A 576716-nucleotide genomic window follows, 5' to 3' on the forward strand; every position below is an offset into this window, starting at 1 on the left:
AAGCCAGACACCAAAGGGCAGCACAGACCTGTTATTACTCGCTCAAGCATGGCTGAACAAAACCAGTCTCTACCACAAATTGGACCCAGACCTGCCCAGGGTCTCGTAAGTAGATTGCACGGAGGAGTAGAGTTCGTTATTGGAATTAACTGTGAGGGACTTTTAAACCTAGGCCTGTGTATGGCCTTCAATTGAAGCTGCTTCTGCTCCGCCACTCTGCCATTGGACTCTTGATAGTCGTCTCCCCACTCTGCTGCTGGGGGGACTTTTTAACATAGGCCTCTGTATGGCCTTCAATTTTAGCTGCTTACGCTCCGCCACTCTGCCATGGGCCCCTGTACCGCCTCCTCATGCTGCTGCCAGGCCCGTAATCTGCCATGGGCCCCCGTACCGACTCCTCATGCTGCTGCCAGGCCCGTAATCTGTCATGGGCCCCTGTACCGCCTCCTCATGCTGCTGCCAGGTCCAGAGTGTGTCATGGGTCCCTGTACGGCCTCCCATTGCTGCTGTCTCCATCGCCACACTCTGCCATGTGCCACTTTCAGGTCTCCTCACACTGCTGGTGGGTTCCATTTTGTCATAGGGTGCTGTATGGCCTCCCATTGCTGCTGCCTCCACCGCCACACTGTGGCTCCACACTCTGGTTTTGGCCCCGTGACTGCCCAAATGAGTGAAGTGTGCGGTGATTCTAAGATCGACGGCACTCATCTGCTTGTCATACTGACTGACAGTATTATTTCTCTTCCCCAGCAGACTCCAAGGGCATTTAAATTAAAGGTACAGTGTTCTGCACTAATATAAAGGCTCTCTGAAGCCTAGAAACACCCTTTTTATAAGTTAAATTCGCAGCGAATATATTCGGCTCGAAGCGAATTTATTCCGCGAATTCGACGAATCAGCCGAACCGAATTTTTGAATAATTCGCTCATCTCTAGTCACAGTATATGCTGAAATTGGAAGCTCCTGTAAGGGAATCAGTGAAGCTAATTGTACGTTCATTATTGAGTTCATGCTGGTTCACTTTATCGTGCCAATATACTGTGATTCTTTTATGAATTTAACCTTCCAACACAATCTGTAATTCTTTTATAGATTTGTGAATCTAATTCTTGTGTGCCTGCTGAGGTTTACAGAAAGGTATATTGGTGGTGTCAGTGTAGTTGAGGCCTCAAATAGGCCTGCACAAGAGCAGAGGACCCAAATTTACCAGTCTCAAGTACTACATATAATATTTATTTTTCTTTTACATTTCAACAAGCTTCAAGCTTGTTTTGTAGCACATTTGTGTCCCATTATGGAAATTTCCCTTCACTTCTTGTCCAATAACCAAAAACAGGAAGTGAATGGAAATCCATCTAAAGTGAAGGAATCCCTGGTTGTCACCAGGATCACCAGAACTAGTGTCCCCATTGGAAGATTTCCCCTCTATTACTGCACAGGAGACAATCTAAAATGTGGGATTTTATTGTGTGTAGTTTACTGTCACACATATTTGACATATTTTTTGATCATTAGAAAGTAACTACAATATTTAAAAAAATTACTTTTCAATGTGCTAAATCAAAACAAAAATGAGATTGGTCGAGAAGCAGTTTAACTGTATATAACTGTAAATGGTATGTTTCCGGACAAGAAAAACGTGCAATACATTTCTGCTTGCGTCTGTTCTTTTTTTTTTTATATACTACATATAATAAGAGCATCAGGTGTCTCTCCAAAAACAGTAAAATAATATCTATTGCAATATGGAGAGCCCAAGATCACTAGCCAGCTGCTTGTAAAGTAAATAGTCTTTATTGATCTCCCAGGCAAGCACAAATAACTTTCTTCAGCAAAATAAAGACAAGCAATAAGTCCTGGTAAAATGAAGAGAACACAAAATGGCTCATCACCAGTATCTCAGTCCCACACTTGGGATTTTGCACCCTGTCTATTTCAGGGAGCAAGACAAGCTACAGGATATCAGCAAACCAAGTCTCAGTTCTCACACAGCCCACATGATCTCATAGCTGTGGCTACTGCACTCCACCTCATAGACACCTGCTGACAGCTTCCAGTTGCTTTTCAAGCCTCCCTTGCAGGTAAGTTAACACTTTCAGGACCAAAGTCCTTGTAATCATGGGTTTTGAGGCTCTTTTCCACACAAAGTCTCTGCATGGGAATGGGATTTCTGGGTATTAAATGAGCACGTACCAATCCAGAGAGTACTTTAATCAGACTTCTCCTTTCTTACTGGCCCACCCTGGAACCCCCTAACCCTGCATGGATGAGAACCCTTGCGTACTAAAAATGTGCCTTGAACTGTTTCTTGATATCACCTGTCCATCCCTGGCATTCTGTATACTATATACTCTATAATAATTAGAAAAACAAGACAATATATCCAAAAAATCTTTATTTGGCTGATGACCCAAGGTAAGTACTTAACCCGCCTCCACCACATTGTTAAACCCAAATAAAAGGCAAAATGATTTGCCAATAGGCCATGTTACCACAAGTAATCAAGGAAACATTATGCATTATAGAAAAAATGCACCAAGCTTGTACAATATAATGCTAAGTATAATCTATGCAAGTAACCATGCCAACTCCACCTAAGCCAAAGGTATTGACACCATTTTCTTTTTTTTATTCCTTTTGTATTTCTCTTCCAAGCTGATCTTTTCCAGAAATGTTGTTCTACTCATATGTTAAAGCATTCCAATTTTTTGTTTGTTTTCTTGGGTTTTTTTGGTGGGGGGGGTTACAAAATTAGACAATTACTCATTAAGATACACAGTAAGGATAAAAAGATTTTACATGCCCCCTCCACCCCTTCCCTCAGGGCAAGCATTCATTCAACATATGATTTTCAGGTACGAATGTCCACTAGTTTTAGACTTCTCAATTCAAGTAGCCCCTACCCTGTAGGATTCATCCCCACTTTGTGTGTTGGAGTGGCCAAAGTGGCCAAAGTCAATTAAGCAAGTTAAATTTAAGTCCAGTACCTCACATTTATTCTAATATTTGCCTTCCTTTTAAATGTCAGGTTTCCAAACAGCCTTTTGCGATAGGTCAAAGAAATTTCCAAATAATAAAAATCTTTCGGAGTCCAAAGTCTTTATTGTTCAACTGGTTAAAACAAGTAAAGCAAAAAACAGGCAACACATTTTGGAGGCCACACAATCATCCTTCATTAGGGCTGGGTGAAATTTGCAGAATGTTAAATGGACTAAAAATTACTCCTAAGTAGACTGATCTGCAGGGAGAGAATGTTATAAACAACAGTCAATGTCAGTGTTAATGTTTAAAGTAGAAGTGGCACAGGCTTTTGTCCGTGTCTGTGGAGACCTGGAGAAATAGGGACAACTGACATAGTGTTATTGACAGGGAAAGATAGTTGCTGTTATACAGTACTTTGATAACCTGTGCTATATACAGTATGATATAAAGTGTTGTATTGTCCTACAATATTGCAGATTTTTCTTATGTAGCACTGAAAATTATGGAGCACTTTTACATATATATTGTACATTCACATCAGTATCTGCCCTCAAGGAGCTTACAATCTAAGATCCCTACCTCACATACTCCTCACATACTAGGGCCAATTTAGATAGAAGCTGATTAACCTACCAGTATGTCTTTGGGGTGTGGGAGGAAAGAGGAGTACCTGGAAGAAACCAACAAAAGCATAAGGAGAACTTGCAAACTCCATGAAGAAAGTGTATTGGTTGGGATTTAAACCAATGACTCTAGTGCTTCAGTACAAAAGTGATAAACATTAAGCCACTGTGCTAGCCACACAGTGTAGGACAGTGCACTTCATCAGAGGCTGCAAATGCAACTTGTTCTTTCTGTTCATTTACTGCTAACCCTGCTGTCTCACTGTAAAATGGAATAGAGCTTGATAATTTTAGCAGAGTCTGTAACCTGATGCTGAAGAATGCTCAAAACTCCATTCCTTTGCACCACAAGAATCTTAATCTGCATCTACTGCAATATCTGCATCTTCATGTGATAGGAATTGAAATCTGACAAAAGGTTTTAGGGGCTTACCTCATGGCAAATAAAGTGGGAAAGAGAGTCAGTATGAGACCATGCAGAGTAGGGCCCAGCATAGGCTTAACGTCACTGTAAGTCTTCCAATTCCACCCCACCACCAGCAGTATTCTTCACATGGCAGGTGTCTTTTACCCAGCTGAAACAAAATTGTCACCCAGTTACCTCTACTGTATGCCCAGCATCTCAAAGTCAGTTTGATAAAATGACTGGCTTTATAGCTGCTCCTATTCTAGTTGGTAGAGTCTTTCCTTTCTGCAACTTTTTGGCTAGTGCTGCATCACAGTGGCAGGAACCCAGCTGCCATGTTTTTTTTCCTGAAGGCCATTCCAGCCCTCCACCATCATGTGGAAGCTAATGTCTGTCTTTCATTGGACAATGTGGTCAGTGGCTGGTTTTTCATATAGGTACATTGTCCAGCAAGCATGGGCAGCTTTCTTTTAGTATGTATCTTGGGAAGTAATATCAGAAGCCACTGATTGGGGCATATGTTACTTTATTTCTCCTTTGTGGCTCTCTGGATAATTGTGCTGTCCTCTTCAAAGACCTCATCTGGTTACTCCTCAGAACCACCATTCCCTACTAAGTGATTGGTGGTGCTTTGGTTCTAAGTGTAGTACCATGGCTTCCAGAAAATCCCGGCAGGTCAGAAGAGTGTGTAGCCATTTGGAATTATCATAGTTAGTGAGTATTCATCTGGCCGAAATACAGCAAAAGCACCAGCTTCCCACCAACTGACTTATGTGCAATATACTCACAAGCTGGAACTTGATGTTGTAGTGACTTTGGGCCCTCAACAGGTATTTGTGCAAATATGGAATGAAGACAGACTTTGGGGATCTGGGGGTTCTTTTCACTATGCCATTGGCTTCTGATTCAGGATGCGTCTACCATTTTATGACCATTCAAATAGACAAAAATGGTGAACTATAATGAGGCCGAAATTAGAGAAACAATCCCACTGGATGCACAGCAGCAGGAGGAAGAAGAGGGCTTCTTGCTGTATTATGGCCAAAAGGATATGTTTAGATTTCCACCTCAGATGTCAGGTGTCAACTTATGGTGTTGTTAATGCTGTCTCATGCTCAAATAGGGGTTTGAATAATTGATATAATGATGCATTTCTAAAGTTTTTGTCAATGTGGCATTTTCCTGAGTTGTACCACTAGGTCCTTTTTGGGTGAAGGTATGGAAACCACTGATTGGGGCATATGTGACCCTTGGTTTGGTGAAGGTATATGATCTGGTTCCCCTACATCCCTGCCTCAGTTCTAATCAGATACATTCCCATACATTTTCCTGTTGATCATGTGACCTGCTATTGCCAGGGCTAGATTTAGACCTTGGGGAGCCTTGGGCACTTCAGGGACAGGGGGGCTCCTCATACACAGAGTTTGTCTACATTCTGTAGGACACATGTGCACACACACAAACGCAGTCATAGGCCACCTACCTTAAGAATGTATGCACTCTATGTGTGGTATACATGAACTGCCATTTTTAAAAATGACACAGCCCAGAGTAAAACCTTTTACAGATGATGGCTGGCAAATTATTCCTTACCAAGATACATTTATTAAAAGAAAGTTTGTTTTATTATTAGGATTGATTTTATATTTAATATAAATATTAATGCATATTTTACTGTATGTTATTTTTTTTTTTTTTACTATTTTAGAAAACATTTTTTATATTGCTTTATATTATTTTTGTATGGGGGGGGGGATTCTGTCAGGGAGCCAAGGGCAGTTGCCCCTTCCTTTTGCCCCCTTAAAGATTTGGCACTGGCTATTGTGAAGTGTTCTGGGTGGCATCATGATCATATCTGCCTGGTGCTGCGCATGTGTGGTACGTCACATGTGTGTTATTCTCTTTATGAGCCTGGTTCAATGCAAATCTAGGACTTTGTTGCTTGGTACATAGTTATTTATTTTTGTTACGGGGTTTAGTTTACATTATTTATTGAGGTATTGCTGTTCAATATGAAGGATAGTTTAAATTATTGATTTATTTACTTAGGTATGTGGTTTATTGCAGCGAGGTGTCTGGACACAATCCTGGACCATTTACTCTGGTTGAAACATTCTCTATGAAGCTGTTCTGTCTCAGTGGGGATACTCAAATGTACAGTAGAATGGAATCATCAGTTATGTTGTTTTAACCAGTGTAAATTACTCACATTAATGTGAAACATTGTAGGTGTCAGAGCCTGGGATTAAACCTGGTCCTTCTGCAGTGAGAGGCAATGTCTCTTCTCACTGAGCTATCTGGAATGCTGGACAGCTCCCTGGACAATTCTTGGATAATCCTGCCTTTTAATTAATGCAATAAATAATTTGCATAATTTTTTTGTGGTATTGGCATTCTTATCTTGGACTTATGATTTGAACTTTTTTATTATTTATACATATATATATATTCACTAGCGCAAATTATTTATTGCATTAATTGTTACACTTTATTTATGGTGATTTTTTTGCAGCTGGTACACTATAAGTGAGTTATATAATTTTTATTTTTTTGCCATAGGCGCTATTATTTATTTTCTTTAATCCTGCCTTGTGCCTTGATTACTCTTGAACCTTGAACTCCTTGCTCCTTCCATGAACTTCCTTATAAAAGCCATGTCCATGCACTTCCTCCTTGCCAGATTATTGTGCCTTTCCAGCCAATATCCCGCTACTGTTCCTGCTGCTGTCTACACCTCCGCTACTGACCTTTGGCTTGTGCCTGACCACAATTTCATCTCATCCTAACGTACTACGATTGATCTGCTACCATTTGTGACTGACCCTTGGCTTGTGACTGACTCTGCTTTCGTCTGATCCCTAACCTGTTGATCCGCTATTGGTTCCCAGTCTGCTCATTCCCTGGTGGGGTGATCCTGATATCTGCGACCTGGTATTAACACGCAGCCCAATCCATCTCCACCATTAGGAGCTCTGGTGAATACCGGTTAATACTTAGACCCCGCACCTCAGGTGAGCCTGCGTCATTCCCAGGGGGATCCACTGGTGTACCTATACTGCTGGTTTCAGGTAAGCCTTTTACTACTATAGCAACTGGTCTCTGAACCTGACCTTATATCGTGACAGTAGGAGTACTACATATCATTTTGTCTCCCTTTTAGAGTTATTTCTAGCTTTTTGGCTTCAGATTATACAATATCTCTGAAATATGAGGTCATTGGGAACATTTGCTGCATCAAAGATATATTTTAAACAAGGTAATTTTGGTGCTTAACTAGTGTGAGTTACTTGCATTATATTCTATATTTTGAGCTATACCTAAATGGAGGTGCACTCAATATCTTTTCATTACTGGAGTTTCATCAAACAACACGTATAGCTCTCTCAAGCAAGATACATATAGAATTCAAATATACTGGGAATCATTTAACACTTGAATCCTCACTTGTGTGTTATATACAGTATATTACAGTATAACTACTTAAATGTTAGTAACTAAGCAATAAAAGTTGAAGAATAAAATAAATAAGGATAAAAGACGTATTGTGCGGCAAAGTGGGGAGGATCAGTGTAGTGCAGAGCTGCAGCTAGTCTCATCCCATGCTGAACCGGGCCACACCCACTAAGGTAACAGTTTTCAGATTTTACAATGGGCTTGACAAGCCCACTCATCCCTACTGCTTATGAAACACATCAAATTCAAATTCATTCAAAGGTAAGTCAGTTTTTGGTAGGTGCTGCAGAGCTAAATCACCTGATAGTTTCTTATATCTCTCATGGGGTTCCTGCGATCCTTGAATATTTTTTTACTCCTAATCCTTGAATGTATTTTTGATATGCAGAATGAAGCAGAAAAAAATAAAATGCAAAGATAAATGGAAACACCCAAAAAGCAGAGGCAAAAGCAGAGTCAGAAACTAAAGTAGGGAGATTTTATATAAGTCAAACCAGCAGCAGGGTATTTTTCCCCGAAAACTCAAACCCCAGTAAAGTTGCAATAAATGCTGCCTTGGCTGCTGCAATACCAAGAAAAACAGATGGTGCAATTACCATTTTAAGGTTTTTAGAAAGAATTCATGCTTTAAAAATGTGAGGGCTCAGAACTAGGAATGCGGTTCTTTGGTTCGCAGAAGGTTCCGCAAACCTAGCAGGAAGTATGTGAACCCTGAACATAGCATCAAACCCTATTAAAGTCTGTGGGAGCTGAATATTGCTGTTTTTTGGCAATAAAATAAAAAAAATTTATATAAAAAAACAAAAATAGAACTGGCAGCTGAGTATTGCCTTGGGGGGACATAAACCAATGCAAAAATAAAATAAAAAATACCAATCATTGGGGAAGGGATCTTTTAAGGTGCTTTAAAGGGAATTATTAAATATACACAAATCCCTTAAATGGCATACTTGGGGGAAGCCTTAAAGATGCACATGATATTACAGAACAGTAAAAGGTAACCCTTTAAAAACGACACCCCTGGCCAGTTTATGTTTGTAAACAAACAGGTTGTGAATCTTGGGTGAAGTCATTGACCAAACCCTTCAGGCTAATGTTACTTTACGCATTCACAAAAAAATATAGACTTGTAACTTAGAAATAAAGAAATAAAAAATGGTATATCTTAATAGTAAAAATATCAGGCTTGAGTATGTAGACCCTTACAAGATAACTCATAACTCAAGGCCTTCATATGGGGGGTGGAGGCTAATATTTGGCTGTTTCTTCCTTGTTGTATGAAAAACACATGGTGCATTTTGCTCTGCCATATTGTGTGGTTGTGCTTGCATTTTAGCTGTGAGGCCAGCAACCTGGGCATGGTAATGTAATTTAATTATTTGTCTTATGCTGGGCATGTGGTGTGGGTTTAGATGAAGACTTTTATTTTTTATTGTTGTTGATGTTGTTTTTACTACTACTATATAGGAGACTCTCAGATTCTCCTGTGAGTCCACTGTGGAGATCCAGTGAATCTGAAAACCCACTACATTGTTCAGCAGTGCTTGTAAAGTCCCTGTGGAGTTTCTCTGGTATTGAGACTAATGTTTCTGACAGATGAAGGTAATTTCCATGGTGTAGCTTACTTTAGGCAAAAATGGTTTTCATGTTAAAGATGGAGCTAATTAATACTAAAGTTTTTTTACCATGTGTTGTTATTACCACACAGGAAGCTTTCAGCTTTGCCTATAAGCCATCCGTGGGCATATGATCTATTCTGAGAAGCTCGCTTTAGGTGTTTTACCATGAAGTGGATACAGATGTAGAGGTGGGTGTTGGATAAATTTTATTTTGCCCAGTCCCCCTTACTCCATTAATACAATGGATGCTTTTACATAATATATTTACCATTTAGGAGGAAATTGTTTTGCGGTATGAGAAGTATATGAATAGAGGCCAGTATAAGTCCACGAGTGGAGGGTGTCTATACCATTCACTTAGCATATTTGAAGCCACCAATTTTTGAAGGTAACTTTTCATTTATAGGTCTTGAAGTATGTATATATTTATCGGTACATTATGTGGCTTGCATCCTCTCCTTCCCCTTTTGGGTTTTCAAGGGGGTACTGCTCCTCTCCTCCTTTTTGTTCTCTCCCCCCTTTTCCAGTGCACTTACAATATGATGCTCTATTATGCCAGAATGGAAAAATATATTTTTGTGATTTTTTGATTGTTTGTATTTGTTCTTATATCAGTAGTCAAATGTCTATATGGTGAGGGCTCCTGAAGAAGAAGTTAAGTCCATGAAACGCTTTGAGCCCAAGCCGATAAGAATTAACCTAAAGTTTGCAAAGAATTTGGATCACATGGAAAGAGATTTACTACTCCTTGATATTGTAAAATTTTCAATTTCTATACGTTTTAATACTGTTGTGAAATAGAATGTTATTTTACATATTGAATTTTGATACAAAATAAATGTTTTTCTGATTATGTTGTGCCTCAAAAGTCCCCATTTTCAGCTGGCTCCAGCTCTCAGCAACACCCAGAGAAGCTGAGTCAGCTGGCGCTCAGGCATCGTGGGTGGATTCCAATGTAATTGTTGGGATCCTTACAGAGCCTGGAGTGGCTCTGTGAAGTCAGCCAACAGTGTGCTTTAGCTGATTCTGGGTCACAGGAGTACACAAGTAAGTGTACTTCTGTGAGCCAGAAGAGAAGTAAAAGTTTTACCCATACTTCCCTTTTAATTTGTATACAAGTAAGGTTTTTCTTCTGTTTCTGTACTTGCTGAATAATTGTTTACGTTGTTAAAGTGTTACGAAACCCAGGACCCTGCATTCATTATATCTGGTCTTCCACAGTACACAGAACATGGAAGTGCAATTATTTTAGTAAATATAAACTGCTAAATACCTTTTCTCATCAGCAGTTATAGCAGTCTTGTGACTTCTATCAGTGTCCAGCAGAGCACTGGTTAAAGCTTGTAGGAGGAGTTTTCATTCTGCTCTAGAAGGATGCAGGACCCCTGATTTATGTCTGGACAGTGCTGATTGACCCTGTGCTGATCACATGCACTCTCCCAAGAAAAAGGATCAGAGAAGTCAGGGTCAAACAGCCTTTTTACATAATTACTATAGATTCACAAAAGATGGAAGTTGTCTAACAACTCCGATTTTTTTTATGAGGAAGTAAGCAAGAACTTAAAAAAAGGAGTGATTGTGAATATAGTATACTTGGACTTTGCAAAAGTGTTTAAGATACATGGCTATTGTGTAAGTTAAGGTCTGTAAGCTGGAACATTTTAGATTGTAAATGAACAGAAAACTGGCTTAACCACTTGAGTCCCTAAGACAGTTTTAAAATGGCATTGTGATAATGGCTATTTCTCCCAGTGCCATTTAAATTAGCAGCTCCTGCGGGTCTCAGCAGGGGATGGGATAGCTAGCTCTCACAGCTGAAACAATCAGATGCTTTTACAGAGTGTTCCATAGGAATGTTCTGTGAAAGCAGAAGTAAACACAGTACTTTCATGTGTTTACATTAGAAGTGTGGTGACATCACATGTGACACCACCACACTCTTATTCACTATAGTACACTGCTGTAGTGATCTATCGCAGGCTATTTACAGCCAGCAATACATGTCTAATAGCAGTGATCTACTACTGCAAAGCTGCATGAGGGGTCTGGATCTGACCAGTGGAGAACCAAGAAGAAAAACAAAATAATTAATAATGTAAAACACATTAATAAAAACAGTATAATAAATATAATAAAAAATAATAATGCACACTATATTGCCAAAAGTATTGGGATGCCTGCCTTTACATGCAGATGAAATTTAATGGCATCCCAGTCTTAGTCCGTAGGGTTCATTATTGGCCCACCCTTTGCAGCTATAACAGCTTCAACTCTTCTGGGAAGATTTAGAAATGTGTCTATGAGAATGTTTGACCTTCTTCCAAAAGCGCATTTGTAAGGTCAGGCACTGATGTCAGACGAGAAGGCCTGGCTCGCAGTCTCCACTCAAATTCATCCCAAAGGTGTTCTATTGTTTTGAGGTCAGGACTCTGTGCAGGTCAGTCACCCCACCCCATATTCGCTCATCAATGTCTTTATAGACCTTGCCTTGTGCACTAGTGTAGAGTCATTTTGGAACAGGAAGGGGCCATCCCCAAACTGTTCCCACAAAGTAGGGAGCATGAAATTGTCCAAAATGTCTTGGTATGCTGACGTCCTAAGAGTTCCCTTTGCTGGAACTAAGGGGCCAACCCCAACCCCAACCCCTGAAAAACAACCCCACACCATAATCCCCCCTCCACCAAAATTTACACTTGTCACAATGCAGTAAGGCAAGCACAATTCTCCTGGCAACTGCCAAACCCAGACCAACACTTGGCACAATGCAGTAAGGCAGACACATTCTTAACCTCCTTGGCGGTATGATCATTTAAGATTTTTGGTGCTGAAAGCGGTACCATTATTTTGCATGGAAATATGTAGTTTTTTTATTGTAGGGCTGTCATTTTTAGGAATAACTCACTGAAATCTGTCCGAACAAGAGTCTGGTAAACATTCCGGATATGATAAAACTTGAAACACGAAATCATAAATTATAATTTAATAAATAATCATAACAAATAATAATATAATGATAATAAATTTAATTCAATAATATAATCAAGCCAAAAATACTGAAATTTGAAATATAGCGCCAAGTTCGCACATAGCTGAGCAAAGTCGCAAAATCGTTTTCAGTGTCTGACAAATTTCCCCACAAATCATTATCACTCAATTCTGCAAGTGGTTCTGATTTACTATCGTTGTTCTCTAGCTGGTCTAAAACCAATTTTGACCTAAAGGGACGCTTTTTGGACTTTTCCCAGTTTCTAGGCAGAAAGAACAGTCAAAATGCAGGCAGGGCACAGGACAAAGCAGTAGGGACAAAATGTATGTGAAATGCTTTGAAACAGCAATGTTTTGCTATGTAATAATTGTTTTTAAAAAAATGATATTTTTTAAAAACTTTCAAATTTGCCGTCGGTTCTGGTGCCCGTACGTCCTGACGTCACAGGGACAGGAACATGAAAGCCGGATGCTGGCATCAGCCGGAGAAGATGGCCGGGGACGCTCCAGGTGACACATCGTGGGAGCGAAGGACAAGGTAAGCGCTGCAGGGAATCCCTGAGCAACGCCGCATGGTAAGACCGAGTGTAGCTCGGGGATACCGCTTGTGGTACTGAAATTTTACCCCGAGCTACACTCGGGAATACCGTCAGGGAGGTTAAGGTTGCCAGAAAGAGAAGCCTGATTTGTCAATACAGAGAACACGTCTCCATTGTTCTATAGTCCAGTAGCTGCATGTTTTACACCACTGCATCCACTTGGCCATTTAAAGCTTGGATATAGCTGCTCAACCATGGAAACCCCATTCCATTAAACTCTCTATGCACTATTGTTGTGCTAATCTGAAGGCCATCTGAAGTTTGGAGGTCTTTAGCTATTGATTCTGCAGACAGCATGCGCTGACCCCGCTCTGTCATTTTAAGTGGCCTACCACTTTGTGGCTCAGTTGTTGTTGTTCCCAGTTGCTTCCACTTTGTTATTATACCACTAACAGTTGACCTTGGAATATTTAGTAGCAAGGAAATTTCATGGATGGACTTATTGCACAGGTGGCAACTTATCATGGTACCACGCTTGAATTCACTGAGCTCCTGAGAGCGACCCATTCTTTCACAAATGTTTGTAGAAGCAGTCTGTATGCCTGGGTGCTTGATTTTTTTACACCTTTGGCCATGGAGGTGATTGGAACACTTGAATCCAATGATTTGGAGGGTTGTCCCAATAGTACTTTTGGCAATATAGTGTATTCTTGAATGCCATTTTTACCATGCTATCATTTGTATGTGAAACTTGTCAGTGAATTTACCGTTTTGTTGTATTCAATCTTTTTCTTAATTTATCGCCAAATACATTTAGAAAAATTGGGGTTCAAAGTCCAAGTTATATCTTTTGCCAAAAACTTTATTGGGGTTTACTTTTCTAAAAAAAAGAGTCATTTGGGGTAGTTTTTGGGATCCTGCCACTGTAACTGCAGTTCAGTGCCAAAAAATGTATATATTAGATTTTTCCATTTGGGGCTAAAAACATGCATGCATCATATGAGGTATATCCAGAATATGATGAGAATAAAGTTCCTACATTCAAGAAGGGCTCTGTGAAAGGAGAAACTGGCCAAGGTCACTTGGGATGGGGTGCCAGGTATACGTTAGAACACTGATCAGTTGCATTCCAGCCCTGTCGAGACTTTCTTTTTTGTGACACCATGTTCAAGTGCCTCGTATTAAGAAAAAAGAAAGTGAGTTTGGAACAGTGGTACGTGATAAATTTTGTGTGAAATTCAGTAAAAGTGCATCAGAAACTTTGGAAATGGTGAATAAAGCTTATGGAGAAGCTGTGCTATCACCACACAACTGTACCGATGGCACAAGGCCTTCAAGGAAGGATGAGCAGGTGTTAAAGACAAACAACGATCATGACGGCTCTCTTCATCAAAAATGGAACAGAATGTGGATGCAGTTCTCCACCGTGACCAACAGGTCACTATCAGAATAATTGCAGATGAAACGATTTTATCAAGTTAATTGTTCATGAAATCATGACTCAGAATTTGAACATGAGCAAAGTGTGCAAAACGTGTTCCAAAGAATTTGTCACCTGATCAGAAGGAACACCATCAACTCGTTTGCCAAGACCTGTTGGCCCATTTGGAAAGATATTTTGAGTCAAGTGAACACGGGAGATGAATCCTGGGTGTGTGAGTACGATCCCAAGACAAAGAAACTAAGTTCAAAATGGCACACACCCATTTTGCCTCACCCCAAGAAAGCTTGAATGGGCAAATTAAAAGTGAAATCAATGGTCGTTGTTTTGTTTTTTTATTCACATGGAATTATCCATGAGGAATTTGTACCTACTGGTCAAACTGTGAATCAAAGATTTTACCTGGAAATTCTTGGTCGCATGAGACAAAGAATTTTTGGTATGCGTCCTGAGACCAGTTCATATTGGATCCTTCATCACGATAATGCACCGAGTCACAGTGTTTTGGCTGTCATAGTGTTTGGCTGTAAAACATATCATGGTGCTTAAATATAACCACAAAATGATCTGCGCTATCGTTATACCAAAGCAAGACATAAATTATGTCAGAACTTGAATGATAACTGCCGCAGCTACTCGAGTGTGTTCCAATGATACCCAAAAAAATTATTTTAAAACAGTGCTCAACAGTATAAAATACCAAAACAAACAGTGTCCTTCCAAACGACCAAATAAACCTTCAAACCATAATAAAATGCGTATGTCGTCTTAAAGTACTTCGTGTTCAAACAACATACATCCAGATAAACCTTCAATTTATAATAAAAATTATGGGTCTTCTTAACACTTTCCCGCCTGGCCTATAGCAGATTGATGGCCGAGCAGGACACTCGCCATTGTAACAGGGCGTCATGTCAAAAGCAGCCATGCACAGGTCCACGCAGCGGCACGATCTGTCACCGGCTGTGTCTATGGGACACAGTCAATGACATATCACTGCACCAGCCCATTGCCAGTATCATGTGACCACTGTGACCAATTACAGCAGATCACATATCGATTGTATACAATGGATGGCTTCCTGTCATGCCATTCATTGTATACAATTGTGTTGTTAGCTGTGATTGATCAAAGCAGTCACATGGTACAGACAGGGCCATTCACAGCCCATCTGTATCAAGTGATGAGCTTTGCCCAATCACAGCTAATCACAACAAAAGACTGAATGAATTAGTTTAATTCAGTAACAATGATTGCAAATATCAATGAAATACATCGGTATTAGCAATCATAATGTGTAAAAAAAATCCTGATCTATGGTAACATTGTATTGCTTTGGTCACAGTGTGTTGAAAAACATAGTAAAAAAAAAGAAAAAAGAATGTCATAAAAAAATAATAGAAAAATGTGAAAAAAAAATTAAATTATTATTTTTATTTTTATTTTACATACTGTCACCAGTCAGTGTCCCTGATTACCCCCACACTAGTTATATAATCACGCTGTACTGGACTGGTGACAATATGTTAAAAATATAATAAAATTGTGATTTTTTTTTTTGTTTAAATTTCTACATTTTCCCAAAAATTTACAACCTCCAAATAACTCACCATGCCTCTTAAAAACATACACTGGACTGTCTGTTTTCCAAAAATGGGTCATTTTGGGGGTATTTGTACTATGCTGATATCTTCGAGTCTTAAGAAATGAGACTGGCCATCAGTACATTGATTGCTTGATTGATTGTCAGATATACAGGTGAAACTCGAAAAATTAGAATATCGTGCAAAAGTTCATTTATTTCAGTAATGCAACTTAAAAGGTGAAACTAATATATGAGATAGACTCATTACATGCAAAGCAAGATAGTTCAAGCCATGATTTGTTATAATTGTGATGATTATGGCTTGCACGTCATGAAAACCCCAAATCCACAATCTCAGAAAATTAGAATATTACATGCAATCAATAAAACAAGGATTGTACATAGAACAATATCGGACCTCTGAAAAGTATAAGCATGCATATGTACCCAGTACTTGGTTTGTGCCCCTTTTGCAGCAATTACTGCCTCAATGCGGCGTGGCATAGAAGCTATCAGCCTGTGGCACTGCTGAGGTGTTATGGAAGACCAGGATGCTTCAATAGCGGCCTTCAGCTCTTCTCCATTGTTCGGTCTCATGTCTCTCATCTTTCTCTTGGCAATGCCCCATAGATTCTCTATGGGGTTCAGGTCAGGCGAGTTTTCTGGCCAATCAAGCACAGTAATCCCACAGTCATTGAACCAGGTTTTGGTGCTTTTGGCAGTGTGGGTAGGTGCCAAGTCCTGCTGGAAAATGAAGTCAGCATCCCCATATAGCTCGTCTGTGGAAGGAAGCATGAAGTGCTCCAAAATCTCCTGGTAGACGGCTGCGTAGACCCTGGACCTAATGAAGCACAGTGGACCAACAACAGCAGATGACATGGCTCTCCAAATCAACAAAGACTGTGAAAACTTCACACTGGACTTCAAGCATCTTACAGTGTGTGCCTCTCCATTCTTCCTCCATACTCTGGGCCCTTGGTTTCCAAATGAGATGCAAAAGTTGTTCTCATCAGAAAAGAGGACTTTGGACCACTGACCAACAGACCAGGCCTGTTTTTCTTTAGCCCAGGTAAGACGCTTCTGACGTTGTTTGTTGTTCAGGAGCGGCTTGACAAGAGGAATACGACATTTGAAGCCCATGTCCAGGATTCGTCTGTGTGCGGTGGCTCTTGATGCACTGACTCTAGCCTCAGTCCACTCCTTGTGAAAGTCCCCAACACTTTTGAACGGCCTTTTCCTGACAATCCTCTCCAGGCTGCGGTCATCCCTGCTGCTTGTGCACCTTTTTCTTCCACACTTTTCCATTCCACATAACTTTCTATCAATGTGCTTTGATACAGCACTTTGGGAACATCCAACTTCTTTCGCACTTACCTTTTGAGGCTTTCCCTCCTTATGGAGGGTGTCAATGATGGTTTTCTGCACAACTGTCAGGTCAGCGGTCTTTCCAATGATTGTGATTCCTACTGAACCTGACTGAGAGACCATTTAAAGGCTCAGGAACCCTTTGCAGGTGTTATGGCTTAATTAGCTGATTAGAGTGGGACACTTTGAGTCGAGAATATTGCACCTTTTCACAATATTCTAATTTTCTGAGATTGTGGATTTGGGGTTTTCATGAGCTGTAAGCCATAATCATCACACTTATGACAAATCACAGCTTGAACGATCTTGCTTTGCATGTAATGAGTCTATCTCATATATTAGTTTCACCTTTTAAGTTGTATTACTGAAATAAATGAACTTTTGCACGATATTCTAATTTTTCGAGTTTCACTTGTATATACCATGGTTTGTGGACTTTCCTACAGACTAAATAATATACACTAATTTGGGGTATTTTCACCAAAGAAATGTAGCAGAATACATTGTGACCTAAATTTATGAAGAAATGTTATTTATTTGTAAACTTTTATAACAAAAACAAAGAACAATGAGTTTTTTTCAAAAGTTTCAGTTTTTTTTGTTTATTTAGCAAAAAATAAAAAAACTCAGTGGTGATTAAATATCACCACAAGAAAGCTCTATTTGTGTGAAAAAAATTATAAAAATTTTTTATGGGTACAGTGTTGCATGACTGCGCAATTGTCATTCAAAGTGTGACAACACTGAAAGTTGATAATTGGCCTGGGCAGGAAGGGGGTAGAAGTGCCCGGTATTGAAGTGGTTAAAGTGATCTGTGCTCAAACAACATAGTGACAGGTGCTCTTTTTTAAAGTGCTCTTCAATCTGTGACCCCCCTTTTTTGGCCACACTCACCAGATTTGGTGGACCCCTTGCTCTCACAACAGAGTCAGATAACGCTTTATCTGGTGGTGGATAAGGGTATCTCTCTTCCTTCTTATTTTCTATTGCTTTTCCTTCCAGTCATACACTTAGCATGTCCTTGACACTTTAAATCCAAGTCAAGTAATCATTTCTCTATTTAATGTCAATACTATGGACAAATCCCTCAGTTGTATCCTCTGTATCCACTTACAAGGTGCATACTTCGAAGGAGGCAATGTGCAATTGTAAAATTTCTAAATACAATTATTTTTAAAATAATATTCTCATTACTTTCTGGATACACTACACCTTGTACATTCTAGGAGAGGAACAAATAGGAGATTATTGAGAATATCGTGGGAGTTCAGATAGCTCATATACATAATAATAGCATGCAATGCCAAGCTGTTGTCTCTAAACCAATCAAAATACTTTATTGTTAAAAATACTTTATCTAATAAAATAGAGAGGTTTATATACTAAAGGCAAATATTTTCATTGTGCAAGAGAATGTTCCTTTAGCTTAGTGGATGTAATGAAAATTCACAGTACAAAAAACATCCAATCATGTGCAAGAAAATTAAAAAAAAACAGTATTTCTACTTGAACATGTTTGCATGATGGAATCTTGCCCCTGGACATTCATAAGACCTCATCTGGAATAAGCAATTTAGTTTTGGGCACCAATTCATAAAAAGTATATTGGAAAACTGGGGAGAGTTCAGAAAAGAGCAACCAAACTAATAAGAGGCATGGAGAAGAAGAAGGGTTTGAGGAGGAATTAATCACCATAAAATGATAAATTCCTCCTCAAAAATGATAAATTATCTATATAGTGAACTTGGTGTAAAATTATTCACTGTGAAGTCATTACAATTGACAAGGGGGCTCAAAAAGAGCTGTGAAAATGTGGAATAAAACCATTGGATCTTGCTTTATTGGTCTTTTTGTCTTCCTGAGAATTTGCTGTGGGTATAGGATTCTTTATATGGAGATTTAAACTAGGTAGACCTGTGTAATTTTTCAACCTATGTAACTATCAGGATCCTTCACTTTTCTTGGGACATTTAATCTTACTCCTTTCTAAGCCATTTCATGTCTAAAGGTTGTTCTTGGTCACATATTCATAAAACCATGGCAGGCATTTTTATCTTTTTAAAGACACAAAGGGGTTTATTTACTAAAGCTGGAGAGTGAAAAATCAGGCTCACTTCTGCCTAGAAACCAATCAGATTTTAACCTCAGCTTGTAAAATTAAGCTTTGGAAATAAAACCTGGAAGCTGATTGGTTTATAGGTAGATGTGACCCTGATCTTGCATTCTCCAGCTTTAGTAAATAAACCACAAAGTCTCCCTTCTTGTAACAGTTTCTTTTCAATAAGGCAGACCTTAACCTCCCTAGCGGTTTGATTATGTCAGTATTTCTGTGCTACTTTTTTGCATGGAAATATGTTGTTTTTTTATTGTAGGCCTTTAATTTTTAGGAATAACTCACTGAAATCTGTCCGAACAAGAGTCTAGTAAACATCCCGAGTATGATAAAATTTGAAACACGAAATCATAAATTATTATATATAAAAAATAATCATAAAAAATACTAATATAATAATAATAAATTTAATTCAATAATGTAATCAAACCAAAAACACTGAAATTTGAAATAGAGCGCCAAGTTCGCACATCACTGATCATAATCACAAAATTGTTTTCAGTGTCTGATGACGAATTTCCCCACGAATCATTATCACTCAATTTTGCAAGTGATTCTAATTTATTATCGCTGTTCTATAGTTGGTGTAAAACCACTTTTGACCTAAAGGGATGCTTTTTGGACGCTATGGATGTTTCTCAGTTTCCAGGCAACAAGAACAATAAAATGCAGGCAGGCACAGGACAAAGCACTCGGGACAAAATGTATGTGAAATGGTTTGATACAGTAATGTTATACTATCAGATTTTAGTGTAATGTCACATTTTAAAATTGTTGAATTTACCGCCGGTTCTATCCCCTGTATGTCCCGTACGTCCCGACGCTCGCACGGAACAGAACCCGGAAGATGGATGCCGGCATCGACCGGAGGAGATGGCCGGGGATGCTGCAGGGGGGACATCGTGGGAGCGCAGAAAAAGGTGAGTGCAAGAGGGAATCCCTGAGCAACACTGCAGGGTAATCCTGAGTGTAGCTCGGGGTTACCGCTTCTGGTACTGAAACTTAACCCCAAGCTACACTCGGGAATACCACCAGGGGGGTTAAAGCAGGGTTAAACCCCAAGCCAGTAATGTAATACAGTCATGGCCGAAATTGTTGGCACCCTTGATATTTCTCCAGGAAATCATGTATTTCTCACGAAACGTATTGCATTAACACATGTTTTGCTATACACATGTTTATTCCCTTTGTGTGTATTGGGACAAAACAAAAAAAGGGAGGAAAGAAAGCAAATTCGACATAATGTCACACAAACCTCCAAAAATGGGCTGGACAAAAGTATTGGCACCCTTTCACAACTGCGGATAAATAAGAATGTTACAAGCATGTGATGCTCCTGTAAACTCACCTGGGGCAAGTAACAGGTGTGGGCAATATAGAAATCACACCTGAAAGCAGATAAAAAGGAGAGACGTTCACTTAACCTTTGCATTGTGTGTCTGTCTGTGCCACACTAAGCATGGACAACAGAAAGAGGAGACGAGAACTGTCTGAGGACCTGAGAACCAAAATTGTGGCAAAATATCAACAATCTCAAGGTTACAAGTCCATCTCCAGAGAACTAGATTTGCCTTTGTCCACAGTGCGCAACATTATCAAGAAGTTTGCAACCCATGGCACTGTAGCTAATCTCCCTGGTCGTGGACGGATGAGGAAAATTGATGAAAGATTGCAACGCAGAATAGTCCGGATGGTGGATAAGCAGCCCCAAACATGTTCCAAAGACATTCAAGCTGTCCTGCAGGCTCAGGGAGCATCAGTGTCAGCGCGAACTATCCGTCGACATTTAAATGAAATGAAACGCTATGGCAGGAGACCCAGGAGGACCCCACTGCTGACACAGAGACATAAAAAAGCAAGACTACAGTTTGCCAAAATGTACTTGAGTAAGCCAAAAGCCTTCTGGGAAAACGTCTTGTGGACAGATGAGACCAAGATAGAGCTTTTCGGTAAAGCACATCATTCTACTGTTTACCGAAAACGGAATGAGGCCTACAAAGAACAAAACACAGTACCTACGGTAAAATATGGTGGAGGTTCAATGATGTTTTGGGGTTGTTTTGCTGCCTCTGGCACTGGGTGCCTTGACTGTGTGCAAGGCATCATGAAATCTGAGGATTACCAAAGGATTTTGGGTCGCACTGTAGGGCCCAGTGTCAGAAAGCTGGGTTTGCGTCCAAGATCCTGGGTCTTCCAGCAGGACAATGACCCCAAACATACGTCAAAAAGCACTCAGAAATGGATGGCAAAGAAGCGCTGGAGAGTTCTGAAGTGGCCAGCAATGAGCCCAGATCTAAATCCCATTGAACACCTGTGGAGAGATCTTAAAATTGCTGTTGGGAAAAGGTGTCCTTCCAATAAGAGAGACCTGGAGCTGTTTGCAAAGGAAGAGTGGTCCAAAATTCCGGGTGAGAGGTGTCAGAAGCTTATTGATGGTTATAGGAAGCGACTGATTTCAGTTATGTTTTCCAAAGGGTGTGCAACCAAATATTAAGTTAAGGGTGCCAATACTTTTGTCCAGCCCATTTTTGGGGTTTTGTGTGACATTATGTCATATTTGCTTTTCTGCCTCTGTTTTATATTTGTTCCAATACATACAAAGGGAATAAACATGTGTATAGCAAAACATGTGTTAATGCAATACCTTTTTTGTGTGAAATACTTGATTTTCAGGAAAAATATCAAGGGTGCCAACAATTTCGGCCATGACTGTATATTGCAGTTTACCATTCATTAGATGTGGTTGCTGCATTGGTTTTCATTTTTTAGACTTTTTTCCTCTGTTCTCACCTGGTGATCTGGTCGGTACCACACCTCCTGTATTAATGTGCCCCCACTCTGGAAGAAGGAGCATAGGGGACACCTTTGAACATCAGCATTGTCAGTCTAGGGGGAAGGGGAGCGTTATATTAACTAGCAGATTTAGATACACTTAAAAATTAAAGCCAAACTCATGGTAACACTTTTTTTACTTTTGTGATAAAGGTTTTACATAAATTAATAAAATTGATTATTGTAAGCACCCCTGCTAGTGTTAAATGGTTTCTCTCATTTCTGTAACTGATAGATTCCACTGGAGAGCTTGTTCTTTTGAAAAACAAAAGTCTTACTGGCTTGACCACAAGATGAAATTAAAAGAAATAAAGCCTAAAAAAAGAAAATGAATGCAGACATCACATCTAAGAAGAGGTAAGCTGTAATATAATAAATGTTTGCTTTTGGGTATATTTTCAGTTTAAAAAGAACCATAAAGATCATTTTAAACCTCATGATGAAAGTGCATCACTTCCCAGAATTGTTTTATCACTAGCTCTGCTTGTCTTCCTCTAAAACACTTTTATTTACAGCAGGTTTTTTTTTTTTTTTTAGTTTTGCAGATTTCTGAAATGGTCACTGGAAACAGGAATGGTAAGGTAGGTCTTCTGGTTGAGAAGAAAATAGGTAAGAACCAATAATAGACAGGCAAAAAATAACCTACTTGGTAAGGGAACTTGGCTTTGCTCAAATGCCTTCTGTGGTTCTGATAATTGCTCTGTGTTATTATTTGAAGAATTTTAAAGGTTAGGCCTAACCTTAGTAAGGCCTTTTTTATTCATGATGACAGACTCCCTTTAACTAAACATCAATTTAACAGCATTTTCCAAAAATTGCATCACTGTAATTTCTCATCCTACTCATTCTGTACAGGTGCAGCAACCATGTCATCTATATTAGACTTAGACTTAGTTCACATTGGCAGCCGGTTAAAAGAGGTGGTTGATCTGTGTTTTTATCACCTCCGAATCACCCACCTCCAAATTAATGAGGTGGCCAGAGGGGTCAGGTTTCATTGTTTCAGCCACAATGGAAAAATTTTACTTGGCATATTGGGTTTGAGCCTTGAAGTCAATGGGACTGCACCAAAAATGTGCACTAAACTTTGCTATGAAAGTTGCTGCATGGTAGTTCAATGTAAACTTCCCACTGGGATAGAAAATCCCTCCAGGGATCCAAAAAAATAAGCACCTCCTGAATGCCTGTAAACCGGCTATATACCACATCTGAAAAAGTGTTTTTAACAATCCTAGCTTGTAGGGACAGTTATTTTAAAGTCTGTTTCTTTAAGTAGATTATCAGTCCTTTTTTTTTATACATGTAAGGTACTTTTTCATGAGTAACATATTGCAATGTATGCTGAGAAACAATCTCCTAATGCAGGCCATATATAGGTTGAATTCCAAACCATTTATTTTAGAAATTCTGAAATGTGTGTTTTGTAATCCCATAGTGCCACCATTCATTTCGAAATTCAACCAGCCAAGCCTTCAATTTCACATGATGCTACAGAAATGAATTTTCGCACCCAAGAATTTTCTTTTCTTTCCAGCATGCACATTTCTTTTTCGATTATATTTCTCGCATGATTCTCCCATCATTGATTAGAAATTTGTTTGTTTTTCAAAAAATTTCCAACATGCCTGATCACTCAAATTTGATGGTCACTCGAAAAGCCGCAGCTGTGGCCCACTCATAGTGCGAAATTTGAACAAATATTCTTAGAAAAGATTTTCGGAAGTAAATTCTTTCAGAATTCAACCCATGTATGGCCGGCTTAAGTCTTGATCCTGGGCTTTGCCCTTGGTAAATCTTTCTGTATCCATAGCACTTGATGATTAATTGGTGCATATATATATATATATATATATATATATATACAGTATGTGTATATATATGGTTTCCCATATGATGTATCTTAAAAATGAGGGTAATTACAATATTATCTTCCTGTTACTCTTTTATATCTAGCATTGTAATATGGCTGACCGTATGTTCTCTTCCTTCAAACTCCTGACATTTTGTAAAAACTCAATAAACATCTTTGAAAGTAAAGTCTGTTTCTTCTGTGTACAGAATTTCTGTTTACAGAGTTCTGTTGACTGGACTCATTTTGATATTTTTTCTACAAGTACAGTATATAATGTTGTTGTTTTGTTATTTGGTTAAAGTTTTATATTTTAAAAATATAAAAACCAAAGAGAACGCCACACATTGCCAAATTGTTTGTGTTTGTTATCTTGAAGTATTTTTTTTTTTTTTTGCCTGTTGCACTGTTTCTGATCTCATGTGAGTCTTTTTTGCAGTGAAGGTGACTAGGTTTGGTATAAGTGTAGTGAAGTGGGGACATGCATGGTTTACAACATTCTTGAATGTTAGAAAGATCATTTAGCAGGCGAAACTATGCATGCATGCATGCATGCATCAAGTGTCTGTAGGCATCTTAAAGGAACTCTAAAACAAATCAACAAAAAAACAATACATTACATTGTCATTTTCATGTTAACGTTTACATACCCAAAGCCAAAGTTTTGGAAAGAATGAGGAATTGTTAAAAAAGGTTTTTGAAGTGTAGGTGTACTGTATATTTCTGCTGCAAAAGTAGGAAAGTTATGTAATTGAACCTTTTGCTTTGCCTATGCAGGGTTAATACATGAAATGTTTGACAGGGGACAAACCATGGGAGCAAAAGAATAGCTTGGTCTTCATTTGTGACACCAATCCAGTGCTAGTGTAATGGTTGTTGGAAGTGAATGACCGGTCCAAATTAAAATTTCAGCAAAAGACATCAGAAACATTTTTCTTTTTCTTTCTTTCTTGTTTCATGCTGCATAGTTAGTAGCAATGTTTAACCTCAATAAACTACATACTTTTGCTTGATCATCTACAACAGTTTTTTGGATTGAGCATCTGTTATTATTACTATTATTATTATTCATTTTAACACATATTCAATGTCATATTTAGCCATTTCTAAATGTAATTTCGTGTCTGCTATAAACAGCATAAAAATTGCATGCACTGTTTCAATGATATTCAGACAAAGTCATTTCCATTGTCTGGGTTACCTTGCATCCTCTCTTTTACCAACTGAATAGCCTTTCTCTTTCTGGTAGCTAAGCAATCATTTGTTTAGAATAAATGCTCCCCTTTGATATTACAAAACTGGAGTCATAAAATAATTAGAGATGAGCGAATCGAAGTAGGCGAAGTGGAATTCGTTTCGAATATTAGGAAAATTTCGATTCGCGTCGAATCCGAAAATAAGCAGACTTCGGATGCGCGAATCGAAATTTTTCCTAAAATGGCGGCGACATGTGCGGCGACGGAGCGGGGATGTCTGGGAAGGCGCGCAGACAAGGCGCGCTGACCCATAAAGCATTCATTCATGACATGTGATCGCATTAGCCAATCAGCAGCCAGCCAGCCAGCACAGTGTAATGGTCGAGCTATAAATGGCGGCCATTTTAGAATTCTCCATTTGCCTCCAGTCATTCAACAGAGGCAGACCTGGCTGTATGCAGGGAGAGAGTTAGGGACAGAGAAACGTTACTTAGGGACACAGAAACGTTAGTTAGGGCCACAGAATCGTTACTTAGGGCCATAGAAACGTTACATAGGGCCACAGAAACGTTACATAGGGCCACAGAATAGTTAGTTAGGGCCACAGAAACGTTACTTAGGGACACAGAATTGTTACTCAGGGACAGACAGAATTGTTACTGAGGGATACAGAATTGTTACTGAGGGCCACAGAATCGTTACTTAGGGCCACAGAAACGTTACTTAGGGCCACAGAATTGTTACTTAGGGACAGACACAGAATTGTTACTGAGGGACACAGATTTGTTACTGAGGGCCACAGAATCGTTACTTAGGGCCACAGAATTGTTACTTAGGGACAGACACAGAATTGTTAGTGAGGAACACAGATTTGTTACTGAGGGCCACAGAATCGTTACTTAGGGCCACAGAAACGTTACTTAGGGCTACAGAATTGTTACTTAGGGACAGACACAGAATTGTTACTGAGAGACACAGATTTGTTACTGAGGGCCACAGAATCGTTACTTAGGGCCACAGAATTGTTACTTAGGGACAGACACAGAATTGTTACTGAGGGACACAGATTTGTTACTGAGGGCCACAGAATCGTTACTTAGGGCCACAGAAACGTTACTTAGGGCCACAGAATTGTTACTTAGGGACAGACACAGAATTGTTATTGAGGGACACAGAATTGTTACTGAGGGCCACAGAACCGTTACTTAGGGCCACAGAAACGTTACTTAGGGCCACAGAATTGTTACTTAGGGACAGACACAGAATTGTTACTGAGGGACACAGATTTGTTACTGAGGGACACAGATTTGTTACTGAGGGCCACAGAATCGTTACTTAGGGCCACAGAATTGTTACTTAGGGACAGACACAGAACTGTTACTGAGGGACACAGATTTGTTACTGAGGGCCACAGAATCGTTACTTAGGGCCACAGAAACGTTACTTAGGGCCACAGAAACGTTACTTAGGGCCACAGAATTGTTACTTAGGGACAGACACAGAATTGTTACTGAGGGACACAGATTTGTTACTGAGGGCCACAGAATCGTTACTTAGGGCCAGAGAAACGTTACTTAGGGCCACAGAAACGTTACTTAGGGCCACAGAATCGTTACTTAGGGCCACAGAAACGTTACTTAGGGCCACAGAAACGTTACTTAGGGCCACAGAATTGTTACTTAGGGACAGACACAGAATTGTTACTGAGGGACACAGATTTGTTACTGAGGGCCACAGAAACGTTACTTAGGGCCACAGAAACGTTACTTAGGGCCACAGAATCGTTACTTAGGGCCACAGAAACGTTACTTAGGGCCACAGAATTGTTACTCAGGGACAGACACAGAATTGTTACTGAGGGATACAGAATTGTTACTGAGGGACACAGAACCGTTACTTAGGGCCACAGAAACGTTACTTAGGGCCACAGAATTGTTACTTAGGGACAGACACAGAATTGTTACTGAGGGACACAGATTTGTTACTGAGGGCCACAGAAACGTTACTTAGGGCCACAGAAACGTTACTTAGGGCCACAGAATTGTTACTTAGGGCCACAGAAACGTTACTTAGGGCCACAGAAACTTTACTTAGGGCCACAGAATTGTTACTTAGGGACATAGAATTGTTACTCAGGGACAGACACAGAATTGTTACTGAGGGATACAGAATTGTTACTGAGGGCCACAGAAACGTTACTTAGGGCCAAAGAAACGTTACTTAGGGCCACAGAAACGTTACTTAGGGCCACAGAATTGTTACTTAGGGACAGACACAGAATTGTTACTGAGGGACACAGAATTGTTACTGAGGGCCACAGAACCGTTACTTAGGGCCACAGAAATGTTACTTAGGGACAAAGAATTGTTACTCAGGGACAGACACAGAATTGTTACTGAGGGACACAGAACTGTTACTGAGGGCCACAGAACTGTTACTTAGGGCCACAGAAACGTTACTTAGGGCCACAGAAACGTTACTTAGGGCTACAGAAACGTTACTTAGGGCCACAGAATCGTTACTTAGGGCCACAGAAACGTTACTTAGGGACACAGAAACGTTACTTAGGGACACAGAATTGTTACTCAGGGACAGACACAGAATTGTTACTGAGGGACACAGATTTGTTACTGAGGGCCACAGAACCGTTACTTAGGGCCACAGAAACATTACTTAGGGACACAGAATTGTTACTCAGGGACAGACACAGAATTGTTACTCAGGGACACAGAATTGTTACTGAGGGACACAGAATTGTTACTCAGGGACACAGAATTGTTACTCAGGGACACAGAATTGTTACTCAGGGACACAGAATTGTTACTGAGGGACACAGAATTGTTACTCAGGGACACAGAATTGTTACTCAGGGAAAGACACAGAATTGTTACTCAGGGACAGACACAGAATTGTTACTGAGGGACACAGAATTGTTACTGAGGGACACAGATTTGTTACTGAGATCCACAGAACCGTTACTTAGGGCCACAGAAACGTTACTTAGGGACACAGAATTGTTACTCAGGGACAGACACAGAATTGTTACTGAGGGACACAGAATTGTTACTGAGGGACACAGAATTGTTACTCAGGGACACAGAATTGTTACTCAGGGACACAGAATTGTTACTGAGGGACACAGAATTGTTACTCAGGGACACAGAATTGTTACTCAGGGACACAGAATTGTTACTGAGGGACACAGAATTGTTACTCAGGGACACAGAATTGTTACTCAGGGACACAGAATTGTTACTGAGGGACACAGAATTGTTACTCAGGGACACAGAATTGTTACTCAGGGACACAGAATTGTTACTGAGGGACACAGAATTGTTACTCAGGGACACAGAATTGTTACTCAGGGACAGACACAGAATTGTTACTCAGGGACAGACACAAAATTGTTACTGAGGGACACAGAATTGTTACTGAGGGACACAGATTTGTTACTGAGATCCACAGAACCGTTACTTAGGGCCACAGAAACGTTACTTAGGGACACAGAATTGTTACTCAGGGACAGACACAGAATTGTTACTGAGGGACACAGAATTGTTACTGAGGGACACAGAATTGTTACTCAGGGACACAGAATTGTTACTCAGGGACACAGAATTGTTACTGAGGGACACAGAATTGTTACTCAGGGACACAGAATTGTTACTCAGGGACACAGAATTGTTACTGAGGGACACAGAATTGTTACTCAGGGACACAGAATTGTTACTGAGGGACACAGAATTGTTACTGAGGGACACAGAATTGTTACTCAGGGACACAGAATTGTTACTCAGGGACAGACACAGAATTGTTACTGAGGGACAAAGAATTGTTACTGAGGGACACAGAATTGTTACTGAGGGCCACAGAACTGTTACTTAGGGCCACAGAAACGTTACTCAGGGACACAGAATTGTTACTCAGGGACAGACACAGAATTGTTACTCAGGGACACAGAATCGTTTAATTAAAGAGTATGTCAGACAACATGCAGAGGAGTGGCAGAGGAGGCAATGTTTTAGGAGCGAGCAGACGTGGCAGCAGAGGAAGGGGTCGAGGCAGCACTATTCGCAGCCAGAGGCCAGTGCTCCCGGTGTCATCCAGCGGTCGTGTCTCCACCGACAACCCTGCCGTCATCGATTGGTTGGCTCGGTCGTCTTCCTCTTCCCAGGTCACCTCTGACACCTACAGCCAACGGTCGGTGGGTACGTCAGACACAACCGTTAGTTGGCATGGCCCGGGAGCAAGCCCACTGAAATCACGTGTCCTCGACCTGCCCCTGTCCTTTGGTGTTCCCTCACCAAGCGAAGTATCGCATGCTGTGGGCTCAGCCCCACTGTACAGTGAGGAAGAGCTAACAGAGGGCGGTCAGGAACGGGGGGAGACATCCGCCTCTTCAGCAGCCAGGCGAAGAAGTAGTGGCGAGGAGAGTGGCTCGGTAGCCGGTCTAGAGACAGGTCTGTCTCCTGACCCACACGCAGCCGAGGGGGCTAGTAGTGAGGCGGAGACCCTAATTGATGATGATGAGGCTGATCGCACTTGGCAGCCTCGTCGTCATCAGGCTATTGCTTCCGCATCATCAGGAGAAGAGGGTGGCAGCTTGGCAGCGAGCAAAACAGTCGGTGGGTTGCCCAGGAGGCAGCAGGGTCGCAGCAGTGTCAGTGGAGGCAAACGGCCACGGAGTACAGCACCAGCTCCACTGCAGCCTACCACCACGGCCAGTAGTGGTGTCGGTGTGCACGGAGGAAGCAGCAGTCAGCCAGTGAGGAGTATCGGGGGCAAAGTTTCCTACTCGGCGGTGTGGCAATTTTTTGTCAAGCCGCCCGAGGAAGTAAACGTAGCCGTATGTCGACTATGTGGCCAGAAAGTCAAGCGTGGCCAGGGGGCCCATGTTGGGACTACAGCGTTGCGGCAGCATATGCAGCGTCGCCATTTGGTGGCCTGGGAAAACCGTGATAAAGATACGGCGGTTTTGCCCGCCCCAGCCCCCGCTCCATCACCCGCTCCGTTACTTGCTCCGTCACCCGACGTCAATCGCCCTCTATCAGCCAGTCAAGGCTCCAACACCTCTGCTGAGGGGAGTTGTCGCTCGTTGCCATCTTCCGCTCGTTCAGATGCTCCTTCTCCTGCTACTCCTCTTCACGGATTCCGTCAGCAGTCTTTCTTGGAATCCGTTTCCAAGAGACAACAGTTTGCGAGCACGCACCCGACGGTGCAAAAGCTGAACGTCCTCCTGTCCAAGTTGCTGGTGCTGCAGTCCCTCCCTTTCCAAGTGGTGGACTCAGCACCTTTCCGAGAAATGATGGCTTGTGCCGCGCCGCGGTGGAGAGTGCCAAGCCGTCATTTCTTCGCCAAAAAGGCAGTGCCAGCCCTGCATTCACATGTAGAAGAGATGGTGGGCCAGTCTTTGAGCATGTCGGTCTCTGCCAAAGTGCACGGCAGCGCCGACGTGTGGAGCTGTAACTACGGTCAGGGACAGTACATGTCATTTACGGCCCACTGGGTGAACGTGGTGCCGTCAAAGCCGCACCAGCAACTTGGACAGGTCACGCCGCTTTTGCCTCCACGTTTGCACGTCCTTGGTCCACAAAAGATGTCCGCCTCTACCACCTCTTCTTCCTTCGTGTCCTCAGCCGCCACCCCCGTGCCAAGTCCCATTACCCGACCGGCATATCACATGTGCAGGGCGCAACGGTGTCACGCTGTGCTGCACCTGGTATGCCTTGGCGAACGTAGTCACACAGGGGAGGAACGTCTGAGTGTAATGAACAGAGAAATCGACAGATGGCTGTCTCCGCGCAAACTGAAAATCGGAACCATGTTGACCGACAACGGAAAGAACATGGTGTCTGCTCTGCGTCAAGGAAGGTTGTGCCATGCGCCATGCATGGCTCACGTGTTCAATCTGGTTGTCAAGCGGTTCCTAAAATCCACCATCCCACTGCAAGACATCCTTAAAATGTCACGTAAACTTTGCATGCATTTCAGCCATTCCTACACCGCAAAGCACACCCTCCTTGAGCTGCAGCGGCAGAACGGAATTCCACAGCATCGCCTGATCTGCGACGTTGCAACAAGGTGGAATTCAACCCTACACATGTTAGACCGCCTTTACGAACAGCGAAAGGCCATCACCGATTTCCTGATGTTACAAGCGGATAAAGGTACTCCCCTGTGTAACTTCGATGTCAGCCATTGGCAGCTCATGCGTGACACCTGCCGCTTGCTCAGGCCCTTTGAGGAGGCCACGCTATTCGTGAGTCGCCAGGACTATGGGATGAACGACGTCATTCCTCTGTTGCACGTCCTGGAACAAATGCTGTTAACAATGGCTGGTCAGGGTGCGGTAGACGTGGCGCACAGATCTCAACGCCACATGACCCCTGTGGGGGCAGGACAGGAAGAAGAGGAGGAGGTAGAGGAGGACATTTGTGCTCAGGAATTATTGAGTGAAATGGGTGGTTTTTCCACTCAGCGGACAGGAGTGGAGGAGCAGGAGCATGTGGTAGAGGAGGAGGAGGAGGAGACAGAGGACCCAGACGCACCGTGGCAGTATGCTGTGGAGATGGAGGCAGGGAGTCCCTCGCATTCCTTGGCACAAATGGCCCATAGCATGCTCGGTTGCTTGCGTAGCGACAGCCGAATAATAACCATCAGACAGGGGGATGACTTTTGGCTGTCCACCTTGTTGGACCCTCGCTACCATTCAAAAATGGTGGCCTTTTTCACACCTGCTGAGAGGGAGGCCAAAATAACGTACTATAAAAACCACCTATGTAGTCAGTTGGTCTCTGCCTTTGTGCGCCAACGTCCATCCTCAGACACTGCGGGCCCTGTGCGCTCGCGTTCCGCTGCCATGGCAGCAGGGGAGGGGTGGGGTGGTAGGAGCAGTGGTAGCTCCACCAGCAGCGGCTGCCTCAGTCTGCAGTCGATGATGAGTAGCTTTCTTCACCAGCGCAGTGAGGAAACTACTAACCAGCCGCAGCAGCAGCAGCATCAGGTGGACCTGGAGCAGGACCTCAAACAACAGGCTTGGGCCTACTTGGACAGCACCCTGCCAACCGAGGTAGACAATCCCCTTGACTACTGGGCAACGAAACTTGACCTTTGGCCCCAACTAGCTGAATTTGCCCTTGAAAGGCTGTCATGCCCGGCCAGTAGCGTGGCATCGGAGCGCGTGTTTAGTGCGGCAGGAGGTATTGTAACTCCGCGGAGGACACGACTGTCCACCCAAAGTGTGGAGAGACTCACGTTTGTGAAAATGAATCAGGCGTGGATTAGTCTGGATTTCAAGCCACCAGTTCCTGACACAACTGACTAAATCCGCCATGAATCATGCCCCTGCCATGTGCCACTTTCAGGTCTACTCACACTGCTGGTGTGTTCCATTTTTTGTCATAGGGTGCTGGCAGATTACGGGCCTCCCATAGCTGCTGCCAGGCCCCTAATCTGCCATGGGCCCCTGTACCGCCTCCTCATGCTGCTGCCAGGTCCACAGTGCCTCATGCCATGTGCCACTTTCAGGTCTCCTCACACTGCTGGTGTGTTGAATTTTTTGACATAGGGTGCTGGCAGATTACGGGCCTCCCATAGCTGCTGCCAGGCCCCTAATCTGCCATGGGCCCCTATACCGCCTCCTCATGCTGCTGCCAGGTCCAGAGTCTCTCATGGGTCCCTGTACGGCCTCCCATTGCTGCTGTCTCCATCGCCACACTCTGCCATGTGCCACTTTCAGGTCTCCTCACACACTGCTGGTGTGTTGAATTTTTTGACATAGGGTGCTGGCAGATTACGGGCCTCCCATAGCTGCTGCCAGGCCCCTAATCTGCCATGGGCTCCTGTACCGCCTCCTCATGCTGCTGCCAGGTCCACAGTGTCTCATGCCATGTGCCACTTTCAGGTCTCCTCACACTGCTGGTGTGATCCATTTTTTGTCATAGGGTGCTGGCAGATTACGGGCCTCCCATAGCTGCTGCCAGGCCCCTAATCTGCCATGGGCCCCTATACCGCCTCCTCATGCTGCTGCCAAGTCCAGAGTCTCTCATGGGTCCCTGTACGGCCTCCCATTGCTGCTGTCTCCATCGCCACACTCTTCCATGTGCCACTTTCAGGTCTCCTCACACTGCTGGTGTGTTCCATTTTTTGTCATAGGGTGCTGGCAGATTACGGGCCTCCCATAGCTGCTGCCAGGCCCCTAATCTGCCATGGGCCCCTATACCGCCTCCTCATGCTGCTGCCAGGTCCACAGTGTCTCATGCCATGTGCCACTTTCAGGTCTCCTCACACTGCTGGTGTGTTCCATTTTTTGTCATAGGGTGCTGGCAGATTACGGGCCTCCTATTGCTGCTGCCAGGCCCCTAATCTGCCATGGGCCCCTATACCGCCTCCTCATGCTGCTGCCAAGTCCAGAGTCTCTCATGGGTCCCTGTACGGCCTCCCATTGCTGCTGTCTCCATCGCCACACTCTGCCATGTGCCACTTTCAGGTCTCCTCACACACTGCTGGTGTGTTCAATTTTTTGACATAGGGTGCTGGCAGATTACGGGCCTCCCATAGCTGCTGCCAGGCCCCTAATCTGCCATGGGCCCCTGTACCGCCTCCTCATGCTGCTGCCAGGTCCACAGTGTCTCATGCCATGTGCCACTTTCAGGTCTCCTCACACTGCTGGTGTGTTCAATTTTTTGTCATAGGGTGCTGGCAGATTACGGGCCTCCCATAGCTGCTGCCAGGCCCCTAATCTGCCATGGGCCCCTATACCGCCTCCTCATGCTGCTGCCAGGTCCAGAGTCTCTCATGGGTCCCTGTACGGCCTCCCATTGCTGCTGTCTCCATCGCCACACTCTGCCATGTGCCACTTTCAGGTCTCCTCACACTGCTGGTGTGTTCCATTTTTTGTCATAGGGTGCTGGCAGATTACGGGCCTCCCATTGCTGCTGCCAGGCCTGTAATCTGCCATGGGCCCCTGTACCGCCTCTTCATGCTGCTGCCAGGTCCAGAGTGTGTCATGGGTCCCTGTACGGCCTCCCATTGCTGCTGTCTCCATCGCCACACTCTGCCATGTGCCACTTTCAGATCTCCTCACACTGCTGGTGTGTTACATTTTTTGTCATAGGGTGCTGGCAGATTACGGGCCTCCCATTGCTGCTGCCAGGCCCGTAATCTGCCATGGGCCCCCGTACCGACTCCTCATGCTGTGACGTTGCAACAAGGTGGAATTCAACCCTACATATGTTAGACCGCCTTTACGAACAGCAAAAGGCCATCACAGATTTCCTGATGTTAAAAGCGGATAAAGGTACTCCCTGTGTAACTTAGATGTCAGTCATTGGCAGCTCATGCGTGACACCTGCGCTTGCTCAGGCCCTTTGAGGAGGCCACACTATTTGTGAGTCGGCAGGACTATGGGATGAACGACGTCATTCCTCTGTTGCACGTCCTGGAACAAATGCTGTTAACAATGGCTGGTCAGGGTGCGGTAGACGTGGCGCACAGATCTCAACGCCACATGACCCCTGTGGGGGCAGGACAGGAAGAAGAGGAGGAGGTAGAGGAGGACATTGTTGCTCAGGAATTATTGAGTGAAATGGGTGGTTTTTCCACTCAGCGGACAGGAGTGGAGGAGCAGGAGCATCTGGTAGAGGAGGAGGAAGAGGAGACAGAGGACCCAGACGCACCGTGGCAGTATGCTGTGGAGATGGAGGCAGGGAGTCCCTCACATTCCTTGGCACAAATGGCCCATAGCATGCTCGCTTGCTTGCGTACCGACAGCCGAATAATAACCATCATACAGAGGGATGACTTTTGGCTGTCCACCTTGTTGGACCCTCGCTACCGTTCAAAAATGGTGGCCTTTTTCACACCTGCTGAGAGGGAGGCCAAAATAACGTACTATAAAAACCACCTATGTAGTCAGCTGGTCTCTGCCTGTCTGCGCCAACGTCCATCCTCAGACACTGTGGGCCCTGTGCGCTCGCGTTCCGCTGCCATGGCAGCAGGGGAGGGGTGGGGTGGTAGGAGCAGTGGCAGCTCCACCAGCAGCAGCTGCCTCAGTCTGCAGTCGATGATGAGTAGCTTTCTTCACCAGCGCAGTGAGGAAACTACTAACCAGCCGCAGCAGCAGCAGCAGCAGCAGCAGCATCAGGTGGACCTGGAGCAGGACCACAAACAACAGGCTTAGGCCTACTTGGACAGCACCCTGCCAACCGAGGTAGACAATCCCCTTGACTACTGGGCAACGAAACTTGACCTTTGGCCCCAACTAGCTGAATTTGCCCTTGAAAGGCTGTCATGCCCGGCCAGTAGCGTGGCATTGGAGCGCGTGTTTAGTGCGGCAGGAGGTATTGCAACTCCGCGGAGGACACGACTGTCCACCCAAAGTGTGGAGAGACTCACGTTTGTGAAAATGAATCAGGCGTGGATTAGTCTGTATTTCAAACCACCAGTTCCTGACACAACTGACTAAATTCGCCATGAATCATGCCCCAAACATGTGCCACTTTCAGGTCTCCTCACACTGCTGGTGTGTTCCATTTTTTGTCATAGGGTGCTGGCAGATTACGGGCCTCCCATAGCTGCTGCCAGGCCCCTAATCTGCCATGGGCCCCTATACCGCCTCCTCATGCTGCTGCCAAGTCCAGAGTCTCTCATGGGTCCCTGTACGGCCTCCCATTGCTGCTGTCTCCATCGCCACACTCTGCCATGTGCCACTTTCAGGTCTCCTCACACTGCTGGTGGTTTCCATTTTTGTCATAGGGTGCTGTATGGCCTCCCATTGCTGCTGCCTCCACCGCCACACTGTGGCTCCACACTCTGGTTTTGGCCCCGTGACTGCCCAAATGAGTGAAATGTGCGGTGATTCTAAGATCGACGGCACTCATCTGCATGTCATACTGACTGTCAGTATTATTTCTCTTCCCCAGCAGACTCCAAGGGCATTTAAATTAAAGGTACAGTGTTCTGCACTAATATAAAGGCTCTCTGAAGCCTAGAAACACCCTTTTATAAGTTAAATTTGCAGCGAATATATTCGACTCGAATCAAAATTTTTCCACGAATTCGCCGAATCAGTCGAATCGAATTTTTGAATACTTCGCTCATCTCTAAAAATAATGATTAATAATGCAGAAAATGTATTATTATATGTTGTAGAAATCTGTGATTTAGAAACCTGTGTTTTAGGATAATTTAGCGTAATTGCTTCTATTCACAATTACAACCTGACTTACAATAATAACACCAAAAGCCAACATAATGAAAAAGTAATCAAACTTAGGCAAAGGACAAATATTTTCTCTCCCACTGTTGGTTTTAGTAACAAATACCAGAGAATAAGCAATACAAATGTAACAGTGGTCATAACTGCATCCATTCTACCCAAAACTAAAGAACAAATGGCTATAGTTGCACTTTAAAGCCCCCCTTCCCCAACATTTTTTGCACTTTCGATCCTTTGGATCTGTTTTATACCTTTTTACCTGACATCTTTGGCTAAGTGATATCAATGGGTCCATTTCCTCTATCTTCAGCAGTGGGTCAATGTAGCAGAAAATTTTACTTTTTTTTAAGCACACAGCCCACATAACAAAGAAGTGGCTACAGACCAACTCTGTGACCAACAAGAGCCCAGACTTGAACCCGATTGAAAATCTCTGGAGAGATCTAAAAAAGGCTGTGCACTGACGCTCCCCATCGAACCTGATGGAGCTTGAGAGGTACTGCAAAGAACAATGGGAGAAATTGCTCAAAAATAGGTGTGCCAAGCTTGTAGCATCATACTCAAAATTACTTAAGGCTATAATTAGTGCTAAAGGTGCTTTAACAAAGTATTGAGCAAAGGCTGTGAATACTTATGTACATGTGTTTTTTTGCTTTTTATTTTTAATAAATTGCAGAGATTTCAAAACAAACTTCTTTCACGTTGTCATTATGGGGTATTGTTTGTAGAATGTTGAGGAAAAAAGAATTTAATCCATTTTGGAATAAGGCTGTAACATAAAATGTGGCAAAAGTTAAGAATACTTTCTGGATGCACTGTATATTGCATGTAATGAGAGTTTTTGATAGTCTGGGTTTAATGACACTTTAACTCACAGTGAAACTGAGTGACTTTGGGCTTCATTCCACTCAGAATAGGGCCAGCACTGGAGTGCAGAGCTGTGAGTCTGCAGGGGACAGTGTTAGAGATAGGGTGAGTATTGCAGCAGGAGCTGCTTGTTAGCAGGTGAAAAACATTTTGTTTACTGGCTAGCTCAGTCTAATGTTTCAGACAAAGCAATACCTAATGGCAGGATGCTACTACTGTGCAAAGTTGCCAACAGTCATGGATTGCCAGGTATGCTAATGGATTTTTGACATTTGTCACGGAGAGTCTTTGTCCCGATCTGAATCACGGAAAATGAATTTTGTCACAGACCGTCGGCCATGGCAGTCGGGGCATCTAATACTGCAATGTGTTAACTATATTCTTCCTCACCTGCAATCCTCTTCCCTCACTCTCTGTCTTCCCCCTGCCTGGGACTGCCAATCAGAGAGAGGAAGTCATGTGGCTGTTTCTCCCATGATGATTGGTTGTTACTGTGAGGGGGTGTGGCCAGCCCAGGGGTGATTGCGCCAGCCTGCCTTAGCCTCCTCCTCCTCATGTGCAAGGCAGAGGATGCTGCTGCAGAGAAGACCAGGCCCAGGACACACACCAGGACCACCAATGCTGGACACACTGTGTGTGTGTGTGGGGGGTGCAATGTGTGTGTGTTAGAGGGGTTGCAGAATGTGTGTGTTTTTGTTTGTGTGTGTCTGGTTGTGTGTGTGTGTTTGTGGAGGGGTGCAGTGTGGGGGGGGGGGGCAGTATGGTGGAGCATACTGTGATAATTATGGTGGAGCATACTGCGATAATTATGGTGGAGCATACTGTGATATTTATGGTAGAGCATACTATGATATTTATGGAGGGGCATGCTGTGATATTTATGGTGGCATATACTGTAATATTTATGGTGGAGCATGCTGTGATATTTATGGTGGAGCATATTGTACTCTGATCATCCCTGTCTGCAGTCTGATCATCTCCTGTACTACTGTAGTCTCTGACCCTCCCCTGTACTAACGGCAGTAACCTCTAGCAACCAATCAGTGAGAGGTAATGTGCTGTAACCTCTAGCAACCAATCACTGTGAACCAGTTCTTTATGTTTTGATTATTAAAGTTTTTTTCTTTTTTATAGATAAGTCTATGTGTTTGTTTGTTTTTTTGGGCCGTTGGGGTGAAGAGAAAAATTGTATGGGGGAACCCAAGAAAATATCAGACTCTATTTAACCACACCCCCTTTAAGCCATGCCAAACATTTAGCTTAATTGAAGCCACACCCACTTTTTTTTGGTGTGCCGCGCACAGCACGCCACCATATTTTTATCTCCAAGCCACACCCTAATTTACCCCTCTAATTTACATAACACTCCACCTACACTGGCTTTCTGGACATACAATAAAAAAAGTGTCCCTAAAATTTTTTTTTAAATGTTGGCAACTATGTGCTGTGCTGTCTTTTAAGTTAGCCCATAGTGCTCTGTGAATCTTTGGTCATGTTTCGAATGTTTATTTATTTTTTATTTTTTTATATTAACAATTTTTATTGGTTTTCAAAGAAATCATATGTTACAGAAAACAAGGAGAGAAAAACAAAAAAGACAAGCAAAACAGAGAAGTACATCGATGGCAAGGATTACATTTAGTCAAGACCAATAGAGTCATATATTAACAGTGCGTTAATAATCAGGGTCTTACATTTCAGGCCAGCATAGAGGAAGAGAAATTATCCCACGGGAGCCAGATCATCTCAAATACAGCAAACAAACCACTATGTGAAGCAGTCAAACACTCCATCTGTCTTACATCGGCAATAAGTTTATACAAAGTTGGCAATGAAGGTGGAGTAGAGGATAACCAACACATAGAAATACTTCTCCTGGCCGCTGTTAGCACATGTGCAGCAAGTTTTCTGGCTAGTTTAGGTAGACCCGGGAATGGCAAGCCCAGCAAAAAATGCAATGGGTCAAATGGGAGAGAAACATGCAACAACGATTGCAACAAGGAGCGAACCTCTTCCCAAAAAGGAGCAATTGAGCTGCAGGTCCAAAAAATATGATAAAGAGAGCCAGAAGCTCTACTACAGCACCAGCAAGCAGGAGAAGCACTCGGATTATAAACATGAAGAACTTCTGGTGTTTTGTACCACAACATCATAATCTTGTATATATTTTCCTTAAAAACCACACAAATAGAGGATTTAGATGCATTGTCCCATATTTTCTTCCATGACAATAAGTCAATATCACGTTGTATAAATTGAGACCATCTACGCATATAGAGGTGAGCGTCATTGGACAAAGGGGGGCCTCCATAAGAACTTTATAGGTGCTAGAGACAATACCCCTTTGGTGGGGACCTTCCATAAATAGACGTTCAAAGGGGGTAGGTTTCCCTAAGCTCAATGAGGGAGATAGAGTAGAGAAAAAGTGGCATATTTGAAGGTATATATACAGATGGCGAGAGGGTAGAGAGGCTTTCCTCTGGAGATCCGAGAATGAATGCAACTTACGAGTCACCGGGTGTACCAAGTGACGTAGTTGAAAAAGGTTAGATCCTACCCAGAGAGACATCCGGGACTTGGCCATATTGTCTGGAAGATTAGGGTTATAAAGGATATTTGTCAGTGGGGAGCAATCAGAGGCCAATGTGAATTTAGCCTTACATTTCTGCCAAACATTCAATGAGAAAAGCATGGGACCTAGGAATAAGTGTCGAAAAGAAAGGACTTCCACTGCTGAGGTCGACCAGAGAAGGGAACACGGATGAACAGGGGACAATTGCAAAGACTCAATCTCAGTCCATGTATTGGGAGGGTAGTGGGTGGACCATGACATGAGAAAGCGAAGGTGGGTTGCAAAGTAGTATGTTATTATATCCGGCGCTCCCAAGCCTCCCCTAGAACGTGGGGAAAGCAGAACCGAACGAGCAATCCTGTGCCGCCTGTTGTGCCAAATAAAGTGTAAGAAAGATTTCTGAAGGGAGTGGAGCTTGGACATAGGAACGGGTACGGGCAGAGTTGCAAACAGATATAAAAGTTTAGGTAGCACGGTCATTTTTAGGACATTAATACGACCGAGGAAGGAAATGGGCAAGGCATCCCAGTGTTTCAGAGAGCGAGAAATTGCTACAAACAGTGGGGGAAAATTGGCCTCATATATAGATTGGTAAGAGGAGGTGAGGTTGGTACCTAAATACTTTAAAGAGTGGGTGCACCATCGGTAGGAAAAGGCTGCCTGAAGGGAGGAAAGAACGTCAGGAGAAACATGTATTGGAAGTGCCTCAGTTTTGGACGTGTTGACCTTATAGCCTGATAAAGCCCCAAATTGTTTCAAAGTTTTGTGCAAAATCGGTAAAGAGGTGTGGGGACTCGTAAGTGTAAGGAGAATGTCATCTGCAAATAACGATAATTTGTACTCACGAGAATGGGATTGTATTCCCCGGATATCCGTATCCGACCTGATGGCGATAGCCAATGGCTCCAGGCAGAGAATGAACAGCAGGGGAGAGAGTGGACAGCCCTGACGAGTGCCATTTGACATCTGAAAGGGTGGTGAGAGAAAGGAGGCTAATCTGACCTGTGAAAAAGGGGATGAATAAAGGGCCTTCAAAGCTGCTACAAATGAACCCCTAAAACCAAATCTCTCCAAAACCATGAACATATAGGGCCAGCTTAAACGGTCAAAGGCTTTTTGAGCATCCAGACTCAATAACACAGCAAGGGTAGAGGAACGATTGACCAAATCAACCAGATCAATAGATCTCCTGGTGTTATCTGCAGCCTGTCTGGCAGGTACAAAGCCCACCTGATCCCTGTGTATGAGCTTGGAGATAATACCGGAGAGTCGATTGGCCAAGATTTTAGTAAAAATCTTATAATCGGAATTAAGTAGGGCAATAGGGCGATAGTTATCTACGATAGAGTGATCCTTATCAGGCTTAGGGATAACCGAGATATATGCACGGGAGAAGTCAGTCTGGGGTATGATTCCCTTAAAAAGATCTCGGTAAAGGGAGAGAAGATGCGGGGCCAAAATACCAATAAAAGATTTATAGTAGGAGTAAGGCAATCCGTCCGGTCCCGGGGCTTTACGAGAAGGGAGGTGTTTGATTGTGTCCAATAATTCCTCTAGTGTAATGTCTGCATTAAGGGCGTCCATGTCTGAGGATGTTACTCTCGGAAGTGACAAGGGGTCAAAAAAATTGTCAAATGATGACTGTGTGAGAGACGGGTGAAGGTCCGGGGTCAGACAATTATATAATTTCCCATAAAAAGAGCCAAAAAGTGTTGCCATGGCCCGAGGGTCATAAGTAGGGCTTCCATCTGGCTGTATTAGAAGATCGGGCATCGTAGAAGGGGACTGAGTTTTGAGACGGTTGACTAACATACGGTGTGGCTTGTTAGAAAATTCGTAAAATTTCTGTTTAACCCAAAGGAGAGACTGTGCAGTCTTACTGGAGTCAAAAGCTTTAATTTGGGCACGTAGAGATGCCACCCTCTGAAGCCCCGAAATAGATGGCCTATTCAGTAACCGACGTTCCGCCACCAAGAGCTGTTGTATGAGAGAGGCCCTAGCACTCGCCGAGGACTTTTTTAAACGAGAACCCATGGAAATACAAAGTCCACGAAAAACCGCCTTGTGGGCCTCCCACAGAGATGAAGAAGAAGCTACGGAACCGACATTAAGAGTGAAATATGAATCGAGTCCCCGTGACAATTCATCCCTAAGATGATCTGTGGAAAGAAATGTCTCATTAAGGCGCCAGTGACACGGTTTGGACACAGCAGGGGGAAAAAAAAGATTTAAGGTCAAAGAGGCATGGTCAGACCAAGTGATGGGATTGATTTCAGAGGAAACCAGAAGTGGGAGCAAAGAGGCAGAGATGAAAAAATGATCTAGGCGCGAATAGCTACGGTGAGGGTTGGAGTAAAATGTAAATTGTTTATGAAGAGGGTGTTTAATCCGCCAAGCGTCAAAGAGACGATGCTCCCTAATCAATTTACGAAACGATTTTGAAGAGGAGCATTGCCGCTTCGAGGGGGTGGATTCAAAAAGCACCTTCCTATCTTTATGAGGGGAAACAATCAGATTGAAATCACCCCCTACAATCACCTGTGAGGTAGTAATGGAATCCAGATTAGCGAGCGTTTGGGACAGGAATTGCAGTTGACCTGTATTGGGAGCATATAAATTCAACAGAACAAGGGGAGTCTCGCCAAGCATACACTCTAAAATAATATAACGACCCTGACGGTCAACTTTGGAGGAAACAACCCGAAGGGAGCAGTGTGACCCAATAAGGATTGCCACCCCGGCCTTCCCAGAGGGATCAAAGGCCGAGTACGCTTGGGAAAAAAATCTCGAGGCAAAACGGAAAGAGCCAGTCGATTTGAAATGGGTCTCTTGGACAAAAATAATGTCTGCTCCTGAGGATCAGAATTCCTTCAAAGCCATCCACCGTTTTTGAATGGAGTTGAGGCCCTTGACGTTATATGACAGAAACCGCAAAGCCATTATAAAATAACGACAACGGTTTTACATGTAATAGCATGAAAAATGAATGGAATACCATCGATGTAATACAGTAAAAAACAAAAAACATCAAACAGTTGAACACAATACTTTGCAAGGCAATAGTGTAAAGAACAAAAAACAGAGAAATAAGTATCCGCAAGGATATAAACTCGGGAGCAACAATGTGACCCAAGTCGTCTAGGCCTATGGCTAGACAAAATCGGGAGCAGCACGACAACCAGAACATCGGAGAGGACGTCAAACCCGGCCAGCAAAGAAAAAGTAATCAAAAATGAAAAAAGCACCCAACACAATTTGGCCGGACAGATAAGGGAAACCCGTGGGAAAATTATGTAGAGAAGAAAAAAAAAAAAAAAGTGCAAGAGAGAACCAAAAACCCAGGAGGAAAAGGTTCATCACCAGATCCAGAAGGTAGCCCCAGAGATTCGTCAAGCAGGTGGATCAGTTGACCGAGGATGGCGCGGACGTTGTGGGGTACGTGAAGGTCTCTTCCGACCTCTGCGAACCGGGGTCCAAATCCCGCTGGGGGTGGCGGACGGACGAGACGGAGTTGGTGGCAGAGAGGACCCATCCTCTGACAGAGGCGGAAGTCCCAGGCGTTTTAGGAAGGAGTCCGCCTCATGGAGATCACGGAGCACAACTTGGGTATTGTCCCTATTTACGACCAACCGAAAGGGAAACCCCCAACGGTAAGGGACATGGTGTTGTTGAAGGTGCATGGTAATCGGCTTCAGGTCTCGTCGCTTAGCCAGCGTAATCGGGGACAGGTCGCAGAAGAGTTGGAGTCTGTCACCCTCAAAATCCAGCGATGATTTATGACGAACAGCAGAAAGTAGAGCTTCTTTGCTTTGAAAAAAATGAAAGCGAACAATAACGTCGCGTGGTCTGGTGCCTTCAGCAGGTTTTGGGCCCAAGGAGCGGTGAGCCCTATCCATACGCCAATCTGCTACTGGAACTAAGGGGGCAGTGGCAGTAAAGAAGGACAGAAGATGACGGTGCAGCTGTGCATCTGCAATAGACTCGGACATACCGCGAATACGGATATTTTGGCGCCGTTCCCTGTTTTCCAGGTCCTCTTGCTGGAGCTGCATTTGGGACATGGAGTGCTTCAAGTAAGCGTTATCTTCTTCCAGTACGTGGACGTATTGTACCAAATTATCAAACTCGTTTTCCAATCTGTCCGTGCGGTCTCCAATCTGGGCAATTTCCCCTCTAAGCTCCAAGGCCAGCTTTCCCACCTCCGTGGATATGGACGCAGTAATGTTGCGCAAAAAATTTTGTAACTTATCATCCAACGCCGACAATGTGAGGGAAGCTGATGAGGTGGCCTGCTGAGGTGCCTGGATGGAGGGAGGATGCTTCCCTGATGCAGACTGCTCCGCAACCCCCCCAGTAGCATGCTGGGGCTCATAGTCCTCCAGCAGTGATTGTGTCAGGGCAGAGGCTGGAACATCCGTGGGTGCAGTACCCTCTGTGACCACCGGGGGGCCGCGATCCCTTCCTGGGCTCCCAGCCATACTAGAGGCCGGGGATTGCGGCCTGGAGAGGAACCGCCGGAGCGGCGACGGCCGCGGGTCACGTGACTGCGGGGAGGGGGGCCTCCAGCGCCCTATCTTCCCCATCAAGTCTCCTCAAGTGCCGGGCTGGGTGCGGGGTACGTAGGACTCACCCACAGCTGAAGAGGAGTGGAAGCGGCTGTCGGGTGAGTCTTTACTGGCCGGGGATGAGCGGAGCTCACTTAAAGTGCGGCCGCCATCGACCCTGGCCGCGCATGCGCCCCCCGAATGTTTATTTTTAAGAAACAGATGTACATATTTTGTAAAAAGAGGTAGAAAACAACAGTTTAGCCAGTAAACACAGCTTCATACTGCTGTAGCTAGGAGTGTAGGAGCTAGTTCTTTAGAAAATAGCTCCCCATGTACTGTACCTTGAAAATTTAAAATGACTAAATATTTAATCTAACATTTAGAAGGGATAGCATAAAGCTACTGAAAAAATAGTACATTATTCACAGCAGGAAGAAATACAAATGTGGATATATTCTTACCATAATAGAAATATGAGCATTTCTCTGCGGGTCCTACAAAGTTCAGTCTATCTCTACCCTGTGCTATAGTCATTTATGTCTCAAGGATAATGAGAGGAGGAGAACATTTTAATCTAAGCAGTATAATTAGAGATGAGCGAATTATTCAAAAATTCGATTCGGCTGATTCGCCGAATTTGCGGGAGAAATTTGATTCGATGCGAATTTATTCGCCGCGAATTTAACTTATTTAAAGGGTTTCTAGGCTTCAGAGTAGCCTTTATATTAGTGCAGAACACTGTACCTTTAATTTAAATGCCCTTGGAGTCTGCTGGGGAAGAGAAATAATACTGTCAGTCAGTATGACATGCAGATGAGTGCCGTCGATCTTAGAATCACCGCACACTTCACTCATTTGGGCAGTCACGGGGCACGACGAAGAAGAAGAAGAAGAAGAAGAAGAATGAAAAGAAGAAGAAGAAGAATGAAAAGAAGAAGAAGAAGGATGAAAAGAAGAATGAAAAGAAGAAGAAGAAGAATGAAAAGAAGAAGAAGAAGAAGAATGAAAAGAAGAATGAAAAGAAGAAGAAGAAGAATGAAAAGAAGAAGGAGAAGAATGAAAAGAAGAATGAAAAGAAGAAGAAGAAGAATGAAAAGAAGAAGAAGAATGAAAAGAAGAATGAAAAGAAGAAGAAGAAGAATGAAAAGAAGAAGAAGAAGAAGAATGAAAAGAAGAATGAAAAGAAGAATGAGAAGAATGAAAAGAAGAAGAAGAATGAAAAGAAGAATGAAAAGAAGAAGAAGAATGAAAAGAAGGAGAAGAAGAATGAAAAGAAGAATGAAAAGAAGAATGAAAAGAAGAAGAAGAATGAAAAGAAGAATGAGAAGAAGAATGAAAAGAAGAATGAGAAGAAGAATGAAAAGAAAAATGAGAAGAATGAAAAGAAGAATGAGAAGAATGAAAAGAAGAAGAAGAAGAATGAAAAGAAGAAGAAGAATGAAAAGAAGAATGAAAAGAAGAAGAAGAAGAATGAAAAGAAGAAGAAGAATGAAAAGAAGAATGAAAAGAAGAAGAAGAATGAAAAGAAGAAGAAGAAGAATGAAAAGAAGAATGAAAAGAAGAATGAACTATATTACTATATCAGTCTCTAATGGATGCTGGAGAGTTAAACCCCCTAACACCTGCTGTGCCCATTATGAGGGGTTCCCACCATCCCTGTGCTGAGGTTCTGGGTATGCACACCTGCTGTGCCCATTATGAGGGGTTCCCACCATCCCTGTGCTGAGGTTCCAGGTCTGCACACCTGCTGCGCCCATTATGAGAAGTTCCCACCATCCCTGTGCTGAGTTCCTGGGTCTGTACACCTGCTCTGCCCATTAGGAGGAGTTCCCACTATCCCTGTGCTAAATTCCTGGGTCTGTACACCTGCTGTTCCCATTATGAGGGGTTTCTACCATCCCTGTGCTGAGGTCCCAGGTCTGCACACCTGCTGCGCCCATTACTAGGGGTTCCCACCATCCCTGTGCTGAGGTTCTGGGTATGCACACCTGCTGTGCCCATTATGAGGGGTTCCCACCATCCCTGTGCTGAATTCCTGGGTCTGTATGTACACCTGCTGTGTCCATTGTGAGGGATTCCCACCATTCCTGCACTGAGTACCTGAGTCTGTACACCTGCCAAAAGAAAGTTTCAGGATTTTGAAGGAGCAAAATACAGTAATACTGGAACAAAAATGAGCTGCGTGGTGGAGTTGCCAGAAGAAGAGAAGAAGAAGAAAAGAAGAAGAAGAAGAATGAAAAGAAGAAGAAAAAGAATGAAAAGAAGAAGAAGAATGAAAAGAAGAATGAAAAGAAGAAGAAGAAGAATGAAAAGAAGAATGAAAAGAAGAAGAAGAAGAATGAAAAGAAGAAGAAGAATGAAAAGAAGAATGAAAAGAAGAAGAAGAAGCAGAATGAAAAGAAGAAGAAGAATGAAAAGAAGAAGAAGAAGAATGAAAAGAAGAATGAAAAGAAGAAGAAGAAGAATGAAAAGAATAATGAAAAGAAGAAGAAGAATGAAAAGAAGAATGAAAAGAAGAAGAAGAAGAATGAAAAGAAGAAGAATGAAAAGAAGAAGAAGAAGAATGAAAAGAAGAAGAAGAAGAATGAAAAGAAGAAGAAGAAGAATGAAAAGAAGAAGAATGAAAAGAAGAAGAATGAAAAGAAGAAGAAGAAGAATGAAAAGAAGAATGAAAAGAAGAAGAAGAAGAATTAAAAGAAGAATGAAAAGAAGAAGAAGAAGAATGAAAAGAAGAAGAATGAAAAGAAGAATGAAAAGAAGAAGAAGAAGAAGAAGAAGAATGAAAAGAAGAAGAATGAAAAGAAGAAGAAGAAGAATGAAAAGAAGAATGAAAAGAAGAAGAAGAAGAATGAAAAGAAGAAGAAGAATGAAAAGAAGAATGAAAAGAAGAAGAAGAAGAATGAAAAGAAGAAGAAGAAGAATGAAAAGAAGAAGAAGAAGAATGAAAAGAAGAATGAAAAGAAGAAGAAGGAGAATGAAAAGAAGAAGAAGAAGAATGAAAAGAAGAATGAAAAGAAGAAGAATGAAAAGAAGAAGAAGAAGAATGAAAAGAAGAATGAAAAGAAGAAGAAGAAGAATGAAAAGAAGAAGAAGAATGAAAAGAAGAAGTATTCCAGTACAGCAAAAAGTGTATCTGCAGAGAGCTCCGCTTTTTCTGACAGTTCTCTGACAGTTTCTTCACATTTACAGCGGTTGAAACATTGTATCTATTTATTTCTGAATAAAAACATCTGTATCTTAAATGGAAACAAATAGATACAATGTTTCAACCGCTGTAAATGAACTGTCAGAACTGTCAGAAATAGCGGAGCTCTCTGCAGTGACACTTTTGCCGGCTGACGGGAAAAATTCGATTCGTGCACCCGAAGTTGGCTAAAATTCGGATTCGATGCGAATCAAATTTTTCCCGATATTCGAAACGAATTCCACTTCGCCTGGTTCGATTCGCTCATCTCTAAGTATAATGTCTGCCTCTTTAATGCAGCACATTCAACTCAAAGCAGAGTTCCAGTCACGCTGTCAAAAAACAAAAGTCAGCAGCTACAAAAACTGTAGCTGCAGACTTTTAAAAAACACACACTCACCTGTCCCTCGGCCCCGCGGTGTGTCCTCTGCAGCTCGTTTTACTGGCCATCTTCTCTCTCTGGCGCCGGCATCTTCAGTGTGGGCACCCAGTTATGACAGCTTGCGGCTTCACAGCCGGGTGCCCACTGCGAATGCGCGAGTTGCGCTGCACTTCCTGAATGGTCCTGTAGTCTTCTGGGACCTGTCACGTGTCCCAAAAGACTATGGGGAGGGAGGAAGGGAGGACATCTTCACTTCTGATCGCCTAGGCGATCGGAGCAGAAGAGGAAGCGGGTACCTGCCAAATTCGGGTACCCACTCCCCCACACCCCCCAAAGGTGCCAATCCTTAATGGGGAGCGGGGGACCAGTCTTTAAAGCGGAACTTCCCCTTTTGGGTGGAGTTCCGCTTTAAGTGCAAACATGACATCTAACTAATTGTGGCTTGTTCAATATATACCTTAGTATAAATATACATCATGACAATGCAAACCCACAGTGTATAATCTACTGCATCATATTTGTGCATACCAACATTTGGGTTGATGCTTTCAGAGAATTGTTCTTTTTAAAGTGGGGAAAGGATTAGTTTAACTCCACAATAAAAATAAATAAAATGAACTCCACCCGAAGATAAATCTACTAGTAAACAATAATTCTTAACTTACTTCAGGAACTTGTGACAGCTGGCAGCCCTTTGCTCTTCATCATTGAAATGTGGGTTGGACACTGTTAGAAATGGCTATGTGCCATCCTAATGATAAAGCTGCTGATGCTGCACTGATTATAGTGCAGACCTGATGGCACTGGTAAGAGAGATGGCAACTATATTGGCATTGAGTAAAGTGAGTATTACTGTGTGCTAGCCCATCACCTTGCATAAAATGAGCGAGGCAAGTATAATAATTTCTAATGTGGACAGAAGCAGGACATTTAAAAATGCTGGTATGCAGTAGTGGTAAATCAGTAGGTTAGAAACAGGCACATTAGAATACAGCAACAGATAAAGCAAGTCATCAGCATACAAGATTGTTAAAAGTTCTTACTCTCCATGATATGTAGCACTTTTATTAAAAAGAAACTGATTTTCAGGACTTTTTTTTCTCAGAAAATAGGTGCAGGAATTCCCTTTTCGGGTCACTGTCTCTGCTCCCTACCCAACTCTGAGCACCGTTCCTTGGTTCCTCACAGTACCGCCCCTTTAGAGAACGCAGAACCAAGTACCACATTGTATGCAATTTATTAATGATAATAAGAAAATCAGGAAAATATATCCCCTACAGCCAGCAACAATGAACCCTACAACAACAATAGATCCCTCCCAGCAACAATTGACCCCCCAGCAACATAGGACACACACCCTGCAACAATAGATCCCCACCAGCAACAACAGACCTCCCCCAGCATTAATAGCCCTCTACCGAAAATAGATCTTCTCCAGTGACAATAGATCCTCCAGCAGCTAGCATCAATGGACCCTGCAGTACACCCCGCACCCCTTTTCATTACATAAATTCAGAGCTGGAGGTACAGGAACTGCGTTCTCCCACATTCCTGCTAAAAAAAAAAGCCCTGCTGATTCTACCTACAATCACATATGTATGAACATTTTATGCCTTTGATGTCACGTCTGCATTCATTTGTGTGATTCAGCTAATCGTTTTTATTAATAAATAATAGAACAATTGGAAAGGAAACATATATTGAGAAAATGACAAATACAACTGAGCTGACCTTTTTCTTCCAAAGCATACCAGTTGCCTTCCAGTCTCTGGCTTCAATCATTTCAGAAAAATGACTAGGAGCAAACATGCAGATTAGAAAGTCAGAGTAAACCGCTAATCTACATGTTTGATTTAGGTCAGTGCTTGAGCCCACTGGATAACATGGCAGCCAGGCAACCAGAGTTTTCACGAGGCAACATGTATGTCATTTTAGTATGGATGTGCTTTGTTTGATTTGTTTACATCTACAGTACATATTCTATAAATAAGAACAGTGACTATATTCGATAAATAGAGATATATGCACAGATAAGCCTGACTGCATTTATCAGAAATCAGTAATTGAATATAGTCTATTCATCTGTACACTATGGCATCTGTACCCATGTAACTGTGAGGAATACAAACATAATAACCCTTCATACATAGATAAATCTAACAAGAAAGTTGGAATAAAGCATCACTGCACTTATCAGTATTCTTGTGAAAGAAAGAGAAATTATGTAAAGTTGAAAAGGACTTCAATCAGATCAATTATCTACATAGAACATCTACATAGTACATCAGTACAAGATCATTTCAAATGTTTCTATTCCATTAGCTTGCTATTTAAAAATTGACACAAAAAGTAGCTATCAAAAATCTATCACTTTATTGACTGATAAAACTTTTAGCTTTCCATGACTCACAAATCAGGTTCTATTCTTTTCCACATTTTAGTGTTCCTTTATATGAACAATGCATATTTAAAAGCTTTTAGTACATAAAATGCAACATAAAGGGTAAACACATAACTGTAGATGCAGTTAACTTCTAAAAGTTTGAAAGTGCTTCAATAATTTGATGACAATGAACCCTTTGTTAAATAGAATGCGGCTTTGAAAAATAACATAGGAACTTTTTAAAATTTAGTTTCTGTAGGTAGCCAATAGGAATGAGCTTTAACTTTGGGTCAAACTCATGGTTCTGAAAATGGGCAAATAAGCTGGCCACCAAAACCTCTGGCCAGTGTTTCTAAAGAAATCCCTGAAAACATGTACCCTCTGTGGTCATTCATATGGGGGGAAACCCTAGTGCTTCTTGTTACTCATTCACAAAACAGTAAATTAAATAGTAAATAAAAGCACAGACACCTTAGTGGTCATTAGTAGCCACCTACAGCTTAATTCTGAAATAATTCACACTGGTAGAGAGTCTGGTTGTGTAGGTCTTTATTGGGGGAGCACTTGTTATCTAACAAGATTTTCCAACTTGTCTCTCAGGTATGGGCATCTATACTTTCATAAGGCTGTTATATGCAATGGGCCTGATTTACTAATGGACACATGTGTGCAATCAAAATACAGACTCCAATGATAAACACCAGTAAATACATTTATTTTTAAATAGGAAAGCATAGCATGTTTGATTTTAATAGGATTTGCTTAGCAAGCTAGTCACATTAGGTTTATTTTTCAGAAACAAAATGGCACATGCATTCTGGAGTGCACATTATGGAACAGAAGGGGTAAAAAAAGAAATATTAATATATATGGAGCAACACTGTAATACCACTGTAATACACTGCACTATTACTGTTTGCAGGATGTTGACTGCCCACAAGATGGCAGTGTTTCACAGTTTGGTTATTACAGACTTGAGTATAGAAATGCATTGTGGAACTTGTATGCTGAGGCAGGACTGCTTTACTTGGACAGGCTGAAAGCAGACTACATTTCCCAGATGAACTGACGAAAGGGGCAGAAGCCTATATAATCTGGAGCCTGGAGAACTTTCAGGAGAGAAAGGAAAGAGACTGTGTGAGGGTGAGGACGTGTGCAGAATGCTAGTGCAGGACTCAGAGGGCCCAGGCCATATCGGGTCACATTGGAGAGCTGGAAAGAAGGACTGCAGATTACTGGTATTTCAGACAGGAAGGAGAGTCGACCCTGCAGGCAGGCAGCTCATGGTAACATGATCAGCATCATTTCTTCCAAAGGGGGTCCCCCAACTGAGAAACTGTTCTCCACTCTACTAGGGCTACATATCCGGTGAGAGGGTTTCACAACCCAGACCATCTCCAGTTAAAAGAGATTCTGCTGTTTTCAGTTGCTTCAGTTCAGTACCCTTCACAGTTGCAGCTTAGATACACTGATTTCCTGGCCCATTTCAGTACTGCAACCTGCTGTTATAGTGTTTTCCCCTCCATTGCTCTGAGTGCAAGACTCTTCCTTCTGCACATGTGTCCTTGTACTGTTAATATCTTAGTCCAAATCTATCTCAGCTTTAAAGGAACTTGCTTCATCAGGACAATTCCCCATCTATAGGAATTCAATTCTGCTGGAATTAACTCCCACCCCTTTCTCAACTTTAACAATTCTGTCTTCATCTTCCTCAACAAAGGGACCCTCCTCAGATCCTTTACCATCAGTTTAGGGGAGTTTTTTCCTACTAAACTCTATTCAGGAAATCTTGTTTCCACTTAAAAGAACTCCATGGGCACCAACAGGGGTCCCATCAAAACACGCAGAAGAGTTTGTTCCTATGTTTAGGAGTAATACTAAAGAAGGTATCATTACCTTAAACCCACTAGTTAAACCCCTGAGTGAGTTAGTCTGATTTCTTCTTATTCTCTATTTTAGCTCACTTGGGGAAGAAATATCTCAGGGCTGAAATTACCATTTAAACTGTGATCCTGCAGACCAATTGGGTATATTTAAAGCAGTATTGTGTATGTCTGTTTTGACTAAAAGTAATTATTTTTGTGTGTGTGCACATCTACCATTTTGTTTGTGCTTGCATTACTTCCATTCTGACAATACAATCAAAATATTGGTTCACCTTAAACTGTGTGCTTATTTTGTGTTTTACAGCCAGGGTGTCCTCCTGGTCAAGGGTGGTAGTTTCAGCAAGGGTTGTGCTCAAAGACTGGCTCAGGATGAACAGGGAACCCAAAATACAAAGTGGGGTAGCGCAACACCAATATTAGGTGTGCAGAGTCCAGCCAAACTCATATTAAATTAAACAATATTAAATTAAACAAGTATTAGAAAGCATACCATGTTCACCTCATATTCAACTGTTTTTTCCATGTAGGGATGAGGGAATTGGCCAAATTCAGTTTTCAGAAGGATTGGATAGCGAGAGGGAATTCTGTGAATACCTAACATACTGCTGAACCCTATTGAAGTCATGATAGGAGACTTGCAATTTTTTCTGCCCTTTTTTAAGGGAAATTTGAAAGCTTTCATTTAAAAAGATATGAGTAGCTGGCATGGGGACATTTACAAATACAAATAAATGAAAAAATAAATAAATAATACCATGTAGTGGGGAGGAGGTCTTTTCATGCTGCCTATAGGTCCTTATTTAAATATACAAAATATTTAAACAACATGCTTGTGAGATGCCTTGAAACTACTACCTGGGGCTATTATTTATATTATAGCAGCTCCAGGGATCTGTCAGTCAGTGGCAGTAGTGCACTGAGGCAACATTGTGAAGTATTGATGTGAAGTGATTGACAATGGATTTACTTCAGGGAACATCGTATTATTATTATTATTATTATTAATATTATACAGAGTTTATATAGCGCCAAAAAGTTTGCTCAGCGCTGTACAATATAGTGGGGGACAGTACATGAGACAATACAGTAACAAAACAATATATGAGAGGTTCAAGGGCCCTGCTCTTTCGAGCTTACAATCTAGGAGGGAGGGGATAGTGGTACAGGAGGAAGTGGCTGTGGGGGATGGAGTGGTAGGAGGAGTGGAGGATGCCTGTGTAAGGGTCTGGTTAGGATTTTAAGGGGAACGCTGTATTGGTTTTTTAATGGACAGTACCAGGGGCGGATTGACAACTCATGGGGCCCCCGGGCAATAGGGGATCATGGGGCCCCTATGTCCTTGCCCACACTAACAAAAAGCCTATAAAAGGTACCAGGGGCATTTCATGGGGCCCCCTACTGACCCCGGCCCTCGGGCAGTGCCCGAGTGCTCGAATGGTCAATCCGCCCCTGGACAGTGCACATTTATAAAAAAGAAAAAAGGCAAGTTTCTTTCTTTTTTTTTTTTCTCCATAAAAGCTTCTTTCTTTTCATGCAACCATTTCCTTGGTTGCATCTCTCTGTCATCATATTGCTGGCTTTACATGGTATGGGAGGACCTGCTCACATTCCAGAGTGTCAGACAGTGAAGGAGAGCACCAGCTGTCTTCTCGTCCATCCTGTTACCGATGCCATCATGATGTACTTCTTTAAAACTGAACTCCAGGGAGAAAAAGGTTTACCATTGCAGGTGTCCCCCCTCCCCCCAAGGAATAAGGTAAGTATATGACTGTATTCATCATTCCCAGAGTTCAGTTTTATAGAGCAAGCGTTATGACATTGGTAACAGGATCGGCAACAAGAACCGATGAGAAGGATGATTGTGGGACTGAATTTGCTTGATTGCATTTATGAGCAATCATCGATAGAACAGAGTCTATTCATCTGTGCACACTAGCATCTGTACCCCTGTAATTGTGAACAGTAAAAACATAAATCTCATACATACAGTAGTATTCACTATATAATTCAAAAAGAAAGTATCCATTTACTCATCAGTATCCTTGTGAAAGAAAAAAAAATATGTAAAGCTGAAAAGGACTTCAATCAGATCACTGCACACTACACAGAACATCAGGATAACATAAATTTCAATTGTTTTGATTCCATTAGCTATTTAAAAAGTGGCACACAAGGGAACTATAAAAATTCTATTACTTTGACTGACAAAACTTTTAGCTTTCTCTGAGACAGAAAACACATTCCACTCTTTTCCATGTATTACTGTTCCTTTATATAAACAATACATATTTAAAAGCTTTTAGCACATATAATGCAACATAAAGAGCAATAGCATAACTGCAACTGTAATTAACTTTTAAAAGTTTGAAAGTACTGTGGAAACTTGATAACTGCTTTATTAGGGGAATATACTATGGCATATAAGAACTTTCTTCATTTACCTTTCTGCATGTGGCCATCTACAGCTGGCGTTTAGACTAATTTACCATGGTGAAGAGATTGATTTTTCAGTTCTTATTACAAGCAATGTGCACAGAAGATCAAGAATCAGCCAGCATATGACATTCTATATACTGGTGTTCAGAATACAGATTCTAGTGCTAAATATCATTGTATACACTAACGTTTTCATACTACAGCACAGTATATAGGATTTTTATATGTTTGTTTGCTTGGGAAAGAATGCATGTTTCATTGTTTAGCAAGTTGGTGACATTAGTTTTCTTTTTTCAGAATAATATTGTCATACACATCCTGGGGTGCTTGTTATGGAACAGATGCCAAAAAACAGCATTCAATGTGCATAGAAAACTAGGACTGCATCATATGAATTGAACAGTACAAGGTATACAGTATTCAGATACATAGGTTCATGGAACGTGATCACATGCTGTGTGTGAGCAAATGTCCGAGTTTTGACCCCAGATTAGGATTGAGTCCTAGCAGTTTACCCCTGCTCTTGTTTTATTAGTATCTACTGTATATTGATAAAGGCAAGTTTCTTTCTTTTTTTTTTTCTCCATAAAAGCTTCTTTCTTTTCATGCAACCATTTCCTTGGTTGCATCTCTCTGTCATCATATTGCTGGCTTTACATGGTATGGGAGGACCTGCTCACATTCCAGAGTGTCAGACAGTGAAGGAGAGCACCAGCTGTCTTCTCGTCCATCCTGTTACCGATGCCATCATGATGTACTTCTTTAAAACTGAAATTCAGGGAGAAAAAGGTTTACCATTGCAATTGCCCCCCCTCCCCCCAAGGAATAAGGTAAGTATATGACTGTCTTCATCATTCCCAGAGTTCAGTTTTATAGAGCAAGCGTTATGACATTGGTAACAGGATCGGCAACAAGAACCGATGAGAAAGATGATTGTGGGACTGAATTTGCTTGATTGCATTTATGAGCAATCATCGATAGAACAGAGTTTATTCATCTGTGCACACTAGCATCTATACCCCTGTAATTGTGAACAGTAAAAACATAAATCTCATACATACAGTAGTATTCACTATATAATTCAAAAAGAAAGTTAGGATAAAGTATTAATTTACTCATCAGTATCCTTGTGAAAGAAAAAAAAATATGTAAAGCTGAAAAGGACTTCAATCAGATCACTGCACACTACACAGAACATCAGGATAACATAAATTTCAATTGTTTTGATTCCATTAGCTATTCAAAAAGTGGCACACAAAGGAACTATAAAAATTCTATTACTTTGACTGACAAAACTTTTAGCTTTCTCTGAGTCAGAAAGCACATTCCACTCTTTTCCATGTATTACTGTTCCATTATATGAACAATGCATATTTAAAAGCTTTTAGCACATATAATGCAACATAAAGAGCAATAGCATAACTGCAACTGTAATTAACTTTTAAAAGTTTGAAAGTGCTGTGGAAACTTGATAACTGCTTTATTAGGGGAATATACTATGGCATATAAGAACTTTCTTCATTTACCTTTCTGCATGTGGCCATCTACAGCTGGCGTTTAGAATAATTTACCATGGTGAAGAGATTGATTGTTTCAGTTCTTATTACAAGCTAATGTGCACAAAAGATCAAGAATCAGCCAGCATATGACATTCTATATACTGGTGTTCAGAATACAGATTCTAGTGCTAAATATCATTGTATACACTAACGTCTTCATACTACAGCATTGTATATAGGGTTTTTATATGTTTTTTCACTTGGGAAAGAATGCATGTTTCATTGTTTAGCAAGTTGGTGACATTAGTTTTCTTTTTTCAGAATAATATTGTCATACACATCCTGGAGTGCTTGTTATGGAACAGATGCCAAAAAACAGCATTCAATGTGCATAGAAAACTAGGACTGCATCATATGAATTGAACATCAAGGTATACAGTATTCAGATACATAGGTTCATGGAACGTGATCACATGCTGTGTGTGAGCAAATGTCCGAGTTTTGACCCCAGATTAGGACTGAGTCCTAGCAGTTTACCCCTGCTCTTGTTTTATTAGTATCTACTGTATATTGATCAATACACTGTACACTCTGGGGTCCAATTTATCGTTGTGGATATTGCCTTACTGTGGCCTCATTTTACACCCTACATCATGGAAGTTAAAACAAACCTTAATGGCTGAAAGTGGTTTTGCAGCTTTGGCATGTGTTAGTAAAACTGTACACATCATTGACCCTATGCAGAATATCCAAGTGAAATATACCTTGTTTTATTTGGGACAAACTGGGCCTTCATTTGGTGGCAAATTTTATTGAATTTTCCTTAAAAACCTACTTTGCCCCAATTGTTTTTTGGCTCTATGGGTACAAACAACAAATACTAAAATACTATGCACATCTGGTATCGTCACATATGTCAGGAGCAGGAATTTATATTTTTTTATAGACACTGGAGCACCCATATGAAATTTCTGTCCTTTTTTCCAACAAATGGAGCTTTCTTTTGGTGGTATTTGATTGCCTCTTTTTTTTTTTTTTTTTCGCGCTATAAACAAAAAAATACCGACAATTTTGAGAAAAAAAAACAATATTTTTGACTTTTTGCTATTAAACATGTCCAGTAAAAAAATGAAAAAAATCTAATTTCATCATATATGTATTCTGCTACATATATTTGCTAAAAAAAATCTCAATATGTGTAAATTAATTGGTTTACGTGAAAGTTATAGTGTCTACAAATGGTGTATATATACTGGAAATCAGCAACTTATAGTGAGACTGAGGCGGTCATTCTGACACTGAGTGGGAACTGACATCCCAAGTGACACTAATACAGTGATCAGTGCTAACAAAAAGCACTGACACTGTACTACTGACACTGGGCAGGAAGGGGTTAACACCTTGGGTGATCAAAGGGTTAACTGTGTGCTGTTTTACTATTGTGTATGTGTGTGTTGTACTGTGTCAGCAAATTGCTTTGTATTGCTCTGTGATGCAGAGCAATACAAAGCAGTGTGCTGGAGCTGACAGGGGAAAGATCTGTACAGTTTACATACAGACCTCTCCCCCGTCAGTGATACTCAGCGATTGCCAGGTGAGGCGAGTAATCACTGGCCGGGACCCTGTGATCGACAGCTGATGCCACCAATGGTGCATGCCCCCTACCCGGAAGTGCAAGTATATACACGTGATTTTGCGCAGCCGTGCCGCTCTGTAGCAGTATTTCTGCTATAGGGCAGTGGGCAAGCAGTTAAAGGTTGATAGTTTGGTCATTAATTTTTAGAACCAAGGTGTAGTGCGTGATTGGTTCTACCTGACGTTTTGAAAAACTTCCATGTTTCAGTGAAGAAGTCCAGCAGAGATGTTTTAGATAAGTTAAATTGTTCCTATAAGATTTTTCCCATAGATATAACATTTAATACCAGCCTTTCTAGTGTCTAGGGAGTGCAATACTAAGAATTTTAGAAGACAAATGCAAGGAGAATGGGCTAGGCAATGGTCATCCATATGTTAAAATATGTAGAATTCTTTTGCAGAAGAGTGGTATAAGTTTCAGATACATACATATGTAAGCTGGATATAATTATACCTCAGAAATATACCCCATGTAATTATAGCTCAGAAAATTACATTGTTTAAAAGAGTGAGTACCTTGCTCAATAAATTGAATATACAGTACAGAAGAAAATGGTACTGCATACTTTGTGGGGAATCCTGTAGAAATATTGTTTCATATTTCTAAAAGCATTTATTTGCATTTTTATTCAAAGTCGGTTTTATATAATTGTTAGGGTGAAGTAAACTAATTTTCAAATTACAAGTCTGCTAACTTTGCTATATAAAAACCTATTTGTTTAAGCACTGCAGTTTGAAACAATTCAGCTTCAATGGAACTATGAATAATGAAACATTTCTTGATATTAGTGAGGCATATTTCTTTTTAATTGTTGAATATTCTAAAGCATTTAAACAAGGTGATGTGGTGCAACAACACATAATATATTTAGTCAAAAATAAAGCACAATGAATTTATTATTAAACAGAAATACAACTTATCCTAACCAAGCTACAGAAAGTTTTATCACAAGCTTAACAGCAAAATGCCTTGCTTTAACTAGCTCAGGTATTGATACAATAATACACAATATTTTATACATAATGTACATTTATTACATGTTTACAGAAGTAATTGACAAACTACTCACAATAAATTGCATCCTTTAGTGTTGGAAAGTGAAATAAAAAAGATATTTATTTAAAATTTGAGCAGAAAACAAGTGGATCTGTTACCCATGAGAACCATTAAGACTCTTGTTATCTTCATAAAGTATGAAATGAGCATAACTTATGGTTAGCCGAAGTTCCCTAGTTGCTGCAAAATCAGGCATTTTCAGTGTGTTTTGTAGCACATTTTTACATGTATTTTTGATTTTTCTTTCATCTTTTTTTCAGGCTTCGTGCAATTTTTGTACGAGGAGGAGACTGATTGTTAAGCACAAATCCTTGCCCAAAATGCTCCAAAAATGCCCCAAAATGACATATCCATGCAGTTTTCATGTGATCCAACTTAAGTCTTTGTATTGTAGCACAATGGCAAGTGCAGGAGAAATTGCTCTAGTGTGAACGGGGCCTTAGGAATAATAGCTAGGTTGTATAGCAACAACATACTTTGTGAAAATGAATAAATTTAAAATGGTACTATTTGCACGCTACATAAAGTTGACCTATACTAATGTGTTGATGATCAACTGAAGTCACAGAAACAATTATGGTCTTAAATAAACAATATATTATCAATCTTTTTCATAGCCTTACATCTACTTTCCTGTTGCAGTAGTTGTTCATGTTGTCTAAATCTAATTGTGCAGTTTAATATGTACCAGGTTAGACCCACTGTAACTCGCAGAAACACGGTCTGACCTGACATACCTCTTCTCTGATCATGCACACAACATAGCTTTCCCTGCCATATACAACAAAGTAGGGATACATCTGCTAAGGGGTGTTGCTGTTACCACCAGCACAAAGCAATGGAGGGAAAGTGCAAGAAGCAGCATTTACACTGGGAGAAAAGGGTATTTTAAAGCATTTGATAGCATAAATTTGTCACAAATTGTAACACGTGGGAGTGCAGAACTATAAAGAGACGTGAGACTACATATTGTCCTTAACATAAAGCCATGATAACTGTTTTAATCACTTACCATCCCTTCGCTGTTGAAGGGGTTGCACCTGCAAGCATCATCCTGGTATCACACTTTTCAGCCAGCCATTCTCTGTTTTGTAGAAGTGATTGAGTGGCTATACAGCCACTCAATCACTTCTGCAGGCAGCAGAAGGGGGTCCCTCCCCTACACCTCCTGTGCAAATCTAAACTAGTAACCTGTAAAGGCTTTTAATGCTTTGCCTATTGAGAGTTTTAGGTACTGTAGTTTGGAACTGTTTCACAGATGTATGCAATTTTAAAACATGACATGTTAGGTATCTATTTACTTGTCATAACATCATCATTTATGTTTTAACAAAAATTGGGTATTATATTGTGTTTGTGTTCACAAAAACTCGTGAAAGTGTATTTTTCCTGAAAATTTGTGTTTGAAAGCTTGCAACACAAATATCGAGCAGCATAGAAAATTGCTGCAACAACAAATTTATTCTCCAGGGTGTCTTCTTAGAAAAATATATAATGTTTAGGGGTTGTACATCATTTTATAGAAAAAAAATATTCTGTGTGTGAGCAAAATGTCAGAATTGGCCGGGATGGGAAGTAGTTAATGGGATAGAAGAGTAGAAGCTAAATACAGTTACCTTTACTGTAGGAAATGCATGCCCTTAACTTTTTAGGCTCCCTTTCTCATAATGAATAATGCATTGTTGTCTCATCAGTCACAATCCCCTTTATACAGTAAATATCACATCAATACAATGATCATTATTGTCTAAATGCACTGAATACCATGACATTTTAGAGTTATAAGGACAGTCAAGGCCACAGCACATTGATAACTAAAGTTGAATATCCATGATACTTTGCTGTGGTATTTCTACATTAGGAAATCTGTATGAATAAACTCTGTTAATCTCATATTGCCTTCTAATTATATTGCTTTCCAATGGTTGCTTGATGCTCCACATGCCCTACATGTTAATTTATTATGATTATTATTATTTTTTATCTTTGTACCAAGTTCAAAGTTGAAATGTTTTCTCTTTTCCTGACAGACATCATATATTTTTTTTATTAATCATCAGCCTCCCTGCCAGTCCAAGTTGCTAATTGTGATGTTATATCCGTGCAGCTTTAGCGATAAAAATAGAGAAAATTCCTATGTTTGCTTTGTCTTTTAACATCTTCCTCACCATCTCTGCTCAGTTCAAGATGCTGAACTTATGCAACTGTTAAATGACCAACAAAACCAACCCCAATGATCTTAAAATTTTAGGATGCAAAATTCTAAGAGAACAGATTTATATGTGTTCAGATCAAACAGAGGTAAAATGTGTGTCATAGCACAATTTATTTTCTGCTTATACATTAACTCAACATATAGTATTTAGCCATATAAGTAAGAAAATGTGCAAATTGTGGCAGATTGTCCAGCTTAGAATCGAACTGCAGTGTCAAATTGGATACATTTTGAATAAAACTGACCTTAAAAATGTTACTGATTGCTACATATAAATTTGTAGGACTTCAAATCACCAAGAATAATAATTCCAATATATATTTTTTAATTTAAAATAATAAATCAGTTCAAAATGTGCAAAACATGGTTTTTATACACATATAGGTGTCATTTTATGACACAGAGAATAGCTGTGATTCAGAGGATCACAACTATTCTCTGGTCATTCACAGTTTATGACACTCAGAAAACATGTTCAGCCCTTCACTGGAGATCTGTGTTCTCCCTCCAGATTCTGCAGCCCAGAGCTGGAGAATCGGAGGGACTGCAAACTAAGCAGAGATAATTTACCTCTTAGTAAACTGATCTTTTACTGTAATCTTGCGAGATTATAGTAAAATCAACCGTTTTCCAGCGTTTGTAGACCGTTCTCCCTTCGTTTGGAGAACTGATCTACATATGCTTCATAAACGGCATTCACAGGAGAACTGTGTTCTCTGAGAATGCCGGAGAACTGAGCAGCGATCTATTACTGCTGGTTCATAAACGGACACCATAATTTCAATTTCAATTTTTGGAGAAGAAGAAACTTATTTGGGCTAATCAGGCATTCTGTATTCACGTGTGCTGACAAATAAAAAACTGTTCTTTCTATTCTATTCATATGTTGAGGGCAGGGAGGTTACCTGTCTGTTTTGCTTAACCACAGCCAAGAAAAGTTAGGTTTCTAGTCTGCCTGTGCTGAGTGGTAGAACTGTAAAACCTCAGGACTTGGTGGGCAGAACTACAAATCCTTTGCCAGATAAGACAACTCCCATAAATGATTTTTCAATTGTTTTAGCTGTTTGCTTGGAGTTCAGCTTTAAAGGAAGCCTATGTTGATAGAATACTTAGGCTTCCATTGCTAACCGTTCCTTAAAATAGCAGATATACATCCATCAATAAATAAGACTGTTAAAGCAATCATAAAATGAGCAAGACTGTAAGACTTTCAGCATACAGCAGGTACTTCCAGGTCACTTCAATGACCAGATGCACTAAATCCAGAGCTGTTCTGGTATATATTCCCCATTCCAAGCACTAGTCTTCACCTAACATTAGTGGGCTAAATACTTGTATTAGAAGGCAGGAGTGGGCAGATCCAGACTTTTGATAAAGATATATAGGTAGTTGTTTGCATAGCAGGTGGGTCAGAGCTCTGCTTGTACCTGATGCTGCTTATCATGTACTAACAATAGCAGTTCTGTTAACCTTTTCTTCAGTAGACTTCTGATAACACTCCAGTGCACCACATTTTTGGCTTTGCAAAATAGTAATGGTATGCTCATGTATATCCAAAATATTGTACAGTGTTCTGCTTCTTCTAAAACATTCCTACAATACTATTTCTGTTTATTAATAGCACTGAGGGCATAGAGCTGTATAATGGGTTGATTTTGCTAGTAGTAGGTAACAGAAAAGCGCCATATAGTTTTAGCTTAGTATTTCCTGTTTTTTTTTTAATTCTGTTAGCAATAGCAACATAACATACAGTATATAGCGCTGATAAAATTACCATTGGTACATTAGTACAAGGATAATGGGTTAAAAGGCTTATAGAAAGAGTTATTTACCAAAGAAGTATTTTTTCCTTAACTCAGTGCGCCTGCCTCCAATTTACAGTGCCAACCATCTGTAGTCCACTTAAAAAACAAAATAGTTATTTATCTTCTATATGCACAAATAAAGTAAAACACAGACTAAGGCTGCTTTCATACTGATCCGTTTTTCTTGGCTGACCATGGATTCCTATGGAACTCAATATACTGATCTGTTGTGAGTTTGGTGCAGCTTGCTGCATTCTTGGTGCAGGGGAAACCAACGGAAAAAACGTAAAAAAAAAACCCTAAACAAACGCATCTCAAATTCATGTTGAGTAACATGTCCTGGAAAAAAAACGCACTTCAAATGTGGTAAAAACACAGCAAAAATGAATATGAATTTTTGCTGCATTTTTGCTATGGATCAGTGTGCAAGTAGCCCTTACAGGTCTAAGTTAAGAAAATCTTCCCTTGCATATTACATGGAATAATTGATTACAGAGGGGCATATTTATAAAGCAGTAAATGTTAGATTCACCAAACATTTCATGCAGGTGAATTAATAAGTGTAATTTTAAACACATTCACCAGGAATATACACCTACAATGAATAAATGTAGCACTAAACACATAATCACTATGAAAATACTATGACATGCATTAAAAATTAATTGTCCAAATTGTATTGTGAAAAATTTAATCAGGTAGTAATTTGTATCATTCCTGCATTGTTTTGACAACTGTTGCCAGTTTCTAAAGGCAGTTATACCTCACCAATGTAATTCCATACTTTTATAAAGAACTCAACTATGTCCATGGAAACATCATGCTTTATACATTAATTTCTTTGTGCAGTAAGACATCAAAAATATGAATCTTATACATCTTTATATTCAATTAAGCCTATAAAATAAAAGAAGACAAACCTTTTTGACTAAGAAAAGAAAATATTAATATTTGAATCTGTTTGAATCCTTGAGAAAACCCTTGAGTGAGCCTGTGCCACATTAATTGTTTGAGTACGTCTGTTTAGTTTATTTAGCAGGAAAAAACAACAACATTGTCAGATGTCACATTCAAAAGTAGTGTATCTTATAATTATATGTATGAGCAAAACATATTTCTTTTCATTTCCTGCAATGTATACATATAAAATTGAAGATAGTAAATATACTTTATATAATTTTGTTTTAGCATTTGTAATTTTTGAGCTCGCATGCTGACCTACACATTGCATGATATTAATAAATTATTAAATATAGAATTTAAAAATGTACATTGCATCTAAATGATGCTCCATCAAATAAAGCCTCTTGTGTGTTATCAAATAGCTGGCACACATCAGTTGACCATCACACTAGACACATTTTTTAAAATAATTGCACAATTATTAACAATAAAAGCTGAACTCCACAGAGATATAAAAGACACAAATGAATACAGATCTGTATTCATTAATAATTCATTAAATGTGGTATCTTAAATGCAAGTAATGTTAATGTATCAGCCTCTTCCAGTCCTTGTACAGCAGAGCTCTACAGGGAAATAGAGAAGTGGTATACGGAGCTTTACTGCAGTGCTTATGCGATAAAAAGGCTCACTCTGATTGAAGGAGAAAATAGAGTGACATGAGAGATGAGCTCATCAGTTTTCTCATTTTCCTTTCAATGTACCCACAAGCTGAGAAGGGACAAGACCTGTTAGTGCTAACGAACTACAGTATAGGAATACATGTTGCATGCCTTTCCAAACAGAGCTGTGCTGTGTGGCAAAGACGTGCAAATTTCTGGACTGGATAAACAGGATCCTTTAGTAAATACTTTAGCAAGTTTGTGAATTGAGGTTTCATTCTGGAATTCAACTATAAATCATTATTCATAAAAAGGATACTTTGAATCATTTATGTATGAAAAATGTTTTATAGCATGCGTTTTAATGGCATTACCAGTTTTATTGTAAGAAGCTACACTTAACAGCAGAAATAATAACAGCATACCAGATATTTAAAATGCATCACAGGATATAATAAAAGACACTTAATTACATTTTTGTATACAACATAAACCAGCTCAGGCAGCATGTTGCATGATTTTCAAAAATAAAAGTATTTTCATTTACAGCTTAAAACTTTACCAGGATAGCCTTCTCGTGTCTCTTTTGATTAAGAGTACTTCATTTGTTTTTGTACCTATCATGTAGTAGCAGTAGCTTAAAATATGTAACTTAGTAAATGTAAGCTAACTGAAGCAAATGCCAGCTACGTACATCAAAACTAAACAATGTACTTTCAATTTTGGCCAAGTATCCTTGTGCTTTGAAACCTCATTACTGCACGAAAAGATCTGATCATTGCAACCGTATCATCTTAGTCAAACATGAGTGCAGTTTGTAGAAGGAGGGGTTTCCATTTTGCTTTTTATTTCTTTAGCATCAGTCTGCATGGAGTCGCAGCCAATTTGGCATTTAAATACTTGCTTGTAGGCCTTCCGGAAATTTTCAGAGAGGAAAGCATAGATGATTGGATTCACAGAAGAGTTGCTGTATGCAAGACAATGGGCAGTAATCCTGAAGACATATGAAGCTTGCGTCAGTGGAAAGTTTCCAAATTCAACCCACATATAGATCACATGATGAGGAAGCCATGATATTCCAAACACCACCACAACGACCAAAACAGTCTGAGCTGTCTGTAGAAAGACATAAAATACACAGCATGCATATTAATACTAATCTCTGGGATAATGGCATTATTTAATCACAGTATACTAAGAACCGTAATGTGCAATAACATATCAGTGTTGTAACAAAATAGTATTAATACAGCTAACACATGGTCAGGTATGCTTTATATTATCCATACTTACACACTTGTTATCCGTTATTAACCCCTAGATACCGAGTGCACACAAATATGCGGTCTTTGGGCATCTAGGCCTTGACGCATATTTGCATATCAGTTGAAAATACATATCTGCTGACAGTGCACACCCTGCGCACTCTTAGCACATATGTCCATGACTCACGGAAAGGTCCCGATCTCCCCTTGTGATCAGGACCTTTTCCGATCATGTGACTACCATGACTGCAAATCACAGCGGTCACACGACCCTAAATCAACCCCGCCTCCTGGATTCTGAAGCCTCTTAAAGGGCCAGGAGGTGCCGCCGCAAAGGGGTTAAAGAGGTCATCTTTATGGTTGTCATTACCCTTTATCTATCTATCAATCTAATAATGAATAACTATAAATGCATCAAAGCAGATACAATTTATATAAACTGTAATAATTTTGTGTCAAATTTATTTCTTCAAATTTTACAAAAGAGATCTGGGAGAAAGTAGAGTGGAGACATTGCTGGAACTAGCAGCTAAGGAGTTCCTTGGTGGAATGATGAGGAGATGGAGAGTTAAGTCCCTGCAGACCTGGCATACTGGGAGCAGACTGGAGTGGAATTCTCAGTAAAACAAAGTGTACATTGACCTGCTTATTTAAAATAAGAGGTCATCATTATTTGGTAAGTGAGCATTTTTTCACTAAACACTTGGTGAACCACAGAATGAATTGTTAGTTGACACAGTGGTGGAGGAATATGAAGAATAAGCAATCTAAGTGGCTCACTGAAAATTAATTTTGGAACTCTTATAATGGAATATTATTCTCACTGAACATTATCTTAGTATAATTTTGTAACGCTTATAGTGGAATATTATTGATATTATTTTCACTTCATACTGGATTTTAATAATTTTTCAAATATTGGGTGTATGGTTATATATATTTGTATATAATGTGTGTATAGTGCTGCATTTTTGTATCAAATGTATTTGTACTTTTTTTTATAAACTGCAATAACAGTCCCCCTTTTCCTTTATATTTTTTAGATACATGCTAATAATAATTTTTTTCAGGCACAATGTCTCTTACTAAATTGACTGATTAAGGCATTCAGGACAAGGACCAATGAGGGGCTCTGACTCACTTGCCTGTAGCTTTCAGCTTGAGGTATTGAGTTCTGTAAACAACAAGCTTTTTACAATAAAGGAGCAAAGAAGACAGAGGGAATCATAAAGAGGAGCCTGCTGACTGGATAGAAGAATGCATACAAATTCCTCAAATATTTTATTTTTTACCTGACTTGAAATTAATATATTTTTTTTGTGCTGAATAGGTATGAGGTTTAGGTTCACTGCTACTGTTTGTTTTAGGCAAATCCTCCATGTTTGAGATTCTCTGACCTGGAAAATTTATTTGAAGATTTTTTTAAAATAATACTACCCCTTATGGCACTTAAACTATAGTGAGAAGGCTTAGAAGGGCCAATAAGGGGGGTGCGCCCGTAGTCTTCTGGGACCTGTCACGTGTCCCAGAAGGCTATGGGGAGGGAGGACAACTTCCGCTTTGATTGCCTAGGCAATCACAGTGGAAGTGGAAGATGGTACCTGTAAAATTTGGGTACCTGCTCCCCCCCCCCCCCGCTCCCCAAAGGTGCCAATCCTTAATGGGGAGCGGGGGACAAAGCAGAAAAAAAAATTCCCCTTTTGGGTGGAACTCAGCTTTACCCATCTCACAATGTAACATTTGTGTACACCACAACCTCCTATTTCCATAGTAAAAATAAAAGTTAAGCATACACCAGTTAGGCATATCATCACTAATCAACACTAGCCAATTTCAAGCTAAGCTATTCTCCCTCAAATTGTCCTACTACTGGACCATTTTGCACTGGTGTATCATCTTAATGAATGGCTGCTACGGCTGTATGTAAGCCAAGGTGATTGGAGCCAAAAGAACTTCCACAGCCAAATACAACTTATGTGCTGGCAGTTTGTGCTGTTACAGAGACTGTACGTGAAAATCAATTTGTAACACCACGTACAGCTTTAAGGCATGTCAAAGCATGTTATTTATTGGATTTTTTTTAATGTTGCTGCCAAAATTGCATCTTTCCATTGACATCACTGGCATTTACCTCTACAGATTGCAGAATTTTCCCCTTGATGAATTGAACCTGGGAAGATTCTCCCAACGCTTGTCAATACGGAAAATATATACACATCCACTATATATTCCTTTTCAATGAAACTTTTGTTGAGAGAGTTGCATGCTTCCATGTAGCTATTTCCTACTTTCTTCTGAAATGATAGTTGCTAGGCTGGCAAGGTGATCTAATGGCTTCAGTACTTTCTGAGTTACTAAGCCAAAGCAGGTATGCAAATGAGGAGTTCTGACTTTACTCTGACTTCAGTGTTGCAAAAGTGTTTCGGCTCAGCTACACAGAAAATACTTATGCCAAGGACAGACTGGCGCAACTTGCATTTTTGGAGGTTTGCAAAAAGGAAATCTGCTTTTGCTAATTTGCTTCTAAAAGGATCAAGTTCCGGGATGTCATCCTTATCCATTCTTTACTATTTATTGATTTGATGACATGAACCATTTATGTGCCTATCTAATATCCTCACACTTCTCCATGTGCATGCTTGCCCCTGGTTAATTACTGACTAAACACTGAGTGAAGGATGAGAATTACAGCCCCCGAGTTTACCCTCCATAAACTAGTCAGCGTTGGCAATTCCCTTATTTCTATTTTGACAGTTTTTTTAAAGCGGAACTTCACCCATAAAGGGAAGTTCCAATTTTCTGCCTCCTTCCCCCCTCCTGTAACACTTTGGATACATACATTTTTGGGGTGCCTGGTTTGGACAAATACCTGCTTCCACTCGGATTTCCCAAGCCAGGAGAAATCACCTAGTTCAACCCCCTCCTCTTTGCCCGTAGCCTTCTGGAACACATCACAGGTCCCAGAAGGCTGCAGGACTATTCACAAAGTGTAGCGTGGCCTGCTCATGCGCAGTGGGAAGCCGGCTGTGAAGCTGCAAGGAGTCACAGCCAGCTTCCGTTTGTAAACATGGCAAAGCCAGGGACCTGAAGACTGGAGAACTGGCCTGAATGGGGATGGCGCTGGATCCTTTGACAGGCAAGTGTCAGCGTCAGTATTTATAGCTACTGACTTTTATTTTTTTTTATACAGCCTGAATATCCTATATAACAAGCTTTTGCTTCTATTTTAGCTACAACACATAAGCAGAAAGACAATTCAAGCAGGAACAATAAACAGCAGCAACATTTACAGTAAAAATCTCCCTTCCCATCCACGAAACATGGGATACTGACCAGAGACTGGAAAAGCGATAAACGATTAAAGAATAAATTTTACAATATTACAGGAGAACATCCTTATGACACTCCGTGTATATGAAGCAGTCTATTACTGTTTAGTTTGTGTTGAGGTTATACTAATAAAAGGTTGCCAAGTTTTAAAGAATGGCTCCATGTTTTTTTATTTGTTTAAGATTGTTTCCAGCCATTCTCTTCTGAAAAGGAAGTGAACATTTTAGTAACAATTTCCAGGCTAGGGTCTGTTGAGTTTTGCGTCCAAGGTAGAATTTTCTGGTATCCACACACCTGGTATATAAAGGCCCAATCTGTATGTCTTAGATTTAGTGTACTATCAAGACCAGATAAAATAATGAAAGAGGCACACCCTAAAGAAATTTGAAACAAGCATGTATTCTATTCCAATGGCCCATTATAATACCATTGTCTCACATACAGTGAAATAATCAGACCTCTTTTCAAAAAATATTTAGGACATTTTTGTAAAAGTTGCACTAATTGACTTTACACTGATTTTTGGTTTTATTTGCCCTGTCTAACAATTTATGCACGTTGGTAATTAATGTATGATAATTATTTAACTAAACAGTATGGTTCAGTAAATCAGGAAAATTCCACATTTTGTTAACAAAGCCCATGTTATAAACAAAGAACATACGTTTCCAGCAGCTAACACCTTCAAACTTTGCTGTTTCACTGCTCTCCAGCCACAGCCGGTAATTCACACAGTGGGGTTGATTTACTAAAATTGGAGAGTGCAAAATCTGGTGCACTTGTGCATGGTAACCAATCAGCTTCAGCTTGTGCAATTAAGCTTTGACAAAAAAATCTGGAAGCTGATTGGTTTTTATTCAGGGTTGCACCAGATTTTGCACTCTTTAATAAATCAACCTCACAAATTCCTCTCACCTTGCTTGAACATCACTATAGGACATACAAGCTGAGAGGGGGGTAGGGGCTACAGCATTTGTCAGAGGGAGCAGCTATATGAAACCTTGAAGTGTAGACTGCTTGCAGTGGCTGGGAAGCAGCAAAGTTTGAAGATTTGAACCTCAGAAAACTAAGTCTACATGCTTTTATCTTAGAGTGTTGGCTTTGTTTACAAGTGAGCATATGGTCACAAAAGTGGTGAAAAAGTACAGGAAATGTAAACAAAATTACTAACATTTCATATAAGCTGCTTTAACGCGTTAAAGCAGATTTCAAGAATTAATTAAAATATTTTGCAGCTTTAAATTGTTAATAAATCCAGGACCCTTTATTCACTATATCTGGTCTCCCAGAGTACACAGAACATGCAAGTGCAATTATTTTAGTAAATACAAACTGCTAAATACCTTTTCTCATCAGCAGTATATAGCAGTCTTGTGGCTTCTATCAGTGTCCAGAAGAGCACTGCTTAAAGTTTGTAAGAGGAGTTTTAATTTTGCTCTTGGAGGATGCAGAACCCCTGACCTCTGTCTAGACAGTACGGATTGGCCCTGTGCTAATCACATGCACTCTCCCGAAAAAAAAACAAACCTCTCTAGCAATACACACCAAATTGAGCATGTGCAGAGTGACTTCAGACAATATGTATTATCAGGAGATAAGAGGGGAACACTGAAATAAGGGGAGGATCAGAGAAGTCAGGATCAAACAGCCTTTTTACACAAACCCCTTAGGTTCCCAGTGTGTATAACAATCATTCTTTACTGCATATACAGACTGATTTAACTGTTGTGGGTTTAGTAACATTTTAAAGTAACACTTGATGATCCTGTATTAAAAAGCTTGGTGCAGACACTTCCTCAATAGGATTATAATGTTCTTTCCCTGTGTTATCACCCTCTTAGGGCTCGTTCACACTTGACTGTTTTACCAACGCTTGCCAAACGCCCCTATAGTGTTTGGCAAGCGTTGGTCCGGCGTTTACGAAGCGTTTTTTAACGCTCGACAAACGCTCCGAAAACGCCACATGCGCGGTTTAGCGGCGGTTGCTAGGCGTTTGCCGAGTATTAAAAACGCCCCACAAACGCCTATAATGAAGTTTGAATGGTGTTACGCTCCGCAAACGCCCCGCAACCACGTTGCAACTGCACCGCAAACGCCGGCCGTTTGCAGAGCGGCACCATAGACTAGGGTAGGAGGCTTCAACGCCTCCTGACTTGACCAGAGGCGTCCGTTTTGCCGCGACGCGATGCTAACGCTCCCATTAGAACAGCACCATGTGCTGCAATGTGCATGATTGCCCGAGGCGTTTGGGAAGCGGTAAAACACTTCCCAAATGCCTCTCTGCCGCCTGCACACAACGCTAGTGTGAACGTAGCCTTACATATACTCTTTATGGAGTCTACAAGCATATGGGCTGATACACATTACACAGGCATGTTACACTTTTGTCACCTTCAGGAAATATCCCCCTAAAAATGGTAACAGTTGCAAGAGTGCATGCCTGTAGACAGAAAGGGGTTTCAAAGATGCAGCAAGAGATCACCATTACTGATTTGCAACAAATAACAGAAAATAATTAAGAATTAAGAAAAAAATATGGTAATTGATTATGATACCCCCCCTTTAGTAAACTAAATTTCATGCAGGTGGGGTTTACACAATATTTAAGCCAGGCTACACACTTTTTTTTGGCTCTGCGGGTCACTGTCAGTTGATTACAGGCTTTGCAACCCTTTAAAATAGTCTGGTGAAAATGGTTTACTTGACTTTATTTTGTAAGAACTATCTTTCCAGGGCATTATCTAATGAAAGATATGAGCTAGATAGGAGCTAAAAAGTACCTCCAAGCTTGAAAAAAAGGAGACATACAGTATGTCTCAGCTAATCTGCAACTAGCATCATTATAGCTCATCAAAAGCAGTTTATACATTAGTTAAATATTTATTTATTTCAGGTGTGTATACAGCACCACCACTTTACACATATATTGTACATTCACACCAGTCCGCAACCCTCAAGGGGTGTACAATCTAAGGTCCATAACTTACATTCATACATACTAGGGCCAATTCACACAGGATCCAATCAACCTACCAGCATGTCTTTAGAGTTTGGGAGGAAACTGGAGTACCCAGAGAAAAACCAATGCAGGCACAGGGAGAACATACAAACTCCAGGCAGGTGGTGCTGTGGCTGGGATTCGAACCAGCAACCCTAGTACTGCCAGATGGTGCTAACCATGTAGCCACTGTGCTGCCTCAATCTGAAGTCTTCTTTCACTAGCAGGGGTGGACTGACCATTTGGAAACTCGGGCACTGCTGGAGGGCCCGGGGTCAGTAGGGGGCCCCATGAGATGCCCCTGGTACCTTTTTCATAGGCTTTTTTTGAGTTTGGGCAAGGACACAGGTGCCCCATGATCCCCTATTGCCCGGGGGCCCCATGAGTTGTCAGTTCGCCCCTGTTCACTAGTTTAAAGTTTTGTGATGGGGGTTGCCGCTGAAAGGAAATCCAAGCCTAACTTATTTTTCCTCTCTAGCAAGACAATTTAGCAGACACAGAGGTGGTTTATGTTAAATAGATTTGATTTAATAAAGAAGCAGAGAATAGTTACTTTACAAAGAGAATTTAGCCTAATGTATTATTAAAACGAAAATTAAAAATGTAATATCTTGCAGATTACTGATCATTAGATGTGGTGGCTGTTTTTTTTTCCTCTGTTTTCACCTGGTGATCTGGCCAGTAACACACATCCCATATTAAAATGCCTACACTCTGGATGAAGGAGCACAGGGGCACCTTTGGACTGCAACATTGTCAGTCTGGGGGGAGGGGGTGTTAGATGTACTAGCAAATTTGGATACACTAACAAATTGAAGCCAAATGCAAGATCACACTTTATAAGCAGTTACAATAAGTGTTTTTTTTTTATCCTTTAGGGACAAAGGTTTTAAATAAATAAATACCAGCGTATCATTGTAAGCATTCCTGTCAGTAGTAAATGGTTTGCATCATCCCTTTAACTGCTACATCTGCAAGAAAGTGTGTTCTTTTGAAAAACAACACTTGCTAGATCACCAGTTGAAAATAAAGGGGAAAAAAGCCTAAAAAGAAAATGAATGCAGCCATTACATCTAAGAATTGGTAAGCTGCAATATATTAAAAATTTGTTTTTGGGTTTAATACCATATCAAAGTAAAACTATGCTTTGTGTATAAAGAAAAAAGAAAAAAATAGGATTTCTGCATGATATGATTGGATGATTGGCATGAACACAGCTTTACCGTATTTAATAAACTAAGTAAACATTATCTTTGCTAAGTAAACAATCTCTACTCCTTTAGTAAATTAACCTCAGTGTTTAGCGGAAGAATATTATTTGTTGCACACAAACAGTAGCTCAGAATAGAAAGTCTCCTCCGGAGATGTGTTCAACAGCTGGTTATAAAGCTTGAGCTTTTCCAAAGCTTTATTAAGATGTGATGCCAGATAGTTAAAAATGTAATGTTGAGAAAATTATGCAAATGCTTTTTTAATTGTTTCTTGTTATAATCTGAAGATCCTTATATAATATATTCTCTTATTTTGCCAAACAAATTTACCAAATAGTTTTAGTCTGTTTTTTGGTGTAATAGCGGGAATGTCTCCAGTGAGCATAACAGTTAAAGTGGACCTGAACTCAAAAAGCAAACATTTGAATCTTTATATTCATTCAGGAACCAAAAATGTAAATTGTGCCTGAGTAATACCCTGAAAGATATACAACTTATTGTCTGGAATTTCTCCTGAAAAATATCAATGAACTTCCTGTACCTTGAGCCTTATTGCTGTATTTATGCAGTATGGGATCTAAAGCTCTGTGCATCTTGACTGCTAATCTCATGAAATTTGGAGAGTTGCTGATGTCACTATGATGATGCTAACCATTCTCCTTACTAGAGAGAAAGTTGCAATGCAAAGATCTGGCATGGATGTCATTCCACTTCCTCAAACTCAATCTTTCAAAACTGAGCTCATACTATTCCCTCCAGCCTGTGCCCCCTCCCCTGACTTCTCCATCAAGATCAATAATACACCCATCAGTCCCTCCCCTCATGCCAGGGTGTTAGGTGTAATCCTGGACACCCATCTGTCCTTTCAGCCCAAATCCAATCACTATCCAAATCTTGTAGACGTCACATCTCCAAGATACGCCCGTTCTTTGAAACTACTAAGCAACTCATTCACTCCCTTGTTATCTCTCGCCTTGACTATTGTATCTCCCCCTTCATTGGCCTAACTCATTGCAGGCTATCCCCTCTTCAGTCTATCATGAGTGCTGCTAACAGACTCATCCACCTTACTAACCGTTCTGTATCTGCCACCCCCCTCTGCCAATCCCTCCACTGGCTTCCCATTGCCCAACGGATAAAATTCAAAACATTAACAATAACATATAAAGCCATTTATAACTCTGCCCCCAATTACTTCACCAATCTTGTCTCCAAATATCACCCAAACCGCACTCTCCTGTCCTTGCACAACCTCCTGCTCTCTAGCTCCCTTGTCTCCTCCTCCCATGCTCATCTGCAGGAGTTCCCCAGAGCCTCCCCCATCCTCTGGAACTCTCTACCCCAATTTATCAGACTTTTAGGCGATCTCTGAAAACCTCTCTCTTCAGGGAAGCCTATCCTGCCTTCAGCTAATAATGGAATCTTCTCTTCCTCCTACCAGTCCATCCCCCATAGTTATTACCTTTTGTACCACTAGCCCCTCCCTCTTAGATTGTAAGCTCCAAGTATCAGGGCCCTCCTTTCCCTCTTGTATTGAACTGTATTGTTGCTGTATTGTCTCCCTTTATATTGTGAAGCGCTGAGCAAGCTGTTGGCACTATATAAATCCTGTATAATAATAATAATAATAATAATAATAATAACCTCCACATTACTGCTACATCCTGATACATTTGTCCTGTAGATCTGTGCTTCCTCCACCTTTCCTGCTGATACTTGATTCTTCCGCTGCTAGTCATCAGGCCGATAGTCACCAAAGGGGAATCTCTGACATGGTGGAGCAAATCCCTGCTCCTCTACCAAGGTGGTCACCTCCAAACAGAGTTATAGTGCAAAACAAGGCAAGGCAAGTCAGTAAGGCCTCATTTACATAGGCAATGATGCCCGTATAGCATGAATGGGCTGTTTTTTACAGCGTCTCAACTACCAGGTGCTGTGTGCAGGCAATTCGCTCTAGTTTACTAGGACATAGCAGCTGCTGGTGATAATGTGACAGGAATGTAGGTGAGTGTGAGCGGCACCAAACATAGACAGAGTGCACATGGGACTGTTCTCCCGAACCCACATGCCTGTCCCATTAGTACCAGTGGTTATGTCTGATGGTCCTAAAGTGTTACTTAAACCCACAAGAGTAAAATAGGTCTGCATATGTATTAAAGCATACTTGTTGTACTCACTGTGGAATCTAAGGGGTTAATATTCCACAGTGTGTAAAAAGGGTGTTTGATCCTGTCTTCTCTGATCCTCCCCTTCTTATACTGTCATTTATTCATCTGCTGATAGAACAGAGCCTTGGGGGCAAGCTACATATGCTTACTTTGGTGTGTATTGCTAGAGAGGTTTTTTTTTCCTTGGAGAGTGCATGTGATCAGCACAGCGACAATCAGCACTGTCCAGACAGAGGTCAGGGGTTCTGCATCTTCCAAGAGCAAAATTAAAACTCCTCCTACAAACTTTAACCAGTGCTCTGCTCTACACTCATAGAAGCCACAAGACTGCTATATACTGCTGATGAGAAAAGGTATTTAGCAGTTTATATTTACTGAAATAATTGCACTTGCATGTTCTGTGTACTGTGGGAGACCGGATACAGTGAATGCAGGGTCCTGGGTTTAGTAACACTTTAAATGCCTGCATGCAAAACCTGGAAGTTGAAATACTTCAAACAAATGTCCCATTTGAGCTATACAGGCATCATCGCCCATTCAAGTCTAATAGGGAGGGAAAATCTGTGGCAGGAAGCCTACAGGGAGTACTGGTGAATAGTCCTTTGCTTGTCTTTTTGCATAGAATTTCCTCAGTTCAAGTTCTCTTAATAAGATTCAAATCGTTCACTCTTAGCAAAAAACTTGTCTAATTTCTTTCACATTCCAATTTGTATAGGGTCTTTTAAAAGCCTCAGAAGGCAATGCAAATGCGTTTTCGATCCGTAACTACTGAATTATTTACAGGTTCTTATTAAGATAATTTAATTGACAATAATCAGTTTCATTGATTGGATTGCTTTTAAGTTAATCTGGACTCCATTTGAAATGTTTAAAAGTAAGCATCCTGTCTAAGGCCAGACCATACAAGATGCCTTCTATTACTTTTAGTAATAAAAAAACCTCTTCTAATTTAATTTCATCTTGTAAAGTGGACTCTATCAAATTCCCATGGTCCATCCATAGCTCTTTCATGTGGCAAGTGATGTCTTTCCACAGCAGTGTCAAATCCCTTGGAAAGCTAATGTTATAGCCAGGTTAACGTGTATTTTCACTTCTGAAGCCACATTTGGATAACACCTACTTTGTATTTGTTACATTCTGTCATTTGCATAGCTAATGAAATATTAAAAAATGCAGCTTACTTTTTATATGTTCTGTTCTGGAAATTCCATCCTTGTAAAATCTTACTTGTTATCTTTGTTTATGAGGGGGCTAGGCAGCTGTGTTTGCCATAAATGTCTGTACTGTGCAGGCAGATCTTAATAATCAGCTGTCAAATAGATTGAAGTTCATCTGTTTTCGCAGGGTTCAACTGAATTTTGGACAGTTTGTGGCTGTCCCTGTTCAAATGATCGACTTTTGTGGAATGGACGAGTTGTAAAGCTTTCCAATAATCATCGGCTGCAGTTGATGGTCAGTGTATTCTGACAGTGATGGCTCCTACTTTTAGAATACAATGTCCTGGCGGGGAGATTACTCTATCAACCTCATTTGTGTGGATGGAGGAATCTTTAATTTTTTTTCATTCAGCCCGCTGCCTGAACGAAAAATAAAAAGCCATCTATAGCCGGCTTTAACCACTTGCCCTCCTGAGGATTTACCCCCCTTCCTGACCAGGCCATTTTTTGCATTACGGCGCTGCATTACTTTAACTGACAACTGCGTGGTCATGCAATGCTGCACCCAAATTAAATTTACATCCTTTTTTTCCCACGAATTAGCTTTCTTTCAGTGATCGCCTGTGCAAGTTTGAGAAAAAAAACTATATTTTTTACTTTTTGCTATTAAACAATTAAAAAAATCAAATTTCGTCATAAATGTACACCAAAATGTATTCTGCGTTATGTCTTTGCTAACAAAAATCCCAATACGCATAAATTAATTGGTTCACATGAAAGTTTGAGCGTTCACAAATGGTGGTATATATACTAGATTTTTTTTTTCTACTAGTAATGGCAGTGATCACCGACTTATAGCAGGACTGTAGTGGACATTCTGGGAGGAACTGACTTTGTGTCACTGACATCCCCAGTGACAACAATACAGTGATCAGTGCTAAAAAAAAAAAAGCACTGACACTGAACTAATGGCACCGGGCAGGAAGGGGTTAACATGAGGGCCAATCAAAGGGTTAACTGTGTGCAGGGAGTGTTTTACTAGAGGGCGGTGTCTGTGTGTTTCACTGTAATCACACTGCTCTGGATGACTGTGCTGTGCACAGCCATCCAGAGCAGTGTGCCTGAGCTGACAAGGAGGACTGTTAATAAACAAAACAGTCCTCCCCATCGGAGATCTTCGGAAATCACTGGGCGCTGGCAGGTAATTACCGACCGGGACCCGGTGATTGACAGCCATAAATGGCAGTGCGAGTAGGGTACGAGAGTGTCCCCTACCCAGAAAAGCAAAATCACATATATACGTAATTTTGCACACCCGTGCCGCCCTGTAGCAGTATTTCTGCTATATCCCAGATGGGAAGCGGTTAAGTAGGACTTTAGGCAAAACTTTTTTTTCATTTTGGGCAGAGTAAAGCTGGCCATACATTGATCGAATTTCAGCTGGTCAAGCATGTATGGGCAGGCTGGTTGTACACAAGTCGGCCAGCCTATTGGGTTTTAGCTGAGCGATCAGTGTCACCAGCTGTAGCCAGCAAAACTGATCACTGTATTCTGATGATGAGGAAGTTTCCCTGCTTTCAGAATACAATACCTCAGTGGTAGGGATTCCTCCATCCACATCAAATGTGTGAATTGGGGAATTGGTTCATTTTATTTTTTACCTGCTGGTTGAATGAAAAAAATGAATCATGTATGACTAGCTTAAGGGAGGGTTATAACCCCTGCAATCTGTGTACCATTGGGGACATTTTCCTGTCCCATAGCCGAAACAGAAAGTGAGTGAAAATACCTCTGAGGCTAGGTTCATACCTATGCAGTTTGCGTTTGATCCGTTTCTGCAGTGCTTTTTAAGGTCCATTTTGCATTTTTGCACATGTGGTTTTTATGTATTTTTGCTGCTATTTTGATGTGTTTTGCGGTTTTTTTCTTGTTGCTAGGCATATTAAAATGCAAAATGCAACAAAAATGCACTACATGCTTTTCTGCAGCATCTCCATTGAAGTCTATAGAACCAAAATTGCAACATTTTGCATTTAAAAAAGTCCCTGACCCTTTTCAGAAAATGCATCTGGTGAAAACGTGGAGATGTGAACGTGTCCCATAGGAAATCATGTTAAATGGACTCCCTAACAGAGGCACAGACAGCAAAAAAAAAAAAATATAAAATGACAGGAGTCCATCTCCACTCTTTCCCAAACTAAAAAAAAAAAAAAGCTATACTTTAATAAAGTGTTAAAGGGTAGAGGTTGAATGTCTTACAGTGCATGCTAGCTAGGATATATATATATATATATATATATATATATATATATATATATATACAGTCATGGCCGAAATTGTTGGCACCCTTGATATTTTTCCTGAAAATCAAGTATTTCACACAAAAAAGGTATTGCATTAACACATGTTTTGCTATACACATGTTTATTCCCTTTGTATGTATTGGAACAAATATAAAACAGAGGCAGAAAAGCAAATATGACATAATGTCACACAAAACCCCAAAAATGGGCTGGACAAAAGTATTGGCACCCTTAACTTAATATTTGGTTGCACACCCTTTGGAAAACATAACTGAAATCAGTCGCTTCCTATAACCATCAATAAGCTTCTGACACCTCTCACCCGGAATTTTGGACCACTCTTCCTTTGCAAACAGCTCCAGGTCTCTCTTATTGGAAGGACACCTTTTCCCAACAGCAATTTTAAGATCTCTCCACAGGTGTTCAATGGGATTTAGATCTGGGCTCATTGCTGGCCACTTCAGAACTCTCCAGCGCTTCTTTGCCATCCATTTCTGAGTGCTTTTTGACGTATGTTTGGGGTCATTGTCCTGCTGGAAGACCCAGGATCTTGGACGCAAACCCAGCTTTCTGACACTGGGCCCTACAGTGCGACCCAAAATCCTTTGGTAATCCTCAGATTTCATGATGCCTTGCACACAGTCAAGGCACCCAGTGCCAGAGGCAGCAAAACAACCCCAAAACATCATTGAACCTCCACCATATTTTACCGTAGGTACTGTGTTTTGTTCTTTGTAGGCCTCATTCCGTTTTCGGTAAACAGTAGAATGATGTGCTTTACCGAAAAGCTCTATCTTGGTCTCATCTGTCCACAAGACGTTTTCCCAGAAGGCTTTTGGCTTACTCAAGTACATTTTGGCAAACTGTAGTCTTGCTTTTTTATGTCTCTGTGTCAGCAGTGGGGTCCTCCTGGGTCTCCTGCCATAGCGTTTCATTTCATTTAAATGTCGACGGATAGTTCGCGCTGACACTGATGCTCCCTGAGCCTGCAGGACAGCTTGAATGTCTTTGGAACATGTTTGGGGCTGCTTATCCACCATCCGGACTATTCTGCGTTGCAATCTTTCATCAATTTTCCTCATCCGTCCACGACCAGGGAGATTAGCTACAGTGCCATGGGTTGCAAACTTCTTGATAATGTTGCGCACTGTGGACAAAGGCAAATCTAGTTCTCTGGAGATGGACTTGTAACCTTGAGATTGTTGATATTTTGCCACAATTTTGGTTCTCAGGTCCTCAGACAGTTCTCGTCTCCTCTTTCTGTTGTCCATGCTTAGTGTGGCACAGACAGACACACAATGCAAAGGTTAAGTGAACGTCTCTCCTTTTTATCTGCTTTCAGGTGTGATTTCTATATTGCCCACACCTGTTACTTGCCCCAGGTGAGTTTACAGGAGCATCACATGCTTGTAACATTCTTATTTATCCGCAGTTGTGAAAGGGTGCCAATACTTTTGTCCAGCCCATTTTTGGAGGTTTGTGTGACATTATGTCGAATTTGCTTTCTTTCCTCCCTTTTTTTGTTTTGTCCCAATACACACAAAGGGAATAAACATGTGTATAGCAAAACATGTGTTAATGCAATACGTTTCGTGAGAAATACATGATTTCCTGGAGAAATATCAAGGGTGCCAACAATTTCGGCCATGACTGTATATATAAATAATTTTTTTAATTATTATTTCATTATTTTTTTAATCTGTTTATTTATTTATTTTTACTTTTTTTGGTGTAATGTGTGAATGCAAATACTTGACACACATATAGTAGGCTTTTCTCAAATGTGATTGCAAAAGTAAAAATACACTTTAACCACTTCCCGACCGGCCGTTGTATATAAACGGCCGGACGGGGGTACTGCAGGGTCGGGTGGCCGTTTATAAACGGCCTCCCCGCACCCTGCTTGTGCGCGCTCCCTGGGAGCGCGCAGCACCGCGATCCGGTGCCGGCTGTGTCCTCCGGACACAGTGAAACACCGATCGTCGGACGGGACCTCTGTACGAGGTCCCGATCATGTGATCACTGATTGGCCAATCAGTGATCACATGCAAAGTAGTAAGCAAGATGTCACTTCTGACATCATTGCTTACTACGTGTGAAATCTGTGAATGATCACAGAGGTCACATGGTACAAGGCTATTCACAAAAGCCTTGTACCATGTGACAAGCTGTGACCAATCACAGCTCACTCAGTACTTCTCAATGAGTGCAAGAATGCACACAGAGAGAAATAGAAATGATTGCTTTTACATCCTATATGGGTGTAAAAGCAATCAGTGTAAAAAAAAAAAAAATTCTTCATCACCCCCCACAAGTAGTACAGTGTCACCATGGTGACACTGTACTGCTAGGGTGACAGTATGTAAAAAAAAAAAAAAAAAAAAAAAAATATAAAAAAAAAATAAAAATGTAAAAAAAAATGTTTGAAAATTATAATTTTTGGTTATAAACTAATTTGGATTTTTTTTTTTTACTAAAAAGATAACGGAATAAATTTTGGCTAAGATTTATGATGAAATATTATTTATTTGCAAAATTTAAAAAAAAAACACTTTTTTTCAAAATTTTTGCACATTTCATTTACATAGCAAAAAAAATACAAATCCTAGTGGTGAATAAATACCACCAAAATAAAGCTTTATCTGTCTCAAAAAAATGGTAAAAAATTAATTTGGGTACAGTGTTGCATGACCGCGCAATTGTCATTCAAAGTGTGATAGCGCTAAAAGCTGAAAATTGCCCTGGTCAGGAAGGGGGTAAAAGTGTCCGGTCTGGAAGTGGTTAAGCAACAAATCTACTGCAAACTCTGCTTGCAAAAGTTAGATGATGTTATTGCACAAAGCTGGGGTAATATCTTCCATTGATATGGCCAATAAGTGAAAAATAGAGGACAAGCGGGGAGATTTACTAAACCTGGTGCACTCTGAATCTGGGACAGCTGTGCATGGTAGCCAATGAGCTGCTAACCTCAGCTTGTTCAGTTCAGCTTATTGGGAAGCTGATTGGTTTCTATGCAGGGTTGCACCAGATTTTGCACGCTTCGGTTTTAGTAAATGACCCCCTAGGTGTGTAGATTTCAGAAAAGTTCAATTTGCTTCAAATAAGCACACTATTGCTTTAACTGTCACAGTAAACAACATGCTTACTGATTATATAAGCTCTAATAGAAACATACAATAAAGACTATCTTCATAACAAATGGGTACTAATAACCATGCTGCATCACCAAAACACCTATTAAATATAATTGTACACTATATTTGCTGAGATCCGTGCATAAGTATAAAGTGTGCTTGACTCCATGAACCCAGTACTACAGCTTGATTATATTAAAAGGTGAAACAAATAATCAGAGTAACAACCCCTGCTTTCTAAACATGTGCCCAATTAGTGTATTTTATGTTATACTGGTTTTTTCCATATTAAAAAAGGGAAAAGTTCAGGGGCTTGTTAATACATGGAATTTTCCCTTGCTGTTTAAATATTTGATTAAGTTTATTACATAAGTACATTTTCGGTGCTAAGGTTGCTTGTGTTGTTCAGTTAAAGCTGAACTGAAGGCACAAAAGTGTTAATTTAAATATGCTCTGTAATAACTGCAAAAGATATAAATCCACTTTTTGTGCAACAAGCGCCTTTGCAAACCCAGTTATTTTTCTGTAAATGTACCAGTGACATTCATCATTGTGTAGCATATAGACATGTTCGATTTGGTTTTTTACAAATAAAAATTTGAATTAAATTTGCGTGATTTGGATGTATCTGAATCTCTGAGTCACAATAGTAATGAATTTCAACTAATAAACTATAGCAAAAATAACAAATTCAATTGCATTCATTTGTTTTATTCAGAAGACACAATGCAATTGTTTGGGCCTTTTGTTGATGTTTTAAGCATCCAAAATAATGTGACAACATAACAAATGATCCAAATTGATTCAGATCCATTCATTTTTATTCTAGTGGGTACTCCGGTTTCCTCCCACACTCCAAAGACATGCTGGTAGGTTAATTGTCTCCTGTCTAAATTGTCCCTAGCATGTGTATGTATGAATGTGAGTTAGGGACCTTAGTTTGTACACCCCTTGAGGGTTAGGGATTGATGTGAATGTACAATATACAGGTGAAACTCGAAAAATTAGAATATCGTGCAAAAGTTCATTTATTTCAGTAATGCAACTTAAAAGGTGAAACTTATATATGAGATAGACTCATTACATGCAAAGCAAGATAATTCAAGCCGTGATTTGTCATAATTGTGATGATTATGGCTTATAGCTCATGAAAACCCCAAATCCACAATCTCAGAAAATTAGAATATTACATGCAATCAATAAAACAAGGATTGCACATAGAACAATATTGGACCTCTGAAAAGTATAAGCATGCATATGCACTCAGTACTTGGTTTGGGCCCCTTTTGCAGCAATTACTGCCTCAATGCAGCGTGGCATGGAAGCTATCAGCCTGTGGCACTGCTGAGGTGTTATGGAAGACCAGGATGCTTCAATAGCGGCTTTCAGCTCTTCTGCATTGTTCGGTCTCATGTCTCTCATCTTTCTCTTGGCAATGCCACATAGATTCTCTATGAGGTTCAGGTCAGGCGAGTTTGCTGGCCAATCAAGCACAGTAATCCCACGGTCTTTTGGTGCTTTTGGCAGTGTGGGCAGGTGCCAAGTCCTGCTGGAAAATGAAGTCAGCTTCCCCATAAAGTTTGTCTGCGGAAGGAAGCATGAAGTGCTCCAAAATCTCCTGGTAGACGGCTGCGTTGACCCTGGACTTAATGAAGCACAGTGGACCAACACCAGCAGATGACATGGCTCCCCAAATCAACACAGACTGTGGTCACACTGGACTTCAAGCATCTTGCAGTGTGTGCCTCTCCATTCTTCCTCCATACTCTGGGTCCTTGGCTTCCAAATGAGATGCAAAAGTTGCTCTCATCAGAAAAGAGGACTTTGGACCACTGAGCAACAGACCAGGTCTGTTTTTCTTTAGCCTAGGTAAGACGCTTCTGACGTTGTTTGTTGTTCAGGAGCGGCTTGACAAGAGGAATACGACATTTGAAGCCCATGTCCAGGATCCGTCTGTGTGTAGTGGCTCTTGATACACTGACTCCTGCCTCAGTCCACTCCTTGTGAAAGTCCCCAACACTTTTGAATGGCCTTTTCCTGACAATCCTCTCCAGGCTGCGGTCATCCCTCCTGCTTGTGCACCTTTTTCCTCCACACTTTTCCCTTCCACATAACTTTCTATTAATGTGCTTTGATACAGCACTTTGGGAACATCCAACTTCTTTTGCAATTACCTTTGCAAAACTTTGAGCCTAGAATATTGCACCTTTTCACAATATTCTAATTTTCTGAGATTGTGGATTTGGGGTTTTCATGAGCTGTAAGCCATAATCATCACACTTATGACAAATCACGGCTTGAACTATCTTACTTTGCATGTAATGAGTCTCATATATTAGTTTCACCTTTTAAGTTGCATTACTGAAATAAATGAACTTTTGCACGATATTCTAATTTTTTTAGCTTCACCTGTATATGTAAAAGAGCTGCATAAATTGATGGCACTATATAAGTACCTGTAATAAAATAAATAAATAGTGAGAATAGCATAAATATTCTAATAAGACCTTGAGAGACTATTTTTTTAATTTGTATGTGAACTGCCCTACAAACAAAGGTGTCCGTTTATGGACCAGCGGTAATAGATCGCTGCTCAGTTCTCCGGCATTCTCGGAGAACACAGTTCTCCTGTGAATGCAGTTTATGAAGCAGTTCTCCAAACGAAGGGAGAACGGTCTACAAACTCTGGAGAACGGTCTACAAACTCTGGAAAATGGCTCATTTTACTATAATCTCTCGAGATTATAGTAAAAGATCAGTTTACTAAACAGAGGTAAATTATCTGTGCTTAGTTTTCGGTCCCTCTGATTCTCCAGCTCTGGGCTGGAGAATCTAGAGGGAGAACACAGATCTCCAGCGAAGGGCTGACATGATCTCCTGAGTGTCATAAACTGTGAATGACCAGAGAATAGCTGAGATCTGTTGAATCGCAGCTATTCTCTGTGTCATAAACGGACACCAAAGTCAGTTGGAAATGGGGAGATAAATTCAACTTAACCACTTCCTGCCCGGCCTATAGTCAAGTGACGGCCGGGTGAACACCTCGTCCCTCAGGGAGGGAGTCACATGAGGTCCTTCCTGGATCGTGCTTTACGCAAATGTAGCAGAATACATCTTGGCCTTGGCTGTTTTTTTTTGTTAATTTAGCAAGAAACAAAAACCCCAGTGGTGATTAAATACCAAACGAAAGCTCTAGTTCTGTGAACAAAATGATAAAATTTTAGTTTGGGTACAGTGTTGCATGACCACACAATTGTCATTCAAAATGTTTCCAAAAATCGGTATTTTCCAAAAATGGGTAATTTGGGGGGGGGTTTGTACTATGCTGGCATTTTTGGGACTCAAGAAATGAGATTGGCTGTCAGTACATTGATTGATCGTTTGTCAGATATACTGTATATACCATGGTTTGTGGACTCTATAACTTTCCTACAGACTAAATAATATACACTAATTTGGGGTATTTTCACCAAAGAAATGTAGCAGAATACATTTTGACCTAAATTTATGAAAAAATGTTATTTATTTGCAAAATTTTATAACAAAAACAAAGAAAGTTTGTTCAAACGTTTTCGGGATTTTTTTGTTTAATTAGCAAAAAAATTTAAAAAACTCAGTGGTGATTAACCTCTTGGCGCCGGCGCCTCCTGGCCCTTTAAGAGTTTCATAAGTTGGGAGGCGGGCGGGGTTTTAGAGTCATGTGACTGCCACATGATCGGAAAAGGTCCCGATCGCAAGGAGAGATCGGGATCTTTCCGTGAGTCACGGACATATGTGCTGGGAGCGCGCAGGGTGTGCGCTCTCAGCACATATGTATTTTCTAATGGCATGCAAATATGCGTTAAGGCCCAGATGCCGAGAGGCCGCATATTTGAGTGCGTTCGGTGTCAAGAGGGTTAAATACCACCAAAAGAAAGCTCTATTTGTGTGAAAAAAATTATAATTTTGGGTATAGTGTTGCATGACCATGCAATTGTCATTCAAACTGCGATAACACTGAAAGCTGAAAATTGGCCTGGACAGGAAGGGGGTAAAAGTGCCCGGTATTGAAGTGGTTAACATAACGAATGAATATGTATTAAAGTGGTAGTAAACTGCAATGTTTAAAAAAAAAAACCTGCAATACATTATGGCATAATGTGCTAGTATGCATCATACGACACCGGCTGCTTGCAATGTGAATATTTTCTACATAGTGCAAGTAGTAGAGATATTCATTGTACCTACTGGTAAGCCTTATTATGGGTACAAGCTTATAAAAAAAAGAGATTTTACTTCCACTTTAATTATTTATGTCTTCCAAAATAACAGAATAGTAGAAATTCCAAACATACCAATTGATTCAGAGCAACAAATATATATTCTCCTGAAATAATGAATAGTTCTTAAAAATGATTCATTCTACCATAACGATTATGAACAAAATTATTTACTTAATAAATGAAAATGAAAAGAAACACATTTTTCAGTTATGCACATCACTAATAGCATATAGCCCGTCCTGAGGGCATACAGTAGCTGTTGGAAGGATCCAGCAGACTATCCACTACAGGCTGCCTGAAAAAAACTACAGCAGGGGGTGCATACAAGACCAGTCACCATGCACAAGGAGAGAAAACAGCAATGACCTGTCTCAGGTATCCTTTTATCATGCACTGGTAAATTATCGCTGCTTGGTTCTCTGGCATTCTCAGAGGATCAGTTCTCCTCTGAATGCCTTTTTATGAAGCGGTGTGGATCGCTTTTCCTAATGAGGAAAGAAGCGATCTACAAACGCTTTGAACGCTAGAAAACGGCTGCTGTTATTGTAATCTCACGAGATTACAGTAGGAGATCAGTCAAACACAGTTTACTAAGCAGTGGTAAATTATCGCTGCTTCGTTTGCGGTTCCTCCGATTCTCCAGCTCTGGGCTGGAGAATCTGGAGGGAGAACACAGATCACCAGTGAAGGGCTGACATTGCTCCTTGATACACTGGCCATCTGTGTGCTGAGATGATCAGTGAACAACATGTTCTCCGCTGACCATCTGTTTCCTAAACCACTAATGATCTGAGATCAGCAACGATCCTTAGGATCCCCGCTTATCTCAGTTTCATAAAACAACACCTCAGTCACAGGGAATGCCTGCACAGACTCAAAGTTTCATGATGGATTACTGCACATGGAAAAAAAAACAAAGCACACCAGGTAAGAATACACTGGCCCCCTGCATTTAGACAATACATGCTTATCCTGGAGTTCACCTTTAGACAGGGGCGGACTGACCATTTGGACACTCGGGTACTGCCCGAGGGCCCGGGGTCAGTAGGGGGCCCCATGAGATGCCCCTGGTACCTTTTTCATAGGCTTTTTTCAGTTTGGGCAAGGACACAGGGGCCCCATGATCCTCTATTGCCCGGGGGCCCCATGAGTTGTCAGTCCGCTCCTGCCTTTAGACCATATGCACACTGGAGCTTTTGGTAGGAGAAAAGCAGCTTTAAAAATGTGCCTAAGCCACGTTTTTGCAAACGCATTCAGACGCATCAAGCACTTGGGCATTTAATTATTTTATTGGCCAGTATATGAATTAATTCTGGCCATTGCCATTAATATGGTTAAATGCTCAAGTGCTAAATGTTCCCAGTGCTTAGGTGTGTTAAAACGCATTTATACATGTTTAAGCAAATTTTTTCGACTGAAATAAATGCACAAGTGATGGATTTTTTTTTCCACCTCTAAACACTCTTTCCTCTAAACTCCAGTAAACACCTATGAGCAAAAGGGGGGTCGATTTACTAAAGCTGGAGAGTGTAAAATCTGGTGCAGCTCTGCACAGTAGCCAATCAGCTTCTAACTTTAAAGTAGTAAATGGTGCGTGCTATACGTATCAAGAAGCAGCTAGCACAAGAGGTAGTGACAATAAATCTCAAAGTGACATATGTGCATAAAGTGCAGTGCTAAAAAGTTATATTGCATCAAAATACATTATAAAGCAATAAATAAGTATACACATAAGTGCAAAACAAATGCAAACATATAAGCCAGTGAAATGACGAATAAATATAGTCCATCCAGTGTGAAAACTGTGTATCAGTGATACTGCAAGACACAATAGCAAAGTGTCCAATTCCACACAGTGGTTGAGGATCCAGTGAACACTCCACTACCACTATGCACTCACCAGAACGGTACTGGTATAGTAGCAATAATCGACGGTGAATCAAATTCACTATTTAGAGTTCTTAGCCCAAAAGACTTCCTATGGAAGAAGCTCTCTAAACGGAGCCCAAAAAGCAATTCATAGTGTAGTATTTAATAAAAGGCTAAAAAATGAAATGCGCAAAACACTGCTAAACGATATTGCAAAAACGCTAAAAACTGCAGAAAAACTCACATTTTTTAACGTGACTTTACACAGCTAATGTTACCAGCGTTATTAAAACGCCCAGTGTAAATGGAGCCTAAAAATGGAGCACTCAGAATCTGGTGCAGCTGTGCATAGTAACCAATCAGCGTCTAACTTCAGCTTGTTCAATTAAGCTTTGACAATGAAACCTGAAAACAGATTGGTTACTATGCAGAGTAGCAGCAGATTCTGTGTGCACCAGGTTTAGCAAATCTCCCACTATGGTTTTGATTCACTAAATGTGGAGAGTGTAAAATCTGGTGCGGCTACCCGGTTTTTTGTTTTAGTAAATCCTCCCCCCAGGCTTAGATGGAGGGGCAGATAGAGGTAAAAAAAAAAAAAAAGCTAAACGCCTGTAAACAAGCATTTTTGAGCTCAAGTATGCATGAGGCCCTAGGTTCCATGCACACTAGTGTTTTGTTGGGGTTTTTTTAAGTTGGAAATGCCAGGTAAAAAAATGTTGGTAATAGCGTTTTTTAGTAGAGTTTTTGTTTACAGTACATGTAGAAAAAAAAAGCTACATAAAAGCTGTTAAGCGTTTAGCAGAAGTTTAGTTTAGCAGAATTTAGGAGCAATTAGCGTTTTTTTTTGCTAGAAAAACTCTCCAAAAACCTCTACAAAACAAATTTTTTTCTGCTCCTGAAGCTCAAAACGCGCTAATAGTCTAAAGCAGTGTGCATGGACACATAGGATAACACTATTTAGCTTCTAGGAGCATAAAAAAACACTAGTGTGCATGGAGCCTTAAAGTGTATCATTGATATATATAGTCGCTCTAGAGTAGGGTGGGAACTATTGCTAGGAGAAATGAGGTGCCTATGGGTGCTGGCTACAGTCTGTATCAAGTAGAAATGGTACAGTTCTTGCTTGACCATGTCCATCACAGCATCCCACGTGTATAAAACGTAAGGTGAAGCAAAATGAAACCATATGCTTATTGAAGGTCCCCAAAAAGCCACCATGTTTCAGGGATCTGCAGTCCCTTCCAGGGGTGGACTGACAACTCATGGGGCCCCTGGGCAATAGGGGATCATGGGGCCCGTGTCCTCACCCACACTCAAAACCACACCCAAAAAAGCCTATGAAAGGTACTGGGGGCATCTCATGGGGCCCCCTACTGACCCTGGGCCCTTGGGCGGTGCCCTAGTGCCTGAATGGTCAGTCCGCCCCTGGTCCCTTCTTAAAGTGTTACTAAACCCACAACAGTAAGATCAGTCTGTATATGCAGTAAAGCATGTTTGTTACACTCACTGTGGAGTTAATCATCTGCATTGTGTAAAAACTGTTTGATCCTGTCTTCTCTCATCCGCCCCTTCTTCCAGTGTCCCCCTCTTATCTCCTGATAAAACAAATCTGTGGAGACATTCTGCACATGCTCAATTTGGTGTGTATTGCTAGAGAGGGTTTTTTTATCTTGGGAGAGTGCATGCGATCATTATAGAGCCAATCAGCACTGTCTAGACAGAGGTCAAAGGTCCTGCATCCTCCTAGAGCAGGGGTGGGAAAACTGCAGCTCTCCAGCTGTTGCAGGACTACAAGTTCCATCATGCCTCTGCAAGTCATAGCTGTAACTGTCAGTTTTGTAATGATGCAGTACTTCATGGGAAATGTAGTTCCACAACAGCTGGAGAGCCGCAGTTTGCCCACCCCTGTCCTAGAACAAAATTAAAACTCCTCCTACAAGCTTTAACATGTGCTCTGCTGGACACTGATAGAAGTCACAAGAGTGCTCTAACTGCTGATGGGAAAAGGTACCTAGCAGTTTATATTTACTAAAATAATAGCATTTCCATGTTGTGTGTACTGTGGGAGACCAGATATAGTGAATGCAGGGCCCTGGGTTTAGGAACAATTTAATGGCTGTCAGCAAAAGTAACTTAAATCTGAAGCAGAAAGGATAACACTGAACTGGCAACCAAGAACTTAATGATGTTATGCAGGGTAAATGTAAGGAGTCCAACTAAACAGGACAGCAATTAGAGCTGTCAGTGTACCTAGAAGTGCCTAGCAAGACAGATATCTATACAAGAAGAAGATGTGATCCAGACAGCCTAGCAGTAAAATTCAATTTAGAAAGGTTTTTCCTAACATCAAAACCGCAGAAAAAAATATGTTCGTTTTTATTAATTTTGCTGGAATCTCTGCTTCACTACACTGTTCGGGGATTGAGAGCCTGGCCAGGATTAAAGTTTAATAAGGCGTAATACAACTTTAAAAACGTATTTTTATTTTTAATAGAAAATGGAACAGTATTAAAAATAAATCAGTCCACAGAGTACTACAGACATTTCAGAACATAAGGCTTCTTATAAAAACGGCTTAAAATGAATGGTAACTTTGTTGTAATATTAGTTATTTTTGCACAAATTATGTGAATTATGAATCATACACTAATATTAATCAAATCAATGCTCTTTTCTATTTAGCATGAAAGGCATTTCGACTTGTGGTGAATCAAATCCTTTGTTATGTCCTACAACAAATATGAATTGTTTATTAACCAACTATTTTAATTTGCAGAGTCCAAGGAAAAAATATTTAACTTTAAATTATTATTATTTTCTGGTTAAAGAAAAGAAACCTGCACAGAAGCTATTGCACTAAAAGGAATGCCAGGTGCAAGATCAATGTAAAGCACTGAGACATTAAAAGCTGGTGCTAAAATGATCACATACAATTTGCTGCAGATTTTAAGAAAGACATCTAGCGCAATTTTTTCTTTGTACTCAAGTCAGTCAATAATGTTTTGTAATTGAGCTGGAAACCACAGGTGGCTTTCTACTGATGAATAAAATGAAAATGATTGGGATCCAAAAGAACAAGCAATTGCCAGATTAGATGTTAATATGTTTTGTGTAAGCATAAAGTGAACAAAGCAGAACAGAAAAATTAAGGACTCACTCGGGGAAATTAACTATATGGTACAGATTTTCCACTAAACAGGTACACCTGTGGTCAATTGACACTTGTAAAGGGACAACTAATAGAAAATAACACTGTTCACCCTTTGCTTTTTTTTTTTTTTTTTTTTTTTTTAAGGGTGGGGGGGGAGGCAGTTGAGTGGTAGGGGGTAAAAAAAAAAAAAAAAAAAAAGACTGACATGTTTGTTTCGCAATCCCTGCAAAAATGATCCCTTCCCTATGTTCTGCGGGGTGTGACCACAATAGGGTTGCCACCACATCCCTTTAAACCTGAACACATTAATTACACAGGTTCTGTGGCTGATTAAGGTGGTAATTAACCACTTGACTGCTGGACACTTATCCCCCTTCTTGCCCAGGCCAATTTTCAGCTTTCAGCGCAGTCGCACTTTGAATGACAATTGCGCAGTCATGCAACACTGTACCCATATGAAATTTTTATAATTTTTTTCACATAAATAGAGCTTTGTTTTGGTGGTATTTAATTGCCGCTGAGTGTTTTATTGTTTGCGCTATAAACAAAAATGCAAAAGATTTGAAAGAAAAGTTTCTTTGTTTCTTTTATAAAATTTTGCAAACAGGTCATTTTTCTCCTTCACTGATGTGCGTTGATGAGGCTGCACTGATAGGCAGCACTGATGGGCACCGATAGGCAGCACTGATGGGCACCGATAGGCAGCACTGATGGGCACCGATAGGCAGCACTGATGGGCACCGATAGGCAGCACTGATGGGCACCGATAGGCAGCACTGATGGGCACCGATAGGCAACACTGATGGGCACTGATGAGGTGGCACGGATAGGCAGCACTGATGGGCACTAATAGGTGGCACTCGTGGGCGGCACTGATGGGTGGCACTGACTGACAACACTGCTGGGCAGCACTGATGGGTGGCACTGATGGGGGACACTGATGGGCACAAATGGGTGGCATTTCAGGGCACAGGTGGCTGGCACTGATGGGTATAGGTAGCTGGTACTGCTGGGCGGCACTGGTGGGTGGCACTGCTGTGCACTGATCATCAGGACACTGAGCATCAGTGCCGATCTGTCTTCTGACAATTGCCGGTTATCAGCATTACTTTCCTCACACTGTGACAGCGTGAGGAAAGTGCAGCCGATAACAGGCAACTGTATTTACCCGGTGATCTGCTGATCACGTGGTAAAAGCTGATCACGTGGTAAAAGGCCGCTGTGATTGGCCTTTAACCACATCACTTGATCAGCTGTGTATGTAGGACACAGCAATCATGGAGATCGCTGGGTGCACGCCCCCAGGGGAGCACGGAAGGCGCATTCTGGGAGGACGTCATTAGGCTATAGCGCGGTTACCAAGTGGTTAAACCCAGTGCCTTATCTACATTAAATTAGCCTCAGAACGTGTGTAATTAATATGTGTTTGGATTTAAAGGGATTAGGTGGCAACCATAGACCACAACCAGGGGCAGACTGACAACTCATGGGCCCCCGGGCAATAATGGGATCATGGGGCCCCTGTGTCCTTGCCCAAACTCAAAAAAGCCTATGAAAAAAAGGTACCAGGGGCATCTCATGGGGCCCCCTACTGACCCCGAGGCCTCGGGCAGTGCCCAAGTTTCCAAATGGTCAGTCCGCCCCTGACCACAATCATCTTGACATACATGAGTGTTGGTGTAGCATTTACAGGGTTCGAACAGTGTTTAACCACTTGCCCTCCAGAGGATTTACCCCCCTTCCTGACCAGGCCATTTTTTGCGTTACTTCACTGCGTTACTTTAACTGACAATTATGCAGTCATTCAATGTTGCACCGAAATGAAATGTACGTCCTTTTTTCCCAGGAATTGAGCTTTCTTTCGGTGGTATTTGATCGCCTGTGTGTTTTAAATTTTTTCCGCTATAAAAAAAAGACTGACAATTTTGAGAAAAAAAAACAATATTTTTGACTTTGACTTTTTGCTAATAAACATGTCCAGTAAAAAAACTACTAAAAATCAAATTTCGTCATAAATTTAGGCCAAAATGTATTCTGCTACATGTCTTTGCTAAAGAAAATCCCAATACGTGTAAATTAATTGGTTTACATGAAAGTTATAGGGTTTACAAATGGCAATATATGCAGTGGGGTTTTTTATATTCTTTATTTTTACTAGTAATAGCGGTGATCAGCGACTTATTGCATGACTGCAGGACTGTGGTGGCCATTCTGACACCAGGGGGAACTGACTTGGTGTCACCGACATCCCCAGTGACATCAATACAGTGATCAGCGCTAATAAAAAGCAATGACACTGTACTAATGGCACTGGGCAGGAAGGGGTTAACACGTGGGGTGATCAAAGGGTTAACTGTGTGCTGTGTGCTTTTTTACTTGGGGCTGTTTCTGTGCACTTCACTGTAAGCACACTGCTTTGCATGGCTGTGCTGTGCACAGCCATGTAAAGCAGTGTGCCGGAGCTGACAGGGAGGAGAACTGTTTTGTTTACTAACAGTTCTCCCCTCCCGTCGGAGATGCTCAGCAATCACCGGGCACTGGCAAATAATCACCGTCTGGGACCAGCCGCGGCTGCGAATGGTGACACAGGTAGGGTGCACGCATGCCATCTGCTATGGGGTGGACAGGAAGCCGTTAAACTGGCAGTGAAGTGAAGAGGCCTATTATTGCCTCCTTATGCCCCTTGAACACCTCTGAAAGGCCATCCACCCTAGACCACCCTGTGCTGATCAAATATAGTCTCCCAAGAAAAAAAAAACCTCTCTAAAGATGAGGGGGACACTGGAAGAAGGGGAGGATCAGAGAAGACAGGATCAAACAGCATTTTTAAACAATGCAGATGATTAACCCCTTAGGTTCCACAGTGAGTATAACAAGCATGCTTTACTGCATATACAGACTGATTTTATTGTTGTTGGTTTAGTTACACTTTAAGGAAAAACTATTTTTAAAAAATTAATGATGCCGTAAATTAATATAAAAAAAAAACATTTTAAGCCCCCCCTCCTCACATATGAATTATAAACTCAAGACTCATGTAAATGTAGATTACACCACAAATATTATTGCTATGAACATCAGAATGAGACCAACCAACCTAGTGCTCAGTTCTTCTGGCTGAAGGACTGAATTTCAACCATTTGTGAACTGTAAAAAGCAGAATACAGATACATCAGTTTCTAAAAACAAACAAAATTCACACTATAAGGTTCCTCCATAGCTATATGCATCTGAAAAATAAAGCCAACTTAGTATGTGATTTATTTGTCAAATATTCCATTGTACAGCCTAATCTATGCAGGACTATGAAACCATCTATCGTTTCTCTTGTTTGCTTATATGTGGTGTTAAAAAAGTTTAATAGTTCTGCAAATAATTCTGATAATGTGACTTAATTGCACATTTGTGCGTTATTTATTAGAAAAATAATAAGGAGCAGAGTTTGAATACTGAACATTTAGGTATCCTGTGTGGTGTGGCATAATGTGAAGATACATCCCTGGTCGAAACTGAACCAATTTCAAATATTTTGAGAAAAAGGGAGGGTCAGCGTGGCTTATACATGGTGCAACTGAGGCTTGGAACTGACATTTCTACCTAAGATTTCATTGATCTTCTACTGGAAGAAAACGTGAACTTCGGCCAAGATAAAAGTCACCAGCCATAGATTTGATATACAGATGACATACAAGTAGCACTGTTTAATAAGTGGTGCAGACATATTTATATTGAAGGTATGAAATCCAATCCTCGTGTGTAAGGGCAATGTGAAAAGTTTTGCTTTACAGTACTGCCAGTATGCTTTCAAATCAATTATTTTAAACAAGGATGCCAAAAGTATCTATTATATGCACAGGTAAAGGATGTGTTCACCTTTAATAACATGTTCCATATTCAGGGTGTAGCATGTTATGATCAGACCATCCCCTGCTCCCCCTGCACCCCTGCTTGAACCACTTCAATACCGGGCACTTTTACCCCCTTCCTGCCCTGGTCAATTTTCAGCTTTCAGTGTTGTCGCAGTTTGAATGACAATTGCGCGGTCATGCAGCACTGTACCCATAAAACAAATGTATAATTTTTTTCACACAAATAGAGCTTTATTTGGTGGTATTTAACCCCCTTGACGCCGAGCGCACTCAAATATGTAGTCTCTCGGCATCTGGGCCTTAATGTCAAGCGGCCGCATATTTGCATGCCATTAGAAAATACATATGTGCTGAGAGCGCGTGCACATATGTCCGTGACTCATGGAAAGGTCCCGATCTCCCCTTGCGATCGGACCTTTCCATGTGACCACCATGACAGCGAATCACAGCAGTTACATGACCCTAAAACCCCTTCTTAAAGGGCTGGGAGGCGCCGGCACCAGCGCCAAGAGGTTAATCACCACTGAGTTTTTTATTTTTTTGCTAATTAAACAAAAAAATCACGAAAACGTTTGAAAAAAAACTAATGTTTCTTCGTTTTTGTTATACAATTTTGCAAATAAATAAAATGTTTTCATAAATTTAGGTCAAAATGTATTCTGCTACATTTCTTTGGTGAAAATACCCCAAATTAGTGTATATTATTTAGTCTGTAGGAAAGTTATAGAGTCCACAAACCATGGTATATACAGTATATCTGACAAACGATCAATCAATGTACCGACAGCCAATCTCATTTCTTGAGGCCCAAAAATGCCAGCATAGTACAAACACCCCCCAAATTACCCTTTTTTGGAAAATAGACAGTCCACGGTATTTAGTAACAGGCATGGTGAGTTTTTTGGAGGTTGTAATTTTTTGTTAAAATTTTTTGGAATATGTATTTAAAAAAAAAAAAAAAAAAAAAAAAAAAAAATCACATTTTTTTTACTTACATTTTGTCACCAGTACAGTGTGATTATATAACTGGTGAGGTGGTGATCAGGGACACTGACTGGTGACAGCATGTAAAAAAAAAAATATATATATATTTTTTTTTTTAAATTTGAATAAATTGAAGGATGCCATCCAACAAGAAGTGCTCACGATTGATAAACAGCTGTTGGCCCGAGTGATGGAAATTTCAAGCGAAGAATTGAAAGCTGTATTCAAGAGAATGGTCGTCATCTAAATGACATTATTTTTCATAATTGAATAGGTAACTCAAATGGCATGTTTTGTTTTTGTAAAAATAAATACATTTCGAGTTGAAAATTTACGGATTTCAAAACTGTCTGACTCCCATCAGTCACCCTTTAGTTCTCAATGAACTAACACGGTGCTGTGGAGCATTATGATAGTTCATTGAATCTTCTGGTCAGTATATATGATTGCCTGTACATCCCCTATGTGCAAGCAGATATACTGACAGATCTGCAGGAGACCTGCATGCCACCAGTGATCTGCTGATCGCTGGTGCAATGGTTTACAGGCTCCAGAAATGAAAACTAATAAATGCACATTTTTTTTACCTGCAACAAAATGTGCATTTATTATTTTTTGTATAAAGGTGAACTTATCCTTTAACTTAGTCATCATATATAATTATCTCATTATTATATTCATTGTTAAATATGGGAAAGGGTTTATTTTAGATTTTTTCTAACAGTATATCTCACGTCTACTGCACTAGCTATTTCAGTTGGTATATAATTTTATTAAATGCATTGTATTTTGGGATTTTTTTTTGTTTTTCTTTTTACCTTTACTATGCTACATCACAGGACTGGATCACTGAGCACTGCCATGATCACTCATCATCATGTGAATGTAGCACTACCTTCTTGATGGCCGCTGTGTTTTTGGGTCCCCCCTTAGCTCTGCATAGCCAGGCAGCATTCATTTTCCACACTTGCATCCACAGTCAGTAAACATTCCACAAGCTTGGTTTTAGTTATTTTATTAGAGGGAAATAACTTGGATGGTGTAATAGGGATTATGGGATGCCCAACTTGGCTGAAGCAATGCACCTAGACAACTTCTTTCCTATGTACAGAATACACAGTATTGATGTATGTATTGTCATATGTGTCACATCCCTAAATTATAATATTATAAATATACAGAACCCCAAGTGGGGTCCTATTTGCTATGTACAGAGGGAGATCCTGGACTATTCTTCTCCCTAGATACAGTCAGTCTTTACAGATCAGTAGCAACAGCCCTTTACAGACTAGGAACTCTCAGGCCCCTTTGAAGGTTAGTACAGATTGTTGCAAAATGCATGCAGAAGTATCTCCTTTCTCCTGTAGAACTGCTCTCAGTTCCACAACCACCAGACACTACAAGCCCTCATGGCAAAGACAAGGATAAAGGGTTAAGCACAGTGCCATCCTTTGAAAGCTTGCTACATATGGCAGTGTCTCCTTGTGATTTCCTGGGTTTGCTGATGTACTCACTCTATCCTCTTTGCTCCCTGCTACTCCTTAGGCGAGATTCCTCCTCAAACTGTGCCATTGATGAGATCTCTCCAAGCCCGTCTGAGTCTAGCTTGAAGGTAAAGACTCCCCTAGACTTAGGGGATCCCTTCTAGGCCACTGACAGCCTCCTCAGCACTCCATCTTCCATCTGACTCCCTTGCTAGCATGGATCTCTCCTATTTATGGGCTAGTCTTACCAAACTACCTTAGCCTGTGATTGGTCTGACTCCCATAAATATGCAGATATAGGTCTCCACCCCTTCTGCCCACTGGCTTCTGGAAGCTTCCATGGGCCTCCAGAACCAGGTGAAGGTGATAGTTAATCTGTTAATTTGTAGAGAGAGAAACACTCTTCAGATTAACACTTACCCCAGATTAAGACTAACCCTCTGACCTGTCATAAAGCAATGACGAAAGCTGTCCATTCTGTCATACATGACGTGTAAGGAAATTAAAGCTCCAGGAATGTGTAGCGTGCCATAAAACATCTACCCAGAAAGCAGCCATGTGTGGGTGACCTCTCTGAGACCTCTGCCCAATTCACACACAATCCATAGAATCCAACAGGAACAAGACACATTAATATTAAGTATATATTTGAATGGGAAATATCATACCAAAAAATCAAAGTCATACATGACTAAGCTAGCACATACCAAAGGGGAGAAAGCAGTCTCCTATCTCCTAGGTGACAGACCCATCTGAAATACTCTGTGTTTTGTATCCCTGGAAATGAAATATAATGCTGAATAATAATCTACCAGATTCCAGACTGCAACCTTCACATATTGGAAGATATAAATATTAGTATAAAACTGTTTGTAAGGGAGGGCCTGATACAGTCATAAAATGTGGTGACCACCCAGCCACCACCCCTTAAACTGGGTAGTCAGATGGCCTCTGGCAACACCCCTTTGATAAAAAAAAGAAAAGGGAAATGTCAGGACCCTCTGACAGCACTCGTTTAAACATCACCTGTGGAACCGCTGGCTCTGAGGAAGAGGTACAACCTCGAAAACGTGTCAGCCACCAGCTATCCAGAGGTCTAAAGTCCCCCAACAGACCACCTTCTGGGGTTTTTGGACCACATTGCATCCTTTGTGACGTGCTTTCCATTTGATTTTATTCTCGTGAGTATTTTACTATTTATAAATAAATATAATTTTTAAAAGGTAATGCACTAGGCCCGTGCACCCTCTTTTTGTTTCCTATATACACCATCACCTAACCGGACATGAGAGAGCCATTGCGCCATTTTTGATTGGACAGTTGGACTCTGCTAAAACCAAAGACTTTGCAAGTATTTTTCCTTTTCAACTCCTTTTTAAATCTCTGTTGCTTTATAGTTTATTTCTTTATAACACCTTTTTTCTGTAACTATTTTATTTGCACTATTTTTACCTTTTTATTAGTATACTCTATTTTGAAAAGGTTATGAGTTTCCTCCTTCTCAGTCCCCCTGAGAAATACCGCTTACCAGCTCTCCTCTCGCTCTGTCATCGTGAGGAGAGGACTGCCGATAACCGGCATTTCCTATTTACACTGTGATCAGCTGATTGGACACAGCTGATCACATGGTAAAAGGTGGCTCTGATTGGCTCTTTACCCGGACACGTGATCAGCTGTGTCCAAAGGACACAATGATCACAGATAATGCGTGGTGCCTGCCCCAAGAGGCATGGGGGTGTGGTTCTGGGAGGACATCCATGGACGCCCTCCCAGAACTAGCTGAATGTGCTGTAGCGATCTTTTGGCTATAGCATGGTCGGGAAGTGGTTAAAGATCTTAAACATTAACAACATGGACTACAGCTGTTCCTAAACTCATATGCTTTGTTTTAAGGTAAACACAAGAAATATAAGATAGAGAAGTGTATTCTTTGATCATATAATTACACTTGAAGTTGTTGTTTCTAGTTTGTTAAAAACTTATCCATTCTTATTATGTAACTAACATTAATTGAACATAATGGTCTGAGCAGTCTGCACATTCTAACGTCTGTTTTATTCCATTATATCTCTGAGTCTAATTCCAGAGCTCACCTCTTACCACATTATCAGTATCATTTGTAACCAAGGCAACATAAGGGTATTGTTTTTGTTAGTTAATGGGATGAACAGAAAAGTTGTTCACATATATCTAAGGAAAAAAAAAATCATGAATCCATATTACAAAGAAAAATAAAGCACTTATAAGTCTTAAAACCATAAACTATATAAATACATATACAGTGAATCATATTTTTCACCATAAGATGCACCTAGGTTTTAGAGGAGGAAAACAAGAAACAAAATATTCTGAATCAAGACTACGGACATAGTACAGGAGATGACCAGAGACTACGGACATAGTACAGGAGATGACCAGAGACTACGGACATAGTACAGGAGATGACCAGAGACTACGGACACAGTACAGGAGATGACCAGAGACTACGGACATAGTACAGGAGATGACCAGAGACTACGGACACAGTACAGGAGATGACCAGAGACTACGGACACAGTACAGGAGATGACCAGAGACTACGGACACAGTACAGGAGATGACCAGAGACTACGGACACAGTACAGGAGATGACCAGAGACTACGGACACAGTACAGGAGATGACCAGAGACTACGGACACAGTACAGGAGATGACCAGAGACTACGGACACAGTACAGGAGATGACCAGAGACTACGGACACAGTACAGGAGATGACCAGAGACTACGGACACAGTACAGGAGATGACCAGAGACTGCGGACACAGTACAGGAGATGACCAGAGACTGTGGACACAGTACAGGAGATGACCAGAGACTGCGGACACAGTACAGGAGATGACCAGAGACTGCGGACACAGTACAGGAGATGACCAGAGACTGCGGACACAGTACAGGAGATGACCAGAGACTACGGACACAGTACAGGAGATGACCAGAGACTACGGACACAGTACAGGTGATGACCAGAGACTGCGGACAAAGTACAGGCGATGACCAGAGACTGCGGACACAGTACAGGCGATGACCAGAGACTGCGGACACAGTACAGGCGATGACCAGAGCCTGCGGACATAGTACAGGAGATGACCAGAGACTACGGACATAGTACAGGAGATGACCAGAGACTACAGACTTAGTACAGGAGCAGCGGTGGACTGACAACTCATGGGGTCCCCGGGCAATAGGGGATCATGGGGCCCTTATGTCCTTGTCCACACTCAAACCACACCCATAAAAATCCTATGAAAAGGTACCAGGGTCATCCCATGGGGCCCCCTACTGACCTTGGGCCCTCGGGCAGCGCCCAAGTGCCCGAATGGTCAGCCCGCCCCTGTACAGGAGATGACTGCAGACACACTACTGGAGATGACCAGAGACTGTGGACATAGTACAGGAGATGACCAGAGACTGCAGACATAGTACAGGAGGAGATGACCAGAGACTGCGGACATAGTACAGGAGGAGATGACCAGAGACTGCGGACATAGTACAGGAGGAGATGACCAGAGACTGCGGACATAGTACAGGAGGAGATGACCAGAGACTGCGGACATAGTACAGGAGGAGATGACCAGAGACTGCAGACATAGTACAGGAGATGACCAGAGACTGCAGACATAGTACAGGAGATGACCAGAGACTGCAGACATAGTACAGGAGATGACCAGAAACTGCGGACATAGTACAGGAGATGACCAGAGACTGCGGACATAGTACAGGAGATGACCAGAGACTGCGGACATAGTACAGGAGATGACCAGAGACTGCAAACAGTACAGGAGATGACCAGAGACTGCGGACAGTACAGGAGATGACCAGAGACTACAGACATAGTACAGGAGATGACCAGAGACTGTGTCAGGAATCAAGGAATGACCAGAAAGGTGTGGACTGACACAGGGAAACGCAGGTTTCAGGTATAGTATAATAATACAGGTTATTATTATCCACCCAGATATATATATATATATATATATAAATAAACGCACAGTGAACAAACCAACCTTTTACTAATCTTAGTAGGTGCAGGAACACAGGCGCAGTCAGGGCTGGAGAGGTGGAACGGTCAGGCCGGCCATAGGGTTCTGTAATGACCGTTTGGTGGTACCTCTAGTGGTCCTCAGGACAGGATTCCCCAGGGCGCGGAGTCTAAGTCCCAGCCTGCTTATTCACCAGGGCCCCTGATGGTGGGGATGGACTTGGAGCAGACAGGAACCAGGTCGCGGCCCCTGAGTACACCTGCTAGTGGTAGAGGGATCCGCCAGAGGTATGTGCAGGTACGGCTGGATCCGTGCAGGATGGATGGATGGCAGAGTAGTTAGCGTGGTCAGACGGGCCAAGTCAGCAACGTGCGGGCAGCAAGGTACCAAAGGAGCAGGCAGAGAATAGTCAAGGTCACAAGCCGGGTTCAGTAACTCACGGACAGCGCGGTACAGGGGATCAGCCAGAAGGATGGTCAGGCAAGCCAGGGGTTCAACAGGAGATGGTCAGCAGAGGTCAGAATCAAGCCGGGTCAGCAACGAAGCAGGAACACAGGATACCAGGTACAGAGGCTCATGGGAAAACATACATCAAGGCCCAGAGCACAGGCCTGGTCATGCCTTATATACACCTTTCTGCAATCAGCCCCAGGTTTGGCTGATTGTGAGCCTCTGGCTGCTAAGAACACCCGCTGGTCAGCTCTGGTACTGCAGCCCACACGGCAGGTGAGTCCCACCACCAGTGCTGAGAGCACCCGCTGGTCAGCTCTGGCACTGCAGCCCACACGGCAGGTGAGTCCCACCACCAGTGCTGAGTCCATTCCTGACAGACTGCAGACATAGTACAGGAGATGACCAGAGACTGCGGACACAGTACAGGAGATGACCAGAGACTGGGGACATAGTACAGATGACCAGAGACTGTGGACATAGTACAGGAGATGACCAGAGACTGCGGACATAGTACAGGAGATAACCAGAGACTGGGGACACAGTACAGGAGATGACCAGAGACTGCGGACACAGTACAGGAGATGACCAGAGACTGCGGACACAGTACAGGAGATGACCAGAGACTGGAGACACAGTACAGGAGATGACCAGAGACTGCAGACATAGTACAGGAGGTGACCAGAGACTGCGGACACAGTACAGGAGATGACCAGAGACTGCGGACACAGTACAGGAGATGACCAGAGACTGCGGACACAGTACAGGGGATGACCAGAGACTGGGGACACAGTACTGGAGATGACCAGAGACTGCAGACACAGTACAGGAGATGACCAGAGACTGCAGACATAGTACAGAAGATGACCAGAGACTGCAGAGTTCTTTCAGCAATGCACAGATGTACAGTTTGTGAAAAACAGATGAGGATTTGGTATAACAGTCCACAGGCAGTCTATGGAGGGGAAGGACATACCTGGCCAGCCGTGCTCAGCATCCTCTCTGAGGTCTGGGGGCGGGGCTCCCACTCACATCACAACTTCTACTACAGCAGCTCCCTCTCAAGTATACAGGCTGCATGGGGCGGGGTCAGTGGAGCTTCTGGACCTGGCTCCGCCCCCACCCTTCTGGCATGGCCCGCTACTCTAACAGCGTTGGAGCGAAAAATACGGTATATATATATACTGTAAATATGGTATATACAGGACTTTTTCTTTTTTTCAGCTGGAATGTGGCCACCTCTGGCACTGGCCCTGTGCACACTAATATCTACACAGAAGCACGTCTTTTGTGTTTTCAAGTGACAGCGCCATCTGCTCCCACAGAACCTCCATGCCACTATACTCACTGCAGGACAGGGGATGAACAGCAATCTGCCGAGCGCAGTGTGTTATGGGTGGGACGGGGGGCATCTTGTGCTGCAACCTGGCACCACTCTACTTGCTAATGCTAATGCTCTGTTAATTGCGCAGTCATGCAATGCTGTACCCAAAGGAAATTTGTATCATATTTTCACACAAATAAAGCTTTCTTTTGGTGGTATTTGAGTTGGTATAGAGTTTTTGTTATATAAAGTAATACCAATAATTTACATAATAATAACAATCCTAGTGCTACTAGGTAAAAGTGCTAACCATTTTACTGTACATTCCAGGGGTGGACTGACCATTTGAGCACTCGGGCTATGCCCGAGGGCCCGGGGTCAGTAGGGGGCCCCATGACATGACCCTGGTACCTTTTTAAAGGCTTTTTTGGGTGTGCTTTGAGTGTTGGCAAGGACACAGGGCCCCATGATCCCCTATTTCCCGGGGGCCCCATGAGTTGTCAGTCCACCCCTGGTACATTCTACACTGTACTTCGATGCAGTGCATAAATACCGCATAACAATAAAATTCCAATCACACAATAAATTACCTTTACTAAGCAGTATGGTGCCTAATGTGCTGTACAGAACAAAGTTCCCCAGACCATCACGTCATGCATGAAGCCGCTTTACCCGTAAGAATTATGTGGCCCCTAAGGTACCACCAAAAAACCTAGCAGAGCAATGTCAGTCATGCACTGCTGGACATGAACTCTTGCCCAGCATACCCTACATGGCACCACAGCAAATAAAAAAAACAACTGTACAATACTTCAACAGGCAATGGGTATGATGAGGGATAAGAAGGTGGGATACGGGAGGGGAAAGGAGTTTACAGGCACAAAGCTTTATGAAGGACAAAGACACATAAAGGAGAGTGAGCAGGGGCGTCTCTAGGGTTGGTGTCACCAGGGGCGATAACACTTGGTGACTCCCCTCTCCGACAATCCCCGCAGAATGGATCGGATCTGCGGATTGAGCATAATGGATCGGACTCTGATCCATTATGCTATCCAATTCGGAGATCCGATCCATCCTGCGGGGATTGTCAGCTTTCTTTACAACTTACCTTTTAGTGTAGAAGGTCCGGTGTCACCCCATATAGGTTGCATACGAACGATCCCCGCAGGATGGATCGGATCTGTGGATTGACCTAATGGATCGGAGTCCAATCCAGTATGCTCCCCAATCCACAGATCCGATCCATTCTGCGGGGATCGTCGGTATGCAACCTATACTGGGTGACACCGGACCTGCTCCACGAAAAGGTAAGTTGTAAAGAAAGCCGACGATCCCTGCAGGATGGATCGGATCCATCTTGCGGGAATCATCGGCTTGCTTTACAACTTACCTTTTCGTGGAGCGGGTCTGGTGTCACCCCGTGCAGTTGGTGTCACCCCCCGCACCTGCCTCAGGACGCCACTGAGAGTGAGGGAAGGGGAAAATCATTGATTTATACCAACTTTTTCACTTTAACCACTTGCCTACCAGGCACTTATACCCCCTTCCTTACCAGGCCAATTTTCAGCTTTCAGCGCTGCCGCACTTTGATTGACAATTGCGCGGTCATGCAACATTGTACCCATATGAAATTTTGATCATTTTTTTCTCACAAATAGAGCTTTCTTTTAGTGGTATTTAATCGCCACTGGGCGCTTTACTTTTTGCGCTATAAATTAAAAATGTGCAAAAAATTTGAAAAAAAAAAAAAGTTTATTTGTTTCTTTTATAAAATTTTTCAAACAGGTATTTTTTCTCCTTCACTGATTTGCGTTGATGAGGCGGCACTGATGGGCACTGATAGGCGGCACTGATGGGCACTGATAGGCAGCACTAAAGGGCACTGATAGGCAGTACTAATGAGGTGGCACGGATAGGCGGCACTGATATGCAGCACTGATAGGCGGCACTGATAGGTGACACGGATGATGGGTACTGATAGACGGCACTGACTGGCATCACTTCTGGGCACTGACTGGCGGCACTGACTGGCACAACCCCTGGGCACTGACTGGTGGCACTGACTGGCAGCACTGCTGGGCTGCACTGGTGGGTGGCACTGGTGGGCAGCACTGGTGGGTGGGCACAGGTGGGTGGCACTGGTGGGCACAGGTGGGTGGCACTGGTGGGTGGGCACAGGTGGGTGGCACTGCTGGGCACATGTAGGTGGCACTTCTGGGCACAGGTAGGTGGCACTGCAGAGTGGCACAGGTGGGGGCACTGCTGGGCACAGGTGGGGGCACTGCTGGGCACAGGTGGGGGCACTGCTGGGAACGGGTGGGCGGGGCTAGTGGGCGCACTGCTGGGCGGAACATGCGGGTGTCACTGCTGGGCACCGATCATCAGGGCACTGATCATCAGTGCCCTGATGATCGGTGCCGATCCCCGCTCTGACAACTGCCGGTTCTCGGCAGTACTTTCCTCACGATCTGACAGCGTGAGGAAAGTGCAGCCGAGAACCGGCACTTGCATTTCCCTGTGATCAGCGTGTCATTGGACACCGCTGATCACGTGGTAAAAGGCCGGTGGGATCGGCCTTTCACCACATCACGTGATCAGCTGTGTCCGTAGGACACAGCGATCACGGAGATCGCCGGGTGCGCGCCCCCTGGGGCGCGCAGGAGAGCGCGTTCTGGGAGGACGTCATATGACGTCCACTCAGAACTGGCCGGCCGCGGTGAAGCCGTCATTCGGCTATGCGCGGTCGGCAAGAAGTTAAAGAGACAAGCTCACACTTTACATTTCTTCTTTTTTTCACTCTATCTGGACACCTTTAGAATGCAGTTACCAATGCTTAGTTGGAATAACATAAACGTCTGATTCACTGTGTTAGCCATGATTCAGCTCTCCCATTGTACATAATTATGTTGCTTCCTTACATAAGTACTCCATGGCCTGCGTGGGAGTGATCTTTGATATCAAATGTAGGGCCTCTGTTTTTTTGCATTTGTGATTTAGGTTGATTAATTCACTCTGGGCAGATGTTTTAAAAATAGTATTCAATTTCTATGAAAAACAAATGACATGCAGGTATTGCATCTGTTAGGCAGAAGCCTGTATTCCAGAAAATGTAAAAAAAAACAGAAATAAAGTAGCTGCAGGAGTTCAGAAATCATTTTATAAGCATGGATGTGGTCACAAGCAACTGTTTTACTATTACACTAAATCTCTGTTCCATGCTAAGCAATTTATTGAAGAAAAGTATGGCAAAGCATGTGTGGGAGACTAAAGGTTATTTTTAAATGTGACATGTCATTGGCATCAAAAACTAAAGGCTTGTTTAAAAAGGGGGTTTGATCTGTATATACACTGCTCAAAAAAATGAAAGGAACACTTTTTAATCAGAGTATAGCATCAAGTCAGTTAAACTCCTGGGATATTGATCTGGTCAGTTAAGTAGCAGAGGGGGTTATTAATCAGTTTCAGCTGCTTTGGTGTTAATTAATTTAACAACAGGTGCACTAGATGGGCAACAATGAGATGGACCCCAAAACAAGAATGGTATTACAGGACATTTTCTTTCCATACTCACCTTTTCTGACTGTTTTTCACTAGTTTTGCATTTGGCTAGGGTCAGTGTCACTACTGGTAGTATGAGGTGATACCTGGACCCTACAGAGGTTGCACAGGCAGTCCAACTCCTCCAGGTTGGCACATCAATACATGCCATTTCCAGAAGGTTTGCTGTGTCTCCCAGCACAGTCTTGAGCATGAAGGAGATTCCAGGAGACAGGAAGTTAATCGAGAAGAGCTGGACAGGGCTGTAGAAGGTCCTTAACCCATCAGTAGGACAGGTATCTGCTCCTTTGTGCAAGGAGGAACAGGATGAGCACTGCCAGAGCCCTACAAAATGACCTACAGTAGTCCACTGGTGTGAATGTCTCTGACCAAACAATCAGAAACAGACTTCATGAGGGTGGCCTGAGGGCCTGACATCCTCTAGTGGGCTCTGTGCTCACTGATGCACAGAACTCTACAGGCTAGACAAGGGCACGCTGACTGCCATTAGGTATCAGGATGAAATCCTTGGACCTATTGTCAGACCCTAAACTGGTGCAGTGAGTCCTGGGTTCCTCCTGGTGCATGACAATGCCCGGCCTCATGTGGTGAGGTCATTTTGTAGGGCACTGGCAGTGCTCATCCTGTTCCTCCTTGCACAAAGGAGTAAAGACTGGTCCTGCTGATGTGTTAAGGACCTTCTACGGCCCTGTCCAGCTCTCCTAGAGTAACTGTCTGTCTCCTGGAATCTAGGAGACACAGCAAACACACTGGCAATGGCACATATTGATGTGCCATCCTGGAGGAGTTAGACTGTTTATGCAACCTCTGTAGGGTCCAGGAATCGCCTCATGCTACCAGTAGTGACACTGACTCTAGCCAAATGCAAAACTAGTGAAAAACAGTCAGAAAAGGAGAGTACGGAAAAAAATGTCAGTGGCTTTTACCTGTAAAACCATTCCTGTTTTGGGGGTCGTCTCATTGTTGTCCATCTAGTACACCTGCTGTTAATTTAATTAACACCAAAGTAGCTGAAACTGATTAATAACCCCCTCTGCTGCTTAACTGACCAGATCAATATCCCAGGAGTTTAATTGACTTAATGCTATACTCTGATTAAAAATCCTTTCTTGTATTAAGAGAGGTATAGCCTCCAGAGAGAGAGATATCATTTTACCCCTGTACAAATCATTAGTAAGATCTCATCTGGAATACGCAGTTCAGTTTTGGGCACCAGTTTCAAAAAAAGGATATCACAGAGGACAAGGGGGCACTCTTTACGTCTGAAGGAAAAGAGATTTATTCTCTAAAAAAGGAAAGGCTTCTTCACAGTAAGAGCTGTGAAAATGTGGAACAGACTCCCTCAAGATCTGGTTCTGCCTAGCTCAGTAGATTGTTATAACAAAAAAGCCTGGATTATATACTAGATGCACATAATATAACTGGAAACTTATATTTATAGGTAAAGTTGATCCAGGGAATATTTGATTGCCTTTTGGGGATTCAGGAAGGGGGGGGGGTTAGGAATTTTTTTCCCTGGCTAGAGAAAATTGGATCATGCTATTTTTTTGCCTTCCTCTGAATCAACTGTGGGTATAGGATAGTGTATATGGAGGTTTTCTATATGTTTGGTGTTTTTTGTTGTTGTTGTTGGTTGAACTGGATGGACAGTACAGGCAGTCCCCGGGTTACAAACAAGATAGGTCATGTAGGTTTGTTCTTAAGTTGAATTTGTATGTACATTGGAGCAGGTACATTTTTATGTGTAACTGCAGCAAAAAAAAAAAATATGTTTTTTTTTATAGTATAGGGAAGGAAGGGAACCCCTGTATTGTTTGCTTTGCTGTCTGTGCCCCTGTTCAGAAGATTTCACCTCACTTTCTGTCCCTGTGACAACTGGATTTTGAAAAGTTTGGGTTGTCATGGAAACAAGGATTGGTGCTAAAGCTTTAGTGGAGACACTTTTTTCCCATGATAATTCTTACAGGAGGGAATTTCCCTTCCTAGGGGAAGATTTCTTCTCACTTCCTGTTGTCTCCCTTCATATGAAAGTATGAGTCATATGTAAGTCGGATGTATTGTATGCAACTCAGGGACTGCCTGTAAGTGAACGCTTCCTAACAGAAACTGGTGCAGCATGCACTCTTTAAGTGGCCATACAGCAGCCAGGGAAATGGCTATCATAGCATGGCCACCGACAATAGAGAAATGTACTGAACTGCCAGGATTAACCAGGTCATTACAAAATCTAGAAAAATTAGCATCTATTCAGGCCAGATTTTGATTGTGATTCAAATCAGACTCTGATTATTAGCACTTGAGAAGCTGAATACCTGATTTATTGCAATGTGTCTAATTGCTGCAAGTACAACTCTAAACAGACAAAAAAATATTGCGCCAGAGATAGGTCACTGTACAGATGCCTACTAGAAATGGGGTCTCTAAACATGTGAAAAGACTGCTGGAGCCTAGCAACTGAAGTCTGTAAAAGTCTGTAAAAAAAACTTGGAAGGCAAGTCAAAACAGCTGCTGATAGCCAGGAGGTTGAATCTGTTTTATGTGGCATTTGCTTAACCCTGGAAGAAAAAGGTTTATGTTACTTATTTTGGCAAGAACAATATACAGGTAAGAAACTGGTATTCTTCATGTGAACTATGTGCTGAAATCATTGCCTTTTGCATTTTACACTTAGACATTAATTGAACCAATTGTCTAGTATCTCTTGAAGGTTCCGGGGAGTAAAGCTGGCCATAGGTGGTGCGATTTTCTTTCCTGCAATCATGGGTTGCAGGAAAGAAAGCCACTCGATTTGCCCATCAACACAGTCAGTGTTAGAGATCCCATTTCTAACAATATCAAGAATCGCATGTAAAACCCAACAGTCTGGTTTTACCCAAGTTGATCAATCAGTCAACTTGGGTACATTCAGCCTGCCCATACATGGTTCCAATCTTGGTTGATCCCTGCTGAACCGGCCGAAATTCAAACAAACTATGGTTGGCTTAAGGTTCCAGTTCAATTTCTTCCTACAAGGCCATAATGAATGTGTCACTCCTACAGCTGAAATCCCAATTTTTGTTTATTGTACATCTTATATTATTACATTTCTAAATTCTACTTTTATTTTGCTGCTAGGCAAATCAGCCTCTTCCTGGTCCTTCCCTGGTGATGTCACAACTGTAGCACACAGATTGGTCTTTGCCTAGTGAGATTGCACATCCAGCACATACACATTGATGTGGATTTACTAAAACCAGGGCTCTCTGATTGCATCTGTGGATGGTAGCCAATCAGTTTCTATCTTGTTCAATTAAGCTTTGGCAATAAATCCAGAAAGCTGATTGGTTTCTATGCAGAGCTGCACCAGATTTTGCACTGTTCAGTTTTGGTAAATAACCCCCATTGCATTCCTCCCCAGCACAAACTCTCCACTTTCTCCTCCACACACTCCCAATGCACAAACTGCATTTTGAACACTGTTCATGCCCTTCCTGTAGACACTGCCCGCTGAGCTCAGACCCACAGGAGGAACTTGTAAAGGGTGCCAAAGAAACACTTTAGAATTCCATCAGGCACAGACAGACCAAGGAGTTTTGTACTGGAGTTGGCAGAGCCTGATGGAGCACTGAGCGACTAGTTCCCCATCATGTCATCTTGCCTGTGATTGACAGCATGGATCTATAACCTATTTATTCTGTCTAACAGTTGTCCTCTATTCCATGCACTGCCATCTGCTGTCGATCAGAAGGAAGGTGAACCTGAACTGCGTCCCAGTAGCTCAAGTCATTTCTCAAATTTAGGCTTTGCAATATTTGAGTATGTTGTGGACCTTTTGAAATTATGTATCAAAAACATGACTTTATCTGACAATAACCCAGACTATCCGTCTGTTAAGGGTTAACTTGTCTTGGTTGGAAAGTCCAATGACCATCCAGTTAAGAAATGTACATAATGAGTGAAGTGAGCTTTTTCCAAGACAATAAGACTGTTTGGACTGTCAACAAATACTGTTTATATATTGGGGTTGAGTGGAAGACCTCTACAAAAGTTAAATAGACAGCCAAATAGGACTTCAACCTTCAAACATTAAGTCATAACACATGAACAATAATGACACGTAAACTCAACTGGTTGAAAGTTTGCCTAGAACCTTGCAAAGTGTAATGAACCAACAAACCTCTCGAACTATCACAATATGCTATTATCCACTAAGGTTGAAAGTATAAATGTCTGTTTACTCTGACTCCAACACAATAGCCAGGTAAACAGAGGGTCTTTCCTACCTATGGGAATGTTTGATTCTGAAACAAAGGTTAAATTCAGGACATTTAAGGCTAAGAATTGAATATATCTACCCACAGAGATATTACTAAAAAGCATACTATCAAATGGATGTTATAAAGAATCTGTTTCACACACCACAAAATATTCAGCTGAATGGGGATTGTATATCACTAACTGGAGTATTGAGATGAGAAAAAATAAGATATATTGTGAATTAGCATTAGTTGTATGTCTTATCAGGAAACAAATGCTTTCACACAAGTTGTATCTCAGAGAGATAAATAACTGAACATACACAGATATTCCATGGTTCCTATTTAGAACATTATAGGTATGATTAACTATATATATCTAGGATAAAACATATAGTTAATACCTGAAATCACCTTGAGTTCCACCCGAGGTGTGAGTCATCATAAATACTCAAATTGTTCTATGAGCTCTGACCGCCACTTAGTGGACAGGTGAGAGATAGCTTAAATACATACATTTCTCAACCAGCCAATCAAAAAGCCTGGTGGGAGGGTCTCTTAGAACAATAGTTTAGTTGGTATAAAAACCCATGCACCTGATTTAGAAAAAAAAACCTCACTAAGAAAACCTCACTAAAAAAAACCTCACTAAGAAGAAACTCATTGAAAAAGAACCTCATTGAAAAAAGGAACAACTGACTGAAGAAATCTGAAGACTGAAATCCATCTCTGCTGTCTATCAACTCTTCCATCTTTTCAAACTTCCAAAACTTTACTAAATTTCTAAATCTCTGTACTTCTAACTTCCTACATTCTCCCACACTATTGAACTCTATCTCACTTTCCCCTGTGGTCATCATTCTGAAGGCGTTCCATTGCCAATTGGATCCACTGGGAGGTGTCATATTCCTAGATCTGGGTGTGGTGAGACTGTCCATTTAATTTTGCATTGCATATTTTCTCTGTTGTGTAGAGTAACAAGAATTACCTTAGTGTATTGCAACTGTATTGGGTGTTTATATATATAGAGAGAGATCCCGTATTACTGTTAGAGATTATTGGTGTCATATTACAAATTTTTCATATTTCATAAATTATTAAATATTAATAATTAGAGTATAATTTATCAGAGAATATCTTCTTCCAATCCTATGGCCACGTTTTGTGAGAATATAACCTCTGAGATACTCTAAATTATTAGTTATTACTAAATTTAATTTTTAATAATCATCATCATCATCTAGAAAAAGATTGTTACATTATTTCATTATTTAGAAATATTATTATTGTGTATGATATTGGTAGGATATATCTTTGACCGTGTGTATCAGTATTCATTCATCACCAGTCTTTTGCGTTTTGTGTTAATATATATATCATTTTTGTACATAAATACATTTTTATATTTATCTATTATAAGGCAAATTTTGTGTGTATGGTACGAAATCATACTGGCTAAAAGAATTCAAGGTCTAATAATAAGTGGTGATCAAATTATCAAGGTGTCCAAATTATTGGTTTGCTAAATATTTGCCGTATTTTAACGGCTGCAGCACTGTAATATTTCATCTAAGGGAAAGGGACACCGCCCTTTATAAGTAGAATAAATCCTTACATAAACCACCACAAGTAATTACATCACCAGTATCCCCAGCCCCTATGTTTACATATAGCTTTGGCTGGAGAATCTCCTGGCTAACAGTTGAATGGCACTGCGGATAGAGCTCTGTGAGAGAAAATGAAGCATTCATGACAGCACAGACATGCCCCACTCTGAGCACTGGCATACTTCGTTATGCCAGTTCAGTTCTGGTCTTACCAACAGTTTTCTAATCTGTGAACTAGCAGTAATTATATAAGATTTTAAAGTGTTGGTAGTAAGAACTACCTTAATTTGTTGCATGTGTCTGTAATCCTACCAAAACTGGTACAAATGCTTGTCTGAAATAGAAGCAGGTGGGTGAAGGGTGAATTATGACCACAAAACTGCTGTTAATACTGTATTGCTTATTCCCCAGAAAGTCTGAAAGTTTAGTATTTAATGTTCAGAAGACCGTTCAGCAGCAGACTCTGTCCCTTTTGCACAAGTAACATTTCTCATTGTTCTCCCAGATCCTATTCTTCTACTTATGTCTTCTACTTATGTGCTGCCTGTATCCAGTTTACTTTACATTTACCACTGTCATACCCTCCACACAATTCCTCTAAACATATCACCTGCTGTCATACCTTCCATAACGCTCTACCACACATACTGCCCACTGTCATACCCTGCACATCCCACTCCTGCATATACTGCCCTTTGTTATACTCTCCATACTCCTCAACTGTACATATTTCCCATTGCGATACCCTCCACATTCTTCCCCTGCTTATAAATCCCCCTGTAATACCCTCTGCACCCCTCTTTGGCACATACTGTCTGCTACCGTACACTGCACACTTTCCACCTGCAATACAATCTGAAATCTTCTTGTACATACTCTTCTTATTCATACAGCCCACTGTAATGCCCTCTGTACGTCTCTCCTGTACTTACTGTCTGCTTTTATTATTATTATGCAGGATTTATATAGCGCCAACAGTTTGCTCAGCGCTTTACAATATAACGGGAGACAATACAGCAACAATACAGTTCAATACAAGAGGGATAGGAGGGCCCTGCTCCTCGGAGCTTACAATCTAGGAGGGAGGGGCTAGTGGTACAAAAGGTAGTAACTGTGGGGGATGGACTGGTTGGAAGAGTAGAAGATTCCATTATTAGCTGAGGGCAGGATAGGCTTCCCTGAAGAGATAGGTTTTCAGAGATCGCCTAAAAGTGAGCAGAGTAGGCGATAGTCTGATAAATTGGGGTAGAGAGTTCCAGAGGATGGGGGAAGCTCTGGAGAAGTCCTGGAGATGAGCAGGGGAGGAGGAGACAAGGGAGCTAGAGAGTAGGAGGTCTTGCTAGGAGCGGAGAATACGTTTTGGGTGGTAAATGGATATCAGGTCAATGATGTAGTTTGGGGCAGAGTTATAAATGGCTTTATACGTTATTGTTAATGTTTTGAATTTTATCCATTGGGCAATGGGAAGCCAGTGGAGGGATTGGCAGAGAGGGATGACAGATATGAAACGGTTAGTAAGGTGAATGAGTCTGGCAGCAGCATTCATGATAGACTGAAGAGGGAATAGCATGTGATTAAGTAGGCCAATGAGGAGGGAGTTACAATAGGCAAGGCAAGAGATAACAAGAGAGTGAATAAGTTGCTTAGTGGTTTCCAAGGTTAAGAGTGGGTGTATCTTGGAGATGTTGCGGAGGTCAAGTCTACAAGATTTGGACAGTAATTGGAATTGGGGCTGAAAGGATAGATGGGAGTACAGAATTACACCTAGTACACTGGCATGAGGGGAGGGACTGATGGGCATATTATTGATCTTGATGGAGAAGTCAGGGGAGGGGGCATGGGCTGGAGGGAGTAGTATGGACTCAGTTTTGGAAAGATTTAGTTTGAGCAAATGGAGTGACATCCATGCTGATATGTCACCTAGTAGATTAGTAATGTGAGAGGAGACTGAAGAGGTGAGGAGTAGAAAGATAGATTTGTGTGTCATCAGCATAGAGATGGTACTAAAGCCATGGCTTATCAAGTGACCAAGGGAGGAGGTGTAGATGGAGAAGGGAAGGGGTCCAAGGACAGAATCTTGAGAGACCCCTACAGAAAGAGGAAGTGGAGAGGAGGAGACAGAGTTACAGATAACACTGAAGGAGTGCTGCGATAGGTAGGAGGAGAACCAGAAGTGAGTAGAGTCTTGGAGGCCAAGAGAGTGGAGGTTTTTTTTTGAGGATGGGATGGTCAACAGTATCAAAAGCTACAGAGAGGTCAAGTAGTAAGAGTATGGAGTAGTGGCCACTGGTTTTAGCAGTTAGTAAATCATTAGTGAGTTTTAGTAGGGCAGTTTTAGTGGAGTGGAGTGAGTGAAAGCCAGACTGTAAAGGGTCAAGAAGGTTGTTGTCAGTGAGGTAGGAACTCAGGCGATTGTAGACTAAGAGTTCTAAGAGTTTAGAGGTAAACGGAAGCAGGGAGATGGGTCTTAAGTTGTTCAGGTTGGTTGGGTCCAGCGAGGGCTTTTTAAGTATGGGAGTGATCTGTGCATGCTTTAGAGCGGTGGAGAAGGCACCAATAGAGAGGGAGAGATTGAAGATGTGAGTGAGGGGGCATAGAACAGAAGAAGAGGGTGACTGTAGTAGTTGAGAGGGACAGGATCCAGGGGGCATGTGGTGAGACGGGATTCTGAGAAAACTTTAGTGACCTCTTCAGTAGTAGCAAGGTCAAAAGAGGAAAGTGCTGAGGGAGGTTTAGTATAAGGTATGCTAAGTGGAATAGATGTCTGTGTAGCAGAGATGCCCCTATGTATTACATTAATCTTGTTTTTGAAATGATTTGCAATCTCGTAAGCAGTGCGTGAATTACTGGGTGAGGGTGGAGGTGGAGAAAGTAGAGAGTTAAAAGTAGAGAAGAGATGCCGAGGACTGAATGACAAGGTAATAACAGGAGTGACAAAGTAGGCTTGTTTGGCAGCATGGAGGGAGGAGTTGTATGTTAAGAAGATTTATATAGGGTGAATGCTTGCTGAGGTTTGGTTTTACGCTTTTATACCCTTTGCACTCTTCCTACACATACAGCCCCCTGTCATATCCACCACACTCCTCTCCAACAGATACTGCTCTCTGTCATTCTCTCCACACTCATCTCCTGAACATACTGTCTGCTATCATACCATCCATACTACTCTCCTGCATAAACTACCTGATAAAACACTTCTTAGCACAGTTTGTAAATATCCAAACTTTTTTTATTCTGGAATGGCCAGTCTTCTCTTACTAATGATGCCATGATTACCATGTTGCACCTCCCCACAAACCCCAAAGTGTTGGCCTTACTCGGGTTTGAGTTGATTTGTTAAGAAAAGGAACCCTCATAGCCATTAAATGAAATTCTGCTTTAGTTTTCAGACAGGTAAATAGCAAATCTGAAATCTGTCTGCACTGCAAATGAACCATGGTTCCATCATTAAAAGTGAACCTATCAGCCTTATAAAAGTTTCAAAACTAAAATTCCTCCCCATAAAATGGTACCAGAAACTTTTTTTTTTTTCACTTGAAAACCCTCTTCAGTGCTATAAGCTATGGAAGCTCTCCCCAACTTTAGAAATGAACCATATTCATCTGCCATCCTAGTATTTAATATGGACCTCTATCATTGTATAGAGAGATAAAAGGGTGATGGGGCTTAGCTCTAGGTTTACCTCCCAAGTCAGAGAAGTCAAAGCCTTACATTTTATGCTGGAGGGTAGTGTATATGGTTTTAAAGATTAAAGTTAAAGACAAGGCATTTTTTTCAATACATAACTGTTTTGCCCAAATATAAATAAATGGTAGTCCAGTGGCAGGTAACAGACCCTAGGCAATTTATTTTTAGTGAGAGTAAATTGATGGTAATGCCACTCCTGCTGCCACCATAGCAGGTGATGTGTGAGGAACTAGAAAGAGTTTCTAGTGCCAACAGCTGAAGTGATCCTCCTGCTAAGGCTGTCCCTTGGGAAGTGGGCTACTAGAACTATATAAACCAATTTTAAAAGTACTTATAAGGTTTCTCTGTCTTGTGCATATGTTGCAATGTGTTTGTATGTTGTATGGCACTGCCTGCACATGGGTTTGTGCTAATGCACTTAATATTCAAAAAAAGGTTTGCTAGCTAACTCAACTGGAACTATATATAGAATACAGAATATTTGTTAATAGTTTTAGTAAAGTCTACTCATTGCCATTTACTTTGACAGTATTGCTATTCAGCTCAATTTCAGCATGCACATGTAACTTTCACCCCAGTGCAGTGACCTGGGCACACACAGGATGGAACAAATGCATTTCAAAGAGATACCTAACAACTTCTCAAGCACAAAATATCTATAAAGTCTTACAGTTGATTTATATTGACGACATCCTTGTTTCTTAGTATGAGGGAGACATTTATGTGACATATTGCCATAAGTCTATGTCACTCATTTGTATTATTTTGTTGACACTCTGACACCAACTCTTTATATCAGAGTAAGAAATGGCCAAGCCTAACTTGGCAGCTCATTGCTCACAATCAGCTGGCTGTATTTTACCCATTCAGTGCCTATTCAGGGCAAAGTATAAAGTTTACTCAATTTTCCCCTCTCCATGCTATACTTACAAGCATACTCTCCCAACATCCCATTCACCCATTGGATCCAAATGATATATGTAGCATGTCCAGGGGAAATCGCAAATCCTATGGTCTGTCAAGTGGAGACAGGAGAAGGACGCCTTAGCTCTGCAGAAGTTCTGACCAGTCCTGCTCAGAGATTTTAGAAGGTGGGGAAGTGTGAGGTAGGTAGGTATAAATGGGGGAGGAGGGTTAAGAGAATCTGCCATTTCAGACAAGTTCACTTTAACTTTGGAATATTGAGAAACTGGCAGGAGCATTAGTTTGTTACTTTATTCTGGCACAGCTCATGATCACTTTGATTACTACATTTATAAATCTTTTAGATACTCTGTGTATATGCTATATACAGCTGCCTTTATACTGTATAAAGTTGGGTACCCATGGGCTGAAAACCATCGGAAAATGACTGACTGGTTTGGCAGGATTAAGCCGACTTTTGGCCCATGTGTACAGCTGTCAGTTCTACAACCAGTATATGATCAGCACTGACATCCAATGGCTGTGAGCATTGATCAGTGTGTTCTGGCTGGGAAGGGGGATCCCCTGTCAAAACACAAAGGCACACAGGGGGAGATGGCCACACTAACATCACTTGTGTTAGTACAGCGATCTTGCTGGGTTGAACAAAAGAAAAAAAAAATTGTAGTGTGTACCCAGCCTTACACCAGCCCTAATTACAGTACCTTACTATGCTATTAGCATATTTTCCATAGCATGAGGCTGAACCTGTTCAAAAGCATTTAGCAAACCAATATTTCATTTTAAAACCCTGTTAGGCTAACTAATGGAAATATTGTCTATCTCTGGCTTAATTATGTACAGAAAATCAATAGCTTTTTTTCAGTAAGCTGTGTGTTTATCTCACACTATCTTTTTAACTTACATTGTATTATACTTTTCAGGTAAACTGTAGAATTCCAGCTGTACCATTTTATTCCAAAGCATTGTTAACCCCTTGCCAATGGCCTCATTGCAGCCCTTTAAGGATGTAAGGTTGGCTTAAATCACTATTATTAGCTGTCACAGTGGTTACATTATTAGGAGTCTATTTCAGTGGCTCTGGATTGTAAACAGTGACCAGGAGCTGTCACTATCTAGGAGTGTGCCAGTGAGCATGCTCTCAGTGCAGAACCAGATATTATTATTATTATACAATATTTATATAGCGCCAACAGTTTGCTCAGCGCTGTACATTATAATGAGAAACAGTACACAAGACAGTACAGTAACAATACAATACAATACACAAGGGGTTCGAGGGCCCTGCACTTTGGAGCTTACAGTCTAGGAGGGAGGGGATAGTGGTACAGGAGGAAATAGCTGTGGGGGGATGGAGTGATAGGAAGAGTGGAGGAGATCGGCAATTAGGTGAGGGCGGGGTAGGCTTCCCAGAAGAGATGGGTTTTTGGGGTGCGCCTACAGGTGAGGAGGGTAGGTGACAGTCTGATGGATTGAGGTAGTGAGTTTCAGAGGATGGGGGAAGCCCTGGAGAAGTCCTGGAGATGGGCATGGGAGGAGAGACCAGGGAACTAGAGAGTAGGAGGTCTTGTGAGGAGTGGAGAGTACGTTTTGGGTGGTAAATGGATATCAGCTCAGTGATGTAGTTTGGGGCAGTGTTATGGACAGCTTTGTACGTCAATGTTAGTCATTTGAATGCGTTGGGCAATCGGAAGCCAGTGGAGGGATTGGCAGAGGGGGATGGCAGGTACAGAGCGGTTAGTAAGGTGGATGAGTCTGGCCGCAGAATTCAGGATAGATTGAAGCGGGGAAAGCCTGTGATAAGGTAAGCCGGTGAGGAGGGAGTTACAGTAGTCAAGTCGTGATATAATAAGGGAGTGAATGAGTTGCTTAGTAGTTTCTGGGGTTAGGAACGGGCGTATTTTGGAGATGTTGCGGAGGTGAAGTCTACATGAATTTGTCAGCGATTGGACCTGGGGCTGGAAAGACAGATTGGAGTCTAGAATGACACCTAGTACTCTGGCTTGCGGGGTGGGGCTGATGGTGGCGTTGTTGGTCATGATGGAGAAGTCAGGAGGGGGGGGGTGCGGGCTGTGGGGAAAACTTTGAGCTCGGTTTTTATATATACAGTATGCAGTATCTTGTCCTTACAGCCCACCTGCCACGCTGCTGCATATATGCACTACACCAGCAGGAGGGTGTTAAAAAGTCTGCTTAATAGAACCCAACTCAACCCCTATTGGTTTCTACGGGAATAAACATGGATTGCTTACAGAGCACTCATGTATACAAGAATTATATACAAAAACTAGCAAATTCCCTAGACATTCTGCACTCAAACAGAGCTAGTCAAGAAAAAATGGTTAAAGTGAATCTAAACAAAAAAAGGCAATTGTAATATTTTGCAGCTCACCATTACTTAGTGACTGCGCTCATTTTCCTTCTATAGGCTGCCCCTCTTTATTTTTGCATGATAATCCTACAAATAACACACTTAATGTCCCCTCATGTCTATGCTGTATCGGAGGTTAATATGGTTGTCACACTGGCTGGACTTCAAACATGTCTGCCTTTGTTCATTACATGATTGACTGATTTGTAGTTTCCACAAAAAAGATTAAAAAAAAACCTCTGTGCTCTCTTTTAGTCTCGGTTCACTCTAATGCAATGTGATTTTCATGCAATTTTCAGTGTACCTTGCTTGCGACTTTGATGCAACTTCAGTCACAGAGGTCACATCAGCATTAGATAAGAAGGATTGTTCATTGAACCCATGTTTTGTAAAGCTGAGAAGATAGCACTTTGGGTGCTTTTTGTATGTTAGTTTTACAATTGGGAGTTTTAAATAAATAAGTATTATACAGAGAGCACTATTTTGGTCCCATTTATTTGGCATGCTATTTCCCTGGGAGTGTGGCGCTGCCAAAAGAGGATAAAGGCCAGTGGAGGAGTAAAAACCTATAAGCCCATTGTGGGGCAACAAGCACATGTGTTTTGATTTAGTATTGAGGTCAATGGATGGAGCTGAGCCCATGATAAGAGCACTGGGTGGATGCATGCAGAGCTCAGATTACATTTATAAGAAAGCATTCATTTCACGGCATGGTGGTGGAGGAATTTTTAGTTGTCGACAATATATGGAAATATTATTTTCAGACATTTATTGATGTCACAGTATGATTTATTTGTATTTTTATTGGTAATGCACTTTTTGGTTTAGATTGTGCTACATCATATATATTGTGTATGTTGTGGAAAACACTTGGAGATGTTTTAGCTGCAATCAAGGTTGGAAGTAAATATTTAGAGTATTTAAATTGTGCCGATTGTTATTACACAAAGTGTATATTTTTGTAGTGCATCTCCAAAGTGCATGTTTTCTGTGTGGGTTGCCTTGTGTTCAGAAACATGCAGATGTGAATGCATGGCAAAATAAGTGCAATGCGTGTTTGCAGGGCATTTCTGAAACTTGCGGCAAAGAGCTGTGAATGCAACCTAATTGTTAATGACACTCCAATTGCGTTTAGCAATGTATGTTTTGCTGTACGTTTGCCAAAATGCGCACTGAAAAAATGTGCAACGCTCCATGAACAAAAAGGTTCTCGAGCTACTTTGGGGTGTTTGTTGTGCATGGGCTGCCCTATGCGTGATGTGCATTTATATGTGAAAAACGTGACCAGGAAGATGCGTTTCTGCTATGTTCAGGTGTGAATGGAATGTACATAGGAGGAGCGTTTTTAGGCATCAAGGATGACATGGGAGGAGAGGTAAGGGTTAAAACAAACACTGATCTCATCAAAGTCTAACAGGAATCCGTCTTATGCTGTTTTGACCTCTTTGAGTTAGCATAGAAGTCTATGGGACTTAAAATCGCACTGAAGGTGCACCAAAGTAGTAAAGGAACCTTTTCCAGTCTTTTCTTTGTGTTGCATTGCATTAATTAGAATGGGCACTATTAAAAACAATGTGATTTCCCTTGTCAATTCTGTGCAACTCAAGTCATCAGAAGTGGCACTAGTGTAAACCGGGGAAAAAGCTCACAGAAAGTGACAAAGACACTACATTACTGCCAAGGTCAAGAGGTATTTTCTGTATGTTTATGTTCTTAACCTAAAACAAAATATAGTGTACATGACATAATTCCTGTACAGGGCTACTTCTCATTAGTTTTTGACCAGAGCAATTTACAATGAAAGGATTGTATTATAGTCATGCAGACATGCGCATAGTATGTAAGGATGTCAATAAATCTGGCAATAATTTTTCTTAAGTAGGAGAAAACCAAGGCACTCCACAGAAACAAATATTAGGCTCCGTTCACACCTATGCAGTTTTCTTTTTGTCTGTTTTGCAGTGCTTTTCGCAGTTTGTTTTGGATTTTCCTACATGCATTTTTTACATATGTTTAATGTGTTTTTACCACGTTTTGCGTTTTTGTTCAGCCCTTTTTATTTATTTTTGTTTTTTTTTAATGTAAGTTGTTTTTTTTTTTGTTTTTTTTTTTGCTGGGCAGAGTAAAAATGCAAAACGTGGCAAAAATGCACTACCATGCATTTCAGCAAATTCTCCATTGACCTCTACTGTAGCAAAAACGCTTTTAAAAAAAGTCCCTGACCCTTTCCAACAACACAGCAGCTCAAAAAAAGCATACAGTAGATGTGAACATGTTCCATAGGAAACCATATTAAATGGACTGTAGTGCGTTTCTGAAAAAGCACTAAAAAATGCATTGGTGTGAACGGAGCCTTAAGCAAGCTCCATTGATAGTGTCTTTACTGGAAAATTATATTCCATATCCCACCAATGTAAAACAAAACTGGTAGCCACTCGGCTGCTGGTTGTCTGCATTTCAGTCATTTATTCTATTTTCTTTTTTAATCATTTTAGCAATATTTTGTGTGGAGTTTTGGACAGAGAGAAAAAGAGAAATACTTTGCATGAAATTTTAAGAGACAGAAAAAGAGAGATAGATATATAGATACTACTACCCATGCATAAGTGCAATATTTCTAGAACTGAGAACCTACTTCAATGCTCGCTATTTATAGCAACTGAATAGACTGGTAAACAAACCTCTCTTCCGCTTTACGTCCTTTGGTTTTCAAGCTTTATTGATTATTTCTCTTCTACGTGCAATGCAGATCATTAGAGTTTGGTATTTTTGCTGTTTATATCCACATTTCTTTCATTCCACAAAGTTTACAAAATATGTATTTTTAAAAATACACCGGTAACAAACTACATTTAACTATACTTGGCAAGAAGGATATAAAATTTCAGTTGTTCGTGTCCATTTAATCTACTGTATGTCTTCAGACACTGGTATAAATTGTTTTCCATACCATTTATTCTCTAAATCTTAAATGAAATATGTATTCAGTGTATATACAATTACATTTGGGCTTACACAGTTCTTCCAATTGACAATTACTTTTTCATACACTCCAAAAATGCTATACTAATGCATATTTTAATCAGCATCATTAAATTACATAAATGTATTGTATCTATCTATCTTAATAACTTTGTAGCCAAATACAAAAGTCTTGAAGCTCATAAAATAAAAAAATCCTACAAGTCAAAAATCAAATGTAAAGAGCTTGAATGGGTAGTTTGGCAAGGATTAGGATTGAAACTGCCTTAGCATGTACATGAACCTACAGCCATTGCCTTAGTAAGATACCTCCAAGGCTTACTGTTATAACTTGCCCTATAACTGGGCAAGCAAAGGAAACAGTGATAAGAAGGGAGATGACCCCCAGAACTAATGCCAGATAAACAGGATAAGGTGAAGACTGACTATTATAGGACAGAGACCCCTTAGAGAACGGATATGTTTATTATTTTTTCTGTATAGATTATTTGATTAACTTTTTCAATTGGAGCAAAAATCCATGCAGGTGGAAAGCACAGCAGGGTCTAGAGGATCCAAAATGTAATGAGACAAATGATTATTGAAGAACCAGTGTAACATTATCTTCAGATCCTTTAATTTATATGGAACATAATATTAGCATTGGCAACAGTTACTGATCTAAAAATCTTAACAAATATACTGGTGGCACTATCAACATTTGTCTGGCTGCAGATGATGGAATGTGATCTTCCGTTCACTCAACATATGCATTCACTTCTAAGTGCATGTTGGAAGATTCCACTATTACTACCTAAGAGGCTTGTATGATGAGCTCATGTCTCTTGATTTTGTCAGTAGAATAAAATAGAAAGGAAAAAAAAAAAAAAAAGCTGGCAGCTTTTAGGATCTTAGGATCATTTTTAATAATGACAATAACCATGGATTTACACCCCACACACAATGAGTGTTATTATGTTGCCCATACATTGATTAGTTTTTTTTCAGCAGGTTGAAGAAAAAAACTGAATGGATTCCCTCATATATAAGGTGGATTCAATCTCCTAAAGCTATTGTGTTCTGAAAGCAAGACTCCTCTGTCAGAATAAACTGACCAGCAGTTCTGTTCAAGAGGGGTTGATCATTAGATGGGCCAGCCATAGGTGGTTTGAAATGTAGCCAACCCCTGCTGAACCAGATTAATTTGGATTTGACCTCTATGGCCAGCTTTATGTAAATGCATTTTTTACCCAGCAGTACCCAACCCCCCCAAAAAAAAAATAATAAACAGTACTGTGCAAAAGGTTTAGATGTGAAGAAATGCTTTAAAGTTAGAATGCTTTCAAAAATATATATTTTAATTGTTTGTTTTTATCAAATTACAGAATCCAAAGTGTGTAAACAGAAGAAAAATCAAAATAAAATCAATATTTGGTGTGACTACCCTTTGACTTCAAAGCAGCTTTAATTCTTACATTTTCACACTTTTTGCACTTGCATAAAGTCAGAGATTTGTTAGGATTATAGTCAGGTGTCTGATTAATCAATTAAACAAAGCAGGTGCTAATGCTTATCAATTTCATATGTAGGTTGAAACACAGTCATAATCTGAAACAGAAACAGCTGTGTAGGGGGCATAAAACTGAGTGAAGAACAGCTAAACTCTGCTATTAAGATGTGTTTGTGGAAGACAGTTTCATGTCACAGATCATACATTGTGGCAAGACTGAGCATAGCAAAAAGACACAAGGCACTTATAATGCATCAGCAAGGTCTCTCCCAGGCCAAGATTTCAAAGCAGACTGGAGTTTCAAGATGTGCTGTTCAAGCTCTTTTGAAGAAGCACAAAGAAACAAGCAACATTGATGACCATAGATGCAGTGGTCAGCTAAGTAAATTTGCAGCAGATGAGAAACACATCATGCCTACTTTCCTTTGACTTTATAAGATGTCCAGCAGTGCCATCAGCACACAACTGGCAAAAACCAGTGTACCATTCAGATACGTCTGACCAGGAGTGGTCCAATTGGGGCCCAAAAAAAAACCTCCTATGTGGAAACAGGGCTAATCGACTCAACTACGCATGAAAACAGGAAATGGGTTGCAGAAAAATAAAATCATGTGCTCTGAACTGATCTATCAGAATTTGAAATATTTGGATGTAGCAGGAGATAGTTTGTTTGCTGAAAGGCTGGAAAGTGGTACAATAATGAGTTTCTTGCAACTCTGTGGCTGCTTTTCTGCAAATGGAGTTGGAGATTTGGTCAGGATCAATGGTGTCCTCAATGTGGAGAAATACAGGCAGATTCCTATCCATCATGCCATGGCATGTGATTGGCTCTAAATTTATTGTTCAGCAGGACAATGGCCCAAAACATACAACCAATGTCATTGAGAACTATCTTCAGCATAAAGAATAAGAAGGAGGCCTGGAAGTGATGGACTGGCTCCCACAGAGCCCTGATCTCAACATTATCAAGTCTGTATGGGATTACATGAAGAGACAGAAGCATTTGAGGCAGCCTACATCCACAGAATACCTGTGGTTAGTTCTACAAGATGTTTGGAACAACCTACTTGCCAAGTTCCTTCAAAAACTGTGTACGAGTGTACCTAGAAGAACTGATGCTATATTGCAAGTAAACAGTGTTCACACCAAACATTGATCTGATTTAGATGTCTCTTCTGTTTATTTACTTTCCAGTTTGTTAATTGATAAGCATAAACTATTAACACTTCCATTTCTGAAGCATTGTTAATTTACATGATTTTTTCATTCCTGCCTTAAACTTTTGCACAGTAGTGTATACTGTGTGTGTGTATTTTAGTGGTATTATAACAAAGTGGAAGCAACTGGGAACAACAGAAACTCAACCATGAAGTGGGGTCAGCGCATGCTGAAGCGCACAATGAGCAGAAGTCACCAAGGGGTTTATTTAATAAAGCTGGAGAGTCCAAAATCAGACTCCCTTCTGCATAGAAACCAATCAGCTTCTAACCTCAGCTTGTTCAATGAAGCTTTGGCAATGAAACCTGGAAGCTGATTGGTTTCTATGCAGAAGGGTGCCTGATTTTGGACTCTCCAGCTTTAGTAAATAAACCCCCAACTGTCTGCAAAGTCAAAAGCTAAAGAGCTCCAAACTTCATGTGGCATTCAGATTATCACAACAGTGCGTACAGAGCTTCATGGAATCCAATCCTTACATCATCAAGTGCAATGCAAAGCATCGGATGCAGTGATGTAAAGCATACCGCCACTGGACTCTAGAGCAGTGGAGATGTTTCCTCTGGAGTAATGAATCGCGCTTCTCTGTCTGGCAATCCAATGGATGTATCTGGGTTTGGTGGTTGCCAGGAGAACAGTATTTGCCTGACAGCATTGTGCTAAGTGTAAAGTTTGGTGGGGGGGATTATGGTGTGGGGTTGCTTTTCAGGGCCCTTTCTGTTCCAACATGACTGCGCACCAGAGCACAAAGCAAGTTCCATAAAGCCATGGATGAGCGAGTTTGGGGTACAGGAACTTGACTGTCCTACACAGAGTCCTAACCTCAACCCGATAGAACACCTTTGGGATGAATTAGAGTGGAGACTGCGAGCCAGGCCTTCTTGTCCGACATCAGTGCTTGACATCACAAATGTGCTTCTGGAAGAAAGGTCAAACATTCACATAAACAAACTCCTAAACCTTGTGGACAGCCTTCCCAGAAGAGTCAAAGCTGTTATTGCTGCAAAGGGTGGGCCAACTCAATACTGAAACGTACAGACTGAGACTAGGATTCTATTCAAGTTCATATATATATATATGCGAACACAGACACACACATTTTTTTAATGAATGCTTAGCAAATACTGAAGATCTAAATATCAAAAACATAAGAACCAATCTCACCATAACTACATATAATTATAAAACTTGTCACACAGATTTAGTCTAGCTAAACATAAAAAAAGTCCTACTATACAAAATGAATTGCACCATATGGTCATATTTTAACAACATTTATTAAGTCCATAAGTGGATATACTCTAAGCCAATATTTACTGTTGTACATTTAATTTGCTTTAAGTGATATATCCCAGCATGTGATCAACATAAATCCTTTTAGGTCATAAATGACACCTTGGAAGCATGGTTGCCAGCCATTAATACATATACTGACAACCAGTAAAATCATCATTTGTTTATTGTCTTATCATAAAAATAATTACCCAACTATCCAATATTCTCTCAAACTAGATAAAGATTCAATTAAAAAATGTAAGGCAGTTGCTATCAAACAAAGCACATTCAGAAAGTGAATGCAGCACAAAATAGTAAATCATTCAAGAAATCTGTTTTTCATTCAGATTTTTTAAATAAACAATATACTTTAGCAAAGAAGATTATTTTAATTTTATTTTGAGGCTGTGTATCAATCTAAAGCATTTTTAGAACATGAATGCTGTACAAAATAGCAATAATCCAAAAAAAAAAATCAGCATTTAACATTATTATTATTATATGTATTTCCTTTTTTAACCACTTTCCGTCCGCCCACCTGCAATGTACTGCAGACGGGCAGCAGCTACAGGACCAGCAACGTACCCGTGCTTTGCTGGTGTCGTACCAGCACAGGAGGGCACCGCGCATGCAACCCTACACCCCCCCATGTCTGCTGTGTCCATAGGATTTCCACCGCACCCCTTTAAAACTGAACACATTCTAATTACACAGGTTCTGAGGCTAATCTAATGCAGATAAGGCACTAAGTGAGTTTAATTAGCACTTTAATCAGCCACAGAACCTGTGTAATTAATATGTGTTCCCTTCTAAAGGGATAATTTGGCAACCCTATGGGGTTTATTTACTAAAGCTGGAGAGTCCAAAATCAGACTCCCTTCTGCATAGAAACCAATCAGCTTCCAGGTTTCATTGCCAAAGCTTCATTGAACAAGCTGAGGTTAGAAGCTGATTGGTTTCTATGCAGAAGTGAGTCTGATTTTGGACTCTCCAGCTTTAGCAAATAAACCCCTATGTGTCCACTGGACACAGCTGAATGAAGATCGGGACCCGGTGGTCATGTGATCGCTATGCACTCACATGATCACAATAACAACAAAACTGTTATGAATCAATCTGATTCATAACAGCTCTGCTTCTCTTCCTGGTGAGCTGTGAATGGCCCAAAGCTCTCACATGATACATGGGGTCAATTACAGCACCCTGTACCATGTGACCAGCTGGAGCCAATCACAGATCACTGTATTTTGAGCTGTCACGAACTTAACCCATTCATGACAGTTCGAATCAAACATTGCATTCCAGGTGCAATAATCTTTATTGCCCCTGCAATGCAAAGTGTACAAAAAAAAATCCCTGGTCACCCCCCCCCCCAGAGTAGTACAATGTTACTATGGTAACATTGTACTATGATAAAAGTATTTCAAAATAATAGTTAAAAAAAGAAAAATAATGTTTAAAAAAATAAATATATTGATAAAATATTGTATTATTTATTTTTAACTGCTTGCCCTTTGCCTGCCCACAATGTGCAGGTGAGCAGCGGCTCTGGGCAAAGCAACATACTCTTACATCGCTTTCTACTTCCAGGTCTGTGTGCATGTGTATGCCCCCCCTCTGCCCCCTATGACGGTCCAGGGAGAGAAGAGAGAACACGGCACTGTGACTTAAAGCACAGCATTTTACACACGGAAGATTAGCACATTTAACCCTCTGATCGCATTTATTAACTCTTTGATCACCTTGTCACCCAGCCAGTGCCATTAGTACAGTATCAGTATATAGAATTTTTCACTGATCACTGTATTATTGCCACTAGCAAGATCAGATAATGTCAGTGTCAGTTAGCACCCCTCCCAGCCAGGGTCAGCTAGCATTAGATTGGCCGCACACTATCGCACTCGCGCTATAGGTCACTGATCACTGCCATTACTAGTATAGTGTTTGTATGGATCAATATATTGATCAAGAACATAACTATACTAGTAGTGTTCCCAAAAATGCAGTGTTAGCAGGATCAACACTAACGTTTAGCCCCTCCGCTGTTTTTCATTTGTAGAAGATTTGTATCAATTAATTGTGGGCCAAAGCAATTTATATGCACAACAATACATCACCTCCTGCCCAAATTCAGCTCTTGCCAGACAATTCTTTGTTTTTTGGGCAGTTTTTTTAGTTAATTTTTTCTTCTTTTTCATCAACAAATACCAACAAACTGTACATGCAATTCTCGCCACGCAGGGCTTCACAAAAAAGGAGACACGAAATACCAGCACAAAGAAAAAAAATCTTCCCACCCAGGTATCATTGCAGCTTTAAGACATCATCATATATTTATGGAGAGCTACAACCATAGAGATGCCCAGATCTATAAATAGTTATCTAAACACGCTATCTATATGCACAAGATATCATGTTTCCTCAAGTGTAAGCACCAGTAACCAAAACATGAATACATAATAACCTATTCCCATAAAAGAAACATATATTTAATCCATTTTGACCAAATAGCATCAAATTTACCCATGGAATTCCTTAAAAATATATATGTTTTTAAAAGGAAATAAGCTTATTAAGGTAAAAAATTCAGTCAGATAGAGTAGACGGATGTTGGGAGGTCCATCTGAGGGCAATTTGTCTGTGGGCCACAAAAAGTGTTCACATGATGGTAATCACCATAGGAGGCGTGTATAGTGAAGAGTCTACATAGCCCAGTAGACAGTTAAGTGGTTCAACAGGAACACCTACATCAAAAAGCCCATTGAGTGTACCAACCTCTGCCTAATATCCCTGGAGTTTGGGACAATGCCACATACGATGTATAAAAGTACCAGGGTTACCACATCTGGGTTGACAAGCTGGGTCATATTTCACACCTATAGTACGAACAAATTAAGGCATTCTATATACCCTATGAAGAATAAAAATCTACACAAATTTTTGTGATGGGGAAGGAGACACTAGAGGGAGAGTCTGAAGGATCTTTCTCCAGATCTCCCTTGAGATGGAACCAATATCCTGTTCCCATCCTACCCTGGACAGGAGCGGGAACTTCAGTAAGAATTTCTTTAATAGATTTACATATGATTCTGAAATAAGTCCTTTGGGTAAAGTTGCTTGAACTACTCTGTCCAGTAATGGAGTAGGGGAAAAAGACACTACTGTCGAAGAGAATTGAACTGATAGCACATGATGAAGTTGAAGAAACTGGTAAAACAACCTTTGAGGTAAGGAGAACTCTGTCCTCAGCTGGTCGAACACTTTAGGAGCTCCATTCTCATAGAGCTGCACTAGGGTAGAAATCCCTGATCTTTCGCATCTCTGAAAGCCCTGAAGAACAAGAAGCTCAGGAAGCTTCTCATTCTCCCATATTGGAGTATATCTACTGAGATTAGAATTCTCTAGCATTTTCTTAGTTTCCTTCCACACCTTACGCATTAATGCCAAAGTAGGCATGTCAGTTAATGAAATGCTCCCCAATGCCCCTTCCAGAACATGGAGTAATGACCGGCCCTTGAAAATATTAAAAAAATTAGTTGATAAGCAGCACTAGGAGGTCTTTTAGATTCCCAGCCCGCAAGGTGCTGCAATTGAGCTGCAAAAAAATATAACCTTGGGTTGGGGACAGGAGCGTATCTGCATGGCGTTTGCCTAGGGCAGCAGTTTACAGGGGGCAGCAGGAGTCCCCAGGCAGAAGGGACACTGTGTGTGTCAGTGGCAGGGCCGCCATGCATGAATGTACAGCCAAGCCGACACAAGGAGAGTCACCCATGCCAAGGGACCGGCTGTAGAGGAGAGCAGTGTGGTGGGCGGATCCCCCGTGTGCGCTCGGAGCACATGAGGGCCAGGGCCCGCTGTCAGTGTGCTGGGATGTGCAGGATGGCTAGAAGGTGCCAGCAAAGGAGGAAGAAGAAGAGGAAAAAGTCAGGATGGAAGAGCCCCCTTCTCTTAGGCAGCCACCGCCAGAGATCCTGGGGGTGATGGGACACAGGCACCCCTCCTTGAGTGATCCTGACACCATCTGGAGGAGCTGCTGCTGGACAAGTAAGAGCTTGGAGGACTAGTGCTTCCCCACTCCTGTCTCACTGTCCCCCCGACACACTGCCCCACACCTGTTCTACTTCCCTCCCCCGTCCCATTGCCCCCCATCTGTCACACTGCCCCCACCTGTCACCCTGCCCCACACCTGTTCCATTTCCCCCCTCCTGTCCCCCACATTGTCCCACTACCCCCCATCTGTCCCCACTGCCCCTCACCTGTCCTTCTGCACTCCTCCTGTCCCACTGCCCCCCATCTGTCCCTCTGCACTCCTCCGGTCCCTCTGCCCCTCACCTGTCCCTCTGCACTCCTGTTTCGCTGCCCCGATCCTATCCCATGCCCCCATCATGCTGCCCCCCACCTGTCCCTCTGCGCTTCTCGTGTCCCACTGCCCCTCACCTGTCCCACTGTCCCTCCTGTCCCACTGCCCCTCACCTGTCCCTCTGCGCTCCTCCTGTCCTGCTGCCCCTCTCCTGTCCCTCTGCGCTCCTCCTGTCCCACTGCCGCTCACCTGTCCCACTGCCCTTCACCTGTCCCTCTGTGCTCCTCCTGTCCCGCTGCTCCTCACCTGTTCCTCTGCGCTCTTCTTGTCCCGCTGCCCCTCACCTGTCCCTCTGCGCTCCTCCTGTCCTGCTGCCCCTCACCTGTCCCTGTGCGTTCCTCCTGTCCCTTTGTGCTCCTCCTCCTGTCCCACTGCGCTCCTCCTGTCCCACTACCCCGATCCTGTCCCGTACCCTCCATCTGTCCCTCTGCCTCTCCACCCTACCCTCTCTCTCCCCACCCATCACACTGTCCTGCTACCCCCCCCCCACCTGTCCCGATGGCCTTCTCCTGTCCTGATATACCTTGTCATGCTGCCCCCCTCCTGTCCCACAACCCCCCATGTCACACTGCTCTCCATCATACTCCTGTCCTGAAGAGGTGGATCTTAAACAGCAAAGGGAGGGACAAATTTAAATGGGAGGTGCCCAATTTTAGTGTTACCTAGGGCAGCACAAAACCAAAATACACTACTGGTTGGGGACCACTAACCCTCCCACATCACTGGGATGTTGTAGTGTCTCTAATTTTATACTGAGAACCTTTTTTCTCCACATTAAATCCCTAAATATACTATTGATCTTGATGAAAATATGCAGAGGAATCCAAACTGGGGAGTTGTATAAAAAATATTAGAGTTGGGGCTTCCAAATCATCTTAAGTAAGTTAACACGACCCACCAAAGATAGAGGTAACTTACTTCAAGTTTTACTTTGCATTTGAAATCTAGACAACAAAGGTGTAAAATTATCTGAAATAAATTCCTGAAATGAAGTAGATATTATTACCCCTACGTACTTTATAGATGACACAAGTCTTAAATTGGAGAGTGTAGATGGTAAGGGAGTTGACAAAGGGTCCAATGGCAACAGGATTGATTTCTCTCAGTTTATGCGAAGGCCTGAAAATTTCCCACATTCATCAATATACTTCATTAATGCTGGAAGAGATGTCTGGATACTAGATAGGAACAAAAGAACATCATCTGCATAAATTGTTATGTTTTCCTCAGAAACACCTCTAATTTAAACCACATCTGTTGAAGCCTGAATAAATTAAGCCAAAGGTTCTATAGTAATGGCAAAAAGCAGTGGGGGACAGTGGACACCCCTGCCTAGTGCCACAAAAAAGTCTAGTAGAGGGGGATTGAAGTGCATTTACTCTTATTGAGGCCCAGGGAGCTGTATACAGCAATCTGACCCATTGACAAAAAATAAGACCAAAACTAAATTTCAAATCAAGTATGGCCCCTCAACACTATCAAAGGCCTTAATAGCATCTAGTGCTAAAGAAATTGGCCTATAGGACTCCAGATACAAAGGGTCTTTAACTTTCTTGGGTATAACTACTATAACAGCTTTACCCATTGACTCTGAGAGCCTACCTTCAGAGAAAGCCTCATTAAATGTTCTAAGCAGAGCTGGAAGCAGTAGTGTACTATATTTTTTATAAATCTCCATATGGAGACAATCAACCTTAGAGGCTTTAGCATTAGGGAAACTAGCAGCTTCCAGTTCATGTATGTTAAACGGAGCATCGAGAGCTTCCTGATCACTAGATAATAGAAAAGGAGAATTGATTAGCACTATAGGTATTCAGCTCAAGCTTTGTATAATCAGCCCTAGAAGCACATACATCTTGATAAAAGGACTGTAAAATACACACTATTAAGCCTACCTTAGTATCAACCACTTGCCCACTGTTCTATAGTAGAACTATTGATACAGGGCAGCAGGGCTGCACAAAGTCCCTACCCGTATTGCCATTGGTGGCTACTGATGTCAATCTCCGGGTTCCGGCTGGAGATTCCCCGCCAGCACCCGGTGATCGCCAAGTAACACTGACAGGGAAGAGACCTGTGTGTAAACAACACAGTTCTCTCTCCTGCCAGCAAGAACATGCACAGCAGAGAAATATACAGCAGCATGTTTCTCTAGTAAAAGACACACAGCACATTATGTAAAACAGCACATAGGTAACCCTTTGATCGTCCCAGATGTTAACCCCTTCCTGCCCAGTGTCATTAGTACAGTGTCAGTGCTTTTTATTAGCACTGATCACTGTATTAGTGTCATTGGGATGTCAGTGGCAGTTAGTCAATTCCCACCTAGTATAAGAATGCCCACCTATAAGTCGCTGATCACCACCATTACTAGTATAAAAAAGAAATAAATAAAAATTCCAGTATATATACATTTGTAGACACTATAACTTTCACGTAAACCAATTAATTTACATGTATTGGGATTTTTTTAGCAAAGACATGTAGCAGGATACATTTTGGCCTAAATTTATGCCGAAATTTGATTGTTTAAATTTTTTTACTGGCTATGTTTTATAGCAAAAAGTCAAATTTATTGATTTTTTTTTTCAAAATTGTCGGTCTTTTTTGTTTATAGCGCAAAAAATAAAAATGCACAGGTAATCAAATACCACTGAAAGAAAGCTCTATTTGTGGGGAAAAAAAGACATACATTTCTTTATGTACAGCGTTGCATGACCGTGGAATTGTGAGTAAAAGTCACGCAGTGCTGTATCGCAAAAATTGTCCTGGTCCCCTTCTTTATTCTTCAAAGCTGAGACATAAGTGGGGTTAGATTGAGACTGAACTATCTGAGCCAATAACCTGCCATTTGCCTCGGCTTTGGCCCATGTCAACCTTTTCTTGAAAAAAGTTTATTCCTACCCCGGTCTTCCAACAGTTCACTAATCCTTCTCTGGGAAGACAACCATTTCAATCTGCTATTTAGGGTAGGGTTCGAAATATAGTTAGCTTCTGCCACCAAAGTTTCCCTTTTATCAAGCTCCAATTCCCCACAGGAAGCTGTTTTTATAACACTAACTTGTCAAATAAGCAGGCCTCAAAGAAATGCCTTAAACACATCCTATACTACCCCTGGGAAGCAGAACCTGCATTAAGGGAAAAAAAACCCTGAATAGCAGAAGATCCTCTTTAGGAAGCAAATTCAGCGAGGAAGGGTTCAATCGCCATGGAATATTAAATACTGAAGGACCAGATATTAAGGTAACCAACAGCGGAGAATGGTTGGATATTCCTCTGGGTTCTATATTGACCTCAACTAAAGCTGGAATTAGCTCCATAGAACATAGGGCCAAATGTATTCTGGACAAAGAGTTATGCATTTTACAATAGCATGTTAAAACACTTTCATCAAGATGTAACTGTCTCCATGTATCTTGCAGCCCCAATTCCCTACACAGTCTCTCCAATTAGGAAACACCTTCTCCAAAGTGGGATCTAGGAGCTGGAGATCTATCACTCCCCAGATCTATTACATTAATAAAATCTCCAATCATCAAATTGGTACTAGTGCTGCCAGACAATTCACATGGAAATCTATTACGGTTTCTGAATTTAAAACTTTTTTGGGCCTAACCCTTAACATGGGCATTACAAAAAAGAATGAATTGTAGCCATATTGGTCCACAGACCTGATTCATCATATGCCCATGTTCTCTGCTGTTAAATATATGCCCAACAAGGACCAGCAATATACTGGTACATCCCTGGACTTTGAGATGTTATGCAGCTACAGGCTTCATCTTGGTACAATTTTTTTTCAGCTGGCAGTCAGCTTTCATGTAAATTTTACATTTTTTTATTTCAATTAGCTTCTGGATTGCTTTTACGAGCAGTGGGAAGGGATGTCCCCTGCCCTCCCGTCGTCTTCCACAATTTTCTTGGGCCCCTCTGTCCCACCGGGGAACCCAAGAATGCATCCCCCTAAATGACCCCTTTTTGGAAAGCAGACACTCCAAGGTATTTGCTAAAGCACACGCTTGTTGCCACAAGTTTTTGGAAAACAAAGAAAGAAAACGAAAATTTATTTTTTCTTTTTCAAAACCCTGTAACAAAATGATGCAAAATACTCACCATGCCTCTTATCAAATATCCAAAAAGGGGTCAGTGGGGGGGGGGGGGATGTTTGTACTGTTCTGGAATTTTAGGGCCTCTGATAGGTAGTGAGGAAGTGATATGAGGAAATATGCCATTTGAAAGCGTGGAGGTGGTCATTGGATTTTGGGGAGGTATATGTGGCTAGGCTGCCAAAAAGTCTCTAACATGTAGTATCCCCATACGCATGAAAAGTAGCAGAATGTGTTTTGGAGTGTTATTCCACATATATCCATGGTATACGTGAGCAACATATCACTTAATTGACAACTTTGTGTATAAAAAAAAATTGTCATTTTCCAAAAACTAGTGGCAAAATATAAAATATTCCATGGACTCAATATTCCTCCTAGCTAATTCATTGGGGTGTCTACATTCCAAAAATGGGGCATTGGGGGTGGGGGGTTGTACTGCCCTGGCATTTTAGCACCTCAAGAAATGTGATAGGCAGTCAGAAAGTAAAAGCTTCATAAATTTCAAGATATATACCATAGTTGGTAGACGCTATAACTTTCACAGAAACAAATTGATATACATGTATTGAGATTTTTCTTTACCAAAGACAGTAGTAGTAGTGGAATACATTTTGGCCTAAATTTATGACTAACTTTGAGTTTACTGGATTTTTTTTATATCTAAAAGTAGAAGATATAGGGGGTTTGTTTCATACTTTTTGGTCTTTTTTCATTTATATCACAAAAAATAAAAAAAACAGTAGCGAACAAATACCAAGCTCTATTTGTGTGAAAAAAAAGGACATACATTTTGTTTGGGTACAGCTTTGCTTGACTGCACAATTACCAGTTGAAATAGAGCAGTACTGAATAGAAAAAAATGGCCTGGTCATTAAGGGGGGTAAATCTTCTGGAGGGCAAGTGGTTAAAAAACACAATGGAAAAGGAAGAATATTTTATTTAAATTTAAGGCTATGCTCTTATATCTGAAGTGCTTTTAGAAATTCATTGCCGTTCAAAACAGCAAGTAATGTAAGAAATCAGTATTACACGTATATTATTATTCAAAGCAAAAATACACACACTGTAAAAGAAAACAATATTTTAAGTTACATTTGGAGATGTGCATATACTGAAGATATGTGACTGAAAAGTAAGTCATTGCTAATGCAGTCCAGTGGAGTGTCAAAAACACATCTCAAATAGATCTATTCGTTTTCAGTTGTTTGGGCCCAACAGTTGCTATGTTATCATTTTACACACAAAGCCATCAATCAATATATTTTTTTCTTTGCAGACAGCAAGCACAACAGTGGTATCTCGAGGCTGGATTAAGGACTTTACTAGTGAATTATTCTGATACAGTGGAAATCCACTTATCACTGGTTAAACCCTTCTAGCAAATGCAGAGCACAAATAGGGTTTATACTTGGATACCTGTGCTCGTGGTTATTAGATATGAGGTTCTTTCAGAAACAAGACAGATCAAACAAAATGTAATAATAATGCCAATGCTTCAAATTACAAAAAAAAAATATGGGAGAACATGAAAGTAGAGTTGTTGTCTGTGATAATCAAATCTCACATGCAAGCTGTATACTACTTTGAAATGCAATCTTTTGTGTTGTTTTAATAATTACACTGTTCAACAAATTTTTATTTTTTGCCAGTTTTGGAAACAAAAGGATCCATTTCTTAATGTATTTCACATTCTGGGTTCAAATATAACAATGAAATTTGTCAATTGGCTCTAGTTTTTCTGTAAACGGAAAGTTTTCTACTATAGGCGTAATGACTACATAATGCACAATAATTATATAGATAGATGTCTTTCCACAAATATAAAGCAAGTGATATTGACTACATAACAAAGCCTAAATGGCATAATATATTGCATAGGATTACCAAGAAAAATTATAGCCATAAGCTAAGTTGAATCATTTTAATACTTAGGATTCTCACTAGTTTTGTCTTCAGTTTGTGTCGGTTTTGCTTCTCTTGGCTTTTCTCTTGTATTCGAGGAAAGGGCTATCTCTTACAACTGTCCAGCAATAGTCAGCAAGCATTGATGGGCTCCATTTACCTTGATATCTTCTTTCCATAGCTGCAATGTCTTGATGGAAGCGCTCTCCGTGTTCATCACTCACTGCTCCACAGTTTGGTGGGAAAAAATCCAGATGCGAATGTAGAAAATGAATTTTTAGAGACATGTTGCAACCCAGATTTCTGTAAGTCTGGATGAGTTTTTCTACCACTTTCTTGTAGTCTGGTGTTTTATTGTTTCCAAGAAAATTTGATGTTACTGATACAAATGCTGTCCAGGCAGCCTTTTCCTTTCCACGCAACAGAGAAAGAAACTCATCATCATGAATAAGTTTACGAATCTGTGGCCCAACAAAGACTCCTTCATTTATTTATGCAGCACTAAGTGCTGGAAATTTGCTAATCAGGTACTTGAAACCTGCTTTATTCTTGTCCATTGCCTTAACAAAGTTTTTCATTAATCCCAACTTGATGTGTAATGGAGGTAATAAGATCTTATTGCTGTCTACAAGTGCTGGATAGTTAACATTTTTTTCTCCAGGCTGCAACGACTGGCGTAATGGCCAGTCTCTTTTGGCATAGTGCATTTCTCTCGCACGACTGTCCCACTCACAGAGGAAGCAGCAGCACTTAGTATATCCACCTTGAAGTCCAAGTAGGATAGCAATCACCTTCAGGTCACCACAAATCGACCATTGATGTTCATCATAGTTGATGCACCTTAAAAGCTCTTTCAAGTTTTCATACGTTTCTTTCATTGAAACTGCGTAAGCAATTGGAACTGATGGCAGCTGATTGCCATTATGGAGCAAAACAGCTTTAAGACTCGCCTTTGAAGCATCAATGAACAGCCTCCACTCATCGGGATCATAGCATACGCCGATGGCTGAGATTAAACCATGAACATTGTTACATACAGCAATATCACCTTCCTGGACGAAGAATGGGATCAGATCTTTCTGACGATGACGGTAGAAAGACGTACGAACATCGCTTGCTAGGAGATTCCACTGTTGTAGTCTTGACCCCAAAAGCTCTGCCTTGTTCTTCGGAAGATCCAGGATTGCTCCAGTGCCGTCCCACAAGAATTGCAGCATATATGTGGTACCCAGCTCTTGTCCTGGTCTCCTATCTTGCAGCCAAAATACAAGTTGTAGGCTTTCTTAATCATTCCTGTTATCCTCCTTTTTTGTGAGATAAAAGTTATTTCACCGCAGATATAGCAGAAATTATCTGCTTTATTCACACAAGTTCGAGGCATTACTGAGTAGCCTATATAAGTAGAGATGAGCGAAGTATTCAAAAATTCGATTCGACTGATTCGGCGAATTCGTAGAAAAATTTCGATTCGAGTCGAATATATTCGCTGCGAATTTAACTTAAAAAAGGGTGTTTCTAGGCTTCAGAGAGACTTAATATTAGTGCTGAACACTGTACCTTTAATTTAAATGCCCTTGGAGTCTGCTGGGGAAGAGAAATAATACTGTCAGGCAGTATGACATGCAGATGAGTGCCGTCGATCTTAGAATCACCGCACACTTCACTCATTTGGCCAGTCACGGGGCCAAAACCAGAGTGTGGAGCCACAGTGTGGCGGTGGAGGCAGCAGCAATGGGAGGCCATGCAGCACCCTATGACAAAAATGGAAACCACCAGCAGTGTGAGGAGACCTGAAAGTGGCACATGGCAGAGTGTGGCGATAGAGACAGCAGCAATGGGAGGCCGTACAGGGACCCATGACACACTCTGGACCTGGCAGCAGCATGAGGAGGCGGTACAGGGGCCCATGGCAGATTACGGGCCTGGCAGCAGCATGAGGAGTCGGTAGGGGGGCCCATGGCAGATTACAGGCCTGGCAGCAGCAATGGGAGGCCGTACAGGGACCCATGACACAATCTGGACCTGGCAGCAGCATGGGGAGGCGGTACAGGGGCCCATGACAGATTACGGGCCTGGCAGCAGCATTTGGAGTCGGTACGGGGGCCCATGACACACTCTGGACCTGGCAGCAGCATGAGGAGGCGGTACAGGGGCGCATGACAGATTACGAGCCTGGCAGCAGCAACTTGGACAGGAGGACGTTCAGTTTCTGCACCGTCTGGTGCGTGCTCGCAAACTGTTGTCTCTTGGAAACGGATTCCAAGAAAGACTGCTGACGGAATCCGTGAAGAGGAGTAGCAGGAGAAGGAGCATCTGAACGAGCGGAATATGCCAACAAGCGACAACAGGGGCCCATGACAGATTACGGGCCTGGCAGCAGCATGAGGAGTCGGTACGGGGGCCCATGGCAGATTAGGGGCCTGGCAGCAGCTATGGGAGGCCCGTAATCTGCCAGCACCCTATGACAAAAAATGGAACCCACCAGCAGTGTGAGGAGACCTGAAAGTGGCACATGGCAGAGTGTGGCGATGGAGACAGCAGCAATGGGAGGCCGTACAGGGACCCATGACACACTCTGGACCTGGCAGCAGCATGAGGAGGCGGTATAGGGGCCCATGGCAGATTAGGGGCCTGGCAGCAGCTATGGGAGGCCCGTAATCTGCCAGCACCCTATGACAAAAAATGGAATACACCAGCAGTGTGAGGAGACCTGAAAGTGGCACATGGCAGAGTGTGGCGATGGAGACAGCAGCAATGGGAGGCCGTACAGGGACCCATGAGAGACTCTGGACTTGGCAGCAGCATGAGGAGGCGGTATAGGGGCCCATGGCAGATTAGGGGCCTGGCAGCAGCTATGGGAGGCCCGTAATCTGCCAGCACCCTATGACAAAAAATGGAACACACCAGCAGTGTGAGGAGACCTGAAAGTGGCACATGTTTGGGGCATGATTCATGGCGGATTTAGTCAGTTGTGTCAGGAACTGGTGGTTTGAAATCCAGACTAATCCACGCCTGATTCATTTTCACAAACGTCAGTCTCTCCACACTTTGGGTGGACAGTCGTGTCCTCCGCGGAGTTGCAATACCTCCTGCCGCACTAAACACGCGCTCCGATGCCACGCTACTGGCCGGGCATGACAGCCTTTCAAGGGCAAATTCAGCTAGTTGGGGCCAAAGGTCAAGTTTCGTTGCCCAGTAGTCAAGGGGATTGTCTACCTCGGTTGGCAGGGTGCTGTCCAAGTAGGCCTAAGCCTGTTGTTTGAGGTCCTGCTCCAGGTCCACCTGATGCTGCTGCTGCTGCTGCTGCTGCGGCTGGTTAGTAGTTTCCTCACTGCGCTGGTGAAGAAAGCTACTCATCATCGACTGCAGACTGAGGCAGCCGCTGCTGGTGGAGCTGCCACTGCTCCTACCACCCCACCCCTCCCCTGCTGCCATGGCAGCGGAACGCGAGCGCACAGGGCCCACAGTGTCTGAGGATGGACGTTGGCGCAGACAGGCAGAGACCAGCTGACTACATAGGTGGTTTTTATAGTACGTTATTTTGGCCTCCCTCTCAGCAGGTGTGAAAAAGGCCACCATTTTGGAACGGTAGCGAGGGTCCAACAAGGTGGACAGCCAAAAGTCATCCCTCTGTCTGATGGTTATTATTCGGCTGTCGCTACGCAAGCAACCGAGCATGCTATGGGCCATTTGTGCCAAGGAATGCGAGGGACTCCCTGCCTCCATCTCCACAGCATACTGCCACGGTGCGTCTGGGTCCTCTGTCTCCTCCTCCTCCTCCTCCTCTACCAGATGCTCCTGCTCCTCCACTCCTGTCCGCTGAGTGGAAAAACCACCCATTTCACTCAATAATTCCTGAGCACCAATGTCCTCCTCTACCTCCTCCTCTTCTTCCTGTCCTGCCCCCACAGGGGTCATGTGGCGTTGAGATCTGTGCGCCACGTCTACCGCACCCTGACCAGCCATTGTTAACAGCATTTGTTCCAGGACGTGCAACAGAGGAATGACGTCGTTCATCCCATAGTCCTGCCGACTCACGAATAGCGTGGCCTCCTCAAAGGGCCTGAGCAAGCGGCAGGTGTCACGCATGAGCTGCCAATGGCTGACATCTAAGTTACACAGGGAATACCTTTATCCGCTTTTAACATCAGGAAATCTGTGATGGCCTTTTGCTGTTCGTAAAGGCGGTCTAACATATGTAGGGTTGAATTCCACCTTGTTGCAACGTCACAGCATGAGGAGTCGGTATAGGGGCCCATGGCAGATTAGGGGCCTGGCAGCAGCTATGGGAGGCCCGTAATCTGCCAGCACCCTATGTCAAAAAATTCTACACACCAGCAGTGTGTGAGGAGACCTGAAAGTGGCACATGGCAGAGTGTGGCGATGGAGACAGCAGCAATGGGAGGCCGTACAGGGACCCATGACAGACTCTGGACCTGGCAGCAGCATGAGGAGGCGGTATATAGGGGCCTATGGCAGATTAGGGGCCTGGCAGCAGCTATAGGAGGCCCATAATCTGCCAGCACCCTATGTCAAAAAAATTCTACACACCAGCAGTGTGAGGAGACCTGAAAGTGGCACATGGCATGAGAGACTCTGGACCTGGCAGCAGCATGAGGAAGCGGTATATAGGGGCCTATGGCAGATTAGGGGCCTGGCAGCAGCTATAGGAGGCCCATAATCTGCCAGCACCCTATGTCAAAAAATTCAACACACCAGCAGTGTGAGGAGACCTGAAAGTGGCACATGGCAGAGTGTGGCGATGGAGACAGCAGCAATGGGAGGCCGTACAGGGACCCATGACAGACTCTGGACCTGGCAGCAGCATGAGGAGGCGGTATATAGGGGCCTATGGCAGATTAGGGGCCTGGCAGCAGCTATGGGAGGCCCTTAATCTGCCAGCACCCTATGTCAAAAAATTCTACACACCAGCAGTGTGAGGAGACCTGAAAGTGGCACATGGCATGAGAGACTCTGGACCTGGCAGCAGCATGAGGAAGCGGTATATAGGGGCCTATGGCAGATTAGGGGCCTGGCAGCAGCAATGGGAGGCCCATAATCTGCCAGCACCCTATGTCAAAAAATTCTACACACCAGCAGTGTGTGAGGAGACCTGAAAGTGGCACATGGCAGAGTGTGGCGATGGAGACAGCAGCAATGGGAGGCCGTACAGGGACCCATGACAGACTCTGGACCTGGCAGCAGCATGAGGAGGCGGTATATAGGGGCCCATGGCAGATTAGGGGCCTGGCAGCAGCTATGGGAGGCCCATAATCTGCCAGCACCCTATGTCAAAAAATTCTACACACCAGCAGTGTGTGAGGAGACCTGAAAGTGGCACATGGCAGAGTGTGGCGATGGAGACAGCAGCAATGGGAGGCCGTACAGGGACCCATGACAGACTCTGGACCTGGCAGCAGCATGAGGAGGCGGTATATAGGGGCCCATGGCAGATTAGGGGCCTGGCAGCAGCAATGGGAGGCCCATAATCTGCCAGCACCCTATGTCAAAAAATTCTACACACCAGCAGTGTGTGAGGAGACCTGAAAGTGGCACATGGCAGAGTGTGGCGATGGAGACAGCAGCAATGGGAGGCCGTACAGGGACCCATGACAGACTCTGGACCTGGCAGCAGCATGAGGAGGCGGTATATAGGGGCCCATGGCAGATTAGGGGCCTGGCAGCAGCTATGGGAGGCCCTTAATCTGCCAGCACCCTATGTCAAAAAATTCTACACACCAGCAGTGTGTGAGGAGACCTGAAAGTGGCACATGGCAGAGTGTGGCGATGGAGACAGCAGCAATGGGAGGCCGTACAGGGACCCATGACAGACTCTGGACCTGGCAGCAGCATGAGGAGGCGGTATATAGGGGCCCATGGCAGATTAGGGGCCTGGCAGCAGCTATGGGAGGCCCTTAATCTGCCAGCACCCTATGTCAAAAAAATTCTACACACCAGCAGTGTGAGGAGACCTGAAAGTGGCACATGGCATGAGAGACTCTGGACCTGGCAGCAGCATGAGGAAGCGGTATATAGGGGCCTATGGCAGATTAGGGGCCTGGCAGCAGCTATAGGAGGCCCATAATCTGCCAGCACCCTATGTCAAAAAATTCAACACACCAGCAGTGTGAGGAGACCTGAAAGTGGCACATGGCAGAGTGTGGCGATGGAGACAGCAGCAATGGGAGGCCGTACAGGGACCCATGACAGACTCTGGACCTGGCAGCAGCATGAGGAGGCGGTATATAGGGGCCTATGGCAGATTAGGGGCCTGGCAGCAGCTATGGGAGGCCCTTAATCTGCCAGCACCCTATGTCAAAAAAATTCTACACACCAGCAGTGTGAGGAGACCTGAAAGTGGCACATGGCATGAGAGACTCTGGACCTGGCAGCAGCATGAGGAAGCGGTATATAGGGGCCTATGGCAGATTAGGGGCCTGGCAGCAGCTATAGGAGGCCCATAATCTGCCAGCACCCTATGTCAAAAAAATTCTACACACCAGCAGTGTGAGGAGACCTGAAAGTGGCACATGGCATGAGAGACTCTGGACCTGGCAGCAGCATGAGGAAGCGGTATATAGGGGCCTATGGCAGATTAGGGGCCTGGCAGCAGCTATAGGAGGCCCATAATCTGCCAGCACCCTATGTCAAAAAATTCAACACACCAGCAGTGTGAGGAGACCTGAAAGTGGCACATGGCAGAGTGTGGCGATGGAGACAGCAGCAATGGGAGGCCGCACAGGGACCCATGACAGACTCTGGACCTGGCAGCAGCATGAGGAGGCGGTATATAGGGGCCTATGGCAGATTAGGGGCCTGGCAGCAGCTATGGGAGGCCCTTAATCTGCCAGCACCCTATGTCAAAAAATTCTACACACCAGCAGTGTGAGGAGACCTGAAAGTGGCACATGGCATGAGAGACTCTGGACCTGGCAGCAGCATGAGGAAGCGGTATATAGGGGCCTATGGCAGATTAGGGGCCTGGCAGCAGCAATGGGAGGCCCATAATCTGCCAGCACCCTATGTCAAAAAATTCTACACACCAGCAGTGTGTGAGGAGACCTGAAAGTGGCACATGGCAGAGTGTGGCGATGGAGACAGCAGCAATGGGAGGCCGTACAGGGACCCATGACAGACTCTGGACCTGGCAGCAGCATGAGGAGGCGGTATATAGGGGCCCATGGCAGATTAGGGGCCTGGCAGCAGCTATGGGAGGCCCTTAATCTGCCAGCACCCTATGTCAAAAAAATTCTACACACCAGCAGTGTGAGGAGACCTGAAAGTGGCACATGGCATGAGAGACTCTGGACCTGGCAGCAGCATGAGGAAGCGGTATATAGGGGCCTATGGCAGATTAGGGGCCTGGCAGCAGCAATGGGAGGCCCATAATCTGCCAGCACCCTATGTCAAAAAATTCTACACACCAGCAGTGTGTGAGGAGACCTGAAAGTGGCACATGGCAGAGTGTGGCGATGGAGACAGCAGCAATGGGAGGCCGTACAGGGACCCATGACAGACTCTGGACCTGGCAGCAGCATGAGGAAGCGGTATATAGGGGCCTATGGCAGATTAGGGGCCTGGCAGCAGCTATAGGAGGCCCATAATCTGCCAGCACCCTATGTAAAAAAATTCAACACACCAGCAGTGTGAGGAGACCTGAAAGTGGCACATGGCATGAGACACTGTGGACCTGGCAGCAGCATGAGGAGGCGGTATATAGGGGCCCATGGCAGATTAGGGGCCTGGCAGCAGCTATGGGAGGCCCATAATCTGCCAGCACCCTATGTCAAAAAATTCAACACACCAGCAGTGTGAGGAGACCTGAAAGTGGCACATGGCATGAGAGACTCTGGACCTGGCAGCAGCATGAGGAAGCGGTATATAGGGGCCTATGGCAGATTAGGGGCCTGGCAGCAGCTATAGGAGGCCCATAATCTGCCAGCACCCTATGTCAAAAAATTCTACACACCAGCAGTGTGTGAGGAGACCTCAAAGTGGCACATGTTTGAGGCATGATTCATGGCGGATTTAGTCAGTTGTGTCAGGAACTGGTGGTTTGAAATCCAGACTAATCCACGCCTGATTCATTTTCACAAACGTGAGTCTCTCCACACTTTGGGTGGACAGTCGTGTCCTCCGCGGAGTTACAATACCTCCTGCCGCACTAAACACGCGCTCCGATGCCACGCTACTGGCTGGGCATGACAGCCTTTCAAGAGCAAATTCAGCTAGTTGGGGCCAAAGGTCAAGTTTCGTTGCCCAGTAGTCAAGGGGATTGTCTACCTCGGTTGGCAGGGTGCTGTCCAAGTAGGCCCAAGCCTGTTGTTTGAGGTCCTGCTCCAGGTCCACCTGATGCTGCTGCTGCTGCTGCGGCTGGTTAGTAGTTTCCTCACTGCGCTGGTGAAGAAAGCTACTCATCATCGACTGCAGACTGAGGCAGCTGCTGCTGGTGGAGCTGCCACTGCTCCTACCACCCCACCCCTCCCCTGCTGCCATGGCAGCGGAACGCGAGCGCACAGGGCCCACAGTGTCTGAGGATGGACGTTGGCGCACAAAGGCAGAGACCAACTGACTACATAGGTGGTTTTTATAGTACGTTATTTTGGCCTCCCTCTCAGCAGGTGTGAAAAAGGCCACCATTTTGGAACGGTAGCGAGGGTCCAACAAGGTGGACAGCCAAAAGTCATCCCTCTGTCTGATGGTTATTATTCGGCTGTCGCTACGCAAGCAACCGAGCATGCTATGGGCCATTTGTGCCAAGGAATGCGAGGGACTCCCTGCCTCCATCTCCACAGAATACTGCCACGGTGCGTCTGGGTCCTCTGTCTCCTCCTCCTCCTCCTCTACCAGATGCTCCTGCTCCTCCACTCCTGTCCGCTGAGTGGAAAAACCACCCATTTCACTCAATAATTCCTGAGCACAAATGTCCTCCTCTACCTCCTCCTCTTCTTCCTGTCCTGCCCCCACAGGGGTCATGTGGCGTTGAGATCTGTGCGCCACGTCTACCGCACCCTGACCAGCCATTGTTAACAGCATTTGTTCAAGGACGTGCAACAGAGGAATGACGTCGTTCATCCCATAGTCCTGCCGACTCACGAATAGCGTGGCCTCCTCAAAGGGCCTGAGCAAGCGGCAGGTGTCACGCATGAGCTGCCAATGGCTGACATCGAAGTTACACAGGGGAGTACCTTTATCCGCTTGTAACATCAGGAAATCGGTGATGGCCTTTCGCTGTTCGTAAAGGCGGTCTAACATGTGTAGGGTTGAATTCCACCTTGTTGCAACGTCGCAGATCAGGCGATGCTGTGGAATTCCGTTCTGCCGCTGCAGCTCAAGGAGGGTGTGCTTTGCGGTGTAGGAATGGCTGAAATGCATGCAAAGTTTACGTGACATTTTAAGGATGTCTTGCAGTGGGATGGTGGATTTTAAGAACCGCTTGACAACCAGATTGAACACGTGAGCCATGCATGGCGCATGGCACAACCTTCCTTGACGCAGAGCAGACACCATGTTCTTTCCGTTGTCGGTCAACATGGTTCCGATTTTCAGTTTGCGCGGAGACAGCCATCTGTCGATTTCTCTGTTCATTACACTCAGAAGTTCCTCCCCTGTGTGACTACGTTCGCCAAGGCATACCAGGTGCAGAACAGCGTGACACCGTTGCGCCCTGCACATGTGATATGCCGGTCGGGTAATGGGACTTGGCACGGGGGTGGCGGCTGAGGACACGGCGGAAGAAGAGGTGGTAGAGGCGGACATCTTTGCCGGACCAAGGACGTGCAAACGTGGAGGCAAAAGCGGCGTGACCTGTCCAAGTTGCTGGTGCGGCTGTGACGGCACCACGTTCACCCAGTGGGCCGTAAATGACATGTACTGTCCCTGACCGTAGTTACAGCTCCACACGTCGGCGCTGCCGTGCACTTTGGCAGAGACCGACATGCTCAAAGACTGGCCCACCATGTCTTCTACATGTGAATGCAGGGCTGGCACTGCCTTTTTGGCGAAGAAATGACGGCTTGGCACTCTCCACCGCGGCGCGGCACAAGCCATCATTTCTCTGAAAGGTGTTGAGTCCACCACTTGGAAAGGGAGGGACTGCAGCACCAGCAACTTGGACAGGAGGACGTTCAGCTTTTGCACCGTCGGGTGCGTGCTCGCAAACTGTTGTCTCTTGGAAACGGATTCAAGAAAGACTGCTGACGGAATCCGTGAAGAGGAGTAGCAGGAGAAGGAGCATCTGAACGAGCGGAAGATGCCAACGAGCGACAACTCCCCTCAGCAGAGGTGTTGGAGCCTTGACTGGCTGATGGAGGGCGATTGACGTCGGGTGACGGAGCAAGTAACGGAGCGGGTGATGGAGCGGGGGCTGGGGCGGGCAGAACCGCCGTATCTTTATCACGGTTTTCCCAGGCCACCAAATGGCGACGCTGCATATGCTGCCGCAACGCTGTAGTCCCAACATGGGCCCCCTGGCCACGCTTGACTTTCTGGCCACATAGTCGACATACGGCTACGTTTACTTCCTCGGGCGGCTTGACGAAAAATTGCCACACCGCCGAGTAGGAAACTTTGCCCCCGATACTCCTCACTGGCTGACTGCTGCTTCCTCCGTGCACACCGGCACCACTACTGGCCGTGGTGGTAGGCTGCAGTGGAGCTGGTGCTCTACTCCGTGGACGTTTGGCTCCACTGACACTGCTGCGACCCTGCTGCTGTCTCCTGGGCAACCCACCGACTGTTTTGCTCGCTGCCAAGCTGCCACCCTCTTCTCCTGATGATGCGGAAGAAATTGCCTGATGACGACGAGGCTGCCAAGTGCGATCAACCTCCTCATCATCAAGTAGGGTCTCCGCCTCACTACTAGCCCCCTCGGCTGCGTCTGGGTCAGGAGACAGACCTGTCTCTAGACCGGCTACCGAGCCACTCTCCTCGCCACTACTTCTTCGCCTGGCTGCTGAAAAGGCGGATGTCTCCCCCCGTTCCTGACCGCCCTCTGTTAGCTCTTCCTCACTGTACAGTGGGGCTGAGCCCACAGCATGCGATACTTCGCTTGGTGAGGGAACACCAAAGGACAGGGGCAGGTAGAGGACACGTGATTTCAGTGGGCTAGGTCCCGGGCCATGCCAACTAACGGTTGTGTCTGACGTACCCACCGACCGTTGGCTGTAGGTGTCAGAGGTGACCTGGGAAGAGGAAGACGACCGAGCCAACCAATCGACGACGGCAGGGTTGTCGGTGGAGACACGACCGCTGGATGACACCGGGAGCACTGGCCTCTGGCTGCGAATAGTGCTGCCTCGACCCCTTCCTCTGCTGCCACGTCTGCTCGCTCCTAAAACATTGCCTCCTCTGCCACTCCTCTGCATGTTGTCTGACATACTCTTTAATTAAACGATTATGTGTCCCTGAGTAACAATTCTGTGTCCCTGAGTAACAATTCTGTGTCTGTGCGAGTAACAATTCTGTGGCCCTAAGTAACAGTTCTGTGGCCCTCAGTAACAATTCTGTGTCCCTGATTAACGTTTCTGTGGCCCCAAGTAACAGTTCTGTGGCCCTCAGTAACAATTCTGTGTCTGTGCGAGTAACAATTCTGTGTCTGTGCGAGTAACAATTCTGTGGCCCTAAGTAAAGTTTCTGTGGCCCTAAGTAACAATTCTCTGGCACTCAGTAACAATTCTGTCTGTCCCTGAGTAACAATTCTCTGGCACTCAGTAACAATTCTGTCTGTCCCTGAGTAAAAATTCTGTGGCCCTAAGTAAAGTTTCTGGGGCCCTGAGTAACAATTATCTGGCACTCCGTAACAATTCTGTCTGTCCCTGAGTAACAATTCTCTGGCACTCAGTAACAATTCTGTCTGTCCCTGAGTAAAAATTCTCTGGCCCTAAGTAAAGTTTCTGTGGCCCTGAGTAACAATTCTCTGGCACTCCGTAACAATTCTGTCTGTCCCTGAGTAACAATTCTCTGGCACTCAGTAACAATTCTGTCTGTCCCTGAGTAAAAATTCTGTGGCCCTAATTAAAGTTTCTGTGGCCCTAAGTAACAATTCTCTGGCACTCAGTAACAATTCTGTCTGTCCCTGAGTAACAATTCTCTGGCACTCGGTAACAATTCTGTCTGTCCCTGAGTAACAATTCTCTGGCACTCAGTAACAATTCTGTCTGTCCCTGAGTAAAAATTCTGTGGCCCTAAGTAACAATTCTCTGGCACTCAGTAACAATTCTGTCTGTCCCTGAGTAACAATTCTCTGGCACTCCGTAACAATTCTGTCTGTCCCTGAGTAACAATTCTCTGGCACTCAGTAACAATTCTGTCTGTCCCTGAGTAAAAATTCTGTGGCCCTAAGTAAAGTTTCTGTGGCCCTGAGTAACAATTCTCTGGCACTCCGTAACAATTCTGTCTGTCCCTGAGTAACAATTCTCTGGCACTCAGTAACAATTCTGTCTGTCCCTGAGTAAAAATTCTGTGGCCCTAATTAAAGTTTCTGTGGCCCTAAGTAACAATTCTCTGGCACTCAGTAACAATTCTGTCTGTCCCTGAGTAACAATTCTCTGGCACTCGGTAACAATTCTGTCTGTCCCTGAGTAACAATTCTCTGGCACTCAGTAACAATTCTGTCTGTCCCTGAGTAAAAATTCTGTGGCCCTAAGTAACAATTCTCTGGCACTCAGTAACAATTCTGTCTGTCCCTGAGTAACAATTCTCTGGCACTCCGTAACAATTCTGTCTGTCCCTGAGTAACAATTCTCTGGCACTCAGTAACAATTCTGTCTGTCCCTGAGTAAAAATTCTGTGGCCCTAAGTAAAGTTTCTGTGGCCCTGAGTAACAATTCTCTGGCACTCCGTAACAATTCTGTCTGTCCCTGAGTAACAATTCTCTGGCACTCAGTAACAATTCTGTCTGTCCCTGAGTAAAAATTCTGTGGCCCTAATTAAAGTTTCTGTGGCCCTAAGTAACAATTCTCTGGCACTCAGTAACAATTCTGTCTGTCCCTGAGTAACAATTCTCTGGCACTCGGTAACAATTCTGTCTGTCCCTGAGTAACAATTCTCTGGCACTCAGTAACAATTCTGTCTGTCCCTGAGTAAAAATTCTGTGGCCCTAATTAAAGTTTCTGTGGCCCTAAGTAACAATTCTCTGGCACTCAGTAACAATTCTGTCTGTCCCTGAGTAACAATTCTCTGGCACTCAGTAACAATTCTGTCTGTCCCTGAGTAAAAATTCTGTGGCCCTAATTAAAGTTTCTGTGGCCCTAAGTAACAATTCTCTGGCACTCAGTAACAATTCTGTCTGTCCCTGAGTAAAAATTCTGTGGCCCTAAGTAAAGTTTCTGGGGCCCTGAGTAACAATTATCTGGCACTCCGTAACAATTCTGTCTGTCCCTGAGTAACAATTCTCTGGCACTCAGTAACAATTCTGTCTGTCCCTGAGTAAAAATTCTCTGGCCCTAAGTAAAGTTTCTGTGGCCCTGAGTAACAATTCTCTGGCACTCCGTAACAATTCTGTCTGTCCCTGAGTAACAATTCTCTGGCACTCAGTAACAATTCTGTCTGTCCCTGAGTAAAAATTCTGTGGCCCTAATTAAAGTTTCTGTGGCCCTAAGTAACAATTCTCTGGCACTCAGTAACAATTCTGTCTGTCCCTGAGTAACAATTCTCTGGCACTCGGTAACAATTCTGTCTGTCCCTGAGTAACAATTCTCTGGCACTCAGTAACAATTCTGTCTGTCCCTGAGTAAAAATTCTGTGGCCCTAATTAAAGTTTCTGTGGCCCTAAGTAACAATTCTCTGGCACTCAGTAACAATTCTGTCTGTCCCTGAGTAACAATTCTCTGGCACTCCGTAACAATTCTGTCTGTCCCTGAGTAACAATTCTCTGGCACTCAGTAACAATTCTGTCTGTCCCTGAGTAAAAATTCTGTGGCCCTAAGTAAAGTTTCTGTGGCCCTGAGTAACAATTCTCTGGCACTCCGTAACAATTCTGTCTGTCCCTGAGTAACAATTCTCTGGCACTCAGTAACAATTCTGTCTGTCCCTGAGTAAAAATTCTGTGGCCCTAATTAAAGTTTCTGTGGCCCTAAGTAACAATTCTCTGGCACTCAGTAACAATTCTGTCTGTCCCTGAGTAACAATTCTCTGGCACTCGGTAACAATTCTGTCTGTCCCTGAGTAACAATTCTCTGGCACTCAGTAACAATTCTGTCTGTCCCTGAGTAAAAATTCTGTGGCCCTAATTAAAGTTTCTGTGGCCCTAAGTAACAATTCTCTGGCACTCAGTAACAATTCTGTCTGTCCCTGAGTAACAATTCTCTGGCACTCCGTAACAATTCTGTCTGTCCCTGAGTAACAATTCTCTGGCACTCAGTAACAATTCTGTCTGTCCCTGAGTAAAAATTCTGTGGCCCTAATTAAAGTTTCTGTGGCCCTAAGTAACAATTCTCTGGCACTCAGTAACAATTCTGTCTGTCCCTGAGTAACAATTCTCTGGCACTCAGTAACAATTCTGTCTGTCCCTGAGTAAAAATTCTGTGGCCCTAAGTAAAGTTTCTGGGGCCCTGAGTAACAATTATCTGGCACTCAGTAACAATTCTGTCTGTCCCTGAGTAACAATTCTCTGGCACTCAGTAACAATTCTGTCTGTCCCTGAGTAACAATTCTCTGGCACTCAGTAACAATTTTGTCTGTCCCTGAGTAAAAATTCTGTGGCCCTAAGTAAAGTTTCTGTGGCCCTGAGTAACAATTCTCTGGCACTCCGTAACAATTCTGTCTGTCCCTGAGTAACAATTCTCTGGCACTCAGTAACAATTCTGTCTGTCCCTGAGTAAAAATTCTGTGGCCCTAATTAAAGTTTCTGTGGCCCTAAGTAACAATTCTCTGGCACTCAGTAACAATTCTGTCTGTCCCTGAGTAACAATTCTCTGGCACTCGGTAACAATTCTGTCTGTCCCTGAGTAACAATTCTCTGGCACTCAGTAACAATTCTGTCTGTCCCTGAGTAAAAATTCTGTGGCCCTAATTAAAGTTTCTGTGGCCCTAAGTAACAATTCTCTGGCACTCAGTAACAATTCTGTCTGTCCCTGAGTAACAATTCTCTGGCACTCAGTAACAATTCTGTCTGTCCCTGAGTAAAAATTCTGTGGCCCTAATTAAAGTTTCTGTGGCCCTAAGTAACAATTCTCTGGCACTCAGTAACAATTCTGTCTGTCCCTGAGTAACAATTCTCTGGCACTCGGTAACAATTCTGTCTGTCCCTGAGTAACAATTCTCTGGCACTCAGTAACAATTCTGTCTGTCCCTGAGTAAAAATTCTGTGGCCCTAATTAAAGTTTCTGTGGCCCTAAGTAACAATTCTCTGGCACTCAGTAACAATTCTGTCTGTCCCTGAGTAACAATTCTCTGGCACTCGGTAACAATTCTGTCTGTCCCTGAGTAACAATTCTCTGGCACTCAGTAACAATTCTGTCTGTCCCTGAGTAAAAATTCTGTGGCCCTAATTAAAGTTTCTGTGGCCCTAAGTAACAATTCTCTGGCACTCAGTAACAATTCTGTCTGTCCCTGAGTAACAATTCTCTGGCACTCCGTAACAATTCTGTCTGTCCCTGAGTAACAATTCTCTGGCACTCCGTAACAATTCTGTCTGTCCCTGAGTATGAATTCTGTGGCCCTAACTAGCGTTTCTTTGTCCCTAAGTAACAGTTCTGTGGCCCTCAGTAACAGTTCTGTGTCTGTGCGAGTAACAATTCTGTGTCTGTGCGAGTAACAATTCTGTGGCCCTAAGTAACAGTTCTGTGGCCTTCAGTAACAATTCTGTGTCTGTGCGAGTAACAATTCTGTGTCTGTGCGAGTAACAATTCTGTGGCCCTAAGTAAAGTTTCTGTGGCCCTAAGTAACAATTCTCTGGCACTCAGTAACAATTCTGTCTGTCCCTGAGTAACAATTCTCTGGCACTCAGTAACAATTCTGTCTGTCCCTGAGTAAAAATTCTGTGGCCCTAAGTAAAGTTTCTGTGGCCCTGAGTAACAATTCTCTGGCACTCAGTAACAATTCTGTCTGTCCCTGAGTAACAATTCTCTGGCACTCAGTAACAATTCTGTCTGTCCCTGAGTAAAAATTCTGTGGCCCTAATTAAAGTTTCTGTGGCCCTAAGTAACAATTCTCTGGCACTCAGTAACAATTCTGTCTGTCCCTGAGTAACAATTCTCTGGCACTCAGTAACAATTCTGTCTGTCCCTGAGTAACAATTCTGTGGCCCTAATAACGTTTCTGTGGCCCTAAGTAACAATTCTCTGGCACTGAGTAACAATTCTGTCTGTCCCTGATTATGAATTCTGTGGCCCTAACTAGCGTTTCTTTGTCCCTAAATAACGATTCTGTGGCCCTCATTAACAAGTCTGTGTCCCTGAGTAATGGTTCTCTGTCCCTAAGTAACTTTTCTCTGTCCCCAATTATCGTTTCTGTGGCCCTAACTCTGTCCCTGTCCCTAGTACAGAGCGGTCTGCCTCTGTTCAATAACTGCAGGCAAATGAAGAATTCCAAAATGGCCGCTATTTATAGCTCGACCATTACACAGTGCTGGCTGGCTGGCTGCTGATAGGCTGATGCGATCACATGTAGTTGAGGAATGCATTATGGGTCAGCGCGCCTTGTCTGCGCGCCTTCCCAGACATCCCCGCTCCGTCGCCGCACATGTCAGCCGCCATTTTCTGAAAAATTTCGATTCGCGCGTCCGAATTAGGCTATTTTTCGGATTCGGCACGAATCGAAATTTTTCCGATATTCGACTCGAATTCCACTTCGGATACTTCGATTCGCTCATCTCTATATATAAGCATAAAACGAAATGTAAAGACGCAGTTGAACTACAATCAGCTACAGATACTGCAGCTTTTATGCAGTGAAGTGATGCAATTAAAGGCTAATATTGCATCATCTCAGTATACATGCAATTTTCTATTGGTCACCAGTATCAATTGTGCAATATGCAGCTGAAGTTGCATCATAATTTTGAATGGCTTACGTCATTAGATGGGTGAATATATCATGGAAACTAGAGCCAATCAACATTTTTTAGGGTCATTTTCGTTTTCAGCACCCCAAAATTATGTAAGATTAGCTAATTTTATGCCCAAAACCTTTTACCTGTTGAACAGTGTTATTTTAAACCACTTTTCCTTTCACACCTGTTTCTATGGACTAGAGCAATTTGTACAGTTTGCTCTGGAACCTCCTTATTCATTGATAACGTTGTCATTATTGAAGACAACAAGGTAATACATATATTGTTTTTTTTTAAGGACATTTCATAATTATTGTCTTGCAACAATGACTTTTTTTTGCAATTCTTAGACAATTTAACACAACAAAACTAAACAAAACAAAACACACTTTTTCTTTTTCTGACTAGTGTTAGATTAAAAACAAGTTGTGTCACTGATAAAATGTGTTCAATTTATTCTATCATATGTCTTGTTTAAAATGGCATTAAAATTATGATTTTGCACAAAAGTATTACAAAGTTTTATACAAATTGAATAAAGTGGTGTTTTTCTTCTATTTTGCACTTTTTGAAATGTGAAATGTGTAAATATATGATAAAAGTGTAAAAGAAAAATGAAGAAAACAGAAACAAAAAAAGTCTAAATATTTATGGTTAATAAATTAGAAACAAACGAAAAAAAAAATATCAGCAGGAAAATAGTAATTGAATGTGTATGGAGAATAAGCAGTTAATTTGGGCTGATTAGAGTAAACTAAGGGTCAAGAAGGAGTTAAGCATTTTATTCTATTTGTTTTTACTTGTCAGGTTGCTTTAACAGACATCATCTGTAGTTTGATGTTTATCCCTTTGATCTGCAGATGAATAAATAGAAGATACAAAAGTAACAATATGTTACTTTGTATTTTTGTATAGTGTCTGAGCAGCTTGCTGATAAACATTGTCGGACTGCTTTTTTATTTTCTATTGTGGACAGCTTGCAGCCTCTCAGACCTTCTCTGCATACACATTAATCTGGTTTTGATTAATCTTGAATTAATTGTGTAATGGGAAGGGGGGGGGGGGCAGAGCAGAAGGACGGGATGTGCTACACACATCCTGTGAACAATAATGCACTTTTTGGGCATTTCTGGAAAAAAGTAAAAATAAAATGCACCGTATATGTTCAAACCACACCTCTTCTCCTCTTAGATCATTGGCTGCTTATATCAGAGGAGAAGAGGTGTATGGAGTATTCATAAGGAGTGGGGGAGAACAATGGAAATATATTCATACATGTTATCTGAAAGAGAATTGGAGGTGAGAGTTCTGGGAGCACTTTGGTGGCATAAGATTGCACAAAGTGGATTTTAAGAAGCACGAGCACTTTGAATTTTATTGGTGTTGGACACTTACTGTATATGATACATGGACTGATGTATTGAAGCCATACCTAATATTTTGTCTATTTATTTTTGCACAGATGTGTTATACTTATTCTCACATATTTGACTAAGCAGCGCTACATCATTTGTTTTATTTATTTTTTTGCAAAAAGTTATGTTACTGTTAAATATTAGGGTTGCTTTAATAATTGCACAATTTCCTTGTTACATTGGACAGGACTCTTCCCACATATCCTCCTAAGGCCAAAATAAGGATCTTCATTGTATCATGCCAGGTGATCGGAGGTCATTCACTTATTTTCTCAGCAGAGCAGTTTTTTACTTTTTCAACCACATTGTTGTAACATACTCTTCCCAATACTACCCCAGTGTGACATTTTCCAAATGACAGAGATTTGGCGAGTGTTTCCTTTCAAGTGCTTCATTGTCCTGGGCATACCAGGGACTAAAAATCCCATAGATGTGGCAACTGCAGGTGGACAAATCTTAGAGTTCAGGGCCTCCACTGAAGGTGAAACTAATTGGTGATTTAAAATTGTAGCATATGCAAAACATTTGCATGTTATTTTCCAATGGACTGCTCCTTTAAAACCCATGTCTAGTTTTCAAGGTCACCCAACCCCTGGAGCCCCTACTTCCCCCCCCACTTCCCCTCCACATAATATTTAAAAAATAATTGAAAATAGTATTGCAGCAAGCTTTATTTTATTTTATTTTTTTTGTATTATATGCTGTGCAGTGACATTTTAAAAGAAGCATAACTCAAGTCTGCAGTAATCTATATTTTAGTAATTATCCCACTGCATGCTGTGCAGCTTTCTTCCCTTGTTTTAACAATTATCTTAGATTTTCTATCTTAGAAATGGAAAGAAAAAGGTCACACGACCACCACTGATTTTTTTCATCACTGCAGCAATACCTACTCAACAGTGATTGAGCTTTGGAAGCCAATATGCATATCTAAAATAATACACATGACTTCACTTAAATGTGAACAGTAGAAGACAGTAAATGAGGAACACAGAAAGACACATCTACACTGCAAAAAAAAAAAAAAAACAACAACACTGCATTCACACAGCACAATGTCAGCTGTAGTTCCAGAGTCCTAGGTAGGATTCATTTTGCACAAGGGGCACATTCTCATCTGGATGAAACTGGCTCTATAGAAGTTGTGTACTCCACATAGGAAACAGCAGCTGTGATTGACAACCCCTGAATTCCTAATGCCCTTCGAAGGTACACAATGGGAAGAAAATGATAGAGTAACACAGTTCTCCACCAAGCACCTAAGGCAGAAGCAGATGGGACAGAAAAAGGTAAGGTTGGAGTCCTTCTTTAAGGTAATTCTCAATCCCCTGCTGGTGCTTCTGGCTCCCCCCCCCGCCAAGTGTCCCCATAGCAAGCCATTTGATATGGGGGCACTCATATGGACTTGTTCCTGTGCCAGCTCAGTGTGTCCATAGACACACAAAATGCAGCTCTGCCCCACCCCTCCTCCCTTCTCACTGGCTGTGATTGACAGCAGTGGAAACAAATGGATCTCTGTCTCTGAACCAATGAGGAGGGAGAGAACCAAGAGAGCCTCTGCTCTCATGCACATCACTGGATCGAGACTTGACACAGGTAAATATAAGGTGGGGGCTGGGGGGAGCTGCACTCAGAATGTTTGTTTTTTTTTTCTTAATGCATATAATGCATTTGGATAAAAAAAAACTTTCTGCCTTTAGAACCACTTTAACTGTGCAGTAAACATTACACAAAATTAAATGGATGGCAAATAAATAGCCAAAAGAAATAATTTGGAGGCTTATAACAGGACGTTATTTGTACTGTTGGTTTAAGTACCGTGGCCAAGTAGATCATTTCAGACATTGCATAGCCAGCAGCGGGGCATGATGTTTTTAATTCCAGGCAAAGCTTTTAACAACTATCAAATCTGTTAGCTATTAAAATGTTTTAAAAGAATGAAGTTTCTAGATATATTATTGTTTACTTTACCATTTTTCTAACTTTATTTTTAGTTAAGCAACAACATATGTAATAAATAACCTGCAAAAATTAGATGCAGATGGATGTGCTTGTTTCAATAAACAAAATCCATTAAATGAAAATGTAACATAATATTAAATTCATAGGCATGCAAAACATTAATGAACCATGACTAAAAAAGCAAACACTATTTAATACACATACTGTGTAACTTTTCATCCACATCAAATGGTGTTCATTAAATTGGCTTTTAAAGTTTACAGATAAAATATTCACATACAAGCATCCGTTCAGGCCTGAGGTTGCATGGAAACCTAGATGTATATGACTTCTACCTCCTGCAGCTCCTCCCTGTCCACTGGAGGCATATAAGGTACCCCAAAACACAGAGTGGGCTAGAAATTTCCTGGGGCTGAGTCCACAGCTGAAAGGTGGGGGATGTGTCAAAATATTTTTAAAGTTTTTATTCCTCATAGTAACACATGTGAGAGAGGGGTAGGGGATTCAGAACTTACTGTTTTGCAGGCTCACAAATTCCATCTTTAAAACACAGTACAGGCTAAAAGGCTCTTTAAGGCCCTATTCACATCTCACATAGTAGGAATGAGTGTTTCCACTTGTGATTTCTAGTGTCATGCATAAGGCAGCCATTCACTTCAACGGGCTTCCCAATGCGCATTTGTCACCCAAAAGAAGCTCCTGCTTCTTTTTGGGTGGCAAGTTTTCTATGATTTGAAGGATAAATGCACCCAAATGCGCTGTGCATTTTACCATGATTTTTGAATGGTGGGCAGAATTGTGGCTATTTTGCAGGTGATTTCTAAATCGCCAAGTGTGAATGGGGCTTAAACCAGCAACCTGTCCCTTTTTCAGAAGAAACAACATCTCCAGTAGAAACAACAACTGCAGTGATCCTCTTGATGTTTTTCCAACCTCACCATGAGTTGTCCTCAGGATCTCCAACGGCGGAGTCGACTCTGATACTCAATCCCAGGCATCACTTCTCCTTCTTCAAGGCTACCTATACTCAGGGCCTTTAGTAGCAGGAACACAGTGGACAGGAAGTCTTCTGCTCCCAAACTTTGGCACCAATCAGATGCAAAGGCCTCCTAAGTCCCAGACATAGTCACACAGCTACTTAACACACACCCTCCCCAGACTACAGCCCAGGGGGAAGAAAGAACTCACAAAGTCCACCCAAAATATTTATACTCCCCCCAACATGCACCAGTGGCAATAAACCTCCTATTGGTGGACCAGAGGGACCAAAAATATTTATAACAGTAATACTGTGGCATCTCACTCTATCACCAGAGGTATCAGTGACACCTACTGGCAACAGAGAGAAACAATAGCAACACTAAATTTGGGGGAGACCAGATGAAAATAGACTAGCAACAATAGTCTATCAGTCTGACAGCAAGGCTAAATTTGGATGGTCAATGCTTAGAGCAGGGTGGCTACACTCTCAAGTATCTCTCTCTTCTCTCTGGCATAGGGTTTGCAAGCCCCTTTTGTGAACGATACACTCCAGTTAATTATGAATATGTTGTGCTTAGTGGCATATCTGCTAATAGTATGCTAATTGCATTCTGACAATTGTTACCTGCTCTTAGCTGCACTGAATATAAATTTCATATGACTACTGGTCTCCCCATTTTCAGATTCTATGTGCATCTGACACTATAAAATTGTGGGTTGGGTGTCAAAGCACCACCCTCTGTACCTCTCAGGTAGGAATATTGAAAACCATAGGATTACATGTTGAGGTTTCAGACCTTCTCACAAGCACTGTGAAATGTTTGCTGAAACTGGTTACAGTAGATGAAATTAAATTCAGATTGTTTGTAGTTATAAAGCAACAGGTTTACTGTTGATCCCACCACCACCCTCTCTACCTGCAGCTGACTAGTGGCTGTAAAGCTGGGTACACACTGTGAGTTTTTTTTTGTTTGTTTTTGTTTGTTCAACCAACAGACTTAATGAAGAAAAACTCACAGCTGACTGATCGAATGCTGGTTTTCTAGCAGGACTGTTTTACAGAAGCCAGTCCAACACTTGGCTTCTGTTAAACATGAAGGGCTATACAAAGATGAAGTTCAGCCAGTTCCTACTGAACCAGCCGAATTTCAATCCATCCAATTTAAGGACAAAGACTTCTAGTCTGAATTGTGGATTAGGATGCTTTAGGTTAAGTGTCCACTTGGCGTGTGCAGTTGATCATATCAAATATTTGATTCCAGAACTCGGGATAGGACTACCATGTGTCAAACAATGTGCGGTTCTGTCCACAATCTCAGAAACATAAAGGGCAATATAGGTTGCATTTCTAGTTGGCACAAGATACCATCTGATGAGGACCTTATGGCCCTGATTCACTAAGATGTGAGTCTATCAGCAGAGTCTGACCATTCAGGCAGACTCCGGTCAATCAATCAGTCGTCTGACCAGCGTCTAGCAAGCTCATTAACGAGCGTCTACTTTGCCATTAGTGAATGTGGTATCCTGTCTGGCACATTTTTAGGTGCAATACCGGATATATTCGCTAGATGGCGCACAAGCACAGGCTTTATTAACATTGGCGTTTTTTCTGATAGCAAAAGAGAATTTTTAGAATGTAATAAAGAGTACAGCTGTATTAGAATTTTCTATTTTTTTTTTTTTTGCTGTTTCTCCAAAATGATCAGGAAAGTAATGCATTTACTAATGAATGTCATACATTTTATTTTCAAATGTTAAACATTTTCACACTTATATCTCAAATAATTTATATACTTCTAATTTCCCAATATAGTTATATATCTTCATTCTCTTTAATCACATAACTATTCTATGTTAAAGACAAGTGCAGCGCTATAAATGCATGTGATCAATAATGAACGCATGTAAAAACCAAAAAGTGCAAAGAATTGCAATAATGATGTAAACTGGTAAATCGTGCTAAAATAAGTTCATATAATCATTCCTGAATAATGGAATGTCCTTCGTGTGAGAGTACCAACTCAGAGAGTGCCTATGAATGGCACGTGTGGTCTCTCCGTGACGGACAGTAGTGCATGAACTCGTGAAAGGTAAACCACCCTTGGGACTGGTCTACACTCACCAGAACAAAAGTATTAATGTGCATGGGTTATACACATCGCACATCTGGGGGTGCAGTGGTATGCTGGCAGCTATGGGTTAGTCATCCAGCTCCATCCATCCATCCATCCATCCATCAGGGTGGGTGCCCAAATGGTCCTGGGGAGGAATTAGCTCAGCCACAGGAGCCAGAAAGGTGCTCAATAGTGTAGTACACTGTCACAGGGGTGGATGACCTTTCACGAGTTCATGCACTACTGTTCGTGGTTATATTTATCTTGTGTAATACCATTTTACTAGTCTATATCATTTGACCAGCGCTCGCTCTATCATTTTTAAACAATGTAACTATTCTACATTATAGCTCAAACTGTGTCTCCCACAGTGGTTTAGTGGTTAGAACTCAGAACTTACAGCACTTGGGTCATGGGTTCTAATCCCAGTCTTGGCAACATCCCAAAAAAATGGAGATCAATTTTCTGGGTTGTGGCAGGAATATTGATCAATCAATTATGATTTTGCCTAATGACTAGAAAGTGGATGAATTTTACTTGCGTACTGTTCTTCTGCCAATTAGGTCATGTGCAAGTTTCATGCCGTGTATATTTCATTGTAACTTTTTTCTCTTTTAAATCTGTCTCCTTATACAACTTGACCCCCTCCCCCACCCCATCATCACCTGTCCCATATGCAAATCTATGGATCACCGCCCCACTCTTTAACTATCTATTTACTGATCAAGTGAATGTGTCTCATTTTCTATCAGCTACAGCTCAGATCTCACATTATTATACAATTGCTGATTGTATCTCAACACTAGTCTGATTGAATTCACAATTCCTGGTCAGTCCTGTTCCCTGACCTCTAATAACCTTTAGGGCCAGTTCACACTACATGTGTTTCAGTTGCTTTTTCAGCATCACAAACGCACAGAAAGAAGGTTATATGGTTGTCAATGTCATAGTTCACATCAGCGCTTGCATTTTCAATGCATTGCAGGTGCTGTAAACAAAGTTGACCACGCTGCATTGTTTCTGCACAGAACTGTACTGGAACACATTGAAACGTCCTTGAATGTACTAAAACGCACATGTCCCTAACTACATTGAATACAAAGAAAATAGAAAAAAATAAGTGGAAGGGATACAAAAATGCAATGTAAACATGTCCAAAACGCATCCAAAATGTACTGGAACACACTAAACATGCATGCCAAAAGGGCTTGAAAAAAACCCATCAGGAACACATCTAGACTGTTTCTATAGTGTGAACCAGCCCTTAGGACTTGTTCACACCATTGGTGGTGCAGAAACGCTTGCAAGAACACACATTTTCCAGCACAGCAAAGAAATGCAATGCCCTATGTAGATGTGCGCAGGTACCATGATGAAAACGTTGTTGCACCTACACACGTCTATTAAAAACAGCCCCATTCACAGCCACAAATACGCATGGCACCACACTACTGTGCGGTTAGGTGCGACACACTTGGAAAATAACATAAAAATAAGCCAACATGGCTAAAACATATCTTGAAAATATGGGGACTCTGATATCCGGCGACAGTCCGTTCACGAACGAGAAGCAATTCTGCACCCCTAAAACCAACATAGAGGAAAGGGATGGTCAAATTGCTGTGCTGCTTCCAAACCACCTCTGGCATGCCAGGGTCATTATGCAGGTCCTCGATGCCAGTTCTTGCCTGCGGCCACAAAATATCCACTGGCCACAAGTGAAGGTGAGTGGAGGACGTGAAGGTGGATTTCTACCAGCTTCAACCGCAAGCAGTACCACTCCGGAAAAATGAGAGCAAATAATCATTGACACGTCATCATGACAGTCAATTCTCAGTGCAGGCTATCTAGAGTGTCTTTCCTTTTTAACCATTTCAAGAGTTCAAGGAAACATTCTTGGAGCATCTACTGTGTTTGGAAAGGCCAAAGGTCCCCCCCTCCCCCAGGCACACTAATGCTTATGCAGGCCATAGACGGGGAGGAAAACAGCCGATTTTTCTTTTAAAAAATGAAAAATCGGTTGATCAAGCGGCCGACGTTACCAGCAATGGTAGAAAAAAAAAATCGGCCGATTTTCATCCCGTCTACAGCCGGCAAAAAGTGTCCCTGCAGAGAGCTCCGCTATTTCTTTGACAGTTCTTTGACATTTATAGCGGTTGCAACAATGTATTTGTATCCATTTAGGATACAGATGTTTTTATTCAGAAACAAATAGATACAATGTTGCAACCGCTGTAAATGTCAAGGAACTGTCAAAGAAATAGCGGAGCTCTCTGCAGGGACACTTTTTGCCATACTTGAATTCCTCTCATTTTTCATCCTTCTTCTTCCTCTTCTTCTTCTTCTTCATCATCATCATCCTCTTCTTCTTCATCATCATCCTCTTCTTCTTCATCATCATCATCATCCTCTTCTTCTTCATCATCATCATCCTCTTCTTCTTCTTCTTCATCATCATCCTCTTCTTCATCATCCTCTTCTTCATCATCCTCTTATTCTTCTTCATCATCATCCTCTTCTTCCTCTTCATCATCTTTTTCATCATCATCATCCTCTTCATCATCATCCTCTTCTTCATCATCTTCTTCATCATCATCATCCTCTTCATCATCATCATCCTCTTCTTCTTCTTCTTCTTCTTCTTCATCATCTTCTTCTTCATCATCATCCTCTTCTTCTTCTTCATCATCATCCTCTTCTTCTTCATCATCATCCTCTTCTTCTTCATCATCATCATCCTCTTCTTCATCATCCTCTTCTTCTTCATCTTCATCATCATCATCCTCTTCTTCCTCTTCATCTTCTTCTTCTTCTTCTTCATCATCATCATCATCATCCTCTTCATCATCATCCTCTTCTTCATCATCATCATCCTCTTCTTCATCATCATCATCCTCTTCTTCTTCTTCTTCTTCTTCATCATCCTCTTCTTCTTCTTCATCATCATCCTCTTCTTCTTCTTCATCATCATCATCATCCTCTTCTTCTTCATCATCATCATCCTCTTCTTCTTCATCATCCTCATCTTCTTCTTAACCATCATCCTCTTCTTCTTCATCATCATCATCCTCTTCTTCTTCATTATCATCATCATCATCCTCTTCATCATCTTCTTCTTCATCATCATCATCCTCTGCATCATCATCCTCTTCTTCATCATCATCATCCTCTTCTTCATCATCATCATCCTCTTCTTCTTCTTCTTCTTCCTCTTCATCATCATCCTCTTCTTCATCATCCTCTTCTTCTTCTTCTTCATCATCTTCATCATCATCCTCTTCTTCTTCATCATCCTCTTCTTCCTCTTCATCATCTTCTTCTTCATCCTCTTCTTCTTCATCATCCTCTTCTTCCTCTTCATCATCTTCTTCTTCATCATCCTCTTCTTCTTCATCATCATCCTCTTCTTCTTCATCATCATCCTCTTCTTCTTCATCATCATCATCCTCTTCTTCTTCTTCATCATCTTCTTCTTCATCATCCTCTTCTTCATCATCCTTTTCTTCTTCATCATCATCCTCTTCTTCCTCTTCATCATCTTTTTCATCATCATCATCCTCTTCATCATCATCCTCTTCTTCATCATCTTCTTCATCATCATCATCCTCTTCATCATCATCATCCTCTTCTTCTTCTTCTTCTTCTTCTTCATCTTCTTCATCATCATCATCCTCTTCTTCTTCATCATCATCCTCTTCTTCTTCATCATCATCCTATTCTTCTTCTTCATCATCATCCTCTTCTTCATCATCCTCTTCTTCTTCATCTTCATCATCATCATCCTCTTCTTCCTCTTCATCATCTTCTTCTTCTTCTTCATCATCATCATCATCCTCTTCATCATCATCCTCTTCTTCATCATCCTCTTCTTCATCATCATCATCCTCTTCTTCATCATCATCATCCTCTTCTTCTTCATCATCCTCTTCTTCTTCATCATCATCCTCTTCTTCTTCTTCATCATCATCATCCTCTTCTTCTTCTTCATCATCCTCATCTTCTTCTTCACCATCATCCTCTTCTTCTTCATCATCATCATCCTCTTCTTCATCATCATCATCATCATCCTCTTCTTCATCATCATCATCCTCTTCTTCTTCATCATCATCCTCTTCTTCATCATCCTCTTCTTCTTCTTCATCATCTTCATCATCATCATCATCATCCTCTTCTTCTTCATCATCCTCTTCTTCCTCTTCATCATCTTCTTCTTCTTCATCATCATCATCATCCTCTTCATCATCATCCTCTTCTTCATCAACTTCATCATCATCATCCTCTTCTTCTTTTTCTTCTTTTTGTCTTCCTCTTGCAGGTCACTGCTCATGTGCAGATTTTTTATCAGTAAAAAATCGGCCGATTTGCCCATCATTGCCGCGAAAATCGGCCGATCGGCAAATTCGGCCTTTTTTTTCCAACTTTACCGAAAAAAAAATCTGCCAAAATACTGAAAAACGGCCGAACAAATAGCCCACTAACGATCCGAAAATCGGCCGATTTTATTTTCGGCCGAAAAATCGGCCGATTTTCGACCCATCTATGGCCTGCATAAGATATGGTGTGGCCCTAGGGTCAATGTGTGTTTAGAATACTTCCAAAATGCACATACAAAAACACTCCATCCAAATGCATGTTCCATTTCTATAGCATGTTAAACAGAAGAAAAATGCACTTCCATAATGTTAACATGCGCAAGTAAAAATAGACAAAATCCACATCCTTTTATTCTGGCTTCACATACATGCATTGTGGTCTAACACCGCACTCCTGGGCAAATCACATGCAATTTGTGTGCGTTGCAATTAGAGACAAACATTTTGCACACCTCAAATTGCACCGCATCCGGGCCAAAAATGTGCAGGACCCTTTTTCAGGGTATGCACATGGGTGTGAATAGGCATGCCATCCAATTTGGCAAATCGCAATACGCTTTGTGTACCAATTTTGGTGTGTTGGTAACTTCACCTAGAAAGCCGCAGCAGGTGGCATGAAGGGGTTGCGGTTGTGATGCGGTGCAGCGCTTGCACAGAAAACACTGCAAATTTCACATCGAATCTGTGTGAAACCAGAATGTGCCAATATGTGGCTTGACAAAGCACAGTGGTCAGTGCAGATTATTTTCAATCCATGTTTTTTTACACTTTTCATTCACTGGTTTAACTCAGGTGATCATTAATCCCAATTATCTCCGGAGATCACATGCAGCCCCTCAACCATCTACACATATCTCTGGAAATCTATACAGATCTCCTTGAAAAAATGTCTCCTCTCTTCTTCGGAAAACAATTGTCCTCCACCTCATAAACAGGGGGACAGAGAAGACTTCTCCTTGATAACTAAAATCAGATTAATTATCTGTGCTTAATAAACATACAGTCATGGCCGAAATTGTTGGCACCCTTGATATTTTTCCTGAAAATCAAGTATTTCACACAAAAAAGGTATTGCATTAACACATGTTTTGCTATACACATGTTTATTCCCTTTGTATGTATTGGAACAAATATAAAACAGAGGCAGAAAAGCAAATATGACATAATGTCACACAAAACCCCAAAAATGGGCTGGACAAAAGTATTGGCACCCTTAACTTAATATTTGGTTGCACACCCTTTGGAAAACATAACTGAAATCAGTCGCTTCCTATAACCATCAATAAGCTTCTGACACCTCTCACCCGGAATTTTGGACCACTCTTCCTTTGCAAACAGCTCCAGGTCTCTCTTATTGGAAGGACACCTTTTCCCAACAGCAATTTTAAGATCTCTCCACAGGTGTTCAATGGGATTTAGATCTGGGCTCATTGCTGGCCACTTCAGAACTCTCCAGCGCTTCTTTGCCATCCATTTCTGAGTGCTTTTTGACGTATGTTTGGGGTCATTGTCCTGCTGGAAGACCCAGGATCTTGGACGCAAACCCAGCTTTCTGACACTGGGCCCTACAGTGCGACCCAAAATCCTTTGGTAATCCTCAGATTTCATGATGCCTTGCACACAGTCAAGGCACCCAGTGCCAGAGGCAGCAAAACAACCCCAAAACATCATTGAACCTCCACCATATTTTACCGTAGGTACTGTGTTTTGTTCTTTGTAGGCCTCATTCCGTTTTCGGTAAACAGTAGAATGATGTGCTTTACCGAAAAGCTCTATCTTGGTCTCATCTGTCCACAAGACGTTTTCCCAGAAGGCTTTTGGCTTACTCAAGTACATTTTGGCAAACTGTAGTCTTGCTTTTTTATGTCTCTGTGTCAGCAGTGGGGTCCTCCTGGGTCTCCTGCCATAGCGTTTCATTTCATTTAAATGTCGACGGATAGTTCGCGCTGACACTGATGCTCCCTGAGCCTGCAGGACAGCTTGAATGTCTTTGGAACATGTTTGGGGCTGCTTATCCACCATCCGGACTATTCTGCGTTGCAATCTTTCATCAATTTTCCTCATCCGTCCACGACCAGGGAGATTAGCTACAGTGCCATGGGTTGCAAACTTCTTGATAATGTTGCGCACTGTGGACAAAGGCAAATCTAGTTCTCTGGAGATGGACTTGTAACCTTGAGATTGTTGATATTTTGCCACAATTTTGGTTCTCAGGTCCTCAGACAGTTCTCGTCTCCTCTTTCTGTTGTCCATGCTTAGTGTGGCACAGACAGACACACAATGCAAAGGTTAAGTGAACGTCTCTCCTTTTTATCTGCTTTCAGGTGTGATTTCTATATTGCCCACACCTGTTACTTGCCCCAGGTGAGTTTACAGGAGCATCACATGCTTGTAACATTCTTATTTATCCGCAGTTGTGAAAGGGTGCCAATACTTTTGTCCAGCCCATTTTTGGAGGTTTGTGTGACATTATGTCGAATTTGCTTTCTTTCCTCCCTTTTTTTGTTTTGTCCCAATACACACAAAGGGAATAAACATGTGTATAGCAAAACATGTGTTAATGCAATACGTTTCGTGAGAAATACATGATTTCCTGGAGAAATATCAAGGGTGCCAACAATTTCGGCCATGACTGTACACCAATACTGCATATGCATTGTATTGTCGAAGGCATTGCACACTAACGCATTGCACACTAGAAATGTCAAATGCGTTAGTATGTACAGTGCATGAGTGTAAAATGCTTTAGTGCACACTGCAGTGTACAACGCATTGCACACTGTAATACACTGTACAATGTAATACCGTGTACACCCACACATTGTAGACTGTAATGCACTGTACAATGTAATACCGTGTACACCCACACATTGTAGACTGTAATGCACTGTACAATGTAATACCGTGTACACCCACACATTGTAGACTGTAATACACTGTACAATGTAATACCGTGTACACCCACACATTGTAGACTGTAATGCACTGTACTCTGTCATGCAGGATGGAGAAACGCATTGCACACTGTGATACCGTGTACACCCACACATTGTAGACTGTAATGCACTGTACTCTGTCATGCAGGATGGAGCAACGCATTGCACACTGTGATACCGTGTACACCCACACATTGTACACTGTAATGCACTGTACACTATCATGCAGGCTGGAGCTACGCATTGCACACTGTGATATGCTGTCCACTGTCATGCAGAATCCAGCAACGCATTGCACACTGTAATACCATGTACACCAACACATTGTAGAATGTAATGCATTATACGCAGTATACATGTCCAGATATTCAAAGATTAGCCATGAAGGCCTAGCTGGTTTCCTATTTGGCGACCGCAGATAGCCGAATAACGCTACACTGCATCCAGGCAGCTCTGGGAGGGTGTCATATGACATCCTGGCAGAACGCGCTCTCCGTGATTGCTGTGTCCTAAGGACACAGCTGATCACGTGATGTGGTAAAGGCCAATCACAGCGGCTTTTTACCATGTGATCAGCCATGTCCAATGACACGCTGATCACCGGGAAATGCATTTGCCGGGTCTTGGCTACACTTTCATCACGCTGTCAGAATGTGTGGAAAGTACTGCCGAGAACCAGCAGTTATCAAAGCAGGGGTCGGCCCCGATGATCAGTGCTCACCAGTGCCACCCACCAGTGCTGCCTCATCAATGCACATCAGTGTTGCTAAATTACCAGTTCACCAAATGTTATAATATAAACAGACTTTTATTCATTATGAGCTATTTTGTGGTTTATCGAGCAAAAAGTAAAACTCACAGCAGCAAGTCAATACCACCCAAAGAAAGCTCTATTTGTCTGAAAAAACTGATACAAATTTAAGATGGGTACAATGTGGCATGACCGCACAATTGTCATTCAAAGGGTAACAGTGCAGAAAGATGAAAATTGGCCAGGACAGGAAGGGGGTATGAGTACCCAGTAGGCAAGTGGTTAATATCATTGACCCATCAATACCCAGGAGCTAATGTACAGATAAGTAGCATGTGCACCACTTGAGATTTTGCTAGGCCCCACCCACAAAATTGCAATTACCTGTCCCTCACATGTTATAAACATATTTGCAATGGCCACACTTACTTTACATATAAGGATCATCTCCTCAGTTGAGAACTGTGCTCTCGCCATGTCCAAATGCCAATAAAGTTATCAAAATTTTCAACCAACACAAAACCTCCAACCACTTGTCATCCACTTACACTCCCCACAACCACTTCCGGGTGCGCGCGCACGTGATGACGGACTTCCAGGATAGCCGTTCATGCGCCATGCGGACACCTGTTTGGTGCTTATTTGTTTGCAATCGCGCATTTCTATGCACGGCTATGATAGCTTTCGCAAATGTGTGTTTCTTATTGATTTGTTTTTTTTAACCTTGGCTAATATTTGTTGCCAAAGGCCAAAAATCAACAAAGTGTGGACTATTTTATTACTGTAAATCGAATTGTAGAAAACCTGTAGCTGGCTGCACAGTGAATGTGACATTCATTAGTACATAATATTGTGGTGCAAGTGGGTTTTTTTTTTTTTTGGTTTTGAAAAAGCCAGTTTGCACACACTTGCATATTCACGCTCTTACAAGCTACATTTGAGCAGATTATATAAGTATACAAAGTAACGATTAAGGTTGTTCATATGTTGAACATAAAATAAACACAAAAACATCGGTCAAACATTTATTGATCAAATATATCTTCATTTATTTGGTCAGCAGGAACAAGTAGGTACAGTCAATATCTTGGTGAGTCACAAAAATAGGATTGACGTGGCAAAAATAAAACACTCCTGCTCATAAGAGCTTACAATCTAAAGATACTTCTAGTGAACTGTGTGTGCACAGGTTATAGCAGGAAACAAAGGGGAAGATGAATCAAGTAACATTTTCGTGCACATAGGATTTACTTACACAATCACTTAGTATGAAGATCCATTCACAAAAAAAAGTCTACAGATCAAAATATCAAGAAAACAAAGCATGTGAAAAAAAACCCCTCCCACCTCTACAAATCCCCGACACATACATTTGTCAGCAGGTTTGTCAGAAAAATGCATTGGAGTCTAAATAAGCAAGCAAAATTAAAACAAGAGCAGATTTTAAACAAAACGATTGACATGTGTGAGGCTTTCAATGCAAAGAGAAAAAACACAATCATTGTGCAATAACACACAAACACACTTTACAAGGCCAAAAATATGCAAACATTTCCAGCCCACTTCCAAACACAGCCTGAGTGGTGTCGGGGGCAATTCAGCACAAAATCTCTTCTTCCCCCCAAACCACACCATGCAAGGACTTAGTCACAAACCACCCGGCCTAGTAACAGGCCAAATTACTCACTACTGCACATCTTTATATAAGCTAGGTTGTATTTGGAGCGTGCCAAACAAGGCCCCACACCCAATGAAGCCTCACCCACCACTGACCTTAATTTGGTCAGTGAAAGTGTTTTCACCTGATGAATCCGCTTCCTACCTGCATTAACCCTTGGTATACAGGCCCCACAAATCAGAAAGATATATACAGTGAAATGTACGTGTGCAGCATACAACAGAACATTGAGCAGGGATGTGAAAGGGAACCCCAATTGGAACCGTTATTGCTACTATGGTCACAATTCCCTCCAGATTCTCGCATGAGTTAAGACAGTCACATGACCACATCTTGTATGCAATACTGAAAATGACAAATCGATTTGACTAGTATGGTGAATTTCCCATCAATTGGCAAAACACTCCAGAAATCAAACTTCACCAAACATTACACTCTGGGCAAAGCTGATTTACAAATCCTGCGACTTACAGTAAAATTGACCATTTCAATGCAATTTTCAAGACATCTGACACAGATCTCTATGCAAATTGCCACTAAAGTAGTACATGTACTACTATATACTACATACTATATACATATACTATATGTACTATAGAAATCAATGTTTGAAACACACCCATGTGGTCGCTCTAATAGCATACAATAGGGTGCGACTTTGCAGACTTTCTCTCTCTCTGTCAGCTCTTTGCTTGCCAAATCCTTCACAAAAGTGGATGGAGTGTAAACCATCATTATCAAATCTATTAGTGCTCCAGGCTCTTATCCCATTGTATGACATTCCATTGTATGACATTCACATAAGGTGCAGCTTTGAAGGTGTTTCAACAGACAAGGCCTCATTCTAATTCACATTTTAGGGATCATTTAGACAGAAAGCAAAGATGTTGCCAGAACATCTATTTGAAGACAGCCACACACGGAGATCATGCTACTTCCTCACCGGGGTTGGGATTCAAACCGACAACCCTAGAGTTGTGAGGCAGTAGTGCTAACCACTAATCCACGGAGCTACATTGCTAAGCCAGCCTGTATTTCTGTGCTGTGAATAAATCTTAGGTCCCTGGGCAAGGTCAGTGTAACTAGCCAGATATCTCCAATGTGACACAAATGTTGTGCTATGTTGCCGATTCAGATGTATGTTGGTTCTATGTATCCCAATACAAAGGATTGCAATACTAATACAGGCGTACCTCGGTTTACCAATGCCTCAGGGAACGTCATATTTGGGGTACAAATGCCAAACCATTTCAGTTAATTGGTCTGTTTACAAATGTTTGAATAATTTGGTATGGGCATGTGGCCTGGTATGGTTCAGGAGGGGGGGAGGCGCTCGCTTGTCCCCCCCCCCTTTCCTGACCTGCTGAGCTGCATGCTCAGATAAGTATCTGTTATGGATTTTGGGGGGTACCCCATGCTGTTTTTTATTTAATTTCAGCGTGGAGTTACCCCTTAACATCCATATGAGACCCGAAGGGCTTATTATGGATGAGAGGGGGGACCCCACGCCGGGTTTTTTACAAATTGTTTATAATTCCCTGCAATACTTTTGCATCAACTGTCAGTGGGGAACTCCGCTGACAGCTGAAACATGAGCGCTGCATTGGTTTTCGCTACTAAAATGCTGCATGAGTTGATAACATAACTCATGCGGGATTGTAGGAGCGACAGCCATGTGTTAATGTTTCAACTGTCAGCGGGGTTCCCCACTGACAGCTGAATGTACAAAAAAAAAAAAGCGTGGGGTCCCCCCTCACATCCGTACCAAGCCCTTCGGATCTGGTATGGATATTAAGGGGGAACTCCACGCTGAAATAAAAAAAAACAGCTTGGGGATCCCCCCAAAATCCATACCAGACCCTTATCCGAGCATGCAGCCCGGCAGGTCAGGAAAGGGGGGGGGACGAGCGAGCGCCCCCCCTCCTGAACTATACCAGGCCACATGCCCTCAACATGGGGGGGTGCTTTGGGGAAGGGGGGCTCCCCCCCAAAGCACCTTGTCCCCATGTTAATGGGGACAAGGGCCTCTTCCGTTATTGGGATAATTGGTCGGCCATTTTTTGGGATTTTAGCATATTTTGTTTACCAGTAAAGTTGAAAATTTTTTGTTCCAAATTTACTGATAAAAAAAAATGTGCCAAAATCCCGAAAAACAGCTGACCAATTAACCCACTAACGGCCCGAAAATCGTTCAATTTTTTTTTTCGGCAGAAAAATCGGCCAATTTTAGACCCATCTATGGCCTGCTTTACATGGGTCTAAAATCGTCCGCAAAAAAAATCGGCTGATTTTCGGCCCGTTAGTGGGTTAATTGGTCAGCCATTTTTGGGGATTTTGCAACTTTTTTAATTGGTAAATTTGGATAAAAATTGGCCGATTTTGCAGATCGGCCGATTTTAGCTGCAATGATCGGCAAATTGGCTGATCTTTTAACAGATAAAAAATCTGCACATGAGCCATGACCTGCAAGAAAAAGAAGAATAAAAAAAAAGAATAAGAAAAAGAAAAATGCAGGCCATAGATGGGGCGAAAACTGACCGTTTAAAAAAAAAAAAAAAATCGGTTGTTCAATGGGCTGACGTTATTTAGATTATTTCCGTGAATTAAATAAATAATTAAAAAAACAGCGTGGGTCCCCCCCTCTCATCCTTACCAAGCCCTTCAGGTCTGGTATGGATATTAAGGGGGAACTCCACACTGAAATTTAAAAAAAAAACAGCGTGGGTCCCCCTCAATATCCATACCAGACCCTTATCCGAGCATGCAGCCCGGCAGGTCAGGAAAGGGGGGGGGACGAGCGAGCGCCCCCCCCCTCCTGAACCATACCAGGCCACATGCCCTCAACATGGGGGGGTGCTTTGGGGCGGGGGGGCTCCCCCCCCAAAGCACTTTGTCCCCATGTTGGTGAGGACAAGGGCCTCTTCCCCACAACCCTGGCCGGTGGTTGTGGGGGTCTGCGGGCATGGGGCTTATCAGAATATGATAAGATCAGATCCCGCCCCCCCCCTACGTGAACGAGTCTGCCGTACATGGTCCCGCAGACTTATTCACAAAAAAACTAAGTGTGGTGTAAAAAAAACACAGTACAGGGTCTTTGACAAGTCTTTTAATAAAACAATGTCCCTGAAGTAGATCCAACGTCAATCGCGGCAGCGGCGGCAGGGACCCGAAAAAAGAAAAAAAAAATAAGGTTCCGCTCCAGTCCGAGGCTTCCAGCCTTGTGAAGAAGAGGCTAGCTGACAGTTCTTATATAGGTATGGGGCGGGGCCAGCCGGGGACATCATCCGAGTGACCCGCCCCATGTCACATGCTTGCTGTTCCCGGCTGGCCCCGCCCCATAGCTATATAAGAAATGTCAGACTGTCTCCTGCATTCAGCTAGTTAGCCTCAGTGGAGAGACAGGGTGACATTTCTCAAATAGGTAAGGGGCGGGGATGATGTCCCCGGCTGGCCCCGCCCCATACCTATATAAGAAATGTCAGCTAGCCTCTTCTTCACAAGGCTGGAAGCCTCGGACTGGAGCGGAACCTTTTTTTTTTTTTTCTTTTTTCGGGTCCCTGCCGCCGCCGCCGTGATTGACGTTGGATCTAATTCGGGGGACATTGTTTTAATAAAGGACTTGTCAAAGACCCTGTACTGTGTTTTTTTTACACCACACTTAGTTTTTTTGTGAATAAGTCTGCGGGACCATGTACCGCAGACTCGTTCACGTAGGGGGGGGGGCGGGATCTGGGGGCCCCCTTGTTAAAGGGGGCTTCCAGATTCTGATAAGCCCCCGCCCGCAGACCCCCACAACCACCGGCCAGGGTTGTGGGGAAGAGGCCCTTGTCCTCATCAACATGGGGACAAGGTGCTTTGGGGGGGGGCCCCCTGCCCCAAAGCACCCCCCCCATGTTGAGGGCATGTGGCCTGGTATGGTTCAGGAGGGAGGGGGGGCGCTCGCTCGTCCCCCCCCCTTTCCTGACCTGCCGGGCTGCATGCTCGGATAAGGGTCTGATATGGATATTGAGGGGGACCCACGCTGTTTTTATTTTTAATTTCAGCGTGGAGTTCCCCCTTAATATCCATACAAGACCCGAAGGGCTTAGTATGGATGAGAGGGGGGACCCCACGCCGGTTATTTAAAAAACTGTTTATAATTCCCTGCAATACTTTGACATTCAACTGTCAGTGAGGAACTCCGCCGACAGCTGAAACATGAGTGCTGCATTGGTTTTCACTACTAAAACGCCGCATGAGTTGATAACATGTCATGCGGGATTTTAGGAGCGACAGCCATGTGTTAATGTTTCAGCTGTCAGCGGTGTTCCCCACTGACAGCTGAATGTAAAATAATTTCCTTTATTGCATAAATAATAAAAAAAAGCGTGGGGTCCCCCCTCTCATCCATACCAAGCCCTTCGGATCTGGTATGGATATTAAGGGGGAACTCCACGTCGAAATTTAAAAAAAACAGAAGTAGATCCAACGTCAATCACGGCGGCGGCGGCGGCAGGGACCCGAAAAAAGAAAAAAAAAAAAAAAAGGTTCCTCTCCCGTCGGAGGCTTCCAGCCTTGTGAAGAAGAGGCTAGCTGACAGTTCTTATATAGGTATGGGGCGGGGCCAGCCGGGGACATCATCCCCGCCCCTTACCTATTTGAGAAATGTCACCCTGTCTCTCCACTGAGGCTAACTAGCTGAATGCAGGAGACAGTCTGACATTTCTTATATAGCTATGGGGCGGGGCCAGCCGGGAACAGCAAGCATGTGACATGGGGCGGGTCACTCGGATGATGTCCCCGGCTGGCCCCGCCCCATACCTATATAAGAACTGTCAGCTAGCCTCTTCTTCACAAGGCTGGAAGCCTCCGACGGGAGAGGAACCTTTTTTATTTTTCTTTTTTCGGGTCCCTGCCGCCGCCGCCGCCGCCGCCACCGCCGCGATTGACGTTGGATCTACTTCGGGGGACATTGTTTTAATAAAGGACTTGTCAAAGACCCTGTACTGTGTTTTTTTTACACCACACTTAGTTTTTTTGTGAATAAGTCTGCTGGACCATGTACCGCAGACTCGTTCACGTAGGGGGGGGGGGGCCGGGATCTGAAGGGCCCCCTTGTTAAAGGGGGCTTCCAGATTCTGATAAGCCCCCCGCCCGCAGACCCCCACAACCACCGGCCAGGGTTGTGGGGAAGAGGCCCTTGTCCTCATCAACATGGGGACAAGGTGCTTTGGGGGGGGAGCCCCCCTGCCCCAAAGCACCCCCCCATGTTGAGGGCATGTGGCTTGGTATGGTTCAGGAGGGGGGGGCGCTCTCTCGTCCCCCCCCTTTCCTGACCTGCCGGGCTGCATGCTCGGATAAGGGTCTGGTATGGATATTGAGGGGGACCCTCGCTGTTTTTTTTTTAAATTTCAGTGTGGAGTTCCCCCTTAATATCCATACCAGACCTGAAGGGCTTGGTAAGGATGAGAGGGGGGACCCACGCTGTTTTTTTTTTTTTTTTTTTATTGCGGACCTTTATTATTACATTCAGCTGTCAAAATAAATATTATCTAGACCTTTGAAATAAGTAAAATCATTACAGAAATAATTATAAAGGATAAGAAACAAAAATAGAATCACTAGAACTAAGGAAATCTAATTAGATTACATGAAGATATGCCGAGTGCTGTTTATTAAACACAGTAGTCGCGACCGAGTGCCGGCTGTCAGAGGAATCCACAGTAAGATTCACTATTAGTCAGTGGCTAAAAAGCAAACGCCCATGGCAGAAGTCTAAAATGTGTTCTGCACATGCTCAGTTGTATCTGCCAAAGACACTGCACGGGCGTCTAGATTTTTACTGTGTCAATTTCCTTCAAAAAAACGATTTTTAACACATTCTTAATTTTTTTGGAAATAGCAGATATTGTTTAAAGTGAAGTCCTGATATTTGGCAAAGCAAATTTCTAAGTGAACATGTCTCTGCAGTGATTTTTCATGGTGTTAGACGTGCTTCTTAGCAAGTCTGCTTTTGTGAGTCTGATTCCGGGCGTGTGTCTTTTTGTGAATTAGATTGGGCGTCTGCTTATGGGCTCTGGTCAATAGTGAATTAGGTTGCAGGGTAAAAAATAGACGGACGCCCATGAAAATTGGGCTTAAGCCCATAAATATGCGCCCACGCCCAATAGTGAATCAGGGCCTATAGGTCAATTGTACTACTAGTGCACTGCATGAGCAAGATTTTACTGTCAACCAAATTCGTGTTCTCTAAAGTTTTGCCCAGACCTAGATGCTATATATAAGAAGGTTGCAAATTCTATGCTGGGGCTATACGCACACTATATTATTATAGTGAAATTATACCTGGGGGTGCGCAGGTCTCTCATACATTTGTGTTCAAATGGTGATGAGGCTGGAGTGTCATCTGGTAAACTCATGTTTTGGGTGATGGTGTACAACTAGAATGGCATGTTCTTCTCTTGCAGTATTAGTTGTTTCCAGAATATTAGGTCATCAATGGTCAATGGCCAGAGGCAATTTAGCTGCTATTTTAAACTCTAAACTAAGGCCTCCAACAAAAGAAGTGAAAATGTTCTGCAGTGGGAGCAGCTGCAGTAACTACCGGTATTTATCATCTCTTATATAACTTGTACAACGATTATGGAAATAGAAGACATGATCAAGTGATAGTATCCGATGTGAATTTGTGGGCAAGCTATAGAAATCCAACTAATTACTGTTATATAATAACAATTCCTGTACTTTAAAAGCTCAAGTTTAATCTGCCTATATCTTGCTTCCCCTTTATCTACCCATCATCAACATGCTAATGAAAGTTTAAGGTAAAATTCTGCTTTCATTACATATCTTACGTTAGACCTAGTGACTATTTTATGTAATGCAGAAAGAATATGGCTAGTGCAAGAAGCCAGCAGGGTGCTGTACATAGCTTCCTGAAACCAACTCTCAAGTGCCCTCAGCCCTCAGTCTGGAGCAGTGGAAATTCCTAGGCAGACTGTACTTGCACAAAAACTGCCCTAGGTAATGCACACATGTGGTGTTGACCTTCCATGGTTGAAGAAACTGAAATCCAAGGCCTGAAGGCCATGGACAGTGAGAGTGGGTAGGAAATGGTTAGATAATGCTGGCCATCCTTCAACCAGTAAATGAGGCTTTCTGCAACTTCTTATGCACTAAGTGGGAAGGTCACAGTGTGTGGTGAAATAAGAGTATGCAAATTTAGTATAGGAGAGGAGCATGTACAACTGTACAAGACAGAACTAAAGCTGGAGTTCAGCTCTAGAGAGACTTCAAATGCTGCAGGCACTGTGCTGCAATGCTATTTGACATTTTACAGCCAGAATGAAATGGAGTAAAGCCGGCCATGCATGGATCGTAATTGATCCGATTCACCAGGGACTGGACAAATTTCCAGTCATGTATTTGCACTTTGGTTCCGCAGAAGTTGATCCATCCAATTTTTTATTGTGGATTTGTAGATAGGGGTTTGAAAAACTGTAAGGCTGCTATTGCTGATGGTGTCCCTGTTAGGGAGATTCACTCTCTCTCCTTGTCCTGATCACCAAAGTTAAAGGGAAGGAAAGCAAGGGTAAATCCAAGTGTTGCCACCAGAACAGGAATAGAGGGGAAATCTTCAAATGGGGTGTACTTTTTTTCTATGACTACTGTCTAGGATGGGATTTCCCTAACATTGGAAATATTTCCTCTCACTTCCTATTGAGTCTACAGGACAGGAACTGAAGGGAAAAATTCCTAATGAGATGAAACAAAACTGTCAGCAGGTTAACCCACCTCCTGCTTTATCAAGAATAAAATGTTAATATTGTTATTGTGCAATTAAACCATGGCAACATCTAATGTTTGTGTAGTATTATGTTCACAGACTGTGTTCTTCTATTGTTGTGACTTACATGACGTTCAGAGCACATTTTATGCCCAATTCATGCAAAACTCCACGTAATCCCAAGGGGTTCACATACTTTTTCTTGCAACTGTAATTGCTGTGGAGGTTGAGCTGATAGAGGACGTCAATGTACAGTTTTTAGATAGAGGCAGTGTAGGTTTCTCTGAATAAAGTTTTAAAGATGGGCAAGGTAGGATATAAACGGAGAGACTGGAGTAGCGAGTTCCAGAGGATGGGATAGGTTCTGAGGAAGTCCTGGAGGTGAGCATGGAAGGAGAGGACAATAGAGCTAAAGAGAAGGTGGTCTTAGAAGAAGAAGAGAAGACAATTTGGGCAGTATGTTGAAGCTGATATTCCTAACAAATGAGAAGGAGGAAAGATTTCTAAGGTATGTAAAACCCTATACAATACACCAAAAAAAATTCTAAATGTAAATGTTATTACTTTTTCTTAATTAAATCCTAATCATTTACAAATATTCATGAACTGTTTTTCAGTATAGCCTTATAACTTATTTGCGTGAAATCTCCAATAACTATAAGGTACTGTACATTTGGACACATCTCTGTAATGTTTATGTGAGCTGCTGATTTTAGATATGTTATAGAACTAAAATATTCAAACACACAAAGATTGATGATGATGAAAAATAATACATTGTGTGAGAATAACCTGCATTTTATACTTATTTTGATGTTTCACACATTGACTTACTTTCACTCACCAGCTTTTTTCAGTGTCTAAAGAATTAATGAAGCTTATAAATAATTTACACAAATGACCACAGGGAATACAAACAAACTGATTAGTGTATTTGTCCTTTGTTGAAAAAAATAATATTAGTAAATATAAAAACAATGGAAAGTTTGCTTCAGCATTCATGGTGGTATTTTAGTTTTTGTTGCCCCAGGCCCACTTGATGACATGAACAGAACAATTTTACGTGCAACACAGGAAATACATTTAATAAAGTCATACATTCTAAATGGTAGTCTCTAACATGGTCCTGGATCACAAATTCTTAGTGCCAGCCATGTGATAATCAGTATAAAACCAAGTGGAATACTACACAGATCTATCTATATCATATTTATATAAATGTGTTTCTGTACTGTGTGTGTTGCTTCATACTGAATCTGGTTATACAGCCATACATACAGGCAATGCATTTTCCAAATAATCTTTTACTTACTATTAGTACTAGTAATATTTAATGTTACCATTTATTCTGGCAATGCCATGATTCAGTATCCAACCAGAAACAGGAAAGGTGGGTGTTGGGGGGTGATTGTACCAGATGTAACTCATCATCAGGCATACCCTTCATCCTGACAGTCAGACAGCACCTTTTACTCTGAACCCTATCTTCCATCTGCATCTTTGCAACAGCGGTTGTCTATATAATAATAATTATAATAACAATAATATTATTATTGATAATGATGATGATTCTTTTTATTCATTGTTAGTACTTAATATTATTATGAAACTTGGGAGGAAGTAGGCATGGGGGTTGCACTGCTATGCAAACAAACATATTCCACATCTACGGTGAAACGAACCCTACATTTTAAATATTTAAAACTAAAACCCATTGTAATGTCTGCTCTTAGGCAAGGCTTCTACTGTTAACAGTTAACATAACTAGTACCAGAAAAATCATTTTAATATTGTCTCTGTGCCTGAAGAATGCTTGCAATAGGAAGGTGCAGGTTAGGGCATATTTTCTTTGTGCTAGTATATCTTTTCTGGTAAGTTCAAGTAAACAAAACTGTTCTGAAAAATAAAGTAAACAGCATTGTACAATTCATATTGTCCTTGTGCCTGAAACACATCTGCTATAGAAAGGTGCAGATTAGGGCATACTTTCTTTGCACCAGCAGATCTTTTAAAGGAGTTTTAAGTACCGGTAAACATCACTGTTCTAAAGCATACATTAAACAGTAAATTACAATTTCTAAGCAGTTGTACATTACAATTATATGTCAAAATACAATATAATACAACATACAGAATACAAATATTCTAATGTCAAAAAAGGACTGCAAACCTTAACACCCAATGTCAAATGGAAAAGTTATCCGCAATTAACAGTTCTTCCTATCACAAATTCAATATCCAATGGACCCGATGGCTAAATCACCCAAAATTCTCAGTACAACCCTGATGACATTTCATGAGATGAAATCACACCCAATACCAAGACTGGTATCTCCTCAAATACCCAGTTACATCCCTCCTCCCTCTAATCCTGTCCTCCCCTACCTCTCCACCAAAAACCCCTTAACACCCCAAACTCATTACCAAGGTTCATCAATTGCACAAAAATACCTCTGATGATATTGCTAAACAAGACCAACACCTCATCCGTCCAACGGGCGGAACTACAACAAAAATAATCAACTATAATTTGTCTATTGCAATATTGTATGCATGAATGAACCATATCTCTTGTCCCTGTTTCCTTTTTTGTCCTGTTTATCTCTGAAAAACTTATTAAAAATATTGAAACATAAAAAAAAAAAAAAAACGAACTGCAAACAAGCACTAAAACGTGAAGACATTCACTGAAGCAGCCAAGGACAATACTAAAAGCAGAGTTCAGAAAAACAAACCACAATATTATAAATTTGTTACTGTAAATTATTATTTTTTATTTTGTTTTTTTTCTTTAAAAGAGAAAATGCATAAAAAACAAAAAAAACATAAAGGTAAATGTAACAGGATCCTTGCTACATACATAATATTAGCTACTGTCAAATAGGACCAATTATATAGCAAAGAGTCAAACAACAGAACAACTGGGTGTTAAGGGACCTAGAGGAGAGGAAATGAGAGAAAAACACAAAGGACTTTATACATGGAAGTTATATGCATAAGAGTGATAATAGGAAAAATGTTTACCACAAAAAGCATATTAAATAGTAGGCATAAAAGGCACTAGTGACATGTTGGATTACCATAGTTACTTTTAGAGTCCTTTACCCCTCTTGACATGCAACAAGGGTGTCTGTGTAAGATTCAATTTTTTTTTAAAGATACCCACTTCGACCAAGTGTTCAGGAACTTGTCAAAAGATTTTTTTGTTGGAGTGAAGTAATTCTTAAAAATTGCACAAATTATCTAATACTGTGCACCAATGTTTCAGAGTGGGGGAACCCTGTAGACCATGCCATGGTATGAGGCCTTTAGCTGCATTCAACAAGCATGGGGTAAGAGACTTTTTATACTTTTCAATCAAGGTACTGTATCTCTCTTGTCAAACAATCAGGGCCATGGCTCCATTGAAATAGATATGCCAGTTATTTTTTGCATTGTATGGACAATTTTCATCCAGAATTTGCATATCTTAGGACATGTCCATCACACATGAGCATGAGTGCCAACATGCAGAGTTGCAAGCCCTCCAACAGAGAGGAGATAGTTCTGGGTTGTAAGCATGGGTTCTTGAAGGGAAAATATGCCACCTGCTTGGAAATTTGTAATTTAACTCAGTTGTTTTCGAGCCTATTGATGAGACATAGGCCTGTTTCAGAATCGTTGTCCTTTAAAGCCCGGTAAGTAGGCAGTCTAAATCTTTTTCTCAGGCTGACAGGTATGCTGGGAATCTAAGGTCTGCCAAGGAGGAAAGACTGTATAATATATAAGAAATGCAGTTGGGTGGATTGCCTGAGTAAGTTACCAGTCTCTCAAAAGCGAATAAATCTTTTGTGAAACAAAGTAGCTGAGGGAGCAAAAGATGTGGCATGGTTAAGTTGGTGTTTCCAAGAATCCAAAGGGAAATTACCCCATTTACTCCAGAGGTCCTGCAGTGAACATATATTAGAATTGAGAATAAGAATAAAAAGTCCTATAGTTTTACAGCTTTAGACTTGGACCAACATAGAAAGGAAGAATCTGCTTTGCCCAGAGGAAAAAGTTGGGTATGTTGCGAGGTAGGAGAGAATTATAAGGTCACCAGAATGTTTTATGAATAAAGTTCCAAATTTTGAGGACATTTAAAGCCAGGGGAGTGGCATCAAGAGACAATGTAGGAGAATGGAAGTATCCAGATAATTTTGTCACATGAATACTAAGTTTTGGCTCTATCAATACCCAACTCTTGCTTGTGGCACTAAGACCCCAGCTGTGCACAGAACAGATGACTACTACTTGGTAGTAACTTTTAAAATCAGGGGGAGCTCACCTTCTGTTTTAGCTTTGGTTAGTAGTGCACATGGGTGCTTAGGGTGCCTATGTTGCCAAACATATTTGGTGAATTACCATTTTATTGACATTTATTATCTCAATCCAAAAAAGGGATTTGGGAGGCAATCTGTGTAGCTCATCTTTAACTGAATTTAGGAGTGAACTAAAAGTGTCTAAGAAAAGGAGTTAGTTTGTTCCATAAATATTTATGTTCCCTGGGTTGCCATGAAAAAGGGAATGCTGGTTGTAGCGCCTGTTGATCTCTTGGGAGAACCAACGTGTTGAGAATCTCAGATTTAGACAAGTTAATTTTCAGGTTGGATATCTCCACATATTGGTGTAATTTCTTAAATATTAAGGGGAGTGATAACCTAGGGTTTGCTACATAGAATAATACATCATCAGTGTAGGCCACTACCTTATGTTCCCTATTTCCAAGTTCTATACCTTGTATGTTGATATCTTCTCTTGCCTAACTGAGGCCAGCAATGGAAGAAAGATAAACATTGGAAAGTGAGGTGTGGGAATCTGGAGAATGTACCCAAATTAGAATCAAGATAAAAAGGGTCAGACATGCGAACTTTTAAAGTAAGCACTGTACCTCTATTCAACCTTATGCCCCCCCCCCCGCCCCGCCCCTTTGTCTTTGTTCTGCTTAGAGGAGACATTAAAAAAACAAATGGGAAAAGACTTGCACATCAGTTGGATATGAGACACATGTCCAAGGTAGGTCTCCTGCAGGAAAACAAGATTAGCAGCATAATGGTGCAATTTCCTTGCAATATTGTGCCTTTTAGTTTGTGTGTTTAATCTCGGCACAATGTAAGATATTAGATTAAAAGAGGCTGCATTGGTTGGTAAAGGTTCAGAAAGAGCGATATGATAAACTTCCACATATTATAGATCAAAGGGGAAAAAGAAACAAAAACAAATTACAAACATCAAACCACTGTGGGAAGGAGGCATACAAGAGTTCAAATGTATGTGGCACAACAACTGTCTGTGCCATCAAGGCTCATGCCTAGAAACTGCCAGGAATGTAGCATATGGGGTGTCTGAAAAAAATGTTTCATATGTTGGGGTCAGCAAAGGGGAGGATGTTGCCCATGAACACTAAGAGAGTACATATCCCGTTATAATGGCAAAATGTAGGCAGAGGAAAATCTACAGCTATGCCTATTAATTTTCCCCCAGCCCAGTGGGAATGGCTTAATTCAGGGGTGTCAAACTACGACCTGCCAGCTTTTGCAGAACTATAAGTTCCATGAGACATTGCAAGGCTGACAGTTACAAACATGACTCCCAAAGGCATAGGCATGGCAGGACTTGTAGGTCCACAAAAGCTGAAGGGCTGCAGTTTGACACTACTGACTTAAATCCTCTTTTACATTTGTGTGGTCAGATTAATCTATTTCCCACCTGAACGTTTCTCTAACTCTTAACATTCAGATACATGTTTTGTGGTTTTGCGGCCCCTGTCTCCTTACTCCGTTTATTTTGGAGTTGTGAAAATTTGAGACCTATATGGTAACAGAGTTCTAAACTTCTAAACTTGTGGGAAAAACCATTTTGCTAAATTTGCCTGCTTGCATTTTATTTGTACCAATTTCAGATGTCTCATATCATCTAGAAAACTTATTCCACACCTTATGTGTATCTACTCATTGGGTTATAGCTCTGAATTGGAGGTCTCATGATTTTCTTTTCACAAATCCTTGAAAGGATAGATGCTGTAATGCTCATGGAGAGGATTTCTCACACCCTTTCAAACACTGCCCTGTTTTTAAGATAAATGGGATATATGGTCTTCTAATAGACACTTGTTGGAGTGATCCTGTATATGACTATAACTGAAGCCTATTTTTAGAAAGATGCATTTCTTTTTATTGTTTTGCTTTACATGTCTTACTAGTCCTAAAATGCAGACATGAAATATGAACAAAGCATATCTTTGTTCTTGTCTCAGGAGAACTAAGTGTTATTTCTGTCTGCTGCTTCATTCCTGCTATCAGCATTAGTCACTTCTGACAAGTTTTTCTGACAGCAAGAGAAAATGGTGACAGGGGATAGACCTCCAGCAGATTGACAGTCTCAGCTCTCTTCCTGTGAGCTATTGGAGGGAGGGTGCCTCAAAGCTCTCCTCACTGAACTTTGCAGAGTGTGATTTCAGCACTCCACCGCTTTTTTCTTAACTTTCAGACAATCTTTATAAATTCAACACTTTGAACCAATGTAGAGAAGAGAAGACTGCAGATAGACAGGTACAACTTATGTAAGAGGATTTGTTTAATCTCTGTGTATCACCTGAGGCCAGTCACTTCACTGGCCATATGTGAGGGTTTACAACCACTTTAATATTGGTATCACCACAGGGTGATTATGCTTTAGGTTCATAATGCCTTGTCTGACTGTATTACATTTTTGTATGACATATACAAGTTTACACTATATAGACAGTTTAGACCTGTGCAGACTTTGTCATTGATGACAATTCCAGCCTATTGTACTGTATATGTCTACACTAACGTTTACGTGCTGCTACTGAAATACACAGTTTGTAAACAAAAAGTGGGTAGAGGGGCATGGATGGGCATCACTGACCTTCAGCAGCTTATGCACTATTAAAAGTCTCATGACTCCTGTGTAAGTAACAGAAACTGAAACTTGAAACAGGGTCATGGGACATTGTAAATACATACTAAATATGATACTAAGAGTTCAGATAACCAACCAAACCTCAATTAAACAGATAGGAAATAGGAAAATAACCTCCAGTTCTTCACTGAGTCTAGAGTGATGCCAAGAGACGTGACAGTGCATAAGAAGGATTTCCAATAGAAACAAAACCAGTGCAGAAGCAGAATATACCAAGGTCAAGGTGCCCTAATTATGTAGTGGATGTAACTCTACTCCTACAAGGAGAGAACAGGTTGGTGGCACTTTGGGGGGATTAACTATAGTAGCAATGCAGAGAAAAAAATCTCAGGGACTCAAATCGGATGCTGGTGAAGCCTCAGCTACCAGTCTTCAAGGGTGACAAGATATCTATCAGAGTGGCTTAGGAGGTTTCTTCAATAGGGATGGGCCACCAATTAGCTGATGTCTCCAACTGGGCAGTACCAGTGGCATCATATCTAGCATGTTGCAGAAATCTTGCAAATCTTCCAGGAATCTTAAAACCCCAGCGCACCTGTTCTTTTTGCCAATCAGGCATGCAGGGAAGTCCCACCGGTACTGGACATTAGCCATGTGGATTTGATCTAGTAGAGGTTTGACCGCCTGGTATCATACCAGGGTCTCGTCAAAAATTCCAACAAAATTTGGAGGATGGCCCCGTCAAAGTAAATAGAGGCTGTGTTACATAGTCTGAGCCCCCTGTGCATCCATTTCAGCTGTAGAGATGCTATTACTGCTTTGTTCAGAAAGGGGGTTAAAAATACTGCTCACGGTAGTCATTTCAGGGAGGCCTTATACCCACAGGTTGTTTCTACTGTTCCTATTTCCTTGGCCCTTTACTTTTGTAAAGAATAGCCCCATCAGCTTTCTGCAGAGAGGATATCTGAGCCTGCATATTTGTGATAGTTTGAGAGTGAGCATCTAAGCAGTCTTCTGCCTCTTCCAGATGTATCAGTACCTGGCTCAGTTTTGCATGTATAGCTGCCATGTCTGCCTTGTGTGATTGTTTTAGCTTAATATACAGTATCTCACAGAAGTGTACAGCTTGTATAACAGTGTAAATTTGCTGTCCCCTGAAAATAACTCAACACACAGCCATTAATGTCTACACCTCTGGCAACAAAAGTGAGTACACCCCTAAGTGAAAGGCAAGGTCTCTAACATCAACCTGCTCCGTGATGTCATCATGGAAGAGAGGAAGAGGACTCCAGTGGCAACCAGTGAAGCTCTGGTGAACTAAGAGCTATTGGCAGTGTTGGAAAAAATTGGTGGCCACACAAATAATTGACACTTTGGGCCCAATTTGGACATTTTCACTTAGGGGTGTACTCACTTTTGTTGCCAGCGGTTTAGACATTAATAGCTGTGTGTTGAGTTTGAGGGGACAGCAAATGTACACTGTTATACAAGCTGTACACTCACTACTTTACATTGTAGCAAAGTGTCATTTCTTCAGTGTTGTCATATGAAAAGATATAATAAAATATTTACAAAAATGTGAGGGGTGTACTCACTTCTGTGAGATACTGTACATGTGATTTCTTCTTTTGTTGGCAGAGAGTGGGCTAGTGAGGCATCCATGCATAGCTAGGGAGGAAGACTCATGTGATGGTATCTGAAGCCAGTTCTTGGAAAAAGTATATTAGTATCATGCTCCGAGACGGGTTTTCTGATCCTCTGGCTTCATAGTTGGTATGAGCATGTGGACATTTTAGGCTCCGAAACCTCCCTGGCGGTCTAACTAATCAATATTTTTGAATGTCAAAGCGGTACATTGTTTTGCATGGAAATGTTTTGTTTTATATTGTAGGTCTGTAATTCTTAGAAATAACTCACTTAAATCTGTCCAAACAAGAGTCTAGTAAACATCCTGGGTATGATAAAGTTTAAAACACGAAATCATAAATTATAATATAATAAATAATTATAAAACATACTAATATAATAATAAATTTAATTCAATAATGTAATCAAACCAAAAACACTGAAATTTGAAAAAGAGCACCAAATTCGCACATCACTGAGCTTTTTGGGTGCTTTTTGGGACGCCATGGATGTTCTCAAGTTTCCAGGCAGAAAGAATGGTAAAAGTGCAGGCAGGGCACTGGACAAAGCACTAGGGACAAAATGTATGTGAAATGCTTTGGTACAGTAATGTAATCCTAACAGATTACAATGTATTGTGTGTATGTCATGTTTTTACTTTTTTTAATCTCCCGCCGGTTCCGCCCCCCTGCGTACCGACACTCGCAGGAAAGGTAACCCAGAAGACGGATGCCGGCATCTTCTGGAGGACACAGCGGGAGGACATCGGGGGATCGCAGGATAAGGTAAGGATCAGGGGATCGCAGGACAAGCACTACAGTGTAATCCTGAGTGTTGCACGGGGTTACCACTTTTGGTACTGAAATTAACCCTGAGCCATACTTTTTAATCTTAGGTCTCAAAAAAAGACACAATGAAGTTGGACGAGAAATGGTTCAATCTTAAACTGTATAAGGGGTTCTTTACTGTTAGGTAGGTAAAGATGTGGATCTCCCTTCCACATCTGATGGTGTCAGTGGGGTTTTCAAAAACTTTTTGATGTGTTTTTTTTTTAATTAACAATTTTTTATTAGAATTTTACATATTACAGTGGTAACAAATTCCCAGTATTCTACAGCACAAAATATTCAAATACAGACAATCATGTACAAAAAAGGGAAGGGGTAACAATCAGTTACAATAATCGACTCAGAAAAAGAAAAACATAATCCCTAGAGGGTAGTCTCCAAGGGCCATATAAAAGGGAGTCAACATATATCATGTAGTAATAACCCAATGATATGGATATTCAAACAATTATAAACCAGAAAACAGATTAGAAAAAAGAAAAAAAAACAAGTAAAAATGGGTGAAAATGTTCTGATTACCTGCAATTAAGGTTATTGATCATCCTGTTGGTCAAAAAACACTAAAGACATGTTGGGTCATGAAGATGCCACCTTTTCCAAATAGCATTATAGTTTTCTACAGTATCATTAAGTGTAGCAGTAAGCAGTTCCATTAACTCCACATCTTTGATTCTCTCATATAGGGAGGTTGAAGTAGGCGGTTCTTTTTTTCCAGTTAAGAGCAACTAGACATCATCTAGCTGTGAGAATATGTCTCAGAAATTTCTTCTGGGATGTTGAAAGTTTGGGGGGTGTTAGTCCCAGTAAAAATAGTTTAGGGGAAAACGGGATGGTCGTGTCTAATAGGTTTTGCAATAGAGCATGAACCATTTTCCAGTATGATTCTATTCAAGGGCAGCACAAAAATATATGATATAAGGTACCCCTTGCTCTGTGTCAATGCCAGCAACTATCATTTACATTGGGATGAAAAGCATGGAGGATATCCGGAGTGAGGTACCAAAAAAACAGGATTTCAGGATTTTATAAACATTCTCCTTGTACAGAGTGCAGAGAGAGCTGTTCGCCGCTTGCAACCATATAGTTTGCTAGGTCATGAAAGGTAACTCTTCACCCAGGATCCTCTCCCATTTTAACATATAGGCATGCTTACTGGATTGTGATACAGGACTAGTGTTATGAAATTTGTAGATATCTGATATAAGCCCTTTCTGAGAGGTGCCAACCTGAGATAAACTTTCAAATTTCGTAGGGTTAGAGAACTGTAGAGTTGGAGTAATGGTCATAGCATAATATCAGATCTGGAGGTAACCAAAGAATGCAGTTGATGGTAATTCAAATCTATCACACAATATGTTGAATGGCTGCAATTTTGTGGTAGTTACTTCAACTATTTGGCGATACTGGAACAGTTTACACTGCATCCAAGGTTGTGTCATAGAAGCAGTTAGGCTGTCTGGCACTGCAGGAGTAAATAGAAAACGAGTCATCGGTGAAGCTTCTGACATCTATATTTGTGTCTAAGAGTTTTCCATAGAGCATGCAAGAAAGACATGAAAGATAGGAGGCTATGAGAGTCCATTGTGGGAGCCCTCATTCAGATCAGACAGTTTAGATGTATAGGGGCAAATCAGATTTTTTTCCATTTCAGTTCAGCGGTTGTATGCTAGAAGGGTGGACCAGGAGGTTACGGCTCGGAGTTGCGTGGCATTATAATAAGTAAGAAGATTGGGGAACGCCAGTTAGCCTTCCGAGCAGAAACTGTAGAGCACTCAGTGTCTTTTCTTGGCCCAAACATAATTAAGTACCGTATTTGCCGGCGTATAAGACGACTGGGCGTATAAGACGACCCCCCTACTTTTCCTGCTAAAATGTAGTGTTTGGGCTATACTCGCCGTATAAGACTACCCCTCTTCCAATGCACACCAGTGGGAGGAATAGTGCCCCATCATTGATGTCAGTGGGAGGAATAGTGCCCCATCATTGGTATTAGTGGCAGGAATAGTGCCCCATCATTGGCATTAGTGGCAGGAATAGTGCCCTATCATTAGTATCAGTGGAGGAATAGTGCTCCATCATTGGTGTCAGTGGGAGGAACAGTGCCCCATCATTGGTGTCAGTGGGAGGAATAGTGCCCCATCATTGGTATCAGTGGCAGGAATAGTGCCCCATCATTGGTATCAGTGGGAGGAATAGTGCCCCATCATTGGTATCAGTGGGGGGAATAGGTGCCCCATCATTGGTATCAGTGGCAGGAATGGTGCCCCATCATTGGTATCAGTGGCAGGAATAGTGCCCCATCATTGGTGTCAGTGGGAGGAATAGTGCCCCATCATTGATGTCAGTGGGAGGAATGGTGTCCCATCATTGGTGTCAGTGGGGGGTGGAATAGTGCCCCATCATTGGTGTCAGTGGGGGGTGGAATAGTGCCCCATCGTTGGTGTCAGTGGGGGGGGAATAGTGCCCCATCATTGGTGTCAGTGGGGGGGAGGAATAGTGCCCCATCGTTGGTGTCAGTGGGAGGAATATTGCCCCATCATTGGTATCAGTGACACCAATGATGGGGCACTATTCCTCCCACTGAGACTTGCTGACCCTGTTCTCGTATGGTGCTCCTGCAGCCAGCATATGTGGTTGCAGCAGCACCTCTACACAGAACACTTACCTGCTGCTCCGGCACTCAATTTTCGCGGGGCCGCTCGGCTCCGCCCCCTCGCTGGTGATTGGCCGCCTGTGTGCCTTTCCTGAGCTACAGTTCTGGCGGCCAATCACCGGTGAGGAGGCGGAGCCGAGCAGCCGCACAAACATCCAGTGGCCGAACTGAAGGAGACGCCGCGCTTCCTGGACCGGATCGTCGTGGGACTGGATCCAGGTAAGAGACATCAGCCCCTGCAAACCCCTGTACTTAATGCCGCAGCCCCCCTAAACATGTGTACCGGCGTATAAGACGACCCCCGACTTTTGAGAAGATTTTCAAGGGTCAAAAAGTCGTCTTATACGCCGGCAAATACGGTAAATCAGATTCTTGTTTTTTAAGATGGGTCATTCGTATGGGAATTGGTAGAGTCTGATAGAGATAAAGTATTTTTGGGAGAATATTCATCTTGATGGAAATAATAATAATAATATCAGTAGAGAAATATGCAAAGGCCTCCATTTGGACAGAGACTCCCATATCGATTTAAATAGAAGGTGGTAATTTTCCTTATAGAGTGATTCATAGGTGGGGGTAATTTGAATTCCAATATATTTAAGGGAAGTGGTCTTCCATGTGTATGGAAAAAAGGTGGTAGGTCGTTGAATTTCCAACTGAGGCATGTTCAATGGGAGGGCTTTAGATCTGGAGGGATTAATCTTGTAGCCCAACAAGTGTCCATAATTCTCTAATTCTTGAAGTAGATTAGGTAAGGTGATATGACTATGTGTCAGGGAGAGGGTTATATCATCTGCAAAAAGAGAAATCTTTACCACTAACTGGTATAACACGGATGTTAGGGGTATTACGGATGTGAGCAGCCAATGGTTCAATACAGAGGGCAAATAGTAGAGATGATAAGGGGCAGCCCTGTTGAGTACCATTTGAAATTTGAAATGATGAAGAAATTGCATATAGTGTTTTAATTTGCGCTCTAGGGGTGGAGTACAAGTGCATAATCACTCACAAGAAGAGGCCTTTAACTCCCACGTGTTTAAATGTTTCAAATAGGAAAGGCCAACTAAGGCAATCAAATGCCTTTTCTGAGTCTAAACTTAGTAATACAGCTCCATGTTTGTCGCTGTTGGCCACATCTATTGAGTCTATCACTTTTCTGGTATTATCTCCTGCCTGGCGGAAAGGGACAAAGCCAATTTGATCCTTGTGGATCAGGGAGGGAAGGAATTCACAGAACCTCAGTGAGAGCAACTTGGTAAATATTTTCAAGTCCAAATTTAATAGAGCTATAGGCCTATAATTCATGCACAGAGTATGGTCCTTATCAGGCTTAGGAATTATAGTGACATAGGAACGTTGCATATCCAAAGCCATGGGGCCCTTTCCCATAAAACTATTAAATAATTTTGTCATATAAGGTGATAGTTTGAGCAAAAAAGATTTGCAGTATTCATATGTCAAGCCATCTGGGCCAGGAGCCTTGTGCCTAGGGAGCAGCTTAAGTGTGGCCTCAATTTCTTCTACAGTTATAGGAACATTAGGTGATTGAATAGCAGAGGCAGATAGTTTCAGGATCCCACTCTGCACCAGGTACTGTTGCATCTGGCTTAGAGACTCTTGGGAAAGTGGATTATTTAATATTGAATCATTGTTGTAAAGAGATAAATAATATTCTAAAAAAATGCAGACTATGGGGGTTGGATTGTCTGCAGTGTCCCAGCAGAATCTTTAGTTGCCTGTGGAGTATTCAGGCAAGTTTTATCTCTCAATTGGTTTGTGAGCAAAGAATGGGCTTTATTGGCTTTATCATAATAAAATTGTTTCAATCGAGTTAGAGCCTTCATAGCTAAGCTGACCTAAAGCTAAGTCCTTTAGAGTGGTTCTAAGATCAGTAATAGCTTTCAATTCACAGAAGGATGGGGCTGCTGGAAGTCACATTTCAAGTGCTCTCAACTGCTGCTCCATATGGGTTTTAAGTGCATTGGTTTGTTTTTTGATATTTGCGGATAATGGTATACATTTACCTCAGAATACAGCTTTATGAGCTGTATTGTGTGTAGATTGTGTGTAGGGCTACGTCAGAGGTGTAATTTTCAGCAAAGTACTGTTTAAGTCCCTGTTCTAGTTCAGTTCGGGATGGTAGATGCTTTAGTAGAAAATCGTTAAGCTGTCAGTGGTCTGATCTAGGTTGTGTGGCCTCAAGAGACAACGTGATAGAGATGGGGGCATGGTCCGAACACAAGATGGGCAAGATCATAGCTTGTTTTAAGGCTCGCAAAGTAAGATTGTTAATGAAAAAATAATCAATACGTGAGTGTGTCATATGTGGGTGTAAATAAAAAGTAAATTGTCAAGCCGAGGGGTTGTCCATAGTCCAAGCATCAAAAAGAGCTCCCCGTGGGGTCAGGTGGTAGAAAAGTTGTGTTTGCTTAGAAAGACGAGAGTGCGATATTCGTGCACCAACCCTGTGGCGATCAGCTGTTGTTGAAAATGGCAGATTAAAATCCCCTCCTATGACTAAAAATGTATGTTCCGAATGAAAAAGGAGAGAATACACTCAAGAGAGGAACCCTGTTTGATTATTGTTAGGAGAATAAACGTTGCATAAGGTAAGTTCTTGAGTTGTCCATCTGCCTCTTAGTATGAGAAAATGACCATTAGGATCCACGTCCAAAGCTAAACAAGTAAATGGGGAGCCTTTTTTTTATAAGAAGAGGCACTGCAGCTTTCTTATGGGCATTAGAAGCCTGGTATATGTGGGAATAATACCTAGACACAAAACGTAGCGAGTCCCCATTTTTGAGATGAGTCTCCTGAAGAAAAATTATCTCAGCCCCCGACTGTCGTAGTTCCCAGAGTGCCAGAGAGCACTTTTAATTAGAGTTAAGACCATTAACATTTAAAGATAAGATTTTCATTAATGATGGCAATAGGTACTATAGCAATAACAGTTACAGACCGGATATATCAGTCTAATATTAGCACTTGTAAGTACAAAACAACCTGTATAATAAAACAAACATAACCGGTTGGAGTATGAGTAAGCAGTAGCAAGAAAAAATTTTTGTTTTACAGGATGGAAATCAAAAAAGAAAGAAATCAAGGTTACAAAACCTGAAATACGCCTAATTGGTGACAAAGGAAAGTAGCAGAGAAATATGAAATGTTTATCAGACAGTAAACAAAGTTTCAAAATACCCCTACTGCGCTATTCAAACCATAGGGGCATATAACCAAAATGGATAAGTAGTAGATGTGTTTCTTAGCAAACACAATGTACAAGGATAGGGAACACAGGAGTCACACATACTCTCAGGCTGAACAAGATGGACCGCTGTCTTTGTAACTATGTAACAAAGCCAAAAATTATAGTCTACTCTGAAACATACAGTATGCCGTTGATAAACAACACAACACATTTTTTTGTAGAGAATTAATTTTCCAAGAAAACAGTTATGCATGATGATGCATAGAAGAAAAAACTGGTTGGGTACATTGGGATTTTTCAGCAGACCAAGTTGGAAATTGTTTCTAAATCTAAGACTTCTCTGTTTTAATTACTGTTTTATCAATTTTCCTCTACCCACTGTACAATTATTTAAAACAAAAAACTATTTGTGTCAGCTTGATAAACACTCTCATATATCATGTATTGTGCTTAAAATTCTCTAAAATTTGTAAGAATATGCATGCCTAAAAAAACAGCTGCTAATCCCCTTCTGAACATGCTAGTTGGCTCACTGTACACTAAGTGTCACTAAATGGTCATGCATGCTTATTCCAGGTAAGGGACACACAATATCTAAGCCAGTATTTTCAGAATAAGGAGTGGCAATTGCAGCCTTGATGTCTCTTTCAGAAAAAGCTTCCTTTAAGTTGTTATAACAGTGCTGCCCTAACCTTTAGGGATTGTGTCTCTTCTGTCATTTACTTGTATTCTTCTTCTGTCAGAACAAAAATATCAATCCACTGTGAGGTTGTATGGTCCCCATAAAAGCTCTATCCTGAGTTCAGGGCTCATAACTGACACCCTTGGCTGGCTAAAGTAGGGACTTTACAAAGCTTTTGGTTTACTTATTTATATACAATCAATAAAATACATATAATTCTGAAAAACATTTTGTAAATGACAGTTTATGACAGTTTTGTGAGTGTATTTTATCCCAATTTTAGAAAAACATAGTTAGATTCTTGACCCGATTTTCATTAAAATGCTGTACACTGATTAGAAATAGGATGTTCACACAGAACATTCCAAATGTATGTAATAATTGAAACAGTTTTGTTTTCATGAATGGGTCAAAATTTCTTCTTACCACTGACAGCAGTTAAGAGATATTTTGGCTACACAAGACTGACCAGCAACTCAATTTTTGATTGAGGATATTACTGGATAAAAGGCTCCATGATTTATTAAATGTATAGGCTAAAACATGCGACGATCTTGTTTTTCTATATTTAATTCCATAAAAATGTGGCAATAACAGTGTTTATGTATAATGTGCTTGTTGTCTTTATTTAATAGTATGACTTATAAAAAATGATCAGGAGTTATTCATGTAGAAATCCGAAAAAACTTCTAAGGATGCACAAGTTTTATCTCAACTGTATTTGCAGCAACATGAAACTTAACACAATAGTGGAAATGTACATTACCAGAACTTTAGGTTAAATGAAAACAATCTTTAGAAATCCTAAAGGTTTCCATTGCAGTTACATACTGTAAGTAATGCCATTACCATTCCAAGAAATTCATAGAGTACCAAAACAAGCTGAAAGACTGGTAATACATGAGAAAATCTGCAGGAAATGTCTAAAGCACCACTGTGTGTTTAGACATCACACATGTCTCTGTTCTTTCACATATTCCCATATTTATATATTCCTACGACAACGTAGTGGAAGGAAATAACTTATTACACATTAACTTGTGCCATGACAATCGAAGGTTCTGGGAACAGAAGTGAGCTTCCTGCTGAAAATGAGATATCTGCAGCACTTTACTTCTGTAAACATACAGTATGCCTTTTTTAGACAAGATCAAAACTGCTTGCGCGTAACAGTAACATTCCGGACTGCTAGAAATATTTCAGTTACTGTTTAAACTGGTGTCTTGACATGTTGCTCATTTATTTTAAACATTGCTCATTTATTTAAAACTTACCTTAGACATGGCTCTTTATTACATACCACATCATTTATCTGCCTGGTCAATGTGGCTAACAATGAAGCTATAGGAAATTGCTGTACACAAGGATATTGTGCTATTTTTTTTACAGCTGTTTGTATTACAATATATGATTTTAAGTAGTCTTCATTACTAAATTTATGAATGGCCCTATTTTCAGTATAGCTTTCAGGGATACTTTATACAAATGGTCAGCCTGAAAAAAGCTGAAATTTTAGTTCTTTGTGGTCATTGTCCCTACAAAAGTTTCTGACTCTGCCCCCCTACCCATGGAGCCCTACCCTCTGATGCAGGAGTAAGACTATTATTTTTTCTTCTATCTGTAACATTAAAAAGTGAAAACACCAACAGGGAGAAGGAATTTCACAGCTTAATAGCCATAGCAGTTTCGTTAAATTGAATGTTTTGCCAACATTTTGCCACTGGGGTGCCTGGGTGATATGTTGCATATTAACATACCTAATTTTGGATGGACTGCCCATTTAAACTTTTAACATAAAGAAATATTATATATTTTACTGCAGTTCCTTTAAATGTTTAATCCACCCAAAACTGATGTATGAGCTTACGGTTTATTCTAAAACACTGAATACCCCACTACCTTTACAGATTCCTCAAGGAATCTATTCTATTTGCATTTAACTTACAGCAACAACTTGCTGCTAGCCATTCCTTTTATAGCAAAAAAGAAAAATAAACAGTAAGGCCCCTTTCACACTGAGTGGCTTCCGCCTGCGATCTGCTTGCTCAGAAGCAGATCTGTCTACTGGTCCCTGCTGAGCAGGCAGATGACAGATCCATGTCTGCTCCACTTACACAGAGTGGACATGGACACAGCCCGCGGTCCTCTATGGGCGGTTGGATGTAGACGAACTGCCTGTCCATTTACAACCCCCATCCATCTGTTTTTAGAGGATCGGATCAGATTGGATGTAGGCGGGTGTAAATAGACACATGCGCGTTTACACCCACCGCTCCATAGAGCAGAATGGAGGTTCTGACTGGGTCCACCCGAAAAACAGACAGGCGAACCTAATTGGAACATTTGTGTTAAAGGGGCCTAAAATATACAATTTCTCATATTGTGTTATAACACACTATTTTTTGAAAAAACAACACACTAATACATTAAGCTTAAATCCAGAGTCCTTTACGGTGTGTTCTTTACAGTCTAAAAATAAAAACAGTGAACAGATTCCTATGTTTTTGCATGTGTTTGTAGCTTTTGGAAACTCACAGATATATGTTTTACAGGTGCTCCTTACATGCTATCCTTAGTTAAAACTTTGCTAAACTGGAAAAATGGCCATGGCTACTCTGTTTCCATTCTCTATATGTGGCTGTGGCTCCAATTTTGCCCAACTCCATTGCCACATCATCTCAGGCTCAGCCGCTCTTAGACTCGCCTTCCTCTCTTCACTGCTGCTGCACATTCTCCTGCACATTCTCCTGCAATACTGCTCTGAAAAAATGCATTTGAGGACCTAAACAGCCTGGAGAGAAGGATGAGCCCTGGAACTTAACACCACTATCAGAATACTAAGGAGAAGGTAGATGAACTCTGGATCACAAATATCCTCTGCACAATCTTAACCTGTAAAACCTTAGAGTTTATCACTTCCAGCTTCAGAAATGTAGGGTATCCAACAGACTTCAAGTTTCTGCATAGTAAGAATCTGTCGCTACTTAAAAAAAAAAAAAAAGGAATAAAAAGAGAAAACATGTATCCTGTCCTTCCACAGTTGACACTTTTTTTTCCCTACCATGTCTTCTACATGCATCTGTACTTTGTGTATACTATCAAAACCCAAAGCATCCTCTCCCAACAACCTCTCCAAAACTCTCTCTACTGCACATACTGCCCACTGTCATTCTCTCAACACTCAGTTCCTGCATCCATTGGCTAATTTTATTCCTTTCCCACTCCTCTCTATCACATGCTCGCCCTTCGCTTACCTTCCTCAACTCCTCTTCTGTACATACTTGATGCTGATATAGCCTCTGCAGTCCTCTTCTGCGCATAATGTTCACTGTCATAACCTCCACATCTCTTCTCTTGCACACAAACAACATTGTCATACCCTCTAAAATTCCTCTCCTGCACACAATATTACAGTACCCTCTGCAGGGTCAGACTGACAACTCATGGGGCCCTCCGGGCAAGAGGGGATCATGGGGCCCCTGTGTCCTTGTCCAAACTCAAAAAAGCCTATGAAAAAGGTACCAGGGGCATCTCATGGGGCCCCCTACTGAACCTGGGCCCTCAGGCAGTGCCCGAGTTTGGGCAATACTACAATCAAGGGTCGGTTTGGCGGGAAAGTCCATCTGCGTTGCCATTTTGTCATCCTGGCCTGTACTGGACATGCAGTTCTAGGGCTGCAGGGCAAGACTCCATGGCAATAAGCATTTGTTGTCCCTGGAGATTCGTGAGCAGTGAGCATCATGAAGGATTGTCCATAGAGATACATCTGAAGTTTTTTCAGGGCCCACACCATACCTCACCTCTTGATGTAGCAGCTTGCGACTGATGTAGGCAACAGGGTGCTCACTGCCGTTGGCTCCCACTTGGCTCCCAACCCAGTACAGTACTCCTCGATCCCACTCTATCCTTTTCTTTTCTAATCTGCCCGGATCCATCTCTGCCCTTTCCCAGTAACTAGCTAAGGTTGGATCAGTTAGTAGTTACTGGGTAAAGTCAGTCGGGGTAGCCCAGGTAAAGGGTGTTATAAAGTGGTCAGTGTAGCAATCGTACCGACAGAGATGGACGCGGTTCAACCATTTTCTCCAACCTCCACCAAAGGATCGTCCATCTTGTACAAATATATCGTTCCTCATCCCCCTCCCTCTCTGCTCATCCACAGTACATGTGGCCTGTGTGTTGGCAAAGGTCACAGGCAGCCAAAGCACAGCAGGGAGCTCCGAGCTATAAAACCCCCAGCGAGCTGGGTGTCGGGCTGTCTTAGAAACTGTGCAATCTGGCATATCGTAAAAGTATAACCCAAGCCTTCCCCTGAGTTCAAAGACATTCCAGAGGAGTAATAAACTAGATACCACTTTTATAATCCATTTTTCCCCTATGTCTCATATCTTGGAATATGAGAGACTTACATAAAAACCAGGCATATCTTCAGACTGGTCACGATAAGACAAACCGTTTGATATGTCACACTTCTTGGCTGGAATATATAGGAAAGCAGAAAATTACATCTCTTGAACCATTCAAGTATGTATTACATATTTCATATCTAACCGTTCCGCAGATGCGTCTGCGTATTAATCTACCCGCGGGTGGAATGTTACTTGTACCTTGGAAAAGTTATGAGCCAAAATATAAGCTATGAGAGATTTTGGTTCTAGCTTGGATCTCCGCCTAGACAACCCCTCCCCAAATGAGGCCAAAAGATGAAGATGTCCAAAATAATTTTCAAGTAAAACATCTGCAGATAAATCCCTCATAACTCCAGCTTTCATATCTCTGAATCCCACGCCCCAATCCATACTTGGGCAGTAGTGATGCACAAAATGTTGCCTCCAGCCACTCGCACAGCTACGGACCTCCCAGTTCTCTCAGTCGATGTAACCATCCTGGGTTGCACCACGGTGATGGCATCTCCACTGTCCCTTGTCTTATTGGTGATGCTTGCAGTTGTCATCAGTAGCAGCTTGTCATGTAGTAGCCCAAATTCATCTTCATCCCAGCTTGTCAGGCCATTGTGGGAAAGGTAACAGGCAGCCGGGTGGATGACTGAATATGGGCAGGTGCTGGTGGTGGTCTGGAGAAGCTGCGAGGCTCCTGCTGCTAGGATCTCTGGGCATCCATATACTGGTCAGCTAGTTCCGCTGCTTTGTCTACCATCAAGGGCTTTTGGTCCCGGACCCACACACACACACACACCTCATCTAGGCATCCACCAATCTGGACATCTTATGAGCCCATTCCATATAGGACTGGCCCTCTTGCCATCGTAGGCTGCAAATTTGACCCGATGAGCTTCGGAGGTGATCACGTATCTTGCCAGCAGCCGCTGTCTGACTCACTAGTAGTCTTTCTTGTCTTCCACAGTTATGGCTTCAAAAGCATCCAGGGCCTGACAGGACAGATTGTTGATGAGGATGGTGACCTAGTCAGCTTGGTCGATTTCCTGGAGGTCACGCTGGGACTCGAAGACTTGTAGGTACCAGTCAATTTCCTCCACCCCATCCTGGAGGGTCGGAACGCAGTGTAGGGAAGTTTCTTGCAGCTACCCAGGTCTGCGGCCGCGGTGCCGCCAATTGCCTTCTGGACCTCAAGCACTTTTAGGAGGGTCATGTCTGCAACTATCTGGGTGACCATCTCTTGAAGGGAAGTGGTGCTGTAGAGTGCCAGATGCCACTGGATCTCTCCTCTCAGTGGACCTTGGACATCCTGGACCCATCCAAAGATGGCTCGCTGACTCAGTCACTGGCCCAGTCATTCTATCACTCAACAATTAGGGTGGCCTTTGACTTGTTGCTGGTGCTCTGTCCCCTTGATTCCAGCAGATCCTTGAGTGTGCTGTGCTTTAGGCTGGAGACGTGAAGCTCCATCAGATGAAGTCTTGGTAGTGGTTTGGATGTTCCAGGCACAAGGAAGCATCCCACTGCTGCCACCAAATGTGATGAACTCCTCACACCCCGACTGGGTATCTCCACAAATAAGCTGCTTCCCAAGCTTTGGAACAGGAGGCAAGTGACTATAACTGTAGATGCCCCAAAGAACTAGAAAACAGCAGTTTTTGGAGTAAACAAGAAAAACTGCTTTATTAGAGAAACACACTGACTTTATACATAAAACCATCAGATAAGAACTAATATCGTAGACAATGCCCACCCCAGACAGTCCAGTGCCCACATAGGAATACAATATACACAGCAAGCCATATGTTACAATGATAGTTCTTTCTGGAAAACTTTAAAAAATAATAAAACAGAGTTCTCTGGGCAATGGTTCTCTTGCATCCCCATCCAGCTCATCCACTCCCTCATCGTATCACGACTCGACTACTGCAACTCCCTCCTCACTGGCCTGCCTCGCCGCTGGCTATCCCCGCTTCAGTCGATCCTGAATACGGCTGCCAGACTCATTCACCTTTCCAACCGCTCCGTTTCCGCCACCCCCCTCTGCCAATCCCTCCACTGGCTTCCGATTGCGCAACGGATCAAATTTAAAATCCTAACACTGACGTACAAAGCTGTCCACCATACTGCCCCATACTACATCACTGACCTAATATCTAAGTACCGCCCAGCTCGCACACTCTGCTCCTCACAAGACCTCCTTCTCTCTAGTTCCCTGGTCTCCTCCTCCCATGCCCGCCTCCAGGACTTCTCCAGGGTGTCATCCATCCTCTGGAACTCCCTGCCCCAACCCATCAGATTATCACCTACTCTCCTCTCCTTTAGGCGCACCCTGAAAACCCATCTCTTCAGGGAAGCCTACCCTACCCCCTGCTAACTTGACCGACCTCCTCCGCTCTTCCTACCACCCAATCCCCCACAGCTATCTCCTCCTGTACCACTATCCCACCCCTTCTAGATTGTAAGCTCGAAAGAGCAGGGCCCTCAATCCCCTCATGTTTTGCATTGTATTGGTATTGTTCTGTCACATGTTCTGTCCCCCTTTGTAATGTACAGCGCTGAGCGAACTATTGGCGCTTTATAAATACTGTATAATAATAATCCCCGAGTCCATGACACCTTCTTCTTTAACTTTTATGGAGTATGCTAAAACTAGGAAAGTAAACAATAAGCCAATACATTACATGTGGCTAATTGAATAAATTTTATCAAAAGGAAGTAGTTTCCCTTCTTAGACATGGTTACATATACAGTATATAAAGTATGTATATGTCCCTCAGAAATCAGAAACACAGATTGATAAACAAACCTACAACAAACATGGAAATTTAGATGCAGAGAGAGAGGTACAGTAAATGCGGCAAAGGAGTTATTTATAAATGAAAGTTATTTGTTTTATTATCCCAACCATCACTATCCTGATTACACTGATGGACACCACTCTGCATTGCTGTAGAAACAAAATGACTATGCACTACCTTCTGATTTACATTATTCTAAAGTGAAAATACTTGTGCAGTGAATATTTATTCAACAGTAGCAACACATTCCATTTGTCTTACTGTATTTCAGAATTTCTAAATAAAAGATTTCCAGAGACTGGATCACATGCCTGTACGATATTTGTGTAAATGCCTCATATAAAGAAATATGTTTTTGTAATGCTTGCTGTGTCGAAATTACAAGCTTGCTAAATCTGTTTCCTAGCCCTTAATGCACCAAACAATGTGTTCTACTTTCAAGTTATTCTTTTTACATAAATCTTTTTATAATGACAAAAATGTGTTGGCTAGAAAGCCCTGGATTTTAGAGAATGTTACCTTTTTATTCACTCTGGGAATGGAATGCTGTTGTACTTTAATACAAACCATGTTTCATTGTATTATTTGATCTTGATTCAAGAGTCACTCACATTACTCACCCTTGTTAATATCACACTTCACACTTTGTGTTTTGTATTTAGATTCATGCAAATATTCTGGGAAATGGCATAATTTGGACAAAAATATTACATTCCATATATGGCGATAGTGTGTACTTTATTTGGCTTGGGAACGCTGCTATAAAAGTTATAGAGAGATTAACGATGCAGACACTGCCACGTTTCTTCAAAACCCCAGTTACGATATCTGTACCTACATAAAGAACTTTTCTATGGCTGATATTTTTTTAATAAACAAAGTGAAAACATATGGGGCACATTTAGAAAAAAAGCAGATACAGATGGGTGCAAATGCAACTCAATCCAGTGAGCACATAGGCACTTGTGAAGGACTTGAAAAGGTATTTGTGATATATTCTATTATGTGCCGTCTCCTCCTTTTTCCTTATGTTCACTTTGATATATTGAATAAATGGTTACCATAACAACCATTACATTTTGAAGATACAGATTTTTTCCAAGTACTCTAAGTAACCAGAAAACTACAGACCTCTGTAAGATAAATTATGATTTGTCTGATTTGTCTTTGTTGCTATGTGTCACCTCCTCACCCAAGAAAGGAACCTAAACCTCACAATACCTCTATTTTTACATGTATTCTGCTCAAAATGCCTCTATTTTCACATATTTTGTAACTAAGAAAAGATAAGATCTTTTGCTAACTGTTTACATTGTACAGTTCAAAGTTGTTGACTATGAAGCAATTAGAGAGAACATTTTGATATGTAAGAGGGTAAAACAGAATGTAAGTTCAAATGAATTCAATAGGTTAACCAATCAAAAACCAATTTTATTCTCTTCTGCAAACTGAAGGCCAATTGGCTGCTAAGAATTAACACACCTTCAAAATGATTATTGCTCGTTGCACTCAACTAAGGTAAGCCATCCTACAGTACGTGCAAATATGTTGATTGTCATTCCCATTAGCTTGATTTGTCATTTCCATTAGCTTTCAAGTGTAGATGTATTCATATGAGAAACAACATTCATTTCTATCATTCCTCTTTATGGAAATTGTCAGGGAAGTTCTGGCCATAGTAAAAATGAAGCTCTGAAGGGCATACAGATGCCTGTGGAAGCTCTTGTTGCTGTACCTGACGCTGATACCAGCACCAAAAGTATTATTTAACCACTTGATGACTGCCCAGAGTACATTTACTGAGGGCGGGCAGCAAGGGCAGGCCAGGTCACGTATGTAAAGTTATAGTTGTAGACTCTAAAGCTTTCATACAAACCAACAAATATACACGCATTGTATTTTTTTTACTAAATACATGCAGCAGAATTTTGGCCTAAGTTTATAACGAAATTTGCTTTTACTGGTATTGTTTTATAACAGAAAGTAAAACATATTGGGTTTTTTTTTCAAAATTTTCTGTCTTTTTTTTCGTTTATATCACAAAAAATAAAAACCCAGTGGTGATCAAATACCAACAAAAGAATGCTCTATTTGCGTGAGAAAGATGATAATAATTTAATTTGTATACAGTATTGCCAGTTCCACTGATTGACCCAGCTTGTCGTGACCACGCTTGAATGCTACCTTGCAGAATCTCAGCTTGTCTCTGGACTCTGCTCTGTCTCCTACTAATCTGTCTGCTCCTATGATACGGACCTTGGCCTTTACTTTCACCATCTTCTTGCCTGCTGTCCATGTCTAATCTGATTGCCTGTTACTGACCCAGCTTGCCTAACCATGCATCCTGTGTTGTCCTGTCTGCTCAGCATCTCCTGACCAGTAGTGATGGTCTGGATGTTGGAGTCCAATGTAAGTTTGACTCAAACATCGGCCGTTTGTGCGTTCTGCAAACACACGAACGGTAAGGGAGTTCGGTGGGCTTTCGCCTGCTACGCCCCACAATTCACTGCGCTCTCACAGTGCAGTGTTATTGGCCAAAGCAATGCACCTGACCACAGATTAGGTGCAATGCTCTGGCCAATCACAGCACAATTGGGCGGAGCTAGTGTTGACATCACCGCTAGCTCCGCCCAATTGTTTACATCTGAAGGGCAAATGTCAGATTGTGGCAAGCGCTTGGCGGGTGTGGACGGGTTGACAGACATCAATTTTGTTTTTAATTCAGCGAGTCAGCAGTGTTATGACAATGCTGGACACCGTGATTGATGATGGATTACAACGGTGGAACTATTTTTTTTTTTTAAGTCAAAAACTTCTGTTTTGTTTTTTGCTCAATAAAAGATTTTTCAAAAGACTGCTCTCTTTATTTTTACTTAATTTTACCCTTTAGTGAATGGATAGGGGCACAAGTACCCCTTACTCATTCACAAGGGGGGGCATCAGGGTGCCCCTTATTTAAAGACCCCCACAGACCCCCACAACCACTCCAGGGTTGTGGGGAAGAGGCCCTTGTCCCCATTGGCATGGAGGCACCATCCCAATGCTGAGGGCACGTGGCCTGGAAAGCCGCAGGGAGAGGGGGAACTCCATTTTGGGGGGTTGGGTTCCCCTTAAAAGTTCTACCAGGCCTAAAGGGCCTGATATGGCTTTTAGGGCGAACTCCATACACCTCCTATCCTTCCTACCAGACCTAAGGAGCCTGGTAAGGATTGAGGGGACCCAACGCTGTTTTATGGGGGGGAGGGTTTATAAAAATGTAATTTAAAAAAAAATGTCAGTCCTGCTGAAGCAGGTTCTATACATTGTAAAAAGGTGTAACTTTGCAGGTAGTTTAAGGGGACCTCCCAGGCATCCTATTTAATGGATTTTTTATTTATTTTTTTTTACTTTAGGCAATGAAAAATTACTGCCCCTTTGAAAATTGTACTTTTTGAATTTTCTTTTTTCACTGATTCATATTCCTCAAAGCAGTACCTGAGTCCCCTTATACCCTTTATGGACAATAACTTGCATATACGTCTTCAAAATGGGCACTTTTGAGTTCCATAGACTCACATAAAGTTTGAGGTTTGCAGTCAAACATTCCTTAGGTTTGAATATTTGACTGCGAACAGAACAGGGGGTGTTCAACCCATCAATACTGACCAGCACGCCACTCACCTGGTCACTGCCAGTCATATACTAGCTGCTGCCCAACAGCCTGCCTTGCACCATTGACTTGTCATCTGCCAGCAAAGCAACTGCCAGTATGCCATCTTCCAGTTCGGGGTCTGCTGTACCTGTTGCCATCTGCTGTCCTGGCCTTCCAATCTGTTCCTGGTGAAGCATTGGCCATTTATCTGCACAAGTCTGCTGAACATCTTACTGGCACTCATACCTCACCGAACTCTTGTGGCCACTGTTCCACTACCAATGGTCCCTGAGCTGGAGCTGTAAGAGAGACGTTCCTCTTGACATCAGGTTCTGCAACAAGGTACGTGACAGAAGTAGCCAATACTTGGAATAAGATGTACATTGTTACATTCATTCATTCCTCTGTCAAGCACATTTGTGTTAAATATTCAATTTCCAAGTGTGGTCACTATTCCTATCATCGCAGTATAATAACATATTCATCTTCCTAATTGATATTCACAGATCTGCAAAAGTACTTCACTCAAGCATTATTTTTCTAATAAGCATATCTAAGTGGCATAAATGAGTTTATAAATCAGAGATTGGTATAATAAAAGTGCATGACCTTGTGCTCTGGTCAATTGAGGGGATGACTGAAAGCTGCAAAGGAAGCCATGCACAGTGGCTGCTGAAATTCAAATTTAACAAAAAAATCTAAAATATCTGTTGTTAACAGTAAACGATACGTAAATCAGAAGTGAACACCACAACAAAAGAAAAATGCTGGTATGAACATCATTTTAGCACCTTATGGCAGGTTTACCTTGCAAGTAATCCCCTCTATCATTGCAATGTCCCTCTGTTGCTGCTCTTCCATATTCTCTCATTGTTCTTCAAGGTTTATCATCATTAGCCTTTTTTTTTGGCCAACCTCATAAAATGACACAGCGCAAATAATATATAAAAAAAATTAAACTAATATAAGTCTAAAAACAAAGTCCCAAATTAAAGTCCAGTGTCCCAAAAAATGTGACAAAATAAAAATATAAAACAACTCCATAAATTTTCCAGCGTGCTCACCTCATCAATGATAAATAATTTCCCCCGCACTCACTAGATAACGTGGATTCTCAAGCTGATATGGCTTTAAGAATCAAACAGGCTTAAAAGTGGAGTGTAGTTTCCTCAGAAGTTTTATCCCTTTAACAATTTCTTAATCTCCTTCCAAAACGATTCCACATAGGGCGATATAAAATATTAAAGAAAACCTAGTGAACTGCTGGATCGGCTGTCACTTCTCTTGCACTCACTGTGTGCATGTGAGGGAGAACAGTGAGCGGAGTAGTAAAGTAGGCTAATGCCCTGCTGTGCGGGACTGCGGGAATACCTTCACTTACAGCAGCTGAATGTTGGCAGGAGGGAGAGGAGCAGCCGGCTTTCAGCTGCTGTAAGTGGAGGAAAATACAGCAGATCTGTTCTAGTAAATGCTGCCCCTGCCTTTCCTCCTTCTAAGGTGTGGCAGGGAAGCCACGCAGGCCCCCTGGAGCACTGGTGGGGTCACCACTGTGACCTCTGCAACCCCTGCAGCTACATCCATGGATATACTTTGTCTCAGCACAGAATCACGCTGAGACTGTACACTGAGCTACATATGTGTGTACTAAAGATCCAGGGCCCTGCCATCAGTGGGCAACGTGTGGCTGGCCGAATTGCCCTGCTATCAGTGGGTGACCGTGGTTTGCCCAGTGTTTTTCTTACTGCTCTCTCCCCTTTCCAGGCCTAGGGTCATGTGAGTGCCATCTATCTATTGTTGTGGCTCCATGGCAGCTGTATATGTTTGTAGGTGTTTGTTTGCCTTTTTTCCCTGGCTCTAGCATCTTTTGGCCTATCATGGCTCCTGCAACGCATTTGCATCTTGGACCACCGCTTCTCTTCTAGCCCAGCGCCCCGGTATGCATATGAGCATGCAGGAGCTGCTAGTGACATCAAGGCTTGCACATGCGCAGTTCTGTTAGGCAGCGGTGGCCGCACAAGCACTCTTGCACTGCCAGGCATCTCTGGGGGGCTTGGCGCGGTGGTGACATCACTCCAGTGGGACAAAGACAGTAGGATTTCCTGTGGGCAGAGTGTGGCAGTTTCCCAAAGCAGGGTGGACTGCTTTTATAGGTATGCTTTCTGTGTTTACCCCCCTTGGGAGGCTGTTGGTGACCCAGGCAAGAAGGGTTCCTAATGTTGCCTGTGGCTTTATCCCCTCCTGCAGGTGGTCCGTCTGTGTAGCTGTCACAGTATGGGTTTGTCACCGCCCCTTGTGGTTAGCCTTTACGCAACAGATAGGAAGGGGTGTTTTTCTCCCCTTTTCTTCCCTTGCTTTGCTGGGGGATGAAGAGGTTCTTGTTACTGACTGTCTTATTTGTGCATTTCTTTTTCTTTTCTCTCCACTAGACCTTCCAGGTCTGATTGGCAGCATGTGGCATGAGATGATAGAGCTCTGCCTAGTCTACATCATCATCATTCCTCTTTCAGATCAAGCCACCAAAGGTCACCATTAAGATCTGGGCATCCTAGGAGAATCTAAGTGTCCTCCTTCAGACACTGCATCCACCACCATGTGAGCAACTCCGAGGGGGGAGCCTGTTGGGGATGTGGGACTCAGGCCTCTGGAAGCAAGTCTCTCTGCAAGCCATGTTACACCTGGGTGGTTGGAGAAAGAGAGAGCAGCAACCAGCAAATAGAGCCTCTGGTTAGGCATGTGGTGCAGGAATCCCTCAGGCAATAGGGTACAGGATGCACACAGAGTCCATCAGCTGATCTGGCGTGTTCCTCTCCTAAAGAAAGCCTCGAGAAGCTTGAACCTTCCCAGCCAGGCCATCCCTCCTTGAAAACCTCAGATAATGAGGAAGTAGAAGGAGATGATATTTATGCAGGCATTGATTTCCCCCTGGTTACACCTCTGGTTAAAGCCATTAAAGAGGCCCTGAAGTGGGAAGAGGCAGTGGAGTCCCTCTCCAAGCAAAGAAAGTTCTTTAGGCATCTCAAGAGGGAACGGTTCAATTTACAGAGACCAAATTATTTACATAGCGTCTGTTATGAGAGAGAGCCTGTTTTGGTGGCTACAGCAGGGGAACCTGCTCAATTGCCACTCAATTGCCCCCATCCCCTGGGTCACGATTACAACGGATGCCAGAAGCACAGGGTTGGGTGCTCATTGCTTGATGGAAGTAGCTCAGGGCAGTTGGAGGAGTTCTTCTCACAGAACTGTGCCAACATCCTGGAGCTGCGGGCAGCCTTCTGCACCCTTCAAGCCTTTTGTCACCTGAGAAGGGGAGCATCAGTGCTCTTAAGGCTATAAAACACTACGGTGATCTCCTACATAAAGAGACAAGGGGAACTCACAGCCTTTCTCTATTAAAGGAGGTAGAGCCAATTATGTCCTGAGTTCAGAAGTATCCAGCCAGTGTGTCTATGTATTCAGAGTCCAGAATGTTCAAGCAGACTTTCCATCCAGAGTCCAATTGGACTGGTGGATTCTGTCCCTGGGAGTCAGTCCAGAGGTCAATCTGTTTGTCTCCCCATGCAACCACCAACTCAGGAGGTATTATACCAAGAATCAGTGTCTGCAGGCCTTCAGGGTCGATGCTCTGGTGGATCACTAGAGGTTCTGCAAGGCCTATGCTTTTCCTCCAATCTCAGTCATCCTTAGGTTTCTGCAAAAATGCAAATGGAAGATGTAGTTATAGTGGCAGTGATTCCTTATTGGTCAAACAGGCCATGGTTCCCCTTGCTGGGGCAGCTCAGTTTCAAGGTGTTCTGGGTTTCCTTCAGTTGGGATTAGATATTGCCCTATCGGTCAGTTCCCACAGGGTACAAGTGTCAGCCTCACTGCCCTTTATGGGTGTGTTCTGGGCCAGACATCCTCTTGTCCATCAGTTTTTTAAAGGAGAAGCCAGGCTTAAGCCTCAGAGAAAACCAAGGTTCCCTAAATAGGCCCTTCCCCTTTTGCGTGCCTTGCTGTCATGTTCGGCTATAGAAGATGCTAGGTCTCTTTCCATTAACCTCCCTGGTGGTATTCCCAAGTGTAGCTCGGGGTAAAGTTTCAGTACCACAAGCGGTAACCCGGAGCTACACTCGGGCTTACCATGCGGCGCTGCTCCGCAATCCCTCGATCACTTTCCTTGTCCTGCACTCCCGCGATGTCCCTCCTGCAGTGTCCCCGGCAATGTAATCCGGCGGATGCCGGCATCTGTCATCTGGGTTCCATCCCCTGTGAGCGGCGGGAAGTACATGGGACTGAACAGCGGGAAATTTGAAAATGACAAAAATTGACATTCACTAAAATCACATCGTAAAACATTACTGTATCAAAGCATTTCACATACATTTTGTCCCTAGTGCTTTGTCCTGTGCCCTGCCTGCATTTTTACTGTTCTTTCTGCCTGGAAACTGAGAAACGTCCATGGCGTCCAAAAATCATCCCTTTAGGTCAAAAGCGGTTTTAGACCAGCTAGAGAACAGCGATAGTAAATCAGAACCACTTGCAGAATTGCGTGATAATGATTCGTGGGGAAATTTGTCATCAAACACTGAAAACGATTTTTCGACTTTGCTCAGTGATGTGCGAACTTGGCACTGTATTTCAAATTTCAGTGTTTTTGGTTTGATTATATTATTGAATTAAATTTATTATTATATTATTATTTTTTATGATTATTTATTAAAATATAATTTATGATTTCGCGTTTCAAATTTTAACATACCCGGGATGTTTACTAGACTCTTGTTCGGACAGATTTCAGTGAGTTATTCCTAAAAAATTACAGGCCTACAATATAAAACGCCAAATTTCCATGCAAAATAATGGTACCGCTTTCAGCACCAAAAATCTGAAATAATCATACCGCCAGGGAGGTTAAAGACCTCTCCATCAAATTTGTTTTCCTTGTGGCTATCACATCGGCAAAAAGAATCTCAAAAAAATGGAGCCCTGAGTCATAAGGAGCCCTCTCTAACATTCTTCCCCGATCGTGTAGTACTGATTCCTATGATGTTATGATGTAACATCAGTTTTTCATGAGAACCAGGAAATAATCCTGCCTACCTTCAGAGTGCGAGGAGACCACAAATGTTCATCCCCTGGATGTGGATGAGAACTTTTGTTTGTTCTCTTTGTGGGAAAGAATAGGGGGAAGTGTGCCTCATCCAGGTCAATCACAGCATAGATTGTCCAACCTATCCAACAAGCATACAGGGCAAAGGGCCTAGCTCCTCCAGAGGCAGTGGCAGCACATTCGACCTGGAGTGTATCTACTTCTTGTAGATGTTGCTCCCAATGTTATCTGCAGCGTCCTTGTGGTCCTTGATTAACACCTTCATTACTGTGTAGAGCCGGCTTCTTTATCCTCTGTCAGTTTTGGTTTGAAAGTCCTATCTGTTGATGGTTTAAATTAAAGCATTGCCCGCCCTCATGTGTTTGGTTAGTTATTTCTATACTTATGCTGCCATGGAGTCTGTCAGGAAAACGGAAGATTTCCTATCAAATAATTACCTTAATTTTCCTTTCCTGGTTGACTCCATGGCAGCAGGAGTACCCTCCCAATGTCATGAGAAGGTTAGTTATGGAATGTGGCCTCTGGCTCTGAGCCAAAATTTATGGGAGTGGGGTCCTATAGAGTCAGAGAAGAGGCAGGGTAAACCCATATGTATGCTGCCATGGAGTCCTTCAGGAAATTATTCTGGTAATTATCTGATGGAAATTTTCTGTTTTTTTCATACAAATAATGCTTACTTTTGGTGGTATTTGATCACCACTGGGTATTTTAAACTGGGTTTTTTAAATTTTATTTAAAAAAAACAATAATTTTAACTTTCTGTTGTAAAACATATCCAATAAAAAATAAAAAAAATCTATCTTCTTTAGAAATTTATGGCAAATGTATTCTGCTACATGTCTTTGACAAAAAAATCCCAATAATTGTATATTAATTTGTTTTTGTGAAAGGTATAGTATCTACAAACTATGGTATATATACAGGAATTTACACAGCTATAGATGCTATACTGGTAATGGGGGAGATCAGTGACTTATTATCACAGGGACTGTAATAGTGGGAGGGGCAATCTGGCACTAACAGACACTGCCTGGGAGGAACACTAAGTAACTGACACTGACATCGTTAGTGACACTAATACAGTGATGAATGATAATATTGTACATTGTACTAATGAAACACTGGATGGGAAGGGGTTAACATCAGGAGTAATCAAGGGATCACCTATGTGCCTAACAAGTGTAATGTGTGTACTGTGTGCTGCTTTTATACACAGCTCTGGCTGTTTTATCTCTCTACTTTTCAGGGAGAAAAAAAAAAACAGCCAGATCGCTCTTCTGTTTACACAGAGTTCTGTGTGTTTGTAAACACAGAACTCTGTGCTGTGATTGGACACAGCTAAACATCATGTTTCAGCTGAAATCATTGGTTGAAACCAGCTGACATACTCGTGCTGTGCCCAATCACAGCATGGGACAGCAAGAGGAGCGTACGCAGAATCCAGGAGGCGATGTATGGGAGGCAAACAGTTAAATTAAATCAGATGCATAATTTTGTATTTCTGTAATTTAGCTGCCAAAATATAAATATAAAGATACACAGAACTATACAATAAACACTGTAGGTCATTTTTATAACATAAAAAAAAATAAAATGTACATTTTCGCATTTCAGTTAGAAAGAGTCCACCTCACATCACTACCTCTGAAAATCAAGAAACATGAAAATCGAATGCTAAAAAGATGGATGCATTTTATTAGCATTTATATGCTCAGTTGTAAATTTGCTTATAATCTTTGTGGAATTGTATTTTATGGATGTGCCCTCAAATTCTCTGTAATTGCAGTAGTTGGCTGACAGAGGACAAAATCCCCAGTCTGATTGCATACAGATTAGAGTCATATCATATCTGATAGGGACAAATCTCATTGCCAATAACAGTGTGTGTGTTGTGTTGCCTAGTATACAGTACATGTGCACGCCGGAATATTTTGTTTAATTTCAGATGCATTTGTTAGATTGATAATTTAATTTATTCTTTTTCGCTGTGTCGGTTAGTTTTTGGGATTCATCTTGTATATTCGCTATACCAGATGGATTCAAAAAGTTTTCTAATCTACCCGGTATAACTTCGGATGGATCCAAAATCATTGGGAATAGCTGTTTGTCAAGAAGTGGGTTTTCCCCCCTCCCAAGTTTTAAATAAACAGCGTGGGGTTCCCCTCAAAATCTATACCAGAATCCACAGGGCTTGGGAGACCCCTATGCTGTTTTTTTGTATTTTCTTTCACTGGCACTTCTTTTGTTTACACTCTGTTGTCAGCAGGCTATACCACTGACAGCAGATCAGTCATGGTTGTTAAGCCTGCTCCTGCCATTCGTTCCTTAACACCTTTGTGTAGCGCCTCCCGGCCATTTAAGAGTTTGAGAAGCCGGGACGCAGGACAGGTGTTTTAGAGTCATATGACCACTGTGATTCGCTATCACGGTGGTCTCATGATCAGAAAAGGTCCCGATCGCAAGGGGAGACTCACCTTTCTGTGATCCACGGGCATATGTGCTGGGAACACGCAGGGCGCGTGCTCTCAGCACATATGTATTTTCAAATGGTACGCAAATATGTGTCAAGGTTCAGATGCCCAGAGGCCGCATATTTGTGTGCGCTCGGAGTCTAGGGGTTAACAACCACAACGGTTCACAATGAATTTGGATCATTATCAAACGAATTTGAAAATTACGTCATCAGAATGAAATGAATGAACGAATGTCTTTGTTATTTTTTCGTTATAACTTTTTTCATTGCCATTCATTTCTATGTCCATTCGGAATGCAGCCAAATCACCAAAAATGACATTTTCATCTGAAAAACAATTGTAAATGAACCAAATCACAGTAGTAGACTAGTCACTAGTCAGCTGACAAACTGAAGGTGGTGGCAAGCTGCTCCAAGAAATGTGTCTGCTGGGTAGGTCTGTGTATGGGTAGTAGGAAAAATAAAAAAGTGCTCAAAGATACCAGCTCACAGGATAGCTGTGAATTACGTAGCTAGATGCAGGAACACAACACACGGTGACTATGTTGGGATTTGTTTTATTTCTCAGGTGAATATTTGACCTGCTTTTAAATGGAATTTATTTTTCTATGGGAATCAGAGTTCAACCCCACCGATGCTCCCCACCTTCCCTCCCCTTTTCATTTTCCCCCTTTTCCTAGACAACTACTGTGTCAACCTACCTCTCTACCCAGTATGCCCTGACCACTTTGTGCGGCCTGTAATTGGTTGCCCTACACCACACATGGTTTTTATTTAACTCCTCACCTTATAACAGTTATGTGCCTACCAGTCTGTGGCATCTTCTAGGTGCAGGGGCGGACTGAAGATTTGGAAAATTGAGCACTGCCCGAGGGCCCGGGGTCAGTAGGGGGCCCCATGAGATGCCCTGGTACCTTTTTCATAGGTTTTTTGAGTTTGGGCAAGGACACAAGGGCCCCATGATCACCTATTGCCCGGGGGCCCCACGAGTTGTCAGTCCCCCCTGTCTAAGTGTGTACATATCAACCATGTTTCTCTATATGACTGCACCTCAATGCAGGATATACTTACCGTTGATGCCATGGCCATGAGTCTTTAGGCACTGTCTGTTGTTATGAAGGAACTTGGTCTAGTGCTGTAATGCGGTCTTTTAACCACTCGATTGTACATGCTTAATATATTACTGTTGAAGGTTATTAATAATAACAGACTGTCATGTCATACTATATGGTCTTGTTGCATACCTTAAATAAAAAATATAAGACAAAAATGTTAAAAAACCTAGCTGCTAGACAATCCTTAGAGTGCACCTGATTGCATGCAAGATTTGTATATGCTTTCATGTGTCCAGCCAGCTACATTTTGGTAGAGTCCAGGGCTATTTTTCAGGAAGAAGATATCAAATAAAGTCAAATAATGCACCATTCTCCTCAAACGTCCAAAATATGAAACTGTTAATGTGAAATCCAATCAAGAAAACAATTCCTGCATGCTGAACATCTTTGCATTACTCCAAAAATCAACTTACATTCAAATTTTTTCATTACATAAACTTAACATATATAATATCACCACATGAGCCAGTGATAAAAAAAAGTCCAACTAAATGAATAGACCTCTTTATATTTAATATCTCGTATTCCACGCCATTAATAAAATATGTGATTTCCCGCATGTCCTTCCATCCTTCCACTTTCCACACCATGTGCTCACCTCTTTAAAAAGAAGCTTATTTGCTCCTTGTCTTTCTCTCTCTCTGCAATCTCCTAAGGTGAGGGGGGTCCTGTACCTCCACTTCTCCTCCTTGTTCTCCTCTTTTCCAAATAATTAAATAATGCTATGAATATATATATATATATATATATATATATATATAAAAAACACTTTTTTTTTACTCTTCAATAAGTGCTCAAACATGAATAAATAAAACCCTTATAGTACTTTTCAGCTTAACATTTTATCCCAATTTTATTTATTTATTAAAATAGTGCTCAGAATATACTGTGCACACATCTGGTGCACTACAGTAAAAAGTGTTGTGGCATCACAGGCTCTGCCTCTTACGCATTGCACCACTGTCACATGGCTTCCTCAGAGAAAGCCATGTGACAGTGGTGCAACCTTTATTAATACAATAAGAAATAGTTTTGCTCCTGCTGAACTAATGACACCACAAAAAAAATTATTCACTCCTTGTTATCTCCCAATAATATAAAATTCAGCGCTAAATATTAAGAAAGTGGCAAGTGCATGAAAGTAAGGCGCAAATAAATGCGCTAAATAGTGTAACAAAAGTGCTGTCAGTGAGTGACGAGAAAAAAAGTGAATGGATAATACATAGGTGAACTGAATCACATAAAGTGATATATATCAAACAGCAAATGTAAAAACAGCGAAGTATATAACTGCAATGAATATTATGACAATTGGAGATATTATGCAATAAATTAGATGTCCTGAGATATAAGTCCAAAAAAGTGATGCATCAAATATCCGTGCTCGTGACTTCCGTGATAAGGGGTTGAAGTATGCTTGCACTCACCGGAAGCACAATATTAATGCGCATGTAATATAAGTATCTGGGAAACACTGGTGATCATCAGGGTTCTGGTCAGGGACAGGGGGCTCCACTGGTACACACACAGAACACAGGAAAGGCACTCCAGACCTCACAGACCAGACCCTCACAGCATACAGGGACAGCTCCATGCATCTCCACCAGGAAATCATTGCCAAAAGGATACTACTCCACCTTAATTGGATCATAAACAAGCCACTTGTATAAGATATAGAATACCAAGAGACACTTTCTGAAGAATCCACACAAAAGACAAAATATAATGTTGTATAGTGTCAATAGATGAGCTAGATGAGCTTATTGTCAGATCCTCCTATTAATAATCCTCCTTCCAAGAAGTTGCAGACATTCTCATCCCGTTTAGAAACTAAATGGAATGTTTCTCTAATAATTTGCTGTTGTGTGTCTTCACTGTAATGCTGGTGACAGCTCGTGAGGAGAGGAGAGCTGATAATCGGCATTCCTCAGAGGGGACATGTACACGGATCATCAGGGCACTAATGATCAGTGTGCCCTGATGATCAGTGTAGCCTGAACAGTGCCACCTGTCAGTGCCCATCAATGCCAGCTGTCAGTGCTCATCAATGCCACCTGCCAATGCCCATCTGTGCCACATTAATGCCAAATATCAGTGTTCATCTGAGCTGCCTTTCAGTGCCACCTATCAATGCCAGTCAGTGCCACCTATGAGTGCTGCCCATCAGTGCGCATCAGTGCCACCTATCAATGCGCATCAGTGCCGCCTATCAGTGCCATATATGAGTGCTGCCTTTCAGTGCCCATCAGTGTTGCCTGTCAATGCCCATCAGTGCCACCTACTAGTGCCACCTATCAGTGCCCATCAGTGCAACCTATCAGTGCCCATCAGTGCAGCCTCATTAGCACACAGTGAAGGCGAAAAATCACTTGTTTACAAAATTTGATACCAAAAACTAAGAAAAAATTTTTTTTTTCAAAATTTTCAGTTGTTTTTGGTTTGTTTAGCAAAAAAATTAAAAACCCAGATGTGATTAAATACCACCAAAAGAAAGCTTTGTCTGTCTAAAAAAAAAATGATAAAAATGTCATATGGGTACAGTGTTGCATGACCGCACAATTGTCATTCAAAGTGCGACAGCGCTGAAAGCTGAAAATTGGCCTGGACAGGAAGGGAGTATAAGTGCCCTGTAGGCAAGTGGTTCAAGATATTAGGGGATCTTCATACACGTCCCCTTAGACTATGTGTGTAGGTTTTGAATGCAAATAAGCTGTTATGCCAGTGTGGGTCTAGCAACTGAGTGATTGACCTCTTGACAAAGACACAGCACACATATGTGTTTCCCCGAGTGGGGAAAGATTGGCCGAGATCCCTCAGTGACGCCATGTTCTGCATTTATTAAAGGTCCGACACGATTGTGTGTTCTTCAACCCTGTCTCTGCTACAGATCTTCCTGCTGTGTGTCTTGCTAACTCCTCTAGCTCATTGGCTGCACATGAATTGAAAAAAAAGTTTGTTGTTAACTTAGTGCTGGTGGTATCCCTGATAATGGGGGGACCCCTGTTGTGATGTCTGGCTGTTAAGAAGGTGGCTCTTGATAAATACTATAATATCAATGTGCAGCGCTAATAAAAATGTGTGTTATTATCAATGATGACTGGTGTGATAGTAAAAGGGAAAGGAAACATCATAAAAAAGAAATAGAGAATAGTGAATACTTCAGTGGAGAAACAAAATAGACGGTAAAACAAATAACAAATGAAAATGTATAAGTCCTCTAAATATCACAATAGTTCCAAAAATAATGATTTGATCAAATCAACAAAATGTAATGACTTCTGTGACTTCCGCACTGCACCTCCACCATAATGCACTCACCAGAAGTAAGTAGCCAGCAAGCCCAGAGTGGAATGATAGTAAGGGGTGTTCCTGCTTGTTCCTCCTGCCGGTGACCCGGTTGAAGGTGGGATCTCTCCAGAAGCCAGTGATACACCAAATGAACAATCAAATGTAGAGTAGCCAAGTCTCCATCTCCAGCCCAGGGTGAACCAAGGAAAGGGATTCCTCCTAGAGGACATGCCAGGGGCGGACTGACCATTTGGAAACTCGGGCACTGCCCGAGGGCCTGGGGTCAGTAGGGGGCCCCATGAGATGCCCCTGGTACCTTTTTCATAGGCTTTTTTGAGTTTGGGCAAGGACACAGGGGCCCCATGATCCCCTATTGCCCGGGGGCCCCATGAGTTGTCAGTCCGCCCCTGGGACACGCTCATAGTAGACCAGGCCCAGAGACAGTATCATATAGTGTAGTATGTTTTATTAAAAAGATAGCAACCACATGGAGCATAAAATCATCAATGGATAAAAAGCACTTACAAAGATGGCCACCGGACCATCACGTGGACACGGCAGTGTGACATCTGCACTTAGGCTCCTCCCTGATGCGTTTCGTGCACACGCACATTCGCACAGGGATTATACTCTAAATAAATATTTTAAAATTTGGGCAGTTTTTTTGGATCCTTAAAGGGGGAAGGATTTACAGTGGGATCCTTAGTGCATCCTTAGTGCATCCCTATGAATGTTTTTTTCAGGTAACCTGCCAGATGAAACAGGCTGGCAGAAGGCTTGCAGTGCTGTGTGCTAAACTGACAAGTGGGCAGAAGGAGGAGGTTTCTTCCAGTGTTGAGTGTCCCCAATAGCTTAAGGTAAGTCTGTGGACTTATTGTCACAGAAAATATGAATCTTAAGATTTTGCCTGTGTGGCATCATAAATCATTGGGATGTGTATAGGAGACTCCTTTAGTGGGAATTTTAGATCTAAAATTGTGGAATGCCCTTTGTGCAATGTCATCATGATATTTTGCATTAATGAGTATGAGATGTTGAATTGTCGAGCCTGAACCTCATGTACAGCCTCCTTACAGACCAGACCCCAACAAGGTGGTTAATTGTATTTTTAGTTATAAGGAGTTTTTAAGTAAGCAGAGGATAAGAGAGGAACAATAATGGTGTGTAAAATGTACTTGTTTCTTTATAATGTTGCAGGAGTAAAAGCTTCTCCGCCTCCCCTTTCCAAAACAGCAAATGGGCAGGGAGGGAGCAGAAAATGTGCTGGCTATTGTGTTGAAAAGCATGTGCTGTAATGAAGTGATCACAGTTCTTAACCATGGTAAAGTGATATATATATTGTGTTTAATTTAGGTTAAAGAAAATATTTGGTACCAAATTAATATTCAGCATCCTTTGAATTTAGAGAGAAGAAAAAATTGCACTTGAAAAAAAATGATAAAGGTTCTTAAGGACTCATTCTAGAAAAACACGTTTGTTTAAATGTTGATCACCTAACCATCTGTTTCTAAGACGGAAACTGAATTGTTTAATTTCTACAACTTTTAAAGTTAGTTTCTTAGATGTTGCTGAATTGCATGACTGTTCTCAAATCTTCCAGGACAAAAGATGTATGGTTTCCTGATGGTAGAGTTGTCTAAATAGTTTATTTAATAGAACAGAACAGTGTTCCATCTCTGCTCTATATAATCTGTAGGTTTGGGAATTTAAACATATTAAAATAGGAAAAGCCTTGTAAATTATGTAAAGTATGATTTTTTTGGGTTTGTTCTCTTTTATTGTGACAAGCAGAGCAGCCTATAACCCTAAATCAGTGTTCACCAGAATACAGCAGGACTGTACAGAGTCTATAAAAATAGTAATAATATTGTAATAATATTAATATGATGAGATGGAAGACTGTGTGGGTCCCTTTTTGTATTTATATTATTTCATGTGTTGGTGCAGAGGCTATCGAGTTTTTTTGAAATGCATTTTGTGGATGTATTGCCTACAGTGTTTAACCGCCTCCCACCCACCATGTAAGGAAATGACAGGTGGGCAGCTTTCTCGTTCTAGAAGGACACCATATGACATCCTCTCACTCTTGCTGTGCATGCATGCCCTGGGGAGCGCACGGCGTGGTGATCGGTGGTGCCCTGTGTCGCTGGGACACAGCGGATCACTGATTGCAGTAAAGAGCTGGTGACACAGGCTCTATCATGTGATCGCATGGAAATAGGAAATGCTGGTTATCGGCAGTCCTCTCCTCACACTGACAGTGTGTGAGGAGGGGAGAGCTGGTAAGTGGCATTCCTCAGAGGGAACATCTACACTGATCATCAGGGCACTGATTATCAGTGCCCTTATTATTAGTGTAGCCCCATCAGTGCTGCCTTTCAGTGCCAATAATTGCCACCTGTCAGTGCCCATCGATGCCACATACCAGTGCCCATCAGTGCACATCAATGCCACATATCAGTGTTCATTAGAGCTGTCTTTCAGTGCTGCCTATCAGTACTCATCAGTGTTAACAATCAGTGCTGCATATCAGTGCCAGTCAGTGCCTGTCAGTGCCACCTAACAGTTCCAATCAGTGCCGCCTATCAGTGCTAGTCAGTGCTACCTATCAGTGCCCATCTATACCACCTATCAGTGCCATATATAATTGCTGCCTTTCAGTGCTCATCAGTGTTGCTTGTCAATGCCCACCAGTGATCCCTGTCAATGCCCATCAGTGTCACCTATGAGTGCCGCCTATCAGTGCAGCCTATAAGTGCCCATCACTGCAGCCCCATTAGCGCACATCAGTGAAAGGGAAAAATTACTTATTTAAAACATTTTATAACGGAAACTAAGAAAAAACGTTTTTTCCCCAAATTTTCAGTCTTTTTTAGTTTGTTTAGAAAAAATAAAAAACCCAGTGGTGATTAAATACCGCCAAAAGAAAACTCTATCTGTCTTCAAAAATTGCTAAAAAATTTGTTTGAGTAAAGTTTTTCATGACCACGCAATTGTCATTCAAAGTGTGACAGAAGTGAAAGATGAGAATTGGCCTGGGCAGGAAGGGGGTAAAAGTGCCCGGTAGGCAAGTGGTTAATATTGTATGAGAGAGAGATGTTAGGAAACTCTCTCCTGCCTATTAAGTAGGGATAGTTGTTATATCAACGGGATACAGCAATTTGTAATGTCTGAACTTTATTGTGCCCAATCCCAGAGCTCCATCCTTCAGCTTCATGCTGCAGAGAACTCTGAGATAAGAGGGGGAGGGGTGTCATTTTTTTTAAATGCCTATGTGTGACTTTTTACTAGATCCCCAGACTATAAAAATATCTCAGAGTGTCTCCTCTGCTATAAACTGTGACAAGTTGACAAGTTGAGATTTGTAGTTCTGTAGAAAAAGGGAAAAGAGGTGCTGAGTTCCAAAGTTTGCAGTAGTATAATAGAATAATGGTGTAAAGGAGTAAGAAAACAATTATACAGTAATATAAAATGCTATAAGATTTATTGTTTTTACAGGAAAATGTAGAATTTACAATGAGGTCCTAAGTTCTAATTCGTTGGAAAATGCTAATTAGCTAATGGGGACAGAGTAATTAGCCTGAAAAGAAATATTAAAATGTACATGCCTATATTACCTTGTCCCCTGAACCCCCCTTCCAGCAGCCTGTGTATTATTCCTGTCCTCAATTTAGACCAATTCTATGCTTAACCACTTCCCGACCGCCCTATAGCAGAACTACTGCTACAGGGCAGTATATATATATATATATATATATATATATGTGTGATTTTGTATTTCCAGGTATCCGTCATTAGCAGCCTCAGCTGTCGATCATCAGGTCCCGGCCTGTGATTCTCTGCTGGCTCCCACTGACAGGGGAGAGGTCTGTATGTAAACAATACATATCTCTCCCCTGTCAGCTCTTCATAGCAGAGCAATACAAAGCAGTGTGCTTACACAGTAAAGCACAGCACACAGCACATAGTAAAACACACACAGCACACAGTTAACCCTTTGATCGCCCCAGATGTTAACCCTTTCCTGCCCAGTGTCATTAGTACAGTGTCAGTGCTTTTTATTAGCACACATCACTGTATTAGTGTCACTGGGGTTGTCAGTTCAGTCAGTTCCCCCCAGTGTCAGAATGCCAGTCCCACAGTCCTTCTATAAGTCGCCGATCGCCGCCATTACTAGTATAAAAAAATAAATAAAAGTTCCAGTATATATATATTACCATTTGTAGACGCTATAACTTTTGCGTAAACCAATTAATTTACACCTATTGGGACTTTATTTAGCAAAGATATGTAGCAGAAAGCATTTTAGCCTAAATTGATGAAGAAATTTGATTTTTTTTTTATATTTTTACTGGACATGTTTTATAGCAAAAAGTCAAAAATATTGTTTTTTCTAAAAATTGTCAGTCTTTTTTGGTTTATAGCACAAAAAATTAAAAATGCACAGGTGATCAAATACCACCAAAAGAAAGCTTTATTTGTGGGAAAAAAAGGACATAAATTTAATTTGGGTCCATGACCGTGCAATTGTCAGTTAAAGTAAAGCAGTGCTGTATCACAAAAAATGGTCTGCTCAGGAAGGGGGGTAAATCCTCTGGAGAGCAATGGTTAAGATCAGTGACAATATTGATACAGCTGACAGTGACAGGTGCTGCAGAAAGGGAAAATTCTGACTCCTGTGTTGTGCTTGACAGATATTTTGGTCTGTCAAATTGTGGGAATTTGTTAAAAATCTGTCACCTTCATTGTGGTAATTGATAATTAACAGTTGTGTGAGACAATCGTAAAGACCTGGTCTACAGACTGAGAAAGCATTCATATAGTAATACTTATGAAAATTGTTTAACCTGTCAATGTGTATAATTTAGAAATGAGAGACTAACATTTATACGGAAGATATGTATCCTTTCCAAAGTTTGTCAATGCTGCTTTACACTCAAAGGGGTTGATTCAAGATGGATAAGACATTATTAAGACACCACAATGTACTTTACCTGATTCAATTCAATTACAATGTATGTAACTTTTATTTTTCCACAAGGGGTGAGCATTTATCTACAGAGAGGTTTTTTTTGTTATCTTAACCTGTGAAGTGTTATTTTATTGCTTCATTGAAACCGGAATTATTCATCAAGGGTTGACAGTCCTGTGTGGTAACTTTTTACACTGATTCATGGGGGACAATGAAATAACACTGTCAGTGATATAATAGTTCAAGAGGTGTTTTACCAATGCTTACAATAGGCTTGATAGAGCAAGTTATGTTTTTGTGTGAATTGAAATTTAAATGATATGAGGTATTAAGGAGACTGGTAGAAAAACATACGACCATTTGCATGTGAAAGTATGAAAAACTAAATGCTGATTATGAAAGGACCCTGATTGAATGCTTAAATAATTGAAATGATGACATTTAGTCAGGTATTATTATGATGATGGAAAAAAAAGACCTCAGCGTATTTTAAGTAGTATTTAACAAATGAGCGCAAAGTTTGTGCACTTTTCATCTTACTTACACTATTCAATACATTCATGGGTGAGAGCAGGAGGTTGAGAAGGGATTAAAATGCATGTACAGTGAAGGAAATAAGTATTTGATCCCCTGCTGATTTTGAATGTTTGCCCACTCACAAAGAAATTATCGGTCTAAAAATCGAATGGTAGGTGTATTGTAACACAGAGACAGAATAGCAACAACAAACTCAAAAGAAATGCATATCTAACAAATTATGCATTGATTTGCGTGTTCATGAGGGAAATAAATATTTCATCCCCTATCATTCAGCAGGATTTCTGGCTACCAGGTCTTTCATACAGGTAACAAGCTGAGATTAGAAGCAGTCTCTTAAATGGAGTGCTGATAATCTCATTTTGTTACCTGTATAAAAGACACCTGTCTACAGGAGCAATCAAACAATCAGATTCCAAACTCTCCGCCATGGCAAAGACCAAAGAGTTGTCCAAGGATGTCAGGGACAAGATTGTAGACCTACACAAGGCTGGACTGGGCTACCAAACTATCGCCAAGCAGCTTGGTGAGAAGGTGACAACAGTTGGTGCAATCATTCGCAAATGAAAGAAACACAAAACAACTGTCATTCTCCCTAGGTCTGGTGCACCATGCAAGATCTCACCTCGTGGAGTGTCAATGATCATGAGAACAGTGAGGAATCATCCCAGAACTACACGTGAGGATCTTGTCAATGATCTCCAGGCAGCTGGGACCACAGTCACCAAGAAAACAATTGGTAACACACTACGCCGACAAGGATTGAAATCCTGCAGTGCCCACAAGGTCCCTCTGCTCAAGAAAGCACATGTCCAAGCTCATCTGAAGTTTGCCACTGAACATCTGAACGATGCAGAGGAGGACTGGTTGAAAGTGTTGTGGTCAGATGAGACCAAAATCGAGCTCTTTGGCATCAACTCAACTTGCCGTGTTTAAAGGAGGAGGAGGAATGCTGCCTATGACCCCCAAGAACACCATCTCAACTGTCAAACATGGTGGTGGAAACATTATGCTTTGGGGGTGTTTTTCTGGGGTGTTTTTATGCTAAGGGGACAGGACAACTGCACCGCATCAAAGGGACGATGGACAGGGCAATGTACCATCAAAACTTGGGTCAAATCTTCCCCGCATTGAAAATGGGTCAGGGATGGGTTTTCCAGAATGACAATGACCCAAAACACACAGCCAAGGCAACAAAGGAGTGGCTCAAGAAGAAGCACATTAAGGTCCTGGAGTGGCCTAGCCAGTCTCCAGACCTAAATCCGATTGAAAATCTGTGGAGGAAGCTGAAAGTTCAAGTTGCCAAACCTCAGCCACTAAACCTTAATGACTTGGAGAGGATTTGCCAAGAGGAGTGGGCCAAAATCCCTCATGACAAGTGTGCAAACCTGGTGGCCAACTACAGGAATGTCTGACCTCTGTGATTGCCAACAAGGGTTTGTCACCAAGTACTAAGTCATGTTTTGTGAAGGGGATCAAATACTTATTTCCCTCATGAACATGCAAATCAGTGCATAATTCGTTAGACATCCATTTCTTTTGAATTTTTTGTTGCTATTCTGTCTCTCAGTGTTACAATATACCTACCATTCGATTTTTAGACTGATCATTTCTTTGTGAGTGGGCAAACATTCAAAATCAGTAGGGGATCAAATACTTATTTCCTAGTTGTCAATACTTTGATCTGGCTGTGCCAGCTGATCTTTGGGTACAACCTTGAGTGTTCAAATGACCACACCAGTTGTCTCTTGTAGAAGTCAATCTGCCATTTTGTTATTGGTCAATTTAATTCTGAAAGTTATGTTGGATATGCTCTCTTATCTTATATACATATTTATATATATACAGTATACAAGGTAAATGAGATATGGTATTGGGAAATAATGCAAGGAAAAGAGAACGTCAGTTCTATGAATAATAGTTTCTATGACTATGTATGTTTTGTGTATGTGGGAGTATTTCCTGGGATGGGTAGAGTAATTTACGACTTAAGATGTAGTAGCTGAACCATTATAAAAGGGTGTGTGTGTGGGGGGGTGTTTAACAGTTTTCCCCAAATGTCTTGTCCCCTCCAGAATAGTGAGAAAATTGACAGCTATATTGCTGCTTTGAAAAGATCAAGTTGCTAAATCTTAGTTGCAGGAATGAAAATGGATGGATGCTCTGAGGCTAACACTTATCAGGTGCACACCTAGGAAGCCTTTTTACTTTTGAGTTACTTTTTTGATAAAGCACCAGAGACTGAACTTTGGTTTCCTCATAACTGACATCTTTTGAAGTTTTGGGTGGACTTGTAATGCATTTGTGTCATGCACTAACTGACCTGCATTCCCAAGTATTTTGCCAGATGCTGAGCTAAGAGACAACTGCCACAGTAAAAAGACTGAGAATTGGTCAAGCAGCACTTTGCGGAGCCTCTGCAGCCTCATTTGGGAGAAACCTCACCCCAGGTCTTGCTGACTACAGCCCAATACTTTTCTTTAAACCAATCAATTAGCAAAATCTTAGCATACCAGTGGAATCTGGTGCAGCTGTGCACAGTAACCAATCAGCTTCTAGGTTTTATTGTCAAAGCCTAACTAAGCAAGCTGAAGTTAGAAGCTGATTGGTTACTATACACAGCTGCACCAGAGTCTGTGTGCACCAGTTTTGGTAAATCTCCCACTTAGTGTACTAAAAGTTGCAGTTGTTTAGATTTTATTACTTTTTTTCTGTTTTAATTCTATAGCTTACAGTTCCCTTGCAGTGTACTAAACATTCTACTTATTTTGGAAAAATGAAGGTGTTATTTACTCACAAAGTTGTTGCTATGGTGTGCAATATAGTTGGTCAATAAATGTAACACCTACTCCATCTTTTTACATCTGACAATAAAAGTGCCTCTGTATAAGGAAACAATCAAAACTATAGACTTTCACCTGCTCACAGCTAAAATCTGTGTATTATTTAATGGTTATGTTAAAACTTTTAACTTTTTTAGTCTTCATAGGGGTGAATAATAAAGCATTTCAGGTGTAGTGCAGGTGAAGTATATTCCAATGAACTTCAATCTGATAAATGGGTGCTCAACCTGTGGCCCTCCAGCTGTTGTGGAACTACAAATCCCATGAGACATTGCAAGGCTGACAGATATAAGCATGTCTCCCATAGGCAGAGGCATCATGGGACTTGTAGTTCTGCAACAGCTGGAGGGCCACGGGTTGATGACCCATGATCTAATGCAATAAAGCTAAGCCTAATAAGCAAAAGAACTGGCCATTTTTGGAGTATTACCCAAAACAAAGTAAAATATGTTACATGTAAATAACATTCTCTGACCAGGAGCAAATGGAAGTCTTGAAGGTGAGAAAATCTTTAACTACCTGCAAATTTTAAAATGCATATACTGTTTAAATATAGAAGAGCAGTTTTCAGGTATACTTATGGGCTTGAGGAATACTTGTTCAAAGGCTCAACCTGGTCCCATAACAATGATAGCTGACCAATTATGCAACCCTTAAACAATGGTGGTCAGCCTCTTTAGGGCTTCTTTTTATGCCCCTTATTACTGTTGACCACTATAATTAAACAGTTACAAGCTTTGGCCACCTTTCTGAACTGGTTACTTCATCACTCCTCCAGAAGATATCAATGTTCAGAAAAGTAGCCTATAATCCATAGACCAGCAGTCAAAGCAATATTTCAAGAGGCTTAAAATTATGTGTTGTATAAGTGAGCAAAAATTTTACTATCCCATTTCAGACATGGACTTGGCCCATGTCCAGAGCTGCTCTAGATATACAGTAGTCACCCCCTTGATAATGGCATCTGTTATGCATGTAAATACTTAAATTTTTGTTCTTATTCAAAATTAATGACTATCTAAAATTACCTTTTTCTTTGAAGCTTCAGATTTCTTGGACATGTTTCTTAACTTCTTGTGCAAATGGTTAAGAATCTGTAAAAATTAGAACAAAATATGTTACATTTATAATGGGTGACAATTGATATCCCAGCTTGCATTAATAATGTTCAACTATACCAAATGTTTGCTTTTATACTCCGTCCGCTTGGCTCCTTGAATTTTAAATATTTGCGCACATTGTTTGATTATCAGAGCTGAAAGACTGAGTATTAGTCACCCACATGTGTGAATAAATTGTTTAAGATCCCACCAGTCAACCATCCTTAATGGATCAAAAAGAACTACCACAAATACAACTGCTTAGAATTATAAATCTATTTAGATAGAATAGAAATAGAAATTCAGTTTCCTACATTTTCATTTTATCTTTTGAGGCATTGTTACAAAAGAAATCCTACCCCGCATATCCTTGATATCCACAATGATCACTTAGGTCTAGACTTAGTAAAGGCTTGTTTTACTGGACTGGAAAGCATTCCAGTCTAAAATGTATCAGTGCAGAATCCTTTTTACACAATACTCATTTGTTTATTATTTTGTTTATTACATACAGTATTATATATAATAAATGTCCTAATATAGAATAATGGATGTAATTGTGTAAGCTTGCAAATGATGCTTTTTTTTCATGGTACTATAGAAACAATTGTCTGCTGCTATAATGAGTATAATAAAGGCTAATTATTAATAGTCAACTCACTGAACTAATGGAAATATTAAGGCTGTGCCACATTTTCCTTTTAATGCATTCAAATTACTGTAATCACAATAATAATAAATGTCACTTTCACATACGCATAAACTATGTTCCTGCCATTTGTGGTCTCATTAATAGCATCTCTACACACATACTTTTTTCACTTGGTATGTTTGATTTTAAATGCATGTGGAAATCACAAAGAATACTTTTTGACTTAATACATTGGGGTGGATTTACTAAACGCAAATAGACTGTGTACTTCCCCCCCAGAGCTTAGTAAATGTGGCTTTACTTTGTAACAAATACCCAATTAGGTACAAGAAAAATGAAAAAAAAAAATTTTTGCTTGCACATGACTGGATGATGGAAATGAGCAGAGATTTACCAATTACTAAGCTCTGGGAAAAATTAATACAACTGCATTTGCAGAGTGCACAGCTGGTAAAAGCCGGTGCCAGAATAAGGCAGCTTAGGCAGCCACCTTAGGGTGCCAAGATGGGGGTTGGGGGGCAGTAAAATGAACTGGGTTCAGTGATTAGTCATGTAGCAGCAGTAGTTGTGGATGACGCATCCCATGAAGTGTGAGGTGTGGACTTTCTCTGGCTCAGTGTGCTATTATCAGGGTGAGTAGGCTTCACTTTCTTGTCCCAAGTAAACTGCCTGGAGATCACCTCCAACATCTTGCATTCACACAGGTGAGAAAGTCATGCCCCCAATGCTTTTTGGTAGTTTTCCCACCTCTATGGTCCAAGCTCTGCAAGGATTGGCCATGGAGGCTGTCAGTCTACAAGTACCCTGGCTGCAGGTGCAGAGTTGTAGGATCTGTGTCCACAGGGAGGCTGAGATCAGAGAAATGACAAGAAGATAATAGTCACACAGATCCCCTGCTGCAGACCGGCTCAGCTTCAACTCCCTACAGCTAGAAGAAGTCAGCAAGATCCTGAAGGTCCTGGCCCTGTACCAGAGGCTGAGGAGGACAGAGTAACAGAGTCATGTAGGCAGTGATAGTTGGGGGGATAAACTCAGGTAGGCAGCAATAGGTGGGGGGGATAGACTCAGGTAGGCAATGATAGAAGGGGGAACAGACTCAGGTAGGCAGTGATAGGTGGGGGGATAGACTCAGGTAGGCAGTGATAGGTGGGAGGATAGACTCAGGTAGGCAATGATAGGTGGGGGATAGACTTAGGTAGGCAGTGATAGGTGGGGGGATAGACTCAGGTAGGCAATGATAGGTGGGGGTATAGACTTAGGTAGGCAGTGATAGGTGGGGGGATAGACTCAGGTAGGCAATGATAGGTGGGGGGATAGACTTAGGTAGGCAGTGATAGGTGGGGGATAAAGCGAACCTTCCAATCACCATACTGTCTGTATGAATGAACCCCTGTTCTGTCACAATGTACAGGAACAGAATACTTTTTCAGAAGCCTCTGTTGCTAGTGACAAATCTACAGTGGCAGAGAACATTCCATCTACCTCTATGGAATCACTCCCTCTCTGAACGCTACTGAATCGTGATTACTAGTGATGGGAGCGATTCAATCGGGACAGACTGGCAACCTCTTAGCGATCCTGAAGCTGGCAATTCATTTTGACTGGCATCCTATGTCACAAAGACAGTGCAGCACATGTGTTACAACACTACCCCACTGCTCTGGACAAAAATGCTGCTAGTCTGTTTTTTCCACTCTGGTTCATTGGTAGCCTAGTCATTGAAACTGGCAGCCTTAAACGATAAGTTCACCTTTGGGAACATGTTACATGTTCCGCCCATTTTTAGGGTGGAACATGTAACATGATCCCAATGCTGTAGCCATTGCCCAATCCCCCCCCCCCCTCCTCCTTGTGACAGCAGTATGGGGAAACGTTCCCCATACTAGCTGTCACTTTTTAAAAACAGTGTGGCCGTGCACGGCTTCGCCCACACATCCACATCATTCATTCACAAAGTTCTGTGAATGAACTACAAGTACAGGCAGCCTTAGTGGCTGTCGGCTTGTAGTTCTCAATTAACTACCATGGCCCTGTGGAGCACCATGGTAGTTCATTGAAGCTTCCTGTCAGTATATTTGCTTGCCTGTACATCCTGTATAGGCAAGCAGATATACTGACAGGTCTGCAGGAGACCTACATTAAAACCAATGATCTGCTGATTGCTGGTGCAATGCTTTACAGGCTCCTGCAACAAAAAATAATACATGCACATTTTTTTTACCTGCAAAAAAAATGTGCATTTATTGTTTTTTGTCAAAAGGTGAAAGTATCCTTTAACATAATGCACATCAATACATGTGTAACACGATGCATATTTACTCTACACACCAGAACTGCAAAGTGTAAATGGGCCCTAGGGTTCTTCCCCAGAGCAAAAAAAGGGAGTAAATATCACATTCAACTAAGCCTAATTGTTTGCTTTAAAGCTGAACTCTAAACATTCACAACTTTATTGAAATGTCTGTCCCCACTGATTAACCCATTGCTGACACCAGAACAGGGCTGGTTCCAGCATAAGACTGTATAGATAGCTGCATTAGGGCTCCAGGATGGGGGGGGGCAGTAAAATGCATTTTTGCCTCTGTAGACAAAAATCCTTGCACTGGCCCTGCCTTTAATAAATCCACCCCAATGAGCATAATAAAATAAATATTCCCTAGTAGGCTATTTGTTAAAATTAGACTTGCAGGTTATTGCTTTAAAAAAGGCCTGCATTCTTTCTTAGATGCACAGAATATAACTGGTTGGTTACAAACATTTATAGGTAAAGTTGATCCAGGGAATATCTGACTGCCTCTCAGGGGATCAGGAAGGAATTTTTTCCTCTGCAGGAGCAAATTGGATCATGCTTTGCTGGGTTTTTTTGCCTTCCGCTGGAGCAACTGTGGGTATAGGATTATAACTTTTTTTTTGTTTTTGGTTGAACTGGATGGACTTTTGTCTTTTTTTTCAGCTAGACTATTAACTATGTAACAATGACTGGATTCAATGCTGCTGGCACCTTCTGGTCTTCAAATGAAATAATTAACAGTGGGAGTGCGCATGCGCGGCCGACGAGACAGACATGCTGCGATAGGGCTCCGTCTCCCAGTCGGGTGACTCAGCAAGCAGCCCGCAGATCCCGGCCAACACAGCTCCGTGACAGGTGTCGGGAGATGCCTGTCTCCTAGGCAACCCTGCCCGGACCCGCGCCGGCTTGATCGGCGGCCGGCAAAGACAGTGTAAGGGGCTGCGGCTCCGTCTCTGCCACAGGCCGCGATAAGGCCCACCCACCATTTCCAGGCCGATATATATATATATATATATATATATATACATATATAAAACGCCGCAAGGCGCAAAGAGGGGGCCCCGATCACTGTGGCAACCCCCCTGACAAGGTGGAGATGGTTAGAGGGGCGGCCCGTCACCAACCCCCACCGCAAAATAAATCCATAAAGGAGGCACTAGCAAAGGCCTCCTGCAAGATGGCGACCACTCCAGCCCGTAGCAGCAATCAGGCCACTAAACCTCACGCTGTCCTGCCAGATACACCGCCTGGCCATCCCTGTGCATCAGAGGGTGAGTCAGATCAGGACCCAGACACCCCCACTCGTGTCCCTACACCTGACCTTACACCCCCAGATCTCTTGATACGCTTTGAGAGGATGTTGCACAAAGCATTGAAGCAAACCTCTGACCGTATCACCACTACGTTGTCCAGAGAAATCCGCAAACTAGGACAGCGTACAGCCGACCTTGAACAGAGAGTAGACGATCTTGACGCCTCAACTCAGTCACATGCCTATGACCTTGACCTCTTACGCTGCTAACATGCCTGGAGGACTTTGAAAATCGGGCAAGGCGTTCAAACCTACGAATTCATGACCTCCCAGAGTCGATCGTTGACGTCCAATCAACTGTTGCGGCGTTATTCCAGGAACTCATTCCAGCAATCCCAATTGAACGACTAGAAATGGATAGGGTAAACAGAGCATTAGCCCCATGTGGCCCTGATGGCCCACCGCGTGACATCATAGCCAAGCTACACTTTTTTTGCACTAAAGAGCAACTCCTGCAAGCAGCCCGCAATGCAGAATCACTACAATTTCAAGGTCACATGTATCAGCTATTTCAGGACCTCTGCCCTACAACCATTGCTAAACGCAGAGCCATGAAACCCCATCTGCAAGCGCTCCAGCAACATGCAATTCCTTATAAATGGAACTTTCCCTTTGCCGTACGCTTCCGATACCAATCTCGAGATTACACCTGCAAAACCCCTGATGACCTTCTGGACACCCTGCGGAACCTCCACCTACATTCTCCAGCACCACCATCAGAGAGTTCCAAAAGGAGATCCACGTCCTGGTCACCGCAGAAATCCTATCCCTCACGCTCCACCGACGGCCAGCTCAGCATCAACAAACGAGGGTGTTTCTCATCACCAGGTCCATCCCCACAGGACACCATGGATTGAACCGCGTCCTTCAACCCCTATTTTACCACGCTCTCCAAGCAACGTACCATTTTGCCAGTCTTGAAGTTACCACCTATGGTGCCTACTCGCCCTGACTTACGCTCTGATGCAGTCACTGTGTATCCTTATGCAGGCCCCCCCGGGCTTGTTTAACATCCCCCTTTCCTTCTCCTCTTCTCTGACGTGTATTTTTAGATAACCCCTTCCTTTTGGTTTACCCCACATGTTGAAGACTATTTTATCTTTTGTCTATCCTATATCTTCGAGAACTCGTTGAAACGTAAATACCACTCCTGACATTATTCTACCTAGGTTGTTCCTTAGGCTATGTGTGTGGGCCTCAGCTCTGGTGGCGTAGGATACTCCCCTCCACTCTTATTGGTTTGCCCCCATAACCAGCGCCACCCGAGCTCAGGACCCCTTGTTTTGTTTGGGTATGCATTCGCTTACACTTTGCCGGGATCATTGTATTATGCATTTGTTTAATCGCTGTCATCCCCACGGCCCGCGTACCTGTGCACTCCCCATTAGCCCCTGTGCTTTTGTCTTTTTAGAAGCACCTGGGCTATCACTGCTCCCCGGTCCACTCCGTATTTGGGTGCCCTCGGGGACCACTTCTTAGGCCTAGCATGGCCCATCACTCCCTTTCCCGGTTACCTCTCCTTAATTATATCCCCCCACCCCCCTTCATATGACTCCGTGACCCCACCCAGCCTCCTATTCAATCAGACTATCTCCTATAGTTACTACCAGATCCTTTTCCAACAGGCAACTCTTCATTATGCAATACACCACACACCACTGGGCCCGCTAAATATCCTCACTCTAAATGTTCAGGGCCTTAACACGCTGCAGAAATGCAACAAAGCCTTCCGCTCTATTGCATCCCTTAAAGCCCATGTAGTCTGCCTGCAAGAAACACACTATACTCCCAATTCTACACCCACATTTTTTATCCCCCATTACCCGCAGGTCTACACGGCCTCAGCTACAACCAAATGCAGAGGGGTACTAATTGCTTTCCATCGCACTACACCCTTCACACTATGCAAAGAAATTAAAGACCTGGAGGGTCGTTATCTTCTGCTAATGGGACAACTCCTGGATGTAGACGCCACTATTGCTACGTATTATGCTCCGAATCTAGGTCCCTTACCATTCCTTTCCCACCTGTTTTCGGTAATAGACCACCACAAGCGAGGAACTTTGTTTGTTTGTGGAGACTCAAACTGCACTTTAAATCCCTTCCTTGACAAATTCCCTCAGCCTTCCCCCCTCCCTAACTCTAAGCAAACTCTTCAAGCTATACTGCAGTGCCATTCCATGATAGACACCTGGAGGGAATTTAACCCAGCTAAAAGCCAATACACCTTCTACTCTCACCCCCATAAGACCTTCTCCAGGATAGATCACATACTCATAACTGTTAGTTCCTCCTCTCGGCTTCAGGCCTCTGAAATACTCCCAATCCCTTGGTCAGACCATAGCGCCGTGTTTACATCCATGGCCTCACTAGCCCTGCCACCTACTGATCCCACTTGGATCATTAATGATACCTTATTAGCAAACCCAACCCATTGCACAGAAATTGAAGCCGCTCCTAAAGACTACTTATCTCTAAACCAAACACCCAAAATCTCATCCCTCCTCCTCTGGGAAGCACATAAACTGGTTCTACGAGGCTTCTGAATTAGCAAAGCGTCCTTTTTAAACAAAACAAGAAGGCAACATTGTATCTCTCTTGAAGGAGCCTACAATAAATCCCATCAAACCTTCCAAACAACCCCCACTTCGGCCAACCGTGAAGCTCTAGAGCAAGCTCGATTAGCTCTTGATCTTTTTCTCACAGACCAGGCGGAGCTTTTACTTCGCAGATCTAGACACAAGTATTATACAATACCTCCCCTCCTTGCTCTTTCGCTTCGTAGGCTTGATCAGACTACTAGACCTATTCGACTACGCACCTCCTCCAGCACCCTCACGAGTAATCCGGAACGCATCTTGCAAATGTTTCACAAACATCTTTCACGACTTTACTCTCACTCCACACCCTTTGACCCCACCCAGGCTGACGCCCTCCTGGCCTCCATTTCCTTTCCAGCACTCTCTGAACACCACCGAGCAACGTTAGAACAACCCGTCACCCCAACCGAAACCTTAAGCGCTATTAAAAATTTAAAGCCCCGTAAACGTCCAGGACCTGATGGTTTTTCGGCCACTTACTATAAAAAAGTTGCCCATCTTTTAGCGCCCATCCTTACTAATGCTTTCAATGCCAGACTGTCGGGTCATACTTTTAACCTAGAAACAGTCCAAGCTAACATCTCAATGATCCCAAAACCCAACTCAGATAACACGCAGTGGTCCAACTACAGGCCGATCTCCCTCCTCAATATTGACATCAAACTAGTAGCCAAAATCCTCTCCACACGTCTTAACCTGCGCATAGGTTCTTTAATCCATAATGACCAAGTGGGCTTTATTCCAACTCGTCAAGCCGGAGATAACGTTAGACGCGCAACCCTTTTGGCACATATTGCTAAATCTCGCAACATCCCTGCCTGTTTCCTGTCCCTGGACATCCGGAAGGCATTTGATACGGTATCATAGCCATACCTGCACTACAATCTGCGCCGCTTGGGCTTTGCCCCTCACTTTTTAACTTGGATCTTCTCACTATACCGAGAGCCCTCAGCCAGAGTTAGATACCTTGGACACAGGTCTGCCCATTTCCCAATCTCCTGTGGCACAAAACAGGGCTGCCCTCTGTCCCCCTTACTGTTTGCCTTGGCCATAGAACCGCTAGCCCTCCTAATTAGAGCTAATCTGGATGTCCGGGGACTGGAATTGGGTGGCTCCCACCACAATTGTGCCTATTCGCAGATGACGTTCTACTCTTTATCACTTCTCCCTTGACTTCCTCTCCCTCCCTCCTCCGGCTTCTTGAGAGGTTTGGCTCACTTTCTGGCTTAGTAGTTAATTCCCAAAAGTCCATGGCACTAAATATTTCTCTCCCTCCGAAAGAGTTGGCCCACCTGAAACAGATTATCCCATTTTCTTGGTCACAGCATCACATCCCATTCTTGGGAATCAAGCTGACCCCCAGCATTTCAGATCTCTATGCAGCCAACTTTACTCCTATGCTGGCCCATCTAACTGCTCTTATGTCTAAATGGTCCTCCTTACCACTCGCGTGGCTAGGCAGAATAGCTGTCATAAAGATGTCTATTCTTCCAAAAATCTTAGACCTATTCAGAGTGCTCCCAATCCCAGTACCTCCCCATTATCTTCGCATATTACAGCGTCACATTTTCTCTTACGTATGGGGCTCTGTCCGCCCCCGTATCCCCCGTTCTACCCTCCACCGATCTAAGCTCAGCGGCGGCCTTGGTCTTCCCGACATCAGTAAATATTACCAGGCGGCACATTTGGCACAGTTAACCAAATACCACGCGACCTATGAAATTCCTCAATGGGTTGTTCTTGAATCCATAGACTATGATCCCCTGTCCACAGCTAATTTACTTTGGTTAGGACCAATTGACCGCCGCTCAATAACAAATCCCATCACCTCTCACTTTTTATCATTGTGGGACAAACTGAAGACTCACTACCTTCTCCAATCATTACATAACCCCTTACTTTCGTATCTCAAAAACCCAGCTTTTCCCCCAGCTTGGTCATCACCCATCACATGCAAACTATGGACCTCGGCAAACCTACTCCATACCCATCATTTCCTACAAAGGAGCAAATTCAAATCCTTCGCCTCATTACAAGAGACACATAGCCTCCCAGCATCTGAAATATTCAGATACTTACAATTACAACATTTTTACGACCCCTACACTATAACTTCTAACCAAACTAGCACCATGTCTCCCTTTGAACGGGCCTGTTATAAAGATCCCCAAAAACGCGGCCTCATTTCATGCCTATATTCCCTTCTTACAACTTCAGCCATGGCGCCCCCTCCTTCGTACACCCATAGGTGGGAATCAGACCTAAACAGACAAATCGATCCAACTAACTGGGACCACATCTGGGCTAACAAGAAGTCATCCTCGCAGAATATTGTAGCCTTGGAAACCAATTACAAAGTCTTAACTCGTTGGTACCTGGTTCCAGCGAGAATCGCAAAATACACCCCTAACTACTCCCCTAACTGCTTTAGAGGCTGTGCAGACCAGGGGAACACGTTATCATATATGGTGGGACTGTCCAATAGCCCAAACCTTTTGGGCTGAGGTCTTTACTATGATATCCAAACTTTGTGCAAACCCGCTCCAACCCACCTCGATAACAGCTCTTCTCAACCTACGCCCTCCTGGCATAAATATATCAGAATTCAAACTCATCTTGCAAGTAACCACAGCAGCCAAAAAGGTTATAGCAAAATCCTGGAAATCCCCCACTCTAAGCATTGCTGCTGTAAAAACTAGGGTAATGCAAGCCATGATACACGCAAAGGTGGAAGCCACAATCCTTGATACAATCCCTAAGTTCCTGAATGTTTGGAATCCTTGGGTAGAGTGTTTTCTCCCACAAAATTTTGATGATTCACTTCTCCTTCCCTAATATGCCAACTATAAATTTTTAGCACGAATCTGGCACCACTACCAACCAAACGCGCAAATTACTATATTCTTCCTTGACAACCATGGAGTCATCCCCATCACCCCCTCCCCACCCCCTTCCCTTCCTTGGTCCTCCTCTGTCTGCCCCTAACCCCTCATGTGGTATGGGAGAGTCACTACTTCTGCTGATCTTTCTCATTGTGATATGTTCATACCTGTTGTTAACAATCTCTATCCATCCGACATTATAAGTTGTGCTGTTCCAATTTCTTGACCCTTGCTCTCCCTCTATATACTAGGACATGGACATTGTACATATTTTTCCCTCTGTATCTTGCTATTCATATGATGTTCAATACCTACTGTTAATGCCTATCTCCCCATGTTGTAATACCAATAAAATGTTTGAACAAGGAAATAATTAACAGTGGAGTACCCAGTCTCAACCAGTCTGTTAGCTTGGAGAAGTGAGGGGGTAGGAAAACAGAGGAGGAACAGGGGAGTGCCTTGCCATTCCAGGCTAAGGGGCTGTGTGTTTCTATTGATGCACACAGTGTAGATAGACAGAACTCTAGTCCCTGCATGCAAGGGTGACTCCATAGCATGCTGCAAGAGAAAGGAGCCACTCTGAAACAGGCAACGTAGGGCAGTGATCATGGCACCAGCTGAAACTGGAACATAGTCAAGGATTAAAAGATAAAGAAGCTGCATACTCAGTGATTAAATCAGATAAAGTACTCATAAAATGAGGGTTTAATATCACTAAAAGGAATAATTAAAGCCCCATTTTCGTTTTGGCAATAAAACTAGAAGTTGTATAAGGTTAAAAAAGCAGCTTTGCGTGCTATACTCACCTTATTTTTGGCGCTGTCCCTTGCAGATTTATTCAGATTTACAGTATATCAGTTACAGGGCTGAGACAAACTATTTGCCACTGGTAGGGGTAATTACAATGATTAGATTATGTAAAACCATTATATCAAAAGCAGAAAAAAAAATTGGGGGCTGGAACTGCCTATAAACTGTTATCAGATTGTAAGCTCCAAGGAGCAGGGCCCTCCTAACCCTCTTGTATTGAGCTGTATTGTTGCTGTATTGTCTCCCGTTATATTGTAAAGTGTTGAGCAAACTGTTGGCCTTATATGAATCCTGTATAATAATAATAATTATAATAACAACAATCTGGAGTTCAGCTTCAATTTGTTAGTGTACCTAAATCTGCTAGTACATCTAACACTGCCCCCTCTAGTACAGTATGTGTGTTACTGGCCAGATCACCAAGTGAAAACAGCCTGAAGGGAAAAAAGCCTAAAAAAGAAAATTAATGCAGCCACCACATCTAATGACTGGTAAGCTGCAATAAATTACATTTTGGTTTAGTACCATTTTAATTAAGAAGCTGAAGTTAGAAGCTGATTGGCAACCATGCACAGCTGCACCAGACTCTGAGTGGTCCAGTTTTAGTAAATCACTCCTATGTCTTATTAGCAGTAGCATTAGGAATCTGCCGACCGCCAGAGGAACAAATGGAACAAAGGTATGCTGATTATTTTTATGATGCATGACCAGCTCCAAAGGGGATGGGGGGCAAACAGGAGAGGGGGAACCCTCTTGGCACTGCATGGAGAAAATGTACTAATGCAAAACAAAAAACAAAAATGTAAAAATACCATTCTGCAGCAAGTGAATATTTTAATGCAACTTAAGGGAAAACATTAAAAATACAAAATTCCTTTACACAACATGCTTAGGACATGCCCTAAATCTGCATGTGAAGTGGCATAATTCTATTATTTACTCCAGTAAAAGTTAGATTTAAAATATGTGGTCAGTGACGTTAGCCAGCATCCCTAGCCCATTTGTTGACATTCAGCAGTCGGCTAGAGAGCTGTCATTTGTGGCAGGAGCATGATGGGAGAGGATTGCTGTGGCACAGACCGTCGTGCTTTTCAAGTTACTGCATTGTTCATCATAATCGATGTTGGATCTACAGTGCTGGACAATGTGATTTATCATGGATTTACATTGATGGAAAAGGTTTATTTATTTTTTTAGTTAAGGACTTTTACTATTGTGTTGTGTTTTTATTTACTATTTTACTTTTTTGTTAAAGTGTAACAGGGGCTTCTGCGTACTCCTTACTCATTCACTAGGGGGGAAATCTGTGGGCCCCCTTATGTCAAAGGAAGATTTACAATTTGAAATAAGCTGATAGGCAGCAGGAAGATATCATTTAGTAGTAATACTGTCATTAAATAAATTACATTTGGCTGTAGCATTCGGAGGTTCAGGTGAGTGGGCCAAGAGGCCAAATCTAGCCGTTTAATTCATCCACTTGGTCAATAGTTAACTGTGAATAGCAAATCCAAACCTATAGATCATTCATGGTAACAGCAGGACAAGAGTTTAGTTAAACTGAGTTTGAGACATCATCTACACCATGAATGAACTTCCTGAGCAACTCTTAGCACAGTGGGACATTAGAAAGTTTGAGACATCATGAAAAATACATCCAATCCAATGCCTTCAGGAAAAAAAAATCAACCAAAGATAACTGCCGGTAACGTTTGTCAAAGACTGTAGGACATTTTCCAATATGCTTGCAGGCTGCATTTTCTACTGAGGACACATTCCTCTGGCATGGAATTACAAACAATGTCATTCTTTCAGGATAAACCTAAAGTCTAGGTCTTTGGCTTGTCACCTTAGGATCATGCCTTGGAAACAGTCAATGCCAGTGGTAGAATTTAATGCGCATGTAAAAGTGTATATAATGCAAAAACGTTTGTTTTAGCTTTGGATCGAGCAGAAGTGCTCAAGCCCCTCAAAGTTCTTTTTATTGTTATTTGTATCCTAGCTGGGAGATTCACATTTGTCCTGGTGACCACTGCCAATAGGAAAAGACAATAGTAGGAAATGCATAATCTTACAGTTTTCACAGGAACAGCAATACAGAGGAAATCATCAATTGTGGATGCCTGTTCAGATGATAACTGTCTAAGAGGGGAATGTTGCTCATTTTGAAGAGATTTTCCTTCATTTTTTGTTGTGTATCTAATTAAAATGTTATTCTTAACCCCTTGACTGATGCACTGTTCACTTCTCTCTTAACAAAAACATAACCTTAAATAACCACTCCGACAACATAAGTTCTTCTTGACTGGGTTTTTACTTTATTAAGTATCGGCCACATCATTGCCAATAATCAATCACACTTTTTTGATTCTGCTGCCGCAGTCTCATATTAGATGGATGCACATGAAGCTCAACTGCGTCGTCTCCCATGCAATCCAGATGATTAATCCCTGCTATTATAATCCTGTTTGTATGTGGAGATCTCTGATATGTTCTGTTTCTATCTCGCCGGGAGGAGACATTTATAGACTGCTGCAATTTTGAGCTCTGATTCTGCTTACTATTACAGTGTGTGCTCTCATTACTAGTTCAGTGGCAGTTATTATTTGATGTCATCTACTCGCACTTGGGGGCCTGTTGCCTGATCCAAGTGGATATTCGAGTTATGGGTTCACTGATTGTTTTTTGGATATGTTTTGTTAGGCACTGCTGTGCCTCAGTTTTGTTTGACCTTTCCAGTCTTTTTTCCAGTGTTCAGTGCCTTTTATGCTGTTTGTTTTTCCAAGAGTCATGTAGTATTCCGTAGGATGGAGTATGCCCCTTGCCTACTGTGGGGGAGCCGGGAGAGAATTTGCAGTGGATTTTCCCCTTATCAATAATTACCCCTTCCCTGACCCATTTACTTGGCTATGGAGAGCATCTCATTGATTTCTTGGAACATTAGAGGCCTCAATGACCCCTGGAAGAAGATTATAATATCGACTATACTGCACAAGCATCATCCTGTTATCTGTGGCCTACAGGAAACTCATCTCATTGTGGACACTTTGGCTTCCTTGGGCTGGGTGTGTGTATCACTCCACCCATGCCTATTCCCGAGGGGTGTGTGTGTTGATACACAGGACCATGCCTTGCAGGGAGATGGTGTGTGAAACTGATCCTGAGAGTAGATTTGTATTTTTGTTTTGCATGATATATTCTGTTACCTGTGTGCTAGCTGTGATTTATGTGCCACCACCTTTTTCCACTGCTATTTTGAGACTTGTAGAGTCTTTGCTGGACAAGCTTAATGTACCGTTGTTTGTCTTGGGTGATTTCGATGGGTACCTGGACCCTATTTTGAATAAGTATTCCCCTACTGTTGTGGGCTCCTGGAGTCGGGGGCCCGCCCTTAGTTGTTTTTTGATTGAGGTGGGCTGGGTGGATTTCTGGCGGATACTGTACCCGTCTACCTGTCAGTTCCCCTGTTTTTCCAAAACTCATGGTACCCTGTCCCGAATAGATTTGTGTGTTAGGTAACTCCTTAGCAGGTTCCTTTGTCAAAACAATTTCCTATAGCCCATAAAGTGTGTCTGACCACTCCCTCTTGGTGCTCCAGCTCCGTGTTGCTCCTGGGTCGTCCCTCCCTAGGGCCTTGTGGAAACTAAATGCTTTTTGGTTGAAGTTGATTCCTTCTCATGAATCGGTAACACAACAAATTGACCATTTTTTCAAAGATAATGACCTTTCCTCTGACCCTCTGCCTATCTGGGACGCATTTAAAGCATTTCTCTGATGCTTATTCATGTCTGAAATCTCTGCAATTAAAACTAAAACAAAGAAATTTGAGGCTCAGGTCAACCATCAGGCACACCTAATGGAGTGTGCTTATATAGATGATCCCACTGATTCTGAAAAGCAGGGGTGGTTGTCAGCGCAGGAGGTTCTCCTGAGCATGACTAGCTTTCAGGCTGAGAATCGACGTTTCTTCGCCAATCATTCTATGAGGAAGGTGAGCAAACTGGATGCTAAGCTGATTCAAACTCAAAATGCAGTGCAGCCCATCAGGACATTGATCTCCTTGACAGGCAGTTTGGTAAACACTCATTCAGATATTATGGAAGAACTAGTCCACTATTACACTAATCTCTACTCTTCTAAATCCACGTTTACTCTAGATGAATATGTTGGAGATACTCCTTTACCTACACTCCTGCTCAGAAATCTTATTTGTACTCTCCTATTACAGTACATGAGCTTGTCAAGGCAACTATTTTATTCTCGAATAATAAGGCCCTGGGGGAAGATGGTATCCTGATAGAAGTGTATAAAGTATATGCTGAAACCATGCTACCGCAACTCTTAACGGTGCTTCAGATGGCATATGACAGGGGCTCTCTACCTGCCTCTATGACCAAGGCCATTGTGGTCTTGCTACTCAAGCCGGACAAGATGACCACTGACCCTAGCTCCTATAGACCTCTATCCTTATTACAATCTGGCGTAAAGATTCTGGCCAAAGTGTTAGTGGTTCGCTTAAATAAAGCTATTACCACTATCATCAACCCTGATCAGGCAGGTTTCATGCCACATACATCCACTGCCGTTAATCTACGCAGATTGTTTATTAATATGCTGACAATGGGGGCTCTAGAGAGCTTCTGTCGTTAGATGCCACTAAGGTGTTTGATAGAGTGGAATGGGATTACCTATGGCGGATTCTTGCGAGATTCGGTTTTGGCAACCGGTTTATAAATTGGATGAAACTTCTATATCACTCTCCCTGTGCTGTGATTAGACAGGGTGGGGCAATTTCCTCAACTTTTCACTTGGCCAGAGGCACCCGTCAAGGATACCCCCTTTCCTTGCTTTTGTTCACATTGGCCATCGAGCCTTTGGCGGCACGAATTAGGGCTAGTATAGATGTGGTGGGTTTCAAGTATGGTACTCATCAAGAAAAAATATTGCTATATGCTGATGACATCTTTCTATTACTTGGTGACACTGGACGTTCCTTGCGTACCATTATGCATATCATTTCACAATTTGGCCATTACTCGGGTCTAGTCATTAACTGGTCTAAGTCGACTTTGTTACCACTGGATGGGGTCGTAGATTCCATGGTGCCTACTTTCTGTTGGGTGGTGATTACAGCCTCTTTCAAATATTTAGGTATCCTCATTATTGCTGATCTATTATATTATTGTCACCTTAATGTAGCTCCTTTGTTGAACTGCTTTAAAGATAAGGTCAAGATAAGGTCCAAATTTTGGTTATCTCTGACAGGTAGAGCTTATCTTATAAAAGTGATATTTATGCCTCAATTGTTATATTTCCTTCATAACTCCTCAGTCATGATTCCACTGAAAACTTTTGCTATTATAAATACCATTTTTCATGCATTGCTTTGGGGGGGGGGGCATTCCCCTAGGCTCCGGCTGGAACAATTGCAGCATCCCAAGAATAGAGGGGGGATAGCTTTGCCTAATCCATGGTTGTACTACCTTGCTAGTCAGCTGCAGCATTTTCATAAAGGTATTGTGCAGGGAGGGGTTGACCCCGCTCCTGTTGCCGACTCTACTCTAAAAGTGATGTTGCATTGCTCTGGCTCTTTGCCTGAGGGTCTTGCGGCCCACTCTTTTTGTAAACCTATTAAATCATTCACTACATATTGCCTAATGCAGAAAATTTGGCTTAAGGTTAAACAATTGCAACAGATTATGGGCCATACGGTTTATAGTCCCATATGGAACAATGCAACACTACCAGAATTGGCTAAATTACAATATGTTGCTAAATGGAAATCTTATGGCACGAGACGTTGGTACTTTCGAGGATGACCAGTGGAAGGCTGCTTTGCATTCTGTACATCTTAGTTCATTTACAGTTTCCCATCACATTTCTCAGTAGTATATTCTGCTTAGGGTTCATTACACCCCTGCAAAATTGTACAAGATGGGACTTTGTCAGGACCCCCTTTGTGGTAGATGCAAGCAGGACCACGGGGATCTGATCCATATGCTGTGGAGATGTCCAAAACTTCATAGGTATTGGGAGGAGGTTGTGGCTACCCTTAACTTGGTGTTTCAAAGCAGTGCCTTTTGGGTATTTTAGATTCGGTAACGCAGGATACATTTATATTGGAGGCCCTTTCCAAGGCTTTATTTCAGGTACGCAAGGCTCTTCTGCTGCACTGGACCTCAGATACTCCTCCCACTGTTGCCGACTGGAAGCAGAATATGGGAAATATTTTATCTAGCCTATGCCTCTCCTGCATTCTTTGGTGGTGGGCGGGGTGCTCTTTGTTTCCTGTGGATCTACTGGTGTGTGGATACTCCTATTGTCTTGTATGTGCAAATTACCATGTCATTTGATTGCATTGCAATATGTTATCTCTGTAATAATGCAGAAATTCTTGGATTTCTTGTTTAACCTCCCTAGCAGTTTGATTATTTCAGATTTTTGGTGCTGAAAGCGGTACCATTTTTTTGCGTGGAAATATGTATTTTTTTTTATTGTAGGCCTGTAATTTAGGAATAACTCACTGAAATCTGTCCGAACAAGAGTCTAGTAAACATTCCGGATGTGATAAAACTTGAAACACAAAATCATAAATTATAATTTAATAAATAATCATAAAAAATAATAATATAATAATAATAAATTTAATTAAATAATATAATCAAACCAAAAACACTGAAATTTGAAATATAGCGCCAAGTTCGCGCATCGCTGAGCAAAGTCGCAGAATCGTTTTCAGTGTCTGATGCCGAATTTCCCCACGAATCATTATCACTCAATTCTGTAAGTGGTTCTGATTTACTATTGCTGTTCTCTAGCTGGTCTAAAACCGCTTTTGACATAAAGAGACGCTTTTTGGACGCCATGGACTTTTCTAAGTTTCCAGGCAGAAAGAACAGTCAAAATGCAGACAGGGGACAGGACAAAGCAGTAGGGACAAAATGTATGTGAAATGTTTTGAAACAGCAATGTTTTACTATGTAATAATAATTTTTTTAAAAATTAAATTTTTTTAAAAAATTCAAATTTGCCGCCGGTTCCGGTGCCCGTACGTCCCGTCGTCACAGGGACCGGAACATGGAAGCCGGATGCCGGCATCGGCCGGAAGAGATGGCCGGGGACGCTGCAGGGGACACATCGCGGGAGCGAAGGACAAGGTAAGTGCTGAAGGGACTCCCTATGCAACGGTGCATGGTAAGCCCGAGTGTAGCTCGGGGTTACCGCTTTTGGTACTGAAACTCTACCCCGAGCTACACTCGGGAATACCGCTAGGGAGGTTAATTGATCGCACTGGAAGGTTTTATTTATTATGTTGTTCGGTTTTTTAATGATTGAGTCTTTGATATCATTCTGTATTTGCTTTCTCATTTTGAGATTTGTATGACTTCAACATTAATAAACGTCATTTCTGATTTAAAAAAAAAAAAGTATCAGCCACAGCTTAATATATGTAAATAATGAACGACCAAAACCACTAACATAATCAGCTCCAGAATCCCTTTTTGCAGGGCTGACTGGGTGTCACAAACTCTCTTTCCTTATCAGGAGCCAATTCAGCCTTCAGCCTTCAGCCTTCCAGGTTAGGCTCAGAGGCTTACTTGGATATCCTGGCACCAATTCACCCAAATCAATCCGCCACCTGCCACCTTAGCCCACAAAATGGATAACTGCCAACTGTGACATGAAAAGTTATAACAGAAATAACGTAACTAGGATAAACCCCACACAAGTGAATATAACTGGATAAGTAACAAAGCATAAGTAAAGAAAAAACCCTTGTCATTTTCATTCAGTAGTTAATTTACTTTTTTCACATTTGTCATTTTATTTATTTATTATGTCATATGTTTCATTTATTTGTATGCATATTTTATTATTGTTTTTTTGGGGGGGGGTTGGAAGACAAAGTGTGGACAACAAAGCCAAGCAACAAGGATGGGAGGGAGGGACTTGTTCTCTCCTGAACATACAGTATACAGACTGAAGGGACCCATAGATCATCAGATACTACATGAAGGCACCTTCCTACACTCTCCACCAAAAGCTTAACACCTAATTCAAGCCATCTTTTCTGCTCCGCCTTTTGCCCACATACTTAACCCTTTTGTCACCAATTGCTATCCCAAAGGAACTGTCATCAGTCATGATGCCTGCTGTGTTTATAACACAGGGTATTGCTTTCCAGCCTAGCCCTAATGTTCCTTTAACAAGGGACCAGGGGCGGATTGACAACTAATGGGGCCCGCGGGCAATAGGGGATCATGGGGCCCCTGTGTCCTTGCCTAAACTCAAAAAAGCCTATGAAAAAGGTACCAGGGGCATCTCATGGGGCCCCCTACTGACTCCAGGCCCTCGGGCAGTCCCTGAGTTTCCAAATGGTCAGTCTGCCCCTGGTTGAGATGAATTATAAATGTTTGTCTAGATGGTATTGTACACCGAGTGTGGCACATAAATAGAGACAAGAAGTATCACCTTTATGTTGGAGAGGATGTGGGGCAATAGGGACAATGGCTCATATATGGTGGGAATGCCCAAAAATTCAGTTATATTGGCAGGAGATAATTTATCATATACAGGAAATTTGGGGGACATCTATCCAGAAGGATCCATGGGTATGTCTTTTCTATAGAACAGAGTTGTCGGCAGGGGTGGGCTGACAACTCATAGGGCCCCCGGGCAATAGGGTATCATGGGGCCCCTATGTCCTTGCCCAAGCTCAAAAAAGCCTATGAAAAAGGTACCGGGGGCATCTCATGGGGCCCTCTACTGGCCCCGGGCCCTCGGTCAGTGCCTGAGTTTCCAAATGGTCAGTCTGCCCCTGCAAGGGACTGTATACCTGGAAGCTGGGAAGCATCAGCCGATCATGTGACCATTGTAATTGATGGGTCCCTTTGGCTCCCGATGATTAGACAGCTTTGACAGCACAGTCAATGTGCTGAAAGTGTGCAGTGAGTGCTCTCTCAGCACAGAAATCTCTGCTGCCCATGAACACATATGCACAGTGTGTGAGCATTATAGCCCAATCTCTTTGACACAATTTATATGCGTTATGTGAGTGGCAAGAGGTTAGAGTATAACTAAAGGCAAAACTTTCTATTATTTTATTTATTTTATTACAACATTAATAAAGTCATTTCTGATTTAAAAAAAAAAAAGTATCAGCCACAGCTTAATATATGTAAATAATGAACGACCAAAACCACTAACATAATCAGCTCCAGAATCCCTTTTTGCAGGGCTGACTGGGTGTCACAAACTCTCTTTCCTTATCAGGAGCCAATTCAGCCTTCAGCCTTCAGCCTTCCAGGTTAGGCTCAGAGGCTTACTTGGATATCCTGGCACCAATTCACCCAAATCAATCCTCCACCTGCCACCTTAGCCCACAAAATGGATAACTGCCAACTGTGACATGAAAAGTTATAACAGAAATAACGTAACTAGGATAAACCCCACACAAGTGAATATAACTGGATAAGTAAAAAAGCATAAGTAAAGAAAAAACCCTTGTCATTTTCATTCAGTAGTTAATTTACTTTTTTCACATTTGTCATTTTATTTATTTATTATGTCATATGTTTCATTTATTTGTATACATATTTTATTATTGTTTTTTTTTGGGGGGGGTTGGAAGACAAAGTGTGGACAACAAAGCCAAGCAACAAGGATGGGAGGGAGGGACTTGTTCTCTCCTGAACATACAGTGGGGATCGAAAGTTTGGGCACCCCAGCTAAAAATTTGTATTAATGTGCATAAAGAAGCCAAGGAAAGATGGAAAAATCTCCAAAAGGCATCAAATTACAGATTAGACATTCTTATAATATGTCAACAAAAGTTAGATTTTATTTCCATCATTTACACTTTCAAAATAACAGAAAACAAAAAAATGGCATCTGCAAAAGTTTGGGCACCCTGCAGAATTTATAGCATGCACTGCCTCCTTTGCAAAGCTGAGACCTGCCAGTGTCATGGATTGTTCTCAATCATCGTCTGGGAAGACCAGGTTATGTCAATCTCAAAGGTTTTAAATGTCCAGACTCATCTGACCTTGCCCCAACAATCAGCACCATGGGTTCTTCTAAGCAGTTGTCTAGAAAACTGAAACTGAAAATAGTTGACGCTCACAAAGCTGGAGAAGGCTATAAGAAGATAGCAAAGCATTTTCAGATGCCAATATCCTCTGTTAGGAATGTAATTAAGAAATGGCAGTCATCAGGAACAGTGGAAGTTAAAGCAAGATCTGGAAGACCAAGAAAAATATCAGACAGAACAGCTCGCAGGATTGTGAGAAAAACAATTCAAAACCCACGTTTGACTGCACGATCCCTCCAGAAAGATCTGGCAGACACTGGAGTTGTGGTACACTATTCCACTATAAAGAGATACTTGTACAAATATGGTCTTCATGGAAGAGTCATCAGAAGAAAACCTCTTCTACGTCCTCACCAGAAAAATCATCGTTTGAACTTTGCAAATGAACATATAGACAAACCTGATGCATTTTGGAAACAAGTTCTGTGGAACGATGAGGTTAAAATTGAACTTTTTGGCCGGAATGAGCAAAGGTACGTTTGGAGAAGAAGGGGCACAGAATTTAATGAAAAGAACCTCTGTCCAACTGTTAAGCATGGGGTTGGATCAATCATGCTTTGGGGTTGTGTTGCAGCCAGTGGCACAGGGAACATCTCACGAGTAGAAGGAAAAATGGATTCAATAAAATTTCAGCAAATTTTGGATGGTAACTTGATGCCATCTGTGAAAAAGCTGAAGTTAAAGAGAGGATGGCTTCTACAAATGGATAATGATCCTAAACACACCTCGAAATCCACGGGGGATTACATCAAGCGGCGTAAACTGAAGGTTTTGCCATTGCCTTCACAATCTCCTGACCTCAACATAATTGAAAATCTATGGATAGACCTTAAAAGAGCAGTGCGTGACAGACAGCCCAGAAATCTCAAAGAACTGGAAGACTTTTGTAAGGAAGAATGGGCAAAGATACCTCAAACAAGAATTGAAAGACTCTTGGCTGGCTACAAAAAGCGTTTACAAGCTGTGATACTTGCCAAAGGGGGCAGTACAAGATATTAACTCTGCAGGGTGCCCAAACTTTTGCAGATGCCATTTTTTTGTTTTCTGTAATTTTGAAAGTGTAAATGATGGAAATAAAATCTAACTTTTGTTGACATATTATAAGAACGTCTAATCTGTAATTTGATGCCTTTTGGAGATTTTTCCATCTTTCCTTGCCTTCTTTATGCACATTAATACAAATTTTTAGCTGGGGTGCCCAAACTTTCGATCCCCACTGTATACAGACTGAAGGGACCCATAGATCATCAGATACTACATGAAGGCACCTTCCTACACTCTCCACCAAAAGCTTAACACCTAATTCAAGCCATCTTTTCTGCTCCGCCTTTTGCCCACATACTTAACCCTTTTGTCACCAATTGCTATCCCAAAGGAACTGTCATCAGTCATGATGCCTGCTGTGTTTATAACACAGGGCATTGCTTTCCAGCCCAGCCCTAATGTTCCTTTAACAAGGGACCAGGGGCGGATTGACAACTAATGGGGCCCGCGGGCAATAGGGGATCATGGGGCCCCTGTGTCCTTGCCTAAACTCAAAAAAGCCTATGAAAAAGGTACCAGGGGCATCTCATGGGGCCCCCTACTGACTCCGGGCCCTCGGGCAGTCCCCGAGTTTCCAAATGGTCAGTCTGCCCCTGGTTGAGATGAATTATAAATGTTTGTCTAGATGGTATTGTACACCGAGTGTGGCACATAAATAGAGACAAGAAGTATCACCTTTATGTTGGAGAGGATGTGGGGCAATAGGGACAATGGCTCATATATGGTGGGAATGCCCAAAAATTCAGTTATATTGGCAGGAGATAATTTATCATATACAGGAAATTTGGGGGACATCTATCCAGAAGGATCCATGGGTATGTCTTTTCTATAGAACAGAGTTGTCGGCAGGGGCGGGCTGACAACTCATAGGGCCCCCGGGCAATAGGGTATCATGGGGCCCCTATGTCCTTGCCCAAGCTCAAAAAAGCCTATGAAAAAGGTACCGGGGGCATCTCATGGGGCCCTCTACTGGCCCTGGGCCCTCGGGCAGTGCCTGAGTTTCCAAATGGTCAGTCTGCCCCTGCAAGGGACTGTATACCTGGAAGCTGGGAAGCATCAGCCGATCATGTGACCATTGTAATTGATGGGTCCCTTTGGCTCCCGATGATTAGACAGCTTTGACAGCACAGTCAATGTGCTGAAAGTGTGCAGTGAGTGCTCTCTCAGCACAGAAATCTCTGCTGCCCATGAACACATATGCACAGTGTGTGAGCATTATAGCCCAATCTCTTTGACACAATTTATATGCGTTATGTGAGTGGCAAGAGGTTAGAGTATAACTAAAGGCAAAACTTTCTATTATTTTATTTATTTTATTATTTATTATTTATTTATTTTATTTTATTATTTTTAAAAAAATTGTATTAGTTTTGGACAGAGTGGAGAGGAATTTAGAGCGTGTCAGGTTTTTATTGCTGTCTGTGCCCTCAATAAGGAGATTAACACTCTGTTTGTCCTATTTCCCATTATCATTGAAAGTAAAAGAAAATCCTAAATTTTGTGTTCTCCCTAGAACAGTAATAGAGGGGAAATCTTCTAATGGGGACCCTAGTTCTGGTGACCCTGGTAAATATAATTTTTGAGGGATATCCTCTCACTTCCTGTTTTTGCTATGGGACAGGAGTTGAAGAGAAATCTCCCAGATTGGACACAGATGGCAAAAAAAAAACTGACAGGGGTTATAACCCTCTCTTACTTTAACCAAAATGAAAAAACAAAAAAAAACAGAAAATTGTATCATACTTACCGTAATTTTCCTTTCCTGACCCCAATCCATGGCAGCATACATGTGATATAGCTCCGCCCCTATAAAATCTGACTGAGAGCAACCTCCCCCATTCTCTGTACAATCAAGATCAAACAAGGGAGGGTTCGTATGCTGCCATGGATTGGCGTCAGCAAAGGAATATTACAGTAAGTATGATACAATTTTCCATATTCCTGACGCCAACATGGCAGCATACATGTGATAAATAACTAGCTAAACAGGGAAGCCTAAACTGCATAATCAAACCGCATTACAATGGACATGGATGCTTAGACTATCACTCTGTTGAAGTCCATTGACGTATAAGCCCCTGAATCTTCCCTGTAGTGCCTGAGGTAACTAGCTTGCTGATTTGCAAAAATCTTCATAGACACTTTGCATGCGCTGCTCCGAATGTAGAGATGGACCTGGCTGAATGAGTTTCTACCACTTCTGGAGCCTCTTAGCTGGCTGCATTGTTTTCAGGATGACCTTGACACTCCAAGATGACAAGGTTTGCTGCAGCTTCCTTCTCTGAATTTGCCCGATGGAAACATCTTAGATACCTGGAACATCCAGCTTATGTAGGTTAGGTACCATCTGTGCCAGAAAGGATGGAATTACCAATCTGTAAGATGAAAACTGAAGCCACCTGGGGACAAAGGTGCTTGAGGGGCATAGGCCCCAACTTGTTCAGAAGAAAGATGTAGGACTCTGTAGCTTGAAGCGCTTGCAGGTCCAAAACTCTGCCCCCTGAAGTTATTGAGGGACTTTGCTTCTCGAGTTATGCGCTAATGAATACTCCTTTCTATTGGTGCAAACAGAGTCCTGGCAAGGAAATCCAGTGCCAGAATAAAATTCCACGGGGGAAACGTTTTTTCTCCTCAGGGCAAAGTCTGAGGACCAACCTCCTGAAATGCTCCCCTGGCAGCTCACACTCTCATATTCACTAATGAAGCTGAAATGGCTGAAATTTGAGCCCTTGCAGAACTAGGCTGAGCCCCAAATCCAGATCTGTGTGAGAAAATTATAGCAATTAGGCAACCACAGGGTTGCTAGGATCAAACTCCTGCTCAGCTGCAGACTGTGAACCTGTTCCAGACTTCGAAGTAAATGGCATTTGTTGGCATCCTTCCTGAAACCCTGCAGGATTTACCAGTGAAAGAGGATGGCCCTAATCCTTCAATCCCTCCCACTCAATTTCCAATCCATCCTGGGCCAGGTATAGTGGAAACACTGGCAGCTGAAGTGCTTGGTCCAGACTCCAGTTCCATGGCTAGGGTAAACCCCAGACCTGCAGGCTAATTGGGCATGCATGTTATTACAGTGAGACTCTGACAACAGTCCTCCCTGGAACTTCATGACCAAAGGCAGTAGAGGAAAACTATTTGCTAGGCAACTATTCCTTGGCTGAGTTCCTTCACAAACAGGTGAAGGTAGCAATAGAGGCACCTTGTGAAAGGATGATGATGCAAACAGGATCAATTGAGGGAGGCCCCATACTTATATGGGCAAGATCTTTTCGATTAAAGACCCGTTCATTGGGAACCAAAAACACCTGGCGCCACAGCCTCTTTTGGCATCCTGGGTGCCCACAGCCTCTGAAGATTACATTTGGTCATGAACATGATAGTTCCACTTCCATTGGAACCTGCCATTGAGTTTCCTTTATTTCTAAATGAATGACACTGCTGCTGTGTTAACATCATGCAGAATAACCAGTCAAGCCTGAATGCGAGGTGACAGCGCACATAGTAACTGCAGGTGGCGATTTGCCCTGTAACACAGGCATCAAAGGTGACAATAGTCTGAGATAATGAACCTACCATAAGGGATCAAGTGATCCCTGTCACATCCATAACCAGAGACTCCTGTACATGTGAGGAATAGCACTTTGAATCAGCTCAAGTGCTGACTTCTGTGTAGCAAAAAAAAAATTATTTGGAACGTGCAGAGAATGCAATGTGCCCAGGGTAGCATGGGGATGCAAGACATCATCATTTCCAGGAGACCCCTGAATTGGGAAACTTGACAAAAATGACAGATACCATGTTCTGAAGATGCTCCCTGCTCCTTGGCCTATTCTGAGAAGGTACTCACTCCAGCATTGAACTGGGCTTCCATATTGATGATTAGATGGGTCGGCTCCCACTGTTTTGACACCTCCAATCCAGCCAAATCTTTTCAGGCTGACCAGATGAATACCCTTTTGAACTAGTAGGTGATCTAGGCTCTTGGCCAACAGTAGAATACCATCCAAGTAATGATGGATGCAAAGCACCCAGTTTCCTCAGAGGAGCTACACAGAGATTAGGACCTTCGTAAAGGTCCCCTGTGAGGTGGAGAGCCATGAAGGAAGGTATGCAAACTGGAACTGTCAATCCCCCACTGAGACTCAAGTTTCTTTAAACTCAACACCAGTTGAATCTTCAGTCTTCTTCGTACAGACACCAAAGAGAATAAAAAGTCTTTGAGGGAGGACTTACAATCAGTCATATTATTGATGTACTGAAAGAGGGCATCTACCTCTTGAGCAGAAAATGTTACTCTGGGCTGGATGAAGAATAATTCTAGAGGACGATGTCTGAACTACCAAAAGTAACTACCAAGAGTAAAAAGCAAACAGATCATAGACATGTGCCTGAATCATCTCCCCCCTCATTCATCTGCAGCATAAGCAAGGGAAAACAGAAGATCTTTTCACTGCAAATCCACCTTGCACATGTGTGAGCCTGGACATGCCTTAACAAAGATGGTTGGCACAAGAGGCCCTCTGCACAGCATATGTGCGGATGCCATAGCCAGCCATGAGACCGGAAACAGCCACAAACTCCGTACCGGATTGTGCACACACACTGGCCACCAACGAAAGGAAAAAACTGATGACAAAAGAAACTACTCTCACAAAGGAAAAATGAAAAAATCTAATGAAGGTAGAGGCCAGGGAGGAAAATAAAAAGGGATAGTGCTAACCTGCGGGAGAAAAGAAAAAGGGAACACTGACTCCAGCACCATGATCCTGCTCAGGTGTGCAGAGAAACACATGCAGCATGGACTGCAGCAAACAAACACCAGCTCAGGTGCAGCATATGAGGTTGTGACGTCTCTGGCTAGAGAACTCCTCAGCCCCAAAAGACCACCAAAAGGGACTCCCCACCTTGTTGGTGCATTTAGCAACCTAAGATGCAGGACTGCACCTGGGAGAGGCTGAACCCAGATGGACTCCGACTCAGCAGGTAGGGACTTATCACAACATCACGATCTTGCAGGTGTAGATCTTGAGGACAAAAAGGAGAAGGGGGGAGGTTGCTCTCAGTCAGACTTTTATAGATATACACAGGTCCTATGGGTGGATATAGGGGCAGAGCCAGGGGCGGACTGACAACTGAGGAAAGAAAAAACAGAGGGCGCACAGGCCTAGTGCATTACCTTAAAAAATGTTTAATAAAAAATAAAGTATGTGTTGTACTCACAAACGACAATATAGTCAAGGCACATCATAAAGAACAGCTGGGTCAACACCGCGCTGAGTAACAGTCCGCAGTAGGGAGTATAGACATCCAAAAGGCTGACGTGTTTTGAGGACTTGCCTCTTCCTCAGAGCCAGGGACGGACTGACAACTCATGGGGCCCCCAGGCAATAGGGGATCATGGGGCCCCTGTGTCCTTGCCCAAACTCAAAAAAGCCTATGAAAAAGGTACCAGGGGCATCTAATGGGGCCCCCTACTGACCCCAGGGCCTCGGGCAGTGCCTGAGTTTCCAAATGGTCAGTCTGCCCCTGGGCAGAGCTATATCACATATATGCTGCCATGTTGGCATCAGGAACAAGTTTTGCCTTTAGTTCTACTTTAATTTAACCATTCCTACTCCTTTTCAGATAACTGGTGCCTCAGGCTTAATCTAGGTATGATTTTCATGTATTATCTTCATTGTTTCACAGGGAAGCCGGAGTATATAAAGATTCACACAGGGAAGGTACCTGGAAATGTATTAATCTTTTCCCACAAGTGTGCTGAAAATGAAACACAAATGTAGATAGAAGAAAAAGAAGAAAAACCCATACATCACTGTTACTGTCTCCTAAAGACTTTTACAAAATATGGTTTTAAGCATATATCTGAATTTAACTATATTAATGTATTTCAGAGAGTATGAGAATTGAGTATACTTATTACAGATTGCAGACAGGGGAATAATTCTTTGCAAAACAAATACCATAGCAGATCATTTCAGATAACAATTTGCAATTCTATTTTATCCGTTATGATCAGCTATAGTTTCCTCTCCTTTTCATTACCCTTTATGTGTTTCTTCACAAATTATTATATCAATGAGCCAAATGTCAAAACACTGTGTAGATGTGAAAAGTTTTCTTTCATTTGAGTTGGCACCCAAAATGTAATTTATACTTAGCCATCATCAGACTGTTCATTTTACAGGAATGGCACAATAGAATGGTATTCTGTTAAGCTAACATCACTGTTTACTGTCAAACATAAGTTATTTTTCATCTTTTAAAATTACAGAAGTAATAGAGCACACAAATATGAATCTTACAGTATGTTCAAAAACGCAATCCTATAGCCGCAGGCTTCATTATTTTTTTGGTAATGCGGAGGAAACATCATCAGTATACTCCATCAATGTGACCGAGTGCATAACTAAACCAACTAAAATATTCATGTATATCTGACAATCATTTTTCAGAAGGGCACCTTCGTTTATTTATTTGTTGAGTTTCAGTAACATGGTGTATTTTCTACAAATCAATCACCCTGTCACAATATCAAAAGTGAAAAAAAAACAATAAAGCTATGATATTCTGTGTTCAGCATATTATAGCTACGCACAATCATACTAAACAACTAGAGCGACAACTACTATATAAAGAATCATAGTAAAAACAAGATGTCAGGTGCAATAACAAAGTACAAGCTAAAAACACTTATGGCCTTTTTAACAGGGTAACGCGCACTGAGGAAAATGTATCACTGCAAGAAAATACATTGCTAATACTATTTTAACTACTTGCTGACTGCCTGCCTGCAATGACCTGTGGATGGGCGGCCCCTACAGGCATAGCGATTGTACCTGTACCGCCGCCGACTCCTGCTGTGAGATATATTTTTTTTAAATGTTCTGTCTTTTTTCATTTATGTTGTACAAAATAAAAAACCCATTGGTGATCAAATACCACCAAAAGGAAGCTCTATTTGTGGGAAAAAAAATTATAAAAATGTTGATTGGGTACAGCGTTGCATGTAGGTGCAATTACCAGTTAAAGTAGCACAGTGCTAAATAGCAAAGACTGGCCTGGTCATGAAGGAGGTAAAATCTTCCAGAGCTGAAGTGGGGAAACCTGTTCTGACAAAGCATGCATGCTGCCATTGCTGACCTCGCCTTACAAAAATGCTAGTTGCCTTGTTGTCATCCTAGATTAATGTTCTAGTACTTTCTGGATCACTGACCATGTACAAGTAAGCAGATCAGGAGTAAATATTTCACTCCAGTTTTTTTAAACTGCCTGCTTGATCCAGATCAGTGATCACAGTATTGAAACCACAAGATCAGCAAAGCAACTGGGCTCCTAGCATTTTCAAAAGCAAGTCAGCAATGGCAGCTTCCATATTTCTCTTAATGTGAGTTTTTTTTAAGGAACATCTTGATGCTAAGCTGGTATAATTCAGATCACCCATCTTAGAGCACAGCATACTATTACATCCTTTCTCAACCCTTTTACACTGGAGAAACCCTTTAAAATAATTTTCAGTTCTCGGAACCATTCTGAAAGATTACAATATCTCTTCATTCCTCCCAATACCTTCTGCTCTCTAGCTCCTTTGTAACCTCCTGCCATGCTCACCTCCAAGACGTTTCCCAAGCCTCTCCCATCCCACGGAACTCCTTACCCCAATCTGTCCAGCTATCTTCTACTCTGTCCACTTTCAGGCAATCCCTTCTTAGGTGAACCCTTCTCTTCAGAGAAGACTATCCCACCTCCATCTAACATCTGTATTTCCATTTTCTCCATCAGCTCACCCCCCACAGTCACTACCTTTTGTATCACTTGACCCTCCCTTTTAGATTGTAAGCTCTAATGAGCAGGGCCCTCTGACTGTATTCAATTCTATTGTAATTGTACTGTCTGCCCTCATGTTTTAAAACACTGTGCAAACTGTTGGCGCAATATAAATCCCATAAAATAATAATAATCTATGTTTTGTGGAAAATGAATGTTATCTGAGAGTTATAGATACAAGAGTAAATGAAAGAATACATCTGCATATGTATAGTATTTGACACTTAGTGCAAATCATTTTGCAATACCTCCCTGCTTTATATACACTAACAAAAAAATGTATTCAATAGTAATTATAAAATAAAACAAATATTAATTACCCGAAGAGAAGCACATACTTTGAAAAGTGAAGTGCTCCCATATATAGCGGTCAGTGTAGTAGTCCCTTTATATTGGTAACCAGCGTAGTGCCCCCTTCTAGTTAGTGAAAAAGCCCCCTTACACTGATGGTCAGTGTAGATGAGAGATATTAAAGGCACCCTAGGGCTACACAGAACCTCTGTTGAACTGCCTGTACTATTATATTTTCAAATATAACTTATATCTTCACCTCAGTAAATTATATTTTGCGGGGGGGGCATGTCTGGCCGGCTTCCTGCATGGACTCTCCTCCGCCACTTCAGCCACAGGAGTGGGTCCACAGCGACTAGCGGGACACCAACACTCTAAAATACAGGGTACAGTCTCTGTTCCATCTGGTGCGATGCCCCAGTGCTGTAAATCACCTGCCCAGCCACAAAGACTGATGGATTTTTACCCGGCCCGGGACTCCAGAATCCAAGATGGTGCTGGTGGCCTGCAGAGTGGTCGCTCCGCTCCTACAGAGGAACTGACTGCATACACGCCTGACCCCAGGCTTCTGGTGCCTCTCTATGATGGAGCTAAGAATTGAGGAACTCACATACACAGCAATGCATACACCAGATATCTCTTATGCTCCTACATTACAAATACAATCAGCCATAGAAAAGTTCCCTGCATCTGACCAACCTGTATCCGAACTAGCCATAAAAAATATGCTTCTCCCACTAAAACAGACCCTTCATAGTGATATTGCAAATGTGATTGCTCCGATTTCTAACACTGTTCTTGAACATGCTAAATGCTTGACCCATATTAAAAACAAAATGACTGACATGTTCTCGGCCCACAACAGCATAGTAGACCCACATGCAGATCAAGAAACTGAGCTCCAACAACTAAAACTCAAGATAACAGATCTAGAAAACAGCACTAGAAGGAGTAACATTAATGGCATCCCAGAGTCGGTCAATCCTGATACCTTGATGCCCTACATACAACTGATGAAACATCTTATCCCATCACTCAGTGATATCAAAGCAGCATTTGACAGCTCACAGAATCCCAAAGCCATCCTTTTTACCCACATCAGTCCCTAGAGATGTACTGGTTTGGGTACACTTTTACCATATCAAAGAGAAGCTTATGGCAACAGCGAGGAACTCATCAGCACTCCCCGCATCTCATGTGGGTGTCAAATTGTATGCGGATCTATCCAAAGCGACATTACTTAACAGAAAAAAGCTGATATTTGTCACCAAAGCCCTATGCAATAATGGCATAGGATATCGATGGGGTTTCCCTACTAAACTCCTAATTAAACAACAGGGCAAATCTTTTACAATCAGGAATCTGAGGGAAGGCATTGATCTCAAAGAATGGAATATCCTACCTGTAGAAGACCACCAACGCACGCTAAACCAACCTCACCCCATGGAGGGGGACTGGACCTGATTGCAGCCTAACACCCTGTCGGTAACCGTGCGTGAAATCTACCTAATACCTGTTACTGAATGGCCTTTGTCTAACACTTGTTGATTTCCTCACATAAGAAAGGCCACCTAATTATAGGAGGAGACTTCAATATACTTGGAAACGTTCACCTGAATACGTCGTCTGGCAAGCGGCCCTCCAATCACATTCTGCACACCAATGACCTCTACGGCGTTTGGAGATGCCAACACGGATCAGAAAGAGATTACTCATACTATTCTCCTTCCCAACTGTTATACTCCAGAATAGACTTCTTCCTCGCAGATAAATGGACATTACAGCATATCTCTTCGTCAACAATAGGAACAATAATGTGGTTGGATCATGCACTAACAAACATCATGATTGGCATATCTAACAGATCCTCTATTTCTCGTCCCTGGAGACTAAACTCTTCTTTGCTAACAGACCCTGCTCATCGGAAAACCATTATGGAAGCCCACTCTCTGTGTTTTACAACAAAATAACACGCCTGATGTTTCTATGAATGTACTATGGGCTACATACAAGGCTTATATGAGAGGGATTGTTATAAAGTTAAATTCCCAGGTTATCAACCAGAGGAGGCGCCAGATTGGGGAGCTTTTAGAATCTATAAAAATTCAAGAAGAACACAATAAAAGCAATCCGAATAAGTCCAATTCTGTTTTGTTACTTGCAGAAAGGAATAACCTCTGTTCCCTTCTGCTATTTAAGTATGACCTCAACCTAAAGAAAATGAAAGCAAAATACTACTCTTTAGTCCCTTCTAACCAGATCAGTTAAACATAAATGACTTAAAACCAAAATACAATCAGTTCGCCAGCCCATCTCAAATTCACCTGTAGCAAACTCTTTAGACATAGCAAACGCCTTTGCTGAATTTTTACCAATCTCTGTATAATCTTAAAGACAACAAGGAGACTTCTCAGCCGTCTCCTACTGCCATACAACTTTTCCTACAATCGGTTAAGCTCCCAGCTCTTTCTCCACCTCAAATCCAAACCATCTCAGAACCATTCTACCCCACGGAAATTGAATCAGTAATTAAAACTCTCCCACTTAACAAATATCCAGGGGGTTACAGCTACACCATTGAATACTATAAATACTTTGCCCATATTCTTTCTCCGCATTTAAAAACCTCTTCAACTGTGCTGCTTCCTCTGGTTCTTTACCAAAAGAGATGTTACAGTCTATTATAACGACAATTCCTAAACTGGGCAAAGACCCCTAACTTGTACAAAACTATAGACCTATATCTCTTATAAATACGGATGTGAAACTATACACTGAACTGATAGCCCGTAGACTGCTTCCCTATCTTCCATCCTTGATCCATCCAGATCAAGTAAGATTCATATCTGGCTGCAGGCCCCAGATGCCACTAGACACATACCCTTCCTATACCGGTATCCTCCAACTTCTTCCACAATATCCAGAGACAATTTTCCCAATTTCTATGGGAATCCAAACACCCTAGATGTGCCACTAATTTATTAATTTGCCCATATCATAGAGGAGGTGCGGGCCTTCCACACCTACATTCATACTATTTAGCCACACTTCTTGACCAGATCTACTTTTGGTGGCACTCAATTAAAGAAAAAACATGGTCCACTATGGAATACCAAATATTCTGCCCTCTCCTACCACAGAACCACCTCATCTAGCAAACACCCATCCATTAACCATCCATGTATCAAAGCTTCCTTAGAAACCTGGTCTATTCTTTTATCACACCCTTTTCCAACCTCTTTTCCAACCAATGTGATATGGAGAAGAGATTTGCCCTCAACAACCTCTTCTATACCAAATTTACTAGTTCTTGGTCCCTATGGTCAAGTTTGATAGCTCATACATTATGGAGTATATAAAGTTACTTTGACTGGTATATGGTTTAACCTGTTAGTTTATATGGCTGTTCCTACCTCTTCTTCCTTTCCCTCCCTTATCCTTTTCCCTCCCCCTACTCTCCCTGAAGGGTCTCAGTTGTACAATATTTTGAAAGTATTCTCTCACTCATATCTTGACCTATATTTTGTGGTCATTATTTCCCATTGTAAGCTGGAATTGTTACACAACTATACTAACCGCCTGTATGACTGTGAACTTATCAAGGTTTCATGTTCCTTCTCCTGTAACTGTATTTGCTAAAATTTCAATAAAATTATTTGAATATAAATTATATTTTGCATTTATGGCTTCCAGATAGCTGGACTGTGCTCCTTTGACTAACAAAGGTAGTAAACAGTGAACTTTGTGTTCTCCATTTGTTTTAGAGCCAACTACAAATGGGAGCTGTTTTTCACCAACAGCTGATAAAGTATCTGTACAGAAGATGTGAGGTGGGAATAAAGCTGGGCCATTCTATCAGGGAACTGAGATAGGAAGAATTCTGATGCATGCTGCTTCAAGTATAGACATGTTTAGGGGTTACTGTGGTTTACAGGACATTTACAATTGGTTGATATAGATTATAGCACTTTGATCACCGTCATGCATTTGCATACTACAAACCATCCATTGAAGCAGAGTAATTCTTAAGTCTAGTACACACAATGAGAAAATCAAATGAAACAAAAAAAATGTTTTCGGAGCAATCGTCAAATAATCTGATTGTTAGTACACAGTTTTCGAGAGCCAGTCATGACAGTTTATGCAAAATTATCCAAAGGGACAAGCACAAATATTTTTCCCCTATGATAACAGCAGCTACAAATTTAACATGAGTATTGTAGTGAGAGCTGCTTTATTGTTTTAAAACCAACCCTGAGTTGGGCTTCATGGTAACAAGCTACATATGACTATACTTATAGAATATGTACATCCACTTTTAAGCACAAAAAAACATGCAGATGAATGGCACAGGATAAAAGAAAAAAATACAGTTGTCTAAAGTGGCAGAGTAACAATAAATAACAATAAATAACAATAAAGCGGTGCATCACTATTCAAGAAAGTAACAATACAATATTTTTAATTAGTCATGAAGTGCTACTTTTTGTACTATTTTTTTGTTATATAAGGTGGATATGTCTTTGAGCAATAAGGAAGATTACATTTATTATTAATTTTTCCATGGACATAGAAGCTGCATAGATCTCAGCCAGAAAACTGTTAATTTTGCAAGCTGGATTTAGTGCTGAGAAAAAAGATTTATCAGCTCAAGTAATAAATACTAGGCTGGCATAGAACACTTAAACCCCCTCATGTAGCAACTTCTATCAAACTAGAATCCAGTAACAATATTGTCTTTGTTTCTCTTCCAAGGCCTTCCTACATTCATCAATAGAAGTCAATGTAGATAAAAACAATAACAGCTATACAAATAATCTACTATAAATTATGATGTTATACTGCGCTTATGGTCATGAAGACTTCTTTGTTTAAAATTGACATATATTCAATGTCCTCACTATTATATTTAACCCACATGACTTGAAAGCAGCTCCCTGTCCCCAAGCTGCCAGTCATTGAGTAGCTTCAAACAAAAGAAACTTTAACACTAGATTAAATATTAATATTAAATACCATCTCACGTTTAATAACTAGGACAGCTTATTATGAACTTTGTGGGCATTTATTGTAAAAGTTAAAACTGCTTGCATAATATTTGAAAAATTTCTTTGTGGTTACAAATATATGAGTCTCTGCTCATGATTTTATCAAGTTTTCAGATTTGATTTAGCGGCCTGTCGGTGGGTGGGCTTTAACTCATATATGTGGCCCTATGTAAACACCCCGCGCTCTAAGCACAGTTCCAAGCAAGCTCGCAATGCATACTTACAATTGGGAGCTTTCCAATCATGTGACCACTGTGAGTCTAAAAAATATACTGTATTCTGTATATTATTTTAAAATAACAAACATGTTATACTTACCTGCTCTGTGCAATTGTTTTGGATAGAGCAGCCTCAATTCTTCCCTACTGGGGTCCCCCAATGTTCTCCTGGCCCCTCCCCCCTGCCAAGTGCCTCCATAACAAGCCGATTACTATGGGGTCCCTCGTACAGGCTATAATTATATCTCAAAGAATTATTATAAGTTAAGATTTCTTAGTGTATACAGGGAAAATATGTCTTCAAACTCTTCTTACAAGCTTTCAAAACCAATTTTGCCTTTTCATGCAAGTTTACAAACTGCCAAAGTTTAGAGACCCATTGGAGTTGATTTACTAAAGCCAAATAGACTGTGCACTTTGCAAAATGTAGTTCCACTCTGCAAGTGCAGTTGCTCCAGGGCTTAGTAAAAGAGGTAAAGCTTCACTTTGCAAAGAATACCATATCACATGCAAAGAAAATAAAAAAAAAAACAGCATTTTCGCTTGCACATTGGATGATGGAAGTCAGCAGAGCTTCTGCTCATTTACTAAGCTCTGGAACAACTGCACTTTGCAAAGCACACGGTCTATTTACCTTTAGTAAATCAACCCCATTGTGTGCAACACTGTGAAAGTAATCTGATTTTCCTACTCCATGGACATCTGAAAATTCCATTAACGTTCCAATTGTGTGGCACAGAAAAAGTAAATTGGTTGGGGTTGGTCTCCACACAAACTGTAAAAATTCCTCAACGGAGGTCATTCATTTTATTCTGTTTAGCTTGATCTTTAGGCATTATGCAGATTGGTTTATTGTAAAATGCTGTTTCTCCTGACAGAAGAAAATCAACGTAAAAAAACTCACCTAAGCTGCATTTTCCTAACCAGTTTTGCAGAGTTTAGCAGTGTCTGGTGTTTGGGCAATTATTTATTTAATTGGCCAGAATTCTAATTTATTCTGGCTATTAAAATGAATAAACACTGAAGTACTAAACGCAGTGGGTTTATTTCCTGTCTTCTGGAACGGCTGTCCACAAAGTTTAGGAGTGTGTCTATGGGAATGTTTGTCTATTCTTCCAGAAGCGCATTTGTGAGGTCAGGCACTGATGTCGGACAAGAAGGCCTGGCTCGCAATCTCTGCTCTAATTCATCCGAAACCTGTTCTATCGGGTTGAGGTCAGGACTCGGTGCAGGCCAGTCAAGTTCCTCCACCCCAATCTCGTTCCTCCATGTCTTTATGAACCTTGCTTTGTGCACTGGTGATCAGTCATCCCCAAACTGGTCCCACAAAGTTGGGAGCATGAAATTGTCCAAAATGTCTTAGCAAGCTTCTCAGCATCTCTGTAGGTCAGATGGTAGGATCTGTGAAATGTGTGACATAGGTGTTGCATATTCAGAGAGTATAGTGAATATGCATCACAGAATTCAAGAAATAGTAGTGCACCGAAATGAAACATTCTGCACCTAAACCAAAAATTCAGGATGCACTTGGCCCAAAAAACTAAATTGAAATGGGCAGGTTTTTTTAAAATATATTTTTTATATATCATTGTATTATATTTGACTTTTTAATGAATATCATGAATTTAAAATACAATCTGGTAACGCAAAATAACTTTTTCTGAAAGTAACACAAAAATTGCCAGAAAATAACATGAAATATATCTAAAATTAAAAAAACTTAAATAGAGGAATTTTTACATTGAAGTCAATAGGGGCAGTTGCGCATTGAAGTAAATGAGACGCGATTTTGCTTTGAAGTCAATTATTATCAGCACCTTTTTTTTCCTTTCAACAAAACGCTCATAACCCTAATTCTGGCCGCTAATTTTTGACAGCCGATAAAGCGGTGCATCACCCTTCTTTCCCAGTGTCATTAGTACAATGTCAGTGCATTTTATTAGCACTTATCATTGTATTAGTGTCATTGGTGTTGTCAGTGTTAGTTAGCTAGTCTCAGAATGTCCGCCATAATATCACAGTCCCGTTAAAAGTCACTGATCACCGCCATTACTAGTATAAAAAAAAAATTCTAGTATATATACTGTCATTTGTAGACAATATAACTTTCACACAAATCAATTAATATACACTTATTGTGATTTTTGTTTACCAAAGACATGTAGCAGAATACATTTTGTCCTAAATTTATGAAGAAATTCTATTTTCTTATTGGATATGTTTTATAGCAGAAAGTAAAAAATATCATTTTTTTTCTCAACATTTTTGGTCTTTTTTTGTTTATAGCACAAAAAATAAAAAACCCAGTGGTGGTCAAATACCACAAAAAGAAAGCTCTCTTTGTGTGAAAAAATGATAGAAATTGAATTTCTGTACAGTGTTGCATGACCGTGCAATTGTCAGTTAAAGTAGCGCAGCACTGTAAAGCAATAAATGTCCTGATCATGAAGGGGGGTATATCTTCCAGAAGGCAAGTGCTTAATAGGAATAGGCTAGAAATAAATGAAAATGTGGAAATCAATATGTGATTTTAAATGTTGACCATAAAAACACTTAAAATAACTTTAGTGCACACACTCAAAATAATATGTGCATTGGAGTTGATTTACTAAAGGCAAATAGACTGCGCACTTGGCAAATTGCAGTTGCACTGTGTAAGAGCAGTTGCTCCAGAGCTTAGTAAATGAGGTAAAGATTCCCTTTGCATGGAATACCCAACCACATGCAAGGAAAATTTAAAAAAAAACACCATTTTTGCTTGCACATGATTGGACGATGGAAGTCCGCAGAGCGTCTGATCATTTACCAAGCTCTGGAGCAACTGCTCTTACAGAATGCAACTGCACTTTGCAAAGTGCACAGTCTATTTGCCTTTAGTAAATCAACCCCATTGCTTGTAAAAAAAAAAAAAGCTGTGTTATATAATAATATATAGATAAATAGATTCCAAATAGATACCAACTATGTAAAGCCTCAAAACTGACTGCGCCTGTGAAACGGTGAAAAATCAAGGTACTCAGAATTATCATGCTTTTGTGGCTCAGAGTTAACAATAAATGAGGGACCTAGAAGTATTTCTCTCACTCCAATGTGAAGTGATACCCAATAATGGTTGTACAGTCATTGCTTGCATTCATGTACTGTACATACCCTATACATGCATTTGCATTCACATGTGTGTGCACAGGGCAACACTTTACTTTTTTACCAATTACTATTTTGTTGATATTTCTTTCTTTCTTTTGCAAGGATTTTATTGAATTTTTAAACAAAGAAAATGATGGTACAATAAATAACCACCACAGAACCATATCAAACAATAATTGGGGGTTCATGTTCCCCCTTGTGTTACATAAGGAGATACATGGTGAAATATCAGAACATATACAGTAACTGCACATGGACTTGACATTGTGAAGTAACCATTCCCTTCAGGTTTCCGTAGAGCAAACCAGAGGGGGCCTCAACGTATGCTGTAGTATTAACATTGTTGATCAAACAACAAACAATTTGAAATAGAACATACAAATATTCCCAAAAGGTGTCAAGTTTGAAGCATCTGAATATTATTATTATTATTATTATTATTATACAGGATTTATATAGCTCCAACAGTTTGTGCAGCGCTTTACAATATAAGGGAGACAGTACAATTACAATACTTTCAGTACAGAAGGAATAGGAGGGCCCGGCTCGTGGAGCTTACAATCTAAAGGAAGATGGAGATGATACAAAAGGTGATAGCTGCGGGGATGACCTGGTGGAGGTGATTCAAGTACAGTTCTTAGGTGGAGGTGGGGTAGGCTTCCCTAAAGAGGTGATTTTTCAAAGATCCTCCTATTCCTTCTGTACTGAAAGTATTGTAATTGTACAGGAATGGTATCAATACAGTAGAGAAGCACTAATACAGGTGGCCAAGCACCAGCTTCCTATATACAGACACATAAGTGCAACCTTGATGTTCCCTATAAGTAAGCTTGGGGCAACGATATAAAATAAACATTTAAAAAAGGGAGGGGGCAGTATAAGGAAGCTGGTGAGGGTGAGAGAAGGATGGGGGGAAAATGGTGGGAAAAAGGGCAGGAAAGGGGAAGGTCAGAGCACGGTACAGCGATATCAAGGTACATGGGGCTGGTGGTTTGTCATTTTTTATTTATTTTATTATATTTTATTTTTTAACACCTTTTTACATTTTTTTTTCAAAGAAATTCCCTGTAATTTTATTGGACCAATGGAAGGTAATTGTTATGAAGACATCATGGGGGTATTAGACCCTTAATGACCCACCCACACACACCCACACGCACACACATACATACACACCGTCCTCTGCTTCAATTGATAAAGTACTGTACTTGATCTGCTTTTTACCTGGCTTTGCAGGCAGGATTTTGACAGTTTGGAGCTTGAGAATGCTCAAAACCAAGTGCTTCTGAGTTCATACTCTGCAGAGGACATATCAGTGCCAACTCAATCACTATCCTGAAAACATGCATAATGGTTTCAGGCTCCAACAAGGGACAGAAGACCATGAAGGACGTTGGGGGGGGGGTGTCATGGCACCCCACAAGTCCTGTGAAAGTAATTGAATTGCTCCACAGTCACTCAGATCCTTTTTCCTTCAGTGCCGGAAGCCTGTTGAAAAAAAAAGCTCATAGCTGATTCTGCAGCCATGGGCGTGTTTTAACCACTTCAAGGCCGGGACATAGAGCATATATCTAAAATTCAGACTTGATTAAGTAAAAGACAAATTAAAGCCTTTCTTCTGTTTAACACTTTTTAAGGAGTTACAGCAACAAGTTTTTTTTTGCGATTTTTCCCAGCCCTTATAACTGCCGCTTTTGCTGGACAGCTTAACCTGTTACAAGAAGTGGAACAAGAAAATAAATTATGCTGTTTAAATAACAAGAAAGTAATTTAAATCTGACATTTGTAAAAAGACAAAATAAAACGGTTGGGCTTCCCAAAATCAAATTAATTTTGGTGCTCTCTCTTGGCAGGAATACGATTTGCTGACTTAACTGTCAAAGCTGGGTCCAGCCTTTCTTTATCATACATAGTGCCATGAATTTAGTATTATTTATTTATTTTTTGTTTATTTCTTCTAGTCCAATTAGTAAACCACTTCACAACCACTTTGTTGTTATGCATTCAGAAAGCCTCCTTCTGATTCCATTAGTTGTTTTTCACATTTTTTTTCTTCTGATAATAAAAGTGGCTGTAGAAAACACTCCAGGACCTAAAAAGGATTAAGGCACATGCAAAATGTTTATACAGTTCATGTAGCAACATTTCTAAGTATTAATTTATGTGAATCTGCATAATCTGTATCCCAAGAATGCTGAGTATTTATAAGTCACTGACACCTGACAAACAGTATTGCATGTCAAGTGTAAATTGCAATGATTGCATGTACACAGGTAAATTTAAAGCACTCAGGAAATTGATAGAGATATCAAACTCACCCAAACTCAGCCACTCAAACAATCACAGCTGAAGGCCGGTGCTTAGGCTAAAATATCCACTTGTACAAAGATATCTTCCAAAATATTAGCCAACAACTCGATTTGCTTCTAAATCCAGTTTCTTTATTGGTTGCAGAATATAGTAAAAGATCTGTGAGTCACAGCAATCGAGCAATCAAGTTGCCAGCTAATATTTTGGAAGATAAATTGCTAAGAGATACATTTTAGCATATGACAAATTAAAAAAGGTCTGTAGTGGAAAATGGTCAAATGTAAACATTCTGAAATGCATAGCTACAGTAATCATCTAAAAACAATAATTACCTGTTTAGTTTATCCAGAACAAGTATTTTATGCATTTCCAGTTGTATATGTATCTATGATGGGAAGGAAATAGTATTTGTCAGAAATGTAACTTTACAACAAACAGAGCTACATGTAAGCCTCCTGAGGTCTCCCTGTTTGCACCTTTTTTTGTACTTTGAGTAAGAGTGATACGATCAAATGATATGGCTGTTGATCAGATCTTAGGGCCATGTATAGGCATCATGCTGCTAAGGGTTGCAACCTGCTGGTTTTCTAATAAAAAAGAACAAGGAACCAAAATTTCATGAGTACCATGGTTTGATATTGCTTCTGTCCTTTCATTATAAAAAAAAAAATTATCACATGAACATCTAACAACAAAACATTGACTATTGTTCTTTTAAGGGTAAATCTGCTCTTGTTAAAAATATATATATGAACAAAAGCAGCACGCACCTTTTTTATATATACATTATTATTATTATTGGTATATATTTTTTATATATATTATTTTATATAATATTTATTCTTCTTGTTTAATCTGTAGCCAGCTATGAATTCCTAAAAATGACAAAAAATATTCAAATATATCGGAGTTGTACTGGGCATTCTCTGCAATGAGAACCAAACTCCATTTAGAAATGTCATTTCCTGCTCATGTGATTGGTTCAGTGCTTTTCATGGCAATTCTTCACCGATTACAACATTGGGAATGATCATGTGACTTTATCAGGACGACCCTCCCATACACCACAAAGGAAGTAGAAAGTGGCTGCAAGAAGAAGAAAGTGAAAGAATGTATGCTTTTCCATCTATATAGCAGCAGGTAGGACTGTGCAATTAGGCTCTAAATTGTACAAAAACACATGAGATGATCATTGGCAGAATTGGGCATTGTGATGTGTTTTTATGTATACTGACATATCCCTGCAAACAATTTACATTTTTTGAAAGCAGAGGCCCTGGAGAATTTAATAGTTCTTGTTTAAATTTTTTTTTATGTGGCACCCTATTTGCACAAGTCATTTATCAAATGCAAAGTTTAAGGACAAAATGCCCTTTAATGAATTTTAGTGCACACAAACACAATCTGATACCTAATTTTTTGGTAAAATATAAGAGATGATTTTTCACTGGGTAAATAGATACCAAACAAGTAGAGCTTTAAAAATGTGCATGTCGGTTGAATGGGAAAAAATAAAAAATATGGTGCATTAGTCATCCACAGGTAACATTTTAAAAGCGTTTACAGGTTACCAGTTTAGAGCTAAACAGAAGGTTTGGCACTAGAATTATTGCTCTCACTCTGACATTCGTCACAAGTCCCAGCCCAGGTGAGGGCATCACTGGATCCCAGGACAGGTAAGTGTTCTTTTATAAGCAGTCAGAAGCTACAGTATTTAACGTTGTTAAAAAATACCTTTCAGTTTCAATCTGCAGCTTTAGTAATTTTCTGTAAAATGAATGCAATATGGCAACCTGGAGACATTCTGTACTCTGTTGATGTAGAGAATGACCCCAGAAATGTTATTTCCTGCTTGTGTGGTTGTCTCACTTTTTTTCCCAGAAGATTTTAGACATCCCCTGTAATAGGAAATTCACATTGGGTGAACACCTACTTCAAGGCGGCTTCTGTCCAACTTGTGCCCACGGACTTTAATGGAAGTTGCCTCCAAGTCAGATCGTCATCTACATTGATATGATTTGGATCTGACTGTACAGGAAGATTACACAGGCAAAGTCACATGGCATGAAAGGGTGCATCAAGTTGCATCAAAGTCGTACTCAAGTCGCTAGCAAATCATCTGGCAAAGTCGCACCACAAGTCGCACAACTTTCAAGTCACAGTAGTGTGAACCGAGCCTTAAAGAGATGCATACAGAGCAGGGACGGACTGACAACTCATGGGGCCCCCGGGCAAAAGGAGATCATGGGGCCCCTGTGTCCTCGCCTACACTCAAACCACACCCAAAAAAGCCTATAAAAGGTACAAAGGGCATCTCATGGGGCCCCCTACTGACCCTGGGCCCTCGGGCAGTGCCCAAGTGCTCAAATGGTCAGTCCGCCCCTGATACAGAGCCACTTTCCTCAGTAGAAAATAGAAAGCGCATGAGATGATTATAATGACCCAGTCATATCCATTCAGAATCAGAATGCAATCAGTCTGGTGAAACAGGCAGTTATTTCTTCACAGCAACAAAAGGTAGAATTCTGCTACAAAGTATTGTGAAAATCCATGCAATGTACATTGATCACCCCACAGGGGTGACTCAACTAGTTAAACAGTGGCATAAGTATTATAATGGCAGAATGTGAAAAAGGTTCAAATACATTTGTGATGATAGTATTTCATTTCATGTAAAAAGGTTCCAAAAACATCTTTCACTTCTGCAGACCCTTCATTCTGGAATACAGCTTAATGTGCACACAAATATTTTATGCTGGTAGATTAAAAAATTGATAATTCTCTGTAAATCTATTTATGGAATGTGCATTAGAAATGAAGAACATAAAATGCTTCCTAGAACTATGAATAACGAACAAAAAAAAAATGTATTGAAAAGCAAAGAGTACAGATCACTGATGCATGAAGAAGCTCTTTTCCATATAAACAAGAAATTGTACTGTTACCAATGTTGTGCCATTTACTCTCAGGTAATATGAGCTTAATAACAATCTTAAACGTCCAGGTGTCAGGTAAACCAGGGAATGTTCATTACTGCCGTAATGAGCTGTATTTATTTTTATGTAGTAATATTCTAGATACAATCTAAATTATTTGACTATTGACTTTTTCTAAATTATCTTCACCTCACCATACGTATAAATATACAAGTTAAATAGAATATTATCTTATGCAATACATTTATACACATAGTTCTATGAATTACAGTACGTCACTACGCAAACCATTTAGCCCCGGTTCACATTATGAATCGCACAGGCACGTGGTGCACATTCCTGTTCGATTCACATGCAATTCAGTGCAGTGTGATCTGAACCCATTCATTTTGAATGGGCTCAAACTACACTGCATCGCACCAAAACTAGTGCATGCACTACTTTTGGAATTGCACTGCAACTGGATCGTGTGGTACTTGTGTACCATGTGACCCGGTAAAGGCAAACGCACCGCATTTGCCAACTGCATCTGGGGTGTCATTAATTTAACATTGACAGCCAGCTACACACTGTGCAGATCAATTCTGTGCCTGTAGGGAAATATGATCTCAGTTATGTGCTGTGTGGGGAGGAGGAGATCTGTTGAGTGCCCTGTGTGCAGTGTGGATAGTGGCGGGACAAGGTCATCTATTGCCCAGGGTGAAGATAACAAACTGCATCTCCCAATCATATCTCAGCATAGATCTCTCCCCCTAAAAAAAAAAAATCCCCCCTCCTCCCAGTCAGCACAATTTAAAGCAGGGCTCCACCCAAAAGGGGAAGTTCCGATTTAAACCTTTGTCCCCCGCTCCCCTTTAAGGATTGGTACCTTTGGGGAGTGGGGGGGAGCAGGAACCCAAATTTGACAGGCACGCGCTCCCACTTCCGCTGCGATTGCCTAGGCAATCAGAAGCAGAAATTGTCCTCCCCCTCCCTCCCCGTAGTCTTCTGGGACACGTGACAGGTCTCAGAAGACTACGGGGACATTCACAAAGTGCAGCGCTTCTCACGCATGCGCAGTGTGCACCCGGCTGTGAAGCAGCAAGCTGTCACAGCCGGGTGCCCACATTAAAGATGCTGGCACCACGGAGAGAAGACGGATGATGAAATCAGTGGTGGACCGAAGAACAGGTAAGTGGCTGTATTTTAAAAGTCAGCAGCTACAGTTTTTGTAGCTGCTGACTTTTATATTTTTTTTCAAATGGAACTCCGCTTTAAGTAGTTATATAAGGATCCACATACGTAGAAGTATTTTAATCAGAAAAAGCAAGCCTTTGCGTATGGAGTATCAGCATAAATGCATATACTGTAGATCTATATAAAAAAATTATGGTGTGACCAATCATTCATTAGAACTGATCAAAATATGCTACATTTGGTTCTTCGGAAAAAAAAAATTTGATCACATATGCACATATTATAAAAATGTCTCATTATTTTTCACACAGTTATATCAATAAGTGTATGTAAAAATGGTATTGATGTAATACTTAATGTAGTGGATTTAGTAAATAACATAATAAATCATCATTATTACACTAATTATTATAGTGATACCTTACCAACACTCTTGTGTGTCAGAAGTGAGGATTCTACCTGAGGCAGTAGCTTTTAAAGGATTAGGTTTACTTTAGGGAACATGTTACATGTTCCACCCCCTTTAGGGTGGAGCATGTAACATGTCTCGGCTCCTGTAGCTGCTCCCGATCCCTACACTTCCTGTGACAGCAGGTTGGGGATTTTCTCCCTTTAACTGCTGTTACTAATTGAAAAGAGCATGACCGTGTGGGACTATGAATGAAATTCAAGTACTGACAGCCTTTGCGGCTGTCAGTTTGTAGTTCTCAGTGAACTACCAGGGTGCTGTTGAGCATTCTAGGTAATCCATTGATGCTTCCTGGCAGTGTGTAACTGCCTGCCCATACTGCTTATACTGACAGTCTGCAAGACACCTGCATTGCACCTGCAATCTGCGGCTCACGGGTACAATGCTTTTCAGGCTCCTAATAAAAAAAAGAATAAATGCACATTTTTTTACCTACAAATAGATGTGTATTTATTATTAAATTAAGGTGAACTTATCCTCAGGGGCGGACTGACAACTCATGGAGCCCACGGGCAATAGGGGATCATGGGGCCCCTGTGTCCTTGCCCAAACTCAAAAAAGCCTATGAAAAAGGTACCAGGGGCATCTCATGGGGCTCCCTAATGATCCCGGGCCCTCGGACAGTGCCCAAGTTTCCAAATGGTCAGTCTGCCTCTGCTTATCCTTTAAACTCAGGGTGGACCCAAGGAAGGGGGGTCAGGGCAGGGGTGTATAAAAGGTCTTTTTTATAGGGTTTATTATTTTTATTCTTTTAAATGGCTACAGGGTCACTTAGGATATACAGTATGATTAAACATGTTAAAAAGTCAAAGGTTCCCCCTGCTGGCTGCTTATGAAAATACTAATTATTTATATGTCCTTATTCATATTTACCTAACTATATATATATATATATATATATTCTTTTTAAATAATAAAATAAAATTAATACAAAGCCACCATATTCTCCCCTTAAATATATTATTATCATTATTACTACTGTATTAAGGTAAAGGATATGTTTGTAAATGCCTGAAGCGTATCCCTTTTTCTTTTGTGCACTTCACTTGCCTTAGCAGAGATCAGCACAGGTATTGGGAAGAAAATGGAATTTTAAAAGCATGCACAGGCAATTCTAAAAGTGGTTATTTAAAAATATTCATTTTTCTTTTCAGCGAGAATGTATTTTTCAATTCTTCCCATGTACAGCCTTTAAGGCAGTCTTCAAATGCTGTAGATACTAAACTCTACTCCCTGGAAACTATTTAACAGGTCCTTCGGCTTACTTTTATATACAAAATGGTTCTTGGGTACATGTTTTACAGTATATAATTGACTTGTAAAGGGCCACAATAATTCATGTACCATTGTCAATGTTTTTTACACAGCATAGATGTTTTCAAAACATAATTCCATTAAAAAAGAAAAAACTTTAATTTTCTTGGGCTGACACTGGTTGTCTTGTTTTACAATAAACAGATTGTGTCATTTAAAACATTGCATTGTACAATATTAGCATGAATAACAATAGGACACAATTAGGTAACTGCTACAATAATGACCTCCTTACATAAAGTTTACATTTTTTCTTTTTTACAAGTGATTCCCTATGAAAGAAAGAAAAAAAAAGGACACATTACTGGAAATGGTATATTATTAGATACAGAACAGATTTAAAATTAGAAACATGTGCTGCAAGAGTCACACAGTGATTTATTGTGTCTTCATATGACTGAAGAAAGGCTTTTAGTTCCTAGGATTAGATGGAACTGTGAATATTCATACTGGACAACCAAGCTGAAGTTTTTAATGTAGTTTTATTTCTTTTTTTACTAGCTCTAAGATTTAACAGTATTTTGCCATACACACTGTTTTCATGAAAATGGATAGTGAAGAAGATTAGGATTTTAAGAAGTCTATAGCTACTGTATAAAACAGAATTAGTAGAGTATGATAGGCTATGAACATTCAAATAGTTGAATAATCTTAGCCCGTGTACTAATCATTTAAAATAAATGAGCTGCAAAATAAGCCATCACTGACCTCTGAAGTTATAGCTGCTGTAGAATAACTCATCCTCAAGTCTAGTCTCTGCATTTTTCTTGTTCCTCTCTTCTATACTCTTGCTATGTGTTTACATTAATGATTTGGGATGGCTTGGGGAAAGGTTGGTTCACCGGTTTTATTACTGTTTGCAGCTCCGTATGAGAAATTTCCCTTGACTTTCTGTCCTGGTGGCAACTTTGTTAACAGATAGGAAATGAGGGAAAATCTGCAACAGGGGAACATGTATTGATAAAGGTCTGACAGGGGTTCTAGCATTCCCTCACTTAAATAATAATAATCATAAATGTACCCCTGTTTATGTTGCTCTTTCCCCCACTTCCTGTCTGGTGAAACTGTGCCATGAGAACAGGGAGTAAGATTTCTCTAAAAGAGCCCTGGGTAACATCAAACTTCTCAAGACTTCTAATTATTTCCCACTCCTTCAAAACTTCAACAAAATATAAACTTTAAACTAAAATGATTCAGCTGTAATGAAACAGTCACATAGGCCAGTTAGGGCTTATTTTAAATCATTTTATACAGCATGTTAAGAAATATTTGAATGTCCATAACCTGGCTACAGTGTATCTGTGTAATCATATATTATTTCCACATTGAATTGCAATTATATCTAGTCCATGCCTCTTAATCTGAAGGATTTTGAAGTTTGAAAACTTACTTTGGGAAAATTTCATACGTTTACGTCCTTGATTTCTGTAGCATGTATTCACTATGCCCTGTGAATAGGTACTGCTGTGTCACAAATTGTACAGAGCCTGCCTTCTGCACTACAGAGGTGCTGATAGGAGGAGTTTCAGGATGCGGAGTCAGTACAGGAATCACTGCTTGCAGGCAGCAGGATACCATGGGATATGTAGTCCTTAAACATTGAAAGTAAACAAACCGAAATAGCTGAGGGGTGGCTGTAAAGCATGCAGGAATCCGATAAGTTTGTCAGGGAAAACAGAGAATGCCCAGGTGCACATTTATGCAGCAATGCCAATTACCTATCAGCAATGTGCACGCGTGTGTGCCAGTGTGCACACCTGCCACCAGACTGGTGCCAGGTGGGCTATTTAAACCAGTGCTGCACTGGGAGTCCTTGCTTTCTAGTCTACCATGTTCCGTTGTCTGCTGTCTGTTGTATCCTGATCCTGCTGCCTACCTGACCTGTCTTGCTTTGCTTGAACTTTGCCTGTACCGACCCAGCTTACCCTTTGACTACACCTCGGCCTGTTCCCCTGCTTTCTGCCTATGGTTGCTGACTTCTGGCCTGAACTTTGTCAATTGGCTTGCCTGCTCCCTGTACCTGGTCCACCTGATAGATCCTGACCCAGCTTGTCTGACTCTGCTTCTTCTCCAGACTGTGCCTACCACTTGCTACCTACTGTCTGCCGTTACTGAGGTTCTGCTAGAACCTACCAACTGCTGCTCCTGCTGACCTGCATCCTCTGCTCACCTGCATCCGCAACTGACCTGCATCCTGGTCGTCCGGACTACCCACCTGTCGGCTGACATCGCAGACTTGCCAGGCACCCGTCCCACTCCTGGCTCTTGTGCCTTCTATTTGCTCTATCAGAGGCACCAAGCAGAAGGTGTAAAAGGACGCCCTCATCTCCACGTCAGGCTCCCCCCACCAGGTACGTGACAAAGTTTTTGGAAAGAGATGGCCAGCAGACAGGCAATACTAGCAATGTGAAAAGAGATTTTTTAAGTAGGCTTATATTGAACTGTCAGAAATAACTATTGATTGTATTGTTATTAAATTGATGTTATAAAATGAAAGATTATGCTGGGATTATTTAAGTCCTTTAAGTGTACTTAGGTCAATTTGTATGCATTAAAAATCTTTCTTCTTCAGATGACACCGTTCATCTCACTTTATATTATAGTAAATCAAACTCAATTTTGCTTTACTTCCCAACTAGCTCAAACAACCAACTGCAATTTCCTTGTCCAATGAGAATGCCCTGAATGACAAATGAATCACTTTAATTGGACAACATATGACAGTTGGCAAGGCTAAAGCCATCCATACATTCAGCGGGGACTGGACGAATTTTGATCCATGTATGGGCACCCTGGTTGTACCGAAGTCGATCGACTTCGTAAACAATCAGCCTGTAGGGTGTTTTCTGATTAATCAGTGTATCCGGCTATAGCTGGCAGCACTGCACGTTCTATTCTGATTGCTGGGAAGGCTTCCCAGCATCAGAAAGAAACAGCACAGTGGGAGGATTCCTCCATCCACATTGAAAGTGTGGATGGGGGAATCAGATAATTTAAACCAGTGAAACCAACTCACTGGTTTAACAACAAAAAAAGAATGATGAATGTATGGACTGCCTAAGGCCTTAGGTGAGGGTCACTCATTGATCAGTAACAAAATTTAATTATTTTCAAGTAGGCACACAGGGAGGAATATTGAAAACTCTATAACAGACACCTTGCTTTTATGAAAGACTTTTAAGTGTTTAAAGGTTCCTTTTTAGTTGAAAATGTTTAATGTGTTAGAATACAGTTGATTATACATTAATTTACTCATTTACAGTACTATACATTCATCACACATTTTTGAAGTATTCAATGCTCTTAATTCCTACTGCCACAAGTAGTAGACAACATTTAAAGGTACACAATGCATTGTCTAAAAAGTATGCATAAAGAGGATGCTACAGCTTCCAAGCAAAAACTGTCAAAAAAGTAAGGAAATATCACAATAGTTTTTTCAATTGTGAAACAAACAACTATTAAACGAATGAGAATAGAATTGGGAACAAAAAACATTTTATGTATGTAGCTGCTTTAATCCAAGAGAGTTTATGCCAACACTTTGTTCATTTGTTTTAAACAAAGACTTGGAGCTTTGGCACAGAAGATTGAAGCTGGGTGTGGTGTTGAATATATGCTTTGTATTAAGTAACTGAGGTTAAGAACAACCCTTAGAACATAACACACTGAACAAATCTTAACTAATAAAGCACAAACATAAGTGCTCAGCTATTCTACCCATGCTATGGTGCCTCTTGGCAGGTGATGGGGGCTCATTCATGGTGTGGTGTCTAAGTACCAGTAGGTCTTCACCAGAGCTACTGAAGATTGGGCAGAAACCCTAGTGGTCCTCAGTTTCAATTTCTGCAAACTGGCACCAGCTTGTGGCATTGTTAGGATCCAGATCTGAACCCAGGTCCTCTGTTGCATCTGGAAGTAGCTCTTATTACTGTGCCACCTAAGATGCTGGACAGTTCTTTGCCTGATCCCTTGGACAACTTTAAAGTGGTTCTAATGCCTTTAGGTTTTTTACCTTAATGCATTTCCTGCATTAAGGTAAAGCTCCTTGCTCTTCCCATTGTAAACTTCCTGTTTAAGCCACGTCTTTGCACTTTCTGTTTGCCAGATTACTGTGCTCTTCTTCAGGAGCGATAATGCTTCTTATGCTCTTGCTGCCATCTGTATTCTCACTACCAATCATTACCAACATTCAGCTTATTTCTCAACTATGCTTCAGCTTTATCCCAACCTGCAACCACTTGTTACCAACTTTTGGCTTTTTTACTGACTACATGTTTGCCTGACCCCTACTTGCTATGTCTGCTACTGGACCCCAGCTTGCTCACCTCCTGCTGGTGTCATTCTGAGGTCTGCAACCTGGTATTAGCATGCAGAGAAACTCATCTTCACCATAAGGAGCTCTGGTGAAGATGGGCTAGTGCCTAGATCCTGAAGGTAAGAAGTAGGATGCGTCGGTGGATGATGCTGTGGAAATATAGCAGCTTATGATGGATGGTGTGTAGGGAAACCGGTACTGAGCAGCACTTCTAAATAGTGGAGGCAAACTCTGTGCAGAAGAAGGTGAAACAGGATGGCGCTTCTAAGTGCAGTATTCCAGGTCAACTTTAATAAAAAGTGGTTAAAAACACTTACAATGTAGTAGTACAAACAGGCTCTAATGTAATCCGTCAGTAGCAGGGCTCTGTCCTCTGAGCGATGGAGCCGCTGTGCCACCCAGCAGCTGCAGGGGGAGCTTGAGGAGAGGTGTTAAAGATGGCCACCGCTCTGTTTGGACCGCTGGAGCACACGCTGGAACACACACTGTTCACGGACCGGACGTGACAAGAGCATGGAGTGGTGACGCATTTCGGAGCCTGAGCAGAGCTCCTTCTTCAAGACCAATGTCCAGGCTTAGGGAGAGCCAGTTAAATAGGGTAAAGAGGCGGGAAAAGGGGTGGTCAGTGGGAAGGAAGGTACATGCCTCACAATGTCTAAGCTGGATGTAAATACAGAGCGGACTGTTTGGTGTGAAACAATAGGAGACTGGGAAAGCAAGAGATAAAAAAACAAAGAGAAATAAAACTGAACTAAGAGTGGGGGTGTATAGCATATTGAAGAATAGCTAAAAAATGGAATTTGAACATTATCTAAGACGATATATAAAAACAATAATAAAAATAAAGATAATATTGTAATTATAATTAAAATTGGGAAATGGGTAAGAGGGAAAATAAGAGGAAGGGGCGGGGGGGGGGGGGGGAAATTGAGTGTGCAGACAGGTATCTGCTGTAGTGTGACAAATGATACACATAGGTAACCTGGACATATCAGAATATAAAAAATAAAATAGAAAAATTATAGTCAAGAGGTTACAACATAATCATAGCACATAAGTACAGTCTAAACAAAGGATAACTACATAAAAGCATATGTGTAGCCACAGGCAGAGATGAAACAATATATGAGTATGTGCATAGACGCACACACACATATAAAAGCACGCACGTGTATGCACACACACAAATGTACAACCCCATATAAACATGCATTCACATGCGTTGGCACACGCAGGCATAATGCCCAGCACAAAACAAATTGTATGGTACTATAGGATGGTACGGATTTCAAGATCCTCATTCAGACCACCATCTGTGTAAATCCAATAGGTCTCCCTACGGCATAAGCATTGGAATCTCTTGGCTCTCAGGAGCTCAGTGGGCATGGCTTCAAATACCCAGACTCTAAGACCCTTAGTGGATTTACTATGTTCTGAGAAGTGTCGGGGGACACTGTGCTTGTCAATGCCTTCTTCGAAAAAGCGGCGGTGTTCACCAAGCTGTTTGCGCAGGGTACGGATGGCTCTTCCTACATAATGAAGACCACAAGGACAAGCCAAACAATATACCACAAACTCAGAAGAACATGTGTAAAAGGCAGGGATCTTATATGTGTATCATTTGTCACACCACAGCAGATACCTATCTACACATTCAATCCCCCCCCTTCTTTTTCCTCTTACCCATCTCTCAATTGTAATTATAATTACATTATTATCTTTATTTTTATTATTGTTTTTATATATCTTCTTAGATAATGTTCAAATCCGTTTTTTTAACTATCCTTCAATATGCTATACACCCCCACTCAGTCCTTACAAACACAGTTCCATTTTTATTTCTCTTTGTTTTTTATGTCTTGCTTTCCCAGTCTCCTATTGTTTCACATCAAACAGTCGCTCCATATTTACATCCAGCTTGGTCTTTGGGAGACGTGTACCTTCCTTCCCACTGGCCACCCCTTTTCCCACCTCTTTACCCTATTTAACTGGCTCTCCCTAAGCCCGAACATTGGTCTTGAAGAAAGAGCTCTGCTCATGCTCCGAAACGCGTCACCACTCCATGCTCACGTCACTTCTGGTCTGTGGACAACATGCGTTCCAGCGTGTGCTCCAGCAGTCTGAACAGAGAGGCAGCCATCTTTAACACCTCTCCTCAAGCTCCCCCTGCAGCTGCTGGGTGGCACAGCGGTTCCATCCCTCAGAGGACAGAGCCCTGCTGCTGACGGATTACATTAGAGCCAGTTTGTACTACTACATTGTAAGTGTTTTTAACCACTTTTTATTAAAGTTGACCTGGAATACTGCACTTAGAAGTGCCTTCTTGTTTCACCTGCTTAGATCCTGAGCCTCTGGTGAGCCTGCGTCATCCCCTGAGGCGACTGGGTATTTATCCTGCTGGTCTGTGTGAACCTTTCCACTGCTATAGCTACTGGTCCTAATCCCAGACCATGACAGGCATAAGGATCACTCCACCAAGGGGTTTCTAATACAAAACGGCTATGGTGCTGGGACTGTTCAGAATGTGGTGGACAAGGGAATAGTTGGGTCCAGGAAAATGTTGTGGCTGGCTGAAAACAAGTGAGTAATCAGTTCAGGCAGTGGTTGACACAGATGGCAGACAAGAGAGTAGGCAGGTCAATTTGGGTTGGCAACAAACAGCCAACTGGCAGGTATCATAGTTCTTTAGCTCTCAGGTAGCTTGTGATAAGATAAAGCGCCAGCCACTTTAAAGGCTTAAATATCCTTCTGATTACACATCGGGGTCAGGAGGTGGAGCCTGAACATGGCGGCTCGGGAGAGCGTGGCGTAAGCACTCCTCGCTCCCTTCCCCGTTCATCTCCCCAGTGAGGTCCCGGCTACATAACTAGCTGGAGTAGCAGTGGAGAGCACTGGAGGCTTACCCGGCAGAAGAGAGGACTCGGAGATGGCGTGTCGTGGCGGCAGGTTCAGAGGGGAGACGGTTGAGTCCCTCTCTCACTTGGCGTCTCTCGCGGTAGCTCCGGAGCAGGACTGGGGTTGCCCGGGAGACGAGTGTAGCGGTGTAGAGCCTATCACACGTGGGCAGCCGCGGAGGAGCTCTGGGAGCAGAAGAAACAGCCGGCTTTTCGGCGTCCAGCAGTTCAAGGGAGACGAGAGAGCTACATGGTGAGATGTAGGATAGAACGGTGCCACACTCTACCCTAGCATCTCCCTCCCTCAAACTTCCATACCTCCTCCAACCCAGAAAAATAAGGAAAGAAGGTAAAGGACTTAAAGAGACCCGAAGGAATCCCCCAAGGAATCCCCCAAGGATAGACAACTAAAGGAGAGGACTGTATTCCGAAAGGTACTCCAGCGCGGAGGGTGAGTGATAATAAAGTGTATATTGCAGGGGTTGTTATATACTCCCTATATACTTCCCATATACTCTCTATATCCTGGACTTACGTATTGGACTTTCCTTTTCTGTATACCAGATTTAAGCAACGCTTTCATTGTGCTTGCACTAGGATATTGTATATTCTAAATTGAGAGAAGGAAATTGGGGATTCCCTGGGAGGGTCTGAAGGTTTGGAGGAGTTGAAGACATGAAAGGTAAAAACACAAAAGGGAGTGGGTCCAAGAACCCTCAAACTGGTTCGATTAAGAAGTTTATACCCCAAGGAAATCTGACCCCAGAAAGATCTCAAGGAGTGAGTGAAATAAGTGAATTGGAAGTAAGTTTGGATAATAGTCCGAGACTTTCCCTAGGACCGGTATACAATAGTCAACAACCACTGGACGGTAGAGGCCCTAGAGAATCTGAAAGAGATCTGCAAATACCAAATAAAAAGGAAATGACGGAGATGTTTAAAAACTTGGAATTATCAATAAAGCAAGAGATGGGGATAATTCGGGAGGATCTGGAACAACTGCTAACTAGGATGGAGGAAACTGAGGAAAAAGTTCAGGGTCATGCTCAAGCTATCCCAAAATTAGAGAGATGGATAATAGACAATAGAAAAGAACAAAAAAGACTTTTTTTTATGATGGAAGAACAAGAAAGAGACAGGAGAAATAATTTAAGAGTCAGAGGAGTCCCAGAGTTGACCCAGGGGGAGGACTTAAAAGAGTTAATAGGCAAAATTTTGAACTCCATAGTGGATAAAGCTGAGGTGGTGATGTTTAAACTAGATGGAGTGTATAGGATTGGGAAGTACCAACAAGAAAAAAGATTGGAAAAACAAAGAGATATAATAGTCAAATTCCACAACTACGGAGATAAAGAGGAGATATGGAAAAAGATTAAAGGAAGAACAAGTATTCCATATGGTGAGAAAAATATCCAAATTTTTGTGGACTTAACAGCAGAGACTTTGAGAAGAAAGAAAACATTGAAACCATTCTTAGAAGAGATGAAAAGACACAATGTGAAATATAGATGGGGACAAGCAGCGAGTTTGATCGGTTGGAGAGATGGAATCTCGGCAACTTTAAGATTTCCGGAAGATATGGAAGATTTTTGTAATAAATTCGGATTGCAGAGACTAGAGATACCGGGTTGGGAAGTGGAGGAGGGAGATTTATATACCAGTAAGGAAGGAAAGTGGCAGCTAGTTGGAAGAGTAAACAGAGAGTTATTAGATAAAGGGACCCCGGGGAGGGGGGGGAAGGGGAGCGGTCATGATCGGAGCCGAACCTCCAAGGTAGGGATCAGAGGTGGATTATGATCCAAAGACAAAGGAGGCCTCGGGGGGGGGGGGGGCGGTTGGGGGGGAGCTTTGGGAGGGAGGGGATGGGGAGGGTGGGGGGAGGGGGGGAGAGTGGGGTGGGGTGGGGAGGAGGGGGGGGTGTGGGGTTAATGTTATGCAAGATATTCGGGCCTAATAGAAGGAGATGGACTAGAAGAGAGAAAAGATAAAATCAAGAAGGATGGAAGAAATACAGTTTATAACATATAACGTGAATGGGTTGAATAGTCCTGGGAAAAGATTTAAGTTGTTTAAAGAGTTACATCACAGGGCAACGTCAGTGGTATTTTTGCAGGAGACACATTTTTTTTTTTTTTTTTTTTTTTTAAAGATGTCTCCACATTGTGTAGGAGGCACGTCGTTGGGTCTAATCCTATGTCAATTTCAGTTATTTCTTCAATTAATTTAACTATTATCTTCCAAAAAGCCTGGATTTTCGGACATTCCCACCATATGTGAAACACCGTGCCTATCTCTCCACATTCTCTCCAACACATATTTGAGTTTTCCCCATTCATCTTGTGCTCTACACTCGGTGTAATGTGCCATCGTGTCACACACTTATAATTAACCTCAACCTCTCTTATACTAACATTATCGTGTATCAGTCTAAACATCTTTCTCTGTCTATCTTCATCAAACCCAACTCCCATATCCCTTTCCCATTTTGTCATAAAAATTAACTTTGTGTTTGTGTCTAATTCTGTGAGTATTCTATACACTTTTGAGATACCGTGCTTCCCATCCCTTCGTGTCTCTAACAACCTTTCAAACATATTCCACTCCTGTTTTAGTCTTAGGGGTTTCGGTAGATTTCCAATAAAACTTTTCAGTTGCTGATATTTCCACTCATCTATTCTAATAAAAATATCTCCCTTCTTCTCTATTAACTCTTTAAGTGATCTCAATTCTCCCTCCACCAGGACATCTCTCAATTGGGTATCCTCCTTTCTAAACCATCTCCCTGATATCTTATTCTTTCCCGGGGGAAAGTACTCAGTATTTATAAGAGGCATTAGTGTAGAATTAAATTCCCATTTCATGTTTTTGTGTAAATTGTCCCATACCCTAAAGACATTTAAAGTGTAAATACTTGTGCTTTCTTTAATTCCCCTAAACTGTGGTGGGACCCATATCATCTGACTCAATCTAATGCCACTAAGATCATTTTCAATTGTTACCCAGCTTTTCCCCTTGTGGTTAAATGTCCAATCGTATATTCTTGCTAAAACCACTGCTTTATAGTATCTCTTGACATCTGGTAGGCCCAATCCCCCTTTCTCTTTAGTCCTACTCAATGTTTCATATGCTATTCTGGGTTTTTTATTCTTCCATATGTATCTTGTTAACATTTTTTTCATTATCTTAAAGAAGGCTTCTGGGATTTTAATTGGTACCATTTGAAATCTATACAGTATTTTAGGCATAACTACCATTTTGACTAGGTTTATACGTCCTATCCAGGATGGGTTTCCTCCTTCTAGTCTTTTTAAATCTTCCCTGATTTCGTTTATCAAAGAGATATAGTTTAATCTATACAAATGCTTAGGTGAGGCAGTGAGTTTTATTCCTAGGTATTTTATCTCTTTTTCTCTCCATATAAAAGGGAATTCTTTTTGTAGTTTTTCTTTTTCATTCTTTGATATATTAATATTCAGGATCTCTGTTTTCGCTGGATTAATTTTTAAATTTGATAGTTCACCATACTCTTTCAGAATCTTCATTATATTTGGGAGAGTTATTCGGGGATTCCCCACATAGAACAATAAGTCGTCCGCAAAGGCCGCTACTCTATGTTCTATGGATTCTATCTGAATTCCCTTTACCGATCCACTATTTCTTATTATTGACAACAGAGGTTCGAGTGACAATACATATAGCAGAGGGGACAGTGGGCAGCCCTGTCTTGTACCATTAGACATTCCGATGGGTTCTGATCTCTCCCCATTTACCGTGATAATTGCAGTAGGCTCCCTATATAATTTACCTATCCACTCTCGCATTCTATCACCTATCCCCAACACTTTTAAGTTGTCCATCATAAAGCCCCAGTCCACTCTATCAAATGCCTTTTCAGCATCAATTGACAAGAGCACCACCGGGGCTTTCCCTTTTCTACTTTTCTGAATAAGCATCAGGGTTCTCAAGCCGTTATCTCTGCCTTCTCTCCCCGGTACAAAGCCCACCTGATCTCCATGGATCCATTCAGGCATCAGATTCCTCAACCTGTTTGCCAACACCTTTGCATACAGTTTAGTGTCTACGTTCAATAATGAGATAGGCCTATAACTGGAGCACTGAGATGGATCTTTTCCCTCTTTGTGAATAAGCACTACATGGGCCTGTAGGGATTCTCTCCTCACTTCCATCCCCCCTCCCAGAGCATTCATATATTCCTCCAACTTGGGTAGAAGTACTTCACTAAATTTCTTATAATACTTAACTGTGTATCCATCCGGGCCTGGGCTTTTTCCTCCCCCTGTGCTTCTTAATGCTATTTTAATTTCTTCCTGGGAGATTTCTGCATCCAGGGAGTTCAACTGTGCTTCACTTAGTTTTGGTAATCCCGCATTTTTTAAGTATGTCATCTTTTTTTCGTTAATTCCCTCTTGGGCTTCTTTTAGGGGGCCTTGGGGGCTAATATTATATAACTTTTTATAATACTCCGTAAACTCTTTAATAATCTCTTTATTTGAGTGGACCAACTCCCCCTTTAAACTTTTTATCTTTTCTATATAATTCCTAGTTTTCTTTTTATTCAAAGCTTTCATTAAGTATCTTCCTGGTCTGTCTCCCCATCTATATCTTTCGTTCAAAACCCTGTTGTATACTCTTCTCTTCTCCTCATCCATCAACCTCTCTAGCTCATCTTTTTTGTCCGATAACCTCTGTCTCGTGTCTTTTGTTATTTTCTTCTTATGGATCTGCTCCAAGTCTAATATTTCTTTTAAGAGCCCACTGACCCTCTCTCTTCTTTCCTTTTTCTTCCTTGCTCCTGCCGCAATCAAGATTCCTCTTATGAATACCTTATGGCTTTCCCAGACTGTAGCTATCGATACATCCTCTGTTTCGTTCTCCTTAAAGTATACCTTAATCTCTTTCTCGATTTTCTGAACTACATCCTTATCCAGAAGAAGACCCTCATTTAACCTCCACCCCATTCCTCCCGTCCACCTTCTTCCCCATCCCATTTTCATTACCACCGGGGCATGGTCCGAGAACGTCCTTGTCTCTATGTCAATTTTAACCAGATGATCTATAAGTTGATGGTCTATTAAGATGTAATCTAATCTCGAGTATATCTCATGTGCATTAGAGAAGAAGGTATAGTCTCTGTCTTTCATATGCTTTATTCTCCAAGTATCCACTAGTTGATATTCATGCATCACTTTTTTCAGAGCTCTCAGAGACCTACTCCCCTCTCTTTGCACAGAAGAGGTATTATCCTTTTGTGGGTCCATACAGAAATTTAGGTCTCCAGCTACTATCAGGCGCCCTGTTTTAAATTCCATTAATTTTTTCAGCAGACCCTTCATATACATCTCCGGGTTTTTATTAGGGCAGTATATATTGGCTAAAGTACACTCAATCCCCTGGAGTCTACCTTTTAAAAATAAAAACCTCCCCTCAGGGTCGGTTCTTCTATCCTCCAGCTCAAATCTCATATTCTTTGCAAAACCTATTGCAACCCCTTTCGCTCTTTTAATTGGAGAGTCTGCATAGTACCATGTTGGGTAGTGTTTAGATTTCAATTTCACGTTTACCTCTATCTCAAAATGCGTCTCCTGTAAAAATACCACTGATGTAGCCCTATGATGTAACTCATTAAACAACCTAAATCTCTTCCCTGGACAGCTCAACCCGTTCACATTATAGGTTATAAACTGTATTTCTTCCATCATTCCCAATTAACTCCATCTCTCTTCCAAATTGCCTCTTCCTCTTTATCTCTTCTGTCATGCAGAGTATTGACCCAATACCTCCTCCCCTCCCTCCCTCCCGCCCAACTCTCGTCCCCTCCCTCCCCCCTTTCCCTCCACCCCTCCCTCCCCCCCACTAGGCAACTAATGCACCTACTAATCATTTGTGTTTCTAAGAACCACTGTTGATTATTTTTGGGGTTTGAACTCTGTCCATGGACAGCTCCTCCTCCTTCCCCCTCCTCCCCAGCTGTTCCCGTCCGTAATCTCATTTCTTCCTTTGCTTTTAACAATCCGCGGTTTCACCCCTAGGGAAAATCTCAGGAAAATCTCTATTTGGACAATAATTAATTCTGCTTTCTCCCTCTAACAGTCTGCCATTCCTTTTGTCTTGCTTCTCCTCCTTTATTTTCTTCTTCCCATCCAAGGATCTCCATCCTCTGCAACTCAAGTTTTTCACAAAAAACTCTCATATCTTCTGGGAATCTCAGGTAGGCTGTTATCCCATTTTTCCACCCAATCAGACAAATCGGGGTTCCCCATCTATAGAGGACCTTCTTTTTTCTCATCTGCTCTGTCAGTGGTTTCAAAGTTCTTTTTCTCCACAAAGTTTCTGGTCCAAGGTCTGCAAAGATCTGAATAACCATTTCTCCATATTTAATCGTTTTTTTCCCTTTAATCTTCCTCCAGATCTCTTCTCTGTCTCCATACCTATGTAATTGGACTATAACATCTCTTGGATTTTCCTTCCCGTCATTTTGAAACTTTCCTTTTCTCCAAACACCATCTGTTTTAATCACTTCTGACGTAGCTCTATTCAATATGGAATTTAAAATTTTACATATTTCTTTTTGTAATATTTCCCCTTCTATGGTCTCTGGGATTCCTCTCAGCCTTAGGTTGTTCTTCCTGTCCCTATTTTCTTGTACCTCCAATTTATACCGCAGCTTTATTTGCGTTTTCTCCATATTTTTTACTTTTTCCTCCAATTGAGATATATTCTGGGCCTGATGTTTTACTTTTCCTTCCATTTCCTCCACTCTTGTCAGCACCTGTCCCAGATCCTTCCGTATAGTTGCCATTTCATTCTTTATTATCTTTTCTAAGGCCTCAAACATTTCTGCCATCTCTTTTTTATTTGGTGCTTGTAGGTCACTTTCCATTTCTCTCCCATCCACTATTTCTGATATCTGCTGGTTAGTGACATCCAAGCCCAATGATAATCTAGGGCTTTTTTCCAGACTGGTATCCCCTTCTCTTTTCCCATTTATACTTTGTGATCTTTCTGGGGTTATATTTCCCTGCAATGTATATTTTTTAATTGTTCCTGATTGGGATCCTTTAAGACCACTTCCTTTAATGCTCTTATTCTTCATGTCTTCTATAGAATTCTTTTATTCCATATGCTATTAAATAGTATACTTCTATAATATGGTCCCCTTTTTGCCTGTTAGTTTGTCCTCTAGTTTTCCTGCTTTAAGTACTAAGTTAGTCTCTCTTTCCAGATCCCCTGGGAATCCCCTCCTTTCTCTTCTCTTTTGTTTTCTATTATGTTGTGTCACATGCAACAAGTAAATACGAGGGTGACAATTTTTCAGTTTTCAGCAGCTTCCACTCACCCAGCTCACCCCTCCTTCTCCTCGGGCTGGCTCCAGCTTGCTGTTTGTAGTTCCAGTTAGGTTGCTTGGGGATTCCACAGGGTCCTTTCCTTTTACTTTTCCCACTCTTATTTCTTCTCCTCTTGGGGTATTTTTGGTACCTGGAGCAGCAGTTGTTTTTCCCTTTCTCCCCTTCGGTGCAGGCTCAGCAAGGGGGGTACTCGGAGAAGCCGCCTTGTCTCTCCCTGCCTCTTGTGAGACGCCAGCCGGCTTTCTCCTTTCCCAACACTCCTTTGCGGCTGGTCACATGGTCCCACCGTCCTCCTGTCACCTCGGCAACCCGGCTTCCCGGCTCTCTCACTTGCCGCTGACCGGGCTGCCGGGTAGACCTAGCCCGCAACCACAGCTCCTCTCTGCCTCCGCACCAGGGGTCCACTCTGCCGTCAATTACCCCGCTCTCCAGGTAAATCTTCGGCCGCTCATGCCTCTGTCCGTGCGGGGTAGCTGGGGAGGGTCTGGACGGAGGAGTCCCGTCGGAGAGCTCCTATCGCATGCTCTCCGGCGCCGCCATGTTCAGGCTCCACCCCTGTCCCTCCCCTGCAGGAGACACATTTTGAGATAGAATCAAACGTGAAATTAAAATCTAAATACTATCCAACATGGTTTTATGCAGACTCTCCAATTAAAAGAGCAAAGGGGGAGGCAATAGGATTGGCAAAGAATATGAGATTTGAGTTAGAAGATAGAAGGACTGACCCGGAAGGGAGATTCCTGTTTTTGAAAGGTAAACTTCAGGGAATTGAATGTACACTAGCCAACATATATTGCCCCAATAAGAAACCGGAGATCTACTTAAAGGGTATGCTGAAAAAATTGATAGACTTTAAAAAAGGGTGTTTGATAATAGCAGGAGATTTTAATGTCTGTATGGACCCACAAAAGGATACAACCTCCCTTGTGCAGAGAGAAGGGGGTAGGTCTCTGAGAGCCCTGAAGAGGGCGATCCACGAGTTCCAACTGGTGGACACATGGAGAATGAGGCATATGAAAGACAGAGACTATTCCTTCTTCTCCAATGCACATGAGATATACTCGAGATTGGATTATATCCTAATAGATCACCAACTCATTGAAACACTAGTTAAAATAGAAATAGAGACAAGAACTTTCTCGGACCACGCCCCAGTCGTAATGAAAATGGGATGGGGAAAAAGGTGGGTGGGAGGTTTAGGATGGAGGTTAAATGAGGCTCTTCTCTTAGATGAGGATATTGTGCAGAAGATCAGGGAAGAGATTAAGTTTTATTTTAAGGAGAATGACACAGAGGAAGTATCGACAGCTACAGTGTGGGAATGCCATAAGGTATATATAAGAGGCATCCTGATAGCGATGGGAGCAAGGAAGAAAAAAGAAAGAAGAGAGAGGGTTAGTGGACTATTAAAGGAAATCCTGGATCTGGAGCAGATTCATAAGAAGAAAATAACAAAAGAAACAAGACAGAAGTTAAGTGATAAAAAAGACGAATTAGAGAGATTGATGGAAGAGGAGAGGAGAAGAGTATTTAATAAAGTATTAAGTGAAAGATATAGATGGGGTGATAGACCAGGAAAGTACTTAATGAGAGCCTTGAATAAAAAGAAAAACAGGAATAATATAGAAAAGATAAAAAACCCCAAGGGTGAGATGGTCCATTCAACTAAAGAAATCATCAAAGTATTTACGGAGTATTATAGAAAGTTGTATAACATCAGCCACCAAGGTTCACCAAAGGAAATTAGAGAGGGTATTGACGAGAAAAGGATGATATACCTAAAAAATGCAGGATTGCCAAAGCTCAGTGAAACACAATTGAACTCCTTGGATGCAGAAATTTCCCAGGAAGAAATAGAAGTAGCATTGAGAAGTACAGGGGGAGGGAAAAGCCCAGGCCCGGATGGTTATACAGTTAAGTACTATAAAAAATTCTGTGAAGTATTGTTACCAAAGTTAAAGAAATATATGAATGACTTGGGAGGAGGGATGGAGGTGAGGAGGGAATCCCTTCAGGCTCATGTTGTTCTCATCCACAAGGAGGGAAAAGATCTATCTCAGTGTTCTAGCTACAGACCAATTTCATTACTAAATACCAATACTAAGTTGTACGCAAAGGTCCTAGCAAACAGGCTGAAAGATCTAATGCCCGAATGGATCCATGGAGATCAGGTGGGCTTTGTTCCGGGGAGAGAGGGTAGAGATAATGGGTTGAGAACTTTGATGCTTACCCAGAAAAGTAGAAAAGGGAAAGCCCCGGTGGTGCTCTTGTCAATTGACGCCGAAAAGGCGTTTGATAGAGTGGACTGGGGCTTTATGATGGACAACTTGGAAGTGTTGGGGATTGGAGAGAGAATGCGTGAGTGGATAGGTAAACTATACAGGGAGCCCACTGCAATCATCACGGTAAATGGGGAGAGGTCGGAACCCATTGGGATGTCCAATGGAACAAGGCAGGGATGTCCACTGTCCCCCTTACTGTATGTTTTGACATTGGAACCTCTGTTATCAATGATAAGGAATAGTGGTGCAGTAAAGGGAATACAGATAGAAAATATAGAACATAAAGTAGCGGCCTTTGCAGACGACCTACTGTTATATGTGGGCAACCCCCGAATAACACTACCAAATATAATGAAGATCTTGAAGGATTACGGTGAACTATCAAATCTAAAAATTAACCCAACAAAAACAGAAATTCTGAACATTAATGTACCAAAGAGCGAAAAAGAAAAGCTACAAAAAGAATTCCCCTTTATCTGGAGAGAAAAAGATATAAAATACCTAGGAATAAAACTTTCTACCTCATATAAACAACTGTATAGATTAAACTATATTTCTCTGATAAATGAGACTAAGGATGAACTAAAAAGATTAGAAGGAGGAAACCCATCATGGTTAGGACATATAAATCTAATTAAAATGGTAATTATACCTAAAATACTCTATAGATTTCAAATGATCCCAATCAAACTTCCAGAGACGTTTTTTAAGACAATGAGAAAAATGTTAACAAAATATATATGGAGGAATAAGAAACCAAGAATATCTTATGAAACACTAAGTAGGACTAAAGAGAAAGGGGGGATGGGACTACCTGATGTCAAGAGATATTACAAAGCGGTAATGTTAGCAAGAATTTATGATTGGACTTTTAATCATAAGGGGAAAAGTTGGGTAAAAATAGAAAATGAACTGAGTGGAATTAATTTGAGTAAGATGATATGGGTTCCAGCACATTATAGAAGGATTAAAGAGAGCACAAGCACCTACACTTTAAATGTTTTAAGGATATGGGATAATTTACATAGGTATATGAAATGGGAATTCAACTCTATATTAATGCCTCTTGCAAACACGGAGTATTTCCCTCCAGGAAAAGATGAGATATCAGGGAGATGGATTAAAAAGGAAGATATCCAATTGAGAGACGTTTTGGTAGAGGGGGAACTGAGAACATTTAAAGATTTAAAAGAAAGGGGAGGAGATTTGTTTATTAAAATAGATGAGTGGAAATATCATCAATTAAAATGTTTTATTGGATCTCTTCCTAAACCCTTGAGATTAAAAGAGGAGTGGAATCTGTTTGAAAGGTTATTGGAGGCACGTAGAGATGGGAAACACGGTGTCACAAAAATGTATAGAATACTCACAGAACTGTACACAGATATGAAGTTAATTTTTATAACTAAGTGGGAAAGAGATATGGGGGTGGTGATAGATGAAGATCAACAGAACAAGATATTTAGATTAGTTCACGAGAATGTTAGTATGAGAGATGTTGAGATTAATTATAAATGTTTGACACGATGGCATATTACACCGAGCACTGAGCACAGGATGAGGGGGGAGAATTCAAAAATGTGTTGGAGAGGATGTGGGGAAGAGGGCACGGTTTTTCACATATGGTGGCAATGTCCAAAAATTCAGGTTTTCTGGAAGATAATAGTCAATTTAATAGAAATAATAACTGGAAATGACATAGGATTAGACCCAACCATGTGTCTCCTACATAGTGTTGAGACAACAGTAAAAAAATATAAAGAATCAGGCCTATGGTACTATTTAAGTGCTGCAAAAGGGTTGATTCCTAAGTTTTGGTGGAAGATGGAGGTTCCGACGGAGGAGGATTGGATCAATAGGGTAAACCAGATTAGCAGAATGGAAAAATCTTATTATACTCAGGAAGATAGGGTGAAATTATACTACTCGCGATGGGATAAATGGGAAAAATCAGGATTGAAAGAGAAATATAGAATACTCTAAACTAGGAAATCACTTGAAGTTATTGGGCCTAGAGAGACTTTGAGATCTTGCAGAGAGGAGGGAGGGGGGGAAGGAGGGGAAAAGGGGGGTGGGGAGGGATGGGAAAGAAAAGAGGTAAATAGAAGGAACAAGGTAGAAATATATTGACTATTTATATGTATTGTGTTTCTCCATATGAAATTCTTGTTATAATATGAAAAATTTATAAATATTTAAATTAAAAAAAAAAATATATCCTTCTGATTAGAGAACATGCTCAACATTGTTACTGGGGACTCTGGAAGTCCTGGACATAGTGGAAGTCCCAGGGGTCCTTTAAATCCAGGCAGGGATTCTGGGAGGAATCCTAAAAGACTTATCAGAGATCATGCAAGTACTGCTCAATAAAAAAACACAGAACCCAAGCCTAACACATTTTTTCAAATAAAAATTGTTATCAGCCTCAAAGTTCCAATAGATGTCAACTTCTCTACTATTCAAGATAATCAAGATGATGTTTCATACATGAACTAATAAAATGAGGTATAATTGTAAGTCTCAAATTGAAATAGATAGCTTCTCTGCTAGTCTGCTAGGTTAGAAACATATGGAAGACAAACTGTTCCCTAGGTCAGAAGCTAAATGAGTGGACCTTTATTTATTTTGACAAATACAGTTTTCCTCATCCCTAACCACCAGTCCAGGGGAAATGGGTGCTTGAAATATTCTACTAAATGAAGCAGGACAGAGTCTGAAATAAAGTTTCTTATGTGTAGAAAACCTGTGTAAAACATAGTGTTAAAGTGGAAATAAACCCTCCTGTCCCTTACAGCCAAAGAAGCTGCCATCTTGGTCTCTATTTGATCTATAGTTGCCATGGTGCACAAATGCAATCAGTTATGACACTAGCAATTTGTTGGCTTGAGAGTTGGGTTGAGAGCAGAAGCAACTGTGACAGTTATCATTTATGGCATGCCTTGAATACAGCTGAATACAACAGTACAGCTTTACATTGGTGGATTTAGTTCCACTTTAAACACAGCTACAATTTCACTTAAGGTACAGTGATTTTTTTCTTCTTCTATATATGCAGTTCTTACTGGGTATTTACATTGTTTAACATAATTGCATAATTATGAAGCGTGATAAATAGAGCATCCCTTCAGATTCCAACTATCACTTTTCTAGACAGAAATAGAAGGGATGGTCTAAGGCAGCGGTTCTCAACCTGGGGGTCGCGACCCCTTTGAGGGTCGAACGACCATTTCCCAGGGGTCGCCTAAGACCATCGGAAAACACATATTTCCGATGGTCTTAGGAATCGAGACACCGCTCCTGTCTCCGGCGATGTGTGGGCGGGATGATATGCTGCCCCTGTCACCGCCTCCTCGCCGCTGATTGGCCATCGGAACTGTAGCTCAGGAGAGGCACACAGGTGGCCAATCACCGGCGAGGAGGTGGAGCTTGGAGAGGAGGAGCCGAGTGGCAGCGCGCGTAGTTCAAAGAAGATCGAGGGAGCTGCAGGAGCGAGTGAAGAGAGAGGCCAGAGAAGGAAGACAGCTGACAGGTAAGTGCAAATTTTGATGCTGCAGCCAGGTATGCAGGCTGTAGATGGGAGAGGGAGAGAGCGAGCCCAGGCTGGAACAGGAGTCAGCAAGGTAAGTATCATTGGTGTCAGTGGGAGGGATAGTTCCCCATCGTTTGTGTCACTAATACCAACGATGGGGCACTATTCCTCCCCCCACTGACACCAACGATGAGACACTATTCCTACCCTCACTGACACCAACGAAGAGGCACTATTCCTCCCCCCACTGACAACAACGATGGGGCACTATTCCTCCCCTCACTGACACCAAAGATGGGGCACTATTCCTCCCACTGACACCAACGATGGGGCACTATTCCTCCCCTCACTGACACCAACGATGGGGCACTATTCCTCCCCCCACTGACACCAACGATGAGACACTATTCCTCCCCTCACTGACACCAACGATGAGGCACTATTCCTCCCCCCACTGACACCAACGATGAGACACTATTCCTCCCCCCACTGACAACAACGATGAGACACTATTCCTCCCCTCACTGACACCAACGATGGGGCACTATTCCTCCCCTCACTGACACCAACGATGGGGCACTATTCCTCCCCCCACTGACACCAACGATGGGGCACTATTCCTCCCCCCACTGACACCAACGATGAGGCACTATTCCTCCCCCCACTGACACCAACGATGGGGCACTATTCCTCTCCTCACTAATACCAACGATGGGGCACTATTCCTCCCCCTACTGACACCAACGATGGGGCACTATTCCTCCCCCCACTGACACCAACGATGGGGCACTATTCCTCCCCCCACTGACACCAACGATGGGGCACTATTCCTCCCCTCACTGACACCAACGATGGGGCACTATTCCTCCCCCCAATGACACCAACGATGGGGCACTATTCCTCCCCCCACTGACACCAACGATGGGGCACTATTCCTCCCCCCACTGACACCAACGATGGGGCACTATTCCTCCCCCCACTGACACCAACGATGGGGCACTATTCCTCCCCCCACTGACACCAACGATGGGGCACTATTCCTCCCCCCACTGACACCAACGATGGGGCACTATTCCTCCCCCCACTGACACCAACGATAGGGCACTATTCCTCCCCCCACTGACACCAACGATGGGGCATTATTCCTCCCCCCACTGACACCAACGATGGGGCACTATTCCTCCCCCCACTGACACCAACGATGGGGCACTATTCCTCCCCCCACTGACACCAACGATGGGGCACTATTCCTCCCCCCACTGACACCAACGATGGGGCACTATTCCTCCCCCCACTGACACCAACGATGGGGCACTATTCCTCCCCCCACTGACACCCACGATGGGGCACTATTCCTCCCAATGACACCCACGATGGGGCACTATTCCTCCCCCTGGCACCCACAATGGGGCACTATTCCTCCCACTGACACCAATGATGGGGCACTATTCCTCCCACTGACGCCAATGATGGGGCACTATTCCTCCCACTGACACCAACGATGGGGCACTATTCCTCCCCCCACTGACACCAACGATGGGGCACTATTCCTCCCCCCACTGACACCAACGATGGGGCACTATTCTTCCCCCCACTGACACCAACGATGGGGCACTATTCCTCCCCCCACTGACACCAACGATGGGGCACTATTCCTCCCCCCACTGACACCCACGATGGGGCACTATTCCTCCCAATGACACCCACGATGGGGCACTATTCCTCCCCCTGGCACCCACAATGGGGCACTATTCCTCCCACTGACACCCACAATGGGGCACTATTCCTCCCACTGACACCAATGATGGGGCACTATTCCTCCCACTGACGCCAATGATGGGACACTATTCCTCCCACTGACGCCAATGATGGGACACTATTCCTCCCACTGACGCCAATGATGGGGCACTATTCCTCCCACTGACACCAATGATGGGGCACTATTCCTCCCACTGACACCCACGATGGGGCACTATTCCTCCCACTGACACCAATGATGGGGCACTATTCCTCCCACTGACACCAATGATGGGGCACTATTCCTCCCACTGATACCAATGATGGGGCACTATTCCTCCCACTGACACCAATGATGGGGCACTATTCCTCCCACTGACACCAATGATGAGGCACTATTCCTCCCACTAACACCAATGATGAGGCACTATTCCTCCCACTGACACCCACGATGGGGCACTATTCCTCTCACTGACGCCAATGATTGGGCACTATTCCTCCCACTGATGCCAATGATTGTACACTATTCCTCCCACTGACGCCAATGATGGGGCACTATTCCCCCCACTGACACCAATGATGGGGCACTATTCCTCCCACTGACACCAATGATGGGGCACTATTCCTCCCACTGACACCAATGATAGGGCACTATTCCCCCCACTGACACCAATGATGGGGCACTATTCCTCCCACTGACACCAATGATAGGGCACTATTCCCCCCACTGACACCAATGATGGGGCACTATTCCCCCCACTGACACCAATGATGGGGCACTATTCCTCCCACTGACACCAATGATGGGGCACTATTCCTCCCACTGACACCAATGATGGGGCACTATTCCTTCCACTGACACCAATGATGGGGCATAATTCCTCCCACTGACACCAATGATGGGGCACTATTCCTTCCACTGACACCAATGATGGGGCACTATTCCTCCCACTGATACCAATGATGGGGCACTATTCCCCCCACTGATACCAATGATGGGGCACTATTCCCCCCACTGATACCAATGATGGGACACTATTCCTCCCACTGACACCAATGATGGGACACTATTCCTCCCACTGACACCAATGATGGGGCACTATTCCTCCCACTGACACCAACGATGGGACACTATTCCTCCCACTGATACCAATGATGGGGCACTATTCCTCCCACTGATACCAACGATGGGACACTATTCATCCCACTGACATCAGTGATGGGGCGCTAGTCCTCCCACTGCAAAATTACAGTTATGAAGTAGCAACGAAAATAATTTTATGGTTGGGGGTCACCACAACATGAGGAACTGTATTAAGGGGTCGCGGCATTAGAAAGGTTGAGAACCACTGGTCTAAGGGATGGTCTGATTGGCTATCTGTTTTTGGTAGATATTTCAATAACATAGGCCTGACTTGATCTAAAAAATATCTAATTAAATCATGAAAACACCTTGCTGTGTCCACAAATACTTGAGTTAGTTTTCAAACAATCCAATGGGGGAAATTTATTAAAACTAGAGCAGCTTTGCAGAGAAACCATAGCTTCCAGGTTTTATTTTCAAAGCTTAACTGAACAAACTGAAGTTAGGAGCTGATTGGCTACCATGCATAGTTGCACCAGATTCTGAGTGTTCCAGTTTTAGTAAATCACCCCCAATGCGTCTTTGAGGTCTAAAACTCTAGTCTAGTCTAGACTTTGAATTTTCTTTGCGACTGCTCTCTACTCTTATTTATAGTAAGCTCTGTTCTCCTTATTTAAATTCCAACTAAAACACACATGTTTTTTTTTACACTGCTGAAATTCACTTGTTTTGGATTTTCTTCTGTAGCATGTGTCTTTTTATGATTGATATAAAAGACAGAATTGCATCAGTTTCTTAAAATCTATGTTCATTTTACCAAATATGGGAAGCAATGTCTTTGCCACTATGAATTTGGCTAAAACTTGTTTCTTCACTGCCAGAATAATCCCACTACATGCCAGAGGTGCGAACATCCAAGATACATCAATGTTTATTGTAGAGATGTCACTATGATTTGTTTTTCATAGTTTAGTATTTTACTAAAAATATCCTGTGCCCTTGTACAAATATACAAATCCCTTTTCTATTAGTACTTTTTTTACTATTAGGATTTGGTACAGCTGCCATCATGCCAGTTCTTACAGTGAAGGGCCTCTCACCTGGCTGTAGATCACTTGCCCAGCTTCCTATGTCTCAAAGCCAGCAGCTGGAGGTGTCCTAACAACCATGAGTCTACCCAACTTGACTCATTCAGTTGTCAAATGGAGAATCCTGGTTGACAGTGGAGTGTAAACAGGAAGAAATATTCCCCCAATATTTGTACAAGACCCTTCAGGATTGGTATGGATTATGAGAGACCCCACAAAAAACAGCAGATAGTTCCCACCAATATTCATACCAGACCCCTGGGGTCTGGTTTGGAAGTAAAAGAGGAACTCCCCCCCAAAAAATAAGAAAAAAGTGTGAGCTCCCCCCAAAAAAACATACCGAGCCTTATCCAAGCATGCAGCCTGGCTGACCTGGAAAGTAAGGGGTACAAGCATGCACCCCCCCTCCTAAATCATACCAGGTCACATGCCCTCACCATGGGGGCTCCCTGCAAAGCACCTGGTTCCCATGTTGCTGAAGGCAAGATCCTATTCCCTGCAATACTGGCCTGGTGGTATTGGGGGTTTGTAGAGTGGAAAATACAAATCTGGAAGAGGCAATGTTTTACATTCCACTCTAGGTGAGGTCAAGCTCCACACTCCACAATCACATCTCCGTTTTATTGTATCAGTAACAGGAATTCTGCACACAGAGATGCAAAAAAATGTTCTTCCTTTATTAATATAATCAGCAGGAATGAGTTATAATATGACATTTTTCCCACAATGTCCAACATCATTAATTATGTCTGATGCCTGCCAAAAGCAAAAAGATCCTGCTGATATGATGAGCTCCAGAGGCCCTGCTGCTAAAAGCAAAGAAAGTGGAGGGGTCTCCAAAGGGACATCACTGACTAAATATGGACAGGACCAAATTTAGCCATTGACGTCATGAGAATTCCTCCATTCATCTCTCCATCATGACCCTATTTAGTCATTGACGTCATGAGAATCCCTCCATTCATCGTGATTGACGTGGATTTCCATCTCTGAATGATGTGATTGACAACGGATTTACATTTTGTGACTTTTCTAATTTGTTGTTTTTATTTTCAATAATTTTTATTAGGAATTTTTGGAACATAAAACAACTGAGAACTATGATATAAAGAGGTTCACATTAATACATGTAAAATATGCATAAAAAAGGTTAGTTGACGGCGCCTCACCATCCGGTCGAGGCACAATGCAGAGTCTTGCTTTAGTTACATGAGAGGTATGCTACCTTTGTGAACCAATTGGAACTTTAGGAGGTATATTAAGGGGGAGTGGAAGGGGTAGAGGAAGGGGAGGGGGGGGGGGAAGGTAATGGCACCGAGTCGTCAAAGTCAGGTAGTATGGAAGAGAGCTATAAAATCATTTTATGGAACATTTGGGATTTTGTAACCATCGAGTCCACTGGGTCTCAAATTTATGATACGAGGAATTGTGGAGCGCCGTTCTTCTCTCCATCTCGCAAAGGAAGTTAAGGTCGGTCAGTAGTCGGGACATAGAAGGAGTGTCAATAGAACGCCACAACCTGGTGATATTTATTTTTGCAGCAGACAAGACGTGAATGGTAATAGTGCGTGAAGCCAGTGGAATTTTGTCTATGCCAATGTGAAGGAGCGCTAAAGCAGGGTTTGGGTAAATTGGGGTTTTCACTATCGAGGATAGTAATTGGAAAACCTGGTTCCAATAGGAAGTGAGGGATTTGCACGCCCACATCAAGTGGAAAAGGGAGCCCCTTTCTCCACAATGTCTCCAGCAAGTTTGGGAATGTTGGGGATAAAACAAAGACAGCTTGACTGGTGTTAAGTACCATTGATGGAGTATTTTCAAGTATGATTCCCAATGCGAGCTGCACTTTGAGGCTTTGAAAGTAATGGTGAAAATTCTCTCCCAGGTGGAGGGAGATATCGGTTGTTGAGTTACGTTTTCCCAGTTTGCTAGGGATGATGTATATGTGGTAAACTGCGAGTAAACCAGCATCGTGTAAAAAGTTGATATACCTTTTTTTGGATAAGTAGATTTTTGAAAGAAGTGATGTGCTGTCGCAGGGATTTTTATGCTAAATGGTACATTTGCCTTACGGAGGGCATGGGTTAAACGTATATAGGTAAAATATTCAGTTGCTGGAATTCGGTATTTGTCCCGAATGGCTTGAAAGGAGTGAAATTTGTTGTTAGTATATAGGTCTTGTATATGGAGTAATCCATGTTCTATCCATAGGTTTAGGTTTAAGTGAGGAGAAAGGAAGTGTAGAGCTGAGAGCGGAGTGGTAATGTGGAGGTTGTCTGTTCGTAATTTGATATGAGTAAGAAAGTCCTCCCAAGCTGCTAGTGAAGCTTGTATGCAGGGGTTATAATGCGGGTTTGTAGGTTGTTCCTCGCGGGGTATGAATAGTAAGTCGGACAGGGTGTGCGGTAGGAATAGGGAGGTTTCCATAATAGTCCAGGTCTTGCAAATTGTGGGCTGTCTCCAGAAGAAGAGCTGGTCAAGTATTGCAGCAAGGTAGTATGACTTCACATGTGGGAGACCCGCTCCGCCTCTGGAGGGAGGACGGATTAAAAGATTCGTGACACATCTAGGTTTTTTTGAGTTCCATAGGAACCGATTCAGAATTGTCTGGAGTTTTGTGAAAAAGATATGGGGAACTGGAATAGGGAGTGTTCTAAAGATGTAGAGTATCTTGGGTAAAATACACATTTTGACTGTCGCCGTTCTGCCTAACGTCGAGAGGGTAGTGGTGCGTAGATCTTTAATTTCTTGTGGGATAGATTCAAGTAATGGTATAAAGTTAGCATTGTATAATTGGCTAGTCCTTGTAGTGAGTCTGATTCCTAGGTACGGGATGCTAACTTTTTCCCAATGAAAGGGGAAATGCTTAGAGATGAGATTTTGGCTATTTTCAGGTATATGTAGATTCAGTATGGAAGATTTCGGTTCATTAAGCTTGTAGTAAGATACGGATGTGTAGTTTTGGATTTGTATTCGTATCGCGTTAAGGGATTTATATGGGTTGGTGACCATTAGGATAATATCATCCGCAAATAGGCTGATCTTGTGTTCTGATTTTAGGAATTTAAATCCCGTAAATTTAGGGTCATTTCTAAGGTTGGTTGCCAGTGGTTCAATAAGAAGAGCAAAAATTATGGGGGATAAAGGGCAACCTTGTCTAGTTCCGTTAGAAATGGAAAAAGGATGAGATAGCGTACCATTGGTTAGCACTCTGGCTGAGGGTCTAGAGTAAAGGGACAATATGGCTGATAACATCCAACCAGATATCCCAAATTTTTGTAGGGTATGCATCATAAATTGCCAATGGATTTGGTCAAACGCCTTTTCTGCATCGAGCGATAATAGAAGCGAGGGTTGGGGGTTTAATTCAAGGTGGTGTATCAGGGATAAGATTCGTCTAGTGGCGTCAGGGTAATTTGTTGTTTTTAAAAGATTTTTCAAAAGGTATTAGTATATTTACTGTTTACTTTTTGTGAATGAATAGAGGTACTATGTATTTTTTATTAGGAGGATTAAGGGCCTAATGTAAATGAAGGAAATCCACAGTCACTTTACTTAAAAAAAGATGAAAGTGACTGGGTGCCATCATTTGCCAGCAATTTAAATTGCTTTTTTGTTTGTAAATGTCACGTTTGCTGTAATATGTTGTATACATCTTACAGATGTGCTACCTCACAGGCAGGTTAGGAGTATCCTTGATTCACATAAAGCATCCTTAAAAATTGCTGCTCTCCACCAGGCTGAATCTTAAACAAATTGTACATATTATTAGTACATGTTCCCCATGGCAGTGCCCAGCTCACCCTCTCCCCATGCCACTTGTCTGACAATCTCTTGCCTATTACCCTGGAAAATAACTTTTTATGTGGCCCTACTGACGTCAATGGGTTCAGATTCGGCACCAGGTGAAAAATCTAGATGTCAAATTGAATAATGCAAACAAACAACAATGAGGAGGCCTCAGGAGGATGTAGCAAGCAGGATGGAGGGATAAATTACAGCCCCTGACATCAGGACCATAACTACAATACAACTATCAGATGCTCCCTACCAGGAGTTTTGCTACCAGGAGTTTGCTGCTCAGTACAGTATCCTGGCATCCAATAAATTAAAAAGAAAATAAAAACAGCACTTGGCTCAGCCTAGTAACATTAAGCCTTTTTAGATGGTATGTTGGCAGGACTCATCTCCTACCTCTGCCCCCCAAGGAAAAAAAATAAAAGTCTGTTCTATTGTAGTATACTACAGCCTGTATAAGGTGTGTACGTGTTCAGTGTGATGACTTATTCTACAGATAATAGAAAATTGAATGACAGATACTTGCTGTAATTTTCCTTTCCTGACGAGTGCCATGTCAGCATAGCTGGGTAAGGCCCCCCCATGCTTCCAGGGACCCAACTGATAAATTTGAGCCCACCTGCAGCCTTGGCATTCAGTAACTAGTCCAACCAAGCTGGGTGGGAATTGTACTGACATGGAGCTCATCAGGAAAGGAAATTTATGGTAAGTATCTGTAATTCAATTTTCTGTTTTCCTGACAGCTCCATGTCAGCACAGCTGGGAACTAACTAGCCACACAAGGGAGGGATGATGCTACACACTCCTCAATTCTGGATAAAATCAGAAGCCAGGATGCCTCTGCCAAGTTCAACTGTCATTAAGACTGCTTCTATACAGTAATGAACCATGAACGTATATATATATATTGACGCCCACATAGCTGCTTTGTAGATCGTGTCTGGGAGCACTCAATCTGCTGCCTCTCAAAAGGTCGAGATCCTTTGAGTGGACAGTGATGTGATCCCCCTGGCACAGCCAACTCTTTCAACTTGTAAGCCAAGGAGATGAGCTTCACCAACCAAGAGGCAATCTGGTTGGAATCTGTAAAATCATTACACGTTCCACCTGGAATGAAAAACAAGTGCTCCAACTTCCTGATCCTAGATATTGCCTTTATGTAACATTTTAAATGGAAAAACAGAATGGTTGGCCGCACAAATAGCAATGTGGTGGATGAAATCCTTTTTTGGAATCCTTTACATGCAATATGATAAGATCATGACAGCTCCAAGACAGGACAGAGGAGCAGTAGAAGCGCTTCAGACGAACGCGTGCTTAGTCTGTCTCGGACCTGTGGTAATGAGCCCTTGTAAACCGCCAACTAGGGGTTCCCCAGGGTGCGGAGTCTAAGCCCCAGCCAGTTTATTTACCAGAGCCCCTGATGGTGGGGATGGACTTGCAGCAAGTTGGAACCAGGTCGTAGCCCCCAGGTACGCCCAGCTGAGGATGCAGAGATCAATCGCGTGAGCAGAATGTAATCCAGGAAACAACAGGGAAGCCGATAGACAAGCCGAGGTCAGGATGGGTAGAGATCAAGCACAGTCAGTGGATGAAGCTGGGGTCAGTACACAGGTAGTCAGATACAAGATACAAGCGTAGTAACAGACAGGCGCTCAGAGAACTAAGACTTTGCTCAGTCAAAGTGGCCTAGACTGAGCATGTCTTATATAGGCAGGCAAACAAGGAGGCGGGCCAGGAAGTGATGGAAGGGAAGTAAATAAAACCCAGAGAATAGCAGAGGACGCCCATAGCTGAGCACAGCCAAACCACACATGTGAAAGGTATCAGGAACAACACTGCAACAAGGAGGTAAGAATACACAAACAAGAACTGCAGGATAACTTGTGACATAGTCATAGTAATGACTAAGCACGTGTTTGTGTGAAACGCATCTACTGCTCCTCTGTCCTCTCTTGGAGCTGTCATGTTCTTTTCATATAGCCACTAGGTTGTCAGATGGGAATGACATCTCAAAAGATTCTACTTCTCCAACCACAAGTTTAGGCTCACTTTCATATAGGGCGTAATCCACATATTCAGACCTAGGCCCTCTGACTGCTATCAGTCCAGAAACTAGACTTGAATGGGGGTGGGAGTTCAACTGAGCATACCTGACCTGCTGGAGTGAGGCGATTTATTTGGCCCATAAGACATGTATGGATGGCACAATCCAACAAAATACCAGAAAGCTTCCTGACATGAAGCTCTTCGCTGACTTCTTGGATTATGTGCTGGCTTTTTCTTTGACTCCCAGCCAGAAATGCAAAAGCTATTCTCTCTGGAGTGAGTGTGGAAACTGACTCTTGAACTTCAGTCTCCTTTAACTCAACAGACATTCATCTTGAGGCAGGAACCAACTAACCACTATTAATTTAGGCTTTACCTTTTAAAATTAACAATGCAGTGATTGAGTATGTCCTTGAAGGCCATAGCATATTCTAATGCTAAAGTCAGGTATCTGGCCAATTCCATAAGGGACACACTGACCAAAGGGGTGATTTAAAATTTTTGATATCCTGCTGTGACAACATGCTCCCATCTTGTAGAACGAGCACTTGTTTCAGTCACCATAAGGGAATTGTCTGGAGGCACTTAAAATACTTCCACAACTTTTCTTCTAATTAAAGGCATTCCATCAACCTTACAAAAGGAATAAAAAAACATGGACAAAGGTCATCATCTTCTTGTTCAGAAGGGACAGAAGAGGATTTATTGGCTTAAGAAAGCTCTGAGACCAGTTATAATGGCCCTAAAAGGAAGACTGGACCTTGTGAGAATAGATAACCCTTGCATAAAGTGAATTCAGCAATTCCTTTGGAGTGTCTTGACCACATGCTTAATTAATTATGACAACTTGGTCACCGTCATCTTAATCACTGTCTACTTGAACAAAGCAGGAATCAGACAGTCATGTTCATCCACATGTTCTTTTGGATGAATCTGACAAGAGCTGATATGCCTGAGAAGGTTCTGAGACTGCTGATTGGTTGCTTGAATCAGCATGGTTCATACAGTCATGCTCATCCGACTCTTCTTTTGGAAGAGTCTGAAGAGGATTGTTTGTCTAGAAGGCTAGGAGACTGCTCCTTGATAGAATAGATAACCTCTTCACAGTGTGAGTGGAAACACTCCTTTAGAGTGTATTAGCCTCATGTGACAACCTGCTAGGTGTCATCATCTTTATCCTTGGTTGCTTGAACAAAGCAGTATTCATGTAGTCATGTCCATCCACATGGTCCTCTTTGTAAACTATGAAGAGGGATGTTTCGTCTGGGAAGACTAGGCAGCTTCTCATTGCCAAAGCAGATAACTCTTTCAAAGGGTAAGTGGAAACCACTCCTTTAGAGTGTATTGACAATGTGCTTATTGAATGTTTCATCCTGTTAGGTGTCATCATCTCTATCCCTGGCTGCTTAAACCAGCAGGATACATACAGTCATGCTCGTCCACATCTTCCTCTTCAGAGTCTGCAGAGGCTGCCTTGCCTTGCACGACTATGAGATTTCTAATTGCCAGAACATATATCCTTTCACAGGGTGAGTGGAAACAACTCCTTTTGAGTGTACTGGCCACTTGTGTGATGAATGTGACAACATGTTGGGTGTCATCATCCTCATTTCTGGTTGCTTGAACAAAGTAAGATTCATACCGTCATGTACATCCATTTCTTCCCCCTTTGGAGAGTCTGAAGATGCTTTTTGCCCTGGGAAGGCTACAAGACTGCTCATTTTTAGAACACATAACTCCTTCACAAGGTGAATAAAACACTTACACTCATGTTTATCTCACAATTATTTTCCTCTGTGTCTTCTTTTTTGAAAAGTCTGAAGAGGGTTATTTTGCTTGGGAAAGCTCTGAGACTCATTGCCAGACTAGATAATCCTTTCACAGGGTTTTGCCTGCTGCTTAAAGCAGCTACAAAAAAATAATAATAATTTAATGAAGTAGAAAATAGCTTGCTTAGTAACAAACCCTAAATTATTAACCACTGCTAGAGGGATGCAGATGCTGCAGCTTCCAACCACAGCGCTGACGTCACCAAGTGGTTAATGAACCAAACCTTGCCCTGCCAGAGAACAGGACATGATAAAAAAAGTTTTGTTAAGATGAGCAACAAAAAGGTAGGAATCTGCAACAGAATGATATTATTCTGCAATTTACACAGACCATCCAAGAGATTTGTTGACATTTCTCTTTCTTTTTTTGGAGAAACTGGAGAGCACAAACAAATAAATATAAAAGGACATTCTGTAATTCAATAGGCATTGCTGGCTACAGTAGTCATCCACAGGTGACTCCTCTACCTTCTCTGGGAAGGCTGGTCTTTTGAGGGGGTTGGCATAATAGCACAATAGTAAAGCAAACATGAGAAGCCACCATCAGGTAATGCCATTTGTGAACAAAGTATTACTTTGTACACCTCTTATGCAGAGTACTATCTGTGGAGGAGCTCAGGGTATCAACAGCAGCTGCAGGAAGCAAGGCATAACAATACCTATCAATGCATCATTCATTTGGATACAAAGCGTTTTTAAAATTAACTCACCCAACCTCCACCATTCAACTGTAAACACTGGCACTGCACAACTGTGCGTGCCTAGGAGAGACTCTGCTGACACCGCTGCCCACTTCACATGGACCCAGCTGACCCCAGACAAGGCTTTTAACCATGATAAAAGCTGCCCTGAGGACAAACAGAGGGCTCCCTGGATTATGGGTTATTTACCCGGTACACCAGGGACCACATCCAGCTGAAACCCACACGCATGGACTCCAAGGCTGCAGGTGGGTTCAAATTTATGAGTTAGCTCCTGGAAGCATAGGAAGGCAGGGCCCTTACCCAGCTGTGCTGACATGGAGCTGTCAGGAAAGCAGAAATACTTAATATCATATTCTCCAGTGGTTTTTTGGGTGATAAGGTCTGTTTTGTTAATGGTCAGGGCAGTGATCTGCCTTTAATGACTTGTGACTGGATAAATTGAGGTTGATTTACTAAAACTGTAGAGTGCAAAATCTGACACAGCTGTGCATGGTAGCTAATCAGCTTCTGAGTTCAGCTTGTTCAATTAAGCATTAAAGTGATACTAAAGTCTTGTTTTTGTTTTTCAAATAACAAACATGTCATAATTACCTTCTCTGTACAATGGTTTTGCATAGAGCATTCTGGATCCTTCTCTTCTCGAGTCCCCCGCCGGTGCTCCTGGACCCTTCCTCCTGTCAAGTGCCCCCACAGCAAGCAGCTTGCTCCCAAGATATGGCTCTGCATGTCCATTCACACACAGAGCTGAGGCTTGGTGCTGCCCACTCGATCTCCTGATTCACTCACTGGCTGTGATTGACAGCAGCAAGAGCCAATCAGGGGTGAGAGTTCACGGAGAACTGAGGCTCTCATGGACATTGCTAGATCGGGATGAGGTTCAGGTAAGTGTTGGGGGGCTTCTACACACAGAAGAAAGCAAGAATGTAAAAAACCTGGAGCCTTTATAACCACTTTAACAAAAAAACTGGAAGCTGATTGATTCTATGCACCAGATTTTCCACTCTCCAGTTTTAGTAAATCAACCCCACACTGTATGTGTTGTAAGGTTATGTCATCCACTGAACTTCCATGTCACTGGCCAGATCTTCGCTTCTAAAGGTATTCTTTCACCCAGGGTTGGGCTGAGAGTCTCCAACCTTGTGAGCTATGGTGGTAGTGCTAGTGACTTGGAGTGCAACTGCACCATGAGCTTCTGTCCCTTACCTTCCCCAGCCATCTGCTGCACTGTGAAGGATTTCAAACTGAGCAATAAGCAGAGCAGATCTGCCATTATGATCAGATCATTTAGACCATAACATCTATGACAACTTAAAGTTGTTAATCTCTGTATAGTCTGAATCTGTTAAAGTTGCTACCAGCTTGTAGCAGATGTCTGACTGCAGCATATCCGCTGAACTGAAGGAGGCACTGTTCCATTTCTTCAGGTCATCTTGGAAAGGCTGGCGTCTCTTATTGAATTACGAAATCCAGTGAGGTTTGGGTGGCTATTTTGACACAGAAGTGCTCAAATAGCAAACTAAGCTTCATTTGGTGTGCCCATCATGTGGGAATAGGTCAGGGACAAAGCCCTACTGGTTAGGAACAGAGTAGGAGCTTTGATAGAGAGAACTACCTGAGAAGGAGGAAAAGAGTAGGTTTCCATTTACAGAATGTCTTCTCTGTCACCTTCCCAGAACTAGCTCCCATGAGCAGCCAGATAACTGCAAGGACTTTGGGGATCGCAGAGTGACCCAGTAATCTTATACCTCCTTCAAGGGAAGTGCTCCCCAGGCATTCTGTGGTTTGTAAACTCATGTTATATCACTTTCGAAAAAGTGCCATACCGATAAATATCACCTTTTCTATTTAAAGCTTGCAACATTTATAGTGCCATTGCCTTATTTTCGTGATCATACAATTTCTACAGTATAAACAGTGTTTAAGTATCCATGTGTGTTAACTCACTCATAACTTCTGGATTATCCCTTTAAATTGTAGAAACATTTACTTTAGAAGTACAAACATATGCTTCATAGTTTTTCCCTAAACAGAAAGACTTCATTCACAATGGGTGTCACAGCATTATATTTTAATTTATATTAATTAATTCATTCAGTTTTAGAGGGTCAGTGCCCCTTTTTCAAATTATCCAAAACTTTGCTCTCTACAATCTCTAGTGAAAATGTTCGTAATCTAGTTTCATGCTGTTTGCACTGATGTTTGGATTATACTTCTTTAACAAGTCCTTAGCACTTTCATTTCAATCAGGTACTTGAATTGGATCACATGAATTAATTATTATACAAGATTTATACAGGAATGAATCTCTCCATACCACCAGGTACTTTGCCTTTATCAACAACCAGCAATGCAAAAAGGTCTGTGATATAGAACTGAAAACATATGGTACTCCTGTAGTGTTAGAGGCATGTTTTCAGGAACCAAGCTTAGTTTTTGTTGGCAACACTAATGCTCCAACTAGATAAAAGCTACATTATATAAAGATGAAGTATTAACTTAACGTAGATATACCAGCTGATGGAATATATCTCATGACATGTCACAAATGTCTGAAAAGAAACAATCACATGGCTCATTACATTCCATGCTTCTGATTCATATTATGATATCTGTAAATGTCAAGACTTTGATAGATTGTTTTCTCGCTTGATACATAACCTCCATTCAGTTATCACTAGGAAAAGCCTCTAGCATCATTTACCTTTTGAGTCAGGCAGAAATCTTCTAGTGTTCATTATTTATTTTTTGTGGCATATCAGTGCTGGTGATCTCAGCACCTCTTTGCAGCCAATTCTTGTCTACATGCGTATACTCCAGCAATGGCAGCATGACTTTTCTCAATGTGGGATTCCTGATGGTTACAACAGCTGGCCATTCCTGAATAATATGCATCAAAATGGCAACTTGTAGTGCCTGTTGAAAGCCTGTGTAACAGGATGACAACTCATGACAACTTTTGGGAAACAGGGATAGAGCATTGCCATAGCATAACAGGATCTTTACAGCTTGATTAAAAAGTACTTTTTTAATTAAACCTACAGTTATTATAATGGCTTGTAAAATTATATTGTATGCCATTATTAAATATGTTAAATATTTATTTGTAAACCAAGACTATATATATATATATATATATATATATATATATATGTATATACACTGTATATTACAGATGAGCGAAGTATTCAAAAATTCGATTCGACTGATTCGGCGACTTCGTGGAAAAATTTTGATTCGAGTCAAATATATTCGCTGCGAATTTAACTTATAAAAGGGTGTTTCTAGGCTTCAGAGAGCCTTTATATTAGTGCAGAACATTGTACCTTTAATTTAAATGCCCTTGGAGTCTGCTGGGGAAGAGAAATAATACTGACAGTCAGTATGACATGCAGATGAGTGCCGTCGATCTTAGAATCACCGCACACTTCACTCATTTGGGCAGTCACGGGGCCAAAACCAGAGTGTGGAGCCACAGTGTGGCGGTGGAGGCAGCAGCAATGGGAGGCCATACAGCACCCTATGACAAAAATGGAAACCACCAGCAGTGTGAGGAGACCTGAAAGTGGCACATGGCAGAGTGTGGCGATGGAGACAGCAGCAATGGGAGGCCGTACAGGGACCCATGACACACTCTGGACCTGGCAGCAGCATGAGGAGGCGGTACAGGGGCCCATGACAGATTACGGGCCTGGCAGCAGCATGAGGAGTCGGTACGGGGGCCCATGGCAGATTAGGGGCCTGGCAGCAGCTATGGGAGGCCCGTAATCTGCCAGCACCCTATGACAAAAAATGGAACCCACCAGCAGTGTGAGGAGACCTGAAAGTGGCACATGGCAGAGTGTGGCGATGGAGAAAGCAGCAATGGGAGGCCGTACAGGGACCCATGAGAGACTCTGGACCTGGCAGCAGCATGAGGAGGCGGTATAGGGGCCCATGGCAGATTAGGGGCCTGGCAGCAGCTATGGGAGGCCCGTAATCTGCCAGCACCCTATGACAAAAAATGGAACACACCAGCAGTGTGAGGAGACCTGAAAGTGGCACATGTTTGGGGCATGATTCATGGCGGATTTAGTCAGTTGTGTCAGGAACTGGTAGTTTGAAATCCAGACTAATCCACGCCTGATTCATTTTCACAAACGTGAGTCTCTCCACACTTTGGGTGGACAGTCGTGTCCTCCGCGGAGTTGCAATACCTCCTGCCGCACTAAACACGCGCTCCGATGCCACGCTACTGGCCGGGCATGACAGCCTTTCAAGGGCAAATTCAGCTAGTTGGGGCCAAAGGTCAAGTTTCGTTGCCCAGTAGTCAAGGGGATTGTCTACCTCGGTTGGCAGGGTGCTGTCCAAGTAGGCCTAAGCCTGTTGTTTGAGGTCCTGCTCCAGGTCCACCTGATGCTGCTGCTGCTGCGGCTGGTTAGTAGTTTCCTCACTGCGCTGGCGAAGAAAGCTACTCATCATCGACTGCAGACTGAGGCAGCTGCTGCTGGTGGAGCTGCCACTGCTCCTACCACCCCACCCCTCCCCTGCTGCCATGGCAGCGGAACGCGAGCGCACAGGGCCCACAGTGTCTGAGGATGGACGTTGGCGCAGACAGGCAGAGACCAGCTGACTACATAGGTGGTTTTTATAGTACGTTATTTTGGCCTCCCTCTCAGCAGGTGTGAAAAAGGCCACCATTTTTGAACGGTAGCGAGGGTCCAACAAGGTGGACAGCCAAAAGTCATCCCTCTGTCTGATGGTTATTATTAGGCTGTCGGTACGCAAGCAAGCGAGCATGCTATGGGCCATTTGTGCCAAGGAATGCGAGGGACTCCCTGCCTCCATCTCCACAGCATACTGCCACGGTGCGTCTGGGTCCTCTGTCTCCTCTTCCTCCTCCTCTACCAGATGCTCCTGCTCCTCCACTCCGGTCCGCTGAGTGGAAAAACCACCCATTTCACTCAATAATTCCTGAGCACCAATGTCCTCCTCTACCTCCTCCTCTTCTTCCTGTCCTGCCCCCACAGGGGTCATGTGGCGTTGAGATCTGTGCGCCACGTCTACCGCACCCTGACCAGCCATTGTTAACAGCATTTGTTCCAGGACGTGCAACAGAGGAATGACCTCGTTCATCCCATAGTCCTGCCGACTCACGAATAGCGTGGCCTCCTCAAAGGGCCTGAGCAAGCGCAGGTGTCACGCATGAGCTGCCAATGGCTGACATCTAAGTTACACAGGGAGTACCTTTATCCGCTTTTAACATCAGGAAATCTGTGATGGCCTTTTGCTGTTCGTAAAGGCGGTCTAACATATGTAGGGTTGAATTCCACCTTGTTGCAACGTCACAGCATGAGGAGTCGGTACGGGGGCCCATGGCAGATTACGGGCCTGCCAGCACCCTATGACAAAAAATGTAACACACCAGCAGTGTGAGGAGATCTGAAAGTGGCACATGGCAGAGTGTGGCGATGGAGACAGCAGCAATGGGAGGCCGTACAGGGACCCATGACACACTCTGGACCTGGAAGCAGCATGAAAAGGCGGTACAGGGGCCCATGGCAGATTACGGGCCTGGCAGCAGCTATGGGAGGCCCGTAATCTGCCAGCACCCTATGACAAAAAATGGAACACACCAGCAGTGTGAGGAGACCTGAAAGTGGCACATGGAAGAGTGTGGCGATGGAGACAGCAGCAATGGGAGGCCGTACAGGGACCCATGAGAGACTCTGGACTTGGCAGCAGCATGAGGAGGCGGTATAGGGGCCCATGGCAGATTAGGGGCCTGGCAGCAGCTATAGGAGGCACGTAATCTGCCAGCACCCTATGACAAAAAATGGAACACACCAGCAGTGTGAGGAGACCTGAAAGTGGCACATGGCATGAGACACTGTGGACCTGGCAGCAGCATGAGGAGGCGGTACAGGGGCCCATGGCAGATTAGGGGCCTGGCAGCAGCTATGGGAGGCCCGTAATCTGCCAGCACCCTATGTCAAAAAATTGAACACACCAGCAGTGTGAGGAGACCTGAAAGTGGCACATGGCATGAGACACTGTGGACCTGGCAGTAGCATGAGGAGGCGGTATAGGGGCCTATGGCAGATTAGGGGCCTGGCAGCAGCTATGGGAGGCCCGTAATCTGCCAGCACCCTATGACAAAAAATGGAACACAGCAGCAGTGTGAGGAGACCTGAAAGTGGCACATGGAAGAGTGTGGCGATGGAGACAGCAGCAATGGGAGGCCGTACAGGGACCCATGAGAGACTCTGGACTTGGAAGCAGCATGAGGAGGCGGTATAGGGGCCCATGGCAGATTAGGGGCCTGGCAGCAGCTATAGGAGGCACGTAATCTGCCAGCACCCTATGACAAAAAATGGAACACACCAGCAGTGTGAGGAGACCTGAAAGTGGCACATGGCATGAGACACTGTGGACCTGGCAGCAGCATGAGGAGGCGGTATAGGGGCCCATGGCAGATTAGGGACCTGGCAGCAGCTATGGGAGGCCCGTAATCTGCCAGCACCCTATGTCAAAAAATTCAACACACCAGCAGTGTGTGAGGAGACCTGAAAGTGGCACATGGCAGAGTGTGGCGATGGAGACAGCAGCAATGGGAGGCCGTACAGGGACCCATGACAGACTCTGGACTTGGCAGCAGCATGAGGAGGCGGTATAGGGGCCCATGGCAGATTAGGGGCCTGGCAGCAGCTATAGGAGGCCCGTAATCTGCCAGCACCCTATGACAAAAAATGGAACACACCAGCAGTGTGAGGAGACCTGAAAGTGGCACATGGCATGAGACACTGTGGACCTGGCAGCAGCATGAGGAGGCGGTATAGGGGCCCATGGCAGATTAGGGGCCTGGCAGCAGCAATGGGAGGCCCGTAATCTGCCAGCACCCTATGTCAAAAAATTTAACACACCAGCAGTGTGTGAGGAGACCTGAAAGTGGCACATGGCAGAGTGTGGCGATGGAGACAGCAGCAATGGGAGGCCGTACAGGGACCCATGACAGACTCTGGACTTGGCAGCAGCATGAGGAGGCGGTATAGGGGCCCATGGCAGATTACGGGCCTGGCAGCAGCTATGGGAGGCCCGTAATCTGTCAGCACCCTATGTCAAAAAATTGAACACACCAGCAGTGTGTGAGGAGACCTGAAAGTGGCACATGGCAGAGTGTGGCGATGGAGACAGCAGCAATGGGAGGCTGTACAGGGACCCATGAGAGACTCTGGACTTGGCAGCAGCATGAGGAGGCGGTATAGGGGCCCATGGCAGATTAGGGGCCTGGCAGCAGCTATGGGAGGCCCGTAATCTGCCAGCACCCTATGTCAAAAAATTGAACACACCAGCAGTGTGAGGAGACCTGAAAGTGGCACATGGCATGAGACACTGTGGACCTGGCAGCAGCATGAGGAGGCGGTACAGGGGCCCATGGCAGATTAGGGGCCTGGCAGCAGCTATGGGAGGCCCGTAATCTGCCAGCACCCTATGTCAAAAAATTCAACACACCAGCAGTGTGTGAGGAGACCTGAAAGTGGCACATGGCAGAGTGTGGCGATGCAGACAGCAGCAATGGGAGGCCGTACAGGGACCCATGACAGACTCTGGACTTGGCAGCAGCATGAGGAGGCGGTATAGGGGCCCATGGCAGATTAGGGGCCTGGCAGCAGCTATAGGAGGCCCGTAATCTGCCAGCACCCTATGTCAAATAATTGAACACACCAGCAGTGTGAGGAGACCTGAAAGTGGCACATGGCATGAGACACTGTGGACCTGGCAGCAGCATGAGGAGGCGGTACAGGGGCCCATGGCAGATTAGGGGCCTGGCAGCAGCTATAGGCAGCTATACGCAGAGCAGACACCATGTTCTTTCCGTTGTCGGTCAACATGGTTCCGATTTTGAGTTTGCGCGGAGACAGCCATCTGTCGATTTCTCTGTTCATTACACTGAGAAGTTCCTCCCCTGGCATACCAGGTGCAGGTGGCCAAGGCATACCAGGTGCAGCACAGCGTGACACCGTTGCGCCCTGCACATGTGATATGCCGGTCGGGTAAAGGGACTTGGCACGGGGGTGGCGGCTGAGGACACGAAGGAAGAAGAGGTGGTAGAGGCGGACATCTTTTGTGGACCAAGGATGTGCAAACGTGGAGGCAAAAGCGGCGTGACCTGTCCAAGTTGCTGGTGCGGCTGTGACGGCACCACGTTCACCCAGTGGGCCGTAAATGACATGTACTGTCCCTTACCGTAGTTACAGCTCCACACGTCGGCGCTGCCGTGCACTTTGGCAGAGACCGACATGCTCAAAGACTGGCCCACCATCTCTTCTACATGTGAATGCAGGGCTGGCACTGCCTTTTTGGTGAAGAAATGCCGGCTTGGCACTCTCCACCGCGGCGCGGCACAAGCCATCATTTCTCGAAAGGTGCTGAGTCCACCACTTGGAAAGGGAGGGACTGCAGCACCAGCAACTTGGACAGGAGGACGTTCAGCTTTTGCACCGTCGGGTGCGTGCTCGCAAACTGTTGTCTCTTGGAAACGGATTCCAAGAAAGACTGCTGACGGAATCCGTGAGTAGCAGGAGAAGGAGCATCTGAACGAGCGGAAGATGGCAACGAGCGACAACTCCCCTCAGCAGAGGTGTTGGAGCCTTGACTGGCTGATAGAGGGCGATTGACGTCGGGAGACGGAGCAAGTAACGGAGCGGGTGATGGAGCGGGGGCTGGGGCGGGCAGAACCGCCGTATCTTTATCACGGTTTTCCCAGGCCACCAAATGGCGACGCTGCATATGCTGCCGCAACGCTGTAGTCCCAACATGGGCCCCCTGGCCACGCTTGACTTTCTGGCCACATAGTCGACATACGGCTACGTTTACTTCCTCGGGCGGCTTGACAAAAAATTGCCACACCGCCGAGTAGGAAACTTTGCCCCCGATACTCCTCACTGGCTGACTGCTGCTTCCTCCGTGCACACCGGCACCACTACTGGCCGTGGTGGTAGGCTGCAGTGGAGCTGGTGCTGTACTCCGTGGCCGTTTGCCTCCACTGACACTGCTGCGACCCTGCTGCCTCCTGGGCAACCCACCGACTGTTTTGCTCGCTGCCAAGCTGCCACCCTCTTCTCCTGATGATGCGGAAGCAATAGCCTGATGACGACGAGGCTGCCAAGTGCGATCAGCCTCATCATCATCAATTAGGGTCTCCGCCTCACTACTAGCCCCCTCGGCTGCGTGTGGGTCAGGAGACAGACCTGTCTCTAGACCGGCTACCGAGCCACTCTCCTCGCCACTACTTCTTCGCCTGGCTGCTGAAGAGGCGGATGTCTCCCCCCGTTCCTGACCGCCCTCTGTTAGCTCTTCCTCACTGTACAGTGGGGCTGAGCCCACAGCATGCGATACTTCGCTTGGTGAGGGAACACCAAAGGACAGGGGCAGGTAGAGGACACGTGATTTCAGTGGGCTTGCTCCCGGGCCATGCCAACTAACGGTTGTGTCTGACGTACCCACCGACCGTTGGCTGTAGGTGTCAGAGGTGACCTGGGAAGAGGAAGACGATCGAGCCAACCAATCGATGACGGCAGGGTTGTCGGTGGAGACACGACCGCTGGATGACACCGGGAGTACTGGCCTCTGGCTGCGAATAGTGCTGCCTCGACCCCTTCCTCTGCTGCCACGTCTGCTCGCTCCTAAAACATTGCCTCCTCTGCCACTCCTCTGCATGTTGTCTGACATATTCTTTAATTAAACGATTCTGTGTCCCTGAGTAACAATTCTGTGTCTGTCCCTGAGTAACAATTCTGTGTCCCTGAGTAACGTTTCTGTGGCCCTAAGTAACAGTTCTGTTGCCCTCAGTAACAATTCTGTGTCCCTCAGTAACAATTCTGTGTCCCTCAGTAACAATTTTGTGTCTGTCCCTGAGTAACAATTCTGTGTCCCTGAGTAACAATTCTGTGTCCCTCAGTAACAATTCTGTGTCCCTGAGTAACAATTCTGTGTCCCTGAGTAACAATTCTGTGTCCCTGAGTAACAATTCTGTGTCCCTCAGTAACAATTCTGTGTCCCTCAGTAACAATTCTGTGTCCCTGAGTAACAATTCTGTGTCTGTCCCTGAGTAACAATTCTGTGTCCCTAAGTAACGTTTCTGTGGCCCTAAGTAATGGTTCTGTGGCCCTCAGTAACAAATCTGTGTCCCTCAGTAACAATTCTGTGTCCCTCAGTAACAATTCTGTGTCTGTCCCTGAGTAACAATTCTGTGTCTGTCCCTGAGTAACAATTCTGTGTCCCTGAGTAACAATTCTGTGTCCCTGAGTAACAATTCTGTGTCCCTCAGTAACAATTCTGTGTCCCTGAGTAACAATTCTGTGTCCCTCGGTAACAATTCTGTGTTTCTGAGTAACAATTCTGTGTCTGTCCCTGAGTAACAATTCTGTGTCCCTAAGTAACGTTTCTGTGTCCCTAAGTAACGTTTCTGTGGCCCTAAGCAACGGTTCTGTGGCCCTCAGTAACAAATCTGTGTCCCTCAGTAACAATTCTGTGTCTGTCCCTGAGTAACAATTCTGTGTCCCTAAGTAACGTTTCTGTGTCCCTAAGTAACGTTTCTGTGGCCCTAAGTAACGATTCTGTGGCCCTAAGTAACGTTTCTGTAGCCCTAAGTAACGTTTCTGTGGCCCTAAGTAACGTTTCTGTGGCCCTAAGTAACGTTTCTGTGGCCCTAAGTAACAGTTCTGTGGCCCTCAGTAACAGTTCTGTGGCCCTCAGTAACAATTCTGTGTCCCTCAGTAACAATTCTGTGTCTGTCCCTGAGTAACAATTCTGTGTCCCTAAGTAACGTTTCTGTGGCCCTAAGTAACGGTTCTGTGGCCCTCAGTAACAATTCTGTGTCCCTCAGTAACAATTCTGTGTCTGTCCCTAAGTAACAATTCTGTGGCCCTAAGTAACGTTTCTGTGGCCCTAAGTAACGTTTCTGTGGCCCTAAGTAACGTTTCTGTGGCCCTCAGTAACAATTCTGTATCCCTCAGTAACAATTCTGTGTCTGTCCCTGAGTAACAATTCTGTGTCCCTAAGTAACAATTCTGTGGCCCTAAGTAAAGTTTCTGTGGCCCTAAGTAACGGTTCTGTGTCCCTCAGTAACAATTCTGTATCCCTCAGTAACAATTCTGTGTCTGTCCCTGAGTAACAATTCTGTGGCCCTAAGTAACATTTCTGTGGCCCTAAGTAACGTTTCTGTGGCCCTAAGTAACGATTCTGTGGCCCTAAGTAACGTTTCTGTGGCCCTAAGTAACGTTTCTGTGGCCCTCAGTAACAAATCTGTGTCCCTCAGTAACAATTCTGTGTCTGTCCCTAAGTAACAATTCTGTGGCCCTAAGTAAAGTTTCTGTGGCCCTAAGTAACGTTTCTGTGGCCCTAAGTAACGATTCTGTGGCCCTAAGTAACGTTTCTGTGGCCCTAAGTAACGTTTCTGTGGCCCTCAGTAACAAATCTGTGTCCCTCAGTAACAATTCTGTGTCTTTCCCTAAGTAACAATTCTGTGGCCCTAAGTAACGTTTCTGTGGCCCTAAGTAACGGTTCTGTGGCCCTCAGTAACAATTCTGTGTCCCTCAATAACAATTCTGTGTCTGTCCCTAAGTAACAATTCTGTGGCCCTAAGTAACGTTTCTGTGGCCCTAAGTAACGATTCTGTGGCCCTCAGTAACAATTCTGTATCCCTCAGTAACAATTCTGTGTCTGTCCCTCAGTAACAATTCTGTGTCCCTAAGTAACGTTTCTGTGGCCCTAACTAACGGTTCTGTGGCCCTAAGTAACGTTTCTGTGGCCCTAAGTAACGTTTCTGTGGCCCTCAGTAACAAATCTGTGTCCCTCAGTAACAATTCTGTGTCTGTCCCTAAGTAAAAATTCTGTGGCCCTAAGTAACGTTTCTGTGGCCCTAAGTAACGTTTCTGTGGCCCTAAGTAACGATTCTGTGGCCCTCAGTAACAAATCTGTGTCCCTCAATAACAATTCTGTGTCTGTCCCTAAGTAACAATTCTGTAGCCCTAAGTAACGATTCTGTGGCCCTCAGTAACAAATCTGTGTCCCTCAGTAACAATTCTGTGTCTGTCCCTATGTAACAATTCTGTGGCCCTAAGTAACAATTCTGTGGCCCTAAGTAACGATTCTGTGGCCCTCAGTAACAAATCTGTGTCCCTCAGTAACAATTCTGTCTGTTCCTAAGTAACAATTCTGTGGCCCTAAGTAACGTTTCTGTGGCCCTAAGTAACGATTCTGTGGCCCTCAGTAACAATTCTGTATCCCTCAGTAACAATTCTGTCTGTCCCTGAGTAACAATTCTGTGTCCCTAAGTAACGTTTCTGTGTCCCTAAGTAACGTTTCTGTGGCCCTAAGTAACGTTTCTGTGGCCCTAAGTAACGATTCTGTGGCCCTAAGTAACGTTTCTGTGGCCCTAAGTAACGTTTCTGTGGCCCTCAGTAACAATTCTGTGTCCCTCAATAACAATTCTGTGTCTGTCCCTAAGTAACAATTCTGTGGCCCTAAGTAACATTTCTGTGGCCCTAAGTAATGTTTCTGTGGCCCTAAGTAACGATTCTGTGGCCCTCAGTAACAAATCTGTGTCCCTCAGTAACAATTCTGTGTCTGTCCCTAAGTAACAATTCTGTGGCCCTAAGTAACGTTTCTGTGGCCCTAAGTAACGATTCTGTGGCCCTCAGTAACAATTCTGTATCCCTCAGTAACAATTCTGTCTGTCCCTGAGTAACAATTCTGTGTCTTTCCCTAAGTAACGTTTCTGTGGCCCTCAGTAACAATTCTGTGTCCCTCAATAACAATTCTGTGTCTGTCCCTAAGTAACAATTCTGTGGCCCTAAGTAACGTTTCTGTGGCCCTAAGTAACGTTTCTGTGGCCCTAAGTAACGATTCTGTTGCCCTCAGTAACAAATCTGTGTCCCTCAGTAACAATTCTGTGACTGTCCCTAAGTAACAATTCTGTGGCCCTAAGTAACGATTCTGTGGCCCTCAGTAACAATTCTGTATCCCTCAGTAACAATTCTGTCTGTCCCTGAGTAACAATTCTGTGTCCCTAAGTAACGTTTCTGTGGCCCTAAGTAACGATTCTGTGGCCCTAAGTAACGATTCTGTGGCCCTAAGTAACGTTTCTGTGGCCCTAAGTAACGATTCTGTGGCCCTCAGTAACAATTCTGTATCCCTCAGTAACAATTCTGTCTGTCCCTGAGTAACAATTCTGTGTCCCTAAGTAACGTTTCTGTGGCCCTAACTAACGATTCTGTGGCCCTAAGTAACGTTTCTGTGGCCCTATGTAACGTTTCTATGGCCCTAAGTAACGATTCTGTGGCCCTAACTAACGTTTCTGTGTCCCTAAGTAACGTTTCTCTGTCCCTAACTCTCTCCCTGCATACAGCCAGGTCTGCCTCTGTTGAATGACTGGAGGCAAATGGAGAATTCTAAAATGGCCGCCATTTATAGCTCGACAATTACACTGTGCTGGCTGGCTGGCTGCTGATTGGCTAATGCGATCACATGTCATGAATGAATGCTTTATGGGTCAGCGCGCCTTGTCTGCGCGCCTTCCCAGACATCCCCGCTCCGTCGCCGCACATGTCGCCGCCATTTTAGGAAAAATTTCGATTCGCGCATCCGAAGTCTGCTTATTTTCGGATTCGACGCGAATCGAAATTTTCCTAATATTCTAAACGAATTCCACTTCGCCTACTTCGATTCGCTCATCTCTACTGTATATGTTCAAGAGATATAGCGCAGTCTGCGTATTATCTGTAGAACACTAACGGACCCCAAAATCTCTAGGGCCATATTGTGTATTGAGTATCACCCTAGCTTCTGTGGTCAACCCACCTCTTTTTGATCCTCATGCTTTCCCTTTGGCCAGTAAGGGCTTCTATCAGGGGCGGACTGACAACTCATGGGGCCCCTGGGCAATAGGGGATCATCGGGCCCCTGTGTCCTTGCCCAAACTCAAAAAAGCCTATGAAAAAGGTACCAGGGGCATCTCATGGGGCCCCTACTGACCCCAGGCCTTCGGGCAGTGCCTGAGTTTCCAAATGGTCAGTCTGCCCCTGGCTTCTATTGAATTTGGTGGCCTACTTCAAATAACAAGGTTAAGGGGCAGGCCGGGGCTCTACTATGAAAACTGTGGTTGATGTATGTATAATAAAGTGCTCAAGGTTTTGGGAATTGAGGGTTTCCTTACCTGAGAATAACAGATATTTGCCCCATTGACCTGGAGCCACCATAGAAGGTAAGCCAAATGTTTACTTTATTCAAAGCACAGCATATTATAATTACTTCAAAGGTACAGTAACAATATTCATTCACAAAAGAACTCTTGTGTTTAAAGCGGAACTTCACTCCCTCAATCAAAATTGAGTATTTGTAATCCTTATGCTGCTAGCAATAGTAAATAGATAGGAAGGTATATCATATTTACTTGTTTAACACTGTTTTTTACATTTCTTCAGTTACTTCCTGGTTTCCATGCCTCGGCAAGTGACATCATACATCCCAGGAGTCTTCAGGAGGGTCTTTCTCAGCTAAGCACACCCTCCTGCCTGCATGCCTAAGCTAATAGTAGATGGATTCCAGGAAGTAAATACTACATGAATAATCTACTCTTACTCAAGATATGCTAGGGGGTGTATTTAAAAGTGATTTCTCAGCAAAATAAAGCATGGAGACATGGATGGATGGGGTAGTTTTGTTTGAATAATAACATGAATTAAATAGTGTTTTTGGTTTGTGTTGCTCAGGTGCAGTGTAGTTCCTTTTTAAAGATAATTTCTGCTGTAGCAAATGAATACTGTATACATAATGCTTATACATGTTGTTGTCTTGATTATTAACCATTAGCCATTGTACTTCTGTTATACAGTTCAATCGCTATAATGTTATATTCCTGTAGGATAGAAGGGTTCCCAGTTTGTAGCATTACTGGGATTACAATTGGACATTTGAGCACATATTGCCAGGTCACAATAGACACTACTGTATTAGTGGTTAGGTTAGCATAGGTTAGGTTGCTAGGTTACGTTGTTCAGTTTGTTCATCTCTAAATGTTTAATTAAAAACATTAGGAAACCAGTTAGCAACTAAAATGCATTCTAACCAATACAGATAAGTATTAATTTAAAATAAAGGAAGTACAGCTGGATGCTCTCACAGCCAGAGAAGCCCCCTTGTTTCTCCTCCTCGTGCCCTGGTGCCTGCTCTTTCTATTTCTCCCTCTCATGCTGCTTCACAGAGGATAGAGTGGCTGTGTGAAATTTCCCCCCACCCTCCACCCCTGACTTAGTTACAGTGGCAATAACCAGGAGGCTGGTAGGGGCTGTAAAGACTGCCTGCCTACTCCTTCTTCCCCCTCCCTCTTGGATGATGCAGCTGAAGGGGATCAGGGGAAACGGGGAGGAAAGGACAGAGTTTTCCTGGGCTTTGGGAAAAAGCAGAGTGGTGGAGACCTGTTGCCTTAGTGCTAGTGCTTCCAACAGAGAGAGCCACAGGGGGCTGGTAAATAGGGTCCTAGGTGCTGTGTGTATAGAGACTGAGGGCTGAGCCACTGAGAGACCCCTGCTACTGCAGATTGTGAAGTACAGACCTGCTGCTTAGACCATTTTGTGCCTATACCAGAGAGATTAAGCCTATGAGAATCAACAAACTAGAATCAACGAACTAGGGACAAGTCGCCAAGGATTAAGACACTGATGACTGCAGACCAGGACAAGGTTTGCAGTGTACCAGGACTGGCGAGTGGATTCAACTGTGCTTGTGGCCCCACTGTTAGTGACCCAATACAACCAGAGACTACCCCTTGGCCCAAAAGTAGTGAGCTGTAGGCAGTCTTAAAGGGATGATAACAAGTGCACCAATATACAATTTAGGCCCCACCCATAGTCAGTTGTAGAAGCAAGTCAAGTGCCATGTGCTAGACAGCCTAGACAGTCTATTTACAAGAGCAACCAAGTCTAATGAATATATATATATATATATATATATATATATAGACCACCTTGCTAGTACCAAGTTGGACCCCCTTTTGCTTTCAGAACTGCATTAATTCTTCATGGTTTAGATTCAAGATGGTTTAGATTTGTGTCCACAAGGTGTTGCAAACATTCCTCAGAGATTTTGGTCCATATTGACATGATAGCATCATGCAGTTGCTGCAGATTTGTCGGAAAACCATCCATGATGTGAATCTCCCGTTCCACCACCCCAAGTTGCTCTGTTGGATTGAACTCTGGGGACTGTGGAGGCCATTGTGAACTCATTATCATGTTAAAGAAAGTAGTTTGAGATGATTTGAGCTTTGTGACATGGTGCATTATCCTGCAGGAAGTAGCCATCAGAAGATGGGAACACTGGCACCCAATGTGGTTTTCTGCTGCTGTAGCCCACCTTCTTCAAGTTTCAACATGTTGTGTATTCAGAGATGGTATTCTGCATACCTTGGTTGTAACGAGTGGTTATTTGAGTTACTGTTGCCTTTCTATCATCCCAAATCGGTCTGCTCATTCACCTCTGACCTCCGACATCAACAAGGCATTTTCATCAACACAACTGCCGCTCACTGAATATCTTCTCTTTTTTGGACCATTCTCTGTAAACCCTAGAAATGGTTGTGCAGGAAAATCCCAGTAGATCAGCAGTTTTTGAAATACTTAGACCAGCCCATCAGGCATCAACAAGCATGTCATGTTCAAAGTCACTTAAATCCCTGTTCTTCCCCATTCTCATGCTTGGTTTGAACTTCATCAAGTTGTCTTCACCACGTCTAAATGCCTAAATGCATTGAGTTGCTGCCATGTGGTTGGCTTATTAGCAATATGTGTTACTAAGCAATTGAACAGGTGTACCTAATAAAGGGGCTGGTGAGTGTGTACGATATATGTGGGTGTATATATATATATATATATATATATATATATATATATATATATATATATATGTGTGTGTGTGTGTGTGTGTATATATATATATATATATATATATGTTTAAATATATATCCTGGTCTACAGATATTGGGAATATATATATATATATATATATATATATATACAGAGTGTGCACTCTGATACAACTATGAGTGGTTACTGCATAACAGGTACTGTGAGACTTTGCTGTTTATGTTGTATTGTTCACGGTTTATTTTGCTCCTGCTGATACTAATTAGATTGAGCCTAATTCTGTTGCAATCTGAAGTAACTGCCATACCGTAGTCAGGTATTCATGTCAGACGCACTGCATTCAAATTGACTTGTTTACCTACTTACTGTTCTTTAGCATTGCTTCCTTATTTTTTTCTTGTATTACTATACTTACTTTATTTACAGTCAGGTAGTCTGGTCTCTAATTTCATATGCTAATATACTTGTGGTAGTAGATTAATACCTAAGCTAACATAGATCCTTACAGCAAGCTAAAATATATCCAAGTAAATCAAAGGGGACACAGCAGATTACAGAGTTGTGGTAGAGTAAAGAGGACCTGTCATACCCAACGGCTCCTTAGGGGGTAAGGGCTACATCTAAAACAGTTCATTTCCAGGACAGTAAATTATTACAATGTGACAACAATAGCCTCAGACTTACTACATCATTTTCCACAATACAAAGCATTACTATCATTATAGGTCAGAATGACAAAAGTAACCTAGAGGAAATCATAGAGCATATACACAACTTTAACAGATCTTAATTGAAATGTAATACATTTAGAATGGAAAATCATATCTTGTAAAACAGGAAGTAAAATGCATAAACATAATATAACTAAACAAGCATTGAGTGATAATGATGAGGAAGTTGCTAATGACTTTGTTGTTCCCATGCACATGGCAGTCAGATAGAGCAAATATTTAAACTGCTGTTATAAAATCTCACAGATCTTTGAATACTGTATTTCCTAAAAAATTTCTGTAGGTAATCAAGGCCTCTTTTGACTCTTCTTGCTTACTGTCTATAGAAAACAAGTCCTTGCCTTTTACTAGCTACACTGTATGATTCAGCTAAAAGACAAAGCAGCCTTTTGCTAAATAAATAAATGCACCCATGCTGATTAACAAAAAGGTGTATTTAGCTTATTATGGAGTGTATAAGTGTAGGTATAAGTGTATTTCATTTATTTATTTTGCATTGCAGCCATGATCATTAGACTGCAGGTGTAATGTTCAGGCTCCTTCAGTCTATTCCTTCAGTCTTCAGTTATGGGGCTGGAGGACGTTCCAATAGAATACAAGTGTGTTGACATCATCTCACTTGTGTTTCATTGAGAACTATGAGTACCTGCTGCTAGTACCCTGTGAATGAATGACATAACTCTGCCAACGGAGCAATGCACATCCACACTGAATGCCAAAAATTACAGGAGCCAGCATCCATGACAGGAGAGAGCGGTTTGGGGGGTGGGGAGCTGTGGGCTACGACTATGTTTTGTGTGACATCCTAAATATGGATGTAACATGAAACATGGTCAAAAAACAGATCTATCTTTTAAAGGAAAACTCCAATAAACATAATCATGCTACTTGATCTTACTTACTGTTGCATTTTTTTTTAAAAGCCAAAAACAGCCTGCACAAGCCAACAATTAATATTTACCTTTCCTGCTGCCCATACTAGACAATTAAAGAGAAAATCTTGCTGAAAGATCTCCTACAATTGACACGTCTGGGAGTGTCAGATGCCTGGTCTCCCACTGCACTCTGTGGTTCTATCCATTGGCATAACAACAGGGGTTGCAAAGGTCGCAGTTGCGACCTGGGGACTGTATGTCAACCTCTGTTCTTTAAAGCAGAAGCAGGTTCCTCTTGTATATCACAATGTGCTGTTTTCCTTCTACTTTGCTGAAAGAGTTAACATCCACCCCTTAGTCATCCTGTCAAGAAGCCTTGTCCCATGAAATATATTATCTCCCTTTGACAGCCCCCTCCTCACATGCCCTGTGATCACTTATCTAGAACTGGTCACAACTGGACAAGTTGCAGGTGTTGGGAGGCTGGGAGCCTGTCTCCCTGTGTTAGTCCAGTCAGTGCTCAGTTGTAGGCAGGGGCGGACTGACCATTTGGAAACTCGGGCACTGCCGAGGGCCCGGGGTCAGTAGGGGGCCCCATGAGATGCCCCTGGTACCTTTTTCATAGGCTTTTTTGAGTTTGGTCAAGGACACAGGGGCCCCATGATCCCCTATTGCCTGGGAGCCCCATGAGTTGTCAGTCCGCCCCTGGCTGTAGGGCAGATGATTTCACATTATGGATACTACAGTCTTGCCTGCAAAGTGCTCTAGGAATGGTTAAAGACACTGACTGCCTGTATTATTTTAGCATGTGTAATGGAAATGTCCTTCAGTGTGCAGTAAGCCAAACTTTTATTTTATTTTACAGACAAAAGAGAGATGAACACCTAAGGAAACCAGGGCTGGTTCACACCATACCTGCAAAGGAATTGCACAGGGACATGCTGTGCTTTTCTGTGGAACTCACACTGCATGCAAAACACACTACACTTGCGATCTGCAGTGGGTGTCAGTAAGACATTAATGACACCCCAAACACAGGTCACAAGCACAGTGTGTTTGCCCACACCATATTGCATGGTACTTTTGTTGCAAGGCATTTTAAAAAGTATTGCATGCAATATTTGTGATGCAGTGCAATTTCTGTCCATCCAAAATGAATGAGCTGAGATCGCACTAGACAGAAGTTGTCAAACAAATCTGATTTCTTTTTATGAGGAGGTGAACAAAACTTTGGACAGAGGGATGGCGGTGGACGTGGTATACTTGGATTTTGCAAAAGCGTTTGACACAGTTCCCCACACACAGCTAATGTGTAAGGTAAAGTGTACGGACTTGGAAAAATCTGTATGTAAATGGGTAGAAACTGGCTAAAAGATCATATTCAGAGAGTAGTGGTTAATGATTCATACTCTTCATGGTCTAGGGTTGTCAGTGGTGTACCCCAAGGTTCAGTGTTGGGATCCTTACCTTTTAATATATTTATAAATGATATAGGGTCTGGGATTAAAAATCCCATTTCAGTCTTTGCAGATGACACCAAGCTGTGCAGTGGAATAACGTCCTTACAGGATGTCTCCAATTTACTAGCTGACCTCAATGAACAATTTAATTGGGCAACTATGTGGCAAATAAGGTTTAATGTTGATAAATGTAAGGTGATGCACTTGGGGGCTAAGAATATGCATGCATCATACATACTAGGGGGAGTACAACTGGAGGAATCAATGGTGGAGAAGGATCTGGGAGTTCTGGTAGATCACAAGCTTAATAATGGCATGCAATGCCAAGCTGCAGTTTCTAAAGCGAGCAAAATCCTCTCTTGTATTGAAAGAGTTATAGACTCCAGAGAGAGAGATATCATTTTACCCCTGTACAAATCATTAGTAAGACATCATCTGGAATATGCAGTTCAGTTTTGGGCACCAATTCGCAAAAAGAACATTGGGGAACTGGAGAAAGTGCAGAGAAGGGCAACCAAACTGATACGCAGCATGGAGGAGATCATCTATGAGGAAAGATTAGAGGAACTGAATTTATTCTCTCTTGAGAAGAGGAGATTAAGGGGGGATATGATCAACATGTATAAAATACATCAGTGGTTCATATAGTGAACTCGGTGTAGAGCTATTTACCCTGAGGTCATCACAGAGGACAAAGGGGCACTCTTTATGGCTGGAGGAAAGGAAATGTAATCTCCAAACACGGAAAGGTTTCTTCACAGTGAGAGCTGTGAAAATGTGGAATAGACTCCTTCAAGAGTTGGTTCTGGCCAGCTCAGTGGATTGTTTTAGAAAAGGCCTGGATTCTATCTTAGATACACATAGAATAAAACTGGATACTAACATTTATAGATAAAGTTGATCCAGGGAATATCCAATTGCCTCTTAGGGGATCAGGAAGGAATTTTTTTCCCCTGCAGGAGCAAATGGATCAACTGTGGGTGTAGGATTAAAACTTTTTTTTTTTTCTAATGCTTGAACTGGATGGACTTTTGTCTTTTTTTCAGCCAGACTAACTATGTAACTATAACTGCACTGCACAGAACTGCATGTGAATTTCACAGGAACTGCAGAGTGTTCCTGTGCATATCACATGCAATTTCTGGTGTGAACCGACACTGAAATAATGGATTGAGTTTAAATGAAGATGAAAAAGAGGGAAAGAGAAAAGGAGAGAGAAAAGAGGAGAGAGAGTAATGGAAAGAGAGAAAGACGGGGGAGAGAAAGACAGAAAGAGAATGAGATAGAAGTAAAATTTGAGAATTTAAGAAACAGACACAGCAAGAGAGAAGGAGTAGAGAGAAAGAAGAAAAGAGAAAGAGGAAAAAAGAGAGAGAGGAGGAAAGAGAATAGGAGAGGAGAAGAGAGAGAGTTTAATGATTCCACTGGGGGGAGGGAAATAAAAGGTTGTAATATATTCTTGCAAGTGTTTTTACATTCTACACTGGGGTCTGCTTACAAGTTTTAAAAATAAATGGAGAGGTATATCTAAATGTGGACAGCTTCTCCAAAATCTTTTGAATTACCCTCTCAATATGCAAACAAAGATCTGAAATAACTTTGAGTATGTTGACGCTCAGAGGAAGCGGTGGGTGGCAGTGGGGGTGCCCCAGGTCAACTTTTGCATCCGGGCCCACAAGCTTCAAGTTACACCTCTGGTGCTATCAATTGACTCTTATGTCATTACTGTATCCTGTAGAAGGGTAGAAGTCAGCGGCTGGGACTACAGAGAGCAGTGGAGACGACACTCCTAGAAGTGTTCAGATGGAGGGGGTAGCGGGACAGGTAAGTATTCACTGATGCTTATTAGGAAGCAGCTATTTTCAGTTTTTATAATAGTGACCTTGTAACAGTGCAATGTTTTATTTATAATTACCAACCTAATCAGAACTCACTTTACTAAAAGTATATGCCAAGCCATTTTTTGTTGTTGTTTTAGTAGATTAAGAAAGGGATAAAATTCCTATCATTTTTTTTTACTTTTTGTGTTCAACTGGGTATATTATTATTATTTTATTGTTATTATACAGGATTTATATAGCGCCAACAGTTTGCGCAGCGCTTTACAATATAAGGGAGACAGTACAATTACAATACATTTCAGTACAGAAGGAATAGGAGGGCCCGGCTCGTGGAGCTTACAATTTAAAGGAAGGGGGAGATGATACATAAGGTGATACCTGCAGGGGGTGATCTGGTGGAGCTGATTCAGGTACAGTTCTTAGGTGGAGGTGGGGTAGACTTCCCTGAATAAGTGAGTTTTCAAAGATAATCTAAAGGTGGCCAGGGTGGGGGCTGACCGGACATATTGTGGTAGGGAGTTCCAGAGGATGGTAGAGGCTCTGGAGAAGTCCTGGAGGCAAGCATGGGAGGAGGTGACGAGGGAGCTAGAGAGGAAGATATTTTCCTTCAACTCCTTTGAAGACATATCAGGATACTAGAGAAGATCTCTGAAAAGTGAACACCCACCTTAGAGAGTTGTCTCAGGAACAGGAGGATTTTCCCAACTTTTTCTCTAATGACAACTCCAGATTTGGATATTTCCTCAATATCTGTCACCAGGACAAATGTTCACAGTAAAGACAGTGACAACAATAAAAACAGTACCAAAGTTCTAACATTTCTATTCTCTATCCAAGACTAAACATTTACAAATACTGCCTTTACATACACTTTATGAATTCTGTACTTTACTTCTATTTCTGTTTTGCAAAATACTGCATTTCTCTAAGTTTAGACAGGTACACCCCATAATATGAGAAAAATAGATATTTTATGTTGCAGTGTCCTTGTGCCTCTAACTGCAAAAGTGCATTTACATGATAAAGCCACTGTTTTTCCAGTGGGCCTCTAACAGTATCTGGCTTATACTCCTGGATACATGAAATGAATGCAGGTTCACCTCATTTCACATTTCTGTAATTCAGGCTTCAGTTTATCTCACTTCATCTAATTTGACCTCATTTTTCAGTTTACCCTATTATGCACTTTATGTTTAGTGATTAGAAATGCACTTTCCACCAATCACAGGCCGCTTGATCTCAATGACGCAAACACACATACTCATTAATACATACAAAGAATGTACAAGATACAGCACACTGCACCCATACTTCATGACTCCCTTCAGTGCTAGAACAAATGAACCATCTGATCTTGCTGCTCAGTTGCTTAATCAGTTGACAGTTTTCACACAAGTTACTCATTACACAAAACTCAGCAATAAAGCACATTTCATTTCTGCAAGATATTCTGTAGTATACAATGTCTATCAGTGAACTTGGTGTACTCTGCAAAACATATTTGAAAAATCCAGGAAATTAAGCCCTTAGTGCTAAGTACACTTGACTTTAAAGACAAACTATAATGGATTTCAGTGAGCACATCTTTGGAAACGCTGTCACAATTATTATAATCTTTGATGTGATTCACATTTTATATGTTTATTGTGGCATATAAGAAATAATATGTTATGTACAGATTTGTAGATTTTCCCTCTAATGAGTGCAAGTATTTATTCATAAAGTTCTGGCTACATTCAGCTGCCTTCATCTACAACAGTTGAGTTAAAGGGACTCTTTCGAATGAGAATCACCAAGCCTGCCACTGTTGAACGTTCCTTTTGAGAAAGCTAGTTTCCTAGCTATCATTGTACAGAGTTTGCAGTGCACAGAGTGCAGGGTTCAGGAGTGCGCTGCATATGCAGTGCAGGGTTCAGAATTATGCTACGAACAGAATGCAGGGTTCAGGATTGTGCTGCATACAGAGTGCAGGGTTCAGGAGTGCATTACATTTAGAGTGTAGGGTTCAGGAGTGCATTACATTCAGAGTGCAAGATTCAGGTGTGTGTTACATTCAGAGTGCAGGATTCAGGTGTGTGTTACATTGAGAGTGCAGGATACAGGAGTGAGCTACATACAGAGTGCAGGGTTCGGGAATGCGCTACAGGCAGTGTGCAGTTTACAGAGTACAGAGTTCAGGAGTGCACTACATACACAGGGCAGGGCTCAGAATTGTGCTACATACAGAGTGCAAGGTTCAGAATTGTGCTACATACAAAATGCAGGGTGCCAGAGTGTGTTACATTCAGAGTGCAGGATTCAGGAGTGCACTATGTACAGAGTGCAGAGTTCAGGAGTACATTACATTTAAAGTCCACGATTCAGGAGTGTGCTGCATACAGAGTGCAGCGTTCAGGAGTGCGCTACGTACAGAGTGCAGGGTTCAGGAGTGCGTTATGTACAGAGTGCAGGGTTCAAGAGTGCGCTGCGTACAAAGTATAGGGTTCAAGAGTGTGCCACATACAGAGTGCAGGGTTCAGGAGTGCACTAGGTATGTAATTCAAGGTTAAGGAGTGCATTACATTCAGAATGCAGGATTGAGGATATTGCTATGTACAGAGTGCAGGTGTGTATATCTCACAGACCAGTTTACAACTGCCCCCCCCCCCCCCCCCGGGTACAGAGCTCTTCCTCCAAACTTCTCTTCAGTACAGAGTTTTCTCCTCCCTGGGATTCTGTGTTTATAAGTGACTGCAGTGAGCGGCAATGCAAGGGGCCAGCACAGAAGGTTCCGGTTCAAAGTAAAGCCCTGTTACTATCACATTATAAGTTTCGGGCTGGCACGGGACCCCCTATCAAAGAGAAGGGCCCAGGCACCCTACAGGAGGCCCAGAGCTATCCCTTATAAGCATCCCTACCTATGTGACTATTAAATTCTTTTTTTTTATCTTGAAATCTGCAGCGGGATTTAAAAAAAATAATCTAGGGCTTCTTTCCCACACAGATGTGAACCAAGGGTGAAGTTGAGGGATGGTAAAAGCAAGTTGCTGCCCTGTGTTTTTACCACCCAACTGCTCCCCCTTTAGTTGCAGAGACAGCAGCCAGGGTCGCACAGATAAATGAATGGAGCAATGCTGCAACTGCCCACAACCCCTGTATTGCACGTGGTTGTGGCAAGGTGATGTTGCATTTAGAGACTAAAACCTGTCAAATGCCTCTGAAAAGCGATCCGAACATGGGTTGCTATGTAGAGGAATAGCAGTCCTTGCCACTTTTGTGAAAGATCTCTAAAAAAGCAGTTCTGATTGTACAGTCATACAGGAATAGACGTTATTCACATGGCCATAAAAAAAAAGTTACAACCATTTTTTATTTACAGACCTGAATATGGCTCCATTGTTTTTCAAAGGAGACATTCACAAGGGTAAACATGCACTGCTTTCAGATCTGTAATAAAAAATCCAGAAGTCTGCATCTGAGGATATGTGTAAACACTTACCATTAAGAAAATAACACTACAATTTGACAACTTTTATGCATTAAAAAACTGATCTATTTACTGATAATTATGTAGGAACATTTGCTCCTTGCCTTAATGATCAGTAAAATGTTATGGCTGTGTTACAGCCGTGTGAATGCGGCCTTAGGGGTCAAGAATCAAATAATGTTCATACATACACACCCATATATAAAAACAAACACATAAACATACACATAAACAAATACATACACACACACACACATTTATACATATACATATATACACACAAACATACTGTTTGTACATACATACACGCGCATACTGTACATAGAAATATACACATAAACATACATACATACATACACACATACACACACACATCAGTGCCAGATTAAACTCCGTGGAGATCTTTAGGAAGTTGAAACCTTGAGGCCCTCCCTCATTTCTCATGTAAGAGCTCTAGTGGGATAACACTGAAATAAGAAGTGAGCAGATCAGCTGCTAATTGAAGATGACCATTACTACTGTACATTTCAGGTACATAGGCTGCACCAAAATCTTTTACAAACTGTGGAAAGAAGATCAGCTTTTAAGAGACAAACTGTAATGTGAATCTGATGTCTATGGCTTATGTACTTTAAGTTTTTATTTGGGCACATTACAATAGTATAGTATTTTCTCTATGAAGTCTTTAATGTATTGATACATTTTTTCTCTCTTTTTTAAACAATTTAATAAAGCTTCATTGTAATTTTCTTTCAAGATCAAATCAATATTATTTTGATCCATTGTTACGAGTCCCTTAAATAGCATGGGGACCATAGGCTGGTGCCTATTCTGCCTATTTTGTAATGCGGCACTGACATACACATACATACAGACATACATACATACATACATCTTCATTGTTATACCTTCACTGGCACTGTGGGGTATTGCACCGTAGGGGGGGGCACAGAGACTCAAGGAGACGCCCCTCCTTCCTCTGCTCTGCATTTACTGTCAGAAAGAGCTCCAAGTGCCAATGTACAAGTCAGTGGAAGAGCAAGAGCTCATTCTGACATGAATGCTTTTCCCAACCAGGATGCCGCAGCATCCCTGATGACCTCAGGCAGCACCCCAGTTGAGAAAGACCACTTTAGAAGTTTATAGCCACCTCTTTGCTGGATAAATCACAAAGATCCATCTCTTATTAGCACCAAGGACACCCAACACTAGTAATAATTACAGAGTTATTAGAATTATCATTTCCCCTTGGATCTCTCCCATTTTGCCCAGTCTTTTTCTTCTTGTTGAATGACCTTAAATGAGGCAAGTGAGGTCTGCAGTTCTCTAGATGTTGTTCTGGGTTCTTTTATAACCCCCTGGATGAGTCGTCATTGTACTCCTTGGAGTGATTTGGTAGGCCAGCCATTCCTAGGAAGGATCACCATTGTTCCACGTTTTCTCCATTTGTGAATAATGGTTATCTGGTTCGCTGGAGTCTAAAAGCCGTAAAAATTTGTAACCCTTTCCATACTGATACATGTTAATTAGTTTGCGGCATGATGTGTTGCTTTTTGAGATCTTTTAGTGTGCTTCAGTTTGTCAGACAGCTTCTATTTAAGTGATTTCTTGATTCAACAGGTCTGGCAGTAATCAGGCCTGGTTGTGGCAATTGAAATTTAACTCAGTTTTCCAAAAAATGTGGTTAAACACAGTTCATTCATGATTTAGCAAAGGGGGGGGGGGGATTCCTTTTTCACATAGAGCCAAGAGGGTTTTTTCTTCTTTTTTTCCCTTAATAAATTAAATCATCATTTAAAAACTGCACTTTGTATTTACTCTGGCTATCGTTGTGTAATAATACAATTTATTTGATGATCTGAATCATTTAGGTGTGACAAATATGCAAAACAAACCTGGAAGGGGGCAAATACTTTTTCACAGCACTGTACTTGCTCCTGTAATAGAAAATCCTCTACAGTTGAAACTGTGAGAGATGAAACAAAAGGATTATGCATCCAAAATGTCACATCCTAATTTCACACATGCACCTTCTGCTGGAAGGTGGGTGCAGAAAAATGAAAGTAGAAGCTATAACGTCATGGAGGTAAGGTTTTACAGGTAAATAATTCATATATGAAAATAGAATACACATTACATTATTAGGAAATTCTACTACAGGCCTAGGTTAATGTTATAATTCTTTTATATTTTTATACCTTTTTTATTTTTATTTACTTCTCATCCTGGCACTAGGCATTGAGTCCTTAAAATATATGTAAAGCCGAACTTTGTTTTTTCTTTTTTAGTTTTGTATGGAATGTGGTAGTTAATTTTTATGCTTGCTGTTATTTTTCACAATCTTTCTTACCTTTGAATGTTATTACTCTTATTGCTTCTATATTTTGTTACATACTTATTTGCTAAATGTGTATGTGTTATTGATATTGATTTTAGCTTCATTATACCAAAATCTGTGTTGCTGCCACCAGATTATACCGATTGGGGTGCTTTTTATGAATCGTGTATCAATAATAATTACGATAATGGATAACTTCATGAGAATTCTACTACTCATATGTTTTTTCCTATTTACAGACTATGAGAGGTAATGGATTATTCCTGCGAGATATACTGTATATTTTAAAATGTTTTATGGATTTGTCATTTTACTACCAGTTAGTTATCAGACAATAAGTGCATATTTATACTGTTGTATTGCATTGTTTGTGTTGATGTGTTGAATTGCATCCCAATGCACATGCTTTGCAGTGTACCACAATGCACAATGCACAGGATAAGGCACAACTACAGTATGCATTGTGGCATGCTGCATTGGTAAAAATAATGCATGTATGTTTTTGATGCATCAGGCAAACTATTTAAATGAATGGACTGCCTTAATGCAATACACATCAAAGTAGGTCCATTAATTATGTAAATGGGCCAAAATAATAAAATAAAATAATACAATTTTATTTCTTAAAGTAAATTGTGTTGTGGCTTTGTCCTCTTTTCAATCCTGCCTTAGTGGGTTTTTATACGATTTATAATGTTCTTGTGGAGAACAATCCTGAACATTTATCTATTCAGTTGACCTGAGTGATCAGATTGTACAGGCAGTAAGATAGTTATATGATGCCTTGCTTGACATAAGTCTTTTTGTAACCCTACTAGTTTGGCCATGGTAGTTCTTTCTAGAAATCTATGGCCTAAAGTAGGGCAGCTGATCACCCACCCAAGAAGTCTCTGAACTCTCCTTTCTACAGGAAACACTCTTACAGCACAAGGAAAAGAGAGTACAACCTGCTCTATTGTAATCCAATTTATTAAGAGTAACAAAAAAACAGAACCCAGTACACTCACATGGTTCCATAAGAAATAGGCATGTCAAGATAAATGCCGTCCCTCCTCAATGACTACTGTAATATCAGGATGAGTGTGCACTTCCAGTGAGGCTTACTGACTGCTTGGATGCCCCGAGAGCCACCAATGCCATGTCTTTCTAATTATTTTTGATCAAGATATTTTTTCAATTACTTTTAAAGAAATATTTTTTTCTTAATGATAAATGGATTCCAAGTGTATGTGTGTGTGTATATATATATATATATATATATATATATATATATATATATGTGTGTGTATTTTTGAATGGTTGCCATTGCCCTGCCTGTTTTTAGAGTATTTGCCACCCTCTCTGAATATGGTCTCTTTAAGATCTGGGGCAGGGGAGGAGTCGGGCTTCCTCTATATAATACCTCTATATATACATGTTGGTTATTCTATATCATACTAGTAAATCGCTTCCAATATCAAATAAAATCAACTATCATATATTCACATACCATAATTCTTTATCATAAACAGATCTCCCAAGTATTCAGTATTATTTGTGAATGTGCACAAAATACATACACTTTGTGCAATCCTCAACTGAAACATCAATTCTTGTCAGAACAGCAATATGACTTCCTTCAGCGTGAATAAACACCACAGTGCTCTTCACCACACCTCATTTGTATCTCCTCACCTTATATCATGGACCCCACAGCAAAAGGAGGGTCATTTGCGCAATCACCTGGTCATTGCCGATCTCCCAGGAATAGACATAGTAAAAAGAAGCAAAAAAAATACAACAGTGCAGACCACTAGTTTATTTCCATAAGAATTCAACTCACATGTTAAAAATTCAAAGAGGCATGTCACAAACTATTACCATACTTGATTTTCCAAAACTGCATCTAAGCTTTGCCCAGATGATGAGGTCACTGCTCATCTGACGTGTTGTGCCTCAGTCGGCTTTCTCTAGGCGCCTTTGAGGATGCCCAGGGCTGGCTTCGCTGGCTCCCAGGGCATCTGAGCTGTCACTTAGCTTCATTGGTGGTGCACACGGACCTGGATCTTACAGTGGCCATCAAGGAGGGACGGCATTTATCTTACAGTGGCCATCAAGGAGGGATGGCATTTATCTTGACATGCCTATCTCTTATAAAATCATGCTAGTGTATTGAGTTATGTTTTTTAGTTACTCTTAATAAATTGGATTACATTAGGGCGGGTTGCGCTCTCTTTTCCTTGTGTTGTTTCTCCCTTTCCAGTGGGTGTTTTGGAGAGCAGCAGTGCCATCGCCATTGTTCAGACTTACTGTGACTGACTCTTTCATCTATGAGCCTTGGGGGTTTATAAAGATCTACACAATGGCTAGGTTTTTTTCTTCTTTTTTTTTCTTTAAATCTCCTTGTTTTTCAACTGCACAATTTACTTTTGTTAGTAGTGCAGAGACTGGCATCTCAGAAATTAATACTGGTCAGAAGCTCTTCAAAGGGTTTTATTCAAATCATGCAAAAAGTGTGATGGTTCTATTGACCACGTATGAAGCTCAAATATCCAAATGCCTATGTTCACGCTAGGAAGTTTTTTAAGAAACCATTTGTTATATGGTAGACAACATTTTCCTTCGCCTTCAGTGCTTCGTGTACTTTGCAATGCGTGGCTCCCACTTCTAATTCGTGACTCTCTCACTTCCACTTTGTGGAATAGTCACTGCTCCCTAAGTTTTCACCAGGGTCCTAAAATGGACATGTACAGTATCATAGTATTTTCTCATTGCTCACAACTAGCCTGGTATGCTTTCCCAGTAAGTATGGTCACAGGCACTCCTTGGCAGCTTGCATATTGAGTAGGCCTGCTGTGGTAGAACCTGATTCTACTTACTGCGTCACAGTCACTGACTTCAAAGACATGGCTAATGAAGCCCAGATGTTAAAAGAGAGGTCAATGTCACCCAGAATCCATTATTTCTACAATGTTTGGGCCTCCAGAATACAAAACGTTTATCATTTAACTTGGAAAGCCTAATTCCGATGGTGTGATTTGCTTATCCTTGACCCTCGGACCTTGTTCTTGAAGTCAGGAGAGGTATCAGCATCTTAGTTTTGGCCTTGGAGGTCCCATAGTATTGGCCTTTAGCCACCCACTCCTTGGTTGTACCTTTATTTAGGCGGCTACTCATATTGTCAACTTGGAAGGTTACCATGGGACCTTAATGTAATTCTTTTAATGTGCCTTTCAAAGATATCACCCTTCTGCATTGGCATTATATTGGCTAGAAGATCTTGAAATTGAAGTGTTACCTTGAAATTAGATCTTTCTTATCCTTCACAGGAAAACAGTTGTTCTAAGAATGACCTAGACTGTGCTTCATTTGATTTGCCTAATGTCCATAGCATTTGTCTCCAGAGGGTAAGCAACATATGACTTGCCTGCAGCAATAGGACTCCCTTATTGGACTGGATTACTATTGATGCTGGCTTGATGTCGTTGATGCTGAATTCTAATATTCTGTACCAATAACATATATGTACACTGAAACTAACTCCACCTACGTTAACTAAGCAATTTATTTGTATGACCTGTGTGTTTATTATTATTTATTAAAACATGGTAGTTTAAAGGAAGGTATAATTTTTGTATATACAGTATATTTTTTATTATGTGTAAGACTAAAAAATATTTTCAGTCAAGTAATTATTAAACATTACACATAAATGTTTCATAATTGCATTTACTGACCACAGGTGAAGTTTAATGATTTTTTTGCATATTTATTTTTCTGCTTCTGGTTGCTCTGGTGAAAAAAAGCATGTTGCTTGCAGAGTTCAGTAGCTCAAGCTCAAATTAAACCTCCTTGCCTGTTTTGAATAGCCCTATAGAGTTTTAATTGGAGACAGAGAGTCTGCAAGGAAAAGGTTTCTGCTGTGCTTTCTTTAAACCCATGATACTCTGTAAATCCTGTGTTAGTGTACACCTTGCAGAACATGTTTATTTGCAATAAAATATTTGATATAAATAGTAAAATAATCAAATCAATAGATTAAACAATATAAATACTTGAAAAATAACTAAATACATGTATCAGTTCCTCTTTAAACTAAGTCAAAATAACATCATTATTATTATTACTATACTAAAGTTGTAAATAAAACTTTATTTGGTATGTTTGTTGGTAGATTGTGTTCATACTTGCAATTCTGCTTTAACCTTATCTATAAGCTGATGCTTCAAGAAAGAATGTCCCTAAAGTATAAAAAATAAGAGATTTCAGAGAAAACTGTGACCTTTTACTAGAAAACATTACCCTGCACTATAAAATAAAACAAAGACAAATTAGACAAGCAGAGTGGTCTGGCAACTCTCCAAATAAAGTGAAATCTTGGAAGTCTCTTAGGACTAGAAAATACAATACAATATTTCATTACCCAAAACAGATATAGGAAACATACTAATCATTTAGCTGCTCTGTTAGTGAAAAGACATCCCTTATTATAAATTGGATTAATTGCTTTACACACAGGGTGCTTTCTATGATAAGTGGAGTCAGTATGTAGGTCAAATTGCAAGTGAGTTAAAGGACCATATTTTTTATTATTTCCCATCAGCTGAATACGGCAAATTAAAAAAACAAGCACTTTCTTAGAAGATATAAAACAATAATTTCCTTGTGTGTTGTTGAAGTGGTTAGATATTCAGCATAAAAATGAAACACATACTACATCTGATGGAGAGCAAGAAATTGCCTGTGGAGTACTATATTTCACAATCTAAAAAAAATCTACACACAAAGATAATTATATTCATAGCAAAGCAAACCTTAAGGCTAGTACACATGGATCAGTCCCAACTGCAGCCTAGTTAGAAAGCCCAACAGCAGGCTAGATTGGTTTTGCATAGAGTAGGGAAATATTAGAACCTCTATTATGTTTTAAAGTGTATTTGAAGGCCATTTATTTAAATTTTAGTTTAATAGTAGAGAAAAGTTACATCGTTTGTTTACTTTTTTTTTATCTATGTCTCCACTGGGGAAATCCACCCCTCTATTTGTCTTTGTGGCAGCTGCCATTGTGACAGAAAGTGAAATGAAATTCAACATTTTTAAGCTGTTACTAATGCAAGTGGTGATGGAAAATCCTACAAATGGGTAACAACTCTCTACGATGGGAATTTGAGTAACTGTTGTGAGATTTCCTCTCATGTGCTGTTTCATCCCCAGGACAGAAAGTGAAATCTACCCAGAGGACAAGAAATATACTAAATTTGTGTACAGTTATTGTTGTCTGTGTCCCTGATAGGAGACAAACAGGGTTGTGGGAAGAAGCTTTTGTCCTCATCAACATGGGCACAAGGTGCTTTTCCGGGGGGGGGTGTACTTTGGCAAGGTACCCATTCCCATTCCAAGCAGGGGCATATTTACCGCAAGGCAAACAAGGCACTTGCCTAGGGCGGCATTTTTCAGGAAAGCAGCACATCCGCCTACAAGAAGGGATGAAAGAAGGGGCATGCGCACAATGGGAACCAGGTGGGATCCAAGAGAGGCTGCTTGATGGTGTATGTAGAGCCCGGGGATGTCCAGAGCTATGAAAATTTGCGTCTTTCGCTAATTTTCGCTCTATCACCGGAAGGGGGGGTAGTGGAAGGCTCTCCCAGGTGGGGGGCAGGGGTGTTGTTGGTCAATGTCAGGCTCTCTCCATGGGAGGGGGAAGGAGGGTTGGTGTTGGTCGGTGTCTGTGGGGGCAGATGATTTTTGTGTTGCCTAGAGCAGCACAAAATCTAAATACACCACTGATCCCATGGTGGGGGCATGTAGCACTCATCCCTCACCTTCTTGGCCAACTAGTCTGCATGCTCAGATTAGGAGTCTGGAATGGATTTTTAGGAGACCCTCGCACATTTTTTTTATTAAACCATGACTGTACATCTGCTTACATGGCTGGGAATTTCTGATCATGTAAGTGAATAAGACTGGTGATGTCACTGGTCGTTAAAGTGATTGTAAAGTTAAATTTTTTTCCCTAAAATAAAAAACATGTTATACTTACCTGCTCTGTGCAATTACTTTGCACAGAGAAGCCCTTTACCTCCTCTTCTGGGACTCTAGGCCCCTCCTCCTCTGTGCATGCCAACATAGGAAACCGCTTCCTATGGTGGCACACATGCAGGTTCACTCCTGAGCTGGGCTCTGTGTGTCCATTGACACAGACAGTGTGTCTCGGCTCCACCCCCCACTCCCTCCTCACTGGATCTGACCGAGGGCGGCAGGAGCCAATGGCTACTGCTGCTCTCAGCCAAGTCTGTAAAAGAGCAGAGAGAGAAGTCCTGCAGATGAGCACAAATTGATTTATTTTATTTATTTATTACAGGTACTTATATAGTGCCATCAATTTATTCAGCGCTTTACACATCAGTCTCTAACCCTTAAGGGGCGTACAATCTAAGGTCCATAACTTACATTCATACATACTAGGGCCAATTTAGACAGGATCCAATTAACCTACCAGCATGTCTTTGGAGTGTGGGAGGAAACCGGAGTACCCAGAGGAAACCCATGCAGGCACAGGCAGAACATGCAAACTCCAGGCAGGTGGTGCTGTGGTTGGGATTCGAACCAACAACCCTAGTACTGTCAGGCAGAAGTAGCTAACAATTTAGCCACTCTGCTGCCCAGGACTCAAGGAAGTATAAAGGGAGCTGAGGGGGAGGAACAGGCACTGAAAGATTGTTTCTTATTTAATACATAGAATGCATTAAGCGAAAAAACATTATGACTTCAGAATGACTTTAACATCCCAGCAGACCCTGCACTTGCCAGCACTTGCCAGCATCCGTAGCAGCCTCTGAAGCAGGAAGTAATATCGCTATTATGGATGACATTTGGCTACTGCCGAAGTGGAAAATGTTTGGACGTTTGTCTGAATGCCTGAACAGCCACATTTTGGGTCTGAACACAACCTTGAGCTTATTCCTAATAATCATAAATAACATTAGATGCCATAGATTTTGGGCACAAAAATACCAATTGTTTAAATGAAGCCACATAAACAATTATGCTCCAGGGTGTAGCAGGTCCGCTGCAAGCCAGTGAGATGGTGAGATTGCCTTGTTATCCACTGGTGGCAAAAAGGAAAACATGTTAAAGGATAAATTCACCTTTTAGTAAAACATAAAAAAATGCAAATTTTTTGCAGTCATTTATTATTTTTGTTTGCAGGAGCCTTTAAAGCATTATCACTAGATCGCTGGTGCTATGCAAGTCTCTTGCACATCTGTCAGAATATCTGCTTCCTTGTACAGGATATATGAGCAAGCAGATCTGCTGACAGGAAGAATCAATGAACTACCACAGCACTTCACAGAACCATTGCAGTTCATTGAGAACTACACGCTGACAGCCGCTAAGGCTGCTGGGTTTTGTAGTCTCTGATTCACAGGATGCTGTGAAGGAGTGATGCAGATGGGCCCCATACGGCCACGTGTTTTTTAAAATATGACAGCTAGCGGGAGGGGGGAGAAGATCCACTGCTAGCTGTCGGGATCGGGGTGGATCGGGGGGTAGCGGGGGCCAGTCAGTTCGTAACATACTACATGTTACACCCTGAGTAAGGGCTCGTTCACACTTGACTAATTTCTAACTCTTGCCTAACGCCCCTATAGCGTTGGACAGACGTTTGACAGGTATTTAGGAAGCATTTTTAATGCTCCTGAAATGCTCCCCAAACGCTCTATGCGTGTTTTTGAGGCGTTTGATAGGCTTTTTTCAAGCGTTAAAACCGCACCACAAACGCCTATAATGAAGTTTAATGATATTAACGCTCTGCAACCACCTTGCAACTGCCCCACAAATGACTGCCAGGCGTTTGAGGAGCATCGCCATAGACTTGAATGGGAGGCTTCAACTGCTCCTGACTTGACATGAGGCATCAATTTTTCCGTGACAGGACTCTAATGCTTCAGTGTGAAAAGCACTGTGTGCTGCCATGTGTAGAATTTTCATAGGTGTTTGAGAAGTGTTAAAAACACTTCCCAAATGCCTGTCTAATGCCTGCTAACAAGGCTAGTGTGATCTTAGCCTAAAGATGAACTTATTCTTTAATTTTTTCTCAACATAAAAACTGAAGAATAGAAGAAAACACTAACATAAACTTCAGCTACAGTGAGTGACACCCAGGGGGAATCTGGTAACAAAAAAGCTATGTGATACTGCTTAATGTCATATATTATTGAGTCTATTTTTTATTTTTTTTATGTGATGTGTATATAGTTATTTGTTTAGCATTGTATGTAGAAGAGCCCATGCTGCTTTCAGAAAACAGCAAAAATCTTAGGGCTTGTTCACACTTGACAACATTTTTAACTCTTACCAAACTCTCCTATAGTTTTAGTATAGGCGTTAGACAGGCGTTAATGAGCTTTAGTATGGGCGTTAGAAAGGCATTAATGAGCTTTAGTATGGGCATTAGACAGGCATTAATGAGCTTTAGTATGGGCATTAGACATGCATTAATGAGCTTTAGTATGGGCATTAGAAAGGCAATAATGAGCTTTAGTATGGGCATTAGACAGGCATCAATGAGCTTTAGTATGGGCGCTAGACAGGCATTAATGAGCTTTAGTATGGGCATTAGAAAGGCATTAATGAGCTTTAGTATGGGCATTAGACATGCATTAATGAGCTTTAGTATGGGCTTTAGACAGGCATTAATGAGCTTTAGTATGGGCGCTAGACAGGCATTAATGAGCTTTAGTATGGGCGCTAGACAGGCATTAATGCACTTTAGTATGGGCGCTAGACAGGCATTAATGAGCTTTAGTATGGGCATTAGAAAGGCATTAATAAGCTTTAGTATGGGCATTAGAAAGGCATTAATGAGCTTTAGTATGGGCATTAGACATGCATTAATGACCTTTATTTTGGGCATTAGACAGGCATTAATGAGCTTTAGTATGGACTTTAGACATGCATTAATGAGTTTTAGTATGGGCGTTAGACAGGCATTAATGAGCTTTAGTATGGACATTAGACATGCATTAACGAGCTTTAGTATGGGTGTTAGACAGGCATTAATGAGTTTTAGTATGGGCATTAGACAGGCATTAATGAGCTTTAGTATGGGCATTAGACAAGCATTAATAACTTTAGTATGGGCGTTAGACAGGCATTAATGAGCCTTAGTATGGGCGTTAGACAGGCATTAACCTCCTTGGCGGTATTCCCGAGTGTAGCTCGGGGTAACATTTCAGTACCAAAAGCGGTAACCCCGAGCTACACTCGGGAATACCATGCGGCACTGCTCCGGCATTTGTTCTTCGCTTACCTTACCCTGCGCTCCCACGATGTGTCCCCTGCAGCGTCCCCGGCCATCTCCTCCGGCCGATGCCGGCATCCGGCTTCTGTGTCCTGTCCCTGTGACGTCGGGATGTACGGGCGGCGCCGCCGGCGGCGGGAAATTTAAAAATTTTAAAAAATGTCATTTTTTTTTTTTACATTTTTCATAGTAAAACATTGCTCTCTCAACCAATTTCACATACATTTTGTCCCGAGTGCTTTGTCCGGAGCCCTGACTGCATTTTGTCTGTTCTTTCTGCCTGGAAACTGAGAAATGTCCATGGCATCCAAAAAGCGTCCCTTTAGGTCAAAAGCGGTTTAGACCAGCTAGAGAACAGCGATAGTAAATCAGAACTACTTGCAGAATTGAGTGATAATGATTCGTGGGGAAATTCGTCATCAGACACTGAAAACGATTTTGCGACTTTGCTCAGCGATGTGTGAACTTGGCACTATATTTCAAATTTCAGTGTTTTTGGTTTGATTATATTATTGAATTACATTTTTTATTATTTTTATATTATTTTTATGATTATTTATTAAATTATAATTTATGATTTTGTGTTTCAAATTTTATCATACCCGGGATGTTTACTAGACTCTTGTTCGGACAGATTTCAGTGAGTTTTTCCTAAAAATTACAGGCCTACAATTAAAAAAATACATATTTCCATGCAAAAAAATGGTACTGCTTTCAGCACCAAAAATCTGAAATAATCATACCGCCAGGGAGGTTAATGAGCTTTAGTATGGGCGTTAGACAGGCATTAATGAGCTTTAGTATGGGCATTAGACAGGAATTAATGAGCTATAGTATGGGCATTAGACAAGCATTAATGAGCTTTATAATGGGCGTTAGACAAGCATTAATGAGCTTTAGTATGGGCGTTAGAAATGCATTAATGAACTTTAGTATGGGCGTTAGACAGGCATTAATGAGCTTTAGTATGGGCGTTAGACATGCATTAATGAACTTTAGTATGGGCGTTAGACAGGCAATAATGAGCTTTAGTATGGGCGTTAGACAGGCATTAATGAGCTTTAGTATGGGTGTTAGACAGGCATTAATGAGCTTTAGTATAGGCATTAGACAGGAATTAATGAGCTTTAGTATGGGCATTAGACAGGCGTTAATGAGCTTTAGTATGGGCATTAGACAGGAATTAATGAGCTTTAGTATGGGCATTAGACATGCATTAATGAACTTTAGTATGGGCGTTAGACAGGCATTAATGAGCCTTAGTATGGGCGTTAGACAGGCATTAATGAGCTTTAGTATGGGTGTTAGACAGGCATTAACCACCTCCCGTCTGGCCCATGTACATAAATGGCCGGACGGTAACAGTGCAGGGTCAGGTGACCGTTTATAAACGGCCTCCCCGCTTCCTGCTTGTGCGCGCTTCCTGGCAGAGTGCAGCACCGTGATCTGGTGCCCACTGTGTCCTCCGGACACAGTGGAACACCGATCATCGGATGGGACCTCTGTGTGAGGTCCCGATCATATGATCACTGATTGGCCAATCAGTGATCACATGCAGAGTAGTAAGCAAGATGTCACTTGTGACATCATTGCTTACTACGTGTGAAATCTGTGAATGATCACAGAGGTCACATGGTACAAGGCTATTCACAACTGCCTTGTACCATGTGACAAGCTGTGACCAATCACAGCTCACATAGTAGTTCTCAATGGCTGCAAGAATGCAGCTAGAGAGCAGGAGAAATGATTGCTTTTACAGCCTTTATGGGTGTAAAAGAAATCAGTGTAAAAGAAAAAAAAATCTTCATCACCCCCCACTTTTTTTCAAAATGTTTGGACTTTTTCATTTACATAGCAAAAAAAATAAAAATCCCAGTGGTGAATAAATACCACCAAAATAAAGCTTTATCTGTCTCAAAAAAATGCTAACAAATTCATATGGGTACAGTGTTGCATGACCATGCAATTGTCATTGAAAGTGTGATAGCACTGAAAGCTGAAAATTGGCCTGGACAGGAAGGGGGTAAACATGTCCCGACTGGAAGTGGTTAATGAGCTTTAGTATGGGCCTTAGATAGGCGTTAATGAGCTTTAGTATGGGCCTTAGACAGGCGTTAATGAGCTTTAGTATGGGCCTTAGACAGGCGTTAATGAGCTTTAGTATGGGCCTTAGACAGGCGTTAATGAGCTTTAGTATGCGTATTAGACAGGCGTTAATGAGCTTCAGACTGGCTTTTTACACACATTAAAAAAACACTCCCCAAATGCCCTATGTGCAGTTTTGAAGCGTTTTATAAGCATTTAACAAGCTTTAAAACCACACCACAATCTAAATAAACTTTAATGTTTTTAGCGCTCTACAACCGCACTGTACATGCCTCGCAAACGTCTGCCAGTGCGTTTGAGGAGCATCACCATAGACTTGAATGGGAGGTGTTGAAAGGCTCCAAAAGCCTCCTGACTCAACATGAGGCTTCAATTTTGAAGCAACACAACGCTAGCGCTTCATGTTTTGATAATGTGAACAGCACTGTGTGCTACCCATAGTATCACTTGCATAGGTGTTTGAGGAGCATTAAAATGCCCTGCTTTCAAAGCCAGTGTGAACAATCCCCATTTTTAACATACAGCATGTAGCATGTAAAGGTGTAAAAGTGTGAAAAACTAAAGCATACTCTTTCAGTGCCGGTTCACAGCAGAATTGCAATGGAATGAGCTCTGCATTTCTGTTCCTGTGTGATTCAGTGCAATACGATTTTCAGCCCATTAATTTTAATGGGCTGAACTTGCACTGGATGGCACCAAAAGTAGTACATGTACTGTTTTTAAAAACATATTGCAACCAGATTACATGGTACCATGTGATCTGGTGCAGGCAAACGTACTGAGTTTGTGATCTGTGTTTGGGGTTGTCGTTAGGAATCTATTGAAATGGAATGCAGTGTGGGAAACAGAATGCGGGTTTCCAGTGTGAATGGTCACTAAAACCACATCCACATTTGACAAGGTTGGTTGTGTTTCTTCCCCCGGGCAAAATGTTCAGAGTCCTCCCCTGTTGATAAATACAAATCAGACTCTTGAAGATGGTCACAAAACAAGGTAAATAAACCTTGAGACTGGCAATAAATAGCCAATTGTAAAGCCCCGTTATTTTACATGAAGATATATTGACTTATTTGTGCAAAACCAAATACACACATACAAGTAGTAAGTGACCTTTACTGATATTATAAGTGCCAAAATCAAGAAGGAATGAACACACTGTTTCAGTAAAGTTCAATTTAAGCAGCTGTTTGCAAAATTTTGTTCTGAATGTAATCTAATTTCCCTTATTTAATATTTGTTTAAAATGTAATTAGGCTGTAGTTTGTATCTGAGCACTGCTGCAGTGTTTGATGATACAGGCTAACACCCAGACAACATTCCCAAGCAGCAGAACAAATTATTGTTTTCTTTGTGAGATGAAGAATGACATTTTTAAAGATGAACTCCAGGCATATATAAAGTCACAAATGAATGCAAACCTATATTTGTTAATACATATAATAAAGTACATTTTAACTGTAAGCATTGTAAATACTTGAATTGTACTTGATATCAGCCTCTTGCAGTCTATGTACAGCAGAACTGAGTGACAGATAGATTAGCACATAAGTGTGCTGTTTTACCACCTATTCTTTAGTCAGGGGTTGGAAATGGAAGGAAAGCAGTAAGAGTTAAGCTAACCAAAATTCAACCAGTTCAACAGGGATCATCCAAATTTTGATCAGTGTGTGGAAACCCTTTCTCAGAAAAGGATATGTTCAAAAAATATTGTTCAGCAGCTTCAGCCAATTGGCTGCAGCCATCAATTCAGGAATTCTGACAGTGGCAAGTTCTGTTGTCAAAATACAATATCCCAGTGGGGTTCCTCCATCAACCTTGTTTTTAAGGAATTTGTTGATTTTATTTTTTTTTTCCTTCAGCCCTCTGGCTCCATGACAAAAGACTCTCTATGGCCAGCTTTACTGAACGGCAGCAGACAAAAATCAGGTATTTTTCCCTGATAGACAGGGTTAAATCTCAGAAATGGATGGAAAGAATTATGAATAATTTGGCAGGTAAAATAGTTGTAATATATGTATTTCACCTAAGTCTTTAACTGATTGCCTAGCGTTCAGCTTTAAAGTGGTAATAAACACAGCATTTTGATTTTTACCTACAGGTACGTTTATAGTAAAGCTTACCTGTAGGCTAAATGAATATCTCCTAAACGTGCACCGTTTAGGAGGTATTCGCTTGGTTGGCAGCCGATGACGTTGACGGCACATGTGTTCTGACGGAACGGTGTCACGGAGCTGGTTCTACCCCTCATCCTCCAGGCTTGCTGCCTGCTACCCCCCACCCCTCAGCAGCCCCTCACCCCCCTGTCGCCGGCAGTCTGGCCCCCTGCTGAGGGAGCATCCTGCTTCCCTGGCTGGACGCCAGAAAGTTGTCCCCCTGCTGTGGGAATCCACAAACAGGCCTCCTCCTGTCACCCCTCCTCCCCCCCGAGCACGCCTTCCCGGGCTCCATGCCCGATAGGGACAAAGGCCGTGTCCCCTGGGCGGGTCCAGAGACACGGGGGACGGGGACCGTTACCACGGCAACAGCAACACGCCCCTCTCTGTACTTAAGGCAGAGCAGGGCAACTGGCTGGTTGTTCTCCTGTGTGCTGTGTCTGAGAGAGGACTGTGCTGCAGCCAGCTTCTCAGGACTACAATCCCCCAGCTCTCCTCTCCTCTCTCTGGCTGACCTGACTGCCAGTCTGCTGCTGGATCACTCCCCTGTGTGGGGTTAACTCTCTGCTGCTGGTGAGTCCCTTGATTGCTACCCTGTGAACTGCCTCTGCTGTGTGCCCGGACTTACCCATTGCCTGCCTGAACTGCCCTCTGCTGTGTGCCCGGACTTACCCATTGCCTGCCTGAACTGCCCTCTGCTGTGTACCTGGACTTACCCATTGCCTGTCTAAACTACCCTCTGCTGTGTGACCGGACTAACCCATTGCCTGCCTAAACTGCCCTCTGCTGTGTGCCCGGACTTACCCATTGCCTGCCTGAATTGCCCTCTGCTGTGTGCTCGGAGTTACCCATTGCCTGTCTGAACTGCCCTCTGCTGTGTGTCCGGACTTACCCATTGCCTGTCTGAACTGCCCTCTGCTGTGTGCCCGGACTTACCCATTGCCTGTCTGAACTTCCCTCTGCTGTGTTGCCTGTATGGACTGCAACCCTCTGTGTCCAGTTCCCCGCATCCAGTAAGTGGACTAACCCCGTCCACTGAGCCCAATTCTCCCTAGGAACCCGAAGTCCAACAAAACTGCCACGCCCCTGTCTTACTGAACCCTGTGGACTACCAGCCCCCTGTGTTTCCATATTGCCTTCCAAAGAACTTTACTGTGTTGGTGTGTCTGGTGTGGATCTGTAGACTAACGGATCTATTGTCTGTACCCCAATAAACACCACACTTCAGGTTCCGTGCAATCTGTCTCCGTGTGCTCTCTCCCTGCGCTCTCGGTTCTCGTGACAATCGTTTCTTCAGAGCTCTGTGCTGTGGCCATAACAAATGGGATGTCATTGCAGTGCCTCCATTCAAGCGCCAACAGCCCATGAACCTAGAAGGATGTCCAGGTGAAGATGGAAGCTTCTGGAACAGAGACAGCATATCGCTGGAAGGCTTCTTTTCAAGGTAAGTTTTTCATATTGTACCAGTATCCAATGCATCTTTAGCCCTCATGCTGGTTTTATTTGACAATAGATATGAGCAAACATTTTTTCATCCATCTATCACTTCAGCCTTCTTTTGTATAAAACTACTGTTTCATTCATTTATTGACTATTAGATGAACAGACCAGTATTAATCTGCTAAGTGCATACTATTTTCTAAACTAGTGGTCTCCAATCAAGGGCTTTAGAACCAAATATTGCTATTGGGATGTTCTCAGCAGGTAGCCAAGGTGTATCTGTACTGAGATCTGCTGCAGCAAACAATTCCAATATGAAACAGATCAAATGTAATCTAAAGGTGTCCTATGGTACCTTCTGAGTTCAGGGGTGCCTTGAAAAAAAAAACCCTGAAAATTGCCCAAAATAGCTTAAAAATTGTGTGCAAGCTAGCTGGTTGATCAAGCTTGCCTTTCTTGTCACACAAAGCCAAAGGTTTTCATTGTGCAACATTACAACCTTGGGCACAGTGTAAGCCACCCGCCAGTGTCCTAACAACTGCTGACATCATGATAAGAAGGATATCTGGCACCTGCACAGCATCCTTGTTTGACCCCCCCCCCCCGTACCTCTTCATCAGCACTGGGCTTATGTTAGCAGCCTGGTGCAGAGAAAATGAGGAAGAACAAATGCTGGAATAGTCAGTACCAGTGTTTAAAAGTGCATTTACTAAATAATTTCTAAAGTTGGGTGTCCTGTTGTGCGGATGCTGCTGCCATATGTAAAATGAATAGGGGTGCCTCGAAATTTTGCATAATTTTAAAGGGTGCCTTGACTGGAAAAAGGTTGAGAAACACTGCTGTAGGTCACAGAAGATAACTGGAAAACAATGTACTTAGCTTAAAAAACCAATGCAGCCACCATATCTGAGGACTGGTAAGCTGTAAAATTTTAAATAGTTGTTCTGGGGTGGTTCTTGGTCATATACTGCCTTGCATGAAAAAAAAAATCTCTTTATGGAGCTATAAAATATTATTTCATTTAGGCTCCGTGCACACTGGGCGTTTTAATAACGCTGGCAACGCTAGCTGTGTAAAGTCACGTTAAAAAACGTGAGTTTTTCAGTGTTTTGTAGCATTAGAGAATTTTTATAACTAAAAAACTCCTTTAGAAATCCACTAGTTCTGGGGGTTTTTCCAGCCAAAAAACACCCCTGCCAAAGAATGGTGATTACAGTCTATGTGTGCATGGACACATAGGATAACATGCTGGGGAGTTTACTAGCTGTAGAAAAAAACACCGAAAGCCAAAAACAGCCGCTGTAAAAACATCCAGTTTGCATGAGGACTTAAGAGAAAATATAAAGCGCTTTGGCAGCTTTAACTTATTTAAATATGTTCATGTTTGCCATGTTATCTAAAAACCTAAGAACTGTTTATATCATATTTAAATATTCATATAGTTTCTTTATTTTACAATAGATATTTAACTCTGAGTGTTTCAATAACACTTCATTTGGAAGACACAGTCTTTTCTAATATACTGAAATATACTGTAGAAATATACTGTATATTCTGCATGTGTTCATTCACTAGTGTTTGAACACATTAGAAAAGGATTAGAAACTGGTAGAATTCTGGTTTTAGGAACCCAGAACTACAGTAGGTGCTATGATTTAAGCAGATAACTAATGAAACTGATTTTCTGATTCATAGGAAAAAAATATACCGCTGTCATAAGGTATATCATCTCTCTAAAAAATACAATCCATGATGTCTAAGTCCCGGTTTACACCAAATGCAACTTTGAAATTGTGCTACTTCATGCACAGATGTCAATGCAAGTCACACATGAAATTGCCAAAAATAGTGCAGGATCTATTTTCAAAATTGGTGCGACTCCAATTCCGACTGTCAGAGTCGCACCGATATAAACGGTTCCATTGCCAACAATAGGGTGTGACTTTTCATGCAATTGGAACTGTCAAATAGCATGACAAGTTGAACCAGTGTGAACTGGGGCTAAATGTTACCTACTACAATTACATTGCATGACTGACCTCCAAAATCTAACATTTGGGATAGTACGATCAGGCAAATTAATCATAGATGATTTTCCTATATCTGCTTGCAGAATTATAATTCCTAAAGTTTGCATTTCTGGAATGTTAAGGAAGCTGCATACAGCTCAAAACTTCATGCTCCAAAGCATGATGAGGAATGATCATGTGTTTGCCTGGTATGTCTATAGACAATAAATGCTGACAAGAAAAAGATCGGCCAACTAAAAAAAAAAACTGTTGTCAGATCACATGTCTGGACTTTTGTGGCACAGCTAATTATAGATAACTCTACACCTCATAGGGAATACGGTCTTAGGGATCTTAAGATGCATTTTGGAAGGGTATTAGGGTGCTAATTCACAATAAATGGCAGCACAGCGATCCAATGAATGCGTTTGGGAAGGGTATTAGGGTGCTAATTCATAATAAATGGCAGCACAGCGATCCAATGAATGCGTTTTGGAAGGGTATTAGGGTGCTAATTCACAATAAATGGCAGCACAGTGAACCAATGAATGCATTGCTGTGTGCTTGTGAGCTAATACTTTATAAAATGTAATTTTTAAATGCTAGCAGTGTAAGCTGTTCAGTGTTAGCCTCTTGTAGTCTTCAGTATGGCAGAGCTCACACAAGGGGAAGAAGAAGCAGCACAAGCAGTGAGTCAGAGGTGATGAAATGCAAGATGCATGCTGATAGGAGACTAGAACAGAGTGACAAAGAGAGAAGCTCATCTGTGTGCTGCTTTGTATTTCACTGTTCAGTCTCAGGCTGTAATTGGGCAGGGGAAATCTAAGTGAAATTGAACATGTATTAGAGAAAAATTAGGCCAATGCCTGATAGGGTTGTGCTATGTGGCAGAGCTGTGTAAATCTCAGGACTGGATTATTAGAGATACAAATTCTTTTATCACTTAAAACAGCTCTTGTATTTTAACTGTATCTATATAATTTAGCTGTTTGCCTGGCGTTCCGCTTCAAACAGACAATGATGTATCTTGTAATACTAGGATAACAGCTAAATATTTAAAGAACAATCTCAATTTACCACAAAGTAGTGTACATGTCCTGGAGTCCCACAGCCTTGATATGACATCTACCCTGAGACACTACTGAGGAGCAGCATTTCCTGCAGCCATATGGATAGAACTAATGTAGATAGTGTGTTGTCCCAAGACACCCCCACAGCTTTGAGAATACAACATCACAGGGACATGACAATGCCTCTGCCACGCTTCATAGTGTCACATTTATCACATTCAGCAATGAATCCTTAATATTAAAACTAAAACTGACAGTTTTATACTTTTGGGAACATGGAGATTTTAAATTCGGCCTTTGAAAAAACATGACTGGTCCTGTTTAAAGAGAATCTATTGTGCATATTTACTATTCCCTTTTATTTGTTAACTGTAACTAATAATGATGGAGCTGCCCCAAACTTTGCTGTAATGTTAAAATCAGACCCAAAATACTGATTTACTGCTGATTTATAAGAGGATGTAAAAGAGATGTTTCTGCAATTTAATATCAATGTACAACGCAGAACATTCTGTTATAGTGAGCAACAGCATGAAATTCTGATGCACTCATTATGAAATGCACAGAGTGGAGGCAGCGACATCATTAAAATCAATCTTTATTATGAATATAGGAGTGTGGAGAAATACACACATCCAGTACTTCTGTTGTACTTCTTATCTGGAAGTGTTTTCATGTGATTAATTGATGTTTTTTATTCAAGCAACTATGCCCACAGATATAGCTAATAATCATAAGCATTTATTTCCTATGATCATCAGCTCCATCTAGAGGCCATATTGTGTTTGTTCCTGAATCCCGCTATTCATATGAATGAAGAACATCCTACCTGAAGAGAAATTAGCCTAGTAACATTTAATTTTGACAGCATTCACACATAACAAATGTATATGCAGTTTTGCTAAATGAATAGCTACACTCAAAGTATACCATGATGCTGCAATGAGTGGTGGATATTATGAAAGTGGATGTTATGCTGCAATGAGTGGTGGATATTATGAAAGTTGATGCTATGCTGCAATGAGTGGTGGATATTATGAAAGTGGATGTTATGCTGCAATGAGTGGTGGATATTATGAAAGTTGAAGTTATGCTGCAATGAGTGGTAGATATTATGAAAGTGGATGTTATGCTGCAATGAGTGGTAGATATTATGAAAGTGGATGTTATGCTGCAATGAGTGGTGGATATTATGAAAGTTGATGTTATGCTGCAATGAGTGGTGGTTATTATGAAAGTTGATGTTATGCTGCAATGAGTGGTGGATATTATGAAAGTTGATGCTATGCTGCAATGAGTGGTGGATATTATGAAAGTTGATGTTATGCTGCAATGAGTGGTGGATATTATGAAAGTTGAAGTTATGCTGCAATGAGTGGTGGATATTATGAAAGTGGATGTTATGCTGCAATGAGTGGTGGATATTATGAAAGTAGATGTTATGCTGCAATGAGTGGTGGATATTATGAAAGTTGATGTTATGCTGCAATGAGTGGTGGATATTATGAAAGTTGATGTTATGCTGCAATGAGTGGTGGATATTATGAAAGTGGATGTTATGCTGCAATGAGTGGTGGATATTATGAAAGTTGAAGTTATGCTGCAATGAGTGGTGGATATTATGAAAGTTGATGTTATGCTGCAATGAGTGGTGGATATTATGAAAGTTGAAGTTATGCTGCAATGAGTGGTGGATATTATGAAAGTTGAAGTTATGCTGCAATGAGTGGTGGATATTATGAAAGTTGATGTTATGCTGCAATGAGTGGTGGATATTATGAAAGTTGAAGTTATGCTGCAATGAGTGGTGGATATTATGAAAGTTGATGTTATGCTGCAATGAGTGGTGGTTATTATGAAAGTTGATGTTATGCTGCAATGAGTGGTGGTTATTATGAAAGTTGATGTTATGCTGCAATGAGTGGTGGTTATTATGAAAGTTGATGTTAGTCTAAAGAAAATTAAAAAAAAAACATTTTTTACATATAATTGCTAAAATTTGCATATTGAAAGGGGCAAATTGTAGACACAAGACTTTCATGAACTAAGCAAGGTGACTGCTCTGTGGACTTACTTATATAAAATACAAAATCAAATATCATACCATCCAAAAGCACCAATAAGTGCAGAGAGCTGCAAAGTAAGTCATTGCTGGATCACAAATGGATAGCAAGAGGGATGGAGGTGGTGCCAGACAGGAGTCCACGGCTTCCATACAAATAGCAATGATCCTTTTTTGCAGCGTGCTGGCAGGGGAAAGGCTTTTCTACCCCCAGCAGCTGTCACTGACTGCAGATCCTGTTTTTAAAGCGGTAGTAAACTCTCCCTGCAAGGCAATGTTATAATGTGCTAGTATGCATCACATATTAGCACATTTCGAAAGACTTACCTTTAAACTAAGCCCTCCAGCACATTGTCAATGCTGAGGAGACTTCCATCTTCAAATGACACCCTCCCAGAACTGGTGGCCATCATTCGGCTATAATGCGGTCAACAAATGGTTAATATGGTTTGCACAAGGGAGTATCCCCACTCAGGCATACCAACCCAACATATTATTTGTACTGACTCAGGGGGCCAGGGTGCAAATCCCCAATGCCTTCCAAAAAAGTCCTATCATGTATCTTAAAGTGATTGTAAAGGTACTAACATTTAAAAAAAAAAAAACATGTTCTACTTACCTGTTCTGTGCAGTGGTTTTGCACAGAACAGCCCCAATCCTCCTCTTGGGCCCCCTGCCATTGCTTTTGGCCCCACTCCCCTGCCAAATGTGCCCAGAGCAAGCTGCTTGCTCTGGGGCACTCTTGCATGCTCACTCTGGAGCTGGCCCTGTATGTCTCTAAGATACACAGAACATGGCTGAGTCCTGCCCCATGCTCCCTCCTCACTGGTTGTGATTGACAGCCAGTTGCTGTGACTGAGCCAATGAGGAGGGAGAGACCCGGGAAAGCCAATGATCTCGAGCACATTGCTGGATTTGGATCGAGCTCAGGTAAGTATTAGGAAAGGCTGAGGGTGGAGCTGCACACTGAATGTTTTTATACCTTCATGTATAGAATGTATGACGGAAAAAAACCTTCAGCCTTTAGAACCGCTTTAAGTATATGGATAACTGCAATTACCACAATATTATAGCTTTTTGTTGGATATATGACCTAAGTTAACATATACATGTTGATATAAACTTTTAGATCAGAAGTTGGTGTGTACAGATATATTGTAGACAATAGATTCCTTCAAATAACATCTGTGTTTGATTGTACACAATTTTTTTCTAGCATGTCAAGAATGTCACAGTGCTTCTACATGACTGAATATGATAAGTGGACAAACATGGTTTTTATAAAAGCATATCTGGAAAACAGAATAATTGTTTGAGATAGCTTATATTGAATTACAGTAGATACAGTCCACATAGCTTTCCTATTATGAAGCTATCATCGTATTCTTTGTAGCTTTTCCATAAATTCAATTCAACTTTCAATTGCCCTTATGGTTCTTACTGTGCTATGATAACATGTTCCAGTTATTTTCTGCGATTTCAACCTTAAGAAAAAATAGATTTTAAAAACATAAAACATCTTATAGGACAGCTGTTTCTTGAATGTTCCATTATCAGAGAAGAAGGTGACTGATTAATATCATGCTCGGTCCTGAACCTAAGAATCATGAATCAATTGGCATGCTTTGTAAATATTTTTAATGCACTGTTAGTTATTTATCCTACAAAATGAAAAATGCACATAGTTTTTTCTACATAAATGTGTCTGACATTTTTTATCAAGCTATAAAGTGTTTAAAGCTGCTCATAGTAAAGGAATGTTCAGATCTTGGGCACATTTTGACTGCCAACACAATAGTGTGAAAGATCTTTCCAACATACTTGCTCAGATCACCTTTGCACCTATGTTTATGGACATGCAGGAAGGAGGGGGAAAGTTGGAAGACACCCTTAATGCTAGTTTCTTTTGGATGAAACATGGAAGTGAATGACCAATAAAGTCCATCAAAGCCTACCTCTGTTACCACTGTTCTGTACAGGTCATGTGGTATCTCTGGACATAGACGCTTTATAATATATTTTTAAGCAAAACCTTTTTTTAATGTTTCGGACATGGTAGAAAGAGATAGAACTTTTATTTTTTGTTATTGTCTGGGGTCTTGTTGGGGAGATCTACCAGTTCTTCTAAATGTCATGGTGAAGCTATTGTCCAAGAGCAGGAAAAAAGAGAAAATCTCCAATGAGGACATACAAATCAATAAAAACTAATGGAAGTTCTAGCCTTCCCCTATGCTGATAGAAAAAGGGTTTTTATTGCCGTCTGTGACCCTGTTGCAGATTTCTACTGTTTTCTTTGGAAAATGTTGTTACCAGGGGCGGACTGACTTGTCCTAAACCCAGTCTAAGGTCCAGAGTGCTCTGGAACAGGTTTTCATCAAGAATAGAATGTCTCTGTACATTGCTGCATTCATCTTTTCCAAAAATGTGGCAAAAGTTAAGCGTTGTGAATACTTTCTGGATGCACTGTATAAACAAACACACGAAAACACAGAGCATGGACTAGTATTTGAACATTCAAGTCAGCAGATCTTTACAACCAGCACTGGCTTAGGGTCAGTTCACACTGGAACAAAGTGCAGAAAAGATGAATTCTGTGCTCATTTCTAGAACCATGCGCAAACACGCTGTCCTTGTGAGACACACATGGGTCCAAATAGTTGCTGACGGCACTTCAAACGCATCTCACAAATGCAGGGCGTTTGAAGCCACCAAACTGCATGGTACTACAGTACCAGGGGCGGACTGACAACTCATGGGGCCCCCAGGCAATAGGGGATCATGGGGCCCCTGTGTCCTCACCAGACCCAAAAAAGCCTATGAAAAATACTAGGGGCATCTCATGGGGCCCCCTACTGACCCTGGGCCCTCGGGCAGTGCCTGAGAGCCCGAATGGTTAGTCCGCCCCTGATTGTTACCGCAATAGGAAGAGCAGTAAACTGAAATAAACAGGCTAGAGATACACATTAAGTTCTATCAACTAAAAACTGTATTTACAACTGGAAATAGTTACTGTAAGTTCCACCATTACCAAGGCTGTATTTTAGTTCTGTACCCCAATTTAGTGTGCTGCCCCCTACAGGCATAACTAAAAGATATGTACTTTCCTATCATTTTGTACAAGAATGTTTAGAATTTCTGTACAGCCCTTTACCTGCTAAATAATTGTTAACAGGTTCATTCTTCCCACCGGAGACAGTGGAAGGGTACGCAAAGTGGCACATCTCTGAGATAGGGATCAAAGCAGGGGTAATAAGGTAAAATCCATATAAGATTGGAGAGGACTGCAAATATGAATCCCCAGATATTTAAACTCCATGACCCACTGAAATGGAGTATCAGTAACAGATGGAGCAGGCCAACAGCCAAGAGGGAATAAGATAGATTTGTCCCAATTGATCCATAGCACAGAGAAGGCACCAAACTCATTTGCCAGCTGGAGTGCAGCATGTAGAGAAAATAAGGGTCTTTCAACAACAAAAGAGCATCGTCCTCATACAGTGCCCCTTTTTCAACAATCAAACCCACCCAGATACTCCAGACTGTTGGAGAAGCACATAGGATAGCCACCAAGGGTTCCATAGCTTGGCAAAAAGCCCAAAGGAAAAGGAGGCAGCCCTGGTGCATACCACGGTAGGCAGGAAAGGGAGAAAAGAGGTTATTATTAGTGCGGATCTTGGCTGATGGGGAAGAGTATATCATGTGTGTCCAGGAGATGAAACGAGGCCCAAAACCACATTTTTCCAGGACAGCCCAGAGGTAGATCCACTCCACAGAATGAAAAGACCTTTTCAGCATCAAGGAAGGCCACCACCCCCGAGCTGTTCGGAGTGGCCAGGGCAATGTGAGTATGCAACCTGCAAATATTAATATCGGTTCCCTTGCCCGGGATGAAGCCAGATTGATCTGTATCAACTAAGGCTGCGATACCCTTATTCAAGCAAGTATCAATGATCTTGGCTAAAATCTTAGCATCCACATTTAACAAGGAAACCGGACGATACGAGGAGCATAGGTCTGGTTCCCTCCTAGGTCTGGGAACCACCACAACCACCACTTCAGACACAGTAGACGTAGGTACAAATAAACAGCAACTGTCCCAACCTATAACCAGCCTTTGCAGCAGGAAGCACATGGCAGGGCGACACATCAAACAACAAAAAGAAAAATTCCCAGCTCAACTTACCAACCAGTCTGCAACCAACCGAATTATGCTGTCTAGCAGTTCATGTTAAAAACAGGGGTTTCATTTGCACGCAAGTGCATGCATAAGTAGCAGAGCCTCTTCATGGCACCATAGTATTCTCTATAAATTTTGAGAGCCTCCATAGTAGAAGCTCATGTATAATAATGGATAGATTGAGGGCAGGTAAGCCTGGAGGGAGTCCACCCCTCCTTACAGGCACAGGGGTGCACTGGACATATAGTAGGCAGAAGGGTATCAGTGGCCAAGGATTTACAAAGCATATCATGGATATTTGGCACCAACTCCTCTGCACAGGACTTATAGAATTCCACAGGGAGGCCATCAAGGCCAGGGGTTTTGCCAGTTGGATGGGTCATAAGAGCCTTTTGTACTAGCTCGGGCATAATCGGACTATTTAATCTGGTACTTTTAGTAGGGGTCAGGTGGGGGAGGTCCACCGCAGCCAAATAAGCATCTAGTTCAGCATCTGTATATGTTACCTTAAAACTGTAAAAGGAGTAATAGTAGGATGCAAAACACTCATTAATAATAACTGGATCTGTAATAATGTCACCCACTGGAGACCGAATTCTAGCAATAGTAGTGGGGGTAAGCTGTTCTCTGGCCAACCTTGTAAGCATTTACCATTCTTCTCTCTGTGCTTGAAGATACGCTGAGACTCATGTAGCATCACTTTCTTAGTGATGGATGTACATACAAGTAATGGGATGTTAAAACCACTCTGTTCACCCATCAGAGTCCTGTTACATATCATGTACTGAGGGAAAAAAAGACATTAAATGTTGCCCAATGCAAGCATTTTGACTAGAACTATATAAAGCCTAAAACCAACTGTTCTTTAGGTGGGAAAAAGAAAGGCGTGCATCTACCACGAGGATGGGCATGGATGGCAATAAACACATTATCAGATGTGTCCATCCCATGTGAATTGTTCAGAGAGGAACTTGAGGGAGATCTCCATAATAGGACACAGACAACAATAAAAATATGGCTCTCAAAATGAAATAAAAAAGCTTTGGCTGGAGTTAAGCTGTAAAAGTGGTATTGAGCACTATGAGTACTTTTTGATGATCCTTTATTCTACGAAGCCACTGCAATGTACTAACCTTAAGTAGAATAGCTGCTGAACTGTTATTTAGGGCTTGGCATTTTCCTTTTGTGAGTCCCTAGTTTATTGTATTGGTCTTCTGTTTCTGCTTAAGTCTTTTGTTAACTAACCATACGGCCTTGGTTTGTGTACTTCAGAATTCCTTGAACAACCTTGTAAAGCCTTCATTGAATGAAATATGATGTGTCTGAAAGCACTAGAATAGTCATTTCTTTATGACCAATTATTATTTATCTCTATAGTCTATCTTTAAAAAAGTACTTATTTTTGCCGCTGTCTTTTTGTAGCTTTGGAATCTTTTCAAATAAACGTTTTCTTCATTTGCGATATTGCAACACAGTATGGGCCGCATTTATAGCAGATTTATTCATTTTTATATCTCAGTGTCTGGCTTGGAAACCAAGAAGTAAATTTAGTAGAATGGAGATAGAAAGTAGAACAACAGAGTATAACTCAGAGGGCTTGATGTACTGAAGCATGAAGTGAGGTAAGATGCATAATGTGAATGTGTTTATCCTAGACATCCAGTCACTGGTAAGAGGAGCTCCATTTGTAAATTCACCTGCATGCAATTGATTATGTTTACTTCACCTAAATTCACTTTTGTAGATCAGGCCAAAAATGTTTTTCTGCTAGCTTTACAATTGGTTATATGGGTATCGTGCTATGTGCCTAGGATGTTTTGCTTTTAGCACATTTTGGTAAAGGATGAGGAAATCAAATGCTTTGCCTAGATTACAACTGCAGCAGGCATGTTTCCTGTAAGCCCCGGTTCACATATATGCTGCCTTTCGGGCCGTGTTTTGCATGCACACAGGAGCCCATTCATTTGAATGGACTCTCATGCCCCGTGACACGCAGGGAAGAAGTCCCTGCACTTCTTCGGAAAACGCAGCCCACACAGGAACTTTGGTTCCCAGTATGGTTGCATTTTCCAGTGCGGGTGGCGTGCCATTAAAAGTAATGGTACCCGCCTGCGGGGCCGCATTCTCTGTGCGGGTGGTGCAGCTGCATGCATTTTCGTGTGGATCCGCAGCTGCACCACCTGCACATATGTGAACCTAGCCTTATACACTAGCCTGGGCAATGAAACAACCCATTATAACATAATAACCGAGAGTCATTAGAGGTGTATACTACAAAGATAGAGGCAGTTTTGGCCCCTAGACAAACAAGGTGCAACCATCAAACCTCAAACCTGGATCCATCACAGTATGATCCAAAAGAAAATCACAAGGGTTGATTTATTACAGGTGCATAGACTGTTCACTTTGCAAGTCACGCTTTGTCAGACAATTTGCTCCAGATTTTACTGAATAAGGGGACGCTCTCCTCATCCAGTCAGGTCCAGAAAAACTTTTTTTTTCCTTGCAGGTGACTGGGTGTTCTTTGGAAAGTTGGGCGAATTTCCTTGCAAAGTGCAACTTCCCTTACAAGGTGAAAAGCCTATATACCTTTCAGGAAATCAATCCCATTGTGTTTTCCTCCACAACTGTTTATTGTGATGTTCTTATAAGATGTCAGGATGTCAGAGCCTTGGCACTTTTTCAAGCCTAAAGGTTAAGTGATAATACACAAAATATGTCAAGGCTCTGATTGATTAAAATTTCACAATAAACAGAGCTGCAGCAGAATATTGCACTACTTTACCTTTCATTTGAATCTTGTTGCAAAGCATCCTCTGCCTACTATTAAAGTATTTGTTACCCCAATATTTCATATTCCTGATTTGTGTATGTTGTACCATGCACTTATAATAAAAAGTATCCTTTTCCCTTTTCACTGTTTCCTTTGTGTGAAATCCCTGGTGATCCTGCCAGTGCCCCGCTTTCCTATTTCAAACTGACCACAATAGGCATAGATGCCCATCTCTCCCAGCCTGGTCAGTTTTCTGGCTGTGCTAAGAGCACAGCCTGCATGTCCTCCAATGGCTAAGACTTCTGCTGAAATGCCCCCTGCACAGCAATTCACTGGAAAAATCAGTGTATTGCTCTTTCTGATCACTGATCTCAATCCAGCAATGTGCCCGAGAGCAGTGGCTTTCATGGATCTCACTCTTTTCATTGGCTGAGACACAGTTCTGGGAGCCATTGGCTCCTGCTTTTGTCAACCACAGCCAGTGAGGAGGGTGCAGGGGGTGAGACTGAGCCATGCTCTGTGTCCCATTGACACAGAGCCAGCTCAGGAGTGAACATGCACAAGTGCCCCCAGAGCAAACGGTTTGCTCTGGGGCACTTGGCAAGGTAGAGGGGCCAGAAGTGCCGGCGAGAGACCCAAGAAGAAGAAGATCGGGCTGCTCTGTGCAATACCATTGCACAGAGCAGGTAAGTATGATGTGTTTATTATTTTAAACTACCACTTTAAACTAAATGGGTTGTTTTAGAAGGTGAGGGATCACATATATAGTACTTTAACTTTGAAGGGCAATTGCTAGATAAGGTTCTGTATCATGGTTATCTATAAAGCCCAGGAGTAGTATTTCATCCATGAGCCGCATTTTAAAGTTGCTTGATTATGAATAATCTAGACCTTACACAGGCTAGAACAAAAAAATGGAGTTGACACTGCTGACTTGTTCTAATTGTGCCAGCTCAAATGATATAACACGTCCTGCACATAAGTGTGGTGGACCAGGGTCAATTTCCCCGTGCCTCTATTTGCAACGACATCAAAAGGAGTGCCAGGCCTTGCTGCCCCCTAATGACTGGGGCAGTCTGGTAACAATATAACAAATAACAGAGGGTACACTACACCAGCCTAGTGCATTGTCTTAAGGGTACTTTATTATATGCACGTAAAAAACATACTCACAAACAGTGGAGATATGCAGAATATCAAGCCACCACCTCATGGCACAGTGGATAGTGAGACACAAAGAGATCCAACACCAAGCAGACACAGTCCGGGATCCAGAAACAGCTTACATGTTTCAAGGGTAACCCTTCTTCATCAGAGCCAAGCCAACCAGCAAAAAAAGGTCTATTTGTGTGAAAAAAAATTATACAAATGTCTTTTGCATGACTGCGCATTTGCCAGTTGAAGTAATGAAGTGCTAAATAGCAAAAAATGGCCTGGTCGTGAAGGGGTAAAATCTTCTAGAGCTTAAGTTGTTAATAAGTAGTAAGTAGTGAACCTTGTATATTTCTTTCATCGAAAGATCACTCTAAAGCAGGTATATAGGGGTATCTTTTAAAGAAGCCAGTACATTGATTTAAGGTAAATTATTGTTGTTTCAGTTGTATTTTTTAAGGTAGTAAGTAATTAAATTGTTGTTATACATATACTGTATAACTAATACATGACAAAGAAATCCCAAAGCACTATGGGTTATCTAAAGGGACAGCACTGCATTTTGCTTTGCAGCTCCATTTGTTTGATTGGAGCTTTAGCTGGCCATAGATGGTTTGAAATTTAACCGGTTCGGCATTTGTGAGGCCGACATCTGTCAAACTGACAAGTTGGAAAACTTTTGTCAAGCAATGGCTGCAGCCACTGAACAATGTATTCTGACAGTGACGGTCCTCCTGTAAGAGAACAATGTCCCAGTGGGGAAGGGGATGATTCTGCCATCTACCTCGCTTGTGTGGAAAGAGTAATTTGTTTATTTTTTTTTCGTTCAGCCCACTAGCTGAAGGAAACAAAGCTAATTATCTCTGGCCAGATTTAGACTGAGCCCTTTGATAAGGGATGATTCACTTTTGGGATAACCCCTTGAGTCAGTAATCAACGAGCCTTATTCAGTAAACCTGAAAACTAATTAAGCTAATGGTGTGAAAAGGACACTAGATCTCTATCTGTTAACTAGATAGAAGACACAGATAGAAGTATTGATAATCAAAATAAGAAAGTCATATGTACAACGCTACCATATAATTGATTTAAATAAAAGCAACTTGTTCATGCAAAATGCTACAACCCCCATTTATGATCACATAACATGAACATTATAACACCTCCTATTCTCGACACATTCAAGGCTTTATTAGCAGTTAGGGGATGGAGCATTTGCATTGTATTATGTTTAATTCTAAATACAAATAATACACAGTTACAAAACTGTAGACACTAAAAAATAAATGCAATCTTGGCATAAAAACCTGTTCTGCCCATCTCTCACTCCTTACTGGCGGCAGGAGCCAATAGCCGAGAATGCCGTAAGGTAAGAAAAAACCTTCAGATTTTAGAACCACTTTAAGGCCATGTGTGTTACAAAAATATATTCAGAGTCATAAGCAATATCTGCTAAACATTGAGACATGTTTAAAACAACAGAGAAGAATAGGTGGTTTGAATTTGACAAACATGCAGGGAATCAACTATTTAGATCTTTTTTAAGACAAACTTTAATAAAAAAGTACCCCTACTGATTTCTGAAGTTACCTCAAAAACCTGTAAAAGAGGTAAAGTGCCTCTCTTCTGATATGAATATAACTACAACTATACAGTGCAAATTGGCTAATTATTTAAATCATTTGTGATTGCTGATAACTCACTCACTACCAGTGTCACCAAGTTCCCATACAGGACATTCAACTGCATGTATCAGCATTCTTCTTCTGCACTCATACAACAAAGATGCCTTCTCTCTGTCCTGACCATACTCCCAACAGTGTTGCCAACCATCAGTATTTTTACTGACTGCCAGTAAAAAATGAGCACTCTTCTCCTGTCAGTTAATGCCCGTGACAGAAAGGTTGGCAATTAAAAATATGGCTGTGGTGCTTGGCTCGGAACTGTGCATATGGGATTCCAGTCCAGAGCTGACCGAGACCATTCGAGTGCCTGCTACAGTATGTTCAGGTGGCGATGGCGGGGGGGGGGGGGGCGAATCTGGTGGAGGCAGTTCCTAAGCATGTCATGTGATGTCATGTTGCAAGGGAGCCAAATGGAGCAGTCAGAGCCGAGTGTGCGGGTCTGCCTGGCGGGAGCTAGGCAAGTTGGGAGTGGGACTGTCAGTTCAGTTTGAACTGGAATGAAATGAAGGGACCACCTGGCAGAGACAGTCACTGTGACTCAGGAGGGGACATGTCATGTTGGTGATGTGTCATCATCATCTGTGCTGCTGCACACTGTTGTCAGTGTCACTATGAGAGTCATTTTCGTGTGTGTGTACCTGCCTATTCTAATTTCTTACCCTCCTGAGTCCTGTCCATGAGCTACTTTCCATATCAAAAATAAAATAAGAAATATATTTTTTTTCTACCTTAATATCTACCTTAAATCACATTGCTAAGTGCATATTGTACTTATTTGTAGCCTACATACTGAAACTTGCACTTAAAACTGGAATTTTGTAACTTTTGGAAATGCCAGTAAAAACTTGGCTATGCTAATAAAATTTGGGAGTTGTGTCAGTGAATTTCAGCCTGGTAGATTGGCAACACTGATTCCTAATGCCTGGCATCAAGGAGTACATGCCTTTTTTCATGGTTGGGAAACCCTTCCCTCAGCACCATTATAAGAGCCCCTTACATACTGTACATACATATACACAAACAAGAGCCACCTTAATCATGCTATTGAAACTATCAACAAGAAAATAGTAATAGGTCCAGTTGGATTGTTATATTGTATCATGGATCCACGTAAGAAGGGAAGTGCATTCTGGGGGTTGTGATATTGAGAATATATGTGAGGTTCTGTGGTTTCAGCATTCTTTGATCTTACTACTCTGTGGGAATATGCAACATCCCATCCATTTTTTAATGAATTACATAATTATAATAATAATTGTATTAAAAGAGGTATAGACTCCAGAAAGAGATATAATTTGTACAAATCATTAGTAAAACCTCATCTGGAATATGCAGTTTAATTTTGGGCACCAATTCACAAAAAGAACATTGGGGAACTGGAGAAAGTACAGAGAAGGACAACCAAACTGATAAGATGCATGGAGGAGCTCAGCTAAGTGGAAAGATTAGAGGAACTGAATGTATTCTCTCTTGAGAAGAGGATATTAAGGGGGATATGATCAACATGTATAAATACATCAGTGGTTCATATAGTGAACTCAGTGTAGAGTTATTCACCCTGAGGTCAACACAGAGGACAAGGAAAAGAAAATGTAATCTCCAAACATGGAAAGATTTCTTCAAAGTAAGATCTGTGAAAATGTGGAATGGACTCCCTCAAGAGTTGGTTCTGGCCAGCTCAGTGGATTGCTTTAAAAAAGGCCTGGATTCTTTCCTAGATACACAGAATATAACTGGTTACTAACGTTTATAGGTAAAGTTGATCCAGGGAATATCCAAATGCCCCTCGGGGACTCAGGAAGGAATTTTTTCCCCTGCAGGAGGAAATTGGATCGTGCTTTGCTGGGTTTTTTGCCTTCCTCTGGCTCAACTGTGGGTGTAGGATTAAAAGTTTTTTTGGGGGTCGGGTTTTAATGATTGAACTGGATGGACTTTTGTCTTTTTTCAGCCAGACTAACTATGTAACTATATAATAAAGTTTCTTATTTTATTATAAAACGTGGTTGTTACTGTTCTGAGAGAAGGTATCAGCACCTTTAAAATCTCAATTTTTATAGTTTTGTCAGTGATTGGTTATGTTATTGAAACTAGTTGACAATTTCAGGGAAAGTTCAAGCCTTAGCAGATTTGCCCCTGTAAGATTTTGGCTCAGACACTGTTCTTAAATGTTAGCATTGATATGGCCTGTATTTCTTGGAATGTTACATTTTCCTATGTAATTTTAGAATCCTAAGTTTAATGAATATTAAGCATTTGAGCTGGTGCAAGGGATTCTGCAATTCAGTATACTAAGCATAATAAGTGGAATATAATGTGTCACAACTAGAATAGTGTCATGTTATGTACAGCATGTTCAGTTACAATAACTCAGTAGTCAATTGTCGATTTATTATTTTTAGAAATTATTTAAAGATTTTGTCAACTGTGGGTTTAGCGTCTTTTAAAAACATAGTAATGAGTATTGTATTGTTACCCTTATGGCCATATCACTGCCTCTGGCTTTTGGTTAAATGATAATCATCTAGGAAATATATTACCCCACTGGTAACATATTCTTAAATATCGCATATGGCTTTATGTCATATATTACCCCACTGGTAACATATTCTTAAATATCGCATCTGGCTTTATGTCTCTTCTTTGACAAGCTGGCATTTTTGTCCCCTAATATAATGGTAATATGACAGGTATAACATCATGGCATTCCTATGGTTCCCTGAACAAAGCATACATTTGGTTATTAGACTTAATGACTAAGTACTAATAATGTGCTAGTTTATTTACATGATGACACACATCTAAACTATAAAGAAAACTGCGACTTTGTAATGGAAAGGCACAAAGATAGTGACAGAATCAGAGGCAAAGAATGCAGCCCTGAGCACAGGTAAGTGGAGTTTGGCTGGTAAACAATTCAATAGATGATCCAAGTGCTTTTAAGGAAAATTCAGTTGCCTATGAGATCAGCTTGAGGTCAGTTTAAATTTACTACAGTATGGGGGCACATTAAACGGAATAGGGGAGAAGAGGCAAACCAACACAATGCATTTTATAGAAAATTATGGCAGCGAATTCTGCCATGCATTTCAGTTTAAAATTCTAACATTGCACTCAGAGTGCTTTTCATCCAAATGCTTTAAAATCTAATATCACACACACATATGGACAACTAGATAGAGAAGGAGAGAGAAAGAAAAAATTAAATTTTTCATATTTAGGTAACAGATGTATTGCTCATAATTCTTCAAGTACACTGGGCTAGTACATTTTGATCATATGATAAGAGGCAGAGAAATGCAGCACAGTGTACTTTTGTCAGATGATGGTTTATGCAGCTGGTTTGGATTTTTAAAACATTCCCCTATTATACTTTCCAGTGTCAAGAGAAGCTATTTTAAAATGTATTTTAAAATGATATTGAAGTGATTTGAAAAGGAGTCTTTAGGTTCACAGAGGATTAAACAAAAAGAGGCCCATACAGTAAGAGAAATGCAATATATAGTATGCTCATCTAAAACAGAATGCAACTAAATGAATTATATATATATGTATGTGTATGTATATATATATATATATATATATATATATATATATATATATATATATATTGTGTGTGTATATATATATATATATATATATATATATATATCTCAACTGTTGCTTAGAAACAGCATAGACAAAGACATATACTCATACTCTGACATTCATCTTCTAACCTATAATTAAATCATTTGCAGGGACTCAGACCAATGTGGTTGTGTCCCTAATTAAATTTAGTGTGTGCTGCTGCTACGCTGTGACCAGCCCAAGCATCTGTTTACATTTTTCTGTGATCTGCAAGGTTTTCCTAAACGCAGTGGGGTGATTTCTGCTGTCTATTATTGTGAATGAGGTTCCAGCAACCAAATTGGCAGGGACAATCACTAGATTGAAGTAATAGATATGAATTTGACAATTACAGAGGTTCGAGTTCAGAGGTATGGTTTGGCATAAATATTTGGGTCCTTCTTCCAGAGTGTTTTTTTCCCTGTAGACTTCCACCTGGTGAGCAAGTATGCATGGATATATGCAGAGTGGGCAGCACAGTGGCTAAATGGGCAGCACAGTGGCTATTTGGTTAGCACTTCTGCCTGGCAGTACTAGAGTCGCTGGTTCAAATCCCAAACACGGCACCACCTGCCTGGAGTTTGCATGTTCTGCCTGTGTGGGTTTCCTCCGGTACTCCGGTATCCTCCCACTCTCCAAAGACATGCTGATAGGTTAATTGGCTCCTGTCTAAATTGGCCCTAATATGTGTATGTATGGATGTGAGTTAGGGACCTTAGATTGTACGCTCCTTGAGGGTTAGGGACTGATGTGAATGTACAATATATATGTAAAGCGTTGCGTAAACTGACGGCGCTATATAAGTACCTGAAATAAATAAAATTAATAAATAAATGCAGAGAGCGATCATTACTTGGGCTTTGCCTCAACCTGGGGCATGTACTGTAGGCTATGGGGTTTTACACTCTGCTTATATGGATATCTCTAGGTAGCTGGGCTTGACAATAAACGTATTGCTGAAAAGTGCTGTGGAGAAGCTAGTTTTCTACTGTTTTTTAAGTTATGATTCCTCAGAAATAATGCATCACTTTTCTTCTTGCCTAAACATACTGCCATTAAAAGGTGTAACTCTACCTTTGTGGAAAAAACATCCTCAGAAATATATTTAGCAAAACAAGTTTGACAGAAATAAATCAAATTGCCTAACCTCTTTTGGAGCATTTCGATACTGTTAGGAATCCCTGTCAAGAGAATAAAAACTTAAAAAAAAAATTAACTTTTCTCATCAACCACATACAGCTCACTAAAAGGATGTCTTCTTTTCTGGGTAAGGAATATGGGTCATTAGTAAGAAAAACAGGCATGACTTACTAGTAATCTGTTAACTGCAAGAGCAGATAGAAAAACGACTGGATTTTTCCCCAAAACGTTCCCTCTTAATTTCCTAATTACGACCAAGGGTGGACTGACCATTTGGAAACTCGGGTACTGCCCGAGGGCCCGGGGTCAGTAGGGGGCCCCATGAGATGCCCCTGGTACCTTTTTCATAGGCTTTTTTCAGTTTGGGCAAGGACACAGGGGCCCCATGATCCCCTATTGCCCGGGGGCCCCATGAGTTGCCAGTCCGCCCCTGAGTACGACCAATAAAGTAAAATTAATACTGTATATGTTTATATTTGTTTTTACAGTAAACCCCTCTTTTGTCCCCCCCCCTCCAAAAATAACATACTACATGAAGACAAACCACAAAGAAAAATAATATTAGCACAAAACTTGTATGTGTGAGCATTCCAGGTAGTAAAATATACTGCTTTATCCTGCCAGGAGTCTTGCTTGGATATCATGTCCTATCTGGGTGACAATTCTGGCTAGTGTCTTGGAAATGGCATTTACTCAAGACGAGATTACAGCTGTACGTTTCACTGTAACCAACATTTTTAGAAGACTAAGGACTCATGAGAGCTATAGTTTTTGTTGCCATAGAGTGATGTGCGGTCACTGCAACTAACTACATGCCCCCACCTAAAGTGCCAGGAAACATGGTTGCAGCATTCCCAGCCATAAGAAATTTAGAGGCTGCTTTATTGTAACTGCCCTTAAGAAAGCACTTCCCACACTTCAGCTGAAATTATTGGAACTCTGATAACATTAAACAACACTCTCTTTCCCATTTAATATGTCCTCTGGCATTGCATAAGTCACATTGAGGAACTGCCAGTAGTTTTGGCATGGTCTTGGTAAATGTACACAGCAGGATATCTGACCCTAGACATATTTATTGAATACCCAAATTATATGACTGTCCTTTTTAACAGTTTTATCTGTTATATACTTGTACCTGACATGCCTCTTCCCAATATGAAAAGGTCTTGATCTTGAATTTCATAAATTACTACTTTGCCAATTAAAGGATAAGTTCACCTTTCAAAACATGTTACATGTTACACCTAAATTCAGGGTGTAATAACATGTTACGATCTGACTCCCCCCCCCCCCCCCCGCTAGCTGTCACAATTTTTAAAAAATATGGCCGTGTAGGGCTCTGCCAACCCGACCGCGTCATTTGTTCACAGCATTCTGTGAATAGGAAAACTACAAGTCCCAGCAGCCTTTGTGGCCGTCAGCTTGTAGTTTTCAATGATTTACCATGGCACTCCACAGTGTCATGGTAGTATATTGAGCCCTCCTGTCAGTAGTATCTGCTTGCTCATACAGGATGAGGGAGGGAGGGGGAGACCTGCGTGGCACCAGTGATCTGCTGATCAATGGTGCAATGCTTTAGAGGCCCCACAAAAAAAATAATAAATGCACATTTTTTTACCTGCAAAAGAATGTGCATTTATTATTTTTTGTTAAAAGGTGAAGTTATCCTTTAACAACTAAGAAGGTTACTTATCTGATCACCACAGTTTAGAATTTAAAATTTTACAGTTTATTTTGTTTGTTAGTTTCACTTTCCAGTGTGACTGGGCATCCCCTGCTCCATAACCTACAACTGCTATTGTCATGCTTCTACTCAACAATATGTACTTCTCCCTGAGTGGAGCTCTGTCTTACCGTATGGCTCTGTTATGCTTTTCCCAGAGGCATGTAAGGTTTTTTTTGATACAAAATGTGAACACAGAAGAAAAAAAAAAGAAGGTCACTTATTTCATGCCCTTTGTGTCTCTTTGTAGCAGCTAGATACAAGTGTTGAACTTTTGTGTTCTATCTGTTGCCCATAGGAGGGGGGAGAAATGGAGACCAAGAAATGGGTGAGAAGCACCAGAGAACTTGTTTCACCAGTGGCTCCTCTGGGGCTACCACTACACAGAATTACAATCATGCCAACATTGTGTTGAACAAAAAGAGAAAACAGACTCATAGAAAAATGTAAGCAACCGATCACATGAGATAAAACAGGCCTTCCAAAATAGTTGAGGTCTGAACTTAATCTTGAACTTTATGCTAAGGAATAAAAATGAACAAACAGGCAAGATTTTTAATGCAGAGACATGCTTTGTCTCTTCACATTAAAGTTACTTACCTGCCTGTCCACCCTTGGACAGTAAGCTGTACACATGCAACTCATTGCACAAGTTCAGTGATGCCAAATTTTACTGAACCCCCATACATGCATGGGAAGGATGTCCCAGCCAAGCCAATGACAGTGGCCTTATATATATATATATATATATATATATATATATATATATAAACCTGTGCTAATAAGAACCACAACAGATAATCAATAATCAAAAATGAGGTGTAACACTGAACACAAAAACCCTGATACTAGGCAATCAACAATAAATACATAAAAGTGCAGAGCCTAAAAAGTTACAGATAATCGTAAGAAAACAGTGAAAAATGTGTCAAAAAATATAGTCCATCCAAAATTAAAAGAAATGTCCCAGAGGCTGTGATGAAACAAAAGAAAACCAAGGACAGTTGTCATGTCACCAACCACTACTACAGAAGGCCTACCAGAAAGGCATGACCCCCAGTTAAGAGTGGTCAATCACGCTTTGTTAAACAATCCAGAAAAACAGTCACTCGAATCCTCCTCCAGATCACCAAACCAGCAGATAAGGATCTTCCAAACAATGGACCTTAAAGATCACCACAGCCTCTGGGACTTTTTTTTTTGTTTATTTTTGGATGGACTATATTTTTGACACATTTTTCACTGTTTTCTTATGATTATTTGTAACTTTTTAAGTGATGCACTATTATGTATTTATAGTGTGGTCCTTGTTTCCACATAAACCATCATGTAAAAACAGAATGTGTAAGAAAACTATAAATCTAAATTTTTACTTATTTTTTTTAATATAAGTATGTTTTTATAGTAGGTGCTGCACTTGTGAAGCATATGCATCTACATACCAACCATTTGAATTCCTTCTATACAAGAGCTGCAGGCAAGTTGCGCTTAAAGCACAGCCACATCAGCATTGGTTGCAAGCTGGTTCTTTTAAGCCAAACACACCATAACCTGTCATTTAGTAAAACTTTAAAGGAGACAAAGTTGTTTGCCAGCATTCAGATTGTGTTTACTCTTCTGTTAATGGGTGTTGATTCATTTTTACCTCTACCTTCCTAATCTGATACACTGAGTAGTGTAATCTGAATTATAATAAATGTGTGATTTGCAAACAGAGGCTGGACCTGGCAATACAATATATCATTAGATATGTAATGCATTGCATCAAGGCTTAGGCCAAGGAACTCCAATACAAACCTTTACACAAAATAAAAATACAAATGGTTATTTGGAGATGTACAGATTTTGTTTTCATGTATTGGCCTATACAAGTAGAGGTTTAATTTTAGCATGCAAAGCACATTGTTATTTCCTTTTATAACCACATATGGAATGCAATGCTGTCAAACAGTACAGTAGCTTATATGAATTGTACATTGTTGGAAAACATACAGGTAGCAAAGGAAGAAGTCAAATTATAATAAAAGAGGTCAACAGCTCAGACAAATTTGCAGCAGTAAATCCATTCATAAAAAAGTCATATCAGGAGCCAGAGCAGTAAGCAGAAGAATGAAGTCTTACAAAAAATAACATTTTTACAGTGAAAGAAAAATTCCTGAATCATAAATCACAGTGTTCAAACTATTAATTAAACATAGTAATAAATCGTTATGTATAAGCATTCACTTTTATATAATTACGCATATTATATTATACAAGTATTCTGAAAACCTATATGATTGTATTTTAATAACATATGTATTTAAGAAAAATGTATTAATTATTTGATTTGCAAATTTAATAAAAGCAATGAAACATTTAAAGCTAGGTTATATTGTTTTTTTATGCGACTTCTAGTGGTATAAGATGCCAGTAGCCAGCATTTGTCATTATTAGAAGGATACAATTACTTTAAACATACATTTTCTACAGATAGCCATTTGGAAAGCAATACAAAAGCAGAACCCCAGGCTAATCCCATAGAGAGGAAGTTATGGGAACTGATTGTGCCATAGAAGTAAAATGTAATTCCTTTTGAAAAATATTACCGAAGCACACTCTTTTTCAAAAACAGAACATAAAAAAAGGAAATATTAAAACTAAAAAAGAAAGGAGAAAAAGAAATCGTTGAACATGCACAGCTGAATTATTGTATTTTTTTGCTAGCTCTGGTAACCCCTGTGACTGGAGGCAGACATAGGTACTGTAAAATCCCAGGCCTATTTATGTAAAGATCTCATTAGTGTAGAATGTCAATATGTCAGCAGAAAGTTGCCAGGTCATCTGCAGTTACATATTGCACAGTAGCAAAGTGTTTGATCCATAACTACTATAACAGTACATTATTTAGACAAATTAATAGGGTTTAGTGAGCAACACAATTCTATTCTTTTGATGTTTTCATTTTTTAATATTATTGAAAAAACTTGTGGATTAGCCAGTGGATGGAGCTCTGTATTTCTTCACAATCACTCAGCTTCCATGGTTCAAAAGACCCTGTCACCTTATCCATTCAGAGGAAAAAAAACCTGGGGTCTCCTTAAAGCCCAGCCTCTGATGTAGTTATAGTCACCTTTACAGCACTCAACCACTGCTCCTCTGAAGAAGACCAGGTCTTTGTTAATTTTGGAGCTTAATGGAAGTGATGAAGTCATCCCCTCCATCATGTAGATAAACAAACAAAACAAATTCACCACTCTAATGTTCTTATCACTGATATCAGCCAACATGACATTTAATATATTGGTGCAGATCATATAAAACAGCTTGTCAGGTTACAACATGCTACAGAAAAATGGCAACCGAGCACACATAGGATGACAACTCACTGTGATCAAAATCAAACCAGTAATGTGAGATGGCTTCAGCTCTGCTCTCCACCCACAGGAGAGGTCCCTCAGATGTGTTTCACCTCAATTGGGGTTTATCGCCGAGGTCTCCTCCATCATGTTACAGCGCTCGACCTGCTTTATGGTAGGAGATCGCTTGCTTCCCCATACCTGGAAGTGTTGCAGCTGCTTTGACAAAAGACAAAGCAGCCAGAGATTGCTATGAAGGTGGATGTAACTGGGTAAAGGGTGGGCTTAAAGGAGACCTTAAATTGAATGCAAATGGAAAAACTACAGCCCCCAGGACCAATTTACTATCACACTCTTTAAGTGAAATGCCGCTGTGCACAGGTATAAAAAACAAAATAAATATGGATATTCCTCCAATTGTTCCCCTTGCCAACTTGTCCAGCTCACCTTTAGGCCAACCTGACCTCAGCTTGTTCTCTGGAATAAGGATCACATGGAAAAGCTCTGGAGGAATATCCATATCTCTGAGGTGGAAATAGTTGGAGGTTATAAAGGGGGTCCAGGAGCCCTAATTAATCCTGAAAGGCGTTATACTCACCAAATATCTGGTGAGTGCGGTTCATGTTGGTTTTTGCACTGGTGGATGGTGGAAGGATCACTATAGGCACTGAAGATTTTCAATCAAAATAAATTTAAATTTTTGTTTTTTGGGGCACTGGACTTCTTTTTGTATGTGTCACTTGATTTTTTCTTTTTGTATGGGTCACATGATTTTTTGTTAAAATATTTTTTTGTTTTTTTGTTTTTGTATGTGTCACTGGACTTTAAATTTTATTATATATTATTATACATTTTTTGTGAAACTTATACTAAAGTGTAATGTTTATTATTTTATTAATATTATTTAGTGAATAAGTTATTTATTATTGCTCACTTATATTGATTGGTGTGAGGCAGTTTGTGTTTTGTGCTGTTTTATATTTGAAAAACATTATAAAAGGAGACCTTGTTACTATTGTCTGAATGATCAAGCTGAGGGGGTCTCTTTCACTACTGTTGATATAAGATTTCAGTGAATTGTATTCAGTGGGTGGTTGGTAAACCAACCGATATACATAGTTAGAAGCAGCAGTAAAGAAAAGCCATTCTGTTGCAGTGCAAAACAGACAGCAGAATTTACAGATGGTTGCCCATATTTACTCATATATTTCCAACAGAAAACATTAACACACACAATTTATTATACACAAGAAACAAAGAGGGAACAAACGCCTAGTGCATTATCCTCACCACTTTATCAAGGGGTGACAGACAACATATTATTCTCACAATAAATTAGGATAGATGGCGTGACATAAAACTCAGAATCCAGAAATCCACTCTCCAAATCCAATGAATGTACAAATAACAATGCCATCTTATGCATTTCGGGGAACTTGCCCCCTTCCTCAGAGTAGCAGCCACTGCTCTGAGGAAGGGGGGCAGTTCCCCAAAACATGTAAGCTGGCATTGTAATCTGTATATTCATTGCATTTGGAGAGTGGATTTGTGGATTCTGTGTTCTATGTCATGCCATTTATCCTACATGCCTTGTGAGTATATGTTGTTTGTCACCCCTTAATAAAGTGTTGGGGATAATGCACTAGGAGACTGCACCCTCTTTGTTTCTTGTTTCTCATGCAGCACTGGATTCTTTGATCTGAGGAGGACTGCACAACTTGTTCCTTTCAGCTATGGCTGCACAATAGCATTTTTACTACTAATTTAATGGCAGGATTCCCCACGATTTCTCAGTGCTGAAGTGTCAGGTTCCTATTCTTTCTGTTTACACATAGTTTAATAACTGGGTACGTCAAACTGATTTCTTTTACACATACTGTATATCTGTAGAGGAAACTCTGGAAAAACTATAAATATCACCTATTACTTGGGTAAACTGGTAAAGAGGTTGACTGAACCTCTAATCCGTGCACGCAAAATAGGTAACACTTGCTACATCGTTGCCTGTCACAATATAACCCTGGTCAATACTACTCTGAATAGAGGGGGGAAGGACTAGATCATCTATCAAGCTTTATTTCACTGCATGTGTCCTTGTTGGAGACATTTCCTCCCATGTTCTATCCTGGTGACACAACAGGAAGTTAGAAAACATCTCCCCATCTCTCCTATATATAAATAAATTATGAAGAGAAAATAATGTTTTTTTTTAGACAACGAGTTTAATAGAAATGTTGAAATTATTTTTGTACATGATTTGAAAAATCAATAAATATTTATAAAAAAAAAAAAAAAAGAAAACATCTCCCCAGAGTGAGGGGAAATCAAACCTTTTTGTTGTCACTAGTGCATGTATACCCATTGTAAGAATTCCCCTCAATTAATGTTACGGTGACATCGGTCACTGTGGGGTTTTCTCCTTTCTTTCTGTCCTGTTGACAACTGTTGTCAGAGCAGGACAAAAAAAAAAAGCTTTTCGCGCTGCTACTAGAAAAGATGGGACTATTGGGACAGCAGCAGACACATGGCTATACCACTAGCAAAAACCAACAAACAGAAAATTGATGTTGCGCTAATCCTAATAATGCCACAGACATTCCAAAACAAATAATGACATGAGAAGACAGTAGATAATACACCATAACATAATCAGTAAATGGAAGGAATATGGGAGTGAAGGGAAAGGTGAAATAATAAAGGTCCAAAATGAGGACCAAAAGGTGTAACAGGCAATAAATCGTGACCGTGGGCAAAACGCACGGAAATGATCAGGGAAAAATAAAATATGAACTAAATCACAGTAATAGTGGGACATATGAGTCCGTCATAACATAAATGAAATAACGTGAATACAACTGATGAGAAAGTGGAGCAAAATGTGAAAAATATAAAATGTGCTTAATATTAAAAGTGGACAAACCACTTATCACAGAAGATTAACAATAACAACACACAGTGAGGCCAAAAAATGTGACAATGCGACTAAAGAGTCATAACACAATGTGCATCAAAAGGCCATTTGACATAAAACGACTAATAAGTGACCATATAAATACCATAAATAAATGTGGCAAACATATATAGAGTGCAACTAGTATAAAACAGAAAATGGTGATACAAACGCACAGTGAAACCAAATGAATGTATTACTGTGCACTGTAAAATACAAAAACACAATGATGAGATAAATAACATGTGACTAAAAAAATCATAAATACGACATAAAGTCCATGTGCAAAAATGTCCAACAAAAACGCATAAAAAAAACACAACGTGGATAGGTAAATGATTGTTGAATCCCCCAACATAGACAGCAATTAATACCCAACAGATGTTGTAACTTTCCTTACTTTTCCTCAAGTATGGAGGTCCACTTTACCTGCACCTTATGAAAAATTCTGTTTTGTTTCTCTTCTGAACCAATAAATCTTTCACCTTTTACAGTATATAAAACTAGCAGCATCCAATCTTTTAAATGAGTTTAAAGGAGGAATTCTTTCTACAGGCTGTCACACCAAAACATTTTGACATCATCAAACAACACTGTGGTCTACGGACTATTTCATAAAATAATGAACAAGGGGCATATGGGGTTTTCTTTTCTAATTGAACTGTTTAATGTGCATGTTTAAGAATGTGTGGGTGTACCAGCTTACTGGGGTTAGGGACATGACTTTTAATTATTATAATTTCTTTTAAAAATTAATAACAAAGAACACTGAAGAGCAGACCTTTAATTGTTCGCTCACCTTTACTAAGCCAGTAAGCCCACATTGAATTGCGATGGCTTATGTCTTAATGAGAATATAATACTCATTTCAGCAGTTGATTTGTTTTACTTTTTAATACTCTTTCTAGAAAGCACTTAAATAAAAGCTATACTTACCCAGTCCTTTTATCCTCTGGAAAACCGCTCTCCCCCACGTCAAGCGGTGGACTGTTCTTGCCGTCCTCACGCCCCAAGCCAGTCTATGGGCGTGATGACGTCACGAACAGTCCATTCACAAGACCACTTGCATGCAGGGGGGAAAAAGTGTCAGGGACCAGTCTTGTGCTCCAAGGATCAGCAGATTCGGTAAGTATATTTTCACTTAAGAAGCCTAGATTAAGAAAAGCAGACGGCCCATGCAGTGTGGGCACAGCCCCACTGCATGGTTCAAACACGTTTTGCCCGTATTTCTGCTTTAAAGTTCAATACAACCTTCTTAATGTCAGTCAGGCTGCATATACAGCATTGAATATGCCTAATTTTAAACTTTTTTCTATTTGCCAAGTGCTGGAGAGAGTTAAAAAAAACCTTTGCTGGCAGAACTAGGAAAGTTACAACTCCCCGACACACTCCCCTAAACAGTACTCTAATCAACAGTGCTGCACAGAGAGCAATAACTATGCTCATTAGAACAGTGCTCGGTGGGGTGTGTTGGACCAGAGGACAGCTTGAGTTTGACAGCCTCCAACTTTCTAAGTACTGGAAGCACAGGGTTTTTGAACTTACTGCAGCTTTTAACTGGAAATTCAAGAGTAACAAAAGAGCTGCATTACAGTAATAAGTTAAGAAGGTTCAATAGGGCGTTAATGGTCAATTCATGCCAGGTCAGTGAAAAATCCTTTTTAATTATCTTAGGATATGAATACTCTGCACTGTTATCATTTATACTCTGTAATGTTGTCATTCATACCAGTAATACTGGAATTTATGTTTTAACTAATAAAAGCTATATTTTAAAGTGATTGTAAGCCCTTATTTTTTTTAAATAACAAGCACATCATACTTACCTGTTCTGTGCAATGGCTCTGCCCCCCCCCCCCGTCGAGTACCCATCTTAGCAAGCGGCTTACTATGGGGCACTTTTGCAGGCTCACTCAGAGACACACAGAGTGTGGCTCTGCCTCAGGTACTCACTCAGCTGCCTCTTCAGTGACCTCCCATTCCCTTCTCACTAGCAGGGATTGCCATTGGCTCCTGCCGCTGTCTATGAGCCTATAAGAAAGGGCAGAGCTGAGAGAGCCGCTGCTCTCATGCACAGTGCTACATACAGATTGGTTTCAGGTAGGTATAAAAGGTGGGGCTGAGAGGTTGAGCTGCACTCATAAGGTTTTTACATAAAATCGACTGTAAACCTTTGCCTTTTTTTCATTAAAATAACAAACATGTTATACTTATCTGCTCTGGGCAATGGTTTTGTGCAGAACAGCAGATGTGCACAGTGCTGGACTGAGATCAGGCTCATTTGAGTATTGGGGGGCGGGGGGGAGCTGCATGTAAAACGTTTTCCACCTTATTGCTGAGAATGCAGGTAACTCACCATCAGCTTTTAAAACCACTTTCATTTTTACTGAAAGTACATCAATTTCTGTTTCTATGGAACAATTTCAGATTGCAATATTCAGAAGACAGTGTTATAAATAAAGCATTTTACAAAAACGTTTTAGGGCTAAAAAAAACAAGAAGATAAATCCAAATATAATTCGCTGCTCATAACATATTCTAGATGTGACATAGCAATTGGATAAAGCTATCATCATCTAATCCCACTTTGTTCCCATCAGTTTAGACATTATGGTTTTTTTTTATTTTAGCCTGACAGTAACTGGACAAAATGGGGGCAATTTCAGTCTGCTTAAAGCACTTATATGAGAGTTTTATCAAACACATGACATAAAGCATCCGCTGTGACATACTAATGGAGTGTGGAAACTGTGAAAACTATGTGACTATCTCAGTTCTGTAAATCATATATCCGATGTAATTTTTCATTGCAGTGATATCAGTCTAATTTTTTTTTCTGACAGATTTACTAAGATTTCAGTTGTGCCTCATTGCTTCAATCCGGATTATTCAGTAAATTTCAAGTTAGAAGACCAGCATGTACAGTAGTTTTCAAACTTACATTTTCAAACATCATTTTATTTAGAAGTGAGTAAAGGCATCTACATGAATGTATTTCTGTACTGAAAAGTAGTGGTGTATTTAGGTTTTGTGCTGCCCTAGGAAACACAAAAGTCGTCTGCCCCCAAGGACACCGTGGGGAGCAGACGACAAAAGGAGCTTAAGAAGTGGAGTATTTAGGTTTCGTGCTGCCCTAGGCAACACAAAAATTGGCTCCCCCCATTGACCAACAACACCCCACCCGAGAGAGCCTTCCACTACCACCGCCCCCCATACACGGGCAACCCCCCACCCCAGGAAGAGATAAGACACTCACCTTCACAGCTGCGAAAATTCCCAGGAACAAGAATCAGGCTCTGCATACACCATCAAGCAGTCTGCAGCCTCTCTCAGATCCCAACTGGTCCCCGTGCTGCGTGTGTCCCTTCTTCCATCCCTTCTTTCGGGGGTGATGCTGCCCCCCTGAAACATACTGCTGTCACCCTGAAAAATGCCGCCCTAGGCAAATGCCTTGTTTGCCTTGTGATAAATACACCCCTGCTGAAAAGTAAGTTGAAGAGTGCAGACCAACTCACACATGCACTAACTTTAATATTTTGGACATATTTACTGTAGATATTAAATCTGAATTCCAGGCGTGGATTTTATTGCATAGGAACACTGGTCCAGTGTGGACTAATGTAAGTATGCATATGCAATACCTGTGGGACCGCTGTGGAAGGGATAATCACTGTAGTAAGTAATCAAAAAGAACCACCAATCTGGAAAGGTACAATCCAATCTGCTTTATTAAAAATAGTATGAAAGGCTAGAAACTCCAGGAACAAACATGTTGACGTGTTTCAACCTATGCAGGCTTTAGTCATAAGGCCATTTAGTATGACTAAGACTGCACAAGCTGAAATGCGTCAACAGGTTTGTTCCTAGAACAGTAAAATGGCGAGCGACCAGATATACTTATTGCATGTTTGTTCCTGGAGTTTTTACCCTTTTATCTTATTTTGAATAAAGAAGATTGGCTTGTTCCTTTCCAGGTTGGTGGCTCTTTTAGATTACTTTTCATTTGAGTGGCTTGCAGAGGCTTAGAGCAGAACACCCGTAAGGGACTTTATCTAATCTAAGAAAGCTATACATGGTGGTAGCGCTGTCAGTTTTGTTACTGTAATGACTGTAGTAGTTCTTTGATTGGATGAGAGATTGTGATGTCACTGCCCCACCTCTCAACTTCGTCCAATCAGAAAACTCCAGCTCTAAGACCGAAAGCTGGCAGGTCAGCACTGATCAGTCGGTCATTCTGCTTGCAGCTGAAGTCAGTAACTGTCAGTTACTGCACCCTGCTCTGTTCTGTCCTGTGTCTATTAGAGCAAAAGGCTAGGGATGGGGTGGATACGGCAGGCTCTAGTTGTCGGATGCAAGCTGAAAGTCGGAGCCAGGTGTCAATCAAGCAGACTGCTTATCATTTCAGGATTCTTTCCAAACTTGGCATGGCTCTGCCTTGTCAGCTAATAGAAGTGCAAACACTACTGGATTTCATGAATACTTGGATTTTTGTCCTGCACTGCCCTTGTTTGGTATGATAGCATACTCTTATTACGCATGGGATTTTTCAAGTATAGTCTTATGATACAAAGGATTTTTCATATTGTATGAGGCATTTGTGGACACAAAAAATGCTGTTAATAAAAGGTGGTTATCCTGGGGCACTCATTCACATTTTGAATCCAGGCAATATTTTTTACCCTATCTTCTTTATTAAAGGGCATTACATGTATAAGCTTTATGATAGTTTTTAAACTTAAAAACAACATTTTATGCTAATCTGTACTTTCTGTGTAATTATACTTTTTCAAGCTTAGGCTCTATGTGGCTCTCTGTGCACACTTGCAAGGATTTAAAGCCTGTTTCAGATCTGTAAGCTAAAAAAAACCAAACAAAGGATTATTTAAATTTTCAAATATGCAATTTACCTGCTGCATATTTTATCGACCATGAGCTTAACCCTGCAGCTTATCAAAAAGTGTTATTTTTTAGAAAAAGAACAATACATTCACTGTCACCTTTAGCCCTTACCATGGATGTTTCACTGTCATCTTCATGTAAAATGTACGCATTGATCAAATTCACAGCATTCTCATCTTTCAAAATTACAGCAAATTAAGTGAAATTGCTGGTTCTGACAAAATAGTTTATTATTCTTCACACAGATAAAATATATTATCCTGCATTGTGTACTAAGTGGTTAGTCCCCCCCACTCTGTTGTAAAGCAAAGTCAGGCTAGGCCACATACTCATGCCTCCACACCTGGTGGGGTCAGAAAGGACAGTTGCAACGTTTGAGTCTTATCAAACTGTGTATTCTGTCAGAAGAAAACAATGCATCAATTCAAGTACATTGACGAAAGATATTTTATTTTCCTTAGGTTCAGTTCTTCCACATAAAAACTCAGTGTGGCTGGGCATAATGCATAATTGGAAAGTATCCAGGATCCTGCAGGATGGTCCCAGGATTTTGCGCAGTGTCCCATGGGCTGTCCCACAAGATCCTGCTGCAAAGCTCTAATCCTTCTGCTCCCAAAGGCTGCCACCCAAAGTCAAAGCTATACCTCTCAGACCACCCCTCCCTCCATCACACCCTATCTCTATTCAATGCATGGGACAGTAAGAGTTTCTGTTGCAGCTGTACCACATGCCTCCTGTCTTCTACACCCAGAGAAAAGTGGGGGAAAAAATATGTTGTAATCTTACTTTGAGTCATAGTTACAGTACAGCAGCTTCCAAGGCTTTTTTAATGGACAGCACATATTTTACAACCAAATACATGGTGAGCTGAGGTCAGATTTCAGACTTTCCCTGTGGCTGACAGCGCACCCTAAAGTCAGGCACAATTTGTTTAATTCCCCACAATAAATGCCATGTTGTCCCTTGGCTGCTGCCATGCAGTGCACTGGGATGGCATTTAAATTGAAAATGAATGGCACTGCAACACAAATTACATTTTACTGAGCATTACTGCAATGCAACTATTAGAATAGGCTCTTAAGCAAAAAATAGATTAGTTGATTTAATTCTCTCCATCAACACAGTCAGTGTTGATGGGGGAATCCCTCTGACAGCACTATTGTATTCTGCTGGTGGGGGGGTGCGGGTAGCCTTCCTGGCTGGCAGAATGCTAAATCAGCCGAATTTTGATCCGTGTATCTTGACATCTAACCTACTTGTGTATATAGGATGAAACAAATATTATGTTTTAATTGTATTATGTAAAGTGGGCGGACAGCATACAATTGGAAAGGGGCACAGCAATGAAAAAACTAGACACTGGGGTAGAGAAGTAGCAGAGTGATCGGCATGGGCACAAATGTGGAAAGGTGACAGGAAGTAGACACAATAGTGGAGAGATTGTTCACTTGGAACTTAATTCTAGTATAGGGATAAGCCATCAGTTCAGTCCAAACCTGGGTTCAGACCAAACACTAGAACATTAGTCTGTTTGTCTGCCATTCAGCGTGGGCTAGGCATCATTTATAGAGGTGGCATTTCTACTGCTTCTATATGTAACAACTTTGCACGGTCACTGCTTCTTAAGGAAGTTGTGGGTGCTTGCACCCATACTTATTCATGTGGAGAGGGTGGTATCTGGGGTCCCCCTTATTATTAAAGGGTATTATTAAAGGGGGCTTCCAGGTTCTGACAAGCCCCCTGCCTACAGATTCCCCCAACCACTGGCAAGGGTTGTGGGGCTTTTGACCTGGTATGGTTCAGGAGGAAGGGATGGGAGCAAGCTTGCCCCTTTTTTGGCCAGCCAAGCTACATGCTTGGATTAAGAGTCTGGTATGGATATTTTGGGGAACCTCAGAAAAAACTTGCCTATTGGCCCATAAAATCTACATTTTTAATTTGACATAATCTGCTGCCATTGTTTGCAGTGGGGTTTGGGTTCAGAATCCAAACTTTTTTGAAGTTTGCAGAAAACCCTACCAAACTGAACCCAGGGTGGTTCAGCTATTCACAGTTCTATTATATAAGGCAGTTATTAAACATTGACACTGATGATAGAACTTACTCCCACTGGCACCAGTGATGGGACTTATTTTACTCCAACCAATGCTTATTTTACTCACACTTTCTCTCTTCTGTATACACCCAGGTAAACAGAAGCATAGTAAACCAAGTGGGAAAAGATGCTACACTACAAGCCAGACACTGTAAAGTAGGATCCACTTTTTGGCTACACGCACTTTTTCTGAACAATATTTGTCCAGAAGAGTCCCAACAGCCCTATTTTGACATAATCTGTCTGCGTAAAAAAGGATGACACAAAATATGTATTATTTAAAAGTAGCAGCAATGGGTTATAATTTGCATTTAACATTCAGACAGTGCAATTGGGGAAGGGTGTGGTGCATATGTGTCCAGTGGTGTCTCTAATGACAAAACATCATTCTAGCTTTTCACTTACTAGCAGAAAGACTTTTGGCTAATCCCCCAGCATCCCTCTACCTTGCGTTGTCCTACTACATGTCTCCTTAGCGCCTTTTAACACAATGCATAGCTTTTTCTCACAGCTCACATCCCTGTAGTGATTTACATCTGTTCCTACCTTTAGTACTTCTCCCATGAACAGGGGCGGACTAACAACTCATGGGGCCCCTGGGCAATAGGGGATCATGGGGCCCCTGTGTCCTCGCCCACACTCAAACCACACCCAAAAAGGCCTATGAAAGGTACCAGGGGCATCTCATGGGGCCCCCTACTGACCCCGGGCCCTCAGGCAGTGCCTGCGTTCTCGAATGGTCAGCCCACCCCTGCCCATGAATACTGTAGTAAGGGCATAGCAAACCTGGATCAAGTTGTAATTCTGCCCCCTACCTTTTTCTTCTGCAATCTAAGTGCTTCAAGAAGATCCAGCCCCTTAATTCCATTCCAGTAAACCTCCACTACAAAGCCAAGTTCATTTGCATGTAATATGTCATGTGTAAATATATAGATTTTTCACATTTCACACACATACGCTTGTGCACTCAAATCTACGTATTTGTCCTAAGCAGGGGCGGACTGACAACTCATGGGGCCCCCGGGCAATAGGGGATCATGGGGCCCCTGTGTCCTTGCCAAAACTCAAAAAAGCCTATGAAAAAGGTATCAGGGGCATCTCATGGGGCAACCTACTGACCCCGGGCCCTCGGGCAGTGCCCGAGTTTCCAAATGGTCAGTCTGCCCCTGGTCCTAAGCCTACAACATCTAGCAAACAACTACATATGACTATGTTCAAAAAGCCTATCTCCTTCCTCATCTTCTTTGCTTTCCAACCCTGAATCAACTGAGAAACAATAGAAAGAATAAGGACATCATCTCTACTTTAAATTGAGCAATCCAATAAGGATTTAAGGTAAACCTGTCAATCATTTTAAATATTTAAACCCAAGTCTGGACTCTAGGCTTTCTTCCAGTGATCCTCTTTCCCCATGTTACCCCCTGCACCCTAAGTTGATTTATTGACTTTAGTTGGACTTTAAGGATATCTATTAAATCACTTTTTACACAACCTCATAAGATCTGTAAAATTGCTATTCAAGTGCTCTATACAGTAAACATATACAGCAATATGGACTAAGAATTGCACTGAAATCAAGGCCATAGTGTCTATCACTTGGGATTAGCTGTTGACTTAAGCGTGGTTTTCCCTATTCCCCTCTTGCCCATAATTTGTAAACACTACATAAAAAAGAAATTGCTGTTTGCAAAACATCCTCCATAAACATATTACAGAACATATGAATATGCAGGTAGGCTAGGAAAATGATGGGAACCCAGATTTGCGCTACTTTTTGATGCCGAGCTGAAGATGCCAAACAATCATACTTCCACTGCCAAAAGCTGAATCCCCTTATAAAAAGAAACTTAAAGTCTCATAATATAACGTCTCCCCCTCACATAGACATGAGTGTGACTCTGACATCAGAGCCTGCTCCTTCTGACATTAGTATTGATATCAACTAAAAAGAGATAGGGAGAGCCAGTCTATTATTACCAATATTGTAGATAAGTATGCTCCTAATATATGTCAATAACAAACATTTACCAGATATGCGTTTTTATTATTCTTAAATAAAAGGACTGATTTAAGATAACACCAATGGGAAGAGACATTACCGACATCCCAAATGACAAATGTGTGATTCTGTTAAGTAGCCTAATGTTTTCTGCTATTAACAAAATGTTTCAGTAAAGACACTCATCAATCACAATTTAGCAACAACATTTAAACATATGCTGCAATAATGGCTTATATCTACTACTTTTCAAGCTGGTAAAGTTATTTATCAAAACAAACTGTCCAGCTACTTTTTCTAGATGAATACATACTACTATGCTAATGAAGGTCTGGTCAGTATAAAAGTAAATACATTTTCAGCATTTTTTTATGTTAATGTCGCAACCTCTTTGCATTCTCAGCATTTGTGAATCTCTTTTGCTGTGTCTGATTTTTACATAACATAAAGGTTTTTATTTTTAGATAAGCCAGCTTATTGAAGTTGTGTATTCATAGCAGATTGGTCTTTAATGGTATTTCTTGTCATAATGGTTCAGCCTTGCACTGTTGGATTTGAAGTGGAATGTGGTTAACCATTACCATAAAAAGTACAGAAAATACTTTCACCTTAATGCATCTCAAAACCACTTTATCACCTTCTATAAATATGTGATTTATTTACAGTATATAAACACGTATGTATACCTCCAAAATAAGATATTTTATTTAAATTAATATACTGTCTAATCTATCTATCTATCTATCTATCTATCTATCTATCTATCTATCAGGGCTGGACTGACAACTTATGGAGCCCTCGGGCAATAGGGGATCATGGGAAACTCAAACCACACCCAAAAAAGCCAATGAAAGGTACCAGGGGCATCTCATGGGGCCCCCTAATGACCCTGGGCCCTCGGGCAGTGCCCGAGTTCCCAAATGGTCAGTCTGCCCCTGCTATCTATCTATCTATCTATCTATCTATCTATCTATCTATCTATCTATCTATCTATCTATCTATCTATTTCAGCCTTCTGTCTATCTTCTATCTAACATGTGTACCATTCCTGGAAATCATGATATATTGGGATCCTATTCTAATCTCCCTTCAGCATTCGCATACATCCTTAAAGTGTTACTAAACCCACAACAGTAAAATCAGTCTGTATATGAAGTAAATCATGCTTGTTATACTCACTGTGGAATCTAAGGGGTTAATTGTCTGCATTGTTTAAAAAGGATGTTTGATCCTGTCTTCTCTGATCCTCCCCTTCTTCCATGTTCCCCATTTCATCTCCTGATAGAACACAGCCTCAGGGACACTCTGCACAAGCTCAGTTTGGTGTGTACTGCTAGAGAGATTTTCCTTTTTCTTAGGAGGGAGCATGCAATCAGCACAGGGCCAATCAGCACTGTCCAGACAAAGGGTCAGGGGTTAAGCAATCACATAGGCCAGGTAATGGAGAATGAAAACTCCTCCTACAAGCTTTAACCAGTGCTCAGCTGATAGAAGTCACAAGACTGCTCTTACTGCTGATGAGAAAAGGTACTTAGCAGTTTATATCTACTAAAATAATTGCATTCCCATGTTGTGTGTACTGTGGGAGACCAGATGTAGTGAATGCAGGGTTCTGGGTTTAGTAACACTTTAAGTATGCTTGGTCAGAAACAAACTGCACCTTTTAGTTTAGGGAAGAAGCTAGAGAAGAGTATCTAGATGAAACCAACATAAACCATTATATCCTTGGATTTTGGGAACAGCTCTGAGCAGCGTGCCTCAGCCACTAAACTTTGCTCACCTTATCCCTTAGTGCCATTCCTCCAACTAAATTGAAAATAAAAAGTTTTGCATTGGGCAGCACAGTGGCAAAGTGGTTAGTAGGGATGGGCTTGATGTTCGAGTTGAACGTAAGTTGGACTTGAACGTCTGACGTTTGTGTGTTCGCCTAAAGGGTCTGGTATGGATTTGAGGTGGACCCCACGCTGTTTTTTTTTTGTATAAAAATGTAATTTAAAAAAAATGTCAGTCCTGCTGCAGCAGGTTCTGTACATTGTAGAGATGTGCAACTTTGCAAGTGGTTTAAGGGGACCCCCCCCCAGGCATGATATTTAAAGGAATTTTTAATTTTTTTTTTTTACTTTAAGCAATGAAAAATGACTGCCCCTTTAAAAACGGTACTCAAAAAAGGGGTACCTAAGTCTTGATACCCCTTTTATGGCCAATAACTTGCATATAAGCCTTCACTTTTGAATTTACAAGTTTAAGCCAAACAGACCTGCATTGAGTTTGAAGTTCACGGTCAAATGTTCATAAGGTTTGAACGTTCGACCACAAATCGAAAACAGGGGTGTTCAGCCCATCACTCCTGGTTAGCAATTCCACCTAGCAGCACTAGGGTCGTCGGTTCAAATCCCACCCACGGTACTACCTGTGTGGAGTTTGCATGTTCTCCCTGTGCGTGAGTGGGTTTCCTCCGGGTACTCTGTTTTACTCCCACACTCCAAAGACATGCTGATAATTGGCTCCTGTCTTAATTGACCCTAGCATGTGTATGTACTGTATGAATGTGAGTTAAGGGTCTTAGATTGCACACCCCATGAGAGTTAGGGATTGATTTGAATGTACAATGTACTGTATAAGGAAAGCACTGTGTAAGTTGAAGGTACTATATACAGTACGTACCTGTAATAAATAAAAATAATTCTACATGAAACAAAAACATGGAAAGGTTTCTTCACAGTAAGAGCTGTGAAAATGTGAAATAGATTCCCTCAAGAGTTGGTTCTGGCCAGCTCAGTGGATTGCTTTAAAAAAGGCCTGGATTCTTTCTTAGATAAACAGAATATAACTGGATACTAACATTTATAGGTAAAGTTGATCCAGGGAATATCCGATTGCCTCACAGGGGATCAGCAAGGAATTTGTTTCCTTGACAGGAGCAAATTGGATCATGCTTTGCTGGGGTTTGTTTGCCTTCCTCTGGATCAACTGTGGGTGTAAGATTATAACTTTTTTTTTTTTTAATGGTTGAACTGGATGGACTTTTGTCTTTTTTCAGCCAGACTAACTATGTAGCTAAGTAACTGTGGGTATAGGATTATAACTTTTTTTTTTAATGGTTGAACTGGATGGACTTTTGTCTTTTTACAGCCAGACTAACTATGCAACTATATAACTGTGGATGTAGGATTATAACTTTCTTTTTTTTACATGGTTGAACTGGATGGACTTTTTTCTTTTTCAGCCAGACTGTGTTGCTATGTAAGTATTGATTGATATGCATGTTTTTCTGAAAAGCAAACAGCTAAATACACTAATGAAGTATAAATATGAATGCTGATTCCCCTGACAAGGGAGTTTGTGTGTGTGTTGCTCTTTCATTTACAGGTCTCTTCTTCATCCCCATCAGACGACTGGACAGTGAAAGGAGAAGCAGCACACATGCTCATTTCTTTTTCACTCTGGTCCCTTCTCCCATATCTGAAAGGCTCCTTGCGCTGCTTCTCCTTCCCCCTTTCTGAGTTCTGCATTCTAGAAACGGCAAGAGGCTGATACCAAGCCAAATTTAGGTACCGTACCTGTCCTGCTTGCATTTAAAAAACATATTAATGGTGCAATTATTATTAAAGCACTGCAATGATTTGTGCCTTTTATATCTGCCTGGAGTTAAGCTTTAATATGTAACAAGGTTTACTTATCTTTAATTTGCTTTTTCTTATTTAATACTGTATATACTGTAGAAGGAATTACTGATATTAGACTATTTCAATGGACAGCTGAGCACTAAAAGCAATAAAGAAAGAAATAAAAACGAACACATCATATGAAAACACATCATATAAAAAAAATGTGATCTGGCCAATGAATTATTGCCAGATATTTTTACCACTGTACTGAATTTCTGATTTACAGATGCGTTTGTAAGAGGGCTAGCTAAAATAGGAGTATATTTATCTCCAGAGAATAGATTGCATTTGGCTTTATTTCGCTGTTGATTTAATGTGCTTATGTGCTGAAAATGAAAATAAATGTTTTGTAATTCTTTGAAATGGAGCACGTTCATATCTATTGAGCAACTTACAGGAAATGAAAGGAATAAAATGACAGAGGGGAAGATGAAAATACATGTTCATCATGTGCTTAAAGTATCTATAAAGCTGGTATCACAGAGTTCAAAGAAAGGGAGTGAGTAAGGCTATGGGCCTATATACAATGAGTAAACCAAAGTGGAGCTGCTGCCCATAGTAATCGGTTCCTTTTTATCCAAACTTTTATAGAGAATAAAAAATAAAACTGAAATAGCCACCAAGAGCAACAAATTTGCTTCTGTTCCTATTTTTCTCTTCTGCAGTTTCTATAAATAGGCCTATGGTGAACAACAATAGCATAGAATTAATGTGTATGTAAAGGCAAAACTTTTGTTTTTTATTTTGGGTAGAGTGTGGAAGGGTTAGACCCCTGTCAAAATTTTTAGCACACTTTTATGTAAATCTTAACAGGCACACAAAAATTACACTCACAACTCTTCGAAAGAACAACAGAATGTATTGGCAATTGAAAGTCAGCCAGCATGAACATAACAATGAGTGCACAATCCGCTTCACGGGATCTCATGTAGAGATTCTAGATTCCAGAGTATACTGTAACCCCAAAGTGGCATAAACAGTAGATCTATGAATGAGATGAATCTCTCCAAGTAACTAACAAAGGTAATGGAGATCAACTGTGTAACTTGAAAGCTCTAAGACTAGTTTTAGGCCTGAGAGTAAGGATTTAAAGTTGAACACAGGTCTACCTTCAGGGTAATCTTGTTTGAGTCTAGTTCCTATCATGAATCTTCTGCTAAGTTAGGGCCCCTGAAGACATTGGCACACAGAGAAATAAGGATATGTCTGTAACCTGGGTGGTACATTATTGCACCTCAAGAATTATTTTGATTAATGGAGGGAAATCTTCTAATACAGTTGAGTACTTTGATGAAGGCAGGTGCAGTTGCAGTACTTTGATGACAGGATGTACACAGTTGCAACAGTTAAATGTCAAGATGTGCACAGCTGCAACAGTTGGATGAAGGACATACACATCTGCAGCCTTCTGATGCAAAGAGCAGGTAAACTGGTTGCATTGGGCCTAGCCTAGCAAAAATATAAACAGTTAGTACAACAGTGTAAGGGCAGTTTATTCCTTCAGCTTCTTGCAAGTGGTGGCTGACAACAGTTCAGCTTAACTGTGGGTTTGTGACCCACTCACTACTCTCTCCCTCTGTGATTCCTCCTGTAGCAGTTGTTTGGGCTGACAGAGGGGTCCCAGTTTATGTGGTTCACCTCCATAGTTCCCCCAGCAGGCTTCAACAGTGGTACCCTGGATCCCAGTCAAGCATTTCAAGGCAGGTACTGATGCAGCCAATTGGCCAGCAAATTTAGCTCAGTCCAGCCTGTGAAGGTGCGGGCGTCAGACCCCAGCCCTTCTCACCAACTCATGACGGAAGGACCAGCCGATCTCGCACCGCACTGTCACTTGCGTAACAATACCACACTCAGCTGCACCCTGCACAAAGATTTTCCAGTTCGGGGGACCACAATCTATGTGCCAGCAGCCTGAGAGCGATTGTTACTGGGTCAGGTTAATTACACAATTAACCCTTCACACTGCCACCACCACCTTTTTACAGAGAAGGAGGAAAACTCACAAATCTTAGCAGTAACACTATGATATTAGCATAAGCGTCTGTAATACACCCTGTCACCACAGACAGATGTATTCAGAGGATTATTACATACAGTAGCACTCTTCAGAGACAGGGATTCTTTAGTTTGCATTAAAAGCTTTAGAGACAGTTCAACACTTTTCAGAAAATAGGATTTATTGCTAAAAAGGTCAAAATGGTGCAATTAATATATTTACAGAAAAAGATGTAACAAAGACATAAAGAGAGCAATAAAACAACAGAGAAATAAAAGAAAATTCAGAAGGCAGAATACTTGCAAAAGTCCTTGGTTTGAGCAGAGTCCAATCGTCCGAACAAAAGGCTGCTTTGGCTCTCAAGTCTTAGGTGGTTCCTGATCGATGTTAAAAGGAGTACCAATAAATAAATAATTTGCGCTAGTAAATGTGTATAAATATATAAATATATATGAAGAAATCATCAAATCATAAGTCCAGAAAAAAAAATATATATATGCCAATACCACAAAAAAATATAAAAAAACTTTTAGGTGCAAAAAACTTTTGTGCAAAAAAAGTGTCTGAATATGAAAAATTTCACCAAAAAACCTTGATAATATAATGGCAGATCATCCATAAATATATCTTCAGAAACGGAAACTCTGCAGCACACCGATCCTCATCGATCGAAATAACAGGATGAAAAACTTTGTAGTTAATCGAAAATCCACTTCTCCAATAGGTAAAGGACCACCTTCAAACGTATCCATAGGGGGAAATGCCAAGCACTCGGGAGAAACAGAAAGACTTCATGGTGCAATATTATAAAAACCAATTCCTTTATTAGGTACTCATTGCACTTACTCAAGAGGTGTCCCAGCCGACACCAGCATCAACAGCATAACAGCAGTCACATAAACGAGCCTGGCTACTCAGCACATGTGCAGTAGCTGGCAGCCAAAAACGTAATGACGTCACATCAATCAAGCCCCGCCCTACGCATTTCGTCATCGACGTCCTCAAGGAGCGGATAGATGTGAGACGTCTCAACCTCCTTAAATATTCACTCACAGGAAACAAACAGCTGACATCAATGGGGAATCAAGCAAAGCAAGCCGCCCCATCGATGACAGGAGTCCACAAAGGATATACAATGTATCCAATATATTTGCCATCACAAGCAAAAAAACTTTAAAACAAGAGAACAAAAATAAAATAAAAAATTAAATAAACAATAATAATAAATAAATAAAAGTTTTTTGCACCTAAAAGTTTTTTTTATATTTTTTTGTGGTATTGGCATATATATATTTTTTTTTCTGGACTTATGATTTGATGATTTCTTCATATATATTTATACACATTTACTAGCGCAAATTATTTATTTATTGGTACACTTTATATATGGTGATTTTTTGCAGCTGGTACATTATTAGTAAGTTATATAATTTTGACCATAGGCGCTATTATTAATTTTTCTTATTTTTGGTAATTTCTCTTTTTAGAGGGATTTTATAATTGGCAGCCATGGATATTTTTGGATATATGGAAAAAAGAAAAGTTGATCTTAGTGAAGTTTTCAATCCCATGGGTATTTCAAATAGTATGAATTTAGAAGAAAATTTCAAAAGTTTGAAACACCTTTTGGAGAAGCAAATTAAAATATGGTGGGATGTGAATACTTTGGAACTCTATCTAAAAGAGAAAATTACTCCCAGGAGGTTGAGATGGGATATACCTGCCAATGATGGGATGGATGATAGAGAATTAGTAGATGAGTGGTTTCAGTTTTTTAACCATTGTGAAAGCAGTTTATTGGAATTAATTATAAAAAGGCGACAGGTTAAATTGAGGAAAGTAGACTTTAAAATTAAAGAGTTGAAGGATGTGATGTTACCTTTTGCAGATACCAATGATTATAAAGATCGATCAAAGAATTTACAGGATCATATTGTTAAAGTCGATAAGGATACTAAAAACAAAAAGGTTAAAAAATATAAAAGAGACACTGAAGACTATAGGAATAATAGAGTGTATAAATGGCAAGATAAGATCACTACAGATGGGTGTGACTCCCAACTTTCTACACCTGAAAAAATTATTATACCTAATTTAAAATCCCCAATGGTTAATCAAACCACTATGTCTTCTCCTAAACAAAAAGTGACATTTCAGAATTCTGGCAATAGAACACCTGAAAATGTTCATGATAAATCACCTCATCAATATGAATATAGTGGTAGACCTTCAAGAGGTTTTTCCAACTATAGAGGTCAAGGTGGATATAGGGGTAATGGATATAGGAGAGGAGGTTATCAAAACCAAAATTTTTTTCCACCGAGGGGGGGTTTTTCATACCATCACCGGGGGTGGAATATGGCACCAAGGGGTTACAGACCACAGGAGAAAGATTGGAGAGAACAAGGGAATTATGGCAGAGAAGAGGGAATAAGAAATACAGAGGCAAAAGAGGAGGAAGGAGACAAAAAGAGAAAAAGAGAATAATAGGGGCAGGAAGATATAACTTGAGTGATGTTACTTTTTCTGAAAGAGAAATTAAAGTTTTGGATCTTGGGTTGAAATATATAGCTAGGACGAATTTAAATAAATTCGATGTTTTTATTGATTTGCAAAAATTTGTGAGAAAACTTAATATTAAAAATTTTTTTGAATTGAATAAATCGCAAGGAAACAATCCTACTTTATCTTCTCATGGTTTTCAAAATAGTGGTTTAAAAAATGCTTCTACATTTAACCCTAAGATTTCTGGTAATGTTTTTCTGGAGGTATTTAAAAATATGGTAGAAAATGAGATTAAGAGTATTAATGTTAAAAATTCGTACTGTATTCCACCAGATATAAAATTGGGTATTGAGGATCTTGAAAAGAGAAAGAATATAGTAATTAGAAGTGCTGATAAAGGGGGAAGTATTGTTGTTTTAAATAAGAATGACTATGAAAAAGAAATGAAAAGATTATTACAATCTGAAGATACATATAAAATTTTGCAAAAAAATCCCACTAAAAAACTTAAATTACTACTTAAGTGTATTATTAACAAAGGAAAAAGTTGGGGGTATTAACTGAAAAAGAAGCAAAATATTTATTGATTAAACATCCGAAAATACCTACTATATACTATTTACCAAAAATACACAAAAATAAGGAGAACCCACCGGGGAGACCCATTGTGAGTGGGATAAATTCTTTATTTGCAAGAGTTGGTGAATATGTTGATACTTTTCTGAAAAACATTGTGATGACAAATAAGGCTTTTCTGAGAGATGGTGGACATCTTATTAACATTCTTAAAGAATTACATAATGTTGATAATTGTATGTTGGTTACTATAGACGTAGAATCTTTATATACTAACATCGATCAAAATGATGGAATTAATGCGGTAAAATGGGCCCTTAAACATAAATCACTCCTGAAAAGATCGCAGAGGAAGTTTGTTGTTGAATTACTTGAATTTGCGATGAATAACAATTTCTTTTGGTACAACAACACTTTTTTTCAGCAATGTAAGGGTGTTGCCATGGGAGCTAAGTATGCTCCCAGTGTGGCAAATCTGGTAATGGATAAACGGGAGGAAGAAAGTATTTTCAATAAATGGCCAGAGATGGCGCTATACAAGAGGTATATTGATGACATTATAATGGTATGGGATGGATCCAGAGAAAAGCTCGATTCCTTTATGGAATATATTAATATGAACCGCTATGGATTGAGATTCACTGTTATTAGTGATTTTGAGCAAATTAATTTTTTGGATCTGGTCCTATATAAAGATAATGGCCAAATTTGCACCAAAACTTACTTCAAGGAAGTGGACAAAAACAGCTATATACCTATTTCTAGTGGACATCATCCAAATTGGTTATATAGCACTCCAAAAAGTCAGTTTACCAGATTAAAAAGAAATTGTAGCGCTAACAAAGATTTTTTCGATCAATCTGAGGTGTTAATTGAAAGATTTATAGAGAAAGGGTATGATAAGACCTTTTTGATTAAAGAGAGAAATTCGATTAGTATTAAAGATAGGGAGACGTTTCTTGGAAATAGAAAGGCTCATTTGGGATTTGAAAATAATGTACCCTTTATTACTCACTATAATATGCAATACAAAAATATTGAACGAATTTTTAAAAAATATTGGCCCATTTTGTTAAAAGATGATAAACTCCTAAATTCATTTATAAGAAAAATAAGTCTCTTAGGATGAAACTGGCTCGCAATGTCATCGAACCCCCAAAAAAGTTCGATCTGTTTTCAAATTTAAAGGGTTTTTTTCCTTGTAGGAAGTGTAAAGTTTGTAGGACTGTAAAAGTTGGTAATAATAAAAAAAGAAAGTCATTCTGCTCTTCATTTTCCAAAAAAGAATATGATATTAAATCCCTGATTACATGTAATTCTACACATGTGATTTATGTTTTAGAATGTCCATGTCATTTGAGATATATTGGGAGAACTGGGAGATGTTTAAAAACAAGAATAGGCGAACATATAAGAAACATAGTAAAAGGATTCGATAAACATAGTGTATCCAAACATTTCAAATTGGTACATAATTGTGATCCGAGCTTACTTACCTCTTATGGGATCGAGATGGTAAAACCCCATTGGAGGGGCTCGGATTTGGTTAATGTGATTTCCAAAAAAGAGACGTTTTGGATTTATGAACTAAATTCCTTGCAACCATTTGGGTTAAATGTCGATATAGATTTGAATTGTTTTCTCACAAATTTTTAATTTTTAATTTTTATGCTATTTTAAGTATATTTTTATATAGGCAACTGTTTAAAGATGATATATGGGAGATTGTATGCTTTTTGTACAATTTCTGTATTATTTTTGTATTATTACTAGAGTTCCCCTTTATTTGTGTTTAAAGTGTTACTGGCCCTTTAAGTTCCCTTTTTGAAACACAGTCTTAGAGGGTACTGGCCCGTTATTGTATTCATTTAATTTATTTATTATTATTGTTTATTTAATTTTTTATTTTATTTTTGTTCTCTTGTTTTAAAGTTTTTTTGCTTGTGATGGCAAATATATTGGATACATTGTATATCCTTTGTGGACTCCTGTCATCGATGGGGCGGCTTGCTTTGCTTGATTCCCCATTGATGTCAGCTGTTTGTTTCCTGTGAGTGAATATTTAAGGAGGTTGAGACGTCTCACATCTATCCGCTCCATGAGGACGTCGATGACGAAACGCGTAGGGCGGGGCTTGATTGACGTGACGTCATTACGTTTTTGGCTGCCAGCTACTGCGCATGTGCTGAGTAGCCAGGCTCGTTTATGTGACTGCTGTTATGCTGTTGATGCTGGTGTCGGCTGGGACACCTCTTGAGTAAGTGCAATGAGTACCTAATAAAGGAATTGGTTTTTATAATATTGCACCATGAAGTCTTTCTGTTTCTCCCGAGTGCTTGGCATTTCCCCCTATGGATACGTTTGAAGGTGGTCCTTTACCTATTGGAGAAGTGGATTTTCGATTAACTACAAAGTTTTTCATCCTGTTATTTCGATCGATGAGGATCGGTGTGCTGCAGAGTTTCCGTTTCTGAAGATATATTTATGGATGATCTGCCATTATATTATCAAGGTTTTTTGGTGAAATTTTTCATATTCAGACACTTTTTTTGCACAAAAGTTTTTTGCACCTAAAAGTTTTTTTATATTTTTTTGTGGTATTGGCATATATATATATTTTTTTCTGGACTTATGATTTGATGATTTCTTCATATATATTTATATATTTATACACATTTACTAGCGCAAATTATTTATTTATTGGTACACTTTATATATGGTGATTTTTTGCAGCTGGTACATTATTAGTAAGTTATATAATTTTGACCATAGGCGCTATTATTAATTTTTCTTATATCTGATGTTAAAAGGAGAGCTTATTTTTCTCCAGGCCGTCAGTCTTTTTCTATCATTTCAAAGGGGTGTCTCCTGAGAACAAATGGCTAATCATCCCATTTGGGGATGGGTGTTAGGCGGTAACCAAGGCTATGACCAAATCCCTTACAATTTCATACTAAGGTCAATAACCTTCAATAGGTACAGTTAGCATCCTAGCAACTGGCAGATTAATATTTAGAATTATATTCTAAATGCACAGATACCAAACTTTAGCATATCTTTGCCACTCCGGATAAAAGAGACTGCTTATTTTCTTTTGTAGGTGCTAACCTAGGGATGTCAGGTGTCATGTGACTCATATTAAAATGACCTATCCAAATATGTACTTCATATTAAGGTGCCCAGTTCCTGCTGAAGTTTATGAATTTGTATGAAAAATTACTCATGTAGAATGTACTTTTTATGGCACACTCTAGCTCTAATGGCCTAACAGGTAATGACTGACTGAGTTATTGTTTTACGATTGGGCAGAGGAAAGTGTTTATTCAAAGAAGAACCCCTGGGACCAGAGCAATTAGTGGTTTACAGCCATGGAGCTCATCCAGCTGTGCTCATCTAGGATAAGTGGCCTTTTCACCCACAGCCTCACATTCCATTCAAAAGAGAGGAGGGAGGACAGGAGAGACAACATGGTCACAACCTAACAAGATGGCTGTCAGTGCCCATGTCTCTATGCGCACAATTGTCACACAGCCACCTAAGTGAGAATTGTGACAGTGGCCAGTGTTCAGCAGCTCACCAGCTACCTCTCTGCCCAGCGAGATACAGCACAGCACTTCTCTTCTTCCCGTCCACCTGTCTCCTGTTGGTGCAATCTCCAACCACCAAGCTCTTTTTTCTGGGCTTTTCTATTTATTTGGCTCCTCCTGCTTCCAGGTGTCACTGAATATTGTAGTTGATTATCCAGTGATGGCCGTGATTCTGCTCATCCTCCAGACTACATCTCCCAGAGTGCTTCAGACCAAAGACAATGACCAGCAAAAGAGAGTGCCCACGTTACTCTCATTTTGTGAATAAAAAGAGTCCTGCAGGCAGTAAAATTGCCTTCTGTTACACAATCAACACATGACACTGTCAGTCTGTCATGGATTTAAGCAGGCTTTCTGTCTGCAGCTGATCATAAACACCTAGCCGTACCCGCAGCAGAAATACTCTGATGTTAACAGTGGTCATGTGTATAAGCCCCAATGATGCATGGATTTAAAGTGGTTGTAAACCTCAAACATGTAATATGTACAAAGCATATCCCTTTATACTGTGTACTTGTCTCAATCCAGAGCATTTCTGTCTGCTGCCCCATTCCTCTGCTACGTGCATGAGAAACGTTTGTCAGGTTTTCCTGACATCTAGAGAATAAAGGTGACATCAGAGCAGGGGCAGACTGACCATTTGGAAACTCAGGCCCTGTCCGAGGGCCCGGGGTCAGTAGGGGGCCCCATGAGATGCCCCTGGTACCTTTTTCATAGGCTTTTTTGAGTTTGGGCAAGGACACAGGGTCCCCATGATCCCCTATTGCCTGGGGGCCCAATGAGTTGTCAGTCCGCCCCTGCATCAGAGGGAGCTCCCATGAAGGGGGGGGGTGTTCCTTCCCTCCAATCAGCTCTCAGAGCTCTCCTCAGTGAGCTCTGCAGTGTGTAATTGTGTGTAATTTTATTTCTCTGCCTCCTATTTTCTGACAGCTCCGATAAGCTTTATAAATTTGGCACTTTGAACGGCTTTAGAGAAGAGAAGACTGCAGATATTCAGATACAACCTACTGTATGTGTGAGGATTTGTTTTATCTCTGTGTATCACCTGAGGCCAGTCACTTCACTGGTTATATGTAAGGATTTACAAGCACTTTAATTGCTAATTCCCTGCAGCATTCTTTAGAATTGTTTAATTACATCTCTTGTTACAAAGATGTATGTATTTCTTATGCTGCTCAGCTCCATCTATTGTCCATAGTGCAGTATTTGACTACTGCCAATAATAAAATAACATTTTTTCAGAGAAAATAGCTTAGAGAACATTTTACATAGTTACATAGTTAGTCTGGCTGAAAAAAAGACAAAAGTCCATCCAGTTCAACCATTAAAAAAAAAAAGTTATAATCCTACACCCACAGTTGATCCAGAGGAAGGCAAAAAAACCCCCAGAAAAACATGATCCAATTTGCTCCTGCTGGGAAAAAAAATCCTTCCTGACCCCGAGAGGCAATCAGATATTCCCTGGATCAACTTTACCTATAAATGTTAGTATCCAGTTATATTCTGTGTATCTAAGAAACAATCCAGGCCTTTTTTGAAGCAATCCATTGAGCTGGCCAGAACCAACTCTTGAGGGAGTCTATTCCACATATTCCACAGCTCTCACTGTGAAGAAACCTTTCCGTGTTTGGAGATTAAATTTCTTTTCCTCAAGATGTAAAGAGTGCCCCCTTGTCCTCTGTGATGACCTCAGGGTGAATAGCTCTACACTAAGTTCACTATATGAACCACTATATTTATACATGCTGATCATATCCCCCTTAATCTCCTATTCTCAAGAGAGAATACATTAATTCTCTCTAATCTTTCCTCATAGCTGATCTCCTCCATGCCTTGTATCAGTTTGGTTGCCCTTCTCTGTACTTTTTCCAGTTCTCCAATGTTTTTTTTGTGAATTGGTGCCCAAAACTGAACTGCATATTCCAGATGATGTATTCCTAATGATTTGTACAGGGGTAATATGATATCTCTCTCTCTGGAGTCTATACCTCTTTTAATACAAGAGAGGATTTTGTTCGCTTTAGAAACTGCAGCTTGGCATTGCATGCCATTATTAAGCTTGTGATCTACCAGAACTCCCAGATCCTTCTTCACCATTGATTCCCCCAGTTGTACTTCCTCTAGTATGTATGATGCATGCATATTCTTAGCCCCCAAGTGCATTACCTTACATTTATCAACATTAAACCTCATTAGCCACATAGTTGCCCAATTAAACAGTGCATTTGAGGTCGGCTTGAAAGTCAAAGACATTCTGTAAGGACATTATTCCACTGCACAGCTTGGTGTCATCTACAAAGACTGAAATTGGATTTTTAATCCCAGACCCTATATCGTTTATAAATATAGTAAAAAGTAAGGGTCCCAACACTGAACCTTGGGGTACACCACTGACAACCCTAGACCATTCAGAGTATGAATCATTAACCACTACTCTTTGAATACGATCTTTTAGCCAGTTTCTACCCATTTACATACAGATTTTTCCAAGCCCGTAGACTTAACCTTAAACATTAGCCGTGTGTGGGGAACTGTGTCAAACGATTTTGCAAAATACAAGTATACCACGTCCACCGCCACCCCTCTGTGCAAGGTTTTGCTCACCCTCTCATAAAAAGAAATCAGATTTGTTTGACATCTTCTGTCTTTCATGCTGTCTGTTGCTTAAAATATTTTTTTCCAGCAACAACTCATCTATTTGGTTTTTATTAAGCTCTCCAGTATCTTCCCAACTATAGAAGTTAAACTAACAGGTCTATAATTACTTAGTAAAGATTTGACCCCTTCTTTTTAAATATAGGCACCACATTTGCCTTGCATCAATCCAGTGGTACTATGCCAGTCATTAAAGAGTCCCTAAAAATTAGAAACAATGGCTTTGAAATGACAGAGCTCAATTCTTTAAGGACCCATGGGTGTTTTGGCCCAGTTCACTCTGAACACATGTATATGCAGATTTACTGGATAAATGGCTGTACATGTTTTTAGAAATACATTTTTAGAGAGTGCCACACTGTTTGCAGACACACAACGGCTTATAGCCACCACTATGAGGAAAGACATTAAGAGCATGTTGGTAATGAGATGAAGCAGGAAAATGTAAACTACAAGGAAGTCAAAGCAAAGCTAATTCTCTGTTTTTTCTATGTTAATTCTATGTTTTTGCATACAGACCCAAGGAGTGTAAAATTAGATCACACCTCTGCTCCCAGCCTGCAGTACACAACAAAGGAAAATTACAACTGATTAGCAGCTATTTCAAGTAAAAATGTTGTTATTATTGCAAGGCCAAATACATTCCCTGACAGGCCTTAAACAGAATACAGAATTCACTGACAGGCTCATTTAATGTGCAGTTGATCTCCTGACCTGCATTAACAAGCTTCAAGCAAGCTTTGAATTCCCATAGACTTGTAAAGGAATACAAAGAATACTTGAAGTGAAGAAAAGTCAATCAACACATACCCTTTGTCAGGGCTCCAGGGTATGACCAGAGGTATGTGAACTGACGCAGGGAAACGCAGGCTTCAGATATGTTATAAACAATATAATTTATTAACACTAACAATACATAAACGCAGTGCAATACTAAAACATAACACAGTGCAAACGAACCAAACCAAACCACCCACAGATAACAATACATACAATGCAAGCGTCGTCAGGCAGGCCGGGTCAATAACAATCGGGCAGGTAGGAACAGGAGGAGCAGGCAGAGAGTAGTCAGGTCACGAGCCGGGTACAGCAACTAACGGGCAGGTAGGTACAGGGGGTCAGGCAGAGAGTGGTCGGGGTCACAAGCCAGGGATGAAACAGGAGAAGTCAGCAGAGGTCCGGATCAGGCAGGGTCAGCAACGAATCAGTCAGACAGGAACAGGAACAGGGATGCAGGTAACAAGATACAGGGCCCAGGAAAAACACACACCAAGGCAGAGACTGCAGGTCTGGCCATCCCTTAAATACACCTGCATGATCAGCTTCAGGTGTTTGGCTGGCTGCAGGGTTGAGTCTCTGATTGCCGGGAGCACCCGCTGGCCAGCCCTGGTACTGCAGCCCACAAGGCAGGTGAGTCCCACCATTACTGGCAAGTCCATTCCTGACAGTACCCCCCCCCCTCAAGGAGCGGCCTCAGGACGCTCCAAACAGTCCTAGCTGGGCAAAATGTTCCACCGCCCGGGTCTGGTAACTGGCGGGATATCAAAGACTGGCACATCAGGCAGGACTCCGGGCAGCGGCACATCGGGCAGGACTCCAGGCAGCGGCACATCGGGCAGGACTCCGGGCAGCGGCACACCGGGCAGGACTCCGGGCAGCTGCACACCGGGCAGAGGCACATCAAGCTGGACTCCGGGCAGCGGCACATCGGGCAGGACTCCGGGCAGTGGCACACCGGGCAGGACTCCGGGCAGCGGCACATTGGGCAGGACTCCGGGCAGCGGCACATCGGGCAGGACTCTGGGCAGGACTCCGGGCAGAGGCACATCGAGCTGGACTCCGGGCAGGACTTCGGGCAGAGGCACATCGAGCTGGACTCCGGGCAGAGGCACATCGAGCTGGACACCGGATCACCAGGCGGAGCAGCAGGCACCGGGCCACAAGGCGGAGCAGCGGGCGCCGGGCCCCCAGGCGGAGTGGCGGGCGCCGGGCTCCCCGGCGGAGCAGCAGGCACCAGGCCACAAGGCGGAGCGACAGGCACCAGGCCCCCAGGCGGGGTGACCGACACCGGGCCCCCAGGTGGGGCGACAGACATCGGGCCCTCAGGCGGGGCGATGGGCATCGGGCCCCCAGGTAGAGAGGCGGGCGCCGGGCCCCCAGGCGGGGCGCCGGGCCCCCAGGCGGGGCGACAGGCATCGGGCCCCCAGGCGGGGCGACGGGCATCGGGCCCCCAGGCGGGGCGACGGGCATCGGGCCCCCAGGCGGGGCGACGGGCATCGGCCCCAGGCGGGGCGACAGGCATCGGGCCCCCAGGCGGGGCGTCAGGCATCGGGCCTCCAGGCGGGGCAACAGGCATCGGGCCCCCAGGCGGGGCGACAGGCATCGGGCCCCCAGGTGGGGCGACAGGCATCGGGCCCCCAGGCGGGGCGGCAGACACCGGGCCCCCAGGCGGAGCGGCGAGCACCGGGTCATCAGGCACGACAACGGGCATCGGGTCACCAGGCATCAGGTCATTTGGCTCGCCAGTGGGCACCGCGTCATCTGGCAAGGCAATGGGCACCGAGTCACCAGGCACGACAGTGGGCTCCAAGTCAACTGGCATGATCGCGGGCACTGGGTCAGACATTGAATCGTCTGGCTGGACAGCGGGCATCGGGTCACCAGGCATCAGGTCATTTGGCTCGACAGCGGGCACCGCGTCATCTGGCAAGGCAGTGGGCACCGAGTCACCAGGCACGACAGTGGGCTCTGAGTTAATTGGCACGACAGCGGGCACCAGGTCATCAGGTACCGGATCGTCTGGCTCAACAGCAGGCACCGGGTCATCTGGCGCTGGATCGTCTGGCTCGACAGCGGGCATTGGGTCACCAGGCATGACCGCGGGTACTGGGTCTTCTGGCGCTGGATCGTCTGGCTCGACAGCGGGCATTGGGTCACCAGGCATGACAGCGGGCACTGGGTCATCAGGCATTGGATCATCTGGCTCGACAGCAGGCATCGGGTCACCAGGTATGACCGCGGGCACTGGGTCATCAGGCATTGGATTGTCTGGCTCGACAGCAGGCATCGGGTCACCAGGCATGACAGTGGGCACCGGGTCATCAGGTACCGGATCGTCTGGCTCGACAGCGGGCACTGGGTCATCAGGCATGATAGGATCATCAGGCTGGATCAGTTCATCAGGCTGGGTACAGACATCAGGCTGAAGTGCGGGTGCCGAGGCACCAGGCTGAACCACGGAAGGCAGGTTCTCAGACGGCAGGCTCACCGGTTTGGATACTGGCAGGATGGTACTGGTTGGAAAGAATTGCCGCTTTTTTCTGGTTTTAACTACTGGGGCACTGCATGTAAACGCAGGTCTGCAAACGAATGGAGCAGCTGAGGACAGAGAAGAGCTGGAAGATGGAACAGAGGAGGGAGCAGTTGCTACAGAGGACTTCTTTACAGGGTTAAAGAAAGTATACGTGCAGCGAGTGGGAGCAGAGGACTGGTATGTGGTAGTTAGAGTATACTGGGCAGTCACTGGGGGTGCTGTCGGGGATGCAGGAAGAGTGCCTTGAGTGGAGGAATGATGTTGTAAGCTGACTGAGGCTGGGTGCAACAAGTCTGACCATGTCTGCAGTATGGGTTGAACGAAGCTCAGTTTACACAAAGCCTGTCTGGTCAATGACTGCACTGCGTTTATACAATCTCTTAGTATCTGTGGTGAACATGCAGAATAACGCTCCAGAAAGTAATCCACATCATCCTCTAATAACCATACCAGGGACTCTACCTGGTCGGCACTAAATGGCGGCAAAAATTCATCCCTGCATTCGGGGGTACCAGATGAAACCAACTCAGCACAAACCTGAATCAATGGCTGCACCTCAGAGAATTCTGTGCCCTGATCTACTAGAACATGAGCGATCCATATACATTCTAGCAGTTCATCTCTGGGATACTCCTTCAGAGTCTGATAAGCATATTCTCTGTCATCAACACTAGCAGAGATAAATACACAACCTCATCCAGATCCATCCTTCCCAGCAACAAGCCAAGATCGCTTCCCTGTGCAGCCACTTCTGGTCAGGATTGGCCTTGGTGTAATGTCAGGGCTCCAGGGTATGACCAGAGGTATGTGAACTGACGCAGGGAAACGCAGGCTTCAGATATGTTATAAACAATATAATTTATTAACACCAACAATACATAAACGCAGTGCAATACTAAAACATAAACACAGTGCACACGAACCAAACCAAACCACCCACAGATAACAATACATACAATGCAAGCGTCGTCAGGCAGGCCGGGTCAATAACAATCGGGCAGGTAAGAACAGGAGGAGCAGGCAGAGAGTAGTCAGGTCACGAGCCGGGTACAGCAACTAACGGGCAGGTAGGTACAGGGGGTCAGGCAGAGAGTGGTCGGGGTCACAAGCCAGGGATGAAACAGGAGAAGTCAGCAGAGGTCCGGATCAGGCAGGGTCAGCAAAGAATCAGTCAGACAGGAACAGGAACAGGGATGCAGGTAACAAGATACAGGGCCCAGGAAAAACACACACCAAGGCAGAGACTGCAGGTCTGGCCATCCCTTAAATACACCTGCATGATCAGCTTCAGGTGTTTGGCTGGCTGCAGGGTTGAGTCTCTGATTGCCGGGAGCACCCGCTGGCCAGCCCTGGTACTGCAGCCCACAAGGCAGGTGAGTCCCACCATTACTGGCAAGTCCATTCCTGACACCCTTTCAGTTTACAAAATATTAACAATAACCTTAAAGGATAATTCCATTTTTGTTGAGGAAAAAAACAATCCCCTCTTGGTGATCAGTGTGTACTGCAAGGATTTGTAAAGGCTTTGCTGCGCATTCCTACTTGGTTCTGCTGGAAAGGAATAGCTCTTTGTTAGACCATGTTCCCTGCATAGTGGTTCTGAAAGAGAGTGACTAAATCATTTTAATCAGCTTATGCATTTTCAGTGCTCTGATCAGAAAAGTAGCAGTGTCTGCATCCCTTTAGAAGTGATTAACCTTAGGGGAGTAGCTCTTCACAAATCACATTTTTGTTGCAGAGGATGCCTAAAGCTCAAATTTGTATCGTAGTGTAGAGTTCTTCACCAAAGCAAGAAATGACATATTTGGAGGTGTTTGGAGATGACTTCAGGTTGCCATATTGTATTGAATTTTACAGAAAATTACAGTGCTGCAATTTTAAAAGAAAAGGTAATTTTTAATCACATTAAATTACAATATGAATTGTGTATCACTTGTATATACAGTATTCATTGCTTTTTATTTGCTGTACTTTTTTCTAGGAAAGTGGAATTACCATTTAAAAGACTTATTTAATTCCTCCGTGTTTGTCCTATTTGGAGCATGTTTTAATTTTCGATCCAAACAGGTAATTCCAGATAACTTATATTTATTTGGTGTTCTAAGCGATTGTCACTGGGAAAAAAAAAAAAATACCTGTAGTTGCCAAAGCAGTATTCTACAAGCCTGATCTACTAAAATGTGTAGTAAAGGGCAGTAAAGTGAACCTATGCTGGCTAAAACAACAAATAACAGAAAATATATTCATTTGTTTATTTCCCAGCATATAGATGTTGGATGTTAATAGCCTCTTCACTTCACATAAGGTCCTAGTCAGCTAATAATAGAATGGATCTTTATCAATTTAGTATAAGCCTTTGAATCCTTATACTTCTCCTGGATGTAAATTGCGCCAGCACATGTTTTGTTAAATTTTGGGTCAATTGAGGAGACATCAACCATTATATATGTCAAGGCATCAGCAAGTACAACCCTGCTTTGAAGAGGAGAACACAAGACATTTTGGAGGAAATCCACCTAGTAATGGTAGGCCCCTCACAAACACTGCATAAGCAAACACATAGAATAAATGCAAAATCCACGCTACGGGTAAAATGACACTCTGGGCAATCCATTCCACATGGGGATCAAAATGAACAGATTTTCTAGTTTGTCCGTAATGACCACTGAAGGTCTCCACCAATATGGACTGCCGCTGTAAGCATTAAAGCTTTGCTGCCTTTTTTGATTCAGGGAAATCTAGTTCTAAAAACAAACAAACAAGAGAAGGAGGTGCACCAGCCTAGTGCATTACTGTAAGACTCTTTTATGGATAAAATAAATTATTCCAATATACTCAGAAAAGTAAAAATGTCCCATGCATGTAACAAAGTCTATCACACCACCAGAATGTGCATAGCTTACGCATTTCAAGGGCGATGCCCTCTTTTTCGGAGCTCGGGACATCTTTACTTTTGTTAATATATTGGAATAATTTATTTTATTCATTAGGAAGCCTTACAAGTAATGGCCTCAGCTGGTGCACCTCCTTCTTTTGCTTGTTTTCAGTACTGCATAATCAAACACAAAGGCTGGGATTATCCTTTAAAATGTTTGGTTGTAGTATATTGTATGTGTATGTTTGGCCCTTTTGAAAATGAGAAAACAGCTTGGAATCATGTCTAGAAACTTCAACTTTATAAATACTATGGTGTCCTTTTATCATGCAGTGGTAAATGACCGCTGCTCAGTTTTCTGGCATTCTCAGAGGAGAGAGTTCTCATCTGAATGCCTTTTTATGAAGCGGTGTGGATCTCTTCTCCAAATGAAGAGAGAAGTGATCTACATACGCTTTGAATGCTAGAAAATGGCTGCTGTTACTGTAATCTCACAAGATTACAGTAAGAGATCAGTCAAATACTGTTTACTAAGCAGCGGTAAATTACTGCTGCTTCGTTTGCGGTTCCCCCGATTCTCCACCTCTGGGCTGGAGAATCTGGAGGGAGAACACAGATCATCAGTGAAGGGCTGACATCACTCCTTCATACATTGGCAGCCTGTGTGCTGAGATGATCAGTGAAGAACATGTTCTCCGCTGATCATCTCTGCCTCCTAAACCACTAATGATCTGAGATCAGCAACGGTCCTTAGGATCGCCGCTGATCTCTGTTTCATAAAAGGACACCTAATGCAGAAAAATTGAGATCTGGAAAAATAGACCAAAAGATAACTAAACTTATGCACCTGCCATAGCTTTGTTTTTTTGCTAGGCTTGGTCAGCTTATATGTGAGCGCACATCTCATACATTTACATATCATGGCAAATTACTTCTGGGAGTTTGTGAGATATACATCTTTATGTAGAGTGATCACCCTGCATCCTATTTAAACAAACTAAGGTCCTGAAAAGTCTCCTTTGTCATTGTTAGCCCTTGCATATTTATAGTGTACTTATTTAAATGAATGCTGAGCTGCACAGTAAACAAATAGGCTAACTATGGGCTTTGTACAAGGAGGGAAAAATAAAGGTATCAGAATTTGGCTCAGAAAGTAAACCTTCTCTTTAAAGGGACTGTAAAACACTTTTGTAAGTATTTTATTTTTCAAAGTCAGAATTAAAAAAATAAATATATATATATATATATATATATATCAAGAAAATTAAAGGAACACTTTGAAAAAACATCAGATCTCAATGGGGAAGAATATCATGCTGGATATCTATATTGATATGGACTGGATATTGTGTTAGGAATGTAAGGATGCCCCATTGTTTGATGGAAATGAAAATTACCAACTTACAGAGGACTGAATTCAAAGACACCCCAAAAATCAAAGTGAAAAAATTATTGCAGCAGGCTTGTCCATTTCAAAACTCAAAATGGTACTCAGTGGTTTGCATGGCACCCACGTGCTTGTATGTATGCCTGACAATGTAGTGGAGCATTCTCCTAATGAGACAACGAATGGTGTCCTGGGGTATTTCCTCCCAGATCTGGACCGGGGCATCACTGAGCTCCTGGACAGTCTGAGGTGCAACCTGGTGGCGTTGAATGGTCTGAAACATGATATCCCAGTGATGTTCTATTGCATTTAGGTCAGGCGAGTGGGGGGGGGCCATTCAATGGTATCAATTCCTTCATCCTCCAGGAACTGCCTGAATACTCTCGCTACATGAGGCCAGACATTGTTGTGCACCAGGAGGGACCCAGGACCCACTGCACCAGCGTAGGGTCTGACAATGGGTTCAAGGATTTCATCCTGATACCTATGGCAGTCAGGGTATCATTGTCTAGCCTGTACAGGTCTGTGCATCCCTCCATGGATATTCCTCCCCAGACCATCACTGACCCACCACCATAATGGTCATGCTGAATGATGTTACAGGCAGCATAACATTTGCCATGGCTTCTCCAGACCCTTTCACGTCTGTCATATGTGCTCAGGGTGAACCTGCTCTCATCTGTGAAAAGCACAGGGCGCCAGTGGCGGACCTACCAATTCTGGTGTACAATGGCAAATGACAATTTGAGCTCTGGTGCTGGGCAGTGAGCGCAGGGCCCACTAGAGGAAGTCGGGCCCTAAGGCCACCCTCATGAAGTCTGCCTCTGAGTGTTTGGTCAGAGACATTCACACCAGTGGTCTGCTGGAGGTCATTTTTTAGGGCTCTGACAGTGCTCATCCTGTTCCTCCTTGCACAAAGGAGCAGATAACGGTCCTGCTGATGGGTTACAGACATTCTACAGTCCTGTGCAGCTCTCCTAGAGTAACTGCCTGTATTCTGGAATCTCCTGCATGCTCTTGAAACTGTGCTGGGACACAGCAATGCAAATGGCAAAGTCACGTATTGATGTGCCATTCTGGAGGAGCTGGACTGCCTGTGCAGCCTCTGTAGGGTCCAGGTATCGCCTCATGATACCAGTAGTGACACTGACATTAGCCAAATGCAAAACTAGTGAAAAACAGTCAGAAAAGATGAGTAGGGAAAAAAATGTCAGTGGCCTCCACCTGTAAAACCATTCCTGTGTTGGAGGTTGTCTCATTGTTGTCTCATCTAGTGCATCTGTTTTTAATTTCATTAACACCAAAGCAGCTGAAACTGATTAACAACCCCCTCTGCTACTTAACTGACCAGATCAATATCCCAGGAGTTTAATTGACTTGATGCTATACTCTGATTACAAAGTGTTCTTTACTTTCCTTTCAGAATCAACATTTTCTATGGGGCTGCAAAATACTCCCACAAATGTGAGCCATTTATTGCAAACAAGATTTGTTCATTTGCAAAGACAAAAAAGTATTTTTCCAAACAAATTCATTCAAGACCATGTTGCAAAAAATGAATACACCCCAATGACAGTCTTAGGAGCAAAGCTAAATTTTAGACAACAAAATCCTAATTAACAAGAATTCAGCTACAGGGGAGTCTAATTATTCATTAACATTTGTCCAGCAGACAGTTGATTATAAAAGGGCATTACTTAACAAAGAAAACCTTTCCCATGTCATGCTGTCAGCAATGACACCACATGGAAGAGAAATGTCACAAAGATTGAGAAATAAAATCATTTCTTTACAGAGGAAAGGTGAAGGCTACAAGAAGATCAGCAAAGCTTTACTTATCAGTCAGAATACTGTGGCAAAAGTGATACAAAAATTTAACAAAGATGGAACTGTATCCATCTTCCAGAGACGTCCACAGACGTTAACAGCTTGACAGGAGCATCTTTTGATGAGAAGGGTTGAAGAAAATCACCATACAAGTTCACTGCAGTTAGCTAAAGAATTAGAAAGCCAAACTGGGGTGATTGTTTTCCATGCTGAAAAAGAAGACTACTGAGACCAAGATAAATGTTTTTGTAACTGATGGCTTCAAAACTGTATGGTGTCACAAAGGTGAGGAGTACAAAGAAAAATGCACGGTGCCTACAGTGAAACGTGTTGGTGGCAGTGTCCTCCTGTGGGGCTGCATGAGTGCTGCTGGTATCGGGGAGCTGAATTTCTTTGATGGTATCATGAATTCACAGATGTACTGCTCTATATTGAAAGAGATGATGCTACCATCACTCTGTACACTTGGTCGTTGTGCACTCTTCCAACATGACAATGACCTAAAACACACATCTAAGGCCTTTGTTGCATGTGTGGAGAAGAACAGGGTGAAAGTGCTTCAGTGGCCAAGTATGTCTCCTGGTCTAAACTCAATCGAGCACCTATGGGGAATTCTGAAGAGACAAGTTGAGCATCACTCTCCATCCAGCATCCAGGCTCTGAAAGAGGTTGTTTTTGAAGAATGGAAAAAGATAGATGTTGCAATATGTTGCCAACTTGTTCATTCCATGCCTAGAAGACTTGATGCTGTACTTAAAAATCAGGGAGGTCATACAAAATTATATATATATATAGTAGTTTTGAAGTGGGGTGTATTCATTTTTGCACCACCTAATTTGAGTAAAACTGAAGATTTTGTAATCTAAGTTATATTATTAGCCTTTCTTTCATGTAATGAGCTAAACAAATGTTCTAGAACACTCAGTTTCCAACAATTTTGGAAATTGTTCTTGTGTTCACTGAGGTATTGATTACAATTTAACTTTTCAACAAGGGTGTACTAGTTTATGCTGAGCACGGTGTGTATATATATATATATATATATATATATATACATATACACAGTTAGGTCCATATATATTTGGACACAGGCACAATTTTAGTTTTTTTTCAGGAATTTACCAAATGTATTCAAGTTATAATTATATAATGGATATGGGCTGAAAGTACACACTCTCAGGTTTAATTTGAGCATATGTACATCCATATTGGAGGAAGGATTTAGGAATCACAGCTCTTAAGAGTAGCCATCCCCCCTTTTTCATGGCCAGGTGTGGGCTACTCCTTTGTTATTTCTTCATCAATTAAGCAGGTAACAATTTTGGAGTTGATTCTAACTGTAGTATTTGCATTTGGAATCTATTGCTGTGAACCTACATCATGTGTTCAAGGGAGCTTTCCATGCAAGTGAAACAGGCCATTGTAAGGCTTCAAAAGCAAAAAAAACCATCAGAGAGATAGCAGCAACATTAGGAGTGGCCAAATCAACAGTTTGGTACATTCTGAGGAAAGAAGAACGCACTGGTGAGCTCAGCGACATAAAAAGGCATGGACGTCCACAGAAGACAACGGTGGTGGATGATTGCAGGATCCTCTCTATGGTAAAGGAAAACCCATTCCATTCACAACATCCACACAAGTGAAGGACACTTTCCAAGAGGTGGGCGTATCATTGTCAAAGTCTACAATCAAGAGAAGACTTCACGAGAGCAAATAGAGAGGGTTCACCACAAGGTGCAAACCATTCATAAGCCTGAAGAATAGAAGGCCAGATTAGACTTTGCCAAAAAACATCTAAAAAAGCCAAACCAGTTCTGAAAAGCATTCTTTGGATGGATAAAACTAAGCTTAATCTGTACCAGAATGACGGGAAGAAAAAAGTGTGGAGAAGGCTTGGAACAGCTCATGATCCAAAGCACACAACGACATCTGTAAAACAAGGTGGAGGCAGTGTGATGGCATGGGCATTCATGGCTTCCAGTGGCACTGGGTCATTGGTGTTTATTGATGATGTGACAGAAGACAGAAGCAGCCGGATGAATTCTGCAGTGTTTAGAGATATACTGTCAGCCCAGGTTCAGCCAAATGCAGCAAAGTTGATTGGATGGCGCTTCACAGTACAGATGGATAATGATCCAAAACACACTGCAAAAGCAACCCAGGAGCTTTTGAAGGAAAATAAGTGGAATATTCTTCAATGGCCAAGTCAATCTCCTGATCTCAACCCAATTGAGCGTGCATTTCACTTGCTGAAGGCAAAACTAAAGGCACAAAGACCCATAAACAAAGAACAACTGAAGACAGCTGCAGTTAGAGCCTGGCAAAGCATCAGAAGGGAGGAAAGCCAGTCTTTGGTAATGTCTATGTGTACCAGACTTCAGGCAGTCATTGCCAGTAAAGGATTCTCAACAACATATTAAAAATGAACATTTTATTTATGATTATAATCAATTGCCGAATTACTTTTGATCCCTTGAAAAAAGGGGGATGGCTACTCTTAAGAGCTGTAATTCCTAAGCTCTTCCTAAAATTTGGATATACATACCCTCAAATTAAACCTGAGAGTGTTTACGTTCAGCCCATATCCATTATATAGCTATAGCTTGAATATGTTTTGGTAAATACCTGAAAAATCTAAAATTGTACCTGTGTCCAAAGATATATGGTGTGAAAAACTGCTGTAAATGAAGAATGCTTTCAGAGATAGAAGTATTTATAGATTATTTTTATCAATTACCAAAATGAAAAGTAAATGAACAGAAGAGAAATCCAAACATCTTGGAGAACTAACTACATATATTCTGTGGATGTAGGCTGTCTCTTTATCTAATCCCTGACAGACTCCATGATGTCGAGACGTGGGCTCTGTGGAGACCAAGCCATTACTTCCAGGACTCCTTGTTCTTCTTTACACTGAAGATAGTACACAACAAAGGAAAAAAACCTTCAAAAGATAAGGGACACATTCATGTGATTTTAATGTTTAATACTGTATAATTACACAATACAATGAATATATGGTGGTTATGTAACTGTCCACCTCTTTAATAGACTTAATAAACTATTTGTATTTTACCAAATGTGTGGTGATTTAGGTACAGTGTCTTTAAAGTCCCTTATTTTTTTAAGTGTTTTTTCTTTAATTGTGTACTGTCCTGCTACATCCAAAAATGTCAAATGAGCATCTGCCATTTTTCTGCACCCCAGTTCCTATTTTTTCATACATAGGACATGGAAAGAAGGCTAAGTGACTCAACTATGCACTGTTTACTATACACTATACTATGTTTTGTATAACCACTTGCCCTCCAGAGGATTTACCTCCCTTCCTGACCAGGCCATTTTTTGCGTTATTTTAACTGACAATTGCACGGTCATGCAACACTGCACCCAAATGAAATGTATGTCCTTTTTTCCCCATGAATTGAGCTTTCTTTTGGTGGTATTTGATCGCCTGTGCGGTTTTTATTTTTTGCGCTGTAAAAAAAAAAAGCCCGCCAATTTTGAGAAAAAAAAATATTTTTGACTTTTTGCTATTAAACATGTCTAGTAAAGAAATTTAAAAAAATCAAATTTCATCATAAATTTAGGGCAAAATGTATTCTACTACATGTCTTCGCTAAACAAAATCCCAATACATGTAAATTAATTGGTTTATGTGACAGTTATAGTGTTTAAAATGGCAGTATATATACTGGGATTTTTATTTTTACTAGTAATGGTGGCAATCAACGAAAAAAAAAACAGTTTTCCTCCCTGTCCGCTCGTGCACACTCATTTGGAAGGCTTTGCACAGCACAGCCATCCAAAGCAGTGTGCTTACAGTGATACATGTTAACCCCTTCCTGCCCAGTGACACCAATAAAGTGATCAGTGCTAAAAAAATGCACTGACACTGGACTAATGGCACTGAGCAGGAAGGGGTTAACATGAGGGGCGATCAAAGGGTTAACTGTGTGCTGTTTTACTGTGGGCTGTGTCCATGTGCTTCACTGTGAGCACACTGCTTTGGATGGCTGTGCTGCGCAAAGCCATCCAAAGCAGTGTGCACGAGTTGACAGGGAGGAGAACTGTTTGGTTTACAAACAGTTCTCCTCCCCATCGGAGATGCTCGGCAATCACTGGGCACCGGCGAGTAATCACTGGTTGGGACCTGGTGATTGACAGCCGTGAATGGCGAAGCGAGTAGCGCGTGCATGCGCCTAGCGTGTGCCCCCTACCCGGAAATGCAAAATCACGTATATATATGTGATTTTGCACACCCCTGCCACCCTGTAGCAATATATTGGCGGTCAGGAAGTGGATAAAGTAGCTCAAGCTGAAACTGACACACACCCTTGAATGGGGTTAATTTACTAAATATACAAAGACTGTTCACATAACAAATGGAATGTTCACTTCAAGAAGTAAATGCTAGTAAAAAAAAAAGTGGAGTAGTGTTCACTTCAAATACCCAATCGTGTGTTAGTATAAAAATCAATTTTTTTTTTAAATTTCCCTCACACGATTAGTTATACAAAGTAAATAGCGGTTCACTTTGTTTTCTTCACACATAAAATGCACAGTGAACATTCACTTTGCTAAGTAAACAACCTTAAAATGATAATATCCTTATTTATCCTTAATTTCCAAAAATAATCCATCCACTTTCAATACTTAATGGCCATATACTCTATTTTTCGGGATATTGTTTCTTACTGTGTTTTTTTGCCTTCTTGTAATGTCTTCCATGAGCTCCTGAACCTCAAACCCCCCCCCCCCTGTCTTCTGTTTGCTTGGAACACACAGTACACATTAGTTTGGGTCATGTACAGTCAGTGTGCTTTATGCACACCAAAAAATCCCATAGTCCCTGGTCCATATTCCTTAGTCCACTGTAGGAGTGAGTAAGAGAGGGTGGCTACTCAGAGAAAAGGTGCAGGAACTCCCCCTTTCTGAGTCCCCCTTGTCTCCGCCCCCCTACCCTCCTCTGAGCACCGTCCCTTGGTTCCACCCCCTTCCCACCTCCCAGTCCTGCCCCTTTTAGAGAATACAGAACCAAGTATCACTTTGTGGTGCTAAATAATTTGTTATTGATAACAAGAAAAGCAGTAAAATAGATCCCCTGCAGCCTGCAACAATAGACACCACCCCAGCAACAATAGATCCCCCAGACAACAATAGCCTTCCCAGCAACAATGGACCCCATCTCAGCAACAAAAGTTCCCCTCAGCAATATACCCCACTTCAGCAACAATAGATCCCCTGCAGCAACAACAGACCCACACCAGCAACAATAGATCCCCTGCAGCAACAATAGACCCCACACCAGCAATAATAGATTCCCCACACAACAATGGACCACCCACAACAAAACTTTACCCCCATCAACAAAATATTTACCCCAGCATCATTATATCCCCCCTGCAGCATCAACAGATCTCCCAGCAGCTAGCACCCTCTCCCTATATATTAGATCCCTACCAGCAATGTAAGACCCCCACCAGCAACAATAGACCCTCACACAAAAACATATCCCCACCAGAGACGATAGACCCCCCAGCAGCCAGTATCAATAGATCCCCCAGCACACCCCACACCCCTTTGCCATTACATACAATCAGTGTTGGAGATGCTGAACTGCGTTCCTCCACGTTCCCACTGAAAAAGCCCTGGTGGCTACATACATACAGTGGGACCACGGAGAACAAGTGTAGCCACCCTCTAAGAGAAAGTCAGATCACAGCAGCAAAAACAAAAAATGAGTTTATAGATTTGGAGGAGGCTGGGAGTAATAGAAAGTGTTTTTCTGAAGTAAGAATACATAATTGAACAGATTTAATTTTGTAATCAAAGTTTAGTGTCACTTTTACTCAAGGCCTTAATTCTCAGGTGTGTTCGATTATTTTATCACTGCTTCTGATTAGTCATATCTCAGATGGTTAATTAGTTACTTATGCCATTTGTATATCTTGGTGTTTGTATGTCAACTACAAGACCGATTTATACATCATGGTGGGGAACAACAGCATAGCCAACTGCTGTTGTGAGTATTTAAGAATACTCACACATTGTGCTGTTTGCTTTGATAAAAGTGAGCTGCACCCAACCAAATCCCCCAAAAATATATATTTCCACAAACAGGCATAAATATGAAATTCTTCACCAAAAAGAATTGACACTGGACTGGACAAAGAAATGACACAATATAGACAGAAACAACTAGTAAATAACATTAACTGAATGACTGATTGTAAGAAACTGATACAAATGCCATGTAATCTTATTTCCGTGTATGCGTGGTCTGGAAGATTGTTTCCAGTGAACATTAGTTAATGATTGTCTGAGAAAAACACAATTTTGTCCCAGCTTTTTCTGTAGCAACCCTATTTTAATTTTTTAATTTAGGAAATTCTATTTATTTATTCTTATAAAAAAGTTTTTCTTGGATTTTCCTATGCTACCCTATACAATATATATATATTTATACATATATATATAGAGAGAGAGTATATATATAACCTATGAATTTACCTATCCTACCTTAAAGTGTATACATGTATGTATATATATATATATATATATATATATATCTATATATATCAGTCTTCATTTATTTATACAAATTTTTATACAAATTAAGTACATTTAGAAATGTGAAATGCATCACATTAGAAATGCAAAATAAAGGCGCAGTGTGTGCAAACGCAGAATCCTTGACTTACTCTAAACCAACTTTGGGCCGCTAACAAAATTACCTTTGCAATGGGATTGTGTCTGCAATGCAATGCAGACACAATTGAGTTGAGTGTTTTTTTACGCTAGGGCATTGGTCTCCAAACTTGAGGCATTACTCCTGCCACTGACACCAACAATGGGGCATAATTCCTTACATTGACAACAAAAATGGGGCACTATTCTCCTACTGACGCCAATTATTTTTCCCCCTAATACCAAAGATTGGGCATTGTTTACTCCACTGGGTATGGTATGCCCCCCCCCCCCTAAAGTCTGGAGGACAGTAAACTAGCCCTTTCTTTAGAAAGTTTGGAGACCCCTGGTCTAGGGGAACATAAAAAGGAGATTTACGTACTTGATTCTTTGCTCCTCCTCCCACCATCACCAGCACCAAAATAACCCCCACCCCCTTGAGCCACACTGCCACTCTCTTCCAAAAAAAACCCTTACCCCCCGGACCCTGCCACCACCCAGAGAAAGAGTAAGTCAAGCAATAACTCTAACCCCCCTGGAGCCAAGCCCAGTATCTTCCTTCCTTGTGTGGGAATCTTACACCCTCCAGCAGTGCATAGCCTCCTGGGATTCCATGACGGAGCAGCACCAGGTCCCCAGGTCCTCAGGTGGTACCACAATTCCCCCCCCCCTCGGAAACTGCTGTTCTAAGCAAACGCCTTATTTGCTGTGTGGTAAATACGCTGCTGCTGTACAGTAGGTGAGAGTGTAGGGTGAGAGTCTACTGCCAAATCACAGGGCAGTGCCACTTTCCAGGGGAGCAGAGCATCAGGTAAGTAAAACAGTTTTTATCCTCTCCCATAGAAAAAGTGAAAAATTAGCTCTTGTGGTGCGGACACAGTCTCACTCTGCAATTTCCCGAAGTTGGGCTTGAAAGAATTCAAGGCAGATTAAAATAATACAAATTAAAGAATTTCTACATTAATTGCCACATTATTGAATCCAATTTTTTTAAATGCAAGCATCATAAAGTACCCGAATTTGACTTGGTAGTAGCCTCTTGCAGTTGCTGTACAGATTGTAAGAGAAAGAAGCAGCACAAGGTCAGTCAGTTAATATGCTGAAAACAGCCTGCTAACAGAGGCATACACAGAGTGGCAAAATGGTGCACTCATCACTGTACTGCTTCTCCCTTCACTGTCCAGTTACAAGCTAAGCTTTGGGTCCATGTCAGTCTGGGCTCAAGGTAAGTGGGTTGAATAATGTTGGTTCTCATTCAGCCTGGAATACTGAGGACATCTAATGGCAGGAAAGAAATACTTTGGGGTATTGGCAGGGAGGGGCATATTGAAATAGAAGGTGCATATTGCAATATAATCAGCTTTTTTTTTCATGCTATCTTTTATTGGTTTTTCTTTCTTTCTTTCTTTCTTTCTTTCTTTCTTTCTTTCTTTCTTTCTTTCTTTCTTTCTTTCTTTCTTTCTTTCTTTCTTTTTCTCTCTCTCTCTCTCTCTCTCTCTCTCTCTATTTCTTTCTTTCTTTCTTTTCATTTCTGGCCAGAATTCTGCTTCAGTGATGCTGATTGTAAATCAGGATTATTGAGCAAAAGTGCAGTATCCCACAAAAAAACAAACATTTAGAAACAATCTCAATGTGTGATACTGAACATAATATTATTAATATATAGATATAAATATATATAGATAATTGTACTACCCACTACCACTGTTAGGCCCCTTTCACACTGACGGTCCGATCGGGTCCTACTGTCAGTTTTTCAGGCAGACCCTATTAAACCATACATAGCTCTCTATGGAGTGGTGGGTTTTAGCGGACATCCGATGGCATCCGATCCGCTAAAAACAGACGGATGGGGAGCCGTTCCCCATCTGTCTGGTGGATCGGATCAGATGACAGTCAGTTGGAAAGAGATAGGCGGTACATTTCTATCCGACCACCTCATTGAAAACAGTGGGCTGTGTCTGTGTCTGTGTCTGCAAAAAATAAACCTAGCTTAGTGAATGCGGTGAAGTTGTGTTCACTTCAATCACCCATTCAGTTGCAAGTGTTTTTCACATTCTTCTGTACATGCATGGGTATTCAGAGTGAATACAGCTTCACTTTATTCATCAAAGTATTTGAATATTTTCTACTCCTCAAGTACTGTTTTTAGTAAATCAGTGTCATGTATAGATTTGATGACAATGGAAACACGTTTGTTTTCAAGTCTCATTTTATGAAAACAGAACCTAGAATTCTGATTGGTTACTCTGGACAACAACTCCAGTTTTTACAAATTGGTACCCTAAAAGATCTGATGATATATACTGTACATGCTTTCGCTGTTCATACCTCCTCCATCTACAAACACCTTGCTTCCTGTTTAATAATTACTGTCTTTATGTAGTTTGTATTTTTATTCTATTCTTATATTCCATAAATACAATATTACCTTAAAGGAGAAGTACAGATCTAAGCTCTCTTGGCTGTTCTTCTCTTGTGGATCACAGGAGTGCAGTCACTTCTGCACTCCTGTGACCTGTTTTCATCCAACAGCAGGCTGAAGCCCGATGTTGGCTGACGTCACTCAGCCAGTCCAGGCTGGGGAAATATCCCAACTTTAAATTCGGTATCCACCCCAGAGTCTGGAGCGACACTTAGCTCAGCCTCTCAGCGATCCCCTGACAGGCTGAGCTTCAGAAAAGCACAACAGTCCATTTAACATGATTTCCTATGGAACACGTTCACATCTCCACGTTTTCACCCAGTGCGTTTTTTGGAAAGGGGTGGGGACTTTTTTAAATGCAAAAATTAGTGTTTTTGGTTATATAGACTTCAATGGAAACACTGCAGAAAAGCAAGTGTCATGTTTCACATGACTGTCATATGCCTTTAAGTGTTCTTTGTATTTTGTCTCTGCGCCTCCCTTTCCTCTGGTTTAGTTCATGCTGTATAGATAGCCCACCCCTTTTTCCAGTAAGGCATTTCAGCTTCAAGCCTCATGTCATGAAGCAGATCACATTATGATCTTTTGATTTATCCGATGTTCATTGTTGTAAATTTTTCTAAGTTTATGGAATAAACTTCACAAGATCTACAAGGTGTCATCCGATCAAGCCACTGCCTGTGTTATTCAACTAAGATTGGAGTTATCGCTATCTCATCACAACTGTAAGTTACAGAGATCACACTTTCAATGCTTAGATTGGAGAGACAGAACAGCAAGTAGATCGTTTTTGATGCAGTTTACATTTTAATCTGCCTAGCAACAAGAATTTTTTTTTTAAATTAGAAAAAGCAAAACGCAGCAAAAATGTGTAAAAATTCTAGAAATTCTGAAGGACCCTCTGCACACTGCTATATACCCTTTCAAACAGACTTTGCAATAAATAGGGATATTTGGTTCACACATATTGCAATACATGTTTAAGCTGGCCAACTTTTTTTAAAAATGCGTAAAAAGTGCATGTGCAAAAACACAAAACGCACCGCAAAAAGCACTGCAGAAATGGATCAAACGCAAACTGCATAGGTGTGAACCTAGCCTCAGAGCCATTGGGGGACAGATGCAGCATTGCTCCACCTAGGTACGTATAACAGGGCAACAGAAAAAAAATACTCCTACTTCTCTTTTAATAAAGATCTGCCTTTATTGCCATCGCTTATTATGTGAAACAGACTGAAATATAAATCAGTTGTCATTTGACTGATAAGACTAAGGTGCTGAAAACTGGTTAATACTTGTTACTGAACAACATTACTTTTGTCCAGTGCAATTCAATAGTACCATTTATTCCTTATTTTGGACATAAAACAATGACTCCCTTATATACTAAGGATTTTTTTCTTCCAAGTATTACTCTAAATTAACAGCTAAATACTCAGATGAAACAAGAATATAGGAATGTTTTTATCTGACTAAACGTTTGCAGGATAATTCTCATACTCTTGGAATCAAGACACCCCTGCGGTGCCTCCAGCTGTACAGTAGAAAGAAGGCGACAACATCTGCTGAGTACATGCCATTGTTCCCTCCTCCAGCTTGATTTAGTCAACATGTACACATTGGTTGCACTCAGTGCCGGATCTAGGGGGGTGCTGGGGTGGGCTGTGCCCCCCCAACCAGATTTTACATGACACCCCCCCATCTCTGACAGTGCATCCACTGATCCATGAGCCAGTTTGATGGATATGAGGGGGCACTCTGATGGGGACACCTGATGTAAAGGGGCACTCTGACAGGGGTAACTGATCATATGTAAGGGGACACTCTTATGAGGACAGTTGATGCAAGGAGAGGGTTTATTAGGGACACTGAAGTAAGGGGACACTCTGATGGTGACACCTGCAGTACACGGGAACTTTGATGGAAACACTTATGTAAGGGGGCACTCTGATGGGGGCACCTGATGTAAGGGACACCCTAATGGTGATATATGATGTACAAGGGAACTCTGATGGAGACACTGATGTAAGGGGGCACTCTGATGGGGGCACCTGATGTAAGGGGACACTCTAATGGTGATACCTGATGTACAAATGAACTCTGATGGAGATACTAATTTAAGGGGACACTCTGATGGGGACACCTGATGTAAGGGGGCACTCCGATAGGGAAAACTGATCATATGTAAGGGGGCACTCTTTAGGGGCACCTTATGTAAGGGAACACTCTGATGGTGACACCTGCTGTATAAGGGAACTTTGATGGAGACACTGATGTAAGGGGGCACTCTGATAGGGATTACTGATCATATGTAAGGGGACACTCTTATGAGGACAGTTATGCAAGGAGGAAGTCTATTAGGGACACTGCTGTAAGGGGGCACTCTTATGAGGGCACCTTATGTAAGGGAACACTCTGATGGTGACACCTGCTGTACAAGGGAACTTTGATGGAGACACTGATGTAAGGGGGCACTCTGATGGGGGCAACTGATGTAAGGGGACACTCTGATGGTGATACCTGATGTACAAGGGAACTCTGATGGTGATACCTGATGTACAAGGGAACTCTGATAGAGACACTGATGTAAGGGGGCACTCTGATGGGGACACCTGATGTAAGGGGACACTCTGATGGTGACACCTGATGTACAAGGGAACTCTGATGGAGACACCTGATGTACAGGGGCACTCTGATGGGGGCACTGATGTAAAGAGATACTCTGATAGGAAAACTGGATGTAAAGGGGGACTCTGATTAGTAGTCATGATGTAAAGAAGGACTCTGAGGACTCCTGATGTAAAAGGGGACTCTGATAGGACATCTAATATACTCACACACACAGTGCTGACATTATGCCCCTTGCCTTTTTTTTACTGCTTCCCCAGATCAGATAGGCTAAATCTGGCCCTGGTTACACTCACACTTTTCTCTCTCCCATAGGCCAACCTACATACACCTACTTCCATTCAGCCTGTAGGACAAGCATTCCAGTGCAAGGCTGATTTTAACCTTCAGCTGATGGCTGAAAGATTAGTAAAAAAAACCATCTGCACATGAAAAACTGTACTGAAAAACCTAAAGAATATGTAAACCCAACATTTCATATTCCTGATATGTGCCTGCTGTACTTTAAACTCAAAAAGACAGCGCTAATCAATAATTAAATATACATTCAAAAATAAAATAAATGCAAATGCCTAAATAAATCATCTGATTAATATAAAGTGCATGAAAGAGATTAAAGTCTACAAGTCCAAAGTGCAAACATCTTCACGCTCTAAGCTGACGGCAATCGGCGTTTTTCCGTTGTTTGCGAGCTATGAGCCTGCTATTTTTATGCTTTTTATTAAGACTTGCTGTCTTTGGAATAAGCATTGCTGAAAACTACTTGTTGATTTTGGAGACCCAATAAATTGTGTGAAACCCTCTTTTTTGATTTACTTCACCATGGAAGTGTTTTTTCTTATCTCTTACTGTTGATGGATTTCTGCTTCCGTGCTGAGTCGATGGTACCTGTGGAGGCGTTTTATGAGCGCATTTGACCATTTATAATATGATGGGCCACCATTTCTGGTAAGAGGAGACAGACAACAGGGTGTACCTGGGGTTGGAGTTCATTACATCCTTCACATATGAAGAATGATTTGTTGCACATTCATGAATCGCTTTTCTTTCAACACTGAAATATTGGACTTCAATATGTTCAGTATGGACTTTTTGCACTTATTCTAATATTTGCACTTTGGACTTATGCACTTTAATCTTTTGTATGCACGTTATATTGATCAGATGATTTATTTAGGCATTTATTTTTTTTTTTGAATGTATATTTATTATTGGTAAGCACTGCTTTTTTTAGTTTAATGTACTGAGGAATGGTATCACAAATAAATCACAAGTAAATGCTTGTAGCATTTTTGGTTTGCTTTTCAGTGCAGATATACTACATTTTTACACTGTACCATGTACTTGTATGAAAAACAAGGGTGGTAGGCTGGGGCGGACTGACCATTTGGAAACTCAAGCACTGCCCGAGGGCCCGGGGTCAGTAGGGGGTCCCATGAGATGCCCCTGGTACCTTTTTCATAGGCTTTTTTGAGTTTGGACACAGGGGCCCCATGATCCCCTATTGCCCGGGGGCCCCATGAGTTGTCAGTCTGCCCCCGGTAGTAGGGAAGCATATATAATTACGTACAATTCAGAATTGTAGAATTCTAGATTAGGCAACAAGAGTGAGAGACAAAACTCAAAATATTTCAGTTACATGTATCAACATACTATATTTGTTGTCTTATTTGTTTTTGATGTTCACTGCGAAATAGAAAAAGCAGTTTGCTATGGGGCACCCGCTGCTCCATGTGTCCATTCACATATGGAGCCGTGGCTTGGCCCTGCCCCTTCACTCTCTTTATTGGCTGACTGGCTATGATTGACAGCAGCAGGAGCCAATGGCTCCAGCTTGCTGTCTCAGCCAATGAAGAGGCAGAGCCCTGGGACAGCCGAGGCTGTCATTCACACAGCTGGATCGCGATGCTGCTGAGGTAAGTATTGAGGAGGCAGGGGGTACTGCTGCACACTGAAGGTTTGTTACCCTCATACATAGAATGGATGAAGGTAAAAATCCTTCAGCCTTTAAAACCACTTTAAGGAAAATTTCAGTAGCAGGGACTGCTGATCAAACCTGTTCTTCATCCATGCTGGGCAACGCAACAGATTTGCTTTATGTTATAACTAAAGGCAAATTTTTCTTCATTTTGGACAGAGTGGAGAGGAATTGGAACACCTATTAGGTTTATTGCTTTCTGTCCCCCCCCCTGCCCCGTTAGGGAGATTCACCGTCTACATTTGTCCTGTTTTACTGTTATGATTGAAAGCGAAAGTAAAAGAAGCTCCAAATTTTGGGTTGTCCCCAGAAATGTAATAGAGGGGAAATCATCAAATGGGGACACTAGTTCTGGTGCCTTGGGGGTCCTCAAGGAATTCCTGTAATTTGTAGAGATTTTCTCTCACTTCTTGTTTTGGCAATGGAACAGGAAGTAAAGGGAGATCTCCCCAATGGGACACCGATGGCAAGAAATAAACTGGAAGGGGTTATAACCCTCCCTTACTCTATCCAATTTTTTTAAAAAAAGTTTAGCCTATAGTTGTACTTTAATGTCTCCTTTAATCACCTTCCCATCTCTCCTCTACTGCTGAAAGCTCTGTGTCACTGAAGCCAGAACTTGCACAAAGCTGAGAAGTCTCCTCGCCCCTATGTTACAGTGCTCAGTCAAGCACCAATCTTGTCACATGACAGCAAGGAGAAAGTGGCTCATGGTCCTCTATACTCAGAAATATCATATACTTATTCCATTCCTGACATCTGAATGGAGCAGCATTGGAGGGAAGGAAAGGTATGTGCTGCCGGAGAGGGAGTATAATAGCCAACCTGTTGCTTATCCCTACATGGACAGAGTACATGTTTGCTGTACCTGTTCGGTTTCATGCACATGGATGCCTTAGGGTTCTTTCACACAGGAGGCCGGAAAGGGGGGAGGAAAAACAGGTGGCTGAGCTGTGGTTTTACTGCCCACCTGTCACAATACAGCCGGACAGGGCTGTACACATGATGTGGCCACGATGTTTTGTCTATGTAACACCCACTGAACACCTGTCAGCTGCTGCTTCACCACCCTCTGAAAAGCGATCCACCACAGATCACATTTTGGAGAGCAGTAAGCTTACCGCAGATGCAAAAGAAGCTTTAGGTGCCTCCAACATGACTTTTTACTACACACAGAAAGCCCAGGTATGCATATAGCTGCCCATAAACATGAATGGCTGTGCGCAGCTGTATGCCGGTATATGCTAGTACTCATGTACACTTGTATATGGCGGGCAGATGTATTCCTCAAATACAGACTTTCTGTATGCCATAAATGAGTTTACAAGTCTACTGGTGTGTACAGCTAAGCACAGCCATTCATGTCAATGGGCAGCTTTACGCAGAACCTGGGCTTTTCTGAAGCATGAAAAAAAGGCAGAATTGTACATTTTACATACATAACATTTATCTACTTTATTAGTGTCTTTAATGGCTTTATTAGTGTACTTTAATAACTGCTAGATAGTAGTTGCTATGTGACAATATACTTATTCCAATTCTTTTTGAGATGATAGATCTAAGGTTTCCATGCACAGCACTGTATTAGAGGATACCTAAGCACCACTGTATATACTCAGTACTTACAGTGGTAATAAACCCAAAAGCAAACATTTATTATTATGTTATAATTATTATTATACAGGATTTACAGAACAAGCTCTTTTCCAGATGCATCAGGTTAGAGGGATGAGACAAATTATTTAATACTGGAGCTTACAATGATTAGAATGCATCTATTTATATAAAGCCGTTATCCCAAAAGGAAAAAAAACTGTTGTAACTGCTTATGAAGTGTTAGTTGGAGTTTGACTTTAGTTAATTAGTGTATTTAAATCTGATAGTACATTTAACACCCCCTGACTGACTATGCTGCTGTCCAAAGATGCCCCCTGTCCTTTATTGAGACTGGGGGCTCGCTAATACAGAAAGTTTGTTACTGGCTAGATCACCAGGTGAGAAAAAACCCCAGAAAACACCACCACATCTAGTTATTGGTAAACTGCAATATATTACATTTTTGGTTTTGGCCTTAATAACGCTTTAATAAATGTTTGTCTTACTGTTTCTTAAAATGCTGTTGTGCAATGAATGTTAAAGCCCAGAGAATGATTTTAGAGAGTAAAATTTGAATATAAAATTTGAATATAACAAGCATCAAAGGGCATGCAGCTAGCAGAACCAAATAAGCAGAACTCCTGCCAAGGACTCCGTTTTCCAGGGACAAATCTTCAAGGAAATCAGAGAGTTGGCTGCAATCCTAGATGTGATTAGAGATAAAGTTAAAAGCACACACTGTACGAGATTACAGGGGGGTCACGTTTATTCTCCCAAGGCAGAAAGGTTGTAACATTAAATACAAAAAAAACAAATTAATGGGGACTGTGAACTCCATCCAGGATGACACCAATCACAAATAAATCTTAAACTGGATAAACACTGCGGGATGCCATCATTCATTTCCAAATGATTCTACCATTATTCATCTGACACCTACAGTTGCAAGAAACAGTATGTGAACCCTCACATAAACATTACAGAGATGTGTCCAAATGTACAGTACCTTATAGTTATTGGAGATTACACGCAAATAAGTTATAAGGCTATACTTAAAAACAGTTCATGAATATTTGTAAATGATTAGGATTTAATTAAGAAAAAGTAATAACATTTACATTTAGAATTTTTTTTTGGTGTATTGTATAGGGTTTTACATACCTTAGAAATCTTTCCTCCTTCTCATTTGTTAGGAACATCAGCCTCAACATACTGCCCAAATTGTCTTCTCCTCTTCTTCTAAGACCACCTTCTCTTTAGCTCTATTGTCCTCTCCTTCCATGCTCACCTCCAGGACTTCCTCAGAACCTATCCCATCCTCTGGAACTCGCTACTCCAGTCTCTCCGTTTATATCCTACCTTGCCCATCTTTAAAACTTTATTCAGAGAAACCTACACTGCCTCTATCTAAAAACTGTACATTGACGTCCTCTATCAGCTCAACCTCCACAGCAATTACAGTTGCAAGAAAAAGTATGTGAACCCCTTGGGATTACGTGGAGTTTTGCATGAATTGGGCATAAAATGTGCTCTGAACGTCATCTAAGTCACAACAATAGAAGAACACAGTCTGTGAACATAATACTACACAAACATTAGATGTTGCCATGGTTTAATTGCACATAACATGTAAACATTCACAGTGCAGGGAGGAAAAAATATGTGAACCTTTGGACTTAATAACTGGTTGACCCTCCTTTGGCAGCAATAACCTCAACCAAACGTTTCCTGTAGTTGCAGATCAGACCTGCACAACGATCTGGAGTAATTTTGGACCACTCCTCTTCACAAAACTGTTTCAGTGTAGCAATATTCTTGGGATGTCTGGTGTGAATTGCTCTCTTAAGGTCATGCCACAGCATTTCAATCGGGTTCAGGTCAGGACTCTGACTGGGCCACTCCAGAAGGCGTATTCTGTGCTCTTGCAGCCATTGTTTTGTTGAATTACTTGTATGCTTTGGGTCATTGTCCTGTTGCATCACCCATCCTCTGCGGAGCTTCAGTTGGCGGACAGATGGTCGTACATTTTCCTGCAAAATGTCTTGATAAACTCTGGAATTCATTTTCCCATCAATGACAACAATCCGTCCAGGCCCTGAGACAGCAAAGCAGCCCCAAACCATGATGCTCCCTCCGCCATGTTTTACAGTGGGGATGAGGTTTTGATGTTGGTGTGCTGTGCCTTTTTTTCTCCACACATAGTGTTGTGTGTTCTTCCCAGACAACTCAATCTTGGTTTCATCTGTCCACAGTATATTTTGCCAGTAGTGCTGTGGCACATCCAGGTGCTCTTTTGCAAACTTCAAACGTGCTGCAATATTCTTTTTGGACAGCAATGGCTTCCTCCGTGGTGTCCTCCCATGTACTCCATTCTTGTTTAATGTTTTCCTTATTGTAGATGTGTCAACAAAAATGTTAGCATGTGCCAGAGATTTCTGTAGGTCTTTAGCTGACACTCTGGGATTCTTCTTTACCTCATGCAGCATTCTGCGCTGTGCTCTTGCAGTCATTTTTACAGGACGACCACGCCTAGGGAGAGTAGCAACAGTGCTAAACTTTCTCCATTTTTAGACAGTCTGTCTTACCGTGGACACATGAACATCAAGGCATTTGGAGATACTTTTGTAACCCTTTCCAGCTTCATGCAAGTCAACAATTTTTGATCGTAGGTCTTCTGAGAGCTCTTTTCTGCGAGGCATGGTTCACATCAGACAGTGCTTCTTGAAACCAGTAAACCCAAAACAGGTGTGTGTTTTTTACGGGCAGGACAGCTGTCAGCAACACATCCAATATCATCACACTGATTGGAGTCAAGGTTGGCTCACTCCTGGCTCCAATTAGCTCTGGGAGAAGTCATTAAGCTAGGGCCTCACATACCTTTTCCTCCTTGCACTGTGAATGTTTACATGTTATGTACAATTAAACCATGGCAACATCTAATGTTTGTGTAGTATTATGTTCAGCAGACTGTGTTCTTCTATTATTGTGACTTAGATGACGTTCAGAGCACATTTTATGCCCAATTCATGCAAAACTCCATGTAATCCCAAGGGGTTCACATACTTTTTCTTGCAACTGTATATCCATGAGCCTGTAGTCCAGAGAAAACACAGTGGCGGCATATCTCTGCTAAAACAACAGAGAGCCTGTCATATGAAAATGTTCACTGTTGCACATCTCTCTTGGCAGAGATAGCGATTTTCCAAAGCCTTTCAATGTAATCACCCAGCATACACATCGAGATTGTCACACGATTCTGGTAAAATCTCTGCTCCATTATGCTTAGCTTAGTGCAGGCCACACAAACAAGGCTTGATTGCTATAAAGATCTAAGTATCAATTGTGGAAAGTGGCCAGTAGATGAGCTATAATCAATAGACAATGAGCATTTGAAAGAGATAAAAGCATGAAGCTTCATTAGTAAATTTTGCAGCACACAGCATGTTATGATTGTTAAAGTAGAACTAAATGAAAAACTTTTTTTTTTAACATTTTGGATATAATATGCAGAGAGTACAACTCCCCATAATTTTTTTTGTTTCAGCCTGTAAAGATTTCCCTTCACTTCCCGTCCCAAAGGCAAAACAGGATGTGAGAGGACATCTCCTAATGGAGACACTAGGTCTGGTGATCCTGGTTGTCACCAGGATCACCAGACCTAGTGTCTCCATTTGGAGATGTACCCTTTATTCCTGTTCTGGTGATAATAATAAACAGGGACACAGGCAGCAATGAAAACCTGACAGGTGTTCTAGTTCTAATCCCTCTCTGCTCTATCAAGACTTGCCTTTAGTTGTACTTTCAGAAAGGTTTTATAAAATATTTCATTTTATATATACTGTATATATATATATATATATATATATATATATATACACACAGTGCATCCAGGAGGTATTCACAGCGCTTAACTTTTGCCACATTTTGTCATGTTACAGTCTTATTCCAAAATGGATTAAATTCATTTTTTTCCTCAACATTCTACAAACAATACCCCATAATGACAACATGAATGAAGTTCATTTTGAAATTTTTGCAATTTATTGAAAATAAAAAAACAAAATAAACCACATGTGCATAAGTATTCAAAGCTTTTGCTCAATACTTTGTTGAAGCCCCTTTAGCACAAATTACAGCCTTAAGTCGTTTTGAGTATGATGCTACAAGCTTGGCACACCTATTTATGGGCAATTTCTCCCATTCTTCTTTGCAGTACCTCTCAAGCTCCATCAGGTTGGATGGGGAGCATCAGTGCACAGCCATTTTCAGATCTCTCCAGCGATGTTCAATCGGGTTCAAGTCTGGGCTCTGGTTGGGGCACTCCAGCACATTCACAGAGTTGGCCCATAGCCACTCCTTTGTTATGTGGCCTGTGTGCTTAGGGTTCTTGTCCTAAACCCAGTCTAAGGTCCAGAGTGCTCTGGAACAGGTTTTCATCAAGAATAGAATGTCTCTGTACATTGCTGCATTCATCTTTTCCAAAAATGTGGCAAAAGTTAAGCGTTGTGAATACTTTCTGGATGCACTGTATAAACAAACACACGAAAACACAGAGCATGGACTAGTATTTGAACATTCAAGTCAGCAGATCTTTACAACCAGCACTGGCTTAGGGTCAGTTCACACTGGAACAAAGTGCAGAAAAGATGAATTCTGTGCTCATTTCTAGAACCATGCGCAAACACGCTGTCCTTGTGAGACACACATGGGTCCAAATAGTTGCTGACGGCACTTCAAACGCATCTCACAAATGCAGGGCGTTTGAAGCCACCAAACTGCATGGTACTACAGTACCAGGGGCGGACTGACAACTCATGGGGCCCCCAGGCAATAGGGGATCATGGGGCCCCTGTGTCCTTGCCCAAACTCAAAAAAGCCTATGAAAAAGGTACCAGGGGCATCTCATGGGGCCCCCTTCTGACCCCGGGCCCTCGGGCAGTGCCCGAGTTTCCAAATGGTCAGTCCGCCCATGCAAAGTACCATGTCTTTGGGTGTAGGAAAAATTTGTAAAAATTGTGTTTGCAATATTTTTTTGCGCATTCCTGTGCATTTGGCAGCTCATTCAGATGAAGGGGCTGTCAAAGCCGAAATGCGTGAGCAGGGGTGGACTGACAACTCATGGGGGCCTCAGGCAATAGGGGATCATGGTGCCCCTGTGTCCTTGTCCAAACTCAAAAAAGCCTATGAAAAAGGTACCAGGGGCATCTCATGGGGCCCCCTACTGACCCCGGGCCCTCGGGCAGTGCCCGAGTTTCCAAATGGTCAGTCCGCCCCTGTGCATGAGTTACACAGGAATGTATGTATTCCTGTGTGATTCTGCCCTTAAAGCAGACCTTGCACCAAAAAGCTAGGTCCACCTATTTATTCCCCACCAAAACCTCCAATGCTGCAGCCAATCAAAACGGCTATAGGTAAAAAAAAAAGTCTGTGGGGTGGGGTGAAATCAGAGTAAATATACTTACCTTAACCCTGAGTTCCTCTAACAGCACAGACAAGAGTAACATCATAAAACATACTGTAGGTATTTTATTTCTCAAGAGAAGACTCTCCTGCATACTAGTAAAGTGTCTAAAAGAGCTGGGGCATTCAGCATTCCCCAGGATGTCATCTTAAAGCCTAAGTTTAATCAAATGAAAAAAAAAAATCAGCACAAAGGACTTTACTTACAATTACTCTGATGTGTCCCTTGTGCTGCTAGCTCCTACTATATTTAAAATCTTCCTTCTCTGATCCCCCTCCCCCCACCCTTGCCACTGTAATCTTCTGGTGTAGCAAGGGTTAGTAGAACCGAGGGACTTGTCACTTGTGACCTTTCCACCCACCTCATCCAGTCACAGAGATCATATTATAGCTTCTATAAATGAAAAGCAATCCGTGAATAGAGGAGACGGACCGTTTATTCATCCACTCACCCTCCATCCATTCATAGATAACTTGTCATCCATGGAAGCTCTAGTACAGCTGCTATGAATGGAGGAGGTGGGTGTATTGGCATGTTGGGGGGAAGCAGACTTGTTAGTGCTGCCTATCAGTGCCGCATATCAGTGTAGCCTCATCAGTGCCTCCTCATCAGAGCCCATCAGTGCAGCCTATCAGTGCTGCCTATCAGTGCAACCTTATCAGTGCCGCCTCATCAGTACCCATCAGTCCAGCCTATCAGTGCCCATTAGTGCTGCATATCAGTTCCCATCAGTGCAGCCTCATCAGCGCATATCAGTGAAGGAGAAAAATTACCTATTTGCATGTCACTGGCCTAGGCAAATGATGTGCACAGTGTTCGCTGTCTTTCCTGGGAAATGCATATCACATATCCCAGGAGACATAGTCCTTCATTCACAAGGAAGGAAGGGAGCGGTACTAGCACTGCATTGTCAGGAGGTGCTCCGGCTGAACCCAGAAGAACTGCCAGGCCTCTCAATGATGTCAACATGCCGGAACAGGACCGAGCAGTGGCAGAAAACAAAGGGATTTCATCTGGAGAACACTGGATTCTCTGGGTGGGTGAGTATCTGAAATATGTACAACAAACCACCCGGCAAGTGAGGGTAAAAAAAAACAGCCGCAATCACCTGCACAAAAAAATGTAGGAGGTGTGTGCATGTGCCAATAATCCTAATGGCATACTGCACACACTGGAGATCGCTCCTGCACTGGGAACTGCATTCCACTTGTGGCTTTCCATGCGGGCTGCGACTCTAGAAATGCGGCCTTTTCCCTGCATTTCAGGAGGCAGAGCAGGCTATTTATATGAATGGGCTGTCATGGCCACACAAAACACAGCTCACAGAGCTGCAGCAATGTGAACCTAGCCTTACTGAGGGGTCTACTTTAGAGTCGGTTCTTATCTGTGCGGGTGGTTCCTGCTGCATGTCCACACCTATTCCTGCAGCTGCAGCCACCCACACAACAAAATACAGGAGATGTGTGCAGGTGCCATTAATCTTAATAGCATGCCATATAAACTGAAAATCACTCCCACACTCAGAACCACACTGCGCTTGCTGTTCTCATGTGGGCTGCGATTCCAGAAATGGTGCAGAGACCTTTTCCCTGTGTTTCAGGAGGAATAGCAGTCCATTCAAATTAATGGGCTACCGTGCCCACGCAAAATGTGGTTTGCAGAGCTGCATCATTGTGAACCTAGCCTTACTGAGGGGTCCACTTTAGGGTCGGTTCTTATCTGTGTGGGTGGTTCCCGCTGCGGGTCCGCACCTATTTCCGCAGCTGCAGCCACCCACACAAAAAAATGCAGGAGATGTGTGCGGGTGCCATTAATCCCAAAAACATGCTGTATACACTGCAAATCACTCCCACACTCGGAACCACACTGCGCTTGATGTTCTCATGTGGGCTGCGATTCCAGAAATGGTGCAGAGACCTTTTCCCTGCATTTCAGGAGGCACAGTAGTCCATTCATATGAATGGACTGCCATACCCACAAAAACATGGTTTGCAGAGCTGCATCATTGTGAACTTTGGCTTAGGCTCAGGGATGTATTTACCACAAGACAAACAAGGCATTTGCCTAGGGCGGCAGTTTTCAGGTGGGGCGGCAGCATTTTTCAGGGGGGCAGCGTGGAAAAAAGGAAGAAGAAAAGGAAGAAGGGACACACGCAGCACTGGGACCAGGTGGGATCTGAGAGAGGCTGCGGGCTGCTTGATGGTGTATGCAGAGAGTGACTCTTATTCCCAGGGATGTCCGAAGCTGTGAAGGTGAGCGTCTTATCTCTTGTCGGGGTAGGGGTTGCCAGTGTATGGGGGGCAGTGGTAGTGGAAGGCTCTCTCGGGTGGGGTGTTGTTGGTTAATGGGAGGAGCCAATTTTTGTGTTGCCTAGGGCAGCACGAAACCTAAATACTCCATTTCTTAAGCTCCTTTCACATGGGTGGTCCCCCTCCTTCATCAGTTCAGTCACATTTTCAAAAAAAAAAAACTGATTCAGTTTACATTAGCTTACATCTGTTTTTCATAATTTTTCATCAGTTTTACATCAGGTTTTTACATCTACTAGCTGGAGTCCTTGAACACTTGAGTCCAGAAGCCATTCTTTCCATTTTTATTTCTCTTTTCTTCTTTGTTTACTAATGTTTTATGATTAAAAAATCATTAAAAATAATTTTAGGCCTGAAGATTACTTAAACCCCCCAAACATTATATATTTTCTGAAAGCCAACAACCTAGAGAATAAAATAATGGAATATCCAATGTTTCATGTGACATGATATCACCGATAATGGTTTATACTATGCAAACGTTTAGTAAAAAATACAGTAAAGTAAAATTTAGGCATACAAACACAGTAATTTACCAATTTGTTTAGTAAAATGAGGTTGCACTGAGTAAACAGATACCCAACATGTCAAGCACTAAAATTGTGTGCACACGTGAAACAGCGAAGAACATCAATACCCAAAACAAAGGATCTGGCAATTACATTCAGAGCCGGCAATGACAGTCAGAGCAGCAAGTGAGGGAGCCGGCCTGTACACACTGCCCTCTCACTGATCCTCTCCTGCCCCTCTCCTTGCATACATTGTCTCTTTTGTTTACATTCTGCTCTCAGAGGGAATCCAGCAGAGATAAGTCAATGGTTGTTAGGACACCGACGGGTGCCGGATCCTAACAACCAATGCAAAAACAAACCCCTTTTCTGTTTACATCCAGTTATGTCCACTTCCATTTTTTAAACAGACCAAAATTAGAACTATGATCTGTTTAACCACTTGCCCTCCTGAGGATTTACCCCGCTTCCTGACCAGGCCATTTTTTGCGTTTACCATTATCATTGAAAGTGAAAATTAAAGCAAAACCCAAATTTTGGGTTGTCCCCAGAAAAGTAATAGAGGGAAAATCTTCCAATAGGGACACTAGTTCTTATGACCTGAGGGTCCCCAAGGAATTCTTTTAACCACTTGAACTCCTGAGGATTTACCCATTTTGTGTGTTACTGCGCTGTTTTACTTTAACTGACAATTGCGTGGTCATACAAAGCTGCACCCAAATTAAAAGTAGGTCATTTTTTTCCCACGAATTGAGCTTTCTTTTGGTAGTATTTTCTCACTTGTGCGTTTTTTATTTTTTGCGCTATAAAAAAAAAGACCGAAAATTTTGAGAAAAATACAAAATTTTTGACTTTTTGCTATTAAACATGTCCAGTAAAAAAATTAAAAAAATCAATTTTAATCATAAATTTAGGCCAAAATGTATTCTGCTACATGTCTTTGCTAAAAAAAAATCCCAATATGTGTAAATTAATTGGTTTAGGTGAAAGTTATAGCGTTTACAAATGGGGGTATAGATACTGGAATTTGTTTTTTTACTAGCAATGGCGGCGATCAGCTACTTATAGCGGGACTGTGGTGGGCATTCTGACACTGGGGGGAACTGACTTGGTGTCACTAATATCCCCAGTGACACCAATACAATGATCGGTGCTAATAAAAAGCACTAACACTGTACTAATGGCACTGGACAGGAAGGGGTTAACATGAGGGGTGATCAAAGGGTTAACTGTGTGCTGGGAGTGTTTTACTGGAGGGCGGTGTGTTGGTGCTTCACTATAAGCACACTGCTCTGGATGGCTGTGCTGTGCACAGCCATCCAGAGTAGTTTGCCTGAGCCGACAGGGAGGAGGACTGTTAGTAAACAAAGCAGATGTCCTCCCCACATCGGAGATCCTTGGTAATCACTCGGCGCCAGCCTGTAGCAGCATATCTGCTATAGGGCGGTGGGGATGTAGTTAAAAAAACGAATGCGGATGCAAACAGCTAATCATCTGTTTACATCCATTTTCCCATAGACATGCATTGATGTCCGCTTTTCATCCATCAACAGATGGTTAAAAAATGGCCAAATGATCTGCATGTGTAAAAGGAGCCTTATGCAGGTCATACATCGGTCAAATTCCGAAAGCGTTTTCTTTCAAAAATCGTAACTAAGAATTTTCTTTCGAATTTCACACCATTAAGTGGGCCACAGCATTGGCCATCGAATTTAAGTGATCAGGCATGTTGGAAATTTTTTGAAAAAGGAACAAATTTCTAATCAATGATGGAAGAATCGTGCAAGAAGTATAATCAAAAAAGAAATGAGCATGAGCTGTGACCTGGAAAGAAAAGAAGATTCCCAGCCACAAAACTTCTTTTCTATAGCAACATGAGGTGAAATTGAAGGTCGGTTGGTCGAATTTCAAAATCAATGGTGGCATCATCGGATTACAATATGCATGAAACTTCTGATTTTCTAAAGAAAATTCATTCAGAATTCGACCCATGTATGGCCTGCATAAGACTTCATTCACATGGCCATACGTTTTAAATTATGGAACTGAATGCAGCTGCTTTTTTTTTCAATGGAGCCATTCACACAGGTGCGTAAACATGAGCTGCTTTCATATTTGTAACACAGAATCCAAAAATGTGCATCTAAAAATATGTGCTTTACGTGCTTACGCATATAAATGTATAAATTAAGTGTAAACAAGGGGGAAAAATACATTATCAAAAAAAACAAACTATGTACGCATACGTGTCTTTACGCATTTAAACACATCTGTACACAAGTATTTTACTAATCATTGTGCAGGTACTTTCTCCTAGAAAATATGTGTAACAACATCAGTCATCTTTTTTATGGTCGTGTGAATGAAGCCTTAAAAGGAACTAATATTGAGAGATAAATGTAAGCTACTCTTGACTACCTTCTGAAAATAATAGTTGCTTGGCTCCAGTGGCTGTAATACTTCCCTGAACCAACATAAGTGTATATAATAGGAATTCTGATTTCGCTGGTAATATGCTTTCCCTGGGTCAGTGATGTAAAGGGTATTGAAGGCATCAAAGCCAAATAAGTAGCATTCCCAGCAATGACAGCCTATACTTAGTAAGGATTTCTGTTAATAACACCTTCCATCTACAAAGCTTTTTTTAATGCTTCTGGCAGTGTAATCTTTCATGTATCCATTATGTTACAATTCTTTAATGTATCACTTTTGTTTCCAAAAACTTATTCTATGTATCCAGTTATTATTTTCCATGACAAAACATTTTTGATAAAAATGTCGACATATCCCTTAAGGTATATGGAAAAGACAAAACATCTCTAAAGAAATGCCCTGAAACATAGTTAAACCAAGTTGTTAACAATTTAAAGTGTTACTAAACCCACAACAGTAAAATCAGTCTGTATATGCCGTAAAGCATGCTTGTTATACGCACTGGGGAACCTAAAGGGTTAATCCTCTGCATCGTGTAAAAAGGCTGTTTGATCCTAACTTTTCTGATCCTCTCCTTCTTCCAGTGTTCCTCTCCTATCTCCTGATAAGACACGGTGTAGAGTCTCTCTGCACATGCTCAGTTTGGTGTGTAATACTAAAGAGGTTTTTTTTATTTTTCTTGGGAGAGTGCATGTGATCAGCACAGAGCCAATCAGCACTGTCCAGACAGAGGTCAGGGGTTCTGCATCCTCCTAGAGCAAAATGAAAACTCCTTCTACAAGCTTTAACCAGTGCTCAGCTGGACACTGATAGAAGTCACAAGACTGCTCTAACTGCTGATGAGAAAAAGTATTTAGCAGTTTATATTTACTAAAATAATTGCATTTCCATGTTATTTATTTCAGGTACTTATATAGCACTGTCAATTTACGCAGCGCTTTACATATATATTGTACATTCCCATCAGTCCCTAACCCTCAAGGGGTGTACAATCTAAGGACCCTAACTTACATTCATACATACACATACTAGGGACAATTTAGACAATTAACCTACCAGCATGTCTTTGGAGTGTGGGAGAAAACTGGAGTACATGGAGGAAACCCACGCAGGCACAGGGAGAACATGCAAACTGCAGGCAGGTGGTGCCATGGTTGGGATTTGAACCAACAACCCTAGTACTGCCAGGTGGTATTGGTATTCAAAATTACAGATTCGCAGACTCACATTTACTGCAGTGGTATAGTGGGGATGACAATTTTCATCTTGCGTTTGACTTGCTTTGCTTTAAGTTTCTTTGGACGTAGCATGTCCTCTTTGGATTTGTTTTTGTGGCAGGCAAAGTAGGTAAAATGATTCCTTTTGCTGCGTTTTGCGTTCAAGTGCATATTTTTGAGCAGTGTTGCTTTCGAACGCAAAAACAATGCCCATCTGTACAAACCTCATTGTGCCTCTCTCTTGGTGTTCTCCATTATCAGCACCATCACAGAGAACAAAACATTGCTATATAGCCAATATTTACAAATTGTGGAAATGACTAATAATTTTATAGTACGTCTGTCCCTAGTAAGAGAGCTCAATGTGTCCCAGAGCACCCTGAGGCATTGAAAACATTCCTTACACTTTTAAAATTCATGTTGCCCTTGCTGAGAGTAAGCAGTGGAAAATTAAAAGTTTTGTCCCTTTAATTTAAATATGGGATACTTCCAGCTGCAAAGATTTAAGACTCTTTAACTTAAATCTATGTAGATTTGTTGTATTATTTACCATGGCTCAGAGTGACCATTGTGACAATAAATCTAAAAGTATTGTAATAATAATTTGGATGCTGATGGACTTGGTGAAAACATATTAATTTGCTTAAATGACTAATTTAATGTAATATCAATTAAATAAACATATTAATATTACATTAAATTAGCTATTAGTTAACTGCTGCATGTCCAAGGACTATTTTATTGATGACATTGGTTGGTTGGTTAGAACTCAGAATGAAATCTAACAAAGGGAAAAGTGTAGCTTTACCTGAAAGATCACTGTTAAAATTCAGGGGCAAACTATTTTCTATGATAAGCATTCCCTGTCCTTAGAAATCAGTGACACTTGGTAGCTGGAGATGATTGCAATAGTTGAATTCACACTTGTCTCTGGCATGTGCAGAAATAGTTTCAATTTACACCTTCACAACTTTCCAATACTCTTCTGCTTCTGACTTTTCATTTCCTGACTATCCCTCTGTCACCAAGCATGTGTCACACTATACTGTATATATTTGGATGTCCAAGCATTAGAATATACTGTAAGTAAAATAAACCAAAATCAGTAAAAGCTGAAAAACGTGCAACCCATTACAGTGTGTTCTAAGGACACTGCTTGGTGCATGACCAACAGAGAATGACTACTGTAGGCAACAGGTGCTTCTGGTATAGTATATGTGATGGATGCTAAGGATGCTTGGTTGCCCATAATGATTAGCCCAAAGTTAAAAGTCCTTTTAAATAAATTGCATTAACCTTAAATTAACTTTTCACAAGTGTCATCAGTATAACAAAATTCACCAAAAGTCACATAGCTGATGAAAAATCCAAATCTTTGCTCTGTGGCTTCATTCACTTTTAAACTGAATCTATTACATGACTGTTGGGATTATTATCACCCAATACCTATTCTGACAATTATGGCAAGCAGGGTCTTCTATACAAGATACCATCCCCAACCCATCTTCGGATGCAGCTAGACCATAATAATGAGAAGGACCCTACCTTGGCATAGCAGAAGGAGATGAGCAGGAGAGGAAGAAGGTACCCAAACACAAAGGTGCACACCACATAGATCCTCTTGTGCTTCGGATTTGGCCACTGCTCCCAACAGAAGGTCATATTGTTGTCTCTGTGTATCAATCGTTGGTTGTAGGCAACAGGAATAGCCATGGCAATAGACAGGAACCAGATGAGGATTACTCCAAGCATGGCATTTCTGGAGACACGGATGGTGGACGATCTCCTGGAGTGCACTATTGCCACATAGCGATCAACTGACATGGCAGATAAGGTGAAGATGCTCACCAGCATGGACACGGTTAGGAAGTAATGGATGAACTTGCAGATGAAAGCTCCCAGCACCCAAGTTGGCAGGACATAGACAGTGGACTGGAAAGGGATGCAGAAAAGTAAGTAGGCAAGGTCAGCGATGCTGAGGTTGAGGATGAAGATGTTGGTGGTGCTGCGAGGCTTCCCTGGTTTGTTTCTTGCCAGGACAGTAATGACCAAAGAGTTGCCCAAGACCCCTAGAGCGAAGATGATGCAAAACACCACCAGGGTGATTATGTTATCAATGCCAATTTCTAAAAGGGGTTTGACTGATGGCTGTTCAGCAGTGACATTGGTGTCCTGAGTGAGACCATCACTCTTATTGCCCAGCTCAGCCAGGAGATCCATGGCTCAGAGTTAGCAATGATCAGTGATCTTTCCCTTAAAGATCTCTTCTTTCCTTCAGTGATCTCTCCTTTCAGTGATCTCCTCTTTCCTTCAGTGATCTCCTCTTTCCTTCAGTGATCTCTTCTTTTCTTCAGTGATCTCCCCTTTCCTTCAGTGATCTATTCTTCTCTTTAATGATCTTGTCCCCCAGTCAATGATCTCTTTCTTCCTTCAATGGTCTCTTCTTCCTTTTAATGATCTATTCCTATAAATGATCTCTTGTTCTTCCCTTCAATTAAATATTCTTGCTTTTAGTGATCTCTCCTTCTTTCCTTCAATGATCTCTTTTTCCCTTCGATGATCTCTTTTTTCCTTCAGTATTCTTTTTGCTTCAATTATCTCTTTTTTTTAATGCTCTCTTCTTACCTTCAATGATCACTTTATTTTAGTGATCTATTCTTCCTTTCAAGGATCTCTTCTTCCCTTCAACGATCTCTTTTTTCAGGGATCTCTTCTTCCCTTCAATGATCTCTTCTTCTTTCCTTCAGTTATCTCTTTTTCCCTTCAGCTATCTTTTCTTTCCTTCAATTTTAAAGTAAAAGTGAGAGCAGCAGCTATCAGACAGTCCCGGATCTGATCAGAGTATCTAACAGGTGATCGGGGTGTGATCAGGCAGCGCCAAGTAGAGGAGAAGTTTGGATGAGCGATGAGCAGAGAAGGTGCCGCTAGCTGCTGCCTCCAATGTGACTGGCTCACTCTCTGCCTGGAGTCCTCACCTCTCTGTTCTATCAGCTGCGCATGGCAGAGAAAGCAAGCCCTCTACTAGTTACAACACACACACATAGCCAATTGCACAGGCTCAGCTCTCTCAGAGCCTCTTCCTATGTATCAGCCTTATGCCTCTTGTTATTTCTCTGACTTGCCTGGTATCAGCAGGGATTATCTTCCTGGCAATGTTATAATTGGGTTAACAGCTAGGAGAAGAGAAGCACAGCAAATACCACTTCTATGTCATAACAGTAGTCATGGGGTTAAAGTGAATCTATCAGCATAGAAATATGGGAAATGTCATTACTGTCTATGCATGTGCAGTGGTATTTTGACAAAATTGATTGCGCTGTTAAATTACCCGTTTCGCTATCTGAGAAAGTTTTCCGAAGAGGAAACTCTCAATTTTGTTCACTGAACTTCTCCATCCGATAAAGGGAATATGTCAAATAATGAGAACGGGGGTAAAGCAGTCAAAATCTGAAAGTTCTGTTGTGCGAAAAATGAAAATAGCTCATATGATTGTGCCATCAATTGTTTTGTTTTTATAATAAAAATCCATCATGTTGGATCAAGCACTTTCGATTGCAGCATGAAAATCACGTGTTGCAGCTGGCACACTAATGATGGGGAAATCGAACGATTTTAAATTTTTGTTCGGTTTTCCCATCATCTGTGGCCTGCTTAACGTTAACTCCTTTTTGCCCATCCCAGTGTCCTTTTAACTGGGTCTTAGCCTGGGTTCACATATATGCAGTGCGGTATATCGCATGTGATTCGCACAGGAACCGCACCGCATTCCTGTGCAAATCACATGCGATTTGTGTGCGGTGCAATTGGAGCCATACATTTTGTATGTCTCTAATCACACAGCACCTGCATCAAAAAGGTGCAGGACCCTTTTTTGGTCCGCACTAGAATCGGATTGCATGGGTATTCACACCTATGCGATCCAATTCTTTACAATGCACCGCGTTTTGCAGACCACTTTCAGGGTGTTGTTAATTTAACATACACACCTGTTGTGGTTCGCATGAATGGGGTGCGATTCTGATGCGGTGCGGAATTTGCACAGAAAAAGCTGCAAATTCTACACCACATCAGTGTGAACCAGGGCTTAAAGTGGTTGTAAAGATAAAAGGTTTTTAATGCAGCTCCCCCACCAGCCCCGCATATACTCACCTCAGCCCAATCTCGGTCTAACGCTGTGTACATTTGCAACAGCTCTTGTCCCCTTTCACAGTTTTAATAGGCTTAGCTGACAGCAGAATGAGCCATTGGCTCCCACTGCTGTCAGTCAAAACCTGTTATCGGGGAGTGGGGCCAAGCAGCAGTGTGTGGCTGAATAGACACAAAGCCCAGCTCAGGAGTGCCTCCATAAGAAGTAGCTTGCTATGGGGGCACTCTGCTCGGGGGAGAAGCCAGGTGCACTGGTGGGGATCCGAAAAGAGGAGGATCGAGGCTTCTCTGTGCAAAACGCCTGCACAGAGCAGGTAAGTATGACATGTTAGGTATTTTAGTTTAAAAAAAAATAATATCACTTTAATGACAGGAGGGACAGACTTCCCAGTCATGTGATTGGTGGTCACAGTGTATGAGACGCCACATATCAAAATCAGCCAAAACTCCAGATGGATAGAACATTGCATCAGCCTACGCTCAACATGGTGGGCTAAAATGCATCAGAGGGAGTGGCCTGGAAGGAGTAAGGTTGAATCTGCTTTCTGCCCATCTGGAGTTCCAGCTGATTCTGGAGTGTGGCATCTTCTTTTTCTCACACATTGCAGTAAGCTAGGATGGGCTTTCTAGACACCAGCACTCACCAGCAGTGGATGGGTTTTGGATTGGCACTTGGAGTGGTGCTCAATGAGGTTTAGCTGTCACATGATTGGGAGCCTTTCCAGCCAACTGCCAATTAGAAACAAACAGCTCTTGTCTCTGTGCTGGAAGTGCACAGTAATTGTGCTCTCAGCACAGAAACATCAGCCACCATGGACACACATTGTATGTGTGGTATGTGGGCATTAAGGCATATGTATTATGTGGTTGGCAAAAAGTTAACTTGAACTTTATTAATCAGGTATAGAACAGGATTAACGTGTCACTTGTAGGGTTAGTTCACCTTTTCGCAACAAAATGAAAAGATGGACTAACTCAACCCCCCACAACCCTACCTCCATTCCACACTGAATTTAGCTCCTTCTATGATTATCTTCCTGCCTGTGCCAGCTGGTTAAGCTGGTTAGAGACTGTACCTGGACAAATTGGGGCCACATCTGGCTCTTTTGGCTGTCCCTATTCATCCCTCAATGTCTTCACTGTCAGTATGCCTCTTTGGGACTGTCTAGCTCAGAGAGGCACACTGGCAGATGTCCATGTGGAGAGCTGCAAGAACTGGAAGGAGAGAGCCTGAGGAGTTGATTGGTACAGTAGGGAGGCTCTGTTCCTGTGGGGGAGCATGGCCTAGGTGATGTTCTTAAACTCTCTGGTTACTCTGCTACTTGGCCAAGTTCTTCCTGTGTTAGGGCCTACATGCTGCTGACTCCTGGACCCATGCACATGTTCTTCACTCAAGGTCAAAATCTGCAGAAATCACCACAGATCTCAGGCTCTCTCCTTCTAGTCACAGTGCTTTTCAAGGGGCATTTGACAGTTTGTGAGGGGGTGTTATATCCAGGGGAGGACTGACCATTTGGAAACTCGGGCAATGCCCGAGGGCCCGGTGTCAGTAGGGGGCCCCATGAGATGCCCCTTTTTCATAGGCTTTTTTGAGTTTGGGCAAGGACACAGGGGCCCCATGATCCCCTATTGCCCGGGGGCCCCATGAGTTGTCAGTCCGCCCCTGGTTATATCGTCTCCTCACCACCTAAGTTAGCCTTTTAATGGTATACTAACCCTTTAACTCAATGGCCAAAAATTAAAATTCAATACCATAATTAGGTTTCATTTTTCTACTCTAATATTAGCATCAGGCAGCACAACCCCAGATCTGGTTTTCAAATCTGCTGTGCTTGTATTTTCATTATGAGTGTAGATAAGTTTGTTTTGGTGCATAATTCATAATAGTGCAGATGTGTTACACTTTACCAATAGAAACAGGGTCAAAATGGCATAAAGGTGTACATACATCACAGAAAAATGGTAAACCAGTGATGAAGCTATACCAATAAGTGCTCATAAGAGCAATGTCTCTGCAAACTCAATAAAGACAGTAAGTGGCAGTACAGCACATTTTCTATAGGGCTCTGTAGCCACAGATGTAAGACCCTGTTTTTGACATGCAATTTTTATGCAATTCTGCCTGTCACATAGTGCAGCTCATTCACTTGCATGGGCTGCCCTATGTGAGTTTGTCATATGAAGTTCCTGCTCCTTTTTTGGGTGACAAGCTTCATATGAATTGTCAAGGCATGGTTTCCCACCATTGCCACACAAACCTGTCCTGTGACAATTGTGACAGTATCACATCATGTTTGGGGTGCCATTGAAGGATAATGGCATTCAAATATGTATGCACTGTTGCATTAATTTTTTAATTTTGCTTTTTTACTCTTTTCTTTTTTCTATGACATAAAATAATTATGCTAATGAAGGGACATTCCTAGGCACAAAAATAGGTCCAGAATAGTTGAAATAAGCCTCAGGAGCAATTTAAAATCAATTTGAAAATCCACACTATTCACAGTTTGTATCTATCAGCGCCACGTACAAATATTTATATGTACGAAAAAAAGCAAAGGCGTAAAGGACTTTTAAGGTGCTCGTATACCCTCCGGATAGAAAACTTTGACACATTAAATGCATAAAAATTATGAAGTTTTATTACACATAGTGAAATAGAACATACACGACACACCCTCCCATAAAAGCAAGTAAGAACATAAATTCTTCATTACAGTGAACCCCATTTCACACCTTCCCTCATATAACAATGACCAACCATGACCAAAAGGTCACTAAAAGGTATAACATGAAATTAGGAAGGTGATAAGATGGTAAATTCCAACGCATTTCACGGAGTTGGCTTCTTCAGGGGTTCAAAGTAGGGGAAAGTATTGTAAATACAGAAGGGATCATGAAATACAGTATATCAAATAGTAATTCTTTTCTTACACATCAAAGTATGACAACACAGATGAACCTTGTTATAACCAACATCGATTTATAGAAATTATATTAATGTAAATTACCCATTACTGATTGCTCAAATCAAGGATCGACCCCAAGAGAGAGAGAAGTGGGCACAATGGCCGAGAACCCCCGGAGCAAGGCACACACAGAAGCCCACTAACCGAGGAAGAGGAGATCTCTAGTCCATGGCTATCCTCCTAGGAATTTAACACAGAATATATCTCTATCTCCAATATACTCCAATATATACAGTCATAGTGAAGCTTCCTTGGGTAACCCTAGCAGGACGCTGCTATCAAGACTATTGTATACCTCAAAATTGTATACCTCAAAACTATAGAAACAGGTGGCCTACAAAGAATTGGCAGAGTAGTATATAGCTTGATAGATGCCAGATACCTTGAAATAAAGCAATGAATCCACATTACTATCACCTCATAGCAATCAACTGTGTGCAATATAATCACACATTAGATACAAAGTAGTCATGGGAGGAAAGTCTAAATATACCTGCAGTAACTGAAACCCTAACGATCCCAGGAAATTAATCCACACTCCGTGGGAGGATGGAGAGCCAAATCCTGGTAGCCAAGGTAGCTCTATGAAAGAACACAGTAAAGCACATATACTTGAGTCCGGTTCAGTTTACCATAGCACAGCTATTCACCACTCCACCAAACTAACGGCCATAAACGCAACACCCACCTCTATATTTTCCAACATGAAACTCTCTCCAGGGAATCAGCATCACCTCTGCCAAATGCCCCAACCTAGATTTTATAGGGGAAAAAGACACCTCCTCCCCTGATTGCAGACCATGCTGATTCCAGTGTGCATTGCTGGAGCCTAATTGGCGTTTACAGAATATGGCACTACACACATGCTAAGGAGCTGGCGCTGGAGTACAACTCGCCATAAAACAGCATACATGAGCAGTGGTGGCGGGAAGGTCAGAGAGCTCTGACATCTCTCTCAAGCACATCCCCAACCAACAGGAGCTCCTCCCCTCCCCGCAATGACAATGGGAAATCCCATGTCACATGAAGGTGGGCTGGCCCCAGGTAAGGAACAGCTGAGGGGAGGTGGGATAATATCCTCCCTGCCCCACCAAGAGTCATCTCCTTGGCACAAACATCTCCCCTCAGCTGCTATATTCCCCACCAAATCATTGGATTCAGGTGTTCCAATCACCTCCATGGCCACAGCTGTATAAAATCAAGCACCTAGGCATGCAGACTGCTTCTACAAACATTTGTGAAAAAATGGGTTGCTCTCAGGATCTCAGTGAATTCAAGCGTGGTACCGTGATAGGTTGCCACCTATGCAATAAGTCCATCCATGCTACTAAATATTCCACAGTCAACTGTTTTATAACAAAGTGGAAGCAACTGGGAACAACAGCAACTCTGCCACAAAGTGGTAGCCCATGTAAAATGACAGAGCGGGGGCAGCACATGCTGAAGCGTACACTGCGCAGAAGTCACCAACTGTCTGCAGAATCAATAGCTAAAGACCTCCAAACTTTGTGTGGTCTTTAGATTGGCACAACAGTGTGTAGAGAGCTTCATGGAATGGGTTTCCATGGCCGGACAGCTGCATCAAAGTCTAACATCACCAAGTGCAATGCGAAGCATCGGATGCAGTGGTGTAAAGCACGTCGCCACTGGACTCTAGAGTAGTGGAGATGTGTTCTCTGGAGTGACCAATCATGCTTCTCTGGCAAGCCGATGGCCAAACATTCCCATAGACACACTCCTAAACCTTGTGGACAGCCTTCCCAGAAGAGTTGAAGCTGTTATAGCTGTAAAGGATGGGACAACTCAATGTTTAACCCTACGGACTAAGACTGGGATGTCGTTCAAGTTCATGTGTGTGTAAAGGCAGGCGTCCCAATACTTTTGGCAGTATAGTGTATTTCTGTGTTAAATTCCTAGGAGGATAGCCATGAACTAGAGATCTCCTCTTCCTTGGGCAGTGTGGTTTGTGGGCTTCTGTGTGTGCCTTGGTCCAGGAGTTCTCTGCAATATCCGGTCCCATTGTGCCTGCTTCTCTCTCTCTTGGGGTCAATCCTTGATTTGAGCAACCGTCAGTATGGGTATTTTACATCAATATAATTTGTATAAATCAATGTTGGTTATAACAAGATTCATCTGTGTTGTCATATAGACTTTGATGTGTGAGAAAAGAATTACTATTTGAATATATTGTATTTCATAATCTCTTCTGTATTTACAAACTTTCCCCTCCTTTGAACCTCTGAAGAAGCCAACTCAGCGAAATACGTTTGGATTTACCATCGTATCGCCTTCCTAGATTCATGTTATACCTATTGGTGACCTTTTGGTCATGTTTGGTAATTGTTATGAGAGGGAAGGTGTGAAATGGGGTTCACTGTACTGAAGGGTTTATGTTCTTAGTTGCTTTTATGGACGGACGTGAACATCCACACTAATTTTTATTTCTCCATTCGCTAAAATGGCAAACTGTAATTGAAATCTCTTAATTTTCATCAAAAGTTTCAGAGATATGGAACTTATTAGTTTTGTTGATACCTATTGCTGACCTAACTTTTTGAGAATGTTTCCTTGCTATCATGCTGGTTCATTGCTTCAGAGCTTTCTGAGTTACAGGCCTGAGACAAGTTTAGAGATAAGGAATTTTGACACTTTTCTAACACTCATTGTCAGAATTCTTGCTTTATGTCTTTGACTCAAAACGTATTAAAGCCAGACACAGCCTGGAAACTGGTATTGTTAGAGGACCTGAAACAGCAGCCGCATACTTCTATCAGGACAAATTTCCTTTAACCTACAGAAAAATAGCTGAAGAATTGGTTTCTTCAAGTGCCAAGTGCTTTAGGCCTAAAATAAAATAGCTGCCAATCATTAAAATCACATATGTTTAGCATATTAATATAATTTCAAAAGTAATTTTCATTATTTTTAAATCTGCAGCTGTCATTAACGCATATCTAAACCCAAAGACAAGAATATATTATACTGCAGATTACCAATTCTTTAACCACTTCAATATTTTTACCTTTCTGCTAAGGCCAATTTTCAGATTTCAGCCCTGTCACATGTTGAATAGTGATTACTCAACACTGGCAACACTGTACCCAAATGAAATTGGTATAATTTTTTGAGACAGATAGAACTTTCTGTTGGTGATAGCTAATCACCACTGGGTTATTTTAGGAGACAATCCAAGCTATCAAGCGGCATGATGAGTTTTTTGAAGTTGTAATTTTTTGTTACAATTTTATTGAAAAATGAAGAAATGAAATAAAATACTGTCACCAGATGTCAGGTACCTGGTTAGTGAACCTGACGCAGCAGGCAGCTGGCAGCAGGCAGATATCTCAGCATGACAAGCTGGTAGCAGATAGGCTGGCAGCAGGCAGATGTCACAGCAGGACGGGCTGGTAGCAGACAGGCTGGTAGCAGGCAGATGAGCCAGATGAGAGCATGCTGGACTGAGGACCTGTAGCAGTGTGAATGAGCAGGATGCAGGGTCAGACGAGCCGGATCAGTAACAGATGAGCAGTTCAGGCATAAACCCCAGGCAAGAGAGAAGTCAGGTCACAGGCCAGTGTCAACATAAGTGGAGGCAGATCAGACATAAGCAGAAGGCAGAGGCAGAATCTGGAGAACAAGCCGAGGTCAGGGAAGGTAGCAGAGCTGGGTCAAGATCAGAGGTCAGGTACAAGAATCAGAGGTCAGGTACAAGAATCAGGACAACACACACAAACACTGTAGACCAAACAGCAATTATCCAGTGTAGTAGCCCTGTTTAAATAGGCCATTTGGCACCAGTATTGGAACTAGTGCCTAGAAATGCATGTGTGCACATCTGTGCACATCTGCTCAGCAATTACATATGCGCCTTGGAACTCCATTTGTACTATGGCAAAGCCTTTCCTGACACCAGAGTGGTACAGTGTTGCCACAATGACACTGTACTGCTCTGGGGAGGGGATCAGGATTTTTTACACTGTGATTGCTTTTAACAGTGGTGATCACTGTTATAAGCAATCATTTTTATGAATGGCATCCATGCGTGTGCCATTGTGTACAACTGTGATAGCTGTGATTGGCCACAGTTATCACATGGTACAGGTCTGCTGTTATATGACCTTTACCATGTGATCTCTGTGACCAATCACACAGAAGACAATAGTACACAATGAATGGCTATGAATGAAAACTATTGTGTACAACTGAAATGTGATCACTGTGATTGGTCACAGCAATCACATGGTACCAGACCGGCCCAGTACAATAATCTGTCTTCACAGATTGCGCTACTGCATGACCCCTAGGGTGCACACAAGGCATGCAAATGGGAGAATGTCATATGACATCCTCCGAGGATAATGGTGCTTGTTATAATAGGCTGGGCAGGTGGTGGTTAGTGTTAATTTGTTTTCTTTTTTCAGGTTCATTTCCTTTTTTTCACCATCTAATCTAGCAAATAACACACTTCCTGTCTTGTCATGTCCATATTTACTTCTCTACTGTACCTCTAGAGGAAGTCATGTCTATCACACAGGCTGGTCTTCCTTTATCCATCTTCGTATAGTATATTGATGGCGCTAATAATTATGTGAAGGTTTCAACTCCCAAAAGGCAGCTCAGGCAGTAACAACACTGAATTTCTTGTAAGATCAGTGGGTATTTTCTATACTTGCTGCAAATGTTCTTAGCCTGAAAAATAAAAACAAATACAGCCACCACATCTAGGAACTAGAAAAACTGCAATGTATACATTTTGTTTTTTAGTTTTAAATAGGCTTTAAAATATTATCTAATGATCCTGCCACAAAGATTCTTTTTCAGGCATTTCCTTTTATAGGATGACAAAGCCCTGTCCTCCAATTGTGTCTTTGTGTTGCCACTCTGTTAAATGTGCTTTCTATGGAGACAAGTGGACATGTTAACATTATGTAGCTATTGTCCATAGTTAGCACCATCAGAGAAACTACCCTGAATAATGCCATGCAGCCATCACTGAAGTTAGTGCATGTAGACAGGAAGTGACTGCAAAGAGGCTGAAGGCTATCAGTGACACTGATAAGCAATAAATGTTGTTAAAAAAAATTATAAAAAGTATTTTACAGAAAAAAATGCAATTGTTATTGAGATAATGCTTTATGAAAGAAAATATCATGCAATTAAAGCTGAAATCTGGGATAAGCAAGTAACATAGTTACATAGTTGGTAAGGTTGAATAAAAACACCAGTCCATCCAGTTCAACCTGTGTGTGTGTGTGTTTATGTTCATGTCAAAAACATTGCCCGTATCCCTGTATATTGTGTTCATCAAGATACCTGTCCAAGAGGTTTTTTTAAAACTATCAGTGCTTCCTGCTGACACCGCCAATTGTGGAAGTGATTTCCACATCTTTACCGTCCAGACTGGGAAAAAAACCCTTACGCAGTTTAAGGTTAAAGTGCTTCTCTTCCAATTTCATTGAGTGGCCCTGTGTCTTCTTACACTCCCTGAGACTGAATAGTTTATTCCCTATACTAGAATCACCATTAAGATACTTGTATATCACTATCATATCCCCTCTCATGCATCTTTACTCCAGGGAGAACACATTTATTGTTTGCAATCGTTCCTCATAATTGAGGTCCTCCAGTTCCCTTATTAATTTTGTTGCCCTTCTCTGGACTCTCTCCAGTTCCCGCACCTCCCTCCTGTGGATTGGTGACCAGAACTGATCTAAATTCAAGAGGGATGTATATTATTACTTTCTTCTTGATTTGCTTTGTGCATTTCTTCCACATCTGTGCAGTAATCCAGCATCCAGCATGTATTAACCAGTTGCCGTCCGGCCTATGGCCAAATGGCGACCGGGCGAACACTTCATCCTTCCGGCCTGCAGGGCCGCGCTGTGGTGAGAGCTGTCACCAGCCGTGTACTGGCCCCGATGCCAGTACCATGTGACCTGCCGTGACCAATCACAGCATATCACATGACAGTTGTATACAATGGATGGCTTCCTTTCATGCCATCCATTGCATACAAGTGAGTCTAGCTGTGAATGGTCATAGCGATCACATGCATAGGCTGGGCCAATCACAGCCAAACTGTGTCATGTGATTAGCCATGGACAATCACAGCTAATCACAACAAACAAACTTGAATGAATCGATTCCGTGCAGTTAAATGCTTGCTTATAGCAAAGAAACTGTGTAAAAAAAAAGGTAATAAAAAAAATAATTAAAAAATAAAAAAAAGTTAAAACTAAAGTATCATTTTTTTTTTCGTACTGTCACCAGTCAATGTCTCTGATCATCGCCATACCAGTTATATGATGACACTGTACTGCACTGATGACAGTAGGTAAAAAATATATATATATCGCTGGAAGGTGGTGAGATGGGGATCAGATGGCTTTGAAAGTTATTTGGCAACTGGCAGGCTGGGTCTTGTGTCCAAACACTGTTGACCTCTTGATTCCAGGGTCAATTTCTCTGGCAAGCAAGTGGGGTGTGCATATGATGGTGGAGCACCATATTGATGTTTTGGATAGCTAGCACTTGTGATTCACATAGACTATTTATAATATTGACTTTCATGTCATGTTATGCTGCTGTATTATATGGTTTGTGCACTTTTTGCATTAAGGGGTCAATATTCTTATCACTATGTGTGCGTTATAATTTAAAAGGACTGTGCATCTTATTTTTTTGTATTATTAACTGGGTTTGCAAAGGCATTTGGTTCACACCAAGTAAATTTATTTCCTTTGTGGTTATTAAAAAGAATGTTTAAATAAATGTTTTTAAAAGCAAGTGAAAGGTTGTTTTTGGTGCAAACACATGTGATAGTCTAAAGCCATAATTTGTGTGTTCTAATGAGCGCCCTTCCTACAATGGACAGGTCATTGGGTACGGCAGTGCACAGGAGTGCTGGACTATTCCACTCTGGCTCTGTGCTGCTTAGAAGGTAGCTTTCAGCAAGACTCAACTCATGGTGGATTGCGTTTCTAAATTTACACTAAACAGAAGCCTATGTTTTGGGATACACCTAGGCCCTTAAGTAGTATTAGTACATCACCCTCTACATTTATGTGAATCTTCATGATATAGAGCCAAGTCTTGCCATGTAGGAAAGTAAACCTGAGTAGTATGCATTCTACAATAGCTCCCAGCAACAAGTCAGAAAACACTTTTTTTGCTGGATCATCGCTCTTGCAATGCAATACTAGTTTTATGTGCAGAGTTTTTGACAAATACATTTAATGTATCTGACAAGAACAAGGGCAAAAAGATGGAGATAAAAGAACAATGACACATTCAACTTTTTCTGAAGATGTCTTTGCTCATCATGTCTACATCACAGGCTAGCTTTGAGGAGCTGAGACATCACTGATGTCTACCATGATTGCAGCTGTCAGTACACATGGACAGTTCTGCATTCACTGCACACATTCATTTTGTTTGATATAGTGTAGGAATACTGGGATACATTCAGGACATGCATAACAAAATGCAAAATGCAATGGGAGTTTTGGGTACTAGTACAAATCAATGCGATTTGTAGTTAACACTAGTCAGAAATTGGTACTGGCATCAGGACTCATGCACATGGACAGGGCTACTGTTAGAAACCACAGGGCCCCATACAGCCAACCTGACAGCCCCCCAGCCCAATAAAAAAAAAAACACAGCTTGCTATGCTTTAGTTATGAATGAACACAGTGCATGATCTGTACTAATCAATCATGGTGTTCATTCTGAAATGTAAGGGGCTCGTAAATGGGACATATTTACCGGACCCTTCCCCCACTGTCTATCCTGAAGGATCCTATTGTGTGCTTGCAGCTGCTGGTGGAAAGGAGAGGGGGGAATCCGGCAGCAGGGGAAAATGTATGGTGCACTGGGAGGAGGATGAGTGTGGTGGTGGGGGCCGTTACTGGAACTGATCCCCTGTATGGCACTCTCTGCAGCAGCTGAAAGCCAGCGAGAGCGAGAGGAGAAGAAGCCAGCTTTCAGCTGCTGCAGAGAGAGCCATACAGGGGATCAATTCCAGTAATGCCCCTCCCCCATGGTGTGCCAATCACCCTCCTTGCTTACATCCAATTCATCCAGCTGCCTGGGCCCCACCACTGGCCTGGTCCACGAACAGTAGGACTGGTGGTGCCCCCTTATCCATGGCCCTGCACATGGGCATATTATATGTCCTTTTACCCCTTAAGAGCTCACACACATGGGTACAGTCCTCCTTAAAGCATGAACAAGCTGCAGTACTTTGGTGCCCAGGAGCTACTGGTGCAACAAAAAGTCACCCAGGCGGCTGTAGTATGTTCTGCTACTTGCATATTGTATGATGCCTGGGTTCTAAAACTTACATCTATATGCATGTTACGCTTTACAAAAGTAGCAGTGAATACCTGTATACAGCCACCTACACCCATTCATGTCTATGAGCGACTTTATGCAGCATCAGGGGCTCCTGGGCACCAACATAAAAAAAAGTGTTTACACTTTAGGGAGGAATGTGCCTATATGTATGAGTCCTTAAGGGGTATATTTGCCCAAATGTTTATGCAATACGTTTGTTTTGAAGAAAAGTAGGTTGGGTTGGTTACATTACAGGAAAAAAACAGGATCAGGATTTAGGGGGTAAGATTCAAAGCTAAACTTTAGGAAAAAAAAAGAAAAGAAAAATTATTAAACATGTGAAATAAAAAAAATAAAAAGTAGGTTTTTGCTACAATACTGGTGTTCAATCCAGAGCTGCCCACTGTACCATTTGTACCACCAAATGCCACTATAATTCATTTTTGCCACCAATCTTCTGTGTTAAATGAGAATATATTTTACATAGAATTAGCATATGTACTTGAATATGGCTTAATATATTTCTTCTGACAACCCCAGCACAGTTTCATGATGAAATAAGGAAAGTCATTCAAAATCTAGCACGTACAGTAGATTCAGTAAATCACCTTAAATACGCTGCATACGCTGAGAACAGTGGAATAGTTTATTGGAATTTTTTGCATGCCAAAGTAACTGTTTAATTTGTTTAACATTTTTGCACAATGTGCTATTAATTTGTAAACTGTCAACACTGGTGCTGCTGTTCTCTAACTGTCACTCTAATAAACTGTATTGTGTAGACTAGTACTGATACAAAAGCTCTGACTTACATTTATTTAGTGTATTGTTTTAGTACATTATCTGCCTATTTCTAAATAATAATAATAACAATAATAATAATTATTATTATTATTATGTATTATAATTATTATTATTATTAATAATAATAATAATAATAAGAAGAAGAAGAATATCTGACAAGCAAACACAAATATTTTAAAACATACAATAATTTAAACATTTATGTATTTATGTATTTATTTATTTTTCCACTGTATTGTATTGTAACAGCTACAGCCTGTCCCTCTCAGCTGTCACTTTGACTCACTATGTGCAGACACATTGACAGCTGGGTCGCAAGGTCTGTTTGTTAAACAAACCCAGTTGACTACCACGATTAGCCATCATGGAGATTATGTGATCAGAAACCAATTAGTGTGATGCCAGGATGGTATCTTTGTAGAAAAAGCAAGTTAATAAAGGGAAATTCCATCTCCTAAGGCACCAGCCTGCTGGTAAGGGCAATGGGCTCTTCCATATGTCCTTGAATCATATAGGTGCAATTCACAAGTAGTTCTGAATTCTTTTTATTTTGTCCCTCAGCTTTGGAAAGTACAGTAGCTTACATACTCTGCAATTGTTTGGCTTTTAATTAATATATAGGAAGAACATACACCATCATATGAAACAGGTATGCAAATATAACATACACAACACCAAGAGAAAATGAACTGGTTATGTTTGAAGTGCAAAGGGCGGTGATGAAGTACAGTCATCTAGCCAGTCTAATTCACACATGAAACATGATTTTTTTTTTATTGTTTCCTTTGGTTAACTGAACTGGCATATTGTGTTTACCTTATTAGGAAAGCCAGTAAATCATTGAATTCATAGTAAAGCTATTGCTGTATCTTCCTATATGTTAGCATAGAGCTGGCGCAGGGTTCTATTTGTTATGTGGTGCCAAAAGGTAGTATTCAACATTAACTAAATGAACTAGAAGGCTTAATTAAAACATATACTGTATAAACCCAATTTAAAAAATGTAATATATTTCTGGGTACTAATTTTTAGATGTAGTGGCTGCATTAGTTTTATTTTTTCCCTTTTTTTCTCACCCGATGAACACTCCAGTCCTAGGGCAGTAACATTTGGTCAATGTTCTGCATCAATGCAGAAGCAGCATTTCCACCCTAGGCTACTATCTTGATTTGGAATCAAAACACTGGCAGGATTAAGAGGTATAATTCTGTACTTGCAGAAAATGTACTTGCCTGAAAAAGTGAATACTAATGCAGATCCTATATTTGAGAACGTGTAATCTGCAATATATTACATTTGTTCTCAGTTTTAGACATACTTCAAAAAGCTACTATATGTAATTTGATTTATGTAAAATAGCTATTTATAATATTTCATATACGCAAGTACAAGTCTGTTCATGTGTTTATTTCAAATACTAATTAGATTCATGGAGAAGGTTAATAAATAGACATTTCCCAGTAACCTATTTCAAGTAAATGCAGACTAGGATAACATTAACTGTTTGATTCCAAGCAGACTTTATGCAGCTACTTCCTATCTACATGCCTGCGTAATGTGTGTTTAAATGGCCACTTATAGTCTTCATTAAAAGCCCATGTGACAGAATGACAATGCAGAAACACAACTGGGAGACAGGGATAGAACACGGACTCTTATGGCATAATCACCAGCTATAATTTGAATGAAAGCTGCAGATTAACAAAATAGTGAGGATTGCGGTTCAAATTACATTATCATGTTAAAGTTTATTGTACATTTTAGTGACTGGGTTAACATATTATTTAAAGTTCTGACATCTGTAAAAAAGCTCACAATGAAAGGAAGCTTTTTTTTACTAACAAAAATGTACAGTTTATATTGTACATAGTTTCAATTTTGTAATTTATAAATGTAATATTTATAAAATACATCATTCCATCTGAATCTTTAGAGGATATCATTTCCTAATAGTGTAAATAAATGTAGCTTTCAATGCAATATGGCACCTGGAGGACCGGTGTTCTATATATTGTTTGAGTAAAGAATGTAACCAAAATTCCTGCTTGTCAGATTGACTCGCTGGAGTTGATTTACTAATACTAGAGAGTGCATAACCTTGGGCATCTGTGCATGGCAGCCAATCAGCTTCTAACTTCAACTTGTTCAATTCAGCTTTGGCAATAAAACCTGGAAGATGATTGGTTTCTGTGCACAACTACCCCAGATTTTGCACTCTACAGTTTTAGTAAGGCTAGGTTCACATACAGTATGTGCGGGTGTTGCAGCTATGGATCCGCACGAAAATCCTTGCAGCCTCACCACCCGCACAGAGGAATGCGGACCCGCATGCAGGTGCCATTAGTTCTAATGGCACACCGCCCGCACTGGAAAATGCAACCATACTGGACCAGACTTTGAAGTTTGATTGTGATTTGTAATTCAGGTAGAGCATGAGAGAAGAGGAAAGGGGGGCTTTGCACATCACGCACCCTGTAAAGTGTGGGCCCAACAAAGAAAAAAAATGCAGTTTAACTCTAGGTTCACACCTAAGCATTTTCAGCAGCTTTTTTCAGAAATGCAGTACAGTCCATTTAACATGATTTCCTATGGGACATGTTCACACCTGTGCGTTTTCACCCAGTCTTTTTTGGAAAGGGGCAGGGACTTTTTTGAATGCAAAGCATTGCGCTTTTGGTTCTATAGACTTCATTGTGAATGCTGCAGAAAAGCATGTATTGCGTTTTTGCTGCATTTTTGATGAGTTTTGCATTTAAAATCTGCCCAGCAACAAGAAAAAACGCAAGTGCGAAAATGCAAAATGCAACGCAAAATGCATCAAATACAACCTGCATAGGTGTGAACCTAGACTAAATTGTTGACAGATGACAGCTTTGAATACTTTACTTCTGTTTGTAAATAAATGGCTGGGGATACATTTTATCTATACCAGACATTTTTCCCAGATGATGGTCTGAGGAACATGTTAATGGGTGAATCCACACAAAAAATAGTGTGGGTTTCTCCCTAAAAATACATACCAGAATCAAATCCTTGATGAAGGCCTGGTAAGCATATTAAGGTGGATGCAATGCCAAAAACACAAATAAAAAAATGGTGTGGTTTCCCCTCAAATTCCAAACCAGATCTTTCAGGTCTGAAATAAAATTTAAAAAGCAAGAAAAAAAGAATAGGGCCCCCCTCAAAAATCCATGCCAGATCCTTTTCCAAGCATGCGACTTGGTAGGTTAGGGAAGGAGCGATGACGTGCACCTTCCCTCCCAAACTATACTAGGCCACAACATGGGGGGAACTTTGCCAAGGGGACAAGGACCCCTTCTCCACAATCCTATCCTGGTGGTTGTGGGGTGCTTAACAGAATCTAGAAGACCCTTTACCAACAAGGGGACACACAAAATGAGTGATGGGTGCATAGTACCTCTACATGTGGCCATATTTGGTCAGTGATGTCACACTATCCTGTCCCTTTGTTTTCATGGTTGAGGATTTGCAGCCAGTAATTGAATGGAGCTGGGTGACATCATTGGTTTCTAAGTATGCAGCAGGTGCCCACGCATTACATAATCTTGACCAAAGTGTTCAACTGCCTCAACAGTTGCTGGTTATCATGAAGTTCTTCTTTAAGTTTCCACTCAAAGTGTTAGCTTTTCATGTGCAGAAAAGTAAATGTAAAAAAAGTAGTTTTTGATTTTTTTTTAACCTCTTCTGTGCCGCCCTATAGCAGAAATATTGCTACAAGGTGGTACAGGTGCGCAAAATCACATGTATATATACGTGATTTTGCATTTCTGGGTAGGGGGCGGGCACAGGATGTGGGATCGTGATGATGTAATCACTCACTGACACATTGCACATGTGATGGATGGCCGGCCAGCCGGGTCGCACTCACACAGCCAAGAGACATCAGAGTCAAACATTACTCCACCGGCGTAGCTCCACCTCCACTGATGAATGGGAAGAGAAGGGCTGGAATTCCACAGTGATCAGCAGCCGCCAGCAGTAAGGGACTGAGTCTGAGAGGAACACTGGAAGGTGAGGCAGCTCAGCTGCTACACTGACTCCAGACACCCTACATCTTCCTCTGTCCTTTCTTCCTCCCCTCTGCTGCCCTTCCCATCAGCTGAAGGATTATTCATGACGTGGCGATGTCCCACACAGACAGAGTGCCTACCTGTGCTGTGCCCCTAGGTGACAGTGCGCCCTATGCAGCTGCCTAGTTTGCTTAATGGAAGCATCGGCCCTGGCTGACAGGCTATCAACATACTGCTGACAGAGGGGAACTGAGCTAGGGAGAAAAAGTTAAACTAAAACTGAGAAGCTTCTGTGTAAACTTTGAGGATGGATCATTCTACTGTGTCTGCAGCTGTAGAAGTCAATGTTGGCTTGTATAGAAGTTTATTTATTGCTTGCTGAGAATATGTGATTATTTGAACCATAGCCTGACCACAGTTTTACTTTAAAGTTTATTTTTTCTGAGTTGAAGCCCGGGTTCACACCAATGTGGTGCGGGAAACGCTGCGGATCCTGTGCGTTTCCCACACCAATCACAATTGCATTCATGCGATCTGGTGCGTGTGTCAATGACAAATTAATGACACCCCGAAACAGATTGCAAAATGCAAATCGATTACCAGAAATCCGTATCTGATTCAGATGTGGATTTAAAAAAGGGTCCTGCCTTTTTTGGTTCAGATGCAATACGAATTGAGCCACACAAAATGTATGGTTCAAATCACACACAGACATTTTCATGTAATGAATGTAATGTGGTGCAATTCCTGTGCAAATTACATGCAGTGTCCCGCATAGTGTGAACCCAGGCTTAGATAGAATGGGGGAAGGTTAGACTCTCTGTCAGGATTTTACTGCTATCTGGGGCTCCGTTAGAGAGAAATTTCCCCTCATTTCCTGTCCTACTGACAATGTTGTACTAGAAAGGAAGTGAGGGTAAATCTCTAACATTAACGAAGACACAAATAGTAACATTTTTTCTTTAGAATAGAAGAAACATAGAATCCCGGTCAGATTTTTTTTATTGCTGTGGGAGAACTTTCTGTCTGGAAAAAACTGTTCTCACTATGACAGAAAGTAAAGCTGGGTACACTCTTGCCAAATTGTCCAGTTCAGCAATCAGTCAGTAGAGCAGGAAGGTGAAGACAGCAATCATGGGAGCAGACTAAATCTGAAGTTGTAAAAAATTACTAGATTGACAAGCAGCAGACAGGGATGAGCAAAACATACAGGCAGTCTCCATTTACAGTATAGGGAGTTATTTACTAAAACTGGACAGTGGTAAATCTGGTGCAACACTGCATAGAAACCAATCAGCTTCCAGGTTTTTTTTACCAATGCTTAATTTTAACAAGCTGAGGTTAGAAGAGGATTGGCTACCATGCAGAGCTGCACCAGATTCTGTGTGCTCCAGTTTTAGTAAATCTACCCAACAGTTCTTTATATTCTGTGCTGTATTCATACAGAGCAAAAATTCAGACTTTGCTCTAGTTAGCTCTTCCACCTGGCAGCACTAGGGTTATTGGTTCAGCGTTGCCTGGCGTTTGCATGTTCTCCCTGTGACTGTGTGGGTTTCCTCCAGGTACTCCTGTTTCCTCCCTCACTCCAAAGACATTCTGGTAGGTTACTTGGCTTCTCTCTAAACTGGCCCTAGTATGTGTATGTTTGAATGTGAGTTAAAGAATAAATTCACCTTTTAGACAAAAATAATAAATGCACATTTTTTTGCAGGTAAAAAAATGTAAATTTATTATTTTTGTCTACAGGAGCCTGGAAAGCATTGCACTAGTTATCAGAAGAATGCTGATGCCATGAAGGTCTCCTGCAGACCTTTCTGAATATCTGCTAGCCATTCAGGATGTATGGTCAAGCAGATATTCTGACAGGGAGCTTCAATGAACTACAACATCGCCGTGGTAGTTCATTGAAAACTACAAGCCCACAGCCGCAAAAGGCTGTCAGGACTTGCAGTTCATTCATTCATTCACATGCCGTTTTCAAATTTCACAGATAGGAAGGGGAGACCAGGGGCGGACTAACAACTGATGGGGCCCCAGGGCACTAGGGGATCATGGGGCCCCGTGTCCTTGCCCACACTCAAAGCACACCCAAAAAAGCCTAGAAAAGGTACCATGGTCATTTCATGGGTCCCCCTACTGCCCCCAGGCCCTCGAGCAGTGCCCGAGTGCTCGAATGGTAAGTCCGCCCCTGGGGGAGATTTCCCCCTGCACTATCTGTCAGAGGGAGGGGGAGTGGCGGGCGGCAGGCAGTAGCTCCAGCTATGGGAACAACTTACATGTTCCACCCCAAAAACAGGTTGAACATGTAACATGTTCCCAAAGGTGAACTTATTCTTTAAGGACCTTACATTGTAAGCTTCTTGAGGGCAAGGACTGATGTGAATATACAATATATATGTAAGGTGCTGCATAAATTACTTCCCTTGCTGCATAATTGTTCCACATGACAGCCAGGCATATAGCATTTCCAGGAGTTCATGGAAGAAACCTTTTTATTTCACATTAAGGTTTCCTTTAAACAGAATTTAAAACTGAATGCACTAGGCATATAACACAGCAGAGCAGCCTACAAGGCCTAAAGAGCTGAATTTAGCCCTTTGGTTAGAGTAAATTACAATCACAAAGGCTAATCTCTCACAAAAAACAACCATTATACTCTCCTTTTTGAGGCAATGAAGCCTCTATCAGACACTTATGGGAGTGTTTGATCCCAGTGGATGGAAGCACAGCATCAGCGGACACCCCTGATGCTGTGCTTCCATCCTCCGACCTTTTTAAAGTGGCTGTAAACCCTCATATATACCCAGTGAAGTGCCTGGCCTCAGGTAATACACAGAGATTAAACAATTCCTCCTATATATGTTGTATCTGTTTATATGCGCTCCTAGATTGTAAGCTCGAAAGAGCAGGGCCCTCAATCCCCTCATGTTTTGCATTGTATTGGTATTGTTCTGTCACATGTTCTGTCCCCCTTTGTAATATACAGCGCTGAGCGAACTATTGGCACTTTATAAATACTGTATAATATAATAATATGCAGTCTTCTCTTCTCCACATCTGTTCAAAGTGCAGAATTTATACAGCTCATGTGAGAGTTCAGAAAAAAAGGGGCAGAGAGCTAAAGTTACACTTTGCAGAGCTCAGTGAGGAAAGCTCTGAGAGCTGATTGGAGGGAAGAAACACAAACCCCTTCACACAGCACACAAGAAAAGAGCTGAGGCTGTCAATCAGCTGGAGGTCCCTCCCTGTCACCATTATTTTCTTGGTGTCTGGAAAACTTGTCAGAATTCATTCATGCTGATAGCAGGAGATTGAGGCATCTGATAGAAATGACACTTAGTGCTCCTAATTGAGACAAGTACACACTATAGAGGGATATGCTTTGTTCATATTTCATGTTTGAGGTTTACAACCACGTTTATGTCTCATGCACACAGGGTGTTTTTGCATCCACTATTAGGGGCATCAGGTATTTTTTTTGCTGCTTCCAAACGCCCCTCCATGTTATCCTATTTGCCCGTGCACACAATAACTTTTAGAAGCTTTTAGTGGCAGGAGCATTTACAGGTAGGAAAAAAAACAGGACCAGTGTGTCCAGGAACAGCAGTGTTTTTTCCAAAAAAATGCTTGACAGGTAAATGTGCCTAAACACATGTTAATGATAGGCGAGTTTAGTGCTTGAGCATCAATAATTTCAATGGCTAGAATAAATTATTATTCTGGCCAATGAAATGAACTAATACCCAAGCGCTTGGCACCTGTAAATGTGCCTAAATGCTTGTAAAAGCATTAGACACTTTTACAAGCGGCAGACATTCTTTCTAACGATAGGCACGTTTAGTGCTTGAACGTCAATAATTTCAATGGGTAGAATAAATTATTATTCTGGCCAAATAAATGAACTAACACCCAAGTGCTTGGCAACTGTAAATGCACCTAAATGCTTGTAAAAGCATTAGATACTTTTCAAGCGGCAGGTGTTCTTTCTACCAAAACACTGCTGCCAAGAGGAGGAGAGTTTTTAAAACGTCCTGTGTGCATTGGACCTACAAATACCGGACAAATAGATTCAGGATGCCCTAAAAAGAAAACCATAATGTAGAAAAAAAGATTAAAAGAAGAAGAGGAAAAAAAAATCAGCAGATTGGTAGTTGCAAACTTAATGAAATGGAAAACAAGATTGTGGGGGTGGCTACTTACGAGAATGATGCAATTATTATAGAGTGATTAAAATCAAATCAGTGAAAGATAAATTTGAAAACATGCTTGAGCTTTGCTTTTACATTAGTTCATGTACAGTACATAGGAAAGTGTTGCTCCCCCATGTACTCATAGTATGTGATAGCATTATCACAAAAGCTACTTTGATGCTAAGGACCCAACAAACTTCCTTTGGGTGCTATTGATTTGTATGTAATCAGTTTTCATTCCCTCCTAGACTCTCCAGTTGTCACTTGACAAGCAACTTTTCAAACAGGTAGGAGACATTCATTTAAATTTTAATTACTTTTAGTTTCAGTTGTAATACGTGGTGCCTTTTGAAAACAATTTGTTATTAGTTCCACTTGCCAGGTTTCTTCTTGTGAAAAAGGCTTTTTGTTAAATGTACTACATAGTAATGCTTTATAATATTTTCTTCCGCTGCTCAAGGTAATTAGATAGTCAGTCTAAAAAAAAGCAAATTATATTGATGAGTCCTATTACTAACCTAACTTATTTGTTGTATAGAAATGCTTTTTTAAAGATGCGTTGGGCATACAAAGGCTTTTCTTAAGGTCCAATCTAACAAAAAAATCACTTTAACTAAATATAGAATTTTTTTTTTGAGCCTTAAAAGTTCCAAGCCTCAAAAGTTCCCTGTCAGCAGGTCATTTATTCCAACAAAAATCTTCTCGTTTAAAATGTTTTAATCTTGTTATTCACCTGAAAAACATTATATTACATAGACATTGTATATCCCTGAGAGTGCAGCTGTTGCCTCCATCTTGGATCTGATGTTAACAGCCTCAGCAGACTCAAATGACACCCTATATCAGGGGTCTCCAAACTTTCTAATCAAAGGGCCAGTTTACTGCCCTTCAGACTTTAGGAGGGCTGGACTGTGGCCAGTGGTAGTAGAAAAAGTCCCAACATCAGTGGGCATAAAATAATGCCCCATTGTTTGGTGTCAATGAGAGGAATTGTCATTGGAAGGAGTTGTGCCCACTTCATTGGTGTGGGGAAGTGGGGGAAATTATACCCAATTGTTGGTATCAGTAGATGAAATAGTTCCCCAAGGGCCAGATAAAAGCAAGCAAAGGGCCGCCGCCTCTGACCCCCCCCCCTGGCCGCAATTTGGAGACCCCTGCCCTATATCATTCTCCTTCACTCCTCCAGGATGTTACATAAAAGGTAATGTATAGAGGTGATAGGGTGACAGAGTAGCATGGCCAACGCATATAGTAGTTAGACACTCCCAGAAAGGGAGAGGGCTATAACATACAAGAATGAAGGGGTCTGTGTTATGAAATTTACACTTTCTAGAGTAGTCAGATTTTCTAGAAACATTGCAGGTGACTAGAAACATAATTTATAGAAAGGAAAAATACTGCAAGCAAGCATTTAAAATACTTGATTTTTCTATGCTTTTCTGGCAATTTTCTTAGTTGGCTGTTCTGCAGTGTAATAGAACTAGTGCAGTTAGTTTAAAGCCTGGTTAAAGAAAAATACAAATAATATATGTATATGGTACCTAAAATAAAGTACTGTACATAGAAGACTACTTGCTTATAAAGAGCTACTCCAGCAGCATTTTCTAATTTTGTCCATGTTTTTTTTTTAGATACAAGCCCTTGACATCTGCATGTTGAAGTCTGGTCCTTTGTGCAGCAATGCTGCCTACATGCCTATGATGTTACCTGGATGCTCAACGTAAAATCTTCTTTGCACAGTGCACATAAAACAAAAATATTTCTGCCAGTTCCTGAGAGCATCACTAGTAGAGGTAAGAGCGTAATAAAATGTCCACTTGATGGATGATTTAACAGAATGGAATCAACAATTTGAACTAGCAAAAATTGATCCAAAGGACCAATTAACTAGCGTACAGTAACAGGCCTCTGCCTTTCCCTTAGAAGAAGCTTATATACAGAGAACCCTTGGGCTTCTTCTCTGTAAAGTAGATTTAAACCTTCCAATTCTTTACAGAGAAGGAATTTGCCATCATAGGCTGGCCATACATTAATCAAAATGTGGCAGAATTTTGATCCCTGTATGGGCATACTGGCTGTAGACAAGTCTATCCATTGATTGATAGTAGGAAAAAATTTCTCTTGATCAGTGCTGCCAACTACAGCTGGCTCTCCTGAAAGGTGTATTCTGATGGCAGAGAAGTCTCCCTGCTGTTAGGATCTAGCAGTACCAAATGTTTTTAGAACTGTAGGGTATGATGGGACACAAATCCATCTGTAAAATAGTATACTGCTGCCCTGTTAATTGAAATTATCCTGGTAAAGGATTATTGGACTACTTTACCAGTTCACTAAATTCAGTGGATTGAGCAAGTATAAATAAACTGATCTCTGTTTAGTAGAGATCATCTCTATTCGGTACTCTGTTTGATGATCTTGATTGCCATTTTGGTTTGATCTTCTTAACTTTGTCTGCCACGTGCTTAAACCTTCAACTTGCTTCCTGGCTATGACTGTCTGCTAGTTAAAAAAATGACGTTTTCCAGAATCTGAACACACATTCAAGCCTCAAGCTGTCAGCCATAGGAGGAATTCTGAATGTGAATCACAGTGCAATTTGATTACCAAAACCATCCTGCAGCTTTCATAAACAAACAGTCTGGAAGATCCCACCAATATTTACAATCAATAACCAGACAGAGTGCATCTGATAGCATATTAATCCTTCAATTCCAAGAAGGGTTAACGTATAAATTGCAGTCAAAAAGAACTCTTGAGAAAGGGGATCCTTCTTCATAACACTTTCACCTCCATCCCCACTGCTAGCCATTGAATGAAAGTATTACTATACCTTAAGGTATACTCTCTGTCTTGTTGTTACACCTGTCTGCTGCCTACCTTGACCTTCCTTTAATAGTTTCAATTGACCAACTACCTTTATTAGTTTGTCTGATCAACAATCACATGTCTGTAAATATCACCCTTGGGGCAATCTCCAGGGCAACAACTGGGTATCTTATAGCCAAATCACAGATGTCTTTTTAATGGACAAAAAAAAGACTGGTCATTCCTTTGTTTTTTTACTCTTAGCAAAAACCCATGACAACTCCTTACAACACAAACTGGTCTGTTTATAAAAGATGGGTAACATACAACTTTTTTCTCCATTTCATTTTTCTCCAGCTCTTAAAAATAGATATATATGGGCAATAATGGACTCATCATTTGTGCTAATATCATTCTAGCTGTGGTTTAATACTAGTTGTACAATCCTTTAATAGAAAAAATTACTCAGAATTTCACTATAGAAATGGTGTGCTTGCTATTTATCAGTGTTAATGGTGAGCATTTTCTCTGACATTTTCTTCACTGGCAATATATGGGCATCTTTTCTGAAGTTATTTGATGAGTTTGGTTATAGCGAATGCTCCCTTCATGGAATGGAAATAGAACTGCCACCTAGTATCTATGAGTGATAAAACTTGGATATTAGTTTGCTCTTTATAAAACTATTGTGTATGATTTGTTTAAAACTACCCATGAGCAAGGGGACACATAATAAAAACATATGTGGGGACAACATTATACCTTGGTTAATATTTATTAACCAAATTATTTATTGCACAAATCAAAATCTAGTGGTTTTTCTGTATGAAGTGTTGGGGAAAATTGCGGAGTTTAAAAGGGGAACTCTGGTCTTGGCAGAAGATTTTAATTTTTGTCTTGATCCATGGATGGATACGTCTTAGAATGCGCAGAGAGGAGGAGGTAAAAAATTAGGAATGTTGAAAAAGAGGTTATATTAAAGTCAGTTAATAGATGCATGGAGGGTAAAACACCCCAGAGAAAGAGATTATACCTTCTTCTCCTTTGCTCATAGACCATACTCACAGTTGGATTATATTATGATCGAGCATAGACAATTGGATTTATTAAATATTGAAGTTATGTCTATCTCATATCATGCTCCTGTCACTGCGAGACTAAAGGTAGGAGGAGAAGGTAACAAAAGGGCAATGTGGAGATTGAATGAGATGCTTATACAGGACCTGAAGTAGAAGGGAGGTTATGGGAGCAAATAGAACAATTTTTTCTGCTGAATGAAACCGCGGAAGTCTCTATGGCCACCATTTGGGAAGCACATAAGTAGTACGTGACGGGAATCTTGATTGCCACAGGAACTAAAAAAAAGAAAGAATGGGAGAGAAAAATTAAGGAGGTGATGGAGGAGCTATATAGGTTAGAACAAGCACATAAAAAGAGACAAGAATAGAGGTTTATTTGAAGATTATACTTAAAAGAGAAGAGTTAAAAGACCTTCTGGAACAGGAATCAAGGAAGATCTTTAATAGGGGTTCAAAGGAAAGATACCAGTGGTGAAATAAGCCAGGAAAATATTTGATGAAAAGACTTAAGGAGAAGAAATCAAAGAACTACCATATTTTTCGCTCCATAAGACACACTTTTTTCCCCCCAAAAAAGGGGGGAAAATGTCAGTGCGTCTTATGGAGCGAATGTAAAGCAGTCAGTCCGGTATTTCTGCTGCCGCCATGTCAGAATACCGGGCCGGCCGCTCAGCTGTTCTCTCCTGCAGGACCTTACCTGTTCCTCGCTCCAGCGCTGCAGTCTTCCCGCGGCGGCTTCTGTGACAGACGGGTGCCCACTGCGCATGCGCGAGAAGCGCCGCGCTTTGTGAATGGTCCGGTGTCTTCTGGGACACATAACAGGTCCCAGAAGGCTCTGGGCCATTCACAAAGTGCAGCGCTTCTCGCATATGCGCAGTGGGCACTTGGCTGTCACAGAACCCACTCCCCCTCCCTCCCCAAAGGTCTGCAGTCTCTGGTAATCTCCTTTACTGTCTGCAGTCTCTGGTCATCCCCTGCACTGTCTGCAGTCTCTGGTCTTCTGTACTATGTCCACAGTCTCTGGTCATTCCCTGTACTATGTCCACAGTCTCTGGTCATTCCCTGTACTATGTCCGCAGTCTCTGGTCATACCTGGTACTATGTCCGCAGTCTCTGGTCATTCCCTGTACTGTGTCCGCAGTCTCTGGCCATCTCCTGTACTGTGTTCGCAGTCTCTGGTCATCTCCTGTACTGTGTCCACAGTCTCTGGTCATCACCTGTACTGTGTCCGCAGTCTCTGGTCATCCCCTGTACTGTGTCCGCAGTCTCTGGCCATCTGCTGTACTGTGTCCGCAGTCTCTGATCATCCCCTGTACTGTGTCCACAGTATCTGGCCATCTCCTGTACTATGTTCGCAGTCTCTGGTCATCCCCTGTCCTATGTCCGCAGTCTCTGGTCATCCCCTGTACTGTGTCCGCAGTCTCTGGTCATCTCCTGTACTGTGTCCACAGTCTCTGGTCATCCCCTGTACTGTGTCCGCAGTCTCTGGTCATCCCCTGTACTGTGTCTGCAGTCTCTGGTCATCCCCTGTACTGTGTCTGCAGTCCATTGGTTCAGAATATTTTTTTTCTTGCTTTTCTCCTCTAAAACCTAGGCGTGTCTTATGGCCAGGTCCGTCTTAGTAGGATGTATGATGTAAAACCTAGGAACACAAAAGTTTCAGAGGAAGAAAAAAGGAGGAATCGATAGGAATTTTTAAATGTGGCAGACCTCCCAAAAATATCAAATGAAAAATTAGTATTGTTAGAACAAGGGTATCCCAAGAGGAAATGAAAACGGCCCTGAAGAATATAGTAGGAGGGAAAGTCCAGTACCCAATGGTATGACTTCAAGGCACCTATAAAATATATTGAAGTAATGGGAGGCCCAGGGATCTGATTTGAAGCTGGAGAATAAAGGGAATGATCTGTAAGGCAATAGCATGAATAAGGAGAAGGGAATAGAAAGGTTGGAGGGAAAGGAAGAACAGTAAGAAAAAGGAAGAGTTGGAAGTGAGGATCAAGGAGAAAGATCATAGGCATAGAATGGAAAGTTGGAAAGAGAAGGGAAGAGCTAATTGGACCGGGGTAAATTATTAGGGGTTTTGGGTGGGGAGGTGGGATTGCAAAAGTTTAGGGGAATAGTTATATTTTGGACGTAAATGTTATTTTTCTGTGCTTTTGTTAGGAAGAAAGTTTATTAAAAGATTTAATAATAAATAAATAATAAAAAACATATGCAACAATAAATGTACTGAGAAATCATTAAAAGCAGGACATGTGGATGAAGCTTAGGGCCATATTTATCATAGGAAGATATTCCAGCTCTAGCACAACGTGTCTTAGTGTTCAGGGTTTTTTGTTTGTACTGCCAGTATTTCAGATTTTGAGAAGTACTCAGTTTCAGTTACAGTAATGGTGCAAGAGAATACAGATTCAGGTCTGGCTTGAAGTATTACTAAACCCAGGACCCTGCATTCACTATATCTGGTCTCATCTTTTTCTCATCAGCAGTCTTGCAACATCTGTCAGTGTGCAGCTGAGCACTGATTAAAATTTGTAGGAGGAGTTTTCATTCTGCTCTGACTGTCCAGTGAGACTGCCTGACCCCTGACCCTGTGTCTGGACAGTGTTGATTGGCCCTGTGTTGATCACATGCACCCTTCCAATGGAAAAAAAAAAGCTTTTTCTAGCAAAACTAGCAATACACACTAAACTGAGCATGTACAGAGGGACTCCTAGAGCTCTGTAATATCAGCATATGGATTGGAGACAGTAGAAGAAGTGGAGGATCAGAGGAGACAGGATTAAACTGCCTTTTTACACAACGCAGAGGATTAACCCCTTAGGTTCCACAGTGAGTATAACAAGCATGCTTTACTGCATATATAACGTGATTTTACTGTTGTGGGTTTAAGGCAACATATTAAAATCGAAAAAATATATACTGCATCATTTTTAACTTTGTCTTGTTATGTTTTGTCTTGCATCCAAATTATATATTTTGAATATCCACAAAGGGCCATGTTCCTGGCAAAGTTGAACTCCGAAAAATTAAAAAAGTCATCCACTACAGTGGGGCCGCCCTCCGAACTGCAAAGGTTAATTGCTTATTTAGTCTAGAAGAGCACTTTTAGTTGCCTGATCCTCTGGTCCCCTTGGCAAATGGTGCTCCCTTCCACTCAGGCAGTGGATTGTCCCTCAGCATTCTCATGTCCTGTTCAGGAATATGTGTCCTTCACAGGTCTTGATGACAACAGAGGACCTTAGGCTGCCAGGGTGCAGGGGAGAAGACCTGTCTGGCAATAAGAAGCAGTGTTCAGAAATGGAGAATCTGGTATGTAAAAATGCTTTTCACAGTTCCTAGGCATAATGAGCAGTTATCTCTTGAAGTGCAGACGCAGGCCCACTGCAAGGGAGGATATTTTTAGTCTTCCGATTTCCAGCTTCAATGCCATAGTTTATAATGCGTATAGTAAAAACCCTACATTAGCCAAATATTCTCCTGTCCGTCCTTTGTGTGCTGTGGCATAGGGGACTACTCTCCAGCTTTAGTAAATAAACCCCTATGTGTCTGAGCACACCTAGAGGGGGGCAAGCTTTCCATGCAAACAATTGACATGATCTCCATAGGTTCTGAAGCATAAAAGAATTTAATGCTAATGGTGCTGGTTATGCCAGTAAGAGTACACAAAGGAAAATAAGCAATGCATGGTGTTGTGCTGTTAAAAGAAAAATAGGTTAAAAAAAGGCAGCTGAGCTTGAAGGAAAAGATATTACTAATGCCACAATGTTCATATTATATTTGCCATTATTTTTAGTAGATTCCCTTTTTTGACAGTGGTCGACGCCAAAATGCAGAGCCTTGGGAGTGCCTGCTATTTTTCATTGCTCTCGGCAAAGAGATTTGGTTCCAAGTTGCAGACTATATGATGTTTACTAATTTATTACATGATCAGATTGACTTTACTAAATATATAAGCAAATGCACAAAAGTCTATTGAGAACTCTCACTTATTTTTATTCATTAAAATCACTGGTTTAGAATAAACAAATCGTTCAAACATTAACCCTGTAGTCCACTTCACAAGTTTGAATTTAATTAGAGTGTGTCCATCTTGACCAATATCATCAATATTATATTATATTAATCTCTAATAGTACATAATTCAAAGGTACGGATTTAGGGGACACATCAATGTGGACAGTGAAGCTTCTAGTGACAGCAACCCCTGTTAAAAACCTCTCCTGCGGACGTTGTGCTTAAAAAAGGCAAGCAGAGGATAAAGGACTAGAAACCAGTATTGTGCAAATAGCCTCTCAGCAGCTGATCTCTTACCCATCATTGGTTGTTCCACATTGGGTCTCTGTGGGAGTAGCCATCTTGATAAAAGATCAGGGCTTTGCATCCTCATGACAGAGCTGCCCTTTTCTCCCATCACTGGTGATCTGATGACTGGCATGAGCATATTTAAAGTGCAGCAGTAGGGGTGAAGAAAACACAAAGCTACAGAATTAATGAAGCAGGGACATCTTTGACTGTAGGTCATCCAGTGCAGTTTTCTCTTCAGCAAGGAGAACAGCAACCAGCAGAGTATGACATCACAATATCTCCTTTCAAGGCAAGTGAGACTTGTCGTCAGAGGCAGCAGTGCCCTAGATGATCTTAAAGAAAAATAGAAGAGTTACAACAGAAAAAACAAGTGGCCCGTTGATTCTACATAATTTTTTTAATGAATACTTTTTTTTTGCTATCTTTTTTGAGTATAGAACTATGTTGGTCTTAGGGATGTTTGAACCTACTTACTGTTGACTGACTCATTACCTCTGCTGAAAATCTATTCCAAGTATCAATTACTCTTTTTGTAAAATAATACTTTCAGTTAGTTTAGAACTTTCCTCCTGCTAATTTGAAGTCATGTCCCCATGTTTCCGATCTTGGCTTCGTATTGAAAGTATTGCCCTCCTGAACCTTATTCACAACCTTGATATGTTTAAAGGTTTCATTCATGTTTCCCCTATCCCTTCTTTCCTCTAGACCCCTTGTCCCAACCTGTGGCCTGAGGGCCACATGCAGCCCTTTGGTATAAGATGTGCGACCCTTGGACCTCAGCAGTCTGTAGTAGGAACATTGATTAGAGTGAAGCATTGATCTCTACTAGCATCATGTAACATGTTCACAGTTTTGTATTGTTTTACTACCATATCCCCAGACAAACATGTAGCATGTCCACGCTCTCTGACTCTCATTTTCTTTATTAGGTCTGCAGTTATTGACAGTCTTCTCAGGCATCACATATATTGAACATTATATGCTGCCCTTTTGTGATGTCAGGGGCCATATTTGAGGCCCCTTTAGCTCATAGGTTGACAACCGCTGCTCCAGACTGTACATATTAAGTTCCTGAAGTGCCTCCTGATTTGTTTTATCTCTCAGATGTTTCACCATTTTTGTGCCTGCAGATATGCCGGCACTGCAGATATACAACCATTAGGGACAGGATGGTCTAGGCACAGCCATCTTTCAGAAGGAGCACAAGGCAAATTGTAGATTTTTCAGAATACCAATTAGGCATAATGAACACTTCTATATATTTCCTATAGGATAGAAAATCTAATCGTTTTAATATAATTTCACTTTAAACTTTGTTTAAAAGTGAAGTAGCATTCAAAGACTTTGAATTCTTACAGAAAAAGACAATACTGGGAAATAGCATGATAACACCAAAACACAGGGGTCTACACTGCTGTCAGCAGCCTGCCCCATTATAGGTATCCTTCAGGCTGTGATTACCTCTGAAATAATCTTTCATGACTGTCACGGCAAAGTAATACAACTTTCCATTTAATGTTTAACTTAAGTGCAAATATAGTAGCATTCTTGAATTATTTAATGGTGCAAGTGACTTTGTGACCTAACAATCATTTTCTGATGATAAAATCAGAAATGATCTCTTACAAACTAGTTTGCTCCTTGTCTGGATAAAAGAACTTTTACAAATGTGTTATCTCCAGAGTCAGCTATTTATTATTCATAGAATGTACAATTAAGAAAAAAGACATTTTTTACAATGATTTTTCTTTCGCTACCAAATGATATCTATCTGCTTGTTATGTTGTTTTTTGTTTGTATTTTGAACCACTATTGGAAATTGATTTTCATTAACTCTCAGTGTTTATAGCGTTTTATGGGCAAGGTGAAGGCTCTTCAATAGAAATATTTACTTCAAATAAATGAGAACTGGGATTTTCCTCACCTCACAAAAGCAATTAGAGAAAGCAAGTATATTACATGGAAGAATGTCTGCATTTTTCATGGTGAAGTGCTTATCAATGCCTTGTTTACAGCTACTGAATGAACAACTTTACTTAATTTTATTTTTTGTATATTAACCCCTTTGTACCGGCGTCTCCCAGCCCTTTAAGAGGTTTCAGAAGCCGGGAGGGGGGGCAGGGTTTTGGGGTCATGTGACCACCATGATTCGCTGTCACATGATCGGAAAAGTTACCGATCGCAAGGGGAGATCGGGACCTTTCCATGAGTCATGGACATATGTGCTGGAAGCTCGCAGGGTGCGCTCTCTGAGCACATATGTATTTACAAATGGTACGCAAATATGCAGCCGCTTGGTGTCAAGGCCCAGACGCCGAGAGGCCGTAAATTTGTGTGCACTCAGCGTCTAGGGGTTAAAGTGGTTTTAAGGGCTCAAGGTTTTTTTACCTTCATACATTCTATGAATTAATGTAAAATACTTTCTGTGTGCAGCATTACCCCCAGCCAGGGGCGGACTGACAACTCATGGGGCCCCCGGGTAATAGGGGATCATGGGGCCCATGTGTCCTCGCCCACACCCAAAAAGCCTATGAAAAAGCCAATGAAAGGTACCAGGGGCATCTCATGGGGCCCCCTACTGACCCCGGGCCCTCAGGTAGTGCCCGAGTGCTCGTATGGTCAGTCCGCCTCTGCCCCCATCCCTCTTAATACTCACCTAAGCACCCTTCTGATCCAGCGATGTGCACTGGAGTCTTGGTTATCCCTCTTCTCATTGGCTGAGACAGAAGTGGGAGCCATTGGCTCCCACTGCTGTCAATCACAGCCAGTGAGCCAATGAGAAAAGAGAGGGGGACACACTGAGCAGCGGGTTCCCCCAAAGAAAGCTGCTTGCTGTGGGGGCACCCAACAGGAGGGAGGGGCCAGGAGAGCCTGTGGGGGACCTGAGAAGAGGAGGATCCAAGCTGCTCTGTGCAAAACCACTGCACACAGTAGGTAAGTATAGACTAGTTTATTATTATTATTATTATTATTATTATTAATTTTTTAAATAAGCTTTTATAATCACTTTAAAGCAAAATTAAACCCAGAAAATGTAACTTGGTGATCTGGTCAGTAACACTTCCTGTATTAGAGTTCCCCCACTCTGGATGAAGGAACACAGGGGCACCTTTGGGCAGCAACATTGGTAACCTGGGGGAGGGGAGTGTTGGATTTTCTAGCAGATTTAGATACACTAACTGTATGGGTTAAACTAAATGGACTTTTGTCTTTTTTAAACCAGACTAAATATGTAACTTAGAAAGTAAAGCTAACCTCCATCTAACACTTTATACGCAGTTACAGCAAACAGTTGTTTTCCTTTTGGGATAAAGATTTTAAATATATAAAGGTTGAGCATTGTAAGCACCCTATCAATAGTAAATAGTAAATGGTTTGTCTCAACCCTGTAACAAGACAGCTTGTTCTGTTGAAAAACAGATTTACTGGCCAGATAACTAGGTAAAAACAAAAGAAAAAAAATGGCTACAAATGAGAACAAATGCAGCCATCACATCTAAGAATCTGCAAGATGTGATATAATAAAAGTTTGCATTTGGGTTTTATACAGATTTAACTCTTTTAGTAAAAAAGTATTATACAGAATGAACATGAAAACACTCCTTGATTTCAAGTAGTTACAAAATCAAAACTTATTGAAGTATGTTTACAAAGATGGTGACTGCAGATGCATTAACATCAAAAGGTTAACTCTGTATTGTGTTGTGATTTACATTTGTGCTCTGTTCTGTTTTACTAGGGGAAGTGCTGGTTTTTATCTCCTTGTTTGTAGAGAGATAAAAACAGCATGTCTCCAGTGACAGGAGAGAGTGTTGAGAGTGTTGTTTACACTCACAGATCTCTCTCCTTTCAGCTGCTCCACCTATCACCAAGTCCCGGCTATGAATTGCTGGCCAAGACGCAGTAATTGACATATACGGCAGCCAATGACAGCACGGGTTGGATGGCTCGTGCCCCCCTACCCGGAAATGCAAAATCACATATATATATACATGATTTTGCACAGCGTGGCTACGCTGTAGCAGTAAAGCCGTGAAGTACTTAAAGTGGAGCTCTACCCAAAAGGGGAAGTTCCACTTTAAGGACTGCTCCCCCACTCCCAATTAAGAATTGGCACCTTTGGGGGTTGGGGGGGAGAAGGTACCTGAATTTGACAGGTACCTGCTCCCACTTCCCGTCCGATCACCCAGGTGATCGAAAACGGAAGGTATCCTCTCTCCCTCCCTCCCTGTAGTCTTTTGGGACACGTGACAGTTCCCAGAAGACTACAGGACCATTCATGAAGTGCAGCGCTACTCCCGCATGTGCAATGGGTACCCGGCTGTGAAGCCTCAAGCTATCAGAGCTGGGTGCCCACACTGAAGATGCCGGCACCTGGAATCCAGGATGGCCGGTGAAATGGGCTGTGGGGGACACATCACGGGACCAAGGGACAGGTAAGTGGCTGTTTTTTAAAAGTCAGCAGCTATAGTTTTTGTAGCTGCTGACTTTTATTTTTTGACAGGGTGAGTGGAACTCCACTTTAACATGAACAATTCATTTTTTCCCCCAACATTATCTCCGTGCATGCCTCTCACCGCCAGAGGGCAGTGAAATTTAAAATGCTGCTCACCCAACAGCAGTGCACCATTTTTTGCAGGAATCTCCAGGTGTAAATGGAAAATGATGATAACCTGCTATCAAAGGTCAATTTCAGTGATGAGGCGACCTTTCACTGAGGATGAGGCACAATGTGATGAGGCACAATGTGAGGATATGGGGGAGTGAAAATCCACATGCCACTCTGGAGGTTGAACGTGACTTCCAAAAAATGAATGTGCTTAGTGCCATATCAGAGCGGACTGTGTATAGCCCTTTTATCCTTGAGGGACAAACCGTTACTGGCAAAACTACTAACCAATACCACATGAAACTTAATGAGTTGATGCAACTGTAGCTACCAATGTGTAAGAATAGTCCAATAAAGTTACATTCTATATCTGTTGGATATCGAGGACTTTATTTTTGCTCACCCTGTACAGTATTTTATTATTTTATATTTAGCTACTCCATCGGCACTAGAAGAGTAATGTCATGGGGTTAATTTACTAAAGGCAAACAAGCTGCTCACCTTTCTAGAGAATTGTTGCTTAGTGAATGAGGTGAAAGTCTGCTGGTTTCTGCCATACAATCCCATGCAAGCAAAAATACAATGTTTTTTTCTTGAATTGGATATTCAAGGGGAATGTTAATCACATTCACGAAGCCAAGGGAGAAGTCCCTTTGCAAATTGAACATCCTGTTTGTTTTTAGTAAATCAACCTACTGTCTTATTGCAAATTAATTTTCACCATATTCTCCAAGCTAAGAGAAAATCCCCATGCAAAGTGAAATTTCCCTTGCTAATTGAACGGCTTATTTTCCTTTAGTAAATCAACCCCTGTAATGGCACACACAGACATTGAAAGTTCAGTTTGTAGATTTTAGTGAATTATAATGAAAATGTATTTGTAAGAAACCAAATCTGAGATTTGCAAACCCTGGGCAAGTTTGTCACCAGTGACAGAATCTCTAAATTATCTCTAAAATGTGACATTAGCCTTAAAAAAAATACTGTATTTGCCTGCAGTACCCAACAGCAAATTTTGTTTTAGAAAAACATTGATTCTTTAACTATAATAACCAGTAAACCTTTTTTTTCGTCTTTCACAAATTCACATGTACTTACAGGTGAAACTCAAAAATTGGAATATCGTGCAAAAGTTCGTATATTTTAGTAATGCAACTTAAAAGGTGAAACTAATATATGAGATAGACTCATTACATACAAAGCAAGATAGTTCAAGCCGTGATTTGTCATAATTGTGATGATTATGGCTTACAGCTCATGAAAACTCCAAATTCACAATCTCAGAAAATTAGAATATTGTGAAAAGGTGCAATATTCTCGGCTCAAAGTGTCCCACTCTAATCAGCTAATTAAGCCATAACACCTGCAAAGGGTTCCTGAGCCTTTAAATGGTCTCTCAGTCTGGTTCAGTAGGAATCACAATCATGGGAAAGACTGCTGACCTGACAGTTGTGCAGAAAACCATCATTGACACCCTCCATAAGGAGGGAAAGCCTCAAAAGGTAATTGCAAAAGAAGTTGGATGTTCCCAAAGTGCTGTATCAAAGCACTATCTATCTCATATATTAGTTTCACCTTTTAAGTTGCATTACTGAAATAAATGAACTTTTGCACGATATTCAAATTTTTCGAGTTTCACCTGTACAGTACATGGTTGAAAATGCATTAACAAATTGGGATTTTCTTAAAGTGCCATCTAATGTGTGACCACTAGAGGGAGTGTGTGCTAAAACATTAGCTTTTGGTCTGTAAGAGCATTTAGAAGTGTGCTTGCCATAATGTGAAATATAGTGAACATATTTACAACATGGCATGTGTTTCAAGGGCTGCTGATGCTAGAACAAGCTCACGCTCATAATAACCCAACTATGTATATGTTTGCTATAGATAAAATCTAATGTATTATAGGTTAGTTTGCTTTAAAGCTTTACTATTGTTATTTTATAATCATTTTAAGGTCTGATGCATTCTGGTAATTTTTCATGCTTCTTTTAGGGGCATTTTTTTCTGGCTCTAAACACCCCTGCATGTTATCCTATGTGTCCATGCACACAGGAGTCTATAGGTAGGGTCATGTAAATGGTATTTTTGCCATAAAAAATCCTTGATGTGCCTAAACACATGTAAGCACACACATATATATATATATATATATATATATATACACTGTATGTATATATGTGTGTGTGTGTGTGTGTGTGTGTGTGTGTGCTGAGTAAATTGATGGCATGATATAAGTACCTGTAATATATAAAATAAATAAAGAAATGGACATTTAGCGCTTGAGCATTTATGCATTTCAGTGGCCAGAATAAATTATTATTATTATGGCCAATAAAATTAATTAATGCCCAAACGCTTGATGTACCTAAATGCGTTACACGCGTTTACAAGCGTCAAGAGTTTTTTCTGCCAAAACGCAGTTGCCAGGAAGAAAGGAATCTAGGAGAAATGGACAAATGTCCAGCGTTCATGAGGCCTTATTATTGTTCACCTCCCTTTATTTGTCTGTTTTTTGGTCAATAAGAGGTGGGTTTAGTGTATGTATTTTTGTATGTTGTGAGTGGTTGGTGTGATGTTATTTTCTTTTTCACTTACTTATTCCATTGGATGCAGGAGGGACAGAGTTTTCTTATCTAGTGTTTTTTATACTATGTAAATACAGTGTCAGTATGTATCAGAGCTAATTTATATTATTATTTCTTTAAATTGATTTTCCCGACATTGTTTAACTATGTGAGAAAACTTTATTTACAGTCCTGATGAAGTTGAAGCCCAGTGAAATGTGTTGAATGATATATTTGATTCTTGATTATCAAGCTTTCCACAATTGCACAACCTGCTATCCTCACCACCCCACAGCTTGCCTTGGAGGGTTCTATTTGATATATAGTTATTAAATTTGATAAGTAATATATAGTTACATAGTTATTCTGGCTGAAAAAAGACAAAGGTCCATCCAGTTCAACCATAGAAAAAAAAAGTTATAATCCAATATCCACAGTTGTTCCAGAGGAAGGCAAAAAAAACCCCAGCAAAGCATAATCCAATTTGCTCATGCTGGGAAACAAAATTCCTTCCTGATCTCCCGAGAGGCAATCGGATATTCCCTGGGTCAACTTTATCTATAAATGTTAGTATCCAGTTATATTATGTGTATCTAAGAAAGAATCCAGGCCTTTTTTGAAGCAATCCACTGAGCTGGCCAGAACCAACTGTTGAAGGAGTTTATTCCACATTTTCACAGCTCTCACTGTGAAGAAACCTTTCCATGTTTGGAGATTACATTTCTTTTCCTCCAGACATAAAGAGTGCCCCCTTGTCCTCTGTGATGACCTCAGGGTGAATAGCTCTACACCGAGTTCACTATATGAACCACTGATGTATTTATACATGTTGATCATATCCCCACTTAATCTCCTCTTCTCAAGGGAGAATAAATTCAGTTCCTGTAATCTTTCCTCATAGTTGATCTCCTCCATGCCTCGTATCAGTTTAGTTGCCCTTCTGTGTACTTTCTCCAGTTCTCCAATGTTCTTTTTGTGAATTGGTGCCCAAAACTGAACTGCATATTCCAAATGAGGTCTTACTAATGATTTGTACAGGGGTAATATGATATCTCTCTCTCTGGAGTCTATACCTCTTTTAATACAAGGGAGGATTTTGCTCGCTTTAGAAGCTGCAGCTTGGCATTGAATGCCATTAGTAAGCTTGTGATCTACCAGAACCCCCAGATCCTTCTCCACCATTGATTCTCCCAGTTGTACTCCCCCTAGTATGTATGATGCATGCATATTCTTAGCCACCAAGTGCATAACCTTACATTTATCAACACTTTATAGCCTTTTGGAGTTATATTTGAGTCTGTTGCCATTGAACAATATATAACACTGAAAGGGCATATTTAAAGTCCCTTACTTACGATAGCATTTTCCTTAACTTTGGCATTTTCGGGATGATGCCCCTCAGTGTCATGTATTTTCTACATTACCAACTTCACTGAGACCCTTCTTCTTTTATACGTTTGATACATGAGACCTTATTACTAATAAAGTAATGTAAAAACAGTGATGGTTTTAATTCCAATCAATCAGATTTCATGTGGGTATAGTTTAAAGGTAAACGGTAAATTCTGATTTATGTTGCAAGCCTTTGCACAGTTTGTTCATCATTGCTCGCTAGTAAATGTTTTAAATTACGTGCTTCCATGCAAAACTAAAATATCAATTTCGAGTGTACTTCCTTGATAATTAAATGACAGGTCCTCTTTGTAGGCTAAGGAAAATCAGTCAGTTTTGGAATGTTTATAGAACACATGGGCACAACATGAGTTGCAAACTATAGAACATTTGCAGTAGATAACTAGGGTTCCATCGCAGCCTAACTACTGGCCAGGTATTCTCCGTTTTCTCCCTATTGTCAGGGCAGAAATTGCAAACCCTGTTCACTGCAATGTTTTTTCTTTGGCATATAAACCTGCATTACAATGAACATCAAACAAAAAAGTAAAAAAAAAGCAAAAAAGAAAAAAAAAAGCACCCATGTTATTTCCTAATGTATTCCTTTTAGTCTAACCTCTGCATATGCTCTTATTGAGGAAATACAAGATGATTTTAGAATAAATTAGCAGTTTGGCTGGGCTAATATCACTGAATGGCAGGTGACATGGATGGAAACAGTGATATTGCTAATTCTCTTTTACGGAAATGAAAAAGAAATAATAGTTTGTATTTTGAAGACACCATAGGAGCTATTTATGAGTTCTTTCACGCACCAAGGTAATACAATACTGAAGCCTAGATTATGAGGCAGATTTCCTATCAAATTGCAGCTTAATTCATAAATTCCAACCTTTTCTGCTTTAAAACTGATCTCTGAACTCCCCTCCCCCCATGCCCCTCAATCCCCTCTAACTAATCACTGGCATTACACAAAAATGACCTAAATGTCCATTTTACTCACCTAAATCATGTGATACTCCAGTCTTGAGTCTTCTCTCTTATTCTGTTTGTGGGGTCCTTTGTTCACAGTGATGTGGACAATCTATATTGGTTGTCTAGTGGTAGGGGCCTCTCAGGATCCAGAAGAAAAATCTCAGTGGTGACATCAGTGTGAGATGACCGAAAGGGACTGGCCAGCATGGGCACATTTGCAGAACTTGATTAGCAGTTTCCCACACCTGGGAATGGTGCGGGTGAGAAACCTGAACAGCAGACAAAGGTGAATATGTCTTTACTCACAATGTAAAAGAAAAAATGCAGAATGGAATTGTGAAGGAGGGGTGCAAAAGGGGTATTTTTTGCCCAGAGAAGAGCTTTCAAGCAATTTAAAGCAGCACTATAAGAAAAGATAAACCTTCCCCTGGCAGGTTAATTGTGCATGTGTTGTGAGTGAAAATTCAACTTATCTACAGTGCTAACTTTGTATCAGACCTTAGTGACCCCTTGACACCATTGGGTTCCAGTAACAGGTAACAGGTGTATTTATTTGTTATTCATTTTGAATGCCACCCCCAAGTCACTGCTACAGTATTGGACATTGCACGCACAATGCAGTTGTTAAAAAAAAGTTGCATGGATATTAATATGCACTGGCAGACCACTCAAAATGAATCAGCTGCGTTACTGCAGTGCCCTTTAATGCAGAGTAACACACTGTGTTAATGCAGTGCATAGTGTGAAGGGGGCATTACAAAGATTTTTAGTTGGCTGCCCAAGATTTCAGGAGTCTCGAAAATTAAAAGGAAAAAACTCTTTTAAATATACATGGTTAAATGAAAGGTAGCTACCATTTCATATGATTACTCAAAGATTACAATGTGTCTGGTATAAAATGCAGTAACTTATTGAAACCAATCATAATCACTTTGGTAGAGTTAGACAAGTATAAGAAAAGTTGTGATTTGTTGCTATGGGTAATACTCGTTTGATTGGTCCAGCTAAGCCACCTATAATGCTGGATGTACTGAAACTGATTTATAAAGGCAAATAGACTGTTTCCCTTATCCCGGTGGATGTGGCAAAAATTCACTTTACAAAAAATACTTAATATAAAGCGACGGAAAAAAGCTAAATTATATATATATATATAATGTGTATATATATATATATATACAGTATATATATATATATATATATATATAATGTGTGTGTGTATATATATATATATATATATATATATATATATATAATATATATACACACAGTATATCAGTGTATATATGTATATATGTTATCTTGCATTTTTTTTTACAGAATATAAGGTGTTCTGTGATTGGATTAGGGGAGATTATGGCATTTATCTGCCCTTCTCTTCCTTCTCTCCCCTTGACCAGTCAAAGAACTTTGTATTCTACAAATAGAATAAAGACATTTTATGAACAGATTAGGAGGGAGTGAGGAAGGAAGGGGAAAGTAAACAATACTATCCTTCACTGTACAACTTCTGGAACTCAAAGCAGCAGAGTAAGAAGATCAAAGCTGAGAGTAGCATTGAGTAGTAGTGAAGCAATACACCTACGATTTTTAAAACCCCCAGCAGCCATCCATATGTCGCATAATGAGCATTAACCCTGGGTTCACACTGATGCTGTGCAGAAATCCACACCACATCATAATCATACCCTATTCATGCGAACCGCTGCGGGTGTGTATGTTAAGTTAACAACACCCCGAAATCGGTTTGAAAAACGTGGTGCAATGTGCAGAATCGGATCGCATGGGTATGAATACCCATGCGATCCAGTTCTAGTGTGGACAAAAAAAAGGGTCCTGCACCTTTTTGGTGTGGATGCAGTATGATTTGAGCTATACAAAATGCATAGCTCAAATTGCACCGCATAGAATTTGCATTGAATCACTTGCCATATGCAGCACCACAGAAGTGTGAACCCAGGCTAAAGGTAACTTATCTCGACCAATAAAAAGTAAAAAAAAAAAATGTTTTTCTCCTGGAGTTATATGCAAATATTTTGCTTCTTTCACTTTCTTATTGAAAAAACCTTTGAAAAAGCTGTTTAATTATAGTCATATAATCTGTCAGCTGCTAACAATAAAAGCAGTTCAGTACAGGAGAAACCATTGTAGTCAATGAAAATGAAACTATTACCTCCAACTATTACCGCTGCTTCAGCTAACAAATAGAATTTCAGGGATACATAAGTGAATATTATATATATTTCCGTGAAATGATCATTTGCTTTGGCATTCTCTTTCAATAGCATATGTGGAATATATATGAAGTTGAGTGTAGGACTGCAATGGGAGTATATCAGTTGGCATTTTCTTTATGTACAAAAATTGTACATCACTTTTACATTTAAAAATTGAAAGAATATATTTTGGATTGAATTTTAAATGTTAGACTCTGAAAATGTGGCTTTCTTGGGGTGGAAATAGAGCTACCAGATACACAATTTTTCTGTGGAGACCGATAAGTCAACTTAAGTTCAAGTGAAGGTCAACAACATAGCTGCATTTATCATACATTTATTGGATAAACTTTGATATAAAATAATTTCTCATCTAACGTCATTTGTTTTTCTATTCACCATACTGTGAGAGTCCAAGTGCCAGAAAAATTATTGTAAGCACAAAGCTGGTGGTAAGGTTCTGAAAACAATGATGATATTTAATACTGCTACAGGGTGGCATGGGTGCGCAAAATCACATATATACGTGATTTTGCATCTCCAGGTAGGAGCTGCGTGTGCACCCTACTCGTGCCGCTATTCGCTGCCTTGACTGTCAATCACCGGGTTCAGGCCGGTGATTACTCACCGGCACCCAATGATTGAGGGGGATTACCGATGGAGGGAGAGAACTGTAAGTAAACAATAAAGATCTCTCCCCTTATCAGCACCTGCACACTGCTATGCATTGCTTTGCATAGCAGAGCCATGCATAGCAGTGTTCTTACAGTGAAGCACACACACAGCACACAGTAAAACAGCACACAGTTAACACTTTGATCGCCCCTCATGTTAACCCCTTCCTGCCCAGTGCCATTAGTACAGTGTCAGTGCTTTTTATTAGCACTGATTACTACTGTATTGGTGTCACTGGGGATGTCAGCAACACCAAGTCAGATCCCCCCAGTGTCAGAATGTCTGCCGCAGTCCCACTATAAGTCTCTAATCGCCGCCATTACTAGTAAAAAAAACTGTACAACCAAATCAATCCATCAAAAAGTGTCAGACACTCAAAAGGGATCTTCAATATCTCCGGATCATACAACTGCACCTCTAGTGCAGAAAATGCAGCAAAGGATCTTATGTTGGCAAAACAGGACAGAAGTTGCAAACAAGGATGAATTTGCACAGACATACCATCAAGGAACATAAAGAAGATGACTTCTGCACACCTGTGGGACACCATTTCGCACAACCGTACCACACTATGGAAGACCTCAATATTTTAGTTCTTAAAGGGAATTTCAAAACTATTCAGGAAAGGAAAACTTTTAAACTAAGAATGATATTTCTATTTGACACAAGAGATAATGACCTTAACCTCCCTAGCAGTATGATTATGTCTATATTTCTGTGTGGAAAGTGGTACATTTTTTTGCATGGAAATATGTATTTTTTTTATTGTAGGCCTATAATTTTTAGGAATAACTCACTGAAATCTGTCCGAACAAGTCTAGTAAACATTCTGGGTATGATAAAACTTGAAACACGAAATCATAAATTATAATTTAATAAATAATCATAAAAATAATAATATAATAATAATAAATTTAATTCAATAATATAATCGAACCAAAAACACTAAAATTTGAAATATAGCGCCAAGTTTGCACATCGCTGAGCAAAGTCGCAAAATCGTTTTCAGTGTCTGAAGAAGAATTTCCCCACAAATCATTATCACTCAATTCTGCTAGTAGTTCTAATTTACTAACGCTGTTCTCTAGCTTGTCTAAAACCGCTTTTGACCAAAAGGGACGCTTTTTGGACACCATGGACTTTTCTCAGTTTCCAGGCAGAAAGAACAGTCAAAATGCAGGCAGGGCACAGGACAAAGCACTAGGGACAAAATGTATGTGAAATGGTTTGATATAGTAATGTTTTACTATGTCAAATTCATTTCTAAGAAAATGACAGTTTCTAAAAATGTTTAAATTTGCCGCCGTTCCGGCCCCCTGTACGTCTCGTGCGTCCCGGCGCTCGCAGGGACTGGAACACGGAAGCCAGATGCCAGCATCGGCCGGAGGAGATGTCCGGGGACGCGGCAGGGGACGCATCGCGGGAGCAAAGGACAAGGTAAGCACTGCAGGGAATCCCTGAGCAACGCTGCATGGTAAGCCCGAGTGTAACTCGGGGTTACTGCTTTTGGTACTGAAACTCTACCCCGAGCTGCACTCGGGAATACCGCTAAGGAGGTTAATTTGGACATGGGATTCCTCACTCAATATCCAACAGTTTTATGATCCCCCTCTGTGTGTGTTGCCCCCCCCCCAGTCTTTGCTTTTGCTGTGTCTTATCTCTAGTCTTTTTTTTCCCCCTTTCAACATCTCTTTTAACATTCTGCTAAAACTTTGTGAAGTAGTACTGCTTGGACCTTAAAGAAGGGGACATACCTCGAAAGCTTGTCCTCAAAATTGTATGTTAGTGCAAATAAAAAAGTATCACATCAGTACTCAATTGTTTCTGTCGCAAGTGCACTAATACGACTACAATCACCTCTAGTAAAAAAGAAATCCCAATATATATACTGCCATTTGTAAATGCTATAACTTTCACGAAAGCCAATTAATTTACACGTATTTGGATTTTTTTTTAGCAAAGACATGTAGCAGAACACATTTTATCCTCAATGTATGATGAAATTAAATTTTTTACATTTGCATTTTTCTCAAAACTGTCAGTATTTTTTTTATAGCACAAAAAATAAAAACCGCACAGGCGATCAAATACCACTGAAAGAAAGCTCAATTCGTGAGAAAAAAAGGATGTAAATGTCATTTGGGTGCAGCATTGCATGGCCGCGCAACTGTCAGTTAAAGTAACGCAGCGCCATAACGCAAAAAATTGCCTGGTCAGGAAGGGGGGTAAATCTTCTGGAGGGCAAGTGATTAAAAACCAGTAAACCTTTATGTGATGCATCATGTAAGAGAGAGATTTCCTAAAATCTGCATCACTGAAAATGTGTCTAACTGCCCCCTTGACTAAAATTAGTAAGCATCTAAACCATCAGTCAATCCTCGATCAGTTAGACGAACAATAATGAAAATGGGGAGCTTTTGCCTACAAAATGTTTTACTTATGATGTGTGACAAAATGAAGGTTCATAATAGTAAATAAAAGGATGAGAGCACCACAGATTTGTACTAGGTCCAGTAAAAATGTAGGTCACAGGATATGTCCAACGTGTTTCAGGGGCTCACAGCTCTCCCTTTATCAGGGCTTAAATGCTGGTAATTAATGGGGTATACCAGAAAGCAATTGTAGCAAGGAAATGCAAGGATTTGAATGATTCCAAAATGCCAGTCTGACAGCCTACTCCCCAAGTTGACCGAAAGAATACAATAAATAAATAAATAAATTGACTTCCAAACATGGATAACTACTAGCCTTGAATGGTCAGGGAAGTTAATATTTGACTGGAAGCATGGCAGTTCTGCAGCCAACAAAAAGGAAGTTGCAAGCATAAATAAACTGATATTATGTACATTTCATGGAAATGATCATCCGCTCTGGGGTTCTCTTCCACTGGCATAAAACTGAAATCGAAGTATTGCAATTTTCACTTTTTTTATTACTACACATATTTTTACATTTAAACATTGGTCAAATGTTTTTTTAGATCCAATTTTAAATTCTAGACTGTGAACCGTGACTTTCTTGAGATGGAAATGAAGCTGCCAGATGCACAATTTTACTATGGAGACAGAAGAGTCAGCTTCAGTTCAAGCGAAGGTCAGTAACATAAAGCTGCTTGGTGCACAATATCTAAAAATAGTCATACATACATTTATCTGATAAACATTGATATGAAAAACATTTTGTATCCAAAGTCATTTGTTTTTGCTATCCACCTAAATACTGCCAGAGGCCAGGTACAAGGAAATGGATTGTAAACAATAAGATTAAGCTAAGATTCTGAATACAAAGATATTTAACAGCCAGTACAACTAAAATAGGTGTTGTGTGATGTAAAATGGGTGCTAATAATATTCACAAAGAGAGATTTCTTAAAATCTGCTGCACAGACAATTTACCTAATTGTCCTCTTGAATTATTTCTCAATAACCTTCTAAATCAACAGTGCCCTGGATCAATTAGACCAGGGGTCTCCAAACTTTCTAAACAAAGGGCCGGTTTACTGTCCTTCAGACTTTAGGGGGGCCAGACCTAAAAAATTTAAAATTTTTAAAAGGTGCTGACATCAGTGGGAATAAAACAATGCTACATTATTGGTGTCAGTGGGAGAAATTGTACCCCATCATTTGTGTCAGTGGAGAAATTGCACCCCATCTTTGGTGTCAGTGGGAGGAATTGTGCCCCATCGTTTGTGTCAGTGGGAAGAACAGTGCCCCATCACTGATCATTGGTGTCAGTGGGAGAAATTGTGCCCTATCATTGGTGTCATTGGGAAGAATAGTGCTCCATCATTAGTGTCATTGGGATCCCTTGTTGTATATCATGGGAAGGAATTGTGCCCCATCATTGGTGTCAATGGGAGGGATTGTGCCCTATCATTGGCATCATTGGGAAGAATTATGCCCTATCAATGGCGTCTGTGAGAGGAATAGTGCCCAATCATTGGTGTCATTGAGATCCATTGTTGCATATCATTGGAAGGAATTGGTGTCAGTCTGAGAAAGTGTGCCTTATAATTGGTGTCAGTGGGAGGAAGTGTGCCCTATCATTGGCATCATTCAGAGGAATAGTTCCCTATTATTGGTGTCATTGGGATCCATCGTTGTATATCATTGGAAGGAATTGTGCCCCATCAATGGTGTCAGTGGGAGAAATTGTGCCACATCACCAATCATTGGTGTCAGTGCGAGAAATTGTGCCCTATCATTGGCATCATTCGGAGGAACAGTGCCCTATCATTGGTGGAATTGGGATCCATTGTTGTATATCATTAGAAGGAATTGTGCCCCATCGATGGTGTCAGTGGGAGTAATTGTGGTCTATCACTGGCGTCCTTGGGAGGAATAGTGCCCTATCATTGGCTTCAATGGGATCCATTGTTGTATGTCATTGGTAGTAACTGTGCCCCTTCATTAATGTCATTTGGGCAATTGTGTCCCATTGCTGGTTGCAGTATATGAAATAGTGCCCCAAGGGCTGTATAAAAGCAAGCAAAGGGCCGCATCTGGCCCCCAGTTTGGAGACCACTGAATTAGACCAACAATGATGAAAAATAAGGAGATTTAGCCTAGAAAATGTTTTACATATGGCAAAGAACAAAACAAAGGATCATAATAGTATATCAAAGGATGAGAGCACCACAGATTTGTACTAGGTCCAGCAGAAGTTTATTAATCTTGACAACAGGTCACAGGATATGTCCAATGCATTTCAAGGGCTCACAGCTCTCCCTTCATTAGGGCTTAAATGCTGATAGTTAACAATATTTAAATCAAAAGATGCAGCGCTGGAAGAGAGACACTATAGGAATAAATCATTAAATAAACAGTTCATGTGGTGATTTCAAAGTGACTTCAGGTGCTTTCATCTAATCATATTCTCCAGGTGGTAAGGTGCTGTGAGATAAAGTGCAGAAGAAATGCACACTCACCAGAACGCACAATTTAATGAGCGTTTATAAATATATGTTTCTCCTGAGGTCATCTGCTGGTCAAGGTGATGTCTGGAATCCAATAGCCTCCCTTCAGTGGTCCAGGATGTTATTAATAGGACATCAAGAAGATCCCTCGGATGGTAGCTTATGGACTGCTCTATAGTAGTTATGAAAGCTCCTTCTCCAGTAGTCAGATGAATGGCTGCGGATTAATACTCCCCAAGGGAGTCAAAACAGAGACATCTCCATAGTGTAGTAGATATGTACTTTATTAGAGCAAAGACGAGGATTTGAAAGGTAAAAAAAACAGTGAATATACAAGCGATTGCATGGACTAACCGTCCAGTGTTAAAGATGGCCGCCGGAGCTCCACGATGCTCCGGCAGCGTGACGTCACGGCGTTGCTGGCTCCTCCTACGCATTTCGCGTGCACGCACGTTGTCTGGGGGGATTTGCCAATAACGCCGAGCCGTGTGACGCCAATTTATATGCTAGGCGCATGCGCATTAGGAAGGCGCCATATTGTAGAAGTCTGATCCGTGGACGTCCGAACAATCGTGCGGTTGCCATTTTCTGTTGGTTTATTCTGAATACAAAGTATTACAGCTGCGATATGTCTATTTCACTGGCAATAATTATCTTGTATGCAAACGTGGACACCTGCCGTCCTTTGTCAATATATACCATATTTGACACAAAAAGATTGCTCAGTGTGTATTCTTTTTATAATAATTGGAGATAGATTATAAAATTGGAAAAATGTATATTAAAACACTTTGTCAATCAGCCAGTAGAAAATGTCAATTGGTTTCAAATAGAAAATATAGCACTAGCATATAAACAGTCTATACCAATAAAAATATACAGTACATCATAACATGATAAAATTAGATCATAATCACAATACTCATACCAAGGTTAAAAACAAGATAATGCAAATTATTGCTATTAATTCTAAATTGTAACCATAGTTGATATTTATTATCTATAAAAATAGTATTAAAATAGTGATAAAAATATATATTTAAAATATTATCTATACAACTTGATAAAACCCCACATACAATGACATCATGATTCTAAAGAGCCTATCTGGTATCTTTAAATATTTTGAAAGGGATGAGACCATATTCTTTCCTATTCTATTCTATTAAAACCACACATAAAACATATGGCCGAGAGGTATTAACTAATATTAATGAAGCAATTTAAATCTATATCTATATTGTGGCCTTTTGGGTGCAGGGTTTGGAGCTCGTGTATCCACCGAGGTTCAAGTTATGACACTACCCGCAGTTTATTGACCCCCCTCCAATGCGGTTGTACCACATCTACTCCAACAAATTGTAAGGACGACGGGTCTTTATTGTGTTTCCGTTTGAAATGATAGGACAAGGAGTGATCCTTATAACCCTTTTTAATGTTATTATTGTGTTCTCTCAGTCTGTCGCGTAAACGTCTAGTTGTACGTCCCACGTACTGGAGTTTACACGAACATTCAAGGAGGTATACTACGTTCCTACTGTAACATGTAATACATTTATCAATATTGTATGTTCTACTCGTAGTGCATGAACTAAAAGAGTATTGTTTATGTTTTCTTACATTATTGATTTATTAAGCCTTAATAAATTTTTTCAAAACACTTAACGATAATAAACTTAATATTGAATTTAGCTATTCTTACAGTACTACAGAAATACATTTTCTAGATCTGACATTATTGAATGTTAATGGGATGATCATCACTGAGTCCTTTTTTAAAAAAACGGACAGGAACAGCTTCATTCCGCTTGAAAGTTGCCACCATCCTACATGGTTGGCAAATATTCCGAAAGGCCAATTTTTAAGAATCCGCAGGAACTGCACTGAACTCAACACATATTATACACAAGCTGAGATTCTAAAGAAACAATTTCTGGAAAAAGGGTATTCTCAACAAAATCTTGATAATACAATTCAGCAAGTAGCTAATACAGACAGAACTACATTACTAGAGAACAAAGGAACATCAAATAAATCATTGACTTGTCCGTTTATAACCACATATTCCATACAGCATAGAGCTATTAAACGTATAATCAATAAAAATTGGAATGTATTGATGACGGATCCTATTCTTTCTAAAATTCTACCAGAAAGGCCAGAAATTATATATAAAAAAGCTGTGGCCTTGCGACATCGATTAGCACCGAATGTCATAAATCCCCCAGAGAAAATTTCTTTTGCACCAAATCTAAAAGGATTTTTTCCCTGTAATAAGTGCGTTATATGCACAATCAATAATGTAAGAAAACATAAACAATACTCTTTTAGTTCATGCACTACGGGTAGAACATACAATATTGATAAATGTATTACATGTTACAGTAGGAACGTAGTATACCTCCTTGAATGTTCGTGTAAACTCCAGTACGTGGGACGTACAACTAGACGTTTACGCGACAGACTGAGAGAACACATTAATAACACTAAAAAGGGTTATAAGGATCACTCCTTGTCCTATCATTTCAAACGGAAACACAATAAAGACCCGTCGTCCTTACAATTTGTTGGAGTAGATGTGGTACAACCGCATTGGAGGGGGGTCAATAAACTGCGGGTAGTGTCACAACTTGAAACTCGTTGGATACACGAGCTCCAAACCCTGCACCCAAAAGGCCACAATATAGATATAGATTTAAATTGCTTCATTAATAATAGTTAATACCTCTCGGCCATATGTTTTATGTGTGGTTTTAATAGAATAGAATAGGAAAGAATATGGTCTCATCCCTTTCAAAATATTTAAAGATACCAGATAGGCTCTTTAGAATCATGATGTCATTGTATGTGGGGTTTTATCAAGTTGTATAGATAATATTTTAAATATATATTTTTATCACTATTTTAATACTATTTTTATAGATAATAAATATCAACTATGGTTACAATTTAGAATTAATAGCAATAATTTGCATTATCTTGTTTTTAACCTTGGTATGAGTATTGTGATTATGATCTAATTTTATCATGTTATGATGTACTGTATATTTTTATTGGTATAGACTGTTTATATGCTAGTGCTATATTTTCTATTTGAAACCAATTGACATTTTCTACTGGCTGATTGACAAAGTGTTTTAATATACATTTTTCCAATTTTATAATCTATCTCCAATTATTATAAAAAGAATACACACTGAGCAATCTTGTTGTGTCAAATATGGTATATATTGACAAAGGACGGCAGGTGTCCACGTTTGCATACAAGATAATTATTGCCAGTGAAATAGACATATCGCAGCTGTAATACTTTGTATTCAGAATAAACCAACAGAAAATGGCGCCCGCACGATTGTTCGGACGTCCATGGATCAGACTTCTACAATATGGCGCCTTCCTAATGCGCATGCGCCTAGCATATAAATTGGCGTCACATGGCTCGGCGTTATTGGCAAATCCCCCAGACGACGTGCGTGCGTGCGAAACGCGTAGGAGGAGCCAGCAACGCCGTGACGTCACGCCGCCGGAGCATCGTGGAGCTCCGGCGGCCATCTTTAACACTGGACGGTTAGTCCATGCAATCGCTTGTATATTCACTGTTTTTTTTACCTTTCAAATCCTCGTCTTTGCTCTAATAAAGTACATATCTACTACACTATGGAGATGTCTCTGTTTTGACTCCCTTGGGGAGTATTAATCCGCAGCCATTCATCTGACTACTGGAGAAGGAGCTTTCATAACTACTATAGAGCAGTCCATAAGCTACCATCCGAGGGATCTTCTTGATGTCCTATTAATAACATCCTGGACCACTGAAGGGAGGCTATTGGATTCCAGACATCACCTTGACCAGCAGATGACCTCAGGAGAAACATATATTTATAAACGCTCATTAAATTGTGCGTTCTGGTGAGTGTGCATTTCTTCTGCACTTTATCTCACAGCACCTTACCACCTGGAGAATATGATTAGATGAAAGCACCTGAAGTCACTTTGAAATCACCACATGAACTGTTTATTTAATAATTTATTCCTATAGTGTTTCTCTTCCAGCGCTGCATCTTTTGATTTATATTGTTTTAGGAGGTTTTTATGGTTACCTGGTGTGCAGCTGCTATACTTTGTTTGTGGGTGCGCTCATATATATTTTCCTTACTATTAGTTAACAATATTTGTTTTGTGTTGTAAAATAGTGGGTAATAATATTTACAAAGAGAGATTTCATAAAATCTGCTTCACTGATGATTTGTCTAATTGTTCCCTTGATTCAAAATTTTCTCAATAAACATATAAACCAGTGGTCTCCAAATTTTCTACACAAAGGGCCAGTTTATTATCCTTCATACTTTAGAGAAGCTAAACTGTGGACAGTGAAAGATGAAAATGTCCTGGTGTCAGTAACAATGCCCCATCCTTGATGTTATTAAGATAATAAGCGCCCCGTTATTGGTCTCAGTGAGAGGAATCGTGCCTCATGATTGGTGTCTGTGAGAGGAATAGTGCCCCATCATTGGTGTCTGAGATGAATAATGCCCCATCGTTGGTGTCAGTGGGAGGAATAGTGCCCCATCATTGGTGTCAGTGGGAGGAATAGTGCCCATCTTAGGTGTCAGTGGGAAGGATAGTGCCCCATTGTTGGTGTCAGTGGGAGGAATAGTGCCCCATTGTTGGTGTCAGTGGGAGGAATAGTGCCCATCTTAGGTGTCAGTGGGAAGGATAGTGCCCCATTGTTGGTGTCAGTGGGAGGAATAGTGCCCCATCATTAGTGTCAGTGGGAAGAATAGTGCCCCATCATTAGTGTCAGTGGGAGGAATAGTGCCCCATCATTGGTGTCAGTGGGAAGAATAGTGCCCCATCATTAGTGTCAGTGGGAGGAATAGTGTCTCATCATTTGTGTCAGTGGGAGGAATAGTATCCCATCCTTGGTGTTACTGACAGAAATGATGTACCCTTGTTAATTTCAGTGGGAAGAGTAATGGCTGAAGGCCAGATAAAGGCAAACAAAGGGCCACAGCTTGGTGGTCACTGATCTAAACCATCTGTGTCCTGGATCAGTTAGACCAACAATCATGAAAAAGAGGGAGAATTTGCTTACAAAATGTTTTATTTATAGTGTGTGACAAAATGAAGAATCATAACAGAATGGAAAAGGATGAGAGTATCACATGTTTGTATCAGGTCCAGTAAAAGTTTATTTATCTTAAAAACAGGTCACAGGATGTAGTCTCCGGTGGTTCAAAGTTTCCCTTCATCATACCTTCAGAGCTGGTAATTAATAAGATATACTGGACAGCAATAAAAAAACAGCCTACACCCCAGCTGCCTTCAAGAATTTTACATCAAATTATTTTTCACATATTAGTGAGTTCAGTGCACCACCAACACATCTCTTAAAACAAGGGATCTAAGTGTGAATTACTATCTACCTGAGACAGGTCAAAGAAGCTAAAGCTTGACTTGTAAAATTTTGTTTTTCTCCTGTTTTGAAGATCTTTTGACAGGGTGTGGCAATAGAAAAAGAAATTAGTGATGACATCGGGAAACTGGAAATAGAGCCTGTGAATTTATGGGAAAAAAGAGGGTTTTTTTGGGTGGAAAATTGGATTAAACAACAACTAGGCAACAACTCAGCAAAGCACAAAAAAAGTTTGGATGAGGTAGACAGATTTCTAAGGAAACATGTAAACATATTTATGAGTTAAGATAATGCATTATTGACCCATGTAACAGGTGAAGTATCTTTAAATAAAAAAAATCAATCAAAAACAAAAGACAGATTTTTGGCGGAAAATATCAAAGCATCACCGGGCCAAAAGGAGTCAGTGAACAGAGGGCATTTTTTTTTAATGTACAAAAACAGTGTAAATAATTGGGCTTATTTACTAAATACAATATATTGTATGATTATTCACTTCAATTATCCAAAAATTTCTGTTCTGTTTTAATACATTTTTATTGAAGTTTGTGATTTTAACAAAGTTATGAACAGTACGCCTGCAGGTGTGCACACAGAAACATAGAAATGCATGATAATGTTATAAACATTTTTCACAGTTTGACAGAGATGTTGTTGTTCAAAACAAATACCAAATAGTAAACAGAACAAACAGAACATCACAGTCAAGAAGTTTGTTAGTAGAATAGTAAACAGATAGTATGGTTTTATGAATGTACAGATTTATCATACCAATCGGTCCATTGCTTCCAAGCTTACCTAGCTACTTGGTATCTACCTAGAGAGGAAGCTAATAGTATTTCATATGGGGCCTGAGGATATTTGCAGTGTCTAACTAAAGATAAATGGGCAGCTAATAAGATGTGAACTACTAAACCTCTCAATCTAGGAGGTACCAATTCTATTCCCAAGGAGAACAAGCCTGTACTACAGATTATAGGAATTTTAAATCCAGAAATTTGGTTGATCAATCGAAAAGCTGCTAACCAAAAGGAGGCTGCAGAAGAGCAGGACCATTGTACATGATACAAAATACCTACTGCTCCACAGTGTCTCCAACACGTGGGTGGCATAAGTGATGAGAATTTTAAAATTCTGTATGGAGTTTAGCACCAGCATAATAATATTTTTGGAGTAATCTCCCATAAATTAACATTCCGTGTAGCTGCATATATAGTACATAGAACTTTTTGCCAGTTTTCAGGAGTGTGTAAACCCCTAAATCATCTTTCCAGGCTTTAATGGGTGCAGATTTGATAACCATATTTTTATTATTAAGTATGTTGTAGAATAAGGAAATTCCCTTAATGTTAGTATTAGATGTGGTATAACACTGAACTATATGCCAAGGTAGGGATGTTTTGGAGGATGGAATACAGTGCATAATATGCTCAATTTGAAGGTATTTATAGTGATCACAAAAAGGTAGCCCATACTCTATTTGTAAAGTTCTAAAGGTTTAAAGCGCAGAGCCTACGAAGAGGTCTTCTGTCACTTGGAGTCCCTTGGTTTCCCATTGTGTGATGGAGAGATTGGGAATAATGATAGAGAGACTAAGAATAGGAAGGGAGATTGAAGATATTGTTGAGTTATCTAGCGGCATTATCAATAAAGTGTGCCATGCTTGATAACTTTCTAATTCGACCCACAGATTGCATTGGGCCTGAGGGAACCACTCTTTCAAATGTGTAAGGAAAGATGCTAAGTAATAATCTATGATACTATAGATAATGGTTCACTAACGATTGAGCTTCCGGAAAAAGGAATTGGGTACAGGAATGGGTAGAGTTCTATAGAGGTGTAGTAGTTGAGGTAACAGAATCATCCTAAAGGCCTCAAGTTGGCCTCACCAACACAATTCTACTTTTGCTAGGTCTTGAAGCTTGGAGCGGATGGTGTTTAGAAATGATAAATAGTTTGCTGAGACAAGGTCGTCTACATTAGGATTAAAATAATGCCTAAATAGTTAATCCCTTCCTGTTGGCATACATAAGGAAATGTAGACTTAAGTTTTTGTTTCAAAACAGTGAGAATGCTCAAATCCAAAATATAGGATTTATTTTCAATTACTTTATGGTATGATATTTGATTGCATAACTCCAAAGCTGAATGTACCGACGCCAGGGAATTCTCCACATCAGTTAACATCAGGATTATATCATCAGCAAAGGGTATCATGATATGTGTACCTGGAATCCAAGCATTTTATGCTGAGAACGTATATACTGTAAATTGCCATTGGTTCCATTAATAAACTAAAATTTAAAGGCCAAACTAAAGGGGGACACCCTTGGCGAGTTCCATTAGTTATGGAAAAGGGAGTGAAAAGTGTTCCTGAGGAATAAACTTGCGCTGAGGGTTTGGTGTATAAGGTCATAATGGCACAATATATCTGACTAGAGAAACCAAAAGCTGATAATACAGTACTTGAGCCAAGTAATCCCAGTGGATTCAATCAAAGGACTTCTCCTCGTCCAACTCCAGAAGCAGAGAAGGCATCCACTGCACCTTTGCCAGATGGATTATGTTGATTAAACGATTCATAATGCCTGTAGTCTAGCGGCCCTTACTGAATCCTGATTGGTCTGGGTGTATGAGTACAGGTAAGATATCTATCCAGCAGGGGTGTATTTACCACAAGGCAAGCAAGGCATTTGCCTAGGGTGGAATTTTTCAGGGGGGGGCAGCACTACCCCTCGGAAGAAGGGACACACATGGCATGGAGACTTGGTGGGTTCCGAGAGAGGTTGCAGGTCTCATGACGGTGTATGCACAGCCCGACTCTTGTTGACAAGGATGTCCGGAGCTGTGAAGGTGAGTGTCTTTCTATCTCTCGCCATGGGGGATGGTGGCTGGTGTATGGGGGGCAGTGGTAGTGGAAGGCCCTCTCGGGTGGGAGTCAGGGGTGTTGTTGGTCAATGTCAGGCTCTCTCTGCAGGGCGCGCCAATTTTTGTGTTGCCTAGGGTAGCACAAAACCTAAATACACCACTGCTATCATGCAATGGGCAATAAGTTTGGTGTAAATTTTTAAATTGTTATTCAGAAGCGAGTTGGGCCTATTTCTGTGGTGTGGATGGGTCCTTCCGTGGTTATGGCAAAGTTATAATAATAATAAGGCTTTGAGCATCTCTTGGGGAAAGCATTATACATTTGAACCAAATAAGGTGTTAAGATGTGTTTAAAAGATTTTAAATATTCTCCAGTAAAGCCATCTGGTTCTGGTGATTTATTGTTTAGTAATGATTCAATCACTTGGTTGCTTTCCAAAGGAGTGACAGGTAAGTTCAGTGATTATTACTGAGCTTGATTCAACTGAGGGAGGGTAATATTTCACAAAAAATCATTAATCAGATCTAAATTGGGCTTCGCCATTCCTGGGTCTTTATTGAGGTTATATAGCAAGCTGTAATAGTGGCTAAAAGCATCCACTTTATCTTGGGGATGGGGAAGTTTAACTTTAGTGGTTGAATGTATTAGAAAAGGGATCTTAGTTTTATGTCTCTGTCTGCGCAAGCTTTATTGCCACTTGCATAGTATGTCATTTTTAGTCTTCTAGAGGCCTTCTCAAAAATTTTCAATAATAGAGCACGGAGATTGTGGCATAAGCAAATACGTTTCTACAACAGAAGAGATGAGGGATTATGTTTATTTTGAGTGTCAAGGGGATAGATTTTATTAGTAAGATCTTTTATACGCCATTGCCGCTGCCTCTTTGCCCTTGCCCCCAGCTTAATAAATAGTCCCCTCATGAATGCCTTGTGGGAACTCCACAAAACAAAAATGTCATCAACTGAAGAATCATTATCTTTAAAGAAATCCAGAAAATGCTTTTCCAAAGTAGAATTGGTATCAGGTTGTTGTAGAATGGAATGGAATTCAAAATCCGGAATGAGGTTAAAGTCCCCACACACATATACCAATATGAATGTTGTAGAGTTGATATCACATTTCCTTGTGCAATGTAAAAGATACTGTGTCTTTAACTGCTGTGAGGACTCCTTTTTTATTGGTGTCCGCATTGGCAGTGAAGATGTAACGGAAGTTCCTATGCGTGCATTTGGTGCATGGCTGCTAAAATGCGTCTCCTGTGCACATAGGATGTCACATTAGTACTGTAGGACTTCTTGTCATAATGATTTACATTTAGCAGGATGGTTAAGGTCTTTTGTATTGATTGTTAGGAATATCACTCCCATATTTGTATAGCTAAATCGTTAAGCTCATAATAGATATTCGTTTTTTACCCACTGTGTAGAAAGCGTTTCCCCTTGGGGTCATTGAGGGAATCGCCTAAACTGTTAACTTCCACTGAAGTGTTGCCTACGAGAGAGATCTCAGAGAAAAAGAAGTGCTCTATAAGATTTGACTGTGGTATGAAAGGATAAACCAAAAAAAAAGTTAACAAATAGATGTTTCGTAAAGCACAAACATTAGTTACTGACTTTAAGTAATCAAGAACGAAAAGGGTTATTGAAACCCGTATGCAGCACACTGCCGCTCAAGCTAAACACAAGCCTAGGAGTGTCCTCCATTGCACAGTGGGACTCAGATATGTGTATTGTAAATTCCTGCCAGGATCAATTGTGTTTCCTTGAATTTTTGCAGTGACCAACGGCCACTCTGCCTCCACATGGGGAGCACTCTTGGAGGGTGTTTGGTAATTGGGAGGTTCAGGGAGGATCTGCCAAGACTTCAGAAGAGATAGGCCCTTTTCCATAGAGTCCACTATGTGCATTGAGCCCTCCCTTGTGATTGTGATTTTTGTAGGATCCCCGCACCTGTAGTTGATACCATGATTCCTGAGAGCTTTTGTGATTGTAGTGAGGTTTTTCTTTTTTGCAGTGTATATTGGGAAATATCTGCTAAAACTGAAGCTCAGAATATTGTGGAGGAATGTGATCCTTTTTGCACATGGCTAGCATGAGCCTCTCTTTGATTTGGTAAAAAAGACAAGCATAAGATCACATCTCTTGGAATATGGTCTGGAAGGTGAGTGTGCTTGGGGAGACAGTGGATTCTATCTATTGTGACATCCATATCAGTGAGGTCAGGCAATCTGACTTTAAACATAGTGGCAGCATAGGAACGCAGGTCTGCTGGCTGGACAGATTCAGGTACTCATCTAATCTTTAGGTTGTTTCTTTTGGATCTGTCCTCTATGTCTGATAATTTGGCCTTAACCCACTCCATTTCCTCATCCTTTCCCTCAGATGCATCCACAAGGTCATTTATAGTGGTGACAAATTCACCCATATTGGTTTCTATGCGATTCACTCTGTGTTCCACAGCCTATAATTCAGTGTTGATTTTATGCATAGAAAACATCAGCTTGGATCAAGCTTCAAAGCAACATACGTATTTCTTTCATTACTGTGCCTAACACAGGTTGGTTTGTAGTTGGTAGCTCCTCAATGGAGTTAGATAGTTCCCTTGTGTTTTCTCCAGAATCCATGATAGGACTTCATGTTTGCTGTGTTGTCCATCCATCCTAAATCTGGCTTTCTCAGACAGTGGAGTGGGAGGATAGGAGTGAGGATTTTGTGTAGATCCATCGCTGTGATCAGCAGAGTCAAGCTGGAGGGTCTGTGGAGAAGAGCAGGAGGCTGGGGTATATGATAAGCCAGCGCCATTTTGCTTTCTTCCATGTTGCCAATGGGTGAATAAAACAGTCAGCTTCTGAGGCTTCGGATCCATGGTCTTCAGGTGTCCACAAGCAGCGATGTATTTACCATGAGGCAAACAAGGCATTTGAGGGGTACCACCTGTGCTCCTGTAGGTGGCCCAGACAGCAGGAGGATCGGTGTGGTGGGGGAGAGCAGTTGCAGAATGATGCCCTGTGTATCTCTCCCTCCAGCAGCTGAAAGCCAGTTTCTCCACCTCTCTCTCCCCCCCACCAGCTTTCTGCTGCTGGAGGGAGAGACAGACCTGGCCAGATCAAGGGGGTTCCCTGAGCCACTGAGCTCCTTCCCCTGCCCACACTCAGAGCTGGGACCAGGGGAAAACCTGGAGCAGGTAGAGGAGAAGTGGTGGAGAGGAAAGAGCCTGGAGGAGGTGAGCTGTGTTGTGTTCTCTGGGCTCTTCCTCCTGTCATTCATGTAGCACATGATTCAGCAACACTGATAGATCATATGGAATTGCACATACACACACACTCATTGAACTTTCTCGCTCTCTCATTGGGGGGTGCACAATTTTTGTGTTGCCTAGGGCAGCACAAAACCTAAATACACCAATGTCTGCAAGTCAGACCGCTGTGAAATGGCAGCATGTGCGACTCCTTGAGGGTTGCTATCAGTCGCTGTGTCCGCTGTGCAGCCGGAGCTCCGATCTTAAGCCACCGTCACGGTCCCCAAAAAATGACTTTTCACTTTGAACACCCAATCATGTGCGTGTGAAATAAGTAAACAGAAATTTGCTTTTCAAATGTTTGGATAATTGAAGTGAATATTCACACAATTGCATGTAGATTCTGAACTCCTTTAGTATATTGGAATTAATGTATTTTATATAAAATATATTTCTGATTCCTTAGTATGACATCAAAACTGTAGATTGAAATGTATTTCTTAATTGAAGGCTTCACAGCCAAACAGCCAAAACAGCCAAACAGAGATTTCAATGCACAACCTGAACACAAGGTAGAGAATGGCTAACAGACTCTATTAGCAACGATTGTCTTAAAGCAGCTATGTCAGCAATCAGAAAAGCCAAATAAAAACTGTCACTGAAGAAAGCTAATACTTGTCTTTCTTGCCACTGAGCATCAACTTGATCGTGAGAATTAGTGTTCTTGGGAGGGGCCCAGACTGTGCTGTTCACACAGACCTGACCTCCAGCACTTCTATGTGTGGACTTGGTTAGGAAGAAGTCCGAGGAGGGTGGAAATCTGGGGACAGGTCAGTGCATGAAGCCAGCGAAAGCACTGTCACTCAGACAAATTATATATTCATCTCCTTGTGAGTAGCGTGGTTGGACATTGGTGGGAAAGAGGGGAAAAGAACACTGATCAAGCAAGCTCAACAGATTTGAGAGAAATTAAGTGCTATGTGCACTGGGTCCCTTGGGGGATTCAGTAAGGATTTTCAACATCTGGCAATACTTCTTCTTTAAGATATTTGCATTTTGCATTATGAATGAACAAATACTTGGATCTTGCTTATTCATGTCTTGCAAAGATAAGACTAAAATAATATAATTTGCATAATGGCAATTCAAATTGATTTTCCTGACTTGACACAGATTGAAAGTAATATAAATCAACCTGCAAGCATAGTTAAGCATACCAACAGAAGTTGCTAATTGTATGTTTTTTTTTTCTTGCTGTACTCAATGTTCATTTCTACATTACTCTATGGATTGTTTAAAAAAAATAAAAGAGTCGAGCATAAACAAGATTCTGCAGTATGTGATAGAAAAGAAAACTCATAGAGAACAATTTAAAAACTAAGCTAAGAAAAGCAGTGGAGTAAAATGAATGCCCAGCGGAGAGTTACAGTATAGTAATAGTTCACCATTTGTAATTAATTCTGTTAAAATGAAAACTATGAGAAACCCTCACCAGCAGCACTTTATGGACTCGAAAAGTAAATTAAACTGATTTCTTGAACCACTGATATTGAGAAATAACAGAAATGTCTATATTATTTAAATACTGAAATGTATATTATTTTACTGTTTAAATTTCCATTGGAGGGGTGTACTGCTACCAGGCATTAAAGTGAAGTCATCTAAATTGTTGAAATATTTTCAAATGGCTTAAACTTTCTTTTCATGGAATTATCATAAAATATTTAGATTAACTATTAAACCATGAAAATTCATGGCAGTTACAGCTAAGGCTGCAGCATTTTATATATCCCAGGACACCAGTCTGAGAAAAAGATTACAGGTGTGAAGAATACTGCTGTGAGATGGGGAAACAGCTCTCATTGTGAATTAAATGTTTTGAAATGTTTTACTGACATTCTCGGATTTAGCCACAAGATGTCACTGTTTTTCTAACACAGCCTCAGACTGCATAGATATTTCTATATACAGGAAGGGGTGGGGTTTTACACATGGGAGCTTAGTGAACAGGAAGAGAGACTGCAGCCATGTTTTGATGATGGTGAAGGAAAAGAGCCATGTGAGCAGAGAATCCGTTGGCATCCAGGTGTGAGAACTGCAGCTAATGAAGCTGATGGTGTGCAAGACGCTGATCCTGTTCAGAGAAAGGAGGATCGCTGCCAGGAAGGCTGATGAGATCGCATGCTTGTTGGAGAGACAGTTGTTCTGTTCTGAGTCACCAGCGGATGCAAGGCAGACCCGGGTCGGTAAGATCGTGCAAGCACCTCATTTCAGTGTTGGCGCCTCCAGAGACTGAGACAGGCCTATAGTTAGTTAGTTAGGGTCTCTGTTTGTGTCAGGCCACAAGTGTTGTTACTGATCATTAGAAGGACTCCACAACTTAAAGTGACATTTCACATTAGAGAGCTGATAAAATCCTACAAACTCAAGCCAGACTGGCGTTTTGCTCAGAAGGAATACTCAGGCACATGCTACAGGACCAGTTATGGGAGGGAGAATACTGTAGATTTGTGTAAGATTGTAAGCTGTTGTGCTGCACCGCAGGCTAGCCCATACCATACACCCATACACTGATTCTTGCTCTTTTAGGGTAATAACAGGTAAGGTGTGGCAGCTTAGTTGTGCCCGCCAGTAGGTAAATTACTTCACTTTCTACCTTCATCCATCAGAAGGCGCCGTGTGCAGCACAAGGGTCTCAGCCTTTGGGCTGGGTGTATGTAAATTTATTGCATGTTCCCAGCATTTGTGGTTGTGTTTATTTGCCACATCTAAGTAAAATTCTGTTGTGGCAAAACCTGGTGTTGGGGTTGCCTTCCTCGTTCGTAACTTCACTGTAATCTGGGGAGCCCACCCCGGTAAACGGCTTACACTACCAAATTCTTTTACTACCCCACAATATTTAACATAAAGGAAAAAAAGCAACAATGGCAGCAGATGAAGCTGTAATAATAGAAAAGGTTAGGTAGATTGAAAGGTTGGATGGATTATTAACTCATTACAAGGCTGGAGGAATTGAAGGAACTGAAGACCATAACCACAAGGCCTTTACCCTGACTGAAGCCATGTTTGAAATTCCCCCCCAGAATCCACTCTGTATTTAAATAGGGCAATGCCTAGAGCACGGGTCTCCAAACTTTTCAAACAAATGGCCAGTTTACTGTCCTTTAACCACATCAAGTCCGGAGACTTTCACCCCCTTCCAGTCCAGTAAACAAAAAATACTGACAATTTTGAAAAAAAACCCACATTTTTCTTAGTTTTTGTTATAACATTTTGCAAGTAAATAATCTAATTAGGCCAAAATGTATTTGCTATATTGTTTTAGTCAAAATAACCCAAAACAGTGTATATTATTTAGTCTGTGTGAAGGCTATAGAGTCTACAAACTATGATACATATACTATATTGCCTAAGTATTGGGACGCCTGTTTTTCCATGCACATGAACTTTATTGGCATCCCAGTCTTAGTCCGCAGGGTTCAATATTGAGTTGGTCCACTGTTTGCAGCTATAACAGCTTCAACTTTTCTGGGAAGGCTGTCCACAAGGTTTAGGAGTGTGTCTATGGGAATGTTTGACCATTCACCCAGAAGTGCATTTGGGAGGTCAGGCACTGATGTCGGACAAGAAGGCCTGGCTCACAGTCTCCTCTCTACTTCATTCCAAAGGTGTTCTGTTGGATTGAGGTCAGGACTCTGTGCAGGCCAGTCAAGCTCTTCCACCTCAAACTCGCTCATCCGTGTCTTTATGGACCTTGCTTTGTGAACTGGTGCGCAGTCATTTGGAACAGGAAGGTACCATCCCCAAACTGTTTCCACAAAGTTGGGAACATGAAATTGTCCAAAATGTCTTGGTATGCTGACGCCTTAAGAGTTCCCTTCACTGGAACTAAGGGGCCAAGCCCAACCCCTGAAAAGCAACCCCACACCATAATCCCCCCTCCACCAGCATTACACTTGGCACAACGCAGTCAGGCAAGTACCATTCTCCTGGCAATTGCCAAACCCAGACATGTCCATCATATTGCCAGACAGAGAAGTGTGATTCATCATTCCAGAGAACACATCTCCACTGCTCTAGAGTCCAGTGGTGGTGTGCTTTACACCACTGCATCCAACGCTTTGCATTGCACTTGGTGATGTAGGGCTTGGATACAGCTGCTCGGATATGGAAACTCATTTCATAAAGCTCTCTATGCACTGTTGTTATGCTCAGGGGCTGACTGACAACTCATGGGGCCCCCAGGCAATAGGGGATCATGGGGCCCCTGTGTCCTTGCCCAAACTCAAAAAAGCCTATGAAAAAGGTACCAGGGGCATCTCATGGGGCCCCCCACTGACCCTGGGCCCTCGGGCAGTGCCCGGGTTTTCAAATGGTCAGTCCGCCCCTGGTTATGCTAATCTGAAGGCCATGAGAAGTTTGGAGGTCTTTAGCTATTGACTCTGCATGTCCTGATGTACTGACTTCCTATCTCATTTCTTGAGACCCTAAAATGCCAGAACAGTACAAATACATCCCCCCTCCCCCACCCCCGAATGACTTTTTGGAAAGTAAACAGTCCATGGTATTTAGTAAGAGACATGGAGAGTTTTTTTTAAGTTGTATTCATATATATATATATATATATATATATATACTGCATGTTGAAATGCATTTTTATATATTACAAAATATAAGAAAAATACTTTTAAAAATATATATTCTTTAAATATATTCTTCCGTTTTTTTTAACATATAAAAAAGTCATTTTGACATATATTTTTACATATATTTGTAAATGCAGTCCAAAAATGTAGATTTGTATTTTTAAAGACATAGAGTATATTTGAAGTGTATTTGTCATATATTTTGTAATAAATACGCATTTCAACATGCAGTATATATATATATATATATATATTGAAATATATTGAATATGGCCAAAATTGTAGCATTTCCAATATATGTCAATATATTTTGTAAGAATATTTATTAAATATATTTCAAATATATTTGTCTTCCATATGGGCACTGGCTCTGATGACACTGGTAGTGATATGGCAGTGAGCAGGACACTGGTGTAGCAATGATCAGGACACTGGTAAGAGGTATGGCGGTGATCAGGATGCTGATATGGGATATGGAAGTGATCAGAATGGTGGTATGATATATGGCAGTGATCAGGATGCTGGTATGGGGTTTGGCAGTGATCAGGATGCTGGTATGGGGTACGGTGGTGATCAGGATGCTGCTATGGATTAAGACGGTGATCAAGATGCTGGTATGGCAAATGGTAGTGATCAGTATGCTGTTATGGAGTATAGTGGTGATCAGGACATGGGTATGAGGCATGACGGTGATCAGAATGCTGGTATGGTATAAGGTGGTAATCAGGGTGCTGGTATGGCGTATGGTGGTGATCAAGATGCTGGTATGGGTCATGACGGGGATCAGGTATCTTGTATGGGGTATGGCGATGATCTGTATACTGGTATGTTGTATATCAGTAATCAGGACACTTGTATGACATATGGTGGTGATTAGAACACTGGTATGTGGTATGGCAGTGATCAGGATGCTGACATGGGGTATGACGTTGATCAGGACACTGGTATGGGGTATGGAGGTGATCAAGATGCTGGTATGGCATATGACAGTGATCAGGATGCTGGTATGGCGGTGACCAGGACACTGGTATGACATGGTGGTGATCCGGATGCTGGTATGGTGTATGGCTGTGAGCACTAGTGACACTGGGACAGGTGACAAGGGCTGACAGAAAACTTGATTGTTGTTATATGGGGGGCAGTGATCAGGCAGTGCACACTGTCACTACAGACTGTGAGTGTGCATGCAGCTTGAAAGGCTGCTGTACATTCACTGGCTGCTAGATGGGTTCTCTCTGCTTTCAGGCTGATCTGTGTGAGAGCAGGGGAAACCTATATTTACTTTCGGTTTCTATTGTGTACTATGTGATTGCTGTAATTGGACACAGCAACCACATGGTACAAGACCATGTGATCACCCAGACACATCAGTAATGTGATCCGCTGTGTCCGGGTGACACACGGACCACCAAGCTCCCAAGCATGCACGCTGTGAGCTGCACAGGAGCTGCCAATTTCGGATGATGTACAGATACATTAACCTACACCGACACTGCTTCCTGTCCACCGTTTATAGGCTGTGACCTGATAGGAAGCGGTTAAATCTTAGGTGGGCCGGACCTTGGCCAGTGGAGGTAGAAAATGATCAAGCGTCACTGGGAGTAAACAATGTCTCAAGCTTGGAGGTCAGTAGTACTAAAAAAATTGCATAATGCCTATGGTTAGTAGTCATTGGTATTAGTGACAGGAATAGTGCCCAATTGCTGGTGTCAGTGGAGGGAATAGTACCCTCTATTGGTGCCAATGGAAAGAAATAGTGTCCCATCATTTGTGTCCGTGGAAAGAATAGTGTCACATTGTTGGTGTCAGTAGAAGGAAAAGTGCCCCATCGTAGCTGTCAGTAGGAGGAATTATGCCCCATCATTGCTATCAGTAGGAGGAATTATGCCCTACTGTTGGTGGTGCCTCATCATTATTGCAGTGGGAGGAATAGTGCCCCAAGGGCCAGAAAAAGGTAAGAAAAGGGATGCATTTGAAGACCACTGGCCTAGACGTAGAGCTAAGAAAGATTTATATTTCAGATCGGCTAGGCGCTGGTGAGTTGAAAGACCTACCAGATTCCTTTATGCCTCAAAAATTCAGGTACTGATATCATAAAATCTCTATGCAAGAGTATCATCTACAGCCATAAAACTATTCCCTTTATTTTCATTTATTTTATATTATGGAGGTTTAAGCCTGAGCATTGCTTTTCTCCTCATACTAGTCAACAGTAATAGAAAAGCAGATTGATGCAGCCTAGAAGGAGGTGAGATAAAAATCAGAAGGAAGTCAACTACAGATCAGGTGTACCTTTAAGTAAACTCAAAATGATCTAAAATGCGGGGGATTGTACCTGAAAGCAAACTGCATTCACGCAAGCCCTAACCAGTTTACACTCAGTTAGATGCTGGAATCCACTTCAGGGAAAGCAAAGGTGAAATATGTCAAGAAGATCTTTCCACCAGAACCCCTGAGAAAAAAGAGAAACTAAATGGTAATTCAGTACTCCAGTTTACAGAACAAACTAAATTATCAGTTCTGTGTGGACGTTCCTCTTTAAAGTGAGGTCTAGGCAGGGGCGGACTGACCATTTGGAAACTCGGGCACTGCCTGAGGGCCCGGGGTCAGTCGGGGGCCTCATAAGATGCCCCTGGTACCTTTTTCATAGGCTTTTTTGAGTTTGGGCAAGGACACAGGGGCCCCATGATCCCCGATTGCCCAGGGGCCCCATGAATTGTCAGTCCGCCCCTGGGTCTAGGTGAATGTTTGTTAGGTGATTTTGACTCAACATAATATTTCTGTCAGTTGTGCAACAGGACTCCTGAACTAGACAAACACTTAATACTTCCAAATCCCTGAGAGAGAAAACTAGCAAACAATCTTGAAAAGCAGCAAAAAGTAGTATTAACAGAATGTACATGTTAACTATGTGATCTATGTCAGTAAGAATATAAATGGGATGAAACTGCACAAATGTAGAAGCATTAATTAACTAAAACAGTGTACATTAAGACTATCATTAAATAATGGCAGAGCATTAGGATAAATCGAGTTCATATTAATTTAATTTAGGGAAAATGTAAAATTAAATACAGCATCAATTGAAACACAGTCCAAAAAATATATTTATATTAAATATCTATCCATATATATATATATATATATATATATATATAATTTTTAGTACTTTTTTTTATAGTAATATATAATAGTTATTCTAAAGCAACACTTTAAATAGACCTTTGACCCTCTCTAAAACTTGTTTACTGTATGTTATTCTAATTAACTAGATGCATTCATTTTTGCCTTGAACCAAGCACGCAGTTCAGGAAAGTAGGAAAAAAGCTTGAATGCTAAGTCTACAGTAAATATTCTTGAATCAGTGGATCGAGTTAGTGAAACAGAATAGTTTGCATTACAGCCAGAAATATAGCTTTTTTGGAAACAGAACTCTGTAATGACAGCTTCTATATTTCTCTCACGGCAGGTCTTTACACTTGGCAGCCCAGATTGAATATATGTATTTTTTTGCTTTTCATTTATATGTGATAGCAACGCAAAACCAAAATGTTGAATTAGAATAGTTAAAACGCACTCTTGGTCTTGAAATCTACATTTGACAAAATATAATTTGTGCATTCCAGAAAGATTGTCAGGGATAATACCTACAGTATGTACAGTACATCTATGAAAGTATTCCACAAAGATGTATGGTCCTCAGCTGTCTTTGTAGCCTGATCTGTATTTGGAGACCAGCCTACCCAAGGCAAAAATTGCCTATAATGACCTTTAAAAAGCTCCACATTATCATCACAAACATTTCCTGATTTTTACTATAGCATTCCTTTTATACAGTCCACTAATCTGGCATCTTTGATTAATGGTGGATGCTGTGGGTCACCAAACATAGACCTAAAGCACAGCTAAACCCTCCTATCATTTATAGTCAAAGACAGTGACATATTAACCTCTATTTAGATCTGCAGTTATCATGGTCCTCCACATATGATCAGGTATGATACCAGTCATTTGAGGGCTTAAAAGTTTGGTTGAGAGCTGGTATAAGCACATTGGCAACTGTGTCAGTTATCAATAGAGCCATGCCTTGAATGTTACTGTTTTGGGATATTGTTAAATTGGTGAGTTTAGCCCCTCTTTAGGCTTTTTTAATCCCCAGTGTGCACGAGGCCTTAATCTTTCAACACTCCAAGCAGTAAGTGTTCAAGATTCTCAGGTAGTGGGGATGAAGTGTGCTGAAAGGCATCTCTTAAAGTGGAACTATACTCATCCCAACTCCAGCGATGCAGCATCCTGGAGCTCCCTGGCCGGCCACTCACATATTCAGGAGGTCGACTTCTGGGTTTCAATTGCCGGGCTCTTTCATTGGCCAAGCAGGTCAATGGTAACGCTGTACTGCTAGGGTGACAGTATGTAAAAAAAACAAAAAAAAACATACATAATAATATAAAAAAATATATAAAAATACAAAAAATATAATTTTTGGTTATAAACTAATTTGGGTTATTTTTTATTTTGCTAAAAAGATAACTGAATAAATTGTGGCCAAGATTTATAAAGAAAGATTATTTATTTGCAAAATTTTATAAGAAAAACATTTTTTTTTCAAAATTTTAGGACATTTTCATTTATATAGCAAAAAAATAAAAATCCCAGTGGTGCATAAATACCACAAAAATAAAGTTTTATCTGTCTCACAACAATGCTAAAAAATTCATATGCGTACAATGTTGCATGACCGCGCAATTGTCATTCAAAGTGTGATAGCGCTGAAAGCTGAAAATTGGTCTGGACAGGAAGGGGGTAAAAGTGTCCGGACTTGAAGTGGTTAAGTGAAAGAACACGGCAAAAATTTAAAAAAATTGCGTTGAGTCCCTGTTAAAATCCATACCAGACCCTTATGCAAGTATGCAGCTCGGCAGACCAGGAAAGGAGGGGGACTAGTAAACACCCCCCCCAAACCATACCAGGCCCCTTAACATGAGAACATAGGGGGTGCTTTGGGAAAAGGGGCCTCCCCTCCCAAAACACCTTGTCCCCACGTTGATGGGGACAAGGGCCTCTTCTCCACAACCCTGGGCAGTGGTTGTGGGGGTCTGTGGACAGGGGGCTTACTGGAATCTGGATCCTGCCCTCCCTAAAAAGTGTCAAAAAATAAATAAAAACACATGAACAAGTCCTTTATTAAAAAACAAGAATAAAAACAATGTCCCCCAAAGCAAATCCAGTGTCAATACCCATGAACACCACCGCCCATCTGAAAAAAAATATACTCCACACCCGATGCTTGCTCCTGCCACCTGACAGCTCCTCTTCGTAGCTGCCGCTAAATAATCAATGAGCTGATGAGCCATTAGATGTACAGAAAGCGGCAGCTGCCCCCTCCTTAACAAAGAAATACATACACCACATTCAAAACAAACTGTAGTTGCAATCTGCAGTGGGTGGCAGTGCAATGTTAAACACGCCCCCAAAGGCAAGTTGCAAATGCATTGCATTTGCCTGCAATCACATGGTACAAAACTACCATGCAGTTTGTTTCCAAAAGTAGTGCATGCACTAATTTGGTGCAATGCAGTTTGATTTGAGCCCATTCAAAATGAGTAGGCTCAAATCGCACTACATTGAATTACATGTGAATTGCACAGGAAAGCAATGCCCACTCTTGTGTGATTCATAGTGTGAACCTAGGCTAAGACTACCCCGTTCATATGGTCACAAGACTGCTGTGTGATTTTACGGCAGAAGGAACAGTGTCACCTTGATACAGTAATTGGAGAAATAACAGATGTTAATGAGGGGTACTCAGAAAGCAAAAACTGCTGTAATATTGCCCATGGCAAACTGAATTATATATTTCATCTTTTATTTGGTCCAAAGTTACATTTTACAAAGAGAAAACAACATACAACGTGAGATGGTAACTCATTCAAGCATGTACAATATGCAGAAAATGTGAATATAGCCCATATAAATGATATATGTAAAGGAAATGTAAAATATACATATAAAAAGATTGCAGTGAAAAATCTGGCTGCGCTTGCCAGTAGTCTTTTCTTACAGTTCTTTTAGGTGAGTCATAAAAAGCAGGATCATTTAAAAATGAAATATAAAATGCAAGTTTCAAAAACTGCAGTATATTTACATTGTATAGTCATAATACCCACACAAATAGTAAAGTAACAAAAGAAGAATATATTAAGATGAAAGCTAGACGTGCAATTCAATAAATAATGTGATGCAGCTGGTAGAGAGCCAAATTTCAGTGCGATTTTTTTTTATCTTTCTTTGTTGAGGAGCCTACTGGATATGAAAGCAGGCATTAAAAAAAGAACACTACTATGAAGACTAAAAAAAAAAGACTGAAGAAAGATATGCTTGATAATTTGAAATGCTCCAAAATCTTTTGTGGATTTGTAAGAACTATTGCAATACTCAGTCTTTTCAGTAACAACTTTACATTCTTTGCAGAATTCTGAAAATACTGATAATGCATTTTACATGAGCCTATAAACTTCCTTGTATAATTCATGAGGACTACTGTATATTTATAACAGATGTGTTTGGATTTAGACTTTCAAATATTAACAATCAATTTAACTTTTCTATTTTAAGTTATAATCAAAAGCAATTACAGCTGTTATGTGCATTATATGTACTTGTTTACCAATTGTTTCCATTTCTTTAATCACTTCACTACCACCGTATGTTTTAAAACAGGGGAATGGTGGACATCTTTTTTTGTTTATAAACTGCATCACAGAAGTAAGGCACAGGCATGTAGCAATATGCGATATGCTGTGTATGGCCTCTAGGGGTCTCACTACTTAGATACTGGTACAACTGTGTTATAGCCTCTCTTTGGTTGTAGTTCTTAGGATATACACATGTATAATGGCAGCTATGAGCACCTAATAAAATGTCTGCTACGAACTACAGTGTGTGAGCATCTGAGCAGGATCAACTAACAGAACATGGTGGCAGCTGGGCACTGGACCTCTGAATAGCAAGTCTTCTGTCTACAAATACAGATTGTGTGACACTAGAACTGTACAGAGAATCAGCAACTGTAAGTACAGAGTCCCTATCAGACTGCACTATGGAGAGTGGCCTGAAACCCCCTCAGAGACTGGATGTCACTTCTTCCAATCTCTCACAGACATGGAGACACTGGAAGGAAGAGTTTACTCTGTATGTGGACCTGACAGTGGCACCCAGAGATGAGCAGAGGGAAGTAAAGCTGTTTTATTACTTGATTGGGGAAAAAGGCAGAGAACTAGCCGAGACCCTGCTCACAGACAGCATGGCACTGACAGACATACTGCAAGCATTTGATAAGCACTGTGACCCCAAAAAGAATGAGACAGTGGAGAGATACAAGTTCTTCTCAAGGAGACTCTCACCTCAGAGAAAGATTACTGAGGGAGGAAGAGCTGGCTGTGGAGAAATGTATACAAATCTGCAGGGCTGCTGAGCTGACTAAAGACAGGCTGAAGATGATGGAGGGCACCAGTGATGCCTCAGTACATGCAGTATCTGTGAAAGGCAGAGCAAGGTCCAGGCTCCCTGTGAACTCAGTCCAGTGTAAATACTGTGGCAAAAGACATGAAAGAGACAAAGAGAAATGTCCAGCATATGGGGAGTCCTGCAGGACTTGTGGCAAGATGAACCACTTTTCAGCTGTGTGCAGATTCAAAACCAGCAAACAGTACAGACAAGTCCACACAGTGACCCAGGACACAGACGAGGACAGCACAGAGGGCATCACATAGCTGCAGTCTGCAACAGAGAACGTCAATGTAGTCAAACAGCCAGTAGCCAATGATGCAAAGCAGCTCTTTGCCATATTTATGGTGAATGAACAGCCCATAAGATTTCAGCTGGATTATGGAGCAAGCTGCAATGTCATTCCATTTACTCTGCTTAACAAACAGGTTCCCATTGAGCCCACTGATAAGGTACTGGTCATGTACAACAAAAGTGTTCTGAAACCCATGGGAACATGCAAGTTAAATTTAAGAAATCCACGTAACAGAAAGAGCTACAGAGTGGAGTTTACTGTGTTGCAGGAGGACAATCACATTCCTTTGCTGGGAGTTAAAGCAGTTCAGGCTATGGACTTAATAAAGGTGCAGTCCCATAACATCATGGCTCTGGAAGTTTCTGAGAATACTCAAAATCCTAAACAAAAGGCAGAATACATTTTGGATTTTCACCACATAAAAACAGAGTATGCTGATTTATTTGAAGGTGATGGGTGCCTGGAAGGTAAATACAAACTAGAAATTGATCATACAATACAGCCTACCAGACTGCCTACAAGAAGAGTACCTGTAGCCTTAATGCAACCGCTTAAAGAGGAACTGCAGGATTTGCACAGCAGAGGTATGATAGCACCAGTACAGGAAAGCACAGACTGGATAAGCAGTTTGGTGGTAGTGAAAAAACCATCAGGCAAGTTAAGAATATGCATTGATCCTAAGCCACTGAACAAGGCCCTGAAAAGAAATCACTATCCAATGCCAATAATAGAAGATATTCTACCAGATCTATCAAAGGCTAAAATATTTTCGGTATGTGATGTGAAAAATGGGTTCTGGCACGTGGAACTGGATAAAGAATCAAGTTTATTACCAGCATTTTCTTCCCCATTTGGACGCTATAAGTGGCTGAGAATGCCAATGGGATTAAGCCCGGCTCCAGAAGTGTTCCAACAAAAATTGATGCAAGCTTTGGAAGGACTGTCTGGAGTAAAAATAATAGCAGACGATATACTAATAGTTGGGGAAGGTGATGATCTAGAATCCGCAACAAACGATCATGATAAAAAGATGATACAATTCTTAGACAGATGCAGAAAAAAACAAATCAAACTGAACCTGGCAAACTTCAAACTAAAAATGACAGAAGTACCATATATTGGACATCTTCTTACCTCAAATGGTGTTAAAGTCGATCCAGAGAAGGTGAGGGAAATACAGGACATGCCGACACCTACAGATATACGTGGAGTACAACGATTCCTGGGCATGGTGAATTATCTTTCCAAATTTTGCAAGCATTTATCAGACATGTGTGAGCCACTGAGACAGCTAACTCACAAAGACGTATTCTGGGAATGGACAGAAAACCATGAAACTGCTTTTCAGTCAGTGAAAAATGCTATTGCAGACGCAGCAACGCTAAAATATTTTGATCCAGATCAAGCAGTGGTAGTACAATGTGATGCCTCAGAAACCGGCCTTGGAGCCACACTAATGCAGGATAAACAGCCAATCACATATGCAAGCAGAGCGTTAACTCTAACAGAGCAAGGATATGCTCAAATCGAGAAGGAACTACTAGCGGTAGTATTTGGGTTAGAGAAATTTCACCAGTACACCTATGGTTGACAAGTGGTGGTGCATTCAGATCACAAGCCTTTAGAAAGTATTACAAAGAAGCCATTACTGAATGCCCCAAAAAGACTGCAGCGTATGCTGTTAAGGCTTCAGAAATATGATTTTAACATTTGTTACTGTCCAGGGAAGGATATACTGATTGCAGATACCCTAAGCAGAGCTTACTTACCCATCACAAATGAAGAAGAAAAAGACATTGAAAGCATCAATATGTGTGAATATCTGTCTGTCTCAAAAGACAGACTGAAACAAATACAGACTTGCACAGCGGAAGATACAGTATAACTCTACAGATCCTAAAGATCTTGAAGGGATGGCCAAAACACAAGCAGCATGGTCCAATGGAGGTTTCTCCATTTTTTCACATAAGAGATGAACTCTCTGTGCAGCATGGAATCATCTTTAAAGGAGAACGGGCTGTCATACCAAAATCCCTTAGAAGAGACATTATAGAAAGATTGCACTCGACTCACTTAGGTGTAGAAGGATGTCTACGTCGTGCACGAGAATATGTTTATTGGCCTGGAATGAATGACCACATAAAAAACTTTATAGCACAGTGTGAAATATGTGCATCGTGCAATGATAAGCAACCGAAAGAGACATTGCAACCACATCCAATTCCAAACAGACCATGGTCAAAAGTAGGAACAGATCTGTTCACGTGGAATGACAAGGAATATCTGGTAACTGTGGACTATCTTTCCAACTTCTGGGAGATAGACTACTTACAGGACACAAGGGCCAAAACAGTAATTAAAAAACTCAAGGCCCATTTTGCCAGATATGGCATTCCGGATATTGTGTTCTCTGACAACGCTGCTCAATTTACATCTGAAGAATTCAAAAAATTCAGGGAGAGGTGGGAATTTGAGCACCAGACATCATCTCCTGGATATCCACAGAGTAATGGTAAAGCGGAGTCAGCAGTAAAAACAGCCAAAAGACTCATGCAAAAGGCAAAACAGGCAGGTACAGAGATATACCTGTCTATACTGGACCACAGAAACACACCTACACAAGGCCTAGACATCAGTCCAGCACAGCGGCTTATGAGTAGACAAACAAGGACTCTCCTACCAACTGCAGGTCAACTACTAAAGCCAAAGCTTGTGGGCAATGTTAAAGCCAAACTAACAAAGAATCAAGATAGGCAAGCTTTCCATTATAATAAATCTGCAAAAGATCTGCCTGTTCTCCAGAGCAATGAAAATGTACGGATTCAACCAATAGGCAAATATGACAAACACTGGAAAAAAGTGAAGGTTGTACAGAAATTGGGACCACGGTCCTATGAAATTATAACAGAGTGTCAGGAATGGACTGGCCAGCAATAATGGGACTCACCTGCCTTATGAGCTGCAGTACCAGGGCTGGCCAGCGGGTGCTCCCAGCAATCAGAGACTCAACCTTGCAGCCAGTCAAACACCTGGAACTAATTATACTGGTGTATTTAAGGGACATTCAGACCTGCAGACTCTGCCTTGGTATTGTGTTTCTCCTGGGCCCTGTTTCCTGTTCCTGTCTGATTCTCTGCTGACCCTGCTCTGATCCCTGGCTTGTCTGACCATTCTCCTGCTCCTGATCCCTGGCTTGTCTGACCATTCTCCTCTGCCTGACCCTCTGTACCACGCTGCCCGCTACCTGCTGAACCTGGCTTGTGACCCCGACCATTCTCCGCTTGCTCCCCCTGTACCTACCTGCCCGATTGATATTGACCCGGCCTGCCTGACGACGCTTGCATTGTATGTACTGTTATCTGTGGGTGGTTTGGTTTGGTTTGTTTGCACTGTGTTATGTTTTAGTATTGCACTGCGTTTATGTTTGTATTGTTAGTGTTAATAAATTACATTGTTGATAACATATCTGAAGTCTGCGTTTCCCTGAGTCAGTCACACACCTCTGGTCACACCCGGGAGCCCTGACATTACACCAAGGCCAATCCTGACCAGAAGTGGCTGCACAGGGAAGCCATCTTGGTTTGTTGATGGGAAGGATGGATCTTGATGAGGTTGTGTATTTATATCTGCTAGTGTTTGATGACAGAGAGTATGCTTATCTAACTCTGAAGGAGTATCCCCGGGATGAACTGCTGAATGTATACGGCTCGCTCATGTTCTAGTAGATCAGGGCACAGAATTCTCTGAGGTGCAGCCATTGATTCAGATTTGTGCAGAGTTGGTTTCATCTGGTTCCCCCGAATGCAGGGATGAATTTTTGCCGCCATTTAGTGCCGACCAGGTAGAGTCCCTGGTATGGTTATTAGAGGATGATGTGGATTGCTTCTTGGAGCATTATGCTGCATGTTCACCACAGGTACTGAGAGATTGTATAAATGCAGTGCAGTCTTTAGTCAGACAGGCTTTGTGTAACCTCAGCTTTGTTCAATCCATACTGCAGACATGGACAGATTTGTTACACCCAGCCTCAGTCAGCTTACAAAGACCCAGTCCTGCTTCTAATCTATTTCCTCAAAACTCTATACCTGCATTCCCAACAGCTCCTCCTGCCCTGCTATCTACCGCATGTCAGTACCCTGTTCCCACTCGCTGCACCTATCCTGCCTTTAACCCTGTAAAAAAGCCCTCTGTAGCAACTGCTCCCTCCCCTGTTCCATCCTCCAGTTCTTCTCTGTCTCCAGCTGCTCCATTCGTTTGCAGACCTGCGTTTACTTGCAGTGCTCCAGTAGTTAAAACCAGAAAAAAGCGAAAATTCTTTCCAACCAATACCATCCTGCCAGTATCCAAACCGGTGAACCTGCCTTCCGTGGTTCAGCCTGAAGCCTCTACTCAGCCTGAATCCTCTACTCAGCCTGAATCCTCTACTCAGCCTGATGCCTGTACGCAGCCTGATGCCTCTACTCAGCCTGATGCCTCTACTCAGCCTGATGCCTCTATTCAGCCTGATGCCTCTACTCAGCCTGAAGCCTCTACTCAGCCTGATGCCTCTACTCAGCCTGATGCCTCTACTCAGCCTGATGCCTCTACTCAGCCTGATGCCTCTACTCAGCCTGATGCCTCTACTCAGCCTGAAGCCTCTACTCAGCCTGAAGCCTCTACTCAGCCGGACGCCTGCATTCAGCCTGATGCCTCTACCCAGCATGATGAACTGATCCAGCCTGACGATCCTATTAGGCCAGTTGACTCGATGCCCGCTGTTGATCCAGATGATCCGGTACCTGATCCGGTGCCCGCTGTCGTGCCAATTGACTCAGAGCCCGCTGTCGTACCTGGTGACTCGGTGCCCACTGCCTTGCCAGATGACGCGGTGCCCGCTGGCGAGCCAAATGACCTGATCCCTGGTGACCCAGTGCCCGCTGTCATACCTGGTGACCCGATGCCCGCTGTCGAGCCAGACAATCCGGTACCTGATGACTCGGTGCCCGCAGTCTTGCCAGACGACTCGGTGCTCGCAGTCTTGCCAGACGACTCGGTGCCCGCAGTCTTGCCAGACGACTCGGTGCCCGCAGTTCCGCCAGTTGACTCGATGCCCGCTGTTCCGCCAGGTGACTCGGTGCCCGCAGTCTTGCCAGACGACTCGGTGCCCGCAGTCTTGCCAGGCGACTCGGTGCCCGCAGTCTTGCCAGACGACTCGGTGCCCGCAGTTCCGCCAGTTGACTCGATGCCCGCTGTTCCGCCAGACGACTCGGTGCCCGCAGTCTTGCCAGACGACTCGGTGCCCGCAGTCTTGCCAGACGACTCGGTGCCCGCAGTCTTGCCAGACGACTCGGTGCCCGCAGTTCCGCCAGTTGACTCGGTGCCCGCTGTTCCGCCAGTTGACTCGGTGCCCGCAGTCTTGCCAGACGACTCGGTGCCCGCAGTCTTGCCAGACGACTCGGTGCCCGCAGTCTTGCCAGACGACTCGAAGCCCGCTGTTCCGCCAGTTGGCTCGGTGCCCGCAGTCTTGCCAGTTGACTCGGTGCCCACTGTCGTGCCTGGTGACTCGGTGCCTGCCGCTCCGCCTGGGGGCCCGAGACCTGTCGCTCCGCCTGGGGGTCCGGCGCCCGCCGCCCCGCCTGGGGGCCTGAGACCTGTCGCCCCGCCTGGGGGCCTGAGACCTGTCGCCTCGCCTGGGGGCCTGAGACCTGTCGCTCCGCCTGGGAGCCTGAGAACTGTCGCTCCGCCTGGGGGTCCAGCGCCCGCCACTCCGCCTGGGGGCCCGAGACCTGTCGCTCCGCCTGGGGGTCCGAGACCTGTCGCTCCTCCTGGGGGTCCGGCGCCCGCCGCTCCACCTGGGGGCCCGGTGCCCGCCGCTCCGCCTGGGGGTCCGATGCCTGTCGCCCCTCCTGGGGGCCCGATGCCTGTCGCCCCGCCTGGGGGCCCGATGCCTGTCGCCCCTCCTGGGGGCCCGGCGCCCGCCGCTCCGCTTGGGGGCCCGATGCCTGTCGCCCCGCCGGGGGGCCCGATGCCTGTCGCCCCGCCGGGGGGCCCGATGCCTGTCGCCCCACCTGGGGGCCCGATGCCTGTCACCCCGCCTGGGGGCCCGATGCCTGTCGCCCCTCCTGGGGGCCCGCCGCTCCGCTTGGGGGCCCGATGCCTGTCGCCCCGCCTGGGGGCCCGATGCCTGTCGCCCCGCCTGGGGGCCCGGTGCCTGCTGCTTCACCTGGTAATCTCCCGATGTGCCTCTGCCCGGAGTCCAGCCCGATGTCCCTCTGCCCGGAGTCCAGCCCGGAGTGCCTCTGCCCGGAGTGCCCGAGACCTGTCGCTCCGCCTGGGGGTCCGGCGCCCGCCGCTCTGCCTGGGGGTCCGGCGCCCGCCGCCCCGCCTGGGGGCCTGAGACCTGTCGCCCCGCCTGGGGGCCTGAGACCTGTCGCTCCGCCTGGGAGCCTGAGACCTGTCGCTCTGCCTGGGGGTCCGGCGCCCGCCGCTCCGCCTGGGGGCCCGAGACCTGTCGCTCCGCCTGGGGGTCTGGCGCCCGCCGCTCCGCCTGGGGGCCCGAGACCTGCCGCTCCGCCTGGAGGTCTAGCGCCCGCCGCTCCGCTTGGGGGCCCGATGCCTGTCGCCCCTCCTGGGGGCCCGATGCCCGTCGCCCCTCATGGGGGCCCGATGCCTGTCACCCCGCCTGGAGGCCCGATGCCTGTCGCCCCTCCTGGGGGCCCGGCGCCCGCCGCTCCGCTTGGGGGCCCGATGCCTGTCGCCCCGCCGGGGGGCCCGATGCCTGTCGCCCCACCTGGGGGCCCGATGCCTGTCGCCCTGCCTGGGGGCCCGATGCCTGTCGCCCCGCCTGGGGGCCCGATGCCTGTCGCCCCGCCTGGGGGCCCGGTGCCTGCTGCTTCACCTGGTAATCTCCCGATGTGCCTCTGCCCGGAGTCCAGCCCGATGTGCCTCTGCCCGGAGTCCAGCCCGGAGTGCCTCTGCCCGGAGTGCCGCTGCCCGGAGTGCCTCTGCCCGGAGTCCAGCCCGATGTGCCTCTGCCCGGAGTCCAGCCCGATGTGCCTCTGCACGGAGTCCAGCCCGATGTGCCTCTGCACGGAGTCCAGCCCGATGTGCCTCTGCCCGGAGTCCAGCCCGATGTGCCTCTGCCCGGAGTCCAGCCCGATGTGCCTCTGCCCGGAGTCCAGCCCGATGTGCCTCTGCCCGGAGTCCATCCCGATGTGCCTCTGCCCGATGTGCCTCTGCCCGGTGTGCCGCTGCCCGGAGTCCTGCCCGGTGTGCCAGTCTTTGATATCCCGCCAGTTATCAGACCCGGGCGGTGGAACATTTTGCCCAGCTAGGACTGTTTGGAGCGTCCTGAGGCCGCCCCTTGAGGGGGGGGTACTGTCAGGAATGGACTGGCCAGCAATAGTGGGACTCACCTGCCTTATGAGCTGCAGTACCAGGGCTGGCCAGCGGGTGCTCCCAGCAATCAGAGACTCAACCTTGCAGCCAGTCAAACACCTGGAACTAATTATACTGGTGTATTTAAGGGATATTCAGACCTGCAGACTCTGCCTTGGTGTTGTGTTTCTCCTGGGCCCTTTTTCCTGTTCCTGTTCCTGTCTGATTCTCTGCTGACCCTGCTCTGATCCCTGGCTTGTCTGACCATTCTCCTGCTCCTGATCCCTGGCTTGTCTGACCATTCTCCTCTGCCTGACCCTCTGTACCACGCTGCCCGCTACCTGCTGAACCTGGCTTGTGACCCCGACCATTCTCCGCTTGCTCCCCCTGTACCTACCTGCCCGATTGATATTGACCCGGCCTGCCTGACGACGCTTGCATTGTATGTACTGTTATCTGTGGGTGGTTTGGTTTGGTTTGTTTGCACTGTGTTATGTTTTAGTATTGCACTGCGTTTATGTTTGTATTGTTAGTGTTAATAAATTACATTGTTGATAACATATCTGAAGTCTGCGTTTCCCTGCGTCAGTCACACACCTCTGGTCACACCCGGGAGCCCTGACACAGAGGAAGGAAGAAGATGGAGGAGAAATCGGAGACATCTGAGAAGAACACAAGAAGGAGATGATACAGAGCCCTGGGAACAGTATATGGACACTCAAAGCGATGAGACTATGAATACCAGCAACAAAGAAACAGGGACTGCTGAGGAGCATAGGGAGGTCTCTAGGCAGAGAGAGACAGTCCCAGAATATAGACTGCCAGAATCAGAAGAACACCAAGATTTCTGTGAAGAAACCTCATATGTTACGCAAGCTGGCAGAACAATCAGAAAGCCGGCTCACCTCAAGGATTATATCTAACTTATAGCTATGTTCTACTTCACCAATTTGTGTTTGTTATATTTCATTGTTCTTTTATTTAAAAGAGAAAGGATGTAGCAATATGTTATATGCTGTGTATGGCTTCTAGGGGTCTCACTACTTAGATACTGGTACAACTGTGTTATAGCCTCTCTTTGGTTGTAGTTCTTAGGATATACACATGTATAATGGCAGCTATGAGCACCTAATAAAATGTCTGCTACGAACTACAGTGTGTGAGCATCTGAGCAGGATCGGCTAACAGAAGAAGGCAGCCAGCACTCCTGTTAAATGTGTGTGCTGTCATTAGACAGCTCATTTCACAAACAGGCACAGAGCCAATCAGAATGGCTCTTTGCCTTGTGATCACTTTGATTGTAAATCACAGAAATCACAAATGTAAACCATACTATAAAATTGCCATGGCCATGTTCGGGCAATGATGTCACCACTATTTCAGCCACTTCCCTTATATTGCTAGTGAGTGGCTGTCTAAGCTTTAGGGTCATCAGTTTTTTTTTCAGCATTTGCTGCTCATAATTATCGATGAGGATCTACATTGCTGGATGATGTGAATGATGATGGATTTACATTGTGGGACATTTTCTATTTTTTTTAATAAATGACTAAAATATGTGTAAGTGTTTTTAACTAATGTTTACTTTTTTGTGTGAATGAGTAGGGGTACCATGTACTGCTTAGTCATTACCATTGGGGGTGGGGTGATCTGGGTACCTTTTTATTGTTTCTGATAAGCCCTAGAGTTGTGGAGAAGAGCCCCTTGTTTTCATCACCATAGGGACAAGGTGCTTCACCAGGGGATAATGTGGTCTGTCAAGGGGTCTAGAATGGTTCAGTGGGACCACACACTTATCCCCCCCCCCTTTCTGCATCTGCTATGGATTTTGAGAACCATCTTCTTTTTTTAAAAAACTTGGAATTTGGTAAGGTTCAGCTGGTGAATTGAAGCTTATAGATAAGTGTATCTATATACCTATAAATATAAAACAGAATAAAGTAATGCACTTAACACCATTAAATGATAATATTATTATAACTCTCTATCCCAATCTCAAACACCATAAATGGAAGATTTGAGTGTAACCATCTATCCAAGCTAGATACAAAGTCCAAGATAAAGTCCAAATATTAAGTCCCAACACCAAATTATAAACTTTCAGTTTTTCCACATTTCCTCTTGAATTATGCACCAGATCGCAACCACATAAAAAATGCACACTCACCACAAGGTCATATCCTCTAAATTAATAAAGGTTGCATAGTGCTGTTAAAATTAGTTATAGATGTCATCATTCAAGGTACAGGCAATCTCCAATGGCAACTGGTTCCTCCCAACTGTGTTAAGGAACTGTTTGAGATTGTGAAAAAGAGTCATATTTATACACTGCTCAAAAAAATGAAAGGAACACTTTGAAAGCACAACAGATCTCAATGGGGAAAAATATCATACTGAATATCTATACTGATATGGCTGGGTAATGTGTTAGGAACGTAAGGATGCCCCATCGTTTGATGGAAATGAAAATGATCAACCTACAGAGGACTGAATTCAGAGACACCCTGAACATCAAAGTGAAAAAATTATGCAGCAGGCTAGTCCATTTTGCTGAAATTTTATTGCAGCAACTCAAAATGGTATTCAGTAGTTTGTATGGCCCCCATGTGCCTGTATGCATGCCTGACAATGTTGGGGCATGCTACTAATGAGACAACGGATGATGTCCTGCGTATTACTTCCCAGATCTGGACCAGGGCATCACTGAGTTCCTAGACAGTCTGAGGTTTAACCTGGCGGTGTCGGATGGACCGAAACATAATATCCCAGCAGTGTTCTATAGGATTTTGGTCAGGTGAGCATGGGGGCTATTCAATGGTATCAATTCCTTCATCCTCCAGGAGCTGCCTGCATACTCTCGCCACATGAGGCTGGGCATTGTTGTGCACCAAGAGGAATCCAGGACCCACTGCACCAGCGTGGGTTCTAACAATTGGTCCAAGCATTTCATCCTGATACCTAATGGCGGTCAGGGTGCCATTGTGTAGCCTGTAGAGGTCTGTGTGTCCCTCCATGGATATGCCTCCCTAGACCATCACTGACCCACCACCAAAACGGTCATGCTGAACGATGTTACAGGGAGCATAACATTCTCCACGACTTCTCCAGACCCTTTCACGTCTGTCACATGTGCTCAGGGTGAACCTGCTCTCATCTGTGAAAAGCACAAGGCACCAATGGCGGACCTGCCAATTCTGGTGTTCAATGGCAAATGCCAACTGATCTCTACGGTGCCAGGCAGTGAGCACAGGGCCCACTAGAGGACGTCGGGCCCTCAGGCTACCCTGATGAAGTCTGCTTCTGATTGTTTGGTCAGAGACATTCACACCAGTGGCCTGCTGGAGGACATTTTGTAGGGCTCTGGCAGTGCTCATCCTGTTCCTCCTTGCACAAAGGAGCAGATATCAGTCCTGCTGAGGGGTTAAGGAATTTAATTGACTTGATGCTATACTCTGAATAAAAAAGTGTTCCTTTAATTTTTTTGAGCAGTGTATTATCATTTAATGGTGTTAAGCGCCATATAAATACTTTATTCTATTTTATTCATGCACTCCAGCATTCTGACTGAATCATTGCTCTTGATCAGCTTCCTGATGGTGACAAGGGTAGACCATGTCTGCACAATGTGTGAGCAAAGCCACTTGCAGCCTCCGTGAGGGCACAAGTGACAGGTTGATAATGCAGGAGCAGTATTGGGAGACAGTTTTCACCCCATAAAAAAGTGTCTGAGTAAAGAACTCTGTGGCAGTATCATCTTGTATTATTTTTTAATAAGATGAAATTTTGAAGATACTAAAAACAACTTTTGACTTTACATTAACATGTTAAATCCTTTTATATGAATTTAGTGATTGGGTGTACTTTAACCATTAGTCGCCCCGGCCAATAGCCGTTTGGCGGCTTCAAAAGCGCTGCAGCTTTCCAGGTACACGCCATTTGGCGTCCTCCCGGACACGCCCCCAAAGCGCGCCCCCAGCGGAGCGCATGGGGCCGGTCTCTTGTGCGCTGTGTCCCATGGACACAGCGCTTTCCCTGATGAGGGTAACAGCCAACACTATTGGCTGTTTACCCTGCGATCGGCTGTGTCCTATCACAGTCGATCAGAAGTAGCAACAAGGAGCTGTCACTTGGCTTCCTCCCGGACACGCCCCCAAAGCACGCCCCCAAAGCGCGCCCCCAAAGCGCTCAGCGAGCCGGTATCTTGTCAGCTGTGTCCCATGGACACAGCGCTTTCCCTGATTAGGGTAACAGCCAATACAATTGGCTGTTTACCCTGCGATCGGCTGTGTCCTATCACAGCCGATCAGAAGTATAAACAAAGAGCTGTCACTTGTTGTCACCACTTCTTCTCCTCACACATGGATCCTGTGTGAGGAGAAGAAGGGGAACCGTGAGTTACAGCTCAGTACAGTGCAGCACATTATAGATTGCCAGAGTGTACCTGTCAGTGTACCTGTCAGCCCATCACAGTGTACCTGTCAGCCCACCTGTCAGCCCATCACAGTGTACCTGTCAGCCCATCACGGTGTACCTGTCAGCCCATCAGGGTGTACCTGTCAGCCCATCAGGGTGTACCTGTCAGCCCATCAGAGTGTACCTGTCTTCCCATCAGAGTGTACCTGTCAGCGCATCACCAGCCCATCACGGTGTACCTGTCAGCCCATCAGAGTGTACCTGTCAGCGCATCACCAGCCCATCACTGTGTACCTGTCAGCCCATCAGAGTGTACCTGTCAATGCATCACCAGCCCATCACGGTGTACCTGTCAGCCCATCACAGTGTACCTGTCAGCCCATCACAGTGTACCTGTCAGCCCATCACAGTGTACCTGTCAGCCCATCACAGTGTACCTGTCAGCGCATCACCAGCCCATCACCATGTACCTGTCATCAGCCCATCACAGTGTCCCTGTAATCAGTCCATCACAGTGTACCTGTCAGCAGCCCATCACAGTGTACCTGTCAGCAGCCCATCACAGTGTACCTGTCATCAGTCCATCACAGTGTACCTGTCAGCAGCCCATCACCGTGTACCTGTCAGCAGCCCATCACAGTGTACCTGTCAGCAGCCCATCACCGTGTACCTGTCAGCAGCCCATCACAGTGTACCTGTCAGTGTACCTGTCAGCGCATCACCAGCCCATCACCGTGTACCTGTCATCAGCCCATCACAGTGTACCTGTCAGCAGCCCATCACAGTGTACCTGTCATCAGTCCATCACAGTGTACCTGTCTGCAGCCCATCACCATGTACCTGTCAGCAGCCTATCACCGCGTACCTGTCAGCAGCCCATCACCGCGTACCTGTCAGCGCATACAACTGTGCAGCCTGTCAGTGTACCTGTCATCAGAGTACCCATAAAAGCCACCATCACTGCAGCCCATCAGTAGTGTACCCATTACAGTTGCCTGACATACTGCCAACATGTCCAAAAAATATTATTCTAGTGAGGAGGCTTTCCAAATCCTGAGCATGACGGACGAGAGCAGTGGGGAGCTCTCACCGTCCGATTCCGATTTGGATTACGAGCCAAGAGAAAGCAGTGGATCGGTGACCGAATCGGAAGAGGAAGTAGTCCCTACTAAAAGAATAAGACGCTCTGAAGAGCAGGCAACAACGAGCAGCGCCAACATACAAGTGCCATTACACACAAATGGTCAGTCAGAAAAAAACAACAGAGCTAGACCCCAGGATGACAGGCCCAGTACCAGCACTGGGATATTACGCCAGACCCCAAGAGTCAGGTCCCAAACTTGCCTCCCAAACTCTCTTGCAAACCCTTTGTGGCTGCCTTCCAACACAGGATCAGCTACAATCCACCCTTTCACCACACAACCAGGAGTGCAGATCAAATTTTTCCCCAATTGATTTTTTAAATTTATTTTTCCCTGATAGTTTCCTTCAGTCAATTGTCGATCAAACCAACCTATTTGCCCAACAATTTATTGCAGCCAACCCCAATTCGTGTTATGCCCGTCCATTCGAGTGGAGACCGCTAATACTAGAAGAGCTTAAATTGTTTTTAGGCCTTACGGTCAACATGGGGCCTACAAATAAAAATGTACTACATTCATATTGGTCCACCCACCCCATCCATCACATTCCCATATTTTCATTCGTAATGTCCAGGTCACGTTATGACATGATAATGCGTTTCCTGCATTTCAGTGATAATTCCCAGTGCCCTCCCCGAGATCAGCCAGGCTTTGACAAACTGTACAAAGTTCGCCCCCTAATTATTTTTTTCTCTAGAATATTTTCTGAAGTTTATGTCCCAGACCAAAACATCTGTGTGGACGAATCTCTTATCCACTTTACTGGCCGGCTGGGAATCAAGCAATACATGCCCAGTAAGAGGGCCTGGTATGGACTTAAGCTCAACAAGCTGTGTGAAAGTGCCACGGGTTATGTGCATGCCTTTCGCATGTATGAAGGCAAAGACTCCCACCTTCAGCCCCCTGGGTGCCCAACCTACATTGGCATAAGTGGCAAAATTGTCTGGGACCTGGCCTTTCCACTCCTCCAAAAGGGGTATCACATCTATCTTGACAATTATTATACAAGCCTGCCCCTTTTCCACCACCTGTACCTTGAAAAAACAATGGCCTGCGGTACTGTCCGAACAAACAGGAAAGGCTTCCCACAAAGTTTAATTAGAATGACTCTACAAAGAGGGGAATCTGCAAGTGTTAGGAACGAGGAAGTGCTGGCCGTGAAATGGAGGGATAGGAGAGATGTTTATGTCCTCTCCACAATCCATAATGACATCATGGTGGACATTCATAGAAGACGAGGGGAAGTCCAAAAGCCAGAGTGTATCTTCAATTATAATCAATTCATGGGGGGGGGTGGATTTAAACGATTGCATGCTGCAGCCATACTTACCATCAAGGAAGTCCCTCTACTGGTACAAAAAAGCTGCAATATGCATTTTCCACATGGCAATTTATAATTCATATATAATCTATCAAAAATCAACTGAAAGACCTAGCCACCTCTTCAAATACACTGAAGATGTCATCACTGCCCTAATCTATCAGCAAGGATCTCCAGCACAAACCATTCGCTCCGATTGTGTCAGCAGACTGCATGAACGCCATTTCCCTGAGAGAATTCCACAATCAGAAACAGGAAGAAGACGTCAAAAAACATGTAAGGTATGCAGCAGAAGGGGAATTAGGAAAGACACCAGTGTTCATTGTCCCCAATGTCCCTCCCAACCAGGCCTATGCTTCGGAGACTGCTTCAAACGTTATCACACTTTAATAAGATATTAGTTCCCCATATTTTCAACAGCCTGCAACTTCCCCATTTTTGTTATCTGTGCTGATCTTTTGCCTACTGCCATGATTTACCATGCCTCTGCCTTCTACCTTAACTGACCCTCTGCTTGCCGTCTGAATTTCTTCTACACCACATTTCTGCTTTTCACCAAAACTGACCATGGCTTGTTTATCGATTATGCTTCTGCCTGCCGTCTGGATTATTAACCACGTTTATGCCTTTTTCCTGGACTGACCTTGGCCTGTTAAATCGACAATGTTTTTTGCCTGCTGCTTGGATTGATCTTTTGCCCTGCTACTGCAGTAGTGGGATTCAAGATAACACAGGGGTCTCGCATATGTGAGGGGCTTCAGAATAGATAAAAAACAGTTTTTGGTTTTCTCCGGGTTTTGTTAGTCCCGGAATAGGGTCTGTTGTCCGGAGGCTTAGAAGAGATTGGGTGGGATGAAGCCTCTACCCCTGTGCCCCAGTCCTACCTGATCAAGGCCCTAAGCCTGATGTTCCTGTCTGCTGCCTGGACCAATACTTTGGCTGTGCTGACCATATCTCCTCTTGCTACCTGTACTGACCCAAAACATTCGGGCCATGTTCCTGCCTGCTGCTTGGACCAATACTTTGCATGGACCAATACAAACCAACACAGGTTAATCATATCTCTGCTTGCTGCCTGTACAGACCTAGGACTTTTTATGGACCATGTTCCTGCCTGTTGTCTGGACCAATATTTTGGCTGTGCTGACCATATCTCTGCCTGCTGCCTGGACTGACCTAGGACTTTTTATGGACCATGTTTCTTCCTTCTACCTGGATCTCAGCCTGCTGCCTGTTCTGACCCTGGCTTGTTTATCCACCATATTCCTGCCTGCTGCCTGGTCGAATCCTGTTGCTGTTGCCTGCTTCCTGGTCCAATGCTCTCCTAAAACCATAGGTAATCTTTTGCTTATCCTTTCTTTAGCTGTGAAAAAGTTTCAGATTGTGGTATTGTCATGTTCAGGAGGAGTAGTAAAATGTATTTTCGAGTATAGAAGAAATATCCTATAAATTGACAACTTTGTGTAAAAAAAAAAATACTTTTTCATTTTTTTCCACATTTTCTAAAAACTTGTGGAAAAAAATAACATGTTCAAAAGACTCATTATGCCTGATAGAATATACCTTGGGATGTTTGCTTTCCAAAATGGGGTCATTTTGTGGGTATTTCCACTGTCCTGGTGCTCCAGGGCCTTCAAAACTGTGATAGGGAGTCAGGAAATTAGATGTGTAATTTATGCCCCTTTTATGCTCCTAGAATGCATGGAGGTGCTACTTGGATGTTGGGTCTCTGTATGTGGCCAAGCTGCGGAAAAGTCTCACACATGTGGTATCGCCATACTCAGAAGGAGTAGCAGAATGCATTTTGGAGCATAATTCTTGGTATGTACATGCTGTGTGTTAGAAATATCTTAGAAATTGACAACTTTGTGTGAAAAAAAAGTTTTCATTTTTCTTTCCACATTTTCTAAAAACGTTTGGAAAAAAATAACATGTTCAAAAGACTCATTATGCCTTATAGAATATACCTTGGGATGTTTGCTTTCCAAAATGGGGTCATTTTGTGGGCGTTTCTACCATCCTGGTGCTCTAGGGCCTTCAAAACTGTGATAGGTAGTCAGAAAATTAGATGTGTAATTTATGCCACTTCTATTCTCCTACAACCTGTGAAGGTACTACTTGGATGTTGGGTCTCAGTATGTGGCCAGGTTGTGGAAATGTCTCACATATGTGGTATCACAATACTCAGGAAGTGTAGCAGAATGTGTTTTGGCGTGCAATTGCAAGTATGTCTATGCCAGGTGTGAGAAATAACTTATTATTTTGGCAATTATGCGTGAAAAAAAAAATAATAATAATTTATTCATTTTCCAAAGAATTGTGGGAAAAAATTACAACTTCAAATAACTCACCATGTCTTTTACTAAATACTTTAGACTGTCTATTTTCCAAAAAGGGGTCTTTTGGGGGCTATTTGTACTTTCCTAGCACGTTAGGGCCTCAAGAAATGAAATAGGCCATCAGTGCTTCATGTGTGATCAATTTGCAATGATTGGTGCTAGAGATGAGCGAATTATTCAAAAATTCGATTCGGCTGATTCGGCAAATTCGCGGAATAAATTCGATTCGAGTCGAATATATTCGCTGCGAATTTAACTTATAAAAAGGGTGTTTCTAGGCTTCAGAGAGCCTTTATATTAGTGCAGAACACTGTACCTTTAATTTAAATGCCCTTGGAGTCTTCTGGGGAAGAGAAATAATACTGTCAGTCAGTATGACATGCAGATGAGTGCCGTCGATCTTAGAATCACCGCACACTTCACTCATTTGGGCAGTCACGGGGCCAAAACCAGAGTGTGGAGCCACAGTGTGGCGGTGGAGGCAGCAGCAATGGGAGGCCATACAGCACCCTATGAAAAAATGGAACCCACCAGCAGTGTGAGGAGACCTGAAAGTGGCACATGGCAGAGTGTGGCGATGGAGACAGCAGCAATGGGAGGCCGTACAGGGACCCATAACACACTCTGGACCTGGCAGCAGCATGAGGAGGCGGTACAGGGGCCCATGACAGATTACGGGCCTGGCAGCAGCATGAGGAGTCGGTACGGGGGCCCATGGCAGATTACGGGCCTGGCAGCAGCAATGGGAGGCCATACAGCACCCTATGACAAAATGGAACCCACCAGCAGTGTGAGGAGACCTGAAAGTGGCACATGGCAGAGTGTGGCGATGGAGACAGCAGCAATGGGAGGCCGTACAGGGACCCATGACACACTCTGGACCTGGCAGCAGCATGAGGAGGCAATACAGGGGCCCATGACAGATTACGGGCCTGGCAGCAGCATGAGGAGTCGGTACGGGGGCCCATGGCAGATTACGGGCCTGGCAGCAGCAATGGGAGGCCGTACAGGGACCCATGACACACTCTGGACCTGGCAGCAGCATGAGGAGGCGGTACAGGGGCCCATGACAGATTACGGGCCTGGCAGCAGCATGAGGAGTCGGTACGGGGGCCCATGGCAGATTACGGGCCTGGCAGCAGCAATGGGAGGCCCGTAATCTGCCAGCACCCTATGACAAAATGGAACCCACCAGCAGTGTGAGGAGACCTGAAAGTGGCACATGGCAGAGTGCGGCGATGGAGACAGCAGCAATGGGAGGCCGTACAGGGACCCATGACACACTCTGGACCTGGCAGCAGCATGAGGAGGCGGTACAGGGGCCCATGACAAATTACGGGCCTGGCAGCAGCATGAGGAGTCGGTACGGGGGCCCTTGGCAGATTACGGGCCTGGCAGCAGCAATGGGAGGCCCGTAATCTGCCAGCACCCTATGACAAAATGGAACCCACCAGCAGTGTAAGGAGACCTGAAAGTGGCACATGGCAGAGTGTGGCGATGGAGACAGCAGCAATGGGAGGCCGTACAGGGACCCATGACACACTCTGGACCTGGCAGCAGCATGAGGAGGCGGTACAGGGGCCCATGACAGATTACGGGCCTGGCAGCAGCATGAGGAGTCGGTACGGGGGCCCATGGCAGATTACGAGCCTGGCAGCAGCAATGGGAGGCCGTACAGGGACCCATGACACACTCTGGACCTGGCAGCAGCATGAGGAGGCGGTACAGGGGCCCATGACAGATTATGGGCCTGGCAGCAGCATGAGGAGTCGGTACGGGGGCCCATGGCAGATTACGGGCCTGGCAGCAGCAATGGGAGGCCCGTAATCTGCCAGCACCCTATGACAAAATGGAACCCACCAGCAGTGTGAGGAGACCTGAAAGTGGCACATGGCAGAGTGTGGCGATGGAGACAGCAGCAATGGGAGGCCGTACAGGGACCCATGACACACTCTGGACCTGGCAGCAGCAAGAGGAGGCGGTACAGGGGCCCATGGCAGAGTGGCGAAGCGTAAGCAGCTTAAATTGAAGGCCATACAGAGGCCTATGTTAAAAATAATAACATGTTTGGGGCATGATTCATGGCGGATTTAGTCAGTTGTGTCAGGAACTGGTGGTTTGAAATCCAGACTAATCCACGCCTGATTCATTTTCACAAACGTGAGTCTCTCCACACTTTGGGTGGACAGTCGTGTCCTCCGCGGAGTTACAATACCTCCTGCCGCACTAAACACGCGCTCCGATGCCACGCTACTGGCCGGGCATGACAGCCTTTCAAGGGCAAATTCAGCTAGTTGGGGCCAAAGGTCAAGTTTCGTTGCCCAGTAGTCAAGGGGATTGTCTACCTCGGTTGGCAGGGTGCTGTCCAAGTAGGCCCAAGCCTGTTGTTTGAGGTCCTGCTCCAGGTCCACCTGATGCTGCTGCTGCTGCGGCTGGTTAGTAGTTTCCTCACTGCGCTGGTGAAGAAAGCTACTCATCATCGACTGCAGACTGAGGCAGCCGCTGCTGGTGGAGCTGCCACTGCTTCTACCACCCCACCCCTCCCCTGCTGCCATGGCAGCGGAACGCGAGCGCACAGGGCCCACAGTGTCTGAGGATGGACATTGGCGCAGAAAGGCAGAGACCAACTGACTACATAGGTGGTTTTTATAGTACGTTATTTTGGCCTCCCTCTCAGCAGGTGTGAAAAAGGCCACCATTTTTGAACGGTAGCGAGGGTCCAACAAGGTGGACAGCCAAAAGTCATCCCTCTGTCTGATGGTTATTATTCGGCTGTCGCTACGCAAGCAACCGAGCATGCTATGGGCCATTTGTGCCAAGGAATGAGAGGGACTCCCTGCCTCCATCTCCACAGCATACTGCCACGGTGCGTCTGGGTCCTCTGTCTCCTCCTCCTCCTCTACCAGATGCTCCTGCTCCTCCACTCCTGTCCGCTGAGTGGAAAAACCACCCATTTCACTCAATAATTCCTGAGCAGCAATGTCCTCCTCTACCTCCTCCTCTTCTTCCTGTCCTGCCCCCACAGGGGTCATGTGGCGTTGAGATCTGTGCGCCACATCTACCGCACCCTGACCAGCCATTGTTAACAGCATTTGTTCCAGGACGTGCAACAGAGGAATGACGTTGTTCATCCCATAGTCCTGCCGACTCACGAATAGCGTGGCCTCCTCAAAGGGCCTGAGCAAGCGGCAGGTGTCACGCATGAGCTGCCAATGGCTGACATCTAAGTTACACAGGGGAGTACCTTTATCCGCTTGTAACATCAGGAAATCGGTGATGGCCTTTCGCTGTTCGTAAAGGCGGTCTAACATATGTAGGGTTGAATTCCACCTTGTTGCAACGTCGCAGATCAGGCGATGCTGTGGAATTCCGTTCTGCCGCTGCAGCTCAAGGAGGGTGTGCTTTGCGGTGTAGGAATGGCTGAAATGCATGCAAAGTTTACGTGACATTTTAAGGATGTCTTGCAGTGGGATGGTGGATTTTAGGAACCGCTTGACAACCAGATTGAACACGTGAGCCATGCATGGCGCATGGCACAACCTTCCTTGACGCAGAGCAGACACCATGTTCTTTCCGTTGTCGGTCAACATGGTTCTGATTTTCAGTTTGCGCGGAGACAGCCATCTGTCGATTTCTCTGTTCATTACACTCAGAAGTTCCTCCCCTGTGTGACTACGTTCGCCAAGGCATACCAGGTGCAGCACAGCGTGACACCGTTGCGCCCTGCACATGTGATATGCCGGTCGGGTAATGGGACTTGGCACGGGGGTGGCGGCTGAGGACACGGCGGAAGAAGAGGTGGTAGAGGCGGACATCTTTGCTGGACCAAGGACATGCAAACGTGGAGGCAAAAGCGGCGTGACCTGTCCAAGTTGCTGGTGCGGCTGTGCCGGTACCACGTTCACCCAGTGGGCCGTAAATGACATGTACTGTCCCTGACCGTAGTTACAGCTCCACACGTCGGCGCTGCCGTGCACTTTGGCAGAGACCGACATGCTCAAAGACTAGCCCACCATCTCTTCTACATGTGAATGCAGGGCTGGCACTGCCTTTTTGGCGAAGAAATGCCGGCTTGGCACTCTCCACCGCGGCTCGGCACAAGCCATAATTTCTCGGAAAGGTGCTGAGTCCACCACTTGGAAAGGGAGGGACTGCAGCACCAGCAACTTGGACAGGAGGACGTTCAGCTTCTGCACCGTCGGGTGCGTGCTCGCAAACTGTTGTCTCTTGGAAACGGATTCCAAGAAAGACTGCTGACGGAATCCGTGAAGAGGAGTAGCAGGAGAAGGAGCATCTGAACGAGCGGAAGATGCCAACGAGTGACAACTCCCCTCAGCAGAGGTGTTGGAGCCTTGACTGGCTGATAGAGGGCGATTGACGTCGGGTGACGGAGCAAGTAACGGAGCGGGTGATGGAGCGGGGGCTGGGGCAGGCAGAACCGCCGTATCTTTATCACGGTTTTCCCAGGCCACCGAATGGCGATGCTGCATATGCTGACGCAACGCTGTAGTCCCAATATGGGCCCCATGGCCACGCTTGACTTTCTGGCCACATAGTCGACATATGGCTACGTTTACTTCCTCGGGCGGCTTGACGAAAAATTGCCACACCGCCGAGTAGGAAACTTTGCCCCCGCTACTCCTCACTGGCTGACTGCTACTTCCTCCGTGCACACCGGCACCACTACTGGCCGTGGTGGTAGGCTGCAGTGGAGCTGGTGCTCTACTCCATGGCCGTTTGCCTCCACTGACACTGCTGCGACCCTGCTGCCTCCTGGGCAACCCACCGACTGTTTTGCTCGCTGCCAAGCTGGCACCCTCTTCTTCTGATGATGCGGAAGCAATAGCCTGATGACGACGAGGCTGCCAAGTGCGATCAGCCTCATCATCATCAATTAGGGTCTTGGCCTCACTACTAGCCCCCTCGGCTGCGTGTGGGTCAGGAGACAGACCTGTCTCTAGACCGGCTACCGAGCCACTCTCCTCGCCAGTACTTCTTCGCCTGGCTGCTGAAGAGGCGGATGTCTCCCCCCGTTCCTGACCGCCCTCTGTTAGCTCTTCCTCACTGTACAGTGGGGCTGAGCCCACAGCATGCGATACTTCGCTTGGTGAGGGAACACCAAAGGACAGGGGCAGGTAGAGGACACGTGATTTCAGTGGGCTTGCTCCCGGGCCATGCCAACTAACGGTTGTGTCTGACGTACCCACCGACCGTTGGCTGTAGGTGTCAGAGGTGACCTGGGAAGAGGAAGACGACCAAACCAACCAATCGATGACGGCAGGGTTGTCGGTGGAGACACGACCGCTGGATGACACCGGGAGCACTGGCCTCTGGCTGTGACTAGTGCTGCCTCGACCCCTTCCTCTGCTGCCACGTCTGCTCGCTCCTGAAACATTGCCTCCTCTGCCACTCCTCTGCGTGTTGTCTGACATACTCTTTAATTCAACGATTCTGTGTCCCTGAGTAACGATTCTGTGTCCCTGAGTAACAATTCTGTGTCCCTGAGTAACGATTCTGTGTCCCTGAGTAACGATTCTGTGTCCCTGAGTAACAATTCTGTGTCCCTGAGTAACGATTCTGTGTCCCTGAGTAACGATTCTGTGTCCCTGAGTAACGATTCTGTGTCCCTCAGTAACAATTCTGTGTCCCTGAGTAACAATTCTGTGTCCCTCAGTAACGATTCTGTGTCCCTCAGTAACGATTCTGTGTCCCTGAGTAACAATTCTGTGTCCCTGAGTAACAATTCTGTGTCCCTCAGTAACGATTCTGTGTCCCTGAGTAACGATTCTGTGTCCCTGAGTAACAATTCTGTGTCCCTGAGTAACAATTCTGTGTCCCTCAGTAACGATTCTGTGTCCCTGAATAACAATTCTGTGTCCCTGAGTAACGATTCTGTGTCCCTCAGTAACGATTCTGTGTCCCTGAGTAACGATTCTGTGTCCCTGAGTAACGATTCTGTGTCCCTGAGTAACGATTCTGTGTCCCTCAGTAACAATTCTGTGTCCCTGAGTAACAATTCTGTGTCCATGAGTAACGATTCTGTGTCCCTGAGTAACGATTCTGTGTCCCTCAGTAACGATTCTGTGTCCCTGAGTAACAATTCTGTGTCCCTGAGTAACAATTCTGTGTCCCTGAGTAACGATTCTGTGTCCCTCAGTAACAATTCTGTGTCCCTGAGTAACAATTCTGTGTCCCTGAGTAACAATTCTGTGTCTGTCCCTGAGTAACAATTCTGTGTTTCTGAGTAACGATTCTGTGTCCCTCAGTAACAATTCTGTGTCCCTGAGTAACAATTCTGTGTCCCTGAGTAACAATTCTGTGTCCATGAGTAACGATTCTGTGTCCCTGAGTAACGATTCTGTGTCCCTCAGTAACGATTCTGTGTCCCTGAGTAACAATTCTGTGTCCCTGAGTAACAATTCTGTGTCCCTGAGTAACGATTCTGTGTCCCTCAGTAACAATTCTGTGTCCCTGAGTAACAATTCTGTGTCCCTGAGTAACAATTCTGTGTCTGTCCCTGAGTAACAATTCTGTGTTTCTGAGTAACGATTCTGTGTCCCTCAGTAACAATTCTGTGTCCCTGAGTAACAATTCTGTGTCCCTGAGTAACAATTCTGTGTCTGTCCCTGAGTAACAATTCTGTGTCCCTGAGTAACAATTCTGTGTCCCTGAGTAATGATTCTGTGTCCCTCAGTAACAATTCTGTGTCCCTGAGTAACGATTCTGTGTCCCTCAGTAACAATTCTGTGTCCCTGAGTAACAATTCTGTGTCTGTCCCTGAGTAACAATTCTGTGTCCCTGAGTAACAATTCTGTGTCCCTGAGTAACGATTCTGTGTCCCTCAGTAACAACTCTGTGTCCCTGAGTAACAATTCTGTGTCCCTCAGTAACAGTTCTGTGTCTGTCCCTGAGTAACAATTCTGTGTCCCCGAGTAACAATTCTGTGTCCCTGAGTAACAATTCTGTGTCCCTGAGTAACGATTCTGTGTCCCTGAGTAACAATTCTGTGTCCCTGAGTAACGATTCTGTGTCCCTCAGTAACAATTCTGTGTCCCTGAGTAACAATTCTGTGTCCCTGAGTAACGATTCTGTGTCCCTGAGTAACAATTCTGTGTCCCTGAGTAACGATTCTGTGTCCCTCAGTAACAATTCTGTGTCCCTGAGTAACAATTCTGTGTCTGTCCCTGAGTAACGATTCTGTGTCCCTGAGTAACAATTCTGTGTCTGTCCCTGAGTAACAATTCTGTGTCCCTGAGTAACAATTCTGTGTCCCTGAGTAACAATTCTGTGTCCCTGAGTAACGATTCTGTGTCCCTCAGTAACAATTCTGTGTCCCTGAGTAACAATTCTGTGTCCCTGAGTAACAATTCTGTGTCTGTCCCTGAGTAACAATTCTGTGTCCCTGAGTAACAATTCTGTGTCCCTGAGTAACGATTCTGTCAGGGCTCCCAGGTGTGACCAGAGGTGTGTGGCTGACGCAGGGAAACGCAGACCTCAGATATGTTATAAACAATATAATTTATTAACACTAACAATACAAACATAAACGCAGTGCAATACTAAAACATAATACAGTGCAACCAAACCAAACCAACCACCCACAGATAACAGTACATACAAGCAAGCGTCGTCAGGCAGGCCGGGTCAATATCAATAGGGCAGGTAGGTACAGGGGGAGCAAGCGGAGATTGGTCGGGGTCACAGGCCAGGTTCAGCAGGTAGCAAGCAGCGTAGTACAGAGGGTCAGGAAGAGGGATGGTCAGGGTCACAAGCCAGGGATCAGAACAGGTAGCAAGCAGCGTGGTACAGAGGGTCAGGCAGAGGGATGGTCAGGAGCGAGCCGGGATCAGAGCAGGAGAAGTCAGCAGCGGTTCAGAAACAGGATGCAGGACAGAAACAGGATACAGGGCCCAGGACAAACACAACACCAAGGCCGAGTCTGTGGGTCTGGCCATCCCTTAAATACCCCAGCATAATCAGTTCCAGGTGTTAGCTGGCTGCAAAGTTGAGTCTCTGATTGCTGGGAGCATCCGCTGGCCAGCCCTGGTACTGCAGATCAAAAGGCAGGTGAGTCCCACCATTGCTGGCCAGTCCATTCCTGACAGTACCCCCCCCTCAAGGAGCGGCCTCAGGACGCTCCAAACAGTCCTAGCTGGGAAAAATGTTCCACCGCCCGGGTCTGGTAACTGGCGGGATATCAAAGACTGGCACACCGGGCAGGACTCCGGGCAGCGGTACACCGGGCAGAGGCACATCGGGCTGGACTCCGGGCAGAGGCACACCGGGCAGAGGCACATCGAGCTGGACTCCGGGCAGAGGCACACCGGGCTGGACTCCGGGCAGAGGCACACCGGGCAGAGGCACATCGGGCTGGACTCCGGGCAGAGGCACATCGGGCTGGACTCCGGGCAGAGGCACATCGGGCTGGACTCCGGGCAGAGGCACATCGGGCTGGACTCCGGGCAGAGGCACATCGGGCTGGACTCCGGGCAGAGGCACATCGGGCTGGACTCCGGGCAGAGGCACATCGGGCTGGACTCCGGGCAGAGGCACACCGGGCAGAGGCACATTGGGCTGGACTCCGGGCAGAGGCACATCGGGCTGGACTCCGGGCAGAGGCACATCGGGCTGGACTCCGGGCAGAGGCACATCGGGCTGGACTCCGGGCAGAGGCACATCGGGCTGGACTCCGGGCAGAGGCACATCGGGCTGGACTCTGGGCAGAGGCACACCGGGCAGAGGCACATCGGGCTGGACTCCGGGCAGAGGCACATCAGGCTGGACTCCGGGCAGAGGCACATCAGGCAGGACTCCGGGCAGAGGCACATCGGGCAGGACTCCGGGCAGAGGCACATCGGGCAGGACTCCGGGCAGAGGCACATCGGGCTACCAGGAGAAGCAGCAGGCAGCGGGCCACCAGGCGGAGCGGCAGGCACCGGGCCCCCGGGCGGAGCGGCAGGCACCGGGCCCCCGGGCGGGGCGGCAGGCACCAGGCCCCCGGGCGGGGCGGCAGGCACCGGGCCCCCGGGCGGGGCGACAGGCCTCGGGCCCCCAGGCGGGGCGACAGGTCTCGGGCCCTCAGGTGGAGTGGCGGGCGCCGGACCCCCAGATGGAGCGACAGGTCTCGGGCCCTCAGGCAGAGCAACAGGTCTCGGGCCCCCAGGCGAAGCGGCGGGCACCGAGTCACCAGGCACGACAGTGGGCACCGCGTCGTCTGGCAAGACTGCGGGCACCGAGTCAACTGGCGGAACAGCGGGCATCGAGTCAACTGGTGGAACTGCGGGCACCGAGTCGTCTGGCAAGACTGCGGGCACCGAGTCATCTGGCAAGACTGCGGGCACCGAGTCGTCTGGCAAGACTGCGGGCACCGAGTCGTCTGGCAAGACTGCGGGCACCGAGTCGTCTGGCAAGACTGCGGGCACCGAGTCAACTGGCGGAACAGCGGGCATCGAGTCAACTGGCGGAACAGCGGGCATAGAGTCAACTGGCAAGACTGCGGGCACCGAGTCGTCTGGCAAGACTGCGGGCACCGAGTCGTCTGGCAAGACTGCGGGCACCGAGTCGTCTGGCAAGACTGCGGGCACCGAGTCGTCTGGCAAGACTGCGGGCACCGAGTCGTCTGGCAAAACTGCGGGCACCGAGTCGTCTGGGAAGACTGCGGGCACCGAGTCGTCTGGCAAGACTGCGGGCACCGAGTCGACTGGCGGAACAGCGGGCACCGAGTCGTCTGGCAAGACAGTGGGCTCTGAGTCAACAGGCACGACAGTGGGCACCGGGTCATCAGGTATCGGATTGTCTGGCTCGACAGCGGGCATCGGGTCACCAGGTATGACAGCGGACACTGGGTCACCAGGCATCAGGTCATTTGGCTTGCCAGCGGGCACCGCGTCATCTGGCAAGGCAGTGGGCACCGGGTCACCAGGTATGACAGCGGGCTCTGAGTCAATTGGCATGACAGCGGGCACTGGATCAGGTATCGGATCATCTGGATCAACAGCGGGCATCGAGTCAACTGGCCTAATAGGATCGTCGGGCTGGATCAGTTCATCATGCTGAGTAGCGGCATCAGGCTGAATGCAGGCATCAGGCTGAGTAGAGGCTTCAGGCTGAGTAGAGGCTTCAGGCTGAGTAGAGGCTTCAGGCTGAAGAGAGGCATCAGGCTGAAGAGAGGCATCAGGCTGAAGAGAGGCATCAGGCTGAAGAGAGGCATCAGGCTGAAGAGAGACATCAGGCTGAAGAGAGGCATCCGGCTGAAGAGAGGCATCCGGCTGAAGAGAGGCTTCAGGCTGAAGAGAGGCATCAGGCTGAAGATAGGCATCAGGCTGAGTAGAGGCTTCAGGCTGAGTAGAGGCTTCAGGCTGAGTCACGGAAGGCAGGTTCACCGGTTTGGATACTGGCAGGATGGTATTGGTTGGAAAGAATTTTCGCTTTTTTCTGGTTTTAACTACTGGAGCACTGCAAGTAAACGCAGGTCTGCAAACGAATGGAGCAGCTGGAGACAGAGAAAAACTGGAGGATGGAACAGGAGAGGGAGCAGTTGCTACAGAGGGCTTTTTTACAGGGTTAAAGGCAGGATAGGTGCAGCGAGTGGGAACAGGGTACTGACATGCGGTAGATAGCCAAGTATACTGGGCTGTAACTGGAGGAGCTGTTGGGAATACAGGAGTAGAGTTAGAAGCAGGACTGGGTTTTGTAAGCTGACTGAGGCTGGGTGCAACAAGTCTGTCCATGTCTGCAGTGTGGGTTGAACAAAGCTGAGCTTACACAAAGCCTGTCTGGTCAATGACTGCACTGCGTTTATACAATCTCTTAGTGTCTGTGGTGAACATGTGGAATAACGCTCCAGAAAGTAACCCACATCATCCTCTAATAACCACACCAGGGACTCTACCTGGTCTGCACTAAATGGTGGCAAAAATTCATCCCTGCATTCGGGGGAACCAGATGAAACCAACTCAGCACAAACCTCAATCAAAGGCTGCACCTCAGAGAACTCTGTGCCCTGATCTACTAGAACATGAGCGAGCCGTATACATTCTAGTAGTTGATCCCTGGGATACTCCTTCAGAGTTTGATAAGCATACTCCCTGTCATCAAACACTAGCAGAGATAAATACACAACCTCATCCAGATCCATCCTTCCCAGCAACAAGCCAAGATGGCTTCCCTGTGCAGCCACTTCTGGTCAGGATTGGCCTTGGTGTAATGTCAGGGCTCCCAGGTGGGACCAGAGGTGTGTGGCTGACGCAGGGAAACGCAGACCTCAGATATGTTATAAACAATATAATTTATTAACACTAACAATACAAACATAAACGCAGTGCAATACTAAAACATAATACAGTGCAACCAAACCAAACCAACCACCCACAGATAACAGTACATACAAGCAAGCGTCGTCAGGCAGGCCGGGTCAATATCAATAGGGCAGGTAGGTACAGGGGGAGCAAGCGGAGATTGGTCGGGGTCACAGGCCAGGTTCAGCAAGTAGCAAGCAGCGTAGTAATGAGGGTCAGGCAGAGGGATGGTCAGGGTCACAAGCCAGGGATCAGAACAGGTAGCAAGCAGCGTGGTACAGAGGGTCAGGCAGAGGGATGGTCAGGAGCGAGCCGGGATCAGAGCAGGAGAAGTCAGCAGCGGTTCAGAAACAGGATGCAGGACAGAAACAGGATACAGGGCCCAGGACAAACACAACACCAAGGCCGAGTCTGTGGGTCTGGCCATCCCTTAAATACCCCAGCATAATCAGTTCCAGGTGTTAGCTGGCTGCAAAGTTGAGTCTCTGATTGCTGGGAGCATCCGCTAGCCAGCCCTGGTACTGCAGATCAAAAGGCAGGTGAGTCCCACCATTGCTGGCCAGTCCATTCCTGACAGATTCTGTGTCCCTGAGTAACAATTCTGTGTCCCTGAGTAACGATTCTGTGTCCCTCAGTAACAATTCTGTGTCCCTGAGTAACAATTCTGTGTCTGTCCCTGAGTAACGATTCTGTGTCCCTGAGTAACAATTCTGTGTCCCTGAGTAACAATTCTGTGTCCCTGAGTAACGATTCTGTGTCCCTAAGTAACGATTCTGTGTCCCTAAGTAACGATTCTGTGGCCCTAAAGTCTCTGTGGCCCTAACTCTGTCCCTAATACACAGAGGTCTGTCTCTCTTGAATGACCGGAGGCTAATGGAGAATTGTAAGATGGCCGCAATTTATAGCTCCACCATTACACAGTGCTGGCTGGCTGGCTGCTGATTGGCTAATGCGATCACATGTCATGAATGAATGCATTATGGGTCAGCGCGCCTTGTCTGCGCGCCTTCCCAGAGATCCCCGCTCCGTCGCCACACATGTCGCTGCCATTTTTGGGAAAATTTGATTCGTGCATCCGAAGTTTGCTAATTTTCGGATTCGGCGCGAATCGAATTTTTCCTGATCTTTGAAACGAATTCCACTTCGCCATGTTCGATTCGCTCATCTCTAATTGGTGCCATAGCTTGTAGACTTTAGAACTTTCACACAGACTAAATAATATACACCGATTTGTTTTTTTTTTACCAAAGGTATATAGCAGTATAAATTTTTGCCTAAATTTATGAAGAAAAATTACTTATTTGCAAAATTTTATAATAAAAACAAAGAAAATCTTATTTTTTTTCTAAATTTTCAGGGTTTTTTCGTTTATAGTGCAAAAAATAAAGAACTCAGGGGTGATTAATTACCACCAAAAGAAAGCTCTATTTGTGGGGAAAAAAATGATAAAAATTTCATATGGGTACAATGTTGCATGACCGTGCAATTGTCATTCAAAGTGCGACAGCACTAAAAGCTGAAAATTGGTCTGGGCAGGAAGCTGTAAAATTGCACGGTATTGAAATGGTTAAGTGCTTTGGGGTTTAATTTTGTTTTTTACTTTAAAAACATTAATATAAGTATAGCTATAGTTTTATTGACTTGAATACAATTCACCTTTACTCATGACAGTCTCCGTATTTTTTTATATGGCTGTAGAAGTAAAGCCTGCTTTACATTATACTGTAACTGCTGACATGTGGTACAGGTGACAGATTATTGATAGCAAATCCTAACCTGAGTGATAGTTTATAGTGTATGTGCATAATGTAACATATCATATGGTAGATAATATGCTCCAAATAATTTATAAACTCTTCAATGTTGTTGTTTTTAAATAGGTATAACAAAATTCCTGTAATGTATGCAGTCTACGATTCTGCTGCTTCTTGTTTCCAGTCAAGTGATACTATTCAGTCACTTATTCTAAGTTGACAGCATAAATTTTGTTTCCATTGGGATTCTGTTTCCTTTAGGATTCTAACAAACCCATGCTAACCTAGTATGAGGTAGGAACAACTCCCAAAGAGAGTCACAGATAGTAAAAACTAACAGGAGTACTAATCCTACCCAACACAATTCAAAACTAGGTCTGTTTTGGTGGTTCAGTAAGTGCCCCACTAATATACTAAAATACCATGGTGGATGGTGTCATGTTAACAAGAAGTAATTGTTCTTTTAACTATACTATGCTCTTTTTTGAGCTTATGATGCACCTGAAAAATCATACCCCATGTCATTTTTGTATAATGACTTAAGGTTTATTAGTCCGTTTACTTGCCAACCTCTGATCAGAGAGTCTAGACGAAGGAAACCCTAAGATATGCTCTGAAACATAAAAGTCAGTTGGTATATGGATCATTCAAAGATGATCGGGTCATCCCCTTGAAAGCTGTGGTTAGTCCCAGAAATGCACTTTGGGTAGTTGCCCTGTATTGCCAAACAGCAAATCAATTATCTGTAGGTGAACCGATCCACCAATCATTGGCTGTGATTGAGTTAGCCATCATTTATCATAATACCTTGTTGAACTGTGTAGGGAACATGCTTTGCTTTAGATTGTGAAACCACGGTTGGGATAAAGCTTTTTAAAAAGACTTCCTTATGTAGCATCATATCCCAAAGGCAGTTGTGCCTGCTATACCTCCTTGTTTAACATCATAAAAATGTACTGTACATATACATTTTTATCAGATTAGGAGTTTTATCAACTTTAAAATATAGTCACAGAATCTGCAAATTAAAGTGGCATTAAAGCTTAAGTTTTTTTTTAAATAAACATCATACTTACTTACTCTGCGCAATAGTTTTGAATAGTACAGTCCCAATGGGCTCTTCCCCCCCACTTAATGCCCACCATGAAAAGACACTTCTTATGGTGGTCACTCATGCAGGCTCACTCCTGAGCTGAGCTGCTTGCATATATCCAAACACAAGGCCTGGCCCAGCCCTGCTCTCTGATCACTGGTTTTGTTTGACAGCAGCAGCAGCCAATGACTTCCACTGCTGCCAGCTAAGCCTGTGAGAACGTGCACAGCACTGGACCACTGGACCAAGATCGGACTCAGGTGGGTATTTTGGAGGAGTTACAGGGGGAGCTGCTCTTATAAGGTGTTTTTTTACCATATTGCAGAGAATGCATGAAGGTAGAGAAAACTTTTACCGTTACAACCACTTTAAGTTATTTACATAATCATTGTGGTAATCAGATGACAGCGTTGCAGAGTTGAAGATTTTTTTAAATAATATATCACATGTTGATATAATATTTACCATTTAAAAAGGAACCAGCAATTTAAAATCTATCAGTAAGTAAAATAGAAAAGTAACTACAAATGTAAGGATGTTTAATATTTTTCTGACCTTTAGGACTATTTTTTTTCCTCATAAAACTTGAAATGATGGTTGTATCCATATGCAAAACTATACAGAAAATTAATAATTGCTAGCTTTCAATACAGAGCTTACATGAGATGAGAATAAAACATTAGCTGACAGATCAATGAGTCGAATTTTCTCATCCCATTAACAATTTACAATTACACAAATTATGAGTGCATGGACAAGCACGGCATAGAACAAAACGACACTATCGCTGTACTTCTATTATCTGACACATATTTCTTGGAGAGATGTGCAAATTGCTTTTCAAATAATCTGTTAGAAAAATATATTTGAATGTAATGTGTTTCTCAATAGCATTTAAAATAATACAGACATCTTTTACTTTATATATAAGAATTGCTAACAGAACATGCTTTCCAGTTCTCCCAACAGGTGTGAAATTATTGGAGCTTTCATAAAGGGTCACTAAGGAAAAAACAATTCTGCCATACACCTTTTAACCTTTCAGCGTAGAAATTTAATTATGTGAATATTAGTAGTATCACTACTCCTGCTCATATGATCACAAGTCACAAACTGAGCACCTGCTTGTCTCATCCTACTGGAACATCTCCTACCTGCACTGAATATTAGATCTTTAGAAACTTCATCAAGTTTAAGGCTGGCCATAGACATACTGTAGGTTCATTTTGCCAAAATGAAAAATAAAAATTTGAATGGTCAGTACTCACAAGGCCCCTGCTGCAGGTCACCTTCCTCTGTGATACCAGACAGGATCTGTAGACATCCCCCTCAGTCAGCTCTCAGAAGCGCCCTGGGTTCTAGCCCTTGGGTCACCCACTCGAGGCCTTCTGGCAGCATGTGCCAGGGGAGGCAGCCAGAAGAAGAGGAAGAAGAACCCAGATCCCATGTGCTCGCTGAATATAAGTACCAGCACCCAGCATGCTTAGGGGCACCACTCTCTGTAATTGGCTGGAGCTGCATCCATATACATACTGCTGATCTTCATGGTTCATACTATCCACCCAGAACCTTCCTTGGTTAAGTGAATACAGATGAACCTTCACCCAGATGCAGCAGCACTGTGAGTCACACAGGATGAACTAGCTAAACATTTGAGAGAGAGCCACTAAATGTGCTTAATAATCTCTTGTTAAGCAGAAGACCATATTATGCTATACTCAACTATCTACATCCTAACACCTATCTAGGAGGGTACAACATTCGATTGACTTCTGTTGAGTGGGAACGGTCATAGATGAATTGAAATTTAGTCAGTCCCTGCTTAACCAGACAAATTTCAGTCCATTTACGGGCAGCCAAAGATCTACAGATGTTGAACGGCAGATCCAGAAGTCCTCAGAATGGGACTTTAAACTCAAAGAATCATGAAACCATGGCAGTTATGATTGATGTATAGACAGCACACCCATCCCCCAGTCACTGTATAGTAAGTGTGGGTTTCCTGTTTAGAGGACCTTCTTGCACATGCTGTATCATTCATTAGTGAACTGAGAATTGGTTCTTTGATCTGCTTTTGGCCAGAAAATATTCTAGCAGAGCAAATATTAGGGTCTGCTTCATCAAATCACTTGCAGAGTAGATTATCCATTATTTGCTAATCTTTACTAATCTTTAGTTACAGTAATTAACTTTCCACACAGTCAGCAGACTTGTAAAAGTAAAACTTTCCTCCACAAAATATGGGTGTTAAAGTGTTACTAAACCCACAACAGAACAGTCAGTCTGTATATGCAGTAAAACATACTTGTTATACTCACTGTGGAACCTAAGGGGTTAATCCTCTGCATTATGTAAAAAGGTTGTTTGATCCTGTCTTCTCTGATCCTCCCCTTCTTCCAGTGTCCCCCTCTTATCTCCTGATAAGACATATTGTGTGGAGACTCTCTGCACGTGCTCAGTTTGGTGTGTATTGCAAGAGGTTTTTTTTTCTTGGGATGGTGCATGTGATCAGCACAGGGCCAATCAGCACTGCCCAGACAGAGGCTTCCTAAAGCAGAAAGAAAACTCCTCCTACAAGCTTTAACCAGTGCTCAGCTGGACACTGAGAGAAGTCACAACACTGCTATATACTGCTGATGAGAAAAGGTATTTAGCAGTATATATTTACAAAAATAATTGTATTTCCATGTTGGGTGTGCTGTGGGAGACCAGATATAGTGAATGCAGGGTCCTGGGTTTAGTAACACTTTAAATTTCATTACATTCTGTGTTCCTGACCTGGAAAACGTTGGAGATAAATAAGAAGAGGTAGATCTGCTACAAGGCAACCTAAGCAGCAGCAGCTGTCCAGGGCACCCCATTTAATTCTGCATACTAATGCAGAAAACTAACGGGCAATGCAGCTAGGACAATCCAGGTGCTCATCTGTGACCTCACAAGCGAAAATACAAATGTGGGCAATTGGTGCATATGGGGTAAGCATGACAGCAAAGACAATGCAAATTGGGTTATAAAGTGGGGAAGCACTAAAAAGCGAGCCATAAGGTGATCACAATGTGACTGTAATCCAGCACAGGTTGCCTATTATGATCTCAAACTGATTGTAATGGAGCTAAACTGGTAAAGAGAACAAAATACATGAAAAAGTAGAACATGAAATTAAATTTAAATAATAGGTAAGAGAGAGAAGTCAGCAGATTTTTTTTCTTTCAGTGGGACGGTAGATATATTTCATTGTGCTTGATATAGATTTACATGATTAGATGATGTGATTGACAATGGAATTAATTTGCAGGATTTAAAGTTTTGGACTTTTATTTTTTATTAAAGAATTTTTCAAAATGTGTGTGTTTTTTTACTGTTTACATATTTTCACTTTTTACATACATATTTACTGTTTTATTTAATCTTTTTGTGAATGAGTAGGGGTACCCCTTACTCATTCACACTGGGGAAGGGGCGTATCTGGATACCCTCTGATTGTTCAATAGGGCTTCTAGATTTTTATAAGGCCTCCACCTGCAGACCACCACCACGCTTGGGTTGTGGGGTAGAGGCCCTTGACCCCATCAACATGGGGGCAAGGTGCTTTGCCAGGAAGATACCCCCCTGGTAAGGTACCCCCCCAATGTTGAGGCCTGACATGGTTCAGGAGGGGGCCCACCTGCTTGTCACCCCTTTTCTGGTCAGCCAGTCTCCAAGCAATTAAGGGTCTGATATTGATTTTAAAAACCCAACTCTTTTTCTCATTAATTTTTCATGGGGAATCCTCTTAAAATCCATGCCACACTGGCATCAGGGATATGGGTCTTGTATGTATTTTTTCTTGGAATCTCACAATGGCTTTTGGTGTGGGGTCCACATTTACATTATACCAGACCGTCATCTAGGATAATGATCTTATATAGAGGAAGGGAATCCCTAACAGCCTAGTTTACAAAGATAAGTGAGCATCTGGGAGCTGTCATTTACTGGAAATTGAAATTTTTCTTTCTAAATGTCAGTTTTGATGCAGTAGGTTGTATATAAATGTTAAAAATGTATTTTTCTGTAGTACATATTCTCCAGGGCAGTGGCAAGCCCCCATACCAACTTTTGTTAATCCTTTGCCTGTTAGCCTAGAGCATTTCATTTTTTTTAACATTTGGCTCCCATTTTGGTTCAGTTTCAGCACCCTAACTTTAGTACAGTTTGCTGAAAACATCTTGAACCTAACCCAGGTATATTTAGCTTATTCCTAGATATAATAAATGGTCTCCTTTGATAAATAAGGCTGAAAATGTGTTTACAAACATTTAAATAGTGTATCCTCAAAAAGGACTTTAATGAAAGATTGCAATGCATGTTGCAGTGATCAGTACTTAAGAATGCATTAGTCAGTACTTAAGAATGCATTAGTCTGTACACTAAATTTTTTGTTAAAGTCTAAAAGGTTATCATCTGTGAAGCATCTCTACCAGGGACACATTTTCTTCAACCATTTGCATAGCAGAGCTGAACTCTTCCAAAATGAAAAGCAATTTAGATAATGCAGAGCAAAAATACCACAAGAAAGTGTCGCTCTTTTTAACATGATGAATACTATAACAATCAGAAAAAGATTAGTATTTGTCAGAGAGCTTAATCTATGGTAGAATTAAGTGACAGGACCTTACAATTTGCAGTCACAAATCTTAGCACTCCAAAATAGAGATTAGAGAAAGGATTACTCTAAACGATGAGAAACTTGTATAGAGATTTATTAGCTGTAATCCAAAGGAAAATACAAGTTAAAATAAGTAATAGCATTTGTAAAGGAAAGAAAAATTGTTCAAAGCTTGCTTTATTACTACATTACGTTTCTAATCACATCTTCTATAAATTTTAAAAGATTGCCATTAAAGGTCCCTTTACTTTAAAACTGTAGCAATTTCTTAATAATAGTTTTAATGTAAAAATAGTTGTAATGTTGGATAAGCCCATCTAGCAATGTTCAGTAGCATGCAAAAATACAGTATCGCCACGAATGACCTTGGGTAAGGGATACAGAAGCCCTTATCACTAATCCTCCTATATTATACTGTATGAGATATCTGACATAAAAAACTGAATGTTCTTTTTTAACAATAATGCCCTTGTTCAATGCATTGCCCAACACTCTACGGTGGATTTACTAAAGCAGGGATATGCAACCTTTTGATCACAGTGTGCTGAAAAATGTTTTCAAAGAAATTGAGATTGCCAGTTTTCTAAAAAAAAAAAAATATGAACCTCACACTCTTAATCATGAAAAGGAATTTGTATAAAGTAAATGCTGTAAACTACTTGAGTAATAGTGAGAAACTAATATCCTGCACTTTCACGCCTAAGATCAGACCCAGTTCATGCACCTTCAAACCTCAGATCACTGTACCCACCTGCAAATCTGTCCCATCACTGTACCCCTCTGCTCATCTGTCCCACCACTGTAACCTCCTGCTCATCTGCCAGGCTGATGTCTGTCATCAGTGTCTGACCTCACAAATGTACTTCCGGAAGAATGGTCAAACATTCCCATAGACTCTCCTAAACCTTGTGAACAGCCTGGCCTGGCTCATTGCGTTCGCTTTAATTCATTCAAAAGGTGTTCTATAGGCTTGAAGTCAGAATTCTGTGCAGGCCAGTCAAGTTCCTCCACCCCAAACTCACTCATTCGTGTCTATATGGACCTTGCTTTGTGCACTGGTGCACAGTCATGTTGGAACAGGGAGGGGCCATCCCTAAACTGTTCCCACAAACGTGTGAGCATGAAATTGTCCAAAATGTCTTGGCATGCTGACATCTTAAGAGTTTCCTTCACTGGAATTAAGGGGCCAAGCCCAACCCCTGAAAAACAACCCCACACCATAATCTCTCTTCCACTAAACTTTACACTTGACACAATGCAGTCAGGCAAGTACCATTCTCCTGACAACCATCAAACCCAGACACGTCTATCGGATTTCCAGACAGAGAAGCATAATTCATCATTTCAAAGACTCCACAGCACCATGGTAGTTCATTGAAAACTACAAGCCCATAGCTGCTAAGGTTTCAGGACTTGCGGTTCATTCATTCACGCTGTTTTCAAATCTGACAGATAGTAAAGGTAAGCTTCTCCCCGTATTATCTGTCAGAGGGAGGGGGTGGTGGCTGGAGCTGCAGCTATGGGAACATGTTACATGTTCCACCCTAAAAATGGATGAACTTATCCTTGAATGGCAATGTAGAGTTTCTGCTACATAACCTTGTTGAGTGCAACCAGATTTCTTCCCAGAGAGGAGAGATTCCTACATCTAACCTTTCACCATCCACATTTGAGAGCCATAGCTAACTACCAGCTCTCAATGAAAATGCAGAAATCCTTCTTTTGATTGGGAATGACATTTTAAGTGTACATTAGTCATGCCAGCAAACTGAGTGGATGCTCACTCATGATGCTATATTAGCCCAGCGCCTTGATCTTAGTTGGTTCATCTTTGGAAATGTTTATGTAAACAGGATGAAGAGAATTACAAATATTCTTCTTGCAATATATACTATGGTCACAATACTTGCTTCTAACCATGTCCTTATGATTACTGTGTAATTACTGTGTGAAGGTAGTATTCAACAAAATTCCCCTTACCTAAAATAACCTGAGTACCTGTAACATGAATATAAACCTACAATGTTAATTTTATTTTTTTTTAAATAACAAACATGCTATACTTACCTCCACTGTGCAATTGTTCTACACAAAACAGTTCCAATCCTCCTCTTCTTGGGTAAACTGTTGGTGCACCTGGCTCCTCCCCCCTGCTGGGTGCCCCCATAGCAAGCTGCTTGCTATGGGGGCACTTGTGCAGCCTCACTCCCCTATCTCTTCTCACTGGCTGTGATTGACAGCAGTAGGAGCCAATAGCTCCTGCTGCTGACTCTGAGCCTGTGATGAGATATAGAGAGCAGAGATAGCCACTGCTTTCAAGCACAGCGCTGGATCAAGATGGGGCTCAGGTAAGTATATGGGGAGGGGAGTAGAGAAGCACAGAAGGTTTTTTACATCAATGCATAGAATGCATTAAGGTTAAAAAAGAAACCTTTTAGCTTTACAACCACTAAGAGGATGGCCTCAGTGGCACAGTATTCAGTTTAACTAGCGATATCAACAAGCCAGTACTTGCTATTGCAGCAAAGAGTTTCTAAATATCATGTATAAGGAATTTGCTCAAGAGTAGGAAAAAAACTGTTTAACTCCTTTACCCTTTCTTATACCTAGTGAGGATTTACCAGTTTCCAACAGACAGTTCCCAGACTTGCATAATCAAATTGCTCCTTATGAGAAGAAATCAAAGATGAAACATTTTGTATTCATCATGCAAAAGGCATACAATGAGCATGCTGAATTTGCCCCACTTCTATGGGAGGTAACCACCACCCCTGAAAACCTAACCAAATTAGAATAGTATTTGACTCTGGTGCTCAATATAAAGGGGTCGGTTTGAATAATTATCTTATTACAGGGCCTAACTTGAATAAAAACCTTTAGAAATTATCTTATGTTCTTTTTGGCATAGGAACAATGATTTAAATGATAAGGTAATCGACTACCTCAAAATGGTGAACATGATTATTGGATGGGTGCTCATTTTGTGTTGAGAGACACTTCTATATGGATGATGGTCTTAAATCCCTTCCTACAGAAAAAGAACCAATTGACCTTGGCACCTGAAAGCGTGTAGTGGCATCTTTCTCTACATACAGAGTTAGGCTATGGATGTTGATCCTATAGAATGGATCACATTGGAAGATCTATCCTGTGAGATTTAATCTAATCAAGATTCAGTCAAGTCTCATACAGATAGAGAGAAAACAGGTGGCGCACACACCTAGTGCATTATCCAAGGTTTATTGTAGGAATGAGATAATAAAAACATACTCACAGACGAAGCATGTATCTAAAAAGCATAGAAAAATGACAATGGCCACAACGGCAGGCAAGGTGTTCTCACTGTCAGTGCGGTCAAATGGCTGACGCGTTTCGGGGACGAATCCCTTTCCTCAGAGCTGATGACCAACCTCTGATGCTGATGTATGATGTATGGACAGAAAGAGCCTCACTGTTGATGCCTGATACAGAGTAAACTATCTGTGGATTCTGTCAATATTTAAGTTACTGCTGTACATTCATAACCTAGGACAGTCTGGATATCACTGCATAGCCTCAGCAACGGAAACAAAATAGCATTATATCAGTAAATGTACAAGCCAAAGTATAAACAATATATATATATATATATATATATATATATATATATATATACAGAGAGAGAGAGAAAAAGAAGGTCAAAAAGGCCAAGCCATTTCCTCAGACAGCTGAAGAAAAGATGCCTTACTAGCTAGTTACAGCTTGATAACCAATGTTCTAAAGACATTCATTTCTAAGCACCTAGTGACCCTGCAGAACTATTTCTTATTTTGAAGCGGTCAGTCTCAGGAAACGTGTTATTTAAAGATGACCTTTGTTTCCATGAAAAGAAATCTTAACAAAATTCTGAAACTTTCTAATCCCCAACTGAGCTAGGATCCTACTTCTGTATATTGCAAAGCCAAAAAGGTACACTTTTTTGTAAGAAATGTGTCACTTATCTCCTCTAGCATACTAATTTATCTTGGGGTTGATTTACTAAAAATATAGAGACTGTTCACTTGTAAATGTATACTTTTTCAAGTAAATGCTTACTTAAGTTAGTAAATACAGTAAAACTGTGTTAATTTTGAATTTCCATAGGCAGGAAAATCTGCATGCAGATGATTGAATGATTGAATGACTAAAGTGTCACTATATTCAGTAAACATTCATTTTGCAATGCATATAGTCTCCAGTCATGTGTTAATTAATTTATGTATCATTGTTCTGAGCCCATTTTTGTCTAAAAGTGGAACTTTAGTCAAAAAAATTAAGTCCTGCTAGGTCACTTCAGGCTGGCCCCTTTGCAGAAAATTACAAAACATTAAATATAAGTGATTATACTGTTTAAAATCCAGTAATACACTGTCCCATCCTGCTCTGCACATGCTCAGTTGCACTCTTCTTTTAGGCACTGTGCTGAAAATCAGAGCGACTAGAGGTCGATCTGCTTACAGCTTAAAGATTTACTGCTGCTCAGAAACTCTGGGCTTCCATAGAATGACAGCTTCCAGCAAGAAGAAACAGGAGCACTGCTGGAGGCAATTTTCAGCACACACTTATTTTGGTTGCATAATTATTAATCTGGAATGTACGTTTCTTACTAAAGATTTTTTTTAACAAGGTATTATGGGTAAAGTTCCACTTTATATACACTATATTGCAAAACGTATTGGGACGTCCCTTAAAATCATTGGATTCAGGTGTTCCAATCACTTCCAAGACTACAGGTGTATAAAATCAAGCACCTAGGCATGCATCTGCTTCTATAAACATTTGTGAAAGAACGGGTCACTTTCAGGAGCTCATTGAATTGAAGCATGGTACTGTGATAGGTTTCCACCTCTGAAATAAGCCCAATTTCTTTGCTACTAAATATTCCACAGTCAACTGTTAGTGGTATTATTACAAAGCAGAAGCAACTGGGAACAACAGCAACTCAGCCACAGAGTGGTAGGCCACGTAAAATGACAGTGCGAGGTATGCAGAAGTTGCCAAATGTCTACAGGGTCAATAGCTGAAGACCTCCAAACTTCATATGGCCTTTAGATTAGCACAACAACACTGCATAGAGAGCTTCATGGAATGGGTTTCCAGGGCCGAGCAGCTGCATCCAAGCCTTACGTCACCAAGTGCAATGCAAAGCGGCAGATGCAGTGGTGTAAAGCATGTCACCACTGGACTCTAGAGCAGTTGAGACGTATTCTCTGGAGTGACAAATCACACTTCTCTGTCCGGCAATCTGATGGATGTATGGATGTAAATTGGAATGATCCAATTTGAAGATGATATTTGTCTTTAGAAGATTATATATGTTTGTGTATCTCTGGTAAAGATAATTGTATTATCAATATGTAAATAAAAACTGATTTTTATGTCTATTTAATGGATTATTTTGTACTTTTCTTTGTAGGCACATCTAAAATCCATGTTGTAAGTGTAAGTATTTTTATAGGTATTTTATTGTAGGGATAATGCTGCCAGGAAAAATATTTTAATTACGGGTTCCACTCCCCCTTTTTGTAGCTTGACATATCATATTTTTAATGTTTGTATATTACTATCCTTAACTCTAAATGTTAAATATGTTTTGTGGTGAAGAGTTTGTGTGTTTTCTTATGAACTTGTATTTTATATAATTGAAGTGAAGAGGATATCTGTTTACACTCTAAATGAGCCTCCAAGACCGTTTTAGATTTTTTTCAAAACTGCATGTATTTGCCAGTTTAATCACATAAGACACAATATTGGATTGATGTCTTCTCTTTAAAAGGACAAGAGAAAGCAGTGAGTAGAACAACTGTGAAATGATGATTAAGCTCAATCTAATTTATCTGATATAGAAAACAGCTAATCACAAGGGAATCTAAGAACAAATAAAAATTGATCTCCTTTTATTTTTTCACATGGATCTTCAAAAAGGCTTTTGTTGTTAGTACTCCATTTAAATCAAGTATCAGACAGAAGTATTTTTATTATTTTAATAGGGCATACATTTTTCCTACCTGTGTGTAATAGAAAAAAAAAACATATATATATATATACACACACACACACACACAAACACACTCCTCGGCCACTTTATTAGGTACACCCTGCTAGTACTGGTTTGGACCCCTTTTTGCCTTCATAACTGCCTTAATTCTTTGTAGTATAGATTCAACAAGGTGTCGGAAACATTCCTCAGAGATCTTGGTCCATATTGCCATGATAATATTAAGCAGTGACTGCAGATTTGTCGGCTGCACATCCATGATGCAAATCTCCCGTTCCACCACATCCCAAAGGTGCTCTATTGGATTGAGATCTAGTGACTGTGGAGGCCATTGGAGTACAGTGAACGCATTTTCATGTTCAAGAAACCAGTTTGAGATAATTTGAGCTTTGTGATATGGTGCATTGGCCTGCTGAAAGTAGCCATCAGAAGATGGGTACACTGTAGTCAAAAAGGGATGGACATGCTCAGCAACAATACTCAGGTAGGCCATGCCTTTTAAACGGTGCTCATTTGGTACTAAGGGGCTCAAAGTGTGCCAAGAAAATATCTCCCACACCATTACACCACCACTAGCCTGAACTGTTGATACAGGATAGGAAGGCAGGATAGATTCATGTTGATTGATTCTTGTTGTTTACTAAACTTTCTGACCCTACCATTTGAATGTTACAGCTGAAATCAAGACTCATCAGACCAGGCAACATTTTTCCAATTTTCTGTTGTCACATTTTGGTGACCCTGTGCGAATTGTAGTCTCCGTTTCCTGCTCTTAGCTGACAGGAGTGGCACATGGTGTATTCTTCTGGTGCAGTAGCCCATCTATTTCAAGAGTCGATGTGTTGTGCATACAGAGATGGTATTCCGCATACCTTGGTTGAAAATAGTGGTTATATGAGTTACTGTTGCCTTCCTATCATCTCGAATCAGTCTGCCCATTCTCCTCTGACCTCTAACATGAACATTAACAAGGCATTTTCATCCACACAACTGTCGCTAACTGGATATTTTCTATTTTTGAAACCATTCTCTGTAAACCCTAGTTGTGTGTGAGAAAGTACATAAGTAGTTTTTTAAATACTAAAACCAGCCAGCCTGGCCCCAACAACCATGCCATGTTCAAAGTCACTTAAAATCCCCTTTCTTCCCCATTCTTATAGATAGTTTGAACTTCAGCAAGTTGTCTTCATCACATTTAGATGCCTAAATGCATTGAGTTGTGATTGGCCGTGTGATTGGCTGTGTTACCAGGCAGTTGAACAGGTGCATCTAATAAAGAGGCTGATGAGTATATATATATATATATATATATATATATATATATATATATATATTTGTGTGTGTTTTTATATATTTATTTAGTGAAAGAAAATGCACATGATATTTGTATGGCCACAAATTTGAAAGTACATATAGCATAGAAGGTTTAACAGTGGGCCTTAAAAACATGTAATCTCTGTCATCTGGCTATGTAATGAAGACTTAGTGAGGGAGTAACTTGTGTAGCAATCAATAAATAGAATATCATGGTCTGTAAAATGGATATTCAAAAATAAAAAACTGTGCTTAGTGAAAAAAAAAACAATTAAATTCCCACCGTTGCATTTAATAACACCAAAATATAAATTCCTAAATCTATTATGCATGGTTGTTGCTCTGTGCCTTTAAAACTCAAGGGTGTCAAACAATTTCCTCTGAATGGATGTTGTCAAGGCAGCCAACTCTGTCTGTTTGACATGCTCGATTGTGTGGAGAGAGATTGTGAGTAGATTCAGTTATTTTACTAATAAAGCAAGTGGTTTTACACTATGCGAGGTTGTTATGTGTTGCCTTTGCTGAATTAACAACTGTGGAGTGAATGAGGTGATCCTATCAGTCTGCCTATTAGTGTGCCCTGTGGTACCCCCAATGCTGGGTGCACTGGCTGCAGCATTTTCCACGTATTCTAAGATGCTTTTAGACCACCTATTAACTTGGGATCTCCCTATTTAATATGTGTAGCACCCCTGTAGATAGCCAGAGGGAGCTAGAGTTCACTTTTTAGTTAGGAGGGCTGAGTAGCAGCCTGGGTGTAATAGTCAGCAGGGTCAAATTACGGTCAGAGCTGAGAGGATCTAAGGGCCAGTTCCCTGATACCTCCCCCTGCTCCAGAATCTTGGAGAAGATTCTAGAAGCAGTGGGAAGGGTTGAGGAGGTGCTGGCCTGCACACTTAGGGGACCCTGGCCAATCCTTAAGCAGGAGGCTTGGTATGGGGCCAGGGCAGCCCTTAAATGTGAGAAAGCCTGCTGCTCAGCAACAGGAGAGATTGGGTGGAAGATGGAGTGAAAAGACTGAGGAGCCCAGTTGGGAAATGGCTGACCTCCAGGCAGTGGCACTGGAAAGGGAGGAAAGCTCAAGACCTCACCAGCCCCCAGAGCAAAGACCACCTCTGCAGCAGGAAAGGAGAGGCCCAGCAGAAGGCCTGGAAGCAGCCACCAACCCAATAGCTCATAGGCAGAGGAGTGAGTAAACTTACACCCCCTGGAGAAGTTAAGTGGAAATAGGCCCTCTAGTGGGAAACTGTATTAGCTTTATTACCCGGTACTGTTTCACACTGAAGTAGCAGACACTGGATCCCTTGCCCAGGGATTCCTTCAGACAGCTGGCTAAAGGAGGATTACCTGGAGTCTGGGGTGGTACACCAGGAGAGGCTGGTAGCTCTCCAAGAAGAGGATTTTTGTCTGAAAGGACTTGTACATAGTTCCAGGAAATAATCCTCAGTTGCAGTTCCCTTGGGCATCCCATACATCTCTTATTCCATCCAAGTTCTAAACCTCTTAAAAAAAAATCACAAAAACCCAATCTCAAGGACTGGTTACTGTCTCCTGGATGCAAGTCTGTGAGGAATGCATGTTGCCTGGCTATGCAGGATTATAGGGGGACCCAAAACGTCAGTAACTCCTAAGGGGGTAGTGCTACATATGGATAAGGTTTGTATAAATAATTCCCAGACATTAGATTTTTTTTTTTGGCTTTTTGCCTGAATTTATATTTCTTTGTTTAGAGAGGGTTACATCTACTCCAGGGGCAGACTGACAACTCATGGGGCCTCCGGGCAATAGGGGATTATGGGGCCCCTGTGTCCTTGCCCAAACTCAAAAAAGCCTATGAAAAAGGTACCAGGAGCATCTCATGGGGCCCCCTACTGACCCCGGGCCCTCGGGCAGTGCCCGAGTTTCCAAATGGTCAGTCCGCCCCTGATCTACTCTGTTTAGAAAACATACAACAATTTCTTACGAAACAATGAAATTGTATGAAGATACAAATACATCCAACTATGTAGGATGGTCTTTTTAGCCACCAAAGGGATGATAAGAAGGAGTTGTTTTGCAGCCTGTAGAAATCTAAGTACCTGGGAATATTGTTATGACAAAGAGCACCTGGTTAAAAGTAGATAACTGACTAAATGTGAACTTGCATAGCGGACAATAGCTGTACAAAATTGTTTGATCTTAGGACAGGTCCATATATGGTTGTGTAATAAAAAAAATGTAAATGGTCACATTTCAAACAAGAAGAGGAGGGGCTTAGGATCATGAGGTAGGCGTAAAAAGAATAATTATAAATTTGAAGCATCATTTCTTGATAAGCTGTGGCCTTGCTCAGTCTCCAGGACAGACGGAGATAGTTCAATAGGGTGTCAGTAGAATTTAAAAAAAAGAACCTAGTCCATTTACTAGGCACAGTTTCAGTCTAGGAGTAACCTAGGTGTTCCCTGAAAAAAGCATACAACCTAGAAACTGCATGGTGATCAAGATTGTGATATTTTAAGATAGTATTCAACCCCAGTCCAAGAACAGTCCTTGTGGGACAAGTTTTTAATTTAAGATTTCACTTTCAAAAACACATAGGGTCTTTTCTTGAGTAGATTTAGAAAAGAGAGGGTGCTTTGTGGATGCATTAACTAAACTTTTAATGCATCAGATGTCAGCATTATTCCATGACTTGGGAGCAGACATTTTTATGGATTCTGAGAAGTCAAAAAAAAGAATGGGAGTAGGAGTGAAATATATCTATTCAAGAGACAGTGGGTATGAATTGCCATATGCCAGATAAGCCACATAATATACAGGAGTTATGTATGTTTAATGTTGCCATTTAAAGCAGTAGTAAACTACAGGAAAGAAATAAAAAATTCCCCTGCAAGATAATGTCATAATGTTCTAGTATGCATCACATACTAGCACGTTATGTAAACCTTACCTCAAAATGAAGCCCTCCAGTGGCACGCTGTCACCACTGTGGAGGCTTCCATCTTTGCCCGGTCTTCCTTCCAGGTTCATGAGTTTGTGTATATATTATCCCATAGTGGTCATCTGGGTATGGATAAGGATGGTGGAAATCATCTGGCACATGTTCGGCATGCAAGGTAACTTCAGACCTCTCTCACAGTATCCAAGGACATCTCATCAGATCTCATAGACCACAGCAAGAACTGGGGAATCTCCACCTTGGAGGCATAAAATCCTTTTCTTGGGGTTATTGGACTAGGCAGAGGAAGGAGGACTGAGGAAATGTTATTATGTACCCAGTGCTTATGTATGGAGAAGGATAATCTGGTTGTCTCTGAATATCTCATCCCGTCTCCCTAATAACGCCAAGAAAAGGATTTTTCCTTCCAATGAGATTTCTGGGAATACTTAGTACCCCATATCTCACACAGTACAGGAGCATCTTTTCTTGACATTTGAAGTACTCAGCATTCTTTATGACCTTGCTGAAGGAATGATGATGTCACCACCTGCAGTGAGGAAGATTGGGTATTGTCTATTTCTTTTTTTCTTCACAGTTTTAATTTTATTTTACTTTACTGCAGTGTTTAGGCTAGGGGGAAGGCATGAATAAATAATTTGACTTCTCTTTGTAGTGGGCACCTCACAAAAAATACACCCTCTAAATAAAGGGGGAAAAAAAGTGTAGATTTTTTTTCAAGAGTTTACCTATGCAAGTGTATATCAGAAGAACTAAGAGTTTCCAGTTTAGGAAGGATTTGTTGATGGTGAAATTGGTAATTTTGCACCAAAATCATTGCTCTCACCCCTGACAGTAATTCATAGACAGATACTACATATAGTGCTTTGAAAAAGTATTCATGCCTGTTGACATTTTCCACATTTTGTCATGTTAGACTCCATGTACACGGGACACTTCTGAAAGATGGAAACTGACTGATGTAGGTTAAAAAACATCTGTTTAGCCGCATTTGCATAACGCATTTATGTGCATTTTGCTTTAGAAGCGTTTTTTAAAGATAAGCACAGGAGTACCTCCCAAATGCCCAGAATGCACTGAAAAGTGGTAAATTATTAACTATTTCAGACTATTTCTGAGAAATACAGAGAGTAAAAGCAGACACAGCAGTATGTGTTGAAATTAGCTTGGGTGTGAGTTGCTCATTAACATTTCTTTTGTTTCCGAGGGTGGGAAAGGTGTCTGGTGGAGTGAATCCTTAAGGCCACCTGGCAGGAGGTCTTCATGAGGAATTTGAGGTGTGAATGATCATTAACATATCTTTTGTTTCCAAGGTTGGGAGAGGTCTGAGGTGTGAATTGGTCATTACAATGTGTGACAAGCTTGGTAGGAACATCCTGTGTTCAGTGTTTTGGCCATCTGAGTACCTTGAAAACACTTTGCATGCATTTTTCATGATGAAAAAAGGCTCTGGACAGCATCGGGAACTGGAAGAGTTAAAACAAATTCAGACTCAAACGCTTATAAATGCGATTTGCCGCGTTTAGCCACGTTTAGCTGCATTTAGCATTTGAAACACTGTTAAAATCGACTGCTAAACGCAAGTTTTCTGTGTTCAAAAAAAGAACTGTAAACCAGGGGCGGACTGAAAACTCATGGGGCCCCCGGGCAAGAGGGGATCATGGGGCCCCTGTGTCCTTTCCCAAACTCAAAAAAGCCTATGAAAAAGGTACCAGGGGCATCTCATGGGGCCCCCTACTGACCCCGGGCCCTCGGGCAGCGCCTGAGTTTCCAAATGGTCAGTCCGCCCCTGCTGTAAACTCAAATGCCTGTAAATTACTGTAGACTAAAATGTGTACATGGACACATAGAAAAACATTAGGGTGAGTTCAGGGGCTGCTGAAAAAAACGCTGAACAGCTCCTAAACGTGAGTTTATTAGCTGCAGTTTACATGAGCCCTTACTACCAAAAATGTAAATGTATTTTATTAGGATTGTATGTGACAGATCAACAAAAAGTGGCACATAAGATGCAAATCACATATATATATATATATATATATATATATATATACTGTATATATACGTGATTTTGTACAGGTCTGCTGCCCTGTAGCAGTACTTCTGCTGTTGGCTGGAGGGGAGCGGTCAAGGCACTTTAGTGTAATAAGGCAAAAGAGAAGGTTTACATTGAATTCTGAATGATCTCATAAGTGTCTCAAACTGATGTCGAACTGTTGCCATCAACACAAGTCCAAAGCCCCATTGACGCAGTTCCTTAATATGTTTAATCTAACTTCTCCTTAAAGGGTCACTTTACTCAAAATTGATTTTTGTGGTAGATGCTGAAAAGCTAAACGAATTGATTCTTTCTTATATGTCTTGGGGACTTTATTAGAGAAATGTCAGTTCTTAAAGGATAAATAAACCTAGAATAAAAATACCTGCCCTCAGTTGTGGTGTCTGCTTAATTTTAATTTCCCAGGTTAAGAACATTTTCAGCAGTTGCAGAAAATGTCAATCTGTTGATCTTGCCAGAAATCTAGTGCCCTTGCCACTTGCCGTGAGTTGAACTGAAAGAAAAACAATCTTATTTTTCTTCTGTAAACGACTAATCTCCACATCCCCCATGTAATGAAGATGAACAAAGACAGACATGTTTGAAGTCCTGTTGGGGTGAAAACACTGTCTCCCTTGTTAGATAGAGTGAAGGAATGAGCATAGACACTTTGGGACAGTCAAGACTACCAGTTGAAAACAAAAGAATGAAAGTCTGAAAAAAATAAATAAATGCAGCCACCACATCTAAGGACTGGAAAACTGCAATATACTACATTTTGTTTTTTGGGTTAGATTGGCTTTAAAGTATAACTAAAGGCAAACATTTATTTTGTTGTGGATGAGAGGGATGTCAGTTTTTATTGCTGTCTATGCCCCCGTTAAGGAGATTCACCCTCTCTATTTTTCCTGTTTACCATTATTGTTGAAAGTGGAAATTAACTAATTGCCGACCGCAGATAGCCGAATGATGGCTGCACTGCGGCCGGACAGTTCTGGATGGACGTCATATGACGTCCTCCCAGAACGCGCTCTCCCGTGCGCGCCCCCCGGGGCGCGCACCTGGCGATCTCCGTGATCTCAGCTGATCACGTGACATGGTAAAAGGCCAATCACAGTGGCCTTTTACCACGTGATCAGCCGTGTCCAATGACACGCTGATCACTAGAAAAATGCAAATGCCGGTTCTCGGCTGCACTTTCCTCACGCTGTCAGATCGTGAGGAAAGTACTGCCGAAAACCGGCAGTTGTCAGAGTGGGGATCGGCACTGATCATCAGGGTCACTGATCACCAGTGCCCTGATGATCGGTGCCCAGCAGTGCCACACACAAGTTCCGCCCACCTGTGCCCAGCAGTGCGCCCACCTGTGCCCAGCAATGCACCGACCTGTGCCCAGATGTGCCACATACCTGTGCCCAGTAGTGCCACCCACCTGTGCCCATCAGTGCCACCCACCAGTGCCCATCAGTGCAGCCCAGCAGTGCTGCCAGTCAGTGCCACCAGTCAGTTCCCAGCAGTTGTGCCAGTCAGTGCCCAGCAGTGCCGCCAGTCAGTGCCCAGCAGTGATGTCAGTCAGTGCTACCTATCAGTGCTGTCTATCAGTACCCATTATCAGTGTCGCCTATCAGTGCCACCAATCAGTGCCGCATATCAGTGCCACCTATCCATGACACCTCATTAGTGCTGCCTATCAGTGCCGCCTATCCGTGCCACCTCATTAGTGCCGCCTATCAGTGCCCTTCAGTGCTGCCTATCAGTGCCCATCAGTGCCGCCTATCAGTTCCCATCAGTGCTGCCTCATCAACGCACATCAGTGAAGGAGAATAATTACCTGTTTGAAAAATTTTATAATAGAAACAAAAAAAATTTTTTTTTCTTCAAAATGTTTTGCATTTTTTTGCTTATAGCTTAAAAAGTAAACTGCCCAGCGATTAAATACCACCAAAAGAAAGCTCTATTTGTGAGAAAAAAATGATAAATATTTCATATGGATACAATCTTGCATGACCGTGCAATTGTCAATCAAAGTGTGACAGTGCTGAAAGCTGAAAATTGGCCTGGTAAGGAAGGGGGGATAAGTGCCTGGTAGGCAAGTGGTTAAAGAAAAACCCAAATTTTGGGTTGTCCCCAGAAAAGTATTAGAGAGATAATCTTCCAATGGGACACTAGTTCTTATGACCTGGGGGTCACCAAGGAATTCCCTTAACCACTTAAGCCCTGCTGAGGATTTACCCTCCTTCCTGACCAGGCCATTGTTTGCTTTAATGTGCTGAGTTACTTTAACTAACAATTGTGCGGTCATGCAACGCTGCACCCAAATGAAATTTGCGTCCTTTTTCCTCATGAATTGAGGTTTCTTTCGATGGTATTTGATCACCTGTGCTGTGTTTTATTTTTTGTGCTACAAAAAAAAGACTGACAATTTTGAGAAAAAAACAATATTTTGGATGTTTTGCTATTAAACATGTCCAGTAGAAAATGTTTAAAAATCTAATTTCATCATAAATTTAGGACAAAATGTCTTTGTTAATAAAAAATCCCAATACGTGTAAATTAATTGGTTTACATGAAAGTTATAGCATTTACAAATGGCGGTATAGATAATGGAATATTTTTGTTTTACTAGTTATAGTGGGACTGCAGAGGGCATTCTGACACTGGGGGGAACTGACTTGGTGTCACTGACATCTTCAGTGACACCAATACAGTGATCAGTGCTAAAAAAAAGCACTGACACTGTATTATTGGCACTGGGGAGGAAGGGGCTAACATGAGGGGCGATCAAAGGGTTAACTGTGTGCTGGGAGTGTTTTACTGGGGGCGGTGCGTTGGTGCTTCACTGTAAGCACACTGCTCTGGATGGCTGTGCTCTGCACAGCCATCCAGAGCAGTGTGCCCGAGCTGACAGGGAGGAGGACTGTTAGTAAACAAAGGGCCCTGCCAATTATTAATTTGGCTTAATCCCCTTATTAATTCCTTGTACCAAACGTCCCCAGCCTCAATTACTGTATGTCCTCCATGTCCTCCTGCCAAAGTCCTGGAGGAATTGCCTGCCAGTTGCCTGAGACCCCAGTCCAGGGGAATTGCCTGCCAGTTGCATGAGACCCCAGTCCAGGGGGATTGCCTGCCAGCTGCCTGAGACCCCAGTCCAGGGGGAATTGCTTGTCAGTTGCCTGAGACCCCAGTCGGGGGGGAATTGCCTGCCAGTTGCCTGAGACCCCAGTCCAGGGGGAATTGGCTACCAGGTTCCCAAGACCCCAGACCAACAGGAGAAACCACCCGCCTATTCCGGACCCCAACAGGTACCTGTGTCTTACTTTCTATCCCTGGGAGACCAGGCACCCTGTCGGATCCGTGGGCATATGCTTTTCCCTGTTTTACTTGAACTGTTCCTGTGTTGACCCCCCTGGTCCCCCTGTTGGATTACAATCTGCTACAGAGACTTTTTTTTGCCCCCCCCCACCAGACTACAAGTGTTTTAGCCCCTCCTGGCTGTTCCCCCAACGGCGAGTTTCACCCTCCCTGCGAACCCCCTATTGAGTGACTGTCATCTTTTTGTCTCAATAAAGCTTTGTGTGTACTCTGTGTGTTCTGTCCTGCCTACCCTCCGTCACTATATATATATATATATATATATATATATATATACACACATATATATATCATTTTTTTTACATATATTGAATATGGAAAATTGTAGCATTTCAAATATATGTCAATATATAATATAGTTGGGAAGAATATTTTTAAAATGTATTCCAAATATATTTTTGTTCCATGTGGGTTAAATACTATATATTTCCATCAAACAAAAATATACTTGTAATTATAACATTATTTACATCTGTTAATAGAGATTTCACATAAACTCATTATCTACAAGCAGGGAGATCTTGTTTTTGAGGCATCCCACACAAAATTTTCCAGGGGCTGATTAAACCCCATCAGGGTCCAGTCATAACTAAAATATAATTTTTGGATGAGGAAAACAATATAAATACTCTGGGATTAAATAAAGCAATATGTCTACTGACACCATATAATTTACATTTCTGCACACTTGTCTGGATTGACAACGAGAACACAGAGCAGGAATTTTCAAACTAGTGCAGTATCATTAAAATGACAGACTTAAAGGGGAGCAGAAGAGTTTGAATTAGTGCTACTTCACTACATGCTGAATATTACTGGCAATGATAAAACAGTTAGCAGTAAATACATAGTAAGTTTAAAGAACACAATATCACTGCATATATCAGCTTCTAACAAAATGTTATTACTTGTTGCCTTGAACTGTATTAAACTAGCCTATTTCACTGAAAGATCAATTTACCCAAAACCAAAAATTAAATTGACGAAGGCCAGAGAGTAAACATGTAATTTTCGCCAAGGCCTGATTCACAAAAAATAAATAAATAAAATAACTACATTTCTGCCCTTTTCAAGGTTTTGTGCTTATCAGTATGACACCAAGTTATGCACATTCTTCTGCTGATGTAGTTTGCACACAAACAATGTATGCAAGCCAGGCCATACTGCATGTGCACACTTTTGCCTGCTAAAATAACAGGGAGTAAAATGTTCCCAGAGAGTGATTGCTGGTGATTGATGCTAACAGACAAGACACATAAGTCATCGTATGTACTGCAGGTGTATCCCACAATATCTCACAAACAAAACACAATATTATAAACTAAAATAAAAGTCAGAACACTCAAAAATATATAAAAAAATGAACATGTTAATATTTTGCTTACCAAAAAAAAGATAACCAAACAAAAAGATAAGATATGAATATAATATGATTTACACTGCACCAGTTATCATTAATTGGCGGACCACGGTCCAGATCCGGACTAAGTCAGTGTCCAGTCCGGACAGCTGCGGCCACGCCACTTAAAGAGCTGCTTTCTTCTTTCAGCCTCCTCTGTCATTCTCCTAGAGCAGAGAGCAGGAGGCAGCAAAGCACTGGACGGGGTGGGGTGGAAGGGGTGTTGAGCGTGAGCTGCCAAAGTTAACTTTGCCTATTAAAAAGCTGGTGATTGGTTGCTCAGGCCAACTAGCAAAAGATTACCTTGTGGTAAACTTGAAAAGTTAACTCTGGCAGCTCCCCCGTCCACCCCCCCCCCCGTCCCATGCTTTGCTTCCACCCACCAGCTCTCCAGAACTATGTGTAAGTCTCTGCATCTTTTAACTGTTGCTCTCTGTGTCCTGGGGGTGTGTGAAGGGGTGTAGAGGACATGGCTGTGGGGGTGTGTGAAGGTGGGTAGGTTAAGGGGGTAGAGGACATAGCTGTGGGGGTGTGTGAAGGTGGGTAGGTTAAGGGGGTAGAGGACATGGCTGTGGGGGGGGGGTGTGAAGGGTGTAGGTTAAGGGGGTAGAGGACATGGCTGTGGGGGTGTGTGAAGGGGGTAGGTTAAGGGGGTAGAGGACATGGCTGTGGGGGTGTGTGAAGGGGGTAGGTTAAGGGGGTAGAGGAAATAGCTGTAGGGGTGTGTGAAGGTGGGTAGGTTAAGGGGGTAGAGGAAATAGCTGTGGGTGTGTGTGAAGGGGTAGGTTAAGGGGGTAGAGGACATGGCTGTGGGGGGTGTGAAGGGTGTAGGTTAAGGGGGTAGAGGACATGGCTGTGGGGGGGGGGTGTGAAGGGTGTAGGTTAAGGGGGTAGAGGACATGGCTGTGGGTGTGTGTGAAGGGGAAGGTTAAGGGGGTAGAGGACATAGCTGTGGGGGTGTGTGAAGGGGGTAGGTTAACGGGGTAGAGGAAATAGCTGTGGGGGTGTGTGAAGGGGGTAGGTTAAGGGGGTAGAGGACATGGCTGTGGGGGTGTGTGAAGGGTGTAGGTTAAGGGAGTAGAGGACATGGCTGTGGGGGTGTGTGAAGGGGAAGGTTAAGGGGGTAGAGGACATAGCTGTGGGGGTGTGTGGGGGGTGTGAAGGGGGTAGAGGACATGGCTCTGGGGGTGTGTGAAGGTGGGTAGGTTAAGTGGCTAGAGGACATGACTGTCGGTGTGGATGGGGGGGGTGAAGGGGGTAGAGGAGGACACAGCTGTGTAGGGTGGGTGTGTGTGAAGGGGGGTAGAGGACATGGCTGTGGGTGTGTGTGCTGGGGGGTGTGAAGGAGGTAGAGGAGGACATGGCTGGGGGGGTGGGGGTGTGTGAAGGGGCGTAGAGGACATGGCTGTGGGGTGAGGGGTGTGTGAACGGGGGTAGAGAAGATGACATTGGGGAAGAGGGGGGTGTGAAGGGGTAGAGGACATGGCTATTAGGGGTGTGAAGGAGGGTAGAGGACATAGAACACTACTGTGAAGGGCGGTTGAGTACAATCCTGTGATGTGATGTGATGTGACTTGAAAAACTGTGATATGAAGGGGGGATTGTGATATGCAGGGGAGACGAAGACACTCATGTAAGAATTCTAATGTCATGAAATGGGGTGATGGGGTGTAATGTGAAGGACCATGCGATTCAGACCTCTGCTGGAAGAAATTTTTACTGATCAGACCTCCAGCAATTTTAATTCAATACCCCTGCACTACACGAACATTATTATTATTATCATAATACAGGTTTTATATAGCGCCAACAGTTTGCTCAGCACTTTACATGAGGTACAACTAATGGCCTGTGTAAATTGTTATCTGTGTTTTAACATTGGAGTAATAAAGTTTTGTTCATTTTTTTTTTTTGTTATGACACTATTGTTTTCAGTGGATTTTTGAAGTGAATGATGGTTAATAAGGTAAGCCTGTGTTCACTTTAAATGCCCAATTGTGGTAGCAAAAATCCTCGTATTCTAAATTCCCATGCACATGATTGAGCAGTAAAAATAAACACAGGTATACCTTATTTGCTATCTATCATTCTGCTTGCCAGTTAATGTTTTCAACAAACGTTACCTGACACTCTTTGCTTCATCTAGTGAATGATGCTACAGCTCTGCATGCTTATTAACAAATTTTATTTACTAAAGACTGTTTCTGCTTTATGACTAGTGATTTACTTGATGACCATCTCTATATAGGGTCAGCTACCTTGCAACTAAAAGCCGGTGAATGACATTATTGCTAGGGTTGCCACCTAATCCCTTTAAAACCGAACACATATTAGTTAGACAGGTTTTTGAGGCTAATTTAATGCAGATAAGGCACCAAGTGAGTTTAATTACCACCTTAAACAGCCACAAAACCTGTGTAATTCATATGTGTTAGAGTTTAAAGGGATGAGGTGGCAACCCTAACTATTGCTCTGCCGATCTACCGATCAATGCTCAACAGCAAATTTTACTTGCTATGGTCAACTTCAGCTGAATGATATGCTGCTTTGGCATTAATTAGATGAATTTGTTAGTGCACTGCACCTGCATGATATACCTCTGTTGACTTGGAAAATGTATTCTGGTACTATTAATTTGTATTCCTTAAGGAGATTGGGTCCCAGGAATAATTGTAGGTGGAAAGCTCTGTATGAATGCTTGAGAAGATGTACCATTGAAATTATTCCAAAGATAAATTATAGTCTTCGGAGGTTAAATATCATATGGAATTTCCAGTGCTCCCATTGGTACTGTATATTTTGGAATTGCTTTATAATTGCCATTTCCTGTCGGTTGTTTTATAGGGATGTGGCGAGGGGACATCCAGACAGTTTGAGTGTATATATTTATGGCACGGTTATCAATTATAACGTCGGTGTTATGCAGCTATTGCTGAATTAATTTTCAATAAACAATTGTTAGCTAAGCTACATGAGTCTTTTTAGGTAACTGATTGCTACTTTTTCCTGCCTGCTTTGAGCTAGGGTTTTTCATAGATTTGGTTTTCTTACAAAGACCACACCACACCTGTGTTGAGTTGGCTGGCTTCTGGAAGTGGATTGGAATTCCCAGGAAGATGTTTTATCATAATTATCTTATATACTGCCATTAGTGCTTCAAAGTGAACTTTCACTTAGCTACCGGTAAGTGATTAGCCTCTACTACTTCAATCAACCCCAGTTTGTTGAAAGTAGAAGTGCTACTGTTCACAGCAACTGAAATCAGTTGTTGTGGTGGGTATTATTTATACCCGTACCCATAGGTACTACCTGAATGCTTAGGTGTTCTTTGTTTCCTTCCTAAATAATGTGTTTTCACTAAAATCAATCATATTAGGTGAAAGGGTTAAACTTCCACTTTAAAAAATGTAAGCTTCGTATAAATTACATAAATGGAATGAAATCACTATAAATTACAGAGATGCTATCATCCCGGAGCCAACATTATTCATTTCATCCTCTTGCTAATAAGCATAAAAGGAAAATAATAGATTTCTAATGATGTATATGACAGTACAAAATGTCATTTCATCCTATGTTGCTCTATTAGCACAGGTAACATCTATGGTATATTATTCTTTAACTTTAATGTTTCTTCCCTCTGTACACATTCCCAGTCATCGTTTCCTATTTTTCTCTTGTGAGATTCAATTTTCTTTTCTGTTTGCAGTTTTATATTATTGCATAAAAATGTAACAAGCTGCATTATGATGCCAGCATGATTTATGTGCTTGGAGGTTATATTGGACAATAACGTTTTTGCTTCAAATGGAGCAACAAAAAAACAAAGGGAGTGGACATAAAAAAACAAATAAAATGGTTATACAGAGCAGGGATTTATAGGAAATGTAACTTCTGAAAAATAATGAATAATATATATATTGCCAAAATCTTTGGTTATAGGAAAATCCAGGAATAAAAATATGGAAAAAAACAGGAACAGAAAACATATGGAAGAAAACAAGAACATGGGGTGCACCAGTGTTGCATATTACCTTAGTGATAGCTTGTTATTGTAATAAAACAGATGTATACTTACAAATACCATAAAAACTCAAGCTCTGCAGTATCCATGTGTACTGAGTGATCTGGCTCACTGAACGAATCTCAACCACAACGAATCCCAACCTCAGTATTGTCTGATGCATTTCGAGGGGAGATCCCCTCTTCCTCAGAGCCAATCTTCAATGTTGAAGATCAATGTTCAATGTTGTTCAACAGACTGCATAATTGAAGATTGGCTCTGAGGAAGAGGGGATCTCCCCTTGAAACATGCCAGCCAGAGGGTCTTCTTGTGGTTTGGACTCATTCAGGGGACCAGAGTATATATGGATACTGATGTGCTTGAGTTTTTATGCTGTTTGTGAGTATACATTTGTTTTATCATTACCACAAAAAACTATCGCTAAGGTAATGCACAAGGCTGGTGCACCCTCTGTTTTTGTTTTCTAGTGTGTCTTCTGGTTTCCCTAGCTCTTGGTGGGCTGCAAAGCTTTGTCAACATTGGAGTAAAGGAAGATCTATGGTCCATCATTTAAAAAGTAATATGTAGTGAGCGCTCTCAAATGTATACAGCAGCTAGAACACTTAAGGTAACCACAATACCTATAAAATATACGTATATCAATTGTAACAAACAACAGTGCAGCGCTTCAAGAATTGATAAGTGGATGAAGACAAAATGTACATATGTAGAGTCTATGCAATATCCGCGGTATTGTCTGATGAATATACTTCCAAAGTATGTACTGCCTCGAGATAACAGCAATGCGCACTCACCGGAAACGCATGGAATATGCGCATATAGGAGTAATCATCCCGGGTGTCCGATCCGACGAAGATCGAGTGGTGGGCGTCCTATTCACGGTGGGTCATCAGAAACAACACGACAGATCCAGAGGTCCCCTTAAGGTTGGTCACACTGATAGTGAAGATCCCTCTTCTGGCCGATAGGGGTACCCTTTCTGTGGGAGTAGCAGCTCCAAGAAGGAGCCCCAAAAAACAGGTGCCAGAGATAGTGTAGTATGTTCTTAAGGTGATTTTATTAGTCAGACATAGCAATAGGGCAGTATGCACATCACAGCATATGTGTAAAGGTAAAAAACAGCATTACTGACCCCAGTAAAGATGGCCGCCGGGCCTCCTCGTGGCTCCGGCGGTAGGAAATGACGTCACGCTCTGCACAGCTCCTCCTATGCTATAGGCACATCATCAGAGGGGAGGCTGTTACAATATGGTCCATCTTTGCCAGAGCATTTCTTTCGAGTGCAGGAGATTGTTCTTTTGATAAACATATGAAAATATGCTTTGATGCAAACCCATCAATTTGGTGCTATTTATTTTGTACTCTACCAATCAAGAGGTTTTTGGAGGCTCTTGATAATTGCAACAATGTATAGCTACAAGGATGTTTAGGTCAACTGCAGTTAATAAAAATAAAACCAGGTAAAAGTAACTCCACACTACTCCCTTTACACTTAAAAGAAAACTTCATCTTCAGTGTCCATTACTAAATCCCCACACATGAATGCAGCTCACCTGGAATAATATTTATCTTCCTACCTGATCCAGCAAATTTTCTTCCAACATGGTCCCAGCCAACTACTATGAGATTAAATATCATCTTTTAAAATATAAAATGCAGTGTCCACCCATGACAAAGGCTTCACTGTGTATTATAGGTTTTCTAGAGAATGCACAGCAGAAGTTGTTGCCTTCAGACTCTCTCTCCCTCACTGACTGGAACTCCAGACAGCCCATTCTAAGACAGCAGGGAAGAGAGGGATGATTCTAGCTGTAAATATAAGCTGGAGCTTAAGTTATTGTGCTGTTTAAACAAGAAACTTTTTTATGAAAGTAGCCAAGACTAGACAGAAGAGAAGCCTAGAGCTCCACTTGTGGCTGGAAATGCAAATGTAAATTAGTCATATGAAATATTCTAAATTTAACTGACAAAAAGCTCAGATTTTTTTTACATTTTTGTTTTATTTTTACCATAATAGGTAAGAAAAAAAAATAAGAAAAACATTTTACTTTCTAAGCAACATTCCCACTACTGTTCATTCTCAGACATCTGTTATTGAGTCTAACCTTGAGTAACTGTTAAATGTTGTAATATAACTTACCAGTTCATTGAAGGAGCTAGCTGGTGTGCAGAGAGAAATCACACATGCAGTGCAGAAATGTAAAACAAGAAAACAAGGAAATTGATGGAAAACTTAAATTAACAGGGAATCTACTTTTACAGAAACAAAAAGTGCTATTGGAAACTGAAAAGGTGGAGCCAGATTATCAGAATAATACAGTTATGGCTGAAGACAGTAGGGGTGCTCTTTTAGGAGCTTTTTAATGTGTATTCTATAGAAAGGTGGTAAAAAAAAAATTAATCATAGCAGCTCATTTGACACCTGTGAGACTCATGCTGGCCATACACTATACGAAAATTGGTCAAAATTCGAATGATTTGAATATTTGACCGATTTTCAAATAGTAGATGACAAATGACAATTGCTTTCAAATTTTTAGGGCTGAAAAATCAATTTAAAAGTTTAAAATTTTTTTATTGAATGAATGAAATTTGAAAGGTTAGTGGCTTTCACGCACGGTAAAAAGACGCTTGATTTTTAGTGCAAATGTGCAAGAAAACTTTAACCTGGAGGTAAATAACATAAAATGCAGATGCAATGATCTTTTGTCTACACAAGCTCAAATATACATTCAGCTAACAGGACACATAGTATACAGTATTTGCATGAATAGGTTGCCATTGACTACACTACAGTAGTGTAAAAAAATAAGCTAACACGCTTTTAGCAAACTTTATTGCAACAAAAATCCTTTTTTTCCCAAATAACAATTGAAAGTGCAAATTAAATTGTCTCCACTCCCATAATAGCGACAAGGGTGCATGTTGAGCACATACTGCAAAATCATGTTAGTACAGATGATTATGACATCATGGTTTTACTGGCATAAATGTGTTTTGTACAAACTAATGAAACGTAATTCACAGACATTGTAGATCTGGCTATCAACTAGGTCAGGGCTTGATAAAGCCACTCGCCCGCTCGTCAAATGCGAGGAGAAATTCCGGTGTGGCAAGCGGCGAGCGGTGAGCACAATTGATGGATGGAGCGGCTGCACCTGCACTCCAAGTCTCATTGTGAAGCAGAGTTCTGGTTTCCAACTTCCGGTTTCCGGCTTCTTCAGCACCGCCATTAAACTGGCAGCATCGCTGAGGGGACAGGTACAGGAGAGGTCCGCTCTCCTCCGCTTAGAGGAGACACCCTCTCCACCACCGTGGGGGGACTCGAGGAGAGGTCCGCTCTCCATCGCCTTGGGGGACCTTGAAGTATTTTTGAGTATGGTCTGTGGAAATTTTGTTTAGTTTATGTATGGTTATTGTACATACACCCTATTGTACATGTTGTATAGCTTTTAGTAGTACCTGAAAACTTGCATAGTGCTTTCTCTTGGTGTCTGTACTCAGTACGGTAATAATAATATGCCATGTTAGCCATAGATAGTAGAAAGGATGTGCAAATGTAAGCAACACCTTTTTGCTAGCTAACCTAATATACTTTAGTGCAAGCTTTTTAGAATACCGAGTTGTCTTCACCAGACTTGGTGTCATACCTTTACACATCAGTGACATGAACATACACATAGTGTATGCAACAAATGGTCACCAGGGGATGCCTCTGGCAGTCTGCCAGGATTCGGTGACAATTGTCCTATGTCTATGGATAGACCTTACGTGCAGTTATTAACACATTGTGTCCTTTTTTAATACTTTAATGACAGAAAATGTGTTATGTGACTTTCTAATATAATAACAGAGATGCTGTGAATACACATTACACGTTTACATAGGTTTCATGAATTAGGTTCTAGGCTCAGTCTGGCCTCTTATCCACTATGAAACTTAATTACGTAAACCAGCTTTCTATTAGACTCTATTCTAAAGAAAAATGTAATTTCATAAGCTTTAAGGGGGCGTGGTTGGGGGTAGGGCTGGGGGTGGGGTTGGGGGTGAGCCAGAGGTGGGGTTGGAGGCGGACCTGGGCAAGGTTGGGTGGGGCAACTGGTGGAGAGTAAGGTTTTTGCCTGGCTAGTAGGTCTAGACTCGAAATTTTAAACCCTGAGCTAAGTAATGCAACAAGGCTTGTATTGCTTATTGATATTAATCAATGGCACCTTTTTTTTCTATTTTAACTGTTATGATCAAGAATGACACCATGTGCCCACAATGCAAGATAATGTGATGATCATGACTGTGATAAAATTTACAGGCATGATGGGGAAAGAACAGTAATGGTATAGACATAACCGTGTGTGTGCATCATTGCAGATTTGTTTGATCGTGATTGTTTGAATGCAATTGCATATGGACACATTATATTACATAGATACATTGTTAGTCTGGCTGAAAAAAGACAAAATTCCATCCAGTTCAACCATTAAAAAAAAAGTTATAATCCTACACCCACAGTTGATCTGGAGGAAGGCAAAGAAAACCCAGCAAAGCATGATCCAATTTGCTCCTGCAGGGAAAAAATTCCTTCCTGATCCCCCGAGAGGCAATCGGATAGTCCTTGGATCAACTTTACCTATAAATGTTAGTATCCAGTTATATTCTGTGTATCTAAGAAAGAATCCAGGACTTTTTTGACGCAATCCACTGAGCTGGCCAAAACCAACTCTTGAGGGAGTCTATTCCACATTTTCACAGCTCTCACAGTGAAGAAACCTTTCCATGTTTGGAGATTACATTGCTTTTCTTCCAGACGTAAAGAGTGCCCCCTTGTCTTCTGTGATGACCTCAGGGTGAATAGCTCTACATTGAGTTCACTATATGAACCACTGATGTATTTATACATGTTGATCATATCCCCCCTTAATCTCCTCTTCTCAAGAATAAATTCAGTTCCTCTAATCTTTCCTCATAGCTGAGCTCCTCCATGCCTCTTATCAGTTTGGTTGCCCTTCTCTGTACTTTCTCCAGTTACTCAATGTTCTTTGTGTGATTTGGTGACCAAAACTGAACTGTGTATTCCAGATGAGGTCTAATGATTTGTACAGGGGTAAAATGATATCTCTCTCTCTGGAGTCTATACCTTTTTTAATACAAGAGAGGATTTTGCTTGCTTTAGAAAATGCAGCTTGGCATTGCATGCCATTATTAAACTTGTGATCTACCAGAACTCCCAGATCCTTCTCCACCAGTGTTTTGGATCCCCACTTTTGCTACACATGTATAGTAATAATATTTTTTTTTTAAATAAAAGGTTTTACCTGCTCTGGTCTACTCACATCATATCAAACGGTGCCCTGAGACTGGACTATGGCATCCTGCAGTTAGAATCACAGCTGAAATATATTTCAGGGGCAAGGAAAATGTTCCCATGCAGTGGGGCTGAACAAATGCTGTTAAGACTGTTTCGGATGTCATCAAGACCTACACCTGCTCTGGATGTGAGAATGGCCAGACAATTTATAACATTGAATTGTGGTAGAGCAATGTTCCCTGTCAAAGCACTTGGGTGAGTATACGGATCTCTCTTGGGCAAAAAAAGCAGTTTACATGGAGTAGTAGTTTGTGCATGGACAGCCCTATTGCATGATTTTTTTTTTCTTTTTTTGAATCTTTGGTTTGCCAGAGATGTAGTGTAAAGTGCACTGTAATAACACCATGTTTGTGTCTCCAAGAAAAAGTATCAAGAGAGGGGATCAGAAAATATTTAGAACATTTGTTTACATTAAAACAACCATGACATATTAACATGTTAAAAAACATCAAAAATATGTAATTTACTTGTAGACAATGATAGTATTGTAAAGAGCAATAATCTGTGTTTTTGTTCTACAAAACTATATAAAGCTATACATTCTTAAAAAAAATACCGAAAAAAAAGTTGTAAATATTTTGTTTAAAGTGTCAAGCAGTCCAAATAAACTTTGTTGTAATGACTGCAAGAGTTCTTTCATTTTTTCAGCATTTTTGCAGCACGTCTCCAACCAATTTAAAGGCAGTAATGCTATTTGTATATTTTGTCTCCTTATGTATGTATGTATATATATATATATATATATATATATATATGTATATATATACAGCATATATTTATGTATATACCTGTATATATATGGCTTGTGGAAGAGCTTGAAACGTGTATGCCCAATATGTACGATTCAGATACCTGTGCTGCTAGAAATCTAAAGCACCAATGCCTCCTCAGCTCTTTCTCCACATTCAGAAAGGTCAGTTGTAGTACTCTCTTCCCCATGCAAAGCACTGTTTCTTGGTCTGTAGGCTGAACATCATCATCTGCAGATATGTTCCCATCTACAATTAGAAGTGTGTCTTCTTTATTTAATACATTGTCAGAGTGTTCTTCAGTGGTTTCAGAAGAAGCCACTTTGCTTTTATCTTGTTTTTCTACAAAAAGAAGGTTTAAATACCATAAACACAAAATAATATATAGAATATAGTCATCATTTCAGAATTTGAATTTTTATAACTGATCCTCACATGTATTTATAACATTTAAATGTATAAGCCAAAACAAAATACATATATACATACAAGTAAAAGAAGTGTTTTTATGTTTATTGCATGTAATGAAAAAAAAAGAAAATTGCTACTTCACATATAACCATCCACTAATAATTGCTGTAATAATTATTGATCATTTTGTGGATTTTGAGGAGCTGATCAACCTTCCTGAACTTTAAATCGGATCACTGTTTACGGAGCTTGTCCTTGGATCTTTGCACACCATGTTTAGTATAGATGGCATAGATAACTTTTTCCAAAATGTGGTCCTTTCTTGTGTTCGGCTTTGGATAGTGTAGATACGTGCCATCACAGTCTTTTCTTTCTAGTATTCTGCTCATGGTAATCATTTCTTGCAAGCTCATAGGAGTTGCTTTCTTGCTGCTGAGGTGACTCTTCCTGGGCAGCACAGCTCTGTCTGGACTCTCACTCATCATGATATGGGCAAAATGATGCCTGATCGAGAAGAAGGTCTGAGCACATCAACTTCTCCCTCAGTATACGAGTGATGCATTTCCTGTACCGGTGGACAGATCATTGTCGCGAATTAACTCTTTGATGATTATTCTATCAATTTTATATATACAGTATATATATATATATATATATATATATATATATACACACAGTAGTACATATATGTGTGCAGAGCTTGTGCTATTAGCTAGTATGTATTCATGCTGTGACTGTTCTAACAATTTCTTTTACATCACAGGCGCTATGGCTAGCAAGTTTACTTCACCTGATTGTTTACTACATTCATACAAATGTATAGAGACCTGCCCTCTCTATGGAAAGTCCACTCAAAGGAATATTTGGACAGACAAAAAAAAGAAGGATATCTGAAATTGGCGGATATTTTCACTGCTGTCTATTCTAAAGCTGATATTACTTATGTCAAAAACAAAATGAAAAATCTGAAAATGATTTCCAAAAGGAATTGAACAAAGTAACTGACTCTAAAAGATCAGGAGCTGGGGCAGATGACATATATGTACCCTGTCTATGGTATTTTGAAAGTCATCACTGACCAAGATGATGCTAGACCGTCAGTATCCAGTTTAGCCATAGATCACAATTCACTAGACACAGAGGATAGGACACCAGATTAACTTGCAGATAGTCAAGTAAATAACATGAAAAGCTTTTTATTTGTACTATGTGGCATTTTTTATTGTAAAGAAAAATACATAAACCCTTTATGAACTGTCAATATTATTTTTACATATATCGTTAGGTAGTGTGAAGCAGGAAATTATGCAGCACACAGCAACTGTGCACAATTGTATCAGTTTTTTCAGGGTAGACATTGATAACAGTATGGAAGATTTGAAACCTGTTGGCCATGTTACCAAATACATTTTCGACTACATGTCTAGCTCGTGATAATCTGTAATTAAATATTTTTTTATTTTGGCTAAGATTTTTCATAGGAAATGGTTTTAGCAGATGTTCTTCCAATGCAGATACCTCATCAGCCACAAAGACGAAGTTGAGTCCATTTACTGTCTCTTGTTTTGATGGCAGCTTCAGTAACCCATTTTTAAGCCTTTTGTAAAACTCAGTTTTGTCTATTATTCCTCCATCTGAGTGTCATCCATTCTCCCCAATGTCCATAAAGATGAACTCATATTTGGCATTGACTATGGTCATTAACAAGATTCTGAAATATCCTTTATAATTATAGTAGGAGCCCAAATTTGCAGGGGGGGTAATACACACATGCTTTCCATCAATCACACCACCACAATTCGGGAAACTCCACTAATAGAGCAATTTATTGGCTGTTGCCAGCCATTGCTTTACAGAGCAACACAAACAGCCACAGAGTAACAGAAAATAGGTATTGTTTAAATATTCTGCGCTGTATAATTAATTTTTTTTTATCACAGGATCTATTCATCGGTCAATCTCAACCTTTAACGTCAGCAACTGAAACACCTAACAGAGGTAAAAAAAAGATGATCACTTCAAGATTGAACTTCCAGCTTCCTTTCACAAGCATCTGCTGCACTGAATCAAAAGGGGGATGATTGTGATGATTTAGGAGGCCTAACTGCTAAGACGATACAATGGATGTCAGAAGAGCAAAATCAACTGCTTGAACCATTACTGCTTCAGCTACTAAATAAGGGAGTCAGAGGAGAGCTCACACAACAAACTCACTTGGCAGAATGCAATACCACTCAGAGGCATCAATCCCAACAACCTGAGCAGACACATCACTGGCATGTACCATTCATACAACAGGAACAAACACAAAACACCTGGGGAAATAACTTTCATTACACATCTATGCAATTGTGTTTTTGCTTTTGATGAATTTTGTTAATATGCTTTTTAAGGTTATACTGATGATGACAGGAAAAGAAAATTAAGATGATTTCTGCACAGAAATCTACACTGAATTCTTTACTACAGACTACCTACTGTTAAACATAAAAAAATCTCACTTCACTAAGAACAATCTATGCTGTTTTTATACATCATTTCAAACAATATAGATAGTTTGATTACCTTTAAATATTCAACTTGCAAGACCTTTACTATAGCTGCACAGGTTGCTGGGATGATACAACCTAGTGACTGGGCCGGTCTGCCTGTGATAACCTTGAGATCTTCATAGCTCTTTCCGGTTGCAGTAAAAAGAGGTGTAGCTGTTCACCATTGCTCTGATGTTATACTTTGTCTGAGGACTGTATCCTGTCTTCTTATGAGGGCTGCTGCATGGCCTAATAGCAGCTAAAAGGCTTCATCCGGCATCCTTAGATAATTCCGAAAGTCATCCGGATTATTCTCCTTGAGGTCTATCAGCAATGTCATGTGAGAATATTTTTCATGGTTGCTCAGCCATTGCTTGGTCCATTGTTTTTGCATTATGGCTTTCTTTTCCTGTACCCGCTGTACTGCCATGATGCCAAGCTATGGCAATGGTCCTCTCATCCACATGATCCATACTGGATGAAAAGCTATTGGGGATGCTGACGAAAAAGTACAGAAAGATCTGACCACAATGAATGCATGTTACACCATACAAAAGCGGGCATACAAGGAAGGGATGTGAAAAGGTACATTTATTTCATAATTTTCTTTCTAATGTGACCAAAACTAATGATAAACTGAATAATTTATGTCCAATGAATGATTATCTTTCGAATTTTGGTCGCTGCATGATGTTAGAATTTTTAGCACTTACGAAAATTGTTTTGTTTTTTAAGTGTCATTAACCAATTTTCACATAGTATGTGGCCAGCATCAGTCTGACTGATGTTAGAAGCAATCATTATACATTATTGCTCAGGACAGTCAGTTAGTTTCATCTTTCCTCATAGCAGTCCTGAATTGAGACCATACCAAACAGCAATCTTCCAAAACAACAGAACTGACATAAAATGGAAAAGCAGAAAATAATCTTTACCCACAGATAACTTATCCTTGATAATGAATTTAATTTGCCTAAATGTTTTGCCTAAAAAAAAATGCCATTCTGAACATAGCCCAACACAAAATGTGCTTGGGTAGGTTTTTTTGGACAATAGTAAATATATTTATTATATATAGTGAAAAGAGGTTTCTTTAATATTGCTCTTCATTTCCCCAAAATAAATCTTAATAGTGATGTGCATCTAA

At 41.8% G+C, this 576716-nt stretch overlaps 1 protein-coding gene across 1 annotated transcript; it reads right to left on the bottom strand.

The window, feature by feature from the left end:
* Nucleotides 1-58382: 58382 nt before the first annotated feature.
* On the bottom strand, nucleotides 58383-439033 carry GALR1 (galanin receptor 1). The gene is made up of 3 exons (XM_089682357.1): nucleotides 437611-439033; nucleotides 225992-226057; nucleotides 58383-65355 (listed from the first exon to the last, which is right to left on the bottom strand). Exons 1-3 carry the CDS (start codon nucleotides 438283-438285, stop codon nucleotides 65038-65040), a joined length of 1059 nt encoding a protein of 352 aa, XP_089538483.1. The 5' UTR covers nucleotides 438286-439033; the 3' UTR covers nucleotides 58383-65037.
* Between the last annotated feature and the right edge of the window lie 137683 nt (nucleotides 439034-576716).

This window comes from Staurois parvus, unplaced genomic scaffold, assembly GCF_062004578.1.
Source record: "Staurois parvus isolate SC_StPar_1 unplaced genomic scaffold, SC_StPar_1.0 ptg000287l, whole genome shotgun sequence".
Lineage (NCBI taxonomy): Eukaryota > Metazoa > Chordata > Amphibia > Anura > Ranidae > Staurois > Staurois parvus.

Coding starts and splice junctions, on each gene's coding strand:
- GALR1 (XM_089682357.1), bottom strand. CDS start 438,285: ATGGATCTCCTGGCTGAGCTGGGCAATAAGAGTGATGGTCTCACTCAG. Junction 226,058..437,610: donor TCTCCTTCTGCTATGCCAAG/GTAGGGTCCTTC, acceptor TAATTTTTACAG/ATTCTTAACCATTTGCACAA. Junction 65,356..225,991: donor CTGAAGCTTCAAAGAAAAAG/GTAATTTTAGAT, acceptor GTCTTTCTACAG/ACAGCTCAGACTGTTTTGGT.